Raw genomic sequence first — 475,328 nt, 5'->3', positions numbered from 1 at the left:
AAAAAAAACTCGATTACTTGTATGACGCGTGTTTCGAGTCACGTAGGTGTCCCGAGAGCTTCGGGTGCCTTTTTAATCGTGGTTTTTTCGATTTGTACTACGATGAGTTCGCCGGGGATGATTATAATTTTTAATACATTTTGTCATCTCACGATGAAGAATTTTCGCTGGAAAACCTTTCCCACCTCGAAATACTCCGCGCTTACACTTGTCTTCCTCAAAGTACGAAAGATAAATGGACGCTATACGATAATGCACGCTTCTTCCCTTGCCCTATATTAAAAATTCGATTACTTCTCTCGCCTGTAATCAACATGTTATTATTATATTGATATATACGTATGTGCGATGTTGTATAAACATTTTCGTGAAATTTTTGTTTCAGAAAAAATAAGAGCGTCCCTCGAACAAATATTCGTCGCATTATTGATAGGCTGCACTCAAAAGTTTATTATTATTTATTGCGGCGCGTATTTTGTGTACTATGCGCGTAATTAATTTCGAAAAATCATTACGATGTATCAAAAAAGCCCTACTGTTTCCATTTCCGAAAGGCCTTGGATATCAATATTGAAATATAATATTGAATTATTAATATCAAAATCGTCACCGCGTTACACGGGACAATTAATTAAAGGGTCGTAATAGGAAACAAACGTCTGAAGTTTTGATCGTTTCTCTGCACACAGACGATGAGATGGAAATGTCATTATTTGTGATTACAATTGAAAATCATTATTAGAAATTCCATTTTATAATATAATGATATAATAACAATATTTTATTATTAAAAATTATTCATTATTTATAACAAGACGAATAACAATTAGTTATATTGGACTTATTTAATTTAAGTACAAATTGATGAATGTACAAGTGATGTGAGACAGCGCGGAAATCAGAGCGCCAATAACAAAAATCTTTTGAAAATTTTCAAATTTAATACAACATAAAAAATATTAATGTAACTTAAAACGTCAAAAAACAACGCTTGATGTATAAAAGCTGACCTATGACACTTTGTATAAAACCGTATGCGTTTCGACTTATTTTAAAGTCATTTTGAACGGTGTTTATATTCATCAATTTGTACTTTATTTATTATTATTATTAATTTTGTTATTAATAAATAAAAATTTATAGCCATTTCAGGTGAACCAACTATAATTTAGAAATTGTAATTCTTTTTATATGATTATTATCACTATAACATTTTATAGCAGTAATAACTGTAGACAAAGGAATGATTTTATGATTGTTTAAAGCAGCTCTTTTCTTCGTTTAACTCCGCAAAGGGGATGTCGCTAATACACTAATTAAAGAGAAGAAAAACCAAAAAGAACTCCATTCCCTCCTCGAGTGTAACAGTCCACTTTTTCGAGGGTGAGATCCTTCAAGCGGCTACTGTGGTTTAACCGTATTGCTTTATGTGGTCGTTGTTGCCGTAGGGGACTCTTCATCCGTTTTTCCTTCTCTTCAGCAGAAGGAATGCATTATGCATAGTCGTGGACTACGAACATAATTTGCTCTTTGACACGCGTCAGGGTGCAGCTGTTTATTAGCTGTTTATTAATGTGAATGGGCTAAATTAATTTTTCGTTGTTCGGATAGAAAGAAGGATTAAAAGAGAAATGACTGGATTATATATACAGTATTTTAGGCTGAAATTATATTACTTTTTTTAAGTATAACTTTGTTATACTGCACTTGTCAAGGTGCATCGAATACGCTAAAAAGTTTATAATTGACAGTAGAGGTGGAGAATTATCGATAGTTATTACTATCAATAATTATGGATAGTTTTCAATAAAATATATTTATAAAACGTATTTTGTGTATTATTACATAACATAACATTAAGTTAATTATTCGTATAAATACAGAATTTTTTAAACTGTTTGAATACATTTGTAAGTTTTTAGGGACATTAATAAAATTAAAAAAATGTGATTAAAATAAAAATTTATGATTTGATTATATTTTACAAAAAATTTTAATTAAAGAAATTTATTTTTATTATATTTGTTTACATAAAATTGTATATTATATTATATTTAAATTGTAAAAATTAAAAAACTATCAAAATATTTTAGACAACGTTCGATTATACAACATTTGATTCTAGCAGCAAATATTTTTTGCTGTAGCTGCTAAATTTTAAGAACTGATAAATTTAGTTTCGGCAGAAACGACATTAGATGTTATTATTTTAAAGACACATTTTAGTTGTCATGGCTAAATTTTAGCTGCGATAACGAATCCTTTTTCTGTGTGTATGTACATTCTGCTTTTCTGCTTCTATTATTATTAAAATTTGTCTTTGTAATGACATTTATAATGGCAATAAAAAATAAAACAAACTATCGAAAACTATCAATAGTTGCAAAAATACAATGGATAATTTTTGATAGTTAAAACTATCAATAATTATTGGTAGTGCATTGATAGTTCTCCACCTCTAACACTTAGTAGCAGGTGCATTTTGTGCATGAAGTGTAATGAGATTTGACACTATAATTTTTAAATTTTTGATTAATTTTTTGGAAATCGCACATTTTTGCTATTTTTGTTTTTCGTGTCACGCTGTAATCGATGCCAAAGGTTTTGCTACAAAGTAGAGTTGTACAATATAAATTATGGATTTGTTGTCTATTTTTTTAAACATTAGTATGTACTTGTTATGATGCGATTAATGTTTATTATTTCAGAGATTTTAAATAAATTGATGAAAAGTTATTTCTTCAGCAAAATATATTTGCTATCAAAATATATTATGATATGGTAAAGATCCGTGCACTTTAAAACAAGTTGTGTTTAAAAAACCTAAAGGTGATATAATTTTGGTCTGTAATTGGAGATTTTTTGTGAAAAATTCCGCCGGTTGAATCAGTCGTCGATTAAATTAGTTGGAGATTAATTGAAGAAATTGGAATCTTAGAAACAAAGAAAAGGCAGCAAGAAATACACATATAAATATATATTTTTTGAAAGTATTTGCTAAGAAATTTTAGTAATAAACTCCTTATGAAGAAGAATAGAAAGAAATTATGAAGAATAATCTTCATATAATTTTAAATTCAATATAGAATACAAGACAAATTTATCGAAATACATGATTATTAAATTATCATCTGCGTAAAAGGGTGTACATTTATTACAATACAGTTATGAAGACTGTTGCCATTTACACAGGAGAAAAAGACGTTTATTGCAATTTTTTTATTAACTTAAGAAATGTAGAAATACACGTGTATATAATATAAAAAGAGGTGAATTTAGTTTCAAGCTATCTAGCTTTTGAATACAAATTGTAACGCAAGAATTTACATTTAGATTGGTATCTTGTTCCAATAAACATTCCTAATTATGTTTTATTTCTCTATTTTAATTGCTTATTCAAAAAGAATAAATGTTATATACATGGAAAACGTTTTCTTAAAAGTAATGATGTTTAATTAAATCACAGAGGGAAGTAAATTTAGATGATATGAGCAGATAAATTATTTTGGCAGATAAATATACTATGCATGATTTAATGAGAGAAATAATTAATTTCACTCTAAAGGTTTAAAGAACCTCAACAAAAATAAACAGGAATTTTTCAAAAATAAACAGGAATTTTATAAATAAAATAAAATAAAATATAGATATTAATGCCGAATATAAATTCAAATTTTGCATTTATTGCAAAGCACGATATTTCATTTATTGTAAGAACAAGTGCTTGTTGTAATCTCGTTTTAATCTTGTAACTGAGATCTTAGAGGTCAGAAAAAAAAACGATAACACTACGTAGGCGAGCGAAGAAATGAGTATTTATAACTGCTCGGCTTCGTTTTCTGCAGATAATATCAATCGAGGTTGAGAAAGGAAGAATTGTCTGTTCTTCGCAATCGAATGTTGACGTAAGGTTACGATACATTGCCGTTTTTCATTATCCCAGTCAACATCATCGAGACAGTTTAATCTATCGTGACAAAATATTTGTAATCTGAGTATTAGAAGATCTACTAATACCTATTTCTTCACTCGCCTACGTAATGTTATGATTTTTTTTTTATTACAAAACGGAATTTTTAATCGTTGAGTTGAAAAGTAAATTTTTTGGCTTAGATAAGAAAAATATATTATTAAAATTAATTTAGAATGACTGATATTTGGATTATAAAATAATTAATATACAAACATGATATTGTCTTTTTTATAATATCCACATTTTATTTTTTCAACACTTTATGAAGAGTTTTATTTACATTTAACAATACCTTATAAATACATACATCTATTCTCTCACACACATTCTCAAAATAAAGTAGCAGTCGTTGTGACAAAATCACATGGCGTATATATAAAACAATAAAAATATACATAATTTATACAATTGTAGGCCAAAGGTGGTAGGAAAAATTAAAACCAAAAAAAGTATCCGTATGCACTTTGTGACATACGTTATATACACGCAAACGTCTCCTGTCTTCTTTATTTTTTTACAAACGCCGCATCGAAGTAACATCGACGATAATCTCCGTTGGTAGGTACTATTTTTTTAGTGTGTATATATATACATACACACATACATATGTATATATATATATATATACATATGTATATAATTGGCCCCTCCTGTTAATAGTAATATCTTCGCCATGTTTCACAATGAAAATCCTTGTACGAAATCCTAATACTAATCCACGTAAAATACAACATAAAAGTTGCAATTTTTTCCTCTGTCATCATATCTTATACGGCATGCTTATTCGCCGAATTTACATATTATATTTACATTTGAGAGTCAAACGGGAGTCAGTATAAATGAAAATAAACGTCTCTAACTGAGCTCAAAACCCGCGCCAGCTTGTATCGCGTATAGAAGTTTCTCGCGCAGGGTTTTCTCATCCGGAAACTCGGGAAGTTTCAGTAAGTTCATACAGGTACTCGAGGTTGGCAAACGGTCTACGGTGCCGGCGTGCTGGATACAGAAGGGTGGATCGAGTTCCTGTAAACAAAAATTGTTAAGCGTTAGAAAAATAATGATAAAACAAATATCACAAGTGATATATAATGGATAATTAGAATACTGATTGCCTGTTAATTAGATTCTAAACTGAGATCTAGTTCGCACATTCACGACATCACGACTTACCTTGAATCCCAGGAGAGGAGGGCGGCTGCAACTGGTGACAAACTTGAGGAGTTGACCCTTCTGTTGATCATTGAATTCATTGACGACCTTCCAGAAAGCAGTGATAGTGGGGTGATCGGGCGCGTACCCACCGGTATAGTTGGTGTGCAACATCAGGTCCTTCACGTCGACGGGAATCTGCGCGCCTGATATAAGTACTTGCAGCTCTTTGTTGTTGAACATCTGCAACCAATCGAGCGGCACCACACTGCCGATTCCCTGCTTGAACGCGAAACACTGCGCGCGTATCTGCTTATTCAGCTTGTAATCGGCCATCAGGTGAATGTACTCGATGCGATTGTGATTCGTCACCGGGATGTTGGCGCCGCTCGGCTTTAATTCTTCGACTCGCCTCTCGCCAAGCTCGTCGCTGAGCACGGTGAAGTCCAACCCGAGGTCCGCTACGTCGCCTTTGTAACTCTTAAGATAGAGGAGGTTACGATACATGATGGGATCAAGAGAGGCCAGATGATGCACGTCTACGTCCGACTGACGTCCGACGATCTTCGACAGGAAGAACTCGGCAAATGGCAACTCCACCAGTAGATTTTCGTATAACGCCTTCCCCAAAATTCTGCCAATGAAATAGTAATGTTTTGGGAAGTCGTCGACCAACAGTTGCACCGTGGGGTTCGGATACAGCATGTTATCCTTGGTGAGTTTGAAGAAGCCACGATTAGGATCGAAACTGGTCTTCAACAGCTCGGATAGAAATTCTCTGAACAGACCGCCGCCGTCGACACCAGCCTCCTCCAGTCCCGCCGTGTTGACCAGCTGCACTCGCATTTTAAGCCGCAGCTCTGGTTCGTTTTCCGGTGACAGCTTGTCGAAAGCGTCCTCGTAGAGGTAGTTTCGTCTCACGGAAATCTGTATTGATGGGCCCTGCATGAAATGTGCAAGCTCACCTTGCTGCTCCGCTTTGTCCTTGTAGATCAATGACTGAAACACCACCACACGATTGTTGAACGGCACGACGAACGGTATCTCACGCAACAGCGTCAACGTTCGCACTTCCGTCGCCGAGAGTGGTGGTCCCTCCTCAAACTCCTCTCTCGTAAAGGCCCTGAGATTCTGGAAGGGCACATATCCACGTAGCCGGCGTCTGCGGAACGCGAAGTCCTGCGGCTTGTCGATGGGAATAACAACATTAGATGCGATCCAGTGGCCTTCCGGGCAAAACTGCCGCCTGAGATCGCGCGTGTGCAATTGCCGTAGGAGACCCACCGTAACCTTTAATAAATTTATACTATGCTTAAGTATAGAAGTATAGACGAATTTATAACATAATTTTTGCAATATATAATATTATTTAACATAATAATCTCGCGATAAATTTAATTATTAATTACAAATGAAAATTCTAGAAACCTGGATGTTTTCTTTGAAAAACAAATCAGAAATTGATAAAAAAAACACGATGTAGAAAGAATGCATAAAAGCAAAATCACGATTATCTAAAAATTTCAAGTGATCAGAATCGTGAGTAGAACCTTGAACAAGTGCGTCCAGATCTGCGTGTCGTGTCGGTACTGAACAGTGGACGCAGGACCCAATACAGCATTCTTGTAATCGTCGCGCACCGTAGGTCGAGTATCAGGAAATGCAAGTTCCACCAGGCCTAGGCAGACGCCCTTCAGATGACCGGACAGTACCGCCAATTCCGCGATGGTGAAGGGCATCGCGTGCTGCTGCCGGTTGTTAGACGTGTGCTCCGCGGAAGCTTGTTCGAGGAAGAACTCGGTATCGTGCAACGTCGCGATCAGCAGGCTGAACAACGAGCAGAACACTGCGAGTAACGGAACTATCCTGTCGGTGTCCTCGGCCGAGAGAGCGATTCCGCGCGAGATAATCTGCAGGAGAGACGGAGCGGCGCCGCCGCCGAATAATGACGTCTGGCGAATCGACGCCAGACTAGTCCACAGGTGTTTAAGGAACACTGGCTTGAATGCCAGCATGTAGAGCAGTTTGTATTTTTGAACGGCCAGCTTATTGGTAATGAGTAGATGATGGCACAACCGGCACAGCGGCTGCAGCAGCACGGGGGGATCCGACTGACTTTGCTCGATCGCCGACAGAATGCCATTCACACGATGCTGCTCGTTCAACATCTCGACGCACTGCCGCAAGATGTCGGCTTGTTCCTGGTCAGTTACACTGTCGCCGGATTCGTTGTCCGAATCGTTGTCGGCCTGCTGTCGTTCCGAGATACCTTGCTCGGCCATTAACGGTACGATGGTCGAACTCAGAGACGCGACCACTTGCAAATAGTTCGTCAGAGCATCCTCAGACCATGCTACGAAAAAAAAGAACTGTTAGTTTGTAACATTAAGTAATTCAATAAAATACAATTTTAATTTGCAATTTTTTTCTCGTTGAATAATTTATTTTATCTATCCATCTGCTTTAGAATCAAGTTTTGTACGTAAGAAATTTGTCACAGAATAATGAATTATAATTGGTCAATTTTTTATCTTCTATATTTATTATCTATACGTATCAAGATTTAAGCTGATAGAGCTTTTTATGCTTACAGAACTGATTAGACGAATCCAATGACAGCACACAATAGAGCAAGTTTATCGTAGGTTCGAGTTGGAGTCGATTGATACAGGCAATCAGCTGGACATATGGGAAGTCTTTGAATTCCGCCAACGCCGGCACAACAAACATACGAATCGGATCGGACAGTCTAGGCGAGAATATGCTTCCGCATAATTCTCGTAGCACGAGCGTAGAGAAGGTCTCCTTGTGATGAACGTAAGAGATCAAGTCCACTGGCCGTTTGATCATGTCCAGCAGACATTTGGAGATCGGCGTGGGCGCAACCGACGTCACCTCCGCCATGGGCGGCACCTTCTCGTCCAGCAGCTTTCTCAGCTGCGCGAAGTAGTTGTGTTGAATCAGGTAAACAAATATACTCTCGAGATGCCGATAACTGTGTTCATGCAGTACCCGCTCCGTGTCCTCCCGCGCCGTGAACATCTCCAGAACCCGTAGCGGTATCGCCAAGGAGTACGCTCCATCCGGCAGCATTTTCGTGTTGTATCGCATACACATGCGAAGAATCCACCTATGTATCAGACATACGTAACGCGCCACATATTAAATTGTTTTTATAGAAACTGGTATTCTCTAAACAGTGCTTTTATTATTACCGCAGCCTCCACAGCCATTGTGACGAGCTGATCGAGTTCAACTTAATCTCCCTCTGGTGCTTCAGAAAGTGCTGGAGGACCCATATCAATCTGTTAGCGTCCAATGCGTGGTTGTAAAAGAACAGCAGCTTCCGCAGGTATGGCACCAGCTCGTCCAGACTCAGGTTCCTGCGTCCAGCTGCCTGCTGCGCCTCATCGAACTCCCGCCTCTTCTGCGCGCACACCAGACGCCTGGTGACGAAGCTGCGTATGCGCGCTTGTATCTTCAGCGCGGCGTCGTGCTTCTTGCGCTGCTGTTCTCGTTTCAATCTCTCCAGCTGCGCATGCTGTAGGAGAACGGCCTTCTCGTCCCGCCTGCTGGCACCTGACAGATTTTGTTGTGGCTTGCGCCTGTAGTCTCCCTCAAAGCTATACATGCTGATTCATGATCCACCTATCGCGCCCAACACCTTGGGTTTATCTCTGAAATATTTATCACACAAATGTATATCAATTTACACAATAACTACATATACAAAACAAGTAAAATTAAACATGTATTATACATATTTCACACAAAACAATCACTTGTATATCTGAGACAAAAATTGAATGTTGGAAAAAATATTTACACTGTGCTAACATTAGACATCACACAATTGATTATAAAATAAATTGAACTTAGAATTTCAAAGTCAAACAAATTAAAATTTAATAAGAGACTCTAAATATTAATGCTAACATACAAATGTAATAAAATTTTTTGTTGAAAAGAACATTACATTTGAACGCTATTGCGTCACAATACAAATTAAATAAGGCACAAATGTTTTGACTCACAATTCAAGTCCTCTTCAGTGCAGAAAATCTTTTATAAAACAATAAAGAGTGCATTGCAGTCAGTTATAGCATAAAATATAATTTTGCCTCTGATGTATAGGTAATTCTTTCTGTGCGGGATAATTTTATTACTTATACTGTCACATGAAATAGGTATTTAACATAATACATTATTATGTTAAATATTGCGATTTAAAGAAATTAAAGGAGTCAGAATAGCCTAATCATGCTTCACAGACTGATCTTTACCTTTGTCGTTAATTAAAAGACGACACTCGCAACGGCTACAGAGTCGACCGAATGATCCCCGTCACGACCTCGGAGGAAACTGACGGGGCATCTTTTGTAATTGACATTCTCACGTTTCCCCTCTCTCCGATTCCTTCTTTCAAAGAGCACGTATATTACGAAAGTTTTCGTTGGATCTTTAAATCCTTGGCTGCGCCACGCAGGTTAAGCGCGATCGAAGATTCTCGATCTCGGCAATGTCTCTTGGTCCTTAACGAACGCCGTGAGGAGGAACCCACGACAACGTGGTGCGACACACGGTCGATCCTCCGCGGCTCATCGCCGACCCGAAGTCCGGACACAGAGAGAGATAGAGAGAGAAAGAGAGAACTCGCGCGACTCGCAGCACCTATGTCCGCGCACGTCCAGTCATCGAGACCCGGCCATGTTTCGTCGGCCCCTCGGCGAGGACCCAATGCCGTGTGCTCCGTCTGCTCGATCCTGAATCTGCGCCTGTCGTATGGTATGGACTATGGAGTCGTAAACGTGGAGTGGTGTGCTCCGACTGCGTGACGCACGCGCGTAGCCACGAGCGTCTGTGCCCCTCGTGGACTCCGCCGTCCGGCGCACGAATTCTCTGGTGAAAATAGAAATCAGAGCGCAAGTCGAATATGTAAAGGGAGAGATAGAAGCGTATAAGCGAAACTTCTACGAAGTGTCAATTAAAATGTTAAATGAGCGTTGTAAGAGTTGAACGCTTCTTTTACATTCTGTAAGAATTATAAAATAAAAATCTATTCCTGCATAAAAATAATATTTTTTGTCATTTCATATAATTAATATTGTAATTTAATTTACAAATAAAATATTAAATATATTTGATGATCAATACTGTAATTACGTTGGTAATCTGACTTAAATAAATTATATGATTTTCTAATTTAATATATAAATGAAGCTTCTCAAAATTAACGTTTACTTTAACAATCTCGACGTAACTTTAACTGAGTTAGTTTTTCGTTTATGTCACTTTTAACTTAACTAAATTAATTTTATAATCCATTAACTTTAATTTAATTTAGTTAAAGAAATACATTAACTTACCCAACCCTGAAAATTAATTTACTTCATTAAACTTGATGAAAATCCCCTCTATGGGGTTTCGCGAGTGCCCCCGAACGCACGCTACGTCCCTGCGATCCAATCCTGCCAACGTGAGCGCGCGCCGGTCCGCGCATGCGCGTGCGACGGGCGTGAAAAAGCGCGGCGGCAGGAGGAAAGGGGGGAGAGGGGTAGAAGCCGGTCCCTCGCACGCGCGGACTCGCGGAGAAACCGCGACAGCGCGCCAGGCGTCGAGGCGCGGACGGACGGACGGATCTCGCGGGCGCCGAGGGGAGTTCGTGAATGGCCGGCGCGTCGCGCCGGGCGAAGGATGCGGGAAGATGGCGGCGGCGGAGTCGTGCGTGGTGAAGTGCGCCGACGTTCCGCGCGACGTTGAGAACGCGACGGCGGCGGACGGAGCGGGCGAGCCGCGCGCGGCCACGCCGCGCCGGCAGCCCGAGCTTTACCGATTTCGCGCCACCGACCTGCTGTACTACGCGTCCTCGATCACTTTCCTTTTCGCGGACGTAGCAACAGGTGAACAAAGAGTGTCGCATACACACATACGTACATTCATACATTTGTACAATGCGTGCGTGCGTGCGTGCGCGCGCGCGCGCGCGCGCGGGGTGTCCCGCGATCCCGTGGTTCCTGGATTTTTCGGTGTTGACAGATTCATTTGAGACTCGCACGCCCGGACGGCGAATCCGCACGATCGAACGGAGTGACGAAACGCCCGCGGCGAACTTCAGGCCGATTGCAAAATTCATACCCTCGGATCATTCTCGAATCTACTGTGGTGCAAGTTTGAATTTTAAAATTAGAACTTTTATTTTACGAAGATAAGGGGTACGTTCCGTTTCACGCATGATACGCATGATGCATCGTTCATCCTTGTTGTTTGTCAAAAGTTAAACAAGGATGAACAATGCATTATGCGCATCATGCGTTGAAACGGAACGCAGCCTATAATTACTGATAGTTACGGAAAATCGTTAAGAATTTTTTGACGATATTTCGCGGCAAAATTGCAAGTCCGCCGAGGATTTTACTTGAGATCGCGGGACGCCTCCTGTTTGTTTATGTCAGCTTTTTTTGCTAATGACGCTGGCAAAAAGTATCGCGATCGCAAATTCGTAAGACTTTGTGAGAAATCTATTTGCATTTGTAATCTTTTTCTCTTAAAATGCGTGTTTATTAGGATTGCGGTACAATCTAATTAAAATAAATAATCTTGCATAGAATTATATCTCTTTATTTTCTTTATTATTCTAGGCAGAGTTTGGTAAGTTAATATTCTTTCTTTACTAAATTATAAACTTAAAATTAATTTAGTTTTACATTAAAAGTTACATAAATGAAAACTCAGTTAAGATTATATTAACTTGAAAGTTAATTTTAAACAGCATTATTTATATTAAATATTAGAAAGCCATAATTTTTAAAAAGTTAAATTATGTCAAACAATTATATGGATTATCAAATAAATGTAGTATTTTATTTGTTATTAAATTTATATGAAGTAACAAAGGAATATTGTTTTTTTTTCTTTTGCATAGATAAATTTGTAATTAAAGTTAGTTCTAAAGTTAAGTTAAAAATTAATAATTTTTTGAGCTTATTAATTTTATTACTAATTTGCTACCCAATTCTGATTCTAGAACATTCATGTATTTTTTACTATAAATGATAAAATAGTGATAGAAAATTAATAAATAACTGTATTATATTTTGTAATTACAATTGTATGAACTACTGTATAATTATAAAAAGAAATCGTGATACTTTGTGCGAGCGCCACCAATATGCTTTTTGCACTGAAATATTTAAGTGTCACATACGTAAAATTTTGTTTTGCACACTTGCTCAAAGCATGCGCGGGAAAGCTTCTGTGTTCATAAACCTTGTAAGATATTTTTCGCACACACAGACAGCATTGTATGTGTGGAATACCTTTTGCAAGGCCACTCAGCGTGGGGATGCTTTGCAATGGGTTTCACCGTCTTACCCGCTTGTGTTACCCAACTATTTAGTTTGAGATGGCATCGCAGCGACGGTTCCCTGCGGACTGTTCACTGGTTGTTGCACTTCCTCCTACTCGGCTTTTTGCACAGGTACTTTATTTTTGTGCAATTTTTCGCAAAAATCATCGGCGACTCGCAAGAAAAGGTCCCCAATTCAAAAATTAAGATTTGAAAATATTAAAAGAAATTATGAAACTCTGACAATAGAAGATGTGAAATTTATTAAACTACTTTTTTTGCTGCTTGAATTCATCCTGAAAGGATAAAATTAACTTCTGAAAATTGTCTCATTTTTTTTTATTTTTCTTATTTATTAATAAAACAAAAGAATTTTATACAGAAAATTTCTTTTAATGAGATTCATCGATTAGGAAGCTTATCAGGATGTAATTGTTTAATAATAAAACGAGAAATTCTCAATCAATTTGCAAGAATTGATTTTACAGCCTTAGGGTAAATTTGGGCAGCAATAAAAAACAGGTTACATATCAGGATATTTTTTATGTATTGACGAAGTCTTATAATTTTTTGAATTTCCATTAGGGACTTTTCCTGTTAGCGAATTAATGTATATATTTATATATGTATATGTATTTTTATATTAATAATAAATTGCTCACTAATTTGTATTTATTTTCAGGTACTTGACTTTGCTTTATACTGCGATCCACTCTTTAAGAAATAAGTCAGGCTTCAGCAAGGATAAAAATTGGGTGTATCGGCAAGAAAGCGATATATGTATGTTGCATTTGTTTGAGTCTTTCATGGGAGCTGCTCCTCAGTTGATATTGCAACTGTACATAATTGCAATATTAAATCATGCGCCGCTCTGGACGAGTAAGTGTTCTCTTTATCATTTAAATTTTATTGTATTTTATACAGAATATATATATTGATTTTTTGATAATTCTACTCTTATGTGTATAGAAAAATTAGAAAAATCATAAAAATAATACAAGTTTATTTTAAAAATGAGAAATTTATTTTTGCTATTTTTTTTAATATATAATTTTTACATATATTTTAACATCAAAATATTTTTTCTCTAAAAAATGAAAAACATTAAATAAATTTTTATGTTACATCACATTTAAATCAGAGCTTTTATGAAGATTTAACATTCTTCAGATTATCATTGTATAAAAACAGCTGCCTGGACAGTAATGGACATTTATCCGATTCATAATTGATTAATCAATTATTTAGAGATAAATAATTCAATAGAATCGATTACCGAAGAAAACAAATTAATCGATTTAATTACGACTAATAATTAATAATAGATTAATTTTTTCTTGAATAATCGATTTTCTTAGATTATGTATCTTCAATTAATCAATTGATTATGAATCGATTAATTACCCATTATTGTGTAAATATGACCGACACACAGAGACATCGATAATGTTAAATAGATGTATAGTTGAACAATTTATAATCATTTTCGTAAATCTTGTAAACTTTGTTGAGGAGTGTTTGTGGTATCCCCTTGATGTATTCATTAAGTATTTTCCTGGTTGTCGCGCCTAGAGGATTAATGTTTTGCGGATAGTTTCTCTCGTACAGGTACCCACTAAGATTGGCATCCTGGATGAAAAAATTCTGGTCTCTGTCCAGTGTCTCGAACTTCAGAATGTAATCGTAGTGAAGCGTGCAGGGTTCGCAGGTGCGATCGTACGGTGCCCAGTGTTCGTCGAAGTACCTTTCGCCGACTATAAACCGCAGAAATTCGGTGAATGTCGGCTCTAATCTAGTTGCGTTATCGGCTTGATCACGATATTTGATCGCGATGCGCCGACCGAAGCGTTTGTAGTAATATTCGCGGTTTTGCATGTGCTCCAATTTGTCCCTGTATGCGGATAGAAGACGCTCCAGCGGATGGCGCACAATCAGAAACTTCTTTGTTCTTAAAACTTTCTGAAAATTGAACGTGAAAATTTGTAGTTTAATTCCTAGCTGCTATTTTTACTCATTTAGATTTTACAAGATTCAAAATTCGGGTTGGATTGATTCATCAATCAATGAACAAATAGGAAATGAACCGTCTAATGAACAAATAAAATTAATTTAATATAATTATAATAGCTGAATATTGAACCGATTAAAATGCTATTAAATTGCTTGTCAATTTATAACTTAATATTTTGACTTTACGTAAGGGTTGTGTTTCAAGACGAATATGTGGCGCAGTTCACATGAACTGGAGATCGCGATCGTGACAATTCAGACAAGAATTATTATTAGGCTTGATCGAGAAATGGTATTTCTCTTATTTCTTGTATTAATATAATTATATTTAACTTAGATTTAAACTTAGATTAAAAAATATTAATTAATTTGCAATTTAAAAAATTGTCTTTTTTTATTTTTAATGTACTTTCAACTTTATGGTGGATTAATTAATCGAGGATTTAGGGATTGTAACAAAGCGCTCTTACCTCATAGATTTTATTAAAATCCTCATCCTGCCGAAACTTTTGTCTTACGATATCGCTAATCTGCGTAAGATTGCGACGCACCAAATCCATAGTATCGTCTGTCAGAGTGCCCTTCAGAATGGCGAAGTAATTCATCCACGTGGAACTCGCCGCCTTGTATATAGGGCACCATGACACGTTGTGCTCCCTTCGAATTGTTTCAGATTAAAAAGATTTTTTACTTTGTTGCGCTGTTTTTTAGGTTTTTAAGCATTTTTAGGGAAAAATGGGATTTTTTGAGAAGGAGGAGAGAAGGAATATATTGTTGCCTCTCTTTCATTAAAAAAGATATTCAAAAATAAAAAATCAATTTCCAAACAAGAATAAATATTATAAAAAACAGAACAATTTTTATAAGAATATTGACCCATTTTCTTATAAAATTTCTAAAAATTTTTCAAAAAATCAGCGCGACAAAGTCGGAGATTCTTAAAATTATTCGTAAGAAAAAATTACATTTTTATTAAGTTCAACTTTTTTATAATGTGATGCAAAAATCCGATAAAAATATTTTAATTCCCTTTCGATTTAAATTTGTATTTCATACGTGTTAAGATACGTTAAATACGTGTATATAATTTTTCAGAAATGTTCAGCATCTTTCTCGCTTACGTGTCGATGATCATGTTTGTCAGCGTGGCGTCCGGCTGCGAGCTTTTCGTGTCGATTGTCTCACACACGCGTGCCACCCACTGTCTCCTCCTGTCTAACTCACGTCCAACAATCTCCATCTGTTCCCGCGACATCGGGGCTCGTGGCTTTATTCTAGACGTGACGGCGCGTGCAACAACTGGCGTGTATTTCGGCGACGCATACCTCAACGATGTGGCCCGCTCTATGTTTGCCTCCATATGCGCGGTTTGCGCTGAATTCGACAGCATTAACAATGTGACAACGCAAATTATCGCTAATCCTGCAACCAGCTCTATCACCGTAATCTGTCTCTATAAATTAATCGAATCGAATTTTTGTTCTTTTTCGTGTAAGAAAAAAAATTGTGAAAAGAAAAATATAAGAAAAAGATCTGAGGCATCTTGAGTTCCTACCTGCATCAGTAGAAGGAGCTTTTTTACGAGATAGTAGAAGCCGACTTTTAATCTCGGATAAAGCGTTGAATTTTTATTGTCACTCGACATTAATACGTCGACCGCTAGTATTTTATACGATGGATACATCATGCTTTATATCTTGTTACATTTTCTTCAATTCACTTGCAATAAGACGCCACTTTAGTGTAAATCGCTGAAGAACACCGTCGGAGATTATGGTTGTAACACCGCTGTACCGTCAATGTTGAGCTCGAGAACTTGACCATCTGAGAATCCGCGACGAAGTGATATACCGCGTTATTGTTATTCTTCCGTTTCCTCTCTCGTGTCCCGCCTCCGCAGATAACAGGAAAGAGGAAGGAATATCACTGACAATTTATCTTATATTCCTGATGCCTAATGCGTGGACAGCGCAACGACACACAACGACAAATTCCACGAGACTCGTGTTCTCCTCCGGTTTTAAATATAAAAGCGACGAGGCGCGAAGCGCGGCGAAGTAAAGTCGAAGCGTATTTAAAAATAGCCGAAAAGAAGGCAGGAGTTTGTCGCGGACAATAGTCGCGGAAAAATATAGTTTTGTGAAAAATATACCCTTCAGTGTGAAAGGAAAGAGGAAAGATAAACCGTAATTTTGTTTATTACTTTCTCAAATTTATTATTAAACTTAAGTGGGTTTTCTCTTTGATTAAGGAACATTAAAAAATATACAATAAATTTATTTCAAAGCTGTATTTAAAAAATTCTACAATCTTCCCTAGAATTTTGAATAAAATACCTGAAAAATTCGGGAATTTTCAAGAAATTATTTTACAAAATATCTGAATTCTAATTTTATTCAAAAATAATATATATTATATGTTTTTTTTTATAAAGGGCACTTATAAACTATATAATAATTAAGATCAAAATAATTAATAATACGTAGTCCTCTTAATAATTTTTATAATATTTTTATAATTTATGTATTTACAGGTTGTTAATGTTTTGTTATTGCAATCATATATTAATATGTATGAAATTTTTGCGCAGGCGCTTCTGCTATAGCTTCCTTCTGCTCCCTAACTTGGGCCGTGAGTACATACGTTAGAGCTATGCACAATATCAATCGCGAGCGCAACAATGCGACTTCGATCGCTCTCACTCTTCAGGCTCTCTGGCGCGGCGGTATGCTGCTATCGAGAATTGGAGTTTTAGTATTAGCGGCTGTTTTTCTGAGAGAATGGTTCTTGCTATTTCTGGGTGAGTTTTACCGAGGAATAATTTTGTAGAACACAGAAGTTTGTTATTTGTATGAAATAATTTTAATTGTCTGTTTTAAATAAAAATCAGCAAAATCTTTTCATCAGTTTTTATAGAGAACAAATTTAAGTGGACTGCGTACAAATTACAGTATGTTGAGCTGATCATTTAATATTTATTAGATTGTCTAATATTAGTTTTGTTCAATATTATTATGTTCCAATATTAGTCCAATATTATTATGTTTCAGAATGAAGCACGCGCTATTGTGCTGGTTTCCAACTTTTAAAGAATTGCGCGTTGTTTTCTAGGTTTACACTGGCTGTTCATGACGATCTGGGTGATCCTACAAAAAACAAAATTCTGCCCTACCGTGTGGGAGGAGCGCATCTACAATTGCATCATCGGGCTAATCTACTGCTTCGATTTCTTCAATCTGCGCGATGGCAGATCGCGCTACCGCATGCTCGTCTTTTACTCGGTGATCGCGGCACAAAATCTGACCTTCCTAATCATGTACATGTTGCACTTCAAGAACACCGTTACGAACGGCACGATAATCGCGATTGCGACCGTGATAATCAGCTGCATGCTCGTCGGCCTGACGAGCATGTCGCTGTATTACGGTAAATTTCATCCGTCAAAAACGACAATGAATATTTCCCAGAATATCAGTGAGCATTCTACAATTACAAAGGGTGCTGGTACACCCAAATCCTTGAAGCTATTTCATCGCGGCTCATTGGTATCGTTGCACTCCATCAACATCTCGCCGAGAACCGAGGAGATGCCCACTGATAAGCAATCTTTGCTTACGAATATCGCGCAGATTTCCGATTGCGCGGAGGAGGGCATTGTCAATCGTAATTACAGTTCAGAGAACGAGTCTAACGTGAGCGCCGTGCGCGTCTCCGCCGAATGCGAGAGGCCGCACAGTCGTGCCGGTATTAAGCACAAGGAGGAGATTGCGTCGTCCAACGATAATTCGGACAATGCGCTTACTAGTGACGCGCTGTTGAGTTCCTTGTATCCAGGCCTACCCGACATCGACTCATCCCGAAAACGTCGCGGTATTTACGAGCATGATATTACGCCGCAGTTGGACTGGCATGCCCCAGATATACTGAACATCGATCTGGACCAACTCGATAGCCTTGACAACTCCGAACGGAGCAATTCTCTCACGCTGGATTCCTGCAGTAAATTGATTGGTGCGCTGGACGTTATCAAAAGCAGGAGAAAGCTGACGACCCCAACGCCGTTGGAGAGCAGCAGGATATTCGATATAGAGAAGGTGGCAAAGGACCTGCAGCAGCAGGTCTAACAATATATCACTTGAAATTTCTAATTTTTTCCTTTATTTTTTAAGCCTTTGGCACACGATACGATTTTTCATGCTAGATCGCATACGAGGTGTCCTGATTGGTGACATAATATCCAAGTCAATCAGAACATGTAACAAGACGCCTCGTGTGCAATCTAGCATGAAAAGTCGCGTGCCGAAGGCTTTACTTTGAACCAAAAGCAAGTACTTTTATTTTATTACTTTGTTGTGTGCGATGTGTATCACGCTACTTTTCCTTCACATATATAATTTCTCCATGCAGCAGCGAGACGAAACAATGAGTTGTGTGACGTCGATCCACGACTATGAGAACGTGTGCCCATTGGGAGTCGCTCGGCCGCCCTGGTGCATCCGCAGCTGGAAGGGCTACACGGACATCGAGACGTATATTCACGACGATAGCGTGGTGCGCGATCGGCGACGGGATACCCTTACGAGCACGACCGGCACGACATACAGTTCGGAATACTCCGACGGCATGATCTCGCGGGGGATATTAAAGCAGGATGATTATGCGGACGCCTTGACCTACGATCTCGTGGAATCCAAGGGCAACAAATCGTCTTACAGCGACAGCACGTTCTCCGCCGTGGACACCGTGGATGATCAAAACGCCAGTTTGTACATAGCCAAGCCGGTGGTATTCGACGATCGGGGCGGGATGCTCACGTTGGACACAATATTGGAGGAGCGCGACGATTCATCGTCGTTGGATGAGAAGTTTCAACACGGGACAGAACCGTCACGTGACTCCGCGAGTACTTTGGTAAGCACGATAGATCAGATCAGGCAGTACACAGCGGAGAATTCGCCGCGACACATTTATCATACCACCGGGACTCAGTGGGAAGACCTGAATCCCAAGAACTTGATGGCACGGACGCACTTTGCTAAAGTGTTGTTTGACAACGATCTCAAGAACGCTTCAGTAACGACCGATTTGAGCGATTTGACCGCACGAGATATCGAGAAACGCGAGATAGACGCGATCAGGGAGTTTGTCCGATGTTGCGAGTCTATCAAGAAAACGCCCCTGATAGACGCGATTTTATCGGACTCGCCGATTCTGGGCAGTAGGGCGAACAAGCTCGTGCGGCAGGTCACATTCGCAGATTGCAAGAACGATTTCGACGCGAACGAAAGTGACCTGTACGTTGAAATGAGTCCCTTAGTTTCCGTCGAGAACGGTGAGAACTCGTGCCAGGCCAGGTCCGCCGATGCGAAGACCGCCGAGGCGGACCTGGCCTGGCACGCCAAGGGAAACAATCTTCCCACGCTATCAAAGAATACGTCAGATAAGGAGAATTTGTCGCCCATCTCGTCCAATAATAGGCGAATTAATAATATATACGATAACATGGACAATAATGACAGGCGCGCTTGGACTATAGAAAGAGACGAAAAAAATGACAAATCACTGTGCAACATGCGTTTCAATTTGAAAGAAAAGAGACACTTATTTCTAGAGCAGGTTCTCTCGCCGGTACCAAAACTCTGGAACAAACGTATCTCCTTTCATCCGAGCACCAAAAATTTATAGTAAATAAACTCCTCAGTTTTTTTTACTTTTGTTTTATAGCTGAAAATTGATTTAAAGTTCCTTTATCGAATATCTTTATTATCCAGATAGTAAAATGTTAGCAATATGTTAACAATACTATCATAGATTCTTTAGAGAATGTCGGTTGGCCGAACCTTTGTCGAAATAAACTAATTGTAAGATAACGCTCGTTTCACACGGCGGTGCACGCCATGAGCGTCTCTCACTATAACTTTGTCAATTTTGTAAATTCGAGCAAATTCTTTTGCATACATATATTCCATCATATATATATCAAATATGAGAAGGTACGAAAACGAAATTTTCACAACTTTTTACATCAGAATATCTTCTTAATTCTTGCCATTATAATTTGCCATATAATACAACAATAGAAATGTTATAGGAATGGAACGTATTTTGTACTAATGCAACATGTAACACACATTTGCAAAACATATCTTGGCAAGTTTGATGGCTATCTGGGTGTATATTTACAGTAAATCTGATTTATGTTTTATAACTGAATACAATTAATTTTTATTGTACAAAAAAATTGTAGCAAAAGATTTCGATTTTATAAAATACTCTACAATGCCTTTCAGTCTTAAGTGAGGTTGAATAATAGTTTAGTTTTATCTTGCTGAAGTGTATTTTTATTCATGTTTTTTTATTTACGAACTGTAAAAGTTTTATGAATTTGCTTGTGTAATCTATGAGATGCAATAGAAAACTAATTTGATCTTAACCCATAAAATTAAATGTTCTATGAAAATTACATTTTTGTACGCATATTTGGTTAGAAACATATAAATCAGAAAGACAATTTACGGCAAAACAGGGTTAAGAAAAACACATTACAGTACAAATAATGCAATATATACATATATGTAAAACGTCACTCGTTAATTGGGCACACATTTTAATTTTTATCCATGACATTTAAGCTGCGCCGTGTTTATCTTTATAAATGATATAAAATAAACGCGATGTAAGCGTGTGATACGCCGCACCGTCCCATTGTTACAAGATAACACTAACGATTTAAGTCTAGTATTGCGCTTTTGCGATTATGTATATAAAATGACTTATATGTCTCGTACCCTACGAGATTATTTTTGTACACAATTTTTACTATGTACAATAAAGAGACTTTGTATAATGAAAGATTCGTAATTATAAACTTCTATTTATAATTGCTTGATCCTCATGTCAGCGTTAAAAGACGTCACGTGACTAAAAATAAAGATACCAATTCGATTTGCTCACACTTGATCGGAAATCAACGTTTTTTTTTAAAATAATTGCTATGTGTAATCTCTATGTAATATTCTCATTAAATACATACACATTTGAATTTCGCGCACTTTTTGCATACTTGTGCCTACAGAGCATGCGTCTACAGCTAAAGAGCATGCAAATGTGATCGCTGTGCGTGCTCGTGCTGTTACATGATTGTCAGTAAATTTCGGCTAACTTCCACGAATTAAATAAAATGTATTTGGATCACTCACAAACCTTTTTAATCAAACTTTATAACTTTTGATCAAAACGTATAGTGTAATTAATAAACGGATTACCAGTCAGTCGATTGAGAAAAAATTTTATTAATTTATTTTCATATATTACTCTCTCTGGCGGCAAGAAGTATTATTTTATATTCATAACTTTTCATACAAACTTCAAACAATTCTGTATAATAACTTTGTTCAATTAATATATTTCGGCTAAGTGTGAGTGAAAAAAATTATTAATTACAAACAAACGAATGACTCACAAACCTTGTTAATTGCACTTCAAACCTCTTCATACGAAATACAAACGATTACACATAGCAATTATTTAAAAAAACGTTCACTTCCGGTCAAGTGTGAGCGAATACCAATTCGTAATTTGTCACGTGACGTCTTTTGCCGCTGAACGTTGAGCGTTTCCGTATGAAAAGGCACCTTAAATCGGACTGACCACTAACGCCCGCTGTCTGTGCGCGTCTAGTATTATTATATTTCAGTATTCGTACCGTAGGATTAGGTTGGGTTTAGGTTAGGTTGGTCGGAAGAATTTGACGACCAGTCGCGAGAGGAGCGGTGGTGAGACGTAGGGGCGAGCCCGGAGCGTCCTGGCGGCTGGCACTCGATTCGAGGGATTCGCACTCGCGCGATTTCACGTCGTTTTTCTGTCCGCCCTCGCCGCTTTCGCACCTCGCCATGGTCGGTCAGGCTATCGTGTGTAATAACTCGCGATAGCGTGCCGCGATAAAGGAGCGTGAACGCCACGGAGACGACGTATCCGTGTCAACCACCGAAGCACATGGATGCGACCAACGGGCAGAAGCCCCACGGTAAGGGAGATATTTCTCTCGTTCTGCTTGTCGGAGATTTGCGAAGGGCTGACCTCGTTTCGTTTGAATATCTGAGAATCTGAATCGTTCGTGTAATTACGAATCGGTGGTGGATCGATTAACTGACGGAATTATTGATATGCTCTACTATTTCTCAAAAAAGCTCAGAGCGTGTGATTATGTCGTGCAATTGTATTTGTACAATTTCAACTCCTTTTATTCCTGGATGGATTTTTTGACAATTTTCAATTAGATGAAATATATTGATACATCTGTTGTGTGCTTCGTATAAGAGAAATAAATATGTATCAATTGATAGAATTATTGTTATGTCCTACTTAATAGTATATTTTCTAAAGAAACTTACAATGTGCAAGAAACTGATAATGTGCAATTATATTTGTATAATTTTAATGTTTTTTTTATTTCTGGATGGATTCTTTTAAATTTTTAATCAAATTATTATAAAATACATTAACATTTATGTATTGTGTAGTTATGGAAAATCTTTAAGAAAGTAGTGTATTAATTGTATTGATAATACGTTTTATATACAAGAAATCTTGATTTGGCTTTCTAAGTCTTTAAATTATGGTGACATTTGAAATTGCAAATCTATGGTGGATTAATTTATAGAAGAAATTTATAGAAAAGCAATATGTATATTCATAAAATTCTTACTTTTCTTATTTCTAAATAAGTTCTTTGAACAAATTCTTTAATTATGATAAAATGTATATGACAAGGGTTATTGCTTGTCCACTGTGTGTTCATGTAACAATAATTATTTTATCGCAAAGTAGTATATTCAGTATCATTTATACTGGAAAAAGTACTTTTAGTTTTATGGGAAACTTCTTTTATAGTGGGGCAACCTCCAACTGGAGGATCTACCTCTGACAAGGGTAAGGAATGGCAAATGGAGCTGCTGATGGAAAAATTACGCTCCAAAGCTTCCACGTTTAAACCTTTGGTGGAGACTGCGAAAAACATGCGCATGGCCATGTTGGTGAGTGATTTCTTTACTTATTTTATTATTTTGAGATTTTGTTGGGATAAAAATACAACTTTTTGATATGTAGGACAAGCGATTCGCAATTGACAGCATAGAGAAGAATCAGTTGCAGAAATGTTTGGACACTCTGCAGCATTCTATCAAGGTCACCTCATTTCAGTCCATGGTAGAGCGTTTAGAAAGCTTAGCAAGACAATTAGGGTAAGTATATGTTTACTTAGTAACAAACATGACATTTATTTGTTATTCGGTAACTTATATATGTCACATATGAAATAAATTGAGCTTGAATATAAATTGTTGTCTTATTACACAGATTAAAGTTCATGATGTCTGGTCCTCCAGGCACAGAAATATTCATATCCTCCGACATGTTTTTCTTGGAGGTCCTGTTAGAGCCATCAGGACTTGTTAGGGACGTTAAAATCCATCATGAGGGAAAAACTGAGCAACAGGTGAGAACTACGAACGTTATCGTTACGATTAGTCTTTCTTGTTATATGTATTCTTGTCATTAATTGTGAGAAATTGTTATAGAGTTGTGAGGCACTTGCATCGGCTCTATCGCGCGGTGACTTCGTTGATTTCACTACGCAGCTGGAAGGACTAGCGTCGATATATCAACTGAATGCTGATAAGAAAGTAAAGTGCAAGGCATTTAGCGCTTTGCAATCTCTTGAGGCTGACCTGGGTGTTTTGGCACAACTGCAAACGTTTATAAAAGAACCGTTCAATCTGGTTCACAAGAGTCCCGTCGGTTAGCAACTATTAATATATAATTGTTTTTATATAATTTGCATCTTACACATTTACATTTATCTTTTACATGATATTTGTGCAAGAATGAACAAAAGTTACATGTACATTGCTGTTAGATATTGTTTACGCTTCAAGTATTATTGTTGCCTAGGAATTTTGGAGAGAAGAAGAGGCGGCCATCCGATGAAATTGACGTATTTTGTCTCGCCATACGATTTAATCGACGAAGAGAATCGAACCTACGATACTTTAAATCCTGATACTGTTATTAAGAGAAAAATCGGGCACTCGGTGACCGTTTGTATGGAAGGTTCGACGGGTCACAAGCTACCTACTTCTAGTATCATAACTGTAAACCGAAGTCCCACGGGCAAGAGGTATGTGTAAGATTAAATCTTTTCATTATTTGTGGCAGTAATGAGCACAACGAATTAAATCCATTAATCGATTATTAAAAGAAAAAAATTAATCAATTTAATAAATAGATAAAAATTTATCTGTTATTTGTATTTTGTTTTTGTCTGAATCATAACGAAAAGAGTTTATATCCTTTCATCATTGCATATCTCTCTTTCAGTACTCCTTCGTATGCTCCGCTGACTAGTACAAATTCCTCCATGCTGCCCGCCTGCTTTGTGCTGAAACTTGGTAAGAAAATGCCTATCTGCATGGAGCTGGTGAAGAGGATACAGAAAGTCACAGAGCTTGAGTGCGGCGACATCTCCGCACCACATCCGATGCTCAGTCTAATAATACAGCACGCGAGCGACGGTCAGCTAGATTGTCGAAACAACAGAGGATTGTATGTGGTAAGTGAAAATTAAATTTAAAGAGAATTTAAAAGAAAAAAGATATTTTATGTTTTACGACTTATCATGTGACTCTCGCTTGCAGACCTTACCGGATCAACAGCACTGCTACTTTATGACGGAAAACAAGAACATGGAGGGTGTGCTGGTGTGCAGTATTCCTTTCACACATCCCGCGCACGTGCCGCAGATTCTGGTGTACTTACGGCAGCAGGCGTTGTTCAATTGTCTGATCGCGAGCTGCGTGCGACCGATGGCACGTCAGGATCTGGAGCATACTACCATGCTCGAGATAAGCGCTCTTTCATGGCAGCATATCAGCGTGAGTGTGGAACATCCGTACGAGGAGACGATGGCTACCGCGGAACTCGATTTGACGGACATATCGACGCTCAAGTGCCGGTTGTACGGCGTGAGTATGACGACGAATGCGGAACAGACGTCGGACCTCAGCGGCAGAGTGCTGCAACGTTGCCTCAGCATCCCGTTGACCATGCGAGTATTGCTGAAGATCTGGGAGGGACGCTCTTTACCCGCGGTGATGAATAATTTGACCAGCAGTAGCGGCAGCAGCAACGGTAGCTACAATCTCAATTTGGGATCCGGTGGTAAGGATCAAACCGGGCAAAATGCATCCGGTACCACGCCCGGTATACCAGATTTTACAAACGGCGAAACGAAGGTGAAACAAGAACCCGGTTTGAACAACGGCAGTAACGGATGTATGGGAGGTAGACAGACGCAGCAGCAGCAGTCTTCGTCGAGTCAATTACAGCAGCAGCAACAACAGCAACAGCAGTCTTTTTTAGATGCCGGAACGGAAAATAGTATCGGTTTTCCGTCGTATTCCGGCCAATCCGATACGACGACAATGACGATGAGCACCACTGGAACGAACAACACTTCTTCCTCTATGTTGAACCCGTTGCAGCTTGGTGCGCTGATGGGCCAGGCGAAAACCTCTATGACAGGTAATTCGAGCACGAACGAGCGCGGGAAGAAAACACGGAAAAGAAAGACTGGCACAGACGGTCTTTGGCGTAGCCCGAAGCGAAAGAGCGACGGCGGAGACAGTAGCATCGCGACAGAGATTCTGTTAGAGAGCTCGAGTTCGGAGAACTCGACACCGCTGGGAACGCCCACGGGCGGTCGAGAGAATCTCGTGTCAGAGACCAGAACGTCTACACCGACTTCGGCAACCAGTTTGACAAGCGGTATAGATTTTTCGGCCTTGGACACCACCGATATACTGGATAAGAGTGCCTCGGATTATGATCTTGACAATTCTGAGAGAGATAATGAGATCATGGAGGTGCAACACAGTAGTACCGAACAGCAACAACCGCAGCAAGACGTGGAGGAGTTGATAAAGATGCGCGAGTCCTCATCGGCACGCAAGTCGAAGAAGAATCGAAGTGGTGGTGGTAGTGAGGAGAAGAAATCAAGTCCAACAAGTATATTCGTCGACGAGACATCGACGACGAGCAGCGGCAGTAAAAGTCTGCCGGTGCCACCGTCAGTAAGCATCACTCCAATCTCATGTGGTAATTTGGATCAAGCGAGCACCACCAACTATAACTCCGTGTTAACGGGCATGGGTTTGGAAAAGAGACCTGGTATTGAGATTATACCCATCGCTTCGTCACCGTCGCAGACTACCCTACCAAGCTCGATCACTATCACGCCAATCGCCGGTCCGTCACCGTCGCCGAAGACTAGCGGTTTGACGAGCGCGACGGAAGATCGGCAGCGAAGCGAACGGAAAAGCGGCGGCGGCAGCGGCGGCGGCGGTAAGAGCAGCAGCGGCAGTAGCAGCAAGAGCAGCTCCGAGGATAACAAGAGCGGCGGAAACAAACTGGAGAAACGGCGCAAACGTAAACGGGAGGACAGCCCGATGGGTCCACCGGACAAAGTTCCGTCGAGTGGCAAACAGCAGCAAGACCCACTCTCAAAACCAGTGTCAGTGAGCATCAAACCGAGCACCGAGCAGTCACCGCCGAGCAGTGGTAGTAGCAGTGGTGTTGGTCTGAGCTGCTCATCCTCGCGGCCTACCTCACCCGCAGCCGTGAGAAAGTTCAGTCCATCGCCCACGCATTCGAGTTCGCTCGCTACGCTTGTAGGCAAGTCCAGTCCTACTTTGAAAGCTGGTCAATCGGCGGTAACCTGCGGCAAACCAGTTCAAAGTCCGAAGCATTCGCCTGTCTACGGCAGCAGCCCGAAACACAACACGCCGAACGTGGTGGTTCCTATGTCAGTTCCGATGTCGCTATCCGTGTCTACGGTGCCCAACACAGTAGGCAATGTGCCTTCCGTATCAGTATCCGTACCGGTCCCGGTACCGGCTAGTGCGAGCCCTAAACACGGAAGCACCTCGTCTCCAAAACACGGTAGCTCGGCTGCGAGCAGCGGCAAGCCCAGTATGTCTGCTCTGAAATCAGCGGCAAACTCGCCATCCAGCAAGAGCAGCGGCGGCAGCTCCTCCGATACGCCGGCAAGTTCATCCAAAGTTAAGTCCTCCTCTTCGTCATCCTCTAGTAAGGATTCCTCCGGGCGTGGAGATAAGGAGAGACGAACCTCGTCCGTCAGCTCATCCGGTAGTTCGGGCGGTGGTCATCAGAGTCCCAAGACCAAGTCCTCCAGTGGTAGTAAGCTGAAGCAATTGGAAATGATCCCTTCCGGCGGCGGTGGCGGCGAAGCCACCCAGGTTTCCTCTCTTCAGGGCTCTGGCGGAAGCACTCCGCCATCCGGCCAGGTCGATGCAGCGAGCAAGTCTGCGATCGCGGCCCAGCAGGCTCGAAACCGCAAGAGTTCTCTCAATGCTGTGATCGATAAACTGAAGAACGCGCAGCACTGTAGCGAGACCGACACCTGCGGGAACGGTGGCGGTACCGTGAAAGGCAGCGGATCTTCTGGTCTCGGCGGTGGCGGTACTGCTGGAATGAGCAGTGCTGGACCGAAGGAGAAAGGTATCGGTGGCAGTGGTTCGTCGTCGTCGAGTGGAGGGAAGACTATGGTCGAGGGAGGGAAGTCTTCTTGCGTCACCAAGAACGCGTCTGTGGATGCAAAGAATCCTGCCGAGTACATGGTGAAGCATAGCTCAGACGGGATCAAGATTACCATCAACAAAACTCGCACCAAGGATTCCAAGCAGTCGGCCGGCAACCTGAAGTTATCGTCAGCGGGAGCGATGACTGCTGCGACCTCATCCTCGAGCTCCTTGTCAGCCGTAGCCTCTTCGTCGTCGTCGTCGTCATCGTCCAGCAACGTAACTACCGGCAGTAACGGTTCGCCAAAGACACACACGGGTCTCAAGCCTGGCGTGAACTCCGGGCCGGCGTCAAAGAAACCGCAAACATTACAGTCTGCGCAGAAATTGCTACCCGCAAAGATGATGCTGGGCGCCGCCGGTATGAAGTCCGCTATCTCTTCCTCGGGCGCGGTGAATACCGGTGGTGCGAGTATCACGCCGACCGCGACGGGGGGCGTCGGGGGGAATCTCTTGTCAAAGAGCGGCTCGTCCAAGGCTTCCGGATCACCGAAAACGAGCTCCGGTGCAACTGACCTGAGTCGTGGACGGGACAAGCCCCGAATCCCGAAATCCGGCGACAAGGGATTGTTCGCGTCGAAAGGTCTCGGTGACGCCAGGAAGTCAAGCCCGTCCGCTCTGCGAGAGGAGAGCGAGAGCGAGCGCGCGTTTAAACTGTTGGCCGCACACGCGTCCATTTCCAGTCTTCCGCCGAGCCTGCCGCCTCAGCTGGTGATGGAGGGTCTGATGAAACAGCTAGACACCAAGTTTCAGATACCGAAGTTATCAGCCCGCGCGAACACCGCAGACGCCGCCGATAAAAATAAATCGTCGGACAAGCTGTCCATACTGCCCGATTCGGGCAAACAGACCCTCGACGGCTTGAAGCAAGAACAGGGCAAGATCGCCGGTCTGTCCACCGTGTCGGTGTCCAAGTCGTCGCTATCGGACGATCAATCGAGACGGGACCATTCGCAGAACAAGCCGGACAACCTGTCGATCGCTACGTCTGCTACTGGCGCGATGTCCTTGAATCTCGTCGGGGAGAACGCTGGTGGTTTGATGTTGCCTCCACACTCGGCCGCTGATTCAGATGTACCTACGAACCTGTGCATTCAACCTATAGTGGATAACGAGCCCTCACGGGACTCCTGCAAGGACTTGGGAATGAGGCAAACGTCGACTGGTCAGCAGTTTCTCAGCAAAATCGATGACACAAGCGCCACCGGCGGGATTCTCTCCAAGGGCAACGTTCCTGATCAGTTGGCGTCGTCGGGCACCAAGTCCTACGCAACGATGACAGGTTCCAGCACTTCGACAGGGTCGACAGTCGTCTCCATTGTTTCCGAGAGCCTGAACCTGAGCACTAAACCTGCCGATCAAACGGCTCTGCAAACCAAATACAACAAGATCACCGAAGAGAAGAAACAGCAGCAGCAGCAGACGTCATCGTCGTTGTCTTCCTCTACATCATCATCGTCAGCCTCGTCATCGACTTCGATTTTCTCGTCGCTGAGTGGTGTCGTGACTACGTCAGATAGCAATCCGATCGTTATGACACCCGACAGCATCGGTGGCGGCGGCGGCGGCGGTGGCAGTAGCAGCAGTGGTGGTGGTAGTGGTGGCGGTGGTGAACAGGAAGTGGCGGCAGCTGCAGCCGCGGCGGCAGCGGAGATGCTGCTGGACTTCTCCGCGGCCAAGGACCCGATGACGAAGGGGAGCGGCCACGGCTTACCGGCGTCCCTGACGCAGCATCACTTGACGACGATCCCGGAGCGGGCGATGACCCAGGCGGCGTCGACGGTGCGTCGCAACACGCCGCCACCACCGCCACCGCCACCACCGCTTCCGGCCCCGTTCCCGCCCGCCGCGAGTCCGTCCGTCAGTGTACACATCGTCAAGAGCCCGGCGCCGAGCCCCCGGGTAATCCCACCCTCTCCCCATTCGTCCGCATCGCCCTGCATCACCGATGACGAGTTAATGGATGAGGCGCTGGTCGGCATGGGTAAATGAAGATTACTCAAATTGTAAGACAAAGAATACTTGCCTCTGTTATTCTTCAATGTTATTATAGACCGGGAAAGAGGAGAACCCACCGGAAACAGGAACACCCGAGTAAACCTCTGAACCTCCCCCCTCCCCCCCAAAATTGTACAAATTGTACCCAACTCCTTTTTCAAATTTAGAAGTTACGCGAGTGTTTTCTCTATCTCTCATTCTCTCTTTCTCTCCACTCTGGTGGACCACTCTGTATATGTTACGTGGCTGGATCTTCGATTGTAGTCTCCATATTGACCTTAAAACCTTGTTAAAGCTCATTAATGATTGTATTTCGATAAGTGCATTATGTTCATTATGATTGACTTGGAAAGACTGACATATGAAGACATATTTCATGTTCCTGAGACGGTCAAGTCGACTCGTACTTGAAGTTTGAGTGTGAGAAGAATGTTAGAGTATGTATTTGCTTTTACTTTCTATTCCGAGAGATGAATGAAAACGCGTAAATATATATGCGTGGCAGACAAGAGCAAGAGAAAAACTGCGGAGCGCGAAGATTGTATCGAATAGAACCGTTAGGATCTCAACTCTGTGTGATTACGAACGATGATTGATGCAAAGTGGCTCACTTTGCATCAATCGATTCAGATTAAAGTAACTAGGACAAACGAACGAACATGGACGTAGCGAGCAATTTTTTCCTTTGGAAAGGGAAGAGATAGTATTTGTCGATGTAATTGTTTCTCAGCTCGTTTGAACTTGCGACACTGTCCGCATACATTGAAGCAAGTTCGTTTATTCGTGTTCGTTCGCGCTCTTGTCTGGATTTATCTTAGTATCGCGTGTCTACGTGTTATCTTTTCATACGCGCCGAATTGATTCACGCTGCAGATTATAGTAATAATCCCGTTGCTCTTTCATGTTCTTCAATAGGACTTCAATAGGTGTTCACATCCTGCTTAGCGCGATTTAGCTCCAACGATTCTTGAAGAAAAAAAAAATTAGAACAAAACCGGACTTTTTTCTCATCATTATTTGGATACTTATTATTAAGAGCAGATAGGTAGTTTGTATTCTAAAGATGTACGTTGGTACATCTACTTCAGGCGAAATTGGTCGTGTGGTATGGATCGAATTATTTTATTTTATTTTCTTTTTTGAGACCTTGTTTTTTTGCATGACAGAAATTGCATGCATAACATATATGATATAAAACATTTTTATACAAAATATTCTTTTAATCGTATTTTTCTAAAAATTAAAATAGCCAAGATTTTTACACTTTTAAATGTTGTATGCATATGTCCAACTAACGTTTGAGAGAACCAGGGCAAATGCAATTGGAGAATCACTATCTGCAATGTAAGTAAAAGTCTTAGGGAATTAAGAATCGATGGTTGCGTTGAAGCGTCGTCTTCTAGATCTACGAGGATTGTCATAAATCTTCCCTTCTTCTACCGGCAACGGTATCCTTCCGTCGTTCTTTATGTTCCGTCTTCGAGAGACGCCACGCTTACGGGATATACTTCAGAGCGTGTCACTCAAAGTGACTTAAGTGGTTCTTCGGCGATGACGCGTCAGCTCGTGTCAAGCTGTATTAAGTATTCCTCAGCACTGCCAAGTGTATTGATATATTGATTGCTTTTAAATTTTCCTTAGAAAGATTACCAACTTGTCCTTTTTTTTTTGCGTAATTTCTTCATGAACGCAGACGGTTTTGTTTCGATGATGTAATTGCCGGCTGCGCGATATGCGCTTGTGATATCGATCAGCGAGCAAGAGTATTATTATAATTGGCAAGAGTATTATTATAAGAAGACTGTGTGTAACGATGAAGAAAGAATGCGTAGGAGCGTATCGCGATATCTTTTTTTTTCTCCTATCGCATCCTCTCTTTATCGCAAAATTCGTGTGCAACAGTAAGGTGAATTGTCAGTAAAAAAATTTATAGAGTACTTGGTATGAGGAACTTTTAGTATGAATAAATATTCTTCACTGCGACAGAAGTAAGAAGTAAAAGAATTCCAAGGTAACAGGGTGGGATACTGCGTCTCTTGGAAAACAAAAATTGGAAAAATAAGAAGTCTAGAGAATCAGATGACCCAGAGATAATTTAAAGTTTAATAGAATTTAAAAAAAAAGGCAGAAACTTATTATATCTTTATGACAAGATTAATATTTGCAGGGAAAGAACAAAAAAAAGGTCATTAATACTTGATGTATTATATTGATTTTTAAGAAGAAAATTTTTCAGAACGGATGATGGAAAATGATGTAAACTACTAATGAGAGTGAGAAAAAAGTAAACATACCAATATAGTATACATGTTTAATAGGTGTAACGTGACGTGAATTAATTTTTCGCTATTTTCCCGGATTTAAAAGTAAAATTTTGGAAAGTGGCCCAGGATTGGCGATAATCTCGTCAATCTCGAAGAGAAAAAGAGAGAAGAAAATAAAAATCCAGATACAGCAGCGTGTCTGTATTGTTGCTGGCATGTTGCTTGCAATCGCATCGTGTGTTGGCGGCAACCGAGTCCGCATTTGTTGGTAAAACTGATGCCTTCACGATATGACGACTTTGCACCAAGAAAGAAAAATAGTTGCAGTAGCCATATTACCACTACAATTTATAGTTATTTTATTATGCGATTATAGTCGCAAATATCACATTTTTTCTCAGTGTGGATAGTAACTTGTTAGCGACATACCGATAATTTGGAAATTATCGTCATTAAAATTTATGCTGTTGCTGTTATTATAATAATTCATAGGATCACACAATGGCTGTTATATATTGCCAACAATATGAGGTAACTTCGATGCTGTTGTCTTGCTGTTAAACTGCTGGCAAAACATATATACATGAGAGAGAGAGAGAGAGAGAGAGAGAGAGAGAGGAGAGGATCGAGGAGGAGAGAGAAGAAAGAGGAGGAGAGAGAGAGAGAGAGAGGAGGAGAGAGAGAGGAGAGAGAGAGAGAGAGAGGAGAGGAGAGCGAGAGAGGAGAGAGAGAGAGAGAGAGAGAGAGAGAGAGAGAGAGAGAGAGAGAGAGAGAGAGAGAGAGAGAGAGAGAGAGAGAGAGAGAGAGAGAGAGAGAGAGAGAGAAAAGAAAAAGAAAAAAACGTTTTCCTAATGTTCCGGGTACAAAATTCATTCTTCCAGACAATCGTTCGCATGGTCGCATGGACGAGAGTATCTCGAGATAGCTCGTACGCTGCGAACGACACAGTATAAAGGGATTCTTTCTGTTATAGCTTACATCTTATCCTAAGGTAAAATATCGGAGAGCAGGTGCTCATTGTTCCGATTAGTCGTTAACGAATTTTAGGACGTTGCTGTTGATGAAACGTTGCGCTTCCGCGTTCGTTTTCGTCGCACATCTTTCTCCCCTTAACAGCAGCGCGAAGGTCCCGGCATAACTCAAGTACGACTTTCGGACCCTCGCGTTGTTAGGAGTTAAAGATGATGAACGATCGTACGTACCGGCGATTTCCTGTATTTTAACATCAACGCGTGCTTTCTCTATTTCAAGATTTCCCTTTGAAATTCTTCTCCATTCCCATTCCAATTTTACGTATGCAGAATTTTTTTACTCTTTGTCTCAAAGTTTAGCGAGAGAGCTCAAAATTAGGAAAGCCTGAAATAGAGAAACTCGATCTAGACCCTGCTCAAGAAAAAAGATAGAACTTAATAGAAAATATTTCTATGATGTTAAATCCGAGATTTGGTTGCGATTTTCCCTATTGCCGATCACATATTCCAGACAGATTGTCAATCATTCTGGGTAATAATAATTCAATATACAGTTTTTCATATATAGAGTGGACGGTATATCACGTTTTTCATATCAATTGTTGAGGCCAAACTCGCCTTTATCGTAAGAGACGGATAGAACTTAATAGGATTTGTATGACATAGTTCTCATAAACTATGATGTAACTTTCAAAGTAGATTTTCATATACAATATGATAATCAGTAAGTTATGTTTTTCATATTAACCTTAATTACGAGTACGAAATTTCCTTTATTATAAATCCCGAATGCAACCTGATAGGTTGTGTACGATATAATCGTGATAAACAATCAGATAATTATGATAGAATTACAAAACTGGTCAAACATGATTGATCATGATAGAAATTCTATCGTTGCTCGAAAAGCTCTCGATAGAACTGGATACGGCTATATAAGTTATCATTGATTTTGAATAATGTTTTATATAGTTGTATCGTTTTTCTTGAGCAGGGCGAGAACAAAGGAGATCTGACCTGTAACTTTCAAAGATAGTATTACATTGCAATGCGTACTACGCGACTGCCTGAGTGAACGAGCGCAGATCTTAGGTACAAATGTTTATAAATAATAAGATGTGTACAATCCCCCGTAAATAAGATACGGTCGCCCTTCTATTTTTCGATCTTAGAAATCTGAGAGAAAGAGAGAATGACGGAAATGAAGGAAGAACCGGTGAGAGAAAGGGCTAAAATGCTCGACAAGGTGATTCTCGTTGTATAGATTATTTTTGCGGACAAAGAAGGGAGGAGTGAGTCGCGGGATCGGGATTGAAAACGGGAATCAAAAGCCGTGTAAAGTTAGGGAAATCAATGAATTGTGTATTATATGTACGCGTGGACGTGTGCGCGCGTCTCCTATTTTTTTCTCATCGTTGAATTTCGTTTATTGTATTAAGTGTGAGACAGGGAAGGAAATAGAGAAAAAAGAAGGAGGCACGAGTTTTTTTTTAAATGTAAATATATATATATATATATTGTAATGTGAAAAAGGAAATAATTATAAATTATAAAGAGAACTGTACATGTGTATCGAATGTATGACATAAGTTAATTTGTATAGGGTGGAAGATATTATCTTCTTCTCGTTGCCGTGCGGAAATTGGGAGGCGTGTGTAAAGCTTCAATTATAAAAAAAAGTCATCCCTTTTTATATAAACTCATTGTGTATTGTATCTTTAATGACTCCATTCCTCTTTATATACAACTTATATACAATTGGTTTAATTACAATTAATTAGAAATTCAACGTATCGATCGTCGCCGTTAACATTAAGAGAATTTCCGGATTCTCTTGATATACTGTGTGTTTCGTGCGTTAATCAAGCTTTTTTTCAACGAAGTTTATACACAGTTACATAATTTGCGCACAATGCGTTATTTCGCTCTCGACAGTTTTTTATTCATCATTTTTATTTTATACCATGCGATTTATTACAAGAAATTAATATTTTTTTCTTGCAAACTATTTTTCCTTTCTAGTTGCCCTGAGAATATCACGAATCTTATCGTAATATAATTTAATGAAATCTACAATATATAATCGAGAGAGTAACTAGAAATGAAACTAAAAAGGAAACTTAGACTGGAGAGACAGGAAAAATCTATAAATTAATAAATAAACGACACGACCATGCAGTTTAGCATCTTCGAAAAAAAATAGATTGAGCTATGTTCGATCATACTTTACGTCTCTTCGGTTGTACAGTTAACAATTTTCACTGTGAAACACGAAAAAAAAGCAAGTCAGAAAAGTCATCGGTCATTACGACGGTAGATCCCCCAGCAAGGACGCAAAAAATATTTTATTCCGCCATTTCCAAACTTTCATCGAGAACTCGGAGAAAAAGTTATTTTCGTGATTCAGCAATCCCATGAGAGAAACTTCAACGCGGATGATCTACGCGCCAAATTGCTCTTGGCAGCTCCAGCTTCGCGGTATGAACAGATCTAGGTAGTAATTGGGATGAGGTGGACAGTTGTTCCATCTTGCGTACACCTCCATCGAGTAGAGACTGAACAAGACGCCGTTGCCGAGACACCAGGTCAGCCACATGAAGATATTGCTGGTGACGTACTTGCGGACGAAGAACATGCCGAAGCCTATACCGGCGAATAAGGCGAACATTACCGGATAGAAGAAGCCGAATCCGAACGCAAGTATGTACTCGTGAAAGATAGCGGAAACGAGAAATACAATGGTGGCTGACGCCGTTCGGTTGCGCGACACAACGAACTCGTACATATCCTTGTAGATATACGTGTACAACCAGTCGTGCACCACCACGTTCCACGTGCGGTAATATCCGTGATAAGTCGTGCTGTTCCACCAATCCTGTGTTTCAAACAACATAGCTTTATAAAGTTGCATTTTACGAAAGTGCTGATAATTTCATTCTCTCAAAAAAGCTGTCACTTAGACAAGTTTTAAGAGATATTTGGCATACGCTTCGTGTAATCTTTACGAGGCAAATTACCCCGATAGGAAAAGATTTATAAAATTGTATGACAAAATATTGCAAAAGATTTATAATCCGTCATTATGAGGGCGTAGTTGAGAAAATAGATGTAGAAACATTAACCTTTTATAAAACATTAATAAATTAAATTTTGAAATGATATGTTGGCATAACAATAGCGTTATGGCGAGTCATCTTAGCACAATCTTTAATACCATTATTGTGCAATGTTTGCAAAATCTTTCTATCGGGGTAAGCATTAAAGAGGAGTATATTCAACCTTATAAAACATTCGGTCGGCGAATCGCAGCATTTCGGCCCAAGCGTTCAACCACGCGTGCAGCAGGAGATATTGCCCGGTGATGAAGTAGAGAATCCCGGGAATGCTAGCCTCGATGGTATTTTTGACGAACCATTTCCGTTCCAGATATCGCGTGCCGTACACGCGATAAACCGGTGCCACGAGACGTTCCAAGATGAAGGCGAGATAGAAAATCGCTAGGCCGACTTCAACAAAATTCCAAATTACCACCGCCCACCTGATTCTTCGTGTCCTAAAACAATTAGCCGTGCTCAAATACATTCTCCAAAGTTCTCCCAATATGATCAATTTAATATCGCTAACAATACTGTTATGTAATTTTTTAAAATTGAGATGAAATAGATTGTATCATCGAATGATATTATCATAGATTAAGAAATGCATTTCATGAACAATCTTCGAAGTTTTCTTCAAGGTTTCTTAAGCCATACCGTCAAACAGCAAATTTAATAATTATGTTATATATCGTAATTTTTAGAGATTGTTAGCTTCCCGAACAAATCATCGAAGAAATGTCAAAATATCTTTACCTGGGATATTCGTCGCGGTACACCAGAGTCGGTGCGAAGAGAAAGTACAAATACTGTGAGAACTTGGGGCCGCTAGGTGGTGGTGTTTCGCTGTGGGGTTTATACGATAAAAACCTGGGCGCCACGGTCCTAACGAAAGCGTGAGCCTTCATTATCATGCGTATCTAAAGGTGCAAATATCGTTTCGATTAGGAAATAGTTCTTGCCCCGGCTGTAGCATAGAACATTTCAAGCACCGTTACAGCAATTTTGCAACATTTCTACTACATTATTGAAATGTTGCAATGTTGCTGTCATGTAACTCGAATGTTCTGTGCTATATAGATATAGTCAATATTGGAATAATATTTCATGCGAGAGATATTAAATTGTTCTATACATATACATATTATATATGCAGATTATATATTATGATGTTGTATATAATATTATATATAAAAACTTGTTCAATACGAAAAGCAGTAATATTTTCTACTATAAAAGATTTAATCTGCATGCATTTCACATTTCTTAGCAAAAATCGACCTTATAATTTATGGTTCTATTAATTCGTGAATTGAAAGGAAAATCTTTGATATGTTTACGCGTGATGATGCAAAAAATTGATCTATTTTGACGAACACTTTGTAAAGAAATTTAAACTTTTCTCTTCTGACATTATAATTGAAATAAAAGAAAATACATACTTGTTCCATAATTATGATAAAACTGCAACCTATAGAGAGATTCTCATTGAGTATCATTCTGATAGGAAAAACGAGGAAAATAATTTGATACAATATTAATGCTGATAACCAGCCATAGTCCCAAAATTTCCGGATGGAAGCTGCAAAAAGGAACATCATAATTTAATTAGATCTTTTGAACTTAGTAAATTGATATTAACTAATGAAAACTTTTTATCAATTATCTCCAATAATTTTGTACAATAATTTCATCAATTATTTTTGCACGTACTATATATTTATACTATATTTTATATCAAATAATTATTATTTTACAGTTATTTTTTATATATAACAATAAGTTTTGAATTTTAGTTTATATATATTTTTTATATTACTTTAATTCTAGAAATTTCAAATTTGTCTTTATTTATTATTAATTTATACTTTCTCAAATTTAAATTAAGCATATGTAAATTTTAACTGAGAAGATTATTACATTTTGGCAAGAATCGAAGTCGCTGGGAGGCCCAAAGGATGAAAGCCACATAGACAGCCAATGTCGAAGCCTGCATAAACGACCAAATATAGATGCATGTTGAGAACTTTGCGAAACCAATTCGTATCGTATTGGTACCAGCATGGATTCTATAAAAACCATAAAAAAAGAAAATTGAAGGGTAAAAACCAACGTTGACAGGAAACAAATGTGTTTATGCAAACAACATATTTTAAATCTAACTGATTGTAAATTTCTGATAATTAATTTTTTAATATGTGTATATAATCTAATTTATATTAAAAAATTATAATTCATAATATAATTTAAATATATTAAGAGGTTTTCATGGAGATACACTCCGCTTGAAATAAGTAAGTAGATATTTTCATTATCGCCCTTTGTCATAAGTAAATTTTCAGACGCAATAATGGCCATTTATTTCAACTTCGATAACTCATCATACTTCAGATAAGAAATGCACAATTTTTTTAAACTGTTGAGGTAATCTAATGTAAAAATCAATTGTACATGACATCGCAAAGCATCTTTTAGAGAAATTTGAGATAAAAAATATATTATAAATTTAAAGAATTAAATCTTGTAATTTTGACTAAAAGTATTTATTTAACTGGCATAAAAATATTAAAAAATATATATTTATATATACTTCAAACAAAACATTTTTATTTTTTTATAAGCGGACAAACGTTTACGTTTTCCACATTGCAAACTTACATTCCCCATTCCAAGATATCGGATACGACGGTGTTGAAAAACAGGAGTATAAGAGTCACCATAAACAGATTATAAACTGTGCGAATGTGCGGGTTTTCGAAGAGCTCGGTGAGGATGGAATTTCTTTCGAGGAACACTTTATCCGGTAACGCATCTTTTTTGCTGGATACTCTGCAAAAATATTAAAGACGCAAATAATTAATAAAATAAATAACATGATCAACATATTGTAAATTATAATTTAGTCTAAGATAAAGATAAAACTAATATATATTCTAATAATTTAGATGAAGATAAGATAAAGCTATTTTTATCTAGATAATTTAGAGAATTTTATATGTTAGATATCGTCAAACACTGATGCTTGTGAAATATTGTGTACAACCGCAAGAAATGTGCAGTATTTTTTAAATTCTTTCATGTTCAATTGCAATTGATTGATTTGATCAATGCCAAACAAGGTGAGGTGAACTAGTTTTTTTTCGATATACACGTGATCTTATGTTTGAAACTTTACACAGTACAATGTGGAAAATATGATGTGAAAGAATTCCAATTAATATCTCATTCGCTATTTTAATAGGTACTTTAGAAAACATATATTACATTCTTCAAGTGTATACTTCATTAGATATAATTTTTTGGGTACAAAATAATTCCTTGTTTATATATAAAATTATGATTGTTAAGTAGAATGGCTGCTTTCCTTTTAGAGAACACAATTGACGCAAGTATCGTTCTATCTTTTTTTATGGTCAATGAGTAACAAAGATAGAACGATACTTGTGTCGATTGTGTTCCCTAAAAGGAAAGCAGCCCATATTAGTTTTAATTGGAAGCTAATATTTGATATGTTTTTTTTGTGTATATTTCTGCAGGTATCCTATACATTTTCTGCTCGAAGCTTTCTATATCTCTGATTTGAACGTAACTTGAGCATAATTCTTCACCTTTTGTCGCGATATTTGTCCGTGCTGTGCAAGAATTCCTGATTTTTTGCCGAAGATATCTCCATCTTCTGCAGAACCTCGGACATCATATCATCAATACGATTGTTTACGTGATCCAAAACGTCTTCTTTTATTTCCTGCAAAAATAAAACGCATTAAGACAAATAAGCAATACTCCAGAAAGGTATGATATCTCTCTTAAAAATCGTATCTTATCGATAGCTTTTGAATTTTTTATTCTCTCGAACAGCGCGCTCTTTTATTCGAAACGGTGTGTTAGGTCGATAAACTTAACAAAATTAATTTAATTCGCGTTACATGAAATCCAATCATGGATTTAAAAATTGGGTATAGTTTTGTATACCTGTATTCTTTTTCGCATTACATCGGCGGTGGTTTCACGTAAAACATTCGGGAACGTAGCATTTCCATTGACTGCTGTGTGCAAAGAAAAATACAATTAATATATAATTATATATATATATATATATATATATGTTCATAAAATTGATATAGGTATATATATATATAAATATATATATATAGAAAGAGCGAGAGATAAGGAAAGCAGATAACAAATATGGAATTGATGCGAGAGTAGGTTTGTATTTACCAAGAGAACTCTTAATGTTCTCGTGCACGTTTTGAAATAATTTTGATCAAATAATATGCTTCTTGCATTACAAAACAAAATGTCTTGATCTCTTAATTAAAGATTTATTAATGATTTCAATTATGATAATAATTCTGTTTAAACAATTTTGATGATTTAATATTTCTTTCAAGTTAATTGTTATTATTCCGTTTACTTGTTTTACTTTACGTTTTGTTTGTTTATTTACTTTTTAGTTGCAATATAAATCACTTTACCTTGTAAAATATGATAGTAATAAAAAATTACTAGTTGTTATAATTATTATAATACAATAATTATATTATTACTATAATTACTATAATTAATGTTAAGTTATAATAGTACTGAAATATATATATACATATTTATATGTATATAAATATTTATTTATTATTGTTACAATTATTTTGTAATTTTATTTAATTTATTACTTATTTTATTTAACTTGTTTGATTTAAAAATAATTTTGTTAGTGTTAGTTATAAATAGGAAAATATTTAACTCAATAAGTATTTTCAAGCAAAGTGAATATTCGCATTTAAATTTTAACAAAACGCAATACATATTTCTGTCAACATAAATTATCAACTTTGGAAGTGTTATCGTAATTGTAGAGAGGTCTCAAATCGATAGATACAGACGGCATAGTAAATATACACAATCGTAGCTCGTCGAATATTTGATGATTTAATATGTATTCATAAATAGATTTATTTTTGCGAATAATATTAATTTTATTAAAATTCGAATTTCAGAAATTAATTACAAAATAATACTTGATTTCCTAATTATTTGAAAAGCAACTAAAATAAATCAATGTTCTCGATAAATTTTAAATTGAAAATATAATTAATTTATTAATTAATAAATATGCATTAATAAAATTTAAAAAATTGTTTAATTTAAATTTGTTTATTTTAAAGATTTAAAAAATTAGAAGATTAATAGAAAAATTTGTCAGAGATATTAAACAATTAAAAAAATATGTTTATCACAAAATTTGAAGTTTTTCGCAGCATTTAATTATTTTATATATAATTATTTTATGTATAATCAAATTTAATTATTCCAGAAATTACATCATTTTTTTTACAATTGACTGAATCACCAACTTACCTTTTTCATGGTCGCTCATAACATTGCTATTAATATTTACGGTTTTTGTGGCAGAATTCATGATTGGAGAATGATCCGTTGGTTCTTATAGAAACTCTTCTTCAAAGATATTACAACTTTATTTTACACTCTAAGTAATTTGTGTGTGTATGTGTGTGTGTGTGTGTGTGTGTGTGTGTGTGTGTTGTGTGATGTGTGTGTGATTCTTTTAGGAAGTCAATGGCTTCCACTTATAAGGATAAACCTCGGAGTCTCTCGAATTCTCACGCAATCGAAGATTTTCTATCATAATACAACAATTCACCCGTTGTGCACGACGCGTTATCATTAATTTTTTATTAGCAATGATTAATTTTCTTTTATATTTCCCACAATATACTACAATCCGACAATGCTTGGTAGGCACGAGACACTAGCTACTCGAGCCCGGGCGCGACTGTGTACACCGGGTTCATGCACGCGGACTAAATCTAAAAGGCCGACGTTTATCATTCCGCTATGAGTACAGTGCGCACTGATCTAACCGATGAGGACATGTGCACTTTGGCTAACAGATCCCTGAATGGGTGTGCGACACAGTACACATGTACTTTAAATGTACTTTAATTTTCAGCCGTCGTATCGATAAGATTAAATCTCTTGGGCTTATTATTATCTGTATGGCTTATTATTTTCTGTATGCTAATATAATTTTCGAAATTCCAAAATTTTTATAATAATTTTAACTAGTGTTTTTTGTGATACTTGGTAAAGTAAATTTAATAAAATTAACTTAAATTAAAAAATTTAGAATTGTAAAATTTATCCTAAAAGAATTGATCAACAAAAAGTTTTTTAAGTGAAAACAAAAGTTTTTTAAGTAAAAAATATATATTTTATGGAAAAATATACTAAGAACATTAATTAATAGTAATCTAAATTCTAAATTTAATTAAAATTGTTCTTGTTAACTTAATAGTAAATGTGCAGAACAAATGCATTATGTTCTTGCTCTGATAAAATGTTATTTGTTTTATACTGTAATCGATAACAATATAATTTTTAATTAAACTGTTGCTAATGCTGCTTATATTAATACATTATTTTTACTGTACATACTCAATTAAAATATTATAATTTTAAGTATTAATTAAAATTTTTTATTTTACTTTTAAATTACATATTTCTAATTTTTATATATAGAATATTTTATTTTTTCAAGCCATTTTTGTACAACCAATTTGACGTTAATTTCTTTCCTTTTTATAAAAATGCAATGCTGCGCGATATTATCGAATAGTAAATTTATTGAAAGTGAGAAGTTTCTGAATTTTGAGCGAACAAGATGACAAAATCATACCATTCAGTTAAATGGACTTTACCTCAAAGGAATCTTAATTTGATTTATTTAATTATATGAAGATGAATGATAAGAAACACGTGAAAGAGAGAAAGTTGCGATAAACGGTTGATCCCCTCTGACGCCTGTTTGATAAGAAAAATGTTAATGTCCAAGATTATTTATTACAAATTGATTGCCGCAAAAAACCAAACAATTTAATTACATTTTACTACATATTTTTCATCTTATTAAACTTTCTGACATTTTTTACTTTCTTTCTCGCCCTCAAATAACTTTATCGTTTCGCATTTTGCGCTCGCAATATCTCAGCTGATTTACTAGTCCCTCAAATTTTTGTCAATATTGTCGTTATCTTTTCATAATTCTAACAAGTTATACGAAATCTAAAATAGTCAAAGGCGTAATTAGAAACAAAGCTTGTAAGTCTTTAAATTGGAAAATAGTACAAAAATGTAAATAAATAAGTAAATTGATCGCTATAGCATTTTCGTAAAAAAAAAGTTTAATTATTTTTCTTAATACTTTGTATCTTCGTAAAGTTAATAATTTTTAATTAAAAAAGCATTTTTTTTAAACGAGTTAAGTCATCGATTACGATAACCGTAAGTTTCTATAAAAATTAAAAAAACAATTCATCCATTTCAAAGTTTTATCTGTAATTCGGGAAAAAAGTTGAAGTTGTCTTTATAATTTAAAAGTGATATTAAAACAAACTAAAACCGCACAATTCCATATATAAATTATCGTTCGTTGACGCGCGAACAATTATCCTTTATTTGCGTGCTGGACTTCGCATCGAGTTTCTTATTAATGCAATTTTATATTAATAGATTACTCTTTGCTCTACTCACGTCAGTTTAATATTACACTGGTTATACAAACTTATACATAATAATCTTTACGAATAGTAAATAGTTCCTATATTTTTTGCAGTAACGTGGGTTGGAAGATTGCGTCAAATAAGATGAACATTATCTGATAGAAAAAGCGGAATATGAACGTGATTCGTAGACGATGACGGAAACGAGAAATACTGCGGTGGCCGAGTTTCACAGAATGCGTGAAAAGTCGTGCTGTTCTACCAGTTCCTGTAATTCAAACGGTACGTGTTGAACAGCGAATAGAAAGAGATAAAGCCTTTGCCTGTCACAGAGTGTAAGGGATTTGATTTCCGGTCTACGGCCTTTGACCCTTCAGATAAAGCTTATCTAAGTAACACCATTTCGGCAGATCCCCATGTTTTTTTTATGTTTACGTTAAGCCACATCAAAGTTGAAAGATTTGATAACCAAAGAAAAAAGTCTATTATATTTTGTTACCCGTACTCGCCGGATTTTGCGACTCTGTAACTTCTTTTCCCCAAACTAAAAGTACAAATTGCGCGAAGCATTATGCAACAGCAAACGTGATATAAAATATATCATCACTTTTAGTGATAAAATTTGTGGCAAAGATATAACGTAATATTTGAACGACGGAAATACTGAAATACACGGTAAAATAAAGATAGCCATTCATTAACAGGTGAAGCCAATAAGGAATCATAAAAAATCCGCGGCTAAAGACGCCGTACCATATGTTAATTATATATTGAAGTTACCGCGTATTGAAGCTATTGTATATAGTGCGGCGTATGTCATAAGAAATATTTGCATATCTTCCCTATTTTTTGTCGAAAATACTTCTATCTTCTGCGGAATCTCATACATTATGTCATTAATGCGGTTATCATGCCTCTTTTATTTTCTACAACGTAATACGCATTAAAATACAAACAATACACTAGAGAGGCGTGTTATCTTTTATGAAATTTTATCGGTATTGTGTTATATCTTGTTATATTGTATCTTATCGCTAAAAAAAAGAACATCAGTACTAGTATATATTGTTTTTTGATTAAATCTTTAAATAATTATGTTATCATAAGAAATTACACACAAAAGCTAAAAATATAGAATTTTAAAAACACATGTACCCCAATAGGAAAAGATTTAGAAAATTGTATGACAAAATATCGTAAAAGATTTATAATTCGTCATTATGAGAGCATAGTTGAAAAAGTAGATGTAGAAACATTAGCCTTTTACGAAACATTAATAAATGTTTGCGCAATTAAATTTTGAAATAATATGTTGGCATAACAATAGCGATATGGCGAATCATCTTAACAGCCCATTTGCAAAATTAAATTTAGAAATAAATTGTACAATAATTGAGAAAAATATTTCAGTCGTAACACGTTTAAAACATTTAGAAATATAATTGTGCACAAAATACTCAAATTATTCCCTAATTATTCTTAAATTATGGTGCACAAATATTGAAACGTGTAAAATTTTATGTTTTAATATTTGTGCATTATAATGTAAGAATAATTTAAGAGTTTCTGGCCGCTGTTACTTTCAATAAGATATTTAACTCTCCGATGGATGGGACTAATCTGTCGGACAAAGTGCCCCTTTTTTAATGTTTATTAAATGTCTGTTGAATAAGTAAATTTGTTGTAATACATTTTGATAATAATTTTGAATTAAATATTGAAGATTAAAGGCTGTAATTATTGCACATTATTATTGCTGCATTATTGCTACATTATATTGTGAAAATATTGAAGATTATGTGATAATGTATTTTTCTGTTTTTTTCTTTTTTGGCTGTATTTTTCTTTTTTTTTTCTTTTAATATAAGTCATCTGTAAAAAATATTGAATATAAAATATATAAGTTTTATTTCTGTAACTATCTAAGATCACATTGTTATCTATATTAATGCAACATTTAGTTTCTAAAAAGTAAGAGACTGTCGCCTTCAGAGGCCTATACCAACATTGACGACTTTTCTCTAAATTTTTATGCGATGACACTCGAACACCGTTGTGATTCTACAGGTAGCTAGATGAAGCGGTCATGCAATTTTTCTATTAATTTAATTACTTCTTTTAAATTCTTTTTTTAATTATTTTCTAAGATTTTAAGTCTCTTATAAAATTTAATTATATGTAATACAATATATAATCTTATATGTAATACAATTTATTTATCTGAGAAATTAGATTAATCGAATTTTTCTTTCCCTCTTTATCTTTTTCGTTAAGGCTCCATGCAACATCGATATCTATAAAGTTTATAGTATCTTTGATATTAGACTGATTACTCAAACTCGTATGTAACAATTTTTATCAATAGCTTCTGATAGCAAAGAACACAGAATAAATTGTCGAAAGAAAATATCCGCCAATCCAAACGGGACAATCTACGAGTAAAATTGCTTTCAACAGCTCCAGCTTCGCGGAATGAATAGATCCAGATAGTAATTGGAATGAGGTGGACAGTTGTTCCATCGGGCGTGCGTCTCCATTGTGTACAGACTTAACATGATGCCGTTGCCGAAAGCCCAGGACATCCATACGAAGATATTACTGGTGACGTACTTGGAGACGAAGAACATGATGAGGCCTATGCCAGCGAATAAGATGAATAACACTGGGTAGAAGAAGCGCAATGTGAACGCGAACATGTACTCGTGAAAGATGGCAGAAACAAGGAATACTGTGATAGCCGACAGTGATCGGTTGCCTGGCACCACAATATCGTACATGTCCTTGTAGATGTATGTGTACAACCAATCGTGCACCACTAAATTCCACGTGCGGTAAAACTCGCGATAAGTTGTGCTGTTCCACCAGTCCTATAATTGAAACGACGTAATAATTCATGAAGCTACAGTTTACAAAAAATCTTATTTATTACCCAGCGAGAAACGATAATAAATTCGACATTAATTCGACGTCGAATCGATATCGAAATGATGATTCCGATATCGGATCGTGTCGACATCGGATGATGTCGATTCGATTCGTACTATTTCTCACCGGGTATTACTTTAATCACAGCAGCGGTCCATAAAAAGCTATTGCATATCATCAAGGCTGTGTATATTGAAGCTATTGTTTAATGTTATCATATAGTGCGCTTTTATAATTTTTGTGAAAGAAATTAAGTATTAGAGGTAATAAGTATGTTCACCTTGTAAAACAATCGATCGGCGAATCGCAGCATTTCCGCCCAGGCGTTCATCCACGAGTGCAACAGGAGATATTGTGCGATGATTAAAAGCAGAACACCGATGAAACTAGACTCGACGATATTCTTGATGAAGCTTTTCCAATCCCGAGGTTGCGTGTCGAACGTATAATAGATCGGTATTATGAAACGTTCCACGATGAAGGCGAGACAGAAAATACATACACCAACTTCAACGAAATTCCGAATCACCACCGTCCATCTGATTTCATTCGTTCTAAAAAATTGACTGCTTAAATAAATCTTCTTCTGTTAATCCGTATTTTTTTTAAATCGTATCACACAATAAATTTGAAACTTGAAGGTATATCGAATATTAGCGAAGATTAAAGATATTTTATACATTTTGCGAACAATCTCCGAAGATTTTCCTCAAGGTTTCTTAAACCGTAATGTCAAATAGCGAGTATTGATAATTATGTGTTGCATTGTGCAATTATTACGCAGTTATCTTTTTTATCGCATAAATAAAAGTTTAGTTTGCTATAAGTTATCGAAGAAATCGTGGAATACCAAGATGTCTTTACCTAGGATATTCATCGCGGTACACAAGAGTCGGTACGAACAAGAAGTACAAATACTGTGAGAACTTGGGGACGATAGCTGGTGGGGTTTCGCTGTGAGGTTTATACGACAAAAACCTCGGTGCCACGGTCCTAACAAAAGCGTGAGTCTTCATCATCATGCGCATCTGAGGACAAATATTGTTTAAATTAAGAAAAAATTCTTTAGTTCAATTATCAGTTACTCATATAGCGTGGAACATTCTAGCAATTGTTATAATTTTACAATATTTCTATATTAATGTAAATATTGTCGTAATAATAAACCGATTTTTTAAGATCCATACTTGTTCCATGATAATAATAAGACTGCAGCCTATGGAGAAATCTTCTTCGGATACCACTTTCACAGGAAAAACAAGAAAAAGGACTTGGTACAATACAAATGCTGATAGCCAGCCGTAGTCCCAAAATTTTTGAATGGAGGCTACGAAACATCATAATTGAATTAGATTATTTTAATTAAATCATTTAACTATCTAATAAAAATTTTATTCAATTCTTCTAATAATAAGTTTTAAGATTTTTTTTGTCAATTGTTTTCGCATGTACTATACGTGTATTATATTTCATGTCAATCAAACAATTATTATTTTAGAGTTTTTTTATTTTATTTTTTAAATTAAATTATCTTAAGCCAAGAAATAAAATATGATTTTTTAATTATCATCAATTATAACTTTCTTAATATTTAGGTTAACTATATTTATTTAAGTGGAAATTATTGGAAAAGATTATTACATTTTGGCAAGAATTGTTGTCGCCCGTGCGCCCAGAGGGTGAAGGGCACATAAACACTTAGTGTCGATGCCTGCATGAACAACCAAGTATAGGTGCACATTGAAAATTTTGTGAAACCAATTAGCAGTGCATTGTTGCCAACACGAATTCTTTAACATTAGTTAAAAAAAGAAAATTAATAGAAGAAGTAATAGTAAGAACCAAAACCAAGTTGCAAAAAAACAAATATTGCGGACGCAACAAATATTTAAATTCTATTTGAGTTATTTGAGTAACTAATTTCTTAATTAAATTTTTCTATTCAATCATGAACAAAGGTGTACATACATTACTTAGAATAGATGAGTATATCTCAATGTTTATTTTCACCTAGTAATAGTTTTTCAAATGCCATAATGAAATAATTCTACCGTTTACTTTAATGCCGATAACTTATATTATTAGATAAGATGTGCACAGTTTTAGAAATTGTAAAAATTTGTATTTAATTAATGCTATAAAAATATGTGTAATATATATATATATATATGTATATAATATATATTTTACCTAAACACACACACTTTATTATTTCCAAAAAACCGTTTTTTTTTACAAAAAAAAAACATTATTTTTCCAAAAACCCCCCAAAAATCTCTAGAAAGACAATTTATGTTCTCCATATTGCAAACTTACGTTCTCGACTCCATAATATCGGTTACGACGGTATTGAAAATAATAGATATAAAGAAAATTATGCACAGATTATAAATCGTGCGAATGTGTGGAACCTCGAAAAGATCGGTTAACAACGATTCCCTCACGAGAAACTCTTTATCCGGTAATGCATCTTTTTTGCTCGATTTTCTGTAATGTCAGAGACACAAATGTTATCAATATATTATTAATTATCAACCTATTGTACTTTCTAAATGACAATCAGTGAAATTATAATTTTGCATGACAATTATAATACTATATTAAAGTAAAGATATAATACTTTGTTGATATTTAAGATAATCACATTTTTTAAATAAACTTTTTAAAAAAAGATTAAATTATATAAGTTTTATATATATAACAAAAATTATTTTATGTAACTTGAACGTAATTTTTTTACCTTTTATCACGGTATTTCTCCGAACTGTGTAAGAATTTCTCATTTTTCATTGAAGGTGTTTCAATCTTCTGCAGAACTTCGTTGTTAATACGATTATTAACGTGGTCAAAAATGTCATTATTTAATTCCTGTTTGTAAAGAAATAAACATACATAACAAATAAAAAATATTTCAGAGGAGCTCGTTGTCATTTCCTAGAAAAAGCTATGTATTTTATTGATTTAAGCCTTTGAGCAATTGACTCTCGGACATGTCAAATTTTTTAAATCAAAGCCTGTGTTATTTGACTTAATATTATAGAGAAATTAATAAATGTACTGTGTAATTATTAAATATAATTATCTTATGTACAATTATATATATTTAATTATAATTATAATATTATATATATATATATATATATATGTGTATCTATATATAATATTAATAAAATATTTATTAATAAAATAAAAAATATATATCTGCATATTTTTAACAAAAGATTAGAAAATCTAAGATGACCAAAGAAAGCTGTCTTAGAAAATGTTTATTATAAAACTTTAAATCTTTTGTCGAATTATCTCATTTACAACAGAATTTATTTATTCTAGAAGTTCAAAATTTGTTATATTTCATAAGAGAATCAAATCATCTTACCATCCTTATCTTCTCATGTGAAACACTGTTGCCAATATCGAAACGTTTAACGTTTATAATTTCTATAATAAAATTAATAATTAAATAAAAAACTTTGAGCAACTTTTTTTCATACTTGAAGCAAAAAATGATTCAAACTTTTGAATTTTTATAATTAAATTAATTAATTATCTGCAATCTAGTGTACGATAAGTTACTTAAAATTTTTAACAATTATTGATTCTCTTTTAGATTTTCAAGTGCACAACACTATTTGACAATACGATTCGACGCAAAGTACAAATTACTCGATCTTGATCTCGACTGCGCACGCTTTTCTTCCATGTAAGTGAATCATCTAAATAGTTCTGTTGCACTTATCACATTGTTGAGTACAATACGCACCGATCCGAGGTTACATGCGTACTTGTGATAAAAAGACATATGTATGTACGTCGAGTGTTTTAATTCGTTATCGTTTTTCAAGATAAAAAAAGCATATCTTTAATTTATATTAATAAAAGACTTATTTTTTGATAAATGTTTTTTTCAAAATATAAGAATTTTTTTGTTAAAAATATATTATTATTGTCTTGCGTGTGTTTTAAACGTATTATTAACAAAATATGTTTAAAATAAAAGTACATATTGTAAGAATTGTTTTATAAGACATATTGTAATATGTACTCTATTTTTTATATTCCGTAATATATATTTTATCTATATATATCTTAATATGCGCACGCATTATATTCTATATGTAAATATTTCTAAAATTATAAAATTCTAATAATTAAATAAATTTTAATTTTAGAATTTATACGTTATAAATATTAAAATTAAAAAAAATTGTTTTAAAATAACATTTAAATATAATATATGCGGAAAAAAGACATATTGGCATTAATTAACAATTTAATTTAAAATATTCTTTTTAATTTAATATTAATTATAATAAGAATAATGATAAAATAGTATATATAAAACAAATACATATTTATGTTTTATAAAATAAAATGTCATTTGTTTTATAAAAAATATTATTGAATTCATAAAATCAGTTTTAATTAAATACTGTTAGTTAATATTTTTAATACATTATTTTATTTGTGTGTATATTTAATTAAAATATTATAATTGCATATAAAATTTTAAGTTAATCTTTTTTTTTGTGAAAATATGATGTCGCTCAACACATTGTCAAATAATAATTAAATTTGTCAAAAATACAAAGCTCTTGAATTTTATAAAGAAAGCAAAGTTACAAACTCATACCCATTAATTACATCCAACTTTAAATATAATAGATTTAAAAACTTTAACGGAATTTTAATTTGTTTTATTACATAGATATATAATAGTAGAAACGGTAAAGTTATGATCAACTGATACCCTCTGACATTTGTTTGATAAGGAAAGATTTGACGTCAAATACTTTTTTATTACAAACTAAATGCCATTTACAGAAACGTAATAACATAATTACGCTTTATTATATTTCTTGAAACTTTAAATTGCTTTTAAATTAATGTATCGCTTTCGCGCCAACTTGAATATCTTAGCTAATTTCTTTTTTGCCAAACAGTTTTGAAAGAAATGTATATGCATATCGGAGATATACATGTTTATGTACGAATCGTGATTATAATTTTGTTCGTTACTACTTGGACGATCTGCGTTTATCATTATAATTTACTTGACCTTTAAACTTTCTCCGCGATGCAATGCAAACGTGTATAACGAATTACTTAACTATTCAGATAACCAAACGTAATGTAGCAAACTAACGTATTACAAATGTTGTTATACATTTACTAGCTGGCATCAAAATAAAACACATTACGAATTCCGATTACGAACATAACTACTTATACGTGCAATCAATAGAGGACATTTTACAAAGGAAATGGTCAGCAATAATGACACATTACATTGTTTGCGATATAACAGCAATATGACAACAACGAATAATTAATAATAAATTGATATTCGTTTAATGCATCTATTTAAATATATATAAACACAAATTTATTTATACGTAGCATATTAAAGGTACTTAATTAAAAATCTTTGATTGCACATTAATCTTGATACGACTATACATAATTAAATTTTAATAAAGATATAACTTGTAGAAGACAAGTACTTTTTAAAAATATTTTTCTGCGTATATGATATAGGTCTTTCAAGTTATTTCTATCAGGATTATCTTCTCGTATTTGTAACTTAAAAATTATTTGAAAAAATGGAATCTTGCAATTTTTAATAGAATTTTCATTTATTAACAATTGTATCTGGACGGAATGTCGATTCGTTACAATTTTATATTCACTTCTTCATTGTATTAAATTTAATATTAAATTGGTTACTCAAGCTCGTATATATCAGTCCTGATGAATAGCTTTCTGATAGCAGAGCACAGAGAATAAATTGTCTAAAAAAAGTATTTTAACGTGAACGAGACAATCTGCGCGCTAAGAAATTCGCTAAATTATTTGAGACAGCTCCAGCTTCGCGGAATGAACAAGTCTAGATAATAATTGGGATGAGATGGACAGTTGTTCCATCGGGCGCACGCCTCCATCGAGTACAAATTGAACATAATACTCATCCCGAAGCCCAAGCCGAGCTGCATGAAGACGTTACTGGTGTACTTGCGGATGAAGAAAAAAATGTAGCCTATGATGCCGAATAAGATGAACAACACTGGATAGAAGAAGCGCAATGAGAACGCAATCACCAATTCATGGAAGATGGCGGAAATAAAAAATACCATGGCGGATGATAGCGTTCGTTTGCCCGGCACCACGATCTCGTACATATCCTTGTAGACGTACGTGTACAACCAGTTGTGCACTACTATATTCCAGGTGCGATAATATTCGCGATAAGTCGTACAGTTCCACCAGTCCTGTAATTTCAAACATAATAATTTATGAAGTTATAAGCTTACGTTACTTATATTATCAATTTTTTAAATACTGACAATAAATTTTAGGACTAAAAAAATTGATTCGTCAATTATTGCAGCTACAACTGTTGCAATCATCTATATTAAAGCTGCATTTGTATGTATAGCTGAAGGCTACTGTATTGAAGCAATTATATAAGCGATTATATGCGAAATTATAATTTTTGTGAAACAAATTAAGTAGACCTAAGTATATTTACCTTGTAGAACAATCGGTCGCCGAACCGCAGCATTTCTGCCCAAGCATTCATCCATGCGTGTAGTAAGACATAGTGTCCGATGATTAAAAACAGAATGCCAGAAATATAAGCCTTGATGTAACTCTTAATGAACCATTTCCAATCTAGGTATTGCGTGTTAAACGCACAATAGGTCGGTGTTATGAAACGTTCTACAATGAAGGCGAGACAGAAAATACCTGCGCCAACTTCAACGAATTTCCAAATCACCACCATCCATCTGATTTTGTCCGTCCTGAAAAATTGACTGCTCAAATACATCTTCTTATTTCAAGTCTTTTAATATTAATTTAATATTACCAATACATAATAATAATAATATTAAACCGTATATTTTTTTAAAAATCGTACAGTGAATTTGAAACTTTAAGATACATCATAATTAGGAATATTATTATACATTATTAATGCATATACAAAGAATAAAGACGTTTCATACATTTTGCGAGGAGTGAGCGAGAAGTGAGCGAGGAGTGAGCGAGTGAATGAGCGAGGAGTGAGCGAGGAGTGAGCGAGGAGGGAGCGAGGAGGGAGCGAGGAGTGAGCGAAGAGTGAGCGAGTGAGTGAGCGAGGAGTGAGCGAGGAGTGAGCGAGAAGTGAGCGAGTGAGTGAGCGAGTGAGTGAGCGAGTGAGTGAGCGAGGAGTGAGCGAGGAGTGAGCGAGGAGTGAGCGAGAAGTGAGCGAGTGAGTGAGCGAGGAGTGAGCGAGGAGTGAGCGAGAAGTGAGCGAGAAGTGAGCGAGGAGTGAGCGAGAAGTGAGCGAGGAGTGAGCGAATGAGTGAGCGAGGAGTGAGCGAAGAGTGAGCGAGGAGTGAGCGAATGAGTGAGCGAGGAGTGAGCGAAGAGTGAGCGAGTGAGTGAGCGAGAAGTGAGCGAGGAGTGAGCGAGGAGTGAGCGAGTGAATGAGCGAGTAGTGAGCGAGGAGTGAGCGAGGAGTGAGCGAGCAGTGAGCGAGGAGGGAGCGAGGAGGGAACGAGGAGTGAGCGAGGAGGGAGCGAGGAGGGAGCGAGGAGTGAGCGAGGAGTGAGCGAGGAGTGAGCGAGAAGTGAGCGAGTGAGTGAGCGAGGAGTGAGCGAGGAGTGAGCGAGAAGTGAGCGAGAAGTGAGCGAGGAGTGAGCGAGGAGTGAGCGAATGAGTGAGCGAGGAGTGAGCGAAGAGTGAGCGAGTGAGTGAGCGAGAAGTGAGCGAGGAGTGAGCGAGGAGTGAGCGAGGAATGAGCGAGTGAGTGAGCGAGTGAGTGAGCAAGGAGTGAGCGAGGAGTGAGCGAGGAGTGAGCGAGGAGTGTATAATTAAACTTTACATTTTTTAATTTAAAATTGCAGAAGACATTTGATTAATGTAAACCAAAAATAGAGAAAATCAAATTGTAATTATTATTATTTTTAAAGTAAAAAGTCAAATAGCGCGCGCGCAGCGCGTGCCTGTAATGTTCTAGTACGTATAAATTATGCAAATATGTAACTTATACATTTATTTGTATATTGAATCAAATCAAATATAAATTGTACATGATTAATATTGAAATACAATTGTAATGTTTACATTTAGCATTATTACATAATTATAAAGTATTTAATTCTCAACTTTGAAAATTTGTTACACTCTGACATGTATTCACTACAATATTATATGTCATTAATTCATATATATACATAATTTGTTTAATATGAATAACAGAAATTACACCCAATAACAAATGAATTGCATGAATTATTTATTTAGTTGGCAGCTTGCAATTACATCGTTTAATTGAAACAAGTTGCTTTTTCATTGATTTTACAGCTTCTTTTTTCAGTGTACATTCTTAAAGATTTTCATTTCAAAAGTACATTCCACTTATATATTTAAATGTAAGTTTATGTAATAGATTTATACTTACATTTTTACGATAATAGACACAGACGAATATGTTCTCAAGGCAATGTTGAATGCACAATACTGGTGAAACACAGTATAATTGCAAAAAAAATAAGCGTTGTATATATATATCCGTTTTTGAACATTTCTTTAGTGTTATTTTTAATTAATTGGAAATGATTAGTAATTCAAATCAATGCTAATTAATTTTTTATACATGTAGTCTTATGTAATGTTTTGCATAAAACTTTACGCTTTGAATAAAATATGAAAAATGTGTAACGTAAAAAATTTTCAAATTTATTATCTCCTTTAATTACTTCCAATTTTAAGTGGATTTCCAATTTTGTTTTAACAATCTTAATTTGTCGCATAATTACATAAATATATGGTAATAAAAGCCTAGAGTCCGACCAAAACCACTTATTTTTTGTTTTGACCGAAACCAAAATCGAAAACCGAAACTTTTAAAAAAATTTATAAAATATTATATATATAACTTAAGAGATTGTTGGAAAAATGTATATTTAATTTTTAAGTATTCTGTTATCAAATAAGCTTTTTATCATTTATTAAATAAGCTTTTATTTAAGAATGTATTAACACTTTATTATTTATTATATTTTATTACAATATAAATGTATTTTTTACAAAAAACAAAAACATTTTTTTAAAAATTAACTTTTTAATAGAAATTATATTAGATACATTGCATAGTATAACAGTAAAGTTATACGTCACAGTTTTATTATTTAACATTATATTAAAACTTAATAATCAAAGTTAAATAATTTTATGTTGTAACATAAAAATAAAAGTTTCTCGGTATTTTTTCCCAATAAATTACTGCGTCTATCTGCATAAGTCTGTCCAGCAGAGCTAAATAGTTGTTCGTTTACTACAGAAGTCGGCGAAGCTGATAAATATTTATTTGCAGCCTTTTGTAATTGTTTATATGGACTAGAATGCCAATAAGCATATATATTAGCATTTCTCTGGCGTCGATGTCGACAGTTCGGCTGACACCCAAATTTACTCTTAATTTCGGCCAAAACCGAAATCAAGTTGCAATCTTGATTTTTGGCCGAAACTAGCCGTAACCGAAACCGAAACCGAAATTTCGGTCGGACTCTAGCTAAAAGCATTAAATTTGTGATTAATTAATTGACATTCTCTAATCTATTTGATAAGAGCAATTTTGACGTCAAAGATTTTTGTATGACAAATTGATTGTTATTGCAGAAGTATAACAATCTAATTATGCTTTATTATACATATTTCTACAAATTTTAAATTACAATTAAATTAATTTGCCGTTTTGAATTCTGTGTCCGCGCTTGAATATCTCAGTTAATTTCTTCGACTTACCGCACTTGTAACAATATACCGTTATACATTAGTATATTAAAAATATTCAGTTAAATATTTTATATATATGTATATATAAACTATTGTATAATAAAGGTGCAGCTTACAGAAGACAAATATATTTTTTTAATTAATACACATTTTCTGCGTACACTTATCTCACCATCGAAGCACAGAGAATAAATTGTTTAAGGAAAACATTTCATTATCTACACGTACGGAACGGTCTACATGCCAAATAGTTTTTGACAACTCCAACTTCGCGGTATGAAGAGATCGAGGTAGTAATTAGGGTGAGGTGGACAGTTGTTCCATCGGGCGCACGTCTCCATCGAGTACAAACTGAATAGCATACCCATGCCGAGGCTCCAGCCGAGCCACATCAAGACATTGCTGTTGACGATCTTACGGACGAAGAACATGCCGAAGCCTAAAACGCCGAACAAGACGAACATCACTGGATAGAAGAACCGCAGTGAGAACGCGAACATGTACTCGTGACCGATGGCGGAAGCAAGGAATACGGCAGCAGCTGACAGCAGTCGGTTGCCCGGCACCACGATCTCGTACATGTCCTTATAGATGTAAGTGTATAACCAATCATGCACCACTAAATTCCACGTACGATAATACTCGTGATAAGTCGTGCTGTTCCACCAATCCTATAATTAAAATGTAATAATTCATGAAGCTACAGTTTACAGAATTTATTACTCTTCCTTTATTACTACTTTAAGGGGATCCGGGAGTGACAGAGTTACCGACATTTTTTTGGGAACTTGGATTTTCGAATTGGAGTAACAGAATGCAAAATCCTTTTACAGGATTAAAGTACGCACAAAAATGAAGGGGGCGATGTACAATTTGTTCTGATAAATAAAAAAAAATTGTTATTTATTAGTCACTTAACGACAATATTTGCTTCATACAAAAAATCTATAGTTTATATGTATAAAATAATCACGTCGCCCCCTAGAAAAAACTCTCAGGAATAATATCGTGCAATTAGAAATAAGATTAGAATCCTAAAAAAAAAGATTCGCATTCCGCAAATTGGAAAATGAAAAAACGAAAATTTGGGTTATGTACACGTAAAAAGTCGATAAGTAGAGCAATATAAGAAACAATTTTTTCGTTTTCAATATAAAATCCAATTTATAGATTAATATTAATATGTGTACTTTAATTCTGGAAAAGGATTTCAAAATCTATACAAGAATTACATATGAAATCTCATAATGATGTGCACGAATGACTCTACATTATCGACCTCGATCAAATTTCAAAGGCACTCCTGGATCCCCTTAAGGGGATCCTAAAGCTATCCTGTTTTACCGATTGTTTTGATTATTTTTACTAATCTTTTAATTGTTTTTACAAAATTAAAAATCCTTATCCACAATTAAAGTACAGACGGATAACATAATGCGCACGTAAGAATTTTATACAAAAAACGAAAAACAAAATTTAATATAATATACAAACTAAAATTTTTCTTCGTTTTTTATATAAAATTCTTACGTGCGCATTATGTTACCGTCTGTATTTTAATTGTGGAAAAGGATTTTTAATTCTGTAAATACAATTAAAAGATTAGTGAATTGAAAATAATCGAAATAGTCGATAAAACAGGATTAGCATCCTCTTAATCATTGCAATCGCTCATATGAAAGCTATTGCGTACGTTGAAGCTATCATGTAGCGCGATATTGATAATTTTTGTGAGGCAAATCAAGTACCAGAGGTAAGTATACATATATATTCACCTTGTAAAACAATCGATCGGCAAACCGCAGCATTTCCGCCCAAGCGTTCATCCACGAGTGCAATAGGAGATATTGCGCGGTGAGGAAATACAGAATGCCGGGGATACTAAACTCAATGATATTTCTAATGTACCATTTCCAATCCAGATGTTGCGTGCCGAACACATGAGAGACTGGTGCCACAAAATGTTCAAATATGAAGGCGAGATAGAACATCGCTAGGCCAACCTCAGTGAATTTCCAAATCACCACCGTCCATCTTATTTTTTTCGTTCTATAAAAAAAATCGACTGTCCAAGTACATCTTTCTTCAATCTTCTCTCTTAATATCAATTTAATTACGCCAACATGGCAAGGCTGTTGTAATTGTGATAAATATTCAAAATTTTAAGCTTATTACATTATTGTATTATCAAAGATTAAAGACATTTTGTACATTTTATAAATCTTTGAAGTTTGTTTTAGAGTTTCTTAAGCCATATTGCCAAATCTGATAATTATGTAGTATTTCTCTTGTACAATTAAAACCTTAGGTTGTTAGCTTCTCGAAGAAATCATAAAATATCAAGATACCTTTACCTAGGATATTCGTCGCGATACACAAGAGTAGGTGCGAATAGGAAGTACAAATACTGTGAGAACCTGGGGCCGCTCGGTCGTGGAGTTTCGCTGTGGGGCTTATACGACAAAAATCTGGGTGCCACGCTCCTGACGAAAGCGTGACTTTTCATCATCATGCGTAACTAAAGAAGCAAACATTGTTATAATTAAAAGGAATCCTTGTTCCAACATCGACTATAGTCAGCGTTGGAATAATATTACATGCGAGATATAAAATTACCAATATTATAAATACTAACTCATTTAAATACTAAAAGCGTTAATATTTTTTACGGTAACTTTTTTTCTTACTGAGAGAACGTACAATTTAATTTGCATGAGAATCTTCACAGTTCTATTAATTCGCGAAGGAAAACCTTCAGTACATAATTTGTGCTATTAACGTTCTATAAATGTGCTATAAACGTGCAAAAAACGATAGCAAAAAAATTGATTTTTGATGTATTTTTTGCAACAAAATTTACGCTTCTACGTTTAACGTTATAATTAAATACAATAATAAGCGCAGATTTCTTTAAATACTTGTTCCATAATAATAATTAAAGCGCAGCACATGTAGAGATCAACATCGAGTGCTATTCTCATAGGAAAAACGAGAAAGAGGATTTGATATAGTATAAATGCTGACAGCCAGCTATAGTCCCAAAATTTCTGGATAAAGGCTGCAAAGAAAGAATATATTAACATCGTAATTGAATTAAATTATTTAATATTATTTTATAAAAAAAGTTTCAATTAAATAATATGTTGAAGAAAAGATTGCCAGCACTGGATTTAAGTATGTAAGAAATTTATTTGGATTGATGTTAAACACGCAGCGATGCGAACGCAAACGAAATTAACTCACAAATCAAGTCTTCTGCAGTAACAATATAAAATTGCAAAAATATCTGTGGTTGCAGTCACGTCATCTTCTAATGATGTAAAAGTAATTAAAAGTGTAAAAGATCTTTCTTGTGGTCAAATTAAAAAAAAAAAAGATACTTCAAATAAAAAAAGGGAGAAAAGTAAGATAACGTTAAACAACGGATAAATGTTTTAATTATTTCTAATAATTTTTCTGTTTAATTATTTTTGCATGTGTTATAATGTATATGTATTTAAACTATGTTTTGTATCATTTAAATATTTATTATTTTACAATGACTTTCTAACGACAAATTTTTTAATTTTATTTTATATATCTATTTTAATTAAATTATTTTAATCTCTAAATTGACTGCAAGTTTTCTTCATTTAATGTTCTTAATGTTTAAATTAAGCATATTCATTCAAACTTTAATTGAAGGGAACATTACATTTTGGCAAGAATCGTTGTCGCTGGTATGCCCAAAGGGTGAAGGGCACGTAAACGCCGAGTGTCGAGGCCTGCATGAACAACCAAATGCAAACGCACGATGAGAACTTTGGAAAACCTAGTCGGAACGTATTGGTACCAACACGAATCCTTTAATATTAGTTAAAAAAGAAAATTAGTAGAGAAAGAATAGGAAGAACCTAAACCAAATTGTCAAGAAACAAATGTTTGCGTATGCAACTATCCAAAATCTAAATCCTATTCGTTATTCAAATAATTAATTTCTTAATTAAATTTTTTGTCTTTTTTTTCAACAGAGGCTTATTTTACTTGAAATATGCGGGTAAGTGTTATGATTTATCGTCTTCTGCGTCGCAGTAGTTTTTTAGATAATAAAAAGACTTTGTCGTTTACTTCAACTTTGATAACTTGTTATATCAGATAAGAAGTGCACGTTTGATAAAGGAAAATTACGATCAATCGTATGATATCACAAAGTATCTTTTAAAAATTTAAAAAATAAAAATACTAAGAAATTTTAAAAACCAAATTTAAAAATACTGAATTTAGATGTTGTGACAGAAGCACGTATTTAACTAGTATTACAAATATAAATAATAATTCCTTACATATTTTAAATATATACTTTACCTAACATTACTTTTTTCCGCAAAATAGCGAAATCATGGAAAACAAATTATGTTCCTCGTGTTGCAAACTTACGTTCCCGACTCCATGATGTCGGATATGACGGTGTTGATGAGCAAGAGTATGAAGGTAACTATGAACATATTGTAAACCGTACGAATGTGCGGGTTCTCGAAAAGATCGGTGAGCAACGAGTTTCTCGCAAAAAACTTCTTATCCCGTAGCGCATCTCTCTTCTCGATTTTCCTGTAGGTACGTCAGAGATGCAAATATTATCAACGTGTTATAAATCATAAATTACTCTAAATGACAATCAGCGACATCAGTGAAAACTAATTTCGGTGCTATACTTATAACCAGGGTTAGGTAGTAACTAGTTAAATAGTTGAAAGTTATTAATAAAGTTAAAAAGTTAATAACTTTTAATTTAATTTAGTTAATTGTAAATAACTTAATTTTTAATTTAACTAGTTATTTTTTAAACGTATAAACTTTAACTTATTAACTTTTTTCCTAAATTAAAAATTGTATCTGAGTGAAAGAGAAAAATTATAAGATAAAAATTTATTCCTGCATAAAAACAATATTTTTTGTTATTTCATATAATTAATATTATAATTTAATTTACAAATAAAATATTAAATATATTTGATAATCGATGCTGTAAATATATTTGATGATCGATGCTGTAATTATGTTGATAAATAAATTATATGGTTTTTAATTTAATATAAATAAAGCTTCTCAAAATTAACTTTTACTTTAACTTGAGTTAAAGTAATCTCAACGTAAATTTAACTGAGTTAGTTTTTTATTTATGTAACTTTTAATTTAACTAAATTAATTTTATAATCCATTAACTTTAATTTAATTTAGTTAAAAAAATATATTAACTTACCCAACCCTGTTGTAATCAGTTAGTAAAATAAATGTAATGCTTTTTAGTAATAAAACATTAATTCTAATAGTTGATTTTTTTGCAAAGACACTAAATCACTCACTGATTATCACAGTTAAAAGTAAGCACAAATTAATAATACAATGATTCTCATTTACAAAGTACGTTCTATTCATATATTTAAGTTTATCAAATTCACGCGCTTACATTTTTATGATACACAGGAACAATATGTTCTTAACAAGGCAACACTAAGGCACACAATGATTCTGAAATGCTGTGCGCAACAGCAAGAAAAATAAGCAACATTATATATATGTATATTTTTTTTAATTTCCTCCGCATCATTTTTAGAATGATTAACATGATTGCTGATTAGTTTTTATTAATAAAAAAAAAAGTACTTTACAAATAAAATCAATGTTATAGATCAACAAGTTTTTTTATACTTACGTAATCTTGTGTTTTAAACTTTATCTTGAATATAAAAAACATATAACGTAAAAAAATTCTCTAAATTCTCTTATTTCGCAAGTATACATTTTTTGCACGAAGTAGTCTACATTTTTCAATAACTTTAATTTGAATATATTTTAAATGTAATTTTGTACCTTTTGTCGCGATATTTATCCGTGCTGTGTATAAATTTATCATTTTTTGCCGAATGTGCTTTATTCTCCTGCTGGATCTCATTGTTAATGCGGTTATTAACAGATTTTTACATAAAAATAAAAAATATTTCAGAGAGAGTCATTATTTCTTACGGAATTTACGTATCTTTTGGTTTGAGCAATGACTCTCGGACACTAAAATTTCTTATTTACAATAGAATTTATTTATCTTAGGAATTAAAATTTTTATCATTTGTCATACGATTAATCAAGGCATTTTTTTGTTATCATTTTTATCTTTCTCCTGGAGGCCGTTAAAATTTTTTACGTTTATAGATTCTGTGACAAAATTCATGACTAAATGAAAAAAACCTTGTACAATTTTCCATTGAACCGATTAGCAATCTTCGTAACACTAAACTGGAGAATTGCAAATTTGCTCTCAAACTCGGTCTGCAATCTCGTATTACTTAAAATTTGTTATTAATAATTACTGATTTTTTTTTATTTCGAAGTGCACAACACGATCTGACGGTACATGACAGCGACATACGAGTGTTTGATCCCGATCTCGACTGTGCACACTTTCTTTCACGTAGGCAAACGTTTCTCTATTGCTCTTATCGTTTTGTCACGAGTATAGTATGCACTTTAAACTCCAATGAGACAAGTGTACCTCTAGATACTCGGAGGGACACACATACGTCAAGTGTCATTTTAATCCCTCCGACTTGCTTATTTAAAATTAAGAAACCACATGTCTTTAAAACTAATATTAATAAAAAAATTATTTCTGTAAACGTGTTCTATTTTTAAATACAAAAAAATGTATTTCTTCTATTTATAAATCTTGGACAATAATAAAAAAATTGTGTACGACATTTCAGTGCATTGTTTTTTCGAAACTAAACAAAAACTACGGAGAATTGTCGCCAGAACTGTCATAATTACCCAGCACGACAACTTTATTCGAATGTCGTGCTGATTTCGCGCATTTAAAATTATGTGCACAATTTTAAACGCTAGAACTCTGTTTAAAAACAATATCAAAGCACAGAGCTATACGGGAACCACCGAGATTTGTCGACAAAATTGTCAGAACTATCCAGCGACACATTTTTTCGTGTGTCGTGCTGATTTCGCGCATTTAAAATTATGTGCAAAATTGTTTCTATTTAATATCTTTCTTTGTATATTTTCCTTATCGCGACAGCTAAGGAAGCAGCTTCCGGGACTTTTCCGAGGCTACCGTTCGCCCCGCGTACCGGCAGAACGATCGCGCGGGACGCAAAACGAGTTGCCGGTCCGCAGGCGGCGTCCACTTTGACATTCCGTGCGAGAGTTCGGAGATCGCGCGAGAAGAAAACGACAGACGTCGTCGCTTGACCCTCGTCGACCCGCGGACCAAGAGAGATCCCCAGTTGGCGGGTCGAAAAGCCGGATGGACAACGTCAGTTGTCAAATTCGCAAGGGGAAGAAAAATCGAGAAAGAAGAAGAGAAACAACCGGACTCCGAAATGGCCGGACAACGGCGAGCCCGCCGCGAGAGTCATCGCGTCCCTCGCGTTGAAATCTCTCACTTTTGCTTCGCCACTCGGCTCTCGCCTCTCTACCTACTCTCTCGTGAAAGTGCAGGCGCCGCGACGGCGGGCGGGAGGGGGAGGCCCTCCTCGGGAACTGCCTCCGGTACCTTGGTAGACGTTGCCACGGCAGTCGTCGTTCGGCCGACGTTCACCTCGACTCCGCTTTCACCTGGGGCCGTTCCCGGGCGTTCATCCTCTCGCGCCGGATTCTCTCGTCGCCGTCGCGACGCCTTTCCTCCGCCCGTCATCCGGAGTTGCCAGATGACACTCACCAGGGCTCCACGTTGCTCGCGTTCCACGTAAACGGATATACGGCACAAGTGGGAGAGAGAAGAGAGAGAGAGAGAGAGAGAGAGAGAGAAGAAGTGAATCAACCAGGAAGCAACGGATGCGACCCCTCGGTTCGATCCGTCGACTATGACCGCCAGCGTCGCGAGGATATCGGGAATCAGGATTCAATAGAAAGCGAGTCGTCCAATTAGCAGGTACGTGAGAGAGATCACTTGTTATTGTTTTCCCCTTCTGCCTTTTCAGCAATTGCCGCATCGGCGAGCGCCAGCTTCGTGTTTACTGACACCTAAAGCGTCGCCGATACCCAATTAGCAGCTGCTTATCACGAGCGTTCCCTTTTTAGGAGACATACCTTATTTCACAGTATTTCGAATTACTTTAAAGATTAATGTTTACTTTTTATTATTGTTATGTTCACTTTTGGTTCTTAATTTCTCTCATTTAGTTTATTGAGGGTGAAATTGTTTTAATGACAAACAATTTTCTTTTGAACTTATCGAAAATTTGATTTGTCTAATAATGTAAAACTCGCAGTTGTCTTTTTTTTTCTTTTCAAGAAGGTGATAGTGATGAAAATTATTTTCGGACTCGTCACAAACGTTTTTTTTATGTAATTTTGAGAAATTCTGTAACACAATTTCATATTCCTTTTAATGGCTCGGGAACTTTCTAAAGAATTTCTACAGTGTTTAAGTATGCAAAATTTAAATCAGCTCGATGCCTCAACATTAATCCGAGAAACTTTTGTAAAAGTAGAAACAGTTGCGGTTTAATTAAAATCTCTTACGTTGCAATTACTGCAACCCTAATCCGGTGGAACTGAAAAGTCTTTCAAGAATTTTCCACGCGCCTACGAATTTCTACGATGGGATTATCGACGATTTAATTGCACCGGGATTAAACCGTGAACTTTAGAAAATCTAAAATTGCGATTCTAACCGAGTTTCTTTACGCTATAATCACGGCTTCACTGGGTTAACTTCCTACTTATTAATCGCCGCGAGCAGAAATGAAAGTAGTTTTGTTGCGTGCCCCGTTTACGCTGTTACGCGAAAACTATGCGCTACGAAGTTTCCATACGGGACGCCTGGAATTCCGTGACTTCGGGATTACGCGCAGATAAAAAGCGTAAAATCCAACGAATCGGGACAACAGCGGGAAAACGCAACTTAAATTTTTATGACATACTAAAAAGTAACGCGACGTTTGCACAGGATTGATCAGCTAGGATCTAAAGTCTTAGAATTTTGTGCGCTCGAATGTGCCAAGAGACAAAGGCCTAATGGTATCGAGAGGGAATTGCGTAATGAAAACGCGAAACAAAAGTTGTCATTATAATTGTTAATGCTAGAATGAGAGATTTATATTTATTGCAAATAAGATTTCAAAGTTTTTAGAATTATATGTTTTTAGAATGAGATGAGGAGAATTAAGAAATAATAACTACAAATTAATGATAACAATGGCAACGGAATGGAAAAAGATAAGAGCTTAACAATGTGAAAGATAAATGCTAAAAGAAATTGAAGATAATAAAACGTAATAAAGCGTAATAAAACATAAAATAAGAATTATTGCAGAAGAAATTGAATCGCGCACCATTTTTCACATAAAAACTTATAATTTAGAATAATATTATTATAAATGATACTTTTAAGTTATTTATATCATAATAATGTATAACATTTTCTCTTTTATATTATATTTTTTAATAATTTAAAAAAACGTTAAACTTTTCTAGATTTTATAAAATTTTATCGGAAATTTTATAATAAGAAATCTTATAAGATATTTCACAATTTATATACATCAGAAATTTTTTGACAAAAAGTCTTAAAAAATATAGACTTTCTCAATATTTCTGAAAAAGCCTCAATTTATATAACAAATTTGAGAAGTTTTCTAAAAAGTTTTATAATCATAGGTTACAGAAATTTTTAAATATATGTATGTAAAGAGGAAATTCGCCAGGGAGAACAAGACAATTTCATAATGTAAAGAACTTAAAAATATTGTCTAACAATATTCTTCTGAATTATAACCCTTTACGTAAAAAGTGTCGCCAATTTGATTTCTTCTGATAATAACAATAACAATTCCTCCTTTAAATTTTATTACGCCTCATTACGTTCGAATATTGCACACAATATTATTGATTTGTTTTAGACTATCTAGAAAAAATATTGCGCAATATCATCGTACAATATTATTGTTCGTCTGGAAGTTACATTGTACAACATTGTACAACATTATTGCGCCATACTAATCGACGGTTCTGAAGGAAAGACTCAAATTAAATCCGTTTCGAATTGTCTCGAGAGATATTACGCGAGTATTATTGTACAACGGTTATTTCAATTTTCCGGCGGCTGCTTAGGAATCCATAGCGAACGGTCCAGAAACTATTATAGCGACGATAATGACGAAAGGACTTGGAGACGATACCGTAACGGGAACGTCCAACGCGCCGTGTCGAAACGGTCTCGCGTTTACTCCCAAGAACTTCATTGATCGTCTTGGGAGATGAGTAAGGGGGCGGCGTGCGAATCCCCCGTGACGAGATGGCGCGTTGAAAGAAAGAGAGGGAGAGAGAGAGGGGGAGAGAGAGAGAGAGACCAGGGCCCCAGGGAGGCGATAATTGCATATTTATGGAACGGCGTGACCTTGCGCCCGTTACTTTCACTATCGCCGATCCGCGTGCAATTGCACGCGGTATAATCCGTCGAACCCGCCCGCGTCTCCCTCGATCTCGGCGATAAAACGCGCCCGGCGACAAAGAAGACGCGGCGACAGATATAATTAGCGCGCGAAACCAGGAAGCGATTGCGCGAAATATTTGCACGCTTCGTTGTCATCTACTCGGGCACTTTATCACGCGGGAAAAGTTCGTCGATGTGTCACTGCCAGTCCCGTTGAGAGATCCGTTTATAATTGCCGTGGATTAAGGGGAACTGGCCGACATTATCGGCACGGCGGGCACATTTCCGGTTAGATAAGCAGATCTTTTGACTTTTAATTCTCGCGGCTGCGTATCGGGAGATACGCGATATCGATACCGTGATACCGAGGGCAGGGAATTGGGCCGCGAGGCGCGTTACGGAGGAGGGAGGGTTCTTTAATAGAACTTTTTAATAAAATTTACTAAAAGTATAGTAAAATTTATTATACTTTTAGTAAAATTTACTAAAAAGTATAGTAAAATTCTTTGAGGTCACACATTATCTCACAATTACCAGGTTTTGAAGAATAAATTTTAAGAGAAAATTCTGAAATATTTCAAGATTTCCTAGATTTCTCATTCTACTATTTCTTATGAAATCTTACAAAGTCTGAAAATCACTTTAAAATATTTTTTTAGAAATTACAGAAAAAGCTTTAGCAAATCCTTTTAAAATCCTTTTAAAAAACATGAACTTTCTCAGTACTTCTGCAAAGTGTTTCAAATCACATGAAAATTCCGAGGAAAATTTTCCCTCAAGGAACAGCAAAGGGGAAAAAAAACAAAAAACATTTTGCCTCCAAAAAACTTCCGGGCGCTTTTCCGAGCTAAGAACACTCCACGTATCGCCGTCACTTGCGGAAATCGCGCAGCCAGAATTTTTCCGAGGCGCGGAAAATTCACGGAACAAGCAGATAATGGCGACCGATAGGATCGGCGGGAGCCTCATCTCGCGCAAGGAGGAGCGAGAGAGAGAGAGAGAGAGAGAGAGAGAGCACGTCGCGGGAAAATCCGGCCCACCCGCGCGTTTTCACTTCCTGCGCTGTCTCGCGCGGATCTCGCGGGGGACGATCGCGTGTTGTGTCTCCGCCGAAGAAATAGATTTCGTTACCGTTACCTGCATGCGTGGCGCGCGACACGACGAGGGAAGGAGAGAAAGTAAGCGCGCGTTACGAGAGCGTACACGTACGTTTCGCGCGGAGTTGCGAGCGGGCCGCGATTGCGTTAGCGCGAGGGGAGTTTTAGAAAATTAGGTGCGACGGAGCCTGTATCTTCTGACCGAGGAATTCACCACCGCGAGGGGTTCGATCGCCGACGAACCTTTCACGAGACTTGCGAGGTAAGCGTTCCTCTCCTCCCCCATCCCTCTGCCTCGCGATGATCGAATCGAATTGCACAGTGCTGATAATCGACGCATGCGAATTTAATTTGGAGTAGATCGGTACAATTATGCTGATCTGTAATCGTTAATCCTTTACAGGAAGAGAAATTTTCGTTATACTTTGCTGTAAATAGAATTACCAGATAGCACAGAGAGTTGAAAAAGAACTCAATTGTATGTCATCAATTATGAATTTCTTTTTGAGATGCAAAAAGAATTATTTTTATAAAAATTTTATAATTGGTGAACTCAATTGAGTTCTTTTTGAACTCTCTGTGTCATCCGGGTTCTTTTAAATTAACGAAAGAGACATTTCATAAACTGCACAAAAAAAAATTAGTCTAAAATTATTATCTTATATATAAGCAATGATATAAAATCTTTAAAGAATTTATTAATCTTGGACAGATATGAAGAATTTTGTAATTTTATCAAGAAAAATACATTTTTATCATTCAGTAATAATTTTCATTGAATTAAGAGGAAAAATATATTGGATAAAAGATAACAATATCTTCAAACAAAGAATTAGAATCTTTTAATACAGTTATTATCATATAATAAATACATATATATATGATAAAATAAAAATATATTTTGTTAAAACTTAGAATTATCAAACTCTTATGAAGAGTTCATACTTTGCTTACATATGAAACAATAATTGCTGAATTTCTGTTAATTTATTTTCTATCTGCATAATACAATTTATCAAACAAATTGTAAAATTTACCCAAACATTTTATTGCGATGAATATTGATAAATCCTCATTAGTAAATGCATTCTTACATTTACGCCTGGAAAGTAGACATTGTAAATATGCAATATTAACCCCGCTAGATTGTTAATTAAATCATTAATCTATTCTACCTATTGGAAAGTGTATTCAACGAAATATAATCGCTCGAAGAAATCTTTCCATCGAAAGATAATGGCCAATGTTTCAAAACAAACACTTTTTGATTTCTTCGCGTGAAATGCTTCAAGCAAATTATAAATTGGCTGTCAGTAATTAAACTAGATTTAAACAATACCCACATTACTCTCGTTTATATTGATACCATTTAACGAAATACGATTGTTCGGAATAAAGAATCCTCTACGAAAGGGATAATTACTAGTTTGAAAAATCGCCCGTTAAAATTTTGCGACACAACACACACATTAAATCAAATTAATAATCTAATTATCAAAGTCTACAGATTTATTATATATATAATAAATATATAAACACGAATAATCTAAATAAAGAAAGAAAAAAGTTTTACCTTTAAGTTACATAATGTAATATAATTATATTAATCTATGTATATATATTTAGAAATAAAATACCCAACAGACAACCGAAATAGAATGCAGGCTAAACAAGGAACCGCAATTACGCGGGAGAATTTTATAACTATTATACAAGAAAGGAAAAAGTACAAGTCACATACACATTCGGGCGACGTTCGATACCGATACCGATCTACGCTTTGCGACGCATCCTGTGTATACACGTAATCGGCGAGAAATCGTGGGTACGTACTCGTGGTACTCGTCTAGGATCTTTTTTCCTCCCGGCGCGGCGAAGGAAACGAGTGGTCCGGAGCGACGAACAGTGCGGCCGGAAAAAGAAGGGAAAAACAAGAGGAATAAAACGGTATTGGGACTTGGATGTTAGGCGGAGTGGAGGAGAGCGAATGTAACTGGCGAGTGCTGGCGATTAAAGTGCTAATTAGAGGGGTGTGTGTGTGGGGGGGGGGGGGCCGCAATGGAGTACAGAGAGATAGAGTTGAAGGGGTAATTAAAGGGAAGAGACTAGGAGAGAGAACGTGGAGAGGACGTAAAGAAGAAACAAAACGGGTGGGCTGGTCACGACCGTGCAATCGAGGACGATACACTGGATGAGGTTGACGATCGTCGTCGCGTTGAAAATCCATTCTCGAAAAATATTCTCCATGTCGCAAGGTCGTTCCTTTCCTCGTGACCTCGCGTTCCACCGAGAACTCTGGCTCTCTTCTGTACATCTGACTCACGCTCACGGGCGAAGCGAAATTCTTTGGCAACAATCTCGCGCCAGAGTACGCGGTACATCCTGTCCTGTCGAAAGTTCGATCGGAAGATCGAACGGAGGAGATAAACAAGCCTTTTATTGAATCATAATCTCTCGGTCTTTCGGTGTCCTCGATAAACCGGGATTTTACACGTTATCCTTTCCCAATCGCATCTTCATTACGTCCTAGGTAAACAGATCGTCATTAGATAAACCTTGTTAATAAAAAAGAATCTTGTTAATAAAGAAAAACCTCTTTTCTCATTTTTTTTTTACAAAGTAGATCCACTGTTGTTTTTTTTTTATTTTTTATTAGAGCCTTGACAAAGGAATGCTTGAGACTGTGATCATGGTCCGTTCTTCTTGGTCCGTTTCTTATTGGACGAATCTTTTACTGCGTCCCTCGAATAAAACACAAAAATATTCCTTGCAAGCAATAAATTTAACAAAGGACAATCGTATTACAGCCTTCCATTTTAATTTGATACAATAACTTTGTTAACAATTAAAATTGAAAATTAAATGTTGTTTAATTGATTCTAAACTCACAGTTATAAGACATTTATTTAAAAATGCAACAATTTCTCTTAATAAACCAAACAGAAATAGGGATCGTAATGTGTGTCCTTTTAAAAAAATTTTGTAACTTTTTTAGAAAATTCTTTAGATTTCTAAAAATTGAAATAGAAATGTTGACAGTCTATGTCTTTTCTAGAATTTTTTTTGAAGTTCTTGAGATTTATTCTGTAATTTGATAGAACTTGAAACATCTTTTAGAAATTACAGGATGAAAACACTTAAAAATATTTCAGAATTCACGTATGTGAAGAATTTTAAAGAAATTGTAGACTTTCTCGATACTTCTGAAAAGTGTTCCAGTTCGTGTAAGACTTCATCGAATAATTTTCATCAAGAAGTAACCAAATTTCTGGAAAGAGGCATCTGCCTGAATTACGACGTATCGTAATCGGCGTAGGGCTGATCGATTCATTAGAAACTCTTGGCTCTCAACCGCCGGGCTGTCCTCAATCAGTCGGATTCCCTTTCGCAAGCAACGACAGTTCGTCGCACTCGATCGCGTGCACCGTCCCAGAAACTTATTATTCCGAATTGGTAGCTAACGGTACGCGACTTCCTCACACCTTTCGTCGCGACTCGCGGAGGGAATTCCAAAAGGAAAATAAAAAAGAAATCGATCAGAAATTAAAGTTTTTAAAGAGTTTTTTTTTTTCGAGTAAATTAGAAAATAAATCACACAACAAGCACAATGAGATCCGCTTTGCCTCTTTATTCGTTCATCTCTGCTTGATCAGTATTCTCTTGATTTTAAAGAGTATTTAATGTAAATTAAAGAAATTATTTTTCGCAAAAAATTCATTTACAGTTTTTCGGGGAAGGGAGGATTTAAAGATGCTCTTGAGTATCGTTAGTAACTGTGTTGCAAGTCTGACAAAATCTATCGGCGCGCAGTTTAAAGCTAAGAAATTTAATTTAATAGAAAAATTATATCCAGATAGCACAGAGATTAAAAAAGGACTCAATTATATGTCACCAACTATGAATTCTTTTTGAGATGCAAAAAAAATTATTTTTATAAAAAAGATCTCAAAAGGAATTCATAATCGGTGACATAATTGGTGATATACAAGTGAGTTCTTTTTGAACGTTCTGCGCTATCTGGGTATTCATCACCAAGAACCGATGTAGACCGTCAGGCGATCTACTTAATCCATTGATATGTATAAATTAAGAGGATGCTAAAGCCGTCTGTTTTACCGACATTCTGTTCAACCATTTAGTTTCGAATTGAATTTACAGAATTAAAAATTCTTGTACATGTTTAAAGTGCGTATACACAAATAAACCCGAGGACGATTAGATAAAGAGCAAAAATGCAAAAAAATATTAAAGTTTATTTGTTTATAAAAATATTTGCTTCAAAATACAAGTGACGTAGCTTATACAAATGAATGGCGTCCCGCAGTTCGGAATAAATTGAGGAATAAGACTATATTCGTTAAATTACGATTAAAAACCATAAAAAAAGATATTTATCAAATTTTCAGAAATCTGTAGTGAAAGCGCTTAGATGAATAAAATTTGATCACACAAATATCTTTTTTTAACGGCTTGTAATCGTAATTTGACGAATATATTCTTATTCCTCAATTTATTTTAAATCGCGGGACACCATTCATTTGTACGTATAAGTTACATAACTTGTATTTTAAAGCGTAATATTTTCATGAACAAGGATAAACAAATGACTGTACATTATCGACCTGAATCAAGTTTGATGGGCAGAGGGTACAATTATTGGAAATTTTTAACTCGTATATATTAACGTAAAAAATTGCCTCGATTATTAATTATTGAACGTTCGATCGATTTAATTGATAACCGAACTGAGGCGAGTCTCTCTCTCTCGCTTCGCGAAAACCTCTTCTCTTTCTCGCGGAGTGCATTCCACGGTGCACATCGCGGCGACACCCGTCGCCTCCTTATCGAGAGACGTAGACGAAAAAACGCGCGGACGACGTATCCCGAGGTGGACAGGGGGGTGAGGGGAGGGGATGAAAGAGCGCGGAAAAGAAAAGACCGGGGAGGGTGAGCGCGTCGAGGGAACTAGTCAAGCGGCGGATTTTAGGAATGACCGGGGGGTCCGGGGGAACGCGCGGGGTAGCCGTCGCCGAGGGATATGCCTCCGCGGCTCGGCCTCGAGGGCGGCAACGGCCGCGGAACGGCGCGGCGCGCCCGGACCCGCTGTTGCCGCCGAGTTACAGTGGACGTCCTTGCTACGTTATCTGCCACGTCGTTCGTTTCGTTTCAAGCCTTTCACTTTCAGCTACGGAGAGTCCAGGAACCAGAAACCCCGGATCTCTCTCTCTCTCTCTCTCTCTCTCTCTCTCTCTCTCTCTTTTTCTCTCTCCCTTTTCCTCTCCAGCCGCGGCTCGCGGGCCCGCCGCCGAACAAAGGTACGCGCGCCCCCGCCGAGGGAGGAGGAGGAGGTGGAGGAGAGGAGGGGAAGTCTTGTGCCAGATGTTGAGGAGAGATAATTGCGCGAACGCGCGATGACGGGCCCGCGATACGCGCCAAGTTCGTTAGGTCACCGTCTGTTGAAAATCATGCAGATCGCGGCGATTTGAATTGATTAATGATAGGCCGACGAGTAATTAGCGTGTTTCGCTGTGGCTGCAGCCGCGAACGTAATGACGCGTGGACGGAGAGCGGTGTTTGTTGATTAAGAAAGGCGAGATAATGAAATTTACGGGTTAAGCGAGGGAGACATGCAGATCGCGTGAACTCAAGGATGAGAGAAGTTGAAGGCCGACGAGAAGTCAGGGATCGCGATAAAAATTAAAAAATTAGGAAGAAGTGGTTTTCAATTAAGTCTCGCGACTTATTGTTGATTTAATTTTATGTTCCTATGTGAAAATTATTATTATTTATTAGTCTAATCTTACTAATCATTATTAATTTAAGTTTTCAATCTTACGTAGCTTAGATAGATTATTGTGTAATTTTCTATTTATTTCTACGCATTTTTTAAATTTTTGTTTTTAACTTTTTTATAGATTATTATTTTTAATTTCTTTAAATAATTAATCCGAAAATAAAAATCCTTACCTTAATTTTTTTTTTTTGTAATTCAATCGAGAAATCTGAAATCCGTTATTTTGACGAGTTTGATGCTTTTGATGGTGTTAATGATATGACCCTCCGGATTCTAACAGTTTCCAAAGAAAACCTTCTTCATTAATTCCTTGCATCATCACTCTCATGCATTTCCTTGTATTATTAACACTTCCGATTATAACAGTTATATTATTTGTTTGAAGAACGGTTGGAAATATAAAATCGTGATAAATTATCAATTTATTAGAATGGCGAAGAATCAACATCAGAATGGCGTAATACCGGGAGGCGGCATGGTGACTGGCCCGGATGATTTTTCAGATGGTGAAAGCACTCCTCTGACTCAGGACTACGTCGGAAGGTACGATTTCATCACCATTAATAGTTCCTTCTCTCTAGGATTTCAAGGATGAAGGAAATGAAATTAAACCAAAATAAAAAATAATTAAAATTGATATAAATGGAAAACTTGAGAGGTATTAAATAATATTAACAAAATTATATTAAATTTTAATTAAAGATAAGAATTAGATTGAGTAAATGAAGAAAATTTTCATTTAAGCTAAGAAGAGATAATTCACTTTTGATTACTTAAACTGACAAATGATATTTCTCCGTCACAGATTTGAATAAAGAAACTTATCGATTGTTGATTAAATGTTCACTTTCGTTTGTCAGCAATGTCGCGACTAATGAACAATTAATCATTTTAATGTAGCCAACGCACGATTGTCGAGACGAAAGGATGGGACGTCTTCCGGAATCCGCCAATGAAGATCGACTCGAACTCGGGCTCCATGGCAAACCAGAAATGCCTGGAGAGGATGGTGCAGGTGATCAAGGTCCTCGTCTACCTGCTCGTGTTCGTCATAGTGTTGGGAAGCGGCGTGGTCGCCAAGGGCACGATTCTCTTCATGACGTCGCAGCTACGGCAGGACAGAAGAATACTCTATTGCAACAGGCAATTAGGTAAAACTTAAACATAAGTTTTACCCAGGCGGAAAAATTCAATTTAATCTCGGTCCATCGAATAAATCCAAATAATTCTGATTTTCGATTATCAACACGCAGAAAAAAAAACAAGTGTCAAATTAACTCTTATATTATATATTCATATGAATGCATTTATTGTTTCATATATACGCAACAATATATAATCTTAGAAGAGTTTGAAAATCTTGAATTTCAACAATATTATAGTCTTATTTCAATACTATAATTGTTATTTCAAGAATATAATATAATTATTTTGATAATTTTGTTCTAAGAAAATTATAATCTACGATTTGAACATACGGTATTTTCTATTTAACATTTTTTTCGTATTCATTCAAGAAAATTATTCTTAAATTACAAGAATATTATTATATAAAGTCTTAAAATAAATCTTCATTCGAGTAAATTTTTTTTATTTAACGCAATGTAATCTCGTTTTAAGATTTTCATTTTGAAACTAAAGGTATTTGTCAAGATAACAATATCCCTTCTTTCTGTGCACGGATGACCGATTGTATATTTACGCGCGCGAAACGGAGCAATTTTATTTCTTATTAAATAATTACAAGAACGTAAAAGAGAAGGAAAGGGAAAAAAGAAAGACACATTTATAACAGCCGGCAATTATTTTACAAGATTCAATCGTTGATAATTGTCATCCCCTTGCAGACCGGGAGAACCAGTACATAGTGACACTGCCCGAGGAGGAGAGGATCGCATGGATATGGTGCATAATAATCGCATTCGCGGTGCCCGAGTTCGGCACCCTGGCGCGCAGCCTCCGCATGTGCATCTTCAAGTCGTGGAAGAAACCGCAGCTGACGCACTTTCTCGTGGTCTCCATCATGGAGACGTTTCACGTGGTGGGCTTGGCCCTGATGTTCCTGGCGGTGCTTCCGGAATTGGACGTCGTCAAGGGGGCGATGTTGACCAACTGCGTGTGCTTCGTTCCCGGATTGCTGGGTAATTCGATGCCGCTTCAATTTCCTGTTTAATTCGATTTCACCTTATTTAGTACACAGAGAGAAAGATTCCTTTAGATTCAATAGACAGTTTTTGTTTGACTATTCCGCGCGGGGCATATATTTCTCTTTGGTTTTAATAAAATTTATATACATTTCTTTAGGTTTGATGAAATTTTTTAGAAACAAAGAAATATATGCTTTGGAATAGTCGAAAAAAAAATTGTTTATTGACTTCAAAGAAATCTTTCTCTCTGTGTAAAAAATTCCAATGTAAGCAAAAGCGGGGGAAAAACGACAAATTAAAAAGGAAATTATAAGGGGATTAAAAAAAGGAGGGTAATAAAGTTAAAACGTTGCAAATGAAACAAAGATAAATGATTGAATAACTCAGAATTATTTGTTTTAATAAATCTAATCTATCATTTGCAGCACGTCGATGTGCATAACGCGTTAGCTCATTTGCATTCGACAAATAAACGCGAAGTGTAATAATATCTGGGATCGACATTTTGTGTTAAACGAATTGCGACGCGGGATCCGCTTGCTTTCGATCGCGGACGCCCGACTTTCGCGTTCGATTTTTCCACGCGGTATTCCGTATTCGCCGAGCGAATAATCATGAAAGTAGTAATCACGCGAGAATAGGCGAAGTGAAACACGCTGCTGCGCACATTTCGCAGGCCTACTTTCCCGTAACAAAAGTAAGGACGAATCCAAGCGGTTCGTTCTGGTTCTCGTCGATATCGCCGCACTGGCCGCCCAGGCGACCAGCTTCGTCCTATGGCCCTTCCTGGACGGCTCGAGGCGAACCCTATGGCTGATTCCCATCGCGCTGCTTCTCGTCTCGTGCGGCTGGTGGGAAAATTACGTCTCCACGCAGAGTCGGATCGGTGAGTTACCTAATTCTTCACGGCCTGAATCTTCCTGTTTCAAATTAAAATCGTATTACGGAAGGGAAAGAAAGACAAACAATCCTTCATAGGACATTTTGCTTATTTAAGGGATTAGATAAATTAACTACACGGTGAGAATTTTCTTTTAAAAGTTACCTGAATAAGGTCGCCGATATTGATGCTTTTCTAAAGCGGCATTATATCACGGAAAGAATTTTCTCTTGAAAATTATTCTGAAAATCGTGGTAATTGTGAGACAACGTAAACCTTGAAGAATTTTACTATATATATTTTTAACATATTTTACTAAAATTTTAATAAAATTTTATAAATTTTATTATACTTTTAGCAAAATTTATTAAAACTTTGCCAAATTTTATTCAAATTTTAGTCAAGTTTAGCAAAATTGGTTAAAAGTATAGTAAAATTCTTCAAGGTTCACGTTGTCTCACAATTACCACGATTTTCAATGTAAATTTTAAGAGAAAATTCTCTCCGTGTATTAATATTGATGAAAACATGATCTATTTAAATTTAAAAAATCAGAACTTATTTTTTAAGTTCATACATTTGTGACTTTTTTTTATGTAGAATCTATTAGAAACGAATCTAATCTAATCTAACTTTTATATATAGTTGCGCTACATGTTGCGTTTTGCGGAACAGCACAAGGTACTTGTGTAATTGATAAAAAATGTTTTACATCAAAGTGAAAGGCTTCTAGGAATCCTTATAGGCATTAACTTGTAAATATTGTGTACAAATAACTTTGTGTTAAAGAAAAAGAAAAAGAAAAATGTAGCTTACTGTGCCAGTTTTGAGATCCAGTTTCTCAGACGTTAATTTTTTATTATGTCACGAAAACATTAATTATTATAAAATATGAGTATTACAAAAACTGCTGTACCACTTGAAGACACTTTTTACGTATTTGTAAAATTTTATTTTTAGCTTTTGTCTAAGAAATTCTATCAAAAAACAAGCTAACATGCCAGTACTGGTGATCTTTATCTTAATTAATTAAATCGTCATGGTTGACTTACAAATGTCTTTTTAACGTCTTTTTTTTCATTTCTTTTCGTGTAGGTCTAATTAGATCGCTCGGCAGAGTGAAGAAAGAAATGCGACTGACTCGCTACTTCACGTACATGCTGGTGTCCGTCTGGAAGATCGTGGGGTTCTTCATCAGCACGACACTGATACTGCACCTCAAAGGGGACAATGTCGGGAATCTCTTCACCATGTTCAGCAGCGCGTTCGGCGACCACAAGATCACCGTCACGTCTATCAAGCCGTTCTCGGCAAACCTGCCCGATCTCGCGGAGATTCTAACGGGCAACATTACCGAGGTCGTCAACGCTGACTTCAACACACCCATCTACGTCCTCCTGCTACAGATCGCCGGCGCTTACTTCGCTTATATATTTGGTAAGAGATATTACTCGGAACTGAAGCTACCAGGAGGAAATAATATAATGTATTTAGGAAAGTAGCATTAAAACTTGAGATATATTGTTATTAATCTAAAATAAGTAAGCTACCCCGCATGAAATGTCTTATTCAAAAGTAGTGTTTCGCATTCACGATAATTTTATCGTGAATTCTGCTTTGCAAAAATCTCGGATTGAACTGTGGTCCAATACTTTTTAGTGCGATATTGAATGCAAAGAACGTTTAGAGTCAAGTGAATTCTTTTGAATGCGAGTGTTAATATTTGAAATAAATTGAATCCTTATTCAAACAGAATTCAGAAGATGTTTGTATGAATATCTTCTGAATTCTATTTGAATTCTGCCTTTTGCAAAAATGTCAATATTTTCAAAATTTTTTTTCACCCCGACATTTTACGCACCGTACGTTTCGATATCTTAATTTAAAGAAAGTATTTTTTTTTTTATTAAACACGTAATTTTTTTATTAGATGATATTTTTCAATTAATCTTCTACATTGTTCCGTTCAGGCAAGTTCGCGTGCAAGATCCTGATCCAAGGGTTCAGTTACGCGTTTCCAGTGAATCTCACGATACCGGTGTCGATCTCGCTGCTGATTGCCGCATGCGGTCTCCGCAACAACGATCCGTGCTTCTTCCACGGCACCATACCGGACTACCTGTTTTACGAGTCGCCGCTGCCAAACTTCCTCAACGACTTCGTGTCGAAGCAGTACGCCTGGGTATGGCTGCTGTGGCTGCTGTCGCAGACCTGGATCACCCTGCACATCTGGACGCCCAAATGCGAGCGTCTCGCGTCCACGGAGAAGCTCTTCGTCGTGCCGATGTACGACTCTCTGCTGATCGACCAGTCGATGGGCCTCAATCGACGAAGGGACGATCAGCCGGAAGTCAAGGTCGAGGTAGGATGTCGAATTCATTATCGTTTCTCGCTGGATTAGATCTTTAACTTATCAGGCCCTGAAACACGCGAGATTATCTTAAATAGAAGCGTGCAATTTTTACTTTGAAAATTGGCTTTTAAATAAAAATTGATATCGGATTGTTCGGCAGGATCTTGCGGAGATAGAGAAGGAGAAAGGTGACGGCGATTACGAGACGATCTACGAGCAGACGGACGGCTCGACCACACCTCCGTCCGCGGTGAAAAACAGCGATCACGTAACCAGGATCTACGCTTGCGCTACCATGTGGCACGAGAACAAGGAGGAGATGATGGAATTCCTGAAGAGTATCCTGCGCCTGGACGAGGACCAGTGCGCGCGGCGCGTCGCTCAGAAATACCTCAAAGTCGTCGATCCCGACTACTACGAATTCGAAAGTGAGTGGCGTTACCTTTGCGCTTGCCGTAATCCATACAAAATTATCTTGATAATTATTCGGGTGAAGAAATGATTTTGTTATCCTTATCTTGATCTGAAATAAAAGAAGTGCTATCTTTCTCCAAACATCCGACTTAATTATATGCAATTTATTCTATCTAAATGATTTATCTAATACTGGACGTTGCATTGGCAACTTGATGAACAGTAATAGGAATGGAAATCACATGTAATCAGTGCAAAATTAACTTAGATAATTTAAAGAAGACAACACTTCTCTTTTTAAGATAAACATGGGAATAGTACACACTTTAATAATCTGGATAAAAATAAAGTTGTTTCCTCACCTCGATAATTTTACGCAGACAACGGCAAACACTGCAACTAAATGTGCCCATCGCTTAATATTTCACTTGGGATTGTATTCTTCCAGCTCATATATTCTTCGACGACGCGTTTGAGCTGTCCGACCACGACGAGAACGAGTCGCAGGTGAACCGATTCGTGAAGTTGCTGGTAGCAACGGTGGACGAGGCCGCGTCGGACGTACACAAAACGAGAATGCACGTGAGAGCACCTAAAAAGTACCCTACTCCGTATGGCGGACGATTGGTGTGGACTCTTCCCGGAAAGACGAAGATGATCGCTCATCTGAAGGACAAGAGCAAGATCCGACACAGGAAGCGATGGAGTCAGGTATGACGTCCGTTCTTGGAAATGAAAACTTCAGGAAATGGATCTGACTAACAAAATTATACATATTTAAAATCGCTCTCCGGCGCGACAGGCGTTAGGAGTTTCTAAGTGGGTCATGTTTCTCATAAGTGGAAATTTAATTCCTTACTTAGGTAATGTACATGTATTACCTGCTGGGCCATCGGCTTATGGAATTACCGATTAGCGTCGATCGCAAGGAGGTCATTGCCGAGAATACGTTTCTGTTAACGCTCGACGGCGATATCGACTTTCAACCGGCCGCGGTGAAGCTCCTCGTGGACCTGATGAAGAAGAATAAGAACCTCGGCGCCGCCTGCGGTCGCATTCATCCGGTCGGATCCGGTAAGTCGTACCGGCACTTAAGGCTGCTGCAATCTCAAATCGCGCCAAGTAGACGTGTAAAGTATTATTACTGTTTCGGAAATGTGCCAGGGCCTATGGTGTGGTACCAAATGTTCGAGTATGCGATCGGTCACTGGCTGCAAAAGGCGACCGAGCACATGATCGGCTGCGTGCTCTGTAGCCCCGGATGCTTCTCGCTGTTCCGCGGCAAGGCACTGATGGACGACAACGTGATGAAGAAATACACGACGAAATCCGACGAGGCGAGACACTACGTGCAATACGATCAGGGAGAGGACCGTTGGCTGTGCACGTTGCTGCTGCAACGAGGCTACAGGGTATGTAGGGTCTGATATCATCACATAACGGTTTCATCCGCTGACATTATTAAATTGAATTCATTCTTACAATCTAAATATTATTTGTACTTTTTGGGGAGCTTTTACTATTTTTTTTATTATTTAATGTAAATTAAATAATAATTATTATAATTAGATTTTTGGCACAAAATGTAAAATTGTTACAGAAAAAAATAAATCCTTACTGCAAATTTTTATTCTTGAATGCTCTATGCTTTTTGATATAAGCATGAAATGCTATCATCAATTAGAAGTATTCATTTACATGAATAATAAATAGATTTATGTAAAGTATATTTTATTCTCAAGAGGGTATTCTTTTTTCTAAAATCGTATATGATTAAAACAAACTTAGATACATAATTCGAAAGCTATTTATTCTTGGATTAAGAATAATATGCTTAAATATTGAGTTAGCAACTTGTGTGAAGTATATTTTATTCTTAAGATGATATTTTTTTTTACTACCCACCGCTGTGTGGCGTGTTATTTCGTGAACAAAATGCACTTTCTTATAAATAAAAGGAGCCAAGAGCGCAGAAGGAAGTAAGATTTCGCCATCGACATGTAACATTAGCTAATTAAAATCAGTCTATAAAAAGGATGGAGAAAAATAAAAAGGACAGAATTATGAAAACTTTTATTCCAAAAAATAATATGTTTAAATTAAATTAAATTTATTTTAGATAAAGTTGACAAAAAGACTCATTGAGAGAAAAATTACAATTAATAAGAGCATATTTAGTAGCATATTAAACTAATGCGATTTTATTCTTTAATTAAAGCAAATTTTGTTTTTAATAAAAAATTTTTTAAATCTTGATTAAGAATAACTTATTCTTAATTGAAGAATATTTATTCTTGGCGCTATTTTAAGTATAAAATATTCTTGAATCAAGATATTTTTGCATTTTTTAAAGAATACATTTTTTTGTGTGATGTTTTATTTAATGTTCTTAATTTATTAAAAATTCTTATTTTTTTAACGTTGTGCTATAGGTGGAATATTCCGCAGCGAGTGACGCTTATACCCACGCACCGGAAGGCTTTAACGAGTTTTACAACCAACGGCGCCGTTGGGTGCCCTCCACCATTGCAAATATTATGGATCTACTGATGGACGCGAAACGCACGATCAAAATCAACGACAATATTTCGCTGCCTTACATCTCTTATCAAATTTTACTGATGGGCAAGTGCTTCTCTTAATTTGATCAAAATGAATTATATTATGTCGTTTGATTTGTTTTAATTAAATTTTAATAACCAAATCTCAGATTACAATTTAACGTGCACAGAAAAAACGAATACTGTTATTTCGACAATACCTGTAGTTTCAAAATGAAAATCTTGAAGTAAAATTATATTGCGTTAAATAAAAAGAATTTACTTAAGTGAAGATTTACTTTAAGATTTTATATAGTTTAATCAAGAAAATGATATTCTTGTTATTTAAAAATAATTTTCTTGTATGGAAAGAAAAAAAATATTGAATAGAAAATATTGTATGTTTAAATCAAAGATTTTAATTTTCTTAGCATAAAATTATTAAAATAATTATATTATATTTTTAAAATAATAATTACAAATATTGAAATAAGATTATAATATTGTTAAAATTCAAGATTTTCAAATTCTTTTAAGAAGATTATATATTACTGCGTATATATGAAACAATCAGTATATAAGAGTTAATTTGACACTTGCATTTTTTTTCTGTGCATAAGTATCCAACTATTAAAATATTTAAATTTTACGTTGTACTTATTTTTATATGTAGAATATTATAATTTTAAATACTGAAATATAAAAATTATTCCAAAGGACATGTTTTGTAAAGTATATCAATTAAAATATTTTTGTGTTATGAATAAAACAGGTGGTACAATTCTGGGACCTGGCACAATCTTCCTCATGTTGGTGGGTGCCTTCGTGGCGGCCTTCAAAATCGACAACTGGACCAGCTTCTACTACAATATCATTCCCATCTTGCTGTTCATGATCGTCTGCTTCACGTGCAAATCGAACGTACAGGTAAGTATGCCGCTTTCGATTCGTCGCGTCTGTGTCCGTGCATATCCGCTTCTTGTCGCGCATTATTGTGATTGTCTTTCGCTCGCGCAAGTCCACTTTCATTGGAATCAGAGTTCTCAATTATAATACCGCATAATGTTATCGCAATAATATATTTCTTCACGCGACGTCAATTCATTTTTCTCACACGGACAGAATTTTCTTTTACAATTTATTCTCACAGTTACAGTAATCGTGGAACAATTTTATTATATAGTAAAATTTAATACAATTTGATTAAATTCGAGTAAAATCTAACCAATTTAATTTTAATTAATTCGTCCAAACTATTCTATAATATAAAATAGTGGTTAAATTTTACTAAAGTTATAGTAATAATACTGTACGATGATTTGAGAATAAATTCTTTCCGTGTGCAACATTCGATTACGACTTTCTATGTGGTGCTCGAATTCGTTTCCGAAGATGTAATCCTCAAGTAGAGAATGGGGAGTAAATTAAGAGTGGGTGGTTTTCAGCTTTTATGCGCCCAGATCCTGTCAACGGGGTACGCGATGATCATGATGGCAGTGATCGTAGGTACCGCCCTACAGCTCGGCGAGGACGGCATAGGCTCGCCCTCGGCGATCTTCCTAATATCATTGTCGGGTTCATTCTTCATAGCAGCCTGTCTACACCCGCAAGAATTCTGGTGCATCGTGCCCGGCATCATATACTTGTTGTCCATTCCGTCTATGTACTTGCTCCTCATACTGTACTCCATCATCAATCTTAATGTCGTATCCTGGGGCACCAGGGAGGTCCAAACGAAAAAGACCAAGAAGGTTCGTCGGTGCCGGGTTCCTTTTTTTTTTAAAATTTATTTTTTAACACCTTGGCACTAATTGAACGGAGGTATCTCTGGTGAACGGGGCTTCTAAAGGGTGAAGGTTCATTCGACCCTCGTATTGTAGAAGTAATATACTTTACTCATCTGCTAAATAGAATGTATTTTAAGCAACTTGAACGGGCGTCTTCTCTAGCGCACTCAGATGAGCCAGAGACTGCGTTCTGGAAATAGGGGGACAATAGGTTTGAGCTTCCCTCGTCAAACGATCCCCCGGCAATTACGCTTCGTCGTAAGAACCCTTCGTGCTTCAGCTTTGCTTGAACTCCAGAACAGAAGGCAAGACTAACGGCACGAAGGTTGGGCGGTCCTTGATGATCGACAGGTGATCGTGGCCGCCGTGATCAGCGCCATGTACGCGATAGTGATGACCGCGGTGATCGTCGCGGTCGCGATAAACATCGTGACCGAGACCGCGATGTCGCCGAGCGCGTGGTTCCTGTTCCTAATAATCGGCCAGTTCGCGAGCGCGGGCCTCCTGCACCCGTGCGAGATCCATTGCCTGATGCACGGTCTGATCTATTACCTGGCGGTGCCCGCGATGTACGTCCTACTAATCATATACTCACTCTGCAATCTCAACAATATCTCTTGGGGCACGCGGGAGGTTGAGGCGAAGAAGAGCCACGCGGTAATTAATCTCGCCCGCTCTACTAACTCCGGACTAATCTAACCGCGGTGACTCCCTCGCGATATATCGACTTCCGCAGCTTTGTACATACGCAAGGTTTTTTTTGTTTTTCAATTAATCTGTTAAGGAATATGCGGCACATTGAAAATTTTAATTTATCTAAAATAAAGTTTTTTTGTTTAGAAATATATTTTTTATCGATTCTGGAATGAATTAACAAACAGAAGAAGTGAAAAGTTTTTTCTAGAATTTTTCCTTTTCAATTTTAAGAGGATGCTAAAGCCGTCTGTTTTATCGACATTCTGTTCAACCTTTTAGTTTTGAATTGAATTTACAGAATTAAAAATCCTTGTACACAAAAATGCAAAAAATGGATTGAGGAATAAGACTATGTTTGTCAAATTACGATTTATAAAAACCATAAAAAAAGATATTTATCAAATTTTCAGAAATCTGTAGTGAAAGCGCTTAGATGAATAAAATTTGATCACACAAATATCTTTTTTTAACGACTTGTAATCGTAATTTGACGAATATATTCTTATTCCTTAATTTATTCCAAATCGCGGGACACCATTCATTTATACGTATAAGTTACATAACTTGTATTTTAAAGCAAATAATTTTCATGAACAAGGATAAACAAATGACTGTACATTATCGACCTCAATCAAGTTTGACAGTTTAGCCTGTCATCCTCTTAATGATCTACCTTTGATTTTTTTAGTAGGAATATAATAATAAAAATATCGAAATATATTAAATTGATTAAATTAACAATAAAATAAAAATATTATTTTGTTAATTTGATTGTGAAATATTGAAATATAATTAGATATGTATAATGTATAGTTAATATTGTAAACTTGATTTCTAAAAGATTATTTATTCTACTAAGATCCTTTCGCTCGTAATGAAATTTCTTTCTTCAAGCAAATCATTAGTGGGTTGTTTCCTTGGTATACATTCTACTGTATTATACAATCAATTCAACTAACTTAATTAGCGCAACTTCACGAGAGGCACACAGTGAGTAAGAATCGAGTGCGTTTCATCACGATTGTTCATGCGATTCAGGAACTCGAACAAGAGAAGCGGGAGGCAGAGGAGGCGAAGCGCAAGGCCAAGCAGAAGTCTCTGCTGGGCTTCCTGCAGAACGGCGCGGGTACCAACGACGACGATCAGGGTTCCATCGAAATCTCGCTGGCCGGCTTGTTCAAATGCTTGCTGTGCACTCACGGCAAGCCGTCTGCCGAAAAGCAGCAGCTCGTGGCGATCGCGGAATCGCTTGAGCAGCTCGGCAAGCGACTCGAGACCATCGAGAGGTAGGAAAGATAATGGCGTCTAGACCGGATCGACGAAATCGATTATCGCTATAAAATCAGAAGAGATGATTTCTTTAGAGAATTCTCACAAAGGTGAAAGGCACTCCAAGTTACGAAGCAAAGCATTTTCGATCGCTGGAGGACATCGACTCTTCATAAAAAGAAAAAAAAACTATTTTCTCTACTCTTTATATAAGAGAAGCAAAGTTATCACATTATTCTGATGAAAAATTTCTAAAAAGTGTCTAAAAATTAAGCTTAAGAAATTTTCTAAAAAAGTTTTAAAATTTATATACATAGTAAAAAATTTTATGTTTTCTTGTTAAAAAATATCTGGTTAAAACTTTTATGTTAAAATTTAACATATTTGCTTGTTACTTTAATATATTGCTGTTGTGTTAATTCAAGTAAAGTGTTAAATTATTAGAATAACTAAAAAAAAAGTATAAAAGTAACACAATGTGCACGTACTTTTAATTTTACACAATAAACATGTTCCTTATTATTAGTGATAGGATTTAGCTGTTAAAATTGACAGAAAAAAATGTTAAATTTACTCTATAATTGAATTTTAACAAGGACCATTTTATTTTTGAGAACTTTACTATTTACCTCGAGATGGCGCATTTTTCGTAAAAAAGATTTATCTATTAGGTGAATAAAAGGGGCTCGCCAAGAACAGAGAACCAAGTACGATTGCATTTACATATATTATAATATTGGACTGATTCCAATAATATATACACAAAATTTTTATCGATGATCCTGGAACAATCTATAAATGCAATTGTAAAAATTATTTTCAACATTTCTAAAATAATTATTATTTAACATATATAATATGTTAAATTAATATAACGTTTTAAAATAATATAATGATTGTGTTAAAATAACATATATAATATGTTATTGTTACACGTATATGTTACATTAACATTATTATAATGTTAAAGTAACATATTATATTACATGTGTTACTTTAACATATTTTCTCATTAAATTGTTACATAAAAATTATGTTAAATTATAAAATTTACATTTATTTTTATGTTAAAATATAACATAATATTTATGTTGCTACTTAACATATGCTTAATATGTTAAATTAACAGAAAAATTTCTGTAGACCGTTTTGGACGTGCGATATCTGTTAAATTTAAATTTAAACAAATTTTCTTACTGTGTAGAAACACTGAAAAATTAATTATGTCAAGTATTATGAAAAGAAAATTCTCACCAGGGGAGAAGGGTAATTGTTTTACCTTTAACTCGATTAGATTCTCGAAGAGTAATCTTCTTTTACAGAGCGGTGGATCCTCACAGCCACGGACGGCGAAGAGCCTCTTCCGTGGGTTCACGCACCGCCGACCACCTAGGTGCCATCGGCGAGGGTCCCGAGGACGACGAAGGCAGCGAGACGGAGACAGTGACCAGTCAGAACACCGAGGGTAACCGCGACGGCAGCAACTTCCTCTCACGGCCATATTGGCTGAACGACGACGGCCTGAAGAAGGGCGAGGTGGACGTGCTGTCGCTGCAGGAGGAGCAGTTCTGGAAGGACCTGCTGGAAAAGTATCTCTACCCGATCGACGAAGACAAGACGGAGAAGGTAACACGACGAAACGCTGGGACTTTACTCAATTTTTTTTAAACTTTTGTGAAGAAGAAATTAGTTGGAATTTTTATTTTCTTCAAAATTTCAGCCAATTTTTGTCGTAATATTTTTTATGCGTCAAAAGATTTTTATTCTGCACTTTAACTGGAAATTGTTTAAATTTTATAAAGAAATACATTTAAGATAATAATTTGATCATTAATGTAAATTAACTTTTTTTTTATTATGCAACAGAATAAAATTTCGGGATCAGGACTAGTTTTTTTCCGCGCTAAAATCCGCGATATGTCTTTGTCATTGCAAGTTGTCGATCAAGGATGAAGAAACAAATTTATCTTTATGAATATTTACATTTGTGCTAATCAACTTGTTTTATATTATTTTCTACTAGAAAGAAATAATCGCGTGACTGTTTAGAAATTAAAATCTGAAAGATCTATAGAACCCCCCGCTTTTTAGTTATTATTAGCTAATTTAGTTATTACAGTGAAATAAACAAAAAAATTCAATTCAATTAAACTAAATCAAAATTTGAAGAAAATTATTTTTTGGTTAAAAATTATTAAATTACGGGAAAGAGAATTCTTGGCCATAAAAAAAAAAAAAATTTTTTAAATGTAAATGGGAAGGATCGAAATTCATCGGAAATTTAAATTAAATCGAAGGTGACTTTCATGTTTCGCAGAGGGTATTTGTGTTAATTGAGTAATTCTCATATATTTGAATTAATGTATAACGTCATGCTGCTCCGATCAGGCACGAGTCGCCAAAGATCTAAAGGACCTACGCGACCAGAGCGTCTTTGCGTTCTTTATGATGAACGCCCTCTTCGTCCTGATCGTCTTTCTGCTGCAATTGAACAAAGACTTGTTGCACATCAAGTGGCCATTCGGCATCAAGACGAACGTCACATATGACCATACCACCATGGAGGTAAAACCAGCTCCGTCGGCGCCTCGCATCCTCGATCATGGATTTATCTCTGGCAAATCTCAGTTTTTACACACGATAAACCACCTTTAGCTCGAAAATCTGCGCGCGTATTAAATAAAAAATGTATCGAGTTACTTGCAATCGGACGAACGGATCGTTTGTCCGAGATAACGAAGGATCGACGGATCGACGGACCGCCCGACGGGGTTTCCTTACTTGCTATTCTAATCTTGTGCCGTCTCTTTTTCTTTCTGTTTCTCTCGCATTTACCACGCAACAGGCCCGCGTCGCCGCCGACCTGATCGAGCTACGCAACAAGAGCGTGTTCGCGTTTCTAATGTTCAATGCGTTGTTCGTTCTGATCGTATTCTTGCTACAGCTGAACAAGGATCAGCTGCACGTTGTCTGGCCGCTCGGCGTCAAGACCAACATCACCTACGTTGAGGAGACCTCGGAGGTATCCGATGATCAAGCATCAGGGGAAAGGACTCGGTGCCACGGTGGTGTCCCCGTACACATGGTGTCTCGTTGAAAATTGCCCTCGATGCGTTTGGATGCTCGTTTTCTATTTAGTTTATTAGTATGGGACTCGTAGAAATTTTGCAAGCTAGAATTAATTAAATTAATAAAGTTTAAAATTTAATTAAAAGGTCATTTAAATTAGAATTAATCTGATTATTTATTTAGTCAAATTAAGAATTAAAAGATTACCTTTAGGAATGATAATAATGAAAGTTTGTTAAAAATTACGAATTCTTTATTCTGGATTTTCAATTATTAGAAAATTAAGTCTCCAGATTTAATTTTTAATAATATTTCGAGTGTCTCGAGATAAGTTTTTATCGGATTATCTGAGCACCCCAACGCATCGAAGACAAGCATTGTACCTCGGTGATGACATTGCACCTGATCCAACATATACATATAGTTTTTTTTTTTATGTCATTAACCCAATTGGCTCGTTCGACAGCACGTGGAAGGTCTCTGATTAATATTCTCACGCACAGGTACCTCACCTTCACCTGGGTCGAATGGAATGGAATGACATGGGGGGGTGATTTCTAATGACCCCGACTAGAAATAAGATTAATGTCACAATAACATATTCCCGTTGTCTCCTTCTTAGATCGGTTCATGAAATAAAATTAAACTTTAATAATTTAATTGCACAATCGATGTAAAAATAAAGATAAATATCGAGAGAGACCTGTTCTTTGAAAAAAAAAACTTGAAACTAATAATTTTTGGGAAACTCTTCAATTCTCGGATTAATGAAAGTTAATAGTTTTTATTCGATGTAATTTTCATTGTTGCTATTAAAACTTGTATTTTTCTAATAAAAATGGAAATTTTATCAAAACTAATCATTGATGTCAAAACATCATCATTTCGATTCGACGTCGAATTGATGTCGAATTCATTATCGTTTCTCACTGGGTATTGTCCCGCAAATAATAATTGTTATTAAAAAATTAATTAAGTAGCATTCAAGAGAATAGAACCGTCTCTCTATGTAAAAATCTCGAGATCCTTAAATCCGAGGTTCTACGGACTCCTGAGACCTGTAGATCCTCGGAGTCGCGTCTCTTTCCCTTTTTTATTGTTGTATCTAACTTTGATTATGCACCATATTGCCAGCTGTGGCAGCCCGGACGTGCACCACTAATACGTAACGCGATAGTTGCTTTCAGTGTCTTCTCATCGGGGGGCTCAACCGAGCCTGTCTCCCTTCGTTCTTAAGTGTGTGTGTGTGTGTGTGTGCGTGTGTATAAATATTTTGTATATTTATGTACATAGGTGTGTTGTCACATAGGTATGTACATCTTAACACGCACGAAAATCACCGATGATTATGGAATCTTAACTGTGCTAACTGTGTCCTTATAATTGTTCTTAATCGATGCACAATACTCACGAAGGGACAATCCCCGATGGCGATCAGTCAGTTATCAATCTACCGTTCTCTGCCTCTCCGTGAATGTAATTCAAAGGTGAAGTTCGCGGGAAGATAATTCGAGGCCTAGAATCAAGAATTATTTGGAAAACTAAACTCAATAAACTAAATCAGCTGACAATTTGAATCGTTTTGAAATTAAATTAAGTTAAATGTCTACGCGCTTGCGGATCGCTTCCGGTCGCCATCGGGCTTCTCCCAATGAACGACGGCTCGTCGCAACGCGGTCTACACACGTGCAATTTTGCAGGTGCACATATCGAAGGAGTACCTGCAACTCGAGCCGATTGGTCTTGTGTTCGTCTTCTTCTTCGCGCTGATATTGGTCATACAGTTCACCGCGATGCTGTTCCACCGATTCGGCACGCTGGCCCACATTCTGGCCAGCACCAGCCTAGACTGCTGCAAGAAGGTACGTCTCCCTTTCCCTCCCATACGCCTGTCGAATTGTTGTAAGGAAGCTTGTCACGGCGGTTTAAATGATGGACTTCTTGTGGCAATAATTTGAGATAAATTGCGTCCAAACTGTCTTTTATGTTCAAACGCACACTCGATGATCTTTTCGCAGACGAAGGATCTCTCCGAGGAAGCTTTGCTGTCGAAACACGCGGTGGACATAGTGAGAGATCTTCAGAGACTGGACGGGATAGAAGGCGACTACGAGGAGGGCAGTGGTAGCGGGCCCGGTAGACGGAAAACGATCCGAAACCTGGAGAAGAGCCGCAGGAAGACGCAGGCGATCAACACGCTCGACGTGGCCTTCAGGCAACGTTTCTTCAGCATGAACGAGAACGCGGGTAAGCAAGTGCTTACGTACACGGGCAGAATTTTCGATGAATTTTACTGTGATTTTAATGAAATTTTCTTCTAAGTCCATGACTTTCGCGATTTTGAACGTGGAGCTCGGTTAAAAATTTTTCATATAAAAGTATGTAAAAATCTGTAGAATTATGTATCAAAAATGTCCGTGCAAAATTTTATATTGTATATTTTTATGTAATTTTACATAATTTTATATAATTTTATAGATTTTGCAGATAGCACAAAATATTATCATAAATATTCATAAATATTTTACAAATTTATTTTCAAAAAATATTTTTCAAAGATTATATAATTATTTTCATAAACCATTTAGAAATGATGCAAAAATTATTATCAAAAATATATAGTATATATTTTTAAAATGTACTGAAAAATACTTATGGTATATGAACTTGAAATATTTTTTATATTCTTTGATAATAATGGTATAAATATTTATTTTAAATATTTTCACAAATGTTTATCATAATTTTTTTTTATACCTCAGCAAACTCGGACATAAAAATATGTACAAAATATTTATCACAAATATTTCTCCTTCGCAGGCTTGTCGAGGAACATGTCGACGCGTCGCGAGGCGTTTAAGGCGTTCGAGGGCAGGCGCAACAGCATAATGGCGATGCGCCGGAAGTCGCAGATGCAGACCCTGGGCGCGAACAACATATACGGCATGGCGGGCAACCCCCTCGGGATCCAGGGTCGGCCGTCCCGCAGCAGTCAGATATCCGTGAAGGACGTGTTCGAGGGCCACCCGGCCGCGACGTCCGGGGGCCACGTGAACGCCGGCTACGAGGGCGACGACAGCCCCGGTAACAGCCTGCGGCTGCAGAACCTCGGCGGCAATCAGGTCACGTGGCGAGAGGCGAACTCTAACGTGTGATTGGGAGTTAACCACGTCCGTCCTGGCCTCTTCGTAGCGATAGATTTAAAAAAAAAAAAGAACGAAGAATTTATTTATCCGGCAAATTTATTTATCGACTAGCTCGTTTCCGAGTCAAACCTCTCTAACGAATCTCTGAAAAGTTGCACGAAGGTATTGTCGTGCTCCTCGCAATTTCGACCCTCGGTGTCCTTCTTTTCCTCAGCGCGAATGAAGGGCCGTTCTCGAGATTGTGTGAAATCGCCGACGCTACTCGGCAATTGTAATGAAAATCAGCGTGCGGATTTGAAAAGAAATGAATATTGGACTACTTAGAAATGAGTTTTTCAAGTTACGAGCTGATCAAGAGGATCCACGTGATTTTTAAGAGAAATTAACTGTATTTACCACGAAATAATTTATAATTTTACAAATACAAGGAAGAAAGAGCGGCACGCGAATTTAGCTAATGTAGCACAATCGTACATCTTTTTCACGTACGTTCCCTCTAGAATACATTTTACATATTTTTTAAAATATTTTTTACATTCTACCATCGCTCTTCATAAGCTCTTTCTTGTCATTCATATCGCATTTATTCGAGATCCATAAAAAAAAACATCCTGTATCGTAACGTTGTATTAAAATAGGTAATATGTTACCTTTTCTTCTTTTAACTGCACTTTCTGTACATTTTTCTGCATTTCTCTTTCTTCCACATTTCGATATAGTTTTTAAATAGATGTACACCATTTCTTCTTTTCGTGCAGAAAGTACAATGTTAACGCAGTTAAAAGAAGCTGACCTAATTCTCGTATTGTTATCGTTAAATAAATCAACGGTGACCGCGATGATTACGCTTACTCGTTCCGTCTTTTTGCATTTTTTTTTTTTGTGATAAGACCGATATTTAAGTAGAAACTTGTGTATGGATGCACGAATATGTATGTATGCAAATTGGATGTATATATTTGAGAAATGAATTTGAATGCGTATAGTATAAGAATAATAGTAATAGTATTGGAAGCAATAATAATAATAATAGTAATGTCACAGATGTGGAAAATTTTAAATAAACTTCATGCAAATAAAATTATATCTTCATATTCTTTATCCCCTCTAGAAGCAAAATACATAATATATAAATTATACACGTATTTATGTATGCTAATTGTAAAAAAAGATCATATCAATTTTATATTCATCATTTTAGAGTCCCAATTAAGAAAAAGTGATATTTTTTATGAAGTCAAGGTTTCTGGCCTTTAAATGTTAAATTTTAATTACTTTATTGGGACCTATTTATGAATAACGTTCGTATAACGTAGCACATCTCAAGATAAAAAAAGAGTCAGAAAAGTAAATAAAAAAACTAATAAAATAAATTTATTAAGGATTTTATGATAAATTAATTAACAATATTAATAAGTGTTATTTTAAACTCCTAGTATACTTAATAACATTTAATTGCCTTATTTTATTATTTTTAAAAGTATATATATATATATACACTTTGCATAAAGTGCAAAAAGTACATGAAAATTGCGTTTCAAAATTTACTATCGATACTAAGAACAATAACGTAATTATATAATAGATATTTTCAATAAATTTTGAAACGTAGCCAAAGTACAAAGTACAAGTACGAGCAGTCCTTTTTTTATACGGCATAAAATATAGCGGCAGGATAGGGGGAGACATCTGCGAGCTGCTTTGCGAACTTCAGTTGATTTTAGTAATCGGAGCATTCGCTCGCTCCACGTCTCGTCGTGATCACGGTTTAAGAATCCATGTCACGATAATCTGCCGATTGATGAGATTACCTGCAGCGTTAATGCGTCCTTTGCTACGTGCCTTCGTAAGTGTCTCATGAAATATTATTAATATTTTGAAAAAGAGAATTTTGCGCTCTCGCGCATCACACATAGCGCGTTCACGTCATTCTCCTACATACCATATGCGCGCGCTACTAAACTAATCATAAATAGAACTGTGTTCCAAAATCCACTGCCAATGCTGAAAATCTCTAGTACAGCGTGACGTATGCTGTAAATTTTCAATGCTTCAAATGGCTGCTTTTAATTTAAATTTAAAACCGCTAGACCAATGATTATTTTATGCAAATTAATATGGCGATTCTACGCTGGATGCTCATTGGCTTAATGATTCCATGCTTATGCTACGTGCGTTTTGTATGTTTGAATTTTCTATTTAAAAGCCCAGATAACACACAATATTTATAAAATATTTACAAAATAATTATAATATTTATTTGAATATTTTATAAATATTTTTGTCTTAGATTTGACAGATTATAAAAATTTATCATAAATATCATAAAAATATAAAATATTTATAAATATTTAGAAAATGTTACTACAAATCTTTATTTTTTATTTACCATAAATATTGCGTAAAATATTTAGTCTATATATTTTAATAATATGAATAAAGACTTTTCCTTCATGTATAAAAAAATATGTATAAAATATTTACATATAATATTTGAAAAAAATAAATAGAAATAAATATTTATCATAAATATTGTGTGTTGTCTGAGTGGTTTTTCTCATTCTACTTCTTAAGTATATATATTTATAATATCGTTTTAAGTATAATTTTTGAGGATTTCTCCTCAAAACAACATGACAAACAAAGTAGAATGGTTGAAAATTTATATTTTATTTACATTTAAAAAATCTTTAGTTTTAAAAATGTTGATTTCTATTTTAAATTATATAATATATTATACTTATTGTCATAGATTTATATTCTGTATGTCTTTTTTTAACCATTTACCCTAACTTTATTAACAATTAAGTTACATTTTATAGATGTAGGAGAATAGTCACATTTATATATAAAGTTTTAAAGATTTTATTAGAAATTTACTATCAATGTGTACTATAATTTTGCGTAAAGACTATGCTAAAAATATTCTAATTATCTTTATTTGAAGTCTATAGCATCCAAACATCACGTCGACATGGTCGATTCCAGTCTGCAACCTGTGATAGTGCTTTCGGAAAACAACCGTAAGGCTTGCATCGAGAAATTCAAGTCCATTCAAGTACCAAAAGTGCGTAGGAAAGTACCAGAAGCAGCCGTTTTAGTTCCGTTATGTCTGTATAAGGGAGAACTCGGTTTCTTATACACGCTGCGCTCCATGAAGATGACATCGAATCGAGGACAGGTCAGTTACTTTTATGTTTTTAATATCTACTACAAAAGTTAAATAAATTTACATGAATATGTATGTTCTAAATTTACAAATTTTACTCTTTAGGTTATTCAAATACAATTTGTACAATTAAATTTATTGTATAATAGAAATGTGCAAATCAATTTTTTGATGCTCAAATTGAACCGTTGAAATATCACTTTTACTTAACATTATAATTATTGTTAGGATAAATTTTAATATTTAGATTAGAAGAAGGATTATAAGAAAAATAATATTTATTATATGATATATTTATTTTAAATATTAAAAGAAATAATTAATATAATGTGAATTATATTTGAAACTTTTAGATTCGAAATTTTCAAATAATTTGAATCAATTCGAATCAAGTAAGGTTCGATTTGTATTCGAATAATTCACATATTTTTATTTTAAAGTAAAAAATTTAATCTTTCCAAGGATATCTGTTTTAGGTATCCTTCCCAGGTGGCATGCGCGACGAGGAAGACGTCGATCTGCAGGAAACCGCGTTGCGCGAAACGTGGGAAGAGTTGAAGATTCCCAAGGAGAAGATCGACGTGTGGACCACGGGAAATTTCATCGGCAAAACCAACGTTAATGTAATGCCGGTATTGGCCTATATCGGTGAGATAGTGCCGGAGCAACTGGAGATCAATCCAGATGAAGTAGAGGAGGCGTTTGTGGTCAGTCTACAGAAATTATGTGACCCTGAGCTAATTCGTTTTACGAGTTTCCGCGATCCAGTTGTGACTCTGCCGTGTTACCTGGGTGGGAAGTACCGCGTCTGGGGATTTACCGGTGCTATTACTCACATGGTACTCGAATGCTTGGTGCCACATGTCTATAAGTATAAATACTTTTCAGTACAACCGATACGGAAGGAGGTGCAAACGAAATCGGATAATTTCGATTCTGACGCGACAGTTTCGAAGATATGAAGAGCAGAATAGAGTAAAGGAATTAGAATACAGTATTAAGAGCAATAAAATTTTTATGAATTCAAATTTCAACGCTGACAGATTTTCACGTTCATACGCACCCAGATAGCACAGAAAGTTCAAAAAGAACTCAATTGTATGTCACCAATTATGAATTCTTTTTGAGAATTATTTTGCAAAAAGAATTATTTTTATAAAATTTTTATAAAAATGATTTTTTTTTGCATCTCAAAAAGAATTCATAATTGATGACATACAATTGAGTTCTCTTTGAACTCTCTGTGCTATCTGGGCAATGATCAAAATTATCGGGGTCGCAATGGAATTATATTTAAAAAAATAATATTTTTCTATTAATTGAAATTTGAATTCACTAAAATTCTACAAATTTTAAATTCCATATATGTATAAATTTTCGAATAGTCACTTTATAAAAATTTTCTTTAGAATTAATTGTTCAACTCTAATTCCGTAAGTTTGAACGGAATAAAATTTAGGGACGGAATAATATATATTTGTTATAAAATTTAAGTATTACAAATTTTGTAGGGGACGCGGAAGTTAGAATACCCTCTGGTTAAAGGGTAGAATTTTTAAAATGTTAATTTTTTTATAACGATTGATAACAAATAAATCTATAAGAAAAAATATGTTTTTTTCTCATCCTGTTTTTAGCAAATATACATGAGATATTTTAATGAATGTAAAAATGCTCGAACCTTTGCTTTATACAATATATTCATCAGATCAAAAAATATTAGTCAACAAAAGTTGATTTTATAAACAGAGACTTATATAATAAAAATATTAATTATTACAAAATATAAAAGTATTATAAAAACTTCTATATGCCATTCTAAAAAAGACACTTTCTAATTTATATTTACATTTTCAAAAGTTTTATTTTTACTTTTTGTTTAAGGAATACTGTTTAGATACAAAATAGTATGCTAGTATTGATGATCTTTCTTTATTTATATTAAATATTTATAACTCGATAACATGTTGTTTTAAATTTTGCGCGCGCTGAATCTAATTTGTCGCAAAAGCGCATTCAGAACAAAATGGCGGTGTTGAGTTGCCGCCTGAGAAATGTCTGCACCTGATTGGCTGGATTCAACGACATTAATTAATCAGGCTTGAGCTCACTTGTGATTGGTCGATTGTTGTTTCTGCAGCCAATGGCGAGAGGAAGACGCGCATCGTTTCCGGCGGATTGCCAGTGAAATGCGTGAGGAACGCCAGCACGGCGGAGATCCGTTCGCTCGGGTTCTCTCGTAACGGACGTGACGGTGCATTCGGCTCGCGACGAGAAAATCCCGGAGAATCCGAAGACATCGTCGAGCGTCGTCGCATCGAAGGTCCAATCGAGGTAAAATAATTATTCCTGATGATTCTGCGCTCTCGTAGCCGCCCTTATTTTTGCGTTTAACGATTCGTCTCGAGTTAATTTCGGCCCGAGAAACAATCCGCGTTGATTTTTGTTTCACAGAAATATCTGTCTCGCGACAGAGCATGGACCCTTGGAGTCTCCTAACGAGAGCACAAGCCCTCTGTTAACTCGCATCAATCGATCGATCAGGAAATCGACGAAGCAGTTAGAAAAAAAAAGCGGCGAGATCTAGCGAGCCAAGATGTATCTGTACAATCTGACTCTCCAACGTGCCACGGGGATCACACACGCGGTGCACGGCAATTTCTCCGGCAGCAAAATGCAGGAGATTCTCGTCTCCCGTGGCAAGTCGTTGGAGCTGCTACGGCCTGATCCGAACACGGGCAAGGTCCACACCCTGCTGACCATCGAGGTGTTCGGCATCATCCGGTCTCTCCTGGCGTTCAGACTGACCGGTGGAACGAAGGATTACATTGTCGTCGGGTCGGACTCCGGTCGCATAGTGATACTAGAGTATATCCCTGCCAAGAACACCTTTGAAAAGGTGCATCAGGAGACCTTTGGCAAGAGTGGATGCAGACGCATCGTTCCCGGCCAATATCTCGCTGTTGATCCAAAAGGAAGAGCTGTAATGATAGGTATACATTTTTTAATCTCAATTACCTTCAATTTGCCTTAATCTCTTAGCTAAATTAAAGTTTATTAGAAATTAATTTAGTTTAAATTAAATTGGATAAAAAATTGTTATATTATAATTTTCAAAAATTATTTCAAATACCAATAAAAAAATTTATAATATGATTATAAAATTAATTTAATATTTTATTTACATATTGTTTATATAAAATCTAATTTTGATTAGTTATATATAAAGTTAATAAATTAAAGTTTACTTAAAAAATAACTAATTAAAGTTAAAAATTAATTTATTTGAAGTTAACTAAGTTAATGTAAAAAGTTACTTTTAATAATAGTAAATTAATTCTTTGAGATTGATAAATGTTTTAAACATAAAGTTAAGAGGATGCTAAACAGCTCGTCAAACTTGATCGAGGTCGATAATGTAGTCATTCATTTGTCCTTGTTCATAAAAATATTTGCTTCAAAATACAAGTTATGTAGCTTATACGTACAAATGAATGGTACACCGCAGTTCGAAATAGATTAAGGAATAAGACTATTCGTTAAATTACGATTACAAGCCATAAAAAAAGTTATTTATTTGATCAAATTTTGTCCATTTAAGCGCTTTCACTACAAATTTCTCAGTAAAAGCGCTTAAATGAACAAAATTTGATCCAATAAATAACTTTTTATGGCTTGTAATCGTAATTTGACGAATATAGTCTTACTCCTCAATCTATTCCGAACTGCGGTGTACCATTCATTTGTACGTATAAGCTACATAACTTATATTTTAAAGCAAATATTTTTATGAACAAATAAACTTTAAAAATTTTTTTGCATTTTTGGTCTTGATCTAATCGTTCTCAGGTTTATGTGTGTATGTACTTTAACGTGTAAAAGAAGTCATTCTTTAAACACAATCATTAGCTAAATCTTGATGTTTAGAATCTTCTTGAAAATCTTTCCCACAAATTATTTATTTTATTTATAATTTTCTAAGTTACAATCCAACCCTGGATTTATAAAACAATTTATACTATTATTATTTATTAAGTACCAGTGATTATCATATCCGTGTTTCAACTGATTAACATTGATTACATTTTTACTTATTATGATGGTACTTTATTGATAACAATTGCAATTGCACTTTAATGCAAATTTTGTATTACATCACATTTACTGTTATAGGTGCTATCGAGAAGCAGAAACTTGTGTACATTCTCAACAGAGATGCTGAAGCTCGTCTGACAATCTCTTCTCCATTGGAAGCTCACAAGAGCAATACTCTGGTTTACCATACGGTTGGCGTTGACAATAGTTTTGAGAATCCCCTGTTTGCGTGTTTAGAAATTGATTACGAGGTAATCACACAATGTTTTATATCATGTTTTGAATAATAGACGTCGATGTCAGGTATCTTATGATTTCACTTTCCGTGTTTCAACTGATTAACAGTGATTACATCTCTTTATTGTTATGAAGATACTTGCGCCTATTTGCAGCGCACATATAAATAAAGCATACATGTTTCTAATATCTCGCGAAAAATGTTAATCCAGGAAGCTGATAGCGATCCCACGGGCGACGCGGCGGTGAAAACACAGCAGACGCTTACGCTATACGAACTTGATCTTGGTTTGAATCACGTGGTACGGAAGTACAGCGAGCCCCTGGAGGAACATGCCAACTTCCTCGTGTCTGTGCCCGGCGGTAATGACGGTCCAAGCGGCGTGCTCATCTGCTCCGAGAACTATCTTACGTACAAGAACCTCGGGGATCAACATGACATACGTTGCCCAATCCCGCGACGCCGCAACGACCTGGACGATCCCGAGCGGGGGATGATATTCGTGTGCTCGGCCACGCACAAGACGAAAAGCATGTTCTTTTTTCTCGCGCAGACGGAGCAGGGCGATATCTTTAAGATCACACTCGAGACGGAAGAGGACATGGTCACTGAGATTAAGCTCAAGTACTTCGACACCGTGCCCGTGGCGGCGAGTATGTGCGTCCTGAAAACGGGATTCCTGTTTGTTGCTTCGGAATTCGGCAACCAGTTAGTATCGCAAACTGTACTTAATGCGTATTAGTAACGGGCAATTAATCAATTACTCAGAGATAAAGAATCGAACAGAATTTATTATTAAGGGGAAAAAATCGATTTAATTATAATTAATAATTCAAGTAATGTTTTTTCCTTTAATGATCGATTCTGTTTGATTCTATCTCTGAATAATTAATTAATCAATTGTGAATGAATTGCCACTAATGCGTATGCGTTACTTGCACGCGCGCGTCTAGATTACTGCGAACAATGTAATTACATTGTCTTACATTTTTTTAGTTACTTATATCAAATAGCGCATCTCGGTGACGATGACGACGAGCCTGAATTCAGTTCTGCGATGCCGTTGGAGGAAGGTGACACATTCTTCTTTGCCCCGCGACCGCTTCGAAATCTAGTGTTGGTCGACGAAATGGACAGTCTTTCGCCTATTATGGCTTGCCAGGTGTGATATATTTTTTTCATAAAGTACAAGTTTTATTCAAAGTTATGCACTTCAAGTAGGTGAGAGACATTATTTTCTTACGTCTCTTTCCTGTTGGATTGTGCAATAGTAGAACTCTCTTCGTCGCCTTTGGTTTGTTATTGCAAATTGAAGTGAATACTTGGAGAGACAAATGCACTTTAGAATCACTGCATCAGTCGCTGAACAATCACAAGTAAATGACTGCTTAAAAAAAATATTAAAATAATAAGTTTTAAAATTTTACATTAAAAGGATAAATGGCAAATTAATTGATGTTTTTACATCTAATTTTTATACAAATTTAGTAAAAAAAATTTTACTAGAAAACTAAATTGTTTTATTATTTGTTTACTGATTGGTTCAATGTTCTTATTTGCTCAATGATACTTATTTGTGCAGTGATGTTATTCGCGTTATTTTTCTGCTTCCTTGTTACATCTACAGAGGGAAGACAACGAGCAGACGGTTTAAGAACTTTTAATTGTCACTGTAGGTGGCAGATCTGGCGAACGAAGACACACCGCAATTGTACATTGCATGCGGTCGAGGACCGCGATCCACATTGCGAGTATTACGCCACGGTCTCGAAGTGTCCGAGATGGCCGTGAGCGAGCTGCCGGGTAATCCAAACGCTGTATGGACGGTGAAGAGAAGAATCGATGGTTAGTCGAAAGATATTTCTATATACCAATTGTCTGCATGTTTCCACTTGAATTGCTTACTCAACAATCAAGAAGTTTTTAGCTCTTTTCTTTTTTTCTTGAGAATTTACTTTCTACATATCTTGTCTCTATTCTTTTCTGACTTTTTATACATGCAAAGTGACAAGTAACAAAAGTGCATATTCTGCAATTAAAGGTATCGCAGACTTCTACTCTTTTGTTTTTTTCATACTTGTTTATGAAAGTGATTCATAAATAGTTAGCAATAATAAACACACAGAAAAATATAAATATTGGTAAAAAAAATTAAATGTTTTTTTTTAAGTAATGTTATTTTAACAAATATTTTCTTGGTAATAGTCTTAAACCTCATAAATTTTTGGAAAACATTTTATTTAAAAAAACGTTTTATACTCTTTCGAAGAATATTATAAAATTTTGAGAGTCAGAATAATAAACAAATCAGATTTTAGTTTTACTGTAATATTCTCAGTTAAATTATTGCTTGAATATACAGGGTGTCCCAAAACATGTGGGTCAACGCTCGTAAAAAGGTAGAAGGGATCGAAATGAACATAAAAGTCTAATATTGTTCTTGGGTTAGGTCCACTAATAATCGAGATATTAACGTATGGAATCTGCAAATAATCTACTTCTATCATAATTGTGAACAGTAAATTAATGAAGGCTTATCATACATCCACGATAAATTTTTTCTTCCATGTTATGGCTCCAATGGATCGAGCTCTTCCTTCGACGCGCTCTCATTTGTATAATTTGAAAAATTAATACCTCAATTATTGATGGACCTAACTCAAGACAATATTGGACTTTTGTTTATCTCGATCCCTTCTACCTTTTTACGAGCGTTAGTCTACATGTTTTGGGACATCCTATATATTCAAAATATATTTTTATACACATTAAAATTTACGATAAACATACAAAAAATTTGCGGCCATATGAATTTATGAAATACTTGAAACAAGCAACTTGTTTATTTAAATTTGTAGTATGTATTTATAATATACATTTTTCTGTGTGTAATTCGAACAAATTTGCATTTGCAAAAGCTTTCGGGTAAGAACAGTACTTAGTATTATTTGAAAGAATTTTAATATAGTTTAAAGAATTTTAATATAGTTTTGCTATAAAAAGACAACGGCGTCGGTTTTGTAAAACGATATTAATTAACCTGGTGGCTTGATACACTCTTATCAAACACCAGTTCTCTCTTTCAGGATGCCAGCGTGCTATTGGTTGACCCACAGAACTCTGAATGACCGAAAGGTAAGGACCTCGGGGCGCGAAATTGGCACGAGCGAGAGTCGATTCGTTTGACAAATTAAAGAAAAAAAAGCGAAAGCTCGTCGGCTTTTTCCGTGCCCCTACGAGAACGTGCGCGGTTTCGAATAGGAGATCGAGGGACGCTTAAACACACTATATATCTGTGCAAATTTAAATATTCGATACAAAGACGTATTTCCCCCATGTACTCTGAGAATGAGCTTTGTAATTTTGATTCCAGAGGAATATGATGCATACATCATAGTGTCCTTCGTGAACGCCACTCTCGTACTCAGTATCGGCGAGACTGTTGAAGAAGTGACGGATTCGGGTTTTCTCGGTACAACACCAACCTTGAGTTGCTCCGCCTTAGGCGAGGACGCGTTAGTGCAGGTACATAGAAATTATATCGTATCTTTCGTGAAGCTCCCTGTGTAAACCAGGCATCCCATATTGTATTAAATTTGAGAGATTAATGTAAAATTTGACAAATATGGATAAATATTCTTACATAAATATTTATATAAAGATAAAATCATAAATATCTTTACATATATATTAGTATATTAATAATCCGGCCAAAATAATTACTTGATTTTTTAAAATTTATTTTTGGGGTGGAATAGTATATGCATGGAATTGCAGAATTTTTTTATTGCACTTGGTATCTCCGACACCTGGTTGACCACGTGTCGGTCGCAAAAGAGTGCTAAAGTATTCGGGCTCACGCATCGTTGGAACGTTCAAGATCTAGTCTAAACTTTCCTGGTATTACAGGCCCAACATTGCATTACAGAAATATTGATTTTTACAATGATTAATATATTATTATTATTATTATTATTAAATGATATATAACATATAAAGTATATGATTTAATTATCTGGAACCTTAAATATTTTTCAGGTATATCCTGACGGTATACGTCATATCAGAGCGGATAAGCGTGTCAACGAATGGAAGGCACCTGGCAAAAAAACCATTGTGAAATGTGCTGTCAATCAACGTCAAGTTGTGATCGCTCTCACTGGAGGAGAATTGGTTTATTTCGAGATGGATCCTGTATGTATTTGTCGTAATTCTTTTCTAATGCTCTCGAGCGCACAGTGGAAAAATATTAGGCTCTTTTTCTACTGTCGGACGATTCACAAGAAAGACGTTTATTGTGTTATATTCTTATTTCATTACTTTGATTCTATTATTTAATTTATAAAATGACTATATCTGTGACTTTCATTATTACATCAATAGAACGTTTAAATATAAGCCTGTTCTTTGTCACTGCACTGTTACACTGTTGTAATAAGCTAGAACAAGACAAATATATTTTTTCTTATTCTAACTTATTGTACAGCAGTGACAAAGAACAGAACTTATGCTATTCTTTGTGTTTTTTTGTGACATTCCATGGACATTCAAGACAGTTATTACTAATCAGCTTACTAATTCTTATTTCTAAAATTTCTCTATTGGGTGTAGGGCCTAATGTAAGACTTTAACGATTATTATGACGCATTATTGTTCTCTCTGAAACATCTAATACTTGTTCTCAGAGATGTAGAGGATGCGAAGAGCATACCACTCATTTCATCTTACATGGTCAACCTAGCTAAGTCTGTTGTTTAGTGGTTGGAACTGATGGAGAGTGAACAAGAAATTTTCCATCAATAATGGCTTTTTTTTTATCAATCTTCACGCATCTTTTCAGACCGGACAATTGAATGAGTATACGGAAAGAAAAAAGATGCCCTCAGAGGTAATGTGTATGGCTCTCGGAAACGTGGCAGTGGGCGAACAACGCTCGTGGTTCCTTGCCGTCGGTCTGCAGGATAATACGGTGAGGATAATATCATTGGATCCCTCAGACTGCTTAGCGCCACGAAGTATGCAAGCGTTACCAGCAGCTGCAGAGAGTCTATGCATCGTGGAGATGGGCTCCAAGGACGCTGATAATTCCGAGGATTCGGCGCCGCAGCAATCCAGTTTATATCTGAATATAGGTAAATTATATTTCCAAATCTGCATTTACATTTATATGCAGCAAATTTTTTTTTTATTTCTAAAAAAAGAAAAAGTAATAGAGTCGAGTTGAACTTTTAATACATAGTTATATATTACTGTTGCCGTTAATTCTAGGTTTGCAAAATGGTGTGTTGCTCAGAACTGTGTTAGATCCAATTTCGGGCGATCTTGCGGACACGAGAACACGATATCTAGGCTCTCGTCCTGTGAAACTCTTCAGAATACGAATGCAGGGTAATCAGGCCGTGCTGGCGATGAGCAGCCGGTCCTGGCTGAGCTATTACCATCAGAATCGTTTTCACCTAACGCCCCTGTCATACGAAAGTCTCGAATTCGCGTCGGGCTTCAGTTCCGAGCAGTGTCCAGAAGGCATTGTCGCCATTTCAACAAACACGTTGAGGATTCTAGCGCTCGAGAAACTCGGCGCCGTGTTTAATCAGGTGAGCTTTCCGCTGGAGTACACGCCACGGAAGTTTGCGATTCACCCGGACTCTGCACACCTGGTGGTTATCGAGACGGAGCACAACGCCTATACAGAGGAGACGAAGCAACAGAGAAGATTGCAGATGGCGGAAGAGATGCAGGAGGCGGCCGGCGCTGAGGAGGCTGCCGTTGCCCGGGAGTTGGCGGAGGCGTTTCTATCGGAGGAACCAAACGAGGCAGTTTTTGGTGCTCCACGGGCGGGCCCAGGACTGTGGGCCTCCTTGCTGAGAATAATGGCACCGACCACCGGGCATACGTTTGAAATACATCGATTCGAACAAAATCTAGCTGCATTATGGTAAGTAAAAAACTAACGCTCAATTTTTATTGAAAATAATTCCAATAAATTGTCTACTATTAAATTTTTTCTCCCCTTTTACAGTATTTGCCTCGTAAAGTTCGCCAATCAAGGTGACCAACTGTTTCTCATCGTTGGAGTCGCGAAGGAATTTCAATTGAATCCTAGAGTCAGCAATGGTGGTTTTCTTTACACATACAAGTAAGATATTTTACTATATGGTATTCTGTTTGATAAAATAATAAATGATGAGAAAAAGATAGATATCTGTATTTTGATGATAGTCCTGCAGTGCTGATTTATAGTATCTTTTGCATGAACGTAATATTTCTCACGACGAAATAATCAAAAGTGATCACTTCGTGTTTTCAGAGTAAATGCGGACTGTACCAGTATCGAACTGCTACACAAATCCCCGTTAGACGAAGTACCATTAGCCATTTGTCCGTATCAAGGTCGAGTGCTAGTCGGCGTGGGCAGAATGTTACGGCTTTACGACATGGGTAAAAAGAAATTACTACGTAAATGCGAGAATAAGCATATACCCAATGCTGTTGTGTCGATCAATGCAATCGGTCAACGGATCTATGTCAGTGACGTGCAGGAATCAGTATATGCCGTGAGGTACAAGCGCCAGGAGAATCAGTTAATCGTTTTCGCGGACGACACGCATCCTAGGTGGATTACGACGACGTGCGTATTGGATTATGACACGGTCGCCACCGCTGATAAATTTGGCAACATAGCTGTGGTGAGTTCTTACATCGTCTTATTAGCTAGAGAATTTATTACGAAAAAACTATATTTTAATTTTCAAGGAATTTTTATCCTTGAAAATCGCAAATTTTATTAGTGCTTGTGGAAAATTTTGAAAATTTTACTTTTAAATTTAATTTACTTTTATTTTTTCAATGTAGAACAAAATCTATTTCAAGCTGCACTAAAAATTTTTGTAATCTTCAAATTTTGAGTAAAATTCTTAGAAAATTCGAGAATTTCCAGAAAATTTTTTTACAAAATTTAGGTAAACACTTAGCGTCATGTTTATACAACAATTATATTTGTTATTATGTATTTGTTACATTCTCTTTCCCATCTTTTTTTAGATACGATTAGCAACTGGCATTAATGATGATGTTGATGAAGATCCTACCGGAAATAAGGCACTTTGGGATCGAGGGCTGCTAAATGGCGCGAGTCAAAAAGCGGACACGGTGGCGTGTTTCCATGTTGGCGAGACGGTGATGTCGCTACAGAAGGCGACTCTCATTCCCGGCGGTTCTGAAAGTTTGGTCTATACGACTTTAAGCGGAACGGTAGGAGTGCTCGTGCCATTCACAAGCCACGAGGATCACGATTTCTTTCAGCATCTAGAAATGCATATGCGATCCGAGCATCCTCCTCTGTGCGGCAGAGATCATCTATCCTTTCGATCGTACTATTATCCTGTAAAAAATGTCATTGACGGCGATCTTTGCGAACAATTCAACTCGATCGAGCCCACTAAACAGAAAAGCATCTCCAGCGATCTCGAGAGGACGCCATCCGAAGTGTCGAAGAGGCTGGAGGACATACGCACGCGTTATGCTTTCTAAACTTTACGGGCGCAAGAATCATGTTCTTCGACACATCGTTTTTTTTCCATAGAACTCTTGTTTCTAATATATCATGAAAGATCCGTGTTAATTTTATTAATTTACTCTTTTGTTTCACAATTTGTTAATTCATTTTTGCATAATATTAGATTAATGTCGTATGCATTTTTTATTGATTCAATTGTGAAAATTAAATTCTGTTATATACATCATTGCAATATATCGGGTATAAACATTTAATGTGTAAAAATTCAAAATTTTCATTCAAAATGTGTGATAGCTTTATTGTGTAGACATAAAACATAATTTTTATAATATATATGTTAACGTCGATATATAATGTATATTTAATTTCTTTTAAGGATAAACACTCAATAATGAAAACAAAGTAACAGTATTTTAATAGCTTTAGGGTGACTCGTGTAAACTTTTTGTATCTCTGTAACAACTGTAGCGAACTGCTATTAAATTCGCGAGACATTAAGAGGATGCTAAACTGCTCGTCAAACTTGATCGAGGTCGATAATGTAGTCATTTGGGCACGTTATTAACAAAATTTTGTATGTATTTCTTTTATAGATTTAGAAATCCTTTTCCAGAATTAATTGTGGAGAATTTTTAATTCTGTAAATGCAATAAAAAGTACATTGGAACAAATTGTACAATTCTGACGATAAAACAGATAGGATCCTTTTAAACACCGAAAACTTTTTTTCTAAGGTTCTTAGGCTCATTCTAAAAGCACAGTATTATTCTTTGCTGAAATGCCAAGTGCGCCCTATGCTTATTTTATACGTACAAAGTCTGAAACTTTTATACGCAGCCAATGTTTTCACGAGTCGACTACAGAAGTCGATAACAAAATTATAATTTTCTAACTTTCTTTCGTTTTTCGTATGAAATTGATCGCAGTGCACCGCGTTATTATCTGTATTTTAATTTTGGAGGAAGATTTTCAATTCCATGCAATCAATAAAAAGATTTCGGGGTCCGAAAATTAATGATAAAACAGCAGTTTAGTATCCCCTTAAGTGTTAAAGTCATGGATTTGGCTTTCCGTCGTGAATAGGTTTTAATTATATTTGTACCACAAATGTAGATATATAAACGTCATTTCAGCACTATATATATATACCATATACAAACTGATTAACACATTGCCATATTCAAATTGCATCAGCGATTAAGCAATTAATTTCCATTTATTGTGGTCCTGCAAATTTGCACATTAAATCATCGAATCTAACATCAATTCATTGCCTAATGATTTATGCATCCACCTATAAATATTCATCACATGAATATCTTTAAATATATTTATTAAATGAGAATTATTGTCTTTCTTTTTTTCTTTCTATATGCTGATAGATTGTACTGTGTGTCAAGAACATTTTTCGTAAAATATCCTTTCATACTTAGCGAGATACTGCAACATATCTTTTACATTGTAAGAACACCTCTAGACACAAACCATTATTTTTAAACAATTCAATATTGTTACAGAAAGGTAGCTCAATCGAACATATAATCACTATAGTTGATAAATAAATAAGACAAAAACGATTATTACATTTTTCAAAGATTATTATTTTTTTAATATTTTTTTTAGATAGACGTCTACAATGAAGACTTAAGCTTTAAGCCGTAAGAAATTGACCAATCACAGTCAATTTTTATAAAAATACTCAATTGTGATTAGTCAATTTCTTACGGATAAAAACTTAAGTCTTCATTGTAGACTACGTCTTATTTAATGATGATTATCCCTGTAAGTGGTGCAGTGATTCTATTTTTGTAAGTTTTTTAGATTTTATATATACACGCGCGCGCGCGTCTTTCATTTTTATCAGATTTCCGACCATTGAGAATTGCAGTATCATTACTTTTTAGTGCTACAGTTTCCTGAAGAGTCTTAATCCTCTTCGAGCCCTCTTCATTCTGTTCGATTGAAACTTGTTTTATATGCTGCAAACCACATATTGAACTTTTACCTTGAAGGAACCAGATTTATCAAGATTCATTATGCCTAAAGAAAATTTCTTTTCGTAGTTTTTAATTATTGAAAAAAAAAATTATCGATCTTTTAAGGTATTTGAGGAAAATTAAAATCTTGCCAATATTGTGCACAAAAAACTTAATAAGTATATTTAAATAGTCTAAAAACAATTGAAGAAGGAGTTAAGTCACGACGAATTTCGAAAGCGATGCAATCTTCGAGTTATTTTTTGAAAATGTATAATTTTGACGGCATTGAAACCATGAAACGTTAATGTCGATTTGTTATTTAACCGAATGAAATAACATTTTCGTATAGGGACAAGACTTCGATTAATAGTACTGCAAATAGATATCGTTATTTGAGGATATCTCGACACTTGAATTAGCACAGTGGAACGACGAATCTATCTACATTATGCGCCGATGGCATTATGGCATAACTAGGTGAGCATGCATCCCGACGATGCATTCATCACTCAATTGCATCTCCCTCCTCTCTTCTTCTCCCGATACTCGCATGCACACAATTATGCACATGCACACAAACATATACCGTCTCTCCTCAAAGCATTCTATAACTTGATACGCGAATACACCGCATACCGGTATTAAATTTGAGAGGGGCCAGTATACAGACTGTTATAGAAGCGAAATTTCGGGACTTGAACTGAAATCTAAAGTAGCATAAAGTTTCGTTATTTTATCTTTATTTAATACTTGTAATTACATAATTAATTTACACGCATCTTATTCGCCGAAACTGACTTTGTTAATTAAACTTGACTAAATTTTTCGACTTGACCGCATAGAAAATGAAGTATCAAGTCTACGGGAGCTTTCCACCCAGTGAGAAATAGTACATCGAATCGACATTGATTCGACATCGAAATCATCACTTCGATGTCGATTCGACGTCGAATTGATGTTGAATTCATTATTGTTTCTCGCTGGGCAGCAAGAGACACAAATTGACACAGCAGCAATTTTGTCCTTGTCTCTCACTGAATATCAACCAAAGACAGAAATACTGCTGTGTCAATTTGTGTCACTTGCTGGAAAGTTCCCTTCGCATGTTCAACTTAAATAACGCAACCATTTTTTTCCCCGGTGTATAATGAATGCATCACGTGCGTGAGACTCGAAAGCTCTACCTCTCAGGAGGGATTTCCGTAATTGCCCGTAATTTTGCGGCTACCCGCCCGGTTTCCCTTCGTGCAAAAGTGGATTATACCGCGCGCGCCTTGGCGTGGCAAGATACATCGTCCAATTATAGACGCGCGGCTGTTTACCGCACGCTCGCGCGCTATCGGATTTACCCCGTGACCGCGTTTCGCGGGATTAGATATTCTTAATTGGCACGCGCGCGGCGACGGCAACGCGCGCCGCGCGCGCGGACGATGAACCGCTTGTTGTTAATAAGCGGAGATAATGAGCGCGCGCGCGCGCGCGCGAGATCGATAAGCACTCGAAAGAAGAAAGAGGAACGGCGGAGTGCCGTCGTTGATGCTGGTAACGTGATAAGAGAATTGTCGCCGATCCCTTTTGTATGCGCTCTCCAGAAAGCGAGATGAAGGTAGAAAGAGGAAGAAGGAAAGGAAGCGAGAGAGCGAGATGGAAAAGGGGTGTGCACTCTCGTTCGATCGCCGCCGCCGCCGCCGTCGTCGTCGTCGTCGTCGTCGTCGTCGAGACGAGGAGGCTGTGCGATGCACGCGTCGATGGCTGCACATCTGTATGTATTAAGAGCAACGAAACGTCGTCAAGCGTCGACGATGACGACGTCCTCGACACGCTTCACCTCGATGATACGAGCCGCACGCGTCTCCCCACAAGCTCTGCGAAGCTCAACATCAGGAAGAGGCCTGAAGAGGTATCGGTAAAAAGCCGAGAGAAAAGAGGGTGGCATACCTGTAACGCGTTTGTACACGGTCCCAGCGAAAAACGATAATGAACTCGACAACAATTCGACGTCGAATCGACATCGAAATGATGATTTCTCACTGGGGTGTTGGGTCCCTAACTCGTTTTCTCATCTCCGAAGCCGTCCTCTCCGGCTAAAGATTGATGCCACAAACGCTTTGAACTATTTTTTTGTCAATTCATGAAATTTATTTCCGATTGGTCAATAAAACCCTTCGAAACATTCGTAGCGTAAAGTGGACCGCAGCCTCTATTACTCTCTGTATCGTATTGTGGTACCGTCCAATGATAGGGGTGAACGAAAGAATATCCCTCCTTCTCGCTCGATCGTCCGATCTGATTTGGACTGAGCGAGAAGAAGGGATCCTTTCGTTCGTTTTGTCATTACACAGACAGAGCGTTTCGCGTGTATGCGCGAGGTGGGCTTTCGTGGACACCGCAATCCCGAAATCCCATCGCCAGTAGTACCGGAGGAAAGGGTAGGGGGGGGGGGTGGAGAGGGAAGTGTATAAGGAAGAAATTATGTCGTGGGAAGGTCAAGACTGTATAATGCATAATGCTTTTGCAAGCGCTTTTTTTCCACTTTTGCTTTCGACTGACTGATCTGTGGTCGAGAAAAAGAAGGCAGAAGCGAAAATCATTCACCTACAAAAATTTAATACTAGCAGTATTAAATTTAACCCCCTGCCTATCCCGCTTTCCTCTGCTTGCTATCTGGGTCACTGGTTGTATTTTTCAAAGGGTTTTTGATTCTAAAAACCCGGGAAAAAATGTGTCATATAAAAACATGTATAAAAATATATAAAATATGTCCGTATATGTGTTTATATCAGTTTTCTTTTTCTGTAAAATTTCTGTTTGATATAAAAAAAAATAATAGTCATACTGAAAAGATAGGAACTAATTTAAAAACTAATTTTCGCATTGCTTCTTTAAAAAAGGCTAAGCATGAAAAATTCCATATATAATCATATATGTATATTTCAGAATATATACATGATTATATATGGACAATTTTTCATACTTGGCATTTTTAAAAAAAGCAATGCGAAAATTACTTTTTAAATTAGTTTCTATCTTTTCAGTATGACTATTATTTTTTTATGTCAAACAGAAATTTTAATATTTTAAATATATTTATATATTTTTTTTATATGAAACATTTTTCCCCGTGAATCTAAAGAAATTGCGGTGTACTTTTTCAACATTTGGAAGTACGATTGCACGATTGCATGGCCTAAAACTTTTTTCACTTTTTCCGTACATGTTCGAAGGCGGAATGAGAAAAATCGTCATGGATCAATGTGACCTAAATTTGTGGAGAGTTAATTAATTATTTTAAATATTAAAAGGACTGTCGCTATAGTTGCCACTTTTAATATTTAAAACAAGCAATTAATTATCGGCTAATTTAATATAGCCAGTATTAAATTTTTATAAGGGATTCTTTTTCATCTAGAAAGCAGCTTCTCGATCTTTTCCTCTTTACAGAGAAATTCAGATTTTTAATAAAATATAGAGTTTAATTTGACGCAATGGACCACCCCCCTCCCTTCTCATTTTGTGCTAATCAATACAACACGACATTTAATGTTCTCTATTTTAAAAGCAAACATAAATGATCTTTAACTTCAAATGATTTTGATCATCATGGTTATCCGTGTCCTCGAACTGATCGAAACGATTTCAAGGAAGATATCCGTGGGAGACGAGTTAAGTGGAACGTTCTATATACGACGTCAAGAGTCTCGACAGTTGACGACCTCGCGGACAGCAGGGTGGAAAGAGGGATACGGCGGTGAAATCCATCTACTCAAGTATATATACAATATACATATATACAAATAAATGCAAACATTAATTTATCTGCATCAAATATCGTGATACTAGTGCATGAACAAATATAATCCTTTACATCTTTTTTTCACATATTTATAAACAGTTTTAAATAAAGAACATAATCATTCTAATTAGATATTATAGCGTCTCTCCGTCTCCCTCCGCTCTGTAGAATCGACATTTAAATAACATTTTCACTCCACACTACTCTAGAGAAAAAACTCTTATTAGAGTGACAAGTTGCTCGAAAAATTACACGAGTTCAGTTTTCACCCTTCTAAAGTAAAAATCATTTATTCTTGAAAAAAAAAGTAAAAAATTAACCTTGTGTAATTTTCAACATCATCGACATATACTACATATTATCTGCAGTGGTGCTGTGAAAACAAACATCAGGGGTCTTTGACTTCCGCTCGGAAATCGGTTAACCACCCCGAGAGCAATCGAGATGCCGTCCTGATAAGGAACATCTATGTAAATTCAGTTCGTTATATCGTTCATGGATTCGATCGGGGGCGAATAGCACATTTTCCTCGAGATACGGCCAACGACGGTCTTAACCGAACCCGGAGGGCGTTTACTAGGGCGCAAAAATTCCGATAAACCGCCGAGGAAACGTCGCCGCAGTGCGAGATTACAATCTGCGGACAGCTTGTCGTCTCGCGCCCGTAAATCTCTTATAGGTTCGCCCACAAATCTACATTTCCAAAACATCCCCCGTTCTATCCTCTTCCAATTCCCCCCCCCCCCTCCTGGAGCGACTTGCTCTCCCCATCCGATCGTATCAGCGTTACGATCGCGCGATCCCAATTGATAGATCCACGAGGACCCGAGTAGATCCCGCAACTTCTTCTTTTTCCTTCCTTCCTCGCGTCGCAACCCTCGGCGCGACGACTTCGGGCTTCAGGGTGTTACGGGACAGAGACGGAGAGAGAGACGGAGAGAGAGAGAGAGAGAAAGAGGTCGGTGATGAAAACGAGAGAGAACGACAGGCCGATCGATGCATTGAGGCGCCTAGTGGCCATGCAGGCACACCAGGCTCCCTTCGCCAGCGCAGAGAGCTCAGCCCCCGTTCGGTTCACCCCCTGCCCCGGTATGGCTTGCAGCGGCGCGGCGGCGCGCGACGCGGACTGGCTTCCCTTCTTCTGGGGAAAGTGCCGTGGTAGCGTGCAGTTGCGCATCGACCTCCGGGGCGTGCACAGCGGAGTTAGCGGGTGCCGGCGCTCCTTGTGAGTGCAGCAGCAACGACGACGACGACGGCGGCGGCGGCGGTGGCGCGTAGGCGGGGTTCCTCGTCGCGCTCTCCCTCCTTGGGAGGCTGAACCGTGTGATCGTGCCGTCGGGGGATGTCGTTGTGTCGGTGCCAACAATCACTGCCGATCGCGATTCTTAACTTCGGTTCTTCTCACTTCCGTTCGCTTATCTCGCTTGCTACGAGCCCAGTCATGCTGTCAGCCAAGGCCAACATCCGAATCGCAACAACGTTGGAATCGTCACTGTGATATGCTCGTTTCGCTGGCGAGCTATTATGGTAAATCGACGAACTTGGCCCGCGCCCTTATCCGTTGAATTATCTATACAGGGTGTCCCAAAACATGTAGGTCGACGCTCGTAAAAAGAAAGGTGGAAGAGATCGAGATCAACATAAAAATCCAATATTGTCTTGGGTTAGGTCTTGGGTGAGGTCTATTAATTTTTCAAATTATGCGAATGAGAGCGCGCCGAGGGAAGAGCTCGATCAGCTCGAGCCATAACACGGAAGAAAAAATCTATCGTGAATGTATGATAAGCTTTCATTAATTTGCTGTTCACAATTACGATAGCAATTAATTAGATTATTTGCACATTCCATACGTTAATATCTCGATTATTGTTGGACCTAACCCAAGACAATATTGGACTTTTATGTTCATCTCGATCCCTTCTACTTTTTTATGAGCGTTGACCCACATGTTTTGGGACAACCTGTATTGTATATATATATATGACAAACGAGATGCCGAGATGGAATTTAATTAGCGCGAATGTTTAGAACAGGTGTTTACGACGCGGCGACCCGCTATACACATTTTACATCCGAGACCGATCGATTTAAATCTCCGACCCGACTTGAGACGCGGGCCGATGCTAATGCGGTTAGTCCGTGGTCCGTGGAACGGGACTCTCAGCTGCTGCACAAATCGCATTACGAATTAATTTAGAAAGTTGTTGAAATTACAATTGTACATTGAGAGAAAAGTTGATTTGACTAAATATTATAACTTAATTGAACTTTTTCAGAGTTCAAATAAATTTATATATTTAAATTAAACTCATACATAAACTCAAGAGATTTCATCGGGATGTAGAACAGTTTTATATTTATTTATTTTAAATATATAGAAACTGCTTTTTTGAAACTTGATTACATTTCCTTAGTTTAAATATTTACTTGAGTTTAAATATATAACTTGAATTGATAACGTCTATAAATTTCTTTACCATTTTGCAATTTTTGCAATAGTTAATAAGTTGTTAATTACAGGCACACAAAAAGTGGTTGGTCCGGCGGACCAGACTAATCAATCCTTATGTATTTTAACTCGCTGAATTCAAATCCAAGATCAGAATTGCTGAATTGGCTCATTTTTTCCTAATTTCAAAAACATACACCACTTTTTTTGTGTACCTGTATAATCGATAATCATTAACTATTGCAAAAATTGCAAAACAGTAAAAGACTTTTCTGTTCAGTTTAATGCAATCTACCTGGTTGTAAACGTTGACGGAAGGTTTACACGACACCCTGTATATTTAATTAAAATATTGTAAATACTTAATTATGTAAGTTTAAATATTTACTTAAGTTAAATATATAACCACTCGAATTGAAAACATTTATAAATTTCTATTTATATATTTAACTAAAATATTATAAATACTTAATTATATAAAGTATTTAAATGTTTCATTGTGTGATTACATGTTTTTCAGTTCAAATACCTATGTATTTAAATTAAAGACATGAATACTTAAAGTAAAGAAATTTAATTTAAAATTTAGCTAGTTAACAATTTTCTTAAAATTCCTCAGGAAATTATAACTACATATATATTCATTATAATTACATATTTAATTCATTATAATTACATAATTAATATATACAATATTAAAATAAATCTTTTTAGAGACATACACATATCACAGATTAATTTCTCGGCGAGCAGGAGATAGCTGATGCCGGAGGAGGATCCAACAACAACAGGCAGCAATACCTTCGATCGCCTCATCATATTGGTATCATCTCGCTGTTGCTGCTGCTGCTGCTGATTGCTGACGCGTCGAACGGTGGCGGCGTCGGGGGTAGCACAGGTGGCGGAGGCGGGGGCGGAGGCGGAAGCGGGGGTGCGGGCGGCGGCGGTGGCGGTAGCGGTGGCACTGGAACTGGAACTGCCACTGGCACTGGTGGCGGCGGTGGCGGTGGCGGTGGCAGCGGTGTCAGCATCATCGGCAGCGGCGTCGGTGGTGGCACTTGCGGGTTGGCCGAGTTGACGTGCCGGGACGGCCGGTGCGTGCCAATCGACGCTTACTGCAACGGCGAGGATGACTGCGGCGATGGTAGCGATGAGCCGGCGATGTGTACGCCGTGCAATCGCACGTACCACGGCCGCGAGGGGCACACGTACAAGTTGGATCTATCGAGGCCCGCCGAGGAACGGCTGCCATTCCTCTGCCACCTGACGTTTACCGCGGCCGGCCAGGGCTACGGCGAGCTGGTCCAGTTACTGTGGGACGCCTTCAGCGTCGGCCGCATCGACGCGAACGCCGATAACTACTTCACCAGCTGCCCCGAGGGCTCGCTCCAGCTCGCTGAACTCGGCAGGCACTTCACCGGCGGCTCGTGGTGCGGCGTCAGCGAGGGCCGCGCGTCCTACTACAGGTACTCCCTTTAAGCTCGCTTGCAAAAGCAATTGCAATGAATCTTCAGCTTTATCTTGATTAAAAAATATCTCGTTTGGATACGATCCCACAGAGAACAAAAGCCTCTTAATAGATGTCCATCAGATGTCCGTCAAAGCGTCCATTATAATAGACATCTATCATAGTTATGTATGGGTCCCTATTGGATCCCATTCCTCTATTGCGGGAAGACAGACATTTAGTAGAATTACCGAGGATCTGATAGAGGACCTAATGACCGTCATGTTTTATGTAGGGCAGCTCATTTAATTATAGTTTTGCAAATTAAAGAAGTTTATTATTATTATTATTACTAATTACGTAGAAGAAGTGTTTGATTTTAAAGTATTAAAATGTTTTGCATCTCTCATCTCCTTTTTTAATATTTAAAAATGTTTAGTATTTAAAAAGGCAAACAAAGGCAAACAATTAAATTTAATATTTGGATCACATTGAACCAGACACGATTTTTCCCATTTTGTCGGTTCTGCCTCAAACTCGAACATGTACAAGAACGCAATAAAAAAAAAACAGTTTTTAAATATTAACAGATAAATATTAAAAGAATATAAAAGAAAAATATTAAAAGAATATATCCGAATTTTTTCAGACTTTGTAAAACCTAAAAATCGTTTTTTAGAAATACCTGTCTACCGGTGACCTAGATAGTCTAACTAAACAATGAAACACAGTAGCCCGTATGTAGTGTTATTAATAACTTATTGTTATTGCTGTAGTGAAACCAGTACGGTCACTGCCTCTATACGGCTGTTCCACGCGCCGTCTGCGGTGCCATTCGAATTTCGTCTACGTTACCGCTTCGTCGCGCGTAATGAAGCGGTCGCCCGACTGGGCAAACCAGAACTGCCGATCGAGCGGGGTTCCCCGGTACCGGGCACCTATTGCTCTCGCAACTTCTACGAGTGCCACCTGAAGCAGTGCCGGCTGCAGAGCCCGAACTACCCCGGCGAGTATCCGCGCAACGCGAGCTGCCTGATCACCGTGCGCCAGAAGGAGGTGCCCACGTGCAAGCACGCTATGATATCTGTCAAGAGTATGTACAACGGTCCGGTCGGTCTCAGCACCACCGCCAACACCAGTCTCAGCGTCTGGCAGGATTGCTCCCCGGACAGGGATCGTCTGATCTTCCGTGACGGCGCGCGCACGGAGGACCCGGTCCTCCTGGTGTACTGCGGTGGCCCGCTGCCGCAGGTGACCGCGCGCGGACCTGCCATGCAGGTGGAGTTCCGCAGCTCGCCGGTCGCGATACCGCTCGGCGCGTCCTCGATGCGGCTCGAGCTCGACTTGCGGGTGATCTACGTCGACTCGGACGGCCTGGACTACGCCAAGGGCCCGCAGGGCTGCCACTTCTTCGTGAACGGCACCGGGGTCGGCGCCAAGCGTAGCGGAACGATACGCGCGCCTCTGCACGCGCTACCGCCCGGTTCCAGCTGCACGTGGAACATCAAGGGCGCGACCGGCGACCGCGTGTGGATATACTTCTCGTCGTACTCGCAGCGCGATCTCACCGGCAACGGCGAGAACGGCAACACGACCACCGGCCAGGGGCCTACGCCGGACATCTCCGCGGCGTCGGTGTGCGCGGTTAAGCTCGTCTTCTGGGACGGTGCGCCGAACACGGGCCAGCTGATGACCATGCTGTGCGATGACACGCCCAAGCTGTGCGCCCATGCCGCTCTTCGTAATATCACCAGGAGTACGAGGCCGTGCACCGAGGAGGAGAGCTACCTGACGACCGCGCCGAGCTTGACCCTGCGCATGGAAACCGTTCTCGGCACCGCTCTTCATCCGATTAACTTTCACGTGAGTACGCGCGGGATATCGCATCTCTCAGCCACCTGAAATATCTCTCCGTTGTCTTTGATTTAATTGAACGGTTCGATTTAATCATATATAATCAGTATTTGATGTTACCTATATATAAAATTTAATATATAGATAATATTGTCCCCTTTCCATGACCCAAATTGAAATAAAATTATCTGCTTGCTAAAGTGTGTCAGTAAAAGTGGGGCCAATCCTGGATTTGTATAGTTTATTGATTCTCATTCTTGTTCCAGGCGCGATACGAGTTTATTTCCACCGTTCAGAGCGGTGAACCCTGGGGCGACGGTGTTTGCAGCCGGGTGTGGCGCAAGGTGCACGTCGGCGAGGTGATGTCGCCGCGTGACGTGCGTCTGTTTGGCCGGGGTGGTACCAGCAAGCTGGACTGCAGGTAGGAACGAGATTGAAATTTCAGAATTATGAATATACAGTATGTTTGGTAAAGATTTATGCAATCTTTATGAGCAGATAGAGCGCATTAAACTGAACAGAAAAGTCCTTTACCATTTTGCAATTTTCGCAATAGTTAATAAGTTGTCGATTACACAGGCACACAAAAAAAGTGATTGGTTCGGCGGAACAAACTAATTAATCCTTATTTTGACTCGCTGAATTCAAATCCAAGAATTGCTGAATTGGCTTATTTTTTCCTAATTTAAAAAAAACACTATTTTGTGTACCTCTGTAATCAATAACTCGTTAACTATTGCGAAAATGGAAAAACGGCAAAGGACTTTTCTGTTCAGTTTAATGCGCTCTACCTGTTTATAAAAATTGCATAAATCTTTACCAAACACCCTATATATTCAGTTTGACACACAAATCCCTGATCCGCGTAGGTATCGTATAGAGGCCGGCGGCGGGGAGCGAGTCCGCTTGACGTTGCACAACGTCAGTCTGGGCGACTCTACCATGTGCACGAGCGATTCGGACCCGCACACCGGTAAGCCGCGCTGCGTTCAAGAGGTCGGATCCAGAGACGCGCGTCTAGTCATTTATGAGGCGCCGTGGCGGGACGTGAAGCTACCACGGACTTGCCTGTGCGACAACGCGTCGCACATACCGCTCACATATATCACCTCCGGCCGTGCGCTGGAGATAACTTTCCTGGTAGATCAGCAGGCGCCCCATGAGGATTTCGACACGATCTTCTTCTACGCCAGCTTCGAGCTCATCCGCGTGCCGGAGTGTCCACGAAAGCAGAGGATTCGTGGCGAGGGTGGCGAACTAAACTTCGTCAATCCGCCGTTGTCGAGGCCGGACATCTATTGCGAGGGTCTTCCATGGCTGGTGGAGGCGCGCGAGAATCGGTCGCTCTTCGTTCTTACCTGGGGCTGGTTTCTGCCGTTAGAGCCGCCGCCAATCACCGGCACCGAGACGTCCAGCGGTGTCAGCAGTACTGGCGGCGGCACGACCACCGGCGATCAGGTCAAATGCCCGACCACCAATCGCATCCTCCTTTATTCCGGCTGGCCGCCGAAGTTGCTGAAGGTGGTGTGCCCAGCGCCACCGGGCTCCCGCGAGTTCACCGTGCACGTGTTCTCGCAGGAATGGCTGGGCCCCACGGAGGAGGGCAAGTGGCCGGGTCCGCCGAGGCCGCCCGCGTTACTATTGGATTTCGTGGCGAGGGAAGCCGGCCAAGCGGCTGCCTCCTGGCTGGAGATCTCCAAGAGCCGCGCCGCATTGCGCCGGCAACTGCGTCTTCCGGAGAGAATGGCGGGCATAATAACTGAGAACGATACGAACGGGATACCGTCGTACATCGGCGACTGCCCGCACAAGTGTCCCGAACTGGGTGCGTGCATCGCCGCCAGTCTCTGGTGCGACGGCCACGCGCACTGCCCATCCGGCCACGACGAGGCCAACTGCGGAAACGGCGCGCGGTTGCTCGGACTGCTCCCGCCCACCATGTGGCTCGTTGTCGCCGGCGTTGCTGGAATTGTCACTGCCTTCGCGTGCCTATTCACTATTCTTATTAGCAGGTAACTTGAAGCATGAAAAATAAGAAAGTCAATATTAATTATTCCCCCCCATTCGCATTAAATATCGATATAGAACGATGAAGTTTGTCTGTCACACAGTAATTGCAAACATTTCTTAAGTGCGCGAGTCTTCGATATCTAACAATGTAAATATTATTACTATTCTTCATTATACCTCTCACTAATTGGAACTTAAAAGATTGGGTTCATCTTTATATTGAATGTTTAGGTTTATTTATACGGCAAATAGAGAAAATACTCTCTTCTTTATCTTAAACTCTATTTTTTTCCAGATCCAAAGCTCGCACAAAGAGACTTCATTACAAGGGGCCGAAGAAGAGCAAAAAACCGCGACGTGCGCCAACCGAGGAGACGCTCCTCGGGGCGGCATCCTGACAACAGCCGCCCGGTTACGTGGAATACATTCACGTAGACCGGGAAACGACTGTCTAGCGATGTTAATTCTGTGCTTCACCGTCCAATGACTTCTCTACTTGATAAATCCTCCCCCGTAGTGCCACATACATATAATCGCGCAGCGGTTGGTGGCGAGGTTCCTCGGCTTCTTCCTTCCTACGTACACGAAGGAAGAAGTAGTTTTACGCTCCTTCGTACTCGCCATTACTTATCTCATTCTCTTTTCTTGTCCGGTCTCTGTGTCCCCATCTCTAATCATCGCCTTTTTTTCTTTCCTTGCTTATACGCTGCGCGTTTTATAAAAGTGAGAAATGGTACATCGAATCGACATCAATTCGACGTCGAATCGATGCCGAATTTATTATCATTTCTCGCTGGGTAGCATCTTCTCTGAGTCTGGCTGAGTTTGTTGCCACTCATTCGATGTGTTAGCCAATGTCTTGTTGAGATGGTAATGCAATGTCTCAGTAATCGAATTTGACCCATCATCCTAACGACTTTGGCCAACACGTATGTCGAATGTGCGGCAAAAAAGAAATTGAAAGGAGAAACAACCTGAAATTCGTGGTGTACAAGCGTTTGTGAAAAATAAAAGAAAAGATGACTAAAGATAGAGGCACAAAGAAACCGGGTAAAGAAAAGAGTATGATTAAGATTGCTGACCAAGATCTTGTTGAAATGATAGATCGATCAAAATCGATCGTTATTGAGTTTATCATCTCAACAAGGCATTGATTAGCGCATCGAGTAAATGACGAAAAAATTGAAAGAAATAACAGCCCTCACGACGTGCAAACGTTCGAGAAGAGAAAAAAAGAGAATGATAATTAGAGATAAAGAAATAAACCGCGCGGGCAACAATCTCAATATCATCCTTTTTCTTTTGCCCAATCAATTTCTATATCCCTATCTCTAATCATCTCTTTTCTTCTTTTCTCGAACGCTTATACACTGCGAGTTTCAAGCTGCTTCTTTCAATTTTTTTCCACCTACTCGATGGCCAATATCTGGTTGGGATGATAATACAATGTTTCAATATCGAATTTGATCGATTATTTCAACAAGATCTTGGCCAACGATTTCAATACAATCCTCTTTTTTGCTCCGATTTCTGCTTGTATCCTTATCTCTAATCATTATCCTTTTCTTTTCCTTTTTTTTTTTCGAACGCTTGTATGCCGCAAATTTTAGATTGTTTCTTCTTTCAATTTTTTTCACCCACTCGATATATGTGCTGTCCAATATTTTGTCTCATCAGAATAATAATGAAATTTCTAAACATCAAAATTTGATTCCAATCCAACAATAGCTTTTTGTCAAATGAAATGTTTAAAGAAATAGTGGTAAAAAATAAAATAAAATGCAGTACAATTTAATTATCTTTAAAATTTCGCGAAACTTCCATTTCTACACTGAGAAAAAAATATTGTTGATTTGACAAAATTTTCCAACTAAATTAAAATTTTGTCAGTTCAAGAATTTATGCATTTAACATAAATGAACAAATTTCAACTTAAGTATTTAATAGTTAATTGAAATATATAAATGCTTAAAAAGAGAGACAAAATTTAATTTAATCGGAAAATTTAGTCAAATTAACATTTTTTTCTCAGCGTAGAAATCAGTCGGACACGGAATACTCACGATGGTATTCTGTATCCATACTTTAAGAATTCAGATTCGTACATCAAAGTCTGTATATCAAGTAGGTGTCAAAAATCGAAAGGAAAAGAATGGCCCACATAGCCAAATGGATCCATGAAGTGTGTACTACATGTGCCTGTAATGTGTAACTGTATTCTGCAATGTGCTGTTTAAATCTCCGAGAATATATACACCGGTCTAAGGCGTTTCTCTCTAAAAAGCAGTAGGTGGTAAAAAAAAAAAAACTCGAGAGGTCTCAGAGCCATTACAAAAGACCAATATATTACGAAAAATGAAATACAAAACGAACAAAGTCCGTTACTCCAAGTTCATTAAAATAAAGCGTTCGGTAGAACGTTTTATTAAAATTGTGTTCAACTACAATGATGACAAATATTTTATGAATTTTTCAACTCGTGCTCGACCACATAGACACTGGTGTCGTCGTCACGTCTCGTTCGACGACCGACCGCCTGGATGGTGTCACGTTGAACCTTTTTCGACTCACAAGAGTCACGAAACTCCTAGGAATAATCATTGCCACTTGACTTGAGAGAGGATACGACCTTAGAGGCATTCAGGCATAATTCCACGGATGGTAGCTTCGCATTACCTGCCGCTCGACCGAGTGCGTGAATACCAAATGTTTGAACTTTGGATTCAGAGGAACAAGAGTCCTCTCTTATTGAGCAGAATTATTATCGCAATGATATAGCTAGGGTAAAACTAACTTGTCCCAGGAAGTCTCTCCTTCGTTTTTCCCCCCCTTTCCCCATTTTTCCCCCCCACGTGATCTCGCTCAGCGTCGACTTACGTTGAGTCGAGTCGAGTCGAAAAGGATCTATCCATCGAATGTCTTCTGTCTGCGAGGTATATACTAGTGGCGTACTTATTTGTGATAGTCTTCTGACTCCTCCATATGCATTTAATTACAATTACGCGCTGTGTTACCTCTATATACACACATACGTATGTATCCCATTGAGAAATGGTTCCCCCAAAAAGATGTGCGATCACACAAAGTTCCAATATCCTTTTAGAAGTTGATCCGAAATCCATCAGAATCAACGGAAACTTCGACTTTTACTTTCAACAACGAAACAAACGTTTCTCCCCTGAGGAATTATTTCTGGCTGAGACACATACATAATACATACACGCGCGCGAGCAAATTTTCAATTTAGCTGTAGAATTAAGCGTGTCTTGACGGATGGAAAGTAAATCCCGTGAAGCTACGCGGCACTCGGGCAAAGTCTACCTTTCAAACGCGATTATTACCTGACGATACATTAACTCGTGCGTTCTCACACATATAGTGATAATTATTTTAGAGGCTAGAAGAGAAAAAAGAGAGAGAGAGTCATATCTCTCGTGAGTTATTCTAACAAAAATAAATTATATATATATATAATAGATTAGAATTGAGAAAGAGCATTTTACGAGAATAAGATCATATATTTCAGAATTATATGGATAATGGAGATTAACTTAAAAAAAAAAATGAAAGATGTTGAAGTATAAAATGTGTAGCTACCGATGTGAAGATAAAAAAACAGGTCAGGGTTCGTAGAATAGTATTATACATGTATAGAACGAGGACGCTCCGCCGCGCGAGAATCCTCGCGGCGAGACTTAACAAACATACTGCCTTTTTCACACGTGAGATCGTGTTCCAATGTCGATGGGAATTGCTTTAAAGACTTTGCGTCTCTCGATTCGAGCTCCAGATAAAATTTAATGAAGTTCACAATTTTTCATTTCACCTCCGTATCTTCCGGAATATACGTGTATCATTTCTACATATTCTCCTCTCTCCACATGAAATATATACATTATTTTTATATTATATTATTACGAAGTATATTAATGTTGCCGATTATTCAGCATTTAAATTGATTCAACGATAACCTGCGTTTGTCCGGTGAAAAGTGCTGCTGCGTCATCCGGTGTTTAGATGAATATATTTATTTTATTTATTTATCGAATACGTGTATATATATATATACACGACGGACGACGTTTGTATGATATAGACTTATAGACTGTAAGAGATGGAGGATGGCAAATACAGGAGGAAAGTCTGAAATCGCATTCGCACCGTGCAATATATTCAAGAAGCAATATTCTAAAGCGGTGGGGAGAAAACAACCGGCTCACGCGATCTCAGATTTAATACTCTTTGCTCTGCCAGTATTCTAACGAAAATACTATTGCGATACAGATATTGATAGAGGTATATATATATATATATTATATTGCGATATATCGGGAGAAAATGATCTCTGGCTCGATCCGCATCGACCATTTCCGACTTTTGCTCCTTTTTCCCTTCCAGGTAGTTTCAATGAACCTTGTACATATAATCTCCGATATGCGTACGCATGTATATACATTACATAGGGCGTTTCAAAGCTTTATTGGCAAGCCTCCAGAGCGGCTTTTCGAAGAGGGATGTTCCCTGTCAACCTTATTTTTTACGTAATAAGTCCGTTCCTTTTAACTGAGCTTCTTGCACAGTTCAGTTTTTCTCTTTAATGTAAAGGAAAAAAAAAAGAGGAATAAATCATGCAAAAGGTTCAGCTAAAAAGAACAGGCCTATTATCTACCCTCGGTCGTTCGTCACGGGGCTGGAATTAGAGTGTAACGAACGAGGCACTCTTGATCTCATGTAAAAAATTTGATTGGCGTAAACATTTAACAATACAAGTTTCTATATTTCGATTAATTCGCTAAGGAGTTTATTTAAAATAATAAAGTCAAGAAAAGTTATCAAATATGAGAGAGTTCTTTCAATTGAAAATAAAATAGGTAAGAGTATAAACTTTGATAAAATAATTGATGATCTACGGTTGTCAAAGCACGAAAAGTATTATCTTAAATGAAAAAGTACATTGTCTATAAAGCTTCAAAAGAATTAACGTCATACAAAATATAAATACAAAGAGAAAATAGTTTTTTAAGAGGCACATTTTTATCTCGTTGCAAGAATCATGATCGGTTTTGCCACTCCAACGTTGTGGAAGCTTGCCAAGGGATTCTGAATATCTCTTATAATGTTAATTTTATACTATGTATACATAGCAACATGTAATGGAGCGTAAGGTGTTGCATAATATGCGTACATACGGCGCAGCCCCGCCTGGTCTTTTTTTGAGGACGGCTTTGACCGAGCTTCGATTAACTTAATCGGCCATTAATTCAACCAGCAGAATTGTTTAAAACAAAATTTCTGACTGTGCAATTCGATATCTTTTATCGTTCCTTTTGCGTTGAGGAAGAAAAAATTAGTAATTCTATTTATGAAATTATAAATTTATTATTCCATTCATTTGACAAATTAGCAATTCTCTATCGATGTTACTGAACAGTGCAGAATATTATGATAAATTATATCCATTTCTATCAACGTATAATAATTCTTCGAACTAGAAAAAGATAAAAAATGAGCGAAAGAGATTAAAGTTAATTTACATTGATAAAAGCGGACATCAATCGCTGATTAAGTTAATTTTTCTGAAGTCGTTCTGAATTGCTTATTGAACAAAGAAATTTTCCCGGGGCGCTTCGTATTAAAAATCACGTCAAACTGCGCGAAATTAAGAGGACTGGAGATTGTAGCTCAATCAGTCAGCACAAAGCGGACTAAGCTTAAGGACAACTGACTGATAAAATTTTAATCTCTAATTTGCATTTCGCGATGCGTGGCTAACTGCGAATTCGATCGTCTGTACCACAGGCGGAACTGGTGATGCATGTTGAAGACCACTGTACATGGATCTGTTTAACGGTAAAGATGTAATGCAAACATGTCGGCCGACAAAAGAGAGGCAACACTGTTGCACTTTTTAGTAGAATATATATTGGATATTTTACCGCTCAAAGTGCGCTCATACGACTCTTATCGCCCTTAAGTTTCTTTATGTATAGTGGTTTTCACAGTATTAGAACAGAGGACTCGTTCTTTGTAGCTGAGCTTTCGATATTTCTCATCCTTCCTCTTTTTCCCCCTTCAACCTCCAATTCGTGTCTATTTCATTTGAAAGATACCGACAGAATAATGCAGCTTATACAAAGGCCAAACCCCCATGTTTGTTCTTCGTAGCTGAAGCTTTTGTACCTCCTTCCCTTTTTCGCGTTACTATCTGTACTTTAATTTTGGAGAAGGATTTTCAATTCCATGCAATCAATAAAAAGATTTCGGTGTTCGAAAAATTAGTGATAAAACAGAACAGTTTAGTATCCCCTTAATACTGAATTATGTATCTATTTCATTTTAAGTGCGGAAAATTTGAGCGCAGCTACAAAGAGCAGACTAGCAGAGAGAATTTTCTCTTATTACTAGAATTTATCCTTATAATTATTAATCGTGAGACAACGGTGTGAAGAATTTTACTTGGTAAAATTCTATACTAAATTTTACTAAAATTATAACAAATGTTATAAAAATTTTTCTTGTCCATATTCCACGATTACGATATGGTTTTTGGAGGTAAATTCTAAGAGAAAATGTTCTCTATACTGTCACTACATGCCTGCCGAATTCGCTATAATAGGGCTTTACGTACGCAAGTGTATATATGCATATATGTAGTTAAAGTAGACGATAAAAAGAAAAAGAGAGAAAGAAAAAACTATGCACTGGACCAGTAGAGAGATCAGTAGCAGAAGCGTCTCGAAGCGTAAAGGCTCAAATTCGAAGATTATATTGCAGTATTATGCGAAAAACCACGTAAAAGCACTGTGTCATTCGTGTACACAAATTTCAATAAAAGCGGCAGCTCTTGTCTTGTAGGAAACACCACTGTACGAGTATCATTTACAAGCATTTCATTCCCTAGCTCGTTTTATTTTATAGTTTAAAGTAGAAACATATATACATATAATAATATTAATAAAATTTTAATGATATCTTATTGAATTTTATGTTTATTTTAAACTTTTGCTTAATGATTTCATCAAAATGTCTTGAAAAAACTTATAATATTTAAATAAAATAATAGTGATAAATTATTGAAATTAAATGAGATGAATTCGACAATACAGGATTTCTGCACTTCTTCGTTACATTTGATCAAAAATTCATTCATCATAATTCTAATAAAATTTTTCATAAATAGTAATATTTTTATTTTATTTTATTACACTTTAATTAAATTCTCATTAGAATGTCATTTAATTTTCATTAAAATTTTTTTCAGCGAAATAAAAAATTCGTTACAATTTATTAAAATTTAATAAAATTTGAAGTTCATTGAAATTTCATCAAGTTTAATCTTTTTTCTATCAGAGAGAAATCGAATATGATTCAATTCAAATTTGAATCTTTCGATATAATTCGATACAATCGTTGATATTATCGAGTTTTTTAATTAATTCTTATAAAATGCGCGAACTCCTGAGATATTTATTAAATAAATATTTATTGAATAAAGAAGAAAAAGAGGGAGAACTTATAAGAAATAAAAGCAGAATAGGTAGGATAAAAATATTTTTTGTATCTGTGATATTTCAGAGGAACAGACGTCCATTAAAAAAAGGAGACAGAGAAACTAGTGATTCTCTGCAACTTCATGTGTGCATTCGCGAACAAACCTAACCTAACCTTTCATAGCGAACGCATCAACGCATCACTCGTCAAGAGCAGTGAAGAGGATACCTAGGAAAGTAAAGGAGTGTCAGGTTCTCAATTTTTCTCCAGCCATCAAATTGTAAAAAAAGATCTGTAGGAAAAGAGAAGAAAGAAGCTTGAAAAGAAATGATGAACGAGAAGATGATGGACGCGCGGAGGCGCGAGAGAGAACTGATAGGATTACGTGGAGTTTCCGAAGCCTGGAGCAAATCTCCAACACAAATCGAATAGTATGTAGATAGACTTTCATTAAATAAGTGATAGATTGTTTATGCAGCTTACTGGTTGTTACGTTCATCAACTCGTCGAGAAAGAATTAACTCTGCGAATAGCCATTTACAATTGATAGCATGTGACAAATTAGTATACAATTTTATCATGCAAATTAATCCCTTCAGGATTGATGGTAAATCTGCTGGACCCAAGTCTTAAATAATTGTCATTAAACTAAACTATAATATTCATTTTTTATACAAGTTACGTCATTTTGATACTATCATTTGTTCTTTCACTTGCAGTAGCTCAGACGAGGAGGACGAGGATCTGAACAAACACAAGGATAACGCTTTACCAAAGGATCGCAAAAGAAAAAGACACGATGCTAAAAAGAAGGTGCCTAGATTAATAACAATTAACATTGAATCAAACATGACTATAGGAAATATTCAAAATTTATTCGTGTTTTTAAATAAATTATATTACATAATTATATTCAATACTTGAATTCTTAAGTTCATTGTCATTTCAATCTTCTAATTAAGAAAAAGGCATTTAAGATTGGATTTTCAGTATTTAGAACATTATCAAGTAATTCGACCTATTCATTTGTACATATGAAGAAACATTAATATCGATACTGAACATTTATAGAAGAGTAAGAAACAGAAGAAGGAGAAGAAGGCGAAAAAGGAAAGAAAGAGGGAAAAGAAGGCGAAGAAAGAAGCCAAGAAAAAGAAGAAGAAGAAGGCAAGGAAAGAAACTGACAGTAGTTCTGACGACAGTGACAGCAGTAATAGCGGCGATGAGGAGGTCTGGGTAGAGAAAACCGCGATCACTGATAAGCCAAAACCGAAGAAAGGCTCGAGCTCGGACGACAGCGGGGACGATGGTACGGTCGGACCTGCGCCGAAACCACACGTGACTCTCTCGGCCAAGGACTTCGGCAAGGCGCTGCTCCCGGGTGAGGGTGCAGCAATGGCGGCTTACGTCGCCGAGGGGAAACGCATACCCAGGAGAGGTGAGATCGGTCTCACGTCAGAGGAGATCGCAGCGTACGAGTCGGTCGGTTACGTCATGAGTGGTAGCAGGTAACAAATTCTTTCTATTTTTCTCAGAATCAATGATGTTGCACCAGTCAACGAACACTTAAGAAATTAAATTGATTATAGAACAAAAAAAGAAAATATCTTAATTAAATCTGTATGAAAGTTAAACCTAAAAAATATCAATTTGTAATTTATTATTTTGGGACTTACTATTTCGATATTAATATTCTTAAACAGTTTATTGGTAATTGTATGTATTCAACGACTGGTGCAATGATCTTATCATAAAATTATGATTTTTTTAAAATTATGTTGAGGAAAAAACAATTTTCAATTATTAATGAAAGCTTTCAATAATCTTGGAAAATGTCACTAATAAAATATAAGATGTCTTTATTAACTCAAAGATAAATTTTAATTTCTTGTAAGGCATCGTCGCATGGAAGCGGTTCGTATCCGAAAGGAGAACCAGATTTATTCTGCTGATGAGAAGCGTGCCTTGGCGATGTTCAGCAAAGAAGAACGGCAGAAGAGGGAAAATCTTATATTGGGGCAATTTAGAGAGATGATTAACCACAAGAAAATGGCGCAAGAAAAGAAAAGTTAAAAACCTCATCATATCTATAGAGATTTCTATATAGGATGTCTCAAGTTTATACAGAAAATCTAGAGATAAATACTCTGTATATATGTTTGTACTTTTTATGTTTAGTTAATATCTCTGTTGTAAATATTGCAAGATTGTGCTGCATTTTTCGACTCAGTTTAGTTCGTTCTATCTGTCTACCATAAATGATAGTTACACTTGATATCAGACACTCTATATATTGTATAATTTTAAGTTTTTGTAAATTGTAAGACAATGTACATAGAAAATATCAATTCATGTACATATTTGATAATAAATAGTAAGTCATTTTCTTAATTTTCGTATAACATTTTTAGCAACGGCAATCGAAAAATGATATCCATTGCAAGGAAAATAATACTTTACCTTTTATTATCTGCAATAATAGAATATAACATCTCAAAATCACTATGTATATAAAAAATCAGTGCAATAGTGAAAATATTCTATTAACATTGTAATGATAGTTTTCCTTTTAGGCTTGACTACTTTTCTTTTTTTTTTTTACTTTTTACTTTTATTTTTCACTTTTTGCTCCCATTCCGACCAGCCTCCAGTGTAATTATATGCCCTACAAAATGAATAAATGTAGAACTCTGTTATAAATTCCTGCTAATAATTTCAAGATATTGTCATACTGTGTGTATCCTAATTCTTGCACCCTTGCTTGCACATTTGCAGATCTTCTGCCGGACTGACAGCTGAATATGATTTTCGTATCTTTGGTTGGCTTAGGTCTGCCGTATTTTTCCAAAAACTCCTCCTCCGAAAGATTTGAGAATTCATTGCATACATTATCCACTAAAACAAATGTTTATTCAATTACTTGCTACTACATACTGCATACATAATAATTAAACAATATTATGATTGTATAGTATGTTTGAGAAGTGAACTCTCCAATATTTATATACACAATGAAAGATCCCTACTTGGTATATGAATGCTTCCTGGTAATGCGCCAGTCTGGTTTATCTCAGAGTGCTCTCTAACATCGACGATCAGGACATTAGCATCCTTTTGTGCTTCTCGTAGTTCCTTGTAGCTGACCTTAAACGCCATTCCGTTTTCGTATGGGTTTGCAGAGTCAGTTTCCCGATAAGGTGTATTCGAGGAATACAAAGTCCGAGTCACTAGAAAAAAATTCATGTTTTGTCATAAATAAATTAAAAGACAAAAGCAAAAAACAAAAAAAAATCGGAGAAAACTTATAGAAACCGGTACCGGTTGCAATTTCTATAAATTATCCAATTTCTACCAGACAGAGGATGTACGCACAGCTGCCCGCACACGGACGGTTAAATGTAATTTCTGAAGGTCGTCGATAACTCGTCGGTACGTGTCGGTTACCGCGAGAAAAACTCGACGACACGAAAATTCGGCACAGTCGGCGAGAATAAAATCTAGTGTACATAATGATAATGAATATCGGTTTTCCGTTGCTAAGAGGTGATAATTATCGCGAAGAGCCGACACACCGTGACGTACAATATTGTTTGTGATAGTTCGTGACGCAATTCGCGACGTATCTTTCGCACAAACCTTACCTACATCGCTAATAACAGTTAAATAAAGATACAAAAGTAGAACCGACACACTGACAGGTGTCTCGCGTTAAAAACAAACCGCGTTTTTGCACATCAAGGTTCCGAAAGGATCCCGAAAACTGCCTTTTTTGAGCGGCATAAAAGTCCGTTCACAGAGACTTGTAAAGACTTGAACGGAGCGCATTACTACACGCGGATATCATTTGAGAATTGTCCAGATTAGTGTTTCCTTTTAGTACGAAAAATTTCTTAGAAATTGTGAAAAAAAACGAGTTTTTTTTTAGTTTTTTTTCCTTGCCCTTGTATTTATTATTAACTCCATACCCAGACAGCACATAATATATTTATAAAATATTTACAAAATATTTATAATATTTATTTGAATATTTTATAAATATTTTGTAGCCTTAGATATTTGACAGATCATTAAAGATTTATCATAAATATTATAAAAATATTTATGAAATATTTATAAATATTTACAAAATATTATTATAAATCTTTATTTTTTATTTACCATAAATTATTGTATAAAATATTTATAAATCTTATATTTTAATAATATTAAAGATTTTTCCTTTATATATACAAAATATGTACAAAATGTTTATAAAATTTTAAAAAAAAATAGAAATAAATATTTATAAATATTTATTATAAATATTATTGTATTTATTTCTATTTTTAAAAAATATTATATAATATATATAAATAATATTTTATACATATTTTATATATATGAAGGAAAAATCTTTATTCAATATATTATTAAAATATATAGACTAAATATATTTTATACAATATTTATGTAAATAAAAAATAAAGATTTGTAGTAATATTTTGTAAATATTTATAAATATTTCATAAATATTTTTATAATATTTATGATAAATCTTTATAATCTGTCAAATCTAAGACTACAAAAATATTTATAAAATATTCAAATAAATATTATAATTATTTTGTAAATATTTTATAAATATTGTGTGCTGTTTGGGTTTGACAGTTTAAGCACTAAAAATTCTTTTAAAAAATGCAAGCAACGCGCATAGCAACTATAAACGATAGAAAGATATATATATTTATTGAAGCTATTGTGTAAAATTGCCAAAGTTACCAGAATTTTGGATAACGTAGCGAGAGACTGAAACGCTTTTGAAATCCTTGTTGTTGCACACGCTTAATTTTTTACAATGCTCGCTGGATCAAATTAAATACGCCAGGCGACAGTACAGCACGCCCATTTATCGATTCCACTCTTGCTTCAGCCAATGACGACACTGCAACACGCTCATTGGGCGCACGTTCTCGGCGGTCATATAGGTGATGACGGAAAACGGTATTAATTTCTCATTAATTATTTTGCGAATAAGACAGTAGAGGCCTTTTCCATTTAGTTTAACTCGCTCTATCTGTCCATGAAAAGTTGTAACATCAATTATTACATCGCTGTTCAATAAAAAGAATACATAATAAAAATGAGAATAATCATTTCTTGCAGCTTTTTAAACGCTAAATTTATTTAATTAATTTTTATTAAATATATTTTTTACATTATTCGAATACAGATTATATTATTTTTCCTTTCATATGTATATAATATTTTTATAATATTTTATATATAAAATTTTATATAATATTTAAAAAAAGTAAAATATAAATAAACATTTATAAATAAATATAATAAATATCGGATACTGTATAATTGATTATAAGTAAATCAAAATTATCTTTTTATCAAGAAACTGCACAAATAAATTGAATATTTTTAAATGCGCACAATTAATTTTCAAAATGGCGGACGGTGCGAAAATTTTTGTTTGAGGAACTCCAGAAACTCTCCGGCCGGTGGCGCGATCTGACGAGGAATGCGGCAAGCAGCTCTTTTTTTATTTCTTCTACATGGACAAGTGGAGTGTACTAATTTATCGAAAATAATCACGGACGACGACTCTCGGCTCCGCTCTCGCAGTTTCGCACTGAGTGAGTATATCGGGGGCGGAGGCGAGAACTCCCTCGACCTCCTTCCCTCGGATTTCCCGTCGCGCGCAGTGTCCGCGCTTCGACCGTTCAATTTTTATAGTCGAGGAGTCGCGATTCACCCGCGCGAGCGAGCGAGATTCCCCACCTCGGTTTGGCAGATACACCCCCTAACAATACTTCGACGACGCGTCCCATTGTTTATTCGTACGACTCACAGTCCTCGGGGAGCGACCCTCCCATACCCCTGTAGAATCCAGTAGGATTGTCATTTCCGTGACAGCGCGGAATCTCCCCCCTCCCCTCCATGTTTCTCTCCGTCCCCTCGTCTCCACGGAACACGCTCTGGAGTAAGACCTCCGCACTTTTGCTTTCAGACGGGACACACGATAATTCACGTAAATGAGCCGAATCCGAAGGGAACAATGAGCTCGTTACAGCAAGGGAACAGATTCCTGCCGTTCTCGAACAGCAATCTGCAAAGGAAGCAACTGTCCATGCAAGGTACGGATTCGTAAATGCCGTAGTAACGTCTATGTGCATGTGGTTGGTAGTTCACTGTGACTACTTGGTACGTTGCCATTTCGCAGGTGGTCTTCCTCAGAGCTTGAGCGGCAGCGAGACTGACGTTTCCACCTCCAACGAGAATCTGAGCAACGAGGAGAGATACGTTATAAGGCATACCGCGAGGCAAGAGCCGCAGGGTCAAGAGAATCAACAACAAAGCCCTTCCAGGTCTTCCAGTCACAAGGAGAACATACCGAATATCCAGGTGCGTCCAGAGTGTATGCAAAAGTGTAAAAATGTGCCAGAACCATTTACTAATGATGGAATAAAGCATCTTGCAAGAATCTGTTTGCATTTGGTTCTGAACTCTTTATGATTACTTAAAAAAAAAAAAGTATTTTTAAATAGAACTCAAACAAAATTAGTCTGAATCTTATGAATACTGTGGGAGGTGTTTTGATCGCTGAATCAAATCAAGAATCAAATTTCTTTGTTTGAATTAAATCGAATTTTTTTGTTGAATTCAAATCTTTGAAATATAACTTTTAATTAACATGTACTGCAAAGAATGTTCTTTTTACTCTTAAAAATTATGAAATTTTATTGACAATCAGAAAATTTTTAGAATGTCACTTTTAAATTTAAATTCTATCTTTGTTTCTTAAAAAATTATTATTTTTATTGTTTATTTTTATTGTCAATTTATTTTTATGATTCAAATCTCGTAAATTCGAAATTTTTGAACAATTTGGATTATAAACCACTGAAATTCAAAATTAATTCGAATCAAGTCTAACTTGATTCCTATTTCTACAATTTATGTGAATATCTTTTGCACTTCAGTGTTGTTACGTTATCTGAGGACTTGATATGATTTGTAATATGAACGCGATTGTTACAGGGCAACTTACACAACAATAGGAACAGTCTAAAGGACAGTTTGAGCGGATCTAATAGGAACAGTCTCAAAGAGAGTTTGAATGGCTCCAATCGGAACAGTCTGAAAGACAGCATTAATGGATCCAATCGGAACAGTTTAAAGGACAATCTGAGCAATCGTAACAGCGGTTCGAACAGGAGCAGCTTGGATGTCTCGACGAGTTCTTACAACACGTTAATCATACATAACGCTAACGACGACAGCTCGTGGATACCATCTGGAAGGTAAACACGTATTTTCAATTAAAGATGTATGTGTAAAATCTCAAAAAGTATAAAATTTTGTTGGTTTGTATGAATTTAGCCAAATTATTCTTTTTATTCTTCGCAGCTGGTTTCATGATCAATTCGAGTATTTACGATGAAAATGTTTTGCCATTGATCAAAAAAGAGAAAGAAAAACGAAGCTTACCTTACAGTTCTTAAATTTCGATAACTCTTAACTGGCATTGTATTGCCAGAATATCCTTAATTAATAACTTTGGAGATTACTTTGCATCTCTGATCTGCATGAATAGGCTGTCAGGCATAGTGAGAGAACATGGAGACATGGGATATCTGTACTGCGATGGGAAAGGCCATTCCAACAGTCCTACGATACAGTCCTTGTCGAATCTGCCGCACGAGGATTACGTCCATGAGCAATCCGGTGGTGGTTGCCAAGAAATTACGGACATCCCGGATGATTATCTCAATCAGTCTCAGGTATGATCGCGTAAAATGATTAGTACAGCAATTCGATTAGTATTCAATAATCGAGTTAGTTACCTGTGAAGTGAATATGTGCAAGATTTTTAAATTTATCATTAATCAATCGCATATGTACATGCAGAGTACATATAATTTTTACAGAGCATTTACGCATAATCCAATTGATCAATCGATGAATTAAGAAATTAACATTACGTTATTAAGAATTTAAATTTATAATAAATATTTTAATAAATATTGATATAACTAAATATTTAAGATAATGAAAAACTGCTTTTCATTATTCTCTGTTGAAAATATGGAAAAATAATATCTGACTTATCTTGCATATGAAATTTGTATTGACCTTTTTAATTTTTTAAAATATTAATTTAATATCAAGTGCTATTAATTTATTAATTAATGTAATGTTTCAAATTTTTATTCTGTTCCACATATGCGCATCGCAGGTCTTGAAACATCTAGCAAAGGAGGTAAAAGTGCCGCCATATTCGAGCAACAGTGGCAGTCTGGACATGAGATTAGCTGAGATGAGAATAAGCGATAGGGGAAAGCAGAATGACGGCGAGTACGAGTACACGCACATACCCATGTTGTTGAAAAGCAAACATCGACTTTTTGGACCGACGGAGAAGCTAACGGTGTCGCGATCGCAGCCAGATTTATCCAGAATCAAGGCAGACATTGACAGTTACAATCTTCGGACAACATCGCCCCGGTAATGTGACATTTTGCCGTTTTTATCGCACATAAATGCCACGATATCCAGCTAATGGCTGGATTAATTCGCAGGCCGCAAACCAAGGGACGGGAGGAGTTGGAAAGGAAGACAGGCGAGGTGTGGCCGTCGTCGGAGATGATTCAGATAGTGATCCAGGAGAACAGCGCGCTGAAACTCGAGCTGGAGCATTGTTACAACAAAGTCGCTAAAACGCAGAAGCTGGAACAGGAGATAACGAAGGTGCATCGCGTCCACGAGGAACTCGCGGCGTCCTGTGAGCGACGGGAGAAGCTGGAGCGCGCCGCGCGGTTAAGGCTACAGAATGAGTGCCGTCGGTTGACCGAGCTGAATCGCGCGTTTAGAGACCAGATCGACCTGCTGTCCGCGCGCACGGACAGCCCGCCGATCGTCGAAACGATGCGGAAAGAACTGACGCAACGCGAGCTGCTCATTGGACAACTCATCACTCAGAGTACGATTCACAGTTCCGATCATCGTCTGCATGCGAAGTAAAGTTAACGATTTTTCTCTCTGAAACATTATTTTCGTGTGTGTTTTTAGATAAAGAATTGACCGCTGCGAAGGAAAGACAGGAGATTGAACTGGCAGCCCAGCGGGCCACTTTGCAGGAGCAGCGTACGCACATCGACATTCTGGATAATGCGCTGACAAACGCACAAAGCAACGTTGTGCGATTGGAAGAAGAGGTAACAATTATATAAATTATACAGTTTTACATTATATATAAATGATTTTAAAACAGGTATTATAAATCTATTTTAATTTAAAAATTAAATAAAAAAGAAATTTTGCATGTTATTATACACATTGGATGATCATTTCTGTTTGTATTTCAGTGTCGAAAGAAGCAAGTATACGTGGAGAGAGTAGGTCAGCTTCAGAGGGCCTTGTCCTCGCTTCAAGCGTCTAGCGATAGACGAGAAGAAACTGAGAGACAACTGAGAGGTCAGCTGGAGAGGGAGTTGCGCGAGGGCGGTGGCGGCGGGGGTAATGGTAACGAACAGACGTCGAGCGGCGAAACGATCGCGGATCTGAAGCGACGATTGCGCGAACGGGACGAGAAGATTATGTCACTCGAGGGCGACATTGCGAAGTGGGAGCAACGCTACCTCGAGGAGAGCGCACTGAGACAAGCGGCTATCGATGCTGCCAGTTTACCAAAGTGAGTAGAGTCTCGTGTTCATTTTTCTCACACTCGCTTATTTTTCCTTACGCATTCTATTTCTGTGGTTAGAGACGCGAAAATCGCTGCTCTGGAGAAAACTAGTCAGGACGCGGAGAAATTAATCGCTGAGGCACGCTCGGAGAAGATGAGGCACATGGACGAAGTACATGCCGCGCAAAAGAAATTGGCCGATCTCGAATCTAGGTAAGAAAGATTGTACAATTCACGCAAATTATTGCACCATGTTTTGACCAATACCTTTTTTTGAAAATGATTGAAAGATCAAAACGTTTCAATCTGTTTGAAAGTCTACGATATTATTTAAGGGAATCTTCTAGTTTCGGGTAAAAAAATCGATTTTTTACAATTTTTCAAGTTTTATTTACTTTTAAGAATAAGCCTTCTGTGAAGCAATTCGAACAGTTTGTCACTGCTTTGAAGACGCATGGCTCGAATGATGTGCGGTTAAACTTCAAATGCGTTTTTCTCAAAATTATGTTCTTGTGTTAGGCTTTTCTCAAAAACTACTGAATCAATTGATTTGGACTCATATTGGCATTACTTGATATATATTTTTGTCTTAATAGAATGAAAGATTTGGAATCTAAACTAGCCGAGAGAGACGCCATGATTAGAGTGCTGCAGAAGCACACGTACGACAAGGCGGAGAGCAGTAGCAGCAGCGGCGTCGGCAGCTACCCCGCCGCGCATTCATCGCACTCAAGCACATCGGCGGATCATCATACCGCGCTGACGAGCACGCCGGAACTCGGTAAAGAGAACCATTGGTGGATGACAAATAGCTTAAACTCGCACACGCTACTCCTAAATCTTATCGATAATTCTCCCGTACTTGGCCGATACTTGTATTAATCTTTGCTCTCATACTTTTAAAGTGAGCAGCGTACTTGGCGGTAGCAGCGGTTACGGCAGCACCGGCTCGTACGGCGTTACCGACAGTTATAAGTATAGAAAGCAGGGCAGCTTTGAGCAGACTAATAAGAGTCTCGATGACCAACTGAAAGAGCTAGACTCTCAGCTGCTTAGCAAGGTAGGCAGAATAAGATGTAGCGTACGGCGTACAATCGTCAATCAACTCTCGAAAGCTTTAGACTCCTGAATCTCACATCATCACCGTCGTCTCCATTACATACAGATTTCGCTCCGTCTCACGTATATTATCTGTAATCAACGTGCATTCTGTCCGTTTTTTCTTTTACATTTTATCGACATTAATGTCTTAGTTTTTTTTCTGTCCATCAATAGAGATACGTTATTATGTTAATTTACGGCCAATCGTATTTTGAGTTCTTTAGCAATCTTTTTAATAGTCGCCGCTGATCATGCAAATATTACAGGTCACACGTTCAAAGGTATCGGTTGCGTTGCTGTGTATAGTTCTCTGAAGCTACTTTTCGTTAGCTCGATAGTTTTTTTCTTTTTTTTTTTCTTGATCAAAAGCGCGAGAATAGCCAGTGTGTTCACGTGGAGCAAAAAGTGGAAGAGAGAAATGTCAAAGCAAATTCGATCTCAAATTTGATATAGTTGACATGTTACATCCTGGCTATTCTCTGACTGAAGTTATTTGAAGTTAATCGCATTGTGTGACTTAACAAATGGCTTTAAATTTTACCATTTAGGACGCTTCTATATTTGTGTTTCGAAACTTTGTTTTATTTATTATTTTTTTTAGTTTACTAAGAGAATTATTTATGCCACTTTTTAAATAATACTCTCCGAATGATTTTCGCTGCTTTTTTTTTATACACATTGTGCGTGCCATCCTGTTTTATTTTTATTTATTTAATACATGTATATTAACCGTTTGTCAAAATTGTGCTCGAGTAGATATAGTCAAAATAGATTTCACGTTTTATACAGATTAATCTCTCTTTTTTTTTCGAATTTGTTCCACTAATTCCTCTTGACTCTCCCCCTGACCTCCCCCATCCGGATTCTCCCCGAATGTGCATGTGCGAGCGTTTTATGCGCACGGCGAGCACTAACCCCTTTTCCAGGTCCCGGCCTCCTATCTGCAACCGGTGGCGTTCTTGTTTCTTGTTTCAGCGGGCACTTTGCTGTTTTCCAGGATTCTCTAATCCAGGCACTACGTCGCGAAAAGGAAAAATACCCAAGCCACTACTGGCGGGTGTAGATAGCACAGGTACTTCGAGCACCGCCTCGAGCAAGAGCCGGCTGCTGGACGACTCGTCCGGTAGCGGCGGTGACGTGGTGTCGTCGAGCATACTCGAATTTGCGAACGCGGCAGCCAGGTTGAAGGGCACTATCTCGCGGCTCTCGGACGGCGCTGGCGGCAGCGGTAAGCCGACCGAAGACATGATGCTGCTTGAGAAGCAAGGCCGAAGCTCGCAGCGGCAACGGATGGCGGTGGAGGTGGGCGGCGGCGAGCCTCGTCGCGCCGGGAGTCTGCCGCCGAGCTCGTTGCCACGGCCGCCTAGGGCACTCAAAGCGACCAGTGCCAACTCCCGCTACTGCCGTCTGAGCGACACGGAGACCCGCAAGAAGTCGGATCCTGGACCGGGGATAGACGCATCATCAGCGACGAACGGCGCGAGCGGCGTGAAAATAACGCGCGATTCTTCCGGCAACTGCAGCGTCGAATACGGGAGATTCGACACCGGTGTCACCATGGCCGCGAAGGTATCGCGCAGCAAGAAGAAGACCTCCATGGAGAACTTCATGGCAAAGAAATCGTCAGGCGGCGGAGGCGGCGGCGGTGGTGGTGGTGGCGAGTACGAGAGGCTGCAATCCGACACGATCATGGTCAGCAATCGCAAGAAGTCAGCCGGCGGTAGCGGCTTCGCCGCGGCGCTGGAATCCGCGGTGAGGCACAGGGAGAACCGCTCGTTCATCCCGCCACCGCCGTCATCGTCCCGCGCCCGCGGAATCGGCGAGTACGGCCGCCTGAGCGACGGCGAGACCTCCTCCTCGATGGCGGCGGCAGCGGCCGCCGTTCTCAAAGGCGGCGGTGGTGGTAACACCCTGAGGAAGCAGACCAGCGGGGCGGGTGGTGGCTCCTCCCGCGGGCAGAGCACCGGCAGCACCGTGAGCAGCAAGAGCGGCCGCGACTCTTGTGGTACCGCCAGCAGCGACGCATCGACGGCCTCCTTGCCGCCGGCCAAGGCGAGGTCGATACCGCGCCCCAACTATCGCATCCAGTTCTGAATTGTCCGACACCTAGCCTGCGGAGGCTATCAATCTTAGCCGGAACACGTGGTCCCGAACCGCGCGACACGGTTTGACGAATCTTCGGATACTTGTATCGTATCCGAATCGGTCGTTTTGAAAGGGGTGAATCCGCTTTTCGGTTTATAGTCTTGTCGAATTCTCTCTCTTTCCCGATTTTATATGTATAATCGCGATTCTCGAGAGAGGATCTCACTATTGGAGGCGATTTCACTTGAATCTTAATTAACTATTTGATCTTAATCCGGAAATAGTCATTGTTTTTTTACGTAAATACGATCATCTAAGGCAATTTTTATATCCAATTGAAGATTACTATTATTAAATTATATATCTCTACAGTTCACTTAATCAACTGAGTTATCGAAGACTTGCTATTATTAATTATATATTATATAACATAAATACAAAAACAAAGAACATTTTTTCACTTTTAGTCAAAGTGGATCTTGATGCTTAATATTGTCTAAGTGAATTTATATACATACATTTTGGGAGTTTATATATATATAAACCCACAATGTGTTATCGACCTTGAAATACCTAAACTAGATTTGTAATATCACAAATTCAATTAAGTATTAAATTAATAAGCAGTTTAATAATAATGATAAGGATTTTAAAACACTTTAAAGAATTTATTAAAAAACATATATATATATATATATATATATATATATATATATATATATATTGCATATTATTGTGCCTTACAATTTATATAAATTTATGCCAGCATTTTGGGATCATTATACATAGATTTATCTCAATATTTCAAAAAATAATAAGATAATAAAGTAATAGGTATAGATTTTCAATCAGTAAACTATTGTGACTAAGTTTCATTTTTTCATTATAGTATGTAAAAATCACTACATGACTATTCCCGGATTAATTATAGTTACACAATCTACATAATCTACGTTAAAATTCCGTTCTAAAATCAGAAAAATTTTTCGCAGACTTGCGCTGTATACCTATTTGAATCTTAAATCAAAGCGTGTCTGTCGAACCGTCTCATGTTTCGACGAGTTTTTTCGAGTCTGAGCTGTTTCACGTTTCTAAAACGATATTCGAGCGTAACGAGCACAAATGCGCGCACGGAAGTCCTTAAGTGCGAGTTTGGCGCCGAGCATAAAGTACAAGTCTTCATGAGACAATCGAGTTTGGATTATAATGTAACGAGCCAACGACTCGATGTAGGCAATGCAATGCGAAGAATGGCCATAACGGGAAAGCGCCTAAATTGACGCGTTGCGCCATTACGATTACTATTCATTAATTTTAGTAAACCAATTGCCAGGCCATAAACGGACACATGAAATACCACGACCTATATGACTAACGTAGCGACGTAGTATATGTATGACCTAGTCATTACCAAAGTAACTCTCTCTCAGTAGAATAGGAAAGAAGAATTGTCTTCCTTGATCGCGTCAAGCGCGTGCACAACGGCGGCCTTTTAAGGGGAGATAACCATCTCCGTGCGAAGTGCCTTTTTTTCGCGGATCGCCTCGCGTGCGATCTACTTTGTTGCAAGTGTCCCTGTTGTTTGCGTCCTCGTTTTCCTTTTCTGTGAACGAAAAGAGAGACGGGTGGTGCTAATTTTTTCTTCCGATGGGAAATACCGTTACGATTCTTTAGCTCCAAAGTTCTGATTGATAACACAGTTAAAAAATTAATATATTAAGAAAATATATGACACCAGAATGGAATAAGTCTTAGATTTCTGTACTTTTTTGGATGCTGAGTACGAATTTGGTGCCAAAGTTTTGGAACTGTAACAAAAAATCGCCCTCCAATCCAGATAATCTTTTTAATCACGTCACAATTTTGAAAAATTTACCTTTAAAGCAAAAAAAGAACTATTTTTATTGTGTACTTTGTCATATTATAATTATGATATGTGATGGAGCAATTTGAAAGTCAGATTCGTATATTGGCATCCAAGAGAATCATAGGAATTGGCTAATCTGTCTCATTTCGATGTTCGAAAAACAATCGGCTTTTGTTGAACTGTGTAATTAGATCTGAGCACCGAGAACAGAAGAAGGAGAGACCGAGTCGCGAATGAGATTATGTGACAGTGCAACTTATTCTCGTCCTGACGACACATTCGGCCACACTCACATGTGTCTCCTTTCTCCTTTCAGTCTTTCGTCGTACATCTGTAACGCGCATTCTATTCGATATAGAGACGATACTTCTTTTCGCATTAGCTTTACCGCAATGTGTAATAATCCTCTTGCTAGAGATATTACGTAGGTATAAAAAGTCGGATTATCTCATTTATTTAGCTGTTATTTTAACGTTACTATTTTCAGAGCGCGCGATAATTAAGATAGCATCCCCGTGTTTAGACGAAGAAAAAACGAAGCGGTAAAAGAGGAACACCAAAGTGTAAAACTTTATTATCATCTCCTGCGATATATCTATATATCGTTGCGTTTTGCTACAGTATTTGTAACTCGCTACTCGATTGATACGTAAATAATTTCTTAGAGTCTGACGTGACTTTCGGATATATTAATGGCTTTTCTAATTTGCCGATTATAATTCGTCATTCTCTTGAATCAGTTTTTTTTTATATGCGAGAATGCGTTACAAAGATATTTGTATATATACATATATTGCAGTAGATTTTATATATATATTACAAGATGATTCTTAATTATAAGTTAATATTTCAAAGGAGTGAAAATATTATATTTTTAATCTTTTGATTGATTTTTATCAATTTTATTCCAAACTAGAATAATTTTTTTAATTAAAATATTTTGTCTTTTAAAAAAATATTTAGACTGTATGTTTACACAACACGATTTTTTTTATTCTGGTTTCTAAATTCACTCCTTGAGGTACGACATATTTAACTCGGAATCATCCTGTGTGTCATAAATGTCTCCTAATATAATTCACCGTATTTATTTGTGTTATATTTGGAATTAGTTATCTAATATATGCACACGTATGCGCTTAATATATAGTTCTGTTTTCCCCTGCCCGGTATATATAAAATCGAGCGTTTTATAATATAGCATATTTGTTAATAAATTTTCTTTCGAACTCTTTTGTAATTACATACGGATGCGGACCGATTGTGATGCAGCGAAGCTACGATACGCACAATTAGAATAGGGCTCTCTATTAAAAAAAGGCAAAAATAGGCATTAGAAGATAATTGCGAGACGTATCTCGTGAAGCGGTGTGAAAGTGGTTCAAAATTGTCGAAGAAAGTCCTCGAACAAATTCGACTAACGAATTACGAGGCAAGATCACGTAGCGAAGGTGATGATGCCGATAGATAATGCGTTCCGCAAACACAACGCACGCTTCCGTCGTATTCCATTCTTTTTTTTTCTTAATCCAGCCGCGCAAAAAAATACTGCGATTAGCAAACGCGATCGGATTCGTTTCTTTGTCGACTTCGTTTCCTACCCGACCACGCGGAGAGACCGGCGGGCGGGTGGGCCGAAGGTATCGCGAGGATTGCCAGTGTATGCCTTTTCCTACGTATTACTACGAGAATACCAAATTGCGACGTCACCAAAGAAAAAGTAAAAGAGCGTTTTCCGCGAGAGCTCTGCGGGATGCGTAGCCTCATTGTTACTCGCGTGTCCCCACGTAAATGATTATCTTCTTCGTTCCTATAATATTCTCGTGTGCGGGGCACTTTTGCGTGAGATTTACGCTTCCTCGCTTCGAATCGAGCGGCGGTGTGACCGCACTTCGCCGTCGCCAAATCGTTTTTTGCTCTCTATTTTTTGACGGCCGTTTTTCGCTCCGCGACAATTCGCGTTCCGATCGTTCACTCGTCGGTACTTTCAAGAGTGATCGACGTCACTCTCTCCGTCAAGATTACTACCGAGTGAGGAAGTCCTGAGTGGTTTCGATAGAGTTCCCTGTGGTCTTGCGAAGATCGCCTTCCCGATGTTTTGTATTCGAAAGAATGCCGGCAGTTTTATTCGATGTAAAAAAAAAAGAAACGTTTGAATTACAGCCCGTCTCTTGTAAAACTGTGCCTTTATTCATTTGTTACAATAGAAAAAAGAACAGCAGCAAATCCCGTCATTTACATATTTTATACATTTATTATATACTTTATTATATACCGAGATATTGCTCTGATCCTTTCTTCCTTTATCGTTTTCTTTTATGCTTGTGCAATCTTTCCCTGTGTTTCGTATCGTTCTCATCCTCCGTGAGTCTTTTCCTGTCATTGTCGCGATGCCGACGCTCTCGATCGCTATATTCATCCCTTTTACCTCGTCTCTCTGACCTCTCCTCGCTCTGATCTCTTCTTCGATCGCCGTTCTCGTCCCTCCTGCTCTTTCTTTCCGATCGGTCTTCGCTGTGACTCCTCTGATCGTTATGCCTCTCTCGTCGTTCCTCCCTTTTTCTTCTGTTTTTTCGCTCGCTGTCGTGTTTACTCCTATCGTAGTAATCATCATGCGTCCTGTCTTCCTTTCTTCTGTCTTTGTTATCTCTGTCCTCTCTTCGGCGCTCATGCTTTCTGTGTTCGAAGCCGCGATCTCTATCGCTCTCCCTTCTTTTTCCCTCCTCTCTGTTTTTACCATTATCACGCGACATCTCGGATTTCCTCGAAGAATAATTTTCGTCGCGTTTTTTCACCTTATTTTCGTCCTCGTCGAGATACTTGATACCTTTTCCCTTGCCACGCCAACGCATCTTCGCGACTGACTGCGAGAAATCTACGTGTATCCTTCGGTCGTCGATCAGAACATTGTCCATTTTGAAATACGCGTCCTCGCAGCTTTTGCGATCAGCGAATTCGATGAATGCATACTGCAAGGAGTCGCCCGTCTGGTGATCTCTTATAACTTCACAGCTGCAAGTCAACGAATCACGGAGATTTAATGAATATGCAATACGATATATATATTATACAATATGCTTAAAAACTTTCAGCACGCTTGAGATTTTCTCGTGTTGAAACTTTTAAATGAAAGTTTTAAACGAACGTACAGTACGAGCCAGAATTATATCATCTTTTTTAAATATAACCAGGTTTTTTAAGTATAACTTTTGTCAAGGTGCATCGAATACGCAAATAATTTTATAGTAGACATCTTGTGCATAAAGTGTAATAAGATTTGACAAAATACACCATGATTTTTAAATTTTTGATTATTTTCTGAAAATTGCACATTTGTGCTACTTTGTTTTTCGTATCACGCTGCCAAGCTGTAATCGATGCCAAAGGTTTTGCTACGAAGTACTACAGTTGTACAATATAAATTATGGATTTGTTTATTTTTAAAACATTTGTATGTACTTGTTATGATGCGATTAAAGTTTATTATTTCAGAGATTTCAAATTGATGAGAAGTTATTTCTTCAATATGGTATACATGGTATACATCAAAACACATGATATGGTAAAGATCCGTACATTTTAAAACAAGTTATGCTTAAAAAACCTAAATATGATATAATTTGGACCGGTACTGTATATCATAATAATATGTAATAAATGACAATTATGTATCAAACAAATTAAGAAAACTATTTAATACAGACTGTGATTATAAGCATAACGAATACTATGAAAATAAATGTTTGCGTACCCAACAATTTTTCCGAAACGACTAAAAATAATCTCAAGATCGTCATCGTTCGTGACTGGATTTAGTTTGCAGACAAACAAGACGTTTTCCGGCGGGGCAATATCCGCGTCTGGTATATCACCTACAATTTCCAATATCGTAGCTCTCGCTTTTGCTTCCTTGGCCTTCTGCATTTCTGTAATTTCTTCTACAGTCATGCCGCCGGTATCGTCGATCGCTTCATCCGCTCCAATTCTATCGCTCTGAAACATAAATAAATATAAATAAAGAAAAAGCACACAAAGAAGATAAAAAAGGCCGAATTTTAAATATGTTGAAATTTATATTTACAATGACTATAAAAATTAAATAATACAAAAAGGCACAGAAGAAAATGTTTGCTGTCGTTGTCGCGAAGAACATTTTAAAAGTATTCATACAAGAAAATAAGTTTTTATACAAGAAAAAATTTCCAATTCAGAAATTCAAAAAATTGTAAATTTTTGATAGTCTTGAGAATATCCCTAAAAATAAATTTTTTTGCTAGCCGAGTTTACCCTGAAGGAGTAAAATTCCTAATAAATTGATTTATTTTTCACAGTTCTAATCAATAAATCTCATTAAAAGAAATTTTCTCTATAAAATTATGTTCCACCTCTTTGTTAATAAACAATAAAACAAAAATAGAAAATGAGTTTAATTTTTATTCATTTGTATTCTTTCTTAATAAATTCGAGTAGCAAAAAATAATTAATTACTTATCGAGATTCTCTCAAGTTTCATTTCTTTTTCAATTTTCAAGGTGGAAACCTTTCTTAGTAAGCGTGGCATACCATTAGCGCTTCCTTTGTAGGTTCTGGACTTCTGTCGGGAACCACAAAGCCCACAGGATCATCGAATGGATCTTCCAAGATGACAGTGTGGGATATCCTTATGTCCTGATATGGTCTTTGATCCCCATCGCAGATAGTCTCGTTGAATTTGAGGATCACCTCCAGTCCTTCCGTTATCTCGCCAAACACACAGTGTTCATTGTCCAAGGACTGCAGCTCAGACCCGAGTGTGATAAAGAACTGGGAGCCCAGCATGTTATTGCCGCAATTCACCATAGACAACAGACCTACGCGGCTGTGCTTGATCTTTGGCATCTGCTCGGCTTCGTAGTAACGGGCTTTTTCACCCAGCACAATCCCGTACACACTCTCCCCACCCTTCCCAGTACCAGTGGGATCGCCAGTCTGTGCAATGAAGTTGGTCTGCACCGAATGAAAGAGGTTCCAGTTGTAATACTTAAGTTTGCACAGTTTTAGAAAGTTTCGCGTGGCTGAAAAAACAAAAGTAATTAACAACACATAATGCAGATAGGTACAATGGAAGGTCTATTCTTTGTAGCCGCACTGTTATACTTTATACAATTAAAGTAAAACAAGTATATTAGAAAAACAAAAGGGAGATTCGCAGTTTTTAATAATGCAACTGTGCAACTTTTCAGATCATCGTAAAGGGATACATACTTTGAGGACGCTCGTCGGTGAACAGGTCCACTGTGAAATCTCCTATGGTGGTTTCCACCACCACAGCCATATTTTTCTCCTTGGATTTTCCAACTGTCGGGTAGGAATTCAATTCTTAAATTTTTCTTACAATAGCTGAGATTTTTGTCTCGAAACGGAGCTGCCAAACACTACCTCGTTAAAACTTGTCCACTTGCACTTGCCTGCTTACCTCTCGATTCTTGATCTAACCAGATCTGGCTGAATTACATCCGGTTAGATGAGGTTAGGTTAGGTTAAGTTAGACTAGGTTAGATTCATGGACCACTGGGAAGCAGCGATCGTGCCGATCGCAGTTGCGACCCCAGTAGCATATGGTTGCGTGGGGAGGGGATGAAGACTAAGGATAAGGACCAATCATATTAAAGAATAAGTGAATGTTCAGTATATGATTGGTTCTTGCCCTTAGTCTTCATCCCTTCCCCATGCGACCGTATGCTACCGGGGCCACAATCTGCGATTGCTGCTGGAAAGAACAAACTTACGGGCACTTACGGGATCTAATTTAACTGATTGAAAACATACGCATGGTAATCATGATGTATGTACGGCATGATGAAAACAATAACATCGAAAGGACACGTCAAACTTATGAAAATAGCAGACCCATCTTTCCCAAGAGTCTGCTAAACGTCATTGACCTAATTAAAACGTGATACTGTGACACAGTGTGACTGTGACCCTTTTTATAGTTCGGAAATCTATCTGGAGAAATTTGAAGAAGACACGTCAAACGACAGCAATCAAGCTCTCGTTTGCAGTCGTATTTCTTAATTGTTTGTCATTCTAAAATTGTAATTTGATCTGCTTCTGGTTCTCTTCATCGGTTTCGTCCCTCGAATTATTATTACGTTTTTTCCTGTTGGAAATTTTCCTTGAGCGCAGTACGAGAATTAACGAAAATATTGGAGTGACAGAGGTGTCCTCCCCCACGACCAGGTTAGAAAAGCTTTTAAAATATTTGTATTAAATTTAATACTAGTATTGTATAATATTTGATATGTCAATAGAATAATTTTTACCTGAATTACTTTTAATATTATATTAATAAAAATAATATATTATTAAATGTAGTATACAGAAATATTTTTATGATATGTACTATGTATTTAAAAATAAAATTGTATTTGATATATTAATTATGATATATTGAATTATATATGATTATAAATTTTATTTGAGAATGTTATATTTAATGTACCCAGATAGCACAGAGAGTTTAAAAAGAACTCAATTGTATGTCACCAATTATGAATTCTTTTTGAACTTTCTGTGCTATCTGGGATACTGCATTTAATGATATATATAATTTAATATATTATTATTAATATAAAATTATATCATTTTTAATTAATGTAGTATTAATGTAGTATTATATAAGTTAATATATCAATGATATTTGTATATTTGTATATATCAATGATATGTGTATATTGTATACTTAGTTTATCATTATAATATGAGAAAAAATGTTTCATATAAAAACATATATAAATATATATATAATATGTCCATATATGTTTATATTAATCTCCTGTCTTTTGTAAAATTTGTTTGATATAAAAAAAATAATAGTTATACTGAAAAGACAGAAACCAATTAAAAAAATAATTTTCGCATTACTTCTTTAAAAAAAAGTTAAGTATGAAAAATTGTCCATATATAATCATATTGAATTATATATATTCCTGAATATATATGATTTATATATGGACAATTTTTTATCATACTTAGCTTTTTTTATAAGAAGCAATGCACAAATTATTTTTTAAATTAATTTTATCTTTTCAGTGTGACTATTATTTTTTTATATCAAACAGAAATTTTACAAAAGAAAGGAAACTAATATAAACATACACAGACATATTTTATATATATTTATATATGCTTTTATATAAAATATTTTTTCCAGGAATGTGTTAAATTAAATAACATTAAACTATTATATATATAAATTATATTTATACTGCATAAAAATATATAGAATAGAATTTATTTACTTCAAGCAAATACAATGCCAAGAAGGGACTTGGTTTACACTTGAAAACTTAACCATGCATCCATCCATACCTTACCTACTTATTAATTTTAACCTAGTTTGAGTTTCTAAAATCCTATTTCTTAGAGACCTAAATATTGATTATCATGTACGCTTATCTTTATCTTAAACGCAGATAGTTATTTATTTCTTATTTTCCTTATTTCCTAGTTTTTTAAATTTTATATTTTACATTTTACATTTTTACCTTTTTTACATTAGTCCTATACCTATGTATAACATGTTCTAAATGCCTTAATAATATTATTACTAGCTTCTATTTTTATTTCATTCCCTACTTGTCTTTTTCTTCTTTTTAGTTTTCCAGAGTTTTTTTAGAATCTTTCCTTTCTCTATTTCTAGCTCATCATCGTAAATTTTCTTATATATCTCACTATTACTACTCCCTAGCTCTACAAACCAGTCTTTAGTCTCTGTACAGTCTTCTATATAATGTTTCATACAGTCTTCTCCTTGTCCACACAATATACATTGCCAAGCAGTCTCATTCAACCAATATTTGTTCGCTTCTTCTAAATTACTGCACCTTAGCTTAATCAATGCTCTAATTTCCACACCTCTACCTACATCATCTAAGTTGTTCTTATCAAGATATGGCTAGGCCCTTTCTCTCCTAAGTCTAAATCTTTATAAGTTTTGTTGTACCTTGCCATACAGATTTTACTGTCTTCCCATGTTCTTTGACTAGTCTGTTCCCTGAGAATTATCTGGTCCTTTATATTCTCTCTATTTCTCCTAATAATTTCTAAATCCTCTAGATCCCAATCATACTGCATAAAAATATAATTTATAATAATTTAATTTAATATATATTATAATTAATAAATTAACTATTATCAAGATAGAAATGTCTCTGGTTTTCTAATGCGCGCGGCTCATCGAGTCAAAAAGAATTAAGCGCAATATAATTAACTAACTCATGAGAACGAGTCCGATAAGACTCGACGACCTCTGCGGTAACAAACAAGATGCTTTATCACAGCTGCACGCGCTTATCGCGACTCGCGCTTATAAGTACGAATCTCGGCTTTAATTACTCATCAATTTTGATAACGCGCTGCCAGGCGCCACACTCTCTCTTTCTCTCACGTGCGTTTCTCTCGACGGCGGTGAACAATGCTACCAGCGGCAAAATCCGAGATAGATATGCGCAAGGTGGAGACCCCGCGGAGCATCATCGTCGACTGCGACGCCGGCATCGACGACGCTCTCGCCCTGATCGTCCTCCTGGCCGGTCACACGAACAGGAGACTCAGCATCAAGGCCATCACCTGCGTCAACGGTAACACCAAAGTGGACAACGTCGTGAAAAACGTGTTCAGAACGCTGCACACGTGCGGCTGCACGGACGTAAGTTGTGTTCGTTTGCATGCTTCCTTCTTTCTTTGTCTGAGAATTAAAAGGAGAATTCGATCGCCTCATTCGCTGAATTTACCGAAAGAAACGTTTGGAACAATATCTTAACACTTTTTTAATATGTTACCGACTCACTTGTGATTTTATAACACTGATCAACTACTTGATTATACACGGAGAGAATTTTCTTTTAGAATTTGCTCTGAAAATCGGGAGATTTTATTATATTTTTAATAAGATTTATATACTGAGAGAAAAAAATGCTGGTTTCAAATAAATATTTCTTTGAATAGTACTAATAACATATTTTATAGAAAATTAATAATATTTATTTAAAACAAGTAATACTTTCTATAATTTAGAAAATATTTGTTTGAAATAAATATTGGTTTCTCCTATAAAATATGTTATAGTACTATTCAAAGAAATATTTATTTAAATTCAGCATTTTTTCTCTCAGTGTAGTAAAATTTTGATAAATCTTTTTTTAATTTTAAATTAAAATTTAATTGGATTATAAATTTTATAATTTAAAATAGTTTAAACAAATTCTATGGATTCCTAATTATCCCAACATGGATTTTAAAGAATTTTACTGTACTTTTAGTAAAACACATTAGACTTTTTAAATAAATTAAAAATTAAGTTATTAATTTTATAATATAAAATAGCGTAATAAATTTTTTTTAGCTACGTAAAATTACATAAAAATGCACTTATATTAATTTGTGTCAATCGCTTCTTGAAGCGCTACAAGTAAAATTGTTCTCGTAGATACCTGTTTATCAAGGAGCGTACTCATCTCTGCTGGACACACCGAACGCCAAGGAAACGGCATTGGAGGAATATCACGGAACCGATGGATTCGGAGACGCGTTTACCGACGATCCGGACACGAGTAAGCTGCAGAAGGAGCACGCCGTGTGCGCTTTGCATAGAATCACGTCGGAAGATCCAGGTAAGTGGCCCTTTGCTCTATTACATATAACTAATTACATATAATTACATATAACTTGACTTAATAATAACTGTATTATAATTAAGGTAACATTTCCGTGGTCTGCATGGGTCCCCTGACGAACATAGCGATGGCTATGAAAATGTATCCAGAGTTCTCTCACAATGTGAGAGAATTTTTCGTGATGGGTGGAAATTCAACTGGTAATGTATGAAATCACATTAATTGAATCAGCTTACAGTCTCCCATATAAATTCTATTGATAAACTTTTGAGCAACGCAAAGTCAAAGCTTGCATACATCGTTAATTAACTAAGATGAATGCAGCGTGATTGTGCATAGTTAAAAAAAAATCACATTACTGTAATTGCGTTATTGAAACTTGGAAAGAGCGCAAATATAATGTTTCTTAACGGACTGAAAATGTTAAATATAACTGAGTAGTTTGTGTAAATTATTGCTAGAATAAACGATTCAAAGAGACCATGTAATAAACAACCCTTGAGAAAGGTATGCGTACAAGTGAGAAAATGTTATCTGTGCGATTACATTTCATTGTCTAAACTAAAGACAGCTGTTCGTATGTCATTTATTTGAATTTTTGTTAATACATTTATAGCACAGGGTAACGTAACTGCGCAAGCGGAATTTAATTTCTACGCGGATCCGGAAAGCGTGCACATCGTGCTCAACAGCAACAGCAACAAGCCTCTGTGGTTGCTACCGTGGGAATCCTGTTTAGAGACCAGAGTAACACATGTACATACAATTTTACGGTCGTAATTATTATTAATTATCAAATCTAGATTGATCCTCTGAATTTTCAATCTTGCTTTTAAATATAAAAATATTTTTGAGAAAAATTAATTTAGTAATAGAAACCTTGCCCTTTAATGACGTCAGAAAAATTATTGTACTAAGTATAAATTCTATTATTATTAGCAAGAAACGATTTCTGATTTTTCATTTGACTTGACTTTCGATTTATATTTTTCAGGAGTGGCGAAAAGATGTACTGGGCGTGATAGACAAGCCCTGCGTGCACATGATGAACGCAATCGAGGACGGTAGACGTTCGCAAGTGAAGAAGTTTTTTCCATATTACACTATGTGTGACGCTTTTCTAGCTGGGATCGTGATGGTTCCTCACATGGCCAAGAATGTCGTTACGTGGCACGCGGACATCGAGTTAAGCGGCAATCGAACCCGGGGCCAAGTTGTTCTCGATCATCTGCTGTCAAACAAACCGAACGTGAATTTGATCAACAGTTTCGATTCCGAGATTTTTAAGAAGATATTATTAGACGCGGTGAACACGATTCACGATTATCGGTGATTAATATTGTACGATTGTAAAATATAACTATCGAATGAATAAAAGAATATTATATGTTTAATTCTGATTTATTATCTGAATTATTAGTTTTTAATTTTTAAATTATTAGTCTTTGTATTAAAAAAAGAAAAATAAAAGAAGTTTTTCTTTATAATTTATATGTAACGTTTAATTGTTTTTTCTTTTTACTTAATAGGCAATAACAAATACGATTGCACGAAAAGACGAGACATTCCAAGAAAATAAAGAGACATGTAGAGATAAGAGACTAAAGAATTTATTTTCGAAAACACATTAAGGAAAGCAGGATGGATTTAATGGCTCTGGTACATGATTTTACAGCGGCACCAATTACCCAGGTATGCAATCGTTAATCTAAGAGAAATGCCAAGAAGACAAGACTTCTATTCAAATTTTATACACATTCAATAATTTAATTATGTGCGCTTACGATTTAACTGAAAACTCTTATCTTGAGTATTAAAATTAATTTTAGAAAAATATATATGCATTTTATAATTACAGTTTATTTTAATTGCACTTTATAAAATTTATATGTAAATTTATTTTTCTTTCCTAGACAGAAAGTTATTTTCGAGAAACATATACTATTTTTATTATGAAAAATTGATGTAATGTTAAAAATTGTGAAAGATGCGTATTCCAACTACTGATTAATTTTCCATTTGATTATCTTAGAAATAAAAAGAGATAAACTCACGAAAACATTGATATTTTGAAGTGTTATTAAAAGATAATGTACACTTTTTTTGATAAAATATTCATATCGTGTCTTTATATACAATAAAAAATATGATAATTGTAAAGAAATTGTATGAATTTATACTTAAATTAAAAAATGTTTTAATACAGTATGAAATAAAAAATATTTTTAAGCAATCCCTCATTTTATCCGCATTTCATAATAATTCGTGAATATACAAGATGAAAAACAAGGAAACGTAGTATTTACTTTAATTTGTTCAAAGTTGAGAAATCGCTCTGTTTATAATAATAAAAATTATAATAAATAATAAAATGGGCGAACGTACAGAACGAGCCGCGAGTGGTGCACATTTGTGAGACGCCACCGAAGGAGGATTTACTGATGAAGATGGTTCCCGGAAGTTCCCCCTGGTCGAGACTACGACGTTGGTTCCTCGGTACGCGGACAGTATCGCGAGAACATCCGTTCGCACGATTTTGCTTGAAAAGCACTAAGGCGATCGATTATGAAATTAGTCGGCATCTCAAGTCCCATTTCCACATGATCTATCCTTTCAGTACCTTCAGGTGAGTTGCAAGTCTCCTCTCATGAGAATTTAAGAGTCACATTAAATGACGAATAAGTTGTATCCTCGGCCAAAAATATTCTACACACCAATATGTTTCTAAAATATTTTTAATTAGTAAGAATTTGAGATTTTGTTAGTAATAAAAATTATTTTTTATATTAAATATTATATATTTTTATTTTATTAACATTAAAGTCAAATATACTAACAATTTTGTAACTTACTTTCTCCTGTATTGTTATCCAATTTATGATAATTTATATTGCTGGTATTATCTACACAAAAAGATAACATTTTTTTAATGAATCCAACTAAGTAAATGAAAGAAATATAAAAATGCCCAAATTTTTGGCTAAGGCTGTAAGTTCATATCTATCTCGAAATTAAACCAAACGGTTTTCTACTATACAGAGTATTTTGGGAGTCCGTGATGACGCTGTTTATCATAGTGGCTCTGTTGATCACCCCAGTCTTCCTTGCATTTTACTTCGACGAATACAAGAAGTGGTATATTTTCAATCATGCAATCGACGCCGTATTCATATGCGACATTGCGATCCGATTCTTCACCGGTTATTATGATTCTTATACGCAACTGGTGATTCTGGACCCGAAGATCGTTGCGAGGTGGAAATAGAACATAGAACTTTAATGATCAATCTACGATAGAGAAATTTTTTTTTAATTAACTTGAATCTCCATATTTAAATAAAAAAATGGAGATTATGTTGCGAAGCTGCCTCCTCCCTTCATCCGATAGCTTAATTAAGAACTTTAATTTAAAAATCAGATGGAAAAGTCTCATTGTAAGAGAAAAAAAACATTTTTTATTTTATTCTACAAACTTAAATCCATATTTTTAAAAAAGTTTATTATGCATAATAAAACTTATTATAGTTCTATGTAATTCTTTTAATATTTTTTTTTGAGATGTAAATTTAAGAATTTGTTTGGAAAAGTTCTTTACAACGATTTATGAGACGACGATTATCGTAGTAAATATCTGCGCGGTTTCTTCGTCTTGGACGTGTTACCGGTACTACCTCTGGAGTTCCTCATCGTGCTCTTCGAATCGCTGTGGTATCTGGCGACGTTGAACCTGCTGAAGATATTGTGGATACGAACGATCGTCGTTTACGCACGCAGACTTTATTACGTCAGGATTTCGTATTTGATTATTGTTCCTTTTTCTCACCGCGTGACGAAATCGAGATCTTACACGCTCAAACATGAAAATTACAGGTATACCGAGTTAATTTCCATCTGTACAAGATAGCAGGGATCAGCATGATCATCGTCCTATGCGTGCATTGGGCCGCTTGTCTAGAGTATTATTTGCCGCTCACGGTCGCCAAGATAGTCGGGCCGAATGACGCGTTAGTAATCTACGCTTTTTTTTTTCACATGGAAAATTTAAATCTAAATGGAATAAATAAAATGTGCAATCAATATTGAAATCAAAACTATAGTGAAAGGACAACAAATTTACAGCTCATGGATTCGATCGCCCTACATGGAGAATAGGAGAACAAAATTTGCAATCTACTTATCATGTTTGAACAGAGCTATTATCGCCCTGGTCGGATCTACGCATTATTTAAATGTCAGCAGTCCGGAGGATATTATATATAATTTAATTCTCTCTGTTCTCGGAGTAATCGGATTTATTTATTTGCTGGGTATGCTCATTATGCTTAACTTAATTTAAAAAGTTTCCATTAAAACTAATTTTTTTAATCGACTATCTAATAATTTTAATAATTTTAATTAAATCATTAATAGTTAATTATAATTAAAAATTATGTTTTAATTTAATAAAACATTCACATATTTAAATAACTAAACAGAATCTGAAATTTACTCTTATTTCTATATTACAATTTTAATTAAATTTTTAATTTCAGACGAACTTTAACGTACTTTATATTACTTTTACAAAATGTATTTGAATGAAATTTTTGAAATAATTTCTCTGCTGCTTTATTTTTCTTAATCCTTTTCTTATTACCATTATACACTTGTTCCTAAGATTAAATACTACGATTTTGCTAATCGATAATAAGTCTTTCTTCCTCTCGAAATGGCACAGTGCGACTCTGGCAGCTAATAACGACGTTTCGTTCCCCTTACAAGAGGCATTTGAAATTAATTGAGCAGCTGCAACAGTATATGAGATACAAGGAATTGCCGTATTCCTTGCAACAACGAGTGCTGTCCTACTACAATTACCGAAACAAGAAAGGATTTGAGAGAGATAAGATGATTATCAATCACGTGTCGCCCTACTTGCGAGAAGTATGCGGTACCTTTAAAAGTTTCCTAAAACACTTGTTCTTGAGAAGTACAAAAATAGTCCTCTTATGTGATTTGAATCCTAAAAAAAAAAAAAAAAAGTGAGACTCGATTATTCGATTTGACTCGAATCTTCAAATACACGTTGAACTTGATTTCATCTTTAAATAATAGTATCATAGATTTTGTTAAGTTACATGTTCCTTATATGAAATTGAATTGATTTGAATTTTCAATTTCTTCGCTTGTTCCAGAAGCTTCTTCTGCACAATTATCGCCGACTACTGGACAACGTGGAGCTGTTCGGATACCTGCCGCGGGCGGTGATGGCCCAATTGATCGGCTCCGTGCGCTCCGAGATTTTCATGCCGGACGACACGCTGGTGAAAGCTGGCGCGCGCAGCGACGCTCTGTACTTCATCGCCTCCGGCACCGTGGCCGTCTACAATAACGTGGAGGAAGAGGTGAGAGAATTGAGAAGAATCTTGGATTCTAGAGAAGATTCTTGAGCTTGAATCGCTCGCGCGTTTCCGCAGATCTGCCACTTGGAGGACGGCGCGTACTTCGGCGAGCTGGCCCTGCTGATGGAGGACGATCGTTGGATCGCGAGCGTCGTCGCCGCGGAGAACTGCGAGGTCCACGTGCTGACGCGCCTCGACTTCCGGAACGCCTTGGCGCTGCATCCCGAACTCCTGACGCACCTGCAGAACGTCACGCTCGCGCGTTCGGAGCGAACGCTGCTCGAGGAGGTTCACGAACGGGAGGCACCGCCGATCATGTCCGGGAACATCAACATCAGCAGCATAAAGACCAAGAGGCGGGACTAGGCCGAATGAATGTTAGGCGAGAGTACGAAGGACTCTTCGTAGTTTTTTTATTCGTTTAGCTTAAATTTTTTTATTATTATCTCAATTGCGTTTCATTTTTATAACTTCTCAATAACTTCATTAATATTTTGCACTATTAGTTTATTCGTAACCGGCGCCCAGTGGGAAATTTCGGTGATTTTTTTGGACAAAAATCTTATTAGAGCTCAATTCTTCATGAAACTAAATAAAATTTTTTTTAAACACTCGTAAAAACTTATATTTTAGGTAGGAACTGCGGAAATTTAGTTATCGTTAATCCTACATTAAAGAAAAATAATCAAATGCGAGTAAACGAATAAATTTGGCTATTCTTAAACGCGAATTTCCAAAGCTCTAAAAATTTTTATACGTGTATTCTAAATCTAAAATTATAATATGTATTTTTTTCAGAATTTTCTGCACGCTAGTTTTTTCGAAATAAATTTTTGAAATTTCGGAAAATTAAATTTTATTAAATAAGACTATTTATTATTTATTTGAATTTTGAATTTTGTAATTTTGACGTCAGAATCGTAATCAGCGACTCCAAAAATCTATAAATAATCTATGATTTTACTGTTTTATTTAGAAGAAAAATGTGCCTCTCAAATGGTTAAGTATTTAGGGTTTAATTAAAGGTTTACTTGCATTTGATTATTTTTCTCTAATGTAGGTTTAACTAAATTTCCGATGTTCCTTCCTAAAGTATAAGTCTTTAGGAGTATTTTTTTTTTAATTTATTCAGTTTCGTGAAGAATTGAGCTCTAACAAGATTTTTGTCCAAAAAGTCACCGAAATTTTCCACTGTACGGCGTTTTATTACGCTACGGAATTATATTTATTTAACGGTCGAAACTTCAACGAAATATCGTCAAACTCTTCTCGCGATGGAGCAACAATTAACAATAATCGCTCGACGCAGGAATATTTCTCTATACAATTTGAAACAAACTTAATATAGTCTCTAAAACTCTCTAAATAATCAATAATATTATACAATAATAATTGAGCGTCTAAGGAGCGCTTAAAGAAATCCTAAAGCGAATTACCGAGACATTCTGTCATTTTAAGAAATTCTTCACTTTATAGAACTGCAAAAATTAACACATATTATTGTGATAATTTTTTTTTTTGTTATTAGCATGAAATCACCCTTTATTTTTGTTTGTATTCCAATCAATTGTGTAAAAGAATTTCACAATTTCGTAAATTCAAAGAACATCTTAAAGTAAAGAAAAAATACCGGCAGTTTGCTTTAAAATTTCCTTTATGGCAGACCTCGGTGGAGGTTTGCTGCTCGAAAACTGTACTTAATTTCAATCTGTACTTAATTTGACCAAGAAAACAGGTTCACCCCCTATGCCCGGATTAGAAGCGGCGGGGCCTTCGTTTCTGCGGGTGCCTGTACGACTGCTGGTACACGGACATGAGCCGCCAGTGCTCGGGGTAATCGGCGTCCCGGCAGCCGCTCATCACGCTGAACGGCGGCGCCAGGGTGTCGATGCAGAAGGCGCGTCTCGCGAACGGGGTCTTCGGCCGCGGCACCGTCATCTTCATCGGCGGCAGTCCGTTCCGGCGCGCCACGGCGTCGTCGCCCGCCATCGCCGTCGTCGGCCAGCGTTTCTTCTCCTCGAGACCGAGCGCGACGCCCACCGCCGAGCGGATCAGCCTCGGATCCCTCCCTCGCTCGAGTTCCGCTTCCGGGATCTCTCCATCCCGGCAGGCCACGCATCTGCGTTCGGTGATGCGCGGCACGGAGTTCGATCTCAACGGCTTCTCCCCGCATCGCCGTTCGCCACGGAATTCTACGATCGGATCTGTTGTTGTTATTTAATTCCTCGTTTGAGTATAGAATGCCTTCATTACGGGCATTTTATTTTTTTTCCGCTTTAAAAATAATAAAAGAATGCGTTATAAAAATTGTAATCAATTAATGAAATAGGAAGATATTTATTTTGTCAAATAGTTTCGATCATTATTAAAATAATATGTTGTGCTATGTAAATCACGTATTATAAAGTAATAAATTAATAAATTCAATATTTTAGCAACAATACCATATTAAAAATAGATATGTGCAAACTATTCGAAAATTTCGAATACGAATCACATATATTGACAATTTTATAAAATTATGTTTAAAGTAACTTTATATCAGAAAATTATTTTTCTTATATGGAAATGCTTTTTATCTACATAATATTTAATTTAACTATCTAATTATGTTGTTAATTAAAAGTTATGTTTTAACGGTTTGCTTTAATTCGGCGTCAAAAAATCTTGATTTGCACCTCACAAATTAAAATAGATTTATTTAATAGAGATAATCAGTGATTATATAAAGTAGTTTAATTTATGATTAATAATAAATAATTTATTTTAACAGTAAGATTTTAAAAAATGTATATCATTGCCGTTAACTAAAGAAATTATTACTCTTACACACACATTGTGCTGTTCTCTCTTTTGCTTGAACCTTATTAGAATATTTTAAGACTTGATACTTCGTAATCGATAATGTAATTGACACGACATATTGAAAACGGACACTTTTTACGGTTTGTTGGTACGACTCGTAAATTTGTGTGACCGTTATAATTTCATTTGATGTATTTAGGGTAAATGTACCTATTAGCGTGTCTGTACCTATTAGTGTGTCTTTTATCTTTTGTTTTATAAAGGTAAGAAAGGCGCCAAGTGTGTGGTTTTTCCTTTAAGAAAAAAAATTATTGGATGGTTCAACCTAAGTAATATATACTAAGTGTGTCAAATTCAACCTAAGTAATATATAACAAAATCCAAGATAATACTTTGTGATTTAAATTCAACCTAAGTTATATTTTCTTTTAAGGAAAAAATCACAAATTCAAAATAAAACTTTTGATCAATCTCAACCTAAGTGGTATATACTTTTGAATGGTTCAACCTAAGTAATATATACTAAGTGTGTCAAATGCAACCTAAGTAATATAAATCAACCTAAGCAATATATACTGTGTCAAATTTAACCTAAGTAATATATATTCTTGAAATTTTTTAAGTTTTTATACTTACACACACAAATTAACTTCTCTACAAAAATAGTAATATTTAAATATTTGCGCCAATTATAAGAACAAATATTTTTATACGAACTAAAACATTATTACTATTCTTTAGCCAGTTTTTATAATACAAAACAAAAAGAATGCCTTTTTTTTGGTAGCGCCAAACTGCTATGCTCCCTTAATACTTGATAAGGGCCCAAATGTAGATGAGGGCCGAATTATAGTAAAATTTTGAATAAAATATTTGCCGGCTAAAGTCGACTTGCTCATCAATTCGTTTTAATTGATCGCTCATTACGAGTTACTTTTTCTTTTCATGCGCTGTACTATACCTCACCGTTGCAGCAGCATCGATTCCTCTCCGAGTTCTTCCCCGTCTCGTCCTGGCTCGCACAACCGCACTTGTCCTTCCGCTCGCTGCGAGAGGACAGGAGCTCGCGGTTCCTCGGCACCGGCGTGTGCTGGATCATGGCGAAGATCGCCGGGGCCGTGCCGCCCTCGGAGCCGTCGATGTGCGTCGCCCTGCGCGGCTCGTACACCGGGTCTATCGGGGTCTCCCAGCAGATCGCCAGGTCCATCCGGGTCTGCGGTTTCTTGCAGCCGAGCGCGGGTACGAACGAGCGATCCCTCTCGGTAGCCGCGCGCGGACGATTCCCCCGGTCCTGGTTCCACTTCGCGTCCCGTTCGCAGCTGGCCGAACAGACGCGGCACCCCAGCCTGAGGACGGAGTCGTCCACGCGATCCGGAAGTGGCTGGTGCTGCAAGTTCTCCGCGTGCAACCTCTTCGCCAGGGCGAACTTGTCAACGCAGGCGGCGATCTCTGCAGCGAAGGAATAAAAGATCCTTTTATACTAGAATTGCATTAAAAAGTTTATGTGAATAAAAGAGGCTTATATAACAGATAATTGGGTGAGTTTGTAATTTTTTAAACTAAATAGAGTTAAAGTCAACGGCTATATTATAAAGTCAATATATTTAGTTACGTTAAAAATTATACACGAACGAAAATTTAATTCAGTTCACTATTTTAATTAAACGAAATCTTATCAAATGTTATTTTGTATCAAAAGCTATCAAAATTTTAATATCAATAGCTAAACGGCTAAACTTAAGTTGAAATGTAATTAATTAATAAATTATTAATTGGTTATTTAATCTCGCAATCTATTGAGTGAATTTTCACCTAAGTGTTAATTCAATTGAATTAACACTTGAATTAACACCTAAGTGTTAATTCAATTGAACTAACACTTAGGAGAAAATTTACTCAATAGATTGCGAGATTAAATAACTAATTAATAATTTATTAATTAATTACACTTCAACTTAAGTTTAGCAGTTACAATAACTAATTAATAATTAATTAATTAATTACATTTCATTGTTTAAGCATTGCTGTGCAGAGAAAAAAAAAACCCCGTTTCGGTCTCTGCCTCGACTCCTCCTCGACGGGATCCTCCAGGGGAGAAAGCAAGGGGAGGAAATAAAAACAAAATCGTCATACCATTTCTCCGTTCCTCGTCCTCGACGGTCCAGCGGAATTTAGGACATTCGGGCGAGTGTCCTCCTCCCGGAAGGAAGGTCGTCCGCTTTACCAAGGCGCCCCCGGATCGGCAACGTTCGCAGAGGTCGTCGCTCTTACGGACGATCGATTTAGCGCGACAGCGAGCGCAACGCTCGCGCGATTCCATTATTCACTCTCCGGTCCCCGTCGTCTGGCCGCTCGCAATCGGTCTCGCTTTTACATAACGACGTGCACTTTTGCATTACGTGCAGTTAATTAACGCGCGGTCGGACGGGAAGGCGCGTCTTCCGGGAGGCACATCTTCCAGCGGGCGATCAAGCCCGGGGGGGAGCCCGACGGGAAGAGCCGCCGCTGCCGTGGCTTACCGCCGTTCTCCATTTTTGGACACTGTCCGGAGAACGTGAACCTGAACGGCCAAGACCGTAGGAATGTCCTCGTGATGCCTTCACTCCCACTCTCCCGGGCGCCGCGGTTTCCCTGACGACATGATAATTCGATAGCGGACTCGCTACAGCTTGCGTTACCGAATGCTTACGCTTGCGTATCTATGTTTATTGTTGGCCTTTATCGTTATTAGCTATTATTGTTATCACGTAACCGGATTATATGATGAATAGCGAAGGGACATGGCTGTAGCAGAAATCCACGCAGAGTAAATAAAATTATAATAAGATCGAGATGCGGGGAATGTGGTTAATAACTAATTCAAAAGTTAACAGTTAGATTTTAACTTGACTTAATTTTAAATAAGTTAATTTTTAACTTTAACTAGTTATTTTTAAAATATAAAAACAAGTATAATTCTTTGTCAGTTCGTGTAAACTTGATTTACAAATAAAATATTAAATTTATTTGATTATCTAAATTGCAATTATTTTGTTATTTAAAGTAATTTTTTTAAATTACATTCCAATTTAATATAAATAATAATTTTTCAAATTAATTTTTAATTAAATTTGACGTAATTAATTTAATCTTGACATAACTTTTAACGTAACTAACTTGAAAAAAATCATTTTAATGTGAATTAAGTTAAAAAGACTGATTTTTATTTAAAATCATTTTGCCATATCCAGAATTCGTCATCCTTAAAAGTGCATCGAGTTGGATCACAGTTTTTCCTGAAATGGCTTCTGACCTGATGTCATTTCGCTCCTATTATAAGATCGCATTCTACCTAGCAAGATCTATTTCCTCCGGAATAATGGAACTACGCGAACAATTGGAGGAAGGTCGCGATGATGACTACGGAAATTTCGCTGGCGTCGCTCATACGCTAACTCTTCCCGCTAATATTTCACTGTAACGTCGTAAACGCGGAAAGTCGGGACTGGGAAATACTGATGACGCCCACTCGAAATTGCACATTTCTAGATCGCCAAGAGAGATGCAAAATGCATATATCGCCCCGTGGTGTACTTCTTACCTGTAGATCGGGAATGTAAAGCGTCTCATGAATATTACGAATAGCATTATCACGCGAAGCGTATTTTGCAAAAGCATAAAAAAAAAAACTAAGGAGCCGCCGTCCACGCTCGGAGTACACAAGCGATTAATACCGGGAGGCAATGAAGGACAGAGACGACGTGTATTTTGTATTTATAGCGGCGAATCCGCGCTTCCTGGATCATTGCCATTCTCCCTACCACTCCGGATTTCGCCGGAAGAGGACCTTGAAGCGCGACGCGAAATCGCGGTCGAAGCACATGGACAGTGCACGCGACAGTCGTACATTAATGCTCGCCCGATTCCCTTCCGTTTCCATATATTATTGATAAAATATCTATTCGGAACGTCAAGTAGAACAAACAGCCAAGTGCGGCGATGAACTGTCAAGTGTGCGTCTTGTCGAAAATTCACCCGGTTTTATTAAATTCTTCCCTCTTTGAAAGAAATGGGTCGGTTAATTGAATTAATATACATTTTTTTAAGTTAAAGTTAACGACTAATAGAATAAATTTAATTTAACGGAATATATACAAAAAAAAAAAATTCTTCATAGTATCAATGTACGGCGTTTATTGACTAAAATTCATTGACACAATAAGCTTTTTGTTAATAGTATAAATATTACATTAAACCTTTTCATTAGTCATAAATAATTTTATTAATATTACGAATTATTCTTTGTTACAATAAATAAAACGTCATAATAATAAAATAATTTATTGGACCAATTTTAATAAATGTTTCATTAATAGAATGAATATTTCATTGGAATTTAATGTACAGTTTCGGCTCACAAGGAAATCTCGCGAACTAGAAAATTCAGATTTTAATGAAACTTGGCATAAATGTAGAGAGTAAATACATGAATTTAAAAATTTTTAGTTGGTGCCCAAAAACGGTTTGAAGGGGTGAAACCACCCTTCAAAGTTGAGATGATTTTTGCGGTTTTTCGATATATGTCGTAAATTAAACAAAATATAAAAAAATGTTTCCTATGAAAGTTTTACAGTATAAATACCTTTATTTAACTATGCTATTTATTTAAAAAAAAAATTTTTTTATAATTTTTTTTTTTTGAAAAATGAATAGCGTAGTTAAAGGAGGTATTTATGCTGTAAAACTTTTGTATAAAACATTTTTTAATATTTTGTTTAGTTTACGAGATATATCAAATAACCGCAAAAATGTCTCAAATTTAAAGGGTGGTTTTATCCCTTCAAACCGTTTTTGGGCACCAACTAAAAATTTCTAAATTCATGTATTCACCCCGCTCTACATTTATGCTAAGTTTCATTAAAATCAGAATTTACGAATTCTCGCGAGGTTCCCTTGTCAGAGTATTATAAAAATTCATTATTTTCCGCAATCGTCAACCTATTGCAGAAATTATTTTTTACAACACTCTGTGTATTGTAAAAATTCAATATTTTCTGCAATTGTCAGCCTATTGCAGAAATTATTTTTTACAACACTCTGTGTATTGTAAAAATTCAATATTTTCTGCAATTGTCAGCCTATTGCAGAAATTATTTTTTACAACACTCTGTGTATTGTAAAAATTCGATATTTTTTGCAATTGTCAGCCTATTGCATAAATTATTTTTTACAATCCTCTGTGTATTGTAAAAATTCGATATTTTCTGCAACACTCTGTGTATTGTAAAAATTCGATATTTTCTGCAATTGTCAGCCTATTGCATTAATTATTTTTTACAACACTCTGTGTATTGTAAAAATTCGATATTTTCTGCAATTGTCAGCCTATTGCATGAATTATTTTTTACAATCCTCTGTGTATTGTAAAAATTCGATATTTTCTGCAACACTCTGTGTATTGTAAAAATTCGATATTTTCTGCAATTGTCAGTCTATTGCATAAATTATTTTTTTACAATCCTCTGTGTATTGTAAAAATTCGATATTTTCTGCAATTGTCAGCCTATTGCAGAAATTATTTTTTACAACACTCTGTGTATTGTAAAAATTCGATATTTTCTGCAATTGTCAGCCTATTGCATTAATTATTTTTTACAACACCCTGTGTATTGTAAAAATTCGATATTTTCTGCAATTGTCAGCCTATTGCATAAATTATTTTTTACAATCCTCTGTGTATTGTAAAAATTCAATATTTTCTGCAATTGTCAGCCTATTGCTGAAATTATTTTTTACAACACTCTGTGTATTGTAAAAATTCGATATTTTCTGCAATTGTCAGCCTATTGCTGAAATTATTTTTTACAACACTCTGTGTATTGTAAAAATTCGATATTTTCTGCAATTGTCAGCCTATTGCAGAAATTATTTTTTACAATCCTCTGTGTATTGTAAAAATTTATCACGATTGCGGAAAATGATGAATTTTTATAATACTCTGACAAGGGTACCTCGCGAGATTTCGTCAATTCTGATTTTAATGAAACTTGGCATAAATGTAGAGGGGGGTGAATACATGAATTTAGAAATTTTTAGTTGGTGCCCAAAAACGGTTTAAAGGGGTAAAACCACCCTTCAAAGTTGAGACTTTTTTGCGGGTTTTCGATATATCTTGTAAACTAAACAAAATATTAAAAAAATGTTTCATACAAAAGTTTTACAGCATAAATACCTCCATTTAACTACGTTATTTATTTTTCGGAAAAAAAAGAAAATTATAAAAAATTTATTTTTAATAAATAGCATAGTTAAATAAAGGTATTTATACTGTAAAACTTTTGTATGAAACATTTTTTTATATTTTGTTTAATTTACGAGATATATCGAAAAACCGCAAAAATCGTCTTAACTTTGAAGGGTGGTTTTACCCTTTCAAACCGTTTTTGAGCACCAACTAAAAATTTCTAAATTCATGTATTTACCCCCTCTACATTTATGCCAAGTTTCATTAAAATCTGAATTTTCGAGTTTGCGAGGTTTCCTTGTCAGTGTAGTTGCACAAACAAAAAATTTTTAACTTTAAAAAAATAAGATTACAAATACTTTTATGTGGAAATCACAATTAAAATTATAAATTACAATTAACTTAACACTTTAAACGTAACAAAAAAACAAAATAGCGGAAATTAATAATTCAAACTTGTTTTTTTTTTCCAGGATCAAGATCGCGTTCGTTAAGATGAGAAGCAGCTCGCCCAATCATGCCATTAATTAATCTCGCTGGGGGATTGCAGCTTAAAGAGAGATATGGCAAGAATTTGCCGCGAGTGTTAATAAAGCGCCGGGCCGAGCGTGCTTTAATTATAGTAACGACCGTATGTTTTCTCACAACGTGACGCGGGGAAACCACGCTGCTAATACTTCCCCAGTATAACGTCATAGTGGCGATCGTGACGTGAGGGACGGATGAATCACTTGCGGCGCGCCGCGGCGAGATCGGTTAGTGAATCGACGAACACCGTGCCGGACAGTCTGAGTCCTTTGTTCATACCGCGAGGACGGCGAGTAGTGTTTTAAGTCACGGTGAATGAATGACATTGAAATTGAAAGGATAACGAATTTTCTGAGTTCATCGAAAGGTAAATTGGTGATGATATTCGATTACGTTTCGATTATGTTTTCTTTAAGACTAGACGCGTTTGTTGATCAATGCCAGCAAAAAAAGAGAAGACTGCAGGTAGCAATTACGCGAGTTAAAAGTATAATTGCGAGGAATGCAGTGCGTTGAATTAAATTGCGTGTTGCGAAGAAAATGCGGGACAAAAGGAGAGCAAGATGAAAAAAGTTATAAGACTAGAGAAAAGTGATATAATTAGGGAGAGATTAACGTGTTGTCGAGTTTAAATAATGTAAACATTATGTAATTTTGTAACGGCATCATTTTCTTCCTGAGATTTTTTAATTCATCAATTATCGCATTATGCGCAAATGCAATTCTACCGCTCTGTAAAAGCTGTGTTTGCGCATAATGCGATTAATCAATTGATGAATTAAGAGACTCGCCTTAATTCATAAATTTGGATTTAATTAATTTTTAAATGTAACGCGGCATTCATCCGGAAGCCTTTCCTGTTGATAATGTCAATTGAGGCCACAAAAACCTCAAGACTAGTATTTTAAGTGTACGTGTTTATCTTAATGTTACATTTATCACGAATAACCTTATGTTATTTGTAACGGATATCCCGAACACGCAATTTCCTTATTTTATTCTTGACAATGCTACAAGTAGTATTTCATTTCCAAATTGCAATGACTGCGAAAATTGTCATTCTTCATCCAATGTTTATCGTACTCTCACTTTTATGATTTTTGGTGAGTCCTGAATATCGATTTGCCCATTTTATCATATTAATAATAACTTAATTTTGACCAAATTGCAAACCTTTGATTTAATTGCAAAAAAATAATTGCAAAATATTTATGTTTCAAGATTTGTCTAATCTTTAAACAAATATTATTTAAGAATAATATTCTGACAAAACTGTTGCGTTATGGCGAATAAATCTTAGCACAAAATCTTTAATGCCATTTTATTGTGCAATGTTTGCAAAATCTTCCTATCGGGGAATAATTCAAAGGGTTGAAATGTGAAAAGTGCGCAAATTGTTCCGCAGGTAATCCCTTCGACGGATCTCCCCGGCGTTTCATACGATTCACCATGAACGGAAGAAAGAATCCCGATGAAAACGGCGACGAAATCATATACCTGGACGAGGTCAACGACGAGGTATCGAGACCCCTAACGTCCACCGAGTCGGAGGCCGTTCCGTCCATCGGCCTGCGCGCTGGGTTCACCTCGGAGACCGACGAAAGTCTCGCTCCCGTTCACACGGGTTCGCGGAAATCGTCGTTCGCCGGGACGGAGACCGACATCCTCGACGAGAAGCCGTCGGCGCCGCCGATAGTCGGCTTCGACGGCCGTAACGGGCCGGAGTTTCCCGCGGGGGGTCAACCGGGCTGGGCCAGCGGTACCGTCTTCCCGATGCCCATGCCGGCCGGCGTCACCACCCCCGACGTGAACATCTATCAGCACAAGAAGACCCTGGCCCAGGGTATGATGGACCTGGCGCTGCTGTCCGCGAACGCGAATCAGATGCGCTACGTCCTGCAGACGGACGGCCGGCACACGTACTTCTTCCCGGCGCTGATCATGATCAGCATGAGCCTGTTCCTGCAGATCGCCGTGGGTATCGGCCTGATATGGAACAGCGTCTACAACGTCAAGGAGCACGAGCAGATGTGCAAGGCGAACAAGGCCAACAACTGGACGGTCATCGGTATCTTCCTCGTCACGATACTCAACGTCTTCATCTCGTCGTTCGGCGTTGTCGATCAACCGGTCGTCACGACGTAACAAAAGTTCCCTTTCCTCTTCGCCGCCCTTGATGCGCTCTCCCCTTCATCGCTCTTCAACGATACGCAGTCGTAGCGCGCGAAGTGAACGACCAGATAAAGTATCTCCGTTGTTTTTAATGTGATACCGCGGCAAGTTTAATTTCGATTACAGAAGCTTCACTTAGCGCGTGCCCCGTAATGTGTATCTGCTTTGAAAAACAGATATTTTTATTTGAAAAAGCATAAGGCGCAAAATTAGAGTAAACAGAAAAATTAGTAAATAATAATGTTCTAAACAGATATTTAATTGGTGGCTTTGAAAAAAAAATGTGTTCAAAGTTTATCAACTTAGAACTTCTTTAATTTTGCGTCTCACTTTTTTAAACAAAGGTATATGTTTTTTAAAACCTTGCACGTCATCTCTTTAAACGAAAGTTTTTAAATATGACGTTGATAAATATTTTTTTTCTTTCGCGAGTAATGCATCTGATATGAAAAAGAGAGTTTAAGAGCTCTTTTTAACTTCAGAGTTCCTTATTGAGGTCGATTTACGCCAGAAACAAAAGGCTACATGTAAATTTTTTCCTCAATTATTTTCCCATCATTAGCATGAAAAATAACGAAGATATTTCAGATTCTGACGTTAAGTAACCCATTCTGCACGCTTGCATCATTGTAAACTACATTCATGTAAATTTATTCACGTAAGACTCGTCACGCGAACACATAAATAATTTATAGAAATACAATTTCACACGGTGATAATTTAATAAGAAATTTTTTTTACTTTAAATGATAAGCGATAATGTAATGTTTGCAATATAATAATAAATAATTCTTTTTTTTTAATGTGATGTTTTCATATAACATAAAACGAAGCGTAGCATGAATTGGATGTCATTTAATTTGAATCAAACGTGAACGACGGATGGGATCAACTCCAACATTTCCTTCAATTCGTCGGCCAGTTGCTTTCTGTTTCGTTGGAGATTTTCCTCCTCGCGTTCCTGGCGCTCGCTCAAATCGTTTAACCAGCTCTGCGCCTCTGTGTTGCTACACTGACTTCTGTGCGTGCGAGACGCGCAATTAAAGGCCAAGTTTATAGCACCACCATCATCGCCGTCGCCGCCGCCGCTCGCCGTCTCCTCCTCGGACGTGAAACCTCGAAGTTTGTCCCTAATTACGTGACGTAACAGCGAGCTGAACGCGGCGAGTTCCTTGGTACAGATCACTTTTGGATTCGATTCCATGGATCTTCTGTGCTCCTGAATCACTGTAGCCTGCAATGCACATCGTCGCAGTTATGTCAATATTTTTCTGCGAATCGATTCAAAACGAGTGCAAATTCTACAAATATAAAGGCAGAATGAGCACATTATTTATTTTCTTTGCCAAATGAATGACGAATAACGTAACTTTTCCTCGTTCTCTTGGAATTTTAGAGACAGAACGGAGCATAAGATAGAATAATAAAACAGTTTGCCCTGCGACGAATTCGCGGAACCTGTTTTCCGTCTCTCAACTTAACTCCCGAGTCAAATTTCTTCATCTCTTCGGCCCCTCTTTTTTTTTCTCCCTCGTGAAGAGTCTCTTTTGCCAAGAAACCTTTATCGTCTAATGCTTCTCGAGTGTATGCAATTGGGATCTCTAAGAGGCGGCTGTGATGGAATAAATAGTTATCTCAGAGCCGTTTCGTAAGGCAAAGAAATCTTGTCCGAATAAACAAAACAGATTCCCTTCAGCTTCATCGCAGTACAAACTTATTTTTCACTGTTTATAATAAAAAGAGGAAGAAAGAGCTCCCTCGCGTTCACGACGCGAGGACTCGACGCAAATACTCAGACTGCACTGTGAAATACTTCTAAGAATTATTAAAATATTTTATAAACATTTATCAGAATATTTTGTAATAGATTTATTATAAATATCACAAAAATATGTAGTCTATATTTTAATCACGTATTGAGTAAGAATTTTATGATATATTAATTTTTATCGTATTTGTACATAAAAACATAAAATATTTAAATATTAAAAAAAATAGTATTTATTAGCAAAAATATCGTGTGCTGTCTGGGTTACTCGCGTGACGGAAAAGAGACTTCACGTTTTTTTTCGAGATTTTACCATCCAGTCGAAGAACACGTGCCGCTTCCGCAGCCACTTGGCGCGCGCGTCCAGCAGGGCACCAGCCTCGCGGAATTCTCGCAGTCGTCGCCGATCCTCCGAGGAGGAGGAGGAGGGGGAGGAGGAGGAGATGCCGGCCCCATCGTCACCGAGGACGCGCGTCCTCGCGAAGCGTTTCGTCAACGCCAACTCGGACACGGTCAGATGCGGCAGACCGCTCACGTTCATGCTCGCCGCGTGCACCTTGGATATCAATTTGGCCCGCTCGTGGACCAGCTCATCGATCTCCCGCAGGTTTAGGTTCACCGTGGCGTTCAGGTGCAGGATACCGTCAAGCTGGGAGGTCAGTGACAACGGCTGATCGTTCAATGAGGTGGTTGACCACGGTGACTAAATACGACGACCGAAAACAAACACATTTAAAAGACTTTATATTTTTATTTCATATTCGGGACGTTTACTCAAACTTTTTAAAAGAATTCTTTGAGAATTCACGGGTTTTCCAGAAATTTTGTACAAAATTCGAAATTAACCTTTTTTTTAAAAGAAGTTTTTTAGTTTTAAAATAAATTCACTTTATTTAATTATATGATCATGAAGAAAAGCCACTTAAATTTTTAATATTAAAATACATGAATTTAATTCAGAAAGAAGATTAAATAATATAACGCAAATTTGGAACGATGTATTGTCTAATTCTATTGTTACTGGTTTTTTAAAACAAAAACTCATAATAAAAATAGATCATAAATAAGCAGAAGAAATACGGAGAAAACATTTAAGTTAAGTAAAACAATTATAATTTGATTCTCTTCATCTGCAAAGGTCGAAAGTTTATTTTATCTTACTCTTGACTTATTTTTCACTTAAAATCCAACTAAAAAAAAAAAATTAAATTTCGTTCATAATTTTAGCAGCATATTTACGCTAAAAGTTTCAATACTGACTTCTGGTTCTACGCGCGAGCACTCGGCCCCCAGGACGCCGTCGATCAGTTTCGTTCGAAAGAGGGCAGTCAGGACGTCCTGCGTTCCCAGGAGCCACGCTATGGCTATCAACGCATCCCTGTTATACTCGCCGTTTTGCGGCAAGCTGTAAAATTCGATCGCCGGATATTGTAGAAATGCGAGATGCAATTTCACCGCTGACGATGCATCTGGAATTACAACATCCGTGCAGCCTTTTTAAAAATAGGAAAAGAGTATAAAATACATATGTTGCAAAAAATATTGTATTAACATGCATGCATTCCCAGACAGCACACTATATTTATAATATTTATTTGAATATTTTATAAATATTTGTCCAAATATTTTATAAATATTTTTGTGGTCTTAGATTTGACAGATCATAGATTTATCATGAATATTATAAAAATATTTATAAATATTTACAAAATATTACTACAAATCTTTATTTTTTATTTACCATACATATAGTATAAAATATTTAGTCTATATTTTAATAATATGTTAAATAAAGATTTTTCCTTCATGTATGTATATAAAATATGTACAAAATATTTATATAATATTTTTAAAAAATAAATAGAAATAAATATTTATAAATATTTATCATAAATATATTGTGTGCTGTCTGGGTTGGTTTTATAAAATAAAAAATTTTAAATGTTTTTGCACACAATCTTACATAAGTTTAAATCTATTCATTTCGACAAACGTAATAAATATATTACAAATCGTATATGTATTATATAATTTTAAATATTTTTAATTTTGGTAACTTAAAAATATAATTTTTAATAGTTTTTATTTTAAATTGTTTTAATGCGTTCAATATTTTTCGCGCAATTTTTCCATAACAGACGCTTATTGAAAAAAACACATTTACGCGACTAATTATTATGCAACTAATTACTATGCTAAACTAAAAGATTGAATATCTCATTTTCTTTCTTAAGTGTTCACAATAAGAGCAATTTTGCTTCTTAATTGTAGTAATTACGCGTACAAATACAATTGCGGTGCGAAAACGGGGTTTTTCAATCAACGTGAAATCGGAGTAAAATCGTGCTCGTTTTTCTTCCTTTCTTGTACAAACGAGCGAACACGGATCTAAATTACAATCTACAGTGCAAATCAAGTGCAAAACATAGATCAGTTGAAACGAACCGTAATTTCGGAAATCTATATCGCTCCGTTTCTCCCTCGCGGCGTGGTAGCTCAGAATGCGCAGCGTGCTCCAAAGCGCCTCGGCCTGCGCGCAGAAAATACGCACATGTGAATCGCGCTTAAAGGACGCGCTCGTCAGTTGGATTAGGTTAGGTGTTCGCGCGGAGGAGCGCATTCAAATCTCCGAAACGATCGTACTCACGGCGTTTTCGTCCGGGACCTTGTACTTGGCCAGCCTCAGGTGCTCGGGCGTTAAACCCACGTCTATCAACAAATTGATGTACTCGCAAAGCATCGACAGCACGTCCTTTATATCGGACATGACGGCCACGAGGAGCCGCGCTCAGCTGCTACATCGCGCGACGCGCGCGAGATCCACTGTAAATGTGAAGTTCCGCGCTCGGAACTCTAGGCTATTCTGCTGTATCATCAGTGTATCCTATCCGAATTGAAACGAACGCCTGCAAGCAATGGCGACCGAGTCGATTAGACAAACATTAAGGGGATCCTAAAAGCTCCCAGATAGCACAGAATATTTATCATAAATATTCATAAATATTTTACAAATTTATTTTCAAAAAATATTTGTTAAAGATTATATAATTATTTTTTATAAGCCATTTAGAAATGATACAAAAATTATTATCAACAATATATAGAATGTATTTTTAAAATGTACTGAAAAATATTATGGTATATGAACTTGATATATTTTTTATATTCTTTGATAATAATAGTACAAATATTTATTTTAAATATTTTCATAAATATTTATCATAATTCTTTTTATATCTGGCAAACTCGGACATAAAAATATGTACAAAATATTTATCAGAAATATTTTTCCTTCTTATAAATATTTTATAAATATTTTGTGCTATCTGGGCTGTTGTTTTTAAACAAACTTTTAAATAAAAAAAAATTTTTTTTTTTCAAAAGGAGAGAAGACAAACTTAAGCCTCAAAAATTTGTAATTTTAATATTGCTTAAAAAAAAGAAGCAAAATTACTAAAGGTCTTTAAAAATTTATTTAGAAAAGAAGAAACATATATTTTTAAAAACTTGATTTTTCGAAGTTTGAAAATCCGTTAAAAGGGACATGAAAAATTTTAGATCGAGAGAGAAAAAAGAATTTTACTTCCTTATCTAGAAACGCCCCCCGGGGTCCCGTCTATCAGTCCCCCTCCCTCCTCGCCGCGGGTAGTGTGTGCGCGACGGTGGGGAAACGGCAAAGGAAAAAAATGGGCCCGACATGTGCGTCTCGCTTTTCCGCGCGTCAGTCTCGGTCAGTCGCGGTCGGTCATCAGTTCCCATCCCGCTCCCCCCCGTCCGCGACCCGCGCCGGAAGCGAGAGTCAGCTCTTTTTCTCCATCTCTCTTCCACCTTCGGCTCCATTCTCGGCGGAGGCGTTCCTCGGAGCCGCACACGCCGGGGACCGATCAGTGCTGAAGTGCGAGCGGTCGCGCGTTGATCGTCATCGAGTTGATCGGCGTGTGTGCGCGTGCGGGGCCTCGTCGCGGGAAAACGTCCTCGTTTCTGCCGTCTAGGTTTCCGCGTTTCCGAGATGGGAGCACCGAGTGCTCGCCGTCCGAGACGGATGATCGTCTACCTGGCGCTCGTTCTGGTGAGGATTCCGCCCACTAAATCCGATTTGCTTCAAGTCCACCAGACGAATCTGAATATATTTCGTGTCGCGAGGAAACTTTTGTTACGGATCTATTTATTTCATTTAGTTCATTTCGTAGATTAATCGTCGGATTAAATAAATTTGCGATTTACGCGTTGCCCGAGGCCGCGTCGGCTGAAAGACGCATAAACGTGTGCCCGCGGCATCGCGAATATACGCGTGTAATATGCACGCGGTAAATAGCGAGCGAAGGATTTTACTGCGGAGATTAATGTGGATAACGATTGTCCGTTGTGTTATCTCCTTTTCAATATCCGTCGCGGAAGTCTTTTGGCGCTTGCCGAGGACGCCGAGCGGTGCTTCGGGTGCGACGAAGATGTTAATTAGAGTGTCGATTAAAAGGACGCTTCGGCTACACGGTGTCAGCTAGAAATTAGCGAAATTTAAGAACTACAGGCACCTCGTGTCCATCACCGTCAAAGTAGATTAACTCTGACCTGATTTATCTCGCTCCTCGTCTTTTTCTAATTCTTAGAAGAAAAAAGATGAAGAGTATAAAGTCAAATTGGTGAAAATGGGAGATTTATTCTTTTTCTCCTAATCGACAAAAAAAAAACGTGAATACCTAGCTGCGAAGAACACCGAATGATTTGACGTGTGATGGTAACTGTTAAATCGTCAAACGTAAATCCAAGCAAACTTTTGTATGATATTTATTAGAATTTTATTAGCGTACGTAAAAATTGGATTTAATTCATATCTCATCAAATGCAAAATGTGACTTTATTTAAGAGTCAAGAGCGGACAATTAAAAAATTAAACAATTGTTTAACCAATACAAATTCAATCTAAAAAATATTTGAACGTAATAATTTAACAATTTATGACATTTTTAATGTTGGATGATGCTTCGAGATGCGCTCTTTAAATCAGAATTGGCCTTATCAACTGAAATGCAGGTTAAAAGTTAGCGTTTGTTTTCATCAGTATACAGTTAGATTTCAGAGCTGTGCTTATAACACTATATCAATCAGTGATACATGCATTATCTTTCAGCGATAATACACTGATTAGAAATAGTGCGAGTACCTCCTCTCAGAGCCACTTCAGTTAACTCCATTTAACTTTAATCGACCGCTATAATTTAATCGCGTCGAGCGAATTGATATTTGATTGAAGTTAATCAAAGTTGATTAAAGTGGCCCTTAATCGGAATCACTGAAAGACAGTAATCACTCGTGAAAATGAACATGGTTTACACGCACTGCAATCAGTGAAACTTCACTGATTTAAAGAGCAATACATTTTCTTGAGACGTTAATTAATGAAAATAGTCATGTTTCGAGGTATGCCAAGTATCTTTTGAAAATTTTTTTTCTCTTTTACTTGGCCCGAAATTTTTCCGTCTTCCCTTTTTTACGTGTATAAATACTGATCCATATTCCGATTTTATCTCTTTTACGCGCTCTCTTCTTCCTGGAATATAATATTATATATAGGTTTGCGGTTTTTCCTCCTACCAGTTTGACAAGGTTTCCCAACAATGTACTTATTTAAATAACACGTTTCGGAAGTTGTTGTGATACATGAATCAAAGTGCGAGAAAATGCACGAGATGCGATCATATAAAATGATGACAGGTAGGAATACTTGGAAATTGTGATAATTCGCTTCGCTGGTGGGATGAAGCGCGAATCGAAATGGGATATTTATCGTGGGAGACATCTGGGGAAAAAATGCGTATATTATTGTAAAACCAACTAAAAAAGCTGTAACCAAATATTTTAACCTAATTAATTAAATTTCTTTAAGTCATTTTACGTATTTAAATTAAGTATATAAATACTTGTATTTAAAAAAATTTACACATTCTTCAGTTCAAGTATATTATGACATGTAAGTTAAATATGTATATGAAATTTTAAATTGAAGTTCAAGTTTTTTTATGTAATGAATACAAATATATATATTTACCTTAATTTACATAAAATATTTGGACTGAAAAAATTCATAAATTCAATTCTTTAGCTCAAGTATATTTATAATATATTTCTCCTTAATTCAAGTATTTTATGTATTAGTTTTATGTATTTACATAAAATTCTTGAAGAAATTCATAAATTTCATCAGCCCAAGTATTTATAATATATTTTGCTTCAATTCAAGCATTTTAGGTATTTAATTTAAATATATAAATACTTAAACTAAAGTTCAAGTTTATTTCATTCATGTATTCAATATAAATATTTATATATTAAACTTAAATACATAAAATACTTATGCTGAAGAAACTTAATCAAATTGCAAAACTTAGTCAAGCTGGCAATTTTTCTCTCAATACAGTTTTTCACAATTAGAAGCGACGAGTCCTCTCCCACGCGCGTGCGCGCAATTCCATCGGGGATTCCCCCTCGGATCCATCGCTCGCTATTCCCAAAATGTTTTCGGTTCCCCGTACCAGAGATTCCGCCGCATTATATTACGTAATTTCGTTCGCGCGCGGCTGCACTCACTTATAACAGAATCTCATGACGCCTCTCATCCTCGGCACAACGGAAATAAAATGATTTATCTTTCTCTTATCGCACTCCGTTCGCCGCTTTGCGCACGCAATGATTCCCCGTGCGTGCGCGAGAGCAGTGTTTCGCGGAAAATGATTTATTTTTAGAGAAGGAAAAGTCCCAGAGCGCCGCATAATGTTTATATAATTTTCACTCCTTTCCCGCGCCACGTCAGGTGTGCCAGACGGCGCGACCGGTCGAAGGACACCCTCGCACTTTTTCGGAGGTGCCGCCGAACGCCGGGGGTTCCTCGGGGCGGAGAGCGCCGATCTCAGGATTGATCGACGTGGCGTACGAGAACGGCGAATTGCTGCGGCCGCAGGAATGGTCGCGGCGGGCCGACGATCGAGGGGCTGATCCAGGGATCGACCGGACACAGTGGGACACTTTAAGGCGGCAGGAGTCCCCGAGCGACGGAACGACGCAATATAAGAAAAGGAAATTGCTACAAGGCACGTTTACCTTGTGTATACATAAGTATCGGCATTCTTTTTCAGCACTCTCAGGAAAGTGAATCGATAAGCATTTGCAATGCGATCGAGGCCAGTGGTTTTAAAGCGCAATCGCGTGTAGATTTATTTATTAAAATTGCGTAGTCCTTCGACGAACGGGGAATGCTTACGAAATAAGGATAGCGCGTGCTGAGTCTCCGCGTGGGCTGAAGAAAGATTCCCTGGTAAAAACAATTTTTTAATACCTCGTAAAAATCGTCCGTATCTTGTATTTATGGGGGGAGGGGGGGATTAAAAAAAATATCTTAACCTTCTAGAAAAGATATAAGTTTTTTCTTAGCATTTCTGAAAAAATGTTCCATCTAATGATAGAGAACACTAAAATATTTTTAAAACTGTTTTGAAAAAAAAGGCCTATTTATAATCCCAATAATTAGTTATCAGAATTATAGTTCTGATAATTTTTGAAGAGCTAGTATTAAGGAGGGACAGAGTGATAATACGTTAGATGTGTCTTTTTTCTCAAAATTTTTTGAAAATGGAGAAGAGTTGACACAAATGAGTTAAGTAGAGACGAAGATTCTAGTGAAGAAAATTCATAATTATTAAAGTTTTCCATATATCAAATTTATAAAAGTTTTTATGAAAAAGAAATTAATTAGAACAAAAAAATTTAGAGACCTTAGAATATTTCAGAGTTTACATGTTTAAAAAAGTTTAAAGAAAAGATATCAACTCTTTCAGCATTTCTGAAAAGTATTCCAATTCATATAAAAAAACTTAGAGATTTTCTAAAAAAAGTTGTGAAACTTTTTTTTATAAAATTCAAAACAATTTTTTGAAAAAAAATTCATCCAAGATTCTATTATTTTTATTCATAATAAAGCAGGTTTCTCTGCTGTAGTCTCGAGCATGGACCCGTCGATGTACAGGAGCGGGATCATGCCGACGCACAGGACCACGAGCGTGTCGATGCAAAGGGGTTCGGACGAGATCGTTTTCCCGGACCGAAGGGTCGCACCGTCGACGTCGTCGCAAACAACGGTGCCGGCGTCGGCCTGTCGCAGGAGAACGTACTGCGAAAACGTCGCCGAGTACCCCAGGCAACTGGTGAACGCGGCGATAGCGCAGAACGCCAGTTTGCGGTTCCTGGAAAGCGTCGATCCGGTTAGAGATATTTTACAATGCGTTACAAGTGCGCGAATGTGCGATCGCTCTCATATCGTTGCGTCGAAATCAAGATTCTTTTTTTTCTATTCGACCGTAATTGTACAGCTGCGTATGAGTGTTCGCCTAAACAAAAAAAAAAAAAAAGAATCGCGGAGCCGACATAATCTCTCACCGATTACTTACGTAAGCTTCCGGATACGTCAGGCACGCGAAAAAGATGTTAAAACGACGTTCCACCATGTTTTCCCATTTTTATTTTACACACAGTATTACAATCCAGTTCGGTCGCGAATCGGGAGATCGGGAATCTAAATTAAAATCATCGTAACTATAAATTAGACGGTGTAATCGTTTTATCTCTTGATATATGAGCATTTTGTTTGTCTCGTTTGCGGAACTTTGCAAAGTATCTCAATGGACGCACATGCATCTTTTCAGATGCCTGACATTGAACAGAGAATAGACCTGGCGGACGAATTGTCGCTCTGCCGATATCAAGTGAGTTGGTTCGCTTTGTTTTTTACTGTACGCTCTATTAAAGAATCTTTTTATTTCTTTACGTTATCTCTAATATGTTTTAAAGTTAACAAATTATTATTAATTGTCAAATTTTCAGGAACAAGTAGTCTTCCCGCAGACCGCGCAGAATAAGGAAAAACAATGGTTGTTCATCGTGAATCAGGATGGCTTGAAGCAAGGGATACGCATTGAAGTTTGCTTGTAAGAGCGATTCCGTTTAAAGAACAATAATATCCCAGATAGCACAAGAATATTTATAAAATATTTATGATAAATATTTTGTATATATTTTTATGTCCAAGTTTGCCGGGTATAAAGAAAATTATGATAAATATTTATGAAAATATTTAAAATTAATATTTATATTATTATCAAAGAATATAAAAAATATTGCGAGTTCATATACCATTATAATATTTTTCGGTACATTTTAAAAATATATTCTATATAGCGTTGATAATAATTTTTGTATCATTTCTAAACGGTTTATGAAAAAAATTAATACCTCGATTATTGGTGAACCTAACCCAAGACAATATTGGACTTTCATCTCGATTCCTTCTACCTTTTTACGAGCGTTGGCCCACATGTTTTAGGACACCCTGTATAAATACCAAAAAAATTTAATCAAGTTAAACAATTTAGTATTTAAAGACATAAAATACTAGAAATCAATTCAAGTATTTATGTATTTAATTTAAATACATAAATACTTGAATTTTTAAAAAAATTTAGTCTACAATTTTTTACTCACTGTAGCGGTTCTTTTTAATTCGTAGGAACGATGGTCAAGAGTGTACCCTAAGCGACAACTTTCCCGAAGGCTACAAGTCTACCTGCAAACAGAAGTACATCTATCGAGAATTGGCGGCGGTGGGAAGCGATGGGAACATTTTCAAGGATCAATTCCGCTTTCCATCGAGCTGTTGTTGTCACGTGAAGTTCAGCGGTGATCCCAATGTCAGATTTGGACTAGGATTAGACTTGTCAGCCAATCGAACGCAATATAAGTAGACCGAGAGCACCTTTTCCAATAATGCTTCGAAAGGAAAGGGAAATCAGGACGAATGAGGAGAGGACGTAATGGAGTGGCTCTTGTTTATCCGTGTTCATGTGAATATTCGATACGTCGCACGATAGAATGCGAACTTCGATGACCAAACTTCGATTAATTTATCACATAATGCCTATGCTGCTATGTCAACTGTTAATTCTTAAAATTACTGATTTCATATGCGAAAAAAAGACTCGAGAGATTAAGGATAACGAATTACAAGTTGGAAATTTCGCTGTAAACCAAATTCTGCCGATTAAATTAAGTACTAATTCGTTGAGTTTGGTCGAAGTTGCCAACGGTTTTGGTTACCTATTTTTTTTTCGTTAAAGAAAAAAAAATGAAAACTGTACTCTCCGTTTTCGTTCTCTTACGTTCAGACCTCGCGCCTCGCGTGCTCGGTCTATTTATATTACGTCTATGAATCGGAGGACCATCGCCGTGTCCAGAATACGAGAAGAAAAGAAGAGGAGGAAATTAGCGCGTGATGGAATTCGGTTGAGCCGAGGACACAATCAGCAATGTTGATTAATGGGAACGAAGGTAACTCCCATGAAGAAACTATCCAATATTCATATAAATATCGCCAATGCTCTCTTATATTAATTATTAATATGCGATCAATAATCGATAATAGGATAAGAATTATGTGTACAGAATTATATTATTATGTGATATATTATGTGATACGATTACTTAATTTACTTAATACGCTAATTACACTATTTGTATTTGTTATGTTCTAAATCTTACAAGTAATTTTACAAATAAAGCGATCCATTCTTCGCTTCGTGCGTGTACACATGCTTTTCTCTATGTATCGGATCGCCGGCGAAAAGGCACATGATTCATGTGGGATACATTTTATAGAATATTTTCAAGGTTTTAGACGCAACGCGTCTCCAGTCAAACATATAGAGGTATATAATTGTGAACGGTTACTTGTACATATTTAACTTCTGGCAGTTTTCCGTGCAATGGAAGTCAGAGATTTGCCCAGTGTATGTAAAAAAGTAAAAAAAAACATTTGTCTTAATTCCCTAACGGATTTTCGTACAAAATGCATGTGTCCATACGGGAGAAATGCATTCGTCCCTCGGACGAGTAAGGAACATGGATTTTAAATTAGTAAACGTTAGTCTCGCGTCCTTCTGCCGCATCGTAAAGCTCTCGCTCTGTCTCTGTGCTGAATGTCCCGCTGCGACGTCGGTTGCGAGGCCATCCTCAGCATGCCTGCGACAAAAGGAGCAAAATCAGTTCAATCGACTTACAGTAATAAATGAGGAAAAGATTGTAACGTATGAATACACAACTAAGTAAATATGAGTCTCATGAGTCATCTTATCAGTGCTTAATCCTAGAGTAATAAAGTGTATCAGTTTTCGCTCAAGCGCTATAACACAAGCTTAGTACAGTTTCTCTCACTGAAATTTTCATTAAGCTTAAAATGACATTTAATAAGATTTTGTTTACATTGAAATAGCATTAGTTTAGTTATCCAAATACCTTGTAATATCTGCAAAGTTAAAGATACTTGTAAAAAAATACTTAATTTTTATGGAGTAATAATACCATAAATTAAATTAATAATTAATTTAACAACTTTGGAGCTAATAATCAATTTTGTAACTCTGCAAAAAATCTATTGTAAAAAATATTATATTTATTCATTATAATTATCATTACATTTGTAATATTAAAAATATTGTTGTGTCAATTTCCACACATACCAAAGGTTTGAACCGACTTTCTTACTATTTGGTCGAGAAGTAGAACTTTAGTGCTTGGTAACATGTCTATGGAAATTTATACACATTTCCCAGGGAGAGAAGTAAAAGAGGTAGGGCTGTCGTACCTTGGCAGTGAAATCGCTGTCGAAGCCGCTCTTCCTCTGCATCTGCGCCTGGAGATCGGCCAGCTGGGCGAACGACATGTCGATGTCGCCGCTGCTGATGTGCGCGGTGTGCCTGAAGTTGGTGGGCACGCCGATCATGCTCCGGTCTATCCTGAGCCTCTGGTGCGAGGGTCTACCGCCCGTGTTCCGCCTGCTGCTCCTCCCGGTCGCCCGTGGCGTCAGGCAGCACGTGAAGCACTGCACCCAGAGCTCGTTGTCGCCGGCCATCCTCGCGCCGGGATCGCGATTACGCGCACCACTTCCTCCTGGTAGTCAAGGTAGAGGACGAGGTCCGAGTGTGCCTTCGGGTCGATCGGATATCCGGGACGACGGTCCCCGACGTCGGCGGAGGTGGCGTTTCAGGTTAAACGTCTCTCGGCGGCTGGTACAGGTTAGGTTCGCGGATTCTGGCTCTTCGTCGTCGCGCCGGTTGTCTCAACAGCCGACGAGCCGACGAGCGAGACGTACATTTCCCTCGTGGAACGCGCGGCTCGCGACTGCTGCGTGGGACATTGTTCTCTCTCGCGGAGCGCAAACAACACGGGAGAACGAATCGGACGGAAGATATCCAGCGGCAGTGACGGCACGGCAGACGGCAACGGCGGCGGCGGCGCGGTGGAAACAAAGGCGAGTTCTCCCTCCCCCTACGGTTTGAGATGTTGACATGAGCGTGCCTGTCATATGCGCGCGCGAGGCCCGTTTCACACGATCCCTTCGCGAGATTCGCGGTCCAGGTCCGTTCCTTGTATGTAGGTGTATGTACGTTATACTTCCTGCATTTTAAGTGGAGCAAGTGCACCCGTGATGGAAATTTTTCTTTGAATTTTTAAAAGTTTCTGTAATTCACATTTCAATATTTTTTAAATTTTTATGTAAGTTTTGAAAACTTTTAATATAATTGTAAATTTCAGAATTTTTATATAACTTTTTAGAAAACTTCTCGAATCTTTTGTATAAATTGGAATTTTTCATAGTACAGCGAAAAAGTTAAGTTTGTAAAATTACACACGATTTATAGTGGAAATTATTATATAAAATTTTATAGTATTTTATTTCTAATTGCGTTCAAATATGATTTTTCCTTTAATATAAAGATATATTTGTACGATTAAGGATAAAAATACTAAAAAATTATAAATATTTTACTACTTCAATTGTGGAAGTGTTTTACACATATTATTCATATAATTTTACATACTTTCTTTACAATGCATACATTTTCTAGAAATATTTATATAATCGAATTTTAAAAATATTATAAAATCTCTCATTTTACAATTTCCGATGAACTTATTTTTAAAAAATCAAAAAGTTTCCCGTGCATCTTTATAAATCAAGGGAATATGAGAAATTCTGAGAAATATCACGAGAATTTTCTTTATAACAGGAACAAAAGAAAAAAAAGAACAATATACGTTCGCACAAAAGGGTTCAAGCAGCGAGGAATAAACTGTTTCTCACGTGCCGGAACTACTTATCTCGGTATATTTTAGTATCTCTAATAATATCTCTCTGTCCTTTTAAGAATCTCTCCTATTCTTTCAAACGATTTTGCTTGCACATGCAACGCGGCGCATCCGAATCGCTCGATCGTGCGCGAATTGTTTGAGAGATCCACGTAGATCGTGTAAAGTGGGCTCCGTCGAGCCTTCTCTCGCGCTCCTCACCGGCCTTATCTTCGTCTTCCTTGTCCCGTACGTTACCGCGAACGTGTTTCGGGTGCGAGGGAAGTGCAAGGAGTATATACAGTTAGAACGAACCGATCTGTACACAATGTGTCCCAGATCAATGTAACGTATGAGAGAATCGAGGTTCAGGAGAGGAAGAGGGAGAAAGAAAATTGATTGCGAATCTCCGCTCTCCGGTTAATGTCAAGCGAACTTTAAGCCTTGCTTATGTTATGTTCGTTTCTATCAATATAAGTTAACTTTAATTTCAGTTTAATTTACTTTCTCCTAAGAATTGGAGAAGAAGATAAAGAATAAATTTTAAAGAGAAATTAAAGTTTTCTGTTATCAAATCGAATCGATTCGAATTGAATTTCTTTGTTGGAATTCGAATCATATCAAATTCTTGATACATATATTATAATAATATATAGATAACAACAAAAAATATCTCTCTATTTTATAAAAAAATATTAATTATACAAGAAAAAGAAAACTTATATAAATATATTTTATACGGAGTGTTCAGCAATAAATAAAAAAATTTTAAGTGATTTTTTTCTTTATGTATGCGTGTGTGAATGATAAAATAAAACTGTAAATAATAAAATTGCAATTAGGACCTTTTTTATAATTATAAATATTTAAATATTCAAATAAAGTGTCAAAAAGCATGTAAATATTTAGATATAATATTGAATATTAAAATTTTTAATGTCAAATTCCTCAAAGCGCGTGAATATTTAAATGTTTCAATAATTCAAAAACAAATTACATAACAGCAATTTCATTATTAATTTTTATTTTATTTGTATTTTATCGTCTAGAATCGCTCTTTAAATTTTCTCTCACTGCCACAAACACTATACATAAGTATATGTATTTATATTTAATTATATATAGATTTTTACTAGATAAACAAAATGTAAAATAAATTTTAAGTACGCTAGCAGAATTCGAATTAGAATATTATGACAGGTTGGCATCCACGCGTTTACGCAAAGTTATTTTCGTCGTATTTTCCCAGCAGATAATGACATAATCCGACAGAAAATTGCCAGCAGTAACTGAGCAGAATCGATCATTTCACAATCACCTAAATGAAATGTATTATTCAAGTGATTATGAAATAAAGGTGCTGCTTGGTTTCTGCGGTCAATCTTCCCGTCAGCAGTTTTGTTATATCTCCACCGACAAGATTTGTGGTGGACACTTTGTTCCCGACAGATGTTCCGTTGAAACTTTTTCATGAATATTCTCTTCTTAGAAAATCGTAATACGGTAAATATCGAGTCATTAAGATCAGACAGAATTCAAATATTATGTCGCTAGATCAAATACTGAGTCATTAGAAAACTAATTTTAGAGAGGACAGCTTGAACTTTCCTTAATTGAAATATTGCTGTAACATATTTAAAAAACGAGGCTCATATGAAGGCCGGATCTAACTGAATCCGAGAGAGTTTAACTTTCGGATCTCGCGCCGCGCAAACAATTTCATGTCACAAGAATTATTCTTAAACTAATAACTACGGTGTAAATCATTCTGACGGTGTGAACTATTCTTCAATGACATTTATACTAATTTTATATTTATAGCGAGGAGCAATGATGGGAGGGCGAAAAGGTGCGTATGTAAAATGCCAGCTAATACACTTTATTTAAATAAATTATGTACAGGTAATGGTGCTTCGGGCGTGGACCGGGACACGACCGATCCACGTCTCCTCATTGCTTACAACATAAATTAAAAGTGTTAATTTCCTTTACGATAAATTGACTGCAAAGGCCTTCGCTCTCTCGTGTCCTTCGATCGATCATCCTCCCCCTCCTACCCCCCCCCGTGCTCCCTTCTCCTCCCTCAAGATCAACCCTCTCTCTCCCCCGAGTTCTTCCACCGATCACCCCCCGTTCACGAGACGTGTTCACGCATTCACGTTGTTAGAAATTATCACAGTCTGTCTATTTACAGCGTTAAACTTTAACGTGATGGTCCTAATCTAGAAAATTAACATCGCTCCTCCCGCTTCACGCGTCTTCGAATACTCTGCGCCGTGCGTCCGCTAGCGTTTTTTTTTTTTTAACGGTAAAAAAAAACTCGACGAAAATCGGCATGCGTTCACACACACGCGCGCGCACGCACACACATACACGCTCTTACAGACACGCACGTAAACGCTAAACGTGGAATTTGCGAAACGGATAATACTTTAACTGTACGTGCGGATCCAAAGGGAAACGCTCCTCGCGACGGCGAGCCCTATTAAGGAAGTAAACTTACATGCTAATCGTAAGGAATGGGCTGAATAGGCTCACTTTATTTATTTCTGTTTGTAAAAATTTTTTAAAAATAATTTTTAAATTAAGATAAATTAAGTGAACCTTCTTCAGTAGAGATGTGCGGACCATTTGAATATGAATCGAATCGAATCGTATCTCTATGATGAATCACTATTTCTTGTTGTCTATATAAAAATTCTGTTACCAACAATTATATCGGTTCGAGTAAAATTTTGTCGACTTTGTTTAATTCGGATTTGAACAAAAAAAAAAAAAAAAAATGAAATTCGATTAAATTCGATTCGATCGAAGAAAACTAGATTCGCATCGCGTCTCCATTCTTCAGTCCAGGTACCTTACATACATATTTATATATCTATCAAGTATCGGACAACTTAATGACAAATTAGTACAGTTAAAAGCAACAATGCTGTCCGGTTCAGATGTAGACCCGCATACTTGTCGTAGACGTAGCATGAATAGACAACGCTTATAGTTTGATTTTATATTTAAAAAACGTCGTAATTGCCGTAAAAAGTTCAAGAAGTTATGCAATCATTTTAATGGCTGGATAATTATCATAGTCTTAATGCTAGTTAAGACCATCTTAAATGTAAGATTAGACTCATCGCGTGTAGCGTTGGCTCATTACAGAGATATGCGGTGCCAACGAACGATGAGATTACGACGAAGTAATAAATACTTAAAAATATATTATTGCTGAAAAAATATATTATTGCTGATCTGCACACAATCGCGTATTGCACACTTCCATCACGTTCTTTTGTAATGCTATTTATATTTATTATCAATAATGCGTAATCTAAACGAACAATTTGTACATGCGCGAAGAGACAAAGAGTACCCGTGCGCTTTTTGCTTCGTTACATCCCATTAATTGCCCCGCTCTGTTTGTTCATCTACTAAATCTACAGCCCGATCTCTTGCATTCATCTTAGATCGTCTTAAATCTGATCAAGGACAATCTTAGGATCTATCCAATCGGTCAGTCCAGAGGAGAGAGGAAAAACCTAGAGACGAGGGAAGACTGCTAGTTCAATTTCAATAATTGTTGGACAGCATCTTTGCTCTGAATTGCACTATAGATTTCGTTTATCATGATATATTTACATCTAACGCACTTACATACAAAATGTCGCAATGTAGTAAAAATTTGTATGATTTCTCATTTGTATATATACACGGTCATTTGTTTAGGGGAATGCAGTCGCAGTCCTCGAAATATTTAATGTAATGTTTTACGGGTCCTCTTGATCGGAAAATATTATTCAAAAAGAAAGTGTTATAAAAAAATGTGTTACAAAAGTAGAATTTTGACATAAATTAAATATGTTAATCAAATGTAAATCAATTAAATAAATTGAATAATTTTTATCTAAATTAAAGCAAACGTATGAATCTTTCATTTCATTTTCTCTTGTGCAGTGAGGATAAAATTACGGTGGGGAGAGAAGAGAAGAATAGTGCTATTTGCTTTACAGACATTAAAAAATTCGTAATTATGTCATATTTTTGGATTTAGGCAATTCTGTAGATTCCCCTTGAAATAGGCCACCCGATTATTAAACGAGCATACGTCGTATATTTGACTTCACATACAAATGTATCGTACCTGAACATTCTTGCGTCGTGACGGTAAAAAAATTCACAAAATTATCATCGTTTAATTTAATATTGTAAGGCCTATCGTTTATTTTTCAATATTTTCTTAATATTTCGCGAATGATTAATCTATAATCACGAATGCTCGTCTAATTTCATATAAAGACATAAACGACGCCGAGTGTACGACGATCCAATTGAATCGCGCGGAATCTGCCGCCTAAACAGAGTGCGGAAGTTCGTCGTGCGGACTATGGTCGACCTCTTCCTAATTGGGAAAGCTGAGATTTGTGAGCCAGTCAACCCGACGTGAATAAAGCAGAAGGGAGAATGTATACCGTGTCTCAAAATTACATTCGAAATTAATCTTTTTTCGAAATTAATCAGAAGTAAGCTCTTAAAAATTAAGAGCTTACTTCTGATACGGCTTAAATTTACATAAAAAAATTAACATTATATACAAGTAGATAAAATATGTAAAAAATACAGAAATTTAATAAATTAAATGTATTCCCAAATGCGTGTAGAAAATTGTTGAATAGTCAATGATTGAGAATAAATAACGATAGCTTGATTTTTCAGAAGAGAAAGTCTCTATAACAAAATCGCATATAATTCGCGATTAATTCTATAAGTGGGCATCTGAATAAAATCTCAATTTAAATTTTTTTCAAAGATATATAATATAAAAAATTTTAATTAATTTTTAAAAAATTATTTAAAGTCTCTGACAGTCTAAAAAAAAATGATGAAGATTTTACATTTCCATTCAATCGAAGAAACAATAGTTGAAAGTGTGCGAAGAAACAATAGTTGATTCTATGACATCACTTGAGAAAGTTATTTGCACGTGTATCATCGAATAAACAACGAATTGTGAGCTGCCGTGGTGTTTTCCTTATGAATCATCACGAACTTCCGCACTTCTCTTGTAACTAAATAAACGATAAACCAAGGCATGGTCAGTAACTTTTTGTTTTGCAGATAAGCTCTACAGAAATTTATTTCAACGTAAATCAGAGAATAGAAAAGTAACAATTACTAATCTGTTGAATTGTCTATTTCCCATTCATGCCGGGAAAATTAGGACGGAATAAAACTTTATCGTTCGCAAGTGGTTAGGTTAAAATATGAATTATAAGATTAAAAAAATTAGAATATTTTCGTATGTAATATTGAAGTAATTATTCAATTGTCATATGTCTTTGAAATTATGATCGAATTAATTAAAAACTAATTTCTAAGTTAAGTAAAAAGTGTAAATGATGATCGACAGTGAACGATCGATAATTGAGAGAAGATTTTTTTCATTATTAGAATCTATCTGAGCTAGCTAACGGTGACACCTACTTGATCTATGTTGCTATTTAAAATTTCAGATTTGATCGGATCAAAATGCTAAATAATCAGAAAGGCTATGATATTAATAAATTTTTTCTCCAACTCCGACAACTATTAATTGCCGAGAATAAAAAAGTGATACTGATAGTCTCATATATTATGTACCCCAATAGGAAAAGATTTATAAAATTGTATGACAAAAGAATTGTAAAATTTATAATTCGTCATTATGAGGGTATAGTTGAGAAAATAGATGTAGAAACATTAATCTTTTATAAAAGATTAATAAATGTTTGCGCAATTAAATTTTGAAATGATGTGTTGGCATAACAATAACGATATGGCGAATCATCTTTAACAGCACATTTGCAAAACTAAATTTAGAAATAAATTGTGCAATAATTGAGAAAAATATTTCAGTCGTAACATGTTTAAAACATTTAGAAATATAACTTGTGCAAAAGACTCAAATTATTCTCCAATTATTCTTAAATTATGATGCACAAATATTGAAACATGGAATGTGTAATATTGCATGTTTCAATATTTGTGCATTGTAATGTAGGAATGATTTAAGAGTTTCTGACCGCTATTACTATCAATGAGATACTTAACTCTCCAACGGATGCAACTAATCTGTCAGACAAAGTGCCTTTTTTTAAATCTTTATTAAATGTTTGGTAAATAAGCGATATTTGTTAAATTCATTGTAATACTTTTTGATATTAATTTTGAATTAAATATTGAAGATTAAATGCTGTAAATATTGCACATTATTGCTGTATTATATTGTGAAAATATTTAAGATTATAATGTGATAATTTTAAATGGTGAAATAATTGCAAAATATTTGTGTTTCAATATTTGTCTAATCTTTAACAAATATTATTTAAGAATTATATTCTGACAAAACTTTTGCATTATGGCGAATCATCTTAGCACAATCTTTAATGCCATTATTGTGCAATGTTTGCAAAATCTTCCTATCGGGGTACGTAATATCTTTCTTTAATTTTGAAATAATATTTCTGATTCTAAACACAATTCCGTTTTTTTTTTCCAAAAAACGTAATAATTTCAAGCATCTACACTCTGCCATAAATAAACAGCTGTCATCTCGGATTTACATAGAAATAACCCTGCAGAAACTGTCCAAGTGTGCCGAACAAAAAAGTCTCCGCCGACCATCCTAACGTTCGCGTGTGCAGGACGTGCGATCTAAAAACTCTGACACAGAGTGACAATTCTATCGGGCGAAGCCGAGGAAATCGGTGAGCCGGTCGTTCCAGTCGTGGAGCCAATGGGTCGGCCCGTGGCCGCTCGATTGGCGCTGCTTGCACGGGTTGATCTCCTTCTCCGGCGGCATGTACTCCTCGCTGCGTATGCAGAAGTAGCTCTTGATCGGGCTGCGGCACATCGGGCACCGGTCGAGCTTGCCGAAGCAGGAGGCGCAGATGCAGGTGTGCCGGCACGGCAGCAGGGCGCGCGACAGCGGGAAGTACTGGCAGACGACGCAGAGCTGCTCGCCGGCGGTGTTCCAGAGTGAGCCGCCCTCCTGATCGCCGGCCTGGCCGCCGGACGCGACCAGGGCGCCGCGGGTGCCGGCGCCGCTGCCGGTGGTGTCGTTGTTGTTGCACGGCTCGGCGAGCGCCAGGGCCGGCGAGCCCAGACCCGCCGGCGACATCGCGTCGCTCTCGTCGTAATTGCTCGAGTTGCCCGTGGCCAGGTACAGTTGCTGCGGGGAAAATCGCGCGCGAGCGCGAGTTGTCACGTGGTGGTCAGTGAGCGACATTTCCGCGGCTGCGTTTCTTTCGGCGTGTTTTTACACTCAGAGGAAAGAGATAGTGATGCAATTATTTTAAAAAGTGACGACTGTTATATGCTATTGTACCGAATGACAATTACACGAGGTTTTTCATGTAAAATTAATTTATGTAATTGAATGAACTATTTTATTCAATTTATTGCAATTAGTTACGATAACTAAGAATATTTTATTCAACTATTATGTATACTAATACATATAAAAATTTGTAAATAGTTGTTTAAATATAATAATATGCAGGAAATTTGCGATATCAAAGTACTACAGTAAGGAAGAGAAATTAAAATAGTTATTTATAGATTTTTATTTTAAGAACTTTCTTGCTATATAATATTGATTCGCGAATTTTCAAATATCTTGTAGATTATTACACATAAATTATTTATGCGCAAACGTAATTAACGTACATAATAGTTGAAATTTGTTTAGTTAACCAGCTGTAAGTATAAAATAGCTATTCAGCTATGTAAATTAATTTTACTTAAAAAAAAAAGAACTTGTGTAATCAGAATCACTTTTATAGTTGCCTATGTTTCTTTCTTCTGAGTGTCCTTTATTAGCTCTTGAATGTAATTATAATTATGTAAATGGTCTGAGAGTACAGGGTAGTATAAAGAGTACAAGTCTTTCGCGTCCGATGTTCAGAAAATTCAATACCGATGATTAATGGTAAATATCAGGATTCACCTTTAGGAGCTAATTCAATTTGCACTCACCTTTAAGCAAGACAGTTGGCCGTTCGCCTGCTTCAGGTATTGCGCTAGAATCGAAGTCGGCAACGTGCACACGCTGTCTTTAATATGAACGACGTTCACCAGGGCCACCTTAAACAGAGATCAATGTCGCAGAAGATGATGAATGATAATAAGAGGGAGACGACCCTGATGAAAATTTTTCTCGGAATATTTTTAATTTGTAAAGATTTCTGGAAAAAAAAACTTTGAATTTGTTAAACTTTTTAAGTTTAATTTTTCATTTATTAAATCTGAAAAATATTCAGACTTCTTTCAGATCAATTAAAAAACTGAGATATTTTCCAAGAATATTATAAAATTTCTGTATAAGTTCTGAAAAATTGTATGAAAAATTCTGAGAAAAATTTCCACATTCTTTTCTACAAAAATGTACAAAATATAGAGATCACTCACGGTTTCGTCGGGATGAGGATCTCGATTATCTCTTCGAGTGAGAAATATCACCAGAGGATAGCAGAGCCGTGGCGGGGTGCCGAGCTCCAGTTCCGGGGCCGGCAGCGACAATCTCAACGTTTCCTCACCGTGCGGCTGTCTACTGCAGTTTCGGTCAAGGAAAATGGTAATTGAGGAGAAAAAAAAATTACGGGCGTACAAAAAGTACCGTGCGAAAAACAAAAGAATAGCGAGCAAGTCGGCCAATCGCCGTCGCGCATTCTTGAAAATATAGATTAACTGGCGTCTAAAATTAGATCGGCGCGAGAATGACCGTGATCGATCGATATTCTTGTGACTTTTCTTACGCTTCGCCTGGCACGACTGGTTTAACGCAAACGACGATCCAATTACGTAATTCCGTCGTCAAATCTTCGTCGTTACGCGCGAAGGCAAACTGAAGGCTGTGATCTAACCGGCAAGATTTGCCAGATTGCTCGAGATTTATCGCTTCCTGTTGTTTTCCGCGCGATTAAAGTCGATCCTAAAGAAGTTAAAGAGCTCTTCCTCAAGGATACGTTTGCGGCGGCGTGAGGTATTGCGCGTGTCCCTGCAAAAGGGTCCCGCTCAGGGACGCGTCCCGTAACGTGCTCCAGGGCTTCCAGAGCGCCAGGTGTAGCTCCCTTATGCTGACACCCCAGATCGCCTGCAGCGAGTATTCCACTTGGCTGGACACCTCGCACTCCACCTCTGGAACAGAAAGAGGCGTTTATCTTCAATGAGTCGAGCTCGCCTGCGAGTGTTTACTCATGACGCAAAGCCCGTGTCAAATCCGATAACATGAGTTTGTTGTTAAAAATTCGAATGCTATTTCAATACTACAGGTTGCATAATATGATGAAAAGTGAGATATTACAAATATTTCTCACTCTTCATACAAGAAAAAGAAAGTTAGCTTCAAATGGAGCTAATGTACTTTATTTGACAATCATTGTTCCAAGAGAGCAAGAAATTATGTTATAAAATGGTAATCTTATGTACAATTTCGTCTTGTTTAAAGAATTTAATCGATCTAATTTGACTTAAAAGAATTTCAGCAAAATATTATATTTTTATCATAATATAAGTTGGACAGTAGACCAATATTATAATTAATACAATCATGAGAAGAAAATGCGATTTCTCAGTGAAAGCGCTTAAATGAACAAAATTTGATCCTATAAATAACTTTTTTTTACGGCTTGCAATCATAATTTGACGAATATAGTCTTATTCCTCGATCTATTCTGAACTGCGGTGTACCATTTATTTGTATAAGCTACATAACTTGTATTTTAAAGCAAATATTTTTATGAACAAGAATAAATAAATGACTCTACATTATCGACCTCGATCAAGTCTGACAGGCGGTTTAGCGTCCTCTTAAAGCAGTATGATGTTCGCACACAAAACACGCTTTAAACTCTGGTCACCTCGACCTCCGCCAAGTCACATTGAATGCAAGGAATATTTGGAACACCGTACTTGCGAAACGCTACATCGGTCCAAGCGAGACATTTACGAACGCGGGAAGTGAGTATCTGCGAAACTCAATGGACTTTCTTGCAACGACGTATCTGCACTTGCGAAGTAGGAATCAACTCCTTTGTATGCCAAGTCCCTCGCGGAATAAAAGGATTTCACTTTCATAAAAATGTCCAGTATTTGTGAGAAATTCTTTGCTTCATCGAAATCGCAATTCCATTACTCGAAAGTGGTGCTCGGGATACTTGTAGAGATAACTTTCCGAACCCATTTCCACGTTTACGAGTACGATTGATTTAGAAAGTACAACTTTTTTTTCGTTAGAAATAATTGAAGAGCGTTCAAAGCCATCAACCCGACGCGTATCCAAATCTCAACTTAAAACATACTCGTTTAATCCTTTTACGACAACGGGCACCATCTGCTTTACAACTCTGAAGAACTTTAAGCGGCAATAATCTCGGGTTTTTACTTGTATACCTTAAGTGTTAAGACTGCCGTTCTCGCTGCCATTATATTACCGCAGTTGTGTTCCGCAAACGGCAAAAAAGGGAGGAAAGAGAGGAAAGGCGAAAAGAGAAAATCCTGTCCGTCTGTCCGTCCGAAACAATGAACACTTCGTCCGTCCCGCGTCGCTCGGTTGTCGCGGGAAACGCTAAATATGGAAACGCTCGGGATATTACGGACAAATTACAAGCCCGCGGAGGTTTAATGTCAAGATCAACGTAACGATCCACGTAACGTTCCTTCCCCAGCTATACCGTCGCAATCGCGGATGCACCGGGGAAGGCGGACGCGGAGCGTCGATCGGCCGCTTCCTAATTATTCTCATCGTGTATTACTTTCCTCTCTCGATTCATCCGTTCGCGAGAGCGGAATTAGAAGGGAGGAAAAAAAAAACCGCGCGGCTCGACCGTCGGACGAGCGTTGGCCACGGCTAAATGCGGATTATTAAGCTCGATCGCTTTACGCGTCGGTTTACACGCTCGCGCAACAATTCGGCACGGATTGTAACGGTACGTGACGCAATAATCCGGGGAGTACAGGTATAGTATACGAGGCAGGAGGCACGCGAACGTGCGCGCGCGCGCGCGCGCATGCGAGACCTTAACGAGAGACCGGTATATACTACGACTACTAAAATTTTTAGAGTCCGGCGTTTTCTTTTCTCAGTCAGCCCGAGTCGTTCGTGCCCCGAGACGTTGCTTGCCGTTGCTTAATTGCGCAAACGCGCGGGGATTTTGCAACGTTCCGTAATTCGCCGTTCTCCTCCTCCTCCTCCTCCCCCTCCTCCTCCTCCTCCTCCTCCCGCTGGCAAGAGAGCCTTTTTTTCCGCCGCCGGAGAACGCATCGCCGATCGCATCGCGGATGCGATCTTTCACGAGTTCTCTTTCTCTCTGTCTTTCTTTCGCTCCTGCGTCTCCCTCTACAGTTGCCTAATGGTAAATTGCAGGCCGACTGTGTCGGCGCGACGAATTGTGTACATTGGGCGTTTTAGGAGTGCCTCCTCGAGAGAGACGCTCGTGTGCACCGTGCGATTTGAAGTATAAAACGTGGAATGCACTCTTGGAGTTCCTCGAGTAAGAGTTAGGACACCCCGAGTGCGCAATGATCGTCCGCTGTACAGATGTAATAGAGAATCGGTCAATGAACAAATAAGAAACTGAACCATTCAGTCGCAAAAGAGATAAATAAATGAAACTTAATTTAATTGCCGTTTCAAGATTTAAATCAATTAATTCAATTCAACGTGATTACATTTTTCAAGTAAAAAAATGATATCTTAATTATAAAAATTAGATTCAAAAAATAACAATTGAGTTGCAGTTTATTACCTTGAAGTCTCATTATTTTAACCCTCGGCAGATCAAACTGTTTTTTTTCACTAGTTTGTCAAACCAACTGATAAGTGGTTGTAATTTTTTCAAAGAGTTTTGGGCTCTAAAAAATCTAAAAAAAATTCTGGTGATTCTTATAACATTTAAAAACGTACGGTTGTATATTTATACGTTCTGATATTTTTTTTGTTGTACGCGTCTGAAATCGAAGCAGAATGAAAAAAATATAATCCAAGTTAGTCTGCGGAGGAATTATTTTTCTAAAATAATCACTAACTGAATTTTAATATTAATAGTAAAAAGATTTAGTAATAATAATAACACATTTAGTAAAATAATTTTAATATTTATATTTGATTAATGTAACTAAATATTTAGTAAAATTATATCAATAGCAACCAATTGCTAAACGATATCGTGTTGGCTTATTATCATCCTAGGCTTGTTATCATCTTCTTTGCAATGTACAGAAATGGTTTTCAACGCGTGGAATAAGTATTACGCACAGGACAAAAAATAACGCGCAGTGCCTGGTAATTACCAAGGCTAACGCAAGAAAAATAATAAACCGTCAATTGAATAACCGATAGTTGTTAACACGTTGTCTAACGACAATCTCTATTAATATTCAGTAACTTTCCGATTATACCGCATAAGTCACACGTACGTTCCACTTCGAGACTAATTTTGTTTTTAACAGACGTCATAAGATATGAACGTTTATAAGATTACAGATTCATTATTATTCAGAAAAAAAAATATAACAATCAGCACGCAATAACTGCATAAACATTAACATACGAGTAGGCATAATATACGAGCAACAGTTAGAGGAGAATTGAAGGAGTGAAAGGACATTCTGGATGATAAAATAAAAATTAAAATCAAGAAAATTGCGATTAAAAACTTAATTGTTTTTTAATTAATTATACAAATGTTTAAATATTCACGTGAAAAGTGCCTAGAATCTGTGAATATTTAAATGTGTATGATTAAAAAAACAAAGCAATTTTGTTATTCTACAATTTTTCTAATTACAATTAATTTTACATAAAATGTTAACATATTTTATGATAATGTTATGATAATGTTAATTAACGAAAGAATGGAAAAAAATGGCTAAACTTTCCATGGAAATCTCCTAATTTCTACAGAATTTCAATTTCTACATTTAATTTCGAAAAGGTATCCTTTGAAAGAAGTGAGCCAATAGATTTGCCATGTGACCGTATATGATAATTTGATAGCAGACTGTTCGACGGCACGGTGCAGAGACTTTTTTTTTATTCCCGGAAATTTCTCGTCCCCCACTAGACGTGACCCTATTCAAGTATTTACCGTTAATAATGATAAAACAAATTTAAACAGTGACGAAAGGTCACGTCACTGGATCCTGGAGAGACGACGCAATCGGCAGCTAAGGCGGCGCGGTGAACGAGCGGCGCAACTTAACTTTAATTAATAATTGTGCATACGAAATCGGACGCGCGTACGCGTGACATTTTCGTCCGTGGATTTACGATCGTGGTTTTGCGCGCGCGCGCGCGCAAGTGTCTCGTCCTCGCTCGGCGTGCTCGTCGCGACGAGCATCTCGGCGAGAGTTCGAGGCAGGACGACGACGATGACGATGACGGCGACGGCGACGGCGACGACGCTGTTATTTCACGGCTGGTTACTAAAAATTATTACGTAAGAAACGCGCTTTCGACTTCTCTCTCTCTCTCTCTCTCTCTCTCTCTCTCTCTCTATCTATCTATCTCTGTCTCGCTCTTTCTCTCTTTTATCGTCACGGTCTCGTTCCGAAGGAGATGTCTACTGCGTAAGGGAATCAAAGGGGTTTCCAGGTCGCGTCACACTTCGCCGGTTACCGCGCTCGTTTCTAATCGTTCGATGATCTCGCGAGAGAGAAGGAATCAGAGGAGGGAAGGAGAAAAAGATGAACAGGTGTACATCAGTTAAATCGCTATTTATTATGCGCTCCGGGATGACAGCGAACGAAAAATCAATGACCCGCATTCAGCTCGTATTTACCGGTAAAAGCGCTTTTGAGCGTGTAATAAAGTCGTGGCCCCATACCCTCTACTCATTTTTATATATCAATAAATTCAGGGAAGAAAAATTACTCTCACATTGAAACTTATGTATTCAAATTAACGCGATCCTTGTTTCATATAATAAGCAACAATATATAATCTTCTTAGAAGAATTCGAAAATCTTAAATTTCAAGATATTATAGTCTTATTTCAATACTATAAGTATTATTTTAAAAATATGATACAATTGTTTTGATAATTTTATTCTAAGAAAATTATAATCTTCAATTTAAACATGTAGTATTTTCTATCCAATATTTTTTCTTTTCCATTCAAGAAAATTATTCTTAAATAACAAGAATATTATTATATAAAATTTTGAAATAAATCTTCATTCAAGTAAATCTTTTTGATTTAACGCAATATAATCTCATTTCAAGATTTCCGTTTTGAAACTGGAGATATTGTCAAAACAAGAATATTCTTTTTTTCTGTGTACGCTTTTAAACGTACAGTTTACGTCAAAGATATTGGAAAATCTCAAAAATAAATGTATATATGAAAATAAATTGGAAATATGAGCGAATATGCTTTTTTATCGACAAAAGTGAGTTGAGATGATGGGCCACGCAACATGAGCACCGACACAAAACTTATCGTTAAAAAAAAAAAGTCGGTAATAAAAAATATTAAAATAAGAAATAACAATCGAGCAGAAAAATCTAATAAAATAGAAATATAAGGATAACGAAGACGCAAAACAACATGAGGAAAGAGCGGAAGGGGGGAGGGGAGAGGGACAACAACGAACCACCGAAACACCGGAAGCGATTGCACCGTCGTTTCTCGACAAACGAGAGAGATTACCCCCCTCGTAAAATCGATTGAGGCAAGATGAATCGGAGTCTAGGTTGCGGTAGCCTCCCGCGAGCCGCCGCGAACCGAACGCGTCGCGCGTCTCGCCAGTAAGAAGACGCTTTCACTTTCGTTCGCCTCTCGCGAAATACCGCGAGATCTCGAACGCGCGGACGCTTCGGATTTTCGCGCGCGAATCCGATCCGCCCGTCCTCTCGCGCGTCCTCGCCGATCCTTTCTCAGGCGAAACGCGAAGCCGTGAGTCCCCAGCTTGGAAGTCGCTTTGAATCGTTTTTTGCGTTCCTGTTCTTTTTTTTTTCCATTCAGATTTCATTCTTTTCTCCGATCGACAAATGCGTTCCCCCCCCCCCCTTTTTTTAAGAATATTTTTAAAGACCAGTCAGATTTCATTAATTTCGAGAAGAGGACACGACCCTTTTTTTACCTTGGCACGAATTTCTTAAAAAAAAGAGTGATGCTACAAAATGAGGGAAAAAGTTGAAATATTAGCATGCAAATGTTACTTGAAATTTTCATTAGTTATAAAAAAATATGTAATGATGGAATAAAGAAGTAATAATTAATTCAAAAAATCTTTATTTGTTTGATGTAAATCAGTTACTTGACTAGTAATATTTCATTTAAATATAGTGATCTCTGTCACCGTAGAAACATTATAATAGCTATGAAACAATTTCATAATTTTATTTTCCTTTCGCCTTAAATATCTTAACAAATGCATGGGGAGAATTTTCTCTTAAAATTTACCTTCAAAATCTGGTATTTGTGGGATAATGTGTGACCCCGAGGAATTTTATTGTACTTTTTAGTAAAATTTATTAAAGGTATAGTAAAATTTACTATACTTTTAGTAAAATTTACTAAAAAGTACAATAAAATTCCTCGGAGTCATACATAAAGAGAAAATTCTCTCCGTGTGCTGTTTTAACCTGCTCTCAATCCGTTCTCTTTATACCTTTCCAATTGTACTTTGCATAATTGCATATTACTCTATATGACAAATTATGTTAAGTATCTTTTTGTTTGTAATGTATCCGCATAGGAATACTCCGTTCTCCTTTCTCCTCCCGTTTGACTCGAGTCATGATTGAATAATCGACGTAACCGTCCTAGATACCGTGTAATCATTTTCTATTTACACTAATCGATTCCTCATGCCTTTTCGAAAAAAAAAACCCCACTCTTTCCGCTGATCAAGCCTAATCGAGCCTAACTCGTGCCTCTTGAAAAAATTCGCTGATTTAGTCAAACCGAACTACAGTATCTCTTTTGAACAATTTTCTTCGTTAACTTAAAACACATGGTGTGTGTGTGTGTGTGTGTGCGTGTGCGTGTGTGCGTGTGTGCGTGCGTTTCAAAATTCGTGAAACAAAATAGTATAACAGGAAAGATCTCGAGAATTAGAATGAAAAAGTTATTTGTAAATTCTTCTTTCAAACTATAATTATACGAGATACGGGACTTTAAAACCCAATTACAGACTACGTTTACATGGTCACCTGCCCATGAGTCGCGCGTGGTATTAGTCACTGCACGATAGTTGACCGTCTACACGTAATCGGCGATTGACCACCCTCATATCATAAAAACTACTTTTAGAGATAAAAAAAATTTACAAATAACTATCTTACTTAAATTTCGTAGCCATTCTCTCGTTGAAATATTTTGATTGCGGACCCTGTATATGCGGATAGCAAAATGCTAGCGGTACGCCAGCAACATCATGATTATAGAGCGAATTCCTATCTACTGTGTTCTATTCAAGCTTGGTTTCCGTCATTACGATCTGTCAACCATAACACAATAATTCAAATGCAGCAGAAGTGGTGCATAAACCTGCCATTACGAAGTCGAGTAATGCAAGGCCCGCTCGTTTTCCGATACATTTCCATCGATGTTAGAAAAATCACGGATTGTGCTCGGCTGCTGCCGGCGTTCTGCCAACACGTATTATGCAACGCGCACACGCGGTATGTGCCTCTCTCGGCAGGTTCGGCTATCTGGTTGTGATTTGGCTTCTTGTTGTTATCTGTAACGACCTCGTACGACACGTTACAATGTTAAAATACCGATAAATGTCACTGGCAGGGTATGAAATATCTCTCGGCGACGTCGGGAGAAGGTGAAAGAAAGAAAAAAAAAAAAAAAAGAGGTTCCTCGCTCGGTCTACGTGACTGGCAGTATCAAGCCGGTCGCCACCGGTGCCGATCAAGGTCGTCGCGATGATCAGCAGCTGGCCGAGAGCTGTTTATACCGATCGTTTACGTGTTATCCCTTCGTAAAGGTGAGCCCGGACCGAACAATGAGCGCGAACGAACGCGAGTAAATAGCTCCGACAGTACGGACAGCGTCGCTATATTGGCGATGTCGCTTGTCCGAAGCGACAGTCAGGATATTCGTTCAAATTTTCTAAAACAATTCCCCGAAAATTTTTGACCTTCTCAGAAATTTTATTTAAAATTCCAAGTAAGAGAATTTTAAGCAGCTTTGAAGGAAATTTATTTCATTGTACTTTTTGTAGGATAAAATCGATCGTCATAGATTTTGTAGGATCAAAAATTAGAAAAGATAATGAAAGGATCAATTACGTCAGCAAGGGTGCAAAAATAAAATTTTAAAAGTTTATCCGCGAATATGACAATGAGATCCCATGGAAATCCGTGATTTTCAAGAATAACAAAGAAATTCCCTGAAAACTTCGGATCTCCCAATTTGTCCCAATATTAAGAACACCCCTGTCAATCGTTCACTCGTATTCGTAGTCCGTTCGTCTGATCTGAACTGAACCTGACCGAAACACTGATTCAATCTCTCGCCGAAGAAAAAAAAAATCCGCTTCCGCATTCGTGGACACTCATGAATAATCGTTCGTCCTGCCAGCTTGGTCTAAATCTATTTGATTAAAGGTCACCGTCCGTGTTCATTGAAGCAGATTCGTTCATTCGCGTTCGTTCGTTCGTTCGCGTGCCCGCCTGATCGCTTTGTCTGGACCGGTTGTAAAGGCGTACGTGCGGATTTGCACGTCTCCGCAATCCGGTGCCGGTTAAGTGGTTATTTATGGTGCGGAATTATTTATTTTTTTTTAACAAGAAATCTTTCATCGATGACACCATTTACACGTGATTGTATCCTTATTTAGCTAAATGGCCACATGCGGATAAAAGTCACGTGGCATGAGCAACCGGTTGGACCTAAGGTTACCAGACATCCCCATGTTTTCCAGGGACAGTCCTGAAATTGAATTTCGTGGCCTTGGACGAAATGTATCCTCGACCCGTTCTGACATTTGTACGTCATGCCTGCTTAAGTTTTCTTCAATTATTGGTGCAGAAAGGATTGTCACTTAAACTTGTCATACTGTTGCAATTAGTTTGCTTGTGGCAAATCAAAAATATTTAACAATTGCCCAAGCTATTTTCCTTTAGGCAGAGAATAATCTCTTTTAACACGTTAACTATGGGATAGAAATCTGTGCCATTTTTGTGGTGAAAAGTTTTACAATTTTATCCACAAATTTATTCTTTATATTTTTGGGGTCGCTGATTCCGAATTTAAGATCAGAATTTCAAAATTTAAAAGAGCGTATCCAATATAGAAACCCATTTTCAAGAAAATATGATTATTTTTAAAAACTTTAATGCGCCATATTAGATCCTCCATTTTGAATTTTGTAATTTTGATATAAAATTTAGATTTAGCGACCCAAAAAAACCTATAGAAACCCATTAAAAAAAAATTTGATTATTTTTTTAAATTTTGATGCACCATATTAAATCCGCCATTTTGAATTTTGCAATTTAAACCGTAAATTCGAATTTAGCGACCCCCAAAACCTTGGAATACTTGCCACTGTAAAAATTCCGATAGTTTCTTTTTTTCGAAACGCACATATATATGTCATCCACAGCGGAGGAGTTAAAAAAAAATCAGGTTTGGGAAAAAGGATTTGCCTTTTAAATTATACCAGGTAGAAGATAATTTTGGGGTCAGAATGACGTCACTTAAAGGCTTATGAACATTAAAGTTTATGAACATTACGGATGTGGACTGATCTTGTGATAAAAACAAAACATGCCAGCTATGACCATCATAATAAACTTCCCAGTAAGCTACGAGTACAACCAGTTTGCAAGCAATTTCAAGTCCCAGGACGATAAACCTGGGAGATTCACACCTCAGAGAAATATAATTAAATCTCTAGGCAAAATGTTGCAACTTTTATATGCTACTGATATTAATTTAAAATATTCAAAACATTGATATTAAATTCTTACAGTTCGATCTATTAGGCGAAATAAAACGACACCAGTTTTATTTATGGGTTACCATTTTTGGTGTGCCAGAATATTTCGCAAAAGTTAAAACTAGTTCTTGGGTTCAGTTATAAATCTAGTAACTTTAGCCTATCTTTCTCCCTCTCTCTCTCTCTCTCTTTCTCCCTCTACCTCGCGTTGAGGAAAGTTGACATTAAGTTTCCAAAAATTTGAAAAATTAGACAATTAAGGACACTTTATCATTTATTACTATTATTATTCGCTTATAAAAAATTAAGGGAGAAATAAGTTCATGAATATTCAGAACAGTATAAAGGTCGAACGTACATCGAAAATTTGATTTAAATCATCCGAATTGAAACCTCGGTCGACCGGATTAAAGTCGACTCAACAGCCTACTTAACGCTGCTCCTTCACGTTGTTCGACGCTCTTAGCGTCCTCGCTCGTAAAAAGCTGAGCGTAGAAATGACCATATAAATTCCATCCCTCGCGATTTCGTGACCTGAGAGTCGAAGCGGGCGCGGCAGACAGGTTCGCGATTCTAACGACCGGCAACACGCGGGCAGCCTAGCCGGCGCTGCCTGGCGCAACCGTCCGCGATTACGTAATGGAATTCGATAATCGAGCGAGCCAACCTACCCGCGTCTGCACGCACGTCTATCCGAGTCTATGCGAGCAACCAAGCGAGCCTCTCTTTCTCTCCCCGGATCTCTCCACCACGACTACGGAGTCGAAGAAACCTCCCGTTGATGATCCACGTGTCTGAACAAAATCCGACTTCAATCCCCGAAGGGTTCGCGTTTCTCCGATTCCTCCGGCCGAATCCGCGACCGACAAGATTCTATCCTTAGGCAGAGCTGGAACTGTACGCGAATTACGCGAAACTGGCCTTTCACCGACGGTCCTGCGACGGCGAACACAGAGAGTAATGACGCTTCGAAATCTCCATACGTGCCTCCATACGCGAACTCGGTCAGATCTTTATCTTTATTGTGTGTTGTTTTCGTAACTTCAAGACTCTTGTTAAATTAGATTCCATCTTGAACTCGCCGTTTCATTCGCGAGCCATGCCTGGCGCGTTGATCCTTGACGAGAAGTCTTATTTTCCTTCTCGATTACGGACACAATGTAAGGAAAAGGTATCTTCTTAGGGTCACTGAGAAAAAGAGTTCGGTAATAATAATCAAGTTTAGATAAAGTTACTAAGCTTTAGTAAATAATTATAATTAAACGTTCAATTTATATATATATATAACCCAATTGGATATTAAATTATACCGATTGCACTGAGAAAAATATCTGGTGAGATTAACCATAGTTCTGGTGAATAGTCGTGTAACCAGAATTCTATTTAATCTCACCAGATATTTTTTCAGTTTATCCAGAATTCTGGATGATCTCACCAGAATTCAAATTCAGCTTACCTAAACCTTATGGTGAATAATCGTGTAACCAGATTTCTGGTTAATCTCACCAGATATTTTTCTCAGTTTATCCAGAATTCTGGATAATTAATATAATTATTAAATCCTACTAAATACTTGATTATATTAATCAAACACTTAACAAAAATACTCACGCAAACTTGATTATTGTTACCCAAATGCCAACCGAACCTAGTAACGCCAACATTAAGTTCGAACCAAATACTTTTTATTTGGGTCTAGTAAAAAAAAAATTTTCCAGTGTACTACGCCTACTTAATTTACCGATCGACGTGATCTAAGGACCGAGAAGCCCAGAAAAGTAAGAGAATGCGTTTCGAGGGAACAATTTTTTGGCAGCAGGCCGTAGAAGTGAACTAAAGAGCTGCGTTCCCTCATTATATCCCGTCTCACCTCGGCTCTCTTACGAGCGTGGCTTACAGATTACACATGCGCTCGCTCCCAAAGATGGTGTGTACACATATATACGGCGTATGTACCGGGTGGGCGGCTGGGCGCCAGCGATTAGATGAAAGAGAAAAAAAAAAACAGGGAGACGCGAGAGAGCCCAGAACTGGCCCGGGTGCCCGGCCGCCGACTGGATGGCCATGGAACATGAAAGTGCGTCCCACATTTGTCGTAATAATTCGCGATCTGATCTTTCGGGCGTGCGACATTTTTATCGAGCCCGTTTTTACGAGCGCGCGTTGCTGCAACTCGCACGTGTCGCTCCCCCTCCCCTCCCCCACTCCCCCGTCAGTGTTCCACAAAAAGGCGGTTTCGTGTGAGATCTCGCTGTGCGAGGCCGCCGAGATGCGAAATGAGATTCGAATTCGATCACGTGATTGAAGTTTTTGGAGATCGCGTCGAACGAGTTGAATCACCGTATGTCGTCATTAGTTGCGATTTCGTCCTCCCCGCCTTAAAGAGGATTTAATTTGGAACGAGTTTCTTTTAAAGCTATTTTGAATAAAAAACGTTTAAAATATCGACGTTTTACGAATGTGTTTTTATATATTTTTTTTATATTGAGAAAAATTTATTACGTTTTACGTATATAATGGAGAAAATATTGTTTATCAAATATCAAGATCTTGACATAGATAATTTGTGCTCATAGTGATTCAAAATTTGTGTTCATTCTATCGATTTGATTCTAAAGTTTGTTTTAATCTTTATAAATATAATTGTGGTTTTTTATTATCAATAAAACAATGAAACTCAATAGAACAATTGAAAAAAATTACGAGCAGTTGAAAAAACACACATACAGTTAATTCAATTTTATGAATTCGCAAGTCATAAAAAAAAGCATTTAAAGACATTACTGACATAAATCTGGTAGGGGACGGAAGTGTTGTGAATAGTATATTTCAAAGCAGAACTCAGAATTTAAAATGCGAAAGGACCGGTTTTAGACAACCGTGCTAAAATCTGTCGATGTGCACTGCCTCTAATTGATTGTTAAAACATCATAAAATCATTCAAATTTCATGAAATCACTTCAAGGTTATCTTTTTTTAACTTCTAAGATCATAAAAATGGGCACATGTATGTATATGCGTATTTTTTGGACTTTAAATTTCCGTCTGAATTTTAATATTTTATTTGCCTCACATTAAGGATATACGTGTCACACATCTCAAAGTATACCAATATTTAAAAATTTTATATACATTATTATTATCTTTACACAGACACACACGCACACACACACACACACACACATTTAGCGTGTCTATGTAACATTTGAATATAGTTTTCTTACCGGTTTAAAAGTTATTTAACATTTTCAATATCATCATAAAACTTTAAAAATGTGAAAAAAAATTATTTATTCTAAACTTCTTCTTAACACTTTGACTTTGGCTTTGTTATTCATGTTGCGTGACACATAAATTTCTGCAAAGATTACGTGACGTATTTAAGAATGACAGTTTCTATTTATCTAATTAAAAATGAATTTACAAATTATGTAAGACATTAAAAAAACAATATAAGTTATAATTAACCATATTATTTTGAAGTATTAAAGAAGCATTTTAAAAAATCACCAATACTGGGATAACTCTTTTAATATTCCAAAAACACAAAAATACAAAAGTTACACAAGTTAAAAATACAAATTTGGAAACATAAATGTAAATTATGAAGTGTCTTCTATCAGATAATACAGCTTATAATGTTTCGTATTTTGTAATATTTAATGTTCTTGCAACATAATCAAAAATAAACATTTTTCCATTTTTCATTGCAAATACGAGCCGGTTAATTTATTAAAAATGTCAAATAACTTTTAAACCGGTAAGAAAACTATATTTAAATGTTACATAGACACGCTAAATGTGTGTGTGTGTGTGTGCGTAAAGATAATAATAACGTATATAAAATTTTTTAATATTGATATACTTTGAGATGTGTGACACGTACATCCTTAAACTTGATGTCAAGCAAATAAAATATTAAAATTCAGACGGAAATTTAAAATCTAAAAAATACGCATACACACAGATGTGCCCATTTGTAAATTAACATGTAGTCATTAATGTCGACTGCGCCATTAAATTAAGTAGATAGTAGATATTAAGTATTCTGAAATGTCACGTTCTGCAATTTTCTTGCTACTTTTTCTTTTCTTCTTTATTATAAACACGAACCGAGGATACCTTGGTGCTGGCGTCACAGTAGATTACTTCGCATAAAAAAAAAAAGATAATTTAATGTTTCTCATTTTTCTCGGAACGAAGTATATAATCGTATCTCCATTTGAAGGAAGATGGAAAAGGTTAAAAATCAACAACACGCTCGCATATCAAATGCCGTTATCGCCACTGTTCCTTCTCGCGGCGTTTATAACGTCGACACATCCCTATTAATAATAATAAAAGACCAATAATTGTTTCAGTACTACACTCTTCCTAGTTCTACAGTTCCTGATAACAAAGTTCCGCATTTTTAATATCACAAAAGTTGAAAATAAAAATGTCCTAACTTCACGAACGAAAGTCAAGATTTAATTCAAATATACATTAATTTCGTAATTGTATAACGTCACACACACACACAAAACAAAATTGTGACGATTAATAAAATTTTTCACACAGTTTTGAATATTCACAACAGCACGAGTCGACTGGAAGAGTCATTGTTTATTTTTAAATTTAATTAAAACGTTCAACAACTTCACAGACGCCTTCTTGTGATTCGACAATTCAAAAGTGCGAATGTTACGAACCGTTTCTGTGCATCGCGCAGCGGAGAAAACGAAACCCCTCTGTCTGCGTTCTCGCGCGCGCAAAATTATTGTGAAAATTGATTTAAAAACTCGCAGTCTCATTTCCCAATCGCCTCGATCCAATAGTTATGTAAGTATGTCGCTCGTATATTAACGGAAGCCGCACTTTCCTTGCAAAAACACAAATATTTTAGAGTTTGACACTTCCGCGCGCAAAACGCGACAAATAAAGATTTTTATCGGCGAAAATCGCCGATTTCCGATCTTGCCGGCCCAATTGCAAAACTCCCCTCCCTTCCCCTTTCACGCGAAGAACGAGTGCAGTTGATCGCACGCGATCGAACACACACTAGAAAAAAAAAAAAAGTTTAGAATAGCAGACAACAAGTTGAATAAATTCAACTCTTCTAAATATTTAGCAAGTGTTATCACAAATGTTGGTTACATTTGCAAAATATTTTAGCAAAACAAAATAACCGTTGATTATGTCGACGAGATATTTGATTGGCATTGTTTCGCTCGGCTATCATATTACCGAACCCTTTTATGTTTTTTTTTTTCTCCGTCTCTCTTTCTCCCGTTGTTGCGCAAACCCCCGTCTTGGGCGGGAAGAGCGGAATTGCGATCACGTGAATTTCAATGTCGCATTCGCCTCGCTTCGCGCGTGACTCACCCGACGACCGACGATGTCCCAAATCCGTAAAACCGATTAACCTGAACAGCTTTAACCACTTTCATTAGGTGTTTGCCTAAAACGTGATTCTTGATGCTCTATCAGTCTATCTCAAAAACTAATCTGTATTTATGTACAATCGATATCTTTTAATAGAAGAATGTATCTTTGTAATGGCAAAAAATCGAAGAAATCTTGATTTTTGGCTGAATTATGAATTTTTTAACGCGTTCCTACACTGAGAAAAAAAAATACTAGATTCAAATAAATATTTCTTGGAATAGTGCTAATAACATTATTTTATAGAAAATCAATAATATTTATTTAAAACAAGTACTAGTTTTCTATAATTTAGAAAATATTACTTGTTTAAAACAAACATTATTGATTTTTTATAAAATATGTTATTAGCACTATTCAAAGAAATATTTATTTGTATCTAGCAATTTTTTTTCTCAGTGTAGTAACTATATTAGTTATCAGTGGGCCTTAAAGGGTTAAACACATAGATTATCCATGAACCACAAGCCAAAGACTTTTGCATCGGTAACTCCGAAACATCCAATCCTAAACGATTAACTAAAAAATTTCGCGAATTAAATGTAACTGTCTCGGCGTTTAAAATAATTTCGGCCCATTCCAAAAATTGCCGCAGTGCCTCGTTATGGTGGATTATCTAACACGCATTAAAGAAAAAAAATTCATCGAATTCGATTAAGAATTGAACTGTCGAGCGATTTTTATCTAAAAAGCCACACTGTGCGATACCTCGCTCGATTTTCCTCCGTTTCGCTAACGACAATGACAATCACGCTAACGATATGCCGGCTGACGTAAACATTAAAAAAAAAAAAAAAAACCATGGAAAAAGTTATTATTTATGAATCGGTCGCACTTTATACCTGTTGTACTTTATTATGCCACGTGGGGGCCGCGACAGCCCGCAAAAGAACTTTATGATCTATTAAGCATGCCTCGTTAATCAGCCCGAGGCCACTTATCAGCGTCACCGATACAGCGATTTTTTTTCTTTTAAATGCTATCGCGCGATAGAGGGAGAAAGAAAAACACACCACGCGGTCGCGCGTGGTACCATTACAATCGCAATTGTTTCTGAACGGGCCGCACATAATTCCGAATGCAAATAGATCGCCGACGCGTTACGTCACGCTATAGGCTGTATAATAAATCCTAGGCTTTCGCGAGCTATAGCGCCGGCGGATTAATTGGCGCGTACGACCTGAACGTGCGCGAGGAGCGGGCGTGAATTCGATCGCGCGAGTGTACCCGCGCGAGATTTGCGCAAGAAAAACTGGAAGAGACCGTTTTTAATGTCAATGTTAGCGTCGCATTCGCCGTTTCGCAAATGTGGACGTGGCGACGAAATTGCGACTCGGCTAGCCGATCTCCCGAAGATATCGAGATACCAGCTCGAGAGAGAGAAGGAGAAAGAGAGAGACTCGCTCGCTTGCGCGAATTGCGAAAGGCCGCAATCGCGATTGGATCACGCGTGCGCGCGCACGCGAGAGAACATCTCGGGGGCCCGCAGTTGCGACACGCGCGCACGCAATTACGCAACTTGCGTAACCTGCGCCGCGAGCCAGCGCGGTCGCGACTCGTTCGTATATTTTCACCGGGGGGAAACTGACCGGTTACTGCCGATTCGTCAGAAAAGTGAAATATCTACGAGACTAAAAGGCGGCCCGGCGAAATGTTAATGTCGCTGGAAACGGCGAAATTCCTACCGTCGGTTATCTCCGAGTGTTTATTCAAGTTAATATAAACGGTCTGCGAGAAGTGCCGAGGAGGGAATTTCGTTTTCTTTGAACAAGATAATATTAAGGTCATACTGCAATGAGTGAATAAATAAAATTGCATTTTTCGCCGTAAAAAAGAAAGATATTTTAATCAAATTTGTATATGAAAATTAGATCGAGAAAATATCGGGAAATTTTTTGAGAAAGGGAAGATGCTTCAAAGATGCATCAGAGATGCTTCTGGGCGACGATATCTACCTAGTATTTGTGTTCCAAGACTGACAAAAGTGTCGGCGCGCAGTTTGCGAGCTGGCAATATTAAAGTTTACAAAAAAATTTAGCACCAAGATCCGCTGCAGATCGAATGCAGTAATCTCAACTTTATTTCATGTTTAAAACATTCATCGGAATAATCAACTTATTATTATTCCAGAAAATATCATTTAATTTGCATTTTATTTTGAAGTTTTGTTCTTTTAATAGTTCTCTTAAGTTATTTATAGCAGTGATTGTTCGGTGGCTGATGCAACGACCTTAATTTGTATTTTTAAATTGTATATTAATGAGGATATATTGTATTCAGGTAAGATTAATTTGCACCTTGAATGAGAAATTAAATTTAGGCAAAGATTGAAAACAGTTTGAAAATTATCAATTGTAAAGAGTTTTCAAAATGCATACTCCGAATTAAAATAATATAGCAAGAAAAATTCAGTAAAATAGTTATTTGTAATTTTTTGTTTCAAAGAATTTTTGGGATAAAAAAATTTTAAGTTGGCTAATCACAAACTACATTTAGACAACCTGTCATGCTAATATTACTGCATGTGCGACTAAATGTATTCTAAGTATACATTGAAAAGAATTTGGTAATAGCTGCCAAATGTTGAGTGAAATAATGCAAATTAAATATTTGATCAGTATAACTAAAAGTAATATCACTTTTCTTAATATTTAGCAATTATAATCAAATTCAGTAAGATTTATTAAATATTATATTTAGAAAAGTAAAATTATTTTTAATTATATCAACTGAATATTTAATTGATAATATTTCATTTAACGTTTAATACCTATTATCAAATTCTTTTTTCAATGTAATTTGCGATACATCAACTCTAAACCCTTTTATCAAAAACTACTGTTTAAAATAAAAATTTACAAATAGTTATTTTAGAACTTTATTTTTCGAAAACTTTCTTAATATACTGATTCGTGAATTTAGAGACACTCTGTATATTGTTATGTATCATACCGGTAAGGTATTTGTGACGATAAAATTAGATAATAATAGTTTACTATACGATTGTGATAATAATATGTAATCATATTAATATAAGAATATGTATATATATTCCTTGCGAGTTTATGTAATAATTGAAACAAAAGTCGATTAATATAAAGCGGAGTAACGTCGGCAGTTACATACACTAAAAAAAAAGTTAATTTGACTAAATTTTTCAACTAGATTAAATTTCTTCGGTTCAAGTATTTATGCAATTAACTTAAATGCATAAAATACTTGAACTTCAATTTAAATATTTACATATTTGATTGAGATACACAAATAATTAAATTAAAGGAATTTAATCATGTTATAAAATTTAATCTCAAATCAACAACTTTTCTTTCCGTGTATACATAACTTTTTGTATACAGTATCAATCCATTGAGAGAACACGTACGTATGTACTATTGATACCGTTAAGTTAATCGAATTTGCCCATATTTTGATGTGTATCTTGTAAAAGAGAAATGACGTGAAGGAAAGTTACCCCCAGTCCTTACGTGAAACATCAGGCATACACTGGCGAATCAGTCTTATTTTGTAATATCGGTATTCAATGATATAATAGCAGTAATGCCGCGGTAATCGGTAAGACCTATATTTTTGTAATCGGAGGTTTCGTAATCGGAGACTTTTTTTTTGCCGCCTTAAATGCAGAGATTGACACGACGCATAATCGCGAGCGAAATTATTTCTCGACAGGGGGGGAGGGGAGGGACGGGGAGATACGAGTCGTAGCTCGGAATCGATTACTTTTTTTTTATCTGTCAATGTACTTCGAACATTGAATGTCGAGATGCTTTCACGGAATCGAGCTTCGTGCTACGAATCAAGGGCGATCGGCGTTTTCGAATTCCGCTCTCGTGAGTGACCGTGAGGTTGTTCACGAAGTGTTTCTTTCCTCGATAAAGTCTTGGGTTTTTTCTTCTTCTTTTTTTTTTAGGACACCGTATAATATGATTCGGTGTGTTACATAACCCGATCCGGCGGACGATTATATTAATTTTATCTTTAAATCGACGCAATTTGACCCAATTTGTTTTCTTCTCGTTTCTCAATATGCTAAAAAAAGAGTTTGGTTTAATATAATCAATAATAATAATTAAGCTTTGACGAAATAATTAAGTTTCAATTAGATGTTCGATTCGTACAATCAAATATTCAATAATTATATCAAGAGTAACCAAACAATTACTAAATATTATTACACCGCCGCGCTAAAAAAAAAAGCGATTACTCGGTATTTAGTTATTTTCTTTTGATATCTGAACTTACGAAATATTTGAAATAAGTAATATTTAATTCAAGCATATTTTGTGTGCACGCAGACGTTTACTTTGAGTAAATATTAAATGATGAGTGCATCTTATAAGACAATTATCAAGAAAACATTCCCCGTTGAAGATAACCGTTGCTTGCTAAAAGAAAACAGTAAATTGAGCAATCGTTTTCCTTAACAGTAGAAATGATATGTTCTTCTCTGTATAAATATCTGGTTACATCAACCAAACGTTTAGCTGAAAAAATATTATCGTAGCCTGATAATTACACCTGGGCCCGATTGTTATTGCCAAACTCTTTTTTCGTACGTATTTCGTATCGTATACGTACGGAAGGACGAAAGAGAGCGAGAGGAATTATAAATTTGAGCTCTCGCAACTCGAGCGAAGGAAAAAGCCGCGCTAATGATAATGATGGGAAATCGTAATAAATACGTTTCGAAACTTCGAATCGCATTGGAAAAAAAAAGTTTGGTAATAACCGACTTAAATGCAGTAATAAAACCACTTAAAGCACCGGGAGAATTATTTTTGTTAAATCAACAAAGGCAGAAGCTACGGTAGCCAACGATTTCCTGATGGTGGGGCAGCAAATAACTCTGTTGTGAGAACAAATGATTCGTTACGTTTGATTCGCTGTTGTAGTCATTGAACTCTAAGTGAACAAATGTGATTTGTATCTCAGACAATATGTTTCTTAAAATAACAAATGATTTGCAATGGTAACTGTCCCCTCTTAGCTATCCCTCCTTTTGTTTTGGCCACAAAAAGTTTTTTTCTCGGTGAACCACCGTTCGGTTGATGTAACCGAAAGTAATCAAACGTTGGCCCTGTCATATTTGTGATAATAGAAAAGTCAAATTACTTCTTATATTCAAACATTCAATTGACATTATGTCCCTCGACATTTGGTAGCTGTTACCGAACTCTTTTTCCTTTCCCGATGTACAACGTTAAAATATTCTTTTGCCGGGTTTTTTTCATTCGAATCGAACGATTGGAAATCATGCGTGGGTCAAGGTACACCTGGTGCCGATTGTGCAACAACAACAGGTCCTCCGGCCAAGCGCATCGGAAAGACGTGGAAAATCCGAGAGGGCGAGGCCGTGGCGAGGAAACGACGCGGGAGAGCGAGAAAAAAAAAAGCGGCGAAGGCGGATCTCGGCAAAGGACGCGATTAATGACGGCCGATAAAAGTCAAGCGACTCGCAGTGACCCGACTCTGCGACAACACCGGCGGTGCGGTCAAGGTGGCGCGTTTCGTAATTCAGCCGGTGTTCGCGCTGTCACCTGGCATGCCAATTACACCTGACGCTCTCGTCTTTTTCTTCTCGTTACGAGCGCGCGCATTATCAAGATAACCCACTTTGCGCCGCGATCGGGCGCAAGTAACACCGACCGGCTATTCCGTCATGCCGTCTCTTTCCGCAGGGGGGAAAGACAAAAAGAGAGTTCGGCAACAGTCAACGAACGTCGAGTGAAATAACGCCAATTCAAGATTCAGATAATTAAGACATTTTTTCTTTTTCAAAAATACAAAATTAAAAGGGAAGAGGACAAAGGAATGATTTTATTCTCCTAAATAATAAAACAGAAATATAACGGTACACTGAGAGAAAAATGTCGAAGTATTGAGAACCAAATATTTCTTGTGACGCTTTCTTCGATATTTATTTGTTATAAAAAAATTTATTTGTAAAAACGAAATATACATTTCGGAAAAATAATCTGTGAAATACACTTCTGAAATATATATTTCTGTGAAATATACCTTATTTAAAGAGATAACATCCAGTGTGCGTAAAAATAAATAATTTATTTACTAGAAATAAAACATTTAATTTGCCCTATTTAAATAAACCATTTATTAGAGAAAAATAATTAAAATTTTTCTATGGGAAATTAGTATATGTTTTACTTCAAAAAAACTTATTCCTAAGAAATAAACTAATTAATAAGAAACATGAGATCCATCTCCTAGAAATATGTATTTCGTTTTCACAAATAAATTTTTTTATAACAAATAAATATCGGAGAATTTTGGTTCTCAGTATACTTCGACATTTTTCTCTCAGTGTACCGTTTGGTAGCATTTGCTATAAATATTCAGAATAGAATAATTTATAGTCGATCAAATGTTTAATCGTTCCACTCGTTTGACGGCTATTGCCAAACTACTTTTTCAGCGTACACGGCCAATTCGTCCCCTTGATAGGGGCTTGCCCGCGAAAGAATCCACTCCTTTTACGCAAACCGTACATTTTTCCCGGGGCTCGTTGCCTAATTATAGAGAGTTGCGATTTTTTTTTTTTCATTTCATTTTCGACGGGCGTCACGATTGCACAATGCGTGACGAAATCGTGCGAAATTATCGCGGCGAATATTATTTAGTAACTCCGCCAGGACGAAGTTTCCCTTCTAACGCAGAACGCGGGCACAAAAATTTCTTGTAGGAGTCCGTTGCTCAACGCGCTTGTTTTTTTTTACGCTCTTTTTACCGTCACATTTGCATTACTATCAAGCTTTGTCATCAAGCTTGGTACATAACCCGCAATATCAGCTAGAAACTGTCGAAATTTAAAAACTGCAGGTCTATTCTTTTTTTTTTCTTTAAAAACTTACAGTGTATACAATGTATGTATAATTTTTATCAGTTTGCTTTTACATTTCACCTTCGTGATCGGCGAAAATCAGGTCATTTTCTTTTAATTAAAATTAGTCCCAAAGTAAATACTATACAATCCCGTCTTACAGAATAGCATTTATTATTCCAAGCATTATAATGCTAAGAAAAGACTCGGTTTACAAATTAATCACCTATCCACACGAAATCTACTTGCTTAACTGAACCTGACTGAACTCTTACGTACTTGTTCACAGGAAACTTTATTCAAAAGTTGCACACTCGTTTACTATCGTCTTTATATTAATATACGTTTTGGATTTCCTATACAATCCTTACTTATTTCTCACCTTGTTTATGTATCCTTATAAAAATTAAGAATATTTGCTGCTAAATCTATCTCTCGCAACTTCCTCTTAAAATTAAGAAAATCCTCTTGCCGCCTGTTTATAAACGACGCTGTAAAATAAAAGGAAAATCCCCAAGTCGCTTTTCCTTAATCCCACGTGTCTATCGCGCCTTCCACGTTTGCGGTTTTCACGGAAAACATGGACGCTGAGTCAAGAAAACGGCATAAAAATTTGTTACGAGTCATGCGCCGCGAGCTAAGCAAACAGTTATAAATCACAGCGGGCGTCGGCCGTCGCGGTTGACCCAGCGTCTAGATGATACATGAATATATAATAAAGATCAAGAAAAAGAGAGAGAGAGAGAGAGAGAGAGAGAGAGAGAGAGAGAGAAAAACCCAACGTGCGTGGACAGCGCGGAGAAGAAGCGTGAAGAAACAGCGACGGAGGAAGAGAAGGAGGAGGAGAACTTACCGGCGTACGTGCTCTTGAAGCTCTCGTGGAGCTTGAAGGTGAAGGGAATGTGGACCTTCATCATCTCCATTTGCGGTATGCGCGGCGAATGCGTTATCACGCCGCCGCCGCCGCCGAACATCAGGTCGTCGCCGTGGACGCGCAGCACCATCATGTTCCTGCGAACATTCAGACAGAACGCGCCGTTCAGAACGATCCGTCGGTGATAAGCCGAAGGAGATTGATGGATCCGTACAGCCGAATCCACGCTATTACCGGTATACGGGATTTGTCGGTCAATTTAAGCTTCCCCACGTTTCAATCTGACAAATTAATCTGACAATTAAGGATATTTAATAGTTAGTATTAGTAAGAATGGTGGAATGTTGAGATCATTAGACCTATCCTTCATTACTTCTAGAATCTCTGACAAAACTACCGCGGCGCACGATTTGTCGATTAAGCTTTTCATCACCTCAGTCCTCATCGCTAATTAAAAATACTTGCACCGAGGGAAGAAATTTTTCTTGTCGCGGTAACCATAATATAACTAATTTAATTTAATTAGTCATTTTTGGAGCCAACCGTATTTTTATAGTTATTCAATATAATTTATAGTTTGTTTCAACTATATTAAAGTTCTCATCATAATTTTGGTCTACGCAACTTATGATATGGTCGCCATGATCGAAAAGAAAAACTTTAATGCGGTAAGGTGTGCACTGAAAACAAAATTTACTAGATTGAAATAAATATTTTTTTTATTGTACCAAGAAGTTTTGTAAAAAAATAAATAATATTTATTTTCTACATTATAGAAAATATTATCTTATTTGAAATAAATATTACTTATTTTTTACAAAACTTCTGCTTGATACAATTTGAAGAAATATTTATTTCAATCTAGTAAATTTTTTTTCAGTGCACGGAGAGAATTTTCTCTTAAAAATTACCCTGAAAATCGTGGTAATTGTGAGACAACGTAAACCTTGGAAAATTTTACCATACTTTTAATAAAATTTACAAAAATTTAGTAAAGTTTAGTAAAATTTTAAGAAAATTTGGCTAAGTTTTAGTAAATTTTACTATACTTCTAACAAAATTTACTAAAACTTAGCCAAATTTTCTTAAAATTTTACTAAACTTTACTAATTTTTTGTAAATTTTATTAAAAGTATGGTAAAATTTTCCAAGGTTTACGTTGTCTCACAATTACCACGATTTTCAGGGTAATTTTTAAGAGAAAATTCTCTCCGTGTGTACTATAAAATAATCACTATAAACATTACTATAAGCGTATAGTTATTTTTATCAATATTATAGTAATGATTATTATAAAAAATGATATTCCTAACTATAATTATTTTACTATGCGGTTATAGTTACAAATACAACATATTTTTCTATCAATACAACATATTTTTTATAGTTACAATACAACATTTTTTTTAATCGAGATTTTCCCAAACGAGGATGTTAATTTTTTTAGCTGTGGAAATTAAGAGAACAAAGTTATTATTGTGAAACAGAGCGTTTCTCGCTTTGATCGCAACGAAAGATAATTCTTACTTTCGATTCTAAAATTCCAACTAACCGATTCTGGGAGAAGCCGAAAAAAAAAAATGCAAATCGTCGCGAATATCCCCGTAGATCGTCGCTTTGTTAGTAGGTCAATCGAGAAAACGTGAAGAAAAAGAAAAGGAACGTCACACAAAAGCGGTCCCGTCGAAGGTTACCACGCGCCAATTTCGGCGAGGCTTCCGATCAACGGAATCGGACACGCGATTAACATAGCGGCCAGCGGTTTAAATTTTGCGCTGCAGAACTATCGATGACGAGGCGCGGAGACAATTGACACACCGGGCAAATATTAAATACAGATACGTTAACAGTTAACCGATACGATTAACATGCAGGCGACCGGCTCTTGTCCGCCGATCGAGAGTAGAGTTCAAAACCGACCTGGGCTGTCAGTGACCTTGCGGCCTTGAGACGCGAGGGTTTGCACACGTGGTCCGCTGTGACAAAAGTAACTTTGGCCAACCGGATCGCGAGTAATTAGGACCGGACGAGGTCTCTTTTCGGCAGTCAGTGTCAGACTCGCTAGACACCCGCGTGAATCTGATGATCGAAAGCAAAATCTTCACACTGAGAAAATAATGTATGATATTTATAATTATAATTGCACAGTGAAATAATCGTAAGTAGTAAGGAATATCATTTTTATATAATATTGATAATAATAATCATATGCTTATAGTGATTGTTTTATGATACAACTTACTATATAATAAAAAATCTCCATTTTGCTTATGGCAATCATATCATAAGTTATATAGACCAAATTATGATTACAAGAATTTTAATGCAGTTTAAACAAACTATAATTTATATGGTTGGGACAAAAAGTGATTGTAAATTATAGTAATATTATTACAACTATTTTTTTCTCTCGCGGATTTACTAAAAATAAAAAAGTTTGATTTCAAACTTTGCACTAGTATTATAATATTATAATAATAACTTCGTGTTTATAATTTTACCAACTAATAAAATTTTACTATAAATTACATGTATAATTTCATGTATTAATGCAGTAAATCAACAGAGAGACGTCAACGGTAAAAAAACATTTCTACGTAGTGAATGCAACCATAATTGCAGCGAATGTAATTATTGTTTAATATTCACTTACTATTTACGTAGTAGCAATAGCTGACAGTTATAATTTACACGATTAAAACAGTTATACATTTGACATTGAAAAAGACTATCTATTACAGTTAAACTATGGTAATTGCTACCATTTTTTTATCTTATTGTCAATGTTCTGAATTAATTTCCATTGCTCTTTTAGATATAAAAAAATTCCTCAATGACGTATACTTTAACATTTCTAGAAAATATTTGTGTATACTAAGAGAGAAAAATTATTGTAATTATCATAATTTATAGCTATTTATATAGCGCGTAATATCAATCATATAATTTAAAATTATATTTTAATCATGCAAATTATAGCTATTATAATTATTATTACTACTATAAGTAAGTAAACAAATACTAAAAAAGTATATATTTTTCATAATTATGAATTTTTTATGTTTACCATTCATATCTTAATATTTTACATTGATATTTAACGATCACAAATTATCATAAAAAGTCTTTACATAGTTAGTAGAATAAACATAAGATTATTACTACCAACATTAGCAATAATCAAGGAAAGAACATCTCAATTTTTGTTGATTAGCAATAATAACTATAAAAATTGAGCTTCAAAATATAATTATTTTATTATGCAATTATAGTCACAAACACTAGTGTTTCTCTCAGCATAATTATTTATCTAAAAAAATTATTGTTTAAAAAGCAATCCGCAAAACAAAGTTATCGAATCACACACTGAGAAAAAAATGTTGTAAGTTTGATTAAATTTTCCAACTGAATTAAATTTTATCTATTCGAGTATTTATATATTCCAATTAATTATATAAATACTTGAATTGAAATTTGTGCATTTAAGTTAAATGCAAAAATTCTTGAACTGACAAAATTTTAATTCAGTTGGAAAATTTTGTCAAATCAACATTTTTTTTCTCAGTGCATGTACAAAGTGTTAAGATTCTTAAATGTTTAATTTTTTATCTCCGTTTTTTAAATATTAAAAAATTATAATTTTAAGCGGTGTTCTGACTTAAAACACTAAAAGCCGAAATGTTATTTACCGTCCGACACGCGTTTTGGAAGCGTTTTCTCCGATTTAAGAAACTTTTTACAGCGACGTCGGGGACGTTACAAATTTCATTGCATTAATAATCCTTTTACGCCGAGTCACACAACGCGACTCTCTGTCCTTGAAGGTATGAAATTCACACCGTGCGATGTTCTCGCAACGCCATACCCGATGTGTGAGAATTGTTAATAATTCTACAGCGATTTTCTCATTAATCTCTTCGGAAATCCACCGGTGACGCGACGAAGAATCGCACACTCAGAAAAAATTTTAAATTTGATTGGAAAATCCGTTTAAAAAGTAACGAAAGTATATTACCGATTCCTTTAATCGGAAAAAAAAACCGATGAAAAATGACCGATCAAAAAGTTCCGATTAGAAAATATTTGATTTAAAATATCCGTTTGTTACTTATTAAACGGATAGTGCGATTATATTATATCCGATCAATAAACCTATAATTTATGATCGGAAAATTTTCCCATTAAATATTTTCATAAATAATTTTAAAAAATTTATTCAAACTATATTTAACGCAACTGATATTTAACGCAAACGTTTATGAGTTGGTGAAGTATATAGAGCTGAACAAAAAAAGATTGACATATTATATAAAACCGTTTTTGTAAGTTATGTCCTTTTGTTAGTTCTTCAAGAACAGATCTAAGTGTATCGATATCTCTGTTCGTGTTCATTTTTATAGGCTCGCTTCTGCTTATAACGTTCAAGTACACAATAACACAATACTGCAACACACACACACACACACACACACTCATACACACGCTGTATCGACAATGTAGAGGCTCGTGGCGCTCGTGCACGTCTGCATGGCGCGCACGCAGCTACCGAAATATGCGCACGTATATATTTTATCGGACTTGCGAACGGGAATCAAATTTTATCGGATATATTTTAATCGAATGTAATACATTAGATCGGATAAAATACTTTGTTTTTATCCGATCAAGTACAATGTCCGATTATATTCCATATGAATTTAAACGGATAAATAAAAATCACACCTCATTATCCGTTCATATTTCATCGGAAAGTATGTTTCATCGGCTAAAGACATCTTTCATTTCATCGAATAGCCCGAAATCCATTCAAAATCAATCGGATAAACTGCTTGAACGTTTTTTTTTCCCCCGATTAAAACTGCTGGATTTCCCAGTGCAGAAGTTTCGTAGAAGTCGTTTTCGTAAAATAATAATGTTAATTTAACGCGATATATGTAAAATATCCCGCTTGCCTTACGACACGCAATTTCCCCTTCTTATGTACACGAAAAACACTACTGACGGCCTCGCGATATTAATGGCTACCATTCTGATGAAGCAATCTTTGGCGTCTTGCGTTGCGAATCTCGTCGTAAAACACGGTTCAAGAGTCCGAGTTATAAAATTCAGCTCAACGGCGAAATGCGAGAAACGGATGACGACGCGCACTTTAATCGTCGTTAGGCAGCCTCCTCCTCGTCCGGATTCGACGTCGCGGCGATTTGCGAAAACGCGGAAAAGAGGAAGAGCACGGGACGACAACGACGACGACGACAACGAGGAGGTGGGGGAGGGGGGAGGGGGAAATTTGCTGCTCGCAATTGCGAGGAGTTTCACGATTTACAAATAGCGCGACTTAACTTTCGAGACTCTTTCGTGCCTACTTTCGAGCACGAAAGTGGCTGCGTCACTCGAGAAAATCAGAGATACTTATCGCTCATTGTACCGTCGTCGTTGTCGTTGCCGTTGCCGTCGTCGTCGTCGTCGTCGTCTCGAAGAGCGGAACTCGGAGAGCGTCGCGCTGTCGACTCTGTCTAAATCACCGCGACTCTCGAAACCTCTCGGCCGAGCCGCAAGAAAGTGAGAAAGAGAGAGAGAGAGAGAGAGCGAAAAAAATAAAATGCATACTCGATCGCTAGAATCGTGTAATTCGCGTCTCGCGAAAGATTACTCTTTGCTCCCTCGGTCCTTTATTACTTCCTTCCCCCCGCCCCCCTCCATGTGTCTTTCGAGATGTACAGATATCGCGACAGGAAATACCATTTCGCACGGAGTAGGACGTTCGTTTATGCGTAATTTCGTTATGCTCGGAAAGCGTCGCGACCGAGAGAGATGGTTTATCCGTCTACCAATATGCCACTCTTCCCGATAAACGACATTTCGCGAAGAACAAATGACTAAACGTCCGTTTTTATCGATATAGATTAAACTTTAATCTCGGTTCAATTTACTTTTTATCTTTCACTGCAGAGTTCCAAGAGTTAGAAACGGATGAAGAGTGAATTAAGTTAAATTAAAGATAATCTACTATCTATGGATAACAATGGGCACCGTGAGCGTTTCATTCCTCAGCGCTAAAGTTTAGATTAGTTAATCTGTAGATTAATCTCGGTTCAATCCACTCGTTATCTTTCTCTAGAGTTCTAATAATTAGGAAAAGCTAAAGAGCGATTTGAGTCGGGATTAAAGTTAATTTACATTGGTGAAAATGGACGTCAGCGTTTTACTCTTAAAAATTGACTATAGGTTTCTGCAAATTAATTTTAATCTCGGTTCAGTTTGTCTTTCATCTTTTTTTTAATTATTAGAACTCTGTAAAAAGATAAAGAGTAAGCTGAACCAAGATTAAGGTTAATATACATTGAAGAAAACAAACATCAACGTTTTTACACTTAAAAAAAATTGACTAGAGACTTCTGTTGACTTTAATCTCGGTTCAGATTATCTTTCATCTTTCTTTAATTATTAGAACTCTGTAAAAAGATAAAATATTAATCTACATTGATGAAACTGGACATTAACATTCTCATTCCTCACCGTCTAACTCTAGTTAATTTGTAAAACTAACTTTAACATCAGTTCAATTTACTCCTTATTTTCTTCTAGAATTATAACAATTAGAAAAGGATAAAGAGCGAGTTGAGCTGGAATTGAAGTCGATTAGATTATATCGTTCCACGCAAAGCGTTGGATGCGCTTTCCGCGAAAGATCAGCCACATTCAGGTCGCAGCCAGGTTGGCGAGAGAGAGAGAGAGATTACTGGGTACGCTACGCGGAACGGAGGCCCTCGGGCATTGAACGCGGGGCTCTTTACCGATGCCTTTCCGGCGCTCACTGCCACGTTCTCTCAATCGGCGTGTTTTTCTCGTCTTGTGTAATCGCGGCTCACCCGGATCGGATCGTCGCCACGCGGAGCGATCAATGACGGTCACTGCCTCGGTCGGTTTTAACTCGTATATCCGCATACACATCTTCATCAATCACCGCTGACGATGATCCGCCGAGGCGTAGCTGCGTGACGTCATTTATCGCTTCCGGAGCCTATGCCAACCCGTTTGCCAGCCGAGTCCCGGCCGTTACAAAAGATCCGTCAAATATTACAAAGCAGTACGGTAATACGTGCGATATGCAGAAGACAAAAACCGCTTTGAAAGCGCGGCGCTTTTTAACGGGTCCTCGTTTGACGGATTTATACGGCGTCCCTCTTGAATTTGTAATTTCGTCGTCGGCGCTCTTCGGAACGAATTACAAATCAATCGGATAAAATAATCTTTCTCCGGTTTTAACGCATTGCCACATCTCTCCTCCACGTTTTAATGTGACTGAGTGACCTCGATGTTTTCGAAATTAGAATTTCCCCTTTAAAATCAGGATTCAACCGCAATTAGAAGAACGCTCGTTAAAATTATTTATTCGATCCCCGGAGTGTCATTTTCTGAGACGAATTCCTCACGTATTTTTACGGTATTTGAGAATACGGAAGAAGAGATTCTTATTTGCATAGTAGATGCTTCTTATTATTAAACTATATCAATTTAACCTTGCGATGTCGTTGTTCTCGTTCAATTAAGAAATTGGGTTTTCAAGGTAATTTAAGGAATATTTTAAAGTGTATTACAAAATTCCGAAAGTAAAGTGTATACACAATTATAAAACGCCAACGTTAAGATCTAGCTGTGAATAAGCCTCATCTTTAGTTAGTTGTATCTTCATACGTCGTTCTGTATTTTTTTATTATTTAAAATTGTTCGATTGATAACATTCTAATTTTCATCTCACAGTTCTCAATCTTCAATTGAAATTGAATGAAATTATAATAAAATTAGAATTCAATGAATCAGAATAGGATCGATAGAATTCCACACGGGTTCAAGCCTGTCCTAGATAAGCAAAGACTTGCACAGACCGAATAAATTTAAATTTTAATCAGCTTCGTTCTGATTGATGATGATAATAAATTCATATCTCGAATTCGCAATCCTCACCTTTCAATGCGGGGTTAGAAAAAAAAAATTCTAATGTATGCGTTGCATAATAATGCAATATAATGGATATATTTCAAGGTTTTTTGATGTCAAATTAAAATTTCTTTGTTCGAATCAATAAAATCAACTAAATCAACAATCTTGATGCATAATTTTTTTTATACGAATCACACACCGAGAGAAAAGTTTGGTATTTCTGATTATGATAGCATGATAACAATAATTATGATCAACAGGTCATTTCAGCAATTATTGCTGCTGTAATATTCATAGTAACATTATGTTTAAAAAAAATTTTATCGGAAAATATGATCATTTATGCTAAATATTAATGTTATGATAATTATAATAAATATTAATGCAACAAAATCAGGATAGATATTTTAAAAAATAAACATTTTTATATACTAAACACAATCATAATAATAGTACAACTATTTAACATTCGCTTACTATTTACGTAGTAAATTAACGTAACAGTAAAACAACTCTAATCTTCATGGTTAAATGAACTATAAATACACAATGGGGGGGGGGGGGCAAAAATTATGAGCATCACATTATGGCAACTGCAACCATTTTTTCCAGCTCGGTGCGAAGATTTAAATCTCTATCGAGTCGAATCTCACTCGATTCGTGTTCGAATAGAGTTCGCGCGTATTTTCCGATAAAAAAATACACCGCGACGAAGGCTGCCCGATGTCTCCGCCGTCGAAAAACCAATTCGTCACGAGGAACGAGGCTCAAGGTCGCGTTTCCAAGACGACGAATTCAAATTCCGCCGTTCGAACCGCGAGATACGACGACCCGCGTGGATTGTCTCCCCCTCCCTCTCCCCCCCTCCTCCCATCGCGAGAAATTCTCGTGGAATTGTATCACGCGAATTCCAAGACGGATAAAATACGTGAGAGTTCACCTCCTTGAATGTTCCGCTCGTTGCGATTCCTCGAGACTCGTACGAGACGTGACGTCCCTCGATTGACGCAACCTCGCGTCTCCAACGTGTATGACGTCACTTGCGAAAAGGAAAAAGAAAAACAGATCGAGACGCACGCGCGCAAAAAAAAAAAAAAATAAGCCCGCAAAAATATGTTACATGATTTCCGTGTTACGGCCAAATCTAACCCTCTCGGTTAACCACGGGCTCGATAAGCCGGCGTTTGTTTGCCGTACAACAAATGTGTGTATAAGATAACATATGAGCATGTATATAAATATTATAATTAATAAACGATAGGGCGTTCGAAAACATGTGGATCAACGCTCGCAAAAAGGTAGAAGGGATCGAGATGAACATAAAAGTCCAATATTGTCTTGGGTTAGGTCCACCAATAATCGAGATATTAACGTACAGAATCTGCAAATAATCTAATTAATTTCTATCGTAATTGTGAACAGTAAATTAATGAACATACATTCTTATGTATGCTTAACATACATTCACGATAGATTTTTCCTTCCGTGTTATGGCTCGAGCGGAGCGCGCTCTTCCCTCGGCGCGCTCTCATTTGCATAATTTGAAAAATTAATAGACCTAACCCAAGACAATATTGGACTTTTACGTTCATCTCGATCCCTACTACCTTTTATACGAGCGTTGACCCACGTGCTTCGGGACATCCTGTATATATATATATATATATATGAATAAAACACTGTAGAACGCGTGCGTTTTCCTCTCCGCTGAATTTCGTCGCCGTCGACGACAACGAAGCCCGTAGTTTTGTTACAGAGATAAAAACTCCGCGACCTGGCCCAACCGACGACTCTGCCCCAGGTGCTGCCGCAGGCATCCCGCGCGCATCGCCGCCGGCTTCGCGATCCGTCACTGTCACCTGCTCCGCGCTCGGTAATCGCAAAAATGACGCGTCAGAAAAGGAGAGTCGACGAGGAAGAAGTTGGACACAGAGATAGCGCACAGATAAAACACAGATATACGCACACGTATATACATATGCAACGGCATCGCGTTACGTACCTCATGATGAAGAGCAGGACCCCGCAGAAGCATATCAGCACGGCGAGCACCGAGAATATGTTGGACAGCTCCGCGACGGACATCAGGATCGCCGTCATCGTGTCGCCGCGCGTCGTCCGTCGCCCCCCGTCCTCCTCCTCGTCGTCGTCGGCGTCGTCGTCGTCGTTGTCGTCGTCGTCAACGCACCGTGGTCCTCCTCAACACCGGGTGGTCCGCCGCCCGTACCCGCACACATGCACGCCACCACACGCACACGACGGACGACGGCGACGATCCGCTCCTCTCTCTATCTCTCTTTATTTCTCTCTTACTCTCCCTTCACGTCGCTCGACCGTCAGCTGTCAAACCGAAGCTGCCTCCTTACCTTCGTCACCTTGTCGCGTTTACTCGATTATTATCCGCCGCGACGCTCGTCGACGTTTCGAGCGCGCCGTCGTCGACACACCTCCCTCATCGACGTCCTCCCCAGCGACGCCGCGTATATAGCGATTCTCACTACGCGACGACCGACGACGGACTTGCCCGCTTTACGCGATTTGCGCGGCAGCAGCAGCAGCAGCAGACGAGACGCCGCCGGCCGACGACGACGACGCAGGGCGACGCGTCGCGTCTCTCTCTGTCATAGCACGTCCGGAGCGAGAGACGATCGTGTCGGAGCAGAGCGAGGATTGTTGCCACGCGTGGGATCTCGTAGGCGCCTGTGAGAGAGAGAGAGAGAGAGAGAGAGGGAGAGAGAGAGACGGGTGAATTCTTCGCGCGAGGATCGACGTGGGGTGAATGAGAAGCGACGAGAGACATGCGCATACGAAACGCGACAAATACGAACCGTCCGGCAGACCAGACGAGACTGACTGTCACTGACTGACTGCGCGACCGGCGCGAAGCGCGCCACATATACGCGCGCGGTTATACGCGGCTATGTTCGCGCCGCTCGCTCGCCCGCCGCGCCGGGCGGCCGCGAGGGAGCGACGGCGTCGCCGCTTAAAAAAAAAAAAAAAAACAATTTGTACATGGTCTTGTTATTTTAGTACGTTCAGCGTTTCTATCAACGTGGATTAACTTTAATTTCGATTTTCTTTCGAAACTTATTCTTTGTCTTTTTCTGGAATTAAAATAAGATGGATTTCTCTGATGGAAACATATTGCTAAAATATTTTACTGAAAATCTCTCTCAATTGACCCCTTTTCATTAAGATTTATTAAGATTCGTTAAAATTAATTAAAATTTATTAAAATTTATTAAAGTTGTTCTTTAAGATTTATTAAAATTCATAAAATTTATTTTTTTGCTAAATAACAATAAAATACATTTAATAAATTTTAATAAATTTTAATGAATTAAATGAGTTTTAATAAATTTCAATGGATTTTAATGATTTTAATGAATTTCAATGAAATGGGTCAATTGAGAGAGATTTTCAATAAAATATTTTTATCAAGATTGATTCACAATAATATATATCTTTAACTTTTTACTCATTCCTCCATGAGCTCTTATTTACACCGCGTTATCTTAAAACAATTAAAGTTAAATTAAAATTAAGTTTGAAAACTAAGATTGCATTGACGTTGAAGCTCTAAATTATATATCTAATATAACATAACAAAATATAATACCAAAAATAGTAACACAATAGCAAAATAATGGCAAATATGATAGAAATTAAGATACAATAATAATAAACAAAATACAATACATTATATATATTACCAACTTCTGCGTCAAGTGTAATCAATCTTCTTATATATTGATTTAAAAGTGTTATTTATTTATCATTTTTGTTTGTTCTTGATTCCTATGTAGAATCGCGTTTATGGTAGACTGTCGCGTCTGTAATTCGACTTGGTCAATTTTAGTAAAGACAGAGAGAAAGCGAGAGAGAGAGAGAGATTGCCTGTCACCAAGTTTGTCGCTTATTTTCGGAACATGGGGTATGTACATGACTCGTCGCAAACTAGCGACATCTGGATCAAACAGTCTCCACATCGAATCCTCGACGTCGAGCGCGTCGAATGTGTCGAATGCGTCGAACGTACGAATGACCAGATTCATCCTTCTCGTTTGTCTGCTGTTTCTGTCGTCGTTTCCCGTGAAGTTGCCGCGCTCGGCGGGAGAGGGGACGGAAATGTCAAGGATGCTCGCGGTAGATTTCGAAGTCTTCGGCGTCGTGCAAGGTATTTATCCGGTGATTCGTTTTGAGTTATATTGTCAATTATTCGTCGAACATGTCATTAATTATCGTGCTTGTCTCCTTTCAAGGTGTCTTCTTCAGGAAGGTGAGTAAACCGGCGCGCATTCTGGTGGTCCGACGATAATTTGAGGCTGCCGGAAACGCCGATTGACGATTCAAGCGGTATAGCCTTGAAACTCCCCGCGACATCTGTCGAGTGTTCGATTGAAATGTGTTTCGTTTTATCTATCGTGAACATGAACGCACATCTTTCTTACCGACATTATAAGCTCTTTTCCTACCATTGGTAATTCGATGTATGAAATCGAAAGTTTTCTCTCTTTTTGTCTCCTTTCACATAAAAAGTACGTTGACATTCACAAAATACTTTTTGTTTTATCATTAAACTTTATAAAAAATAAAGTCTCTTTTTCGCAACATGTATACGACAAATATTTTCAAAATTTAAGTTTATAAAAAAAACCAAAAAAAATTTTTTTTTAATGAATTAATATAGATAACTTTATAATTTTTCCGTCCTACAAATTCAATTTATATGCATTAATAATACACCATCGATGCAATTCCATTTGCTTTCCAAAATAATCTCTGGAAGTATTACCAAAGAAACTTAGGTCTCGTCCGTTTGCCAATAACAGTACACGCAGAAACGTGGCAAGGAGCTGAACCTGAAGGGATGGTGCATGAACACCCCAAACGGTACCGTGGTCGGCCACCTGGAGGGGCAGAGGGCGCAAGTAGACGAGATGTAAGCCGCGAACGAATAAATCGAACGTATGAACGAGCGATCGAGAAAGCCGAATGTCGGTTTTTTCTTTTTCTTTTTTCTCTTCTTAATTTCAGGAAGCAGTGGCTTCGCTACACCGGAAGCCCACAGTCGCGGATCGACAGTGTGCAGTTTCGTAACGAGAAGGAAATCTCCGAGCCGACGTTCACCGACTTCGAAATCCGGAAGTAGAATTTCGGAAGTACATAGCGGCGTTGTTCTCCGATCGAAAACGGGGGATCTAACGACGCGCAATTAACATTAATAAATTTTAGAAAACTGTTCCAAGTTCGCGTCCGTAACGAAGCTGTATTTATTTTAATAAATATAAGTATAGTTAAATTATATATAAACGTTCTTCTGTTCACTTTTTAGAAGTTGAACTTTTACCCAATAACTTTCCTCCATTGCAAGAAGATTAGGTTCTTACCGGACTTAAGAAATTACAAGAGCGTCCTTTAAAAAAAAAAGGAAAAAAAAGAATGATGATACAAATTTGATTTAATTCCCTCGCTTGATCGTTTTTTAAAAGAAAATCTTTTCGAGGCGCTTCCTAGGAAAGCAGAAGCGAGACGGAGGATCGTCTCGAGCCGGCACCGCGCCTTCGCGACGAGAGAGTGTGGGGCACGACACGCGGAAGCGGCGGCGTGGAGGAGCGACTCGCTCAGCATCTCTCGATTAGCGAGTTCCTCTCGTTAGTCGACGATCGCGCGGCGAACGGCGCGGTTCTCGATCTCGCGAGTATCTTCGACCGGGCTCCTCGTGCCTTTTTACGGGTCGGGTATTCCCCTGCGGGACGCGACGCACGAGACGAGGATGCGCCCGGACTGCTCGCTCCGCGCGGCTTCCAGTACGTCGTCCACCTCGCGTACGTCCACGTAATCCGAGCCAGGTTTCGCGATCGATCCCGATCACGATCGGGTTGCGGGTTTAGCGATCGAATTCGCGCCGCGACGATAATGCGCACGATCGGCTGGGGCGAGTCGGCGTAGGGAGGTGCGATCGGGGCAGCATGAGGTTCTTCGAGAGCTTCTTCAAGCACACCTGGCGGCCGCAGCAGGTGAGAAGAAAATAATTGCTCCTTGCTTATTCATTGTTTTCAAGCGGCACAACCGCATGACCGGATTTGCCGCTTGAAAATATGTGTCGCGATCGACGCAACGTTGAACTTTATTATTAAGGTATTCCGCTCGCACGATTACGAATGATGTATTGTTTTCGATAGCACAGGTGCGACAGCCGCACGTTCGCTATGCGCATACGAGAATCCTCTTCTTTTCATTTTTTTTATTTTTGTTTTACAATAAAACTTAATGATACTTTATAATAATTTTGTTTTTTACTTGAAGATTTGTGATTCTAGACGGTACATAATATTTTACAATACGTATAGAATTGATCTTTGATCTGAATTTCTGTAATAAGTTGAATCTAGTAAATTGAAGCTGTTTTAAAGGGAGAAATTGTCTTTCCATTTTTATCCATTTTAATTTATTTTTAATAATAACATAATGTTTTATATTATTTTAATGTCATTTTAATAATATTTGGTAATAATTTAAGATAATAGATAATTTCATAGATAAAGTTAATTTTTGAAATTTATCTTTTTATATTTTCAAACTTGGAAATTGAAACTCCGTTGAAGAGAAAAAGTACATAGCACTGATACGTTTTCCACATTACTTCCAAATGACTATTTTTTCATGAAAATTTCATTAGTAGATATCGTCTTCTATCGCGCCATTGATATGTAACAGAATCGTCAAGCATAAATGACAAGGACACGCGTAAATATAATTGTACGCAAATTTATTAAAACGCGTTTACAAGATTGCCTTGACCACCGAAGCATTCAACATAATTTTCGAACACGTCATATAACAATGACTGTAATTTCCACGTCCACGCAAATTTTAAATTTCCTGTAATTTTCGCATTTTCTGCCTTTTGACGTTTTCGTTAATATCCAGAAATTCCTTAAAACACATTTCGTCCAGTTTTGCGACAATAGCGATAAAATATATATTTCTGAACACATATTTTCTGCAACTTTCGAAACAACTAGGTTGCCATATCCTCGAGATAATTGGCGATTCGTGCGTTCATTCGAAACGTGTCCAGCCATCTACAATTTGTCGCATTTCATAATAATAAATTAATTCACAATGCTACTTTCTTGTCAAATTCACAAATGAGTATCTCTACAAGACGCAATTTTACATAAAAAGAACACGATTTTCCAAACTTTGCATAGACATTTAAATAAAATGTGATAAGAAAACGGATATCTTCCCTGTAAGCGCATAATACTATTTAATATTAATATTTTTGGAATATTAAATGTACATTTAATCATCTACGAATATACTTAAAATGTTAAATAAAATTATGCGCTTACATTTATCGCAGCACATGTGTGACACATACACAATCTTAAAGGTACATACTTCTCGCGGCACATTGATTCTATTCGCTTGAACGCGTCCGCGATAAAAATCGATACAAATTCATCTAAATGGCCGAGAGGGAGAACGAGAGGGACGGCAGACGAGGCTACGGGCGATCGTAGTCGCGACTTATCAGTCGACGACCGACTTCCCTTCCCGTTGTAACGGAGATTAAAACGCGATCGCGTTTATCGTTATTCCGAGGCTTAATCGCGGCGAGATGGCACGTGTGCTCCTCTCCGAGGATCTGGCGAACGGATAGTCCCCCTCCTCCTCGGATTTGCCACGCGATTTGCATAACCGTATACCCGTCCTCGCGGAAAATAATGGGCGAGAGAGAGAAAGAGAGAGCGTTACGCAAGGTACGATTATACGTGTGCGCGCTTGTGTGGCGCAATATTTTCCTCGGAGCTGCATGAAGGTTTCGTGTCTTGCACTTTCCTCCATCATCATCGAGCGCGTCTATTTGCATTACGCGAACAACAGCTGGAGAAAATTCCTCTTGAAGCTCCTCGCATAATTCTTTTAGGGCTTCTATATGAGTTTGAGAACTTCTCGCAAACTTGTTTTTTTGCGCGCAGAGAAACCAGATTGACCGATACAAATATTTAGTAATATTTAGTAGTTGTATATATTTATACTAATTTCTGTTTTTTTTGTAAAATTTCTGCTAAGGTAAAAAATAAGTTATACTGAAAAGACGAAAACTAATTAGAAAGATAATTTTCGCATTGTTTCTTTGACAAAATGTTAAATATGAAGAAAAAATTGTCTATGTAATTACATTATATATTTTTGTACGAAAAATTTTTTGGCGGGTACATAAACAGTAACCAAATTTGATATAACCAATTATTAAATGGCCACCAAATTGTTATTAAATATCATATTAACTAAATATTTAATTAAAACCGTCTTCAAAGAGTTCAGTTTTTACAGGAACTTCTTCAATTTGATAACCAATCGGTTATTAAATGGTCACCAAATTGTTACTAAATATCATATTAATTAAATATTTAATTGGAACCATTTTCAAAGAGTTCAGTTTTTACAAGAACTTCTTCGGCAGGCAGTAAAAAAACGCTAACAATTTAATTAGCTTCGGCTACGTAACTTAATTAGCTGCTATAATACAACTAATTTGTAATATAACTGGTTTATATAGCTGTTAATCACAACAACCAGCTGCATCCTACAATCATTAAGTGCGAATAACGGTGACGACGGTTTCAAGTTGCAAGTGCCGTAATAAATCAGAGGAGAGGAAATATTAAATATGTTTATTATACATCGAGATCAAGACTTCCGAACATTTTCAACGGTAGCCTCCCCCTCGGGGAGGGGGAGTAACCGGTTTATTGGCCGGCTGGTCAGGGGTCGCGGTTGATAAGCGCTGATAATGGCTCCCGCTCGGGGTCTAAACTGGTCAGTTCCTTGGGCGATTCGCTCGTGCGAGCTACCTACCGCGCGTCAGCAGTTCCACAGCTGATTCTCGCTCGCCGCGCGAACGTCGTGTCGTGTGTCAAATTGATTTCTCTCGTCGGAATTTGTTGGAAGTTTTAGCGAACGGGGACTTCGACCTTCGGAACCCGCGGAGGTACCCACCTCCGAATTGCGATAGCCGCGGGGTTATGAACGAGGACGACCGCTGGAAGTATGGATTCGGCAGCGTGAGTACCGTCGATGATTGGCGATGAGTCAGGCGCGTCAAGTGGGATTAACTTCTGGAAAATTAGGATGACAGACAGACACGGGCGGGCAGGCAAATCGTTGGAGAACGTTCAAAAAATACAATTGTAAAAAAGAACGAGGAAAGAGTATAAGAGGAATAACACGTAGTACAAAGAGGAGAGAGGAAAAAAATATTAGAATGGATAGAGTAGTGTTAATATTTATTTCTTTGAAGTGTGGAATGCCTTCCTTTCTTTTAAGGAAATTGAATGAAGGACACCGTTGAAATTCTGAAAATATACGATGTACCACTTATAGATTAAAATGTGTTTAATATTAATTATTTTAAATCAATATTTCAATTAATTTGGAAGTACATACAGAAAGAAGTGTTTAATTTTAGATATTAGAAGATTTTATTTTTATCTCAGCAAATATTTTTTATCTTATCTTCAAACACTTAAAATGTTTAGCCTCAAACGATGTTTTAATTAAAAACCCTAACGTTCATTTTTACCAGTACAGATTCACATTAATATATTTTAATTTATTCTCTTACTTTTTTTTAAATTTTACTAAAAAGAAAGACTTTGTCTGAAAGAAGATAATAAGCAAATTAAAGTTAATCCACGGCAATGTAGAAACACTTTACATTATTGAGGACTAAAATTGAATTTCTGTTTTAAATGTTTTAGGGTTTTAGTAGCAAATCTAAACACCATTTAAAACTAAAACATTTTAAATGTCAACAAAATCAAAAAGTTTCTTTTCTTCGTTAGCATAAATAAAGTGATTTAATTAATAAATTATTTTTCTCTGTCATCAAATTAAAATAAACGGAATACGCGGACAGCTGTGGACATTCGGTAACATACGCGGATCTGTATAAATCACGTCGACAGGAGCCATCGTCAATCGTCATCCCGATTTATTTCGCCGCTCGTTCCTGTCCTCTGCGATTTAACAACGTGCCGGCGGCGTCGCGATCACATCGTATAACAGTAGCAGTTGCATTCGAGAAAGCGATTAAATCCCTCGTAAAAGAACCCCATTAAAATCGACATTGGCGAGCGAATCGGCAACACGGTCGATCGCCTCTAATCGGGTCGTTGACTGTCGACGATTCTCGAGCGTTACGCGGTGAAAGTCGTTTGACAAGTAATAAAGTTAACGGACCCTCCCTCCCCCGCCCTCTTTTTTTTTTGCTAAAAGAGGAGAGGAAAAAAAAAGTCGCGGCCGATTTCGCACGCGCGATCTCGGACGGCGTCCCGTTATCTCGAAGATATATTGCAATTACTGGACTTGCTTGCAATTACTGGATTTGCGAGAGACCGATCGAACCCAGTGAGAAATGATATTCAAAAAGATGTCGAATCGACACATCGATCGATGCCTTTTTAATTATTATTTCTCATGGGAAGCACGCTTCGGAAATTGCAAAATGTTATCAGAAGTACGTTCTACTGTTGTTACAATAAATCATTATTTTCCTTTTCCTTCGAAAGGATTAATGTTTTAAGACATAAGTACTCTATGAAATTTTTAGAACGCTCGATACTTTCGTCGGGCTTTCACCGAAATACAAATGCCTTCACTTATTTAATATGCGTCAACGCGCGATTGTAAGAGATGACGATGTCCGGATTCATATGGGATCGCCCGTTACCCGATCACCGGCGAGGTCTCCCCCCTCCCTCTCCCTCCTTCCTCCCTCTAAAAGCCGGATTCCTGAGGTACTCGCGTAATCGCATCGGCTTGTTTTGTTCCTTTCACTTTCCGATTCTCATCCTCGAGTGTAGAATTCATCTCGATTGCCGTCGCAATCGCAAAGATGAGAAAAAAAAGTCTGTTAAAACTCCCGTTTCGTAAAGTTCCAAATCGTGAAGGCTCCGCGACAAAAGAGTAAAAAAAAAAAGAAATAATTAGAACCTAAACGCAATTAATAGAAATATATAGAATAAAATTAAACAATAAATAATTGTAGCTCAATTATAAAATTATACAAATAATTTATTATGTATTTCATAAAACAATATCAAATTAAAATCAAATTAAACGTTTATCTATAAAAAGCGCAATATACACCGAGAGAAAAACATAGTTGCATTAACCATAATTTATAGTTATTTTTGGCCGTAACAATATTTTTCTGGTTAAATTAACAATATAAATTATAGTTAACTTAACACTATATTATTGTTACAATAGCTATAGCATTCATTCATTCATACAACCATATATATGTATGGTTAAACGTACCATAATTGTGATTTATGATAGAATATTTGTATGGTAGAATATGTATAGTAGAAATTATTATAATTTATAGTAAACTCTTTAGTTTATAGTAAAATTTTTACCCTGTTTGGCACAACTATACATATATGATTATTTACATTAACATTATAGCAATAATAACTATAAAAATGATATTTGCAACTATAATTATTTTACTATGCAATTATAGTTGCAAATACTAAACACTTTTCTCTTAGTGTAATTGTTTTGATAACAATAGCACTAACTAAAATTGTAATTCTTGGTTTGAAAATATTTTTTATTTGATATCTGTTCTTAATTTACAGAATATATTTTTCTTGGTAAACTTATAAAAGTCTTTTAAGTTATTTTTTTAATTATGTTTGTTTAACGTAAAATATAATTTTGACTCAATATTTAACACTTTGAAAATATATTCTCAAAACTGGAATGTTCTTTGTTTTCTGTGTATACATATAATCATTTTAAGAAACTAGTTTTAAAAGAGGCGACGAGGTTTGCGCAAAATCTCTAAGGTCGTTTAAACTTTAATTGGAATTTAGTTCAAGATCAAATTGGCATCTAATTTTTATCTCATTCTAATCCTATAACGTGTCAGACAGGTCAGGCTCAAATTCCGGAAGTATGAAATCGTGACGATCGAGTGACTTCCCGGTAGGAAACCGCTCTGACAGATAATTATTATCCGGTAATATCGGAATACCGCAAATGTTTTTGCTTTTGCTGTATTTTTTTTTTTTTATGTTCGAACGATGATATCATAATATATATATACATATATATGGCTGCGATAACAGAATTTTGTTTACGTTCACGTGTAACTGTCTCGTTATCGAAACAATGACGGATAAAGAACTTTTTTATATTTTTTGATCGCTCTCAGACGAGACAAGTTGAATAAATATTTGACGTCTTTGACGGGAAATTTTTTTAAGAAAACGATGCGTGTCTCGAATTTATTCAGAAAGCTACTATAATTACACTTATATGCAAGAGCATATAAGTGTAATTATACGAGAGCAACACTTTCTGGACAAAATATCCTAATTAAACCAATTACAAATTAAACTTGTCAACTTTAAATTTCGCGCTTAAGAGATGAGCAACCAATTCTCCATAATTTTCTTCATAAATCTAATACCGACCCCCAAAAATTATGTGTATAAAAAATGCTCATACTTCTCGAAAGTTTCTCGAAATCATGGTAAGATGGAACATATTTCTAAGGCTGTGAAATGTTTAAAAAGAAAGTCCGTAATAAGTTTTTTCTTATTAAATCGCGCAATAAAAACGATAATGCTTACTTCTTTTAGATGGCTACGCCGTCGAGGTTCGGGTCGAATCCGACGAAAAAGACAGCGGAGCTGGTGCACGGCGCCGTCGGCGAGACCACGGAGCTGGACGACGTGAAGGTGACCGCGCCGAGTAGCCACCACGCCGCAACGTCGACGCCGTCGACGGCGCACACCGGCAGCGAGAATGCGACACCCTGTAAGAACGGCGGCTGCAAGACCTGGCGGAGTAGCCGCCTCGGCGGCGGGGAGCCGCGTACGGAGAGTCCCTGGCACTCGCTAAAGACAGTCTTCCTGGTCTCCGTGATCGTGGCGTTCCTCGTCTGGATCATCGTCTACGCCATCCTGGACCAGTACCGGATCTTGTGACCGCGGCGACTCTCGCTTTCAGGGTCCAGCGATGGATTCTGCGGCCGTTAATGTGATTCATCCTCACTCGTAATCGAGAGATCAGAGTTACCAGGGAACCTTGGGAAATTTTCCCCCAAAGAATTTTATCACGGCGGGTTTTGGAGAAGATAAAAGTAAGGATCGTTATATACCAAATTTTTTTAAAAACCGTGATAACAAAATTCAAGTTGGAAGGAAAATCTCCCAATCTAGGGATTGGAATCGCGTTTTGTGATCGGGGCCTGTGATCTTCGTGTGCTCCATTGTGACACCGCTAACGAAACCCCGCGATCACTCTCAGGTGATTTTGTGATTGCTACGTTGAATTCTATGACTCTTGTGTGATTTTGTGATCGCGATCTATGATCGATAGGTCCTGCGGACCACGTGACTCTTCTTCCTGATCTATTACCATTGAATCTATTTTGTATTTTTTTTTACCATCGGAATTTTATTAGGTTTGTATCATATCTGCATCACGACGATCATTCAACGAGATGAATGGACGAATCTGTGAAGGGATTCGAAACGAACGGCCGAATGCGATCGGGGAGGGCTCCTCCCTCGGCAGCTTGAGGCTTCCGTAGATCGGATTGTAACGTTGTAATATATTTCGTACTGTTTTATAAGAAAAGTTTAACTCCTGTAAATAAAATCCATAACAAATAAAATACGACACCTTGCATCATTCGATTTATTCAATCCCTTTATTATCATACTCGAGCAGATTGCGCACTGAGTCTGGTGTTTAAAAAATTAAAAAGTATCGGCAAAATCTTTTACACAGACAGTTGTAAATAATACTGAGAGAATACGCGATACCTTAGCAAATCTACAAAATCGTCAGAATCGATCAAAAGATTCGTTCGCCTTCCCCTTCCGTATATGACACTTAACGCTAATCAGACAAATAAATGAACGAATATCTTGATCAGGTGGCTTGACGGTGTGCTCTGCGTTTTCTTTCTTTTTTGGCCGGGATTGTAATAGGCGAGGATCTCAAAATATGATCGTAGTGACGTAGGAGAGAAGGGGGAATAAATTAGATCAATTTAGATGTCATGGACCACGAGAGAGTTACACAGACACTTCGCATTTTGGAAAAAAGAATTTTTTTCTCTCTCTCTCTCTCTCTCTCTCCTCTCGCTCTCTGTAAACGAAAACAAGTTCCCTTCTCTCTTACGGGATGAAATTGTCGTTGGTAAAAAAATATGACTGCGCGCGCATAATCGAGCATGTATCTCGCGAGACAACCACACGGCAACGGGCTCGGCGAATCGCGATCCGCGGTAGACGACGACGACGTTGTCAAGAACGAAAGGCGACTCGAAACGATCGGTAGCCAGCAGTCTCAACCACAGCCGCAATCGCAGCTGCAGCTACAACCGCAGCTGCAGCCGCAGTCGCAGCAGCCACAACCGCAGCCACAGTCGCGGTCGCAGCAGCAACTGCAGACGTCGTCGACGAACACGCGGGATCGAGAGACGGACCCGATGCGACAGCATCCGAGCGCGTGGAAATTGCGGGATGACCACGATGACAATGACGATGATGACGACGAGAACGAGGAGGAGCAACCGGGCGACAACGTGTGATCTATTTTTTTGTTCATTTCCCATTTACGTATGCGCTTCTTTTTTTTTTTTCCTTTCCCCGTCAGACGAGTGCGACTGTGCGATTGTGCGTGTTTCTTTTAGTTCTCCGCGGCGACGGAAAGACGCGCGCCACCGAGGGTGATCGTGGTCGGCTGGGACAGCTTTCGCACGAGGCTGCTGCTATTCCTAATCGCGTGTCTTCTCGTCTGGGCCTGCGTCTTCTTCCCTCTGCTCGGCGGCACCTGAATCCACTACGCGCGGGCCGCGGCTCCCTCCTTCTCGTCCTCTCCTCCCCCCCGCCGTCATCCCTCCAGTTGCAAAATGACACATCGAGTACATTTAACCGACGATTCGATGCGGCGAACATTCAACACGATCATACATGCATACTTTCACGCGTTTTACATTTGCATATATATTATATATATATGTATATATATAATATGTGTATATATATTACGTCCAATATATATAATAACTTTACATTTTTGGTATTCAATATTTACACGTTATATACGTTTTAATTATAAATATATTAATTAATTTGCGTAATGGCCTTCGCGGGAGAAGTGATTGAACAGCCCATCTCCGAACCATCTTAAATTCATTCACCTCCCACTTTTTCTCCTTTTAATAGAAATCGTACGCTCATTGCAAAATCTCCATGGCTTTATACGCGTCACCATATTATACACAATTTTAATGTATGTATATTTTTTAAATAATTATCGACGAACGTGGGTTTAAGACGGCTTGAAAATGGCTCTGCGGTTGCGAGAGACAGAGAAGACCCAAACGAATCCGTCTCCGTCACAACCGCTCATATTTCTGTATATTTCTCCGTAATATTACCATATTTATCGCTAATCCCTTTGAGATCGGTCGCGCGATTGGTTTATTCGATCGCCATCTCTCGGAAAGTCCGCCGCGCACGATTCCCATCTCGTTTACGCTACATATACTTTTATTTGAAACACTTTCGTTGTGTAACATGTCGTTATATGTATACCGTTCTTTTCCTTTTTCTTCTTACGTATTTATGATGATAAATATCTCTCGTTTCATAGTTGTTTGCTTCAGATGAAAGTAATATCAAGCAGCGTCTTATACGGTAGTTCATTCTGTACACAGAACGAGTTGACAGACGCAAATTCTTTAAACATCTCTCCCCTCGCATTCGGAGATAGAAAATAAAAATATGTAGAACTCAGCTTAGGTGGTTCTTATTTCTAATACTACATAAAATTCGTCAACTTTAATATTTACATAGAAATTGATTAATTGATTATAAATATAATTAAATAATAGAATTAACCATTCGCGCCCTCCAATTGATCATATACTCTACATACCTTTTCTTGAGTGTCTTTGAATCCAAAGTGCAGCGCTTAAAAAATGTTTCTGTCAACTCGTCCTGCCCTAGTTATTAACGATTTTTGTAACGTAACACGCGACAATACGACCATAACGTTTCTATAATCGATGTCTTACAAGTATAGCTTATCATGTACTACTAATTTGGCATGTAACAACCGTGACGGTGCGTATATATGTATATATATTAGCAACTGCGATCGTTAACGCGTCGCCGACGAAAGAGAACTCGCGTAAATACCAAAATCTATCGAATCCTCTTTTTTGACACACAACATCCTGCATGACGTGTCTAATAAGCTGCGTTTATGAGCTCTTCTTATGAAAAAATGTTTCATTGAATATTAACTTCTTTCACACGTTATGATTTTTATCATTTTTATCTCCATGTCTTAAATAATTTTTTTTTAATTAAAGATCCATTTCCATTTAAACGTAGAGAATAAGATCTTATTGTCTAATCGCGAACTTAAAGTTTAGCTTGCGCGTGATTCATCTTCGCATGCAATTCCTAAAGAATATCGCGCGTTTTTTATTAAAGAAGAAATTTACGAGAGTCAAGAGTGTATTCACAGGTCAAAGACACGTCGTGGAACACTGTGTATACGTATTACGCTGTTAGTCACGCGATGATTGATCGATGGGATAAGTTCTTGAGTGTCTATAAGTCGTATTTCTAAAGTAGAATATTGGAATAAATACACACAAGTGGCGGTGGATACGATTCGCGTGAAGATTTCGTCTCGATCAGTCGAAAATTATCGAGTACGTAGAAAACGCGAAGGGAAGTTCGTTAAAATATCGCGGGACGGGGGGCAAGAGTAAATGCGTCTGGAATGCCACGATACAGTGTCTGTTATGCGGGAATGACCGAAATTAAACCGGCACATTCAATGGAATAATAAATCAAGAGCTCGTGTTCTCGTGCAACCCATCCTTCCATCAGTGTAACTCGATCAATAAATGAACGATCGATCGATTACATGGAAAAACGATAAAATTTCGCGACTATCCCTTAAAACGACGAATAATGAATATTTGAATTACTATATGGCGAAAATAAATAAATTTGTGTTTATATACGTAATTTTACGCGAGAAAGATATTCCGTGTGTACGATACTCCTATGAGTATCAGTATTACAATTTAAAAAAAACAAAGAAAAAAAGATCATATATATTCGAACGAGATAAACTTGATATATTCCTAAGCGTCGACGTTAGGATAAAATTATCATCCAAGAGTTCATATGCCTATATGTATAATATTTAGGGTAACAACAAACGTACGTATTTCACGCGAGAGAGATAATACCGTTCCGACATTTTAAAAAAAAAAGCGTGAAAGAAAGAGAAAGAGAGAGAGAGAGAGAGAAAACTGATAATAAAATATTTAAAAAAAATAAAAAAAATTGTGTTTATATCCGTGGCTTGTACGTGAGAGTGACGTGGAATGTTTTCACGTCCATCTCCGTGCAATCCTGCGGCCCGATGACACCGTCACCGCTGGCGCGCGATGGCACGCGCGTCTCCTTGCTCGCGTGCTCCTCAAAGATCTCGTTCTGACTGCTGGCCAACATCTTTTCGGTTGCCATCAGCTGCGGTTGCTGTTGCTGATCGGCCGCCATTACGCGCACAATCTTCACGGTCTTAATTGTCTCCAAGGAACGCGATTTAGATGCCTCCGTCACTACTGCCGCTGCCGCTGCTGCAGTCGCCGAGCGGCCAGCTCCTTTAGTACCGTTCTCCTTATTGCGACGGGACGAGTTGCGATGCCAGCGTTGCTTCTCCCTGGAAGCTGTTCTTCGAAGACTCGGCCGCTTCACCGATTCCGCGCTGGCGCTCAAACCCGTGGCTGTATTTAAATTTCAATGGGACAAAATCAGACAAAGATTCAAAGACGTGAGATTGATAGGTTTGAAAATTTAAGAAACAAGAAAAGAAAAAGTGCAAACTAAAATAATGCGATAAGAAAATTATAGTATAAAGAAGCTGTAATTTTAAGAGATAAATATATAAATATAGAAATAATTGAAAATCATATAACAATATTATCAAAACTTGTATAACAAAAGTAATCTGATTAACATTTTAACTGCTTTTAGCAAGGCAGATAGTCTACTCGTATATTGTGTTACATTTACACAAATTTACACTAATTATATAGTCATAAGATATATAAATGTAAAAATAATAATCTTTTTCCAAGATTCAAGACTTCAAGAATGGAAAGGTAAATCGATGAGCTCTGCTGCCAACTTACAAGTATGAAATATTTAAGAAAACTATACCCGAGAGAGTACTAGGGCCACTGCACCTATCTCTAGATAGATTTAAAGATTAATACGCAAGAACAGAAATATCAGGCTCATATCGATCTTGTCCTTTCCGGCTGTTAAACAAAGAAATCTCTAAGATCCGCATGCTTACCGATATTGCCAGAAGAAGACCGATTGGAACCACGTAAAATGTGTATCGCCGTGGGATCGCTGTCCGTAGCAACTATGGGCGTGAGAAACCATTCAGATCTAGTTCGCATCCGTGCGGCCTGCCTCTCGTGAACCTACGATCGCAACGTTTACCAGTTTAATTACTGATAATTATTATCATTATCATCGTTACGAGACTACACAATACAAATCTTACCTGTGGGAGATAACTAAGACTCTTGGTGCTCTCGGCGTAACGATTCACCGCGCGAAGCTCCTCCAGCGTCATCCCCGCCATTCCGCGCTTAGAATGCTGACTGCCATTACTCGATGAACGACTGGGCATCTGTAAAAAAATATATATGATCTACTATGCTGCTGCAGATATTTCTCAAGTCTTACAACGATTACGATGCAATCGTATAATCGCAATTTCTTATCGCTTACGATACGCTTACGATAAACGGGTTTTTCTTTACCTGAAACAAACCGTTTTCTTCTAAGCTAACCGAGAGGCGCGTATAACTCTCTAGCAAGGTGTTCTCCGGGATCATGCCTAATGAAGACGCGAGATTCACAGTTTCCGGTACGTGAATCAATGCCGGAGTTGATTGCGACTCTTCTTGGTGAGACATACCTAGTGCATAAATAAGCAATTATTGCGATGTTATATAGAATAACTTAAAATCACTTTGTTTCGTAATATGGAAACATATCGTTAGAAATAAAAATATGTACATTTTTTTTCTACGCTATATTTATAAATTACTTCACTGCTAAAGAGATTTGTTCCTAAAGATAAAAAAATTCTTTTTATCAAATAAAAAATGCGGCGTGCAAAAAATTATAGCATAAGAAACATGATTTTTGTTTCTAATACCATAATCCAATATCAATTACAGCAATAAGAATCTTGATAAATTCAGTAAGATTATAAGATCCACTTACATTCTAAATTGAACTTTAATCCCCATTTTTCGCATTCGTATTGCAACCACGACTTTTCGGCCTCCAGCGACAGTTGTCCTAAAATTAATACATTCAGGTCGTAATTGTGCGATTAAATCGCAATTAAAATTGTACATGTAAATACAAATATTTACTCGATACTAGAGTATCTGGCGGATATCGGAAACTGAAGATCCAATCTTCCTCCACCTTCAATATCCGACCAGTTATGCGCGCATAATACTCGTAATTGTCCCTTCCGAATAGATTAGAAACGCCAAAATTGTCTATCATAAACTTGGTAATACGTGTGGCAATCTGGAAATAAATATTATCAACTATTAGTAAAAAATATTGTTGAAGTTGTAGACAGACTCTCGATTTCTTTACCAATAAAATTTTAGTAGTATTTTATTGGTAAATTTGTTTTATTTTCTTTCTGCAGCAGATTTACTTAAATAAAATTTTGTTTATAAAAAACGTATATAAAATATGAAAGTTTTAAAAATGCAAAATAACTTTTTAATTCTCAGATCAAAGTTTCCATTAATAATTCAACAAATGACTATAATTGGAAAGAAGAGAAATTATCTAATTTTGTGTCGAATACCTTAAATCTGAGAACATCCTCCATCTTGGCCGTCTTGCCGTCGCTGACGCAACTGTGAAAAAACGACGGTGCCACGGACACCCCTAGAGCTTCACTGGTCATCCCCGTGTGCGCCCGCTCGCAATTCACCGCTACTACTCTGAATGTTCCAAACAACAGCACCAGTAACCGTTGAGTGTATATTGGCATCGAGGTAATTAATCTACACCAAATAATTATCCTTTGTAAAGCCTGAAGAATGATAGAGGATCTCAAAGATCTGCAGAAAGCGAGAGGTCACCTGTGTATCTGGTCCCGTTGTTGTTCTACACTATCTAGTTGGATTATGGCAAACAGTTGTTGCTCCGCTTCCTTGCCGAATATACCACCGGGTATCTTACGCAAGAACTTCTTCAGAACGCTGGCTATCGTGTAAACGCTAAAATTGTCCATGTTAACCAGGTGTCCGGTCTGCAGGAAGTGCACTAGTTTTTTCATGTTACCTTGATGGCCAGGCGCCCGAAAGATATCTTTTCTGTGCGGAGCTTCCTTGTTCAATTTCAATATAAGAACCTGGAAGAAGAGAGTAATTTTGACTTATAAATACTCTAGGTGTTCTAACTCTCTGTTAACACACGTTATTGTTGGACATCTTCTGAGTTAATTTCTATAACTTTTACAACAAAAATTCTATATAATGAATCTTACTTTAGAAAGTATTTGTACAATAATTTATTTTTTTTAATTATATAAAAATATTAAAACTAATTGTAGTTAAAAAGATCAAAGAAATACTTATTTTCATTACAAATTATAACTTTAAAATAAAAATAACTTAAAAAAATTTTCATATCTTAAAGTTGACATTTCAAACTATATAAAGTATTGACTGTCTAAATTTACTAATTTGATAATAATAAAATTACAAATCAATTAATTACCACTGCTTCTAGTTTTTCAAAGAATAGAAATTTATGGAACAAAATTGTACAATTATGTACACAGAAAATTAAAATGTACGATAAAAAAACATCACATTCGTTATTTACCAGTAATGGGCCAGGAATATCATTCTTGCATACTTCGTTCAAGGGTGCACCAAACTTGACCCTAAAAAATGAAAACAATTTTGCAAATCACTTTTTCAAGAGGTAATCCGCAAATATTTGGTTTTCGGATTCGCTTTCAATGATTTCAACAATTCAGCAGAATAATTCAGCATGAACTCTGGACGCAATATACCAAAGCGAGTTTCTCTAAAACGGGAGAATACGCATGTTGAATTAGAGGCGTCTAAAATGGACAGCGGCGGTGCGTTTCACTGTTTGTTACACAAAATTGCGCTACTCTGGAATCAACTAAACAGCTCCAGCAGCAACCTTCAACGGGTCAACGACTATTAACGCGAGATCTGAGAGAGAATTGCCAACGCATATTAGTAACATACGATACACGTAATCTTTTCAACAAGGTCTGTGTGATTACTTACAAATTCTACCGCGCGCCTCTCCGGAGCATCGCAAACGCATATAACGCAAAATGCCGACGCAACATTTGCCTGACACTCATTTCGCTAAATATCAATTATCACATCTGTGAAAAAATTTTAAGAATCTTTATTACCTCAATTAATTTTATTAGTGACACACACCGTGCTTTGTCTATATACTATATTAATAATTTCTCATGAAAAATTGTTTGCTCAACATGTGCAAACAATATCAGTTTAAATTTATACACTAGTATAAATATATGTAATATGTATAAATATATGTAATATGTATAAATATATTTAATATGTATAATTAGGCGAATCAATGCTTATTTCTTCCTCCCCGCTAAAAAAATCAGTATTTTTAATACATGTGTAAATACAAGAAAAAAAGATTGTTGTTAATCTTAAAATAATCTACATGTATCAAAGAATAAAATATTAATCCTCCGCAGGCAATCTGGTTCCATTTCATCTAGCTTAATTTTTTTCTGTTCTTAGGGTTTCAGAAAATCTAGAAAAATTCAAAGTTACTTTTTAACATTTCTATTACATTGCTAAATATTGCTTATCTCAAATATTAAAATCCTTACTTAATAGAAAAATTAAAATTTAAGCAGTAAAATTGCACTTGTTCCAAAAAAGATTCAGATTGCCTATAAGAATTAATTAAACACACAATATTATTCTCAGACAATATATACTAACTTCTCCAGACGTCTTGGGTGCGGAGGCTCTGAGGAGGGATGTCCGCAACTGGTTACAACATTTCCTAACGTAGCAGCGCGTCGATGCATTCTCTCTGTCCAACTGCTCATTGTACAAAATCTAATGGCAACGACATGCGAGCACTAAGATCGCTCTTCGGGCTCTTCGATTAAACTTGAGTCCTCCGTACTGCCTCTTAATCCAGTCACTGAAAGCATATTGCAAAATTTTAATTTGTCTCACTCTCAGTTTTTAAGATCTAGTAAAAGTTTTTCAAAATTTATGTTACGTTTCAATGTTTCAGGGATTCATTTCCCAATCGTACACACTGATTAAAAAGATAACTATATAGAATCAACCTTCTTTTTCCCAATAATGTTATCATTGACTTCTGATTCTTAACTTGGGAATATTCGCCAAACGATTTATACTAAACAAAACAAGTTTATATGACTAATTCTAAGAAAATGAGGGCTGTGGCTGTAACAATCTTGATCCATATTCAATATTAAATAATAAGACAATCGTTCATTTACTACAACATAATTAGAAATAAACTAATACCTTTATTTTATATATATACATATACATACATGCATACATATATATATATATATATATATATCATTGCATATGTATATAGCACAATTTGAGTAGAGATAGGCAAATAAATGGTCCAAATGGATTTTTCAATCATTTTTACCTGTAAAAATGTGAGTTAATATATTTATTCCCCCACAATCAGCAGATTAAATTTTTAAATACCAAAAGCATGTTTAAAAATAATGTAACAAAATTTCAAAACATTCAAAACATTTTGGGAAGTTGAAAATTCTTTTTTTTTTTCAATTCTATCATTGTTACACAAATTTGAATGGCGCTTGGTATAACAGTAGAAAAAAGTTTTTCCTTGTTTACTCTTTTACGTCCTTGCAATGTAAAGGAGATGTAATCAAATACCCTTCGAAAACTAACGTACATCGGACCTCAAACGACTCGGCCACCGTCAATCAAGAGTTAACTAACGAATAAAGGGGGAACTCCGTCGAATTAATTAACCCTTTCAGCGCTAAACATTGCTAACAAGTAAATCTTCTCGCGTGCATACACTTTGTCTTTGACATTCCTCAACTTTTGTTCCGTTCACTCTCTCAAGGCTGGACGTGTTTCCGCGCCCGTAGCCCTGAAAGGGTTAAAGAAAAGAAATGTAATCGCATGATTTCGTGCCGTCCGTCGCGAAATTGCGACGAAAAGTCAGCGTGACGTCATTTAAAGAAAAAAATAAAGAGTCTGAAGAGCCGATCGAATATTCGCGTGCGTCTAGCAAAACGTCAACGATTGGATTTGATAAGCCAATGATCACCCGTAAGAAAAGAAATTCGGAACGAAAGAGGAACGTCGACAGGCAAAGCAGCCGTCGATTGTCGAAATCGTGTTCGTGACAACAATAGAAACGGGAATGGTGGAAGGAAGAAATCTCACCGAGGCACGGGCGACGACGGCTGTGTTCTCCTCCTCCTTCTCTTCGTCGTCGACTGGGCGCGAACGCGCGGCGAGGTTAACCTAACCGCGCGCGGCAGACGAATCGCGGACGGGCGACATCACGCGGAGAGCACTGCGCGCGTCGACGGAGAACTAGTGCGGGGAACGAGAAACGAACATACGGAGGTGCTGCTGCTGATGCTCGCGCTCCCGGCACTCCCGCACCACGCGCGCTGCACACCTACGGCACACACACGCACATACACACAACACACACGCACCAGGCCGCGCATCTACGTTTCCATGGAAATGTTGCGGCCGCGGTGGTGCCAAAGCCGGAGCTCCGACGGCATCGTCTTACAACGCCACGCCTACGTCACGGGGGCACGGCCACCACGCGATATCACCACCAGGATCACACCACGGGACTTTGACACGCGAGTGTTCTCGTCGAGCACGCACCCCCTCCCCCCCCTACGTTAGGGCACGGCGTCAAGAGCGTGCAAACGGCGGCCACCACCAGCAGCAGCGGAGGATGGCTATGGCATGGGATGGCAAAATGATGGCATCAGCATCACCCATCTATCACGTAACTGCCCGCGCACCACCGCCCGTGGCGCCCGTAGCAGCTAGCAGCGGCATCGGCGATCATCGCGAAAAATCAATATGGTTCCCGCCGTCAGACACTGGCCGATGGACCAGATGGACCTGGTGTAGACCATGGTGGGAATACAACCACCGTCAAGTTAGCAGACGAATTGAACGTTTTTAATTCTTTTTTATATAATTTGGGAATCATTTGGAGAAGTTTAGGAAAAGCATTTAAACATTTGAGTAATAATAGCTTTTTTGTTATTAACAAATTTTATTGAACGTCAAATTAACAGACATTAATTGTATTTTGTTTTATAAATGGAAACGATTAAAAATCATTTGGGAAAAACATTTTCATCATTATTTTTATTTAGGAAATTATTATTTTCTAATTTAATAGATTTATAAATATTGCGAAAACGAACAAACCTACAGGTGCCTTTTTACGCTGACGATTGACGCTCTTCAGCGTCAAAAGATATCACGTGACTAAAAATGACGAATGGGTATCTTTATTTTTAGTCACGTGATGTCTTCGCTGAAAATGAACGTCAAGCGTCAGCATGAAAAGGCACCTTTATTGTTCGCTGAGCGTTTGAATGTGATTGGTTTTTATCTTTGGTTCCAGTGAACATATGTTCACGCAGCCTCTTTGTAAAAGGATTAGCGGTTGAACATTATTGACCGGTTTAGTACCGACATGTGAAAATTAGCGGCGGTAGTTCCTGTAATAGCGACGTAAGTTGATGTCAGTTGATGTGACTGTTTTGTTCTCATGAAATACCATATGCCATAGTCGCTACGCTTATCATATACAAAAAAAAAGTGGCTGCAGTATGAAACGGTTGTGGACAGTAACGATTTGTGACACATAAAAGAACATTAATATACTTAGTTTTACATTTATAATGTTAAATTTTGTGTTACGTGTTATAACATGTATATGTAAGCAATGGGAAATAAACAGCGTCTACACGGTCGACGTAGACTTTCTCGGAAAAAATCATTCGTTTTAAGGTAAGTCTTTTTTTTCATAGTAAATTTGATTGAACGTATTAATGCTCATTAATATGCACTATCATGGTTAAATCGATGTGTCTGATATTGAATGATATATCAAATTAAAGAAAAAGCGTTTAGCATTTATATGATAGATAAGTACACGTCGTACCAAGTACAAAAAAAATCTTTAAAACATAGATAATAAACATAAGTCGAAAATTCAATTGTTTTTGAAATAGTCACAAAAACTAGAGTTAAAATAGAGTAAAAAAAATAGAATAAATTAAGTGGCTCTTATTTGACTTAGGTATCTTGTTTAATGATATTATAGCATAAAAATGTCCATACTCAATGTCCAGGTAATTAATTTCGTGACTGTATAAACAATTTTTTATATTGGTATAGATATGACTTGGCTTTTATGTGACGTAAACTTCAATGTACAAGAATCACATTCTGAATGTCTTCATTTAGTTTATAATGCCTTGTACTTCTGATAACCAATGCAAAAAATCACATTTTAATGACACTAGAAGAAAATCTTGGACTCAACGTAAGAAGACTAACTATAAGAATCAATGTACCTCAGGGCCCACTTAATTTATTTTATATCTTTTAAAAACTGTAATATGTAGAAGCCAATAAATCAATTATGTATAATATATATATATATATATATATATATACATACATAAATACTAACACCAGAAGTATCAACATACATGCCTTTAAAAATATTTAATTATAATGTTTTTTTGTTATAATAAAATGCATAAGCTCTAATATATTTTCTTAAAAGATAATTCTAAAAGAAAATAATTTTTGAGTAATAAGAATACAATCCTTTTTTTAGTTATATATACATCAAATTTAAAATTACATAATGCTATTTTAAATTATGCCAGCAATATTAATTGTAGTTTAGCTATTTTCAATAAAATGCCAGAACAGTTAAAGATGTATCATAGCATTTTCCTAATCAAATCTACAATCGATAAATTTTATGATAATGAAAGAAATTATTATTAAATAATAGGATAATGTTTGAATGTCATTTTCTACTATGTTTAATTTTCAGTTTACTATTTATTTCTAAATAAAACACCTAATTTTGAAGGAATATATGTAATTCTAAGGTAAAGCATAGAAGAGCTATGTTGATTTCAATATCAACTAGTAAAATGCAAAATATTTATATTTGAATTATTTATTTTTGCAGAATTAGAAACATACTATCTGTGTCTATATTATTTTCTGTATAATATTAATAAAGATCAATATTATTTCTTTGAAAGAAGAATTATACTGTTATAAAACAAAATTATATTATTTTAATATTTTAATATTACCTTTTTTTAATAAAATATAATAGATGACTACTTAAATATTTAAAGAATTTACCTCTTTTTGGGGATTATTTAAATTTGTATAAGAAATTTAATAAACTATATTTTCAAGTGCAACCAAGATATTGATCTATATATATATTCTTATTTCCTTGTTTTTAGGCGGAAGTTATTGAAGTTAATGAATGAATCAAATAAAACAGACACAACAAATGGTACTGATAATGGTACTGTGATAACTGCTTGACGACACAATGTCTAATGTGAAGAATTTGTTTTTCTAAACAACTAAGCGACATTTTTGTTTCTAGGAAGCCAATTCTGGAGGTCAAATTATCATACATTAAACGTTGTCAATGGTAGCGTGAATTCTGCATTAGATTCTTCTATTCCAATAGGTTCGAATTTTATAATATTTAACTATCAATTCTTGATTTCTAATGTTTGTTTCGCACATAAATTTCCATAATTCTAATTGTAATTACTAGAGATTGACATAGGATTAGAATTTGATCAATCGAAGCAAAGGATTGGTCAAATTCGATCAAATATAATTTTCCTTTTTTCTGGATGTACTCAAGATGTAAAAATGTAAGGTGAAACATGTTTGTGGATGTGTAATTTGTTTAAAATAATGACCGTTCTAGGATTAATCAGAAATTTATTCCAAATTTATTCCAATGGGTAAAAACCCATACATATTAATTATATCTGTAATATGGTTGCTCTAGGATTAATTAGAAATTCACCGCAAATTTTAAAACTAATGTTTAGGTTTTTATGCGCAATGTTACACCTTATATCATAGTTTACTTACCCCATGTATTACTTTATTTTTTTTTATTTCATATTTTATATATTTCACATTTGTTTACTGTTAAATTCATATTTATTATTGAAATAAATGATGTATTATAGTTAATTTTAATCTATCTTTACGTTACTGCCAAAATTTTTGCATTTATTTTTCCTATGCTACTATACTTTCCATTTTGTAAGATCTGTTTCTTTTAATTGGTCTTCGCTGGTCTTCTTGCATACGATTTATTTTTTCTCCTTTTTTTTCTCAATGAAGAGAAGAAGAAAAGAAGGAAAAATTAACTGTACAAAGAAGTTTAGTTGAAAGGAACAAACTTATGATCACGCATGCGCGAAGAAATCGGGAACAGTGGTAAATATTGAGGGATCATAACCTCGACGTTTGTTTATTATCTTACAAAATGCCAATCGCGCGCGTTTATTTTAACACATTCTCTGTCGTGCTCGTCGTGAATACTGGATAAAGAAACATGACAAGATTACGTACGTATGTTCGTTTGCGTAGATCGTACATATCGAACTGACGGTCCGAAAGTTGAATTGAAAATCCGGCAAGGCTTGCAAGTGAGCGTCAAGCAAGCGTCAATTTTTATTTCTATCTCTGCAGTCTGGAACCTGTCTTCGAATATTTCATTACGATCGCCTGCACACAAGATCCACTGCACCAGTCTATGAACAAATGTAAACGATACAATTACATTTTCAAGTAAAAAAAGAATGATATTTTAACCAAATCTGGGTTTAGGTTAAATTTAAAAAATACCATTTAGTTTGCTATCTTAAAGTCTTGTAATTTTAATATTTCTCTTAAATCTGTTCCTTTTAGCTGAGCTTCTTGCATGGTTCTCCTTTTCTTCTTTTCTTTTCCTTGTCGGGCTGCATTTGGAAAAATCAAATGATACTGGTGCTACGAGGTATCATTTTATCCTTTGCTATTCATCGAATGTTAAACATGGGATACTTTCCACAACATGGACAGGAATTTCTGGCTATTTAAAGTTAGCTGTGTTCCAGGATTTTTATAGTGCGTATAATGTATGAAGTCTGATTTAAAAAAAATAATGAGAATTTTTTAATTTTATGCATTATTTGTTTTCAATTGGGTTCATTTTTTTTCTCGTAATGGCAACACTGTTTATAATGTATATCTCAATTTTCAGTCTTATTGGGTCCATAGTTTATTTCTGACAGGCAAAGAAGTAAGATTTCAAACAAAGAAGTAATATTGTCGTGTGGTCGGCGATTTTTGACTTGAAAATGACAGAACAGAGAGTATACATCAAATTTTGCGCTAAAAATGTAATAAAGTGCAGTGAAGTGGTTAAAATATTGAAGGTTTTTGGCAAAGATGCTATATTGCAACCAAGGGTTTACAAATAGTGCAAACGTTTCCAAAAGGGCTATAAGAAAGTTGAAAATGCCAAGAGAGTTGGGCATCCAAGCACAGCAATAACTGATGAAAATGTGGAAAGAATTAAAAACATTGCGCTTAATAATCGCATAATCACTATAAAGGAGGTTACTGAGAAAGTTTGTATCTCATACGGATCGTGTGCAGCAATTTTTAGTAAGGGGCATGAAATGAGTGGCAGCCAAATTTATTCCAAAATTATTGAATTTTCAACAAAATCGACATTGCAAAAATATCGCGGAGGAAATGTTGGTTGACGTTGCTGACGTCCCAGAAATTATTGAAACGCGACACAACAGGTAATGAAATGTGGTTTTATGGCTATGACATTGAAACAAAGGTTTACAATCATTAATGTAAAATTGCTGAGTCAGCTTATGATACCAAAAAGTGCGTTTCAGAAATGGTTTGTAGATTGGAATAAACGTTGGAATAAATGAATTATCTCATGGAAATAACTTTGAAGGGTGCAATATAAGTATTGATGAATAAATAAACACTTATTGATAAAAAGTAAAATCTCATTTTTTGATCAGATTTCTTATTCTATATAAAAATCGGAACGCAGTTAACTTCAAGCATTCCGCGTGTGTACACTGTGTTATACAACGCTAATTTATTGACTGTGCTTATTTTAGATATTTCAGATAATACGTCGCCAATAAACTGGTTTTGTGTAACACGGAGTATATAGCCAGAAAACACCCAAAGGCTAAAATGATATCCGAGGGCACTCGGATGCCCCTGAATGCAATCCTGAAGAAAGAAAGGGAAGAGATGAAAAAAGTTTAGCTGAAGAAACAAACTGTTTAGGCCCAGTTCTACAACTTAACCAAGTTTAACCAGAACTTAATTCATATTATCCAATAGGGGAATGTTTAAAACATATTAATCTGATCATCGAGTACCGAGTAAATTATTATTATGTGATAAACTTAATTCTTGCCGCTCGCTACTAGAGAGCGCTGATTCCAATACTGATGAGTATTGACGATAAAGTCGCATGTCTTTTATACATAGCTGAAAGTGATTTAGTTTTTATACATTAAGTTTCTCAAAGCCAAAGAGATTTTTCAAATCATTGAAAATGAACCGTGATAAGCTGTTTTTCCGAAGTCAGCTTCTTGACTACTTTAACCTCAAGAAAACTGCAACTGAAACACATCGCTTATTATTCAAAGTGTATGGTAATAAAGCTCCATCAGAAAGAACGTGTAGAGCTTGGTTTGAGCGCTTTCGAAACGGCAATTTTAATGTGAGAGACAAACAACGTCCCGGACAACCAAAAAGATTTGAAAATGTCCAGCTGCAAGAATTGCTCGATGAGAATTCATCTCGATCGCTTGTAAAGTTATCGAAAGTGTTAAATGTTACTCCAATGGCTGTCTCAAGACGCTTGCATGCCATGGGAAAAATTTATAAGGAAGGAAAATGGCTACCACGGCAAAAAAATGGCAAGAATTAAATTTACCACCTAATATATATAATTCTCAAATATTAATTATAGAACTATCAATAACATACAATATGTAATTAATAATAGTGATTTTTAATTGGGGTGTAAACATTATCCTAATAGTGTAACTCGATAAGAAGTGTCAGTATTGTTACATTGGGTGCTGTGACATAAGTAGAGAGACTCGGACAGTTAAAATGGCATTGCTTATGTGGAACACACAGACTGCATTCCCTTTGAAACTCACAGCACTGTGAGCATTATTTCGTCCTTGTTGTTTACCAAATATTTAAACGAGGACAAAAATGTTTACAATCGCTGTGAGAGCCAAAGGAAACGTAGTCAGAGTAACAACATTATAAGAGTAATAATAACATCATCATGATTTTGTTACTTATTTTTGGGTTAACTTACTTATCTTTGCATTAATTATTTCTATGTTATTAGTCAAAACCGAGATAGATTCATGTGAAGATATCGAGACTAACGAACATTTGTACGCTGACTGCGCTGATCATCTCAACGAAATGAACAGTAGGAAACAGACAATACAGGCTGATGACAGACCATTGGGATTCAGAAGAGGGTTGGAAGCAGACAAGATCCTCGGCTCGGCGGATGATAACGGAGAGTTGATGTATTTGATACAATGGTAAGTACACAGACGTAGAATCAGTAACTCGTAATGTACATTAATCGGAAGTACAGAAAAAAAGTTGATACAATTTTGAAAATAATTCTCCCGATGAAAAATAAAAGTGATCTTGTTTGCGCAGGAAAGGAACAGACGCGGTTGACATGGTGTCCGCCAAGGAAGCCAATGCCAAGTGTCCTCAGATCGTTATTCAATTTTATGAGGATAGGATAACTTGGAGTAAAGCAAAAATAAAAGTCTGAACCGCTTGACTTTTATTGTGTGATTTAAATGTAATATGTAACTTTAAATATTATGACTTTGCCAGTAATATTTATATTCCATTTGAAATACGTAATAATTAAATCTTTTTTTAAAATATTGTTTATTTAATTTTATTCAACTTTGATATTGATACCATACTTTGGCAGTGTATCCTTTTTAATTGGATATTTATATGTATTTGCAATATTTCCTATTTCTTTCTTCATTCGCAATCTATAGTATGGAAAAATTAATTTCACTAAGTACTATCCCATTTATCTGTGCAATTATTAAAATGTTTTAAAGAAAAATATTTCTTAATTTGTCAGAAAAATATATAATACACGAAATAATTTAAAATATGAAGTCAAATCTTATCAGCTTTGCATATTCAAACACAGAAAAAGATTTACAGTCTTAGTCCAAGTATTAGGTATCTACATTTTTTCATTTATCTGGAATTCCTTTATTTATATTATTATCTATTGGTTATTGGCATTATATCTGAATTTAAAGGATTCTCGAAACAGAAAAATAATTCACTAGTTTAATTTCTGTTTAAATTCATCGAGTTAAAATTTTAAAAAATGTTGAGTGCCTAATACTTTTGGCCAGAACTGTATATACATATATGTATAAAATATAAAAAGACGGATTTGTAGGATTTATGAATCCACAGCCTTGTTTCATCATTTTATTGCATTAGACAAAGAGCAAATACAATATAGTCTATATATCTTGCAATATACAAGGTCTTATATTGTTATCAACATATTTGTACTAATTAATCAGTGTATATATATATATGTATATATTGTATATATATGTGTGTATGTGTGTTACACACACATACACACATATACACATAATTTTTAACGAATCTACCGTGTCGGTTTATGTACAAAGATCTAGTGGCACTTAATCGTATGCAATGGATGTTGATCGGAGATCAATTAAAATCATGGAGTGTCTATAATTCTCCGAGTAACAAATCGTACTTAGAAACTTTTTTAGAAAATCGAGCATTTAAGCATTTCTTCTTTCTCGGAATATTGTCAGAAAAAAATGTTTATTCTTTTGCTGCTTTCCATTTATTTGAAAGTGAGACTGAGTCACTCAGTAATGCGAGTATTTTATACTCAGACAGTGACATCATTACTCAGTGATTTAAAGAAATATGCAAGTGATCACACTTATTTTAATAATAAAATTATCTCAATGTATAACCTTACTTCTAAGGTGAGTATGCTCAGTAAAGCACACGTAAATTGCTCAGATTGTAGGAAAAAACTCAATTGAATCTCACTTGTGAGAATGCAAAAGGAACGTGCATTTAACTGACTTATGACGTCACAAGTGAGAATTATCTGAGTTTTGATGTAAATGGAAAGCAGCATATATTACAACATATATATTTTTTTTAAAATAAGTTCTAATAAATAAAACGATATAAAAACAAACATGTTTCGATTTTCTAATGAATTAATTATGATTATCATTGAAAAAAAGGGAAAGTTAAGGTCGTTTTTTGATTTTTCTTCTCTCTTCTTTCCATTAAACATTTCTTTTCACTTTTTTTAATAGCCTTAATGAAAAAAGTTATATATCTAAGATAATTATATATCTCAATTTTTAATTGTAAAAGCTTTTAGACAGACTGTGATATTAAAAAAAATTGATTAGAAACTTTTTTTATCAGTAGCTCATATTGATCTTAAGCCTTCGGCACACGATACGATTTTTCATTTTGGATCGCATACGAGGCATCTTAATACGTGTCCTGATTGGCTCGAATGATATATCACCAATCGTAAGCCAATGAGGATACGTAGTAAGACGCCTCGTATGCGATCTAGCATGAAAAATTGTATTGTGTGCCGAAGACTTTACTCTTAGTTATATAATAATAAGTGGAACTTTATTATATTTTTTATTCATTAATGGAATTTATTTTTTGTTCATTAAGACTATTAGAAAACAATTGTGCAATAGAAATCGAAACAAAGCCCAAAAAGGTCTTATTAATTTTTATCCTTTTTATATAGTTTCGTAATCTTGGAGTTTTTTTTACTTAAAAAGCTCTTGAAATTTTTGCTCAAAGTATAACAACGAGAAATTTCTGACCTAATAAAGTAAATATTATTTAAAAGAAAGGAATTTTTGAACTTCAAGTTTCGATTTCCTAATAAGTGATTTTCGAACATAAACAGGAAAGAGAGATATGTAAACATTATGTTATTATGCACTATTTACATTCAAACTAATCGTAAAAGTGACGTCATTTCGAGTAATTTTTGAGAAAAAAAGTAAAACGAAACTCCGTTAATGAACTCCGAACGATGGTGATGGTATGAGTGCAATATTGTACACGTTGCTTGCAAGCGAAAAAGATCAAAGTTTCCTCGGTCGACCCCGTTTCCGAGGTGATGCGACTTTACTTGGCCGGGCGCGCAGTTTCCGCCGCAGCATTGTGGACGAAGAGCTGCTGGAGTTGTGCCGTGTATCGTTGTGCATTCGCAAGTGTCGCAGAAATAGCAATCTGGACTTGATGAGCTTCTTGCAGATACGGCACTTGCGTAGTTGCTCTACAAGCAAAACAACGGAATTAGGAAGACAAGACTTATGGCCTTGAGTCTCACTGTTCATCACCTTCAAAGTATTTTTCAATATTTGATTTTGTGTAGAGAAGGGCCAATTAGAATTTATAAGTATTAAATTTTGAATTTATTATATATACTATAATTTTGTCTGTATACATATGATTTTATATATATATTATATATTCTGAAAGAAGGCTCAACTAGAACCTTCGAAATTAAATTAAACGTATCAATTTTTTAATTCTCAAATTTTTTAAACGTTATATTTATATTTAATTCAAAGATGGTTTCTAATTGAACCTTCTTCTTCGCTAGTACTTATATCCGTTTTTTTTACATTCAGTCAATATTAAAATCTGATATTCTGATCACTAGGTTTTTCTTTGATTTCAATACGTATATATAAGGCACCTGATTTCTTAGTGCCATGCTGCAAGCTATGCGCGTTTAATAGAGCGGTACTTGGGAACCACCGGCCGCAGTCCGCACAATTGAGTTTTTTCGTATCCAACGAGTAATTAATCTGTTTCCGTTTTCTCTTCACTCTGGCGAGCATACTGAGATCTGTCTTTGTCGTTTCGTCTTCGTCTGATTCCTCCTCCTCTTCCGTCGAAGTCATTCCCCTTTGAACTGATCTTAGGGATTTGCTCGAAGTCCTATCGAATAAATGAGAAATTAAGAAAAAATATTATATTTACTATGGTCCATTTGCTACAACGCATTTGGATCGTAGTTATAAATCATAACAAGCACACATCACAGAGTATTCGCGGAGGGGCCACTATACTTCTGACTAAAATAAGAACGAGAATATGTAGAAAAATTGATCGATACGCTTACTTTGCCGAAGAGAAGCTCAGCTTCTGCTTCTTTCTCTGTGAATGCGCCGAGCGAACGTGACGCGCCAGGGCAACAACCATATCAAATTTCTCCTGACAAATCTTACAGGTAAACTCCTTTTTGGCACTTTGATTTTCCTTGTCCTTTACCGATTTTCTCTTGTCAAGATTGAGAACCTTCTCCGGCGATTTTTGGCACACCAAGAGGTGCATTTTGAGAGTACGCCGGTACCGAAAGTTCTTAGAACAATATTTGCAACGTATCACGTTATTGAACTTTGTTAAACTACCACCAGGCTGCCATTCGTTATCCCTTTCCTCTTCCTCCTCATCGTCGCTGCTATCGTCGGAGTCAGAGTCCCTCACCATAATGATTTCGTTCTCTTTGTCGCTAGAATATTTATCGTCCTTGTTATCGTCCAGAGTGATTTCCACTATGTTTGCTCCTCTCGTTTGCTGCTCTTCCTCATCGACGTCCAAATCAATTACTTCTACGACCTGCGAGTTTCACAACCTGCATTAGAAATCTAACAAAGGAAGATACTTAACTCGGAAATTTAAAAAAATTATAAAACTTTGACAAAACATAAATAAAAAATGAACCAATTTTCAAAGATTGATTTTTTTATCCTTTCAAAGTAAATTTGGGCAGCAAAAAATTTATTAAATTTTATAGGATATAAATTGCTAAAGTTTTATAATGTCTAGTTGGAAATCTTTCTGTAAGCAGGAAGTAGATAGCTAGAATCCTTATTTACTGATCGTTTCTGAAGCAAATACCTTCCGCCGCTTCAGTTTTTTATCTTGCTTCGTTTGCCTAATCCCCTTTGAGTTGGCCATGGCGACGCGTATCTGCGACGACAACTGACGTCGTCGGACTGTACGTTTCTTGCCAGTTATCTCTTCGTTCATCATCGACGCGGGCTGAATGATGATCTCTCCGTCATCCCGATCCACTGAGATCAATTGCTGCTTGCGTGACCGCTTTACCTTCAATGGCGTCTGTGGGAGGTTCGTTGTTGCCGTCGATGGTGAATCAGTCAATGCGTCGATTAATCGTTGCCGATCCGCCTCCAAACTGGATGTTCGGTCAATCGTCGACGGCGGAGACTCACATTGATCTGTGTCCTCACTGAACGATGAACGTTTGACCTTAATCGAAGATTCATGCAAATTTTGCTGAATACTTGAGCAATCGTCTTGCAACTCGTTAGATCTCTTGTCATTCATTTCGAAAGATTTCTTACGGGAAATCTTCATATTTTGTAACGTCGTCAAGATCTCATCAAACGTCAGCTCCGAATCTGACTGATAATCAGCTTCTAGGAGGATATATTGCACTGTTGAATGTTCCACAAACTCGTCCTCTAATTTGAGATTATTTTGACTTTCGTCTGGTTGCTCAGCTAAAAAGATACACATTCTTCAGATCTTGTATCAAGATCTGAATTATATTGTTCTTCAGATCTTATGTTATAGTGTATATTTATATAAAAATTGTCATTATTTTGTATTTGTTATTTAAGCAAATTATGTAATAACAATTAGTCTTATATAACAAAATTAAGCAAAATAATTTTCGTAAAATTAAATATTATATTATTCTATATTCGTAAGTAATAAAAATTCTTATATAGAATAAAATATATCTCGTGTAGAAAAACAAATGTCTCCATGATCAATTTTTTCGACTAGATTAAAATTCTACAGAACAAATTAGTGTTTAAGTTTTAAAACAATTTTCACATTTTATCTAATCTTATATACGTACCAGCATTCACAAAATTGTCATCCATCATGAGATATGTAATATCCGAGTTGTTGACATCTGTGCCAACACTATCACTAAATTTCGAATTAATTTTAGTAAAGTCGCTAAAGTTTCGATAAGTTTCATAATTGTGTTCTATACTGTTCTCGTCCTGTACAACGTCCTTCTTACAATCGACTGATGTATCGCAGTCGGAAATCTTGTCGTTTATCTCTTCGGATTCCTCCTTGCGATAAAACGTTGGTGGTTCGGCGGTAAACACTCGTCTTTTCATCTGCGACGGTTTCTTGACCGTTCGTACGGCACCCTCGCCTATCAGACGTTCCACATCTGCTCTGTAATTGCATTCATGCTTGTAGTTCTGACAACAGACATACAAAACTAAATAAAAAGACAAAGGGACAAAAATTGAGATCATTACCTATAAAGAAAATTTCTTTTTCTTTTTGAGATCTAAAAAAATTTTTTAAAATCTAGCACGTCTTCTAACACTTAGGAATTGTATAATTACATAATCTGGTTTTTTTTTGGTACATGTACGAATTTAAGGCAATATTGGAAAAAGGAAAAAATTCATAATCTGCAGAAGTTTAACTTGAATCTCGATTTAATTTACTTTCTGTCTTTTTTTAATTCTTAGAACTAGAAATAGGTATAATCTTTAACTATTGAAGTATGGACTGCTAATTACCTAGATTTTTGTGTAATGGAGATGAAACGTTCCCCCAATGTTAAACTGGCAAAAAATGGAAACATTAAGCAAAATCCCGATGATAAAAGATGAGGAAAGAGATCTTTTACCATCAGGATCTTGCTTAATATTTCCATTTTCTGCCAGTTTAACATTGGGGGCGCGTTTCATCTCCATTACACAAAAACCTTTGCTGGAATAGGCAATTAGTAGTCCATACTTCTATAGTCAAAGGATATAATATATTAAACTGAGATCAAAGGTAATTTATATTGACGTAAATTTGCTTGAGCCAGATGAGTTTGCTTCCCTCATGGACTTACTTCATAAGAAACTGAAAGTTATTCGGAGGTTCATCGGATTCGCCATTGTAGACAGCTACAGCGAATACTTCGTCCGAGTCTTCCACGGAATAGAGAGCCAACTGTTGTCCTGCCGCGGTAACAAAAGTGGCGATTGTCTCCTCGTCATCCTCTTGCTCCTCGGATTCCTCATGTTCCTGACATATATAGACATATATATATATATATATGCAATCATTTTTATACAATGTTTTGACTATGTCAAAATAATTAAGATTTCCCACATAAGAATCAATAAGTCTGCTGAAAAAGAATCTGACATCAAATTGCTTTCTATCAGTTACATCATGAGTAATTTTGTTCTGACAAGAATTTTAAATCACAAAAAATGGGAAATATAAGAGTTCAACAAGAATAAAAAAATATAAATAAAAAGTATTACTATGTACTTTAAATATTTTCTTCTTCACTTTTATATTCTTAATGTTATTAGAAAAGATAAATGTTAAATAATACTGAATGAATAGATAGAAAATATAAAATTTTTGCAAAAACAAAAGTCTAAAGATTTATTTTTTTAGATTTTTAAAATATTAATCAAAGTCAAAAACTTTGTTTTTAAACTTACTTGTATCCATAGAAAAATTAACAAAGTATTTTAGTTAAAAATTCCCTGAGAATTCTGAGATTTTTCAAAGTAATTTTGTCAGAAAGAGAGAATTTAAATTTAAAAAATTTTACCAATAAATTCCTATAATAAAAATCCACAATTTTCAAGGATAAAAAATACTCTCTAAATATTCCAGATTTTTCTAGCTTTTCAGTAACAAATAACCTGAATTATCATATTTATACAATGGTTTAAAAATAAGAAAATTAAATTAAATTTTCAAATTTGTTTGCTTTTGTAAACAACTCTTCAATTGACTGTTATGTAGTATTAAGTAAATTGTCAGTTCAAGAATAAAGTAACATATCCAATTTAAAAAATGTGCACCTTTGTGACAGGTTCCTCGACATTCTCGCAAACCCACTTCTCAATGATTGACGAATCCTCCGTCAGCGGAACGGTGTCCATGGACTCTTCAAATTTGACCATATCACAGCCCTCTAGGCTCTGTACGAAATACATCGTTGACTTTGTCTGGTCAACTACTTCATCCAATGAATATCCGTTCGTATTCACAACTGCCTCCTCATTGACAACCTACAAAACACAAGAACATTGTTGATACATTGATACTAACTTATTTTGTTCAACATTATCCAATTCCATACCTGAGTTTCCCCAATGTCTTCTCCCTTCAATGTGCATTGTTGCAGTTCGTTCTCCATAAAAACAGGCTTCACAATTATTCCTTGGGACGCTACCCCTCCACAAATATCCAGCTCGCTGGTAAACGACATACCCAAGAACAATTCAATCTAACATTGTCAAATGTTGTTAAACCATCATGATTGGTGCCTGTAAAAATAGACAAAAATAACACTCCTCTGCTCAGGCCTGGCACAACAAGTGGCACAGAGGTTCAAGTAAAGAAAATTATTCAAATGACCATTTTGTTGCCTTCTTTTTTTTGCTGTATATGGTCAAAGTTAATAACGGTGAATATAAAAAAAAATTTAGCTATTAAGAATTACCTTCATTACTAAAATAATTTTTTTTTTTATTGAGAATAAACATTTTTCACTATTATACCACCCTTAGATAACTAAATACAACAATTCGAAATTCATATATCACTAGCACACATTTACCACATTTACGTGCTGTATTGTAAACTTTTTTTATCTTATCAATTATTTCACTCAAACGAGCAAGTGCATTATTTCAAAAATTTAACAGTACTTTTCTAGTTAAGATGTGTTGTTGTAAAGTTTCACTAACATCTGTTCATTTCTTCTATGTTTAATATGACAATAAAAACTGAAAAATCCTGAAAATTCATCAATTCCCATAAGAGCCCATGTTAATAAAATATTTAATATCTAAATAACTAGCTAGTTCAGTTTTCTAAAATTTTGACAGTCAATTTATATCATTAATTTAAACTTCTCTACAAAATTTCATGAAAATCTGTTCATTTTGATTTAGCAGCGGAACTCCCTTAAACGATCTAACATGACACATTGAACGTGCAATTCGCTAAAAGCGAGTACATTTGATCATAGGTGAGTTTTTTAATTCATTAATTGATTAATTGCCTTAAATCGCACAGCTTCAAGTTGTATTACAGTTGTACTGCAAGCACAAGCTTTTACAGAGTAGTTGCACTTGCGCATAATGTTATGGATCAATCGATGGCTTAAACAGAGTTCCACCTTATTCTGAATATATCCAATTATTTCTAAACAATCAGACGTCACATACCCAAATAGGCACGCATGTACACATACACAGGTACGTAGATGCACGTGAAATACCGAATCATTCATCTGTTTTGCTACACATATTAACACAATTTTACCTGGTACACAATATGGTAAGTAAATCAATTATTTTCACAAGCGGCGTCCGCCAACACGCACATTAGCGTCATTAAAATCTTAATTGCCGACAGGTTTGATCACTGAAGGGCAGACAGCCCTGTCACGGACGACGGTCTGTCGTTTGGGTTCCTATTGTCCGTTGCCGTAGCCGAACGAGCTAGTCCGCGGGACCGTGATCGGATTGTCCCTGAGGACGAGCGAATCCCCGAGCGGCTTTAAATGCGTTGCGTAAACCGTACACCGTTCGCGGAGGTTATACTCGTCTCGCGATTGCGACTCGAGGCGCGGGGAAAGGCGGGATCGGCGGTGGATGCATACTTGCTGATGTGTGCGTATGCATTGACACATGCATGTATATATGCATGTATGGACGCACGTAAATACGCGCACGATCGGACGCTCTCGTTTCCGCCGCGTTCCGCGAGCGGGGGTTGCGGCGGCGCGACCGTCGTTTCGCGACGACCGGCAATGCAGCGTTCGTGGGCAAAAAGAAAATATACTAAATTCACGACTCGCGATGGCAAACAAGATAAATATATCGGCGGCCGCGAAATACACACGCGGTTCGCCGTAATTTTTTTTTGCGTGTCCTTCCCTCCCGCCGCCGATTTTCCATTGATCGCCAATCGCGAACCGCGCGTGTGGTGCGAGTCTACCGCGCTGATTGGTCGAATCACCATTGTAGAATGATCAGTTGAAAATTATAGTTTAATCGTATAGATGTCGTTAGTCTGTCTCACTACCAGATTTTGGTTTACATGCTCCTTCCTGGTATGTATTCTTTACTCGATAATTTTAGTTTGATATCGAGGTAAACGTAACCTCAAAATACTTATTGATGTGTTCGGAAAGTATTCTGTATCCACTAGCGGATGTGACACATTAAGCATACACACAAAAAAAAAAATTGATGTGTTTGGATTAGTGAGATGACATTCTAGTTGGTTTTCGGTTGTTGAGCCAAATAGAAATTTAACTGTTTGTTCGAATGAAGGTCTCTTTGAATTTTCAGACATATCTGTGATGGTGTTTAATCGTGTTGTGTGACACGTCACGATAAATTGTTCCTATTAGAAATATAATTTTTTCTTAAAATTACAAAATGGAATTGAGGATAATTTCCTGGATCTTGGGCCTGTTTATACTCGTGATGGCGATGACGTCGGCTGCTAAGGAACAAAAAAAGAAATCTTGGCGTGACAAGGATATACGAGACATGACGGACGCTGACCTGGAACATCTGCTGGAACAGTGGGAAGTACGGCCGTTACGTTGAATTATCAGATAAATTAATATATGTACTTCCTGTTTGTTGTCATAGGCCGGAATTCATAGTCGAATCTTATTCAAGTTCCAGCTTAAGCACGATCTTGAGACGTCAATGCTGTTATCTCATTGGTTAAGTAAGTCTCAAGTCGGCTCGAAGCTAGACTTAAGACAATGCTTGAGCTTAAGATCGGTCTATGAATCCCGTCCCTAGTATGACTGTATGATTATACCAATAGAGTAAAAACGATATGAATGAACTTTTTTGTGATTAATGTAATATTCTAGGAAAACGATGAACCTTTGGAACCAGACGAGTTGCCAGAACACCTGAGACCTGCTCCAAAGATAGATGTATCCAAGGTAAAAATTCTATTCTTAGAAACTATTAAACACAGAGTTAATAAAGTTATAGTTTTTAAATTCTATTTTTACAATTTTATTTTTAAAAACTTTATTAAACAGTTTTTAAAACTGTTAGTTAAAACGTAAGCAATGGAAAATTTTAAAAGAGCGTTAGATAGATTTGAACTCGGGATCTATCGTTCCACACGATAGCTCTATTCCATCCACTTATAAATCCCAAGATTAGAACCATAGGGCTCTGTTTTATCAATACAAGTCCTTTCGATTCAAGATATCTTACAAAAGAAAAAAATAAATTAAGTGAATTTATTTAGTCTAAATGTTTCAAGTTTATCTGTCTTAACACTTAAAACTGTACCATCTATTTCATAGTTAGACTTAAAAAATCCAGAGAGCGTACTGAAAGCAACAAAGAAGGGAAAAAGCGTTATGATGTTCGTAAATCTTGATCCAAGTATCTTAGAAGAGCAAGCCGACATCACGACGCGTATCTGGCAAACTGGTCTACAAAACAATCATATTACTGTAGAAAGGTAGAGCATCATTATCCGAGATCTAAGATACTATGTAGACATCTTGAAAGCATTCCAGGATACAATGGATTAACAAGTTTAATATGGTTAACATTGTGCAGATATCCGATTGAAAATAAACGTTACATATTCATGTTCCACGACGGAGCTCAGGCTATCGAAAGTAAAAACTATTTGCTGCAACAACCTGAAATAGCTCATATCACTATCGAAGGGCAGACATATTATCCGCCATTATCAAAGGTAACGATAATGTAATGACAAGTATTCTTCTATTGACTACCTTGTGTACTTTTAGACTTACGACTGATATACTGTTAAGTATCACCAATAGATTATAATGAAGCTTGTCAACTTGTTGATTGAATTAAATAATACTAAATGTGATAATAGGATTATATTTTTAGGAAAAGATAGTATTCTTTTTAATTACTTAATAAAGTTAAATCCATGTTAAGTTAAATATTAATTTTATAATGGTAAATATTTATGATTTGGTAATAAGCCTTTGGCACACAATACGATTTTTCATGCTAGATCGCATACGAGGCGTTTTACTACATATCCTCATTGGCTTATGATTGGTGACATAATCATCCGAGCCGATCAGGACACGTATTAAGATGCTTCGTATACGATCTAGCATGAAAAATCGTATCGTGTACTGAAGGCTTAATTAAGAAGTTACCTTAAAAAAGTATGTAATGAATTCTATTTTACGCGATGCCGATTGATTCTCTCGCTGCGCTTATTTCGTGTTGCGAGAGTAATTGTCATTGCGTTTACGATTGAATTTTGACAGCTGTCAAATTTGTACAAATGGTTATCTATACAATTATCGTTGGAGTTTATTTTTAAGAAGTAAAAAATAAAAAGTTAAATAGCGCACGCCTGTAGTGTTAGTATAAATTAAATAATAAAATTAATTTTTTAATTCAATTAATTATTTTTAAAACAAACTTGAATTTAATTAGTTTTTTTCTAAGTTGAAAATGTAAAAGAAAAAATATTTCCATATATAAAAATAATACTTTATTTTATATAGATTAAAAATTTACAAATAACTAAATAATGTATATCAGTTTTAATTAATATTGGATTTGTGAATTTAATTTACGACCGAAATCTCGAAACGTAACCCAGCTGTAAATAGAGGCATATACGTTTGTAAATTTTCTTGCAAGATATAAAGCAAACGTTCTGTTTCCAGGGACAAAACTTCATCGTCGACGAGTCATTGAAAAAGCCAAGCACAGAGAAAAGCGAGCTTTGAATCTTGACGCGTTACTGCATTTTCGTTTATCTATCTACTTATCTACCTATCTTTGTACAAAAAGTACTCTTTTAAGAGTATATATTTTTTAGTTGTTTTTGATATATTTTTTTCAGTGTACACAAGCTTTTGTCAAAAGTTAAATTTATACTGTGCGTTTATTACCATAATAAATCATATAAATAAAGTAACTTTATATATATATATATATATATATAATATACATTTGAGAGTATTTATTGAACGCAAAGATGGAGATTCTGTGGAGAGTGTAGCAGGAAAGGTAGCAGCAGTGTCATGTTTATTTCATGTTTACTTGGTCGCATTGGTTTTGTTAATGGATGCATCTGTCAGCTGCGTGTCAGTATTCATCTCCTTGACCTCGCGCTGGAGCTCTTTCACCACGCCAGCGAGGGCATGCGGATTCACCCCGTTCTCGCAAAGCCTGATGCAGATGCTCAGAGTAGTTGGGTCGAGATTCGTATTCAGCAGCTTCGAGATTTGATAGAGAGTTTGGAACGTTTTACGAGCGGCGTTCACCTGGTGATTCACAGGCTCCGGCATGCTGGCTCGCTTCCGCTCCTTTCTAAAAACAAATAAGGTATATGTGTACTTGATTTGCAACAAACATCAAAAATTTGGAATTTATGTAATAAGATTTATAAATAATAATAAAATTAATAAGTTTATAAACAGTAATTGTGTTCGATTAATTGAGAAGGATAAAGTGAGTAAATACTTTTGAGGAGTGGTATATTTTACAATTTCAAGATTTAGAAAAATAAACATTGATGGTTCAACGAAGTTTCCTAATAATAGGCCTATTCTTTTTCGCTGTACTTTCAAACTAGTACAATAAGTTGAAATGAGAAAAAATATAGGCACTTGTCTTGCTTTAACTTATTGCACCAGTGCAGCTAAAAAGAACAGGCCAACATGTGAACACATTAGGAAAAATAGCAAAAGAGAAAACCTTCAATCACGAATCGAAGGTTAGTTTCTCTCAAGTTTTCCTTGCAACAAAAAACCGTTTACCTACTTAAAGCCATTTATTATTCTCCTAATCCCGTGCGATTTGAATACTCACTCGCCGAGATTGGACAGCTTTATAATGGAGAATCACGCACATCCGTTGGAAAAAAGAGATCTCGATCCGAGAAAAACACGCCAAACAAAACACCAACGTCTCGGACACTGGGGACACTGATAGCAAGAATATAAACACAACATTGACTAGGGAAAAAAATTATTTATTTGTCACATGGTAGCCAACTTCCCGAAAGGTGATTGGCTCGTACGAGATTCTCACCAAAACTCGATCGCCGCCAACTTCACGCCGTCCGATGGAGAGAGACGAATAGTGAGCAGTGAGATGAGATGAGGTGAGGCGTGTATATTATTGACATCGACATATAGAATGGACTGAGCATTGCGATAGGTTAGCGCGCGCCTGCTTTAGAGTGAGAGGTACTACACCTGAGGCCTATATTTGTCTCTTTTGCAAGCTTCTGATTTGTTATTTCGTCCCCCTCCATTCACGGAAGAGGACGAAATAACAAATCAGAAGCTTGCAAGAGAGACAAACATAGGCCTCAGGTGTAGTACCTCTCACTCTAAAGCAGGCGCGCGCTTGCCCATCGCAATGCTCAGTCCATTCTATATGTCGATGATTATTGAAAAGAAACAGAGAAAAAAGATTTTGTAATTATAATCGAGACAACGCATCGCTCGCACGATAATTAACGAAGAGGACTGAATACTGTATTTTGACGGAATTTTTATCCAGAAGATACATTCTAATCTTTAAAATGAATGCTCTGAAAGTATCCTAACCTAGTCTGATCTTGTTATTGGAATAACTTTAATATCGTAAATAACTTTAATTTGATGAAATTTTGATATTTAACATTTGTTATTGTGAATTTTGAAAACATTTTGACTAGTAACTTTATCAACATTTTATTAGTTTTAATTTCCAGGAGCAACTATTAAAATGGGGAAAAAGAGGAAGCATGTGGGAATCTGCGATGAGGGAAAGCATGATCAGGAAAAGCTCGATAAGGATAATTACGACAAAGAACAGCTCGAAAAGGAAAAGCGTGATAAGGAAAAAGATGAGCAAGAGCTTCCCTTTGGGAGCAGGAAGCACACGCTTACAATATTGAATGCTCTGTTTAATCGTGGACATCAGAATGTCTTTCCTGAGGACATCATTCCAGGCATATCTCCGCAAGAGTATCATTCTAAAATGAACTCAACATTTGAATTTACGAAGAATGTTGTCAAGGACACAGCTTCGATAGTTCACTGGTTAAACAATGGTTTGTTTCTGGAAGACGAATGTAACATACCTATGGCATTGCTGTTTATTGCATGGTACGAACAACATCCAACGCCCCGAAAAAATGTGGAATGCGACTTTAGGTACAATGTACAGAACATAATCCAAAATTTCTCGTTATACATTTTCTATTTATGTATATTTAATTCTATTGTTACTTGATGTAATGTATATATTAACTCGCAGGCATTAGCGTGAAGGTCAAATTGATTTATAATCCAGATTTATAAGAATAAATTTTTCTAATTAAATATATTACATAAATATCTTTAAATAAATTTTTTTTCAAGAACATCTTAGTTTCAAAAATTATATTTAATTTAATTATATTGAATTTCAGATTTATAATCTTGAATAATAATTTAATATAATTAATATAACTTTTCATATTTTTAATGTTTGAAAGTTATTGTTTTATGTTTAAAATATGTCTCAGCTTACAGTTATAAATAAATATTGAAACATTTACGTTTACGAGTTAAACAATATATTTATTCTTTGCTTTATATCAGATATTTAGTCTTTGAATTCATAAAAGTGTTGAGTAAATTAATGATAATTGATGTATGGTTTGCAGAGAAGTATATGAATTTCTTTACAAAGTGACGACAAATCAACCAGTTCCGTATCTTTCGGAGAATTCTGCTAATGTCTTATACGAACTATTGTCTGACTTAATAGACGAAGTATGGCCAGATACGCAACTGGAACTTATGAACTTTATAGGGCATCTGAATTTGTATAATAGACCAGCAGCCAGGAAAACGTATCCTGGAAAAAGTTAGTTTCTATTAATTTGTTCATATTTATATATAATGATATATTGCATCTGCCTGTTTAATAATTATATTGTTTGAATATTTTTTATTGTAGTAGGGAAAGAATAATTTTATATTTAAAAAAATTTATTAATGTGTTTACACAATTATTTTATAATATACAATATGTATAATATTTCTGGTAATGCAAACAATAATATAAAAGTCTTTAAAACATTTCGCATTTAGAATTTTTCGTTTTTAATTTTAGAATGCTATTATGTGATACTATCGTTATTGAAAATTATATTTACAATATAATTTCATTGTATTTATAATTTAGTGATATTTATTTATAAAAAACTATGTAGTTTAGATCTTAAACACAATCTAATTATTAACTTAAAAGAAAAGAAAATAAGCCATCAAATTCAATTTGGGGACTCTATACATCAAATTTATGTACGATAGTATTCTATCTATAGCATATGCTTAGATTGGTCAATTGTTTGAATTATTTAACCATTAATAAATCCTTTAAACAAGATTAATTTTTATAGTATTTATGCGGTTGTTTAAATAATCGTTACTAATTATTTCAGAGGCAAAGCTGAATAGCAAGGAAAGAACGGAGAATTGTTCGGCCTAGTTCTAAAGATCATATTAATTTTAGATCTAAGAATCTTTAAAGTTTCTTGATTTTAAAATCTTTTAAAATTTAAATTATTTTTAATTATAAGATCGAGATTGTAACATTTGAAAATAAATAATTGCAATTGTTTTATAAGTCGATATGCTAATAAATAATTCGTTATTTATTGCACGAATTACTGAATAAAATTATAATCTACAAGGAAAATGGATTAATCAAAAGAGAAACACTCGTGTAAGGGTGTGCATCCGTTCTCTTTTTAATTCTCTTCAATGCTCTTTAAAATTAACATATCCCAATATCCTCATTTCTTAATTCGCGCTAATAATATACCAAGGTTAATTATTTAGTATTTCCCAGGCGTCGTCTTCTGCTTTCGAGTTCCAATTCTGTTGCGTTTTATTGTCCGTTTCGAAATTAATCAACGATTCTTCCTTTTTTTCCACCTTTAGTTGCCTCTTCGAAGTTACTGTTTTGCTCGTGTGTTTCGCGTCGTTGCCCCAGTCCCAATCGCAATTCGACATGTTTGAGGAATCTCCAGCGGAAATGTTACTTCTGAAACGAGCAAGGAATAAATTTTGCAAAATAAATTGAATTTTACTAGCGCTCAGTAGAACTGATATTGTGATAATGAAAATTTATTTTTATAAGTATTTTTGTAGATTAGGAATTTAGAAGAAAAACGTACTTTGAACTGGAGCTTCTTACGAGAGATGATTTTTCATTGGAGCGATTCGATTGTATCGAATCGTTATTCTGATACGTGTTAGGAGAATATTGATATCGGTCCATGGAATCATAATGTCTTTGTTCTGCTGAATTGGTCCCTGCAATGTCACCCCATCCTCCCCGTCTCGTTATATCCCCAACCTGTGTATTATTTTTTTATGTCATAAGATTTTATTTTAATTTAATAAGATTATAATGTGTGTGTGTGTGTGTGTGTGTGTGTGTGTGTGTGTGTGTGTGTGTGTGTGTGTGTGTGTAAAATATTTTCTGACATCTGATCTTAATGAGCATAAAATAATGTCAGAAATAGAACAAAAGGCAAACGAAAGAATTAATACCTTTGTAACCAAATGATTGACTTGAGCTCCTACGTCTTCTAATAATGTGCCATCTCGAACCTAATGATGTGATACAAAAAGAGAAACGAAATAAAAATATGACTTAAAAATAAGATTTGATGAAAGAGAAATTAATAAAAATAAATTTAGAATAATAACGATAAATAATTAATATGCTTGACATTTATCTTAAATAAATTTATACATGATAATTCCAACTATATATATATAGACAAAAAATAAATAACCTGTTGACATTTTAATCTGTTCTTTAATATTATTAAAAAAAAGAACTTTTAATTTTTTATTAGATTACATCCGAGATATTCTTTCTCGAAATTTATACATTTACCTTTTGTGTTGCGAGTCCTCCGATCTTGATTGCGTTCTCGGTAGCTTTGCTCGCTATTTTCGATGCCGAGGAAGAGAATATTGACCAGCCCTAAAATAGAGTAAGAAATAATGGATCAATTTGTTAATTATAAATTACAAAAGTAAACATTCATAATTCAAAATTAATATTAAATCGTACAGTCGCTAGTGATGATACTGCAGTGTCGAACAATTCCTGGGATGAACTTTTTGGTGGTGGATCCATTTGATAACCAAAACCGCCGTATTTACCACCTTGATTAGGTGGAATATTACTAAAAACATAATATAATTATTTCTTTCATCTTTTTTAATGTTAAATTCTTACATGCATTTTTTGTTTCCATTTGTTGTTTAATGACTTTATTATATATTTTTTAAGCGTTTTAATCATATTCATCAAAATGGTATTGTTAAATATAAGAAATTCGAATAGAATAGCAAGATTAAATCTTATTCATTTTTTTCATTCGTTCAAATCCTCGCATATAACATTTATTTGCACACCTGGTTGTTCAATGTGTTATAATATATTAAATACCGTGTCATAATGCGCCTGACGAAGAAAATAGAAGCTAAAATATTAGACTTACTCTGGACGAGTAGCATTTTCATTTTGTTTCCTCGCGAAAAAGGATTCTGTCTGCATCTTCAGATTGTTCGAGTCCATATTTTGGTAAGAAGAGGACAAGTCGCTCTGATACGAGTGCTCTTGCCTACTTCTAATGAACATTGACGGTTCGAAATCCTTTGCTGTCGAACTACTCGGACTCCAGAGCTCTCCTCTCGCCAATGTAGCAATCTAAGCAAAATAGTGTTTATTTAAGCAATTGATGCGACTTTCACACCTATGTTCATCAGTGTAGTTTAATTTACTTCTTATCTTTTAAATAATTCTTATATAAAAAGCAAATTAACTCATTTTTACAAATGTGTTAATATTTTACATGTTAAATTTCTAGTTCTTAAAGTAATTTTTGAATCAGGTAGAAAATTGCTGTCTAATTTTTGATATTTTCAAATGTACAATATAAAACTATTTGTAATTTTCTTTTTACTATTTTAAAAATAGTTGTGGTTCGAGAATTAATATACAATGGTGGAAACATTGTGGGAAAATCTTTTTCTACCTTGTCCCTGTACAGTGCCGCTGCCTTTGTATTGTAACGCTGTGAGATGGACATAGATTCCTCCCAGTCGGGCTGACTCTCAAAGAACTCCCGGGCATTTCTGTTGCCACCGACCTTCATCTTCTCAAGTTCTATGTCCTTCCACTTATCCATAGAAATAGAGCGGACGAATGACAAGTGTACGCCTAGACCGCGATGCTTCCCAGAACACTCTAGGCATATCCAAATGCCATAGGTTACTGATACCCATTGCGGATTATGACTGCCGCATTCAAAGCATTTCTACAAATGTGCAAGAAAAAAAAATATATCTTACAATCGCGAAAAAAGTCAGTTGCAAGGAGTTATTTATTGATTAATTTCATCTTCTTAATACATATTAATGAAAAATTAGTAAACTTATTAATATACACAAAGCTGAACTATGGTATGACATAATACAAATTACATTTACTGTTGAAATTTAAATTAAAAAGTCGTCCATTACAATTAACATTTGACTGGAACTTACTCCAAGCAAATATTTAATGTTTATAATCGTAAAAAGAGAAAGAGAAGCAATTTATATACTTTTTAAAACTTGTTCTTGATAATGCAAAGTGCTGCAACAAACAATACAAATTACATTAGTTCTGGATTAGGAAATGGGAGTTGAGGTTTAAATTTAAAGATCTGCTACAAGTAACAGTTAAGTGCTGTTCAGGATTTATAGCTATGGACTTGAAATGAAATCATCTCTTCAACATAGGATCAAGACTCTCGACACTCTCATTTAATATCCAATTTTTATTCCCATTAAATCCACACGTCCTTGTCGTCCTTTTCTCGATCAAACTTACATTGTTCTCGTCCCTCGGCTTCAGTTCACTCAGCACTCGTCGCGTCCGTGGGCTGGCCATGGTGTCATCAGTTCGTCAAAGGTGCTGAAAGAAGACCGAGGAATCAGATATGTCAAGCTAGAAGCGCTAGTAGGTTAAACAGCGTTTTCCGAAACGCTGACGATTTCCTCGCGGTCTCCTGCAGTCGCTCGGGCTCGACACGCGGGACAGGGAAAGTTAAAGGGCATCATGTACCTCGCGACTGTTGGCAGACGCGCTCGGCGAGGCTGAAACGTGGACGAGTCGCGACGGAGGCCCGAGTCTCGAAGTTCTCGCGAACGGACTCGTTGCGAGCGATCATCGGTCTCGCACGAGTCACCGCGCGTAAGGTAGTCCGCAGAGACTCTCACCTATAAGCTACGAAGTCATTATGTCGGACAGTTCTTCTTCCTGTCTTCTTCCGGGACGGCGGAGGATCGGATCCTACGTGGACATATTGTAGGCAGAAGTCGGACACAGATTTTTGCGCCTAGGGACTGCTGGCTGGACTGGCGTTGGTCGTTGGTCGTCGCCGCGATTGACGTCATGCGAAGTGAGGTTAGGTTGGGTCGCCGACCCCAGCTGCGCGCGGAAGTTCGCCCGGGAAATTTTTAACGGGACGAGTCTTCGTTCCCGATGTAATCCCGTCTTCGGTAAGTCTAAATCTTAAATTATATTATATATAACTTTATATATATGTAACACAAGCCTGTATTATCTCAAAAATTAGCCGATCTGGATCATGTTTTTATTAATAACATCGTGGGACATAGGTTATATCTCACAGATTCGTCAAACGATCGTAGTCGTGTTACTCGGGATTTTCCAAGAATTGATTATGTACTATGTAGACGAGTTGAATGTGAAATACATGCTTATAACTGACTTGTCCTAAGTATTTGCGATCATTGCTTGTATCATATGTATATGTATATGGTTGTTGAAACCGCGAGATCGCTGCGAATAGTTGATTTATAGTCATTGAATTTATATACTTATAACAATGAATTTATCGTGATCAATCATGAAATGGTGAAAAGCAGCTTTGATAAGAAAATATTGAGTATAAATTATTATACATATGTATATAGTAAATAAATGAATAAAGAATTGCAGCACTTTAAATTTTAGCTTTTAACTTAATTATTTTTGAGGGTTTAAGCACGCTTCTACTAATGATAAGAACTTTGCTCTCATGTAAAAATGTTAGATTAAAGATAGATAGATAGATAGAGACAGATGGATAGAGAAAGAGAGAGAGAGAGAGAGAGAGAGAAATTATTGATTCGATTTTAAAGAGAAAATCTTGATATGTGAGTAACTTATATTTTTGTTACTATATTAGCTTTACGTATTATAGATAACCAATTAAAATAGTAATTATAATGGGCGCAAATAAAAAATATATATATAAATAAAACAAATATAATAAATATATTTTATAATACACATTAGGATATTATTGTAAATCAGGGGAAATATATTATAACAACTATTTCTATTAATTCTTAAATGTAAAGTATGTGATAAAATTGAGATATAAGGCATACTTAAAGATACATTAAATGTTTATTACTTATTGTATGTTATACTACTCATATATGTATATATATATATATATATTATATTATATATTATATAATGTATTTAATATACTTTTAAAGTCGCAAAAGTAACATCTAAAAGCGACGAAAGTGTTTACAATTTAACGTCTTAATTTTCTTTATGCTTTTTTGTTTTATTCAAGAAAAAGAATTTTCTATAAATAATCACTCGATCGGCTCCCAAGAATCTCATTTGTGCTTAGTATTTTACGATGTAACGTTCGACAATGAGAAATAAAGTTAAACTTATATTTACAACTGTTTGTAGCCGAGGAGGACTAGAACAAAGGACATTAATAGGATGGCTATGGAATTAGGAAAGTTGGAGATTGCTCCGCTCGCCTTCCAGCAGACGTCCAGCTTGCAATTGGACGCCAATTGGCCGAACTGGCTCTTCAGGAACTCCCAATCGCAAAGACCGACTTGACAGCCACTGTATCGTACTGGTTTCTCCGACAAGTAAAACATTACCTTGTTGCGGTTATTTCTGTCGTTGCATCTGCAATATATTTTTTGCAAAGGTTAAAATTTATTCATATTTATGATAAAATAAGTGCAGAATTTAAAACCGAATTTAAAACTGACTGATTTCGATTGTTTCATCAAAGATAACGCGTATCTGATTTTTTAAAATTTATTTTGAACCTTTGACTGAAACTAGTTTTAGTTGATTAGTTCTTTTATATTTACGTATTTAAGCAATTTCAACTAGGAAAAATATCTTAACCTAATAATATTTATTGACGATTATAGTAAAAAGATTTTTTTTAAATAATAAAGGATTAAATACAATTTGTAAATAATATAGAGATAAGAGACAGAATTAAGAATTCATGTATAAAAACAAAAAATTTTCAAAACTCAGATTTGTAATTACATGATTGATAAATACTATCAAAGTAATTTAAAGTCAATTTAATGTAATTAACTTAAACGATTCTGGTAACGAGCGAATTAAGTCAAAACAAATAATAAAAATCGAGAGAAGCAATAAGAATAATGTACGAATAAATGTTAGAAATAAAAGATGACGAAGTCGTCAGCCCGAGGATAAGGGACGCATTATATTCACTTGTAAAACACCGCGATGAGATTCCCGGCGAAGGGCGATATCATCGATGTGCGCCATTGGCGTCTGGCCATGTCTTTGTAATTATAGGCGGTCAATCGCATTTGATCCTCATTTATGCCCATCGTGGCCAGAAGATTTTGCAGGCTGACGATGTCGCTGAAGTAGAAGATGCCCGCGGGCTCGTTCACCATCTCGTCACGCGCTATATTCCTAATTAAAACATAAATATATCTAAACTCCACCACGTCCTTTTAGATCACAAAATATGAAAATTTCAATGACCCAATTACTGACAGTGTCTCGAATATTGGAAATTCGATCTTAAATTTTTGTTTTTTAATTTCTTTAACAACATTGAAGTTTTACTTTCAATCAGACGTTGTAATTAAGTAGACCCTTTAATAATTTAAACAAAATAAAATACAATTATGTAATAATATAATTTACATATTCAAAAAAGAATTAAAATGTTTAAGTGGATGCTAAAGCTGTCCTGTTTTACCACAATTAAAGTACAGATGGTAACATAATAAGAATTTTATATATATAAAAAAAACGAAAGAAACATTTTTTATTTGTAAATTAAATTAAAAAATTTTTTAATGTTGTTTGAATCATTTGTTTTACTTTTATTTCTTCTTTGATTTTTTTCTCCTAACAATAAGACGAAGAAAAAAATGGATTTACTGTCTAATATTTAATAATTCTGTAAATAGAAAATTTGATGGGACAGCTTTAATAGAATTTTCGTAAATGGAAGTGCAAGAAATGAAACTAAAGTCGCAATACCAGAAATGTCGCATCATATCGTGCAACAGAGGACATCCCAAACGAGTGTTGATATCTCGCCCATAGCCCGCCTTATAATAGTATTCGAGGTCTTCCCTGTACTCCAGAACGCGAAGCTCCTCCTTGCTGAAGACGGCGCACCAGGGTGAGAGTTCGGTGACCGACCAGGCCTTCTGGTATCGACACGCGTCGTACATAGCGTCGATCTTATCTAAAAATATTCCGACATTATTGCTTCTACACGCGTTCAAATATTTAATTTTTCATTCGCAAAAAAATTTTTCTTTAAGTTTTTATTTCAGATGCATATTGAAAAAAAATTTTTATATTAAATACAAGATTTATTTTATCATTGTTCTCTATTTTTAAATAAATATTAGTTAGTATAAAATAATTTCTCTATAAACTTACGAAATATTTCTTTAAATCAAGAGAATGATACTAAAATAAATGAATATATATATAACAAATCTTTTTCTTCGGTGTATCATTTGTCGAATGTAGATTAACGATAATAATTGACGCATGTACAACAATTGTTTAGTACCAGCAGAAATATTGTACAGAAAACCAAGCCGCCTGCTGACGTTCTTCTGAAGATTTTGGAACTCCGGTCCATTGTCGAATCTGTTCCGTTCTACATTCTCGAATGACCCATCTTTCTCTTCGTTATTCCACACGCCGCATGTTTTGTACGCCTGTAAAATTGATCAGGTCAGATATACCGAGGAAAACTCGGGCGAGTCGACTCTTCGCGATCTGTCCTAAATCAAATATAAATTTCTTTATAAAAAAGAAATTAGAAATAAATTCTTTTAATTATTCAGTTTCCAAAAGTACTTGAAATTCGAAAGCTTCTCTAATTTATATTCAAGTTTTAAATTTATCGGGCAAGATTTTGTCATGTTTTTTTTATTGATTCTTTAAATTCTCTTGCCATCTTTCTTTCTCTTTTAAAAATATTTTATACGTATTTAAAGAAGCCTATTAGATAGTTTAATTATTTATACGCTTGTCTTGTATTACTTTTAATATATACAAGAATATATTTAAAAACAATATTAAACAATTCGATTAAAGACACATTAGAATATAAGTACATTTCTCGTAGTATTTATCGAGATTTTATGAGATTAATTTTTTTAAATTATAATACATTATTTGTAAATCTTTAATTCTTTTAACTAAAAGAAAAAGACATACTTACGCTAAGTAAAGTGTCGTTGAGGGAAGTCTCTTCCGGTAGCACGGCGGATCTGCTACCAAATAGGCCTTCCATGAAAGATGTCATGCTGTCACGAGCTTCGGTAGCACGGAACTAGAAATCAATCGTGTCCTATATCGTCTTTATCGCTTCGTGATTTAGTCAATGTTTATCGACGTTTGCTTAATAGAATCCAGTTAATTAACGTGCATTTCAGACCATATAATTTGCGGCAGAGTTTAAGATAAAATTATAATTAAGTGAATTGTAAATCTTATTAGAAATCGAGTCTGTATCGACAAGTATAATCGAAAAAGAAGATTATTGAATCTTAATATATTTAAAATAATTTTATCTTTGTTTTTAAATATCTAAAAATATTGTAATTTTAAACGATATTTAGATTTAAAACACTGAAACGCTCAGAGCTGTTAAAGATTTCAGTTTTAAACGGTTCAGTGTTAAAAAAATTGCGATACAGAAATACAATTTATTTTATTAAATGCTTCTTTTTTAGTAACCGACGTGATAAATTATTGTAAAGAGATACCTTGTAATTGGTGGATGTGATGTTGTGACGATCGGGAAGCAACAGCTCTGGGAAATTGCTCTGCAACCTTCTTGCCAGCAGCTTCATGTCCTCCACCCCTTGTGGCGTCAGGATTTCCGCCCGTTGTGGCAACAAATAATCGTCCAGCTTCCATCTTCGTAGGTTCTCGAGATCTCGATTGCACATGTGACCCTCTGCGCGACAAACGAGACGTTTCGAAAATCGGACGAGGGAAGTCGTGCGCGAAGTGATGATAATTTAAACGCGACGTGAAAACACCGTCGTTTGCCATTCAATTTTCACAAGTTTGTGCGAAAACAAATATCAATCCGTGCGGAAAGTTTTAATTTAATCGTTCAAGTTAGTAAATAGGTCTCACGAGAGAAGTGCTTTTCCCGACTAAACCTCGAGGATTACGCAAAATTACGAAATGAGAAAAATATTGTTGAATTTGGCAAAATTTCTAAAGTAATTAAAAAATTATATCGATACAGAATTCAATAAATAAATGTAAATTTAATAAATCTTTTACGCGCATAAATTATATTAAAATGTAGAAGAAAGGCTCTGAAATAGTCCACGTATGACGATGCAAAAGAAGAAAAAGTGAAAGTAAATTTTACATAAGAAGTATGAAAAGTAGATATGAGAAAGATAAGGCCGACTCACCTTTGCGCGCTTCATGATTCTGAAGTATCTGGTCTTTGAGATCGTTTAAGGAGCGGATGTTCTGGATTTCCTGCGTGTTCGGGCAACGGGTGCCGTGTGCCGCGAGCATCCAGATTTGCACCGGTCGGCAATCTGTCGAATATACACAATCATATATACAATCTGATTTTCGTCTCGTGTGTAATGAAAACAAAATGGTATTCCACATTCGAAACTACAGTGCCGGTAAAGTGTGGCAATCAATTTTCTTTCTCGATGCCTTACACATGCTAAGAAAAGTTTTCCGTTTTTTTTTTTTTAGTTTTCTTCTTTCAAGTTACGCTTATTTTTGCAATTGATGAATAAATAATTAAAATACACTTGTTATTTATTTGATTTAAGTCAAAATAAAAATTCTATTCACTTATTACTTTGAAAATTTTCCTCAATTCAATTTTATAATATTCTTCGAGAAAATGTGAATTCTTTTTCAAATAAATGATAATGAAATTTTTTCTAAGATTTGTGATAAATATATTTTAAGACTGTTATCAAGGAAATATTTCTCTATTGAAAATAACCGTTACTTATAAGGAAAGAACGCGCTCGTCTCCACTTTTCCAATGTAAATTAACTTTAATCTCGATTCAACCTTTCTCCTTATCTTTCGCCTAAGTTCTAAGAATTAGAAGGAGTAAGATGAATCAAGATTAAGGTCAATTTACGTTAGCGACACGTTACACTGCGGGCGTAATAAGTCCGACAAGTCTAGTAGATGAAGGAAAAAAGTCGACGAATATTGATCGTTTCCATCAGAGGGAGGGTCCATCCAAGTCGTCGATCCGGCGATTTCCGGTGTTATACTCACTCGGCACCGTCTGGAACCGGGTCTTGCCGCCGTGAACGAAGTGGTACGCGGTCTTCGTGGCCAGGTACAGGTACGGGTCATCCTCGTCCGCGAAGCAGAAGTCAACGTCGCGCGCGAGCACGCGGACGCTCGGGGATGCCAGGAGCGACGCGGCCAGCAGCAGCAACGACAACGCGGACATCGTGCGGTGAATGAATCGCGTGGCCCCTGCGTGAGACAAGAATAACAATTAGAACGGTGTCTTTCTCGGTTTACAAATTACCTAAACGGGGGAAATGTAGGACAAAACGCTGACTAAAACGCCAACTGAGCGCAGGAAGCGCAAGATTTCCTCTTGAAGCTTCGATTTGCATTGAATGTAAGAGGATTTTTGTGAAGCACTGAATGGCCGGATGGCGTAAGAACACGCCATTTTTTTTTTTTTTACAAACGATGTTAAGGATGCGTCACGCATATTTTTTAAATATAATAAAGATTTGGCAGAGATTTTCTATTCAGATATGTAATCTAATGGAAAAATATAATTATAGATGATTAAAAAAAAACCTAAATTTGTATAATTAATTCAATTTATTTGTTATTAAAAATTAAATTATTTTAAAAAGACAAAAATCCTAAATAAACTTTTAAAATCCTTATAAAAATGTAATGCAGTATTAAATTGGCCAATAATTATTGCTTATTTTGAGTATTAAAAGTACTGATAACAGTATTTTAAACATTTAAAATAAGTAATTACTAGTCAATTTATCACTGCCTAGTATTACATTTTTATAAAAGAAGTAGTCAAGTGTACAAAATGATTTACGTAAAGTTTCGACGTAAATTTCGCTTTTTTCATTTTATTTACAGAACAGTTAAGCTCAGAATCGCAGTGAAATCGTTATTTCGTTTATTGCACGCTTTAACAGGGGTGTGTCTCGAGACAGCAGATAATAAATTAATTAATTCTTCCTCGCCCCCACGCGATGATAATCGCGGCGAAATTTCGCCGAGTGTTTAGATAAACGCCGCTGAGTTTCACGGAGCGCATTCGGAATAGTAGCGCAAATTTCGCGGAGTACCTAGGTAAGGGGTTTTCCCCTCCTACCCTCGCGTGAAATGCACATTCCCACGGCCGTTAATTTCTCGCTGATCCCAGCGAAACGCTCTTCGCGGAAAAAGCGATTTTCCTTTCGCGTTCCGCGGACCTCGTCGTAAACCTACATTTCGCCGGCGCGCGCGCGCGCGCGCGCGCGTGGCTGACGACATCGCGGAATGTAACTTATTACTACAACCCGGAGGAGAGCTAGCGTAACGTTGTGTAGCTCTCTTGGCGATTACATAACCGGAAGCGTTCGCGTATATACTCGCGGCGCACGTTCGCGCCGGCCGGTGTGATGTACGTGCGAGTATTAACGCGATAAATTAGCGGTAAGACGATAACGCGGGTGAAACGAGGCCCGCGAGAGTTGTTACCGTGGCACACAGGCGGCGCAGGCTTCACTCCTTTTATCTCCTTTATCTCCGCGATTTGGATAATCGGGGATTATTTCGTGTACGTGGCGCGGGCCGCGACCTACGAGTCGGGAGGGCGGCCCTTAATTTTAAGATTCGAATTAAAATATTTTTAATTCCATTTTCGTTCCCGTTAATTAAATATGTCTCCCTGATGACAAATTTCAAGTCGTGTTTGGAATTATTAAAGATTTTGAACGTTTTGACGATTTTCGAGTGAATCGTTCGAAAGGCAGAGGAAGAAATAAAAGATTTTGATTTCTTAAGATTAAACACCCCTTTTTATGATAGAGATTAAAATCGATAATTTCGAAGTTAACTACAATTGTCGAGCACCTCGCGCGCGAAAGTGATTCCGATCGAGGTCGCCGGGATCGTCATCAACAGAAATAAGAAATAAGCACATGTTTCACACCTTCACGCCTTGTTACGTATTAGAGAACTACAAAATTTTACATACATATAATATGTATAAATATATACATTAAAATTATATATATATATATAAATTTATAAAATCATATTTACACAATAGAAAATTAGAAAGTAGGAAGCGTCTTTACTTTTCCTACTTTTCATTTTTGAATGTGATTTTAATTTTCACACTTTTCCAAATAAACCATCAATTCACATCTAAAGTTAGACGCAATCGAAAAACGCAATGTTTAATTTCACGATATTAAAATGTTTCGCTTCCCTGTTCTTGAAAAAGCTTTAGGCACTTTAAGCCTGAATGCAATTTGAAGCATTTAAAAAAAACGGAAGAAATGCAAAACATTTTTAATAAAATCAAGCGCTTCTTTTTTGAGAATCGTGCGGATATCTTTCCAAGAAAATAGTCCCGAAGCGGCGAGCCTCGATTCTAGGCTTTTTCAAAATTACCAGACGTCCCGGGGGACGCGCTTTCGAGGAAGAGAAAGAGCCGGGGATCCGTCTTGCGCTCTCGGAGTCTCTAAGGAGCCAGCTTCCGGGAGAGGGTGATATATACGCGCGGAGATGAACGCGCAAGGCCAAGGCCGCGGAAGAGAAAAAAAGAGAGAGAGAGAGAGAAAGAGAGAGACGCGCGAGAAGATGGTAAAATTGCGCTATGCGCGTGATACAATGGTGTATGTACGTACTTGAAAGAGAAACCGGTTTCCGAGTCCCGCAGCGTCCGCAACGCGACGGGGAGGAGAACCTCCCCTCTAGGGGGAAGTATATACGTACGTAACATCTTCGAGATCTCGCGGGCGAGCGATCGGCGACGCCACCGATCCAGAAATAGCCCGAACGTAATAGCTGGCGATAACGTAATTGACAAACGGCGCGATTAGCGCGGAGAGACTTCTTCTTTCGCTTCTTCTTCTACTTCATCTTATACGGGCGTACGTACGTACGTGCCGCATACTTGGCCTACTTACGCTTAATTTCTTTCGTCGAGCGGAGCCACCACGCCACGCGAAGTGCCGCGCAAGTCCGCCGGCTGCAATCTCGTTTCAATGCGAAATCCATTACACCGCCTTGCACCGCCCCGGGCGTTGCTTCGCCGTCGCGCCACGAGGAAGATTATGTTCGTTATTTATAGAGGGAATGTATAATTAAGCATGTTATTGTACGAGCGTCGATTGTTGTTATGGAAGGAATTATAGATGCGCCGTCGTGGTGGCTTTTCTCTCCAATAATCCGGTGATTACTGGAACAATTCTAGACTTATGGTCAGAAGAAAGAAGGAACAAAATCGTGCATTTTCGCGATCAAGCAGCATCGATTCTCTTTTTCTTATCCGTCTCACTTTATCCGTCTATTGTTCTCTTGTCTTGAATAAAAAGTTGGTGTGAAGTAAAGTTAAGCTGGATTTTCAGTACACGATATTTATAATAAATATTCGTAAATATGTATTACACCATTTGTTTTTAAAAGTATTGTATAAATATTTTTATGACACCGCATAAATCTTCGTCGTAAATCTTTACGATCTGTTTTTGTTATCCAAGATCATAAAAATATTTATGAAGTTTTTTGCAAATATTATGGTTGTAAAATATTAAAGACTTGTCGATTGACTGCGATAGAAGTCATTTAAGGATTAGGACGAAAAGATTATTATAAATTAAAGATTAGAATTTCATAATTATCAAGGAAAGAAAGAGAGATTTTAGGACGTTCCAAAAAAAAAAAGAAAAGTCAAGTTGATCAGTTGAACGTCCTTATAAAAATATAATATTGGCCAGTAATTATTACCCGTTTTGAATATTAAAGTTATTAATAACAGCGCTTTTAATATTCAAAATAAGTATTAATTAAAAATATACACCAATTTAATACCAGCCAGTATTACATTTTTATACGAGAAGTAAAAAAAAAAAGATCTTTTAATGATACAAATCTACATAAATGTGACTTTAAACCTCGTGATGCGCACGTTCCACCAGCTTTACATATCACCGTTGACGTTTGTACTTCAGAAAAGCGCACCCAGCCCAGATCGAAGGCATATGAATATTCATATCGAAGAAAATGCAGCCGCAGCGGACGGATGACGGTGTTGGAATGTGCAACGCAGAGAGCTGACGTGTAGCGTTGCTCGCGAGAGAGGACATTTGCCGCAATGACAGGAACGAATTGTCGGTGCTGTGTACGCGCGACGCGATCTGTCATAGTCGTTTTATGAACAAACAGCAGATTGCGAACGGTTATCCTTCGCCGCCGTAACAATGCACGGAAAGAGAATTACTCTTTTTCTACTCAAATTGAAACTTGTGTATTCAAATTAACGCGATCCTTGTTTCATATATAAACAACAATATATAATTTTCTTAGAGGAATTTGAAAATCTTGAATTTTAAGATATTATAGTCTTATTTCAATACCATAGTATTACTTAAAAAATATGATATAATTGTTTTGATAATTTTATTTTAAGAAAATTATAATCTTCGATTTAAACGTGTAGTATTTTCTATCCAATATTTTTTCTTTTCCATGCAAGAAAATTATTCTTAAATAACAAGAATATTATTATATAAAATTTTGAAATAAATCTTCACTCAAGTAAATCTTTTTGATTTGACGCGATATAATCTCATTTCAAGATTTCGGTTTTGAAACTGGAGATATTGTTAAAATAAGAATATTCTTTTTTTCTATGTGGGAATACTGTTGTGAAACAATCGATGTGTCGTCGTGTCTACAAAACCGCTGAATACAAGAAACGTTCGTGTACAATTTAGAGGCCTATAAATTATGTAACTAATTCTTAGCTCTGTACGTAGAAAAGATTGCGAGGGCTCGTTTCTAGAATTTGCCCTCGAAACCATGACAGCTGTTCACTAAAGGTGTTTGGCATTTTTATTTTATGGTAAAATAATTATGATTAGAAGTTTTATTTTGTAAATTACTGCTACATGTATGATCAGGATTGGATAAATTTGTATTTTTGTTTAACTAAATTAAGTTAAAGTTGATGACTTACAAAATAAATTTAGCTGCGTTAAAAGCAAGAAACAAAATCGAATTAACTCGAATACAATTAAAAGTTGATGTTAAAAAGCATTATTTTTCTCATAATCTTTCAAACTCAGATTAAAAAACAAAGCAATTAAAATATTAATTGTTCACTATAAATATTGTGATAATGGCAACCCCTTTTTTTCCTCGACAGTGTTAAACAATGTGGACTGCAAAAGTTTTTTCAATTACTGTAATTAAAAACTTTAATTAAAGAAGTACAATTACATAATTATAAATATGAAAAACGGAACTGATAAAATTAGAATGAAATTCCACGTTGTCCTATCGTGCCTTTGAGAAATAAACTCTGAGAAGGAAAATCCTCTCCGTGTAGGTCTACCTTGTAATTCTTAATGACGGTGCCGTCGTCATCGTCGTCATATTGCCGTCGCGCAAGTCTACTTAATGTGCCGTAAAGGAGCTGTCGCCGAGAGTTACAGAACAAGTCTGCAGAATTTACATGCGTTATCTAACGATTCTATAACACATAAATTTTTTATCGATTGACCCTGTTGTTCGACATACTTTGCAAAGGATCGCGGGGCTCTCCTTGGTACGCTTGTGCTAAACGTGTCCGCGTCACGATTTTTAAATCCTTGAATCTCCTTTTACATTCCGCAAAATTATTACCATCACCATTGAATATCTTTTTTTTATACGTCCTCTCTTTAAAATTATTCACAAATCTCTCCAAGTGCCCTCTCGGTGGGATTTCTCCTCTGATCTTCGAACGTCTGTTTTTGTCCCCCGTTTTTGGGGAGGAGGGAAATCCATTAAATCGAGTGTTTTTCAACAGCGATTCCCTCCCGATTGCGGGGGCATCACGTACGGCAATAAAATGCCGGGACGATAGACGGCGGCGGCGCGCGCCCGCGACAATTGTTCACGAAAGTAGGACGACGGCGTTGGTCACGCTCGATGGTTCCCGAGAGCAGGAGAGCAGCGTACGGTAATTATTCGCATTTTGCGCGTGTTCGTTCCAGCTCGAAGTCCGCTCGATATCGAACCGCGTCGGCGGCGGCTCGGTGGATCGGCGATCCTCGGAATCGAAAGCGAAAAGCGCCTCGCGGCGCACTTTCGCGATCGCGAGGATTTCCACGGACGTCCCAGTCGCGTGCGTGCGTGCGTATGAGAGAGGGGGATGGAGAGGGAGAGAGATACGCGCATAATATTTAATTCGGAGCGCGAATTAAATCATCAACGCGCGAGTTGAAGCGTGATACGGTAATTTCGCACGTTAACTAAGGTCGCGAGTCGAGCGCTTCCGGATTAATTCATCGTCTATTCGCGGGATCGCCTGGGAATCGCGAGATTTTAGATTTCAGATCTCCCGCGGTCTCGGAACGCGGGGAAGTTGGTTAACTGGGAGACGCTTGATAAGAAAAAGATGAGAGACTCCAGAGATCCGAACGCCTCCGAGTCCAGCTGTTCAAACACTCCGCCCGTTTGAACGTTCAATTTGTAATTTATCTCTGGAGCTCGCGGAAATTTTAGGATTCAAGTCTCGAGCGGGCGAGAACACCGGCAAACAGACGTAAAAACTGTCACCCTATAGTAGCACAAAACATTGGCGCAATATTGGGAAGTAATGTAAAGGCAATATTTTCAATATTGGTCCAATGTTGTAAAGTAGACGCTTCACCTTATTTAGCCAATTTGTCTAAGCAGTAATATTGGTTCAATATTGGTTCAACATTGGGCCAATGTTGAACCAATTAATTTTTTATATGGGACATTAATTGCATTCTAATGTGGAATCAATATTTTATGACCAGTATTGACGTTACATTGGGAAAACATTGGCCAATGCACTCCCAATGTTTAGCCAATATTAGCCAATGTATTGTGCTACTTGAGATCCGAGAGTCGAGACTAATAATTTTGTGATCGAAGTTTCTAACGACTGAGATCAGCTTCGCACGCGTAGAAGTAGAACAGTTTAGTGGACTTCGAAGTGGATATTTCAACGATTACCTTGTGATTCTAATGGAAGAGCTATATTCCGTGTCTATCCGCATCTTCAATTCGATACGAACCTCCCGCGGCACAGATTTCGCGAGAAACACACGGAAGCTCCGTGATTCGGAGTAAACATCGAACGGTCTTCATTTCACGTTCATTTCCATCAAGATCGATTCATCATGATTGATACGCGGACCCACCTTAACCGGACATATCTTGTTTATCTTCGTTAATGCATTCCCCTACACGCCCCTAAATTCTTTGACCCATTTATCGGAACGGCTTCTGTCTTTGAATCATAAATACCTCGTGCCGAACTCAAATCGACGCGGGTAGCCCCTTATAAAAATTGACCGGTGTAATTATTACTTATTTTTTATATATTGAAAGCACTATCGTTGATACTTTTAATCATAAAAATAAGTAATAATTAAACGGCACCGTCCACAAATATTTATTAAGTCTATAATTTTACTAGAGAAAAGTCACTAATACTGCTATCTTTGGGTAGTATTTTTTAAGCAAAAGTTGAAAATTAAACTTAAACGTAAACTAGACAGTCTTTCGTTAAATGGTAGCAGTTTTTATATTTGATTCTGTTCTATATTTTTTATAATAATTACCGTTTTTATTAACTTATCGTAAAATGTCTGAGAAATTAAGCCCCAAAACTACTGGTTATTCTTTGATTCTCCATTTCTTGATAATTATGGAACTTGCACGAAGAAATTCATTCATTCAAATTTCACATTTTTGCTCTTAAAGAATTCATTTTCGACAAATAATCATATAAAAATAAGTGAAGAAAAGTGTTTCGAAATATATCTCAAGATAAACATGGGGCAAACTTAAATAAAATGGAAAGTTTAACTGTCAGTATCGATCATTGAATATTATATGCAAATGTTACAGAGAAGTTCTTTTAGATACGTGACAAAATAATTAATGTCTTGCAAATAGTTTACACGAAAAAAAATTACTCTTATGTATTCAAATTAACGCGATCCTTGTTTCATATATAAGCAACAATATATAATTTTCTTAGAAGAATTTGAAAATCTTAAATTTCAAGATATTATAGTCTTATTTCAATACTATAAGTATTATTTTAAAAATATGATATAATTGTTTTGATAATTTTATTCTAAGAAAATTATAATCTTCGATTTAAACATGTAGTATTTTCTATCCAATATTTTTTTTTTCCATTCAAGAAAATTATTCTTAAATAATAAGAATATTATTTTTTTGGTTAAAATATATAAAATTTTAAAATAAATCTTCATTCAAGTAAATCTTTTTAATTTAACACAATTATAATCTCATTTCAAAATTTCCGTTTTGAAACTTTAGATATTGTCAAAAGAATATTCTTTTTTTCTGCGTATAAATATTCGACAAGAAGACATCTTAAAATTGATTTAAAGTTCTTAGCACAAAGATATTTAATTATATCTCAGATATATTTTAAATATAGTTACTGTACTCCCGGTATTTCGGCGATCATTCTCTATCTAGCATATTATTGAATAAACCACAATTAAAGCGGTAACAAGATTAACGAGCGAAGCAACTGAGAATTCAGAGATTATCGTATACGTACGGAGATTCAGGAATGAGCTCGTTACCACGGAGAAGTGAATCCAGAAGAAGAGTATCCGGGACGCCGAGGAGCCAGAGGCTCGGAACGGTCAACTCACTCGGACGGGGAGAATTCGATGGTCCAAGGAAGATGCGGGTCGAATAGTCCTTTGCTCAGTAATAGAAAAACCGGGAAAAGAAACGAATTGCTACAAGGATCGTAACGGGGAACGGGAAGGATGCTGTCCGACGCGGACAATGTAAAACGTGCGCACCTTCGCGCGATCGCGAGGTACCGTTTTCCAGGCCGCCGTACGCCGCGGCGGTTCGTGTCGCACTGATGCCGCGCGCGAGGTCGTCGAGCCTCGTTGCCTCCTGGGTAACCGACTGCACCTAGGCACCGACGCCTGGTGTCTCGTGCTCAAATCGCGCGTCACGCGATCTCTTCGACCCGTCAGTTAACGCGACCCGGTTAAGGACCCGTCGGTTAGGGCGTCGCCGCTCTCGCCCCAATTTAATTATCTAGGTGGCTAGGGCTTTCCAAAAATAAAGAGGTAATTAGGGGTGTCAAGGAGAGCGCGTAAAAATCGCGATAAAAAATGTTACGTAATGATCACGCGGAAGCAAAACAGAGCGCGGAAAGCTTGGGAAGATGGGAGGAGTGATTAACTGGAACAGATATCCTTCACTTTCTTTATTGATCAAACAAGTGTTTATTGTACTGTAATATACGAATTGTTTTAGCCTTTCTTTATATTTGCGACAGAGGGGCTTCCTTTTCGTCGCTTTGTTTCAATGATTCTCACGATATATCGAGAATTTGTAATTGTACGTACAGTTGGAATTTTTGTGATGCGCCACAACTTTTCGACTGCTTCCCAAGTTCGTTGCACAGTAAGTGACGCGTCTACTGTCATTTATAAACAAGTGAAAAGAATATTACGTTAATTCGGAATTTTCATTGATAAAGGGGCTTATTTTATTATATGCAATGCAAATTAAAACGTACACAGAAAAAAAGGTATATTGTTATTTTGACAATACCTTTAGTTTTAAAATGAAAGTCTTGAAATAAGATTATATTGCGTTAAATTAAAAAAAATTACTTGACTGAAGATTTATTTTAAGATCTTATATAGTTTAATCAAGAAAATGATATTCTTGTAATTTAAGAATAATTTTCTTGAAATGGAAACGAAAAAATGTTGGATAGAAAATACTGTATGTTCAAATCGAAGATTATAATTTTCTTAGAATAAAATTATTAAAATAATTATATTCTTGAAATAACAATTACAGTATTGAAATAAGACTATAATATTATTGAAATTCAAGATTTTCAAATTCTTCTAAGAAGATTATTGTTACGTATATATGAAACTATGAATGCGTTCATATAAATATATAAGAATTAATTTGACATTTGCTTTTTTTCTGTGTATGATTTTTTATCTTAATTCTTTTTTTTATGACATATCGATGAAAATGATTAATTTTTCTCAGAACTTTTCACATGATTTTTTAAGAGTTTTTTTTTAATATTTACATTTTGTCGGCAATTCTTTATATAAATTCTGAAATTGCATAAATGTCCCGAGATTTTTTAAGTGTTTTATTCTATAATTTCTGTCAAACTCTTGTAAAATCTAAAAGGTTTAAAAGACGTCACGTTAATTCGGGACTTCTTTTTTACAAATTTCCGCGCTACAATTGGCCGCGATAGCACCCAACTTCTTCTTCAGCTGCGCCCAATCGCAGACTCCGTCCTCGCAGCCTTCGATGGTCACGGGGCTCTCGTTTAAGTAGAAGGAGACCTTGAAGGGAGTGTCGGACGAATCGCACCTAACATAAAATTATTCACAATGTGTAATCATATATAATATTATATATTACAATTAATAGAAAAATTTTATTAGTCTTCAGAAAGAACTGACTCGCAGAGACTGAAATTCTTAATATAAAGCATGTATTTTTTAATTTCCTTTTAATTTTTAGTAACGGACATCTGTGACTGTTACCTGTGGAAGACCGCCGCAAAATTCGAGGCGAACGGCACCAACCGGGAAATCCTCCAGCTTCTATGACCCATGTCCCGGAAGTTCGCGGCCGTTAGCGGCACCGAGTCCTTGCCGATTCCCATCGCGGTGAGGAACAGCGATACCGTATGCGAGTGCGAGAAGTAGAACACGCCCCTCGGCTCGTCGCCATTCGTCTCCAGCTTCCTGCGGGATTTTAATTAGAAGAAAGAAAAATCAATCAAACAAATGATCTTGCAACTTCAGCAAAAGTCATATCTGTATAAAAATTAGTTGAGATAAATAAATAATTAGCGCATACTGTGATATGTATATGTATTGCATCTAATCAATCTACACAGAAACAAAGGATATTGTTATTTTGACAATACCTTTAGTTTTAAAATGAAAATCTTGAAATAAGATTATATTGCGTCAAATAAAAAAAAATTACTTGAATGAAGATTCATTTTAAGATCTTATATAGTTTACATTTTTTCCTTTCCATTCAAGAAAATTATTCTCAATTAACAAGAATATCATTTTCTTGGTTGAACTATATAAAATTTTAAAATAAATTCATTCAAGTAAATTTTTTTGATTTAACGCAATGTAATCTCATTTCAAGATTTCCGTTTTGAAACTATAGATATTGTCAAAACAAGAATATTCTTTTTTTTTGTGTCAGATATCAAAAAAATGAAAGATATTACAGTCTCTCTTGAATTCTCTTGCGGAGATAGAGGATTACGCTTACGTGAAATGTTCGAACATGTCCCGGACGGGGTGACACCCGAGCTCGCTGTTGATTTCTTCTCCTGGACCGGCGTCGTAGTAATACGCGAGATCGTACAGGTACTCGAAGACTAACATAGCGTCTTCGGTGAACGCGTCGCACCAGGGCGACGGTTTGTTCGGACACACGGCCCTCTCGAAGCGACACACGTCGTACAGGAGAAACGCTGCCTCTGAAATTATTTTTGATAACTGGCAATTGATAAGAATTCGAAAATTAAATGTAGCCTGGCGAATAATTACGCACCTCTTACGGACTTATCTGTGATATTCAAACGTCGAGAGATATCGTTCAAAACTTTTGTCATCTCCGGGCCGTCAGTAAACTTCGTCGTCTCCCCGTTGTATTTGTTATTCCAAGGCACGCAAGTGTCGTACAGCTATTTTGAAAACGACTGATATGAGAAATCTTGCATGCAAGAAAATATGTATCTCTTAGTCTCTAAAAAAAATATCTTGTCCTGAGTCTTACATTCTTTCGAAGTTTCGGGAAGATAACTTTTAGTGATTTGAAAGATATCTGATATAATAAGTATATTAAAACTGCCCTTCAAGATGCTTTTTAACAGTAAATTAATATATTTTGTAATTGAATTAAGGTAAAGTTAATGGATTGTAAAATTAATTGATTTAAAAATGACACGAACAGAAAATTAACTCAATTAAAGTTACGTTCAAATTAAATTAATTCAAGTTGAAGTAAAGTTTATTTTAAGAAGCATTGTTTATATTAATTTAAAAAGCCATATAATTTATTTAAATGAGATTACCAACACATTTCTACCCAACCCTACTTTTAAGTTATCTAAAAAATATCTTTTAAAGATGTCTTTTGCGACGCGCGCAAATTTTCAATATTATACAAGAAGGAAAAAAAAATTAACAATTGAGAGCGCATTTCTAATCCTTCAGATATTTTCCGTGGTGTCTAAGATTAAAAGCAAATAAGATGTGATTCTTTAGATATGTTACGTTTAATAAAGTGTCATTGGCAGTCGGCACTATTTTGAAGTCGAGCGATGTTTCACTGCCATTTTCTTCGAAGGAATTCATCATGACAATATGTTCTTCTATGTCCAGCGAATCGTACTGTAAGGTAAAAAAATATACAAATAGATTAAAAAATTTGTTTACTTTCTTCTTTGATCAGAAAATAAAGGATCAATTTTTAATGATTTTACCAAACATTTAATTGTTAAAGATTAATTTTTTAATATTTTAAAATTAAACAGTTTTTTATACGTGCATTTGTTTATATTAAATGATAATTATACTAATAATATGTAAAAAAATGTGCTTTTACTAGAAACGATTGAAAATTTTAATTTCTCACGATTCTCTGAATCGTTATTTTAGTTGTTATGTATTTTTAGAAAACTTTCGATTTATTACCTTGATTAAAGGATCATCCGACACTATCGTGAAGTTAATGCCCAAAGCTCCCTTCATGAAAGACATCATGCTAAGGATAGTGCGTTGCTTGGCCGTCGATTTAAACTAAAACATAAACGATGAAGAAATCTATTAATTAATATACATTACAACTAATAATATATCAACATATTATAAACAGTCCGTTGAACATAGTAAATAAATAGAAAAAGATACCGCGATAATAATAGATTAGATCGGGCTACTACAAATAGATTTCTTTTGCATATGATTTTTACTATTTTACAGTTTGTCCTATCGATAAGTATGTTAGTTTAGACTACGTCCCGATTTTATCTTTAAAAGCGCGTTATGAGAAAGATTAAAAAAGGGAAAATATAAAATAGTTTTAAGATGCTATCCTCTCAGAAAGGATTTCTGATATCAAAACGAAAAATATTCTTGACATATTTAATCTTATTACAAACTTATGTAGTATAAAAATAAAATCAGATTAAGATTAAATCAGAAATTTCTATCTTCAGATCGGTCCATTTTTAAATCTAGAATATCATAAGATTGTCACAAATTTGCTAAACCATTTCTAAGAAAATTAATAAGATAACATCAAAAGTCACTTTATTTTAGATTGAAGAATAAAATAAACTTTTCATTTATTTCCAAGAATAAAATATTCCGTATTTAATAATAAATATGATTGGCGCTATTCTATTTTATGATGCGACCGATTCTATTTTATGATAGATCGAAGATTAATAGCATTAGATCCAGAAATCTTTTCTGTGGGTGTAGAAACATATAAAATAATCTAATATTGTTAATAACATGCTTACTGTTGTTTAAATACTAAACGATTTGTAAAAGAAAATCATAAAAAATTAATAAAAGCATATTTTATATGGAAAGAACACAAATGCATGAGTTTTTATTTAATTTTTTCCAAGCAGATGTCCAGTTTTCCAGAAATAAGGAAATATCGCTTTAAGAGATCAGTAGTGACGACTTTATTGTGATAATAAGAGAGTTCCTTCATTTTTTATATTAATCTTCTACTGGTTCAGCACCATTGCATTGTTCCGTTTGCATAACTCTTGTCTCAAAAAATAAAATTATATTGAGTGATTGTGTACTCAGTGTAAAGATTTTAATTTTTATATTGACGAGTTTACAGAGAACTGATTGACTTTATCACAACCATTACAATAAATTGTTTATCGTGTTTCGCAACACTTTCACCTCTCTCTCAAATCGTTACCTTGAAATTCTTGACCTCCGTGTCGAAGAGTGTCGGCAATTTCGCTTTGACCCTCTCGCCGAGCGACACCCATTCCCTTTCGCCCTCCGTCACCAAAAACTTTCCCTTACCTTTGACGAACTCGGAGCAGGTCTCCCAGTTCTTCGATACCTTCGCGTACGGAGGTATACCTGCGAAAGTGGTCGGTCAAAAGTAAATTCTGAAAAGTAAATCGAAATTTTAGAAAGCTCCGAATTTCCTCACTTACAAGCGCCGTATATTTTCTTCGCGATCTCCGGAAAATTGCGGCGCATCTTGCGCGCAAACGTCATGATACGTCTCATCTTAGTCTCGTCCGGATTGCGCGTCCCGTGCCTACCCAGCATCCATATCTGCATCGGTTTGCAGTCTGAAAAAGTCGATCGTCAAGCCCGTTTGATGGTGAAAAAGTGACTTTTGAAAAAAGATTTCTTTCATCTTTGCCGCGAATACTTACTCGTTAGAGTCATATTTTCTACGGTGTTGTTATGGATATAGGAATACGCCGTCTTGGTGCCGGTGTAAGGATAAGTATTTTTATAGGGGTGACAGGAGACAGGTACCCTTAACAGCGCGGCCCTCGCCAGGTATATTACGGAAACGAGGATGCATAGTCTCATCCACATCGTGCAAATCGTTGCTTTTTACTGTACTCTAAATGAAAAAATAAACGGAGACGCGCTTGGATCACATTTTTTGCTGAAGTAATAAATAGGGTCGAATTTTTTAAACAAATAATTTTAACACACTTGACACCGCAGTCACGCGCCTTGTGCGTGCTATTTAGCTTTCTATCTTTTTACTTTTTAAAACTAACTTGCAATGACAATTATGTAGATAACCATCTATACAAATTATCTTTTGTTAATCTCCGCGATAACAGCCTCTCTGCACGAAGTTGTCGGAGTAAGAAAATCAATCTGCGTCACAAAAAGGCGATGATAACGTTTCGATAGATACGACTATCAATTTTATTTCTTTTTTTTAAGAGTAGATAACGCAATATTCTTGAACATTACAACTACAGTAAAAATGTATAATTTTTAATGTCTTACTAAAATGATTTTCATAATATTATTATGAAATTATATAAGAAATATATAAGAAATTAAGAAATACATTTTTGAAAATATTAAATGTTATAAAATCTCGTTATTGTAATAATAATTCAGTGTAAATAATAGTGTTAATAAAGTTTTGCTTACACGGAAAAAATTACTCTCAAATTGAAACTTATGTATTCAAATTAACGCGATTCTTGTTTCATATATAAGCAACAATATACATATAATCTTCTTAGAAGAATTTGAAAATCTTGAATTTCAAGATATTATAGTCTTATTTCAATACTATAAGTATTATTTTAAAAATATAATTGTTTTGATAATTTTATTCTTAGAAAATTATAATCTTCGATTTAAACATGTAGTATTTTCTATCCAATATTTTTTCTTTTCCATTCAAGAAAATTATTCTTAAATAAAAGAATATTATTATATAAAATTTTGAAATAAATCTTCATTCAAGTAAATCTTTTTGATTTAACGCGATATAATCTCATTTCAAAATTTCCGTTTTGAAACTGGAAATATTGTCAAAACAAGAATATTCTTTTTTTTCTGTACTTGTTAATCTTTTGATTGTTAAAGTATTATAATATTTCCCTCCACGTGAGAGAGAAGAGTACGACTACTCTCGCACGAACAAGAACACGGATTGAACAAAGTTACATGGACAAAGTTACCTCTCGAGTTGGCACTATTCGTGAATCGTCTCCGTGAGAATTTGCATAAATGCCAGCCAGTTGAATGTTGTACGTGTAATAAACGATTAGTCCTGATAATCGCAAAGCGAGAAGTGGAGGGGCGATTCACTATATTTATTTACACAACACTTCGATATATTTATTCATTTTTTTCTTTCTTGAGCACTCGTTGAGGAACAGACGCAGTGCTTGCGGCACGTTACTCGTTGACATCGAACGACCACTGCTGCCCTGAAACTAAAACGATCCTTGAAACGATTCTCGAAAAAAAAAGAGACGAGATACTTATCTCTATTGCTGTCTCATGGGGAGCTTTTCAACGATTGGCTGTCAATTATCGTGACGATCTTGTACCTGAAGGAAAAGGAGTTCCTTTTACGGCCGAAGCATTTTTGTGCATCGTAATATGTATGTATATACATTTATTGACCCTTAGACAAATTTTTATTTTAATTTGTAGGATATAAGTTTCAACAAAAGTATCAATTCTGTACATTAAAAATAATTAGGTGAAATTATTATTTAAAATAGACAACGCGTGAAAAAGTACGTAATATCAAAATTTAAAATGTTTTAAGTATTTTATTAATAAATTATAATTAAGAATCACAAACAAAATATATTTTTGATATTTGATAAAAACGTTTGAAAAACATTTAGGATTCATTTACAATGTGGTTTTTATTTCCTGCTTTTTGTCTTCTTACCTATTGTCCATTTGCTTCTTTGTGTCTTATTGAAATTGGAGAGATAAAAGTTAATGAACTTCAAAAGAGGCAAAAAACGCATAACAAAAGATATGATAGTCAACAAGATGTTTTATTGATAAAATAATATGTAAAAAAGTAAAAAGTAAAAAACAAGGAAGCTAACAGCACATTCTAAATTGGTTCTTATATTTTAAATTAAAAAAATAATGATATTACATAGCATAAAACTTTTTTTTCAACTTCGCCAAATTACAGACCGTTCTCGTAGATTTTAAGGATCAGATTCTTGTTTATTTTTGAAGTTGCCAACACTAAAGATTTCTTTAAAGGTTTATTATAAAAACTTCTTTTTTAATGCTTTTTTTAGGATAGAACAAAAGGAAAAGATTTCTTTTATTATTTTCCTCTATATATAATTCAAAATAAACATTCAGGCTCGGCTCGGCATTCTGCTCTAGAGTGGATTCTCTTCTTCAGCCTTTTCAAAGTTTATTGTATAATTTTTAGGCAGCCTGGGAAGTAATACGAATTCTCTCTAAAAATTTAAATTAAACTTATGTGAGTAGAATATAAATAATTCAAATAATACAAATAATATAAATTGAAGTAACTCTTCATTAACTAAAAAGAAAATAAAAAGATAAACTATTAAATTGACACCTCTGATTTTGGCGGAATTTTGACACGAACGGTTGTAGTGTTAAGCCACCGTGCGGAACTTGATTCGGTATTTTGTCCGAAATTCTTTTCACAAATTTTCTCGTTGCAATTGGCCGCGATAATGCCCAACTTCTTTTTCAGCTGCGCCCAATTGCAGATTCCGTCCTCGCAGCCTTCGAGGGTCACAGGACTCTCGTTTAGATAGAAGGAGACTTTGAAGGGAGTGTTCCTCGAATTGCATCTAACATAAAAATATTCATATATATATATATATATAATTATTATTAAGTTAAGCTTTATTTACTAAAAGAAAGTAACTTTGTTTAAGGAATAATAATGAGCTACTTCTTTGCTTTTTAATTTCCTTTGGATTTCCATGCGATATCGTAATATTGTGTATGTTTCAGCGATCGTTACCTGTGGAAGACCGCCGCAAAATTCGCGGCAGACGGCACCAACTGGGAGACCTTCCAACTTCTATAACTCGTGTCTCGGAAGTTCGCGGCCGTAGGTGGCACGGAGTCCCTGCCGATTCCCATCGCGGTAAGGAACAGCGATATCATTTGAAAGTCGGCGAAGTAGAACACACCGCTCGGTTCGTCGTCGTATATCTCGAGTTTTCTACAAGATTTTAATTAGGAGAAGACAAAAGAGGATAACCAAGAGTGGAAAGTACTCGAGAACCCATCGCAGACGAAGGCTTCCGCTTACGTAAAATGTTCGAACATGTCCCGGACGAGATGACATCCCAGCTTGCCGTTGATCTTTTCTCCCGGACCGACGTCGTAGTAAGAAAAGAGATCGTCCTGATACTCGTAGGTCCGCATTTGGTCGTTGGTGAACACGTCGCACCAGGGCGACGGTTTTTCCGGGCACACGGCCCTCTCGAAGCGACACACGTCGTAAAGTTGAGCGACACTCTCTGTAATCATTGTACTACACTGAGAAAGAAGTATTGTTGACTCGACAAAATTTTTCAGCTTGAATTCAAATTTTGTCAGTTCAAGACATTTATACATTTAACTTAAATGCATAAATGTCGATTTATATATATAATTCATTAAATTATATAAATAACTTGAATAGACAAAATTTAATTTAGTTGAAAAATTTAGTCAAATTAACATTTTTTTTGTACAATAAGATTCGATAACTAGCAGCGATTGATTACTTTAACACTGTAAGGCCCATTTTTACCAACGTAGATTAATTTTAATCTCGGATTTAACTAACTCTTTACCTCTTTCTAATTTTTGGAACTAGAATGAGATAATAAGTGAATTAAACCGAGATTAAACTTAATCTACGTTAAAAGCGGGCCTAAGACTTCAAACTTCAAAGTTTAATCTTGGAATTTGAACTGCCCAGGCTCGTCACACTGGAGTAAGAAGTACCCTATGCGTAGTAATCATTTTTCGCAAATTTTTATGTTAACGATTCTAATTACTTAAAAATAAAAAAATCCTTATTTAATTCGTGTTTATCTGTCTTACTCTGATTCTGAAGTATCGATTTTTAAAAAAGTTGAAAAATATACTTTTTTCAGTCCAGAGATATACGTGACAAAGCGTTGCAGGATTTCACTCAATATATTATATAAGAATAGAATTTTTTCGAGAACTGTTGCATCTTTTTCATTAACATTCAACGTTGATTGCTTAAAGTTTTTTTGTGAAAAAGAAATACTTCTCTTGCAACCGATGATTTTGGAAAACTGATACCAGTCGCCGAGTGATTATTTACCTTGTTTGATCGGATCTGGAAGAGACAAATAACGACTAACGTCGTCCACAACTTTCGCCATTTCCGGGCCATTAACAAACTTCGCCACTTGCTCGTTGAAGACACTGTACCATGACTCGCAAGTGTCGTACAGCTATTTTGAATAATTAATATGAGAGACCTACAGCGCGCTTCAGTTTAATATTCACGATGCAATTTTAAGCATCGTAATAGGAAGAAAAAAAAGATTAATAATTAATTGAAAGCGTATATGTATATTCCTGATCGACTGAACGTTATACAACGCATAAGATAGTAGAGCTTTACATTCGTTGATTACCAGAATTTCAATGAAAGATGTGGCTGTTGATTTATTACCTTCAACAAAGTGTCATTAACGACCGGCACAACCCTAAAATTGAGCACATTACCCTCCGCTCCTTCGAAAAGCTTTGTTATGATTTCTTGTTCTACGTTCATTGATTCGAACTAAAAAAAAAAAAGAAAGAATATAGAATATAGTGGCAAATCGATAAAAAGGTGTGTTTATTCTTCCACACAATATTCTTACATCAGCAAATGAAAGAAGGATGATTGACATTTGATAACTTTATTGAACAAACCTGTATCACGGAAATTGGAAGTAACTTTTCGTGTTCTAATGGTCACAAAATCGTTAATTATTTTATCAAAATTTATTGATACCTTACGTTATTTTATTTTTAATTAAAAGAGTTCCGATAATTGATTACTTTCTACACCTTGCCTTAGCAATAATCCTAAATAATTTTCTATTAATTTCAATTTACATACTAAAATTTCTTTCTCATGAAATTATTGTTACCAAAAGTTAAACATATTTTTGATGCTATTTCCAAGTTCGAATATGATTCAAGTAAAGAGGAATTGTAAATTAATTGTAAAAAGTTTTATAATAATCAGAAACTGATTTTTTATGTATTAGAAAAAGTATTGCATGCTATTTGAGACTAAGAATCTCAGACCTGCCATTTTCTGATCTTTCAATCAGTTTACATAAAGCAAATGCCTGATTCGCCACACCTTAGTGCTGGTTTTGCTTTCTTTATCTAAGTTGCTTGAAATTTCCAATCGCTCGCGTATAATAATCGATCACTATTTCACTTGCCGTATATTAAGAAAGTATATACCTTCCGATTTATTACCTTCGAATTGTTGTTATTTGGTATTAACCTGAGGTCAACATCGAAGGCTCCCTTTGCGAAAGTTAACATGCTAGCGGTCGTACTTTGTGCAGCCGTCGATCTGAACTGCAGCATAAACGTTAGGAAAAAAAAAATTTAATTTATATTACAAATATATAACCCAGCAAACATAGCAGCAACATTGCGGCAATGTTATAACATTGTAGCAACATCACAGCAATATTACAACATGTTCTGTGTTTGCTGGGAACATATCATTGTAATTGATTTATGGAAGAATTTATTAATTTTAACCCGTTAACATGTTAAAAAATCAAACCTCCACCTTGAAACTCTTAGTCACATTCTCGAAGAAGAGTGTCGGCAATTTCGCTCTGATTCTCTGACCGAGCGCAAGCATATCCTTTTCACCCTGCCTCGTTAAATACTTTTCTTTCCTTTTCCTTCCGAAAGCGGGACAGGTATCCCAATTTTTCGGAACCTTTGCGTACAGAGGTATGCCTACCGGAAACAGTCCATTAAGAATTACAAAGATAAGTACGAAACGATCCACCATCTTCCAACTGTCTGAATTCAGATGCCTTAGAAGTTCTCTCTCGCTTACAATTGTTGGTCATTCGTCCGTATACTTTCTTCACGATGTTTTGAAAGTGGGGGCGCGATCTCTCCGCTATGCCCACGATCGTTTTCATCATTGTCTCGCTCGGATATTCCGTCCCGTGTCTGGTCAACATCCATATCTGCATCGGTTTGCAGTCTAAAACAATTAATTTTGTTTAATAGAAAATTATTTAGCGAGAAAATTTAAGCTCTCTTTTTATGGTACGAATATTTTACTTGTTAGAGTCATGCTTCCTGCGGTACTGTTGTCATAAATGTAAGAATACGGTGTCTCGATGCCGGTGTAAGGATAAACATTCCTGTAATTGGAGTGACAGGGCTCGGATACAGGAGTGCCCTGCAGCACCGCATTTTTCATCAGCCACAAGGAAATGAACAAGCACAATCTCCTCCACATCCCGCTAATCCTTGCTCTCTACTGTTTTAGGTGAGAAAAGAAGATCTAAATGACAGAAATTATATTTTGTTACTTGAAATGCGAAGCGATAGAGCTAATTCTTGGTACACAATTTAAAAAAAGAATCTTTTTTAAAAAGAAGAAAAAAACGTTATATTAATGTATTAATAATTATTTTTAAAAAAAGAATTCCAAGTAGAAATATATAATGCGATAGTTGACGTTTTTGAACGGAGCGTTAGCTTAAAAATATTATTTGCCTACACAGTTGAAAAATTTCGAAAATTTAACGTAGCCTGTTTCAAACGAGTAACACTTAATACTTAAATTTTTAATATATTAAATTAATTTAACATAAGATGAATATCTAAGAAAGTACATAAACATTCTGTAACAAATTTACACGAAAAATTTCAACACTTTGATAACAAATTGTAAAAAGATATATTGTTAATAAAATTAACATTTATAATACGTTGACACATAAGTACGTTCTATTCACTTATCTTTAAAAATTTTGTGTTTCAAAATATCTACATTATTTTTATGTTATTTGTTTATTCTTCCATAAATTGTGCTACTTTAACACTAATAAGAAATCTTGAACATTAATTTAAAACAAAATATTCAAAATAATATAATCTTTATAAGACTTTACGCAAATGTCTGTTGTTTTACGTATGATAAATGGTTATTACGCGTAATCAGAAAACTATAAATTCTATGAAGACGATACTTCACCATCTATTTAAATTTGAATTTGTCCTCCCTGTAGGGAAACTCGTACTTTGTTATTCTGAAATATGTTTACGGACGTTGTCTGTAAACACCGAACTTGAACTATACTGAGCGAAAAGTAAGAGTTCTTCGAAAGAAAAGAATGTTTATCTCCTTCGCTGTCTTACAGGAAGCTTAAGATTGTTTCCACGGTTTGACTGGTTTTTTCTATTACCGTAATCACGATAATAATTTTGTACGTGGAAGAGAAGGATTCTTTTTCTATTATAACAACCAAGGAATTTTTATGAGTCATTGCGATATACTTAATGACGCTTAGAATATTTATAAATTCTTTGTAATATTTAAAAACTTAAATAAAAGACATCAATCACGTGCATTTTGGATAATTGAATAAAATTATTATTTAAAATAAAAATTTTGGTTGGCAATATCAAAGTTACTATTTATTTATTTTTAATTAAATAATTCTTCTTTATTAATGTTTTATTTATTTAAAATTTAAAACTTTGCTTCTCAACGTTTTCAGATAATTTGTAAACGAAAGGGAAGACTTGACTCTGTGTCTACTTAATTGTCTACTTTGCTCTCTTAAAAATTATCAAGGTAACGTTTTCTAGATAATTTTAGAAAGCACTTCAGTCTCTTTTACGGAATGTTAGCGATCCAGCGGTAATCTCGGAATAGCTTTCGTATCTTTTGGTAATATGTAGTTCAAGAGCAATTTTCATATACTTCAGGATTATAAGGCTTACCTTTAATCGTAGCGTCGTGAATATGAGCTCGCTTATCCGCTTTCTGTACTCGATGTAACTTTCGTGAATATAATATGCGCAAAATGAGAAGACTTTTGAGTGTAAATTTTTATTTTATTTATTAGAGTCATTTGGTTGATCTTTAGTGAGACATGATTTGTTCTCTATAGTTTTGTGAAGTGAGAATGCATTATTTTTATAGAATTTAAATAAAAAACTCTAACAATTTAAAATTATGTCATTCTGTCTAACATAAGCACAGCAAGATCAGTCCGATAGGATTTTGTGCAGTTGTTGAATTAATAATTTTTAAACAACGCCGACTATTGTTTCTCGCAAAGATAAACCTTAGGTTAAAGGAGATTAAAACAATGTAATAAATAATTCATTTCTTGCTTACATTTAATATTAGATTTCTTTTTATTTAATTCGATTTAACACTAGCTTTTTTCAGTACTTTTACATACTGTACAGTATCGAATATTAAAAACGTATAAATATGTGACAAAATTAATTACAATGATAAAAATAATATCAAAATATTTCTTTTTTTTTTTATTAATCAAAAATGAGAAACGAAAATTACGAAAGCACCTTTTTCGATTCTAGTGGCATTCTACGTATTCAATCTTGTAGCGGTAGGAGATGAAAAATAGTAATGGAATGATAGCGTATCCTGTTAAAAAAATGAAATTGTAGGCCATCATCTAGACAAATTTTTTCCGCTCTACAATTATACGCAATTTCACTCAGCTTCTTCTTCCACTGCGCCCAATCACAAACTTCGTTTTCACAGCCTTGCAAAGTTAAAGGATTCTCGTTCAGATATCATCGCATCTAAAATAAAAGCATTTATTAAGATATACGATTATATATAATAGAATATATTAAAATTATTCTCAAAAAGAATAAGAAAAGAGCAAAAACTGTTAGACTTGTGGAGACTGAGATTTTATTTAAACACACAAAACAGTTTGTGTTAATTTATTAATCTCTGAAATGCTCTAATTTGCTTTGCACAAACTCGACTTTTTTTTTTTAATTTGCTATTAATAATTGACAATTAATTAATTAAATAATTAATTAATTGTTGATAATTTATAATTTAACGTTTGAAAACTGTTACTCAAAGAGTGATTACTTACTTCTGGCCTCGCAAACGGATGGCATGTTTTTAACAAACTTAGTAACGTTGTTTCGGAGCTAATGTTAAAAGGCATCTTTTATAAAGGACAACATGCTGGCAAAGGTGGGTTGCGTGGCCAATAATCTAAACTGGAAACATAGATATCAGGATAACAAAAGGATTTAATTAATTAATTAATTACGCTAAAAAAAGAATGTAATTACCTTAATTTAATTATAATTTATAGTAATTTTCGGTGCTGTACATTAATAATTGCTTTAATCATGCAAAGCATAGTTACTAATTATTATTACTTGTAAATAGCAAAAAAATATTTAAAAAGTAATGCCATCACATTTGTTACAATTGTGATTGCATTTACTACATAAAAATATTTTGTTATTTCCATTATTCCATATATTCATAGAAAAGAAAGGAAGAACAAAGGAAAGTAATTTTTAAGTGAAATGTAATATACTATCGAAGCGTTATCCTTTTCTAAATATCATTCGCCCGTGATTTAGGCAAGTAATATTTTGAGGCTAATGCTCCGTCTAAGAAACGTAGACTAATACAATAGATCTTTTACTTAAAAATCATTTTTGAAATAATGCGAATTAAATAAAAATTATTTTAAGCTTATGTGATTCACAATTGGATCCGTCACTTTATTCCGCGTAATCGCAAATAGAAAAATTTTACGAGAGCAAAACTTTACCTATTTGTGTGATAAACTTTTTTTCGTAACCGAGATTTTATTGAAAAACGCAGGAAACACAGGCTTGCAGCAAGTGTTACTCGTAATAGATACCAAATACGCTGCACTGAGCGTGAAAAGTGCGACCCTCGTAAGAAAAGGCAGAATATTTATCTCTTTCGCTGTCCCATAGAAAGCTAAGGGTTGTTTCTACCGATTGGCTGGCTTTCTCGATTATCATGACCGTGACGATAATCTTGTGCCTGCAAAAGAAAGAATTTCTTTGAAACGACCAAGAAATTTTGCGTAAATCCCCTTTTTTACCCTTATCAACAAATTATTATTTACAAATTTTTTGTAACAGTTTGAAATTAAAAAAAATGTCTATTTTGTATATGACATAACTAGATAAAATTTTTAAAATAATAACCGGTTGATAATAAGAATAAGTGAATTAACGATTATTGATTACTTTATTGTAAGTTAAATAATTAATTTATTAACAACATATTTTGTTCTAATATGCTACATAATCATATGATTTTGATTAATACAATAAAAAAAAACTCAGATATAGAATAAATAATTTTTATAAAGAAAATATTTTAACAAAATCTTTAAATGCCTAAAGAGAAAGCAGTTTTGAAATAAAAAATATTAAAAACTAAATTACATTTTGTGTGTGAAGAAAATTCGAATGAAATAGCAATTAAACAACGATTATGTTTAATTTAAATAAAAATTCATATTGCTTATATCTTTTTATGTTCATGTCTTTTTCAAATCTTCAATTTTTCTAATAATTCTTGCAGAAAAAAGCTATCGTTACATTTGCGGAAAAGAATTTCTTCTCTTCTCCGAAAAAAGAAACCATTTTCTCAAATCATCGGAGACCCATCACGCACCTATCGAAGTTTAATTTCTTCACGCGCCGTCGTATCTCCGCCGCGATGTCGCCGCACAATTTCACGGCCTCCGCATCGTCGTACATGATCTCGTCCAGACGATTGTTCATCACCGATCTCACGATCTTGTCCACCAGATCGATCTTGAACGAATTCTGTGGTTCCATGCGATAAGTGTTTTGATACTTCGGTACCTGCGACAAACGTCATGATATTTGCAACAACAACTTTGAGAGCATTCTGCTCGTCCTTTTTTTTTAAATCTAAATTCTTAAAACATTTCAAAAATTAATTAATTTTAAATTTGTTAAAATACTGTTTTTAAATTAAAATCTTGGCATTTTAATCCACGTGAATTCCGATGTTGTAAAGTGATTTGGAACTTCGATCGGTGCTTTTTACCTCATTGTCGTCGGGATTTTTTTCACTTGCTTCAAATTGAAGCGGCATAATGTTGATTTTCGTTCGACAACGATAAATCGATCAGTATAGAAGCCTTCAGTAATTCAACAATTATTTTTCGCTCTAATGCAAGAGCTTGCCTGGTTTATTAATCCTTACTAGTACTCACGTATCCAAGGTAAACGACAATCAGTTACTTAGAAACGCCGCGAGGATCGATCGATGGAAGCAAGAATTATTTGTAGAAATAAAATACTATATACATAAAATAAAATATTTAAGAAAAAAAATTTAACACAGGTTGAGGAGATAAAGTTAAATCACATTTCTGTAGAACTGATTTAAAGAATACAGGAAACTGTAAAAATGTATAATAATTTAATCGAAATTAATCGAGTGTTCTAAAAAGCTTAAAATTTTTAAAAGATTAAAATTTATATGAAAATTTGTCTACTTTACAAAAAATATATTCTTTTGAAAAATGTAGAATTTATATAAAAATTATTTTTATACGTATTACTTTTTTCTCTTCTCTCTCTGCGCGTGAATGAATAATTGTGCTTTATTGTGCAGGAATACAGTGCTATATCATAAACAGACGTACTTAATAATCATCACTTTATTTAATATATATTATACATTGTATTTAATATTTATAATATTTCCACCAGCAATTTTCTCGATCGCGAGCCTCGGAAAAAACGCCGCGTCTCGGTTATCGTTTAACAATTCTTTCTATTATACATCTCAAATACGAACCTTTAAAACACTCCCCTTGCCGTTGCAAAAGCGATAATCAATTTTTGTTAACTTCCGTAAAATGCACGTTAAACAACATCGCCATGCCAATGTCGAGGAAATATAAGCTTGCTTCGAAAAACGATTTGCGGACAAGACGTGTGGAAAGGGGAATCTCTTCTCGGGATTCTTTTAAAACCTTTGAAGATTTACAGACACTTATCCGAAAAAACTCTTACAAAGTTACATTCGTTTCGGGAAATATTCCCGAAGACACAAACACGAAAATACATATTTGAAACGCGAGGCGCCTTCTTCTTTGATTATAAGTATGAGCCACTTTTTGATCTTTATGTCCGTGCGGTGAAAATACGCTCTCTAAAATATATACTGGTATTACATTTATCGATACGTCAATTCCATTCTCAAATCCTATGGTGACACGGTAAGTACCGGTCGTCAATACCTTCCAAATTTCAACGTGCAAAATCACAAGAGTAGGACAATTTTCGACAGATCGAACAATTATTAAACTAAGGTATCACTATATAAGTTTCAGAAACAATACACATATGTACATATATTCATTATTTATAATTATAAACATCTGTAAGCCTTGTATCTTTCTCTCCTCTACGTTACATAAATAAATATTTATAACCCCTTGTAACTATTTGTTAACTAAAACAACATTGGTCAAATTAGACATCAAGCAAATTACTTGTTAGTTTGAAGTAACTAAAATCTGCAACAGATCAAACGTCAACTCGCGATTGCGATTGCGTTTACGCGGTACGAGCAGTATAGTTGACGATTGTGCAACAAACAATTGTTACGTAAACCCTTGCGTTTGTGAAAAGACGGTGAAAAGCGAATGCGACTTTAATATCCACCCTCTCGGCTCGCATTCAGCAATTGTTTCTGCAGAAACGGCGACGGACGCGTCTCTGTGAGGTAGGCGTCTAAAACTGTTCGCGTCTCTCTCTCGTTGGCTCCACGAACCGGAAGTTCTCGACGGATCGTTCACGAGCGAGCGAAATGCGAAATCCTCAACCAAAAAGCGAAGACCCGACGAAACTCTAAGACAGCATCTCCACCTCCGCCTGGATGTTCTGGCGCGCCTGTTCCTCCAGCTTGTCGCGGAACTCCACGGTCGCGAAGATGTTCGGGATCTGCAGGAAGTTCTGCAACACCTGGAACGTGTGTACAAACAGAAATATAGTAAAGGGGTTTGTACTTTTTTTCAGAAATTTTTACAAATTTAATGTATGAAAAACTCTTAAAAAGGTAATTATGAGATATTATAAGAATTTTTTTTATTATAACCAACTTAAATTATTTGTGTTCGGCTTCGTATCTGTTTTTAGATAGAATTTTTAGGAAGAGGGAAAATTTAACGCATCACTCTTGCATTTCTCTTCAAGGATTATTAGAATGTAAATGTTTTCTTTTCCCAAATTTTGGATAGTCTTTATATCTTTTGGTCATCTCGTAGTTAAAATTTATTGAGAAATTGTCACTCTCCTTCTCTGCCATTTACATTTCAAAGTTGAACGGGGTGCCCTACCTTCAACCGTAGCGCCGTGTACATGGGCTCGCTGAGGAAAGAGTACTCCCCGCGTATTCGCTCCCTGTACTCGGCGTAACTTTCGGGAGGGGAGCCGAGCACCGCCATGTCCAGATCCAGGAAGTAGTGAGCGTCCTCGCTGCCGAAGGCACCACCCACCTTGTGCGCGTCGGTGCTGTGAGTCGCCGCTACTTTGAGCAGAGCGCAGGTTTCCTCTCTGAGCTCCGCGTCCTGAAAGATTACATTACTTTCGTGAACTTCGGTATTCGTTTTCTTTATTTGACTAAAATGCTAAAGCTGTATTATTAACATTATTTTTTCTTCTTATTTTTTTTAGTATTTCGATTTCTTTTTTAAATAAAATCTATATATGTGAGATTAAAGTGTAATTAGATGTGAAAAGTTTGACAAATGGCACTCGCCGAGGATCAAAACGTGTATGAATTATTAATTATCAGAAACCCAGGACGGTTTACTCACCGACGGAATTTCGGCCTCGTCGGCAAAAGCATTGAAGTGCTCGAGATTCTTGTCCTCGCTGAAGACCAAGGCTTTAGGATCATACTCGAAACTGTAACGGAAATATTTTCGAATCAGCTGTCGCCGACAAGAGCAATAATATAATATACAATTCACTTTAATAAAAACATGGATGGAGAGGCAAACAATATCGCCACAAGATCGTTGTTGCCGCTTACTTTTGAAAGAATATGGCGAGTAGGACGGCTCGCGGATTTTTGAGATTGCTTTTGATTTCGTAGTAGTGATGCAGCTTGTCCCTGACCGAGTCCAGATTGTGATACGTGCGTTTCTCCTCCGAGTAGACCTCCTGCAGGCGCGTGAACCAGGAGTCGCAGACCGCGGCGTCCAGGCCCTCCGTAGCTTCCTTCCAACTGTCCTCCAACGATGTCATTGTCGCTGAAATTGTTCGACACATTCAATTCGCGAATGTTTCACAATCGTAAAAAAAAAAAAAATAATAAATTGTCGTTCAGACTCAAAACTGACCAAATTTTACTGATTTTTAAAGTCATATAACTGTTACATAATTGTAAGTTATAAGTCATTTAACAGTTATATTGTCAAGTAAGAAATTATAAGTAAGAGTTTATTTAATTATTTAAATAACAGTTATACACTGAAAAAAAATTCTTGATAAACCTGTGAAATAATGATATTGTTGAAATATCTGATTGTTTAAACAAATGTTGTAATAATAACAAAATTATAATAATATTAACAAAACATTTGGTAATAATTATAAATATTTCATATCATTCATTTGTTATAATTACTTTACGTTTAGTTGAAACTATTTCACTAAGGTTTGGGTAATTTGGACCAAGACTGGATTATTATAACCAAATCTTTTTTTCAGTGTATAATTTTTAATTGGCGTTTGCTGAGTAAAATTAAAAAAAAAAATTTATTTTATCGAGAAACGCGCACGTTCATAGTGAAGCATTGGCATACAGAATTAGCTTGAAGCTAATTTAAAAATACAATTGTATGATCATTTTTGTACTTAACAATTCAACAAAGAATTGTTTCAAGAGGTGAATACGTGGAAGCTCAGTTCGCAGCTGTGCGGAGCTTAATGTCGGAACATAATGCAAATTATTAAGAACTTTAATGCGTTCTACTCTAACAATCATCAGAATATAACTTTACGAGGTGTAACGCAAAAAGAACGACCTTGCCGAAGTCTAAAAGCACACAGCTGGGAGATACGATTATTTAAAAATAATTTTGTTGGACCATCGGGACAATCATACAGGACACTCAGGCTGTTTGCTGAAGTGTCAACACTTCTCTTGCAGCGATGTTCGCACGTCCTACACAATTCTATCGATGGTCCAACAAAATTATCTTCAAATAGTTGCTTTAGCTTGTGTAGAAACTTCGGTAAAACCTTCCCGTTCTTCCCGTGCAGGCGAAGCTCGCGAATCCGAGATGGAAACCTGAAGACATCCGGAAGCATATACGACAAACGGCCGTCGAAAAGGACGGCAAGCGCGACTCCCGTGTGTACATGTGTGAACCTTAAATCCTAATACTCACTCTTGATTTCCGACGAGCGGACGAAAGTCGCGTGGGGCAGGAGGGAATCTTTCGGGGAATTACCGAGGATGCATGATCCACGGGCGAAACTCGCCTCGCGCACTGAACTGAGCCCCGCAGCTCAACGCGGGGCAACGTTACGTGTGTGGCGCCGCGTTGGTCGACAAAACAGCCCTCTCCGCCTCCACTTATTGATCGGCGGCGAACTTATTGCACGAGCCTCTCCGCCACGCACAGGGTGGCCGCGATGGAAATCGGTCGTCGCGTGCGGAAATCACGTTTCCATCCGTGCGGATTTCCTGCCTTCATTTCGCGCTAACGTGACGTTCTACGTCAAGCCGCCCTCAATTTTTAAGAGAAGACGCGCGGTTTCAATGTTGCCGTGCAACTGTTGAATTTTTATAAACGTCCATTTGCATTTCTAAAATATTTATTGTATTTTGCTTGTTGTAAAATTTGCTTCAATTTTATTTTATAATTTTAGTATGTAAATTAATATTTAGTAAAATTTAATAAAAAGGTTCACTGGATTTTTATTATAATTATAGTATTACATATAGCATTATATATATATATATATATATATATATATATATATATATATATATATAGTGTTATATATATTTTACTATAATTGTACTATAAGTTTTACTAAAATTTAATAAAACTCTTCAAAGTCCACGATTGCCATGATTTTGAAGATAAATTCGAAGAGAAATTCTCTTCCTCCGTAAATGTTATTAATATTGCAATGAAATAAAGTTAGCATTGGTTTTTTTACTTAACAAATTTAAAGAAATCTTCATCGAACAATTGGTACGTGAAATATTCTCCAATATACTCGAATCGTTCTAAAAAGAACAAGAAATAATAGAAATTCAAAAATTCAATTTTGAAATCTCTCACGAAGAAACGAGAGTCGATCTCGCTAATCGATTGCGAGAGAGTCGAACTTCGATGCCGCTCGATAGTCTCGATAGCCGGCTAACCCGGCAATTCTGCCTGTCGGAGCTATGGAAGTATGTCCGAACGCAATTTGTTGTTTTTCGCGTTGCTGGCCGCACCGATTTCCATCGCTCTCTTCCTACACGGTTTCTTCCCCGTTGCCCATCATGCCGATACGTTCGCCTCGCAATCGGACGTCCCAGAGCACGTCGGTAACCTGAGGTATTGAGTTAACCTTATTTTTCTTCCCTAGAAATTGATCGATCTATCATTAATTAGCGATTAATTACTGATAACTATATATTAATTGCTCACATTATTGTTACATTAGCAGTGCTTGTTACAAATAATTAATACGGGGCTAAATTGGCCAATTCCTATAGGAGCTGTAAAGGAACAATTTATCTACCTAATTAATCTACCTAATTAATTTTGTTAACGCTGTTAATAAACAATGAATGTAAATTAAAATTCAAATGTAATTTAAAGGCTGTGAGTCATGCAAGATACTTATTCCTGCTGTTATAAATTCAAACTATGTTTACATGGCTCAAACGTTTTTTGACCTTCTTTAAACCATCCTTAGTACCGAATGTAAATTTACAGAAAAAAAGACAGAAGTGATTGTGCTTAATAAATATTTGCTGTATTATATTTAACAAATACTTGATGATAATTTGAATACATTGTAAATTTAATTATATACTATTTTGCCTTAGATAAAAATTAAATAAGCTAAACAGAAATTACAGTTAATTAAAAGAAACTGATATTAGTATTTATATCAATACTTTTAACTTTTAAGGATATAATTTTATTTATAAATGCAATATTAGTGAAATTTGGCAGATAAAAATTTTGTTATAATCGATATATCTCTAAAGTTATGATAGTATATAATTTTATTTTAGTTAATATTAACATTAATAATTTGTTCATCAACATAAATTAAAAAATATATATTCAAGTTAAATATTAGACTTGTTACAATATCTTTTTAAAAATAATTATAAACACATTTATATTTATCAATATGTTAATACTATAATGCCAAATATTTATGCTTGCAGTGTGAAGAAGGATGTGTTGTATAGGCCGATGGTAACCAAACTGATAATCATGGTGATTGACGGACTGAGATGGGATTTTGTCGCAGATTCAATGGAAAAAGCCACCATGCCATTGACAAGTAATCTACTGGCAAACTCCTCTGGATGCTTGTTGCGGGCTAAACTGCAGCCACCAACCGTAACCATGCCCAGAATAAAAGTAATTAATAAAATCGCAGTAATTTCACTAGCAATTATCTGAAAGATAATTGCTCCTTGCTGAAAAGAAACTAGTTTTGTAGGAATCTTTATTTATTAGGCGATGATGACTGGTACGGTGCCAAATTTTATAGATGTAATACTGAACTTTGGGAGCAAATCTCTGCAAAGCGACAGTCTGTTACATCAGTTGAAGCGGCATGGACATAGACTGGTATTTTACGGAGACGACACTTGGCTCTCTCTGTTTCCTTACATGTTTGATCGCCACGATGGCACTACGTCGTTCTTTGTTACAGATTTTACAGAGGTAATTAATATGTTATGTGATAAGATATATTGCTCATTTACTACAATGATACTAAAAATGAAAATTAAAAAAACTTTACAATTTCAATGTTTTTAAATTATCAAAATTTTGAAATAATACTTTTAAAAGTTTTGCAATTTTAGTGTAATAATTTAATCTATTGATTAGAAAAATAAAAATATCCTTTATTATTAATTTTTCACTTAGTGTGTATTTTTCATTTTAGAATTCTTGTTTTCTTATTCTTGCAAACCGTTTAAAAATAATAATTTTGAGTTACACATTGTTCTAATAAACAAATGGTACAATGAAGGTTGCATTCGCTTTTGTGCTCACAGAGACACAGAGTTTGAAACATTATTTCCCTCTTGTTGTTTATCAAATGTTAAACAAGGACAAGTGATGTTTACAAGCACTATGAGCGCCAAAGCGAAGACTAACATATTGTTTTATGTATATTTTATTCTTATGATAAGATTATTGTTAAAACGTTAAAAGACTAATATAATTGTTAAATTTTTAACAGGTAGATAACAATGTGACTCGACACATACGAGATGAGTTGAATCATGATGATTGGACTGTGATGATTCTCCATTATCTTGGATTGGATCACATCGGTCACGTCGAAGGTCCGTTTGGTGCTTCAATTAAACCTAAATTACGCGAAATGGATGAGATTGTCGCTCAAATAGCCCAAAAAGTACAGAATTGGGTCAGTATTTAAAAAATTACTTTTATTTCTATAATGTTTTCAAAATGTGTACATATATATGATAAGAATAGTTTATATATTAGTGCACAACATATAAGAGAGAAACAAAATAATGTGAACATCTAGGAAATATATATTTTTGTTATTAATAAAAAATTAATTCACTATTTTGTCTAGAACATAATAAGGTTTCTCTGCTCATTTACTTGCGTATTTTTTTTTTAGAACAACGATGGAGTATCCACGCTCCTCGTCGTCTGCGGCGATCACGGGATGAAGGATTCGGGCGGCCACGGCGGCTCGACGCCGCAGGAGACGACTGTGCCGTTTGTCACGATAGGAGGAACTCGCTGCTTGCATCAGGAGGACGGTGAACCGATCGAGATTGAACAACTCGACGTCGCGGCGACGTTGTCGGCCGCCCTCGGATTACCTATTCCTTCTACAAACCTCGGTTCCATATTCCTGGACAGTATTTACAATCTCGACGATGCTAAGCGACTCTTTCTTTTCCATTACAACTCAAGACAGGTGTTTGAGGATCGTTTCCGGAAACTCACCCATCATCAATGGCAAATTGAGTGTAAGCATTTGACTTGATTAAGAATTAATCGCGAAATATTCAGATAAAAGTATCAAAAAGAAAAAAAAGTCTGTACTCATGCACGGAAAGAATAATTCTACTGAAATATAGATCTGAAAATAATTATGTTTGACCAAAATATATACATTGAAAATTTATATATTGCACGTTTAAGCTAGTTATCTTAGAATGTCAACTTTTTGCAGCAATATTATAATACTTGAACGTCCTACATTATTATTCTGGTGATCATAAAATTATTTTCTGATTTGTGTCAAGCTTTTTAAATACTGTGAAATTATTCTTTTCGTGTAGATATGTAAAAAGTCAACTTGCATCAAATCGATGATGCAAAAATTTGTAATATAAATTCTCAAGAAACTTATGGAAAATGTAATTTAAAAGCGTGAAAGGAAATGTTCGCGACAATATTATATTATACGTAGCTTCAAAAATTTATGGGAATTATTTTACTTATTCTACACAGGTATACCAAAAAGTAAAATCGACGAATTGATCAAGGATTTCAATCACTATATTAAGTATCACAATAAGGACGCAAACCAGCTATATGTTATTTCTTTATTTGCATGCATATTTTATCGTAATAATCGATATCTCGTGGATTGAGCTATCTATCGGGCGCGTCTCCGGGTGGCGGATAGGAGGACGGCCAGACGGCGACCTGTCGTCTGGTTAGCGGCAGTTACAGCCTCTTCCGAGATGGAACGAGGTAAAGCTGCCGCCGCGGACCAGCTTCCCAAGCCAAGTTGTAACGCAAATCGTGATGAGGGCTGCGTGGCACTGGGGGTGCAGTGCCGTTAACGATGCCTCCGGGGAACCGGGCGACACTCCGGCAGTAATGTAGCCTTACCCATGCATGCGGGGCTCTGCGTGGGCGGACGGTACCTACCCTAGCTGCTCGTGGGATTCAGAATGGAAATATCTAATATTACATGCAAAAATAAACAAACGAAGATTGAAACAAAGACGGAGAACTCGCGAGAGATCTCTACCATAGGTGCGGCAATGGCGACGGCAGCCACTGTTAATGTTACTGCTGGGTCCTTGGACTTGAGGAGTATTACTACAAATACACAAGGGAACAACACTACGATATTCGGGACGAATACTTTTTTCGGTTCGAAGCGGAAAAGGCGGAAAAGGAAGACCTTCAATCCTAATTTTAATTTTTTGGCGGCTTTATCGGCACCACATACAACAGCGAGTACGTACAACACCGGTGTCAAACGTCCGCAAAGTTACATCGACAGTCCCAGATTGACGAATAACCAAGTTACCAAGAAATTTAAAGTATTTGATAACAGAATCCAGGCGATTAACGACAGCTTAACGAGAGCGTTAGTGTCGACGAACAACACGCCGTTGGACATGAAACATTTGACGTTGGTCCGGGGCGCAATCTCAGCAGAGATTAACAAGATTGCCGGTGGCAACTTTGTGCCTAAATTTTATGAGTCGTACATAAAATTTGGCGCCATAGTGATTAAATGTATTGACGAGGCGTCGGTACACTGGCTGTCGACGCGGATCGGCAACATCTCACCATGGCCGAAAGCCGAGTTCAGGATAATCATGCTCGGCGAACTGCAGAAATATTTTCGTGCCCTCGTGTGGATCCCAGGTCCGCTTCAGTCCACCCAGAGCTTACTGAGGTTACTGCACATACAGAACCCGAATCTCAACACAGCGAACTGGCAGATATTTGCCGAGAATCTGGGAGCCTTTGAGGACGGAAGAAGCCTGTTACTCGGTGTACCAGATTTGGACTACAGAAAACTCCAGGCGTCTGATTTCATGGCTTACCTAGGTCTCGATCAGATCCGCTTTGTCTTCTGCGACAACTCAGCAGAGGCTGTCTAGCCTATATTTTTTTAGCTTAATCGAGAATTGAATTAATTCTTGATATACATAAAAAGCTACGATCCAAAAGCATTCTTTATGTCACATGTACTTGCTTGATATTGATAATAAATAAAAAAATTTTTTAAATATTTTTATTCATTTTTTTGTATAAGGCAAATAAAAATTGAAACATATTTATCTTTACGTATCAAAAATTAATTTAGCATTCATACATCAAATTTTCGTATCATGTGACATTTGTCCTATTTTCGTTCTGTATTTCGTTCCTTTTTCGGAAATTTTCTAGAGAAAAAGTTCAAAATGTCTGTAAAATGTCCATAAAGGCCTACGTAGAATTCTTTAAGAATTCTTTTAATTTATCCTATTAATAATAAGACGATATGTGACCCGTCATCTGAAACTATTGCTATTTAATGTTTATATAAGAATCCATTTCTAAAAACTAAAATTCTCCCCAGGCTTTGTCAAGATAGATCCTCGTTTGAAGCCTCAGAAGAAAATATTAATTGAAAACCTTTTAAAAGGATAGCACCGAATGATTAAAAACAAAGAAATTTTCTGTTAAAAGACTGTATTTCCTTTTTATTATCCTGCAATGGCAAGAAATCATTGCATCCTGCTGAAACTGTAAAGTGATAACGAGAATTGAGACAAAATACTTATACATTATTTATTTATACAACAGGATTATATTTACGTTTTCTGCAAAAAGCGTTTTTTTTTTTTGCATTTTTACCTTTTGGTATATCTGTAGAATATCGCGAATTAGCGATTATATAAAGGAAAATTCAACATTTTTCAGATATACACCGGAAGTATTTAAGTGCCGTGAACCTATACGCCGTTTGGTTGAGCATGAGCGGAATCCAGAATGGAATGGTCGAGAATATCGTCTCGTCTTATAACACCATCCTTAAGGAGATGAAGGACACTCTAATTAGCAGCATAGTCGAGTATGACTTTTTTCCAATGGCCATTGCTGTACTCTTTCTGTGTCAAGTGAGTAAAACAGATTATATAAATCGATACAATTTCTAAAAAGATTATAGATTATTTTTCTTTTTTCTATAATCTCTTTTGTTTTACAAAATTTGATAATTCTATATTTTTTTCTTTCAGATCATTTTAATCTTGTTTTCTGTGCAAAACATTGTTTGGACTACACGTAAAAAAACTACATTGTTTTTTTTGGTGCGATGTCTCTTGTGTCTAGGACTATATTATTTGTATAGTCTTGAAAGCACAATTTCTTTCTACACAATGAGTATACTTAATATGCTGTTATTTCTCTATCCTGACTTAGTCATTGGCGTTTTGTATATTAACTACGATTTTTGTGTAAACAACAGCTTATCTTTAACGAAGGTGAGAATCAATATTTATTTAATTATATATAATTTAAATTGTGTTATATTAATTATTATAACTATTGTTTCTCTTGTAGACAAATTTTTATTGTAGTATAGTTAGGAATTTTAGAATTCAAATAAGATTTATTTTAAAATAAAAATTATAGTATCTTAATATTTCTAATTGAATATTGAAGTTCACGAAAGGATCAAGAATACGTGTAGTATTCCAAATCGGCACGTTATTGCACATAGCAAGCTTCGGCGGCAGTAGTTTTATTGAAGAGGAACATCAGACATGGTACTTCCTCTGGGCCAGTACGATCACATACTTTCTCTATTGTTATTCCACAAAATTGCTCATGCACTATCGATAGTGAGTATAATTTTTTTTCCGGCATAATTCAAGTCAGATACTGAACAAGTTATTTGTTTACGAAAAGATTATTTAACTTATATAAATTTTTCAGAAATTATATTATATATTTTAACATTTCATGTATGGAAGCACAACAATTTTTATATTAATTATATATACTTTAGATATTCAGAGACATAAAATTTTGTATTTTTTTATTATTTATTGATTTTAGATTAATATGAAAAACGTGTATTAATTATAAAATCACAAATTAATTTTTATTGCAATTTATAGTTTATAGAAAAGATTAATGATAAAATTTAAATCCGATTTGAATAACCTGTTATATCACAGTTGAATCTCTTCGTTGAATCTAATAGTACAATATATAATAGCGTTCTTACAAGCATTAAGATGCGAACAGAGATGAGCTCAAGATGCAGCGATAGTAAATGTCACGTAGGACTTTGCGTTAAGCTATTGCTGATACTGATCGGACACAGAGTTCTGCGAAAGTTAAACAGTACCGGCGACAAGTGGGCCCATCTGCCCGATATAGCCCGTTGGTTGAAAGAAGATGATAGCAAAGTTGCAATGACACTCCTGCTTCTGACTGGTAAAAAATGTTTAAATGCTTTTTAAACGAAAGTATTAATTTTCTCTTAACATAAATACCGAAACACACGGATAGTTCTTAGAAACTGAATTAGTATATAATTATATATATATTTTTTGTTTTTCAGCACTCATTCTTCTAATTTGGATTGCGTATAGATACGAGAGTAAAGAATACAGACAGCAGTCGTTGTTTTTTAATCTAGCTATCGCAGCATGTATATATCTTCGCCACATGTCCAACGGTGCTGTAATAAAAATTCTATTGTATCCTCCGTCAAGGTAATTCTGTTATTTACATTTCATATACAGAGAGAAATTTTTTTCTTAGAATCTTCTCTAAAATCATATCGTGAAATATCGTATATTTCGAAGAATTTTACTATAATTTTAATGAATTTAGTAAAATTTAATCAAATTTATATTTAATTATATTTATTGGACATAATAAAATATCAAAAATTATATAAATTTCTTTGTTGCAGTGGAATATACGAGGTACGTATGTTTTGGGGGATAACAGCGCTGTTTGTGCTAAGCTATGTCCATCGAACGACATTGATAATTAAGCACGATAAACGGCGTTTCTCGAGTACGGTGCTATTCTTTATAGTGAACATTTGGGTGACGATTTCGGCAATGCTGCACCAGCCATATAATGTGATCCTCTTGCCGATGCAGATCATCGCGAGCTCGACGATCGATGCTGTATTGAGAGAAAACGATTTGCTCAATCTAGAAATTTTTGTGCATTGCTGGCTGGGCAACGTATTTTATTTCTATCAGGTAGAATCTGACTTCAAAGTTCACAACTTTTAACTTAGAATAAGAGGAACTCTGAAAGAGAATTTTATGTTTTCGATTAAATCTGTTTCTTTTAAATAATTTTTAGAAAAAACTTGACAGCATTGCTTATGTTTTTTATTTAATATTATGTAAATTTAATGCAGTCACTTTTTTTGAATTTTTGTTAGGAGCAAACTTTTATTAAGAGATATCAAAACATTCTAGAATTAACACATGTATCTCATAATATACCATTAACGTGTAAAAAAATAAATATTTGTTCGATTCCCAAAGTTTTTTCAGCGAGGGATGACACACATTTTCATTTTTATTACAATTAATTTCAAATTATAAGATTGTTATTATAAACTGACTTCTATTTTAGGGGAACTCCAATAGTCTCGCGAGTATAGACGTCGCGGTCGGATATGTCGGTCTGCGTTCCTATATGCCCTTCGTTACTGGTGTGTACTTAGTCATCAATACTTATTCCGCGCCCGTTCTAGCTTACTTTTTACTCGTTTACTACCGACAACTAAATCAGACATCCTGGTGAGTATTTCGCGAATTTTAAAATTCTTATAGTGCGATTAGAACGTTAATTAACGAAATAATTGATTTGTATTCGCAGTACGGATACTGTCATGCGCACAAGCAGGAGTTATATCGCGTGGAGGCTGCTGACAATAACCGTCTACATGATTATTGTCATCAGTCAGCGTCATCATCTGTTCGTATGGTCGGTATTCTCGCCGAAATTGTTGTACGAGGCGGCGTATTCCGTGACAATGTGCTGTAGCGTTTTATTGACGTTAACTGTGACTACGATCACCAATAAGATACTATTAAAGACTGCTACCGTTACGGGAGTTCGCGTTTCTTAAAATTTAAATAATTAAGAGTAAGCCATTGATAATACAGTACTAATTTTATTAGTCTGATGTTTCGTAAATATTTATGTACATATATCTAGAACTCAATTTATTGAGTCTTAACTCGATTTTTATTTAGGACTAATTTTAATGTAACAATCATTCAAGTTTGATTAGCCATAGAAACGACAACTGTACAGAAAAAATAGTAAATTTACAATATTTATATTATAACCTTATGAGTATGCATATATGTTTACAAAGCATTTACATAATGAAAAGTCATGAATTTAATATTATATTATTTAAATATTTATGTTAACAATCATAAATTTCTATTTACAGTTGATAATATTATTGCTTTTTAATTACCACAGCGCCCTTTTTGTATTGACGAAAATTTGTTCAGGGTTGACAGTCTTTAACAGTCTCAATGCAATCTGCAGCTATGTCTGATTATACATTGTGCAAAGATTAAGATTCCGCATATGCATATGCATATATATTATGTTATAAATAAATTGTATTTATAACAAATACAATTTATTTAAATAAAAAATATATTTTTTTAACATTTAAAAAAATTAGATTTATTAATTAATATAATGATATATAGTCTATTGTGATTATAACTATATAGTGATTATAACTATTAAATCAATAGTTATAATCAGTCTATTAAATGAATAGTTATAGTATTTGGATTCCGACAAAAAAGAGATAGAAGTCATTTCGATGACTGATAAGATAAATTTATCAATTTATAAATTTTGTATAGCATTAGATAGTATTGAGTTCAACTAATATGGTATATGAACATTCGCAGTAAATAAATGAATTTATAACAAGAGAATATTGTTTAATGAAGATTTTATTTCCGTCTTAAAAAAAGATCCATTATATTGCATAAAATTAAATCTAGGATGCAGTATTAACAGCATCAGGATACACCATTCTATAATGGAAGTTTATTAGTAAAATAAATTTGCTACGAGAGGAATATCGTTAACAAAGTTCCACCGTCAAACCTCCGACTTGACTTGTATAACGAAAAAGAGCCAGATCCATTCTGAGCTAGAAGAAATGGTTTTCTTATCTAAGGTTTAAGTACAATAAACAGCCTATTTGAGAAATTTAATTCGTTAGATTAAGAAACTAAAAAAACTTTTAAAAAGAATATCATACTTTTTAAAAATATAAAAAAGAATGATTGTCTTAACCCGCCTAAATATATGCGCTCTTTAACTTACTCAGATCGAGTAATCCCTTTTTTTCCCTTCAGAGTCTTCACTTATACTCCGCACAATAAATAAAAAAAAATTACGTTGTTAATTAATTTAAAGCAAATAAGATATTTTAAAAAATAAAGCAAATAAAAGATGTCATTAAAGAGAAAAAAGTTTTGCGGACGCTCAGCTTGTGATTGTGGAGGTTTGATTCCGGAAAAAGATTTTTCGAAAAAATCGGTAACATATATTCCACTTTACTGGCGAGAAATAAGAAAACCCATGCTATTCACAATTGTCTCGCAACGAGAACGATCTCGTACCAGCGAGACTCTCGCTGCTAGAACTCGCGAATTCAGTTTGATGCGGCTACCTACAATCTCGCAGAGTTATACATTTAATTCACTAAAATCTTTCGCTAAATCTGCGATCACGACGAATAAATTACTATCACGCTATTTGCTATTCACGCAAAAACGTCCGATTTCGCGACTGACTGGCTATGCGATTCTGTATCAAGCTCGCGAAATCGAACGTCGACGAGAAGATGTCAATGTTATCAATAGGAACATCTTTATGTACATACTCTACTTAATAATACTAAGATGTCGTCAAATGCAAGACATCCCAGACTTTTCGGATACACTCATAGACACTACGAAAACGAAATAATCTGCCCTGTAAATTTTGAAATTATTTATTGTTAACTCATTCTTTCCCACTATCTTAGAGCATTTCTACAATTTTTTTCAGTCATTTGTATCTCCTTGTAATATTTTTTAAGGTACATTTTTAATGTCTTTGAAAATTAAAGAAAAAAAAGTTGGGAACTAATGAGTTAAAACAACCATTTCTTTTCTTAAAATTCAAATAACATTTAAAGCGGAACATACGGCGTAGAATGGGACATCTTGAATTACGATAAAAACGAAAGATTAGAGAAAAATAACGCGCCCCAACGCGATTGTCGCGGCTCCCCATAAATGATTTGTCATCGAGGGAAAATAGCCTTTATCGGAACGGTTTGACAAAACAAGATAGAAATCTCGGGCCGATGTATCATAATAAGAACTTATCTGGCGCTCGTTTAAGCTCACAATTGACGCCGCGGTGTTCCCTTCGTTGCATCGCAAAAAAAAATATAAATATGCACATTGCTATAGAAAAATACCAGTGCTTTGTTCGAGTCTAATTTGGCAATATTTGACACGTTGTAAGTACACAAAGCTCATCAATTGTCCTCAAGTCCTTTTCGAATCTCTCGAGTTTTCAGCAACTGAATCGTAATATCAGTGTATACTTTCAATAATATATGCTAATAATATATACACTTAACGATATACCCGTATATCTTTTAAAACGACAAAAACATCTTCAAATCTTTGATGATTTGAAGATGTTTTTGTCAAATTGGTGCTACGAAATGGATTAAAACGGCGAATTCATTCCCAATTTCGTACCAAATTCCAAACGCGCCCGTTTCTGGTATCTAACGTTCACCCTGACAAAGAAGAGAATAAAAACGTTAGTTCTGTAAATGAATAAAAAACAATATGAAAAAACAATATAAAAGAAAATAGACTCACTTGATCTCTTGCCATTTGATCAGCTCATTAATCGCGAATGTCAGCGGGACAGAGAGTAGAAAGAACAATGGTATATGTATCGGGAAGTTGTCGATCTTTTTGTCCTCCTCTCGCCAAAATCTGCGGAACGCCATACCAGAGAACACCGCTTGCGCACACAATCTACAATAATGTAATAATGACAGATGTATTTCTGAATTTTATCTGTAATTTGGGGAATCAAAGGATTCTGAATATGAATTTTTTTATGACAAAATGTTAAGTTTACTAGTAGACACCATATTACACAATGGAGAATAAGGATTGCAAATTGAAAATTTCAATTTAACCAGTTAAACAATTTTAATTTTAATCCATTTTAATTAGTTAAATTTTAATCTTCAATGCACATTTTTAAATTTTATTAAACTTTTACTTACACAATAAATACACCAAGAAACCAGGTGCAATTGCTCATAGGATTTTTCTTCCATATCGAGTATTCCCTATGCACAAAGCTGACAGATATCGTAACTGAAAGAAAAAATATTAATAAACTAAGTATTTATTGTTTGCTTTAATTATGATAAAATTGAACTCAAAGACAAAAGAAAGAGTTTTGATCAACCAATATTGAAAAAGAAATTAAAATTGAATAATTTTGTTTTCAAAAGGAATTGACAAACTAGACAATTAAATTGTTTATGACAATATATTAATATATTAACAATGAGACAAAAATATCGTTCGAATGAGTAATTACCGAAGTGCAGGACTATAAGCGTAAGGGCGAAATGCTGCACGACCAGAATGACGATCGGCTTGCTACCCCAGCCACCCCAAATCTGGTCCCGCGGATCCGGATATATGTACAGGCACTTGGAGTTCTGTGGCACATAGACAGGGCAAAGCGTCAGGAACGAGATGCACTGCGAGAGGATCACCGCGATCACCGTCGACAAGAACTTGCTACCGTAACACCATAGCACAAACAGCATAACCTATAATACATACCACAATCTTTTTTCATAAAAATTCGCACGTATTTCATCTTTAATTACATCTTAAAATTAGATATCACAACCAAATTACAAGGAAATTACAAATAAATAAAAAAATACAATATAAAAATAGTATTCTCTTCAGTTTTGAATTCCTATGATTCAAACTATATAAAGCACGCAAATTTCATAAGAATAGTCACATTTATTGCCTTTCTCACCTCTCCGTTGACCACGCATTGATTCTTCCCGGTCGCGCGTTGCATTATCGTCGGATCTATCGGCGTGGCGATCATGGATGTCGACAATATGGGAATTATTAAGCAGCACAGCCAGAGCACCTGATCGATGGAGAATAGCGGCGGTAGCAGCAAAAACGCCGACAATATTTGCACAAACGAAAGCGTTACCAAGCAGCACAGCCAGAATTGTATACAATTCCATAAATTTTTCATGTAATGACGAGCCTGTGCGCATAGAAAAAAAAGAATTACTTTATTGTGCCTCATTATCTTTTCTCCTGCTTAATTTTCTAGAAGACACACCGTACCTCCATAATAAGATGAAAGATTGCCACAGGGTCCTCGCGTTTGACGCTCAAGGAACACGTAACGGAGTTGAGCGCTCTGCTCAAGTCCACGGGAGAAATTCCCTGACTCTCCGTGGTGGGCACCAATACGGGCACTTTTTGACATACCTGGGGGTACAAGGGCTCCACCGCCACTCTACGATTTATTTACAAGCTTTTAGAAAATTTCGATGCAAAGAGAGAGAACTGATTACTTACGCATTGAATCGGCGAGATTAGAAATTGTATGGATCTTTCCCAAGAAATTAGTTTCGTTCAACATTGCAACTGAATGAGATTGTTTCATCACATTTCACGATCTAACCGATTCAATCGATTACAAGAAGTTGAATTACCCTGCGTCGGCTTGCATGAAGATCGGCATATTATCGGCGTTGGCGGAGGAGCCAAGCACACACACCACCTCGCCATAATCCTGCATGATATGCAACATCTCGCGAGTCACTGTGGTGTTGCAATCGGTGAACAGGGACACGAGCAAAGGGACATTGTCTATCAGCTCGATGTGCGGACGTATCTTTTCTATGCCTCTCGGCAGTTTAGCCTATGCGTGTAGAATAAACAAATTACGTTGTGTCTCATGTTTGTGTAAATATTTATTAAATCTGATTCAAACGGAGATCTGCCCTACCCTGTTTGACAGGTCGAAGTTGACCGGCGCGCTTTGTTCAGTGCTGTCGGTGAGGCAGCTTAGGGATCTCCAAGCTTCCTGACCTGATCCCAGATCGACACTCTGCACCAGAACGCTGTCTTCGCTTCGCACCGTGTCTTGCTCCCTGCTCGACAGTTTGTTATCTCTGTAGCATTATCAAACCTTAAATATCGTTTAATGTTAGCAATTTTTTAAGTAATCTTATTTCTGCTTTAAATATCGCAGCAACCTGTGACTCATGGTGCTCTTGACCTGCGAGGCGCCCGTGTTGTTCCACTCGGTGGTCTCGTCGTCGAACTTCACCGTCGAGAAGTCCGTGTTGATAGCGCTCGGTGCTGACATGCTCATCGCGCGACTGTTGTTCAGATTAGTGCTAAAATGAAAAATATCCATTCTTAATGGATACTCCTGACCGCTTGGTACTTCGCTAGTTGTAACGGTGAACAGTAAAAAGCACATCAATGCTGAGAAGCTAAGAGAATGCGTTAATTCGCGAAAATCCTCTCGGACATGGCAAAGCTTTCGTGGCAAATATATAATAAAAATTCTCTCTCGTCATGCTGCGTATTTTTTTTGTGATCGATCAATCATAGAACGCATAAAGGATTTTAAATATCCCTTCTCGTGACATTTTACTTTGTTTATTGAATTTTTATTGAATTCATTCCTTGTTATATATAATTTTAAAACTCCATTATTATTATTACTATTATAACATTATCTGAATGTTTATAAACTTCTATCAGATATTTATATGGTCTACGATTAATACGTTGCCATTTTAATTTCTTTTTTTTTCCTTGAAGCAGACATCTTATTTTATTACAGTAGAGCATATATAGTAAGCTAGTTTCTTCATGTAATCGGCATGTAACGTACCGAGGTAAGACACGATTAAGCAAGTGGCTGGCCTCGTCCATGCAGGAGTAATTAGGCTGATGAGATTGGGCCGTGGGTGAGGGAGTGGGTGAGGACATGGCTGCCGCCTGGCTCACCCACCAACCCACTGGACTCTCGGACCTGATATATTGTTACGTGTGTGTTAGTTACAGTTAAGTATACATATATATATGGGCGTGTAATCTTCTTTGTGCGCGAGTAATCGTGTATTCGCGTGATTGAATCTTCGATGGGCATCGACTCGCAATCGCGGTAACAAAGTTATTTTACATTTGTTAAGGAATGTATTGAAAATGATTGTAAAGCGTCGTACAAGAAAGATACAAAGAAGTATTAACGTAAAATTGTTGTTAGTATGCGACTCGCTGCCCTAAATAAAAAATGACATATTAGTACAAGTGTCAAGTATGAGGACACTGCAGCAACATATGAAGACATTGTCTTCGAGATTAGTAACACCATAGGACGTTTCGAAGAAAACTCCAATTTAAATTTAATCTAATTCTTGATTCTTTCAGAATGCCTAAAGATCTTTTTACATACTTTTTAACATGTTTAGTTGTTTAAAAAAATACAATTATATATTTTCTAATATACCAACTCTTTTTGAACATTTAATTTTTGAATGTTTAAATAAATTTTTATGTGATATAATTTATGTACAACCTGAATTTTGTAACATTATTTCTCGAGACGTCCCACGAAACAACGATAAACATGCAAATCAATATTAACAATAACACAAAGGTAAAAAAGACGTATAGACAAACATATACAGCGGGGGCATATGCGGATATCTCTCCAGCCATTGCTGTCTCCTGTAATATACATGGACATATTTTACACTCGAGTTTCATGACAGCTTGCTCTAATGAGAATAAGAGACTTAATGCATCATTAATATATGCATGCAGCTTTTTCACTCGTGCGTCTAATTCATATTTTATGTTTTTAGAAATTATAAAATAAGAAATTTTAGAAATCTTTTAAAATACATCAGAATTCATAGTATATATAGAAAATTTTAAAGATAAATTTTTGCCTCATCACTTCTGAAAAGTATTCTAATTTGATTAATAAAGAATTAATCATTTAATAAAGAATTAATAATTTAAAACCTTCTATAAAATGTTATAAAATTATACAAATATTTTAAAATTTGTACAGAAATTCTAAAAAATTATATAAAGAATTCTAAGAAAAATGTTGCCCCACAGGAAAGATCGAGAATATTAGATCAGAAATATTGACAATAAGAAAAAATCGCGAATATGCCCCATAAAAAAATTCAAGAAACATTGAGATAAAAACGATAACGGTACATCGCATCCCTTTAACGCATAATACCTGGCGCCTTCGCTGAGTAACGAGATGTGACAATTCCAACCGCTCTCCAGACCCATCTTCTCTGAGAAAACACGCGAACGCAACTCGTTCTCCTTGCTGAAGTGTACGAATCTTATGCATGCCATGTCCAATTGCTCGATCAGTTGCACCTGTAGTCATAACACATATATATATCACTGTACTTACAATAAAATAAATTATTAACGATAGACTACAGTAGTATCGCACCATATCGGTTTGCGCCTGATATTGCATGGTGACCATTCCGATGAAGACCTGATTACATTGAACTTCGAAGCAACTTTCGACGTCGCTCACGTCATCATCTTTATTTTCGTTACACAACAAAGAATCTGTAAAGTAAGTTTTCTTGAAATATTTACAAAACAATTAAACACAAATTAACAAAAAAAAAAAAAAAAAACAAAATAAGATAAAATCAAGTAAAAAAATATCTAAATATGTATACTAAAAAAAATTGTTTAGATATTAAAATATCAAAAACTAAATAGCAAAGTAAAAAGTTAATATTTGATTATACTTGATTCGTTCTGTTATTAACACAACATCTTGAAAAAAATCAAATCTATTAAAAATCCATTAAATTTGCGACTGAATCCACCTGTCGAATGAAACTGCCCCAGTATTCCACGTGCTCGGGGATCGAGAACATTTCTAAAATCCCACGGTAAGGGCGTCGGACTTCTATGAGGCGTGTACAAATGCTTGCTATCTGCGGGCAACTCCAGATATATCTCAGACATCTTGTCGCTAATGGCGCGCGTCAATGGTCGGTAAGCAAACGCGGTGCAATACGAGGTTAGGCTCGTCCTTTGGTAAAAGTCTTGCACCTTTTTCCTGCAATGATAGAAAAGAAAATCATCAGAATCATTGCATAATCAACGTATCAAATGTATTATTTAAAAAAAAAAACTTTACGTGGCAGAATAATTCATTTAAAAGACTGACCGAATCGAAATCGAATGATGATGTACCTGTCTGATGCGGAAAGAGGACAAAGATCGTGACCATCCCAGTACTCGATGCACGAGTCCAGAATTATGTCGGCCGTTCCCTGCGTCAACAATTGCAGACCGCCGCCGGTGCGTTCCTTCACGACCACGGCGACCATATGAGGAAACGGAAACTTCAGCTTTGTTGCAATGCTCAGCGAACGCGCAAACTTTATGTCCCGCCTGACCATCTCTGGTTGCTGAAACCAACAAAGCATTTAGTTTACGTTTCAATTTAATATATTAAACATTTCAATTTTAATTTTATTTGGTTTCTGTAACAAAAAATCATCCCCTTTTTTTAGCTCCAAACAATAGTTTTTTCGAATAATAAAACTTTTACCAAAAATTAATAAATAATAAAGTCTTGTTCAGTCGTAGAGTTAGATCTCATGTGCTATTTTAAGAAACAGTTTGACAAAGGCTATTCTTATGGAATCTTCAATCGAATAGTTTCTATGATTACAAGAACGCGTGATCAATTTCCAACATCATGACAATCACATACAAATCATTAATTGAATTATCATCTTAAGAAAAAAGCAACACCGTTGTCTCAAATTCTTACAACCAAACAATTATTATCAGATATTCACCACATGTCTAAATGTACATAGTTGCTGCTCCAGTTGAAAGATCTTCTGCGCTTGGTCCTGGAAGCCGATCTGCTTCGCCAATTCGCACAGACATCTGCTGAATAAATTTTATTTTTCAAATTATTTCAAAACAGAATCTCGCAAAGAAAAATCGCGACTGATTATAAGAGTAAGAGGAAGGATTTAAAGACACGCGCACATACCGTCTGTTTGTCACCGGAACCAGGTTCTCGTTGTAAAGAGCCTCGCAGGTGACATGGCAGCAAAACTGCATGTAGTGCTCCTGCGTGTCCATGTTGCACGTGTTGAGGAGGATCGCCAGGCCAAGCGGTTTCAACGAGTTCAGATGCTGCCGCCACGAGTGATCGTCAAACTGCAGCCGGAACGGCAGGGCATGGTCGTGAGTAAGATCCAGGACCTCGGCAGTGGAGTGCGACATATCTGCGAAGCATCGGACCTCGTTACGTCGTGCACTCTGGCTGTCGCTGTCGCTCTGGTGCTTCCTTACCATGCTGTGCATAGGACGTTCTGTTCGAGTTCACTTTGGTCTCTTCGGAATCCTGGTTCTTGGTGTCAGTCGTCTTGTCCACGCTGCCGGTACTGCAAAGTAAAGCCAGAACTGTAATTGCGCCGACACCTAATTTCATATCCGATCGATTTTATAAATTTAAGTTACGTTAAATTCCTTTTCATCTCTCAGGGAGGGGGGAAAAATTCGCGAATTCGTGGATTTTTTAGATACTCGGATTCTTAGATCCCCAAACTGGGACTCCGCGACTATAAGATGACTACCTCGAGCTCGGCGACAAGACATTGGCGTTACGTAGGAAAAATACTTTCTCCGCCGTAGGATTAGGCCATGAGAGAATTCCCTTCTTATCTACACAGCATAGTGCCTAAAAAAATACATAAAATATCATACAACGAATTGATAATCATTACCCACTATTCGATAGATTCGTAGTCAATTCGTGCTACTGTACTCACGGTCACAGAGCCCAAGACGTGCAAAATGCTCGCCGAACGCGACATCATGTGCTCCTTGCCAAAAAAAATGTCAAAGAAGTATTCCTTGAGCTCTAGCCAATTGTACACTACATCCGGATGACTGGGACCATTTATATCTGTGTCTTCAAAAGGATCTACAAACTAGATTTATAAAAATTATTAACAATATTTCTTAATTAAAACAATTTTTATAAATTATTAAAATTTATATATATACACAATGTATATACATTTAAATTTTTAATCAAAGTTTCTAGAATCAATTCAAAAAGAACTTTTATATATATTTGTGAATATATCATTATAAATTTGTCACAGTTATACAATTTTGTACTTTATCTCTTTTAAAATCTTTGTAAATCTTTATAATAAAAAAAAATCTTTTCTACTATTTTTCGAGAGAGATTAATAAGATTAATATTACATAAAACTATTACATAAAATATATTTTAATTCATAAGTAAATACTAACCTGAAGCTTTTTTGCAGACAGATAAAGCTTGAACAACGCTTTGAAGCGGGCCATGCCGAAACAGTTGAGAAATATCCAGCAGGCGGGAAACACCAACGGCAGCAACGGAAGACTCACGGCGATCGGTTGCAACAGGAACATCTCACTCCAGTGACCGGTACCGAAGTAATCTGTCAAGTACAGGTAACGAAGCAGATTCACCACGAGGATAATAATCATAAGTATTGGATAGGTCAAGTGTTCAATGCAGCAGATCATCAGCAAGTGACGTTTGCGATTGTAATAAGTAACTGGTCGATCAAGAGCTTGATCCAACGCCATTCGTAGATTCGCCAGGTATGGCGTTTCTTGAAGTTTGTAGATCTTGCTCCTCAGAGGCGCGCGGGGTTGCGGCGTGGAGAAGATTTCGTTCGCACTGTGTACCGGCGCGCTATAAGTCTCTCTAGCGTGCAAGACAGGTGCTTCTGGATCCTGGAAATTTGATTAGCACTTGAGTCTCTGAACAATTTAATTAAATTATTTAAATATATCTTAGTAAAATTTCTATATAATTTAAACAACATATTTAAACAATTAAGCATCTAGAAATTTCCTTTGGAAAGAATTGAAATCACGTACATCGTATGGCACACAATATCCAGGTGCTTGTTGGCCGGGCTTCATCACAATTATGTCACCAGCAACTAACAAAGCCCACGGCAAGTTGACTACTTCACCGTCACGATATGTCCATTGCAAAGTTAGACAAGGGGATTGAGGACTGCATAGATGTGGATAATTCTCTGATCTCCATTGGCACGTGGAACGTGCAACTGCAATTTTGAAACATGCACTTGAATACAATGTTGTCTTTGCAAGAAGATTTGTATATACAAAATCTACACTAATATAGAAACTGTAATTTTTTACATATTCTACAATATTCTACAATATATGTGTGTATATAATCTATATTATGTGTACATAAATGAAAACTATGTTTAACGCGTTATCTATGTAAATAGTAATCTCAGATTTCACAAGAAATCATATTATTTATATGTAATTTTTAATATTTTAATTTTAACTAAAGTCAGATTAACTATATTAAAATTTAATTACTTTTTTCTTATATTGTGTTTAGTTCACAATAATTAACATTGCTTGTACTGCCTACGAGAAAAAGAATCGCATAAACACAACATAAACAATGCAAGAATAAAATAATGTGAACATAATTTTAAAATTTGCGACAATTCTGTTGAATACATACCACTGAGTTGATCAAGAAGAATTTTGACTCTATGAGGGATTTCCTCGTGTCGCAATTTGTTATCCGATACTACTAAGATAAAATTCAATACTACTAAACAACAGACTATCAGTCCTTCGTACGGCAGTGTTGAATACCTGCAACAATACCCATTTATGGAGCTGTCGTCCCAGCAAGCAAATAGGGTCCAGTCACTGAACAATCACCAGTAAATGACAAATATATTAATGTAATAAGATTTTAAAATATTAAAGGGCAAAATCTTAATATCTATTATCTATACTATTATACTCTTTATACAAATATTCATACAAATTGTTTAAAATATCACATTTAATACAATTATATTGTTTCTTTGTTTGTTTACTGACTGGTTCAATTTCTTATTTGTTTAACAACAGTGATTTTAAGGTAGATAAGAAACAGACAAGATTTTATACAAATAAGTATCCTAAAGCCTAACTTACCATGTTTCATTGAGCGTGAAAAACGCAACAATGAGGATGATGGCATTGATCAGTAGCGCAATCGCAGAGGTCCAACAGAGTGTGGTATACTGGCTGCGATGATGCAAGGTGTCCTTCAGCCAAGCTGTATACTTCCTGAACAAAAACAACCATCATAATACGAGTACAAGTGTGACGCATAAACATTTACATATACTTGAGAAACAATCACAATCTCTGTACAAGGCACTACCTATTTCTCCTGTGATCCTCCTCATACTCCTGTAGAACACGTTTAACGTCGCGATGCAGAGTATCCAGGGCTACCACGGTGGTCAAGCCTAAAGTCTGCCCCCTGGGTTTAGCCTCTGCATTCTCATCTTTTCTCGTATCGTTGCCAATCAGACGTTCGCCCTCCATTTTCTGCAAAAAGCAGCCAAATTAATAACTCAGTCTACAAGCTATCAGTAAAAGACGATGGATAAAATGAGCTGACTCTTGGATCCCGGAATGGCAAATAGAAATGTTCCTTTTTTGCAGTTTTTGAGCTGGTAAATCTGATTCTGGTCTTCAAAAAATTTAAATTTGTCGGGAAAGAATATTAAAATCGTCACACAAAGCTACTAAGGATCAGTCCATTTTATCCTGTCAACATAATCTTGATGTTTCAAGTGACATAACGATGATACAATCCGGTTCGAAAGTTTAATTGCTGAAATGTACACTAATAACTTTACAGATGACAGCAAACGAATTACGAGTTAATGAAATACGCTCGTTGTCGCTAATATCGTCAAACATCGCGAGCAGAAGACGCGGACGAGAGATAAAATCTAGTATAGTAGGGTTATAAAGCTCACGGATTGACTCGCTCTCGTCCTGAAAGGAATCGCTGCTCCTTCCTTGCGCGCGACACTCGATTCTCGACGTAGCGTCTCAGAATTGATCGCAGTTTATCTCTGGTGCAGTGAGGCTCGCATAATTTTCGGAGTCCACTCGAAATTGCGACGGACGGCACAACTCAAAACATATAACTCGCATCGCTCGCGATTTCGAGGGCGGGGGTGCGAGGTGCGAGGTGCAAGAGAGGCGAGCGGCCGAGCGCGTAAAAAGAGGAGGGAGAGAGAACGTAGGAGAACGCAAAAGACAGAAAGGAGTGAGACAAGAGAGAAAGAGAAAGAGAGAGAGAGAGAAAGGTGTAGATATATGTTAATCATTGTTTTAGAAAGAGAACGAAAGCTTTAATAGAAACATTTGTCCAATGTAATAGAAATTAACAAGAAAGAAGGCAACTCTATTAAGAAAAATGTGTCCTTTTAATTTAGCTGAATTTTTTGCACATTTTATTCCTTTCAATTTTCTTTGTAACGAGAGAAGAAAAGGAAGGAAGATAAATAGTGTAAATAGTTCAGCTAAAAAGAACAGGCTTGAAGATTAGGATGTGGGCATTTACGCTTGTAAAATAATAATGTAAATTATATGGATTAAATTATTGTGTATTGATGTAAATTATTGGATTATTACAAAATAATTCAATGATCATAGAAGATTCAAATTTATTTAATTAAGAACAGTATGAAAATTATGTTCTATAATTATATTATATAATATTTTATTAATTTCATCATTATTGCTGACCGTCAATAATGCAGGAATTTAACGGGGTGCGATAATAAAAACTTTGTAAATTTTGTAAAGAACAGTAATTCTAAAATTGTGCATATGAATAAAGCCACTGATTGTTTTTTATTTGTATATATTAAAATTGTTTACGAGTTTCTGTATATGCACATTGCAGTGAACTGCCGCCGTCTTTCGTCCTTAATCTGGCAGCAATACTCTCATCCTAATTAATTCTGACTTGCACCTTTCCGATCCCCGATTCCCGCTGCTATTCCATGATGGGCACTTGGTTGAGTATATAAACATGTTGCACACAAGTCATATATCCTGGACCATTCTAGTAATTCTTTCCTAGCAATCTTTCCGATACCAAAATTTGAATATTATTATAATTAAGAACAAAGTATATTATACTGAGATCGAATGTTTTCGATTATACTGAACGTTCCTCACTCTCGTGTTCTCAACACCATCGATCATTATTCTACCAACAAATATCGGGATTAAATAGTTGTGATCTTCGTCGAAAATTTCCGATCTTCATGTACCCAATATCATCATCATCATCATCATTATCCTACCAACAAAGTTCGGAATCGAGTGTTCTCGATCTCCATTAAGTGTTCCCGAGGGTTCCCTTTGTTATTCTCAATCCCGCCATTCAGCAAAGTGTTTTTGACACTGTTTTGAACTTGGTCGTATATCGTCCCAGCAATTGTTTCGGAACTTCGGAAGGACGGTTACCAACATAAAAGAGAAGTGAAAAGTATTTGGACCGAGCGTTTTTAGTCTTCGTTAATCTTCGTTTTCCGGCCAACTATTATCATTTTCTGATGAGATATCGGAATTGAACGTCATTTTTCGTCAGTTTTCGATTTTCAATACACCGGATACACCGGGCTTTGTCGAAGCGGGTAAGTGTCTTAATTTTGTCAGGTTCGAGCGCATTCAAGCACGTGTTTCGCACTGATAGAATTTTTAAAGATTGCTGATGCAATCTACTCTGTCATTTTTATATAAAATATTTTTTCTTAATTTCAAGAATTAGACTCCGTGATCAAATCGTTTTTAACTTGAGAAGAGTGAGAACTAAAAGAAAAAAAGGGGGAGGGTCCGATTGGGGTGGATCGAGAAGAAGGGTCGACCGACTTCTCAGCATCCACGATCTTTTCGTCCCGCGCGAAAATTGTCGGAATTGTAAACTTTGCAGACGCGAATTTTGCAGACCAACACTGACGAAGGATATAAATCTGCTGTTCGATGGAGAAGATCGATTTAGCGGCCGAACCGATGTACCGAGCAGAAGAGGTCCAAGGCCAGGATGAGCCGTCGCAGCAGGGGGAGGAACAGCCAGCCGTTCCCGTGCCCTACAACAGGGAGAATACCTGCTGGCGGTGCAAACAACCGGGGCACGATCGCTTTACCTGCCAGAGGCCGTCGATAAAGTTTTGCTCCCAGTGTGGGAGGAACGGCATCTTGACCAAGGATTGTCACCCGCCGCTTGGCAATCTGGCACCATTCGCGAAAAGCTGCCACAGAATAAAGTTCACGCCCCGGCCGTACATCACCGTCTACCTGCGCAACCGCTCCTTTCATGCCCTCCTCAACACAGGATCGGAGCTCTCGTTCATCAATCTAAAGACGGCCAAGGCGGCTCGGAAAATGAGATTCCAACCCGTCAGGCAAGACCTAGAGGTCCAGCTAATCGACAAATCACTTACGTGTATCCCAGGATACATCATTCTGCTGGTCAAAATTCAGGGTCAGTTACTTAACCATGTGTTTTACATCATGCCGACCCTCCAGAGCGCGATGCTCATTGGGATGGATCTGTGGACGCACCTGGGCCTGATGCTGCCAGCACCTCCTCCACAGTCCAAGAGGGCATCTCGGAGAAAAGTGGCGAGGATATGGCGACGCTCTGAGATGCTCCGGTTGACTGAAGGTCAATCAAGACGCATCGAAGACAATAATGAGAGCGAGGCGTCTATAAGGATGCCCGAGAACGATACGATTCCAGACCATCAGCAACCGGATTCCACAACCTCGGATGATCAGCCGCACGCCCAAGCGCTTGATCAGCCGCACGACCAAGCGCCCGATCAGCCGCACAATCAAGCGCCCGATCAGTTGCACAACCAGCTACCCGATCAATTGCTTGATCAACCACATGACCAGCCACTTGATCAGTCGGAGGACCAGCTACTCGATCAGTTGCCTGATCAGCCGCATGACCAGCTACTTGATCAACCGGACGACCAGCTACCCAATCAGTTGCCTGATCAGTCACACGACCAGCTACTTGATCAGCCGGACGACCAGCTACCCGATCAGCTGTTTGATCAGCCGTACGGCCAGCCATTTGATCAGCTGCATGACCAGCCACCCGATCAGCCGCAGTTGATCGAACCGACACCGCCCAAACCTGCTAGACTCCCACCGGTGATCGTGTACCTGGCTGATGGATTGTCGGTGGCCGTTCCGTACTCCTCTGCACACATCTCCCGAAAGTACAGGGCGGATGTGGGATCGCGCCGATTCGTGATCCGCTTCGACCGCGCTGGGCGTTGCCGTTGCGTCCGCGAGATTCATCGTCCATAGAATCTGCAGTCTCGCAGAAAGTATCTTGTTCATCTGAGTTACACGCCAAAATTACCTCGGAAGGATTTGGGAAATTTTCTCCCACCTTTGAATTTTGTTTACTGTTAAAAAAAAAATATATATATATAGATTTTTGTTTATTTTTCTCATCTAAAATCTTCCGTGTGATAATAACGAAACCCAAACTTGAGGGTTCCTCGACCTGGCAACTCTCTGATAGGTCGATCAAGTGTCTTTCTTTCCGACGAACTGCGAATCATCTGCGAATTCGCTTGCGAATAATCGACGCGTCTATATATATAACATTTATATAAATACTATAACATATACATAATGTATAAGTACAAATGTATAAATGTATACATGTATCAATAATGTAAAATATACGGTATGCATATAATGTTTGTCTCTTCAGCCTCAACGATGGAAGAATCCCATGAACATGAGCAAGTACTGATACAGCAGCACGATGTCGACATAAATCTGCGTGGTTGCGAAGACGACCTCGTCGGGGTTCAATTCTATCCTGCGTCCACCCATGATCGTTTGCACATCGAAATACAAATACTGAAAATACATAAAACATACAGTTTCAACATTGAACTTCGCCTATCCACTTGACTAATACATTACTAAAAAAAATTAATATCGATTTATTTTCACACACTAGGTAGAAATGCGATTAACCGTTAATTATTTTTATTTTATCTATCTTTATTATACTTCTTTTTATAATGTGTTTAATATATATCAAATTATATTATATATTTTTTATATTAAATATTAAAAATTAAAACTGAAATATTTAAAATAAATTAAAATCTGCAATTGAATAAAAATTAATAATGTAGCTTTTAAATGTAAAAATTTAAGAAATTATAAAATTTATTTAGAAAAACGTAAAGCGTTGTTGAGGAATTTTTATAAAAATTCAAAATACACTGACCAAGCACAGCAGGAGTGTTCCAATGATAGCGATTACCAGGCGTAAAACCATTATGTGGGTGAACAGCAGGATTATTAGGATTGTGAAAATAGTTACGATCGAAACCAATCCGATCACCATCAGCATACCTGGTCTCATTGTCAAGTCAAACTGCAATCTCATATTAATGTTTTATTCTTGTCATTTATTCTCTTTGTGTTTATGTATGTGTGTGTGGGGTGTGTGCGCGCGCGCGTGTGTGTGTGTCTTATATACATTAACATAAATAAATTCAAGGAAAAAAAAAAAATAAAACTGCATATTTGCTACAGAGAAACTGAGATTCTAAAAAATATTATTAAAAGAGAATTAATTAATAAAGGTAACGTTAACATATATTAAGTTAAAAAAATAAATACGAATATGTACTGAGAAGTGAAGGAAGAATAACAATTAAAAAAAATTAAGAAAAAAATTATAGTGTAATACTAGGTCAGAAAATATCGGATCGTAAAATTGCACCGGAAGTAAAAGCATGGGACAGGATTACCCTGGTGAACGTCGCTACAAACGTTATAATCGTCGTGACGGCGGCGGTCATGCCCATGACGACGAGAATCACTTCGATGGTGTAAAACACGGAAACAAAAGCGGCCAGGTATGACATACCCAGTGTCTGCGGTTCACAATATATATATTTAACTAGATTAATTGTAATTTATAGGATTGCGCCGTGTTAAGAAAAGAGGAAGAAAACGTCGAGAGATCGTACCAACAGGAACAAGCAGATGTAATTGTACGGAGGTGTTCGCCGGGCGTGTACCGAACAGGCTACGGCACAGTATGCGACGATGAAGAACGCCCTAAAATGCGAACAAACAGTTTAATTAGAGTAATTAAAAAGAGATAAAGGATAGAAACAAAACTAAATAATAAAATTTTTAGAGTTTTAGATCTTTTTTAATTAAAAAAAAGTGAACAGAGAAAAAGAATAACAGTATTATAATATGAAAAGAAATTGTATTATCATATCTAATATACATTTATATATTATTATATTATAATAATAATATAAACGTATAAATATATTAGATGTATATTTAATTATTAATTTTTTATTTTAATTTATATATATATATATATATATATATATATATATTGTGTGTGTGTGTGTGTGTTTCGTATAGTTTTCTCATTTCTTTTGATTTAATATATTGACGGTATACTGTAAAATGGATCTTGCTTCAGTTTCCGCAAAATATGTCAAATATTCAAATATTTTTATCTTTCGTCAACAATGTGTCAACAATCCTAAAAATCAAATCAATAATAAAAAATTATCTAAGCGATCATCTTACATGGCAACAATCCACAGGTACCAGTGCACCATCATAAATTTCTGTGCTTCATCCCTGAAAAGGTTTTAAACTTTAGAAATTTAAAAGATTATAGTAATATTTATAGATAATAGAAAGCATAAAATAAGGAATTAAAAACAAATATTGAGTAGATTGTCGAGATGTGATTTTCCTTTTGTGTACACTCACACGAACATAAAGATGGATATAACAAGGATGGTAAACAATAGCTGCAACGTGAGAAGGCAAAAGACCTTGCGGACAAAACCCCTCCTCACTATGATATCCTTGAAGTCGCCTATAAATTCATCGGCGTCCTCCTGCGGCAACATGTTCAGCCTACGCTGTTCCCGAACCCAAGCCTTGTACAGTTCTAAGTTCTCTCTTTCTCTCTGTGCTACCATCTCATCAGTCACCGTGATGGTATACGGCCCCTGGAATTGAGAGCTATTAAGCTGAAACACTTCTCAATAACGTGATCATTAACATTTAACGTAATTGCAAAACAAGCAAAAAAAAACAATTGTCAAAAAATCTCAGATTATTAAAACGATATAGAAAAGGACACTAAAAAAATATAATTAATAAAATAATACAAAGAATATGTAGCAGAAGATATTTCGTTTCACAGAATTTTAGAAGAGATATGTAAATAAATCTGACAAGTTAACAAATTAGACGATATTGAAAGATAAGACCTGTTATTTGCATGATTAAAACGTCACTCACATGCTTCACTTTTTGGCCTTTAATTAACGGTGGTAGCTGTGGAGGACCTTGGGTATACTGTGGAATCCGTTGTTCCTCGATATCGTCGGATTGCATTGGATAGATTAAAAGCTTTGTTCGTTGACATATATCAAAACTTTTGCTCTCTTCTTTTTTATTATATTGTATCTAATAGTACCTAAACCCTATTTATACGCCAAATCTAGCATCAATCGATCAATTAACAAATGAAGATGCAAATATATGCTATATATAAATCAAGTAATCGCATTAGATATCAGCGCAAGTACGATTAATATTAAAAACGTTTTTTTTTTTAGATAAAAAACTTTATTTCTGGTAATAAAGCAAAGGTAAATCAACAAACGCGATTAAGTAGTGGAAAGGAATTTTGATACACAAAAAAACAGAATGTACAGAAAATATTTGTAATAATTTTATTATTAAGTGTTGCGCAAACAGAAAAATAGTTAAGTTAAATTAAGTAAATATATAATAAGAACACAGTGTACACTATACACATATAATTAATAAGTTTTGAAATTAGCTCTAAATACATTTGCTTTGGCTTTAAAACTTAACTTTTCAAGAAATCGCGTAGAAAGATAGTTAAAATGATCGATCACATTAATTATACAATTATTATACAATTTAAATAACTCTCTTTAGCGCCTTTTTATTAGTTTATTATAATTTTAATAGTTACTAGCGCGTTAAAGAAAATAAAACGAGGTAGCAGTATCGCCGATGGATAATCGTATAGGCGTTAAAACTCGATAATAAAATTTATTACATTTCAACAATGCGTCTAATTAATACGTCAATGGTATTTGTAGCAAACTTCTTAATATTTCCACTGAATGTCATCAGGCTGGATTATTAGGAAGATAATTAAGCGTTACTTGATTAACATACGTATCACTAAAGTTACAATGTAATTAACAATGCAGCAATGTTAGCGCAGTGTGTGATAAACTTTAACTTTCTACAGATATAAAACAATACCGGTTCACCGGGTTTTTATAAAAAAATCTGCATAATACTTCAACAAGTACGTAGGAATTCATTGTAATTTTATTGTACTGCTAATTTATAATTTTTGTCAAAATGAGTTTAATTTTTCTGTCGTTTCGTTTTACTTCAACTTGTTGTATACAGTTTACTGTATTGTATCTTAAAATTATTTTCGCTCGATTTTACTTCGTAGTAAACCTAAGCTCTCTTAACGATATGATGGAAATGGTAACTCTCATATGACTAAAATTACTCGTTTCGATCATGTTAAACGAAGCGTAGCTGTATAAAGATAAATTCGAAAACATTATTCTCTTATTTTTGATTTCTATATTGCAGTTGTTGGTTTGATACAGAAGATCTCTCTATAAAGTTACATTTATATTAATATATAAATTATAATCGATAAGTTTTCGAAAAACGAGGTTTGCTAAATAATTTTTTTGTACGCAAATCAATGTTTAATTATCTTATTTCAAAGCTACGATATTTTGTTTTCAATTTTATAAATAAATACGAAAAATCTTTTGCACCAATCTAACACTGCTCGTTCGGTAATAATACCGATAACACAAGAAAGTTCTGACCAACTGCGTGGTAAAAAATAAAAATAAAAAAGATCCAATATGTCACAATTTGTTGGTACTTAATTAACATCTCTTTTTCCAATTGTTTTGCAAATTACGCAGTATCAGTCTTATAAAAAGTGTCTGTAGAAAATGTGCATAGAAATTGTGCGAACTCGCTTGTGAAGCGTTCCGGAAGTAACTTGTTTGTTCGCGTTTGTCTTTTTTTTCTTGTTTTCTACAGCTCGAAATTGCTCGAGAAAGCTTTTTCCCACGTTTGTGCGTCGCTGCGTTATACTCTAAATTGATTAATCTGATCCTGTATTTTACTGCGCAACAACTGCAAAAAAGATAATAATTCATGAGATGATAAAACATACCGTAATATAATATAATAATTAATAGAAAATATTTTTGTATAATTATATATATCACAAAATAAGTACCTGTTTAATATTATGGTCCGGTATTAAAAGTATTTTTGATTGATCCGCACTGCCAAATAAACCACCAAGTTTCTTTTTTCTATTAGCGTCCTTAATAAAAATCTGTACACCTTTTTCTACGACTTTTACCGTTTCGCTTAACTCGGTCCATGTGTGAGTCCAGTCAATCTAAAATAAAAAAATAATAAAAACATAGATATATTGCTATTTCTATTAGTATAAGAAAATCAACTAGAAAAAAGAATTGATCAATATAATTAATATTAACCCGCCAGCCACCAAACAAATCACTGTGTTCGAGGTATGATAATCTTTTGTCGGTGAGCAACAGCACATCTTTGTTGATAAACACGTGATAAACATAAACGTCCGTGTGCGCATATTTTCCCTTCTCCAATTCCTATAAGAAAAAAATCTTATATAACCCAAATTTATTCTTCTTAGAACAATTCTTAAAAATACGATTCTCACCATTAATATCTTGTTGCCATCCGCTTCATCCTTTATATATGGTCTAACAAGACTGTCCGGTTGCAAAAATCTGGGCGATCGCACTCGTTTTGCTTCTTCGCTCAGCTCAGTGGCTCTAAAACAAGTATTATAATTTAATTACCACCATATATTGCATAGGTTAATAGTAAATTTTTTAACACATCTAGACTTTGATTAATTATCTAAATTAAGTTAAAACTGCCTTTTTTGCATAATTAATAAGCCATACCGTTTGACAGCTCCAAAGGAACCACTTGCGAAATCGACAATACCAGCGGTAGGCCTAGTAACAAGTCCAACAACGCCCTTTCCAAACCCTTTGAAAAATCCCTCCACTCCTTCTTCCTTCGCCCCTGACAAGGGTTTCGTTACCACACCTGTTACACCATCGACTACACCCTATTAAATGAAATAAATATAATTTGTAGATATATATTACGTAAATTAATGTAAGTTAACAGAATAGTAATCAGCAATTTTACCATTACTAAACCCTTTCCGCTTCGTGCGAGACCTTCTTGTAAGTTGGCGGGCTGTTTGATAAGCTGTTCTTGCCTCTTTCGCTGATAATCCTTGTCAAAGGTCAGAGCAGCTATACCCTTGCCTGCAAAAGTATAAAGTAAATATTAAATATATATATATATATATATCTCCTGATTAAAAATGTCAATTTTCCTCTTGCTTGTGTTAATCGCATATCGATCGGTTTCCCCTTGTACTGAATTAAAAACTTGATACGCACCCATCGCGCCTGTGATCTTCGATACAGCGCCCGCCATTCCGCCGACGGTATGGCCTAACATGCTGCGCACCCCGAGGAACAGGCCCTCCGCGAACTCCCCTGGACCTTGTATGGCCCCTTGGAAGGGTTCGTAGAACAGGTCCTCGATGCCCTTCATGGTTCCGACCACAAGCCCGTATGGATTACCGATCACATCGAGTCCCAACACGAGTACGTACGCCTGCTTGATCGCCTGGCCCGCGTAATGAGTGCTCGCCTCAGAGATGAGCTGCTTGTGCGTCATGAATATGCAGTTTCTTTCAAAGTATGCCAGTCTGTATCAATAAAGAAATATTTAGAATCTTATAATCTTAGACTCTATACAACACAAAGATTACAGTTTTCTCTCGGAATTTTATTTTTTAAGATCATAGTTTTAAGTATAATATTTTTTTTTAATATCTCCAATTATATTTTTTATACTATTAAAGTGTGTATGTGTAAATTATACTGAATAAAAAACTTTACTTGAATACAATGTCGTTGATATCCGTTAGTGTTACGCCAATTCCTTGCAGTAGCACGTTAAGTACTTGCGGTAACGCGGAAGGTCCTCCTCCGCTTCCGGTCATTGAGAAGCTAATATGTATCTACAAACGAAAAAAAAAAAAAAAATAAAGATTTAACTGTCAAGACAGATATTAACATTTCTATATCTATATATTAAAACGCGACATACCTTGAGAGGTGAGAAATGGAGCAGATCAAAAAAGTTCTTCTGCTCGGCCGTGGTGACCAAATTGACGTGGTACATTAACGGTTCGTTGACTAGTTTCATGTCTGTGCGGAATAGCATACTCTAAAACAAATAAACAAATAAGACGATTATTTATATATCACAAAACAATCTAAATAAATCTCGATGGTTCAGCATCTCACCTCTTCCGCGTCATTGATCTCGTTGGCCTCAAACAGGCCCATTATCGCATTTATGAAGACAATGTCTACCTTAATGTGAAACTCTTGTACGAGAACCTTGAAGTATCGGAATTGTTGCACAGTGCTGTGTTCCAATAAGCGCTTGACCATACTGAGCTCCGCAAAAGGTTTCATAACTATAGAGAAAATAAAAGAAATTTTTAAAAAAGTTTAGTTAATCCTACTGTTTAAATCTATTTGACCCAAAATACATTTTTATTTTTTACTAATATTTTATTAAAATTTTGTTTTGGCATTTGACTTTGCTAAAGTAATATCTCTTTTTATCATATTAATCTTCATCAATCTAAAGAAATAATAATAGTCAAGAAGTAATTCTTAGGATTATTTTGTTGTAAGTTAAATCTCTTATATATATATATATATATATATATATATATATATATATATATAAAGTGTTAAAAAATAGACTTAGAATTCGGAATATTGCGTTTTCATTAGTATACAATAAAATTGAAATTGCTCGCAAAAGATGAAATAAAAAATTGCTTCTCATGCCACATGGATAATAATTGTTACCTGTACTCTGTGTGACACTCTTTGGCGGTGGTATCGGAGCTAATATAACTGGAAAGACACACTCCGACAACTGATTGTCAATTTGAAGCTTGTTAATCTTTGCATGCAACTGCACTTGGTGCGCCGAGGTGCGATATTGCAGCCAAAGCCCAGTTTGAAACGTGCGTCGCATATATCTACGATGTGGCCTCAACATCTCCATATTTAAATAATCCACCTGGAAACAATAAAAAACAATAAAAAAATAATAATATAATAACAAACTTTTCTTAGTCTAGAAATTAAATAAACAAAAACTTTTTTGTTTTACCATTAGTTTTGGCTCCAACATCATCCGATAATCTGCATCTTTGCCGATTTGTAATTCTCTAATGTACCGTTGGTATCCTTCTTCGATGGTATTGACTTCTTTGGCATTTAATGCTCGCCATCGGCCACCGAGGGACTTGCGTGTTTCCCATATAATTCCAGAACTGGATTATAACAGATTCTCATGTATGTTATGTATATATATGCAAAATTATTGTTAAAAACACATAATTTTAATTTAAAAAATTACGTTAAAATAAAATTTTATATTAAAAAAACTGTGATATGCGCTCTCACCTAGCAATGCACATGTACAACAATTCAGATTTGGTAATATTGTTTACAAGGGAGAATCCAATGCCGTGAATGTTCAATGTAATTTCCTGATCTATCACTTCCAGATCACCAGCCAGCTGGCAATCCTCAGCGATCTTCAAATTCATGGTGAACAGCAACACTCGCTGGGTACCATCCAAGAACGAAACGTAGTACAATTTCTCATCTACTTCCGGTAGTTGAAAGGTACCAAGATTATCCTGGAAAAAAAAACGAGGAAGATCTTTATTTGTATTTTCTGCTTTTAAGAATATTTTTCTTCCCTTCATCATCTTCTCCTTTTACCTTGCGAAGATTGCCCTCAATTTCCTTGCCATTGTTATCTTCCCAAACCATTTTTCGTGGGCCCGCCGGATTTTCCCAAGTATAAAACATCCTGTTATATGACTGCACAGATCTATTGATTTAACAAACATGTGATTGATTTCGTATCAAACATACAAAGTAATTCGCCGTGACATGACTTTAATGATAAACTTCGACGTACCTAACATTAATCGACCCTTTTTCCCATAAATTGATGGTATACGGTGTATGGTTAATAATCAATGCTGGCGCGCAACCTGGACTGTAGGCCGACATGGAGATGTAAACGCCACCTTCGCTGATTTGCACGTCTACATTGATTCCTCCATACTATAGTGCAAACGGATTTTTTTTACAAAATGTGAGACAAGTATATATTTTTTGTTACTGTGTTTTAATTACCTTATTATTCAATTTCAGCAAAGTTGTGTGGCTTTCGGTATAAATAAACGCCGCGGTTTTTTCGGGGTGACCCGCGACCTTGGCTTTCAAAGTCTTGTTCTCATGTTCTGTTCGAGGCCACAGAGCTGTACATTCATCGGCAGGTACCTTAGCATGCAAGAAGGACACTGTGCAATATTTCGTCACAATAACGTAGGTATAATTAAATTGCTTCTATTCAACATACTTTGATTATAGGATCGGCCGGTCGATCGCCCTCCTGACACTCTATGAGGAAATCTGCGTTATTGATAAGTATATAATAGGGCGTGAACGTAATCTGCTTGGTCAACGAGTTGTATGTCAGTTGATTGTGCACCCCGATCTGTAACAAAAAACCAAGTTTTGTATTTTTTATTTGTCTTAATCTTTGTTTCTTCATTAATTGTGTAATAAATACATATATAACACTTCCTTGATCTTCTTTCTATTTTGTATATCTATCTTGTAATTCACTTATCATTATATACTATTATTATTATTGATACTTATTAATAAATGTAGTTCAAAAATAGATATAAAAATATAAGTTTATATAATAATTTTTTGTCATATAAAATTTTATAAATAAAAATGATTAAATTAGTGTATATATTAAAATGATATAAGAACCTGATATATCATTCCATTGTATTTGCAGGCCACCACACCTTCGCTGCCCGCGACGTCAATGGAAAATTTGTCGGACCATTCTCCGTCCTCCACTCTAACCATAGCCTTCTTTTTACCGAAGAAGGCTTTGGAACGAAATGAGAACAGAATAGGTCCTTTGAAATGCTCCGGATGATACAAAACATTCAGATAATCATCTGTTGTCTAGAAAGAGCAATTGATGCGAATTAATCTCCTTTCGTTCATCTTGTAATAAAAACAATTTCTCCAGTTCTCATGCAATTAATAAGTAACCAACACCTCTGTAATGTTAGTTCATTATACAAACTTTGCTTTATAACGCAAACGAAGAGAAACGCCGAGACGTTCGAGGATTGAAAGATTTACATATTTAAGAATACAGCGATTAAAAAAACACTAATAATAAATTCTAAATAATAAATTAAAAATAGAAAGGAAATAGAAAATGAATAGCGTGTGTGATAAAGCATAGATATATATATACAATAATGTAACTAATGTTCAATGTATAAATGCGACTTGTGTTTGTTAAAAAAAAACATTGCAATTGTTAGAGATCGACAAACAGTATGGGTTAACACCAATGATAATCTAACATATTTTGTGGCGTTCAGTCCCAGTGACATGATCAGATTAGACGATTGTTATTTCATAATAATTGAGTCTTGTGAACACAAGCACGAGAATAGCGATAATAAAGTGAATAAAGCGTTGCGTCACCGCACGCGTTTTCCTCCTCTTGTACTGTGCGCGTGGTCGGTGGGATTTCATAGCGGAAACGAATTTCTGAAAGACGTTCGCATGTAGTTTTTTTTACAAATAAAGCGATAAACATCAATGTCCAGTTAACAGAATTTGATTTAAAATTGAGTGATGTGCAATAATTATTCATAAAATTATTTTGCATCTATAATTAATTATCCAACAATATTGTATAGAATTAGACAAGATTCTGATTGCTAGTTTTGACTAATAATATGAGATAATTATATTTGTGAGGAGCACAATTATTTGTGAGAATTAATGCAGCACGATAACAGAAAATCTCTACCTTGATCGAACTCGAGTGCTCTTTGCCACCTTTACTTGATTTCTGTAAAACAATGGAGCAATATTGAATACAGGGGTTTAATCAGGCAAGATGCAGTGCTGGTTAGTACTATGACACGGAGGGCACAAGGAAAAACGCTGAAGATCAGGCGGAGAAGCAAACATTAGCATACGTGTGACGAAAGAAGTGTATATAAATAGTTATATTTCGATGGTACAAAAGTAACTCTCTATAAAATGTGGTTGAGAAAATTTAGGGAGTTTAGAGAAATATTCTTTGGCAAATGTAAATATCGATAATAAACTGCAGATTGTATGCAAAGAGGCGAAGTTACCAAAAGCGACGGAACCATCGCTGCAAACGTACTCTGTAGGACAGCATTAAACCAGTCTTGTTTAGCATCCAGAAGGGACAGTACAGTGCCATGATGATCGAACCGTGTTTGTGAGACGTATGCATCCCGAGATCGAGAACCACTTTTTGCACGCTGTCGAAAGACTCGAACGACCAGACAGCGAATTCTGGCGGGTTCGTCATAATCTCGCCTTTGCACGACCAATCTTTCTCCAGATAATTGGGTAGCTATAACACATCATTCAATTTAAATAAGTAAATCACAAACATATATTTAATATAAAATATATAAATTATAAAAAAATTATAATATAAAGCATTCTCTTAAAATTCACATTTAACTGAATTAAAAATGTAAACATAATGCTAAATATAATTATTGAATTTTTATCAATTGACATGTGTTCTACCTTAATTATTATACTTGACTTGGCTGGATCGATCGTAGGAAGTTGCAGCGAGGCACTTGCTTCGAGCAAGCTTTCCTGTGTAGTGCCAGGCAAACAAATAATAATGTCGATTGGCAAGAAATTCTTCAGATATACAGATGGGTACAAGTGCACATTGTAGACGGTACTAGCCATAGTGTAACGAGTAGTATTCTCGAAATATACTTGTTCGATTTCCCCCACAGCCTGTGTAAACAAATATTTCGCGTTTCTCTATTATCAATAATATTCGTCAATTTAATTATTAAATTAATTAAATTAATTTGATAAAACTATATAAAAATGTCTAAGTGATAAGTACACATATTTTATCATAAAACTTATGTATGGAGAGAATAGTGACCTGAATATAAAATATTTCCGCAGTGTCCTGCTTGGATCGCGAATCGCATTTTAATAATTTCGTCATAGAAATAGTTTTCTGCAGATCCTTCCAAATAAATGGTTCGAGTGACACCATATATCTAAAATAAATTAAAAATTAACTTGATTTTTTAAACAAGATATCTATTAGATTTTGAAAAAATATCTAGTCATTGAAAAAAATATGTTAAGTGCTCCATTATTTTAACTTTTTATTATTTTTTGTATTATCTTGCTTACAAAAGTTAGTAAGATTGAATGATTCTATGTAACGATCAAAATAAAATGTTAATATCAAAAAATGCAAAAATACCCATCAACGCTGAAAAACAGCCAGTAAATATTTGTTGAAGTATATACGGCGTCCAGAGGTAAATTGAGCTTCTCATTAGGTCCCACTGTACCCACACATTCCACCTCATTTCCACGCTTCGTCATGTAATAAACGGATATCGGCTGCACGAAGTGATTGTGAACCTACGATGGAAAGCCGATTATTATTGATAAAATTATTACTAATTGTTCTGATTGATACTGATTAGCTGATTATTACTGATAGTTCCTACATCACTACTTTACCTGAAGAATGCTTCGAAGAGTGACAATCGTGCTACCCTCTTCTACAATGACATCTGATACAATACCCCATTCCTCGGAGCCTTCTTTTCGGTGTTTCAAAGAAAAGAATCTCCTATCTGCTCTCAGCACAGGTATCGCCAATTTGCTTTGAATACCTTTAAACTATTAAATATCGTTATATTATGTTAATAATTTAAAAATCAATCTTATCCTATCAATCCTATTAATTTATGTTACAATTCCTATTGGTCTTATTAATTTAAAATATAAGTCATATTTTATATTGAGAATATATAATAGATTTGTCGACTAGTTTAAATTAAATTTAAATTTAATTGTTTCCTCACCAACAACTCTTAACTTTTAATTAATTTAATTGATTTAAATATATTTTTTACTTATTTGTATCTAAAAATTGCTTTCAATCGCTTATCAACAGTTATTTTCATAAAAGAAATAATCGACTTTAAATTCATTTAAAAATCGTGAATCTTAATAATTTCATATGCTACATTTATATAATAACTTACAGATATAGAGAATTTACTATCTTCTCTATCCTTCACGGTTTCTACTTTCAATTGCTCAAGAAGACGTGTGTCCAGCTTGGATGACTTCGGTGCGAGTTCTATCGATGCACCGCTTTCAAGGATCACTTCCATATAAGAGTCATTGTGGTCCCTCATTCTCGATCCGTCATCAAAAATCTATAAGAGAACAATTATTTTTTACATTTTACATTAATATTATTTTATCAACGAATTATTTATCAATAGATATATTAATTTACAAAATTAATTTAGAAAATTATTAAAGAAATAGATAGATAAATAAATAAACGATGTAAAAAAATCCTTATTATGATGACCTTAAAGAGACTGTGTTCCAAATCGAGTATTATTGCCAGGCCGGTCTCATTCTTCAGCACATATGGCGCTACTTTTCTGGTGGGTTCTTTCGCCTCCATAGCCGAGGAAAATGACTGGCCGAGTTGTTTCAATACATCCAAACACGTCTTCGTTATAGTTATCTCCAGATTATCCTATCCCCATCAAAATAAACTTGCATTTTTTAATACAATTTCATAATAATATCACTGACTGTGATATATTAAACCTCACTTAAACATTAATTTACAGATTTCTTTCAATTATTTAAGTAAACAAAACACAAGTAATATCTACAATAACGATACACAAGTAATACCGACATTTGATATTTACGTCCTGATAAACTTTGCTTACCGAAGATGTAATATCGATGGACATCTTGGTGGACTGGTGTAGCTCTTCTGGTTCGCTTTCCGATGCGGGGCTGGCTATGCTGGCACCTTTAGAGTCTAGCGTTATGTCGTTAAATTGAACCTAACAAATGATTGAATAACATCAATTAATAAAATATTGATCAGAAATAATAGGATGTTAAAGTTACCTTCGTTTTCAGTTCCCACGGCGTCGAGGTGCGTTTACCGTTATCGGTGCTTTCTATCGGCTCGATCAACGGTTCCCACAGTGCAAGGCGACTGTTATAATATGCCATAACCACCGACATCGAGCAGTCTATACTCATCTACAAGCAAGAAAAGTCACCATGTAAATGCAATATGCATAAAAGAATCATAGCATTAATAAGAATAATATTAATAATAAATAATAAAATAATAAAAATTAAATTGTACTTAAATTTTAATTTTAAAAGAATTTCCTGAAGTTTCAGTTTTTCTCTGTAGTAAACCCCATCTTAAATAACAAAAAAAAAAAGAATTTTTAAGCTTACAGATTTTGTGCTCCAATCGTTAATGCTACTTTGGAATCCCACATGAAGTAGCAACATAGGCAGAGTTTTGTTGCCGACACCCGCCTCCAGGGTGAATAAGATCGTAGGTGCCGAAACAATCGCCAATTCGGGCTTATAAGTCGCCATAACTTCATCATCTGGGTACATAAACTCCTCGAGTGCTTCCGTTGCAACTTCTAAATCAAAATTAATACAACAGTTCAGCAAATAAAAACTAAGTACTAATATATTTTTGGAACAAATAATTATCAAGTAGTTTATTATTAACACCTGTCTTTAAGAACCAATAATTATTCTCTTCAAAGGGCGTGACGATCCACAGTCCTTCATAATTAGGCTCGGGTTTAACGACTTCTTTGTCTTCCTCCTCTTTTCTCGTTACCGTATGCATAACTTTATTTAATATTTCAATCACACCTACAAATTGTTGTGTTTTAATTAATTGAGTAGCACCAATCAGCATAGCAATATATAAATTACCTGGAGAAACGGACATATGTATGTCCGTGCAACGGACCTCCAAATGGAGCCCTTTATTCTCCGGCGTAGAACCAGCTACACTAATACTGCATGGTTTCAAAACCTATGATTGAAATCATGATGAATAAAATTAACAGTAATAATAATTAATATGTAATAAATACTAGGATGGATTATTTTATGATCTTGACTTGAATCAACAAAATATATATATCCTAAAACTAAGGCGAATAAAACACATTCCATTAATAAATAAATTAAAAAGTCTTTTATAAAAAATGGTAAAACACATAAATATGCATTATAAAATGTGTGTTGTGTGTGTGTGTGTGTGTGTGTGTGTGTGTGTGTGTGTGTGTGTGTGTGTGCCAGGCGCGCGCGTGCTTGCGTGTACGTGTATACATTGCATAATTATAAGATACATTTCCAATACCTGATAAATCCAGTCGGCTCTCTTTGCAGGATTGTATATTCCCGTCAATAACGATAGATCTTTAATAGAGCCCGTGATCACTTGATGCTCTCCCATAATGCGCACTTTCAGCAACAATTCCGTATTCAGTACAATGCAGTTCGAGTTGATGTCGTCCATATCTTCGAGCAGAATAATATCCGGCTTCTCCACATGTAGATTCACAGTCAACATTTTGGGTGTCGAGGCGGGCGGCTGTTGCACTGGCTTCTTCTTTGGTATCATAGATTCACTCTTCACGGAGGAAGTAATGGCTGTCTTGTTTGCTATGTCCACATCAAAGAAATCCTTGACTTTCATGAGATAGTCGAGGGACACGATGATGCTGAAGGAGAACACCCGAACGTCGGCAAACGTGTCGTTCGGACTCTGGCGCACCGTTACGTCCAGCATACTTCTAGTATTGTACTTGGCGTGCTCTTTGTCGAGGTGATCCTCGCTCGCACCCGACAACGGAACGCTGCTAGTCCTCTCCATGATCCGTACTAGCGAGCCCTCGCGGCTTTGCCGCATGTCGTCCAATGTGCAGTTCATCAGCAGAATTGACGTGGCCAGTAGACCGTCCGCGAATACGCGACCCTTCACGGCAAAGTGTGTAAGGCTGAAGCGCGCCAGTCCGTGCTCGGGCACATGCAGCGGCGATGTCTGCGACTGCAGTAGCTTGGAGCCGCCGGTAAAAAGATTGATCACCAGACTGTCCATAATAAACTCGAATTTCACGGACGTGTGAGCGTGCCGCTCCTGCATGTCCGCTGATGGTCCAGCTTCTCGCGTTGCATCGATCTCGTACTTGTACGCTGGTTGAATCTTATTTCATAGCAAGAAAACATCAGTTTTATATATGATCAATAATTATAATTAAAATTTTTTAAGAAAACCAAATAACTTTATTTTTTTAATGAGTTATAACATCAAATCGTTTTATATTAGTAATATATCAGTTTTCTGGCAAGAATCAAATAGAAACATAAACAGGAAAATTATAAGAATATAATATTTACCATTCTACAATAATAGCAAAAAAATGTAAAAAGTAAAAAAATTTATACTTTAAATATTTTTTCCTTCACTTTTATCGTTTTAGCTTTTGTACGAGATTGATTTGTTTAATTTTTGTAAAAAAAATTTGTTATACATTATTTCAATTGTTATACATTATTGTAACTATTATTCACCTCTGCGCTTATTTCAGCCTTTGTGGCGGATTGTACGATCTGCACGGGTTTCGGGTCTTCAAAAGTCTCGCCTAGATTCTGCTCCAATACTTTTAGAATCGTAGCGTAGTCCTCTTTACTCAATAATAGATTAATTCTGTTTAATCTGCCAGACATATCGATATCCGGAATAGCGCTGAACCATGCGGTAGACAGATTACGCTTCATTAACAGCGTGAACGTCACCGGTTCCAGCAGCAACACCTCGATCTCGCTGGTGAATTTCTCCATGTTCAGTCGTACTCGAGATAACTTCAAATTTTGCAGTTCGATCTTCATTTCTTCTACTATGGGATGCTCGTCAACTTCCTCGGTCGTCACGTCTAGCTTTTTGAAGACGTTGCGTACCTGCTCATAGAATTTTATAGGTGTATTTATTAAACATATAATAAAAACATATATAAATAAAAGTTATATTTAAAAAGTTATATTTAAATTAAATTTATTTTCATAAAAATCTCAAATATTTAAAATTGGATTAGATTTTAATCCATCCCTAGTTTTAATTTTGAGAAGAAATTTTAAATTTTTAAATTGAAGTTAAACTAATGTACAGATCGAAATCAATATCGTTATACCATAAGATTGCCCATGTCTAGCATTAAACTATGCTCGTTCTTAGAGTTCATCGGCACGTATATGACGGGCGCCTTAATCCTGACATTTAGCTCGATGCGCGAGGCACTCTCTTGAACATCCTTGATATTTGTTTTCGCCACTTCCGCTGCCGCCGCTGACGCGTCTCTAATAGCTTTCTGCGCCGCTTGAAAGTTGTTTAGGAAATTCATGACACCGGTGACAAATGCGTTCAGAAAGACGATACGATGACAACCCATCGTCACTTTGACGGACATGTTGTTTTTGTCCACTTCACATTGCTCGATGTTGTACATCACCGCTTGGATCTACAAAAAACAAAAAATTTGTGGCACTTGTTCGACTAAGAAAAATAACCAGAGTTGTGCTATAAATTTTAAGATTATATAGATTATTTACATATTGTTTAAGTTATATTTATATGATTCTTTTTCACGTAGACAATACAAGCAATGTAAATTATTATAAATTGGAAATAGGAAAAAGTAATTAAGTTCTAAAATTGTCAGTATATTTGATTTTAATATTTCAAATAAAATAAAAATATATAATATCAAAAATAAAAACAGAGAATATAATTCTCACTGTTTCTGACGAAAACTTCTATGATTTATAGATTCTTCTTCTTCTTCTTTTTCTTCTTCAAATTCCCCAATTGGATATCCGACCCAAGTAGAGGGTCACAGTACCACAATTTAACCGGGTCAAAAACCCTAAGTTAGTCCTTGGGGAAATGGACCAACTTGTTCTTTAGTATTTATAGATTATTGTTCATATAGATAACATATCAAACATAATTTTTACATTGTATATATGATGTGGACTATTTATATTTTACGCGTAAACGTCCAACCTTAAAAATAACTACAGATGCAAAATGATAAGTGTGTAAAAGCACACCTACTTGCAATGACTCAGTACTCTCCACCGCCACAATATCCTTGTACACGGAAACAGGATTGAGATCTTTAATGCTGATAGAGGCCAGATCAGCGTTCACTTGCGAATACGAAGACTTGCTAAGAAAACTAGCGCTCATGCCATCGATGTGAAGTGCAGTGATATCCCGGGCGGCGCTAGAAATCTTCAGGTTGATCGAGCCGACCTTTGCGTTCACCTTCAAATCGATGCATTCAACGGTTTGCCTTCTGCGTCGACTTCTGGCTGGTTTGGATCTTTGCTTCTGCAACTGCTCCTTGATAAAGCCGGTAGCTTCTTCCTGAATAGATGTCAAACGAGTCGGTCGTGGGCGCTCAGGCTCTTTCTTCTGAGCGCCTTCGAGTGAGTTCATTCGGTCTTGAATGTACGTGCTGAATCGTAATAACTCAATGAGCGCCTCCTGGTGTAACAGAGTATCTAGCGAGGTGAATTCCAGGCGCAGCAACTTCACAATAGAACCATGGCGCGTAATGAACTCTGGTGAACGTTTATTCACATTTATATATCGTACGATAATCAAGTATTCATCCTTGCCAGCCGACATCGGCGTGTTGACCATGAAGATCTCCTGACCTTCGTACAACTGCCGCATCTGCACGCCGCCCAGCCGCAGCTGCACCTCCTGATCGTACGTACGTTGTAACATTTCTGCCTCCAACTGTAGCACCTGGAATCTAAGAGAAATGAGTAAAATTTCAAAGTTCGTTGAAGCTGATTAAACTATAAGGTAATTAAAACTAAGAAAAGAAGAATGCAAACCTGATGAATTCTGATGGCAACGCGTCGCTGTCTTGTTGTCTGGACACTGACAGTGTGAATTCTTTCATCTCAAATTTCATCTCCAAGTCGGTGGTCTGCTTCATCGGCTGCGCAGCAGTTGTTTCTTGTTGCTGCTTCCTTTTATCGGCGATGCTGGATATCGTAGTGCCCAGATCTTTCAGCGACAACTGCGAGATAGATCTTGAAAGTGAAACACGTTGTAACTCTGCGGGCTTCTCTTCCTCAGGCAGAGCGATACTCTGCGCGATCGAGAGTGCCTGCAGTAGTCGAACGTCCGTTACGTTCACGGTGACTGACGGTAGATGACCGAGAAGCCGTAATTTCGGTAGCAAAGGATCATCTGTCACTAAGCACTTGTGGAATTGAATTTCCAAGGTAGTTGGGTGAAGCAATGTCAGAGAACTCTCGGTACTTGCCAAGGCTGATCGCCATTCTTCATTCGGCAGCGTAACCAGCACCTGATGCAATAAACAAATTTTAAGAATGTAGTTTTTTAAAAATAAATACATATAACTATAATTATTTTATAGAAGTAGTTTTCAGAAGTTCAGTTTTATCGCAATTTTGTTATACAATATTATATATTTTTAATTTATCAAAAATCTTACAAAGTCGTCTTTTCATATAATATTCATTAATTTAATTTTTTGTGGAATATTTTTTAATATAACTATTCAAATTCGATTGTAAATTAAAATTATTATTACCTGAAAGTTGACTATCTTCAAAACGAACTTGTCGTAACTGTGCTCTCTCATATGTAGCAATACTTCTTCCTCGCTCTTACCCATGCTGACTAACTGTCTAACGCCAGCCAGCTCGCTTTTGCCCTTCTCCAAAGAATGCATCTTCAGACTACCTAGGTTTACTACAATTAGAGCCTTTGAATCCTCGTAGAGGCCACCATGCGGTATGATAAGCTGCGACGCCTGCATATCCACTTGTATGTCCAATACCGAGTGTTTCTGAATGGCATACTCCAGTCCAAGCGCCGACATTTCCTTCAGGCCTTCAAATTGTTCCGCTGCGGCTGTTTGTAATTGACTCAATGTTGAAGAGTCTTGCACCTAGAAAATATTCATCCACATTAAAACATAAAAAACAAACAGATCGCAAAAGAAAAAATTACATTAGATTCGTGGAAAATGCTAATTAATTCAGACTTGAATTTTCCTAGTTTTAAAATTTTCTATGAATTCACTGCGCATTCGGGAATTAAAGAGACAAAAAGAGTCTAAACCTTAAACATGTTGACCAGCTCCACAATGGTCTGCGCGTCGTAGATGATATCAACGGACCGAGACTTGACGACTATGCGGTCTCCGCACAGCTTGTCGAGCGGATTCTTCTCGTAGGAGACTGCGACCAAGGCGCTGTCCGAGCTGCCGTGTTCCGGATTAAAGAGCGAAGGCACGCGACCGTCCTGTTGTGTCGCGCCCAGCAGTTTCATGTCGCTGATAGAGGCCATGACGAGAATCCCGTTTGCCGACGGCCGCGACTTGAAACTCGCCCGTACGCCATGCAGTTGCAAGTCCAGGACGCATGGATGCTCCTTGTCCGTATCCAGTAGAGAGATCTGCAAGCCGTGCAGAAGGAAACGCGTATCGATCATCTCGTACGTTTCCGGGTAATGTGTGGGCGCGCTGTTCTCCTGATAGTCAATCGCCCGATATAGTTTTTCCTTCTCCTGCGGCGTCATCGCCTCCTCAAATCTAAAATATCGTCGTTAACATAATAATTTATTTTATTTATTTTACATTTATGCTCTTTGAAGACAATTTTATAGGATGATTCAAGGACCTAAAATTCTCTAAGATCGCGATCCGATTCAACCTCAACCTCAATCCTTGTTTTTTATTCAATGAACAATAAAGACAGAATAACGCTAATAACATTTTAAGTGTGACTTGGCTGCGGCTCAAAGGAAATTCAAAAATTATTGAAACTGTCTAAAAGTTAGACTTATCAAAGCGTCTGCCAACGAACCTGCGCATGATAGCAACGGCCGAGTTGAGCTCCTTGGTCTCCTCGACTTGCGAACTGTTCCACAGAAAGCCGAACCAGCCTCGTTTCGCTCTCAGGCTCTTCTCCCGCTCGGCTAGTCTCTCCACTTCCATTTCGATTTGCTGCCGAATGATCACCAGATTAAAGATGTCCAACCGCGTTTCGCAGTCCGTCAATTGCTCCTCGATCTCCTTTGCCAACTTCTTCGTCGTCAACTTTGTCTGATAAGCTTCGGCGTAAATACGGCAAGTGTCGCGGTGCTGCCTCATATGGTCCCAGTCCCAGTTGCGACGACACCGTCGCACGGTCTCCTCGAGGACGCAGGTGTATGCAAAACGCCACCACTCCTTGTAGTGGCCGCGATACGACGTCAAGTTCGGCCGGTACTTCCGGTACGGCGCGGCTTTCCGTGCTTGATCTAAGCCTTCTCCCAATCGCACCAGGGTCTGGTACTGACGTTTCGTTAAGCCAATCCGTAATTTCTGCATCTCCAGGTCCAGCCACATCTGCGGGAAAAGCGAAGTGCAAAATGTAATTCGGTTTACAATCAGTTTAAGAGTTTCGTTATTTGAGAAATAATGTAAGTCAATTTTGGCCAAAATTGAGATATTATTATTGAGGGAATTTAGAATCACAAGAAAAATTTTACGCAATTTCCTTTAAACATTACACAGAAGATTATTCTTTTCTAGATCATAATCTCACTTTAGGGATAGTATAGTTGCTACCATCAGACTCGGGCTTGGGATTAAGTCTGAGCTTGGACTTGACGTTGATCGGACCTAACAGATACTGATAGCTCGTTGGAGTGTAATCCATGGTCGCAATACCGTTGCAAAAGAGAGTGGAATATATGGACTGTGAGCTCTTGCTGTACTGCTCCACACTCGTGTTGAGATAAACGGCCAGTCCATCTAGACTGCACAATTTGAAAATTTGCGGAATGGCGTACATGTCCTTCAGATTGCCAGTAGTCTCCCAAGAGTCCGTGCAACTCTCAACGACAAAAGTATTCAGAGTAAAGCCAAAGGAGAATGGGTGATTCTTGAAAGTGACGTGATCTTCGTATCGCACGTGAATTCTCTTGATCTCCACGTGAATATTTTTGATCATGCGAGCGACAAGTTTCTCGACCATCGAATCGTCCAGCTTTTCTTGTGCTGCGAGAGTAAAAGTTTTAAACCCGTGTAAAAAAATAAAAAAGATTATAATTATATTATAGAAATATTGTAAATTATAACTTGGTAAAAAGTTACAAAAATAAAAAATTATGAAGGTTTAAAATAATTTAAGAACTACGATATCAAATTAAATATAAATTATAATTTTCTTTTCTATAATTGTAAAAATCTACATTTTACTTTACCAATTTACAAAAAAATGTTTAGTTACATTTCAGATCCGCTAATTGTTTCTTCTTTTCCACCCTTTCTAATTCCGCTCGTTTCGTCTCCAATTGTGCTTTCGTTTCTTTTTCCTCATTGTATGAAACTTGACTAGTAGGCACTACTAGTACAAACAATTCCTCAACTATCGCATGTATTTGACCATTCCACATATCTTTGAATGGAATCTTTAGTATTAATTTTCCTGAAAGTATTTTATTGCAAAGTAATATTTACTACGTTATCTTTTACATATATTAGAATCTTAAATCAATATTTAGCATTATTCCATAAATTTAATCATTATAACTTATACATAATATATAATTAAATAAGTAATGCAATTTTTATAAAATAAGACTCAAGATTTAAATTAATTTTTATACCTAAGCGACCATATTCCAGTCTCACTGGAAGATCCAACACATCCAACGCAGACTCTTTTATCAATAAGTCATTTAATACAAGATCACCTGAAAGCAAAGGTTTTATTACATAAGACACAAGTTGTCATCGAGTAATAGAATCATCGCAGGCACCTACCTCCCCAAAGGCTAACTTTAAGTTGCGTATAGTCCAGGTTCTCTATGTACTCGCCGAGCACTTTGTTGAGGAGCTCTGCAATAACTGACTCAAACACCATTTTGCTGTCTGCCTTTTTTCCACTCTTTCTCAATCAAATTCTGTTTGCTTCTTCAAGCTGCAACACCACCGTCCCTCTCCCTCGTACAACTATTAAAATAATAATATTTATATCTAATAAGTTACAGTATAACTAGAAAAAAACTATGTGCACTAAGTAACGATTAAGATATTTTTATTATAACCAACTTTATAAGTTATTTGTACAACACTTAACACTCAACAATCACTGTTGTGTTATCAAATGTTTACTAGATATTAGTTTACTGATATGCTTCCAACATTAAAAACTATTGACAGTGCTTCAGCTGATTCTTAAAAACTGTATTCTAATTGGCATAGATACAGAATACAGGTAATTATAGACAAACTCTTTTCAAGTTTGTGAATAACTGATACTTTAGTTGATTATTAAGAACTGTCTAATTGGCGCGCAAGACACTACGCACGGCACAGTGTGCTTGTATTGTAGTGAAACGTAAAGACAAACCTTTTTCAAAAATTATACGGGTAAGAAAGAATTCACACACTTATTGGGCACAGGTTTTATCCGCCAGGAACAACTATGACGCATCGAGTGCGTAGGCTCGAATTTATCTTATCGTTAGAATAAAAATAACATTGACATAAGCGAATAAAGTGCATATTTCTATTACATTCGCCTATGAATTGACAGATGAGTCAGTGTACACAAGTGGAGCGTCAACGAGGAATCACATCCTTACATCCTTGGTTGTCTCTCGTCACACGCGGTGGTGAAACAACAACAACAACGACGACGAGATGACGAGGAGCGCGTTTTCGCTAACCACGCGGCACTGTACCCACGGCGGACATAACCTTGAAACCTAGCGCCCGCCGAGGGTTGTTTGCGTTCCTTTTTTCCGTCGGGTTACGTCATCGCCGCGTCGAACGCGGTGTCGCCCTAGCAATGATACGCTCCTGGTGCGCCGATTCTCCGTTTCTCAATGTGGTCTTCTTCGCGTCAACGTACGCTCAGACGGGTCCTCCTCTTCCTCACGGCAGTCCGTACGAGAAGAAACACGCAGCCGAGTGACAGCGGCATCCAGCGTGCGGAGGAGCGCACCCGGTTTTCACTCGTCCGACTACGTCACACGTGAGAGTATCAGCTGAGAGCACGAACGGCTGATTTGTTGATGACGCATCGACGCATGCATGCGGTAATGCACCGAATGCACGCCCGGAAAAAGCAATGGAAACGGTGTCAAGGTCGCGCCAGGTGAAGCGCATTCAATATCGCTTCCTGATCGCGCGCTCCGTCATTTCAGTCATTAAAAAAAAAGCATTGTAAAGTCTTTACGATGCTAAACATATCGCTTTACGAGAGAGAATTGATCTCTCGCATAGATAAAATTGGATCGAAAATTGTTCAAATGCATATTAATCAATTTTTCTTCTTCGTCCGAGGTCTCGAAGCGATTTTTAGCATCGTGGACACGAGACTAATAATTAGGCGTAATTGAAAGAAAACTGTTTGAAAAGTTAAGTGATCTATAATACATGGAGTAAGCGTGGAGTAAGACCTGGTCTACAATAGCTGGAGTAAGCATGGAGTAAGAAGTAACCCAGCAAACCAGCACATAACTGATACATAACTGAAGGAGCGCATAGAAAGAACAGTGTTATGTAATATATTGTTATGTGGATGCGATGTAAATGTTACATAATTTTGAGAGCTACAAAGAAATAAAATTGTAATTCTTATTTCCCAGATAGCACAGAGATTCAGAACTCATGCAATTATATGTCACCAATAATGAATTCTTTTTAAGATGCACAGTATGAGTTTAATTATATTGCTATGGTTATGTGCTTTGCAAATACTGCTGATAGTAAAAAAATTATCAAAGTTAAACATAAATAAATAAACATAAATTAATAATAAATAAATATTACTTATTACGTATTTAAAATGTACATGTAATCATCAGTATCGACAGATTTGAGGATTTGACAGCGAGCTGCAGGTGTGGAGAGGAAGAACCAAAGGCAAGGATCATATATGAGCGCTCACTGACAAGTAAGGGCCTAAACACAATGCCAGGCAACAGGCAATAGGAACAGAAATAATGAAAGAGAGAAAGAGAGAAAGGATCTTCTTCTCTCTTTCTCTCTTTCTTTATTTCATGTTCTTATTACCTGTTGCTTGGCATTGTGATGGCCTTAACACTTCCCAAGTGCCACTCACCAATTTTGATATGCTTAGAATATGTTGTACTCTAGATCAAAATAAGAGACACGTATTTTTTTATATGTGCCCATACAGCCGTTGAAGTGATAAAAACCCTCTTGAAGAAAAATCGGTTTTTATCTTTCTAAGCAAATATTGTCGAAACGATAGGAGATATAAAAAAATTTTTTAATAAAATTTTTATGGTTTCTAATGTACTTTAAAACTGTGCAATCAAATTTTTGGAAAATTTTATGTTTTTCGAAATCCTCCTCTCCCCTCTCAACAAAATTTTTTCATTTTCAAAAATTGAGACAAAATTGCAATTATTACATTATATTATTGCTGAATAAATATATACATGTATACATACAAAGATATTTATAAATGTAAATATCAATAGCTTTATTTATCAGTAAAAATAAAAATTATTCTTAGTGCAAGCTTATTCTAAAAATCTTAGAAATTAAAAAATTTGTATGTATAAAAACTTTTTTAAAGTATTACGCTTTTCAGAAGTAAGGTAGGAATATACAGACATACATTTTTTTAAAATAAATTTATTAATAAATACAATATGCACCGCAAAAAAAAAACAGTGGTACGTATTCTTGGGCTCGTCCGAGCAAAACACGAGAAAGATCACTCGATTTGCTAAGCCAGCGTGTCCTTCCCAGTCTTCGGCAATAGAAACGAGAGGAAACCGCAAGCTAAAAATTAAAAGAGTTTTACTGTATTCGTGTGGATAAACAGTTATATATATCTTATACATTTATTATTACAGAGATAAAAACTCATCAACTCGGTAAAAATCTTTCAATTTAATTAAATTTCTTCAGTTTAAGTATTTAATTTAAATTTAATTTAAATGTTAAATAATTTATTTGAAATTTCAAGTATCTTATATGTATTTAACTTATTGTTATATTTATATATATACATATATATATATATATATATATGGTATACTTGAGTAAAGAAATTTAATCAAATTAAAAAATTTAGTCAGATGCTCTCACCAAAGAGAAACGCGACGAATATTATGATGGGGATCACACAGGCTAAATCAATCAGATAACCGAACACCAGATTGCCGATCAAACCACCTAGACGACCCATCATCTGTGATAGAGCTGCGGCCATTACCCTGTAATGTATTACGTTTACATATGTGTCAAATTTGACCATAATTTCCCCATTAGTTCAAAAGTTATTTAATTTCTTGTTTGTTCTTGATTCTTATGTAATACCGCGTTTTTTGTACTTACTAGAACAACACAGGTGCTGCGCGCGCGCTATTTAGCTTTTTACTTTTCGAAAATAATAATAATTGCAATAATAATCATGTAAATAAATAATTATATACATTAGGAATGGTTAAAAAAGAGAGATGGTAAAAACATACATTAATTTATTACCTAATCTTCTTCCTTCTTTAAAAACATTATACACATCAAGATAAAAAAAATTCAAAATACACAACATATACCTATAAATTTATTCTTTAAAGCAGTATGTTTTTGACACTGAAATGTTACGAATTGTCTGCTTTTTTCTGATGCTGTTTGGTTTTCTTACTGCGCTTCGTGTGTGAATTAATAAAAATAAGATTGCGTTAACGATTATATTAATCTCTCATTTGTTATAGAAAGTTCAACTTGAAAAAAAGATAGAATAAGAAACCTACCATTTTTAAATTTTGATAACTTTTTAGAAATGGTGTAGAGCAAAACGTTCTTGAGAAATTCAAATTGTAATTCGCTCACCTGAGATTCGTCGGAAACATGTCGACGATCACGCAGTAGGCTAGAGAGATTCCGATGGACGTGAGGGCCTCGAACACGCACGAGAGCACCAGATTTTGCATTGAGTTCACCACATAGTAGAAGCCGACCAACACCGCGCCGGAGACCATCAGCGACACGACTGAAGACACGTAGCGTCTCGTTTAATTTCATTAAAATTTAATTGGAATTTAATTATTTACATTTACAAATTTTGAATCTACACAGAAAGAAAAACATTCTTAGTTAGAGAATAACTGAGTTTTTGAAATGTTAAATATCGAAATAAGATTATACGGACGTAACTTGCTCACATGAAGAATTTTGTACACAGTTTTATTAAGGAATAGATATTTTTATTATTCCATAATAATGTCATTAGTTGAAAGAAAAAAATGAGGTAGAAAACAATATCTTTAAATAAAGAATTGGATTTTTTAAATACTATTGTTGTTAAAACAATCATATTGTGCTCCTTAGATAACTGTAATATATATTAACTGTGATATATTAAAATTTAACAAATATAATATAATAAATAATATTAAAATTTACTTCTTTTGTTACAAATATATTTTGTTGAAATTTAAGATCATCAAATTAAAAAAAATTATATACAAGTAAGATTATAATTTGTTACTTATGCCGTGTATGCATAAAACAATGACTGTCAAGTAGACTGTTAAATAGTGTTAGTTTTAATTTAATACTAATGTTTTTTTTATAATGTTTATAAATCTAATTAAACTCCAAGAATTATAAATTTATTTTGTTATAAGAAATAAAACTTAATTGGATATTTGTACAGAGAGTTTTATTGTCTTTTTGTTTCTTTATAGTATTCCAAATTGTATATCGCCACTTACTCAAGAAGAACTTTGCGCCCAACTTGTGCACAAAAAGGGGTAGGATGATTGAGCCGGGGATACACGCGAGGCCAATGTACACGGTGTGCAGATAAACAGAAGATGCGATTATCTTGTCGCATCCGTAAGGGTAAAAAAAGGTTGTGTTGTCTGGCAGGGCGGACACTATGCACATCGACGTGGTCTCCCCCGGGTTCACTTGCTCGAATTGCTCGAATCTGTCGAACACAATACAAACGAGTATTATAGATTAGCATTTAAATCGCATAGGGTTTATTGCACGAAGCAAAGAAGATGAAGCTAACAGAAATTTGGAAGGTGAGAAAACTAGTGAGAGAAATTTAAGCGGAATTATTAGCAGCTAATGTGAATCCAAAAATAAAGGAAAGAACTTGAAAATGATTTGCGTACTATACATTAAAATTTACCCTTAAAATCTGGTAATTGTGGGATATTGTATGACCACGAGGAACTTTACCATACTTTTTAGTGAAATTTACTAAAAGTATAGTAAAATTTACTATGCTTTTAGTAAAATTTTACTAAAAAGTATAATAATAAAATTCCTTAAGCCCACACGTTATATCACAATTACCAGATTTTGGGGGTAAATTTTAAGAGAAAATTCTCCGTGTATTGTTAGTGGACTATATTTCCAAATTTATTTGCACATGTAATCAATTACACGTTATTATGATTTTAGATCAAGGAGCTTTTTCCGGCTTAAGCATTTAGAAAAATCAGAGAGACAGAAGATGCATGGCGCACGTTGATTAACGACATCTTAATTAATCACCTGGTGAATAATTCCGGAAACCAGATCATCAGAGTGTAATAGCTGCTGGTGAGTCCGAAATGAATGGCGCAGACGAGCACGGTGTTCCGCAAATAGGGTGGTTTGCAGAGCGCGTTCGTTAGATCACGTATTTCCACGAATAGAACCTTTAGATCCTTCCGCTTGTGAAGCTTCAGCGCTCTGGTGTTTTTATCCTGATTCTTTGCCTTCTCTTGTAGGCATTTCACCTGCGTGGAAGAGGTAAAAGGAGAGGGCACATAAAATACACATGTTTGAAACTTGAGTTTCTTCTAGAACACTAGAAATGTTTTTCAAATAGTTGAAAATAACTAAAAAGCTTCGTCTAAATCCGATTCATCAGCTGAATAAGATTCATTTAATTCATTTTACCTTTTAACTTTTAGAGGTAAAAGGTAAAATAAAGTAAATTAAGTAGACCTTATTTAGTCCAAAAATCTTAACTTTTTTAATTACACAATGAATCTCCCGAAAAACTTTTTTATTAAATAGAATTTTTGAGAATTGAATTGAAGAAATAAATAAACTTTATCCTAAAATATTACATTAACTTTCGTGTAATTAATTTTTTTAGAGAAAGAGCACAGCATAAAAGAGAATCAATTGATACTTTTGTATCGAGGAAGTTCAAGTAATGTTACCGGATAGGTTTCCGGATCGGCGCCGGTGTTCCGCGAGTAAATCCACTTGAACACCTCGAGGGCGGCGTCGGTTTCGCCGCACTCCAGCAGGAACTTCGGGCTCTCAGGGAAGGCGAACAGCCACAGACCAAGCATGAGCGACGGCAGAGCGCAGAGCGCGACGAAGAGATTCCAAGACTTAAAGTAGAACGTCTCGCTCACGATAGTGAGGTCCATGGGGATGATCAGCCAGGCGATCACTGCAAAAAGAAAAACTTTGATTTGGACCGGCCGGCTTTTCGGGAGTGAGTCACACAGGGGACAACAAAAGTTACTTACGCGGCAAACCTATCACTCCGATCACCCAGAATATGTCCATCCAGCAGAGATAACGTTCACGGAATTTCGTAGGCTGAAATTCGCCAAGATACGGAAAACAGGTGCCCAGAGCACCTGATATACTGCGTAACAAATTTAATTAAATAAACATTAATATCTTCAACTAAGGCATATAACTGATATACTGTTGAATAAAAAAATTATAATTAACAGTTACATAATTTTAGTTGATATTGGCTGGGATTGAATTGTTATAAAAAATGAATTAATATTAATTAAAATTTTATCTATTTATTTATTTTATTATAATAATAATTTATTATAATATTTATTATATTTATTATAATTTATAATAATAATAATAAAATTACTTTACGTGTTATAAGTTATGCCGTCATATGTACATACATAAACTATTTTAATATATTTTTCAATATGCACGCGATCATAATTTTTGTATTAAGTTTTATTTTTGCATTTATTAATTTTTTATTTTTACATTATTGACAATTTTTTCATAAGTCAATTTTTCTTAGCGAAAATGATGCGGCGAGCTATAAATATTGTGATTTACAATTTCGAATTACAAGAGCTTATCAAAGATTAAAAGTTTGACTCAAGAGTATTTAATTTTATTGAACAAGTCGCCGAAAATGAATAAACTGATGACAAACACTTTTGTTAATGGAAAATCGAAATGGTTTATTTTATCGGAGTCCATTCCGTCGTACTTACGCGAAGCCATTGAAGAACCGGAAGATTATGAACACCCAAAAGTATTGTACAAACGAAGACAAGATGCCCACGATGCCGTCCATCAGCAGTGTGGTGATTAACACAATCTTTCTGCCCTTCGTGTCAGCCAGGCATCCCCATATATACGATCCAATTAACATACCTGCAAAAGTCTGTCAATCTGAACGATGTTTTGTAACGAAGAAAATTAAGGATACTAAAGAGAAGTACCGACCTAGCATCGGAGAGGCGGCCAGCCAACCTTTCGCAGTGGAGTCCATCTCGAGGTCGCATTGTGCCGCTGGAAGTACGAACGAGAGTATTGTCACCCCGATCGCTGTGTCCATGTAAATCAGGCCGCAAATGGTCAACAGCGTGTAGTGGAACTTCCCAAAACCTAACGCACATTGGTTTCGATGAGTTTCACTGATTGTAATAAACATAATACAAACGCAAAAAACTTGTTTTGTAATGTTTCTTTCAAAATTTTTATTGAACAATTGGAACGCTTATCAGAAATACCCACACACAAAAAATTTATTCTTAAAAAAATGCAAATGCCTTGATTTAAGAATATTTTATAAAATAGCGCCAAGAATAAATATTATTCAATTTAGAATAAATTATTCTTAATCAGAATTAAAAAAAAAATTTTTTTTTAAACAAAATTTGCTTTAATTAAAGAATAAAATCACATTAGTTTAATACTAAATGTGCTTTTATTAATTGTAATTTTTCTTTCAATGAGTCTTTTTGTTAACTTTATCCAAAATAAACTTAATTTAATTTAAACATATTATTTTTCTGAAATAAAAGTTTTCACAATTCTATCCTTCTCATTTTTCTCGATCCTTTTTATAGATTGACATATTTTAATCAATTTTATATGTGGACGGCAAAATTTTACTTTCTTCCCGGCTTTCGGCGAGTCCTTTTTATTTATATGAAAGTGCATTTTGTTCAAGAGATAATACGCCATGTAGCGACGGGTAGTAAAAAGAATACCATCTTAAGAATGAAATCTACTTTACATAAACCTATTTTGTTATTGATGTAAATAAATATTTCTAGTTGATAATAGCACTTCATGCTTATATAAAAGTATATGGCATTGAGGAATAAAAAATTTACTTACAATAAAAATCCATTTTTTTCTGTGCAGAAAATCTGAATTTGTCATATGTGCGAATTTTGAAATGTTCTAAAATTTATCTAAGCTGCGGAATTAATAGCACTTATTAGCAATTATCGGAATTATTAGCAAAATAATCCTTATAGTCACTTGCAGTCAAGATTGAAAATAATTAAAACTCCTTTAGTAGTCAACAAACTGGCTAATTTATTATTCTTCTAACAGCACAACGTTTCGACCTTACTTCAGGTTCCTTATCAAGTGCGAAAATCCGAAAGGTTCAAATTAGAGTTTTAAGAAACATCGCAAGCTCGTGAGTTCGTACCAGCAAATTCATTCCTTTAATATGCTATAAAATATATATGATTGGATGTATACATTTCCAAAGGTTTAAGAAGAAATTTAACAATAGGGAATGAGAGTTAAACTGCAAGAACTTACTCGTTTCCTTCGTTTTGGACATTCTTATAAATAGACAGTTTTTTAACGCCGTACATTTCGTCAATTTGTATGTTACATCGAGTGTTACGATATGTCTGTACACTATCGCAGTTAAATTTGAACTGAACATTGGAGACGACAATACAAACAAAGTGTTATGATTCTGTATATCACACCGATACAATGTTGAGTTTATGATGCTGTTGTATATATCACTCAAATTTTCTGTATCTCTTTGCAGATTAATTGCGTGCTGATTCTTTTTTATAAAAAAAACATTTTGGCGATCTCTTTTCCGATTCTTTTCTGAATACAGAATTAATGGTGTTTTCCATTTAAAGTTGTGGTTGTGTTCGACGCGGTGCTTACTAACCACCGAGAAATTACTTTCATGCTTTTTTATATCATTAATATGTTCTTTAATGCGGGGTCTACAATGGCAGCAGGAGTAATGGAGTAAGGAGTAAAAGTAACAATTGACCAATTAAAAACCGGGAGTAAACGAAATGGGCGAATCTCATTTCATATTTCTTACTTCTTACTTCTACTCTATTACTCCTGCTGCCATTGCAGACCCCGCATAATGCGGCCTAAGTGGCGTTTTGTTTGTTCTATGTACCTTGCTTCGCAATCCATGCAATCAATACAATATACACTATTTCTTTTCTGCTATTGTTTTCCATCTTATCTTTCCCTCTTTTGACTCGCGCGGCGAGTCTGCCGCCGGAATCTTTTAATCGCGCGCATCTCTAATTGCCTTTTTTCCACACGGATTTCGGGATATGTATTCGGGATATGTATAGGAAGGGCAGAGCGCCCTTTTTATCTTTCGCGCGGCTGGGCGGCATGAGCGCACATGCGCTGGTGCATCGGCAGCTTTGCGCTTGCACTCGCAATTGGCTGATTAGCACTCGCAACTAATCAGCCAATTAGCGCCAATTATTTCAGCTTGGTTTAGGGTGGGTTACCGTTCGGAGGTTTACTTTCTAAGGGAGGATCGCCTCCCTCGCGTGATTCCATGATTTGATAATTAGTTTTCTAATTATTAGCAAATTAATTAACAAATTTATAGCCGTGCTTGAGCGACGCGATCACGGGCCATCGCTTTCTCGTGATCGCCACGTACATCGAAGCGCAAACGCGCCGCTGCCACGCTCGCTGTAACGGACGGCGAAAATTTCGCCAGGACGTAACAATTTTATTAAAAAAAATAAAAATATTTACTATAATCATAACATTCTCTTTATAGATAAACATCAAAAAAGATACATATTGTGTTCACATTTCTTATATTATATTATCCACTCTTGTGGATAAACTAAAATAAAAATAAAATAAAATAAAAAGCTATAACAAATAATTTACTATTATCTAAAACTTGCAATAAGTTCAGAATCAGCTCGTTATCCGTTATCAGCTTAAAAAAATTAGTAATTCGTTATTTTATCTACTTTGTTCTTTATCTACCCTCCCCTCCTTTCGATACATATATTACAGTCTAGATAAAAAACTTTTGCAATAATTGCACATGCAGCAGTAAAAATCATATTTTTTGCTGCAAGAAATTTTGTGATTATTTTAAAAGTAATTTTTATTATAAGCTTTGTTATTATTACAATTTAAAATGTTTTCTCTCGGTAAACAAGAAATATTTGATTAACATTTTAAAAATATCAATTTTGTAAACATTATAATTTAATATTTTTTGAATTTTATTTAACAATATTACTTTATAAATATTCTAAAAATATTTTAAAAACATTTGTTAAATTGTTTTTAAATGTTATTAAATGTTATGACATAACGTTTAATAAGCATTTTAAAAATATTATTTAATATTATGTTCAAATATTTTTAAAATATTTCGAGAACATGTTAGAATGCTTTTTAAATTTTATTTGAACGTTATAATATAATGTTTTACATATTCTAAAATTATTATTTAATTACATTGTTTTAAAATACTTAAAAAATAATATGATAATTTTTTATTATATAATATATGTCTATATGTCTATATATATATTTAATTTTAAAGAATTATCCACAAATATACATAATATTTCTTGTTTTAAACTAACAATTTAAAAAATTTGTTATCTAAAACATGTTACATATAATAATAAATAAAATAATTAAAAATAAATAAAATAACAATTAATATTACGCATTAATTAATTAACATACAATTAATTGCATTATTACAATACTTATATATATAATGTTACATTAATTTTGTTTTATTATTGATTTAATATTATAAAAAGTATTACGACATAAAAAATATTAATGCAATAATATGTATTTACAACGACATTACATACGTTATTTCAACATTAAGGAAATCTCCAAATCTATGTTAAAGTATGTTTATAATGATATTGTATACAACATTAAAAACTACACACTTGAAAACATTACTATGTTAATGAATATTGTTATAATAAGATAGTGGCAACAACTTTTTGTTTATTTGGCTGAGACTCCATTCATATGGACTTTAAAAAGACGCATATCTTTTCTATGCTGAATATTCAACCAGAATCCATTCTCTGGCCACATTACCAGATTTTTGCTAAATTTTATTGGAGACGTAGTTTTTGCACAAAGTTTCAGCTCACATCGCGCTAATAAGTGAAATAATAAGACTTTGAATTCCAGCAAGACGAACCTGTTAGCTATACACATTCTTGGTCCTATTCCGAATGGCATGTAATATGAGCAATTGTGACGCATTTTGTTGTTTAAAAATCTTTCTGGATCAAATCTCTCCGGATTATCATAGTATTTTTTATCACGATGTATCGCGTAAATCGGAATCAAAAGACTCATACCCTTTTTCATGACAAATGGTTTTTCGCCTGGCAATACAGGTGGCAATTCATAAGATTCGTCACATACCCTTTCTATAAAAGGGACTGATGGATATAATCTGAGGGTCTCACTAATCACCGCATCTAAATACTTGAGTCGATTAATAGATTCGTAAGACACTTTTCCGTTTGATTTCTCCAAAACTTTATCGATCTCTTGCTGCAATTTAGTTTGAACTTCTGGGTTAGCGGCGATCTCGTGAGCTGCAAAGGACATTGCTTTTGAGATGCCTTCGAAGCTATTGAAGAAAAAAGCGAACACTTGCGCAGCCATATCGTCGATGTTCAATTCTCTACAGCCTTCCTTGCCTTTGATGTCCATCATTAACTGCAGCATATCCGGGCGTGTGATGTGCTCCGCATCACGAGTAGCGATTATAGTTTTTACAATGTTTTTAAAGAATTTTGTTATACAATCATTTATGAGTTTTATATTGAGAAATCGTCCGAGATTTGGGAAAGATTGAAGGAAAACAAACTTTAAGGAGCGACCCCTCAAGAAGTTAGTCGATTCCTTGCCATAAACGTAAAACTTATTCGTTGGATCTCTTGTAGAGTCAATTTTAATTCCAAAAGTACATGTGGCGATGACGTCAATCGTATATTTAGAAAAGGCATCTTTCATGTCCGTCTCACCTTTATCCTTAGGCAATGTCAACAGAAATTTAACAAAATCTTCAGCACATTCCGACATTAACGTGAACATCATTTTTATTTTACTGGGCGTGAAAGATGGGCTCAACAAAGTTCTCACATTTCGCCACTCTTCTCCATGAAGAGAAAACAAATTTTTTTCAAATAAAGGATCTTTAAACTCAGAGAAATTACCACGATCTGGAAATGCCTTGAAATTTTTAATTAGGATGGACTTAACGAGTTTCAGATCACGAAGTAAAAAGGTTGGAACCGTTAAAACGTGGAATCCAATATACTTTGCATCCGGATTGAAATTGTATATTTTCATGAAGAAATCATCGAGTGATTCTTGACGAAATACGATCGGTATCATGGAGCCAAATATTGGAACAGATGGTATATGTATAATATTATGTCTTTTAAATACATTAAAGTTTATAAAAAGATAATAAATGCTGAACACACTGAATATTATTGATAACAATATCGTCCAATATTCCATAGCAAAGGCTTGAAAATCTTTTTCAACAATTTCTTAGTAAATGTTTCTTAAAATGCGATTGACTAAAGAGCACTAGCGATACTGCCAAGACGAATTATTACACGTAACTTACTTATATAGAGCAATTCCTATCTCCCAGCAGTTTTGCACGTTGTTTAGATTTCTGTTACATAGATATGGGCAAAGAGAGGGGGTAGCGCATATCAGCGAAAAGGTAGAGAGAAATTACCACACATTGCAATTGTCTCCAAGGACACTGCTTAGATTTATGTTTACTGGAAGGGGGAAGGAGGCAAAAAATAGTTTTATCTTCGATATGCAGAAAGAAGATGTTCCAAATATGACTTTCAATAATATTTTTATAGCCAAAACAAGATGTCTAAAAGACATTTTTAATACCTATTATGCCCCGAGTAAAGTATCAATGATAACTTTGCATATTGTGCTGTTTGGGTATCGTCTACTTTTTATTGAAAAATAAGAAGTTTTCTAACATAACCTGGAACAGCAAGTTTAATCTTAAATATCTAACTTAATACATGGAAAAACAAAATCAAATATTTAAGTATTAACACCTAATAAATATTTGTAAGAAGAACAAGTATCTCTTTTTAAGCATACGAATTATATTATGTACGTAAAGTTTTTAATTGTTTATAACAGGTTTTTAAAAAAGTTCACGATGCATGTCTTAACGTTGCATACAATTTATGTTGTGCAAAACATTTTTCTAGAAAAATAAGTATAACTGGAAAATGAGAAAGTAAATCCCCAATAATTATACATTTATTTTATACAGATTTTTGCACAATATACGCATGGAGGTGTGTATCAAAGTTTGATGTTGATAAAACTTGATGAATTACATAATTTTTCATTTTGCAGAATATATTTGATCAAACAAAAAAACGGGTGATAAGTCATTATAATTACAGCCAATTACAATATCTGTCTTTAAGTCTGACCTTGGATTTCGATACATTTTATTATTAAACAAACATTATTGAAATTAGACGATAAAATAAATTTAAATAATGTATAATTATGGCAAAGAGAAACATGTTCAATATATTTACTATTACCATATAAATTATATTATTGAAGTCTAAGGTCCGTATTCTGAGCTTACATTTATCGCTAAATTTACCTCTAAATGTGACATCTTATTGTGATTGGCACATTTAGAGGTGCAATTATTGATAAATGTGAGTTCAGAATACGGCCCTAAGTCTTTTTGAGTCTTTAATCTGTAGCAAAAACTTAGTTTGTTTTTCAATGTATAAAGTATTTTTACTTTAGAGTAATATTTTTTCTGGATGTTGTAGCATTAGTCTTTTTTTTTTTTTTTATGCTTTACCTCAAATCGAATAGTGCTTAAATTACAAATAGATCCAGAAAATTGGAAAATAGTGCCGTAATAAATAAAATTATGTGATTTTAGAGTAAATTTTTTATTTGGAAATAATTCCGCGAACATTGTGTGAAACTTGCAAAACTCAAAGAAAATTGCATGCTTCTTTTTGCAAATTTGGTGCTAAAATCAAATCCGTAATTTCTCTTATTTTATTCGCCATGTTGAATTCGTCATTAAAAATTTTAACATTTTAATGTCAGATTTGTAATCGACAACTCTAAAAACTCCTATATTTACTCAAATAAATTAAATTAAAATATTTTGGTCCGCCATGTTAGATCCACCATTTTTAATTTTAAAATTTGATGTCAGATTTGTAATCAACAACTTCAAAAATCCCTAGATTACAATTATCACATTAATATTACGTAATGTTTGTTCCGACATAAATTTTTCCTGTAGAAAAGGAATTTTTTGGTTAATTAATTAATAACATAAACAATTTTATAAATAAATTATGAAAATGCACTTTAATAAAGTGTTAATAAAGATATTGATGAGATAATATTCTAAACAGAAAAAGAATTCAGATTTTAGTGCCCAAAATAATTAAAAAAGTAATTTTAAAAAGGTGGGATTCTAGAATCCCGTTGAGATGCGAATATTTAAACAATTGCAACATCGTTCGCCGTGCGTTTACATAGCATCATATTGCATTTCAACCTGTAATTAAGAAGGTTCAATGATCTTAAGATTGACCTAAAACAACTTAACATTATGAGGAACAAGAATGAACGTTTTGACTTCGTCAACTCTAACATATTCCAACAAACGACGGAGAAATAGGTTATTTTAACATTGTTCCAGCACGTCAAATTTTCAAAATAATTAAAATTTAATATGCAAAAATAGCATTTTTGATATTTAAAATTTTTTCTCAGACAGCACACAACATCTAATAGACATCCGATTTCGGTTTTTATTTTGTCTAAATGTCTTATGAACGTAATACAAATGTTTTAAAAACATACATTACTGGACATTTCTAGTGAGAAATGAATCATCAATTCGACGTTGATTTGACGTCGAAATTGTTCATCGAAAACTAATTGAAATACTCATCGATTTCAATTGGATTATGGTCACGGTTCCGATGACTTTTTCGATGATTATCGATGACTTTTCGATCAAATTTTATTAACTTTCGATCAAAATTTGATGGCCTGTCGATAAAATTTTGACAACTTTTCGATAAAATTTTGATGATGTCGATTATATTTCGATGACTTGTCGATAAAATTTTGACGACTTTTCGATAAAACTTTGATGAAATTTCGACAAAATTTTGAGGACTTTTTCATAAAATAATATTTGTAACAAAACACAAAAAATGCAGGTTTATATAACGGAACCTGAGTCGAAATTTTTAGATCTACTTTTGGGCTGAATTTTCTCACATCTCTAAATTCTGGAGAATCAATATAGGTTTAAATTTATATGTAAACTTTAATTCTATTTAGCACCTCTAAATGGCAGGAAACGCACAAAATGCCACACTGAGAAAAAAAATACTAGATTTAAATAAATATTTCTTTGAATAGTGCTAATAACATATTTTATAGAAAATCAATAAGATTTATTTAAAACAAGTATTAGTTTTCTATAATTTAGAAAATATTACTTGTTTGAAATAAATATTATTGATTTTCTATAAAATATGTTATTAGCACCATTCAAAGAAATATGTATTTGTATCTAGCAATTCTTTTTCTCAGTGCACTTGTAGGTTCTAAAGAGGACTTCAATAAAGCCTCGTAAAACCATCCGAATTCTCTGAATCTAACCTACTTACTTCGAATCATGCACTGAGAAAAAAAATACTGGATTCAAATAAATATTTTTTTTAATAGTACTAAGAACATTATTTTATAGAAAATTAATAATATTGATTTCAAACAAGTAATATTTTCCAAATTATATAAAGTATTACTTGTTTTAAATAAATATTATTGATTTTCTATAAAAAATGTTCTTAGTACTATTCAAAGAAATATTTATTTGAATCCAGCATTTTTTTTCTTAGTGTGCATATTATTAAAATTAATATATTCATATATTCATTATTGCTGCTTAGATTATCAGTGAATCATAATGCATTTCTCATTAAAACTGTTAACAATTTTTAATATTTAAATTATTATATAGTACGTATTATGTGTATCAATTGGTAATATTATAAAATTCGTGTAAAAATACTTTTTTTTATAAACAATAAAATATTTTGTTAATAAGAATAAATTATATTGTCAAATAAATTTTATAATATCAATAAATACATAATATTACACGTATATTGTACAACATTTTTAATATTAAAATTTTTCAACACTTAAAATGAGAAATCTACCGTGATTTATTAATAATATGTGGACTAAAACGTAAAATATACTATAAATAATATTTATTACTATAATGTAAAGCTTTAATTATTTTAATTTTATTTTTATTCTCATAATTTTTTAATAAACTGTAAAGCCAAATAACTCAAAAGAGATGATAGCTTCGAATCTACAGCGACTATTATAAAAACTTTAAATCTTATTGCTCTTTAAAAAATTCTATCAAACATGTCAATTAAATTCCCGTTAATTCTCTCTTTCTCTCTCTCTCTCTCTCTCTCTCTCTCTCTCTCTCTCTCTCTCTCTCAATTTAACAACAATACTTTTTCTACCACACATTAATTACAATTTATTTACATGTGTAAATGACTTACTTTATTTTACTCTTCTTTTTCTTTTCTTAACTATTTCTAATTTTTTCTCTCTTTCTCTTCTTACTTGTTCATTCCCTTTTCTTTTATTTATTCTTCTTTTACTTTAACTTCAAATAAAGCGTTTCTTCCTCTCTTTCTCTTAATATAATAACTAAAAATAAAACAAGACACAAAATATTAACTTATCTCCCCACCAAATACTAAGTTACATGTAACGTGCTTGTTAGTTATAATTTCCCACTCAACAATGTAATTGTAATATAACACGTGTGTTAGACTACAATTATATTATTGAGTGGAAAATTACAACTAACAAGCACGTTACATATAACTTTGTGTTTGCTGGGTCAGAATACTTATTTCCAAAAAAAAACAAAAATAAAAACTTTGTGTAATATACTTATCTAATTGTGCAGTGCCTAGTACATTTACTAATCTTCGAATTCGGCACAACCGTATTTTCCTCCACGATGTAACATGCATACAGAAACTAAAAACTATAACCTCACGTATGTTACGTCATCCTGAACTGTCATATCATCACCGTGAAACTCTCCGCGGACTCACTACCAATCGAGATATATATTACCCGGATAACCATTTCTGCTGTGACAAATGTTGGCAACAGATTCTGTTGCCAAAAAGGCAGCAACTGAGAAACATATATTGTCATTGCAAAACACCGTTAACAGATATTCAGCAAATATTTAGCAACGTCTGTCATTAGAATACATGACAAAATAATAGTGAACTGCGAGCATCAAAATTTTATTAACAGATCATCGATGTATGATCAACATGATCGAAATTTTATCAAAAAGTTAACGGAAACTTACATATAAATAGTTAATAGCATCGAATTGATAACAAATCGACGAAATTTCAATGTCAGAAAAAAAAGTCAAACTTACTTATTTAACGTCCTAATACCAAATACTTATTGTAAATAATGTGTATCTTTAAAAATTTTTATATTAAAAAACTCATTGAAATGCAGTGTCATTTCGAGCGCTATTTTGATTCGATGAAGTATCGATGACTCATTTCTCATTGAGTACCTGTTACGGTGATCGCATGCTCGAAGTCGACACCTTCGTCTGCCAGGAAGTCGAGTCCTGCGATATAAAAAAAACCAAAAATATTTATATCTTTTAATTAAACTGCTACGTTTTTAATAAACGTACTAAAACAGACATTATTCTAAAGTAAGGTCGTAAATAAAACTCACTTAATTAATTTTATTTTTTAACACTATTATATACATATAAATATATATACTATATATATATATATATATATATATATATATATATACATATACATACATATATGTTTCAGAAAATAAATATATATATGTAATTTATTTTTTTTTAATGTAGAATAAATGTAGAATAAATTAAGTGAGTTTATAATTGCGAGATATAAGAATTTTTACAGAAAAGTCATTGAACAAAAGTTGATAATTGTGTTATATATTTATAAAATCTTGTATTATTTATACATATTTATAATATTGTAGTTCATTGAATAATAATACTTTCATAAAAATAATATATAATAATAAATAGTCAAAAGTCGAAATAAAACTCACCCATGGTCGCGATCAAATCGCTGGACGCTTTGCAGGTGTTCACGTGCCGGAAATCCTCTCTCGTGCTGTCGCTTCCTGGTGTTGCTGCCGCAGTTAACTTCCGGAGCAAGTCCGATGCTGATGCGAGGAGATAAAATATCATCCGCTACCGCGAAAAGAGGGGCCTTCGGCTTTTCCCAAAAGTGATAAAACCTGCGAGGGCAAACAATGAGAGATTTCAAGATAGTGTGGAGAAAGGCCTTGCGATTTGAACTATTAAAAAAAGAAAAAGAAAAAGCTAATCTAATTAGTAGTAGAAATGTAGCAGCCATTTTTCCTTACGTCCAATACCATTTTAAATCAGAACATCACATTTATTAACAATACATTGCACATATATTGCACATATTTTTTAAATCTTTTTTTGTGCTATGTCTAATAAAAGAGATAAAAATTACTCTTGACTTAGCTCGTATTAAAGTATAAATCAGTACATATACTGTCTATTTAAAAAAAATTCTGTACATTGCTCTAATCAAATGTAGACCATGGATATATCTAAATTTGTATCCAATATTAGAATGTCAATTATGTGTATTATAATTTATTGATGTATGTACACCCACGCGCGCACAAATTATAATACATACGTAATTATATATACACTTATAGACTTATGACATTTACAATTAAGTTTGTATGATAAACATCGTTAACAGTAAAGAAGTTAATGATAAACATTATTTTTACAACAAATGCTTCTAATATCTTATATTCTGATATCTTCTGAAACACCCTGTATTTTCACGCTAGTATTTTTTTGTCCAGATTTGTAAATTTTTTAAAATATGTTGCCCGATTGCAAATGGATAGGCCTAGAAATGACTGTGTAGTATCGGATGTCTGTATGTATTATACATATGACCGCGAACTACTCTGTCATTTGTGACCGATCCTCTAGCTATGGTCTCAAAATTTTCTAAATTTTTTAGGGCTGCCATGAATTCAGATTTTCAATATATAGGTTGTTTCAAAAAATTTTTCCCCAAAGTTGTGGCCATCATTTCTGAAATATCCTAAAATATAATTTTTACGCAAGTATTTTTTGTTCAGATTTGTAAATTTTTTTAAATATGTTGCCCTGTTGCAAGTAGATAAGCTTAGAAATGACTGTGTAGTTTGCCATCATACAAACATATAATACTTTCGTTTTTACTTTAATAAGATTTGTAAATTAATTTTTACAAACTTTGCAAATAATATATTTGGAAAATTAATTTTTAAATTTACGCCTTTAACATTTTTTTAAATTAGCCAGCTCACAATTTACAACTTTGGCATTTTTTTAAAACTAGCCAGTTTGCAATTTACGCCTTTGACAGTTTTCAAAAACTATCCAGTTCACGATAAACGCCTCTAGCATATTTTAAAAAATAGCCAGCTCACGATAAGCGCCTCTAGCATATTTTAAAAAGTAGCCAGCTCACGATTATACGCCATTAACATTTTTCAAAAACTAGCCAGCTCACGATAAACGCCTCTGACATTTTTTAAGGATGTATGGGACTAGTCATAACTATTTTAATTTTTATTGATTTTACATAGTATCCTTTTCTATCTTATGGAAAAAGACGATCTTGACGGATAAAACAGCTAAAAAAAATATTTAAAAAATAGTACCAGTGTTTTAAATTTTTTTGTACATCTAGTATATGAATAGATGAAAATATCTGTCAAGTTTCAATTGACTTCACTACACCGTTTTAAAGAATAAAATATAACTTGAGATAATTGTGCCTTTTCACTATCAAAAGTTTAAACTCATAAGTGAAAAAAATCGCAAAAACGTGAAAAAAACTTTTGTAAGAGTAAAAATAAGACTCCAACTATCGTTCAAGTTTCTTACATCTAGATTTACTATGCGTAGATATTTAAGTATTTCAAATTTCAAGCACTTTTGTCTAAGTAATTAGGCGTAGATATTTAAGTATTTCAAATTTCAAGCACTTTTGTCTAAGTAATGAGGCGTAGATATTTAAGTATTTCAAATTTCATGCACTTTTGTCTAAGATTGTATGTCCAATATATCCTTAAAAACTAACTAATTCACGATTTACGCCTCTTAGGGCCTAAACACAGTGCCAGGCAACAGGCAATAGAAATAGAAATAATGAAAGAGAGAAAGGATTCTCGTCTCTCTTTTTCTCTTCTTTTATTTCCTGTTCCTATTGTCTGTTGCCTGGCATTGTGTTTAGGCTTTTACAGTTGCAAACTTACAAGTCTGCCCCAGCTGACAAGAGTCGCGAGCCGAATGCACTTGGCTTTTACCGCCCGCCGCTGCTCGATAGAGGGCACTTGATAGAATGAGATGGATAATAAACAAAAAGTATAGGCGTTTCATCTATCCTTTTTTTGTTTATTCTCTGTCTCTATTGAAACGGTGGGTGACTGAGAGATAAAGGTGCATGATTCGACGGCCGAGCGGGCCAAGCCGTCGGTCATTCGTGCGCGTGACTTGTGTTTCAGGGGCGTCTTATGACCGATATACCTGAATCTATCTGCGTGATTAAAAATTTTGCGTTGCTAATAATTATTATTTTTACAGATGATTAAAGTTATTCACATAAAAAAATGCATCAGCAATAATAATTTCTAAATAATGTGGAGAGCTATTGACAAAATTGTAATTCTTACATTGTATTATTGCTAAATATACATACATATACATATATACATACAAAGATATTTATAAATGTAAACATAATATCAATAGCTTTAATTATCAGTAAAAATAAAAATTATTCTCAGCGCAAGCTTATTCTAGTAATCTTAGAAATTAAAAAATTTGTATGTATAAAAACTTTTTAAAGTATTACGCTTTTCAGAAGTAAGATAGGAATATACAGACATACATTTTTTTAAAATAAATTTATTAATAAATACAATATGCACCGCAAGAAAAGAGAGAGTGGTACGTATTCTTGTGGTCGTCCGAGTAAAACCGAGAAAGATCACTCGATCTGTTAATCCAGCGTGTCCTTCCCAGTATTCGGCAATAGAAACGAGAAGAAACCGCAGGCTAAAAATTAAAAGACTTGTTTCACTATATTCGAGTGGATTAACAGCTACATACATATATCTCATACATTTATTATTACAGTGAAATAAAAAAATCATTAACTCGGCAAAAATCTTTCAATTTAATTAAATTTCTTTTAGTTCAAGTATTAAATTTAAATTTAATTTAATTTGTAATTTAATTTAAAAATACATATGTTAGATAATTTTTTTGAAAATTCAAATATCTATATATTTAACTTGTTGTTAAATGGCATACTTGAAGTGTGTGAGAAAATTGAATCAAATTGAAAATTTTAATCAGATGCTCTTACCAAAGAGAAACACAGCGAACAGTATGATGGGAATCACGCAGGCTAAATCGATCAGATAACCGAACACTAGGTTGCCGATCAAAGCACCTAGACGACTCACCGTCAGTGATAGAGCCATGGCCATTATCCTGTAATTTATAGTATCGGATCATCTATATCAAATTTACTTTTACGGAAAGAAACTACAGCGGATTGCAGAAAATTATATTACAGAAACTACATAAAAGTATTACACGAAATTACAGGCTAAGGTATTGTAATATTCTGTAATATTTTCGCATTCCACACTCGGATTACAAGAAAATAACCTGTAATATCTTGCCTATAGTATCTAGCCTGTAATATATTGCCTTTAATATATTGCCGAGATTACAGGATAATAGTATCTGTAATATCACAGCGGGATTACAAAAAAATAATCTGTAAAGTATAATTATCATAGAAAAAAATATATAATGTAAAATAACGGAAAAAATAATTTATTTAAAAATTACGTGCATGAAATTTGTACATTGTTCATGGCCGGTACATCCAATGTGGTTAAAAAATGATATAATAAATCTAATGAATAAATCCAACAATATTTATAGAAATAATTTATATGACAACAATACGAACAATTATAAAGGGCTTGTTAATGCTAAGCAAAAATAATATGTTAAATAGGTCAATGTATCGAGCCAAGGATTTCATGGATTGCTGGTGACATTACACGTTTAATGCATTACACGCGTGTAGTAGTATATTACACACTTTGTAGATTACACGTGTAATATATTACGCATGTAGTGGATTACACGTGTATTCTATTACACAAGTCACTTACCACACGTGTAGTATATTACACATGTAGTGGATTACACGTGTAGTGGATTACACTTCATGGGCTAGACGTCTGTTCCGTATTACAGCGATTTTACGCACTGTAGTAACAACAGTGTAATAACTATAGATTACTGTAATCCTTTCTGTGATAACTATAGAAAGTCCTGTAATAACTACACAACTGTAATATTTATTGGCTGTAGTTTCTTTCCGTAAGGGTAAGCATAACTTTCCCATTACTTTAAAAGTTATTTAATTTTTTGTTTGCACTTGATACTTAAAATCGCGTTTTTTGTACTTATTTGCAAAATTGATGAGTAACTAAAATTGTGTGCAGCAAAATGAGATTATTTCCGTTGCATAAGAAGATGCTGAATCTGTCCTGTTTTACCGATTATTTTGATTATTTCCAATTCACTAATCTTTTAATTGTATTTACAGAATTAAAAATTCTTTCCCACAATTAAAGTACAGACGGTAACTTAATACGCACGTAAGAATTTTATTACAAGAAACAAAAAAAAATTTTAATAAAATTTACAAATTAAAATGTTTTTTGTTTTTTATATAAAATTCTTACCTGCGTATTATGTTACCGTCTGTACTTTAATTGTGGAAAAGGATTGTTTTCTATTTTGCAGCTGATTTCAGAATTGTAGTCGAATTCGGATATTTATGAGAAGAGAGTAAATCTAAGAAAAATGCAATTTTTTAATTTCGATAACTTTTAGCTGGTGTAGAGCAAAACGTTCTTGAAAAATTCAAATCGCAATTCGCTCACCTGAGATTTGTCGGGAAGATGTCGACGATCACGCAATAAACTAGAGAGACTCCGAGGGACATGACAGCCTCGAACACGCACGAGAGCACCAGGTTCTGCGTCGAGTTCACCACGTAGTAGAAGCCTACCGTTACCGCGCCGGAGACCACCAGCGACACGACTGAAAACACAACGTAGCTTCCCAATTAATTTCATTAGAATTTAATTGGAATTTAATTATTTACAAATTTTGAATCTACCTAGAAAGAAGAACACTCTTATTTAGAGAATCTCTTCATTTTGGGATGCTAAATATTGAAATGAGATTATACGGACGTAACTTGCTTACATGAAGAACTTTGTACACAGTTTGATCAAGGAACAGATATTCTTATTATTGAATAATAATTTTATTCGTTGAAAGTAAAAATATGTAAAAAACAATATTTATTTATCTTTAATTCAGGAATTAGATTTTTTTAAATACTATTATTATTAATCATATATTGTGTTTCTTAAATAACTGTAATAATATTGAAATCTTCTTCTTATCCATTCATCCATCCATTTATCTATTATTATATCCATAATACAAAAGGTATAGGCGTGAAGAGTGCGCGTTTGATCGTGCCGTATTGTCGCCGCTTTTCTGCGATGTCGATTGGTTCTCTTGCTGCGCTTACCTCGTGTTGTAAACTCTTCATAAAATATCTTATTCAAATATAGTGTTTTATATTCACCTGAATTCTGCTTTGCAAAAATCTCCGATTGGATCATGATCAAAATTTTTCAGTAAGATATGAGAATAAAACCATGAAATCTTGTATGTTTCTGAATTCAATTACAATTAGCAGAAGAAGTAAATCTTTTTTCATGCGAAGGTTCGCATTTATTTGAATGCTTCTTATTATGATTGAATGCGAAGAATTCAAAAGATATTCAGAAGATAAAGAATTAAATATCTTTTGAATATCTTTTAATGAATTCTTCTGAATTCTGCTTTTCGACAAAATGTCAATATTTTTAAATTCTTTTCAATTTGACGTTTTATGCAGGGAAAGTAGTTGTCTTTGCGATTGAATTTTGACAGCTATCAAATTTGTATACATATTATCTATAGATCTATATAATTATCGTGGTAATTTATTTTGAAAAAGTAAAAAGTAAAATAGCGCATGCGAAGCGTGCGTCTGTGGTGTTTAGTATAATAAATAATATGAAAATTTACTCTCTTTATTACAAACATAATATTTTACTGAAATTTAAGATTATCAAACTTTGAAAAAAAGAAGAATTATATACAAGTAAGATTATAATTTTTTACTTACATATGTATAAAATAACGACTATTAAATAGTGTTAGTTTCAATTTGATACTAATGTTTTTATGCATAATAACGCATTTAGATTTATAAATCTAATTAAATTCCAAAAATTAGAAATTTAATTTTGCTATGAGAAATGAAACTTAAATTGAACATATTCGTATAGAAAGTTACACTTTTATTTCTTTTTTTGTTATTTATAGTATTCCAAGTTGTTGAATCACTTACTCAAGAAGAACTTCGCGCCCAGCTTGTGCACGAAGAGGGGTAGGATGATTGCGCCGGGGATACACGCGAGGCCCACGTACACGGTGTGCAGATAAACAGAAGGTGCGATTATCTTGTCGCATCCGTAAGGGTCAAAAAAGGTTGTGTTGTCCGGCAGGGCGGACACTATGCACATCGACGTGGTCTCCCCCGGGTTCGCTTGCTCGAATTGCTCGAATCTGTCGAACACAATACAAACGAGTATTATAGATTAACATTTAAATCGCATAGGGTTTATTGCACGAAGCAAAGAAGATGAAGCTAATAGAAATTTGGAAGGTGAGAAAACTAATGAGATAAATTTAAGCGGAATTATTAGCAGCGAATGTGAATCCAAAAACAAAGGAAAAGAACTTAAAAATTATTTGCGTACTATACATTAAAATATACTCTTAAAATCTGATAATTGTGCGATATTGTGAGACCTCAAAAAATTTTACTATACTTTTTACTAAAATTTACTAAAAGTATAGTAAAATTTATTATGGTTTTAGTAAAATTTTATTAAAAGCATAGTAAATTTTACTAAAAAGTATAATAACATTCCTCGAGGTCACACGTCATATTACAATTACCAGATTTTGAGGGTAAATTTTAAAAGAAAATTCTCTCCGTGTATTGTTAGTGGACTAGTTTTTCAAATTTATTTGCACATGTAATCAATTACACTTTATTATGATTTTAGATCAAAGAGCTTTTTCCGGTTTAAGCATTCAGAAAATCAAAGAGACAGAAGATGCATGGCGCGCGTTGATTAACGACATCTTAATTAACCACCTAGTGAACAATTCCGGAAACCAGACCATCAGAGTGCAATAGCTGCTCATAAGTCCAAATTCAATGGCGCAGACGAGCACGGTGTTCCACAAATGGGGTGGTTTGCAGAGCGTTTTCGTTAGATCACGTATTTCCGCGAATAGGATCTTTAAATCCTTCCGCTTGTAAAGCTTCAGTCCCCTGATGTTTTTATCCTGATTCTTTGCTTTTTCTTGTAGGCGCTTCACCTGTATGGAGAAGATAAAAGGAGAGGGCACATAAAATACACACGTTTGAAGCTGAGTTTCTTTTAGAACACTAGAAATGTTTTCCAAATACTTGAAAATAACTAAAAAGCTTCGTCTTTTTATCGACTGAATAAGACTCATTTAATTTATTTTATCTATTAAACTTTTAATTTATTTTATCTATTTAACTTTATTGTAGAGGTAAAAAGTAGAATAACGTAAATTAAGTAGACCTTATTTGGTCCAAGTATCTTAATTTTTTAAATTATACAATAAATCTCCTTTTCAATAAAAACCTTTCTTCTTAAATAGGATTTTTAAGAATTGAGTTGAAGAAATAAGTAAACTTTATCTAAATATGTTACACTAATTTTTGTGTAATTAATTTTCTGAGAAAGAAAGCATCGCATATAAGAGAATCAGTTGGTACTTTTATATCGAGGAAGTTCAAGTAATGTTACCGGATAGGTTTCCGGATCAGCGCCGGTGTTCCGCGAATAAATCCACTTGAACACCTCGAGGGCGGCGTCGGTTTCGCCGCACTCCAGCAAGAACTTCGGGCTCTCAGGGAAGGCGAACAGCCACAGACCAAGCATGAGCGACGGCAGAGCGCAGAGCGCGACGAAGAGATTCCAAGACTTAAAGTAGAACGTCTCGCTTACGATAGGGAGGTTTATGGGGATGATCAGCCAGGCGATCACTGGAAAAAAAAATTTGACTTGGATCGTCCGGCTTTTCGGGGGTGAGTCACACAGGGGACAACGAAAGTTACTTACGCGGCAAAACTATCAGCCCGGCCACCGAAAACATTTCCATCCAGCAGAGATAACGTTCGCGGAATTTTGTGGGTTGAAATTCGCCAAGATACGGAAAACAGGTGCCTAGAGTGCCCAATGTACTGCGTAACAAAATTTTATTAATTAAATTAAAATAATTAAACATTAATGTCTCTAACTAAGGCATATACATAACTAATATACTGTTGAATAAAAAAATTATAATTAACAGTTACATAATTTAAGTTAATATTGGCTAGAATTAAATTGTTATAAAAATTGAATTAATATTATTTAAAATTTATAATAATAATAAAATTACTTTACGTTTTATATAAATTATACCATATGTAAATAAACTGTTTTAATATATTATTTAATATGCACGCAACCGTAATTTTTGTATTAAGTTTTATTTTTGCATTTATTAATTTTTTATTTTTACTTGAACACAGGCGCGCGCTATTTGACTTTTTACTTTTTAAAAATAATAATAATTGCAACTTGCTTTTGCTTACTTTAATCAATCTTACGGCTTCTGTAATTTTGAATACACACACACACATGCACACGCGCGCGCGCACACACACACACACACACACACACATCATTTATTTATTATTTTTATAGATTTATATTTATTAACAATAGGTTTATTAATAACATTATTATTATGTATCTTCTTTTTTCTTTTTTCTTTATTCATCTTTATGTTTTTCTTTAATTATGTATTCTTGCTTTTCCCTCTGTCTCTCTATCTCTGTCTCTTTTCTTTATCTTTCGCTTACATTAATTAATTCTACAATTTTGTCTTCTGCAATTTTGAATAAGAAAATGTTAAGTTTAATTATACTTATAATATATTTAATGTACAGAACTATTGCTAAAATCTATCAGGAACTCTAAAACTATTGCGGGTGCAAGTAGAACTGCTGTTAAAACGTTCAATTTTTATTAATAAGGTGCCAAGGGAAAATAGCACCTCATATTTTTAAATTTTATTTTTTAAATTAAATCAACGGAACTATTTCTGAAACTTATCAGGAACTCTAGAACTATTTGGGGTGCAAGTAGAACTGCTGATAAAATGTTCAATTATTATTAATGAGGTGCCACGGGAAGTTAGCACCTTATTTTTTTAAATTTCATTTTTTTTAACTAAATCAACGGAACTATTTCTGAAACTTATCAGAACTATTTGGAGTGCAAGTAGAATTGTCATGAAAACTTGCGGTGCAGAAAGTTGCGGTGCCAACTTCACAGTGACGTTAAGCATGTAGTCATGTAGACATGTATGCATGTAGTCAGGTAGGCATGTAAGCATGTAGGCATGTAGGCCTACATGCATACCTGGCTAAGTGCCTACATGCTTGCATGCCTACCTTCTACATACATACCCGCATACATACTTATCTACATACATATGTACCTACATATTTACACACTTACATACATACATATCTACATATATACATATTATACATATTATACTTTTATATAAACGTTTATATATACAGACTTTTTTTTCTTCGTCTCTTCATTTTTATTTTTTTTAATTTTCTTTAACAAAGTTTTTAAATCAACTATCGAAATTGATAATTTGACAGTTGGGAATAACACGACGTGAAGCAAATCACAACGTACTTGACAACAAGATAGCGAGATAGCCAATTAGCATCTCGGAAAAGCGGCAACAATATCAATAGCATCTCCTTTATAGAGAGGGATATTATTGACAATTTTTTGATAAGTTGATTTTTCTTGACGAAAATGATGCAGCAAGCTATAAATATTGTGATTTACAATTTCGAATTACAAGAGCTTATCAAAGATTAAGAGATTTTGACTCAAAAGTATTTAATTTTATTAAACAAATCGCCGAAAATGAATAAACTGATGACAAACACTTTTGCTAATGAAAAATCGAAATGGTTTATTTTATCGGAGTCCATTCAGTCGTACTTACGCAAAGCCATTGAAAAACCGGAAGATTATGAATATCCAAAAGTATTGAGCAAACGAAGACAAGATGCCCACGATGCCGTCCATCAGCAGTGTGGTGATTAACACGATCTTTCTGCCCTTTATGTCAGCCAAACATCCCCATATATATGTGCCAATCAACATACCTGCAAAAGTCTGTCAATCTGAACGATGTTCTCTAACGAGAAAGAAAGTTAAGAGCACTAAAGGGAAGTACCGACCTAGCATCGGAGACGCGGCCAGCCAACCTTTCGCAGTGGAGTCCATCTCGAGGTCGCATTGTGCCGCAGGAAGTACGAACGAGAGTATCGTCACCCCGATCGCCGTGTTCGTGTAAATCAGGCCGCAAATGGTCAACAGCGTGTAGTGGAACCTACCAAAACCTAACGCACATTAATTTTCACTTATTAAAATAAATATAATACACAACCGCAAAAATCCTGATTTTCTGTGCAAAGTTTTTTTCAGAATTTTTATTGAACAATTGGAATCCTTTTCAGAAATACCCAGAAAATCTGAATTTCTCATATGTGCGAATTTCGAACTGTTCTAAGATTTATCTGTGACTAAGCTGTAGAATTAGTAGCACTTGAATTTTGATGTTGGAATGCGCTTTAATTTTTTTCATGGAATCCTTGCCTGTTACGGTGATCGCATGTTCAAAGTCAGCACCTCCGTCTGCCGGGACGTCTAGTCATACAGTTGCGACACAAAAAGAATAAAAAATATTTATATCTTGTAATTAAATTGCTACGTTTTTAATAAATGTACTAAAACATACATTATTCTAAAGTAAGGTCGTAAATAAGACTCAATTAATTTTACTTTTTAACACTATTACATATAAATATACATATATATACATATATATGTTTTACAAAATAAATATATATATATAATTTTTTTTTAATGTAGAATAAATTAAGTAAGTTTCCCTTATATTTGGCCCATCATCAGGTATCTTATATAATTGCGAGATATAAGAATTTTTACAGAGAAGTCATTGAACAAAAGTTGATAATTGTGTTATATATTTATAAAATCTTGTATTATTTATACATATTTATAATATTGTAGTTCATTGAATAATAATACTTTCATAAAAATAATATATAATAATAAATAGTCAAAAGTCGAAATAAAACTCACCCATGGTCGCGATCAAATCGCTGGACGCTTTGCAGGTGTTCACGCGCCGGAAATCCTCTCTCGTGCTGTCGCTTCCTGGTGTTGCTGCCGCAGTTAACTTCCGGAGCAAGTCCGATGCTGATGCGAGGAGATAAAATATCATCCGCTACCGCGAAAAGAGGGGCCTTCGGCTTTTCCCAAAAGTGATAAAACCTGCGAGGGCAAACAATGAGAGATTTCAAGATAGTGTGGAGAAAGGCCTTGCGATTTGAACTATTAAAAAAAGAAAAAGAAAAAGCTGATCTAATTAGTAGTAGAAATGTAGCAGCCATTTTTCCTTACGTCCAATACCATTTTAAATCAGAACATCACATTTATTAACAAAATATTGCACATATATTGCACATATTTTTTAAATCTTTTTTTGTGCTATGTCTAATAAAAGAGATAAAAATTACTCTTGACTTAGCTCGTATTAAAGTATAAATCAGTACATATACTGTCTATTTAAAAAAAATTCTGTACATTGCTCTAATCAAATGTAGACCATGGATATATCTAAATTTGTATCCAATATTAGAATGTCAATTATGTGTATTATAATTTATTGGTGTACACCCACGCGCGCACACATTATAATACATACTTAATTATATATACACTTATAGACTTATAACATTTACAATTAAATATGTATGATAAACATTGTTAACAGTAAACAAGTTAATTAAACATTATTTTTACAACAAATGCTTCTAATATCTTATATTCTGATATCTTCTGAAACACCCTGTATTTTCACTAGTATTTTTTGTCCAGATTTGTAAATTTTTAAAAATATGTTGTCCTATTGCAAATGGATAGACCTAGAAATGACTGTGTATTATCGGATGTCTGTATGTATTATACGTATGACCGCGAACTACTCTGTCATTTGTGGACCGATCCTCTATAGTTATGGACACAAAATTTTCTAAATTTTTTAGGGCTGCCATGAATTCAGATTTTCAATATATAGGTTGTTTCAAAAAATTTTTCCCCAAAGTTGTGGCCATCATTTCTGAAATAATCTAAAATATAATTTTTGCGCAAGTATTTTTTGTTCAGATTTGTAAATTCTTTTAAATATGTTGCCCTGTTGCAAGTAGATAAGCTTGAAAATGACTGTGTAGTTTGCCATCATACAAACATATAATACTTTCGTTTTTACTTTAATGTATAAGATTTGTAAATTAATTTCTACAAATTTTGCAAATAATATATTTAGAAAATTAATTTTTAAATTTACGCCTCTAGCATTTTTTTAAATTAGCCAGCTCATAATTTACGACTTTGGCATTTTTTAAAAACTAGCCAGTTTGCAATTTACGCCTTTGGCAGTTATCAAAAACTATCCAGTTTACGATAAACGCCTCTAGCATATTTTAAAAAATAGCCAGCTCACGATAAGCGCCTCTAGCATATTTTAAAAAGTAGCCAGCTCACGATTATACGCTATTGACATTTTTCAAAAACTAGCCAGCTCACGATAAACGCCTCTGACATTTTTTAAGGATGTATGGGACTAGTCATAACTATTTTAATTTTCATTGATTTTACATAGTATCCTTTTCTATCTTATGGAAAAAGACGATCTTGACGAATGAAACAGCTAAAAAAAATATAGAAGAATTAGTACCAGTGTTTCAAATTTTTTTGTACATCTAATATATGAATAGATGAAAATATCTGTCAAGTTTCAATTGTCTTCACTACACCGTTTTAAAGAATAAAATATAACTTGAGATAATTGTGCCTTTTCATTGTCAAAAGTTTAAACTCATAAGTGAAAAAAATCGCAAATACGTGAAAAAAACTTTTGTAAGAGTAAAAATAAAACTCCAACTAGTTCAAGTTTCTTACATCTAGATTTACTATGCTTTAGGCGTAAATATTTAAGTATTTCAAATTTTATGCACTTTTGTCTAAGATTGTATGTTCAATATATCCTTAAAAACTAACTAATTCACGATTTACTCTTAGGGCCTAAACACAGTGCCAGGCAACAGGCAATAGAAATAGAAATAATGAAAGAGAGAAAGAGAGAAAGAATTCTCGTCTCTCTTTTTCTCTTCTTTTATTTCCTGTTCCTATTTTCTGTTGCCTGGCATTGTGTTTAGGCTTTTACAGTTGCAAACTTACAAGTCTGTCCCAGCTGACAAGAGTCGCGAGCGAAATGCACTTGGCTTTTACCTTTCCGCCCGCCGCTGCTCGATAGAGTGCTCTTGATAGAATGAGATGGACAATAAACAAAAAGTATAAGCGTTTTATCTATCCTTTTTTTGTTTATTCTCTGTCTCTATTGAAACGGTGCGTGACTGAGAGATAAAGGTGCATGATTCGACGGCCGAGCCGGCCAAGCCGAGCCGTCGGTCATTCGCGCGCGTGGCTTGTGTCTCAGGGGCGTCTTATGACCGATATGCCTGGATCTATCTGCGTGATTAAAAATTTTTTTTGCGTTGCTAATAATTATTATTTTTACAGATGATTAAAGTTATAATTCACATAAAAAAATGCATCAGCAATAATAATTTCTAAATAATGTGGAAAGCTATTGACAAAATTGCAATTATTACATTGTATTATTGCTAAATATACATACATATACATATATACATACAAAGATATTTATAAATGTAAACATAATATCAATAGCTTTAATTATCAGTAAAAATAAAAATTATTCTCAGCGCAAGCTTATTCTAGTAATCTTAGAAATTAAAAAATTTGTATATATAAAAACTTTTTAAAGTATTACGCTTTTCAGAAGTAAGGTAGGAATATACAAACATACATTTTTTTAAAATAAATTTATTAATAAATACAATATGCACCGCAAGAAAAGAGAGAGTGGTACGTATTCTTGTGGTCGTCCGTGCAAAACCGAGAAAGATCACTCGATCTGTTAATCCAGCGTGTCCTTCCCAGTTTTCGGCAATAGAAACGAGAAGAAACCGCAGGCTAAAAATTAAAAGAGTTGTTTCACTGTATTCGAGTGGATTAACAGCTACATACATACATATCTCATACATTTATTATTACAGTGAAATAAAAAAATCATTAACTCGGCAAAAATCTTTCAATTTAATTAAATTTCTTCAGTTTAAGTATCTAATTTAAATTTAATTTAATTTGTAATTCAATTTAAATATACATATGTTAGATAATTTGTTTGAAACTTCAAGTATCTAATATATATTTAACTTATTGTTAAATGGTATACTTGAATTGTGTGAAGAAATTGAATCAAATTGAAAATTTTAATCAGATGCTCTTACCAAAGAGAAACACGGCGAACAGTATGATGGGAATCACACAGGCTAAATCGATCAGATAACCGAACACTAGGTTGCCGATCAAAGCACCTAAACGACCCACCGTCAGTGATAAAGCCGCGGCCATTACTCTGTAATATATGGTATCGGATTAATTGTTCTATTATATATTATGTTTGCATCTATGTCAAATTTACCCTTACGGAAAGAAACTACAACGGATTACAGAAAATTATATTACAGGAACTATATAAAAGTATTACACGAAATTACAGGCTGAAGTATTGTAATATTTTATAATATTTTTGCATTCCACGCTCGGATTACAGGAAAGTAACCTGTAATATCTTGCTTGTAATATCTAGCCTGTAATATATTGCTCTTAATATATTGCCGAGATTACAGGATAATAGTATCTGTAACATCGCAGCGGGATTACAGGAAAATAATCTGTAAAGTATAATTATACATAGAAAAATATATATAATGTAAAATAATGGAAAAAATAATTTATTTAAAAATTACGTGCATGAAAGTTGTACATTGTCCATGGCCGGTACATTCAATGTGGTTAAAAAGTGATACATTAAATCTAATAAATAAATCCAACAATATTCATAGAAATAATTTATATGACAACAATACAAACAATTATAAAGGGCTCGTTAATGCTAAGCAAAAATAATATGATAAACAGGTCAATGTATCGAGCCAAGGATTTTATGGATTGCTGGTGACATTACACGTTTAATGCATTACACGCGTGTAGTAGTATATTACACATTTTGTAGATTACATGTGTAGTATATTACACATGTAGTAAATTACACGTGTAATGGATTACACACTTCATGGGCTAGACGTTTGTTCTGTATTACAGGGATTTTACGCACTGTAGTAACAACAGCGTGTAATAACTATAGATTACTGTAATCCTTTCTGTGATAACTATAGAGAGTCCTGTAATAACTACACAACTGTAATATTTATTGGCTGCAGTTTCTTTCCGTAAGGGTAAGTATAATTCTCCCATTAGTTTAAAAGTTATTTAATTTTTTGTTTGCTCCTGATTCTTACGTAAAATCGCGTTTTTTGTACTTATTTGGAATTTTGATGAGTAACCAAAATTTTGTGTAGCAAAATGAAATTATTTTCATCACATAAGGGGATGCTAAACCTGTCTTGTTTTACCGATTATTTTGATTATTTCCAATTCACTAATCTTTTAATTGTATTTACAGAATTAAAAAAACTTTTCCCACATTTAAAGTACAGACGGTAACATTATACGCACGTAAGAATTTTATACAAAAAAAAAAAAAAAAATTTAACAAAATTTACAAATTAAATTTTTTTTTGTTTTTTATATAAAATTCTTACCTGCGTATTATGTTACCATTTGTACTTTAATTGTGGAAAAGAATTGTTTTCTATTTTGCAGCTGATTGCAGAATTGTATTCGAATTCGGATATTTATGAGAAGAGAATGAATCTAAGAAGAATGCAATTTTTTAATTTCGATAACTTTTAGTTGGTGTAGAGCAAAACGTTCTTGAAGAATTCATATTCTAATTCGCTCACCTGAGATTTGTCGGGAACATGTCGACGATCACACAGTAAACTAGAGAGATTCCGAGGGACGTGAGAGCCTCGAACACGCACGAGAGCACCAGGTTCTGCGTCGAGTTCACCACGTAGTAGAAGCCTACCGTCACCGCGCCGGAGACCACTAGCGACACGACTGAAAACACAACGTAGCGTCTCGATTAATTTCATTAAAATTTAATTGGAATTTAATTATTTACATTTACAAATTATGAATCTACCTAGAAAGAAAAACATTCTTATTTAGAGAATATTTTTGTTTTAGGATGCTAAATACTGAAATGAGATTATACGGACGTAACTTGCTTACATGAAGAACTTTGTACACAGTTTAATCAAGGAACAGATATTCTCATTATTCAATAGTAATTTTATTCATTAAAAGTAAAAATATCATGTAGAAAACAATATTTATTTATCTTTAATTCAGGAATGAGATTCTTTTTAATACTATTATTATTAATCATATATTGTGTTTCTTAAATAACTGTAATAATATTGAAATCTTCTTCCTATCCATTCATCTTTCCATCTATCTATTATTATATCCATAATAAAAAAGGTATAGACGTGAGACGTGCGCGTTTGATCGTGCCGTATTGTCGTCGCTTTTCTGCGATGTCGATTGGTTTTCTCGCTGCGCTTACCTCGTGTTGTAAACTCTTCATAAAATATCTTATTCAAATATAGTTTCATATTCACGTGAATTCTGCTTTGCAAAAATCTCCGATTGGATCATGGCCAAAACTTTTCAGTCAGATATGAGAATAAAACCATGAAATCTTGTATGTTTCTGAATCCAATCACAATTAGCAGAAGAAGTAAATCTTTTTTCATGCGAAGGTTCGCATTTATTTGAATGCTTCTTATTGCAATTGAATGTGAAGAATTCAGAAGATATTCAGAAGATAAACAATTAAATATCTTTTGAATATCTTCTGATGAATTCTTCTGAATTCTGCTTTTCGACAAAATGTCAATATTTTTAAATTCTTTTTAATCCGACGTTTTATGCAGGGAAAGTAGTTGTCATTGCAATTGAATTTTGACAGCTATGAAATTTGGATACATATATTATCTGTGCAATTATCGTTGTAATTTATTTTGAAAAAGTAAGAAGTAAAGTAGCGCATGCAAAGCGCGCGTCTGTGGTGTTTAGTATAATAAATAATATCAAAATTTACTCTTTTTATTACAAACATAATATTTTGTTGAAATTTAAGATTATTAAACTCTAAAAAAAAATAGAATCATATACACGTAAGATTATAATTTCTTACTTATATATGTATAAAATAACAACTATTAAATAGTGTTAGTTTCAATTTAATAGTAATGTTTTTATGCATAATAACGCGTTTAGATTTATAAATCTAATTAAATTCTAAGAATTAGAAATTTAATTTTGCTATTAGAAACAAAATTTAAATTGAACATGTTCGTATAGAAAGTTACACTTTTATTTCTTTTTTTATTATTTTGTTAGTATTCCAAGTTGTTGAATATCACCACTTACTCAAGAAGAACTTCGCGCCTAGCTTGTGCACGAAGAGGGGTAGAATGATTGAGCCGGGAATACACGCGAGGCCAATGTACACGGTGTGCAGATAAACAGAAGGTGCGATTATCGTGTCGCATCCGTAAGGGTCAAAGAAGGTTGTGTTGTCTGACAGGGCGGAAACTATGCACACCGACGTGGTCTCCCCCGGGTTCGCTTGCTCGAATTGCTCGAATCTGTCGAACACAATACAAACGAGTATTATAGATTAGCATTTAAATCGCATAGGGTTTATTGTACGAAGCAAAGAAGATGAAGCTACCAGAAGTTTGGAAGGTGAGAAAACTGGTGAGAGAAATTTAAGCGGAATTATTAGCAGCGAATGTGATTCCAAAAACAAAGGAAAAGAACTTGAAAATGATTTGCGGACTATACATTAAAATTTACCCTTAAAATCTGATAATTGTCGGATGTTGTATGACCACAAGGAATTTTACCGTACTTTTTAGTGAAATTTACTAAAAGTGTAGTAAAATTTACTATGCTTTTAATAAAATTTTACTAAAAAGCATAATAAAATTCCTCAAACTTACACGTTATATCACAATTACCAGACTTTGAATACCAGGATAAATTTTAAGAGAAAATGCTCTCCGTGTATTGTTAGTAGAATATATTTTCAAATTTATTTGCACATGTAATCAATTACACTTTATTATGATTTTAGATCAAAGAGCTTTTTTCGGCTTAAGCATTCAGAAAAATCAGAGAGACAGAAGATGCATAGCGCGCGTTAATTAACGATATTTTAATTAATCACCTGGTGAATAATTCCGGAAACCAGACCATCAGCGTGTAATAGCTGCTGGTGAGTCCGAATTGAATGGCGCAGGCGAGCACGGTGTTCCGCAAATAGGGTGGTTTGCAGAGCGCGTTCGTTAGATCACGTATTTCCGCGAATAGAACCTTTAGATCCTTGCGCTTGTGAAGCTTCAGCGCCCTGGTGTTTTTATCCTGATTCTTTGTCTTCTCTTGTAGAGACTTCACCTGTGTGGAAGAGATAAAAGGAGAGGGCACATAAAATACAGATGTTTGAAACTGAGTTTCTTCTAGAACACTAGAAATGTTTTCCAAATACTTGAAAATAATTAAAAAGCTTCGTCTTTTGATCGGCCGAATAAGACTCATTTAATTTATTTTATCTATTAAAAAAAGCACTCAATTAAAAAAATTATTTAACTTTATTGTAGACGTAAAAAGTAGAATAAAGTTAATTAAGTAGACTTTATTCGGTCTAAGTATCTTAATTTTTTAATTATACAATAAATCTCCTTTTCAATAAAAACCTTTCTTATTAAATAGAATTTTTAAGAATTGAGTTGAAGAAATAAGTAAACTTTATCTAAATATCTTACACTAATTTTTGTGTAATTAATTTTTTGAGAGAGAAAGCACCGCATATAAGAGAATCAGTTGGTACTTTTATATTGAGGAAGTTCAAGTAATGTTACCGGATAGGTCTCCGGATCGGCGCCGGTGTTCCGCGAATAAATCCACTTGAACACCTCGAGGGCGGCGTCGGTTTCGCCGCACTCCAGCAGGAACTTCGGGCTCTCAGGGAAGGCGAACAGCCACAGACCAAGCATGAGCGACGGCAGAGCGCAGAGCGCGACGAAGAGATTCCAAGACTTGAAGTAAAACGTCTCGCTCACGATAGTGAGGTCCATGGGGATGATCAGCCAGGCGATCACTGCAAAAGAAAAATTTTGACTTGGACCAGCCGGCTCTTCGGGGGTGAGTCACACAGGGGACAAAGTTACTTACGCGGCAGAACTATCACCCCGACCGTCCAAAACATCTCCATCCAGCAGAGACAACGTTCGCGGAATTTTGTGGGTTGAAATTCGCCAAGATACGGAAAGCAGATGCCCATAGCACCTGTTATACTGCGTAACAAAGCTTTATTAATTTGAATAAATAAACATTAATATTTCACTAATTATTTACTAACCACTAATGTTCCACCTAAAGTTATATAATTGCTGCACTGTTGAATAAAAAAATTATGACTAACAGTTCTATAATTTCAGTTGAAATTAGCTGGAATTGAATTGTTATAGAAATTGAATTAATATTAATTAAATTTAATAATAATATTAAAATTACTTTGCGTATTATAAATGATGACATATGTGCATAGAATGTTTTGATATATTATTCAATATGTACGCAATCATAATTTTTCTATTAAGTTTTATTTTTGCATTGATTATTTTCTATTTTTATTTTATTGACACTTTTTTAATAAGTCAATTTTTTTTATGCAAAAATCGAGATACAAGCTATAAATATATATTATGATCTATAATTTTGAATACCAAGCGTTTATCAAAGATTAGGAGTTTATTTCAACAGTATTTAATTTATAGTGAATAAGTAGCCAAGAATTAAAGAATTGATAAAAAAAACAATAACTGTAATTATGTAACGGGCTTGGTATTTGCAAAGCAATAATATCATAAGACATAAGTCAATGATTCAAGCCAATTTTTTAAAAAACTACCTGATATTACAATAGTTTTTTGAAAAATTAGCTCGAGTCATTGACTTATGTCTTATGATATTATTGCTGATAAAATAAAAACTTTGCTAATAGAAAATCGCAAGATTTATCTTATCGGAGTCCTTACGCGAAGCCATTGAAGAACCGGAATATCAGAAACACCCAGAAGTATTGAACAAACGAAGATGCGATGCCCACGATGCCGTCCATCAGCAGAGTGGCGATTAACACGATCTTCCTACCCTTTGTGTCAGCCAGGCATCCCCATATATACGATCCAATTAACATACCTGCAAAAGTCTCTCAATTTTAACGATATTCTCTGACAAAGAAAGTTAAGGGAAAGTTAAGGGCAACACCAAAGAAAAGTACCGACCTAGCATCGGAGAGGCGGTCAGCCAACCTTTCGCAGTGGAGTCCATCTCGAGGTCGCATTGTGCCGCAGGAAGTACGAACGAGAGTATTGTCACCCCGATCGCCGTGTCCATGTAAATCAGACCGCAAATGGTCAACAGCGTGTAGTGGAACCTCCCAAAACCTAACGCACATTGGTTTCGATGAGTTTCACTGATTGCAATAAACTTAACACAAACGCAAAAATCCTGTTTTGCAATGTCTTTTTCAGAAATTTTATTAAACAATTGGACCTTTTTCAGAAATACCTACACACACTAAAAATTTATTCTTAAAAAATGCAAAAATGCCTTGATTTAAGAATATTTTATACTATAAAATAGCGCCAAGAATAAATATTCTTCAATTAAGAATAAGTTATTCTTAATCAAGATTAAAAAAATTTTTTATTAAAAACAAAATTTGCATTAATTAAAGAATAAAATTGCATTAGTTTAATATTAAATTCGCTCTTATTAATTGTAATTTTTCTCTCAATAAGTCTTTTTGTCAACTTTATCCAAAATAAATTTAATGTAATTTGAACATATTATTTTTTTGAAATAAAAGTTTTTACAATTCTGTCTTTCTCATTTTTTTCAATCTTTTTTATAGACTGACATATTTTAACTAATTTTATATGTGGTTGGCGAAATTTTACTTCCTTCCCCGCTCTCAGCGAGCCCCTTTTATAAGAAAGTGTATTTTGTTCAAGAGATAATATGCCACGTAGCGGTGAGTAATAAAGAATATCATCTTAAGAATAAAATATACTACACAAGCTTAGTTGCTAACCCAATATTTAAGCATATTATTTTTTACCCAAGAATAAATAGCTTTCGAATTATGTACCTAAGTAGTATTTAAGAATAAAATGTACTTTACATAAACCTATTTTGTTATTGATGTAAATAAATATTTCTATTTGATGATAGCATTTCATGCTTATATCAAAGTATATAGCATTGAAGAATAAAAATTTTATTTGCATAAAGATCCATTTTTTTCTGTGTAGAAAAAAATAAATTTTTCATATGTGCGAATTTCGAAATGTTCTAAGATTCGTCTGTAACTGAGCTGCAAAATTAATAGCACTTGGATTTTGATATTGGAATGTGCTTTAATTTTTTTCATGGAGTCATCACCTGTTACGGTGATCGCATGCTCGAAGTCGACACCTCCGTCTGCCAGGAAGTCGAGTCCTGCAACACAAGAAGAATAAAAAATATTTATATCTTTTAATTAAATTGCTACGTTTTTAATTAAATGCACTAAAACAGCTATTATTAGAAAGTAAGGTCGTGAATAAGACTCATTAATTTTATTTTTTAACACTATTACGTATATATATATATTAATATATATGTATGTATTTAACAAAATAAATATATATTTTAATTTATTTTTAAAAAATATAGAATAAATTAAATAAATTTCTCTTATATTTAATCCATCATCAGGTATCTTATGTAATTGCAAGATATAAAATTTTTCACAGAGAAGCCGCTGAACAGAAGTTGATAATTATATTATATATTTATAATATTATTTATGCATATTTATATATTGTAATTTATAGAATAACAATTTAATAATAATAATACATAATAATAAATAATCAAAAATCGAAGTGAAACTCACCCATGGTCGCCGCTCAAATCGCTGGACGCTCTGCAGGTGCTTGCGCGCCGGAAGTCCTCCCTCGTGCCGTCGCAGTGCCGTCGCTTCCTGGTGCTGCTGCTGCAGTTGCCGCCGCGATGCTGTCCCTGAGGGCGACACCCCGCGTTCATTGGTGAACGATGAACACCCCAAGGTGGTATCCCGTCGGCGTCGCTGCCGTGAATTCCACCCCTACGCACCCGGGCTACCTCCTCGGCAAAGCACGACGATACGTCGGTAGGTGTGTACCCGCGAGGACCTCTGTGTTCCTCTCTTCGCGGAGCTTCCGTCTCTCTACGGAGAGAAAAGCGCGTGAACCCGTATAACCGGCGAACGGCGCGGTCGCGTTCGTGCGAATGATCATGGACCATGAATCGCGCACCTTAACTTCCGGAGCAGGTCCGAGGCTGATGTGAGAAGATAAGATATCGTCCGCCACCGCGAGGAGAGGGGCTTTCGGCTTTTCCCAAAAGTGATAAAACCTGCGAGGATAGAAAATAAGAGATTTCAAGGTAGAACGGAGAAGGGCCTTGCGATTTGAACCATTAAAATGGCGAAAAGAAATAGCTGAGCCAATTAGTAAGTAGCGGTGAAAGATGCTCTTCTTCTTATACAGTTAATTGAAGATAGAAGATATAAATTACTTGCTAATGTTCATATTTTTAATAATCATGTTTAATTTGTTTATTATTTATTAAGCCGAAGAATTGGGACTTTCATGAATTCTTATCACAATTGTATCGATGATCTTTGCTTAATTGTTATTGCATAAAATGTGTTTTTTAACATTTTTTTTAAGTATGTTTTTCTTTCGGTTGAAATCTGTTGGGTAATTTTTGGCGGTAATGTCTGGATGCATACGTAATAAACGTTTAATCCAGAGTGATTGCTATATTTATGACGTGAACTCGAAAACAGTACGTAATTTACGATCCGAGCACGCGGAAGTTGATGAGCACGTCGTTTATTTGCTCGTTATTATTTCGTCGCAATTTCGTAAGATAATATCCTCCCGTGAAAATGTGTCATACGCGCAATATTTTATTACGTCATTAATTTGTTCGAGTCTCAGCCTCTTGATAAGAGATAAGAGATGCAGCATCAGACATTGTACCAAAGTCGTATGTCATGTTAATTTATTATTGTATATGAGTTATGAATATATTATTTATCAATCACATTAATAAATCCACGGCGAATAATATTTTCAACGTTTACAACGCAATAAATTATTTATTCATGTTTTTTTTCGTTATTTTTTAAACCAATCTTACTTATTGCATTTTGATTTAAATCAATACAAAATACATTAAAAAAAATTGTTAGTATTCATTTTTCGACAATTATAATATTTATTATCATTATACATCCCTGACAGAAAAGGTTTAATAACATTTTAATGTAATTTTTACAAAAATTTGATAACATTTGAATTTTATATATTAGAGAAAATTTTGACTAATGATTTTTTAATTAAAATTTTAACAAAATTTTATGAAACTTAATATATTTATAAACGATAATTATGATATTAAAATTTGAATAATTTTATTAATTTATCAAAAGCAATTGATCAAATATTTGCAATTTTTTGTTGTAATTTTAAAAATAATCTTTTTAGCGAAATATAATTAAAATTTTATTACACATTTGTTAAAATTACATTTAATGATCAAGTTTGTTGAAATGTCACAAGACTTTTGTCAAAATTCTTATCAGATATTTCTTGTAAATCTGTTTTATTCTGTGCATCTTAACGTCTTAATATTTTATCATCAACCATATTAAAAAAAAATCTGTCATTCATTAAAAAGATTTCTTGCGTTAAATATGGAAGATAATAACAATTCTTGATTTCAGGTCTCAATGAATACTTATTATCGAGATACGTCATACAATCTGTGATGTCAAAGATAGGTTCGTATCTTCTATTGAAACGTAAAGAAACCGTCATGAATACGAATATCGGAGATCCTGAATGCGAATGTTCGCGCACATTCAATACGGCTGAGAAAAAAGTAGATTGTTCCAAAATCTCGTAAGTAAAAAATTTTCTATAATTTTTAAATAAATTAAAGAAAAGGATTATTGTGTATTATATACAAACTTAACACTTTTATAAAATTACGATTCTTCATCATAAATGACTCAAACAGTTGCACAAGTTTAATTTTTACTTTCTTAGGCGGTTTACTCTACAAAATTTCAAGAATCTACATATCTTGTAACTATAAAAAAAAATTTTTATAAAGTTAAACTTGTGCACAAATTGTAACGCTTTTCAGAAAGTTTCTATACTTTCTATATATATATTTTTTTTAATGTGAATTATAAAAAATTCTGAGATGTCTTATTTTCGAAAAAAATTCTAAATTCTAAATAAGTTTAAGGTATAATTCTTATAATAAATTCGTTTTATCAGGATTAGAATGTCAGAAAGTGACTAAAAACTTTTTGTCTAGATGAAGAGTTCCAACTTTGTTTTCAATTTTACTCGGCAAATATGACAGACCTTTCGCATCAACGTGATACCGTAATTACAACATGTATATCCCCGAAATGTTCGCGGTATCACGTTTGAAGAACGTGACCCGTCGACGGCGTACTTGTAAAAACGCCAGCGCGATGTTAAAAGGTCATAAAACAGTAGCACGTGAAAGGTATCGCACACACTCTCCCACTTTCTTACGTCGTCTTATTTGCCTATCGCGCTTCTGTCTTGGCAAACAGAACCTCCACGAACCGTATTATCTGGCAATCGCTGACGGCTAATAGGGAAGTATCAGCGAGGCGACCTACTTGTGCCTATTCATCGCCTGCGCAATTGATCCCGTGTTTTCTAATATGTTTTTATGGAATTTTCCCCACCGTGATAAGACGGTGACACAAAAACTACCGGCGATTCGTCATCGCTTTTAATCTGTAGATACAATTCCGCGATTCGAAAATCGCTAGCGATGAAAACATCGGTTACAACACAGCATTTATTATACCAATCTAATTGGAAAGAATTTTTGTGCGTGTAAAAAATCGCGAGAAATGTTTAAAATGTTTTTCTTTAGGGAGATACAAATAAATTTTAATTATTGTATAGAAATATTTTCGGAATATTTCTACGTCTGCTAAAATCTGTTGAAAAATATTTCTTAAAAATATTTTGAATTTATTTTTTTAACTTATAAAGAAAAAAAAATGTTTAGAATACTTTATAGTATTTAATTATAGTATATAATTAATTCTAGAAAAGATGTACTTTTGTCAACATTTCTAAAGAAAATTTGCAATTTGTATAGAAAAACTGAAAATTTTCTAAAAAGTTATAAAACTATTATCTTTATATGAGGTGCTTTATGAAAACACAAAATACTAGGAAATATTTATTGCCTTTGTCTGCAAGCGTCATTCATAATTGAGACTTTTCAAATATTTAAGAAAGGCTTTTTATGGATGTATGAATCATTAATTTTATTTGTGAACTGGTATTTTATCCCGATTAAAAAGAATCGATTGATTCGATTTGATAAACGCATTATAATAGGCTGGTTAACAAACACGTGTACGGCTTTTGATTACGATCGTGAGAGCGAAGTCCATAAATAAATGACATGTATATGTCTATCGATTTATTTATGTAAATTATATTTCACCTCTAAAGACAATTAGCTAAGAAATTAGCAGGATTGGGTAGTAATTAATTAAAAAATTAAAAATTAAATAATAAAGTTAAAAAGTTAATAATTTATAACTTAATAATAAATTTTAAATAATTTAATTCTTAACTTTAACTGATTATTTTTAAAACACATAAACTTTGATTTATTAATTTTTTCTAAGTAAAAAATTTTTCTATGTAAAAAAATTACAAAAGAAAAATACATTCTTAACATAGAAAATAATATTTTAACATTTTCATAAAAAATTATATTAACTTATTCAACCGTGAAAATTGAATTTTATTATTCAGAAAATTTCTTTAAAAAATTATCAAAAATGCTAGAAAAACATATTTTAAATAAGACATTATTTAAATCCAATTCAATTTAAAATAACACATGTAAACTTTACATCCTTCAAAAGATTACCTTTTACTTCTTGCACTTTAGTATATATTCACTTAATATCAAAAATTTTGCCCTTAAAGTTTAAATTTATAATTTGCTTCAGCATATTATTTATCTGAAATTACATTTTAGATTCGAAAATTTCTACTTTTAAATAATGTACATGTATATATGTTTTATTTAATAATTTTTTAAAAATTGACACGTTTTAAAATGTCTATGTTTATTTACATTTTAAAATATCTAATAATAAATATATTGTGGATATTTAAAGTATCACTTGAGATGTACTTGTTGTCGATGTAGCTGGATGTTGCGATTACAATCGTTTGAATTGCTCTATTTAGATTTAATCGGACATGAGACCTGATAATGCGACAAAAATTTTTCCTTTTTCGGGAGCGACTGATTGATCCCATAATTTGATTGACCGATTAATTCTGTCGTTTACTAACTGTGTAATTATATAATATAGGGAAAACACAAAGCAGATTCACAGTTATCAAGATCGTTGTCTTTGCGAGAAGAGAAGTGGGATTTCCGGAATTAAAGATTATTTTTTTTGAATTCGATATCATTATCATTGCAAAGATTGTTGTTTCTTGGATTATCAATTTGTTCAGAAAGTTAGATTGTATTATAGATAAATTTTCAATTTAGACGATAAATTAATAAATCAAAACTTATTTGTTAAATGTATATGTATAATGTGTTATATGTATAAAAATAGCTAATTGTAAAACAACAAATTAACGCATTTAAAATTAATTAAATTGAAAGTTATTTTATTCTAACTTTATTATTTAACTTTTAACTTTGTAGCTATTTATTTTATCTTGCAAGATACTATAGATAGCAAAATTTTGTTACTATTTCGAGGACATTCTTAAATTTTTTTATTGAAGGCAAAATTTTAAAGAATTTTTATTAAATTTGTAATAAAATAACTGTAAAAAACTGCAATTCTATAATTACCGTATACAACTACCGTAATAATGTAATTATTGTTTTATACACATTTTATTCACAAAATATCGAAATATAAATTAAGACTCATGAACATATATATATTTCTCACCCTCCTCAGAGAGATGATGCCAAAGGAATGCGCGCTGAAATCGTCAACCTTGAGGTACTACGGAAATTCTTTAGAATCGGAGGGCGACATTTCTTCAAGGTTGACAGCGGCCTCGCCATTCACCACTTTCGGTGGCCGCGACCCTAACTGCTTCGGGTACGCGACGCGATATTTAGACGAATATGGGCCAATGGCAAAGGAATGCGCAGTGTCGACAGTAGATTCTTCAGTGCCACGATAAGTTCTTCAATAATAAACGCACACATCGATTAATAAGCTTAACACAATGTGAAATCGTTAAACATTAAGATAATGAAATGAGTATTTTTCTGTTGAAGGCCTCAGAGAGGCAAAGGTATAACGATCCGAGCTTCATGAAAGAATTGTGGAATTTCTTTTCATAAATGGAAACAAAAACCGATAATTGCTAAAAATAACGTGCAATTTAACGCTATTAAAAAATTATGTATCATATAATTTCATATGTATCAAATAATAAAACTATAGATTTACGTTGTTTGTCAAAGTTAATAGAACTAAAATAAGACAGAGATAATTAATAAATAAATTCATCTAATTGTAAGTAGCATGTATGATGAAAAATTACAGGAATCGCAATTAAAAAAAAAAAAAGAATAAGGAAAGTAACTTTTTAGAAGATAAAATAAATTTAAAAATTTATTTTTATTTAGCTCAGATATTTAAGAATAATTAATTTATTCTTAATGAAAAAAATTGTTCTGTAAGATTACCTTGGAACTGTGTACTTTTTTTCTCTTATGACAAAAGAGACAACTTTTGTCTTTGCAACTCGGCTAATTAATTCAAATGCAATTATTTCCTCTCTTCTTGCTAAACATAATTCGACCGTTTATTTTTTTCTTAAGGGGATGCTGGAGTGACGGTCACATTTGATCGAGGTCGATGAAGTAGAATAATTGGCGAGGAGAGATCAAACTCCTGGGACGGAATTCATAGATCGATCTTATTCAAGATCCATTTCAAGTACGATCTTGAGACATTAATACTGTTATTTCATCGGTTAAGTAAAGCCTTCGGCACACGATACGAATTTTCATGCTAGATCGCATACGAGGCGTCTTACTACGTATCCTTATTGGCTTACGATTAGTGACATAATTATCCGAACCAATCAGGTCACGTATTAAGATAGCTTCGTATGCGATCTAGCATGAAAAATCGTATTGTGTGTCAAAGGCTTAAGTCTTAAGTCTGCTCGTGGCTAGATTTAGGACGATTCTTGAACTGAAGATCGATCTATGAATTCCGTCCCTGAAGTCCTGCGCCGCCACTTGCAAAACTAAAAATGTCGATAAAATCGATCATGTCGATAATGTCAACATTCACGATTTTTATGTTACCATGTAAACATTATTTTATAAGCGGTACTCCACATAACATAAATTAAGAATTCATATAAAAGTGTCCTGTTCCAATATGGCCTAGGCGTTCACATCATTTCTACTATCATGCAATGTAGTAGAAATGTAGCAACCACTTTTATTTACGTCCAATAACATTTTAGATATTGGACGTCACATATATTAACAATACGTACATTGCGCATACATTGCACATATTTTTTAATATGTGCACATATTTCTCTTTTTGTGCTACGTCTAATAAAAGAGATAAAGATTACTCTTAGCTTAGCTTGTATTAAAGTATAAATTAATACATAAACTGTTTATTAAAAAAAAAAAAATTCTGTACATTGCTTTAATCAAATGTAGACTATGGATATTATCTAAATTTGTGTGCAATATTAGAATGTCAATTGTGTTTATTATTATGTATTCGTGTATGTACACCCACGCACACGCACATTATATAATACATACTGTAATTATTATACACTTATAATAGACTTATAGCGTTTAAAATTACTTTCGATACACATCAGTAACATTATTTTAACAACAAATGCTTCTAATATTTTATTATAATTGTAGGGGTTAAAATGTACTTTCTAATTTCGATCCGGTCAGGCATATACCTGAAAGCCGTCTTCGCCATACCGTATGAACATGTTGTACTTTCTTTGTTAGCCTAAGACATTGTGAGTATTGTTACTTTGGAATGTACCTAAAATAAGAGGTTTTACTGCGAGACCGAACGAAGTAAAGAGGCAGACGATTGCCGAATGTAAAGACGAGAGGACGCGTAGTCCAGCTCGAGTCTCCGTAATTCCAAATACATATTAGCTTGAACACTTTGTGCTCTTGATTTCCTAATCCTCTTCCATCCTGGATTATAGTACTAATTATAGTCGATTTGTGCCTGCGGCAGCAAATTAAAAATAGTAAGCCTATGGCAAACATCACTGACATTTTTCTTGTAAATAGCCAGCTCACGATTTACGCCTTTGGCATTTTTTAATAACTAACGAGTTTGTGATTTACGCCTTTGGTATTTAAAAAAAACTGGCCAGTTCACGATTTATACGACGGGTAGCAAGATAAAAATTGGCTAGATTGTGACAATCGCTTCTAGCACTTTTCTTGCAAATAGCCAGCTCACGATAAACGCCTCTAGCATATTTTATAAACTTATCCAGCTCAAGATAAACGCTTCTAGCATTTTTTTAAAACTAGCTAACTCACGATTTACGCCTCTGACATTTTTTTTTTAAATTAGCCAACTCACGATTTACTCCTATGATATATTTTAAAAACTAGCCAGTTCACGATTTATATCTTTTTTTAAAAAAACTAGCCCTGGTGAAAATGTAAAATTGGAGCGTAAGTCGAATGTAAAAGGGAGAGTAATAAAAGCGTTAACAAACCTTCTACGAAGCGTAAATTATAACAATGAAATATAAAAAAAGCGTTAACGCTTCTTTTACGTTTCATTGTTACAATTTACGCTTCGTAGAAGGTTTGTTAACCTTCTACGACGCTCCTATTACTCTCCCTTTTTACATTCGACTTACGCTCCGATTTTACATTTTCACCAGGGAGTCAGCTCATGATAAACGCTTCTAGCATATTTTAAAAGATAGGCAGCTCACAATTTATGCTATTGACATTTTTTTAAAAACTAATCACCTCACGATAAACGCCTATAGCATTTTTTAAAAACTCGCCAGCTCACGATTTACGCCTCTGACATTTTTTTAAAACTAGCCAGCTCGCGATTTACGCCTTTGGCGCTATTATTACTACTACTATCACTATTACTTCAAAAATAAAGAATAACAAATTTTACATGTAATCACGTTGCAATAATAATGTTTATTCTTTTCATACAGATTAGGAATATAACGTGCAATTACAAAATTTACAATTAAAGCAAAATTACTGTTACAGGTTTAACTTACAGGTCTGTCCAAACTCAAATCACGAGCCGTATGCACTTGACTTTTATCTCTCCGTCCACTGCTGCTGTCTCAATAGAATGAGACGGAAAATGAACGTAAAGTATAGGCATTTTGTCTATCCTTTTTTGTTTATTCTCTGTCTTTATTAAAACATGGAGGAGAGGTAAAAGTACGTGGCTCGGCGATCGAGTCGTCGGTCGCCTATACATGACGCGATGTCAGTCTGCGATGACTGCGATTCCGAGCCCGAGCGTACTCACACCATTCACACGTCGCGCGCTCAGCTACGTTTAGGGTGCCAAACAACAAGACAGTAGGCTTGTTCTTTTTAGCTGCACTGATGCACTGGTGCAATAAGTTAAAGTGAGACAAATATATTTTTTCTCATTCTAACTTGTTGCACCAGTGCAACAGGCCACTAGTGTCATTCCGTTTTTCTCTCCTCTCCCCTTCAGCTCCGACTTCGTGGTGATCGTGGCATCTAAATGTTTTTTGGTGTATGTCTATTGCGCGGACACTGCCACGGGGATTAATATCATCATGACTATACATATAATTATATACAATTTAATCAATTGTAATAATAATTGTATAGTAAGAAAAATGAAAAACTGACATCAGGTTTAAATATTTTTTTATAAATTAGAGAATTAAGATGTTAATTAGATCTTAATTAAAAATAAAAGTACATTAAAAAATTAGTTGTTAAAAATTTTTTGTTGAGAAGATACAGATTTAATTCTCAACTAAAAATATAAATTAGAGAATTAGAATTTTTAATTTCAATAAACTTTTTCAGTTAAAAATTAACGTTTTAATTTTTAGTTGAACATTTATGTTACATTTTATATTTGTACTGTATGTTCCAGAACAATTTTCACGTTTTATTGCGTTTAATAAAAAAAATTATTTTGTGGTAATAAAGTAACGTATTTATTTGTTTATACTAGACAACAATTACGCGCATTTCATGTGCCTTACTTTTTGTTGTTATATGATTTTTATTTTTATTTTCATAAAAATTTAAGAGCAAAAAATTTTTATTTCTTTAATAACTTTATAAATTCAAATTTGGGTAAATTAGAATATTTTTCAAAACTAAATTAAGAGTTAAAGTTATATATTTATATAGCTTATAATATTAAATTTTGTCAAGTTAAAAATTATATGAACAAAACATTGACCCAGTGAAAGTTAAATTAAATTAACTCATTATATAAGTTAAGTTTAAAAACTATTATTTATATTTGTATTAAATTAGAAAGTCATGTTGTACGTATTTAAAAAGTAATCATGCGGTTAAAGTTAAAAATGAAAATTTAAAATTAACAAACTTAAAAGTATAGTTATATAACTTCTCAATTTTTTTATCAACTTTTAAATTGATAAAATATTAATCAAAAATATTCGGCCCGTCCTCTCGCGTCGGCCCTGCGGAAGCGATTGGGACACCCGGGGTGCCTCAATTAGCACGGGCAAAGATACCAAGCTATTAATTGCGATGTCTATCTATTGACGGCCAAATCGACAGCGATAGACATGTGCGCGCTCCATCCACTCATTTCGCCCGTGGACGCCCTGGGAAACCAAATCCGGCGACGTTTCTTTCATCCGGAAGAGATTCTCGCGAGATCTCGATCGTTGCAGCCGTACTCTAGCTCGTACTTCCGGCCACGGGATACGAAGTCCCAGCCCGGACGCGACTCCTTCGCCTCCCTGGTAATTGCCGTAGGACGGCAGCCGCGATAACGCGGCCCCTCGAGCATTCAACACCATCGGCGATATCAAACGGCACGACGGCGATGACGACAATGAATAATATTGATTTCCCTCGTGGTTTTAAAAGCGCGTGGAAAATAGCAACGCGCGCGTTAACGAAGGGCCTCCTCCCCCCCCCCCCCCCGCTGACGCCCGCGCGGACGTAATTTCCTGCGAGGAAATTGTTATCCTGCTCGTCCGCGTTCTTTTGAAAGGCCGACGAGGAGGAGAGGGGAGGCGATGGGAGGGTTGCAATCGGCTTCTCTCCGTCCTTCGCTGAAATAAACGCTGCTCCGCGTCTCGAAGCGTATTACTTCCGAGGAAAATGTGGATTGATTTCAGACGATTTGTAAACGCGCGTGGGAGCTTTGAAAAGCCCCAGGGGGAAAAGTCCGGAGGAAACGACGAGGAGGAAAGCGGGATCCTTATCGATTTTGAGTTTTTCAAAGTTCCTGGCCGTGTTTCCCCCGCCTCGAATGTCACATGACTTTATCTTTTGCTCTCTGCGAGAGACGCTTCGTTTTTATACGCAGCACGCGATGTATCGAAATCACATTTATGGAAGAGAAAATTATAATGCATGAATATTTTTCCTTGGAATTCGTATAATAATTTCATAGCTTTGTAAAAATTTTCTCAGATCTCTCATACACATTTTATATAGAAGTATTGGAAAAGTTAACATTTTTGAAAAGATTTTTTTTTATATATGTGAATTCTGAAATATTCTAAGATTTCTCTTTTTCTTTTTTAATTTTCGAAGAAAGCTTATAAACTCTGGAGAAGTTTAAGATTACTTCTCCAAATTCTTTTTCTTTACAGGTCTGCAAAAAATTCTCAACAGAATGTTTTATAAGAGTTTTTCTTTTTATAATTTTTTATGAAAACTTGTTAATCTGAAGAAATTTAAGACATCTTTGGAAAATCTTCATGAATTCTATTTTCATTCATTCATGAATTTTATTTACTTAGATGTGAAGAATTCTTGAAAATATTGTAATATATTATGAGAAATTTTTTTATCAGGATATAACGTGAACAAAATTTGAAAAAATAATTTGAGTGCTTGGTTCTTAAGGGCGAAGACTTAATTTTACGACGTTAGATTTTTTTAAAGAGAATTTAGGAGGTTGACACTGTTAAAGCTTCGCCTGAGATGTCGAGCATGGAACGTCACGAGCGGCCACGAAGACCCACAACGTGCGGAGCTTCCGTTGCGTGAACGGCCTTGCCCCAAGTTGCATATTAGGCCGGCAAACGGTGTGTTTATCGATCGTTTCATAAACCTCATTTATCTCTTTACTCGTACCATCGTTTTTCCCTATAGTTTATATTTATTTAACGAGAAGGGTAAAATAGTGCAAACTAGAAACAGACAGCGGAATGAATAGACCACCGTGTTTGCTCGATTTACTGAGATGTATTTACTGCTATACACGGTAATCGGATTGTGTGTGTCTGGGGAGAAAGGAAAAAAAGAGAAAGAGAAAGAGAGAGAGAGAGAAAGAGAGAGCTGTTCCTCCCTTATTGGACATCGCGTAAACCTCCCACTGTTACCATGAAGAAAAATGCAACGACAAAGTCCAACGAGTCTCCCGGATTTACTCGTACAGATGAAATGATCGCTCGTGTTCTACGAGACCTGATGGTGAGAAATCTTTTCTTCATTCAATTGTAAGAGAATCGCTTCAATATTCTTGATGCTTTTACACAGAGTAAGGAAAATTAATATTTCTTTTTAATTAAATAAAGTTAAAATTAATAGCTTATAAAATTATTTAAAAGTTAAAAGTTGCGTTAAGACTAAATTAACTTAAGTTAAATTAATTTTCAAAGCATCATTTATATTAAATCGGATTATTATTTAAAATTATATTATTTTAATTAACAAAATTATTACAATATGCATTATCAAATAAATGTAATATTTTATTAATAACAAAGAGATATAGATTTCCCAGATAGCACAGAGAGTTCAAAAAGAACTCAATTGTATGTATATTTGAGAAGAAAAGAATTCATAATTAGTAACATACAATTGAATTCTTTATGAACTCTCTGTGCTATCTAGGTTTTCTTTTATTACGGAAATCTTTAAATTTAGGAAAAAATTAATAAAGTTATAGTTTATTTATTTTAAAAATAACGAGTGGAATTGAAGTTGAGAATTAATTTTTTTTTTAAACCTCAAGTTTAAAGTTACCAACTTTTAAACTTCATTATTTAACTTTTAACTTTTAAACTTGTAGTTACTATTCAACGCTTTTACAATAATTATTAGGTAATCTTTCTCTTTTTTCTTCAGACAAATTTTCCTCATTTCACGATGTGGCTTCGAATTGCAAATTTCACAAGTGTGGATCACGTTTCTCGATCGTTCCTAAAATTAAAGAGATTCGTCTTGGCGCATTAATTAAGCGATTTCAGGGGCAACGAGCCAGTTCCGATTGGTACGTGGAAAGCTCATTACGATAAGCCCTTCTGTCTTGTCTCTCCTGAGATTGCGCGGGACATTTCACGAGCTTTCGCGCGAGCTTCCTTCGGCGGCGAGCTTGCAGCGGGGGTGTCGTGCGACGATCAGTCGTCCGTCGTCCGCGATCCGCGTCCGCGTTTTCTCGCGATGTGGTCCAGTCGACCGGTAAACGAGTCGCGTTTCCGTCGCAATTCCGTCAACGATCTAAAACGATTGCGATCAAGAGGTGTCATCTCTTGTTTCACTTGTGGAGCGATCGCATTTAATTGAATAAAATGTAAACGCGACGCGAAACCTTCTAGTCAGATAAAATCAATCCGTTAAAATGGTCAGTAAATAAAAGATTGAAACCTTATTTCTATTTGTTTTACAGCAAATTTATATTTTCCATTTATACGAACAAATGAGATTAAAGCGGATTTCTTTTTAAACTGAAGCCGTACGCGGCTTTCTTTGAAAAAAAAAAAAAAAAAAGACCCCGTTTGGCGAAGATATTCGTGATTGATAACACACAACACTTTTTTCCAGTTGACACTTATAACAGGTGACGGGAAAACGATATGTAAATCGCGGTTCGATCGGTGTCATCTTTTTTGAACAATGATGCATCTCAACACACTTGAGTGCCCCACCGTTATATCGTTCGCCCTGTGCCGCGCGAGATAAGGCACCGACCACCATGGTGGACAAATTGCACGAGTACGAGGGATTCATGGGTAGGATTCACGGTGTTCGTGACACTATCAGGGAACGATGGAACGTGTGGAAAGAGTGGAAAAACAGCCTGAATCTGGATCAGGGCCTGGAAGGACTGAAGCAACATTTACGGGGGCCGCCCAAATTAGAGCGCACTTTGGACGACTATTCTCACATCTACAGGTGAGGAATTCCATTATTTTTAAGAGGAGAAACTTAAAAGTCGAAGATATAAAATTGTTCAGGAGAGAAAAAAGTAAATCGCGTACTAAAAAGAATATATATTACACTTTCATATTATTAGTATCGTATTAACATTCAAACTGAGCAGACATATTTATTTTAATGTATTGAATGTGCACTACTTTTTCTTTTCTATTTGTTTTTCTAATAACTTCGCAGGAAGAAGACCCGCGGCGAATTAGTGAGGGTGTCGGCGGCCGTAATGGGGATCGAGTTCTCGTATGCCGCGGAAACCGCTTTCGTCTCGCCGACGCTCCTCAAGATCGGCGTCGATCATCAGCACATGACACTAGTGTGGGCGCTCAGCCCCCTCGTGGGCTTCTTTGTGACACCTATTCTTGGCAGCATGAGCGATCGCTGTAAACTAAATTATGGCAGAAGGCGACCCTTCATTCTCCTACTGGCTCTCGGGGTCTTCATAGGTAAGCCATAGACTTCTTCATATCTCTTAATTAAAGATGCTTTCTTTAAGTCGTTTGCTACTTTATTCTTTAACTAATAATTTTGTTTCAAAAATTATAAAATTATGTTTCAAAATTTATATAAAAATTTTTAAGAATCATGTAAAGAATTCTAGAAAAGTAATTTTTATTTTATTAATTAGAAAAAAATATATATGTTTTTGCGGCATACTTGAGCGTCAAGAGGAGCGATCAAAGTTTTCGCATTCTCACAGGTCTTATCCTGGTGCCGAACGGCGAGCACATCGGCTACGTGTTTGGCGATACGTCGTTTCATGGGAACGACACGATTCCACTCGGACATCGCATAACGGCGAAGCTGCCCGAGGAGATAACATCCGGACCGGTTGAAAGAGCTTCCTCGCACTCCTGGGGTATATTCTTCACTATTCTCGGCACGGTGTTGCTCGACTTCGACGCCGACGCCTGTCAGAGTCCGGCGAGGGCGTACCTCCTTGATGTCACTGTACCTGGTAAGTAGTTCAGGTGGAGACCCAGTATAAATCCCGTCTAAATCAAAATAAAATTTTATTAATAATAAGTTTTTCCAGGAAAAAAATGTTTCATATAAAAACATATATAAATATATAAAAAAATATGTCCATATATGTTTAAAAATTTAAACTTATTTTAAAAAGTTAAACTAATTTAAAAAATAATTTTCGCACTGCTTTTTCTAAAAAAGCTAAGTGTAAAAATTGTCCATATATATTCCGGAACATATATATTATATATGGATAATTTTTCATACTTAGCTTTTTTAAAAGAAGCAATGCGAAAATTATTTTTAAAAATTAGTTTCTATCTTTTCAGTGTGACTATTATGTTTTTATACTAAACAGAAATTTTACCAAAGAAAGGAAATTAATATAAACATATATGAATATATTTTATATATATTTATATATGTTTTTATATAAAACATTTTTTGGGGGGTTATTCCTTGTGAATACGAATAAATGTAAATGTTGTGAACAAACGAGATGACTATAATGCGATTTGATTTTAAACTCTACAAGCGATGTTTTTATTTGATTAAATATTCGCAGAGGACCATGCCAAAGGCTTAAGCACGTTCACCATAATGGCAGGCTTGGGAGGCTTCATGGGTTACGGTTTGGGCGGCATCAATTGGGACGTCACGTCTCTCGGTATTATGCTCGGCGGGCATCTGCACGCGACCTTCACCCTCATTACGATCATCTTCATCATTTGTGTCATGTGTACTGTCACCAGTTTCAAGGAGATCCCTCTTGAATTACTCGAGCGAGATCAGTACCGGAAAATGCACGAGCCAAAGGTGAACTTTTGATTTCTATACAATATTAGCCGTCTTTCTTGTATTTATTGTATTTAATTAAATTAATTTTAATTAAATTTAAGTAAAATTAAATAAAGTTAACATTAAAAACGCGAATATTTCTTTCGCATGCAGGTTCCGGACGAAATCCAAGGAACGGAGAACAAGCAAGAGGAACGCGAGAAGATCATCCCTGACGAGTTGAAAACTTATGGTGCGCTCAACGCCAAGCACGAGACAAATCCCTCAACAACGGAAGTAAGCTTGAAGGATCACCTTACATTATTGTCTCGATATTTAATTCAGTGACAGTTTTTTCATGTTATCTTACGATCTTGACTAAAGTAGAAAATGTTCAACTATTTAATCTTCGTAAATGTAGGATCGTGGAAAAATTTTTCATGGAGAAAGATTGTTAATAACCGAGGTACAAATGCTAGTATAAAATTATTAGTCAAGAAATTCGTCCTCCGTTCGTTCCAGACGCAACCCTCCGATTGTCCTGAAGAGCCACTTTCCGAAGGCAGCCACGTTAACTACGGGTTCAACGGTGTCGAGGATGAGCCGGACCACAAGGCGACTCTGAAGGAGTACCTGCTGTCCATCGTCTACATGCCGCGCAGTCTTCGCTTGGTCTGCTTAACGAATCTGTTCTGCTGGATGGCGCACGTCTGCTACTCTCTGTACTTCACGGACTTCGTGGGCGAGGCGGTGTTCGGCGGGAATCCGCAGGCGCCCGTCGATACCGACGAGCGGGAGCTCTACGAGGAGGGCGTGCGATTCGGATGCTGGGGCATGTCCATGTACTCGTTGTCCTGCTCGTGCTACTCGTTGATCATCGAGCGATTGATCAAGCGCTTCCGAGCGCGTAAAGTAAGAAGCCATCTTGATACCAATGATCAGTGTATTGATTAGTTTTATGCTTTATAAAGTTTCCTTCGGAAATTATAGAGAAGAAATTTTAAAAGTTTCAGTTTTAGAAAATTTATGTAAACAATTTTAGAAAAGATACAGACTTTTCTCAGTACTTCTGAATGAAAAGCTCCAATTTGTATAAAAAATTTGAGAAATCTGAAAAAATTATAAAGTAATACAGAAATTTTGAAAAATTGCGAAATATATATAAAACAAATAATATAAAAAATTTTCAAAAAAATTTTTATCAGAAATCGTTAGAATTTTAATCGTTAGAATTTTAATATAAAATGATTAAATATGAAATAATATCCAAGATATATATTTATGTATATACTGTATGCTCTATTATAATACTGTAAACATTTTTCAAACCTCTTGGATTAATCGGACCTACCAGAAATTCCGAAAATATATCTCATAGGTTGAATATTTCCGTTCGCATCTAGGTTTACATCTACGGGCTACTCTTCTACAGCGCCGGTATGTTTCTGATGGCTCTGATGAAACATCCAGCCGGCGTTATCATCTTTTCATGGACCGCCGGCGTCATGTACTCCACGCTGTTCACCATGCCCTATCTACTTGTGGCGCATTACCACGCGTCCTCAACCTTCGCCCTGACGACAGCTGGTGACGCGGTTTCCGGCGGTTTCGTGCGCGGTCTGGGGACCGACGTCGCCATCGTCTCCTCCATGGTGTTCCTTGCGCAGTTTCTGCTGTCCTGTTGTCTGGGCACGATCGTCAGCTTCACTGGGTCTACCGCGGCAGTGGTCTACGTCGCTAGTATTCTGGCGATGTGCGGCGCTGCCTCGGCCACGCGGATTATGTACCTGGATCTATAAATCCCGCTCATCAATCTATCACTTTAAGTTATAATTAATTATTTCGACAACTGTCCATAAGTCAACTTCGCGGAAAAAACTTTAGAATAATCATTACATTCAAAGAAACAGAATATTCTATTAGTTGCAGATAATATATCGACATAATATATTAAGCTGGAGAATAAGATAGATTTATAAGGTAATTGTGGCCATCGCATCATCTGATTAACTATAGTTTCGTATAGTTTCGCGTTAGGCATTTTGACGTTAATTTTACCAGCAAGTAAACTATTGGTTAATTTACTTACAAACTACCGAACGTTTCAAAAATATATTGTACTCTGATTGAATAATTATCTAAATATTTATTCGTTCTAAATTGATATATAATATCTTTATCGATAACGTTAAGAACGGACGGATATGTGTACAATGTGTAACATAACAAGTAAACGGTCGATCAATACAAGCTGAACGAATACGGGTGCTCTTCACGTGCGAAGATTATTAATACACTTCTCCAAGATGTCTTTCCTAATCCTCGGAAAATCCGTGTTCTGCTTTAGCACCTCGTTGCACGCATCGATCGCGTCAGCGTAGGCCTTCGCTTTCAAGCAGCAGTAAGCAAGCTTGTAGCCGATCGTTAGTTTCATTTTACCGCCGCACTTCCAGGCTTGAGCGTATCTGGCCGCTGCATCGCGATAATTTTGATCCTTCTCAGCGATGTAGCCTGAAAGTGAAAATATGCTAAAACCTTAGGCAACCTAATAGGCTTATTCTGTAACTCTTAACGACAGTTCGGTATCGTTATATTGTCGCAGCTTTTTTGTCATATATAATATGTGCGCAACGACAATGTAACGATATCGACACTGTCGTTCAGAGTTACAGAATAGGCCTACTAGGCTCATTTTCGATAATCAATTCATAACGGAATTCTGCTATTAAGATTAAAATGCAATTCAATCCTCGCAAAATGTTTTCTCAAAATTCTTTATATATATATATGTATGTTTTTGTATAAATTTTTCAGATTAATTTTTGTATAATTTTATAACATTTTAGAAAATTTCTTGAAATTGGCACATTTTTCCAAAAGTGCTGAAAAAGTCTATCATTTCTAGAATTCTACATATATGTGAAATATTCTAAGATTTTTTATTCTTCAATTTCCGAAAATAAAGTTTATAAAATTTGAAGAAGAGTACAATTTTGAATCGTAATCTAACCTGAAAGCTCGTGAGCCCGTACGCAGGTAGCGTTGTGCTGTAGCACTCGCTTCAGCAGCTCATTTGCCAGTTCGTACTTGCTGGATTGCACGTAAATGTCTGCCAGTAGGAGCCAGCAGCGTTCCAAATATTCAGCATCCTCAAACGTCCAGACGTTCTTGCTAACGCGCTTCAGATGATTTCGGGCGCGCGGCGTTTGCTTCAGCAGAATGTGCGCGGTAGCCATACCGAGAGCGGGTCCTACGTGGTCTCTGAGGGTCTCCTGACTGGCTAACGCAGTACAGTCCTGCAAGGCTTTCTCGATGTTGGACTTCTGCTTAGTAGCCAACAGGAAAAAGTTGCTCAGGAGCTTGTGAGTCAGTTCTTCATGGGGACTGCCTTTGGGATTCAATTCCTACAATAATATAGTATTTTATTTGAATATTTGGATAATTAAAAAATATATTTTAAAAACTTGTTACTAGTTTATGTTTTTATAAAAATAATATTTTAATACAACTTTAATACTTCTAGTAGGAACAAGTTAAAAAAAATTGAATTAAATTGATTCGTATGTAAATGTTAAAAGAGCAGCATTGATACTGAACGTACTTGAAGCAATCGATAAGCAGTCCTCAAAGCCATCGTCCTTGAGTCCTGATATTCGAGGTCCTCGTCGTTGAAAGCCTCGTTCGACAGAGTGGTGTCGTCGTCCGGATCCAGACAGATCTCGATCATGTTGTAGATCGCTTGCTGGCCCCATTCCGGATCGCGCCGTGCGAAGTTGAAGTTACGAAGAGCCGAGTTCAGTTTACCCGTCCGCCAGTCCAACAACCCGGCGCAGTAATAGTAGCCGGCTTCGACGTTGCCGATACCCATCGCGACCTGCGCGCGTTGCAACCACTCGTCGAGGTCATCCATAGCACCTGGCGACGCGAATTATGTATAATTGTAAATTATTCCCGTATCAAGAGACGTCTGTCGAATGAGAGCGAAAAGTTTGACAGATGTTCAACCTGTTCTACGCGACACTTCTATCAATCTCGCCAGGGCGGTCCAATAGGTGGGTTGGCGTAGCAGCAATTGTCGAAAGTGAAACGCCGCGGTGTCGAAATCTACCTTGCGAAACGCGAGGTCTGCCATCATCACGGACGCGGCCTCGTTGTTGGGATCGGCGTTCAGCAAAATGGAACAATTCTGTGCGCACCGGTCCAAGTTGTTCATCTAATATGTATTCATATTTATTACGTTAATATCCCTCAATGGAAATATTTTACTCTCAAGTTGTAATAAATAATATGATAAAATTAAAGCTCTAATTCAAATATTTTACTTACCTGCATATACAACTTCGCCAAGGAAAGCAGAGCATTCACATCGGTAGGTTTATGAGTCAACGCTTCCTTGTAATACACAATCGCTTCCTCATAATTGCGCAATGTCGACGCATAGTCGGCCATCGTCAAACAAATGTTCGCCAACATGTGTTTCTGATCTGCGACATCTGGTGAGACGGCAAGACGCTGGATGTACCTGTGTTGGTTCTCCTTGGCTTCCCTCAAGGTGGCCAGCGCGCCTTTAATGTTGCCTGACTTCTCGCGCACCTTGGCGAGCAACAGCAACTCCTGGCCTCGCATCTCCAAGCTCAGGATGTCAGACTCGCCCCGCTTGTCTAAATATAAGAAAAAAATAAAGATATAGAGACATGATATATCTATTTAGTCTTATTATAATTTAAAAATAGATAGGAAAACAATTTGTTTTATATTATTAGAAAAAAACTGTTATAAATATTATTAAACAATTAATTTAATATTAATGTTAATTGAAATAGATAAAATTACCTTGCAGCTCTTGCACCAAAGTAGCTTCTGCCTTGTCGTGTTGCTTCATCTTCATATACAATTTGGCCAGATCTAATTTTAGAGCGCCGCAATTGTCCTGCTTCACTATGTCTTTGTAATAACTGATCGCTTTCGTATACTGATGCGCTTTGACAAGCGCTCTGCCCATTTTATTCGCGATATCTGCCTTATTAATCGGATTCTGCGAGAGAGCTTGCTCGTATGCTTCTATCGCTCTCTCAGGCTCCTGGATGGACATGTAAGCGTTACCCAACATGCTGTATGTCTTTGGGCCGGGACAATGTTCCACCAATTCTCTAAAAGGTAAATAACAGCAATAGAATATTCATCTAAAATGACAAAATAAAAAATTCTTCGTACCTAAAACACTTCGCAAACGCCTGACGATCCTTTTTGTGATTCAAATTGATTTCAGCCAATTTGGTGTGCGCCTGCAAATAGTACGGCTGCCCCGGACGGATGCTCCGTAAGCAACTGATAGCATTTTCTAACTCGCCTAGGTCCAGGTAAATCTCGGCAGTGCCGATGGTGATTCTTCCGAGCTCAGTGGTGCCGGCGAGATTCGTTTTCGCCTCATCGACGAGAGCCAGTGCCTCTGCGAATCGCTTCGCCTTGCTGTATGCAGCAATCAGCTCTAGATACAACGTCGCTCGATCCGACGTGGACATATCGGACTTTCTTTTGGCGTTGCCGCCGGTCAGTCTGGCCAGCGACATAGCCGTCTGGCAGCTCTTGACGCAATTCTGCAGATCGCCAGCCTCTCGTTGCACCATTCCGACGATCATATGATAAACAGGCTCGTCTCGGATCTTGAAGTTGTAACTTAGACCGACTTCCAGACTCTGCGAGGCGAGCTGGTACCTGCCCTGATGCGCCAGAATCTGAGCCATTATAAGATGGGCCTGTGCATTGGACGGTTCTACTGTGTCCAGCAATTTCCTGAGCAGAATCAACGCACCTTCATAATCGCCACTCTGCATTTTGGCCTTGCTGAGCAGTAATATGGCCACGCTGGCGCCTGGACAGGCTTCTACAAGGCATTCCAACAAACGGATGCTTGGTTCCTTTTCCATTGCGCTACCCAGCTTAAAAAACACAACAGAATACAATTTTTTTGTTTCTGATGTCATAATTCAAAATAATAAAAAATAAAACTGTATGCATTCTCTTAATTGTCTTTTTCAAAGAAGTTACCTCGTCGTTCATCGGGGACTTGTTCAAGGAATGCATCAAACGTTGCTTCGCAATCTCAAGGCATAGATCCGGTTTAAGCTCTCCGAGATATTCGTAGCCGTAGGGAAGACCCTCGCAGTTTTTCAACAAGATATTCGCCGCTGCGTCTAGATAACCAAGTGCCTTAATGCTGTTTTCATGAGAAGCAATCTTCGCGGACATGAACAAAAGCTGCACATTTGTCGAATGTGGCTGTATCTCCATCATGATTTCTACCTGTAAAACACAAGATAAACTTCCACCTATTTAATCAATCACTTTAACCAGTACATTTAAAAAGAGAGAATTCTTAATTCAAAAATTCAAAAAATTATAAACTTTGACAATACGTAGATTTAATATGTAATATTTAATAATGTAATAACTATTTTTTCTACCCAAAGGAATAAAATCAATTAAAAATTGGCCCCCACTTTTTACTTTTATTTTGATAAAAGAGAGGACAAAATTTTATAAAGAAAATTTATTTTAATAAAAATTAAAATATACAATTGTCAATTGTTAGAAAATATATAAACAAAAATGGACCAATTTTTCAAGTTTGATTTTATCCCTTTAAGATAAATTTGAATAAACAAAAAAAAAATAGTTTATTAGAATATCAGGATATTGTCAAAAGCTTTATAATTTTTTAAACTTTTGAGTTAAGGGACTTTTGTATATGTACATTTTTTAAAGTGTACTCATTTATTTACCTGTTGCCGCGCTTGATCCAGATCCTCCGAGGATCCCTGTAGCAATTGGCAACGCGCCAGTCCCAGGAGCGCCGCGAAGGAGGATGGGTCCGCGCGGATAGTGTTCTTGTACCAACGCTCGGCGTCCTTAATGTTGCCCAGCGTGACGTACAGATCGCCTAATTCCGCCATCAGCTCCGCGCTGCTGCTACCCGACGATGCCGCCTGTAACATCTTCTCGGCCGTACGCGCCAACTCCAGCAGAATTCCGTGGTCCTGGAACGCGATGCCGGCGAATAGTCGCAGGTTCCCGAGCAGCAGAAACACGTTCCTCGGCTCGGCGAGCAGCGAGTGACGCAAGAAGAGCTGCAGCTGCGGCAGACCCTCGCCGGGATTGCCGTCCCTGCACAGAGCCACCACCGAGCTCGCCTTGATGGCGTCCAGGTTGTTCGACTCGAGCGAGAGCACTCGATTCACCATCTCCAGCACCTGCTCCCAATCCTTCGCCGCCATCAAGCAGCGCATTTTTTCCACCAGCGGCAGCGGCTGCTTCGGGTAGCGTACAATCAAAGAGTTCAATATCGTAATGGCCCCTGGATAGTCACCGGCGCGTCGCTTTATCTCTGCAGAACCTAATAGCGCGCTCAGATTCCTCGACTCCTCCCTTAAAACCAAATCAAAGGTGTTCTCCACTTCAGGGCCGGTGCCGTACGCGCCTGATTTTAAACTGAGCCCTAGCCAGCCCTTGACAAGTAACACGTCGGCATTGCTGGGTTTCAATTTGTACGCTCGGTCTACATACTCCTTCGCCCTGTCCGCTCGACGAGAGAGCAGTAGCACGGACGCCGCTAGACATAGCCCAAGACAAGACGCCTTTCGGCGCTCGTCCCGGATCCTGTTCTCTAGCTGGGTGACAGCGCTTCTCTCCGCGTCGCTGTCGACTAGAACAACGTTTTGCACGAGCAACACCGGCAGCGCGTAGTCCGCGTAGTTGAGCAAATTGGAGCTTTCCTTGATGGCCTCGTGGCCCTTGCCTACGAGAACGTACGCTAGGCAGACCAGGAGCTGCAGCCGCTCGCTGTTCGGGTAGGCGTCGTGCGCCTGCTTTGCTTGAGTCAGCATGCCATTGTAATAATGCTGTCGACAGTACCACTCGATTAGAGCCACATACTCCATTTCATCCATTCTGGTCCCTGTCCTGTATTTTGCAGTCTGCTTTACTTGAATTTTTTATTATATCCTGAAATAAGATGCATCCTGAATTAAAATATTAAAACTTAAAATATAAAAACAAATAAATGTTGATTTCTTGCAAAGTTAAAAATTTATCTATGTAAAGGAAAAGCATTTTTATACAAAAATAATAATTATAAAGTAAAATAATAAATTTATTTAATAATCCATATTACAATTGATTTATGTTAGTACTGATGTTAATGTATTTTTTTTTAATTACGAATTTCTAATTTAATAAAAACATAATGCTTTTCAAAATTGACTTTTAATTTAACTGAACGTAACTTTTAACAGAGTTTTTCATTCATATAATTAAATTAATTTTATAAATCATTAACTTTAGTTTAGTTTAATAAATATATTAACTTACCCTGTGTAAAAGTAATAAAAATTAATTCAGAAGCGTTGTGACCCAGTGTGTAGAGATGCTGCAAAACAACTGTATGGAGTGTTAAATAAAATATAAAATTGCTTTCTGTGCAATAACGTTAATAATATCAATAAACCCAGTTACTTGTTTTACAATCATTTTTACATTCTATTTCTCATTTATTAATATATATTCTATTATATAAGCATGTATTTATTATATATCTATAGATTCTATAATTTATGTCACATTCTGCACTTACCTTCACATTGTTCGACTGGAAAGTGTTGCGATTTACATCATTGCGCGAAGTGCAAGAATCCGTCGTCGGTTTGCGCGGTTTCCCCGTTCATTTCAACGCATCGTGAGTGCAGTGGTGTGTCCACACGACGTCGATTCCTTACTTACATTCTGTCGAAGCGATAACCCGGAGCCGTCAAGCAAAAACGAGACGGACAGGTTAGGTTACGTTTGTTGACAACGCCGTTGCTGTGGCGACCGCTCGATCGCGCATACTCGCTCAGCCGCATTCGCTTGGCTACAATGGATGATATTTTGTAATTGTTCGATGATGATATATGTATAATGTAAAAGTAATTAAAAATAAATACTTTAAAAATGTTTAAAAAATATTGTGTTTTTATTAAGAATATATAATCAAGATGAAATATTATACACTTAACAGGGCATTTAAAATAAACTATATTTGAAATAAATCACTCGGTTTTTTAAACTGCAGTTGTGAAATATTGATATCTTAAGTTTAGATTTGTATAATTTTATACAAATATTATTAAAAAATTTTATTTAAAAGAAACTGTTGCGTTGTGATATATCATCTTTTATTGCAATTATTTAAAATTCTTATCAATTCATGAAGCTATTATAATGCAATATTTGCGTGCCTTTTAACGGAAGGAAAGGTTAATTAGTAATGAAGTGGCAATTGTAAGGTTCCATTTCATTTTTAAAGAACGATAGGAAAATTACCAGATTGTGAATTCAGATCCGCTATCACACATCATTGATCCTGAGTCATGATAAAAGTGGATCAACTGCAATTCAAATGCGATTTATTTTCCCATCGATACTCTTTAAAAATAACGTTTAATTTTGATTTAATTAAAGAAAAAAAAACAAGAAAAAGAAGAAGAGTTAAAGGATAAGTCGAAAATTGAAAGAAGAATAAAGACACTTTCTTTAAAGCTAAAAAGAAGATGAAGAATGAGAATAAATGAGAGTGAAAGAGATAAAATTAGAGAAATAACTAAAAAGAGAAATACCAATAACAGGTAAAAATATTGTAATACTATGATATCTTGTATATATTTGTGTTAAATTCAGAAAAGAGCTGACAACATTTCGTTACATTTCAGTGTCAATATCATACTGCTTTAAAGAATAGATTTATGTATGTTGTGTATTTTGATATTTCTTTCTTCCTTTTATGTGTTTAATGTGTATAATTTTTAAAGAAGAAAGAAAATTAGGTAATAAAAAGTAATGTCCCAGAGAACATTATGACGTCTTAAAGACGTCTAAAAGACGTCTTATATTTTTATAAGACGTCTTATAAAACTATCAGAAAGACGTCTTTTGGACGTCTTTAAGACGTCTTATGACCCGATTTAAGACGTTTTTAAGGCGTCTAAAAGACGTCTAATTTTTTTTATTTATGACGTTTTTGAGACGTCTTATATAAAAATTATTTTAGACATCCCTGGCGAAAAAATTTCTACAAAATTCTAAAAAACTACAAAAATTTACAAAAGTGTTCCAATTCTGGCATTTTTTTGTAGTTTTTACAGAAAAATGCTAAATTTGAAACACACTTTTGTAAATTTTTGTAGTTTTTTAGAATTTTGTAGAAAATTTTTCCACCAAGGATTCCAAAAGCTAGGTTTATTATTTTTTATTTTTTATTATTTTAAACAAAATACTTTATATTTATATTTCATTATTTTTATTTTATTATTAAGATAAGTTTTTTTATAAATAAAAAATTTTATATTATATATTTCAATTTTATTTCATGTTTTCGTGATTGGAAATTACAGAATTTTACAGAGATACTGGATTCAGTCAAATATTTTACAGCAACTTAAGCGCAACACTATTATCGTCCGGTTTATTAATTGTCAAAAACTGTTGTCAGAAATGTTGTCAGAAAGGTTAATTATTTCCAATAACAGCCTACACACGCGATACGTACGAGAGTTAAAAAGTTGTGTTGTATTAACGTATCCACACTCGGCTGCGTTACACAGCAAACCGGGACAAAACGTCCCAACACACACGCGATACGTGCAAGAGTTCAAAAATTGATACGGGATAAGCACGTCGATCGACTTGATCGCATCACACGGCAGATTTGGTTATGTGCGTCATTCGACGTCTTAAAAACGTCTTTCTCAGACGTCGTAAAGACGTTTAAATGGCGTCTCAAAGAATATGTCTTAAAAAGACGTATTTTAGACGTCTTAAGAGAGACGTCTAAAATAAGACGATTTTAAGACGTCATAAAGACGTCTTTTAATAAAGTCTCAAAGACGTCTCTTTTAAGACGTCTTAAAGATGTCTTTTAGACATGCGTGTTGTCTGGGGTATGTTTTCTCTCTCTCTTTTTTTCCTTTCTTTCTGTATATAATTATTCATTTATTTAATTATTATTGCAATTATTACTATTTTCAAAAAGTAAAAAGCTAAATAGCGCGCACGTAGCGCGTGCCTGTGTTGTTCTAGTAATTATAAAATGTGCACCTATGACGCCTTCGATACATTACATTAACATGCATTACAATAATCAATTAATCTGATGTTTAGAGGTAAATAGGACAATGCAGCAGACTAAAAAATTAAAAGTCGCATATTACGAAAAATGTTATAAATGTAATAAAACAAAGAATAAAATTAAAATTGAAGATCTCTATTAGCATGTAGCAGATTAATAACATTTTTACAACATAATAGATGAAATTCTTGCATTAAAAAAGAAGTGTCTATTTGATATGCGCGTCGTATTATTCGACGCTTCGTGTAACACACTACGGTTTCTACATTAAAATATCATTAAGATATAGATACTGCTTTTTTATTTCACATTGAATTGTAGTTAAAAAACATTCAAAAAGTGTTTAATTATTATTGAGTATAAAGCTTAAGAAAAATGATCACAGTTGTAAAATTTTCTCTTATAGATTATTAAAATAGAATTCTAAATCAGCGATAAACAAAAGTTGTAATAATTTGGTATTCTTTTGGTATTATTCTTTAATTAATAGTCTATTAAAAACATAATAGACTTATTGTTAAACATATGTACATTTTAACAGCATTGTTCAAAAACGTTTTTTCAGCGGGTTTTATTTCAAATAGTCCCTGTGCTGCGTTGTCCCTACACGAAGAGAAAAAATAGCTAATTTTTATATAGAAAATTCGTCAAAAATTATTGTACTTTATAAAAATGTAGGTGCAATTGTTTTGAAGAAAAAAAAGTCTTTTAATTTGCTTAATTTTTAGAAAGTATGGGATAAAAAATATTATTTATGTCTTACTAAAAAATAAGCAAAAGCACCAAGTATAAATTATCTTACTACGCACGATAAAATTTACCGAGCCTTCTATAAAAACTTTCTTTCCAATTTAATACAAACTATAGGCACATAGCATTGCTTATATAATGCTTCTGCGAGAAAAACGGTCACCCATCCAATCGTGAACCGCTGCCGACGTTGCTTCTAAATAAATTATTTATTTTTACACACAGTGGATGTTATCTCTTTAATATCATGAAATTTTGAAGGAACAAAATTGTACATATTTATTTGAGGTACGAAATCACCAGAAATTCATACGAATCTTATAAAAAAAAGAATATCAAACTACCTTTAGTCGATAAATAATGTAAATAAAGAATGAAAATTGTTTCACATCTTATTTAAACGTAAATGCCTCAAATTACATTAACATTTTAAATGACAGACAATGCCTAACTATTACAATGCAGATTATCCCACTACACCTCATTCTTTTCCATAAGTATATATAAACAGAGGCTTTGGAAAATAACGCCAAAGTCTATTTTTGCGTATGACTTAAACAAAATCGCAGTGACATAGTGAGTATTAATAGTTTTACTGTAAACTTTACAGTAAAAAAAATTAGTATATAATATATACGCATACTTTTTTTAAGATTAAAACAATAATTAACCATGGATGATAAAAAAACATATAGATTGTTGGACGATATTAAAAAGAGAAGAGATCGTTATTTCTGGTATTAGTGGCAGATTTCCAGATTCAGACAACATAAATCAGTTATGAGAAAATCTATTTAATAAAGTCGATCTTGTTAGAGCAAATCATGATCGATGGAAAATAGGTAAAATTTTATTATTCATAATTTTATTATATAGTATTTTACGCATTTACTCTCGTAAAAATTTAGTGCAACTTTTGATTGGCTGTTGGACAGTTACATCAGTGTGTTTGTTTAATAATTAACCAATAAAATTCTTTAGGTTAATCAAGACATAACGATTTTGTCGTAGTTATATTATATAGAATTTTGTGTAACTACACTATTGTGTAGAACAATGTATAGAAAAACTATAATATATCTAAATATTAGTTATTTAATAGTAAAAGAACAGTAAAACACAAAAAAACTTTATATTAGTTTAAATGACATAAGTAATGTCATTTGTCAATTGCTATGCAATATTTCTGTATACCCGGGAAAAAATATTTCATATAAAAACATATAAATATATAAAATATGTCTATATATGTTTATATTAGTTTCCTTTCTTTTGTAAAATTTCTGTTTCATATAAAAAAATAATAGTCATGCTAAAAAGATAGAAACAAATTAAAAAATAATTTTTGCTGCGTTCTGTAAGCAGGGGTAGACCTCGCTACGCGTCGAAAATCCATATAGTACAGAAAACACGTGGACAAAGGAGAGGCTTTGCCGCACCCCCTTCCGTTATTAACTAATAAAATTGACTATAATAAAACTCAAATTGTGTTAGATAAGTTTTATAAAGTTTTGAACATTTGACGTAGTTTTTCTCAAAAACTACTCAAAAACGACTTATCTTTATGGCAAAAATTAATAAAACATAAAATATGTATTTCAATAAGATCTATGAAACCTTTTTTCCGGGTACATATATAACACATAGAGAAATTAATAATATTAGGTAGCAACAGGTCAAGTATTCAGTCAAACTGCATAAATTTCTACCAAGGTACGTTTCTGATTAATAAATAAATTATGTTACTCCTATGACAATTATTATAATTACACATTTATATATCAAGAAAGTGTACTTTAAACTAAAATTTTACAAAAAAAGATAAACATTAAGACGCTTAACATCTTTATTGGACTCCATCTCTTATTAGATTGCCTTTCGGATATAACAAGCCGACGGACAGATAATTAAAAAAGATTGCTATCAAATTTTTTAATGTAAGAAAATTTGATGCAAATCTTTTTGAATTATTTTCCAGTCAAGTCTACACACTCACGCCTAAAGTGAGACTGTTAATGGAACATTCTTATGAAGCAAAATTGTCGAGCGGGAGTTCACCCAAAACAATTACAAGGAAAAAAATACTGCTATAATTATGGGATCATATATTTAATTGAAACGTAAAAAAAATTTCTATATGAGAAAGCTCAGATAAAGAAAGAAAGTATTCTGATTAATATGTAAATATGTAGTAACAAAAACGATTAAACTTATAATTATGTGTGTACTAGTATTTTGGAAACATGAAAATATTTTTATCATTAATTAAGCGGTTTGAATATTATTGGATGTAGCAAATTTACAACAGCAAACACATGATATCATATTACTTGGATCTGAAAGAACCATCACATATAATCGATACAGCCTGCAGTTCTTGCCTTTATGCCGTTACATTATGTCAGGAATATGCGAAGACGCGATAGTTGGGACTGTAAATCTATGTTTTAAAAAATACCAAGTCGAGTAAATAGCAGTCCAACTATTAATCTGCTGTTTACTCGACTTGGGATTTTTTAAATTAATTATTAGTTATTATATGTATACAGATAACTCAATGCATAGGAATTAAAGACTCATTTTTCTATTCACAAAAAAAATACAATTCTATGAAATATCTTCTATAAGTTTTAAATAAAAATTATAAGATTTCTGATCAAGTTGGGAAACATTTGGAATGGACGAAACAGTTAAGTTTTTAATTTTTTTAAAGCAAATAAGCTGAGCCAATATAAAGTAAAGTACGTCTTTTTAAATAAATTTTTATCTAACAGGTGTTCTATCACCTAATGGTCATTGCAGACCTTTGTCACTGTTGCCGTTTTACTACGTACGAGATCATTTGCTGACAGCGCTACAAATGGTTTTGTACGTAGTAAAGTGGCAACAGTAACAAAGATCTGATATATCTTCAAAAAGCAAAGAATGCAAAAAGCATTTACACTATTGTCCACACATTAAAGTAAACAAGGATGATTACAAAGAAGAAGGAATAACATTCCCATCGTCTTTCATGCAGAGTAGGGAAAAAGGAAAAATGGGAGCCACTTAAGAATAAAGCAAAAAAAACATTATATTATAATATGTATTTGAACATAAGGGATTCTTAAACTACAATAATAATTGCTTCTTGATAGAATTCAGAAGAATTGTTAAAAGTTATTCTATATGTTTCTTTTAGTTGAAAAAAAAGCAGGGATGAGAAAGTTACTTTTTAAAATTAAGTAACTGATCGTTACCGTTACTCGTTACCAAGTCAAAAAAGTAACTCATTACTGTTACTCGTTACTGATGCTCAAAAGTAACTGGTTACCGTTATTTAAGAAGTAACGATTCGTTACTTTTTCCGTTACTTTTTTAATGCTAAAACGAGATAAAATAAAAAATTTGTAAAATATTTTATTTAAAATATTAACGTAAGCAACACATTTTTTTTATTTGCGAAAAAAAAATTTTGTTAACAAAGTTTTAAATTTTTAACGAAGTTTTAGTTAATTAAATTTATAATCATAGTAAATTTATATTTGTACTCTTAATATAATTTTATTAAACTTATAATTATTTTCTTAAAATGTATAAAATTAGAAGGATTATTTGGATTAGGATATAGAATTATCAATTATTCTACAAAATTTAAATTCTTTAAGAAGGGGGAGGGTCAAATATAGGCACACGTTAGAAAAGAAACGGATCTAGATGTTGAAAAGAGACGGACTGAGTACACAAATATTTGGCAAAATGTTAATAAGAAAAATCCTTCTGACCTTGATCCAGAGGCATTTGGATAAATTGCTGCTAATCAGTTTACATGTTATGAATTTAAATGGTTTGACGGAGAACAATTGCCAAAGATTGTTAAAGATGTTATAATCGACAAGGATGATTCCGAAGGTACAGTATTAAATATCGACAAGTTTAATTTATTTTATTATTACTTTAAATTTTTAACCTTTCATAATTTTAATTTTAGTTGAGGAGGAAAATGTGGAATACGATAGCGACGAAAACAGTGATAAGACGTTAAATATTAAATCGGATTACAAATATTGGTCATTAGATCCATAGTCTCATTTTGAGTCGAGCATAAAATGTAGAAGAGATGTGTTTGTAGAGCATTTAAAGTTTTAAAATTTTTATTGTCCTAGCGAGCTATTTACATATTGTCCTAGAACCTATTTTACGTACTCTTTGTACGTACTCTATTTTACGTAAATTATATATTTGGCAATTCGTACAACAAAAGCCAATTCGTGTTAAAACTTCACAGTATTTCACACTCACATTTGTAACAAAATGGTACATTTTTTCCATAATAAATATATTTCAGCTAAAAAAATATCGAGACGATAAGATCATGTTGATGTCAAAACTACCCTTCTTGGGAACCTTCTTGAAGACCTCTTGCCAATCACTCTTGCCTTTCAGCGTTATAGATCTAAAATTTCAATTAGATGCCTTAATAAAATGTATATTTCATGTTGTCTTTTGTTTTATAACTTGCATTTTCTGATTCCCGATTTTTCAATACTCTAGAGTCTAAACAAAAGGCAACGTGAGATATACATTTTACTAAGGCATCTGAGTCTAGACTCAAAATACAAGACTTAAAGACTTTAAAAAATACGCAAAGAACTTACCGTCCATTCATCAAGTATTTCACGTATTTTGTACAAAAGAACTCGGACAAATCCTTGAGAATGGGCTCGCTGTGAAGCGCGATGAATTGTTCTCGGCAAATCTGCGAAGAGACACATTAATGTTTCATCCAAAAGTAATCTGCAGTGATGTGTTTCCGTGATAATATTCTTACTCTGTTCATAATTTCCACTGAGCACGGATGCGTCCAAAAACAATCATGCACCGACATAAATGTAATTCCCGCTTGTTCGGAGTACAAGCTCGTCAGCATCATGTGGCAGGAATCCAACGAGTGAATGAAATTCGGCGCAAATGCGTTCTTTTGTTTCACAGTATCTACCTTTCTGCAAATAATATTTATATTACATAAATTTTATTTTAAAAAATATATAAAATATATAATTTTATAAATAAATTATAATTTTATTTTATATATAAAATTATAAAATATAAGACACATAATTCTATACATAAAATCTCGTAAACACGAGAGATACACGGAATAGCTTCAAAAAAAAGGAAATTAGTTGATCTAATTTAGGAATAAGAATTCTCATGTTTTATAAATTTCATATATCATCATACAGATAAGATAAACACAAAAAATATAAAAGATACTATTGATGTAACCAATATAGCGTTAATGTGCTCACCTGAATACCTTGACTTTCGGATTGGTAACATTACAGGGCTTAGTGTAGGGCTGCATGACTGGTAGACCGAGCGGAGTCACCCATTGTACGTGCTGATTGCACCTGATCGTGATAACGCGGGCGCAATCCGTGAACCAGTTCTGTATCTCCTTTGCACTTTCAAACATATTCTGGAGTGCCATGAACGTCTTCTCAACTAGGTATATACTGCCGGTCCAGACGTACTTCTGATCGAAGTCTTGCAGGTCGCTAAGCTGCCTGGCGATTTGCAGCCGGGCCCCAAACTTGGTCACGCCGTACACCGTGGTCATCACGGTCTGCTTCATGACCTTCCTGCTGACGTGACCCTCAAGGGCCTTGGCCACCTCGTTACCAGCCTCCGCGTCGACTCTCCTGTACTCATCGACCATCGCGGCAACGTCGCTATACACATCCTGCGGCTTGTCCGCGGGATATAGGTTTACACTCTTCGCTCCTATCACATCTCTACCGAGCGCGGCGTAGTGCTGCAGCCCGTTGCAGCTGCCGTCCTGGTGGACGGGAAGCCGGCAGACGTACTCCTCCGGGTTCGGGACGCGCAGAGCGTTGTCTATCTCCTTGCACGCCGCCAGAGTCTGCCATGGCTCGTCGGCTTTAGCCCACCACATCTCACCCGTTAAGGGATTTCTCGCGCTGTCCAGTATCAGATCCAATATCTCGTTCGCGAACTTCAGTCGTGTGTCGATCGATTCCCTCTTCTTCAAACCGGTCATGTTAATCGTGTGAATCTTCAACCAGTCCAGACCATTAGGGCCCAGCGGTTTGCCCTGGGCAAACATGAGGATCGAGCGGCCCAAGTCCGAACTGAGATGAGTCAGGTGAGGTGGCACCGGATATGCCCTGCCTCTGAAGTCCAGATTGTGTGGTAACCAGAACACCTTGTCCCTAAAGTGATTGGCGATAGATAGCTTGTAGAGGCAATCGCACCACAACGAGTGCATTTCGTTTCGCCTGCGCTTGAATTGCATCAATAGAGTCTGCAACTCTCTGGGTTTCTTCTCCGTATTGTTCGCGATCATCTCCGATGTGGATGGGAGAACCATGGACGGTTGAGGTACGTTCAGCTCGTGTGAGCCTCCCTCTCTGAAGATCTGCACCAGGATGTCTAGCACAAACTTGTTGATTTGCCACGGAACTGAGCCGAGCTGATTCAAGCAGTCCAATGCCGGATATAGTTGTTTCGTGTTTTTCAGTTGGCGCGACAGCCTCACGTCGAAGTCGCGAACGACCGACACTTTGGAGTGCAGATAACCACCGGTGTTCTCGTTAACCCAGGGTCGCGGCAGACAAAGCATCGGTAAAGTATCCGTTTCGAAGGACAGGGTCTCTGGATGCGAGTCCTTGTAGATCTTGTGCAGATGAGGGTGAGGCTTAATTTCCTGCTTTAAATACTTGGAATGAGGCCTGTAGAGCAGATAGAACGCGGGTATTTGCCGCTCGGGTGCGCCAGGCTTAGGAACGTGCGGGATCTTCACGTTGTTCACGATGATGTTGTACAAAAACTTGCCAACGTTCATCATGATGTTGCGCGACCACTCCGGCACCACCATCTCGCAGCAAACGCCGGACTTCCGGGCCTCATGGACGAGATGTTGCCACTTGATGCGTCCATTGCTAATCCTCTCGGTAGTGTCCCTCTGCATGTACCACTTCAAATACTTCTTGTAGATCTCGTTGGTGCCAGTTATGATACCGTCTTTCATTTTTTGCTGAAATTCGTATCTATTGTAAATGTACATTCCCAGCTTTAAATAAAGATACATCATGGTGTTGCTGTACCCCTCAGAGAGCTTAATCAACTGATCGATCTCGTTTAGAATCGCGTCGACATATACTTCCTTGGGCAACACCTGCAGAAACGGATATAGAATCCTGAAATCGATCTTCATTTTTGTCTCTTTCTGTTTCAGATAGGTCAAGTTCTTCTCGAAGGCCTTGGCTACAGACGACCTCCAGACCTCCCTCCATTCCGCGATCCGATTGACGGCCTGCTCCCTAATGTAGGAATCTCCGCTGAACAATGCGACGCTTTTCAGGTCCATCTTGTGTTGTTTTTCCAGGTCTATCTGCGTACGCATCTTATCCAACAACTCGTCCGTGGTGACCACTCCCTCCGCTGGACAATACTTATTGTTCACTGGCTTATTCTGTAACAGTTTACAATTGTACGCAGCGTCGATATCTGCGTGCTGTACTGCGTACTGTGGATCCAACAATTTCATACACTGAAGAACAGTGTTGCGTTGCGTCGTATTCATCTGCGACGTGTTTATTATTTCGTCGAAGGTGATGCCATTGAGGTTCATGTCCGCCATTATTTCTGCCGCATTCTCTGCAAAGAGTCACATTCAATTGATAAAAATGCTACAAGAGTAAAAAAAATGCCTATGTTTGAAATACTATTATCAAGTTCATTATCTATAAAATCTCTGCAAATTACATAGAATTATAGAAACATCGTAATTTCTCAAAAAATCTATAGATTTTAAATATATCATTATTTATAGAATAACTAGAAAATTTAATTAATAAAAAATTCTAAAAAATACAAATAAAGAATTTTGCTATGTAAAAAATTATTACGTTTCTTTTTTAAAATATATTTTAAATTTTTACCTTAAGTTTTTTAAATAAATGTTTGATCTTGTTTTATTACGAGTTATATTTTTAATCTATGGTTTGTTCTACTACTTTTTTCTTCTACATTTACGTTGTATTTTTAAAAGTCATACTAAGCTTCATTTACCTGCTCGTTTCTCTAGATGTTTTATTTTTCCGATTATCTCGAACATAAGAGCATACGTCTGAGGGTTCGGTTGGACAGAATCCACTTTCATTATTCTATAAATCTCGAACGCCTTTTCCATATGCCTATGGGAAACGTGGGACTTCAAGAGCAGATTATAGAACGGAACGATCGGAAGCTTTCTGCGCTTGAGAAGATTTTTATTTGATGTAAGCAACTTGAAGGCTTTTTGTGGCATATTGATTTGTGTATAAATGTCCATATGCGCTAATAAATGAGAGATCAAATTGGCATCGGAAAAATATGTCTCAGGTTGGTCAGTCTCACTCGCGAAAGGGATTGTAGCATAAGAATTTGGAGTCATATCGTATTTCAATGTCTGCGGCAGATCCTCTTCGAAAGTGTCCTCTAATTGGTCATCATTTTCCTGAAATATGATACTAGGCATATCGTTCACTTTGTCGTCCTAAAATCGATTACATTAATTTAATCTTTCTGGGTGATTTAAAATCTTTTCTCTGGTGATAAATTATCATAAAAATTTTGATCTACTCTCTTACCATACAAATCAAATTCTTCAGTTCAGTCTTTTTACTTGTGTCTTTGCTTTGCGTCGTGATTGTCTCCTTCTTGAGACGAAAATTAGGAGGAATATTGTCCAGCGTGATGTTTGGCTGACCAACCAGAAGGGATACTTGAGCTGAGCTCAGCTTATGCACCGCCGCCTTCTTGTTGCTGGTTGTCTGATTGGTTACTAAAGTTTCAGACAAACTGTATAACTGTTTGAAGATTAAATTCAATACATATTGGACATATTGGATTAGTCACCATAGATGTAAAATTTTGAAATTCTAAGACTAAAAATAGTAAAAAGCGACTCAGGGACAACACTATGGTTTTAAAATTTTACTCCCATTAGAAACAGGATTGCAAAAAAAAATCCTGACAACAGAACTATAAGCTGTAACTGTAAACTTTCTCTTCTTCATTGTACTATTTTTATATCTTCTTCTTTTACTATTTTTATATCAGTATCACTTTTTAACACTAGATCAATTTATTAATCGCATAAAACTTTTATGTTGTACGTTTATTCATTTACTTGTTTGTATTGAGAGAAAGAGAGAGAGGGAAGGGGAGGGAAAGAGAGAGATTACAATCATCAGCGTTTAACGTTTTAATGTTAGTATGAATCTTGAAATTTAATTTCACTTGTACTAGGTAACAGAACATAATTAGATATTCATTACTCATGTTACTTTTAGTTGCTACCTTCCAATAACTCCGCATACTTCTTAAAGCGACGTTTCACCTTCTTTTGCAAGGGAGCGTGCAGTTTCACCGTATCAGTTGCGTAACAGCGAATCAGCGAGCATCTCGTCGTCGCTGGAATATACACACAGTAAGTTAGCGCAACGATTTACTTAAGTGCAAAAGCAGGCTCGGCAGATCTCTACGTGATTCTGCACTACCTTGACAGGGAAACCTTTGACAAAGCCCGCGTCCGAAATATTTCGAGCTGCGAAATCGCATGTCCACGTGAACACTTGGCGAGGGGAAATCGATCGAAGCCGCTGTCACCGCGTGACATCGTTGCTTTATGTAATAAACAATAAGTGGAAAAGATCGAGGCGAATCGCAATCGTGAAGCGGTTCTCTCACGACGACAGGAAGAAGAGGGAAGGCTGCGAGGAGGCGAGAGGTGCGGAGGAATAATCGGAGAACTCGCGAGGGGTCCATTCGCACCGCGTCACTCGCGATCGCTCGTAAATAACGCGGACGTCCTCCTCCTCACGTGTTTGGGGCGCGACTTACCACGCGACGGGCTCAGATGGTGGAAGTTGCAGAAGGAGCAGAGCCGCGACCGGCCGCCGACCGACACGAAGCGCGCGTTCTGCTGCATCGAGGCCGCGCGCGTCTTCAGGAAGTTGAACATCCTTCCTGCTGGTTGATCACCGTTTCCTGGTGTCGGCGTGATACGCTAACCTCACCGCGCTAGCTACCATAATCGAGTATGTAACGTAACACGAGGAAGAGCAGAGAGAATGAGAGAGAGAAAGAGAGAGAGAGAGAGTGAGAGGGAGCGGGGCAAGCGTCACTTATCTCGGTGCACTTTCTGCACCTCGGAGAACACCTCGCTTTGTCGCCTCTATTTCTTTCTTGTTGTCGCGATGAGCGCGCGCGTGTCTCTTTCTTTCTTTCTCTCTCTTTTCTTTTTCTTCTTCTTAACGATCCCTCCAATGCACCGCAATGCACTCCAGTCACTCCAGTGAATTGATAAAACGATACGACCGATGTCTGTTGAGTGCACTCTCTCGTCTGGGTGCACATGAAGCAAAAAGTGCAAGCGAGTAGCGCGCGCAGAATTGGAGAGGTGCGGTATATCGTTTTGCGATATATCGACGGCCGCGATTTTTCCTCTTGAATCGAAATGCGATATGTGGTTTGATTTTGTGGCCTCTCGCGTCAATGCTTTTCAACGTTCTCTTTTTCATTGTATTATTTTACTATTCTTATATCAGTATCAATTTTAATACTAGATCAATTTATTAGCCGCACGAAACTTTTATGTTGTACGTTTATTTATTTACTTGTTTGTATTGAGAGAAAGAGAGAGGGGGGAGGAAGAGATTACAATCATCAGCGTTTAACGTTTTAATGTTAGTATGAATTCTGAAATTTAATTTCACTTGTATTATCTAGCAGGATTGAATAGTAACTAGTTAAAAAGTTGAAATAATAATAATAATGTTAAAAAGTTAATAACTTTTAATTTAATTTAGTTAATTTTAAGTGATTTAATTTTTAACTTTAACTAGTTATTTTTGAAACGTATATACTTTAACTTATTAATTTTTTTGTAAATTAAAAATTTTATCTGGGCGAAAAATTATAAAATAAAAATACATTTTTGCATGGAAACAATATTTTTTTATTATTTCATATAATTAATATTACAACTTACATTAGAAATAAAATATTAAATATATTTGATGATCAATATTGTAATTATGTTGGTAATCTGACTTAAATAAATTATATGGGTTTTTAATTTAATATAAATAAAGCTTCTCAAAATTAACTTTTACTTTAACTTGAGTTAAATTAATTTTAACGAAATTTTAACTGAGTTAGGTTTTTATTTATGTAACGTTTAACTAAACTGAATTAGTTTTACAATCCATTAGCTTTAATTTAATTTAGTTAAAAAAATGTATTAACTTACTCAACCCTGCTATCTAGATTTATCAAAGTGTAAAAGTCCTTATTCGAGAATCGATACTCGAATCGATAACGGAAACTATGTTTTAGAATCGTGGACACAAGTCTTAACTCCTAACTGTCGTGTACTGAATCTTCCAAATGTCACGCAGGCAGACTCAAATTGGTTCTGAGGGGAAAAGTTACTCGTTTCTTTCAACTTGAGGTTTTAGGACGCATTTACGATATTATTTAATATCTACAGTATTACATACGCTTTGTATTTTATATATGTTATTAACAAGTGTTATTAACAAGTGTTAATACGTGTTATCAACAAGTTTATAATTATGTTTCGCGTTCAAGAGAAAGAAGGAGATGAAAGTTATAATTCGTTCAGATGGCAGTAAGTTGAAGATTTTCTTTCTTTCTATTGTTCTTAGGAACACACATCGCTAATTGCGTGATAATAATGAATGGACATTAGTAAACACAGAGTTAAATTGTTTGTATTTAAATGTTTTACGAAAATTGTTGTTAATTCATACATAAATTATTTATATTATATTTAAACTTGTCTTAAAAACGAATAGTTTTTGTACGTCTTAAGACGCGATTATTTCATTGACTTATTAAAATATTAAGAATATTAAGATTTAATTTGAAAGGTTTTGAATGTAAATATGAAATGTAACAACGGATTGAATATCTCTGTTTATGTTTTGTTGTGCTTTTATCAATTGCTACAAGGACGAAGTACTCTTCGCCTTCTAGTTTCTTCAAATTCCTGTTTTGTATTTTGCAATAATTAATGTTTTTGGAAGCCACTTTAACACTTATGTCGATATAAATATCTTTTTTTTTACTTATTTATTATTTATTTATTTGAGGGGAGGGGCAAGGCATTAATAATAGTGTAATTATTTTCTTCCAAGGCTTTTGTTGCGATCATGCACCGAATATTTAGAGATAAAAACCGAGAAAAGTGGCCATATCGATCCTAGCATTCATCCGGCTAAAGTAGATTTTATGTTCAGCAAAAAGATAAAGATGCTAATCACTAATTACTTGTACGAAAGTTTTTTGCTGTATACTGAAGATGGAGAAGTATATTTTTTTTTATTACATATAAAAATATTTAATCCATATAAAATTTTTTTGATGTCTAGAATAAGTTTTAAATTTCAACTATTATTTCGATACAATAATTTCGATGAAATCGATGTCAATTCGTCGAAACATTTCTCGCTGATAGTATTAATTAATTTTATCCATTTTTTGTTGGTCTTTTTACATCCCCGGTCCAAGAACTCAAGTGTCGCTGAATATATATTTTTTATTACATTTAATTTTTTATTGCATATAATGTAATTTAATTAAATCTACTTTAACAAAATATTTAACTGAATAAAAACCATGATGTTATTTTTTGAAGGGATATAGTTGGTATAACCGGCGTCTTTATAGCGGGCCTTTTAGAGATGACGAAAGATTTGAAATCGAAAACAGAGGAAATTTAAACGACGTTACAGAGAGATTATCTAAGATAGATTATTATTATTCTCAGAGACTTGATTGGATGAGCAGTACACGCATTGTGAAAACTGCAATTTGTGGTTTTACCTTTCTCATTTTAACTGATGATGAAAAAGTAAAGCAATAATTAAAATTTTATACGTATTACATGTATTACAATAATAATTATAATAATAATTAGGTTTATAGATTTACCGATTAAATTCACAATTAGATTATTTGATTTAGTTATATTACCACTACGGCCATGTACAAATGTGTCAGTATTTGGCTCAAATGAATATTAAAGGGAAGATTACATCCTTTGGTTGCGGTCAGAATTTCTTTGTGGTGGCCACCGATCTCGGCGAAACATACACTTGGTCTCTAAAATGGTACGGACAAATGTTTATATCTCCCTTCACGATAGAAGAACCAGATACAGTGGAGGAACTCTCCAACAAAACAATAGGTAATTTTATTTTTCCTTAAAGCCTTTTTGTTTACGAAAAGCATACATGTATCAAGAATTTATCTCCAGCTTGCACTATAAATAATTAATCTAATCCATATGATCCTAATGTTTAGTTAAGGTAGTCTGTGGAGATGGGCACACACTTGCACTGAGTGACCGAGGGAAAGTTTACGCTTGGGGTAGAAATGATAATAAACAATCGAATCCCGATATCGATTTCGGCTGCATCACTTCTCCTGAGAAGGTGAATAATTTTTGAATGAAGTTCGCTATTGTAAAATTTGCCGCGATAGAGAGAAACACGGAATAAACCATAAAATTTTACGACAGGTGAATATACCTAATGTAGAGCAAGTGTCGGACATTGCTGTTATGAGAAATTCAAGTTTTGCAAAGTCCAGCGAGAATGGACTCGTTTATATATGGGGACCTCTTGTGTTTGACAAGTTCGTTTGCGAGTTTGCTGTCTGCGAGTATACAAACGTATTTGACGTGTGCAATTCGATGACGGGTCAATCGCCAACTACCTCGGACCGTCATGTGCACACAGACGGAGAATTTAACATATTGAATAATTTGGAAGCTATATTCGACGATCCTGTAAGTCTCGTTCTTAAACCTGTGTACACCTGTCCGTTTTCTGCTTTAATATTTTTGACTATTACCAAAGCAGCACGGTTTATGCTCAAAAGACTCAGTGGATCTTTTACAATTTAATAATTGTCACAAGTCATATATAAATATGCCATTTGTTGGAAACATAATTAAAGAAATTTAGTTCTTTTTTCCTTTTTATAGAATTTTAACATATTTTTAAAAATATATTTTAATATATAATAATATTATTGTATAATTTAGTATCTGAACAGCCTTTCTTTTAATTGCATTGCAAATTTGTATGTTTATCGTTTAATAAAAAAACAAGCATTTGCAGATAATATGTATATAGTACATACTTACTTTTAACAATTTTTTTTCTTTGTCTTTGATAGTGGACGAGCGATTTTATGATAAAAGTCGAGACGAAAACTATTTACGTCCACACAGCTATCCTGAAAATTCGTACTTCACAATATTCGTTTTTCAGAAGTATATTACATTCTAATATGATAGAAAACAATCAATGGTATGATTTTGTGAAACATATTTTTTTCAAAAATTTCTCTATCTTAATCCTATATTTTACTTTAATATATTTTTTTAATTTAATAGGTCTGTGACATTTAATCGTTATTCGTATGACATGTATAAAGCTTATTTAAAATATTTCTATACCGGTAAAATCGATTTCTCATGCGTAGAAGATCTGTTGGGTGAGTTTGAATTGTAATAACTATATCGTATATGATGTTATTGTCGTCTACAATTCGTGATTAAAGTATCTTATTGCAGTTCTTCTAGTAATGGCCGATCAGTACTGTGACGAAAATATTAAAAGAGATTGTATTCGAATGATAAAGAAAGAAATTACTGTATCAAACGTATTTCTTATTTTCAAAGTGGCAACACACTTTAGTGAGGTAATTAATATTACTATTTTTTTTCTTTTTTTGTCTTTTATTTGACAGAGTATTATATTATTTTATTATTTAAACTATCCGGCATTTAGTTCTATAATGCCAGAACTTATTAACTTAAATAATGCATTTTTATACATTAATATGATGTTTATTGTTTAGGAATTGGAGAAGTATTGCATTAAATTTTATTTGAAAAACGCAAATGATATATTGAAGACGGACAGTTTTACACAGTTAGATTTACATACGGTAATTGAGTTTTCAGAAAGAGCCGCTAATCTCTTTCCACGTATTTTTGAAAATTAATACTATACATAGAAACATTAATTTTATTATCAAGAAAAGAGATTTACTCTTTTTTTTAATAAGTAACTGTTATCTTTATCAAGGAATATTTTCTTAATAATAATTTTAAAATATATGTTTTTTCTCTTGTTACATTTTAAAAACTTATTGTCATATTTTGAAAAAACAAACGCTTAAATTATTTCGAAGGATATTATAAAATTGAATTAAAGAAATATTAAATTACTAGGATAATATTCTGAAATATATTCGAATAAATTTGATATTTATGATTTTGCAAATATATGAATTTATAAATTATTCGAAACAAATAATATTTATTTAATTCAAGTACATATTTTTTTATACACAGTATGTACACTGAAGTTTGTTTCAAATTTTACTTGTTTCAAGTAAATGATAAGTGTATTTTAAAACTATTCATCAAGAAAATGTTCTTTGGAAAGATAATTGTTAAAAAAAGAAAAAATGAGTAACAACTTTTCTTAACTTGAGAATATTTTTCTATCGTTCTTTCGTTTTTTAAAGATGACACATTTTTTTCTAAAGTAGAAGTAATACATTTTTTACTTTCATATAGGAAAGTAGACATAATTTAGTAAGCAAGATATTATTAACAATGATATTTTATAACGTGTAATGTTTTAAATATGTAGTTCTTGGTATTATACAACGTTATTATGAAAAATATTTTAGTAGAATTTTAAAAATAATATTTCTACATTATAATTATAATGTTTTTGAATATTACGTTATAGAGTAACAATTCAAAAACATTCGTAAAATATTATGTCATAATATTTATAAAATCCACATAAAATCAATATTTTAAAAGATTGATTTAATGTGAGGACACATTTTTTCTATAAAAGCAGCAATTTTCCCATAATTTCGCGTTTAAAGTTTTACTATGTATATATAATACTATACAACAATACTATACAATATGACCGATATTCAAAGTTAAGTCTTATTTTAAGACCGTCTTAAGTAATATCTTATTGTTAATGTATTCATTATTTATTTATAACTATACAATTAATTAACATAAAATACAACACACAAGATCATAAGCCAGTATTTATAAATCTTATATTTAAGACAATACTTAAAATAATCTTAAATATAAGATTTATGAATGCTGGCCTATGATCTTGTGTATTGTATTTTATGTTAATTAATTGTATAGTTATAAATAAATAATGAATATATTAACAAAAAGTAAATGTAAAATGTAAATAAATAATTTTAAGTAAATTTTGGTAAAGTATTGTTGGTATAAATTATGAAAAATGAATTTATATATATAACAATAACAAATAACGGACACTAATAACAATTAAATGTATATACTTATTATTCGGACATAGGATTTAGGAGTTTATTTTAGGTTACAAATTTATTAAATATTTCATAATTTTTAACGATTTATTAAATATTATAATTTTTTTAAAAACTCTTGATTAGAATAAGTAAAACCCATATTATGATGTATTTTCATTTAAAATATGTTCTTGATTTGTAAAAAAAATAAATTTCCAGTGCTTTCAATTTATTTGCTTTTAATTACTTTATATACCTCGAAGCGTAAAATTCTTTGTCCGAGATAAAAATAACTAATTAATTAAAATTATTTACGCGTGGACTGTTGAATTTTTTAAATACTTTTCAAAAGTCTTCAGACATAATTTTGTAAGAAAAGTATTGAGAAATCTATTATTGGCGAAGTTTATTTATATATACAAATTCCCGTTTAATCACCCATTGCGGTCACAGCTGATTACAGCTGCTGAGACAAACTTACCGGTTACGATCTTGGGGTTATCTATTTCTTTAGACGTTAGCTTGTTCTTCCACATTCATACTATTCACGACGACTTTCTGCGCACGCGCGCGTTTGACACGGTTTTTATTAGCAGTAAAAACGTGATCTAATTTTATGGATGTTAATTTTCTATCTATTAATACAGCTGCGGATGTGCTGATCTCTATGATAAATTTTTTCTTTTTTTTCCGTCCCCTCTCTCTCTCTCTCTCTCTTTTTCTTATTCTAACAATAAGATAGAAAGCTTGTTTTGAAGATTGTTATAAAATTTTCAATAACTCTAAAACGGTTGTTTATCAAGTTAGTAACAAAAACTTGTAACTTTAAAGTTTAAAATAAATTTTTATTTTTATTTAGAAAATTTTAATTAAACTTCTTTTGTAAGAAAAATATTGAAAACAATATACTCAAAAATATTTTCAGTATACGTAATCAATAAAATTTTTTTACAAGAAAGATTGATAAAACAGTAAAAATAATATTAAAACATGTTTTAATCCAGCAGATATACATATTGATAACTTTCGTAAGTTAACATTTTTGTTTTAAAAAGATTTATTTTAATAAATAATCAAAATTATTTAAAAATTAAAATAAGGATAAAATCCGACAATCCGAAATTATCGCATATAAGCTATAAATTAATGTTAAACTTCTTTAAGCCGCATTTATCACTTATCTCAACTTGCAAATATAATGCAAACCCGAGGAGTAGTTTAAACGCAGCAGGAACAAATTGATCATGGCGCATCTTGCTTGAAGAATCGCAGCGACGTGCGACGTTGGAATTCTTCATCCTCTAAAAGATCACATCGTGACATTTGTGTACATCAAGGTTCGCAGAGGAAAATTCTATTTGCATTAATAATGGAAACAATGTTCGCCGACATAAAATTAATAAATATTTATATAAACATGCGACGTGTTAGCGAATCCTATCGGGGCCATGTATCCTGTTAGGAGATACGTACAAAATATTGCACACTTTGACATTAATAGAAATATATTATATGTAGGTATATATATACATTTATATTCCATTATCAGTTGCATGTGTTAATACTTATTTTAAACTAAATTAAGATTAAAGGTAAAAAATTAAATTAGTTAAAAATTGCACGAATGAAATGTAAACTCAGTTAAAAATTACATTAAGTTTAAATTAGGTCACTTTAAAATTTATTTTTAAAAGCATTATTTATATGAAATTAAAATGTTATAATTTTAGATTACTCTAAATAATAAAAATACAATTGTAATATAGATCATTAAATAAATTTAATATTTTACTTTTAAAATAAGTTTATACAGAAACAAAGAAATATTTTTAATAAAAATATGTATTTTTTTCTCTCACGTAGATAAGCTTCTGATTTAGGAAAGAAGTTGATAAATTGAAGTTTATATAATTAAAAATAATAAGCTGCAGTTAAAAATTATTAACTTTTTAAACTGCAGTATTTAACTCGTAATTTTTCAATACTAGAGTTATTATCCAATCCCGTTGGTTATATCACGCATGATAGATACTCTTTAACGGTGCCGGTCAGAGGCTATTGCAGATGAAAGTGATGTCAGAGAGTGAATCACCGAGTGGAAAGCCGAAAGGTGGACTTTCCTTCTGTCGCGTCACGAACTGTGGACGAAAGAGAAATGCCCGCCTTCTCCGAGCATTATTCGTCGAGCATCCTCGGTGTGCCTCGATAGATCGCGACTTCTTACAAGTTTTATTAATAATCGTGAACGCGTCCTTGGGTCCGTGCGTGCGGAACGAGGACGGGGTTCGCTAAACAAAAACGCGAACGCGCCATTGTTGTTTTGCAACAACGCGCGGGAGTATAACGTTTAACGCGGCTCGAAGGCTCCTCGCGATCTCACTTTTCCCCGTCACGGTCAGGAGAGATAACATTGTTGTTACGCGGCCTCTCCCATTGATGTATATTAATGAATATTTAATACTAATTGCCCTCCTGTTAATTGCCGGAGGGGGGCCTGTTACTACGCGCTTCAACGTGAATACCTTCGACGTAACGTTTATTCTAGGGTTCAGGCGAGAGGTTCGAACGTACCGTGTGTTCGATCTGCGTTCGGATGGTTCGAAATTAAAAAAAAGAGGAACGTCCGTTCGAACGGTTTGAACCGAAAAAAGAATTACTAGATATGCAGTGCGCATTGGAAGGGGAAGGACGGAAAGTCTAAATTCCTAGTGCGGAAAACTGTGTTTTCCACACGGGTCTATTCTTTTCCGCACTAGTTATACGTCAAGAGAATTTAGATTGGAGTACAAACGGTTCGAACCGTCTGACGAGATTCGAACTGGTCGCCCAAAATTTCCGGAGAGCGCTAATTTACGCTCGGCTTCGGGTAACTCGCGCGAGTTTCCCCGATAAGAGCTTCCTGGCTGACAATGAGTCATCATCCGATCAGCATGCCATGCGGTTATCTTTATTTATTTATGCACTCGAATTGCCCGGATGACCGGGATAGCCGGCCGGCGGCTTTTTCCCGGGGATTCCCGGAAACTCCTGATTCTCCGAAGGATCAAGCGCGCCTTATCCGCGCGCGCCGCCGCGCCGGACGGTCGAACAGGCGCGGAGGAAACGCATAGCGGAAATTCTCCGCGCGCGGGAAGGAGCCGGAGGGAGGCACTGGAGGGAGGCGCGTCCTTGATCGTTTAATAACGTATAAAGGAAACCGTCCTCGTCGCCGCGGGTCCAGACCGACCGAGCCACGACAGCCATGCCCGCCAACGAGGATACCACCAGCGGCACCACGTTGACGCGCGGAACGGAACCCGGAAGTGCCGCGGGACTCCGGCACGACGGGAAGACGTCCGGCGAACGTCCGCGGGCGGAACCGCCGTCACCCCCGGCGGGCCGCCAGCTCGTCAACGGCACCGAGGAACGAGGGGGCGGCGAGACACTCCGGGACTTCCGTAGCGTGCCGCGTCGGGACGTTCATGAGAAGCTTTTCAGGGACTTCTTCGAGCTGGTGCTGCAGCGCGCGGTGTTCCAGGTGAGTTTGAAACAACAGAACGTGTTGTCGCCTGCTCATTTTTGTTGAATCCAAATCGAACGAAGCAATATCCATATGAAGCAATATTTTATGTATATTTATGTACCAAAAAAAAATGTAATAGTTGGAAGGATAATTTCTGCATTGTTTTTTAAATAACTAAATTTTAAGAAATATGTAATATGGAAATTATGAAACGGACTTACATATAAGTTTGTTGAACAGGCAAAAGAGGTAGGAAGAAAGAAAAAGCTCTATTTCGAATGAAATAGAATATTATTCTGCTTTTTTAATATATTATATATATACTCTATATGTACACACATATTTATATACACAACTTTTTAACAAAAAGGTTATAGATTTAGAATTGTCAATCTTTAAACTTGAAAAAAAAATCGTACATTAATCTTCCTGGGATCAAATTAAAAGAGTAGAGAATAAATGGGATCCAATTATTGACAGTGTCCCAAATATTGGAAATCTGATATTAAATATTTTTTCTTTTCCAATTAGAAGATATAAAGTTTTACTTTTAATGAAATGTTATAACAATAATTAAATTCCTTAAAAATTCAAGTAAAATTAAATACAATTATGTATAAATATAATTTATATATTTGAAAAAGCATTTAAGATTGAATGTCTAATATTTGGGAGATGATCAGTAATTAATTAAATTATTTACTGTATTGTAATGCTAAAGAGAATAAAGGTTATACATATATATACAATTAAAGTTTTACTTTAAATTTTTAATACGTAGACGAAATATTTATATATTTATATTTTTATTTGCATGTATGTGTTTTTATCTTAGATTATTTTTTATATTTTATTCGGTGAATCTCTCAACAATAGAACATTATTCTACTTCGTCTACTTGAGTCGACATATCTGTAACCATAGAGAACGTTATCACCTAGATGGATACTATCACGTTATCGTCATTATTGCAGTGATATCGAAAGCGATATCACGCGATGCACGATATTTCGCAATGATGCGAAAGAGAAGTGAAATCTCTGGAAACATACTCTTTTCGATATATATCAGATTTTTGCTTCTAGTGTCATATAAACGATTAATAGCCACATTAAGTCCTTAATAGCTGGCATTGTGGATGCTGCACGGAGTAATTAACACGCAAATAACGCATACTATATTTTTATGCTAATACTATTCCATTCATCACGAATGCAGCGGAATTTATGCCGCTCGGCAAGCGTAATAATGGTATTGCTAATAAATTATAAGTACCAGCAATTAAATCGCCAGGATTGATTTTATTAACATGCCACGTTTTCTCAGCATATTAGACGCAAATCACATTTAAATGCTCGATCAGGGACACACACCAAGAAAGAGAAACGTAATCCTTAGCGAGAATGCATTGTCTTGCACGAGAAAAACGCGGCGTATTCTGCGAATTCGTTTGTTAATTCCTCGAAAGTTTCAAAATTAATCCTTCCTAGAAATTCTATTTAATTTCTTCTAATTCCTCGAACTCTTTTATTACAATTTTTTAACAGATTGTTTAATTAGACGTTTGAAGTAATTAAACGTCAAACTAAAATACTATCAAAGTAAAATATATCTAAAGATAAAAACGACGGAAATTAAGAGACGGATTTTATTTTCGCAAAAAGCGACGTTCTTTTGTTCGCTTATTATAATAGAGTCATTCACAAAAAAATTAAAAATTATGTATGTTTTTTTTTTATTAAGTGTAAGTAATATCAATGTCGATTACACTTTAAAAAGTAATATTTCATACGTATTTATCAATCAGTAATTAATTAAAAGTCATTAAAAATTCGAAAAATGTCACGTGCCTTCAAACGTGATATGATTGGTCGAAGATAATGTGACGTCACGATATATGACATAAGTCACATTGTTTTAGGTGGCTGCATGCAAACACGTTATGTAACTAATTATTTTTATTACATACATTGTTTCTTTAATTGGCATTTCGATGAAGCGATCTGAGGGCTTCGTGCAAGCAAAATCGGACAATTTACCAAAAATGACAGTGGTAATGTTGTCCGATTTTTTTACTCAAAGTGAGTGTTTCAACATCGCAGAGACTACAGGTGTTAAAGCTGAAAGGTAGGTATTTTTTCCATTTAAAAAATATATATATATGTAATTATATTTACAATGTTAATATCCATAATATAAGCATATTAAATAAAATAGACAAAATAGGTTATGTTTGTATTATATTCTCAATTTAAAGATATGTAAATAGTTATGCTTATATAAAGTATTTTTTAGTATATTATGTTTCATATACATATTAATGAAACAACATTATGTGTACAATATATATTAAATAATAAATTAATTAAGTAATTTTAAAAGTCATTAATACACTAAATCTTTAGCATGTAATAATAAAATATGATAAAATATTTAATGTAATGATTAAAATAATGTCAAAAAAGCATAAATTAATATAATTTTTTTACTAGATCTAAACGTGAAGAATATGGAGATAATGCCATTGGATATGTTGAGCTGAAACGAGAAGGCTCAATATGCACTGTTCGAGGAAAAATATGTCCAGAGCATAAAATTCGAAGTAAACCTTATACAGTTTTTCTTAAGATAGATGAAGAGACTGAAGAAATTAAAGAAGCTGTTTGTCATGATTGTGCCGCTTCTGCGGGTAAAAAATAGAATTTGTTATTTTTAATAAAAAAAAGCATATATATCTTTTTATATAAAGAAATTAAAAATGTTTTTATTATATGTACATATGTACATAAGTTTAAGATATTTTCTATTAAGACATTTTTGGTTAAATTATTAATATGGAAAAAAAAATTAATTGATTAGACATAACAAAAGTAATTAGAGACATATTTCAGGTGGTTGTAAGCATGCTATTGCTTTTATGATGTGGGTTCATAGGAGAAGTGAAGAACCAGAACCAACAGCAACAATATGCTATTGGAAAAAATCTAGATTAGCTCAAGTAGGAATTAATATAAAGTGTATTACAACAACAAAAATGAAAAAGCCACAAATGAAATATAATTTTGAAAACGCTGATAATTTTTTTGATAAAATCTTGCATGAAATGCAGATTTTGCAGTTCACTAGTCAGATATCTAGACATTTAATTTCTTTAGAAATATGTAATAATTTATCACTGCATCAGTTATTAATACAATTTGCTAAAACTCAAGGAACAAGTGCAGATGACTTTTTGGCCTTTTCTAAACAATTAATGTCTATCAAACAGTGTATTGAAGTAGCTCAAGAAACAAAATTACAATCTAAATCTAAACTATGGATGGAAATGAGATACGGTCGTATTACAGCATCCAGAATTTATGAAGTTGCTCATTGTAAAACTGAACGAGGCACATTAGTTGAACAAATAATTGGAGCAGCTAAAATTATAGAGACTGAAGCAATGAAAAGAGGAAAAGATTTAGAGAAAAAGGTTTTAAATATTTTGCAACAGAAAATACAAGTAAAGTTGAAAGAAAGTGGTTTATTATTAAATCCTGAATTTCCTGTAATAGGTGCCTCTCCTGATGGCATTGGTCCTGATTTTGTCGTAGAAATAAAATGTCCTACAACATCAAAAGCCGAATTGAAATATATTACAGCAGAACAGAAAATATGTAATAGATATTTGGCTCAAATACAACTTCAAATGTTTATGTCCAAAATGAAGAAAGGATATTTTTGTATGGCTAGACATAATTTCGAAACAAGTAATGATGTTATAATATTACAAGTAATATATGATGAAAAACTTATAATGAATTTAATACAAAAAAGTATGGAGTTTTGGAAAAAAAATGTTTTTCCCATTCTTTATAATGTCGTTTGTTAAAAAATTATATAATAAACAAAAAGATAAATTAATATAAGGTAACATGTATATTATGTGTCAAAATTTTATTTAGTTTTATTTGTGTTTAATACAATATAGGTTATTTGTTATAAGATTATACATGTATTAATACTTTAATATGTAATACAAAAAATACAATCTTTTAGCAAAATTCTTTGACAAAATTTTTTAATATTTTTTTATTGTGCAATTATGGGCGTTTGCAAATTTATTAAAGCTGCTACAATTAATACAATTTCATCAATAATGTCCAACGTTTGATAAGGAATTCCTGCATGAGGCGTAAGAAACTCGAAATCTCTCAATCTTCCAATCACTCGTTCTATATGAATTCGTAAACTTGCTATACGTCTTGTTTCTATAACTTCAGATTTTGTTAGATTTGTGTTACTTGAAACACTAGATGGCCTGATAAGTGTGCATCCTTTTTTCTGTAATAGACATTCTATATGTTTAAAGCCCCGATCTGCCATAATTTTACAGTTAGGTGGAAGTACATTTAAATATTGGCTTTTTTCGACTATTGTAGCATCTGTAGTTCTTCCTCCGAAACCTTCTGATATAAAGTTAATCGTTCCATCAGGTGTAGCTGAGATTAAATACTTGATTGTATTACATTTTTTATATTCGGACCATGTGAGTGCTTGATATAATGGATTACTTGGTTTTTGAATTTCAATTTCAAAACAATCAATTATTGACTGTACATTGTTGTATCTTGCACGAAAAGGAAGAGGTAAAGATGCTTTTATACTTTTTTGAGAAGGCCAAAATATAAACTTTTTCAAATAATGTGCCAAAATAGGGATGGTTTTTCTGAAAATAGTATTTGCATTGCTAGGACTTTTTCCATATTCGTCACCCAAAATTATAAAAGAATGATTAAGTTTAATTTTTTCTAAAGTTAAATAAATATCATCCAACTTTATATCAGCTTCATCTGCAAGCAATTTTAAAATAAATAATGCATTATTTTGCATACCAATATATACCTTAGGCTTATTCAAAATACGTGATTTTCGCATTGTTAATGTTTGTTCTTGTATATCTTTTTTGCTTTGTTTTAAAGCTTCTTCACTTATCTCATCAGAATAAGGTAAATATTCGTCACAATCTTCCAGTGTATCATTTAAATCTTTTGTAGTACTTGCAGTTATACTTGTTGATGTTGAAGATTTTAAATTATCTTGTAGTTTATTGCTTTTAATAGGAGAACAAGCTGCATCTTTTACTTCTCGCGTTGTAGATGTGGGCATAATATTACAATACGTATGAACACTGCGATAAAGAGGTCTCCTAGATACTTGAATGCCTTTATGTTTTACTATAGATTCTGTTTCTTTTAAATTCAATGTGTCATTTAATATTAAATTGTTAAATTCAGTTGTTGGAAAATCAATGTCTGTTGAATTATTTTGAGATTCTTGAGAAACAGATCTTTTATCAATTTCTTCTTTATTTAATTCCTGTAAAATACATTGTTGTCTGAGCTTTTTAACTGCTGATCTTACTGGTGTCGAAGATGATGCTCGTTTTCTATCTGTCTGACAATCAAAAAATCGAGGAAGTACTCCTTTTTTAAGGAGTATTGCTGCATTTTGATCGAGTTTAACTCGCATATAATTTTCTAAATCTTGTTGCAACTGAAACAATTAATATTAAATTAATGTTATTTAATTTTGTATAAAAAATAATGTAAACATATATATTACATAAACTCTGTAAATTTTGCCATAAATTTAAATATTTATAAATCATATTTTAGGTTAGCTTAGGTTAGGTAATGTTATTTATGTAAAAATAAAACTACAGAAATTAAATTAATACTTAAAAGATCCATTATATAATAATTATAATACTTACATCAAAATGATCTTCGCAACAATAAAAAGGCGCAATCAATGATGTTTTATTGGGATCACGTCGAACTTGTATTATCCATTTTTTTCGCATTTTCCCTTTTGGGACACACACGAATATTTTACAAGGATTTTTTATTGTCGTACTTAAACATCCTGGCACAAAACAGTACTTATAAATACCTTTTCGTTTTATTGTACTTTCTGTCATTACAACTGTTTATGTTAAACTATGGCTACATTCGCGGAGCATGCTACCAACGTTATCGCGTTATTTTATTCCTGTTTTACGTCTAATGTGGTCTAATGACTGATACAGAATGACAGAATAATGCTAGTAGTGAGCTCCCTGAACGCATCCTATATACATCATGTATAGTGACGTCATGAACCAATGGCGGGCATTCTGGCGCTTTTCAAACTCTTCTTATTTTTAAGTTCATTTTGCATTGTCATAATAATTCTATTACAAATATTTATATTTTTTATAATATTCTTAGAACTTATAATGTTATTTAAAATAATAAAAAAATTTTCAAAAATGACTCTATTAAGAAACTTATATGTACATTACGACAGTTTTAAGAGAAAGTTAAATCCAAATTGCATCAGGAATTCATTGGTGAAGCACGTTACGAAATATTATGCAGTAAATCCTCGTTATCTTCCTCGTAATATTTAAACTTTTGAAATTACTTAATAATTGTGAAAATCTTTAATTAGTGACTTTTTATTTTATCTTTGCTAAAAGATATTTTCTAAAAAAATATATAATTCTAAAAACTTACATAAAGTGTCCGAAAAATTATACAAAGACTTTTTATTAATATTTATAGAAGCCAATATATTAAAAAATTATCTGAAAAATTATATTACAAATTTTACAAAAATAATTTTTAGAGACCATATGTTGTATATCGCGCTTTGTGTAGCCCACCTCCGGAGAGGATCGCGTGGTAGAATGGGTGGATCCTCACGACCTGCGCTCCATAGTTGATCTCTCGTTACCAGCCAAAGGCGTCAGCCACGAGGAGCTGCTGAAATTGACGCGCGACATCATCAGGTACAGCGTGAAGACGGGCCATCCGCACTTCGTGAATCAGCTGTTCTCCAGCCTGGACCCGTACGGTCTGCTGGGCCAGTGGCTGACAGACGCGCTCAATCCGTCCGTCTACACCTATGAGGTATCCCCGGTGTTCTCTCTGATGGAGGAGGACGTGCTGCGGGAAATGCGCGCCATCGTCGGCTGGCGCAGAGGCGAGGGCCTCTTCTGCCCCGGCGGCTCTATGGCGAACGGATACGCCATCAATCTGGCGCGGCACTATAGGTGATTATTTATCAATTTCTTTTCAAGGTATATATTAGCATTAGGAAATTATTTATTGTTTTGTTATATGTTTTTCTCTATCTAAATTACCGTAGTAGCTCCACAAAACATTGGCGCAATTATGGGAAGTAATATAAATGCAACATCCCCAATATTGGTCCAGCATTATAAATTGGACGCTTCATCATGTTTAGTCAATTTGCCTAAGCAGCGATATTGGTTCAACATTGGGCCAATGTCATTCAATTTTTCTTCATATTGAATGTTAATTGCATGCTAATTTGAAATTAATATTTTATGACCGATATTACATTGGGAAACATTGGGAAAACATTGGCTAATATAACCAATATTAACAAATATACTGCCGATGTATTTCTAATATAAAGGGTATTATCATTATAACATCCCTTAGCACAGAAGGTTGCGGCAACATTGCATATTGCAGTGCAATGTTGCAGAGATATTATAAATATCTTTTTTTGTAATATCGTTGTCGAGACCAAACGAAAGTGAACGTTTATTAACTTCAGATACCCGCACCTGAAGCAAACCGGGCTGTCGCGGATGCCGCGGCTGGTGGTATTCACATCGGAGGACGCGCACTACTCCGTGAAGAAGCTCGCCGCGTTCCTCGGGATCGGCTACGACAACGTGTACCTGGTGAAGGTCGACTCCCGCGGCAAGATGGTGGTCCCCGATCTCGAGGTCCAGATCGCCCGCGCCGTCGAGGAGGGCGCCGCGCCGCTCATGGTGTCCGCCACCGCGGGCACCACCGTGATCGGCGCGTTCGATCCCCTGAAAGAGATCGCGGAAGTCTGCAGGAAGCACGGCCTCTGGTTCCACGTGGACGCCGCGTGGGGCGGCGGTGCACTCGTCTCCGGCGCGCACCGCGGCCTCCTGGACGGCATCCAGCTCGCCGACTCCGTCACCTGGAATCCCCACAAGCTGCTCGCCGCGCCGCAGCAGTGCTCCACCCTGCTGCTCCGCCACGAAGGTCTTCTTACATTTTTTTTCTTGTATTATGTATATTTACATTTCTTCATTTCTGTTTATTTTAAACAATGTAAGATATGATAGAAGAAAGAGTAATCGTTTTTTGTATTTTTTTAAATTGATACTTTACAACGGTCTTATCTTATAAAGTTAAATTAATTTATTTATCAACTGATCATTAAAGTCCGAAGTTACTTTTTATTTATTTTTGCCACTGAGAAAAGTATCTTGTGAAATCAACCAGAATTCTGGTGAATAATCATGTGACCAGATTTCTGGTCTCACCAGATATTTCTTTCAGTGTAGCCAGAATTCTGGATAATCCCACCAGAATTCAGATTCAGTTTACTAAACCATATAGTGAATAATCGTATAATCAGAATTCTTCTGGTTAATCTCACCAAATATAGGTGTACAAATAAGTTTCCGCCGTTTGACAAAAGTTAGCGCCACCAGTAAGTTATGGTTGATGTAAAACGCCATTATTGTAAGTTTGGGCATAACCTTGAAATATTAGTGAATTTTTATCAATATAATATATTCTTTTGTGTGCGAAAATGTCGAGTTTTAAGCCGAATAAGCGTCATTTGCGGGAACTTTTGATTTACTTCTTCAATTTGAAGAAATCTGCAGCTGAGGCGCATCGATTGCTTGTAGAAGCATATGGTGAGGCTGCCTTAAGTGAGAGAAGTTGTCGTGAGTGGTATCAAAAGTTTAAGAATGGTGAATTTGACATCGAAGACAAAGAACGTAGCGGAAGGCCGAAAGTGTACGAAGACGCGGAATTGGAAGCATTATTGGATCAAGATTCGTGCCAAACGCAAGAAGAACTTGCATTTACATTAGGGGTGACTCAACAAGCAATTTCATATCGGGTACTAGTTGTTCTTTCACAATAAATGCCCAATTTTTGATAAAAAACGGCGGAAACTTATTTGTACACCTATTTTTTTAAATTGATACTTTACAACGTTCTTATCTTATAAAGTTAAATTAATTTATTTATCAACTGATCATTAAAATCCAAAGTTACTTTTTATTTATTATTATCATTGAGAAAAGTATCTTGTGAAATTAACCAGAATTCTGGTGAATAATCGTGTGACCAGATTTTTTATCTCACCAGATATTTCTTTCAGCGTAACCAGAATTCTGGATAATCACACCAGAATTCAGATTCAGCTTACTAAACCTTATAGTGAATAATCGTATAACCAGAATTCTGATTAATCTCACCAACTAAATATTTTTCTCAGATGTTCATTTTATTGCATCAAAGAAAGAAATGTTATTCATTTTCAGATGTAAAACACTATTATCTATTTTACTATTTTATTATTATAAACTATCAACTATTTTTTTTATATTTGATTTAAAACTTTTTGATTAGTCAAAAGTTGATTAATCAAAGAGTTTATTTGCGTTTAGTTAAAATCGCAGGGAAATCTTTTCATCTCAAGTTCCTCTTTTTTTTTTTTTTTTTTTGACTAGGACATCGTGTAACACTTGACATAATGAGATATGTCATCTTTAGGTTTGCTACAATCGGCGCACGGCTGCGGAGCGAGCTATCTCTTCCAGAACGACAAGTTCTACGACCCGTCGTTCGACTGCGGCGACCGGCACGTGCAGTGCGGCCGCCGTGCCGACGTCCTCAAGTTCTGGTACATGTGGAAGGCGAAGGGCACGCGCGGCCTCGAGGCCCACGTCGACCGCGTGTTCGCGCTCTCGCGTCACTTCGCGGATCTCATCAGGACCCGCGAGGGTTGGCACCTGCTCGTCGAGCCGGAGTGCACCAACGTTTGCTTCCGCTACGTCCCGCCGTCGAAGAGACACCTGTCCGGCCGGGAACACGAACAGGCGCTCCACAAGGTGCGCAACACTCTATTACGTTTATACCTGACGTTTATTAATGTCTGATTATTAATTTTTATAAAATCACAATTGATTATTATTTTTACATTGATTATAATATATATTTTGAATTCTTAGTCAATTATTTTTTAATTAACAAATAAATTAGTCGATTAATGCTCAATACTAATGCAAAGCAGTAAATTTGAAGAATTAAGTGAATCATTTTGTTCCACTTAGGTTGACAAGATAATAAATGCCTTGATTGCTATTTTTAATATACCGTCTGGACAAGATGATTATCTTAATTTTTTTAGCTCTCGCTATATCTATTTTTTAATTTATTTCTGTCTATCTTATTAACTTTTGTGTATTTTGAAATCGTTGCAGATTGCACCAATAATCAAGGAACGTATGGTGCGAGCCGGAACGATGCTGATTACGTACCAGACGTTGAGAAATATGCCGAACTTCTTCAGAATGGTGCTACAGAACTCGGGATTAATGGAGGCGGACATGAAGTTCTTCGTCGAGGAGATAGAAAGGCTCGCTGCGGATCTTTAATTAGTTTGAATAGCAATTACTGTAAATAGCGATATAAAGTTTATGTATGTATCATTAGCATGAGAAATAGTTACGCTTGGTAAATCGACCTGACCGTGAAGAAAAAAAAATAAGGCGCGATCGCTAACGTCTTTTCCTTACGTCTCGATCTTTTTAATTTATGCGCATGATGCATTTAATTTTAATTATATGTTATAATTTTTCGCTTTAGTTCATGTTGAAATTAAATAAGCTATTATTTTCTTCTTCAAATCTCATTCATATCCTACGTACGAATTAATAGAAGTCAATTAAAAAAAAAAATCAAATCAAAAAGGAAAAAATATTTATACGGACTTTCATTGTGCAAACGTGTCGTTAAAAATAATAAAAAAGAACAAGTCGGGAGAAGCATTTAAGGAGATGCTGAACCTGTCCTGTTTTATCGATTATTTTGATTATTTCCAATTTACTACTCTTTTAATTGTATTTACAGAAATAAAAATCCTTCTCCACAATTAAAGTACAGACGGTAACATAATACGCACGTAAGAATTTTATATAAAAAAAACGAAAAAAATTTTTAATTTGTACATTATATTAAATTTTTTTTTCGTTTTTTGTATAAAATTCTTACGTGCGTATTATGTCTGTACTTTAATTGTGGAAAAGGATTTTTAATTCTGTAAATACAATTAAAAGATTAGTGAATTGGAAATAACTAAAATAATCGGTAAAAAAAAAACAGGACAGGTTCAGCATCCCTTTAAGTTTATAGATATTCAGGGAAAGAAAAAAAAGATCAAAATGAAAAAGAAATACGGTATCCTGACTGCAACAATATATTCAATCTCTTTTCATCTCGATTGACTACATAATATCAGATATGTACAGATATTCTTAATCAACAATTCACATTTACATTTACAACAAATTGAAGTTTCGTCAAGATTTCTACGCAACTCAACAACAACGTCTTAACGCGATAACCATCTCTCGACAGTGAGTCGTTAATCGTAATAAAAATATATCGCGTTCGCGATGCGCGCTTGTATCGGGAATTGATCTTCGCGCGGATCCTCGCGCTATGCACAGCCCCGGTTGTCTCATTAATTGCTATTCCTATTCCTTATAATCTCAATTTTTTTCTCAACCGAAAATTCATTATTATTTAACTATATTCCTTGAGGAACTTGAGGTGGAATTGCTTCAGTGCTTCGAGCATTGTTTTGATTTTCTCCTTTTGCGGCAGTATCGTGGTCCGGAAGTGGTGCGTGCCGGGTATCTGGCCGAAGCCCGAGCCCGGGATCACGCAGATCCCGGTGCTCTCCAGCAGCTTGAACGCGTAGAAGACGTCCGGCTCCTGGCCCTTCGCTCGCGCCTCCTCGATCGCCTTTGGCGGCAGCTCGAAGCGCGGGAACACATACATCGCGCCCATCGGCGGATTCGCCTGGGAAGAAAAGAGAGAAGACATTGCAGATGCGACTTTTTTTGTTCGCGTTAGCTGATGACCCGTAACAAACAAACAGTTCACCTTATATCCCGGAATACTGTTGAGCGTGTCGACAACGAGCTGCGATCTCTCCGCCAAGGAGCGCAGCGTTTCCTTCTTCTCCTTTTGAAATAGCTCGTACGACGGCTCGTTCGGCCGCGGCGGATTCACCACGACGTCCATCACCACCTGGCCGAGCACGGTGGGGCACAGCATCGCGGAGATCGATTTCAACAGCACCTTCATCACCTCCGGGTCCATGTTGATGATCTCAGCGTAACCGCCACGGATTCCGCACTCGCCCATGTATCCTGAAAACAAAATACTTCAGCACGGAATCCACCCGAAATCTATAATTTATTAATCTAAATTGTTAACCAGAATTCAATGTCCTCTCGAATCTAAATGTTGATGTTTAAATTAAGTCAATAAATGCCTCAAAATGTCAAGGTCCGAATAAAGTTACATATTGAAGATTACAAACTTAGAGATTATTCAATCAATCGGGGACACGACAGATTAAAATTAAAATTATTTGATCATCAAATCATGATCTTCAGTGCGTAGTCACATTGAGAAAAAAAAATTGTTGATTTGACCAAATTTTTCAACCAAATTAAAAATTAGTCAATTCAAGAATTCATGCATTTAACTTAAATGCACAAATTTCAATTCAAGTATTTATATATTAGTTAATTAAAATATATCAATACTTGAATGGACAAAACTTAAATCAGTTGGAAAATTCAGTCAAATTAACAATATTTTTTTCTCAGTGCGGATACTTTAATTAAATAGCCGTCTAACAGTCTAATATTTTAAATAAGTTGCTTCTTGCGACTCGTAATAAAATTTCTGCCATCCCGCCTTTTCTCGCGCACCTTTCGAGATAGACATAAACGAGGCGAGCTCCATCTTCGAATACGGCTCGCCCATCTCCGTCATGACCTTCTTGAAGGAATGGAACGCGCTGTCCTTGTCATATATATTGTCCTGATAAACCTCGTCGGCCAGCAGGAACAGATGGTGCTTGTGGGCGAAGCGGATGACGTTCTCGATGTTCTGGCGAGTCAAGACCTGACCGGTCGGATTACCGGGATTGATCACCACCAACACGCGCGGATTGCACGTGCCCTTGACCTCTCGCAGCGCTCGTTCCAGCTCGCTGATCTCCAGCGACCACTTGTTGTCCTCGTCTAGATAATACCCGATCTGGGCGAGGCCAAACTCCGCTAGGGTCGCCGAGTACAGGGGATACTGCGGAATCGGGATCAGCACGCCGGATGGCTTGCCGTCGATCCTTTCGTTGAATAGCTTTAGGAAGGACTGGAAGGACAAAACTCCAAATCAAATGAAGAAAAAGAATGTAGCGCTGGTCGGTATCCTATTAAGTTTGTCCGTAGTATCGAAATTATCGTGTTATCCTGTTATTCATTTTTTAGTGAATGACTACGAGAAACACGTCCCGGGAAAAAATGTTTCATATAAAAACATATATAAATATATATAAAATAATTTTGTAAAATTTCTGTTTGATATCAAAAAATAATAGTCATGCTGAAAAGATAGAGACTAATTTAATTTTCGCATTGCTTCTTTTAAAAAAAGCTAAATTTGAATAATTGTTCATATATAATCATATATATTTCGAAACATATATGATTATATATGGACAATTTTTCATATTTAGCTTTTTTAAAAGAAGCAATACAAAAATTAATTTTTAAATTACTTTTTTTCTTTTCGCTATGACTATTATTTTTTTATATCATACAGAAATTTAAAAAAAAAGTAAACTAATAATATAAACATTTATAAATATATATATATTTATATATGTTTTTATATAAAACATTTTTTTCCCGGAACTGCATTTTGAATATTCTAACATCAAAGTTACAGGAACACAATTTTTTTGTCGACTGATGTTACTTTTCGTTTTGAAACAGAAAAAAGAACATCTGTTAATCTCGCGTATCAGAGCGTCGTTAATTAGACTAGAAAGCTAGTTTCGAAAGTCGCGAAGATAAGAGAAACGCTTCAAGCGACACGCCTTATCTACCTTGATACCGTCAGAAGCGCCGTTCGAGAGGATGATGTTGTGGTAGTCGCAGGGAATACCGCCGTCGCGGTCCTGAATGTATTGCGCAACGTCTTTGCGAATGCACTCGATCCCGGCGGACTCCGAGTACGAGCCCACGCTGCCGCCCTTGCAGCCACCGAGGACCTTCCGAGCGCGGTCCTTCGCGTCCTCCGGGTAACTCGGGTCGCACAGCAGGTTCGGCGAGACCGCCAGCGTGAGCACCTGACGCAGGAACGTGATGGGCTGCTGGCCCATCGCGTGGGCGTCGCCCACGTTCGCCTTGATCACCTCGTTGAAGGGTTTCTTGGCGCCCTAGAGAAAAGAGAAACGACTACCGTCAGACTCCCGATTCCCGTGCGTGGTTATTAATTTTTGAACGCTCGCAAGTTTTTCAAGCGAGACTGTAAGCTCCACAAATCGGAGTAGAAAGATTTGATTATTTATTCAAATCCACACAAGGCTTTCAGTTCGTGGAAGTGCGACTCGTTTTTCCGATGCGGCTTGTGTCTCAAATAATCGGTTTAAATTTGCAATTATTTATTTTTTCCGAAGAGATCGAAATCTTGATACGCACATTCTTGAAAATATCGAGTAAATAATTTTCTAATAGAAAAAACGCAAAACATGCGAGTAGTATGGAGGATTTCTCAGCAAGACGGTCAGTTTTATGCTTCTAGACTGTGTAAACTTCGCATTGTGAAACTAACACGTCATTGACGAGTAGGTATTACGCAATTGCGTGTGAAACTGATAGAAACACGAGAGCCATATAACGAAGCGAATATTACTCACTGCGTAATTGCATAGATGATGCGTCTGTTTTTTTTTTTTTTTTCCTAACAAACCGATCGTTCACATTTGCGTGAGAGATTGATATACTTATTTTTGATTCACAAAAACAAATTTTTTCGAGACCTTGAAATCAACGAAATCGCGTGTCTTGAGGCAAACGTCTCCGAGTAAAATATATTTATTCTGTGCCATTAAAAAATGAGTTTGTTGCTGCCAAACGTTGTGCGAGATAATGTCAATTAAATATCCGATTAGTATCACTAAAAATAATTTTACTTTTTCCAATACATTTACCAAATATAATAATATTATAATAAATCGTTTGATAAATGCTATTTATTTAAAAGAAAAATTGTTTCCGGTTTTATTAGCTGAATGCTTATTTTACTCAACATTTTGCAGATATTATCAAACTCTTTACTCTATTACACACTTCATACGTTCGTGACATAGATAGTTCTGGAAGACCTGTCGTTCACGGGGAAAACGTTATTTTCATAAAAGATAAAGTATATCTCGTCTTCAGCATTTTCGATTTTAGATATATATCTTTTTGTAATTGAATTCTATTTTTTGTTGCTCGTCATGAATGGATGCATTGCGTGTGTTTCCATTAGCAGCGACATAGCTGTGCGCCTGATAACGTGATAAGAGGCTACCATATGTGTATGCATATCCAACCTGGAAATCATCGAAATAAGAAAGAAGTTATTTCGCTCGAGGCAACAGTTACGTTCTCGCGCTGGTCAACCTGAATACCTGAAGACCGATGTTGTTATGTGTGGTAATGTGTCAGCCGCAAGTATGCGTCAAACTCATATGCCTCAGTACGCTTTATCGTGCACTCGCGAGTTAATCTCCGCTTAGATAACAAGCTCGCATTACGTTCGAATTTATCTCGTTCTCCTTATTTGTAGAAGAAATAATTTAGATAAATGTTTACACTGAAAAAGAAATTTACTAAATTGAAATAAATATTTTTTCAAATAGTACCAAGCAGAAGTTTTATAAAAAATAAATAATATTTATGTTTCAAATAAGATAATATTTTCTATAATTTAGAAAATATTATCTTATTTAAAATAAATATCACTTATTTTTTACAAAACTTCTGCTTGGTACTATTTGAAAAAATATTTATTTCAATCCTAGTAAATTTTTTTTCAGTGTATTGGGTAGAATTTAGATAAATATTAATGTGTACCGATAATTTATAGAATAGCTTGTTAAATAACTCAAACAGATACTTCACACGCTAATGATATTAATATTTTACATCTCATACATTTATTTAGATATTGCAGTGTAAACGTTTGTATTTTATTATTTGCAAGAAAGATAAATTAAAATAATAAAATGTATAAATATGTTTTATTTACGTATTATATGTTCTATCGATTTTTAAAATTACACTCTTCTTATACTATACGTAATTTGTTACACGGCTTATTTTTAGAATAGATAAGTCACAATCGCCTAAATCCATTAATTTATTTTTAATCAAATGCAAGTTATGCACAACTTTTTTCCGCAGCTTTACGATTTCATACTTGTAAATTTAAAATTGATATCCATTGAAATATCCATCACAAAATTTTTTAATTATATACTATCTTTCTAATTAAGTATTACGTTCATATTTTCACTCTAAATCCACGTATATAAAAAAATTCTCATTCGCGTGTGTAATCTTGTTTTATATAAATATATAACAATCTGCATGAGGAAGGCTTTTTTTTACACACTTGAATCTGTCGTATTTTCGACGATGCGCGACGTTTATCACAGTTTCCTAATTAAACCCGGGAACGCCTTATCTTATCTCTCTTTTTAAGCGAAGAGTAAAACGTAATTTTGAAACGTATCATCTGCTCATCAAGCCTCATTCGCACTTCATAGTTAGAGACCTCAATTAGCGATTATTCTCTCCTCCTCCCCCCCCCACCCTTCCACTTGACGTTTCACCATGGCAACCTACCATCTGTCACCGCCGTCACCGGGCCCATCCTACTTCCATCCCTCCAGCCCTTCCCTCCTTTCGCGCTCATTCAGTCTTTTATCTTCGATGCAATTATATTGCACTTGCAATCGCGTCGTCCCTTTCTTTCACGTGGAAGGGTTTTCGTTCAAATAAAGACGCGATCGTGCAATTAATCTTTATAGTATTAAAATGACATTTTTTACCACTGAAATTAACAAAGAAGTTGTTCACGTTTCTGCCCTGGAAGGAAAAGATACCTAACCTTCAAGCGGCGTATCACCCTCGATGCTCCCCCTCCCCCTCTCCCGCTTTTGCTCCGGTTGAGTTCAGTTCAAGAGACGCGACAGCGTCACGCATCAATTCATTTTTCTCCTTTACGTTCCCTTCGTCCTTTCTCGCAAAGAAGACGCCACCCAGCGAGAAGCGATAATAAATTCGACATCAATTCGAAATGATGATTTCGATGTCGAATCGATGTACTATTTCTCACTGGGCACAGCGTCGTCGCTTACAAAAACGGTATTTTTTTTTTAAATAATAAAAAAAACCAATTGTAATGATAATCTTTTCTCAAACAAATATCAATAAGAGTGTGGCTTTTTGTTCCCCGATTACAATGATGAACGTGAGAGCACGTCGCGATATACGTATGATCCTTACCTTCTGGAGCTCCTTCTCGATCTCCAGGGCCCTGATGAGCAGCGGCCCGCGCACCGCGTACTCCATCTTGCGCAGGTTCACGAAGACGTTGTCCTCGGTGAGGACCTTGCCGCGCGGGCTGGCCGCCGCCGCCGCCGCCGCCGCCGTCGCTGCGCTCGACGCCATGCCACGACAGGGAATAACCGGCTGGAGTAGAAGCGGTGCGGAGGACACCGGCGGCGCGTCCGGCATCCCTACCCCTCCGCGGCCAGTCAGCGCCCCGCCGCCACCGTCGCCGCCGCTGTGGCTGGCACTCTGTCTCGCCGTCACCGTCACCGTCCTCGTCGGCCAGCCGCCGGCGAGCACGGCGTTCCGCAGGCACGCGTGCGACATGTCGTCTGGTTACCCTTCCCGGTTTCGCTCTCCCTTTTTCCTCTGCTCCTCCTCTCCTCCTGTCAACCTGTTCTTCCCACCAGCGAGGGACGACTTGCCGCGCCTCTCTCTCTTTCTCTCTCTTCCTCTCGCTCACTCTCCTTCTTCCGCGCTTATCACTCCTCGATTAATCAGCGTCGTTGGCTCGCGCGCGCGCCCTTTCTTCCTGTAGCGCGTTTCACTCTCGGCTCGCGCCGCTCATCGTGTACGGAGTCCGGAATCCGCGCGGCTCCTCGTCGAGACGACGAGACGATGCGTGGCTCGGGCGGGGTGAAGGAGAGGGAATCGTGCGTGGAATCGAGGAGGAGAGGAATCGAACGAGAGAGGAATCGAATCGCGCGCGGGGAATCACGCACTCTCGCACGCACTCGCACGCGCTGTTAGACGCTCGGCGATCGCTGCCGCAGACTATACGGCAGGGCGGAGCGGAGAGGAGGTGGGGAAGAGCGTGCGAGCAGCCGACGTCGACGCCGACGCTGACTGACGGGACGAAGTTCGATCCGACAAGCGGCACGCCACCTGGGGACGGAGCCGCGCCGACGACGACGTCGATGATCCGACGGAGCGCGAATACGAATGCTCCTTCCCCTGCAAAAAGAAAGACCGATTGAAGCCGCATGTATTCGAGCGAAGCCCCCGCGAAGTTTTCCCTTCCGCGAATACGTAGGCAATCTGCTTAGGGAGGTATTTTCGAGGAGACAATTTTTTTTCGCGCGAGAACACGTGACAGATCAAACGTGCCCGCGTCGAGTTCGATCAGCGATAGAGATGTGTTGAGCTACTCGAATACAAGTCGAACTGAATCGGGTGAGACACGATTCGACTCGGATTTAAATCTCTATGGTTCGAATCCGAACTATTCAAATACGAATCGAATTAAATCGCACTCGAGTCGACTCGGATTTGAATCTCTATGGTTCGAATTCGAACTATTCAAAAATTTCGAATCCAAACTGTTCAAATACGAATCGAATTAAATCTCACTCGAGTCGATTCGGATTTGAATCTCTATGGTTCGAATTCTAACTATTTGAAAAGTTCAAATCCAAGATATTTATATATAAATCGAATTGAGTGAAATTTGATTCAACTTGGATTTGAATCTTTATAGTTTAAAGTTGGACTATTCGAAAATTTCGAATCTAAGACGTTCAAATACGAATCGAATCTTATTTGAGTCAAAACAATCTCGAATTGAGAATTATTAAAACTCTTATTTGAACGCGAACTCTTTTTCCGTCTTATAAGCAACTTTAACTTAATACCTACGAAAAAGAATATTTGCTCGCTGAAAAGACTAGCAAAAATTTTCAAACTTCGTCTCTTATATTGTGATCCGAATATCGTAGATGTACACACATTTACGACATCTACGATATGATAGACTTTTATTTAAAACCGTGCACTTATTATCATTTGCTTTTTGATCGTTCACGCAAGCGATAATTGTAAAAAAAATGCAGTTTTGCAAAAGTATACGAGATTATTGCGTCGTAAATACGTATGTCCTTATTTTAGAAACGTCTGTATGAATTGTGAGTGTATGTGTTGCACACATGTTATAGGCTAGATTAGACTTTATATTTGCTCAGACAAATATGTCAGACAGTTAAAACAGTCAATAACGTTTGTACTCTGCAATTACAATCCGTAATTCTTACGAGATAAAGAGAAGGAGAAAGAAATTCACTCATGAAATTTACCAATCTGTTAATTTCCTAATCTTGTTTTCAGTTAAAAATTGAAGAATTAAATTAGAAACAGATACGATAAACACATTAACTGAACGCAATTACAGATAAACGGAATGCAAATGAACATGTTGAACAATATGAAAGCAGTCCTTCAAACGTCAACATATCTTTTCTCGATCGTACTTGAGAGAATCTTAAATAACCGACCATAAATATTCAAGTAAACTTATCAAGTAAGCATGCACAAGCTCGTATAAATTTATTGAAGTGTATTGATGATAAAACTTAGCACAGTTATTTCGATTTGCGCAAGCAACTGGAATAAATATGAAAAATTACTCGATTTAATATGCTTGTGTTAAACTAGCTTGATCAAGCAAATCGGAGCATAGGGCAGGTTCAATTCAAACCAATCGGAAGTTGACGTTGCAAATAAAAGTAATTATGTTGAAACACATCAAAGAATTGCTCCTTGTGTCTATCGGACTTGTCTAGATACTCTAGATGACAAAACTGCATAGTTATCGCAAATTATGCACACGTTCCGACTGAATTATACAAGTATACTTGACAAGCTTACTTAAGCGTGTGCAGCTGGCTTAAGATCAGATTGCCGTCCAAAGAATAAAGGAAATAAATTTAGAAAGAAATATTTCAAAATCTTTTGACTTTCGTCTGTTCTTCGACAATAGTGTCGAATGCAGGGCGATCTGTGCCACTACGCCATTGCATTTCCGTGAAAAACATTCACGAGCGCGTTCACCGCAATAATTACCACAAGTCCAAAATTGCCAGAAGGTCACACCGATCGGTTTTCACAGAGCCGCGAAAAGAGCGAAGAGTTTCGCGATGGCACTGAGTCGGCTTTCCGAAGATCACTATTTTGAAACGAGAAAAGCAAACGGACAATACTTCCTTGCGCATGCGCATGTTTTGATTCTTGCCTATATTATGTTATATTGTATTGCTATATTTAAATAAAAGTTTCTTCAAATTTTTCCAATAACAGTTTCATTCGTTTAAATAAATAATGCATATACATTTATATTTTTTTTACAGTTTTATAAGATATTTAATGATGTATAAATTTAACAATTTAATAAAGTGTAATTTTTAAATAATGTATCTTATAAAGTTATATTAATCTTCCATAACTGACATCAAAGTCGTTAACACGGTTACTGAATTAAATCTGTGAAATCAATTTATATTGATTAAACGGCACAAAGAAACAAAAATGCCATAACTCAAATAAAAAATAAATACTATAGTTTACTAAAAAAACTATTACAGTTTATTTTTATAACAATAATTTAAGAGTTATAATTGACGATAGGTCTGATGATAAGATTTAAATAGATATACAAAATATAATATTTACTAATCAATAAAAGAAAATCACGATTAAAAACCTAAAAAAATTTAAATTTGTTAAACTCATTACATAAATCTTTTCAAACAAAATAACTTTTTTTAAAAAAAACTTTTAGAAAACTCTGTGTATTATTTTAACCGACCATATATATCAATCAAACACACCCACACACGGATTTCGCATACGTTTGTGTATTTTTTTATCTTTTCAGGATTTTTGCGGGTGCACATATCGAATGCAGGAAAAACAAGTGCGCTCTAACGGAAGTGGGGAGAAGTAGATCTCTCACTAGCGCAATCAGAATCGTCATTGGGAAGGGTCGTCGAGGTCACGGGTACTATGTACTATGAACTTCGCGCCGCTTGAATAAGTAAAACTACGAACCGATAGCCACGCACGCCCCTTCGCGACCTTATCTCGCGCGTATTGATACAAACCGAGAGTATTAATCGCGAATAACAAGACGGCGCCGCGCGTCATCGTCCGTCAACGTGACGAAAATAATCCACCGCGATGACCGTGCGTCGGATCCCCAACGTTCCCGGCAAAAAAACACACACGTCCGTCGATCGCGACACACCGAATATTAAATTAGCCAGTAATTAATTCATCGTGAATATTAATAGCGCTACGTTCCCAGATAGCACAAAATATTTATAAAATATTTATAAGGAGGAAACAAATATTTGTGATAAATATTTTGTACATATTTTTATGTCCGAGTTTGTCAGGTATAAAAAAAATTATGATAAACATTTATGAAAATATTTAAAATAAATTTTTATACCATTATTATCAAAGAATATAAAAAATATTTCAAGTTCATATACCATAAATATTTTTCAGTATATTTTAAAAATATATTCTATATATTGTTGTTAATAATTTTTGTATCATTTCTAAATGGTTTATGAAAATAATTATATAATCTTTAAAAAATATTTTTTGAAAATAAATTTGTAAAATATTTATAAATATTTAATGATAATATTTCGTGCTGTCTGGGTTGTTAGTGCTTTTAACGCTAAAAATAAATGATTAATCTGCCACTGATCAATTCAGCATGGCCGGTATTAATACTTAACGCACACCTTAGGACCGATTTATGCCCCCCACATTTTCTTTCTTCGAAATGTCGGTCATAATTAGCTTGCGAGATGAATTATATTTTTTAAGAATCATTAAAAATCTCGAACGGTTTCAAGATGGTCTCCGCCCAAATTATTGATTGTACAATATCTCGAGCTGTGAATACCGTTTGAGCGCGAAGGGCGATAGAAGGGTTAACGTCGAAAACTGAAGACTCACCCTTTCTCCCGATAAATTTTCCCTTTTTCCGCAACTGCAGCCGCTCTAATGCACTAATAAGACTGCCGCATTTTTCATTTATCGCCCGTATCATATTTTTAGCGAGGGTATTATGTAAGTGCACGTGGGTGAGCAGGTAGTCGGAGCACGTCATCTCCTTCGCCCGCCCTCGGCCGGGTAACAATACAAACAATATGTCGCGTTTGTGCGACGCGTTGATGAATTGAGAAACAGTAGGTCTCCTGAAAACTCGATCACTACCAATGTAAATATTTTTTTACTCACTGAAAGAAACAAAATTACATACGTTTAGTTCATAATAATTTTTTTTTTTCGGTTCAAGTATTTTTATGTATCTAAATGAAATATATGCCTTATAGAAATTTAATACTGGCGGGAAAACCACTAAGTGACGGTGCTCTAATACTAAAAATAGATAATTAATCACTGCCAGTATTAAATTTCTGTAAGGGATATACATATATTCAACTTAAACATATATACACATACAAATTCGTACTTGAACCGAAGAAATTTATACGAATGCATCTAGTCAAGTTTATATTTTTTTGTTTTAATGTAACACACGATATATTGAGATATTAATTGCGAACAAGATACGTGCTATATAGGTGTAATAAACTTTAACTTGTAAAAGACATTTCATATTAACCGCGGAATTTTGAGTCACTTTTTACTTAAGAAACTTGATAAGATCTGTTTTACAAAACTTTTTAATTTCAAATATTTAATAAAAAACGAAGAGTGTAAAAATACAAAAAAAACGTAAGATTTACTTCCAGAATAAAAACTTTTGTGACAGTATAATTCACAAAAGAATAGTTTTCTTTTTATAATTGATTGTAATTGAAAAATTATTAGTTGCACTTCAATATGTTTGCGATTTAAAAAATGATTAATAATTGGCCAAAAATTGAAAAAAAGTTTTGCGCTGCTTTCGATTTTTATGTGAAGTGATTAAAATAATAGATAAACTGAATTATCTCTGATAAATTAATGATGCGTACAAACTAATAATCTTTCTTGCCAACGGTAAGTAAGGAATACGGGCGAGTGTTGGTAAAACACGAGAGATAGCAACACCTGTCCGATTATTAGCGTCTTTTGTAAAAAAGTGCTTTTTTACGTTATGTTTTTAAATACCAGCTACATAAGCGGAACTAATCCCTTGAAACTGCATGTATTATATTTCATAGCAATAAAAAAAAAGGATCTCTAATCGCTATGTTTAGCATACTAGAGAAGAATAAATTAAAGCGTGATGACATTACATTGGCACGTCGTAAAAAGGAACAAGATTTATCATCACTAAAACATACGTCTATTTTCAATTTTACTGCAGAAAAAAACGTAAAATCAAATTTATAGACACATCAAATTTACTTTGCCTTCAACCTAATTCAATAAAATTGTTACTGCATGTTACGCAAATATTTTTTATCTTTTACTTAACGTTACGTAACAGTTACGTTGACTTTAATCTTATGATTACTGATTATTAACAAAGAGGGTCCTGTTTCTAAATAATTATAACACCTAATAAATTAATCTTTATTTTTTAATTAATGACTTCTACGGTGATTGGTTTTACATTTCGGCGATTCTGTGTATTGATTCCAATTATTCCGTAATTCTAACAACAGTTTCGTTATCATTATGCAGCTTTTTTATCATGTATTATATCTGCGCAACAACGTTATAATGATAACAAAACTCATTAAAGCCCATTTTTAGCAAAGTATATTAACTTTAATCTTGGTTTAACTAACTGTTATCTTTTTCTAATTTTTAGAACTAGAATGAGATAACAAATAAGTTAAACTGAGATTAAAGTTAATCTACTAAGTTGAATAAGATTCACTTAATTAATTTTATTTTTTTTTTTAACTATTCATAAAAATCTCGAAATACAGTGTATATTTCAAAATATCCTCAGACAGAACGTTAAAAAAATAAAATAGATTAATTCAGGATCGTTTTCAGCCAAAAACTTTGCAGCTACGCGAATCTCTTTTTTTCTTGTATTTCTCAATGTTTATTTTAGCGCTGAACGAGACGTTTCCCAAGCTATTAAATTGCAATTAACGTTCCCGGAACTACTTATTGTTAGCACCCAGGAGCTAAATAAAACGGAAAATTTTCTAGATTTATTGTCGCGATTTTTTTGTCCAATCTCTCTCTCGCCGGGACAAATCTCGGGTGACACAAGTGCGATTCGGCAGCGCACCCTCAACGGGATTTCCCGCACGCGCATTGCGTTGCATACGACGCAAAAACTTCTCGTTCTCCTGCTAACAGCTTAACCCGCCGCCGATCGCTATTTTTGGCACGGCGTACGTGCTTTCTGCCGTGCCAAGTTCGCGCGAGCCGCAAAACGTTCCGCTCGTTCTCCACCGCGTTGCGTGCGGCCCGCTTTTGTAATTAAGACAGATTCGCCGGTCGCAAAATTCTGTCCGAGAGTCCCGCGGAGATCGCGGAACTCCGCCTGATCTCTGCGTACCGCAAAATAAATATATATATATTTAAAAAAAAGTCTGGTAACAATAAATAAGTTTTCATAAAATAATTATAATAATAACTACACTGTAAAAAATTTTTGTAAAATTACAACTATAATAGTAGGTAATTTTGAGATCCACTATAATAATTGTAAATTTTTATGTGTATGTAATTTTGTATATAAATTTTGCAATAGTTTCTTAATTTGTTTTTTACACTTGTGTTTACACTGTAAACAAATTTATTACGAATTAAATTATTTTTACTTGTATACTGCAAAATTATAGACAAAAGAAAATTTACAACTATTATAGTTGGTCTCAAAATTACCCACTATTATAGTTGTAATTTTACAATAATTTTTTACAGTGTATGTATTAAGTGACATATTAATTATAATTTACATAATAATTAATATAATTAAATGTGTAAATAATATTTTAGTTTCTAATGATATAAAAGCATAATCATCATCCAGACTTACTATCATAAGTTTTTTTCTTTCAGCGTATAATCTCGAATTAGAGGAAAATAGAAAAGGTCCTGATACTTCAAATGTATACAAATGTAACGCACTATTTTAAAAAAATCAATTTTTCATTTACCAAGATTTCTAAAAAAAAAAAATACCTTAAATTACTTCAGAGTTCATTAATTTTCTTCTAATAAATTATAAAATGAAAATTTTCTGAAAAATTCATAGTTACATACTTTTTTTTCCGTTCGCAATCGCGCGAAGATATTCTTACACCGATTTACGCCCATCATCTTTATAGCAACAATTTTGACGAGAAGTATCAACACTTGATGACTGAGAATGTTTTCTTTCCGCGCCGGACGCCCGAGCGCGGGGATTTTCCCAAACGACAGCTAAATCGTATGCGTCAAGTGCAAACAATTCGCAGGAATTTGGCAGTGAGCTTGACAACAGCTGCGTATGGCGGATGTTGTTACTACAGGTCATTGGTATCTGGTTGCGAATTTCTTCAAATTACCCGGAAAAAAAAAAAAGTTAAATAAAGTCAGCGGCGGCAACACGGCGTTGAAAGCGCACTTCTTTCGCGCCTTTGAATTGCCTCTCTCGATCGCCAAGGTGCCGCGTGCTTTAATGCTTTTAATATGTTATACCTATATGTATAGACTTGTACTCAAGTAAGAAGACAAAACAAGTGTACGATTTTAAGAAAAACATAGAGATGTAGAAATAAAAAGAGAAAAATGCAAAATAAAAAATAAAATAATGCACAGTGATAGTAATA

General features: G+C 35.6%; 59 protein-coding genes and 5 long non-coding RNA genes across 121 annotated transcripts; 30 read left to right on the top strand and 34 right to left on the bottom strand.

The window, feature by feature from the left end:
• Positions 1-4,192: 4,192 nt before the first annotated feature.
• On the bottom strand, positions 4,193-9,838 carry LOC105841099 (ubiquitin-protein ligase E3C). The gene is made up of 6 exons (XM_012688215.3): positions 9,406-9,838; positions 8,338-8,799; positions 7,714-8,252; positions 6,673-7,475; positions 5,144-6,412; positions 4,193-4,996 (listed from the first exon to the last, which is right to left on the bottom strand). Exons 2-6 carry the CDS (start codon positions 8,751-8,753, stop codon positions 4,829-4,831), a joined length of 3,195 nt encoding a protein of 1,064 aa, XP_012543669.1. The 5' UTR covers positions 8,754-8,799; positions 9,406-9,838; the 3' UTR covers positions 4,193-4,828.
• An 853-nt stretch (positions 9,839-10,691) lies between these two features.
• Positions 10,692-21,329, top strand: LOC105833668. Of its 7 annotated transcripts, none has more exons than XM_028192831.2 (7): positions 10,692-11,022; positions 12,416-12,599; positions 13,150-13,346; positions 17,068-17,108; positions 17,187-17,277; positions 17,589-18,595; positions 18,885-21,329. In XM_028192831.2, exons 1-7 carry the CDS (start codon positions 10,827-10,829, stop codon positions 20,160-20,162), a joined length of 2,994 nt encoding a protein of 997 aa, XP_028048632.2. In that variant the 5' UTR covers positions 10,692-10,826; the 3' UTR covers positions 20,163-21,329. The 7 variants fall into 7 exon arrangements, with proteins under 7 accessions (XP_028048632.2, XP_036142731.1, XP_028048631.2 ...); XM_036286838.1 differs by having other exon boundaries at positions 17,068-17,277; positions 18,885-19,555; positions 19,860-20,029; XM_028192830.2 differs by having other exon boundaries at positions 12,449-12,599; positions 17,068-17,277.
• LOC105833667 (carbohydrate sulfotransferase 9) lies at positions 13,495-16,800 on the bottom strand. Of its 2 annotated transcripts, none has more exons than XM_012675571.3 (4): positions 16,033-16,800; positions 15,599-15,930; positions 14,948-15,134; positions 13,495-14,426 (listed from the first exon to the last, which is right to left on the bottom strand). In XM_012675571.3, exons 1-4 carry the CDS (start codon positions 16,162-16,164, stop codon positions 13,917-13,919), a joined length of 1,161 nt encoding a protein of 386 aa, XP_012531025.1. In that variant the 5' UTR covers positions 16,165-16,800; the 3' UTR covers positions 13,495-13,916. The 2 variants fall into 2 exon arrangements, with proteins under 2 accessions (XP_012531025.1, XP_012531026.1); XM_012675572.3 differs by having other exon boundaries at positions 15,599-15,899; positions 16,033-16,122.
• A 1,143-nt stretch (positions 21,330-22,472) lies between the features above and the next one.
• LOC105833665 (mediator of RNA polymerase II transcription subunit 1) lies at positions 22,473-32,989 on the top strand. The gene is made up of 8 exons (XM_012675568.3): positions 22,473-22,503; positions 23,370-23,512; positions 23,586-23,719; positions 23,835-23,973; positions 24,056-24,275; positions 24,429-24,654; positions 24,855-25,086; positions 25,172-32,989. The coding sequence occupies exons 1-8, from the start codon at positions 22,473-22,475 to the stop codon at positions 30,122-30,124; spliced, it is 6,078 nt and encodes a 2,025-aa protein (XP_012531022.2). The 3' UTR covers positions 30,125-32,989.
• A 2,063-nt stretch (positions 32,990-35,052) lies between these two features.
• Positions 35,053-42,472, bottom strand: LOC105833666 (sterol O-acyltransferase 1). The gene is made up of 9 exons (XM_012675569.3): positions 41,819-42,472; positions 40,433-40,506; positions 40,069-40,205; positions 39,119-39,289; positions 38,381-38,529; positions 37,903-38,042; positions 37,217-37,380; positions 36,645-36,918; positions 35,053-36,240 (listed from the first exon to the last, which is right to left on the bottom strand). Exons 1-9 carry the CDS (start codon positions 41,877-41,879, stop codon positions 35,806-35,808), a joined length of 1,605 nt encoding a protein of 534 aa, XP_012531023.1. The 5' UTR covers positions 41,880-42,472; the 3' UTR covers positions 35,053-35,805.
• Positions 42,473-45,862: 3,390 nt separating this feature from the next.
• LOC105836642 (sterol O-acyltransferase 1) lies at positions 45,863-50,682 on the bottom strand. The gene is made up of 9 exons (XM_012680813.3): positions 50,569-50,682; positions 50,282-50,343; positions 49,646-49,773; positions 49,222-49,392; positions 48,547-48,695; positions 48,093-48,232; positions 47,770-47,933; positions 47,186-47,459; positions 45,863-46,847 (listed from the first exon to the last, which is right to left on the bottom strand). The coding sequence occupies exons 1-9, from the start codon at positions 50,603-50,605 to the stop codon at positions 46,431-46,433; spliced, it is 1,542 nt and encodes a 513-aa protein (XP_012536267.1). The 5' UTR covers positions 50,606-50,682; the 3' UTR covers positions 45,863-46,430.
• Positions 50,683-52,289: 1,607 nt separating this feature from the next.
• LOC105836644 (sterol O-acyltransferase 1) lies at positions 52,290-55,859 on the bottom strand. Of its 4 annotated transcripts, XM_036287017.1 has the most exons (4): positions 53,822-53,939; positions 53,432-53,705; positions 53,034-53,171; positions 52,878-52,966 (listed from the first exon to the last, which is right to left on the bottom strand). In XM_036287017.1, exons 1-4 carry the CDS (start codon positions 53,848-53,850, stop codon positions 52,940-52,942), a joined length of 468 nt encoding a protein of 155 aa, XP_036142910.1. In that variant the 5' UTR covers positions 53,851-53,939; the 3' UTR covers positions 52,878-52,939. The 4 variants fall into 4 exon arrangements, with proteins under 4 accessions (XP_036142907.1, XP_036142909.1, XP_036142908.1 ...); XM_036287014.1 differs by having other exon boundaries at positions 52,290-53,171; XM_036287016.1 differs by lacking the exon at positions 53,822-53,939 and adding an exon at positions 55,349-55,859 and having other exon boundaries at positions 52,291-53,171.
• A 678-nt stretch (positions 55,860-56,537) lies between these two features.
• LOC105831194 (sterol O-acyltransferase 1) lies at positions 56,538-64,366 on the bottom strand. The gene is made up of 8 exons (XM_012671173.2): positions 64,226-64,366; positions 62,536-62,642; positions 61,102-61,272; positions 60,380-60,528; positions 59,604-59,743; positions 59,040-59,203; positions 58,461-58,734; positions 56,538-57,356 (listed from the first exon to the last, which is right to left on the bottom strand). The coding sequence occupies exons 1-8, from the start codon at positions 64,364-64,366 to the stop codon at positions 56,922-56,924; spliced, it is 1,581 nt and encodes a 526-aa protein (XP_012526627.1). The 3' UTR covers positions 56,538-56,921.
• LOC105831196 (chitin synthase chs-2) lies at positions 62,639-92,897 on the top strand. Its single transcript, XM_012671177.3, has 20 exons — positions 62,639-64,603; positions 74,429-74,542; positions 74,900-75,150; positions 75,847-76,140; positions 76,823-77,032; positions 78,122-78,463; positions 78,997-79,388; positions 79,540-79,807; positions 80,242-80,504; positions 80,657-80,867; positions 80,958-81,205; positions 82,226-82,418; positions 83,106-83,260; positions 83,779-84,084; positions 85,855-86,102; positions 87,408-87,711; positions 88,474-88,650; positions 90,855-91,016; positions 91,173-91,401; positions 91,975-92,897. Exons 2-20 carry the CDS (start codon positions 74,430-74,432, stop codon positions 92,307-92,309), a joined length of 4,701 nt encoding a protein of 1,566 aa, XP_012526631.1. The 5' UTR covers positions 62,639-64,603; position 74,429; the 3' UTR covers positions 92,310-92,897.
• On the top strand, positions 84,189-85,872 carry LOC105831202 (chitin synthase chs-1). Its single transcript, XM_012671183.3, has one exon. It carries the CDS (start codon positions 84,499-84,501, stop codon positions 84,817-84,819), a length of 321 nt encoding a protein of 106 aa, XP_012526637.1. The 5' UTR covers positions 84,189-84,498; the 3' UTR covers positions 84,820-85,872.
• Positions 92,898-94,101: 1,204 nt separating the features above from the next.
• Positions 94,102-97,079, top strand: LOC105831195 (nucleoside diphosphate-linked moiety X motif 8). Its single transcript, XM_012671176.3, has 3 exons — positions 94,102-94,146; positions 95,248-95,481; positions 95,946-97,079. The coding sequence occupies exons 1-3, from the start codon at positions 94,102-94,104 to the stop codon at positions 96,429-96,431; spliced, it is 765 nt and encodes a 254-aa protein (XP_012526630.1). The 3' UTR covers positions 96,432-97,079.
• A 419-nt stretch (positions 97,080-97,498) lies between these two features.
• Positions 97,499-107,720, top strand: LOC105831203 (splicing factor 3B subunit 3). Its single transcript, XM_012671184.3, has 13 exons — positions 97,499-97,803; positions 97,924-98,462; positions 99,643-99,815; positions 100,014-100,510; positions 100,799-100,964; positions 101,479-101,647; positions 103,176-103,327; positions 103,841-103,996; positions 104,643-104,934; positions 105,071-105,737; positions 105,822-105,938; positions 106,110-106,488; positions 106,844-107,720. Exons 2-13 carry the CDS (start codon positions 98,066-98,068, stop codon positions 107,330-107,332), a joined length of 3,654 nt encoding a protein of 1,217 aa, XP_012526638.1. The 5' UTR covers positions 97,499-97,803; positions 97,924-98,065; the 3' UTR covers positions 107,333-107,720.
• A 599-nt stretch (positions 107,721-108,319) lies between these two features.
• On the bottom strand, positions 108,320-112,064 carry LOC114255211. 2 transcript variants are annotated; one of them, XR_004963422.1, is made up of 2 exons: positions 111,236-112,064; positions 108,320-111,189 (listed from the first exon to the last, which is right to left on the bottom strand). It is a non-coding gene; the product is annotated as an uncharacterized LOC114255211 (long non-coding RNA). The 2 variants fall into 2 exon arrangements; XR_003626510.2 differs by having other exon boundaries at positions 108,320-111,162.
• A 1,789-nt stretch (positions 112,065-113,853) lies between these two features.
• On the top strand, positions 113,854-122,640 carry LOC105837526. The gene is made up of 6 exons (XM_012682385.3): positions 113,854-114,617; positions 116,293-117,005; positions 117,763-118,849; positions 119,107-119,261; positions 119,710-120,852; positions 121,146-122,640. The coding sequence occupies exons 1-6, from the start codon at positions 114,615-114,617 to the stop codon at positions 121,246-121,248; spliced, it is 3,204 nt and encodes a 1,067-aa protein (XP_012537839.1). The 5' UTR covers positions 113,854-114,614; the 3' UTR covers positions 121,249-122,640.
• Positions 122,641-128,398: 5,758 nt separating this feature from the next.
• Positions 128,399-130,732, top strand: LOC105837519 (NKAP family protein CG6066). Its single transcript, XM_012682372.3, has 4 exons — positions 128,399-128,772; positions 129,061-129,154; positions 129,413-129,849; positions 130,237-130,732. The coding sequence occupies exons 1-4, from the start codon at positions 128,669-128,671 to the stop codon at positions 130,412-130,414; spliced, it is 813 nt and encodes a 270-aa protein (XP_012537826.1). The 5' UTR covers positions 128,399-128,668; the 3' UTR covers positions 130,415-130,732.
• Positions 130,733-130,778: 46 nt separating this feature from the next.
• Positions 130,779-132,055, bottom strand: LOC105837520 (rhodanese domain-containing protein CG4456). The gene is made up of 4 exons (XM_012682374.3): positions 131,714-132,055; positions 131,368-131,568; positions 131,074-131,236; positions 130,779-131,006 (listed from the first exon to the last, which is right to left on the bottom strand). The coding sequence occupies exons 1-4, from the start codon at positions 131,847-131,849 to the stop codon at positions 130,940-130,942; spliced, it is 567 nt and encodes a 188-aa protein (XP_012537828.1). The 5' UTR covers positions 131,850-132,055; the 3' UTR covers positions 130,779-130,939.
• A 1,710-nt stretch (positions 132,056-133,765) lies between these two features.
• LOC105837521 lies at positions 133,766-141,773 on the top strand. Its single transcript, XM_012682379.3, has 13 exons — positions 133,766-133,965; positions 134,340-134,466; positions 134,553-134,734; positions 135,371-135,633; positions 135,927-136,113; positions 136,569-136,837; positions 136,912-137,312; positions 137,402-137,547; positions 137,698-138,023; positions 138,096-138,230; positions 138,614-138,798; positions 138,923-139,077; positions 140,094-141,773. Exons 2-13 carry the CDS (start codon positions 134,388-134,390, stop codon positions 141,210-141,212), a joined length of 3,447 nt encoding a protein of 1,148 aa, XP_012537833.2. The 5' UTR covers positions 133,766-133,965; positions 134,340-134,387; the 3' UTR covers positions 141,213-141,773.
• Positions 141,774-145,226: 3,453 nt separating this feature from the next.
• Positions 145,227-148,647, bottom strand: LOC105837522 (peptidyl-prolyl cis-trans isomerase sig-7). Of its 3 annotated transcripts, none has more exons than XM_012682381.3 (5): positions 148,489-148,647; positions 148,315-148,407; positions 147,634-148,124; positions 146,822-147,063; positions 145,227-146,082 (listed from the first exon to the last, which is right to left on the bottom strand). In XM_012682381.3, exons 2-5 carry the CDS (start codon positions 148,382-148,384, stop codon positions 145,374-145,376), a joined length of 1,512 nt encoding a protein of 503 aa, XP_012537835.1. In that variant the 5' UTR covers positions 148,385-148,407; positions 148,489-148,647; the 3' UTR covers positions 145,227-145,373. The 3 variants fall into 3 exon arrangements, with proteins under 3 accessions (XP_012537835.1, XP_012537836.1, XP_012537834.1); XM_012682382.3 differs by having other exon boundaries at positions 148,526-148,646; XM_012682380.3 differs by having other exon boundaries at positions 148,315-148,646.
• Positions 148,648-148,856: 209 nt separating this feature from the next.
• LOC105837524 (inosine-uridine preferring nucleoside hydrolase) lies at positions 148,857-154,788 on the top strand. Of its 3 annotated transcripts, none has more exons than XM_028193366.2 (7): positions 148,857-149,292; positions 151,477-151,762; positions 152,543-152,726; positions 152,813-152,929; positions 153,346-153,485; positions 153,724-154,058; positions 154,259-154,788. In XM_028193366.2, exons 2-7 carry the CDS (start codon positions 151,529-151,531, stop codon positions 154,263-154,265), a joined length of 1,017 nt encoding a protein of 338 aa, XP_028049167.1. In that variant the 5' UTR covers positions 148,857-149,292; positions 151,477-151,528; the 3' UTR covers positions 154,266-154,788. The 3 variants fall into 3 exon arrangements, 2 of the variants coding, with proteins under 2 accessions (XP_028049167.1, XP_036143429.1); XM_036287536.1 differs by having other exon boundaries at positions 148,858-149,292; positions 151,539-151,762; XR_003626525.2 differs by lacking the exon at positions 148,857-149,292 and having other exon boundaries at positions 150,337-151,762; positions 154,259-154,421; positions 154,643-154,788.
• A 1,206-nt stretch (positions 154,789-155,994) lies between these two features.
• LOC118645814 lies at positions 155,995-157,070 on the top strand. The gene is made up of 2 exons (XM_036287538.1): positions 155,995-156,733; positions 156,849-157,070. Exons 1-2 carry the CDS (start codon positions 156,645-156,647, stop codon positions 157,063-157,065), a joined length of 306 nt encoding a protein of 101 aa, XP_036143431.1. The 5' UTR covers positions 155,995-156,644; the 3' UTR covers positions 157,066-157,070.
• Positions 157,071-157,075: 5 nt separating this feature from the next.
• Positions 157,076-158,498, top strand: LOC105837525 (potassium/sodium hyperpolarization-activated cyclic nucleotide-gated channel 1). The gene is made up of 3 exons (XM_028191126.2): positions 157,076-157,652; positions 157,904-158,113; positions 158,186-158,498. The coding sequence occupies exons 1-3, from the start codon at positions 157,527-157,529 to the stop codon at positions 158,474-158,476; spliced, it is 627 nt and encodes a 208-aa protein (XP_028046927.1). The 5' UTR covers positions 157,076-157,526; the 3' UTR covers positions 158,477-158,498.
• A 117-nt stretch (positions 158,499-158,615) lies between these two features.
• On the bottom strand, positions 158,616-164,562 carry LOC105833120. 2 transcript variants are annotated; one of them, XM_012674587.3, is made up of 4 exons: positions 164,496-164,562; positions 163,049-163,546; positions 161,882-162,364; positions 158,616-160,302 (listed from the first exon to the last, which is right to left on the bottom strand). In XM_012674587.3, exons 2-4 carry the CDS (start codon positions 163,233-163,235, stop codon positions 159,866-159,868), a joined length of 1,107 nt encoding a protein of 368 aa, XP_012530041.1. In that variant the 5' UTR covers positions 163,236-163,546; positions 164,496-164,562; the 3' UTR covers positions 158,616-159,865. The 2 variants fall into 2 exon arrangements, with proteins under 2 accessions (XP_012530041.1, XP_036143428.1); XM_036287535.1 differs by lacking the exon at positions 164,496-164,562 and having other exon boundaries at positions 163,049-163,943.
• A 325-nt stretch (positions 164,563-164,887) lies between these two features.
• Positions 164,888-170,120, top strand: LOC105828861. The gene is made up of 3 exons (XM_036287537.1): positions 164,888-164,967; positions 167,612-168,033; positions 169,072-170,120. The coding sequence occupies exons 2-3, from the start codon at positions 167,982-167,984 to the stop codon at positions 169,809-169,811; spliced, it is 792 nt and encodes a 263-aa protein (XP_036143430.1). The 5' UTR covers positions 164,888-164,967; positions 167,612-167,981; the 3' UTR covers positions 169,812-170,120.
• A 342-nt stretch (positions 170,121-170,462) lies between these two features.
• LOC105828860 lies at positions 170,463-181,166 on the bottom strand. Its single transcript, XM_012667414.3, has 6 exons — positions 180,886-181,166; positions 174,254-174,512; positions 174,052-174,136; positions 172,867-173,075; positions 171,920-172,309; positions 170,463-171,072 (listed from the first exon to the last, which is right to left on the bottom strand). The coding sequence occupies exons 2-6, from the start codon at positions 174,371-174,373 to the stop codon at positions 170,704-170,706; spliced, it is 1,173 nt and encodes a 390-aa protein (XP_012522868.2). The 5' UTR covers positions 174,374-174,512; positions 180,886-181,166; the 3' UTR covers positions 170,463-170,703.
• LOC105828858 (protein spaetzle) lies at positions 175,112-182,232 on the top strand. 2 transcript variants are annotated; one of them, XM_012667411.3, is made up of 6 exons: positions 175,112-175,675; positions 178,415-178,691; positions 179,581-179,858; positions 180,300-180,359; positions 180,478-180,581; positions 181,160-182,232. In XM_012667411.3, the coding sequence occupies exons 1-6, from the start codon at positions 175,616-175,618 to the stop codon at positions 181,392-181,394; spliced, it is 1,014 nt and encodes a 337-aa protein (XP_012522865.1). In that variant the 5' UTR covers positions 175,112-175,615; the 3' UTR covers positions 181,395-182,232. The 2 variants fall into 2 exon arrangements, with proteins under 2 accessions (XP_012522865.1, XP_012522866.1); XM_012667412.3 differs by having other exon boundaries at positions 175,116-175,675; positions 179,596-179,858.
• Positions 182,094-183,964, bottom strand: LOC105828859 (CDC42 small effector protein homolog). The gene is made up of 2 exons (XM_012667413.3): positions 183,290-183,964; positions 182,094-182,667 (listed from the first exon to the last, which is right to left on the bottom strand). The coding sequence occupies exons 1-2, from the start codon at positions 183,554-183,556 to the stop codon at positions 182,659-182,661; spliced, it is 276 nt and encodes a 91-aa protein (XP_012522867.1). The 5' UTR covers positions 183,557-183,964; the 3' UTR covers positions 182,094-182,658.
• Positions 183,965-191,268: 7,304 nt separating this feature from the next.
• LOC105839339 (cell growth regulator with RING finger domain protein 1) lies at positions 191,269-227,699 on the bottom strand. Of its 2 annotated transcripts, none has more exons than XM_036286961.1 (6): positions 226,804-227,699; positions 216,840-216,997; positions 193,770-193,941; positions 193,213-193,351; positions 192,781-192,888; positions 191,269-191,974 (listed from the first exon to the last, which is right to left on the bottom strand). In XM_036286961.1, the coding sequence occupies exons 1-6, from the start codon at positions 226,899-226,901 to the stop codon at positions 191,486-191,488; spliced, it is 1,164 nt and encodes a 387-aa protein (XP_036142854.1). In that variant the 5' UTR covers positions 226,902-227,699; the 3' UTR covers positions 191,269-191,485. The 2 variants fall into 2 exon arrangements, with proteins under 2 accessions (XP_036142854.1, XP_012541039.2); XM_012685585.3 differs by having other exon boundaries at positions 193,213-193,354; positions 226,804-227,698.
• Positions 227,700-228,842: 1,143 nt separating this feature from the next.
• Positions 228,843-230,106, top strand: LOC105838963 (acylphosphatase-1). Its single transcript, XM_012684926.2, has 4 exons — positions 228,843-228,978; positions 229,064-229,080; positions 229,634-229,743; positions 229,839-230,106. The coding sequence occupies exons 1-4, from the start codon at positions 228,843-228,845 to the stop codon at positions 229,951-229,953; spliced, it is 378 nt and encodes a 125-aa protein (XP_012540380.1). The 3' UTR covers positions 229,954-230,106.
• Positions 230,107-230,223: 117 nt separating this feature from the next.
• On the top strand, positions 230,224-238,520 carry LOC105838971. 3 transcript variants are annotated; one of them, XM_012684937.3, is made up of 2 exons: positions 230,224-230,821; positions 237,476-238,520. In XM_012684937.3, the coding sequence occupies exons 1-2, from the start codon at positions 230,774-230,776 to the stop codon at positions 237,821-237,823; spliced, it is 396 nt and encodes a 131-aa protein (XP_012540391.1). In that variant the 5' UTR covers positions 230,224-230,773; the 3' UTR covers positions 237,824-238,520. The 3 variants fall into 3 exon arrangements, with proteins under 3 accessions (XP_012540391.1, XP_012540393.1, XP_012540392.1); XM_012684939.3 differs by lacking the exon at positions 230,224-230,821 and adding an exon at positions 231,309-232,573; XM_012684938.3 differs by lacking the exon at positions 230,224-230,821 and adding an exon at positions 232,586-233,881.
• A 282-nt stretch (positions 238,521-238,802) lies between these two features.
• On the bottom strand, positions 238,803-249,377 carry LOC105838970. Its single transcript, XM_012684934.3, has 11 exons — positions 248,461-249,377; positions 246,979-247,186; positions 245,828-245,888; positions 245,080-245,351; positions 244,800-245,001; positions 244,345-244,507; positions 244,190-244,267; positions 243,721-243,878; positions 243,459-243,587; positions 243,243-243,375; positions 238,803-242,667 (listed from the first exon to the last, which is right to left on the bottom strand). Exons 2-11 carry the CDS (start codon positions 247,086-247,088, stop codon positions 242,231-242,233), a joined length of 1,743 nt encoding a protein of 580 aa, XP_012540388.1. The 5' UTR covers positions 247,089-247,186; positions 248,461-249,377; the 3' UTR covers positions 238,803-242,230.
• On the top strand, positions 239,080-239,439 carry LOC105838962 (probable serine/threonine-protein kinase fhkB). The gene has a single exon (XM_012684925.1). It carries the CDS (start codon positions 239,080-239,082, stop codon positions 239,437-239,439), a length of 360 nt encoding a protein of 119 aa, XP_012540379.1.
• A 264-nt stretch (positions 249,378-249,641) lies between the features above and the next one.
• On the top strand, positions 249,642-256,350 carry LOC105838968 (chromobox protein homolog 5). 3 transcript variants are annotated; one of them, XM_028192461.2, is made up of 6 exons: positions 249,642-250,071; positions 251,565-251,629; positions 251,714-251,800; positions 253,048-253,245; positions 255,536-255,740; positions 255,865-256,350. In XM_028192461.2, the coding sequence occupies exons 1-6, from the start codon at positions 250,007-250,009 to the stop codon at positions 255,983-255,985; spliced, it is 741 nt and encodes a 246-aa protein (XP_028048262.1). In that variant the 5' UTR covers positions 249,642-250,006; the 3' UTR covers positions 255,986-256,350. The 3 variants fall into 3 exon arrangements, with proteins under 3 accessions (XP_028048262.1, XP_012540386.1, XP_028048263.1); XM_012684932.3 differs by lacking the exon at positions 253,048-253,245 and having other exon boundaries at positions 249,661-250,071; XM_028192462.2 differs by lacking the exons at positions 249,642-250,071; positions 251,565-251,629; positions 251,714-251,800; positions 253,048-253,245 and adding exons at positions 253,382-253,931; positions 254,271-255,086.
• A 1,562-nt stretch (positions 256,351-257,912) lies between these two features.
• LOC105838973 lies at positions 257,913-264,795 on the bottom strand. 3 transcript variants are annotated; one of them, XM_012684942.3, is made up of 9 exons: positions 264,658-264,795; positions 263,468-263,654; positions 263,187-263,396; positions 262,211-262,386; positions 261,197-261,531; positions 260,206-260,831; positions 259,427-259,923; positions 258,998-259,242; positions 257,913-258,571 (listed from the first exon to the last, which is right to left on the bottom strand). In XM_012684942.3, the coding sequence occupies exons 2-9, from the start codon at positions 263,594-263,596 to the stop codon at positions 258,378-258,380; spliced, it is 2,412 nt and encodes an 803-aa protein (XP_012540396.1). In that variant the 5' UTR covers positions 263,597-263,654; positions 264,658-264,795; the 3' UTR covers positions 257,913-258,377. The 3 variants fall into 3 exon arrangements, with proteins under 3 accessions (XP_012540396.1, XP_012540395.1, XP_036143524.1); XM_012684941.3 differs by having other exon boundaries at positions 264,561-264,672; XM_036287631.1 differs by lacking the exon at positions 264,658-264,795 and adding an exon at positions 264,395-264,489.
• LOC105838974 (LDLR chaperone boca) lies at positions 264,492-268,304 on the top strand. Of its 4 annotated transcripts, none has more exons than XM_012684947.3 (6): positions 264,492-264,590; positions 265,692-265,937; positions 266,234-266,308; positions 266,684-266,844; positions 266,946-267,087; positions 268,055-268,304. In XM_012684947.3, exons 2-6 carry the CDS (start codon positions 265,782-265,784, stop codon positions 268,115-268,117), a joined length of 597 nt encoding a protein of 198 aa, XP_012540401.1. In that variant the 5' UTR covers positions 264,492-264,590; positions 265,692-265,781; the 3' UTR covers positions 268,118-268,304. The 4 variants fall into 4 exon arrangements, with proteins under 4 accessions (XP_012540401.1, XP_028048257.1, XP_028048258.1 ...); XM_028192456.1 differs by lacking the exon at positions 264,492-264,590 and adding an exon at positions 264,870-265,007; XM_028192457.2 differs by lacking the exon at positions 264,492-264,590 and adding an exon at positions 265,037-265,450.
• LOC105838975 (mitotic-spindle organizing protein 1) lies at positions 268,257-269,326 on the bottom strand. Its single transcript, XM_012684948.3, has 2 exons — positions 269,205-269,326; positions 268,257-268,703 (listed from the first exon to the last, which is right to left on the bottom strand). Exon 2 carries the CDS (start codon positions 268,679-268,681, stop codon positions 268,430-268,432), a length of 252 nt encoding a protein of 83 aa, XP_012540402.1. The 5' UTR covers positions 268,682-268,703; positions 269,205-269,326; the 3' UTR covers positions 268,257-268,429.
• Positions 269,327-269,744: 418 nt separating this feature from the next.
• On the top strand, positions 269,745-272,075 carry LOC105836915. Of its 6 annotated transcripts, none has more exons than XM_012681279.3 (4): positions 269,745-269,940; positions 270,097-270,541; positions 271,036-271,238; positions 271,819-272,075. In XM_012681279.3, the coding sequence occupies exons 2-4, from the start codon at positions 270,111-270,113 to the stop codon at positions 271,863-271,865; spliced, it is 681 nt and encodes a 226-aa protein (XP_012536733.1). In that variant the 5' UTR covers positions 269,745-269,940; positions 270,097-270,110; the 3' UTR covers positions 271,866-272,075. The 6 variants fall into 6 exon arrangements, with proteins under 6 accessions (XP_012536733.1, XP_012536731.1, XP_012536730.1 ...); XM_012681277.3 differs by having other exon boundaries at positions 270,084-270,541; XM_012681276.3 differs by having other exon boundaries at positions 269,745-269,986; positions 270,084-270,541.
• Positions 272,076-272,103: 28 nt separating this feature from the next.
• Positions 272,104-275,817, bottom strand: LOC105836917 (ADP-ribosylation factor GTPase-activating protein 1). 4 transcript variants are annotated; one of them, XM_028193077.2, is made up of 10 exons: positions 275,666-275,784; positions 275,277-275,360; positions 275,008-275,039; positions 274,438-274,719; positions 273,901-274,109; positions 273,468-273,582; positions 273,288-273,377; positions 272,936-272,995; positions 272,557-272,738; positions 272,104-272,423 (listed from the first exon to the last, which is right to left on the bottom strand). In XM_028193077.2, the coding sequence occupies exons 4-10, from the start codon at positions 274,588-274,590 to the stop codon at positions 272,207-272,209; spliced, it is 1,026 nt and encodes a 341-aa protein (XP_028048878.1). In that variant the 5' UTR covers positions 274,591-274,719; positions 275,008-275,039; positions 275,277-275,360; positions 275,666-275,784; the 3' UTR covers positions 272,104-272,206. The 4 variants fall into 4 exon arrangements, with proteins under 4 accessions (XP_028048878.1, XP_012536736.1, XP_036143525.1 ...); XM_012681282.3 differs by lacking the exon at positions 275,008-275,039 and having other exon boundaries at positions 275,666-275,817; XM_036287632.1 differs by lacking the exons at positions 275,008-275,039; positions 275,666-275,784 and adding an exon at positions 275,511-275,642.
• A 9-nt stretch (positions 275,818-275,826) lies between these two features.
• LOC118645858 lies at positions 275,827-277,403 on the top strand. The gene is made up of 2 exons (XR_004963486.1): positions 275,827-275,947; positions 277,167-277,403. It is a non-coding gene; the product is annotated as an uncharacterized LOC118645858 (long non-coding RNA).
• LOC105836918 (multiple inositol polyphosphate phosphatase 1) lies at positions 276,706-290,933 on the bottom strand. 2 transcript variants are annotated; one of them, XM_012681285.3, is made up of 9 exons: positions 290,581-290,933; positions 282,030-282,236; positions 281,183-281,314; positions 280,514-280,707; positions 279,967-280,077; positions 279,307-279,457; positions 278,760-278,970; positions 277,971-278,180; positions 276,706-277,397 (listed from the first exon to the last, which is right to left on the bottom strand). In XM_012681285.3, exons 2-9 carry the CDS (start codon positions 282,208-282,210, stop codon positions 277,151-277,153), a joined length of 1,437 nt encoding a protein of 478 aa, XP_012536739.1. In that variant the 5' UTR covers positions 282,211-282,236; positions 290,581-290,933; the 3' UTR covers positions 276,706-277,150. The 2 variants fall into 2 exon arrangements, with proteins under 2 accessions (XP_012536739.1, XP_012536740.2); XM_012681286.3 differs by lacking the exon at positions 290,581-290,933 and adding an exon at positions 285,914-286,178.
• A 1,160-nt stretch (positions 290,934-292,093) lies between these two features.
• LOC105836920 (multiple inositol polyphosphate phosphatase 1) lies at positions 292,094-298,024 on the bottom strand. The gene is made up of 10 exons (XM_012681288.3): positions 297,778-298,024; positions 296,491-296,687; positions 296,263-296,403; positions 296,016-296,185; positions 294,761-294,865; positions 294,341-294,457; positions 293,616-293,748; positions 293,331-293,541; positions 292,577-292,780; positions 292,094-292,400 (listed from the first exon to the last, which is right to left on the bottom strand). The coding sequence occupies exons 2-10, from the start codon at positions 296,657-296,659 to the stop codon at positions 292,229-292,231; spliced, it is 1,422 nt and encodes a 473-aa protein (XP_012536742.1). The 5' UTR covers positions 296,660-296,687; positions 297,778-298,024; the 3' UTR covers positions 292,094-292,228.
• Positions 298,025-298,598: 574 nt separating this feature from the next.
• On the bottom strand, positions 298,599-303,117 carry LOC105836913 (multiple inositol polyphosphate phosphatase 1). The gene is given in 10 exon segments (XM_036287531.1): positions 298,599-299,043; positions 299,169-299,409; positions 299,586-299,789; positions 299,880-300,090; positions 300,912-301,044; positions 301,269-301,379; positions 302,075-302,179; positions 302,394-302,683; positions 302,685-302,831; positions 302,912-303,117. Coding segments are annotated over 10 exon segments (1,704 nt in total). The 5' UTR covers positions 303,093-303,117; the 3' UTR covers positions 298,599-298,962.
• A 1,526-nt stretch (positions 303,118-304,643) lies between these two features.
• Positions 304,644-308,196, bottom strand: LOC105836914 (tctex1 domain-containing protein 3). Of its 2 annotated transcripts, XR_003626545.2 has the most exons (5): positions 307,716-308,196; positions 307,314-307,507; positions 306,430-306,671; positions 305,731-305,860; positions 304,644-305,422 (listed from the first exon to the last, which is right to left on the bottom strand). XR_003626545.2 is itself a non-coding variant. In XM_028193463.2 (3 exons), the coding sequence occupies exons 1-3, from the start codon at positions 307,761-307,763 to the stop codon at positions 306,506-306,508; spliced, it is 408 nt and encodes a 135-aa protein (XP_028049264.2). In that variant the 5' UTR covers positions 307,764-308,196; the 3' UTR covers positions 304,644-306,505. The 2 variants fall into 2 exon arrangements, 1 of the variants encoding a protein (XP_028049264.2); XM_028193463.2 differs by having other exon boundaries at positions 304,644-306,671.
• Positions 308,197-308,316: 120 nt separating this feature from the next.
• LOC105836919 lies at positions 308,317-312,220 on the bottom strand. Its single transcript, XM_012681287.3, has 5 exons — positions 312,082-312,220; positions 310,719-310,938; positions 310,501-310,591; positions 310,021-310,251; positions 308,317-309,646 (listed from the first exon to the last, which is right to left on the bottom strand). Exons 2-5 carry the CDS (start codon positions 310,931-310,933, stop codon positions 309,533-309,535), a joined length of 651 nt encoding a protein of 216 aa, XP_012536741.1. The 5' UTR covers positions 310,934-310,938; positions 312,082-312,220; the 3' UTR covers positions 308,317-309,532.
• An 823-nt stretch (positions 312,221-313,043) lies between these two features.
• LOC105837264 (GPI ethanolamine phosphate transferase 2) lies at positions 313,044-322,622 on the top strand. 3 transcript variants are annotated; one of them, XM_012681876.3, is made up of 13 exons: positions 313,044-313,248; positions 314,097-314,295; positions 314,395-314,604; positions 315,131-315,319; positions 315,545-315,902; positions 318,592-318,788; positions 318,909-319,154; positions 319,336-319,514; positions 319,895-320,115; positions 320,243-320,396; positions 320,600-320,900; positions 321,286-321,452; positions 321,532-322,622. In XM_012681876.3, exons 1-13 carry the CDS (start codon positions 313,103-313,105, stop codon positions 321,782-321,784), a joined length of 2,820 nt encoding a protein of 939 aa, XP_012537330.1. In that variant the 5' UTR covers positions 313,044-313,102; the 3' UTR covers positions 321,785-322,622. The 3 variants fall into 3 exon arrangements, with proteins under 3 accessions (XP_012537330.1, XP_012537331.1, XP_012537332.1); XM_012681877.2 differs by lacking the exon at positions 313,044-313,248 and having other exon boundaries at positions 314,163-314,295; positions 314,378-314,604; XM_012681878.2 differs by lacking the exon at positions 313,044-313,248 and having other exon boundaries at positions 314,165-314,295; positions 314,429-314,604.
• LOC105837265 lies at positions 315,923-317,917 on the top strand. Its single transcript, XM_012681880.3, has one exon. It carries the CDS (start codon positions 316,839-316,841, stop codon positions 317,784-317,786), a length of 948 nt encoding a protein of 315 aa, XP_012537334.1. The 5' UTR covers positions 315,923-316,838; the 3' UTR covers positions 317,787-317,917.
• A 4-nt stretch (positions 322,623-322,626) lies between the features above and the next one.
• Positions 322,627-334,954, bottom strand: LOC105837263 (transmembrane protein 94). Of its 7 annotated transcripts, none has more exons than XM_036286808.1 (25): positions 334,700-334,954; positions 334,093-334,262; positions 333,861-333,995; positions 333,394-333,587; positions 332,760-332,953; positions 332,142-332,612; positions 331,649-331,810; positions 331,454-331,557; positions 331,170-331,261; positions 330,865-331,102; positions 330,662-330,758; positions 330,048-330,265; positions 329,675-329,910; positions 329,281-329,405; positions 329,053-329,201; positions 327,685-327,825; positions 327,035-327,178; positions 326,785-326,950; positions 326,489-326,697; positions 326,115-326,289; positions 325,786-326,031; positions 325,327-325,564; positions 325,004-325,097; positions 324,585-324,746; positions 322,627-324,499 (listed from the first exon to the last, which is right to left on the bottom strand). In XM_036286808.1, exons 2-25 carry the CDS (start codon positions 334,257-334,259, stop codon positions 324,427-324,429), a joined length of 4,230 nt encoding a protein of 1,409 aa, XP_036142701.1. In that variant the 5' UTR covers positions 334,260-334,262; positions 334,700-334,954; the 3' UTR covers positions 322,627-324,426. The 7 variants fall into 7 exon arrangements, with proteins under 7 accessions (XP_036142701.1, XP_036142703.1, XP_036142702.1 ...); XM_036286810.1 differs by having other exon boundaries at positions 326,785-326,929; XM_036286809.1 differs by having other exon boundaries at positions 330,662-330,755.
• A 3,401-nt stretch (positions 334,955-338,355) lies between these two features.
• Positions 338,356-341,366, bottom strand: LOC105837261 (protein lifeguard 1). 2 transcript variants are annotated; one of them, XM_028193041.2, is made up of 7 exons: positions 341,076-341,171; positions 340,536-340,780; positions 340,347-340,400; positions 339,761-339,851; positions 339,539-339,664; positions 339,010-339,159; positions 338,356-338,630 (listed from the first exon to the last, which is right to left on the bottom strand). In XM_028193041.2, exons 1-7 carry the CDS (start codon positions 341,169-341,171, stop codon positions 338,481-338,483), a joined length of 912 nt encoding a protein of 303 aa, XP_028048842.1. In that variant the 3' UTR covers positions 338,356-338,480. The 2 variants fall into 2 exon arrangements, with proteins under 2 accessions (XP_028048842.1, XP_036142690.1); XM_036286797.1 differs by lacking the exon at positions 339,539-339,664 and having other exon boundaries at positions 341,076-341,366.
• Positions 341,367-341,498: 132 nt separating this feature from the next.
• Positions 341,499-362,614, bottom strand: LOC105837262 (vacuolar protein sorting-associated protein 13). 2 transcript variants are annotated; one of them, XM_012681867.3, is made up of 45 exons: positions 361,620-362,614; positions 360,865-361,053; positions 360,708-360,794; positions 360,329-360,526; positions 359,642-360,096; positions 358,919-359,442; positions 358,173-358,644; positions 357,640-357,999; positions 356,912-357,390; positions 356,118-356,826; positions 355,195-355,521; positions 354,578-354,964; positions 353,364-354,209; positions 352,931-353,033; positions 352,721-352,867; positions 352,430-352,626; positions 352,085-352,222; positions 351,898-352,017; positions 351,522-351,695; positions 351,184-351,360; positions 350,654-350,815; positions 350,388-350,551; positions 350,055-350,175; positions 349,673-349,897; positions 349,275-349,490; positions 348,909-348,950; positions 348,578-348,643; positions 347,837-348,040; positions 347,412-347,549; positions 347,186-347,332; positions 346,965-347,113; positions 346,763-346,874; positions 346,439-346,677; positions 346,143-346,305; positions 345,833-346,049; positions 345,254-345,429; positions 345,054-345,173; positions 344,843-344,964; positions 344,336-344,649; positions 344,076-344,197; positions 343,823-343,992; positions 343,573-343,687; positions 343,370-343,501; positions 343,102-343,269; positions 341,499-342,995 (listed from the first exon to the last, which is right to left on the bottom strand). In XM_012681867.3, the coding sequence occupies exons 2-45, from the start codon at positions 360,962-360,964 to the stop codon at positions 342,948-342,950; spliced, it is 9,852 nt and encodes a 3,283-aa protein (XP_012537321.1). In that variant the 5' UTR covers positions 360,965-361,053; positions 361,620-362,614; the 3' UTR covers positions 341,499-342,947. The 2 variants fall into 2 exon arrangements, with proteins under 2 accessions (XP_012537321.1, XP_012537324.1); XM_012681870.3 differs by lacking the exons at positions 348,578-348,643; positions 348,909-348,950.
• Positions 362,615-362,801: 187 nt separating this feature from the next.
• LOC118645534 lies at positions 362,802-364,982 on the top strand. The gene is made up of 3 exons (XR_004963243.1): positions 362,802-363,004; positions 364,160-364,303; positions 364,869-364,982. It is a non-coding gene; the product is annotated as an uncharacterized LOC118645534 (long non-coding RNA).
• On the bottom strand, positions 364,869-376,906 carry LOC105830273 (major facilitator-type transporter hxnZ). The gene is made up of 8 exons (XM_036286796.1): positions 372,720-376,906; positions 368,548-368,709; positions 368,313-368,475; positions 367,578-367,699; positions 367,260-367,498; positions 366,601-366,827; positions 365,805-366,022; positions 364,869-365,080 (listed from the first exon to the last, which is right to left on the bottom strand). The coding sequence occupies exons 1-8, from the start codon at positions 373,894-373,896 to the stop codon at positions 364,917-364,919; spliced, it is 2,472 nt and encodes an 823-aa protein (XP_036142689.1). The 5' UTR covers positions 373,897-376,906; the 3' UTR covers positions 364,869-364,916.
• On the top strand, positions 365,985-367,329 carry LOC118645533. 2 transcript variants are annotated; one of them, XR_004963241.1, is made up of 4 exons: positions 365,985-366,122; positions 366,508-366,648; positions 366,819-366,840; positions 367,193-367,283. It is a non-coding gene; the product is annotated as an uncharacterized LOC118645533 (long non-coding RNA). The 2 variants fall into 2 exon arrangements; XR_004963242.1 differs by lacking the exon at positions 366,819-366,840 and having other exon boundaries at positions 367,193-367,329.
• A 5,600-nt stretch (positions 376,907-382,506) lies between the features above and the next one.
• On the bottom strand, positions 382,507-393,581 carry LOC105836329 (synaptic vesicle glycoprotein 2B). The gene is made up of 12 exons (XM_036287418.1): positions 393,235-393,581; positions 391,075-391,266; positions 390,565-390,615; positions 390,147-390,308; positions 389,909-390,071; positions 387,943-388,064; positions 387,628-387,866; positions 386,940-387,166; positions 386,124-386,341; positions 384,592-384,751; positions 382,986-383,113; positions 382,507-382,672 (listed from the first exon to the last, which is right to left on the bottom strand). Exons 2-12 carry the CDS (start codon positions 391,214-391,216, stop codon positions 382,617-382,619), a joined length of 1,668 nt encoding a protein of 555 aa, XP_036143311.1. The 5' UTR covers positions 391,217-391,266; positions 393,235-393,581; the 3' UTR covers positions 382,507-382,616.
• A 306-nt stretch (positions 393,582-393,887) lies between these two features.
• On the bottom strand, positions 393,888-402,426 carry LOC105841064 (synaptic vesicle glycoprotein 2C). Its single transcript, XM_036287101.1, has 11 exons — positions 402,068-402,426; positions 401,572-401,628; positions 400,410-400,571; positions 400,161-400,323; positions 399,295-399,416; positions 398,982-399,220; positions 398,291-398,517; positions 397,489-397,706; positions 395,949-396,108; positions 394,371-394,498; positions 393,888-394,053 (listed from the first exon to the last, which is right to left on the bottom strand). Exons 1-11 carry the CDS (start codon positions 402,069-402,071, stop codon positions 393,998-394,000), a joined length of 1,536 nt encoding a protein of 511 aa, XP_036142994.1. The 5' UTR covers positions 402,072-402,426; the 3' UTR covers positions 393,888-393,997.
• A 147-nt stretch (positions 402,427-402,573) lies between these two features.
• LOC105831200 lies at positions 402,574-409,455 on the top strand. Its single transcript, XM_012671182.3, has 3 exons — positions 402,574-402,664; positions 403,946-404,123; positions 407,234-409,455. The coding sequence occupies exons 2-3, from the start codon at positions 403,990-403,992 to the stop codon at positions 407,463-407,465; spliced, it is 366 nt and encodes a 121-aa protein (XP_012526636.1). The 5' UTR covers positions 402,574-402,664; positions 403,946-403,989; the 3' UTR covers positions 407,466-409,455.
• Positions 409,456-413,127: 3,672 nt separating this feature from the next.
• LOC105831198 (proton-associated sugar transporter A) lies at positions 413,128-419,731 on the top strand. Of its 3 annotated transcripts, none has more exons than XM_036287026.1 (9): positions 413,128-413,970; positions 414,628-414,772; positions 415,324-415,674; positions 415,894-416,156; positions 416,411-416,668; positions 417,245-417,495; positions 417,631-417,753; positions 417,979-418,368; positions 418,860-419,731. In XM_036287026.1, the coding sequence occupies exons 3-9, from the start codon at positions 415,475-415,477 to the stop codon at positions 419,253-419,255; spliced, it is 1,881 nt and encodes a 626-aa protein (XP_036142919.1). In that variant the 5' UTR covers positions 413,128-413,970; positions 414,628-414,772; positions 415,324-415,474; the 3' UTR covers positions 419,256-419,731. The 3 variants fall into 3 exon arrangements, with proteins under 3 accessions (XP_036142919.1, XP_036142918.1, XP_012526634.1); XM_036287025.1 differs by having other exon boundaries at positions 413,128-414,037; XM_012671180.3 differs by lacking the exons at positions 413,128-413,970; positions 414,628-414,772 and adding an exon at positions 414,800-415,123.
• On the bottom strand, positions 419,583-426,405 carry LOC105831197 (tetratricopeptide repeat protein 21B). Of its 2 annotated transcripts, none has more exons than XM_012671179.3 (11): positions 426,086-426,402; positions 425,824-425,892; positions 424,239-425,457; positions 423,505-423,759; positions 422,671-423,395; positions 422,290-422,606; positions 421,783-422,117; positions 421,462-421,669; positions 421,058-421,371; positions 420,467-420,860; positions 419,583-419,967 (listed from the first exon to the last, which is right to left on the bottom strand). In XM_012671179.3, the coding sequence occupies exons 3-11, from the start codon at positions 425,400-425,402 to the stop codon at positions 419,729-419,731; spliced, it is 3,951 nt and encodes a 1,316-aa protein (XP_012526633.1). In that variant the 5' UTR covers positions 425,403-425,457; positions 425,824-425,892; positions 426,086-426,402; the 3' UTR covers positions 419,583-419,728. The 2 variants fall into 2 exon arrangements, with proteins under 2 accessions (XP_012526633.1, XP_012526632.1); XM_012671178.3 differs by having other exon boundaries at positions 419,729-419,967; positions 425,824-425,881; positions 426,086-426,405.
• A 7,078-nt stretch (positions 426,406-433,483) lies between these two features.
• On the bottom strand, positions 433,484-439,762 carry LOC105836114 (DNA-directed RNA polymerase, mitochondrial). 4 transcript variants are annotated; one of them, XM_012679934.3, is made up of 8 exons: positions 439,256-439,761; positions 438,713-438,826; positions 438,001-438,194; positions 437,441-437,906; positions 434,656-437,026; positions 434,175-434,346; positions 434,002-434,102; positions 433,484-433,799 (listed from the first exon to the last, which is right to left on the bottom strand). In XM_012679934.3, exons 1-8 carry the CDS (start codon positions 439,374-439,376, stop codon positions 433,688-433,690), a joined length of 3,651 nt encoding a protein of 1,216 aa, XP_012535388.1. In that variant the 5' UTR covers positions 439,377-439,761; the 3' UTR covers positions 433,484-433,687. The 4 variants fall into 4 exon arrangements, with proteins under 4 accessions (XP_012535388.1, XP_036142583.1, XP_012535389.1 ...); XM_036286690.1 differs by having other exon boundaries at positions 438,913-439,381; XM_012679935.3 differs by lacking the exon at positions 438,713-438,826 and having other exon boundaries at positions 439,256-439,762.
• Positions 439,763-440,490: 728 nt separating this feature from the next.
• Positions 440,491-444,550, top strand: LOC105836111 (RCC1 and BTB domain-containing protein 1). Its single transcript, XM_012679930.3, has 10 exons — positions 440,491-441,047; positions 441,577-441,748; positions 442,077-442,292; positions 442,406-442,628; positions 442,745-442,875; positions 442,962-443,231; positions 443,624-443,757; positions 443,844-443,944; positions 444,024-444,151; positions 444,311-444,550. The coding sequence occupies exons 1-10, from the start codon at positions 440,992-440,994 to the stop codon at positions 444,455-444,457; spliced, it is 1,578 nt and encodes a 525-aa protein (XP_012535384.3). The 5' UTR covers positions 440,491-440,991; the 3' UTR covers positions 444,458-444,550.
• Positions 444,551-448,981: 4,431 nt separating this feature from the next.
• On the top strand, positions 448,982-460,087 carry LOC105836112 (cysteine sulfinic acid decarboxylase). Its single transcript, XM_012679931.3, has 5 exons — positions 448,982-449,297; positions 455,966-456,360; positions 456,894-457,357; positions 458,891-459,228; positions 459,601-460,087. The coding sequence occupies exons 1-5, from the start codon at positions 449,022-449,024 to the stop codon at positions 459,772-459,774; spliced, it is 1,647 nt and encodes a 548-aa protein (XP_012535385.1). The 5' UTR covers positions 448,982-449,021; the 3' UTR covers positions 459,775-460,087.
• Positions 449,304-453,021, top strand: LOC118645500. Of its 2 annotated transcripts, none has more exons than XM_036286693.1 (4): positions 449,304-451,409; positions 451,775-451,971; positions 452,174-452,754; positions 452,837-453,021. In XM_036286693.1, exons 1-4 carry the CDS (start codon positions 451,276-451,278, stop codon positions 452,873-452,875), a joined length of 951 nt encoding a protein of 316 aa, XP_036142586.1. In that variant the 5' UTR covers positions 449,304-451,275; the 3' UTR covers positions 452,876-453,021. The 2 variants fall into 2 exon arrangements, with proteins under 2 accessions (XP_036142586.1, XP_036142587.1); XM_036286694.1 differs by lacking the exon at positions 452,837-453,021 and having other exon boundaries at positions 452,174-452,280; positions 452,630-452,800.
• LOC118645499 lies at positions 453,326-455,554 on the bottom strand. 2 transcript variants are annotated; one of them, XM_036286692.1, is made up of 3 exons: positions 455,038-455,554; positions 454,167-454,817; positions 453,349-453,990 (listed from the first exon to the last, which is right to left on the bottom strand). In XM_036286692.1, the coding sequence occupies exons 1-3, from the start codon at positions 455,242-455,244 to the stop codon at positions 453,865-453,867; spliced, it is 984 nt and encodes a 327-aa protein (XP_036142585.1). In that variant the 5' UTR covers positions 455,245-455,554; the 3' UTR covers positions 453,349-453,864. The 2 variants fall into 2 exon arrangements, with proteins under 2 accessions (XP_036142584.1, XP_036142585.1); XM_036286691.1 differs by having other exon boundaries at positions 453,326-454,817.
• A 485-nt stretch (positions 460,088-460,572) lies between the features above and the next one.
• LOC105836113 (alanine aminotransferase 1) lies at positions 460,573-467,320 on the bottom strand. The gene is made up of 5 exons (XM_012679932.2): positions 466,762-467,320; positions 463,308-463,640; positions 462,127-462,571; positions 461,288-461,556; positions 460,573-461,203 (listed from the first exon to the last, which is right to left on the bottom strand). The coding sequence occupies exons 1-5, from the start codon at positions 467,131-467,133 to the stop codon at positions 460,925-460,927; spliced, it is 1,698 nt and encodes a 565-aa protein (XP_012535386.2). The 5' UTR covers positions 467,134-467,320; the 3' UTR covers positions 460,573-460,924.
• On the bottom strand, positions 464,148-465,125 carry LOC114255639. The gene is made up of 2 exons (XR_003626859.2): positions 464,880-465,125; positions 464,148-464,801 (listed from the first exon to the last, which is right to left on the bottom strand). It is a non-coding gene; the product is annotated as an uncharacterized LOC114255639 (long non-coding RNA).
• Positions 467,259-471,718, bottom strand: LOC105838584. 2 transcript variants are annotated; one of them, XM_028192581.2, is made up of 2 exons: positions 471,550-471,718; positions 467,259-467,760 (listed from the first exon to the last, which is right to left on the bottom strand). In XM_028192581.2, exons 1-2 carry the CDS (start codon positions 471,701-471,703, stop codon positions 467,351-467,353), a joined length of 564 nt encoding a protein of 187 aa, XP_028048382.1. In that variant the 5' UTR covers positions 471,704-471,718; the 3' UTR covers positions 467,259-467,350. The 2 variants fall into 2 exon arrangements, 1 of the variants encoding a protein (XP_028048382.1); XR_004963199.1 differs by lacking the exon at positions 471,550-471,718 and adding an exon at positions 469,642-470,949 and having other exon boundaries at positions 467,629-467,760.
• Between the last annotated feature and the right edge of the window lie 3,610 nt (positions 471,719-475,328).

The sequence above is a fragment of the Monomorium pharaonis genome, chromosome 5 (genome assembly GCF_013373865.1).
Source record: "Monomorium pharaonis isolate MP-MQ-018 chromosome 5, ASM1337386v2, whole genome shotgun sequence".
Classification (NCBI taxonomy): domain Eukaryota; kingdom Metazoa; phylum Arthropoda; class Insecta; order Hymenoptera; family Formicidae; genus Monomorium; species Monomorium pharaonis.
The sequence above is the reverse complement of the archived record's forward strand: the minus strand, read 5'-3'. Positions and strand labels throughout refer to the sequence as shown.

Coding starts and splice junctions, on each gene's coding strand:
- LOC105841099 (XM_012688215.3), bottom strand. CDS start 8,753: ATGTATAGCTTTGAGGGAGACTACAGGCGCAAGCCACAACAAAATCTG. Junction 7,476..7,713: donor GGATTCGTCTAATCAGTTCT/GTAAGCATAAAA, acceptor TTTTTTTCGTAG/CATGGTCTGAGGATGCTCTG. Junction 4,997..5,143: donor CTCCTCTCCTGGGATTCAAG/GTAAGTCGTGAT, acceptor TTTTGTTTACAG/GAACTCGATCCACCCTTCTG.
- LOC105833668 (XM_036286836.1), top strand. CDS start 10,827: ATGGCGGCGGCGGAGTCGTGCGTGGTGAAGTGCGCCGACGTTCCGCGC. Junction 12,600..13,149: donor CTACTCGGCTTTTTGCACAG/GTACTTTATTTT, acceptor ATTTATTTTCAG/GTACTTGACTTTGCTTTATA. Junction 17,278..17,588: donor ATGGTTCTTGCTATTTCTGG/GTGAGTTTTACC, acceptor GTTGTTTTCTAG/GTTTACACTGGCTGTTCATG.
- LOC105833667 (XM_012675571.3), bottom strand. CDS start 16,164: ATGATGTATCCATCGTATAAAATACTAGCGGTCGACGTATTAATGTCG. Junction 15,931..16,032: donor AGCTCCTTCTACTGATGCAG/GTAGGAACTCAA, acceptor ATTAATTTATAG/AGACAGATTACGGTGATAGA. Junction 15,135..15,598: donor ACAAACATGATCATCGACAC/GTAAGCGAGAAA, acceptor AACAATTCGAAG/GGAGCACAACGTGTCATGGT.
- LOC105833665 (XM_012675568.3), top strand. CDS start 22,473: ATGGATGCGACCAACGGGCAGAAGCCCCACG. Junction 23,513..23,585: donor ACATGCGCATGGCCATGTTG/GTGAGTGATTTC, acceptor TTTGATATGTAG/GACAAGCGATTCGCAATTGA. Junction 24,276..24,428: donor GGTTCACAAGAGTCCCGTCG/GTTAGCAACTAT, acceptor ATTGTTGCCTAG/GAATTTTGGAGAGAAGAAGA.
- LOC105833666 (XM_012675569.3), bottom strand. CDS start 41,879: ATGAATTCTGCCACAAAAACCGTAAATATTAATAGCAATGTTATGAGC. Junction 38,043..38,380: donor ACTTCGATTCTTGCCAAAAT/GTAATAATCTTC, acceptor TCCTTTTTGCAG/CTTCCATCCGGAAATTTTGG. Junction 36,241..36,644: donor CCGACCGAATGTTTTATAAG/GTTGAATATACT, acceptor TTTGAAACACAG/GATTGGTGGAACAGCACGAC.
- LOC105836642 (XM_012680813.3), bottom strand. CDS start 50,605: ATGGAAGAAAAGCGTGCGCAGTCGAGATCAAGATCGA. Junction 48,696..49,221: donor GATATTATGGAGTCGAGAAC/GTAAGTTTGCAA, acceptor CTAATGTTAAAG/AATTCGTGTTGGCAACAATG. Junction 48,233..48,546: donor ACAACAATTCTTGCCAAAAT/GTAATAATCTTT, acceptor GATGTTTCGTAG/CCTCCATTCAAAAATTTTGG.
- LOC105836644 (XM_036287014.1), bottom strand. CDS start 53,850: ATGATGTATCTTAAAGTTTCAAATTCACT. Junction 53,706..53,821: donor CTTAAAGTTTCAAATTCACT/GTACGATTTTTA, acceptor TCAATTTTTCAG/GACGGACAAAATCAGATGGA. Junction 53,172..53,431: donor GCGACCGATTGTTCTACAAG/GTAAATATACTT, acceptor TTGAAATTACAG/GACTGGTGGAACTGTACGAC.
- LOC105831194 (XM_012671173.2), bottom strand. CDS start 64,366: ATGACGGGCGGAGGAAAGGCGTCGCGACGGCGACGAGAGAATCCGGCG. Junction 60,529..61,101: donor GACATCATGGAGTCGGGAAC/GTAAGTTTGCAA, acceptor CTAATATTAAAG/GATTCGTGTTGGTACCAATA. Junction 57,357..58,460: donor CCGATCGATTGTTTTACAAG/GTGAATATATAT, acceptor TTTTAATTATAG/GATTGGTGGAACAGCACGAC.
- LOC105831196 (XM_012671177.3), top strand. CDS start 74,430: ATGGCGAAGAATCAACATCAGAATGGCGTAATACCGGGAGGCGGCATG. Junction 79,389..79,539: donor AGCCGGAAGTCAAGGTCGAG/GTAGGATGTCGA, acceptor ATTGTTCGGCAG/GATCTTGCGGAGATAGAGAA. Junction 86,103..87,407: donor CGACTCGAGACCATCGAGAG/GTAGGAAAGATA, acceptor CTTCTTTTACAG/AGCGGTGGATCCTCACAGCC.
- LOC105831202 (XM_012671183.3), top strand. CDS start 84,499: ATGTACGCGATAGTGATGACCGCGGTGATCGTCGCGGTCGCGATAAAC.
- LOC105831195 (XM_012671176.3), top strand. CDS start 94,102: ATGAGATTACCTGCAGCGTTAATGCGTCCTTTGCTACGTGCCTTC. Junction 94,147..95,247: donor GTCCTTTGCTACGTGCCTTC/GTAAGTGTCTCA, acceptor CTTTATTTGAAG/TCTATAGCATCCAAACATCA. Junction 95,482..95,945: donor TGACATCGAATCGAGGACAG/GTCAGTTACTTT, acceptor TATCTGTTTTAG/GTATCCTTCCCAGGTGGCAT.
- LOC105831203 (XM_012671184.3), top strand. CDS start 98,066: ATGTATCTGTACAATCTGACTCTCCAACGTGCCACGGGGATCACACAC. Junction 104,935..105,070: donor CAGTTTATATCTGAATATAG/GTAAATTATATT, acceptor CGTTAATTCTAG/GTTTGCAAAATGGTGTGTTG. Junction 106,489..106,843: donor AATTTGGCAACATAGCTGTG/GTGAGTTCTTAC, acceptor ATCTTTTTTTAG/ATACGATTAGCAACTGGCAT.
- LOC105837526 (XM_012682385.3), top strand. Junction 117,006..117,762: donor GGCCGCGCGTCCTACTACAG/GTACTCCCTTTA, acceptor TTATTGCTGTAG/TGAAACCAGTACGGTCACTG. Junction 118,850..119,106: donor TTCATCCGATTAACTTTCAC/GTGAGTACGCGC, acceptor TTCTTGTTCCAG/GCGCGATACGAGTTTATTTC.
- LOC105837519 (XM_012682372.3), top strand. CDS start 128,669: ATGATGAACGAGAAGATGATGGACGCGCGGAGGCGCGAGAGAGAACTG. Junction 128,773..129,060: donor TCTCCAACACAAATCGAATA/GTATGTAGATAG, acceptor TTTCACTTGCAG/TAGCTCAGACGAGGAGGACG. Junction 129,850..130,236: donor TACGTCATGAGTGGTAGCAG/GTAACAAATTCT, acceptor ATTTCTTGTAAG/GCATCGTCGCATGGAAGCGG.
- LOC105837520 (XM_012682374.3), bottom strand. CDS start 131,849: ATGTACACTAGATTTTATTCTCGCCGACTGTGCCGAATTTTCGTGTCG. Junction 131,569..131,713: donor CCGTCCGTGTGCGGGCAGCT/GTGCGTACATCC, acceptor ATTTTTTTCTAG/TGACTCGGACTTTGTATTCC. Junction 131,237..131,367: donor AGGAAGCATTCATATACCAA/GTAGGGATCTTT, acceptor CATTTGTTTTAG/TGGATAATGTATGCAATGAA.
- LOC105837521 (XM_012682379.3), top strand. CDS start 134,388: ATGAGCTCGTTACAGCAAGGGAACAGATTCCTGCCGTTCTCGAACAGC. Junction 134,467..134,552: donor GAAGCAACTGTCCATGCAAG/GTACGGATTCGT, acceptor GCCATTTCGCAG/GTGGTCTTCCTCAGAGCTTG. Junction 139,078..140,093: donor ACTCTCAGCTGCTTAGCAAG/GTAGGCAGAATA, acceptor TTCTTGTTTCAG/CGGGCACTTTGCTGTTTTCC.
- LOC105837522 (XM_012682381.3), bottom strand. CDS start 148,384: ATGGCTGTGGTGGTGGAAACCACCATAGGAGATTTCACAGTGGACCTG. Junction 148,125..148,314: donor CACCGACGAGCGTCCTCAAA/GTATGTATCCCT, acceptor TTGTTTTTTCAG/CCACGCGAAACTTTCTAAAA. Junction 146,083..146,821: donor CGTTTCGGAAAAATTGTTGG/GTACGCAAACAT, acceptor GTTGACTTGCAG/CTGTGAAGTTATAAGAGATC.
- LOC105837524 (XM_028193366.2), top strand. CDS start 151,529: ATGCTACCAGCGGCAAAATCCGAGATAGATATGCGCAAGGTGGAGACC. Junction 151,763..152,542: donor ACACGTGCGGCTGCACGGAC/GTAAGTTGTGTT, acceptor TTGTTCTCGTAG/ATACCTGTTTATCAAGGAGC. Junction 152,930..153,345: donor GATGGGTGGAAATTCAACTG/GTAATGTATGAA, acceptor ATACATTTATAG/CACAGGGTAACGTAACTGCG.
- LOC118645814 (XM_036287538.1), top strand. CDS start 156,645: ATGATCATCGTCCTATGCGTGCATTGGGCCGCTTGTCTAGAGTATTAT. Junction 156,734..156,848: donor ATAGTCGGGCCGAATGACGC/GTTAGTAATCTA, acceptor ACAAATTTACAG/CTCATGGATTCGATCGCCCT.
- LOC105837525 (XM_028191126.2), top strand. CDS start 157,527: ATGAGATACAAGGAATTGCCGTATTCCTTGCAACAACGAGTGCTGTCC. Junction 157,653..157,903: donor TGTCGCCCTACTTGCGAGAA/GTATGCGGTACC, acceptor CGCTTGTTCCAG/AAGCTTCTTCTGCACAATTA. Junction 158,114..158,185: donor ACAATAACGTGGAGGAAGAG/GTGAGAGAATTG, acceptor GCGTTTCCGCAG/ATCTGCCACTTGGAGGACGG.
- LOC105833120 (XM_012674587.3), bottom strand. CDS start 163,235: ATGGAATCGCGCGAGCGTTGCGCTCGCTGTCGCGCTAAATCGATCGTC. Junction 162,365..163,048: donor GGACGAGGAACGGAGAAATG/GTATGACGATTT, acceptor CCTTCGCTGCAG/AGATCGCCGCCTGCGTTGAC. Junction 160,303..161,881: donor GAATCGATGCTGCTGCAACG/GTGAGGTATAGT, acceptor ATCCGATCGTAG/AATTCCGTGGCGAACGGCGA.
- LOC105828861 (XM_036287537.1), top strand. CDS start 167,982: ATGAATGACATTGAAATTGAAAGGATAACGAATTTTCTGAGTTCATCG. Junction 168,034..169,071: donor TTTTCTGAGTTCATCGAAAG/GTAAATTGGTGA, acceptor ATTGTTCCGCAG/GTAATCCCTTCGACGGATCT.
- LOC105828860 (XM_012667414.3), bottom strand. CDS start 174,373: ATGTCCGATATAAAGGACGTGCTGTCGATGCTTTGCGAGTACATCAAT. Junction 172,310..172,866: donor GCTCGCGCGTAGAACCAGAA/GTCAGTATTGAA, acceptor CGTCGTATTTAG/TCACCGTGGTCAACCACCTC. Junction 171,073..171,919: donor ACGTGTTCTTCGACTGGATG/GTAAAATCTCGA, acceptor TGTGCATTGCAG/GCTACAGTGATTCAGGAGCA.
- LOC105828858 (XM_012667411.3), top strand. CDS start 175,616: ATGGGAGCACCGAGTGCTCGCCGTCCGAGACGGATGATCGTCTACCTG. Junction 178,692..179,580: donor GAAAAGGAAATTGCTACAAG/GCACGTTTACCT, acceptor ATAATAAAGCAG/GTTTCTCTGCTGTAGTCTCG. Junction 179,859..180,299: donor TCCTGGAAAGCGTCGATCCG/GTTAGAGATATT, acceptor GCATCTTTTCAG/ATGCCTGACATTGAACAGAG.
- LOC105828859 (XM_012667413.3), bottom strand. CDS start 183,556: ATGGCCGGCGACAACGAGCTCTGGGTGCAGTGCTTCACGTGCTGCCTG.
- LOC105839339 (XM_012685585.3), bottom strand. CDS start 226,901: ATGACGGCGATCCTGATGTCCGTCGCGGAGCTGTCCAACATATTCTCG. Junction 216,998..226,803: donor GTCCTGCTCTTCATCATGAG/GTACGTAACGCG, acceptor GAATGTTCGCAG/GAACATGATGGTGCTGCGCG. Junction 193,355..193,769: donor TACCTCACGCCGCCGCAAAC/GTATCCTTGAGG, acceptor CCGAAACTGCAG/TAGACAGCCGCACGGTGAGG.
- LOC105838963 (XM_012684926.2), top strand. CDS start 228,843: ATGACCAGATTCATCCTTCTCGTTTGTCTGCTGTTTCTGTCGTCGTTT. Junction 229,744..229,838: donor AGGGCGCAAGTAGACGAGAT/GTAAGCCGCGAA, acceptor TCTTAATTTCAG/GAAGCAGTGGCTTCGCTACA.
- LOC105838971 (XM_012684937.3), top strand. CDS start 230,774: ATGAGGTTCTTCGAGAGCTTCTTCAAGCACACCTGGCGGCCGCAGCAG. Junction 230,822..237,475: donor ACACCTGGCGGCCGCAGCAG/GTGAGAAGAAAA, acceptor TACTTCTTTTAG/ATGGCTACGCCGTCGAGGTT.
- LOC105838962 (XM_012684925.1), top strand. CDS start 239,080: ATGTATCTCGCGAGACAACCACACGGCAACGGGCTCGGCGAATCGCGA.
- LOC105838970 (XM_012684934.3), bottom strand. CDS start 247,088: ATGAGCAGTTGGACAGAGAGAATGCATCGACGCGCTGCTACGTTAGGA. Junction 245,889..246,978: donor CACCCAAGACGTCTGGAGAA/GTTAGTATATAT, acceptor TTCATTTTTTAG/GGTCAAGTTTGGTGCACCCT. Junction 243,879..244,189: donor ATTAAAGTTCAATTTAGAAT/GTAAGTGGATCT, acceptor TTTATGCACTAG/GTATGTCTCACCAAGAAGAG.
- LOC105838968 (XM_028192461.2), top strand. CDS start 250,007: ATGGGAAATAAACAGCGTCTACACGGTCGACGTAGACTTTCTCGGAAA. Junction 251,630..251,713: donor AACAAATGGTACTGATAATG/GTACTGTGATAA, acceptor TTTTGTTTCTAG/GAAGCCAATTCTGGAGGTCA. Junction 251,801..253,047: donor AGATTCTTCTATTCCAATAG/GTTCGAATTTTA, acceptor TGTTCCTTTTAG/CTGAGCTTCTTGCATGGTTC.
- LOC105838973 (XM_012684942.3), bottom strand. CDS start 263,596: ATGTCGTTTACCAGCGAGCTGGATATTTGTGGAGGGGTAGCGTCCCAA. Junction 262,387..263,186: donor TCGAGGAACCTGTCACAAAG/GTGCACATTTTT, acceptor TATATATGTCAG/GAACATGAGGAATCCGAGGA. Junction 260,832..261,196: donor TGACAATTTTGTGAATGCTG/GTACGTATATAA, acceptor GTATCTTTTTAG/CTGAGCAACCAGACGAAAGT.
- LOC105838974 (XM_012684947.3), top strand. CDS start 265,782: ATGGAATTGAGGATAATTTCCTGGATCTTGGGCCTGTTTATACTCGTG. Junction 266,845..266,945: donor AATCATATTACTGTAGAAAG/GTAGAGCATCAT, acceptor AACATTGTGCAG/ATATCCGATTGAAAATAAAC. Junction 267,088..268,054: donor ATTATCCGCCATTATCAAAG/GTAACGATAATG, acceptor TTCTGTTTCCAG/GGACAAAACTTCATCGTCGA.
- LOC105838975 (XM_012684948.3), bottom strand. CDS start 268,681: ATGCCGGAGCCTGTGAATCACCAGGTGAACGCCGCTCGTAAAACGTTC.
- LOC105836915 (XM_012681279.3), top strand. CDS start 270,111: ATGGGGAAAAAGAGGAAGCATGTGGGAATCTGCGATGAGGGAAAGCAT. Junction 270,542..271,035: donor AATGTGGAATGCGACTTTAG/GTACAATGTACA, acceptor TATGGTTTGCAG/AGAAGTATATGAATTTCTTT. Junction 271,239..271,818: donor GAAAACGTATCCTGGAAAAA/GTTAGTTTCTAT, acceptor TAATTATTTCAG/AGGCAAAGCTGAATAGCAAG.
- LOC105836917 (XM_012681282.3), bottom strand. CDS start 275,336: ATGGCCAGCCCACGGACGCGACGAGTGCTGAGTGAACTGAAGCCGAGG. Junction 272,739..272,935: donor TCAATCATTTGGTTACAAAG/GTATTAATTCTT, acceptor AATAATACACAG/GTTGGGGATATAACGAGACG. Junction 272,424..272,556: donor GTAAGAAGCTCCAGTTCAAA/GTACGTTTTTCT, acceptor TGCTCGTTTCAG/AAGTAACATTTCCGCTGGAG.
- LOC105836918 (XM_012681286.3), bottom strand. CDS start 286,163: ATGACAGATCGCGTCGCGCGTACACAGCACCGACAATTCGTTCCTGTC. Junction 280,708..281,182: donor GAATCATGAAGCGCGCAAAG/GTGAGTCGGCCT, acceptor TTTGTCGCGCAG/AGGGTCACATGTGCAATCGA. Junction 280,078..280,513: donor TCACATCCACCAATTACAAG/GTATCTCTTTAC, acceptor ATTGATTTCTAG/TTCCGTGCTACCGAAGCTCG.
- LOC105836920 (XM_012681288.3), bottom strand. CDS start 296,659: ATGTGGATGAGACTATGCATCCTCGTTTCCGTAATATACCTGGCGAGG. Junction 294,866..296,015: donor CGGAGGTCAAGAATTTCAAG/GTAACGATTTGA, acceptor TTTATGTTTTAG/TTTAAATCGACGGCCAAGCA. Junction 292,781..293,330: donor GACATGTTCGAACATTTCAC/GTAAGCGTAATC, acceptor AAAATCCCGCAG/GAAGCTGGAGACGAATGGCG.
- LOC105836914 (XM_028193463.2), bottom strand. CDS start 307,763: ATGCCGCTTCAATTTGAAGCAAGTGAAAAAAATCCCGACGACAATGAG. Junction 307,508..307,715: donor AAAATCCCGACGACAATGAG/GTAAAAAGCACC, acceptor CGTTTGTCGCAG/GTACCGAAGTATCAAAACAC. Junction 306,672..307,313: donor AAGAAATTAAACTTCGATAG/GTGCGTGATGGG, acceptor TTTCTTTTGCAG/GCACAAGATTATCGTCACGG.
- LOC105836919 (XM_012681287.3), bottom strand. CDS start 310,933: ATGACATCGTTGGAGGACAGTTGGAAGGAAGCTACGGAGGGCCTGGAC. Junction 310,592..310,718: donor CTCGCCATATTCTTTCAAAA/GTAAGCGGCAAC, acceptor TTTCCGTTACAG/TTTCGAGTATGATCCTAAAG. Junction 310,252..310,500: donor ACGAGGCCGAAATTCCGTCG/GTGAGTAAACCG, acceptor GTAATCTTTCAG/GACGCGGAGCTCAGAGAGGA.
- LOC105837264 (XM_012681876.3), top strand. CDS start 313,103: ATGTCCGAACGCAATTTGTTGTTTTTCGCGTTGCTGGCCGCACCGATT. Junction 314,605..315,130: donor TTGTTACAGATTTTACAGAG/GTAATTAATATG, acceptor AATTTTTAACAG/GTAGATAACAATGTGACTCG. Junction 320,116..320,242: donor GACACTCCTGCTTCTGACTG/GTAAAAAATGTT, acceptor TTTGTTTTTCAG/CACTCATTCTTCTAATTTGG.
- LOC105837265 (XM_012681880.3), top strand. CDS start 316,839: ATGGAAATATCTAATATTACATGCAAAAATAAACAAACGAAGATTGAA.
- LOC105837263 (XM_036286808.1), bottom strand. CDS start 334,259: ATGGAGGGCGAACGTCTGATTGGCAACGATACGAGAAAAGATGAGAAT. Junction 329,202..329,280: donor ATCAGGCGCAAACCGATATG/GTGCGATACTAC, acceptor TTATGACTACAG/GTGCAACTGATCGAGCAATT. Junction 326,032..326,114: donor TCTTTCATCTTATTATGGAG/GTACGGTGTGTC, acceptor CTATGCGCACAG/GCTCGTCATTACATGAAAAA.
- LOC105837261 (XM_028193041.2), bottom strand. CDS start 341,171: ATGCAATCCGACGATATCGAGGAACAACGGATTCCACAGTATACCCAA. Junction 340,781..341,075: donor AAGGCCAAAAAGTGAAGCAT/GTGAGTGACGTT, acceptor TCTCAATTCCAG/GGGCCGTATACCATCACGGT. Junction 339,852..340,346: donor TACCTGTGGATTGTTGCCAT/GTAAGATGATCG, acceptor TTCGCATTTTAG/GGCGTTCTTCATCGTCGCAT.
- LOC105837262 (XM_012681867.3), bottom strand. CDS start 360,964: ATGGTGTTTGAGTCAGTTATTGCAGAGCTCCTCAACAAAGTGCTCGGC. Junction 357,391..357,639: donor TGAAGATAGTCAACTTTCAG/GTAATAATAATT, acceptor TTATTGCATCAG/GTGCTGGTTACGCTGCCGAA. Junction 344,650..344,842: donor ATCAACGACATTGTATTCAA/GTAAAGTTTTTT, acceptor TTATTGATACAG/ACTGGCATACTTTGAAAGAA.
- LOC105830273 (XM_036286796.1), bottom strand. CDS start 373,896: ATGGAATATTGGACGATATTGTTATCAATAATATTCAGTGTGTTCAGC. Junction 367,499..367,577: donor CGGAGTGATAGGTTTGCCGC/GTAAGTAACTTT, acceptor TTCTTTTTGCAG/TGATCGCCTGGCTGATCATC. Junction 366,828..367,259: donor CCGATCCGGAAACCTATCCG/GTAACATTACTT, acceptor TCTTCCACGCAG/GTGAAATGCCTACAAGAGAA.
- LOC105836329 (XM_036287418.1), bottom strand. CDS start 391,216: ATGATATTTTATCTCCTCGCATCAGCATCGGACTTGCTCCGGAAGTTA. Junction 386,342..386,939: donor TTTCCGGAATTGTTCACTAG/GTGGTTAATTAA, acceptor TGTGTTCGACAG/ATTCGAGCAATTCGAGCAAG. Junction 383,114..384,591: donor ATCTTCCCGACAAATCTCAG/GTGAGCGAATTG, acceptor TATAAATTACAG/GATAATGGCCATGGCTCTAT.
- LOC105841064 (XM_036287101.1), bottom strand. Junction 399,221..399,294: donor CGGGGTGATAGTTCTGCCGC/GTAAGTAACTTT, acceptor TTTCTTTTGCAG/TGATCGCCTGGCTGATCATC. Junction 398,518..398,981: donor CCGATCCGGAGACCTATCCG/GTAACATTACTT, acceptor TCTTCCACACAG/GTGAAGTCTCTACAAGAGAA.
- LOC105831200 (XM_012671182.3), top strand. CDS start 403,990: ATGTCAAAGATAGGTTCGTATCTTCTATTGAAACGTAAAGAAACCGTC. Junction 404,124..407,233: donor GTAGATTGTTCCAAAATCTC/GTAAGTAAAAAA, acceptor CACCCTCCTCAG/AGAGATGATGCCAAAGGAAT.
- LOC105831198 (XM_036287026.1), top strand. CDS start 415,475: ATGGTGGACAAATTGCACGAGTACGAGGGATTCATGGGTAGGATTCAC. Junction 415,675..415,893: donor GACTATTCTCACATCTACAG/GTGAGGAATTCC, acceptor ATAACTTCGCAG/GAAGAAGACCCGCGGCGAAT. Junction 417,496..417,630: donor GGAAAATGCACGAGCCAAAG/GTGAACTTTTGA, acceptor TTTCGCATGCAG/GTTCCGGACGAAATCCAAGG.
- LOC105831197 (XM_012671178.3), bottom strand. CDS start 425,402: ATGGATGAAATGGAGTATGTGGCTCTAATCGAGTGGTACTGTCGACAG. Junction 422,607..422,670: donor GCGTTTGCGAAGTGTTTTAG/GTACGAAGAATT, acceptor TTTACCTTTTAG/AGAATTGGTGGAACATTGTC. Junction 422,118..422,289: donor TTTGGTGCAAGAGCTGCAAG/GTAATTTTATCT, acceptor TCTTATATTTAG/ACAAGCGGGGCGAGTCTGAC.
- LOC105836114 (XM_036286690.1), bottom strand. CDS start 439,180: ATGGACCCCTCGCGAGTTCTCCGATTATTCCTCCGCACCTCTCGCCTC. Junction 438,827..438,912: donor TCAAAGGTTTCCCTGTCAAG/GTAGTGCAGAAT, acceptor TGTATATTCCAG/CGACGACGAGATGCTCGCTG. Junction 434,347..434,655: donor CCGAAAGTCAAGGTATTCAG/GTGAGCACATTA, acceptor TATTATTTGCAG/AAAGGTAGATACTGTGAAAC.
- LOC105836111 (XM_012679930.3), top strand. CDS start 440,992: ATGTTTCGCGTTCAAGAGAAAGAAGGAGATGAAAGTTATAATTCGTTC. Junction 442,876..442,961: donor GCATCACTTCTCCTGAGAAG/GTGAATAATTTT, acceptor ATTTTACGACAG/GTGAATATACCTAATGTAGA. Junction 444,152..444,310: donor TGGCAACACACTTTAGTGAG/GTAATTAATATT, acceptor TTTATTGTTTAG/GAATTGGAGAAGTATTGCAT.
- LOC105836112 (XM_012679931.3), top strand. CDS start 449,022: ATGCCCGCCAACGAGGATACCACCAGCGGCACCACGTTGACGCGCGGA. Junction 449,298..455,965: donor TGCAGCGCGCGGTGTTCCAG/GTGAGTTTGAAA, acceptor CGCTTTGTGTAG/CCCACCTCCGGAGAGGATCG. Junction 457,358..458,890: donor CCTGCTGCTCCGCCACGAAG/GTCTTCTTACAT, acceptor TGTCATCTTTAG/GTTTGCTACAATCGGCGCAC.
- LOC118645500 (XM_036286693.1), top strand. CDS start 451,276: ATGAAGCGATCTGAGGGCTTCGTGCAAGCAAAATCGGACAATTTACCA. Junction 451,972..452,173: donor TGATTGTGCCGCTTCTGCGG/GTAAAAAATAGA, acceptor GACATATTTCAG/GTGGTTGTAAGCATGCTATT. Junction 452,755..452,836: donor GAAAAGATTTAGAGAAAAAG/GTTTTAAATATT, acceptor TTCCTGTAATAG/GTGCCTCTCCTGATGGCATT.
- LOC118645499 (XM_036286691.1), bottom strand. CDS start 455,244: ATGACAGAAAGTACAATAAAACGAAAAGGTATTTATAAGTACTGTTTT. Junction 454,818..455,037: donor GTTGCGAAGATCATTTTGAT/GTAAGTATTATA, acceptor TAATTGTTTCAG/TTGCAACAAGATTTAGAAAA.
- LOC105836113 (XM_012679932.2), bottom strand. CDS start 467,133: ATGTCGCACGCGTGCCTGCGGAACGCCGTGCTCGCCGGCGGCTGGCCG. Junction 462,572..463,307: donor GCGCTTCTGACGGTATCAAG/GTAGATAAGGCG, acceptor TTGTCCTTCCAG/TCCTTCCTAAAGCTATTCAA. Junction 461,204..461,287: donor ACAGTATTCCGGGATATAAG/GTGAACTGTTTG, acceptor TTTTCTTCCCAG/GCGAATCCGCCGATGGGCGC.
- LOC105838584 (XM_028192581.2), bottom strand. CDS start 471,703: ATGACGTGCTCCGACTACCTGCTCACCCACGTGCACTTACATAATACC. Junction 467,761..471,549: donor AAAATTTATCGGGAGAAAGG/GTGAGTCTTCAG, acceptor TTCTTTTTGCAG/GGGAAGGAGCATTCGTATTC.